This window comes from Felis catus, chromosome A1, assembly GCF_018350175.1.
Source record: "Felis catus isolate Fca126 chromosome A1, F.catus_Fca126_mat1.0, whole genome shotgun sequence".
Taxonomy (NCBI): domain Eukaryota; kingdom Metazoa; phylum Chordata; class Mammalia; order Carnivora; family Felidae; genus Felis; species Felis catus.
This window is the reverse complement of record NC_058368.1, coordinates 117,009,407-117,558,711: the sequence shown is the minus strand read 5'-3', so window position 1 is coordinate 117,558,711 and position 549,305 is coordinate 117,009,407. Positions and strand designations below refer to the sequence as shown.

Sequence of the window (549,305 nt, the reverse complement as noted above, 5' to 3'; positions counted from 1 at the left end):
AAGAGAGAGAGAGAAACCCAAGCAGCCTCTGCACCGTCAGCACAGAGCCTGATGCAGGACTTGATCCCACGAGCTGTGAGATCAAGACCTGAGTGAAAACCAAGAGTCAGATGTTTAACCAACTGAGCCACCCAGGCACCCCAGAAGTTATTCAACTCTTTATACTTCCCCACCATTTCCCACTTCCCCTTACTGGGAAACAATTGATGCCTTAAGAAAAAAATCTACACAAACAAAATACATATATGTAATATGTATGCATACATAAAATACAATGTGTATGAACATACACGGATTCAAATGCAGTCTTTCTCCTCCCCTAACTTGCTATTTTAGAGAGATTTCGATCCTGTCCAGTTAAGGTCTGCCTCATCCTTTCTTCCAGCTTCATGGTAATTCTGCTTATTTATCTAATCCCTTACTGATGGACATTTAGGTTGTTTGGATATTTTAAAAAATATTTTATGTTTTAAATTATTTTTAAGTTTATTTAATCTCTACACCCAACATGGGGCTTAAACTCATGACCCCAAGATCAAGAGCTGTGCCCTCCTCAGACAGAGCCAGCCAGGTACCCCTAATTTTAATTTTTGTCTGTTGCACATATAATCTAAACATCTAATACATTTTGTGCAGTGGACACCTAACACATCTTATGCACACCTAATACATCTTGTGCACATATATGAGTGTTTCTTGAGGATTCATTCCTAGGAGAGAGATTGTTGGCTCAAAGTGTGTATGAGTTTTTCACTGTGAAAGACACTGCCAAGTAGGACTGGAGACCTTTTGCCTGTGAAGGAGCCCTCCCTGGGGATGATCCAGGGATCAAGCCACCTGGGGTGGAAAGAGCATGGGCTTCCAAATCAGACATGTTCAGGTTCAGATCTTGGCCCTGTCATCTTCTTCCTGTGTGACCTTGGATAAGTCACTTAACCTATCTGAGTTGTTGTTTCCTTAACTGCAAAGTGGGGGACCATAAGAGCTGCTCCACAAAGCTGTTGCGAGGATCAGATGGCATCTCTAGGTAAAGCCTCTAGTATGGGCCTGGCACACAGTGAGCTCTTGGGTAATGTTAGCACCCTTTCCCTGCATAGACCCCCAACTTCATTCATCCTGGGTGGCCAGCTCTGGGGAAAGGCTGGGGAAGGTGATTAGTAAATGTCACGCAGAAGTCAGGACTCCATGGTGGCTCCTTCTAAAGGTCACCTAGACAATACTTGGAGCTAGGAACCATTCCAAGTAAAGCATGAAGATATGCTTTTGAGAACATAGGCTGGGGGTCATCTGCTGGAGAAACTTTCACTAAATGATCCCTTTACCCTGGTCACTGCCCTCCAAGTTCTGTCTCTGCAGAGGAGCAGGAAGAAAACCTTCCTCAAGAAAAAAAGTGGGCTGCCTGGATTTGATCATAGGGAGTATGGAATGCTATGTGCACAGAGAACAGACCAAGGATACATGCAGCAGACAGGATTGAGGTCGGGCAGCAGAGTGCGATCTCTGTCTTGGGGAGCCAAGGTGCATGCTCGAGGAAACCTGAAGGGCTGCCCTGATGGAGACCCTTGCCCAGGACATGGCCCATCCATCTCTGTTTAAGAGAAAGTAGTTCCGTGAAGGGTCTGGAAAGCAGGTGGGGGTGGCCATCCTTTGGGGGTAATGGCCAGATTGTGTCCATAGTCCCAGAAAGATGCCAGCAATCTTAGGGCCCCTTAGCTACAGGTTGCTGTGCTCTGCTCTCTTGAGGCCCCCTCTCCCAAGCTTCAGGGCCATTGACCCTTCCTTCTGGAGACTACATGGGCCATGGAACCCAAGACTGAGCTGAGCTGCTCTTCCTGGAAGAAGATGAGTGTGTAAGCCCAGAGACTCCTACAATAGGGACCAAAGGGGTGAGTTGGGCAAAAGAGGTGGAGCTGAGCAGCCTGGTGACAGCAATGGTGACAAGGGCTCCAGTAGATGTAGTCATGATGAGTGATGGCTTGGTTGGGGAGGCTGTGGGGGCCTGGTAAGAATGAGCTCTGTGATCTGAGTCTGAACACTTGGGTTTCAGTTCCAGATCTACCTACTGCAAGCTGTGTGGTTTAGGGGAAATGGCTTGCCCTTTCTGACCTCAATTTCTTCATCAGTAAAATGGAGAAGCTGATACTACCAGTCCTATCTTCCTCAATCTCTTGAACCAGCAGGTATCTTTAACATGCCAAAGGGTGAGAGAGAATTCAGATGGTACTACTATGCTAAAAACAGCTTGGGAGGGGAGAAGATGACTGAACAGAACTGGTCACATTATCCCAAGAATGATTTCTTGTGTCCCCTGGAGGCTCTTGTTACCATGACTGTATTTCCTGGTTCCCAATTCCTGGACTCTGGGGTAGCTGGGATCTCTGGCTCTCTCCTCACTTAGCATTTCACAGTGAAGTCCTGGCTTATTGCCCAGGCCCCACTCATGGGTGCTGATGCTGACCCTGCAGGCCCCTGGCTCCCTCTGCCCGGCTTGAAGACAGGGCCCAGGCTCTTTGGAAGAACTAACAGGAAGCTTGCATGAAAAGCTGAATGTTGTGCATAACAGGAGCTGATTATGGCGGCTGAGGGCTGGGCCTGCACAGGCTCACCCAAGGAACACTTCACCCAAGCGCCCAGAGGGTTTCAGCGCTATGCCTAAGCATGATTCTGGGCTGAGTGGGTCGGGTATCAGGGATTTGGCAGGGAGATGTGCCCTCCAGGTGATCCCTTAGCCCATAATGGAAGTAAGTTCTAGAACATGAGGCTTCCCTGCCTTGTCCATGCCCTTATTCATGCTCTAGAGAGATGGGCAAAGGACAAAGTATAAGAATAAACTCCCTATGATGAGATAGGAGATGGGGGCCATTTAGGCCCTACCACTGCAAAAAGAATTTTTAAAAAGGAATAGGATTAGGGTGCCTGGCTGGCTCAGTCAAAATGGTATGTAATTCTTGATCTGGGGGTCATGAGTTCGAGCCCTACAATGAGTGTAGAGATTACTAAATAAATAAATAAATAAATAAACTTTTTCTCTTTAAAGGAGTAGGATTGACTAATGCCTGCAAACAAATGGGAGGGGGCAGTGTGGAGGTGATGACCCTGAAGGGGGAGAGACAGGAAGCAAAGGATACTTTACTGGGCGCCGAGGAGATGCCCGATACCGCGTCTGCACGGTTTCAGTCATCCTTATGACCACCTTGTGAGGTGTGTAGGTAGACACTATCTCCATAGGTCCATTTAGCAGATGAAGAAACTGAGGGTCTGAAAAGTTAAGTAGTGCTGCTAGGAGGAGGCTGACCTGGAATTTAAACCCAGGAGTGACTGTCTGACTGCTAAATTGGTGTTTTGTGTTCCTTGCCTACATCCCCAGGTCTTGGGGACATCCCTCCTGCATAACCCCATCTCCTGGCCTTGCCTCCAAGCACCAACCTCCTCCAACTGCCCTATTCCCAAGAGCTCTTTGAATCTCTTCACTTACTCCTCACTCTGCTTCCTCTTTGGAAACCAGCCACAGGCTTTTTTCTTCCATCTGAGGGAGAGAAAATGGTCTCATTCCCCACCCCCAGGTCTTTCCATCCTCTCATCCATCCAAACCTAAGCATCTCTCTCTCCTCCCCTCCTCCCTGCCTTCTTGTTTTTTTTTTTTTCTTTCTGTTTATCCATCACTGGAATCCATCCCCCCCTTCCCTCTTGCCTGTAGGTTCTGTGGCTATAATCAAATCATAACTTTTATTAAATTTAAGATTACTTTTTAATGGAATCAATTTCTTGTGTGGTGCTTCTCTGCCTGCCCACGGGCTCCACAGGCTCTGTGCTCAGCATCCCCACCCGCACAATTGTCTCTGCCGCTGGCGTTTCTGGCTAAGCTGCCTCGAAAGGAGGGGCAGGTCTGACATCCCTAAACACACACATGGAAACACATACATTGAGCGCATGCACACACACACACACACACACACACACACACACACACCAAGATGCACCTTCCTGTAAAGCCCCAGCTGCACAACCTTCAGCCCCAGGCGCCCACGCTGAGTAGTGGGGGTTGGGGGGGGGAGCAGGATGGAGGTGGCAGGGGCAGGAGGAGGGAGCTGCAGAGAGAAAGACTGAGGGCACAAAACAAACACAGAGCCAGGCAGACATTTCTCAGCCTGTTAATTTCCTGCAGTTCTGTTTTCCATCCTCAGAAAGAAGCTGGTTTCTGCCAGTCCACCCCCTTCGCCCTGACTGCATTGTGCAGCTGGTGAGCAGGGAGGAGGGGGTCCAGAGTGGCCAGAAGACTCTGGTCTTCATCTGATTTATAGAAGTACAGACAAGATGCACAGATGCACCCGAAGCTGTGACCCTGAAGGGAAGCCCAACTTGGAGATTTGCAGGCTGGACCAGTCAAACCATACAGGCCTGGGGCTTCAGGAGGAAGGGAGACCAGGGGCTCCACAGGGAACATTGTAGAGGTTGGAGAGGGTACAGGGAAGAGAGGAGTCAGAGGATCACCTTGATGGAGGAGCCAGAAGCTGGGGAGAGGTACTGTGGGAGTTCTCATGGTGAGCTCATGGTGGGGGCCTGTAGACGGGTGTCTGCTGACTCAGCAGAGGCTTGGCAGCTTCCTTGAACTGTCTAGGCAGACTTGGGCTCTGCTCCAGCTTTCCTGGGAGGTTCCCTGGACAGTCTCAGGTGGACACGATCATGGGTGGGCAGGTAGATCTGAGGCCATCCCTTGGCTCTTCACAATGTCCTCCACACAACTTGTTCACTGTGTGTCAGGAGGGGGACCTGTCCATCCAGGTGGGTGGTGCATAGCTTAGTGGGTAAGAGTACAGCCTTTGGCATCAGGGAGGTCTGTGAATCTAGACTCTGATGCTTTCTAACTGTGTGATGTTGAACAAGTGACCTAACCTCTCTGAATCTGTTTCTTCATCTATAAATAAGGATTTAGTGAGATGATACACGTGGAGCATCTAGCATAAAGCCTGGCATGTAGTAAGAACTCAATAAGTGGATTGTTAATATATGAACTATGTCTTCTAAGCATTAGCCAAATGCATACATAGAGCCGAGATGGATTGGGATCTAAGCCAAGGGGTAAGTCAGAGGGCAGACCCCACCAGGCATCCCTCAGCTCCTGGAGGCAGATCATGCCAAGACCGTAGACTGTGGTGTGACTGGAACCCAGGACATGCCAGGACTATTCTCCCTGCTTCAGGATTGGCTAATGGTGGGAAGCCCACAGTACCCTGTCAGGAGGAGAGGTAAGGGACTGATGAAGGCTCCTTGGACACTGAAGGCCAACCCCATGGCCCCATCCCTGACTTTCAGGGGCAAATGAGCCTGAAGGGGGAGGGCCCTCTGGGACAGGAATGCTGGAAACCTTCTGCTCCCTGCAGCCTCTGAGAGCCACCTGTTGGTTATGAAGACATAAGAGAGCTGCGACCTTATTAGACAAGGTCCACTTGAGAGGGGTCTGTAAAGATTTAATTAGGCACAGGGCATAAGTGAACTTTGCTTCCCATTTCGGTCCTCTAACCCCAGGGGGAGGAAGAGACTGATGGAGAATGTGAACAAGGGGCAGAATTGGAAAAGTCTGGCTCTGTTATGAAATCTTACAGCTTAGGAACAGAGACCAACATGTGGTCAGCTTAGGAACAGAGACCAACATAGCCAGGTCAGCTTAGGAACAGAGACCAACATAGCCAAGGGTCACAGTATAATGAGATTTCCAGCACAACACCATCAGGGCTACACTTTGGAATCTGGTAGCTGCCTTGGAGTGAGAGGCAGCTGGGGCCCCCTCCCCCAGGCGGGAGCTCACCCTTCACCTTTCCATTACCTGTAGTAGGATGCTGGTCCAACCTGCTGAGCATCTTCCTTTGTTTGACCCCTAGTACAAGAATGCCTGATGAATCTACACCTGGACCTACAGACCTGCATGGTCTTGTCTGGGCCTGGATGTTCCCACAGGGCCATGTATTCGTCACATAGGTAGAGCCTTATTGCTCAGGGGGACTTCTGAAATCTGAGTATTATTCACTTCTGTTCTCCTTTCACTCATAAGGTAACTAAGGTGGGGGGTGGGAGGAGTCACATAGAGTAAGGGTTAGAGCCCGACCAAGGTTTCCTGATTCTTCCACCACTGCTTGCTATGCTTTTTGGTCCCCACTCCTCCAGATGTAGCTATAACTGCCATCTACACCTTATAGCACATGTCCTTACACAGTGTTTACCATGAACAGGCACTTTACATGTATCCCCAGCAACCATATGAGGCAGGTACTATTACAATCTCCACTTTACAGATGGGAGGAAGAGAGGTTAAGTAACTAACCTTAGCAATTAGGGGTAGAGCTGGAATTTCAAACCAGAATGTCTAGCCCCAGAATCTGGGCTCTTAACCCCTCTATTCTATATCTCCTCACCTGCACGCACTTGCCTTCACTTTCTTCTTCTTGGGTTCCTTGCTTTCGCCATCATTGTTGCCATCACCACCATATTCACAATCTGTCATTTTCTACTTTCTGATTTCAGTCTAAGCCAGACAATCACCCCGGCCACAAGGGCATGCTCAGCATCATGATCACATTCCCTTTTGTCTGGCTCTTCCCCATCATTTTTGCCATCATCACCTTCAACATTATCATGCTATCAGGACCACCTTTGCCACCTACAAAATTCTTAATCGCAAATGACTGTGAACCTGGAGACCAATGCAGACATAACTCCTGCCTTGGGATTGGAAGAGAGTGCTTACAATCTCCTCCAGGCATATATAGTCTCTAAAGTAAAGGTACAAGCCAAAATGTGGAAAGGCAGGCTTGTTCGTAGAGGCTTTCTGGAAATAAGAGGGGTGGGGGAGAGAAGTTGCAAACAGCCAGAGAGTGTCTGTTGAGGGAAATTAATCAATGGTCAAGGAGATTGCTTGTCATCTTTCAATATCTATAGCAATAACAAGCCTCCAGGGAGGGGGTCGGAGCTCCAAGGGAAAAGAAGATCAGAGGATCTTCTGCCCAACCCAATCATCTAATGAGCTACAGGGAAAAATGGAATCATAGGCAGCTTCCACCTACTTTGGGTGTTGGCCAATAAATACCCCATCTTCCCAGCCACAATAGCTCTTGCAGTCCCTGGGAGCCAGCAGCAAGCACACTGCCCAGGAGTTTTAAAAATTGATTATGCCTTTGGGTCCAAATTCCACCCACGTCCCAGCCCAAAGAGTCTGCTGGTTGGCGTTCCATGAGTGTTGGCTGCCAGGGGTGCCATCGTCCTGCACAAGATCAAGGGAAGAGGAGGCAATGGCTTCCCGGACCAGAGCCTCCACCCAGAATTCCAGCCAAGTCCTCAGAGCTCCCAGGACCTGGAGGAATTTTCCCCCCTGGTTATGTTTGGAATTGGCTGGTTTTCTGGGCACCAGGCCCAGCTCAGTTTAATTTTTGTTTATTTTTATGTACAGATTCTCTTCTGTTTGGGGAAGAGCTTTGTAAATTATTATTATTTATATGATAAAGAATAAATCACACCAAATAAAAAAACCCACAATCTCTTTTTCTCAATAGAATTACTAAATTAGGGGCTGAAAGGAACAGCCGATATGCTGGGGTTTGGTTTCAGGAAGCCTTTGGACATGGATTCTCACAAAATCTCTTAGTAAATGGGCACTGTTGTCCTGGATTTGATGCTACTCACAGCCAGCAGAGGCATATGGGGCCTCTCAGGAGGACCGTGTTGGTTTGGGCTTAAGGGTGCTTCTGGTCCTCCACACATCCCATTCCTTAGGAAATGAGTAGGGCATTTTTAAGTGATTCACTAACTCGGAATGGTAAAAGAAAAGGGGAAATAGAGGAGTTGGAATTTCTTGCCAGAAACATGATCAAATGCCCAGAAATGGGATGGGGGGAGGGTACATAGGGGTTACTTGAATAGTGGTATTATTACATCAGGGGAAAATGAGCCAATCATTTCTTTGCCTATTCATTACATTTGCATGGTATGAATCTATTGGCTGGAATGAAATGAGTCAGGAGGCAGGGATGCAGATGGGCAGAGGAGGAGCTTGGCCCAGAGAATGTCCCCAACTGGCCCCCACCAACCTGGGTAGGGAGAAGACCAATTCACCAGAAGGACCATCCCTGCCACCTCCTTGTCCACTCTCAAGTTCTGTTTGGGAACTAGAGGAAGACACACCTAGGGCAAGAATATATCATAGGGCTAATACGCTAAAGAGCAGGGAGAAGAAAAAAAAAACCAACAAAATCTGGCTTTTTTTTTTTTTTTTAATCTCCCAGGATCTCAGGCTACCAGAGATTTTAAAAAACAGACGGACCTGGCAGCGATGCCTACCAGCTTTTGCTCAAGCTGTGTCTTCTTCCTAGAATGGACTGTTTGTACCTCCGTAGCTGAGTCCTACCTTTGCTTTAGGCATAGCCGTGACCACCCTATGGTTAAGAGTAGGAGTTCTGGACTCTCATCTTGAGCTTGAACGTCCACTCTGCCACTTAAAAGTTGTTGAAAATTTGGGCAAGTTGTTTAACCCTCCTGAGACTTAGTCTTCCCATAAAAAAGAACAATCACATACACACATTTATAGTGAAGATTAAGTGAGAGAATCCATGTAAAAAATGCCTAACACATCATAAGTGCTCAATCAATGTGGTTGTCATTTTACATAATACTCGAATAAGCTATCCCAGAGCTCCCCACCTGGGAATTAACCATGTCCTGCTCCCCCCACCCCACACTAGTTCACTTGTACCCTGGGAACACAAAGCTTCTACTTTTTCTTTTTCTTTTTTTAAAGTAATCTCTACTCCCAACATGGGGCCTGAACTCACAACCCCAAGATCAAAAGTCACGTGTTCTACCGAGCCAGCCAGGCGCCCCAGATAAAGCTTCTAAGATTTCTACCTCAATTATCTTTCACAATCTACCCTGAATTAGCTATTGTGTATAAGTGTGGCAGTCCCTAGCCATGCTTTGCACTTAGTAGGTACTGAGTAAATAAAAAAATGTTTATCTTAAATTTTTTTTTCAACGTTTTTAATTTATTTTTGGGACACAGAGAGACAGAGCATGAATGGGGGAGGGGCAGAGAGAGAGGGAGACACAGAATCGGAGACAGGCTCCAGGCTCTGAGCCATCAGCCCAGAGCCCGACGCGGGGCTCGAACCCACGGACCATGAGATCGTGACCTGGCTGAAGTCGGACGCTTAACCGATTGCACCACCCAGGCGCCCCCCAAAAAAATGTTTATCTTAAAAGTTGCCGGGACACCTGGGTGTTTCAGTCGGTTAAGTGTCCAACTTTGGCTCAGGTCATGATCTCATGACTCATGAGTTTGAGCCCTGCTTTGGGCCCTGTGTTGACAGCTCGGAGCCTGGAACATGCTTCAGATTCTGGCTCTGTCTTTCTCTGACCACCCCCCCCCCTCCACTGACACACTGTCTCTTTCTTTCTCTCTCTCTCAAATATAAACACTTAAATAATAAATAAATAAATAAATAAATAAATAAATAAATAAATAAATAAAAATTGCCTAACTAGTCAAATTCCTAAGCTCTGTAAATGCCACTAAATTCGATTTTCTCTGTTCTAGCTCCCATACAATGCCTGGTTTGGCCACCCCCAATAGAATAGGACATGGGGGGCAATGGGAAGTGGGCTAGGGCCCTAGGAAGAGGCAGGAAATGGAGCCTATGAAGTGCTTTACTGCTTCCAGGCCACATGGTCAGTCTTTTTCTAGTGCCCCTCCCGTAGGGCACTTAAAATTCCACCCTCATCTTTGATTAACCAACAGCTGACCTGAGACATGTCTGTTTGTACAGGTCCTCGTCCAGCCAGAGAGTATAGGTATTGATTAGCTGAAGTAGTGCAATGAACTGTACAGGCCATGACTCTGAATTTTCTAAGAGGCCCCTTGAGAGGTGGCCCATGTAGGCAGGCAAAGGATGTCTCTGTGTGACTTTGGACACATACGCACTTGCCCTTAAATATCTATACATTTATATATGTGTATTTGTGGGTAAACACAGGTCCTTTCATCTTGGAGTACATTCAATGATTCATTCACTTGTTCATTTATTATTTACTGAGGTCCTACTGTGTGCTAGCACTATGTCAGATGCTATAATGTGGAAGTCACTAAGATAGAAAATTCCTGCCCATGAAGAGTTTACTTTCTAGTGACAGGAGAGAACAAGAGTAAATATGCAAAGAAATAAAAAAGTCACTTTCAGATTGTGAAAGTGCTATTAAAAATAATAAGACAGGGGCACCTTGGTAGCTTAGTTGGTTAAGCATCTGACTTTGGCTCAGGTCATGATCTCATGGTCCTGTGTTAGAGTCCTGCCTCTGGCTCTGTGCTGACAGCTCAGAGTCTGGAGACTGCTTCGGATTCTGTGTCTCCCTCTCTCTCTGCTCTTCCCTCACTCACTCTCTGTCTCTGTCTCTGTCTCTCTCTCAAAAATAAATAAACATTAAAAATAATAATAATAAGACAGGCTAAAGGAATAGAGAGTGACAGGGCATGTAGCAGGAGCTCCTCTAGGCTTGGGTGGGTTGGGCAAAGCCCTGAATGATGAAAACAAGTCTGCCTCAGAAAAACCTAGGAAGGGGCACCTGGGTGGCTTAGTTGGTTAAGCGTCTAACTCTTCGGCTCGGGTCATGATCTCATAGTTCATAAGTTCAAGCCCTGCACTGGGTTCCACGCTGACAGTGCAGGGCTTGTTTGGGCTTTCTCTCCTGCTCTCTGACCCTTTCCTGCTCTCTCTCTCTCTTTCTCTCTCTCTCCCCCACCCCCTCAAAATAAATAAATAATTAAAAAAAGAAAAACCTAGGAAGAGAGCATCCCTGGTAGAGGGAACAGCACATGGAGAACCTTAGAAGAACTGCTTAAGGACTCTAGGGATCTATGAGTTTTTGAGATAAATTTTAATCAGCTCTTACTGCATACACATATTTGTGTCTTTCCATTGCTCCCAGAATCGAGTCCAACTCCTCACTGGGGTCTACAAACCCCCTGTTTGGACCTCCCTGGCTTCTTCAGTTCCTTGAATGAGACAAACTTCTTCCAGCCACAGTGCCTTTGCACAGTCGGTTCCCCCCCCCCCCCTTAAATGCTGTTCTTTACCCTTGTTCTCTAGTTAAAGCTTATATCCTTTAGATGTCAGGAAGCCTAGGGTGGTCCACCTGTCTCCCTTCCACACTAAATCAGGCTCCTTTGTTAGATGTTTTCATATTACCATGTTCCTTTATAAGCAGATCCCTTATCTCATTTGGTAATTATGCATTAATTTTTGTGCTTATCTGATATTAGTATCTGACTTCCCCACCAGAATTACAAAACTTGGGAGAGCTGGGATCTTGTCTGTATCCCCAGCTAGTAGCGCAGTGCCTGGTGCCTGGAAGGCACTTAATAAATATTTATTAAATAAATACTTATGGACACTGGGGTCAGCTCTGGGCCCCGATCTTAAGAGTCCTCAGTGACACACTAGGCAGCATAGAGGAGGAGAATAGGATGGTGAAGGGACTCAAAACCACAGACTAACAGGGTCTGGGGGAAGGGTGCAGGGTTGCTCAGCCCAGGAGAAACAAAGCCTCAGGGGGCTGCAATGGCAGCCTTCAAATCCAGTAGGCCTGTCACATGCTAGAGGGAGACAACATTAATAGGGAGCCAGAAGGTAAAGGACTGGGTTATGGGGAGGTGGGTGGGGATCCTTCTAAGGAAGGTCTTATAATAGTGAGAATTTTCAGGAGTGGAACAGGTGCCTTGGAGGTAGTGAGTTCCCTGTCCTTGGAGGCCCCTGTAAGCAGACAGGAGAGGAGAGGGACTCTGAAGTCTTCACTTATGTGCCAAGGTACTGCAATTAGGGGTCTCCAGTGGGTCAGGTCCCTCAATCCCATTGCCAGGCAAATAAATGCCCAAGGCACCAAGGTGTACAACACAGAGTGGGGAGCAGGGTTGTTTCCAGCTTCATTCTTGGTGGCTGCTCTCCCCCCTCCTCCCTGCTTTGTTCTAACAGGGTCTGGGAAGGAGGGGAAGGGGGTAGAGGTAGGGGAGGCTCTTCCTGTGCATCTTAAGTGGCTCCCCAGCTGGAGGAGTTGTGCATATTTTAAGTGGAGTTTACAGACAATGGATCTCTCTAGGGCTTGGAGGGGAAGGAAGCTGAAGTTCAGGACTATTCTGTGAATTCCCAAGTTCTTTTTGTCCATTGTATGGGGAACAATGCTGTTTGTCCTGCACATTCACTCAAGGTGGGAGGTGGGGCTGGTGGGGGTGGGGGGAATACTTATCCCTGGGAGTTCTGAGGTTCTTGGGAGGAGTGGGCTAGTCAGCAATGGGGGACCCTCTCAGGGAAGGAAGAAAGCTGAAGAACCCGGAGAACCTGAAGGTGGGCCACAAGGGAGGTGGGGAAGCTGCAAGTCTAGTTGAGTAGGTTTGAGTTCTAGGGAAGCCCCGGCAAATAGAAAAAAATTGCTTCCCCTTCACTCCTTCCCACCCTTCCCAGGGGTTTCTAACTTTCTAAGTCTTCTGATATCGACCTGTTGTCCAAAGGCTGCATATGATGGGGGGTAGGGTAGAACTGGCAATTTACCAAGTGACCTTGGATAAGTCATTTCCTCCTTGAAACCCTGCCTTCTTGCCTTGTTTCCAAGGTTGAGCGGTTGGCTCAGAGATGATTTCACAGCACTGCCAATTCAGACATTCCTTGGACCAAAGCTAGTTTCCCTCCTCTATCCACCATATCTCCAGCCTCCCCAAGCCCGGGTCCCTCCCTGATCTCCAGACTGTATCCCAGTGGCACGCAGTATTGGTTGGTGGAGGACACTGTGCACCCTCAGACTGAAAGGGGTAGGGAGATGGAGCCCCAAATTCGGTCATAGAACCTTACTAACAAGAATATCTCCACTTACTGCATCCATTATCTCACGCTGCCTGGATGAAAAGCCTGGCTCTCGCACTAGCAGACTCACCCTAACCTCTCTGAGCCTCAGTTTTCCTTCTGCAGAAGAGACCCAGCAATAATGACATCTACCTCAGCTGTTCTGAGAATTAAATGAGATATCACATCTAAAGCACTGTATTTGGAAGGGATGTAGGGCTCATAGATGTCAGCCCTGTACCTGCATATAATTATTATCTCTGCTTTTCAGATAAGGAAATCAAGGCTCAGAGAAGGAAAGTATCACACAGTGAGTAAATTAGGGCATTATGATTCAAACCCAGGCTGGTTGATTCTGAAGCAGAGTTGCTGACCACGCGCTGGGCCTCCTGCAGGGACGGACCGATGTCTGCTAGAAGCAGGTCTCTCCTGACTTTCTGACAGCACCTGTCAATGCCAGAGAGCCAAGTTTCCTCCTACCAGGCAGGGCACATGCATCATTTAACTGGGGCCGGGGGCTAGGAGACCCCTCTAGCTCTTCTCATACTCACACTATAAATTAGAATCCCCCGGCTTTCCTAGCATTTGCAAGACCGTGTCTTATACAGGGTCAGGGGCAGCCTTGGTGCTCCTGGGTTGGGTTCCAGGTCTGAGCTACAGTTTGGCTGGTCCTGGAGAAAAAATACCTGAGCCTGGAGGGTGATACCTGGCCTTGCTGTGCTCTAGGGTCTTGAGCTCAACAGGGAGGCTGTCTGGGCCCCAGAGGGTCACAGAATTAGAGCTAGGAGAGACATAGGTCCATAAGCTGAGACAGAGCTGGGAGTGGGAGGTGCAGAGGCCCAAGCCTTGGGGGCGCAAAGATGGGGGTGGGGGCACTGGGCCCTGGCTGCTTCCCATCCCTATCTTACCCCTCTATCCACTCTAGTCCAGCCCTGTGCCCGCCCCCACTCTCAGCATTTCTCTCTCTGATTCATGCATCTCCACTGAACGGGAGGAGAAAAGGCTGGAATGGGAGAGAGAAAGCTGGGAGGAAGCAGTCCACTTTGCCAGGTTAAGCAGTTCTTGTTCTATGAATGAAGGTGATATGGGTTCGGGGTGGGGGAAGGCAGGGGAGGGAAGGAAGCACTGGGCAGGGCAGCCTGGGATGGGGTTGCCATGGGAACAGCAGCCTGTCAGGATCCCAGCCTTCAAAGCTGAGGTGCGGGTGTTGCAGGTTCCTAGGGGAGGCTGATGGCATGTGTGCGTGTCTGGGGTGGGGGAGCAGTTCTGATGTGAGCCCCCTGGGACTTCAGCTCCTGGATTCCAGATCAAAACCCTAACCTGATAGGGAAGCGGCATCACGAGATGTTCCCTGGCAGACACCTCTCAGCCTCAAACTCTCTCTTGCTGAATATAAGGCAAGGATGGGGGTGGGGGGGGGGAGGCTGTGATGTAGGTCCTCTGCCAACACTACCTGCTCACTTCAAATGGAGCCGGAGGGAAAGGAGGGAGGGAGTATTTTGTCCTCTAGGCCTGGGTTAGGGGCCAGGCTCCACAATGACGAGGCTCCCTAAGACCTCTGGCTCCAAATTCCCAAGGGGGCCTCAGAAACCTGGGGGGTAGAACTTAGAGAGAAGCCCCTGGGCTGTGCGTGAGCTCTCCCGACTGCGCTCTCACTCCCACCACCCACCACTGTGACCCTCTGGCCACTAGGGGGGGCCATGGCCCAGCATCCATAGGAACAGGTCAGTTCTGAGACCCAAAGTGGCCCAGTGAGGCAGTGGGACTGAGACGAAGGCTCAGGGCAGTTGCTTTTCACGGAGTTGGCCCAGCTGATTCAGGCCCCAACAAAACGTGAGGGCCTTTGGGAGGCACCCAGCACCCTGCAGCTGCCAATTCAATCCCAGCCTTCTCAAGCTTGAGGCCCCGCCATCCACTCAGACCTTTCCAGAGACCACCAACCAATTTAAAACAGCTCTCAAGCACCTACTACTCACCAGACTAGGCTGGGCCTTGTGAGGGAGTTGGAAGGCGAAGGTGGGGACGGCCGCTTACACAGTGTAAGCAGCAAGTAAAAATGCTGGCAATGGGGCCGTGAAAACCTGCCTTTGAGTCCTCACTTTGCTGTTTCTAATTGAGTGACCTCAGACAAGTTACTGAACTTGAGCCTTGACCTCCTCATCTGTAAAATGGCGTGGATAACAGTGCCTAGCGCATGGAGTTGTGGGGAGGACTAAATGAGAAAATGGGCATAAAGCCTTTAGTGCAGCAGGTGGCCCATGGGAAACCCTCAGTAAAGGCAGTTACAGTTCTTAAAGTGAACCATGCAGAGTGCTAGTGCGGAGCTAGAGACCAAGTGGCAAGGAGTCTTGGAAAAAAGACAAATCAATCTGGTGAGAGAATCAGGGAGGGCTTCTTGGATGTGGTGCCTAATGTGAGTCTGAAAGAAGGGTAGGATTTCTTTTGCTGGGAAGACCAGGGAGGGTGTACCAGGCAGAAGGAAACTCGATGAGGGAAGGCATTTAGAGTTCTTACTTTATTTTATTTAATCCTTGCAGCATAAATTGGCAGCCCCGGGTCTCCCTCAGGGCACCTGTCTCCTACATCCCTATTTCCAAAGGCTCTCCCACCTACCAGGAGCCCTGCCCTGGGCTCCCTCCTCCTGCCCCTCCTCCTCTTCCTTTCTGTCTCACTTGGACTATTTGCCTCTTCCTCTTCCTACCTTCTTCGCGTTAAGAAAGCCGGCTCAGAGAAAGCAAGTGACACGAATAGTGACCACTGCCCTGGGAAGGCTTAGCTCAGCTGGGGGCGGTTTTGCCCCCCCCCCCCCCCAGGACATTTGGCACTGTCTGGAGACTGGTTATGGAGACCGGGTGATAGGACGGTACCACTAGCTTCTCATGGGTAGAGGCCAGGGATGGGTAGAGGCCAGGGATGGGTAGAGGCCAGGGATGCTCCTAAACATCCCGTGATGCACAGGATGTGCCCCCACAGCAAAGAATGGCCTTGTCCCAAATGCCCACAGTGCTGAGGCTGAGAAGCCTGGTTCGTACCAAGAACTGCAGCTGGGGAGAGACTCGGCCCTCTTCCCCACGCTCCTGGTGTCAAACCTGCAAATCTCCTCCCCATCCCCAGCCTCTGATTCCCTTCTTCATCTCCCCCCTTTACCGAGTCCGGCCCTCTGCACCCTCTGGCCTCCCACTCCCACCACTCCGCGGCCTGTGCCCCATCCACCCGGGTCGTGCCCCCCTTTTATCCCCTCCCACGGCAGGGGCTGCGAGGGCCTGTCAGGCAGGAGTCAGCCCGCGGGCTGCACGAGGCTTCGGAGACTGAGCTGCCTGCTGCACTCGGCGCTGCCGGCCCACTGATTGGCCAAGGCTGCTGTTTCCATGGTGATCCCCAGCAAAGCCCAAGGCCCCCCTTGCCGGCCCCCCCACAGGCCCTATTCAGTGGCGAGAGCAGCGACAGGCAGGTTAATAAAACAGGAGCCGCGTGAGGAGCCGGGCTGTGGGCCGAGGTCCCAGCGTGGTGGCCTGCCCAGAGGAGGGAGGGAAGGGTGGGGGTGGGGAGCGAGGCGCTGGCCCGCTGCCCAGTCAGCACCCTCCCAACTCCAGCCGACGGAGGCAACTCTACCCGTGGCAGGTTCTGGGGCTGCACTGGCCGTGGCTGGGGGGGTTGGCCCCTGGAGTGCACCATCCTGCATAGGCCTCTGGGGGCAGTGTCCCTGACAGCATCAGGACACCTGCACCCCATAAACGGAATGGGAGGAATCCTGGAGCTGGGGGTGGGAAAGGGGAGAGATGGGGGTGGGGTGAAGGAGATAAATGGCAGTGAAAGATTGGAACGGGAATCAGGAAAGAGATCCGGTGAGATGCGGATGAGGCGGGAGGGAAGTCGGGCTCTGGAAGGGAGAAAAAGATGAAGAGAATGAGGAAGGGGTTGGAGTGAGGCCAGGGGAGGAAGGAAGAAGGTGGATGGAGTTGGGGATGGGGTATGGCAGATCCTGAAGACAGAGAGGAGGCCAGGATGGGGACAGAGGGGAGCTGGTGGAGGGTGCAGGTGGGGTTGCTGATGACAGGTGGCCATCAGAGACTGGGATGGGAGCTGACAATTAGGTGACCAAGAATGGAGTGTGAAGGGTGAGGTCAGGAGGGTGTGGGGACAAGCACTGCCTCTGGTTTGCTCACCACTTATGTCCCACACAGAGCCTGGCCAGAGTGGGTGTGCAGCAAGTGGAGACTTGTTACACAGCTGACGCTCACAACTTGCATGTGGAATGAGTGGCTGGAGTAGGGACTGGTGGGCTGTGGGTGCTGGGAGTGTGCTTTGCACTGGAATCCGTGACCTGGTACCAATGCCACTCTCAGCTGCCAATATCAACACTGACTGCTTCTCATTTACTACTTCGGATAATTCTTTGAGGCAGGCAAAATTACCATTTGACAAAGGTTCAGAGAGGTAGAGTGACTTGCCCAAGGTCACACAGCTCTGATCGTTGCCTCAGATATGGTGAAGACCTGGTCAGCTCTGGTGTTCAGACATGGGCATTTCTGGCCAGAGACCCAAACCATACAGATGGGTAGCAGGGGAGGACAAGGAGCTGCCAGTCACAGGGGCTCCAGGATGGAGTCTGGCTGTGATGCCGGGTCGGGTGTCAGGCTCTCCTTGGCTGCCATCCCTGACCCAGGCACTCACTGGCTCCTTGAGTCAGCTTTCCCAGCTGGTGGAGATGCTGGGTTTGCTGCTGCTTGGGGCATCACTGGTATCACAGCTCCATCCCTGCGACAGACACACAGACCCTACAGTGGTTCTTTCGGTGTCACCCCTGAGGTCACCCATTGTGAGACAAGGGGGGAGCCCACAGCTGGTATCTGAGGTCTGGCATGAAAATGACTCTGCCATCTGTGGTGTGGCTTTCAGTACTTAACTTCCCCAAGCCTCAGTGTTCCATCTATAAAATGGAGAAAGCAATGCTACCTAGGGTGGTGATGGAGATTAGAAGGAGAGGATGTCTGTGAGGTAACTGATACAGATCAAGTTATCCAGAAATGCTGCTCCCTGTGCCCGGAGCCAGGGTGCCTCCCTAGGTGCTTCTGTTTCTCCTGGGAAATGTGTGATCCCTTCCTCCAGGGCCCAGAGGGGAGGCACTGCCTCCCTAGTGTCTGCATGGTCACCACTGCCAGAGGACTCAGTGTGACAGCGGGAAACCGATTTTGCATAGGCCTAGAAGAAGAGGTAGAATGGGTCAGGACACTTTTTTTTAATGTCTCCTCAGAAGGGAGAGATGTATCCAGGCGGAGGGCATGAGAAGGGCTCTGCCCCTCGTATCTCCCCTTACTCTACAGCCAAGGGAGGGAAGGCCACTGAGAGAGGCCAGGTCTGGGGATGAGAGCATAGAGACTTCCAGACCTGTGTCGACTGCCCCTCCAGCCTGCTTGTGGCTAGTAGGACTCTGGGAGGTGCGGCCAGGCCAGCGGCTAGGAGCCCAGGCCTGGGAGGGCAGAGGCGGCTGCAGCAACCTGAGCACTCGATAAGCCATTAATTCTTAATAAACGACAGGCTGTGCATTATTTAACAATAATGATACTTTCTGTTCCATTATAGATTAAAACACCGGCCTCTTCTTATTAATCCTGCATTTCAAAAGCTTGTAAATCCTGTGCAGCCGGAGGAGATAAAAGCCGGCTCATCCCCATCCCGGGGCTGACACGCTTGCACTGACACAGGGTGGCTCAGCGGCCAGGCCCGTGTGCGCACACGCGTGTGCCCGGGGCCCACCCACACACCCACCACCAGCCACCAGCCGGCGTCACAGCCAGGAGAGAGGAGCTCAGCTGCAGGTGGGGGCCCGGCCTCCACTCTCTGTCTTGCCTTCTCTCTCTGCATCTCCTCTGTCTCCCTTTTTTTGCTCCCTCTCAGCATTTTTCTCTGACTTTTCTTTTTTGGTTTATCTTGCTTCTCCCTCTCTTTATGTATTGCTCTGTTTTCTCTGTCTCCTCCTCTTCCTTTCTCTTCTCCCTCTTTCCCTCTCCTACTCCCTCTCTCTCTCTCACATACATCACCTGCCTTTCCCTCCTTTACCTTCACACCATTTAGTTGAACGGATCCACAATATGCAAGGCGTGTATTCCCATATGGTCTTTGGTTTTCTCAGGGGTCCTCTGAGAGGTGGGGGTGGGGAGAGGGGAACGGAACTCAGAGAAGGAAAAGCAGGAGCACAGAAAAAAAGGATGGGGCAGAAACCCTCAAGACACGCCTGCCCACCCCCGCCCCCTGCCAGACTCCTCAACACAGACTAGGCAGGTTCTGATCCTGAGACCTCTTGACACACCCTGAGAGCTGCACAGGGGACATCCAATGTGGTCCTGAGGGATGTTCATTGCCTCTCTGTATTACCTCCAGGCTCTGTTTACACTCCTCTTAGAGACAGGGAACTCACTTCCTTGGGAGGCAGCCTCTTTTATTGCTGCAAAGCTCCTAATACTCAAGAGGGTCTTCAGGAAGAGCCCATTTCACTCTCAATCCCCCTCTGGCAAGTGACAGGCCTTCAGGAATCTGAAGCCTGCCATTCCAATGCCCAGACACCCCCAATCTCACTGGCTGAACATTCCTCCAGCCCTCATGTACCAGTGGGCTGAGTTCCCTCTTCATCCTGGTTCCCTAGTGTCAGAGACCTATTCTAGGTGTCCCCAGAGGGGCTCCTGGGTGGCTCAGTCAGTTAGGCTTCCGACTTTGGCTCAGGTCATGATCTCAAGGTGCCGGTTCCCAAGTTGGAGCTCCGCATTGGGCTCTCTGCTGTCAGGGCGGAGCCTGCTTCAGATCCTCTGTCTCCCTCTCTCTGCCCCTCCCCCACTCTCTCTGTCTCTCAAAAATAAATTAAGGGGAAAAAAAGGTGGCCCCAAAGCTGGCCACACCCCTTTTTGTGCTGTAACCAAAATAGAGGTCAGTTTGATTCTCCTCCCTCCTCCCATAACTGAGGGCATGGGAAGAAAACTCACTCTGATCTTGAATGTCTCTCCAAGGTCATTGTAAAAAATAAGATCTGTCATCATTTACTTAATTTTACTACCCACTAGGCATGCCGTATATATCCCTTATCTCATTCAATCCTACAAGGTCCGTTCTAAATTATTCCCATTTTGTAGATTAAGAGACAGACTTGGAGGTATTAAGTTAACTTGGCCATGATCACACAGCTAAGAGGTGATGCCAGAATTTGAGCCAGATACTGAAGTGTTTAAATTCAGCTGGAGACTACAGCCTTGGAGGGTTAACCTGAGATGTTCTCCCCAGCTATTTGGAACTAAAAGTGTCTTCTTCGTCCACTGGACCCCCAAAGTCAGAGGGACTGGTGTCCTCGAACCTAAACTCTCTGTCCAGGATTCGACTAACAGTGTCCCACGGTGGACTTCCCAGGTAGAGGCAGAGATCAGGTGGAGGATTCCTGGAGGCTGTTTGTACATGTTGGACATTTCTTCAGGTCAAGGTAGAAGAGATAGTCCCTAACACTTACTGTCAGCTCAGGTGTGCACCAGGCTCTAACATCCCCTTAATCCTCACTACAATGCTGCACAGAGGGTGTTGGCCCCATTTTAAAGAGTGGCAAACTGAGGCTCAGAGCTGGTAAGTCAATAGTATTCACGCTAACCCCTTGCTCAGGAGTCTTGGAGCTTGACTGTGATGCCCCTTCCTTCCTTATTCCCTCCTCTCTCTTCCTTCCTTCCTTCCTTCCTTCCTTCCTTCCTTCCTTCCTTCCTCCCTCCCTCCCTCCCTTCCTTCCTCTCTCTATTGCTTTGTTATTTTAAGTGATCTCTACATCCAACTTGGGGCTCGAACTCACAACCCCAACATCAAGAGTCACATGCTGTACTGAATGAACCATCCAGGTGCCCCAGACTGTGATGCTTCTTTACAGCAATGTGTGTGGAGAGCGTAAATGAGAGAGGAACAGGGATCGGCTTTAAGAAATACCGAGTTTGAGAGGGGGAGGTGAGCAGCTTTCTTCCTTTTTTGAAATGCACGAATGGGAAATTTAACTTGATCCCTTGTGGTTTCTGGGCCAACCCCTGAGTGAAGTAGGGTAGTTTTTGCAAAGGAAAATTTTATCCATTTTCTGTTTTTATGGGGCTTCCTCAATGAGCAAAACCTCTCCTGTTGGTGCTTAGAGAGGATTTCTCTGCGTGGCCCACAGTGACGCCATGTAATCTCCCAAAAAATATGGTACTAATATTCGCCGGGTTAGGGTTAGTTATTTTTATGTCTTTGTCATTTTGTTTCTCGGCAGCTCTTTCTGCCGCCTGGAAAGGACGCGGCGGACACTTTATTTCCAGAGTCATATTTTTTAATTTGATCAAAGCAAATTTCACCCGTTCTCTGTATAAATTATTTAACTCATTTCTTTTAGGTTAAATGTCTCAATAGGAAGATAGAAAGTCTCTCCATCACATTTTCTTCCAGGATTTTAATCACCTCCTCTAGATTGCATGAACTTCTTTCTCATCCTCCACCCTTCTCTGTCTTCAGTCTCCCTCCCTTCCTTTCTCTCTCTCCCTCTCTCTCTCTCTCTCTCCCCCCCCAACGGCTTCTCTCCATCCTCTGCCCCCAACTCCTCCAGGGTCCCTGGCCCCATCCCAGCTTCCGTTTTCTATGACTCTGGGGAATGAGGGGAGCTTGAACACGCAGGGCCCCACAGCACACAGTGAACCCCTCCTGTTGGACAGATTATCAAAAGGCACCTTTCCTCTGGGCGGCCAGGGCCTGCCACGCTCCCAGGTGGCCAGCAGAGTGAGGGCCGAGAATCAGGCCCTGTGGCCTCCCCAGCCAGGTCTCTGTGTACAACCTCAGTTGCTACTCCCCCATTCTCCCTCTAGGGATGTAGTTTCTTGCTGAATTTTTTTTTTTAATTTTTTTTAATTTTTTTTTTAACATTTATTTATTTTTAAGACAGAGAGAGACAGAGCATGAACGGGGGAGGGGCAGAGAGAGAGGGAGACACAGAATCGGAAGCAGGCTCCAGGCTCCGAGCCATCAGCCCAGAGCCCGACGCGGGGCTCGAACTCACGGACCGCGAGATCGTGACCTGAGCCGAAGTCGGACACTCAACCGACTTGAGCCACCCAGGCGCCCCGTCTCTTGCTGAATTTAAATGCAAGAGCCTCTTCCCAAATTCCAGCTTCATTTCCTAATGAAAAACTCCATCCTATTCAATCAACTGCCCCCTGTCACAGGCCGGTTTCCTCAGTGTCTTATTTCACTCAGGTCTGGTTCCTTTAGCCTCAGGGCCCTTCCTGCAGCTCCAAACCCCTTAGGCCTGATGCCTCACTCTGATAATAGTGCAGGGGTTGGGGGGGTGGCAGGGGGCTGCCGCAGAGGTTTGGGGACTGAGAAGTGGTGCTGCAGAGGAGGGAGGGGCTTGGCTCTGCCAGGACCCCTGCCTCTCCAGGCAGCCCCATCTCTGGCCCCAGGCCCTGTCAAGACGAGCAGAAACCAGCAGAGCAAGCTCCTTACTACCCCTCCCTTCCCGCCCTGCGCAAACTCTCCCTTCCCTCACATCACATTGTTTCAGCCAAGAACAAATCTCCGGTGGGAATTCCCTTTTCTCTTACTTTCAAAATATACAGTAATTAACAAACTAATGCTACTAACTGCGACAACTAGGAAATCACAATAAAATCACTGCAGAGTCCACAAGCAGTTGGTCTGGTGGTAGGTCTCAGCTCAGTCTGGAAGGGAGGAGCCCAGTCTGGCCCAGGTGTCATCATCTCAGCCACAGTGGAGCCCCTTCAGGCTGGGAATCTGCAGGGGCTCTGAGTCCTCAGCAGGTCAAGCCAGGGCTCCGGCACAGCCGCTGCATTTCCTGTGCAGGAAGAGTCAGGATCCCGGCCATTCTTCCAGGCCCGGAGGTTTGCTCTTTTATGGAATCCTTAAATAATAGAGTTGTGGCCTGACGCTGACCTGGGCATGTCTGTGAGGACGTGGCCCCTGCTCCAGAACAGGCCCAGTGACTTCCCTTCAAGGTCAGGATAGGTTCTGAAAGGCCTCCAGAGGACAAGGCTTGAAAGAGAACCCTGGGGAGGATCTGCCAGACTACTGTGGCCGCCTTCTCTGGCCCTGCAGAAGCATCTTCGGGGTTGCCCTGTCCATCCTTCTGCATTGCTTCCTGCATTCAGGCTTAGCCTCTCCACCGGGGAGATTTTGCTCAGGCATAGCCAAAGACCCCAGGAGGGAGTGCCCTTGTTGTTGCCTGACTGGCTGGAAGTCTGTATACAGTCTGACCTGAGTCCTTCATACTGCAGTACTGTGTCATTTCTTCCGGTGGGTTCTCAGCAAGCGTGGTCCATGAATTCCAGGGGCCCTTCCCAGCAAGGCTCCCTGAGTTGGGCCCTTTTGCTTCCTATCCTGGGTTTCACAATCTCCATATCCAATCTCTGTTATCCTCTGAATCTCCTTCCTCCATCAGGCAGCCATGGTGACCAGGTAGGGCAACCTGTTCTCACCCTCCCTCCCCATATTTTGTCTTCCCTTGCATACTGACAACATCTGCTTGGGACTTTTAGAAATTCTGTTCAGTAACAGAGGTGGTATTATTAGCTCCATTTTACAGATGAGGAAACCAAGGCTCAGAGAGGTTAAGTGACTTGTTTGAGATCACACAGCAGTGGGGATGCAGCCTCAGGACTTGAAGAGCACGTTATGTCCTCCCACATGACTCTATCTTCCTTGACTCCTCTTGCTTCTCAGGGGAATGAATAGTCTAGGTGAGAGGACATCAAAGCAACTTTCCTTTCTCTCTGACCAGGCTGAGCTTGGGGAGGTGGACAAAAAAGTTAATAGTTAGCTCATTTCATTTCTCCCCTTTCAGTAGCATTATGAATTAGGTGCTATGATCTCACAGATTTCACAGATGGGAAAGCTGAGGCTTGGAGAAGTGGAGGGCTCTGCCTGAGGTCACAGGGCTGGTGATAATAAAGCCAGTACTTAAAGGCCATCCTGTCTGACTCCAGAGCCCATCCCTGCCTTCAGCCACTTGCCTCAACAGTAACAGACCAACTTGAAGTCAGCGACAGTGAGTCCAGCCAGGGTGAGCGGTGAGTCGAGAACCTCATTAGGAGTGAAGCTGCCACACATGTCAAAAACCCCGGCTGCCCAGCCGGCCCCACTCGGGCTTCCAGCGCACAGTGTAAACATCCTTACTAATTCACCAAACTCAATCACGTTACTGTGATGGATTTTCCCATCATTACTCCTGAGTGAGTGACAACCTGCTCAGACATTTGCCTTCCCCGCTGCCTTTGGAGGGTTTCAGAAATCAGAATGCTTTGCTCCCTAAGTTGATTTCAACTTGTCCTAAAGTCATTTTAATTGGTGAAGCATCAGAGGCAATTTGGGTAACTTTCTGAGAGCCCCTTTCCACCAGCACCGAGCTGGGGGAAGGGGGGGTCTCAAATGCCACCCTGGCCTGCGGTGGCACTTTCCTCTTCTCTGATTGGTCAGGAGACTGCACTCCACGCTTTATTTTCATGTTTCTTGCTGAGGTTCCTACCGCTGGTTCCCGAGGATAACAAGATTCATTTTCTCAATGGCTCTGACAGATAGGATTGTTATTGTTATTACACTCATATACCACCTTTCCTCTGAGGAGCTTAAGGCACTTTACAAATTTGAAAATTATCTAATAATCTTCCAGCAACTCTGAGAGAGGGGGAGAAGCTGTAGCTAGAGGCACCGCAGTGCAGCCGGAGAACCCCCACACCCCTCGCTCCGAAGACTGGGTGGGGGACGGGCAGGTGGCTACTGTTGGGCTGGAGGCCTCTGAAGGTCTTGTTCCCCCTTCTGAATAAGGAAGTGAAAGGCCTGAGAAAATTGAAACTTAAAAGCTTAAGTTATGGGAAACTGAAATCTAACCAAGCTTAACCAGCTTGTTCTGCTTCTGTACAATTGCTTGGCGCGCCCATGTATTCCTGATCAATCATTATTGCCTGGCACATCCGTATATTCTTGATCAACCATTGTTACTTGGCACATACGTGTACTCCTGATCAATCATTGTTGCTTGGCACATCCGTGTATTCCTGATCAATCATTGTGACACCCGTACCCCCGGTTGTGGTCTGACCTAAAGGCAGGAACCAATCGAATACTGTTAAGTGTCCAACTTTAAACACCAACCAATTGCAGCTCTGTAACTGTGGAAAATTCCTGATTTCCCCATGACTTGTTTGTACCTGTCTATAAAAGGGGTGTAAAAACCTCTCTCAGGGCCTCTTGGCGTCACCGGCAACGGGGGCGCAGAGGTCCAGGTTCGAACCTGCAATAAATGACCCTTGCTGCTTAGCTTTGACTCTGGACTCTGGTGGTTCGTTTTTGGGGGTCTCTTAGACTCTGGGCATTTCAGAAGAGGAAGATGTCTGGGTGGGAAGAGGGAGAGAGGAAGGAGGAGAGGGAGGGAGGGAGGGAGACAGGCCCAGCTCCAAAGGACAAAATCCAATGGGAGGGAGCCCAGGCAAGGAGAGTTTTCTTTAAAGACACAAGAAATGAGAGGAAGCAGGAGGCTCCCAGGGGCTTGCGGGTAAGAGAGCTGAAATTCAAAATGGAAATCTACTAAAGCAGCAACTAGGCCGGTTGCAAAGGACCCAGCTCAGGCATGAGAACATGGGCAGAAATATCAAGAGGACCCGAATTGCAAATTTAGGTGGCTGCCTTCAGGTGGGTGTGGGAAGCCTCTGTGGACCTTTTTTTTTTTTTTTTTTTTTTTTTTAACCTGCAAGCTGAGAGGTGTAGCATTAGGTCTCTCCCAGCCTGACATCCTATGATTCTGTCTTTCTTTAAATTTCCTCTTGCCAGAGGTGGCCACAGTAATTGCAGCACCTTTACTAAGCGTGAAAGGAAAGCTACTATCAAAATGATGGAGGGCTCAACTGTATTACCATTATTTTCTTGAGAAGAAGGCATGCAGACCCCACCCTGTTTGAGGCTGTCCTTTGGGATTAGGGATTTGTGATGGTTCTGGGCTATAGCCTTTTGGAGACCAAGTATAGTGCTGCGCTTAAGAGCTGAGCTCTGAGATCAGACAGTGCAGTGACCTTGGGCATATGATATAAGCACTCTGAGCCTAGTTCCTTGTCTGTTCAAGGATAATGGTAGGGCCTGTCTTCTATGGATGCTTGAGGATGACTTGAGAGGATGTATGTAACATGCGTGGGATGCTTAGCCATGAAGATGGTGAAGAAGAGGAGGAGGGGGCGATGATGCTAATGACACGGTATGATGTGGTGATTTATAGTAACACATTTGCTCTTTGTCCATTTCTGGCACAGAGCTCCTAAAACCCTTAGAACTGCTTTTTTTTTTTTTTTTAAGATTTTTTAATTTTTAAGTAATCTCTACACCCAACCTGAGACTCAAACTCACAACCCTAAGATCAAGAATCACATGTTCTACTGACTGAGCCCGCCAGGAGCCCCTAACCCTTGGAATGTCCTAAGTGGTGAATGCCACAAAGGTGTTGTTTCTTATGTTAATGAAGTGACTTTTGGGAAGTCCGGCCGGTCACCTAAACTCAGGGGTTGGTTGCCAGGGGAACCAATCCAGTGATAGGAGGATTGGAACTTTCGGTCTTCCCCCACCCCCAACCACCCACAGCTCTGGAGAGCAGGGAGGGACTGAAGAATGATTTCATGCGATAAAGCCTCCGCAAAACACAAAAGGACAGGGTTCAGAGAACTTCCTACTCGGTGTACACAGTGGAGGTGCTAGAAGAGTGGCCTGGAAGCTTCCCCCTCCCCCTAACCCACAGCCTTGCCTGGAGCCTCTCCTCTGTCTGTCTGTTTCTGAGTTACTGGTGACCCTCCAACAACACGGTTTTGAACTGTGGGGGTCCACTTCTACGTGTATTTTTTTTTTGATAAATACAGTATAGTACTGTAAATTTATTTTCCTTATGATTTTCTTAACGTTTTCTTTTCTCTAGCTTACTTTATTATAAGAATATAGTATGTAATACTACATAATATATACAACATGCAATATATGTGTTAATTGTTTATGCTATCAGCAGAGCTTCTGATTAACAGTAAGCTATTAGTTAAGTTTCAGGGGAGTCAGGGGTGCCTGGGTGGCTTAGTTGGTTAAGCGTCTGACTTCAGCTCAGGTCTCCATCTCACCATCACATTGCACATCACATCACACATCGGGGCTCTCTGCGTGTCAGCTCGCAGCCTGCTTCAGATCCTCTGTCCCCCCCCCCCACTCTGTCCCTCCCCCGCTCTCTCTCTCTCAAAAATAAATAAACATTTAAAAAAACTTTTTGGGGAGTTAAAAGTTATATGAGGATTTTCTTTTGCATGAGGGGATCAGTGCCCTTAACCTCCTGTATTGTTCAAGGGTCAACTGGATATCCTTTTATAAAAAACTAGTAATCCAGCAAGTAAAATGTTCATCTGAGTTCTGTGAGCCTCTCTAGTAAATTAATCAGAGATGGGGTCATTGGAACCTCCAATCTAGTCTTGTGATTGACATCTGAAGCAGGGTGAGGAAGATGGCAGTCTTATAGGAATGAAGTCTTAATCTGTGGAATGGGATGCTGTCTCCAGCTCAAGAGCGTCAGAATTCAGTTGACTTGTACGACACCCAGCTGTGTCCAATAATTATTGATGTGGGGAAAATCCCCTTCCTGCATTGGAATTGGGTTTAGAATCCTTTTTAAGGCTACCCTTCCCTCGAGTTTCTATTTTTTTAAAAGATTTTATTTTTAAGTAATCTCTACACCCAATATGGGGATCGAACTCACAACCCTAAAATCAAGAGTCACATGTTCCACCGACTGAGCCAGCCAGGCAACCCCACCTCCCCCGCCCCTGCCGCCTTGAGTTTCAGCTAAAGCCCTGTCCTTCTTCAAGGGCATTTGGCAGGGTGGGGATTTGGGTGCAGAGGATGACACAGGGGCTGGAGACCCAGCATGATGGTCTTTGAGGCACCTAGTCTTCATCCTGTCCCCACCACAGGCCCACCAGACCATGGCTTTCATCCCAATCCCCTTGGCTGCTCTCTCCCAAATGCCCTGAGCTTCCCCTACAGGCCTCACTGATCCTGAAGATGCCAGCTGGCTGCATCCCGCTCCAGCTCCCTGGACAGAACCTCTCCCTAAGTCTCCACTGGGGCTCTGACAAGGCTGTTTGGTAAGCCGGGTCTTTAGAGAAGGCCTGGGGCCCCCACTGCTTTGACCCGTGTGGAGGTACCCTCTGAGAAGCCCAAAGGAGGTAGAAGTAATGTTATAGGCCAGAGTGTGAAAGGCAGATTGGAGAGAAGGGACAGTATAATTCAGGACAATGAGCTAGAGACAGAACAGAGAAACTCTCAACAGGGGAGAGAGAATTAGAGGAGGGTAAGCTCTGTAGTTCTCTCCATACCGTCCTGCTGACATAAGACACAATAGGTCCTCACTAGATGGAAGCTATTATACACACATGTGCACATACCCACAAATACTTTTTAAGTTTTTACTTATTTATTTTGAGAGAGACAAGAGACAGAGTGTGGACAAGGGGCAAAGAGAGAGGGAGAGAGAGAATCCCAAGTAGGCTCCCTGCTGTCAGCTAAGAGCCTGATGTGGGGCTCAATCTCATGAATGTGAGATCATGACCTGAACTGAGATCAAGAGTTGGATGCTTGGGGCACCTGGGCGGCTCAGTAGGTTAAGCGTCTGACTCTTGGTTTGGGCTCAGGTCATGAGCTCTCTCTCTGCCCCTCCCCTGCTCACTTTCTCTCTCCCTCTCAAAATAAATCAACAAATAAAGAGTTGGATGCTTGACTGATTGAGACACCCAGGTGCACTGCCCGCCTCTGACAAATATTTTTTATATAATTAAGAAATACGAAAACACCCAGCCCTCTAAGACACTGTGGAGCTGGTACCTAGTATCCATCCATCCATCCATCCATCCATTCATCCATTCATCCAATAAATACTTATTAAGCACCAACTCTGGGCCAGACCCTATGCAAGGCACTGGAGTATAGCAGTGAACAAAAATAGACTGTCCTCACAGAATTTAGAGTCCAGTGAGGGAGACAGACTTTAAATAGATGAACACACAAAATAAAGAAATGATGTGAAAAGTGTCTTCTTCATTCCATCATGCATTTAACAATATCTGGAAGAGCGAAACTAAGGAGGCCAACTCTTGATGGCTGGCCAGGGAAGCCTCTTAGTGGGAATGCTGGTTCAGATAAGATGCAAAGGCTGAGTGGAAATTGGCCAGGGGCAGGTTGGGGAGGGAGGGCTCTAAGTAGACCCACTGACACAGTCAGCAGAGACTGGGCCATGAATGGGAAGTTACTGAAGGAAAGTGATCTAATTGAAGTTTTTAATGACCGCTCTGGCAGCTGAGTGATTGGATTCGGGAGGATTGAGTGAATGGATTCGGGAGGGGGACGAGAGTGCAAGGAGCAAGACCAGTGGGCAGGCTATTTCAGGAGCTACCAAGGTAGAGGGCCTCCCTCAATGTCCATCCTCTGCCCATTTAGAATCTAGAATATAGTGGACCTTAAGGTTCTCTCACCTGGGGAGTTTTAAGAATCCTGGTACCCCAGGTGTATCTCAGACTACTTAAATCAGAGTCCCTGAGGGCAGGACCCAGCACCCATCCTTTGTAAAACAGCCCAAGTGACTCAACGTACTGTTTTTCCTTTTAAATTTTTAAAAAATATTTTATTTATTTTTGATAGAGACAGAGTATGAGTAGGGGAGGGGAAGAGAGAGACACACACACAGAATCCAAAGCAGGCTCCAGACTCTGAGCTGTCAAGCCTGATGTGGGGCTTGAACTCATGAACCACAAGATCACAATCTGAGCTGAAGTCGGATGCTCAACCGACTAAGCCACCCAGGCGCCCCTCCTTTTAAATTTTTAAAAAATGTTTGTTCATTTTTGAGAGACAAAGACACAGTGCGAGTGGGGGAGGGGCAGAGAGAGAGAGAGAGAGAGAGACAGACAGACAGACAGACAGACAGACAGAATCAGAGGTAGGCTCCAGGCTCTGAGTTGTCAGTACAGAGCCCGACATGGGGCTCAAACTCAGGAACTGTGAGATTGTGACCTGAGCGGAAGTTGGATGCTTCAGCAGCTGAGCCACCCAAGTGCCCTCTGATGTACTATTCTAGTGCAGTCTCCATCTTCAAGAGGGCAAAGTCACACTTCTGAGTACCTACTGTGTCTGAGGTTCTGCCAATTTAGTTGGCTTACATTTGTTTAATCCTCACTACAACTGTGAGAGATGGGTATTACTGCACCCACTTTACAGAAGAAGAAACTGAGGCTTGGAAAAGTCAAGTGTTTTGCTTCTCTACTTGCTGCTCCTGAGTAAGTCACTTAAACCTCTTTGAGCCTGTTTTTGGTATACATCGGGGATAGTATCTACATAGAAGTGTCAGGGGAGTGAAATGTGGCAGGTTTGCTCAAGGTTATGTATTATACCAGAGACTAGCTCCGTAGAAAGCGACTGGATTCTGAGGTGTCCCTGTGGGTGTAATGGGAAGAACCCAGCCCAGGAACAAGGATCAGAGCCCCTGACCAAGACTGGGAGTCTGTACCACACCCAGGCTCCATTCAGCCTGCCACATCCTGACCTGGGTTTCAGTAGGGTCTCCCTGCTTCCCTCTGCAAGGAGAAGGTGGGAGGGCTGCCTATTTTCACAGAGAGGGGCAAGAAGCTTGCCCAAAGGCACAAAGTTAGAGGCAGAGTAAAGAATGGTCCCAGGCCCCCTATCTTCCCGCCTAAGGCATTTTCCTCCTGTACAGAGGAACAAAGGGGAAGATGAGGCTAGTGCTGGGGTACCAAGAAAGGTGAGTGGTCTGAGGGGAATACTGAGGCCCAGGGCCCAACTCGTCAGCCCCAGTGCTAGTAGGTTCCCTGGCTGACTCTGGGGAGGCCCAGCACCATTAGGGCCCCCACTGCCATCCTGGTCCCTGAGAATGCCCCCAGCTAGAGCCCAGAGATTTTTCTGGGTTTACCCTCCTCATGTGGAGGACTTTGTGGGTTCCCCCAGCCATATGAGTAGAACAGAGCAGCTATGAGCACAGGCTCTGAAGTCAGGCAGGCTTAAATTTCCGTCCCAGCCCTGCCTCTGTCATGCTGTAATACCTTGTGCAAATTTCTTCATTCACCTAAGCCTCAGTTTCCTTATCTGTAAAATGGACATAAATAAAAAATAATGTAGATCAAATCAACCGTTGAAGGAGTTCCAAGATATATTATTTAATTGAAAACTAAAGTGCAGAACAGAAGAAACCAAGATGCAGAACAAGGCAAATCTTTAGGAAGGGATACTCATATACGTGTGTGCCTGTATATGCGTCGACTATATTGGAAAGCCCACAAAATAACAGAAAGTGTGTTTCACCTCTGGGGAGTAGGGCAAGGGATAGGAGTAGCAAGAACAGTTACTTTTCATTGAATAAAACTGGTACTATTTGAATTGTTTACTTTGTGCAGGTTCTGTTTTTTCAATTAGAGGCTTTTTTAATGGGGTTAATCAGATTTACAGGGTTGACTCAAGGATTAAATAAATTAATACATGTAAAGTACGTGTCACAGAACAAGCACTCAGTTCCACACCACCATATTTACTGAGGATGTGGTAGTTTTAACTGGCCCCCTACCATATCCATACCCTTGCCGTGGTCTTGCTTTGGCCAAGAGGGTGCTAGTGTGCCTAGCCAAGCTCTCTTGCGTTTCTGCCTCTTGCAGAAGAACATCCCTGAAGGAGTTGCTGGTCCAACAATGGTTAGAGAAATATGAGACGGGTTTGTACTCAATCCACAGTTGTTTGTTTTTTTAAGATTTTAAGTAATCTCTCCACCCAACATGGGGCTTGAACTTACAACCCTGAGTTCAAGAAGTGCCAGCCAGGTGCCCCTCAATATAAAACCAAGCCCACCTGAGCCTAGTCAAGATCAACCAAAATCCAGTCAGCCAGCAAAAAATACTGTTGTATGACCCTGATTTTTGTAGTGGTTTATTGTACAACATTATTATGACAAAAGTTCATTAATACAGACTAGGGCAGGCCCTGTGTTAGGTACAGGAGATACAGTAGTAAGCAAAACCAGATATAGTCCCTGTCTGCATGGAGTTTATACTCTAATGATGAAAGGGCCATGAGAGCATTTAATGGCAGGGAGGTAAGGAGAGTTGATCTGGACAGAGGGTCAAAGAAGCTTCCTTGAGGAAGTGACACTTAAACTGAGATCAGAAAGATGAATAGAAGTTAAGTACTTAAACTCCTCCAGACAAAGGAATGGAATATGCAAAGGCCCTGAGGCTGGGAGGGAACTCTGGTCCCTATAAGCGGGCTGTGGGTGTCTGGGTAACTAAGGGGCAAGTGTGGGAGGTGCAGCTCAGCCAAGGATTTTTTTTTTTTTTTTTTTTAAGCAATGGGACACCTTGGGAGGGTTTAGTGGAAGGTAGGGTAGGACACAATGAAATTCCTTTAGGAAGAGGTCATTTGGACTGAAGTTATATACATATTGGAAGTTATGTTAGTTGAGATAATACTGGAACTATTACAACATCTGTGCCTATCTCTGTGTCTCTGCTACTTCTGTGTCTATATCCATATCTATGTCCTTGCTTTCGTGTCCAGCCTCAGAAACTCCAGAAACCCCAGCCCCTTCCCAGATTATAGGGGTCCTTAAAAATTTAGGGTCCTCTTCATCCATACCACATATGTTTAGCCTGTGCATTTCCAAAATACCTGCCCATTTTCTGGGCATCTTGGGTCTCTCCAGGCAAGGGTGGGGGTACTGGCTCCAGGCTGGTATCTCTGGACCAGCAGAAGCTGGAGGCTGCCCCTAAGGCTCCTGAGTCTAAGGCCCGATGACTCCTCCCAGATGGGGCGGTGGGGGGGGGGGGGGGGGTAGGGAGTAGGAGGCACACAAGGCCCTGGCATCTGTAAACCTCCCATCAGTGTAAATCAATGCAAGATTAAAATTCATGATGGTTCCGGGGCACAACTGCAAACAATTTGTTCAGTAAAGTTTGCTCTAATTGGCATTCGTAGAATTTCCTGTTAATCAGTCCCCTTGGGCTCTGTGGGGCTGGGATGCTCTGTCTCCCCATGACAGGACAGGGAGCATGTATGGGTGGTTGTGAGAAAAAGGGGGAGGAAGGATGGGCAAATGTGGGTATCTCTAATTATTTGCCTGGGTATTTCACCGAATGGACTCAAGTGTCAGACTGGCATGTCCACAGGTGGCCTTGCTCAGGGAGTACTTCTGTTCCACTCCAAGTAAGTCTCTATGTTTGTGTGTGTGTGTGGGGTGGATCTGGAATGAATCTGCCTGAGTCAGAGTCTCTGTGCACGTGTGTACCTAGGAATTGGGGTAACATATATCCATTGGGGTATGCGTCCAAGTGGTGAGAGGTACATCTGCTAAAGAGTATATCTTAGGACCCATATCTAAGTGTTTGTCTTGGTGCCTGCACACAGCTGTCCAGGCACAGTCTGCAGCTGGAGTTTGCAGGTTAGTAAAGTGTGGTGCCTCAGGGTGTGAGCCTCAGTGTGGAGGCTGCCAGCTCCAAAGTCCTTACCTAGCGCTCTCTCTCGGGCTCTAACAAATAGGAACCGGTGATAATCAAGCTGGGCCCTGGACTAAGGGGGTCTCCTGCCCACGAGTCCCTGGTCTATCTATGCTAGCTATCACAAGAGGGGGTGGGCGTCCCCCCACTCCATGCCCACTGTCCCTTCACCAGGGCCCTGTTTCCCATCACACACCAGAGGCTCAAGACCCAGGACCCGAGAGGCTTTTGAGGGTTCTGCTGAAAAGTATCAATGACATCAATGACCTCAAATATGAAGAGAATCCACACAAAGAAATCACATGTAATAAATGCTTAATTATACATCTACGAAATATAACAGTGTGCCAACTGCAAAGCTGCTCAGATCATATGGTTATATAGAAATGATATGTAACATGGGATCTGGCTGTGCTTTCTTGTGTTTGATATGAGACAATGTTTAGCCTCCAAGAGGAAGGAGACCCAAGAAGATCTAGAGACCTGGCCTTGGCCAGTCCCTTGAGTGCTGGTAGGAGGGCCCAGCCCCTCCTCTCCCTGGTCCCCAACTCTCTGCTTACTCTCACAGGGAGGCATCCCCTGTCCTTGTACAGTGATTGGGTTCACCCTGGCATACTGTCAGACCTGATACAAGGACACTGGAAAGGTGAAGTGTAGGTGTGTTTGTGTGCGTGCATGTGTGTGTTACAGGCTGCTGAGTGCCAAGGCTGCCTGCAGCTTGTGTCTCCGAATGGGTTTATACTCAAACCCAGAGAGCCAGGGCTTGTATAATTGTGTGTAAGGGACTGTGTCTTAGGCCCAGATGGTTATGGTGCTTCTGTGTGTATGTGTGTGTGCACATGCGTGCGTGCGTGCATGCCCAAACAGATAACTTGCCTGAACAGGAGGGCTTTCGGGGGTGTGCTGGCTTGGGGGGTGGTGTGCGGGTGGCCCCCACCCCAGCATCCCTCACAATCATTATCTCAGCAGGAGCAGCTCTTGCCCTGGGGCCCGCCCTCACTGTTTCAAGCAGCTGCTGCTTTTCTCCAAATTAACCCCTCTGCTCCATCCTCTCATTTTCCTGCTGGGGGGCCTTGGGCTCGCTGGGGAGGGGTCTGGGGAAGACAGTGCCCCCAGCAGGCAAGTTAATCTTTCACAGACCCCAGCCCCCCCCAACTCCTCCTCCCCTCATCCACAGGGGTTCCTTTTCTTTCTTCACTCCTGTTGCTGTGGACAACAGGGATCGTGTGACTGAGTATCAGTGCTGGTCGTGTAACTACATGTGTGTGAGTGTGTGCACTGGGTCTAGAATGGGAATGGTTCAAAAGCACTGTGCCAGGGCTCTGGCTGCCTAGGAGGGTGGGGCTACTCTCTTGTTTTCAGCATAGGGGTCCTGAATCTGTCTGGCAGCAGGAAGGACCAAAAGAGTCAGGTGCCGGGGTGTGTGTGTGGGGGGGGGGGGCAGAGCTATGGCTTTTGCCAATTAGGGAAGTCTTGGGTCCACCCTATGCTCATCCAAGGGCATCCCAGGAAGCTCAACCCAGGCAGAGGGCATGCAGCCCCCTCCACCTGCCCAAAGGGCCAAATCCAAGTAAAAGAGATGAAGGCTCTCAACACAAGTTGCTGAGGAGAAGAGACAGGTGGGGGGAGGAGGGGACCGATGGGAGAAGGGAGAAGGGAGGAAAGAGTTAATCCTAGAAGCCTTGGTTTGAGCTGCTCTGTTTGCCACCTACCTGAGGCCAGGGAGGAGGGAGGGGGCTCCTGAGAGTCCAGATGAAACCCAGGGAAGGTGTAGACAAGGGAGTCCAGATCTGGGGGAGATGGATGGACAGCCATCTCCAACCTGGGAGCTTTGAGTTCTGAGGGCTGCATGGAAGGACCCTGTGCCCATGAGACAAATCTGCAGACCATACCAGCTGGCCCAGGGACATCAGCTACCAGCACCTTGGCTCTGAATCCAAAACACTGAGGTTCTACCACATGCCCCTGGGACATAATCATGAGCAAGACCCAGGCCAGCCCTCGTGGAGGTGCAGGCTGCTGGGAAAGACAGGGGAGTAACCAGTGCTGGGATGGGGGGAGCTCAGAGCTGTGGCCACTCAAAGGAAACACATGACCCAGCTGAGGAAGAACTTCTTAGAGGTGGCATCTCAGCCTGGGCCTGAATGACTGGTTGCAAAAATAACACAAATTATTATTTTTAATAATAGTAACAGACAGGGGCGCCTGGGTGGCTCAATCGGTTAAGCTCCCAACTTCGACTCGGGTAATGATCTCACGGCTCATGAGTTATTCGATCCCCACATTGGGCTCTGTGCTGACTCAGATCCTCTGTCTCCCTCTCTCTGGCCCTCCCCTGCACTCTCTCTCTCAAAAATAAACAAACATTAAAAAAAAAAAGAAAAAAAATAACAGTAACAGACAAGCGCAACCCTGAGCAACTTACCACATGCCAGATACATTATCTCAGTCAACCTTTACAACTTCCCTGTGAGTTAGGTACTAGACTGTTAGTACATCTGTTAGATGAGGAAACAGAGACTCAGAAAGGTGTCCAAGAACAAATAGCTACTAAGTGACAGAGCCAAGATTTCAAGTCCACCAAAATGTGAGTATCTGCCCACACTGGGACACAGCCTCCTGCGGTTCTCAATCCCCTTTCCTGATTTCAGCAGCAGCAGCAGCAGCGTGCAGACCTCTGAGTACCCCAATGACCCTCAGAAGTTAGCCTGGCAGCCTGGACCGGCCTCTTGTGGGCAAGATGCAGGAGAAATCTGGAAAGGCAGGTGTCATCCTCAGACCAGTGTTTGCAGAGACTGACATCTACCTGGCCCTGTTTTCATTTGCTTTTTAGTTGAGAAGGGAAAAGGCCCACGTTTTTATGACACCAGCTTGTGATTCTATTTTCTGTTTAAATTCTGGGTGAGGGAAAAATAAGAGACATCAGAGAAACCTTCAGAATCTCATTTTGAGAGTCTGAGCTGCAGATAAATGAGCCTCCTGCAGAAACGCTACATCAAAGCGAATTTTCTCAGCTGTATTTTCTTTCTTTTAATAGGGCCATTTACTACATTAATATTCCAGGAAGTCATTTTAATTTCGTGTTTATCATCCATTGGGAAAGTTAAACAGGATCAATATGTAACCAGTGGCAAATCTGGGGAGCTTGGGGGAGAAGGGGAGTGTTTGGAGGCTGTGGTGCTTCCACCCCTGAGAGTCCTAGGGAGGGGAGGAGGCTGGGGAAGAGAGGACCGGACAGGATGGGGGGAGGGGAGAGGAAGCATGGGGGAGTTGTAAGGTGGTAATTGTCTGAACATGCATCGGACGGACAATTATTGAGCAGCTACTAGTGTGAGGCACTGCTCATGTCTCCTGTTTTTTAATCCTCACAACTCCCGAAGTAGGTGTTCTCATTCCTGTGATTACATATGGGGAAACTGAGGCTCAGAAAATTTGTCACATTCCACAGTCTTCCAGGCGAACTCTGACTCATTGACTGATTCATCCCTTAATAAATATGTCTCGAGCACCTGCTATGTGCCAGGCATTTACCTAGCAGCTGGAAGATTTTGGTCAATGAAAGTTAATTTACCAAAAGCCTAAGGCTCCATGTCAAATCCACTGAATGTCTCTTTTAGTGAATTTCCTGCTTCTGGGGACACAGGTGGGCCCCTGCCCTTGTGGAGGTTACAGTCAGGTGAGGTGACAGACTTTCATCAAATAATCACACAAGATGAACTTGCCCCTGTGGTAGAGATCAGGGCTAGAATAAGGGGCTCCCTCCAGAGTGGCAAGCTTCCTGGGTGGTGGTGGGGTGCCCACCTGAGATCTAGGGGAAGCCTGGGAGGCAGCTGGGTGACTAGGAAGAACAGAGCTGTGTGGTAGGGAGCAGGACCAGTTCCAGGGAGCAAGAGAAGGAACACCAAAGTTGGGGGGAGCCAGGGACCTCAGGGGCTGCTCAGGTGGACAGCAGACACGATGGGACCCCTTGAGCTGAGGAAGGACTTGGGGGCCCTAGAAGGCATGAGGCAGATGTATACTCTGGGTCAACTTCTATGCCCTCAACCTGGGGCTCTGTAAGGCAAATTTCCAAGCAGTGCAGGGAGACAAGGGTGGCAAGAAGTGGATGGTGAATAAAGCTCCACGAGCTGAGGGTGTTTCAGGGGACTCAGGAGGAGGTCAGGGAGGATAGAGTTGGATGTTAAAGGGAGGGATCGTCTTCAGGGAACTGAGAGATGGAGAAGGCAAAACCCCAGAGTCATCTGTGATTCCCATCTTTCTCACATCCCCCACATGTGGTCCCCTCGGCTCTTCCTGCTGGCTTACCTCTCTGCAACAGAATCAGAATCCAGAATCAGACCTCTTCCCACCACTTCCACTGCCACCTCCCTGAACTAAGCCACCAGCTGCTCTCACCTGGATTACTGCAAGAGCCTCCTACCTCTCGTCTCTGCTTTTGTCCTCGACCCCCTACAGTCTATTCTCAACACCACAGTCAGAGTGATACCTTTAAAACATAAATCACGTCATGCCTGAAACCCTCTGGTGGATTCTTGTCTCACTCAGATAAAAGCTAGTTCTTACAAAGGCCCACAAGGCCCTACACAATCTCCCACTACTTTGTGACTCTAATTCCTACTGCTCTACCTTTGCTAGTGCACTTACTCTGGCCTGCTTGCTCTTCCTGTAACTTGCCAGCTATGGTTCCACCTCAGAGCCTCTGTACTCTGTGCCTGCTGTTCCCTCTCCATATGCTCTTCCTCTCATACGTGCTTCACTTCCCTTGAGTCTTTGCTCCAAGTCACCTTCTCTGTGAGGCCTTCTCTGACCATCCTATTTGCATTGCAGTCTTCTCACCAGCTCTCCCTCTCCCCCTTGGCTGCTTGCTTGTGTCTTATTGCATTTCCCATTTTTTTTTTTTTTTGACGGGGGTGGGGGTGGGGGTGGGGGTGGGGTGGGGCGGGGGAGGTATGCACTGTGGGAGGGGCAGAAGGACAGAGAGAGAGAATCTGAAGCAGGCTCCACACTCAGCATGGAGACTGATGCGGGGCTCAATCTCACAACCCTGGTGTCATGACCTGAGCTGAAATCAAGAGTTGGACGCTCAACTGACTGAGCCACCCAGGTACTCTTGCATTTCCCATTTCTACCATAGGTTATCATGTGCTTATTTTGTTTGTGGTCTGCCTGTCCTCTCTGAAGTCCCCAGCTCCACAGGGTGGGGACTTGTCCATTTCGTTCACTGTTAGCATCCCCCGTGCCTAGAACAGTGCCTATACATCACAAGTGCTCAGTTTGCTGGAAAGGACACCTCCCCATGTCTGGAACAAGGAGCAAGGCTCCAAAGGGAATACTATGTCTGGGATGAGTTGTTCTTAACTTAATTTTTTATACTTTGCTGACTCCTAACAACAGTGCTACATGGTGACAACTGTTATTGGCCCCATATTATAGATGGGGCAGCTGAGGCTCTGGAACGTGGTGAAGGAAGTGGTACAGCTGGATATCCTGCAGATCTCAGACAGGCATTGGTGCCATACTGCTTGGGCTGGTGGCTGGTGCCTCTGTTTACAATCTACAGGACCTTGGACAAGATCCTGTCCTTTCTGTGCCTCAGTGTCCTCATCTACAAAATGGGTACAATCATAGTACCTACCACCAAGGGCTGTTAGGAGAATTTGATGGGACAATACATGCACATTCCTTGGCTTGGGCTGCATTAAAGGTGCTCAATAATGTTAGCTGTTGTAACTCTGGGAGCTGCAGTCTGCTGCCTGAGTGGGGCCCTGGGCCACTCCCGACCCAGAAGTCTCCTTCCATTTCCACCAGGGACCTTGGGTGAGCCCAAGGCTCTGCCTCCAAATGGCAGTGGCCAGGCTTGTTCAGTCCCATTTGTTTAGGTGGAATTTAATTTCTGCCTAAGCTGAGAGTCTTCTGCCCCCTCCTGCCCTCTCTCTTGCTCTCATCAGCAGGAAAATGAGCTCTGGGAGCTTTCCCCCTGGTCTAGAAATCCAAGGTGAAGGATTTCATTAACAATCAAGAGGACATAATCAACATTCTAATAACTCTAGATCTGCACTCCCCCATTTTGCAGCCCCCCCCAATTGCCCCCTTCCTCCCCACTCCATCCCATTCTTGGCTCTCCCAGACACACTCACCTTGACCAAGAAATTTCATTTCCTCTCAAGCCAAATTTACTTTGCTATTAAATTCAGCACCATACCTTCTGCCCTGATGGTGAGGGGATGTGTGCTCCAGACTTCCCGGATTTCTCCAGCTTCTGAAAGAGAAGTGGGAAAAGTGGTGTCATAAGGGGCTGGCTTCTCTTATACCCCTTAGAGCATTCCAAGGTGGGCTGACACACCTTCCCTCTAGGGACTCAAAAACTCTTTACTACATGGCCAGGGAAGCTTTTCCTGGTGTGGGGTTAGGAAGAGGGCTCCAGTGATCTCTTCTTGGGGACTGCCGAGTGACTCCCTACTTAAGCACTCAGGAAGATTTAGCCTGTACCACCTCTTGACTGTATGATCTTGGATAACTTAATATTTTTGGGCTTCAGTGTCCTTACCTGTAAAATGGGGATGATAGCAATAAGTCTCCTCTCCAGGACACTGGGGAAATGAAAGAAGATAATGTTTATTTAAAACAAAAAAATTAAAAAAAAATTTTTTTTTTCATTTTTTTTTCAACGTTTATTTATTTTTGGGACAGAGAGAGACAGAGCATGAACGGGGGAAGGGCAGAGAGAGAGGGAGACACAGAATCAGAAACAGGCTCCAGGCTCTGAGTCATCAGCCCAGAGCCTGACGCGGGGCTCGAACTCACAGACCGCGAGATCGTGACCTGGCTGAAGTTGGACGCTTAACCGACTGCGCCACCCAGGCGCCCCTAATTTTTTTTATTAAAAAAAAAAATTTTTTTTTCAACGTTTATTTATTTTTGGGACAGAGAGACAGAGCATGAATGGGGGAGGGGCAGAGAGAGAGGGAGACACAGGATCGGAAACAGGTCCAGGCTCTGAGCCATCAGCCCAGAGCCCGACGCGGGGCTCGAACTCACGGACCGCGACATCGTGACCTGGCTGAAGTCCGACGCTTAACCGACTGCGCCACCCAGGCGCCCCTAATTTTTTTTATTTAAAAAAAAATTTTTTTTTCAACGTTTATTTATTTTTGGGACAGAGAGACAGAGCATGAACAGGGGAGGGACAGAGAGAGAGGGAGACACAGAATCGGAAACAGGCTCCAGGCTCTGAGCCATCAGCCCAGAACCCGACGCGGGGCTCGAACCCACAGACCGCGAGATCGTGACCTGGCTGAAGTCGGACGCTTAACCGACTGCGCCACCCAGGCGCCCGTAAAACAAAAAAATTTTTAATGTTTATTTATTTTTGAGTGAGAGAGACAGGGACAGAGTAGGAGCAGGGGAGGAGCAAGGAGGGGGAGACACAGAATCTGAAGCAGGCTCCAGGCTCTGAGCTGTCAGCACAGAGCCCAATGTGGGGCTCAAACTCAAGAACTGTGACATCATGACCTGAGCCAAAGTCGGACATTTAACAACTGAGCCAACCAGGCACCCCAGAAGATAATGTTTATTAGCACAGTGCCTGGAATGGAGTGGGCACATGGTAAATAACAGCTGTAACTATTATAAGCATATTAGTGGTTATAGTGTCTTTGCACTTGAACCCTGCATTGTGGTACCCTCCATTCTTTCTCTCACCTTGCTCCTTCCTTCATCCATTTGGAATACGAGGAGTGCTTATTGATTGATACAGCAAAGTGTGGGTGATGAGTACATTAAACAGGCCCTTCCAGTACAGTGTGGTCAGAATTGTGACAGGCAAAGTTCCAGGGCCTATGGGAACCCAAAGGGGGTGACTGTGTGGCGATCAGAGGCTCTGGCAGGACCTGACCCACGTTGAGAGCTGAGGAATGAGGATGGATTTGCCTGGAGATGGTGAGTGGGAGGGACTGATGGTGGAAACTGTAGGCGCAAAGGCCTGGATGGAGGTGAGAGTTCCCAGCTGAGCTCCCCTTCTGTGGTGGTGCTGAGGGACAGTCAAGAGCAGACGCCAGTGTGGTAAACCCTGCCTTGTGAGCTATGACAAAGTGTTTGGCTTTTATCCTATGGGTAACATGGATTCACTAAAGGGCACTGAGGAGAGTAGTGACCGGAGTTTTCTTTTCTTTCTTTCTTTTTTTTTTTTAATTTTTTTTAATGTTTACTTATTTTTGAGACAGGGAGAGACAGCATGAATGGGGGAGGGTCAGAGAGAGAGGGAGACACAGAATCTGAAACAGGCTCCAGGCTCTGAGCTGTCAGCACAGAGCTTGACGCGGGGCTCGAACTCATGGACTGTGAGATCATGACCTGAGCCGGAGTCGGACGCTCAACCGACTGAGCCACCCAGGCGCCCCTCTTTTCTTTTGTTTTACATGTTGGTTTATTTATTTTTGAGAGAAAGGGAGAGAGAGGGAGAAAGAGAGAGATCCCGATGAAGAATCCCAAGCAGGCCCCACACTGTCAGTGCAGAGCCTGAGGAGGGGCTTGAACTCACAAACCTTGAGTTCATGACCTGAGCCGAAATCAAGGGTCAGACGCTTCACTGACTGAGCCATCCAGGCACCCCAGTGGCCTGAGTTTTCTTAGAGAAACGTGTATCTGGCTGCACTGTGGGGATCAGATAGGTGCAGGGCAAGGGTGGACACAGGGAGATGAGTGAGAATATGGATGAGGTCTGGGCTGGTGAAGGCTGTGGAGACAGAGAAAAGTGGAAATGTGTATTACAGAGGCAGTCCCAGGCATGGCAGGCTCTGACAGGGTGTTGGAGATGATGGGTGGGCTTGAATACCCTGCCTGTGGGGGAGGGGGGTGCTGGGAGAAGCACAAGGACCCAGGGGAGATGGCACCCTGCATGTCTGGGCCTGGGTGGGGGATTTAAGTGGTCCACGTCCCTATCTAGGAAGCTGCCTGAGGAAGCCTTGGGTTTCTGGAGACAGGACTCAGAGCAGTAGCCCAAGAGTCCCATGTCACCCTGGCCTGGCCCAGCTACGTGCTTTACGCAACTTTACACAGGACCCTTATGGGGCCACAAGGATTCCAGGTTCAACAGAGGCTGCAGCTGGAAGTTTAATTCTCTAATCTCTGAATCGTCCTGAAATCCCTTTCGAGACCTGAGTGGCCCTTAGGCTTACTTCCGGATGGTGGCCCCATGGCAGGGCTAATGGCACCTCTCTTGTGCTTCACAAATATACACCACATCCTCTAGCCTGTGCGCGCGCACACACACACACGCACACGCACACTGTTTCAGGCTCCAGGAGGAGCCCTGGGGAACCAGAGGCAGGGACCTTGAGAGTCCAGAAGAGGAGGTGGCACAGGAGGGGGAGGGAAAAGAGGGACTGGAGGGGGAAGAAAAGATACTCCCAGCTCTAGTGTCCCTGGCACAGGCAGAGATTAACCCTAGGTGAGAGAGCAGGAGTGTTGCTGCTCTGAAAGTGACAGAGAGCTCTCCCTCCGGGGGCTTCAGCTGGTCATCAAACCACCAGACACCTTCCCTTCTCGTTCCTTCCTAGGGCATGTGGCTCTGGGTGCCTCCCCAACCTCCGATCTTCCCCCTGAGGGAGATGGAGAGTGTGGGGGGAAAAGTTGAGGAAGGAGGAAAGTCTTGCCTCCCTTGCTGCTGGGGACAGGAGAGGTTGTTCCCACTTGGAGGAGAGGTAAGACACATGGTTACGAGTCTTCTGGAAGGTCTCCTGCCCTCCCCCCTGGCCCCCAATCTTTCCTCCATATGGCAGCCACATCATCCTCTTGCCTCAAATCTTTCTACAGCTCCTCAGTGTCCTCAGAGTAAAGTCCAAACTCTCAAACATAACTGATAGGACCTCTGTCCACCCTTCTGGTCTCTACATTGACACGTCTCCCCGCAAAGCCTCCATGTTTGTTCCCACCGTTGTTCCCTCTGCTGATCTAGCCCCACATCTTACCCTCCTTCCTCATTCTTTAGGTCTCAGAAACCCTGAAGCCAGTTTTTCTCAGACTGCCTCTCCAAGCTAGAAATGATTCTGCCTTTGGGTACTTCAGGGCAACCCTGGCCTCTCCCATTCCCTCCATAGCCTGTGGTTTCCCCAGCCCCCTCCCAGCTCTAATCACTCTATGTTGTAGAACTATCTGGCCCTATCCCTCTCAAGGCTGAGAACTTTGTGAAGGCAAGAATTTGCCTTTCTAGAATCCTCAATGCCTGGCACCATGCCTACCATTCGTTAGATAATAGTGGAAGGAAAACTCCAAGAGTTATCAAAATGGTATTATCTTTCAGGCTAGAAGTCAGTTAAGCTAGTTAGAGATCACCAAGATGAACCTCCAATTTTTGAGGCCCAGACAGTGGAAAGAACTTGCCCAAGGTTACAGAGAGGGAGTGTGTGAGCCAGGAAAAGAGCTCAGGCATCCTAACTGCTGAGCGCTTGGCCTCCTACAGTGTGCTACAGGGAGGGAGGGGAGCAGCAGTGTGCAGGGGATCAGTAGGAGGATCTCCCAGCAGCAGCACTTACAGGGTGTGTGTGTGTGCACGCTTGACTTGTGGGGAACCCCTTCCTGCTGCCCCACAGTGAAGGGACCTAGCTCCCTGGGAAGGGGCCTACTCAGGATGGCTGGGTGACAGGGATTTTGGGGAGCTAAGCTGGCCAGGACCTCGCACTGGTGATTTACGTCATCTTAAACCCCAAGGGAAGCTGAAAGTGTGTACCTAGGGGGCAAGGCAGGCTCTGGGGAAGCAATCACAGGCTAATAGCCTCCCAGCCTGAGATGCAATTAGGGGCCAATTCCCAGCAGACCTAGAGGCGGTGGGAGGGGCAGTAGGTTGTTCAGAGGTGGAGGTGGGGGGCACACCTCAACACTCTTGGCTCAGGGTCAGCGGGGCTAGGATGAAGACACAGCCTGGGTAAGGAGACCCCTAAATAGAAGGAAGAGTAGAGACACGGGTGGGTAGTGAGGCAGAGGGGACCTTGGAGGTGAAGCACAATCATGAAAGATTAAGTGTGGAAGGGTATTTCCCCAGGACCCTGGATCTCACAGTGAAAGAGCCAAGCTGAGTAACTGAGATCCTCATTCTTTCTGAGTGGCAGTTTCCTTCCTCATAAGATAATAATAATAACACACTATCTCAGAGGGCTATTGGGAAAGTTAAGTGGGGAAAAGCATGTAGGGTGCTTAGCTCAGAACCTGGCCCTTACCAGGTGTTCAGTAAATCAGCACGATGTAGGGAGGTGCTATCACACTCCGGGCATAAAGAACCTTTGGAATCATGCAAACCTGGGTTCAAATCCCAGCTCCTGTGCTTCCCAGCTCCAGGAGTTTAGGCGAAAGACTAAGCCAGGGGTCTGTTATCAGTAAACAGAATTAATAGCAGTACTTAACCTCAGCCAGGGATCGATGAGGTGCAATAGGGGACGTGAACTGCCTAGAAGCAGGTTCTCCTTAAGTGATAGCTATCTAGGATGGACAGCAGTCACTCCTAGACCTCAGGTCACCATCTCCAATCTTCTGCCACTGAGACCACAAAGCAGCTCTATCTGACCCCCGAGTCTGACCTCAGGGGCTCCAGCAGGGGCCCACTACCCCACCCTGTCCAAGACAAAGGTCTGCAAAGCTGTCTTCCTAATGGAGCCTTGAGGGGCCAATAGGGACACGTGATAATACTGCAGCTATGAGGGCCCCAGAACCTGCTGGACAAGTTGAGCCCTCCCAGAGCTACAGCCCCAGGCCCAGTTTCAGCTCAGAAGGGAGGGAAAAGGAAGGTGCAACATCCATCCCAAGTGGCCTTTCCTGAGCATTTTATCGATATCATCTCCTGTAATCCCCACAACAACCCCATGAGGTGGGTATAGGTATCACCCCTGGTTTGCAAATGGGAAGATGGAGGTCCAAGAGATGACGTACAGGGCGCATGGCTGCCTGACTGCTAAGTGTCAGCCCCAGGATTCACATTCAGGTTTATTCCAGAGCCCAGGCATTGAGGGTGAGCCCAGCAGTTCTGAACCAGAGGGGAAAGCTTGGAAAGAACCTGTGCTACACACACTCCCCCGGATAGGGGGACCCCTTTCCCCACCAGATTCTGGAGGTCTGTGGGAATGTGCAGGCTGGCAATATTAACAAGCCTTGAATGCAGATGCTGGTGTTCCGGGGACCCATATATAAAGGTCTAGGATGGCTGAAGCGGGGAGCAGTATCCACTAGGCTACAGGTGTGGGTGCCCAAGGACACAGGATGGCCCCCAGGAACATGGTCCCTTCTCACCTGCCTGCCCAGTCAGGGAATGAGTCCCGGTGCTTTGAGATAAAGCAGTCCCTAACTGGGGAAGTACAGCCACAAACCTGTTGAGCTTTGTGGCTGCCTTGGGGTAAATATAAACCTGGATTTCCTGGTCTCTGGATGACTCAGCATAGCCAGCCCAAGGTTTTCCTCTCTGTTAGTGGAGAAGGTAGAAATCAGCAACACCCAACCCCCAAGAGGTAGTTTCAGCTGGTTCTTCCCCAGCTCCCACACAGGCTTTGGAAGAGGAAGCCACATTCTGTCTCCAGGGCCCAGCTGAGGTTGGAGAACTGGCCTGGTGTGGTAGAAAGAGCATTGTCCCGAGTAGACCCAAGTTCACAACCCATCCCTGCTACTTACCGCTGTGTGGACTGAGTCCCAGTTAGCTTGTCTGTAAAATGGGAATAATCATATCCACCTCCACAAAGATTAATAAGAAAGATTTGCAAGGGAAGCAGAGCCATTCTGCAACTGTTTGATTCCTTTCCTCCCCAGCTCCCAAGGCTCTCTGGCAAGTGAAATACACCATTAGCCGCAGAGCCATCCCAAGACTCCCCTTTCAAATGCACAGAGCCGGGAAGCAAGGGACAGCCATTAAGTCCACCTGAGATGAGGCACGTGCAAAGCTCTGACTCTCACAGCTGTAGGATGGAAATGATAATGTTGTCTTTGTTACTGAATTACTGACACCTGACAAAAGAGGGGCTGGCAAGGCCTTAGAAAGCAGATTCTGGTCCCGCTCCCTTATTTTAAAAAGGCAGAGCTGGGGAGCTGCTGGCTCAAGGTCACCCAGAGAGTCAGGGGCTAGTAGAGTCATGCTGCAATCCACTTTGCCTGTGGTTTTGCTTCCTTCACGTCAGGAGAGACAGGTCCTGGGAGAGGGGCCCAGGCTAAACTTGGAGAGCACCTTCTCTGGCGGGGAGGCCTCACTGCTCTTGGCCACTTCCTTAGCACCTGGAACCAGCCTTGGCACATAGTGGGCATTCAGTAAGTATTTATCGAATGAATGAACGAATGGGGTGGTAGGAAGACAAAGGTGCCTTTCCAGGACAGGATGGTATCTGTGTCAGACTATGGTCACCTTGACAAGAAGCATTCAAAATGTCCCCAGGGCTGAGTCCATGTGTCTACTCTGCCTCGTTTGCCTCCTCCAGATGGCAGCTATGGGAGGAGGGGAAGGGGGATTCCTCAGGGACAAGGCCTGGGGCCACAGCTAGAGGGATGAGGTTAGGCAGCAGGAGAGTTAGTTGAAGGAGGCAGGGAGGCTGGATGACTTCTGCTGTCAGAGCTCTGTGAAGGGGGCGGGTGCTTTGTGTCTGGGGTTGGAGGAAGGGCTTAGTGAAACTGGGAGTGTCCAGGAGACCCTGAGTCACATTTGCTCAGATCCTGGGACACCTGGGGAGCTCTGCAGGCAAAGGCCACCTCCGTTCCTCACAGGTAGACCAAACTTGACTCTGGCTGCTCAGGATCCTGTTGCTATGGAGATGCAGAAGTGTCCTTTGAGAGCTTTGGAGGCACTGGGCGTGGCCTGCCCTCAGAGTGGTTTGAAGCCTGGGGTGGGGGTAGGGGTGCAATTAGGGCAGCAAAGCAGTTTGGTTAGGACGGGTCAGGCACTAATACCCACTGGCATATGCAACGTGGCAGCCACTGGATTTGGAGCCCACAACCCTGAGCTAGAATCCCAATTATTAACTGGTGACCTTGGACAAGGAACATCACATCTCTGACCTTCAGTTCCATCATCTTTAAAATGGGGTTATAATAGTCTTCATAGGGTGGTTGTGCTGTTCATTTAAGCCTGCACGTGGAAAGAACAGTGCCAGGGCACAGTGAGACCCAGTAAGTGGTAACTATTAATTCTATAATTGGGGTTAGGATTGGGGCTCGGCAGGAGTCTGCCCCGAAGGCAGCAGCTCCCTGCCCTCAGCCTGCTCTTTGGGACTCCTGGCTGAGGCTGGAGAGAAGCCTGACTCATTCTCTACAGACACAGACAATCAAGAGTCGGGAGTTATGTCATCCTTTGAACATGGGCCTGGAGGCTCTGCCGCAGGCTCATCTGAAAAATAAATAATAACAACTTGAATAATTCACAGAATCTGTGTGAATAATTCACCACGGCCTCCCAAGCACCAGCCGATTAGTCACCACAGACACAGGCTCTGGTCCGTCTCCCTCTGGTTGCCCCACCACCCCTTGGGGGTGTGGCCTGGCCACAGGTGCAGGAGATGGCAGGCATGAAGGAACAGTTGGAGGGGCCCTCCCAAGGCTGCAGGGGTCTGGGGGCAGCTGGGGAGGTAGGGGCCATGGTCTCTCCATGGAAGCCAAAGGGACTCTCCCAAAGTCCCTGAGCTAGGGAGATCATGCAGCCGGCCATCACTGCTTCCCCACTTTGCACTGCGTTTTGGAGATGTGGAGGAAGGTAAGCCCTTTCTTGTTATATTTTAGTAACCAGTAGCCAGCCCAGTATAGCCCCGTGTCCACAGGGACCCCAGGCTTCGAGGTCTTCTAGCCCTAAAATCGATTGTGTAAAGCCCACACTGACCTCTCATGTTTCCCCTGGGAGGTGGGATGCGGCGGGGGTTAAATGCCTCCGCTCAGGACTCAGACCTCAGTTCAACCTCCCAGTTATCTCCGGTATGTCTTGGCCAAGTGGCTCAAGCGTTCCTGGTCTCCATTTCCTTATCTGTAAAATGGGGATTAAAAACACCTACTTCATAACGTTATTATTGCTCTGCAGATGAAATGATGTAATGGCCATAAATTGCTTAGTGCAATGCCTGGCACATAGTAAGTGCTAAAACACAGTAGCTGTTCTAGATACTCATTATCTTTCCAAAGATAGCATGTTGGGGACTCAGGGTAGGAAGAGGGTTGCTCAGATGTTGCACACGTTTGTACAAAACATAATCTTCAGGCCCAGAATGGACACAGATTGCTGACCAATCCAAGGGAGGCCTGTCTGTTACAGTGTGGGTGGCCTCCAAGGTCCTCCAAGTACATGCTCCACTCAAAGCACCCACTATCCTGTCTCTTTCCTCCTCAACGCTTGCCACTTTGTGATTATTGTCTTAGTATCTTACTCATTTTTTAATGGTGTGCCTTCCCTACTAGACGTGAGCTCCATGAGGACAGGGACCTCATCTGTTTTACCAGTATCTCTCCAGGCCCTAGAATACTGCCTGGCACATAGTAGGTGCTCAGTAAATATTTGTCAATAAATGAATAGATTAATTGGCCTACCAGAAGAGAGCCTCCATCGTTGGGGGTCAGAGGAGTTTGGGAGACAGTAGCTGGGTGTGCAGCTCAGAGTGGGGATCTTCCCCACCTTCCAGGTAAGTCTTCCCCAGACCAACAGTACCAGGGAGGCTTAGTGGTGGCACAGTCCCGCTGTGTCTTCCCAGTAATGATTTAATCGCTTGTTTAGAATTTCCTGTGGCATTAATGATTATTCCCCAGAACAGGGGGAATAATTGGCTGTGTTCTCGTGGTGAGCAAGCTCCCTGTTAGTGGGGAGCTGAGCCCTTTCTTCTGTAATCTTCTCTCACCTGCCTGCCACTCACTCGTAGGGTGATGGAGATGGATGAGCTCATGTGTGCAGAGTTGCTGGGAAGCCACCTGGAGGCTGCAGGGCCTGGCTGGGACTGGGAGGCTGCAGGGAGAGGGAGAGACTGAGAAAGAGGTGCTGCGCAGGAATGCAGACTGATGGAGAGAGAGCAAGAGCCTAGAGACAGTGAGAGAGAATGATACCAGGAATCAGCGTTTTGGGGCCAAGTGATCCCCAGCTCAGCTCCTAGCTTCCAGTTATTCCCAGCTGCCTCGCCTTGTTATTTTGCAAACGCTTCTGTGCATGAATGTGTACCCTCCTGTGTGTGCCCAGGTGGCCATCTCTAGTGCAGTGGTTCTCAAAGAGTGGTGCCCAGATCAGCAGCAGCAGCAGCAGCACTTGGCATCCATTTGAAATGCACATTCTAGGGGCGCCTGGGTGGCGCAGTCGGTTAAGCGTCCAACTTCAGCCAGGTCACGATCTCGCGGTCTGTGAGTTCGAGCCCCACGTCAGGCTCTGGGCTGATGGCTCAGAGCCTGGAGCCTGTTTCCGATTCTGTGTCTCCCTCTCTCTCTGCCCCTCCCCTGTTCATGCTCTGTCTCTCTCTGTCCCAAAAATAAATAAAAACGTTGAAAAAAAAATTAAAAAAAAAAAAGAAATGCACATTCTAGGCCCCACCTCAGACCTCCTGAATCAGAAACCCAATGTGTGGCCTAGCACTCTAATAAGCTTTTTAGGTGACTCTGGGGCACCCAGGTGTGAGATGCCCTCTAATGTACAGTGTGTAGAGATGTGTGAGGTGGGTGCCTGTGCTGTGTGGGCATGGCCATATGTACATCCATGTAAGGTGTCTGTGTGAGCATTCAGACCCTTGTTCCCAGCCGGAGGCCAGAAAAGAAAAGGCCCAGGCAGGCAGAAAACAGATGCCACCAGAGGACCCAGGGCTGCTGTTTGCAAAGAGAGGGTGCAGGTCCAGCCATCAACTGCCTCATCATAGCCACCTGCTCCTTCGTAGCCACAAGACCCCCCTGCCTGGGGACCTGAGGGGGCTAACAGGGGTCCACAGTCCCTGCCAGGGCCTCCATAAAGTAGGCCTGGGAGCAGGATCTGTTGAGAATTGCTGGCCTCGGCCCTGACACCTCAACGTGGCTCAAAGAAGGACCTGATCTGACCCTACTTCTCCAGGGACTTGGAGTCCTAGGGACCTTTTCCCACTCCACCCCTCCATGAACCATTGTTTTTGGGCTTTAAGGAAGTGGATTTTCAGGGATTAAGTAAATTTAAGGAGGACTGTACAGGGCTGGGGGGAAATGAATTATCACCTGAGAGCCAAGAGGGGCAGTACCTACCCACAGGAGCAGTCGGCAACACAGTAGCCCTGGCTTATGCCCCAATATTTTATATTTTAGAAAGGGGGAGTGGGAGGGTGGAGTGAAAGCAAGCCCTGGAGATTCAAATAACTCTAGGGTATGAGGGTATTGCAGGGTAAGGAGAGGGGAAGGAATGGAGAGGGAAGGGTAAAGATGGGAGTGGGGAAGGACGAGGCATAAGGAAGAAATGGGTGGAGCTGAGAGTAGGAAACCATGGGAGGTGGGCAGACTGAGAGAAGTAATGGAGAAGGTATAGGAGAGGGAAGAGGGCAAGAGCAGAGAAGGGAGAAGGGAGACACTCTGGGTAGAGGAGAGAAGGGGAGAGGGGAGGTCCAGGCAGTGGGTTAATGAGCGTGGTGATCCCACAGGGGTCTGTAGGGGGCAGGATGGGTGAAAGGCATTAAAGGCTGGGGATGCCCAATGCTCAGTGAAGAGAGGGCATGGGGGCCTCTCCCACCCTAGGCTAACCTGAAGAAAGGGGTGTGGACATGAGATCCATTAAGAATCTGAAACAAATGAGAAAGTGAGCCGCTTGTTGAATTTTGTATTTAACAAGGCAAACAAATGGAAGGAGTATGAATAATTAGGAAGTAATGAAGACCTTGCAAAAATAGCTTTTTCTTAAAAAAAAAAAAGGATAACAAAGAAAACACTCAGAAAACCAGAACATATGCAAATTGCCCATCTTGGACAGGTAAGTGAGTCAGCAAGCCAAAACACCCGGCCCCTAACAGCCCAGCTGGGCCTGGGGATGTGGGGTGGGGAAGGTGGAGAGAAGCAGGCAGGAGGAGGAATTGGCTGGGCAGCCAGATCCTGCCAGAGTAGGTTGGGAGGTTGAGATCATGTACCTTCCCCGAGCTTCGCAGCCTGCTGCTCTCTCTGCTGGAGTACGAGGACCCATTTGGTAGAGACCATGGCAGTCTCCAGCAGTGATGCTGACCTCAAACATCTAAGCCAGAACCCCAGCATCTCTCGCTTCCTTTAATTACTGCTGGGGACCCATCATCCATTAATTCCATGCAACCCTTTCTGAACTCCTTTCTATTTTCAGCTTGAGAAGACCCCTTGAGGGTAACAAATTCCCAAAGTTGGACAGCAGCTGTGTCAAGCAGGACTTCCCTTTAGAAATCCTCAATTAAGTAACTCTAACTTCAGGAGGGACCTCCTTGTTCGGGGCCAATGTTTCTTTATCAGTTACTTGGGAGATTTGGGTCAATACTCCCTCCACTGCCCCCAGTGTTTCCAACAGCCCCTTTGCTCTCACATTCCAAATATTCTGAGCATTGGGTCAGATAGGCTTGGGTCCAAATAGGAGCTCTCCCACTTCCCAGCTGTGTGAGCTTTGAACAAATCACTTATCTCTCTGTCCTTAGTGTTTCCATCTGAAAAATAATTATATTGCCTCTTTTTTTATTAAAAAATTTTTTTAAATTTATTTTTGAGAGAGAGAGAGAGAGAGCACATGGGCACGCTAGTAGGGGAGGGGTAGAGAGAGTGGGAGACAGAGAATCTGAAGCAGGGTCCACGCTATCAGTGCAAAGCCTGATGTGGGGCTCGAACTCACAAACCATGAGATCATGACCTGAGCCAAAGTTGGATGCTTAACCAACTGAGCCGCCCAGGCACCTCTATGTTGCCTCTTTCAAAGATCAGGACATGAAGGAATAATGTATGTAAGTCATCTAAAACAGTTCCCAGAACGTAATAACTTGTGGCTCTGTGCCAGGCACTGTTCTAGGCCATAGCGGGAAAACGGTGAACAAGATAGGGAGACTGCTACCCTCAGGGAGCTTACATCCTAGGAGGAGGTGGGGAGGTGACCATAAGTCAAGAAACAAATAATTACAGTGATTGCAAAGAGTAATTGAGCTCTGAGGACAATAAGGAGGTGAAGGAGGGTGGGGGACAGATGGCTGCTCTGGGAAGGCCTCTCTGTTGAAATGACATTTGAGCTGAGAAGAAGCCAGATAAGTGGATCTGGGGGAGGAATTTTTGTAATGAGTCTCAGGATTTACAAGTAGTTCAGGGCCACATTTTCTATATCCTGCATTCTTTTCATAGGATTTGACTCCCCCCGCCCCCCCCACGCCTCATCCCCTTCTCCTTCCTTCTCTGGTTTCCCTCTCTCTGTGCTTGGAGCTCCCCATGTCTGTTAATGGGTCCCAGGCCTGAGAAGTGGAGGGAGCAGAGCAGCCGAGAGCCCTGCCTCCCCCTTCCCTCACTCCCTTACTCCCACGCTGTCCCTCCCCTGCTTCTCTCTCCTTGCTGCCTGCCCAGGGTGATGGATGCCTCCTTCCCAGGGCTGAGTCATTTGCTGCCTCTTACAAGCGCCAGGCCAAGTCTCTGCCACCACCCTCCTCCAGGCCCCTGTGGGGAGGCAGATTGATAGGGGGTTTCCCCAGGGACATGCGTGCATTCTGCTTCACTCTGGCTCCAAGGCTGCAGGAGAAGAGGCTACCACTCAGAGGCTCAGAGCCACTTTGTTCAATGTGCTCAGGAAAGCTGAGGCCCAGAAGGGAGAAGGTAAAGTCGTGCCAGCACTGGCAATGGCTGAGCAGGGGCTCGAGGCCAGAACTTCAGACTCTATGTCCAGTGCTCTTTTTCCTGGCATACAGGTTGCTTGCCTACCTTTAAGGCTTTGCCAGGGTGTCTCTCTCTACAAATATTTACCGAGTCCCTACTATGTAACAGGTACTGTGTTGGGCTCTAGGGATCAGTAATAAGTAGAAAGAATACATAGTCGCTGCCTTCCTGGAGCTTATTGTCTGATGTGCTAGACAGGGGTTCATCAACCAATCACTCACGTGTAACCGAAGAGAAACATTTCTTACACAACAGCATTCCAGGCAAAGGGAACAGCAGCTACAAAGGTCCTGAGGTGGAAATAAGCCAGTCGTGTTTGGGGAGCAGAAAGGTCTGATGGCTGAAGTGAGGTGGGAAAATTGAGTGATGGGGGATATGGTTGCAGGGTCAAATCATCAAGGTCTGTGTGTAGACACAGGTAGGTTAAAGTGAGGAGGTGAGATGATGAGCAAGGGGTCAACACTGACTGCGCTTGGAAACGGGGGGTGGGCTGCTTCTTAGAGTCACAGTGGATGGGACCAGTGCACCCCCCCTTAAGGAAGGGGCTGAATGGAAATCTGCCTGCTGCATCCTTGCAGCCAAGATACAGGCCCAGGCAGAGCCTCTCCCCTGACAATACACAGTCCTGTAAGAGATTTCCAGGACCCCCTCCCCCCCTCCCTACCCCAACCCAAGGGAAAAAGTGGGCTGTGCCTCTTAGGCATAGTGATGAACAGGTGTCGTTTGGCAGACATTTCCGTCACTGGAAGGTGTTTCCGAATTGGAGGGGGGGTTGAGCCCCTCTCTCTTGGCCTCATTTCTGGGGCTCACACAGCCCCTCCCTGGGGCAGCCAGACTTGGGGGGGGGTGGGGCTTCAGCAAGTGAGATACAGCAAGGAGCTATTTAAAGCTGCCGGCAGCTCGCCCCTTCTGTTCACGGCTCTGTCGCTCGGGTGGGAGCTGCCATCGTCACGCACCCACCGGCGCCACAGGAACACAGCAGCCCAGTGCACCCACACAGAGACGGGGAGGGGGGGTGGTCTTTGTGCATTTCCACAGCCTGCCAGGGGTCCTGCTGCTCGTGGGGCAGGGCTGATGAGTCAGGAGTGGACCCTGGCCAGCCCCTCACTGCCACCCCATGTTCTCATCCACAGCCTGAGAAAGTAGCCTAAATTTAGGTCAACCCCCCCCTCCCCCCATTGGCTACAAAGGTAGCCAATTAACGGCTTTCTGAGGGTGTTGGTGGAGGCAGGGGCATCTCGAGGTCCATGCCGGGCTGGAAGTGCTTCTTGAACCCCGGAAGGCTGTCCCAGGCTTTGGGGGAAGAGCCATGAGCACCCAGCTCCATCACTCACACCTCCCAGGGTCCCACCACAGGGGTTGTCTGTGGGAGTTTTGCAGGGTCTGCAGGGGTTCAGAGCACAAGCTGTGGAGGCAAATGGCCCTGGTATGAATATAGGCAGGTGACTTAACATATATGAACCTCAGTTTCTTTCTCTGGAAAGTGGGGATAAAAATAATGCCCACCTCAGAGATAGTTGTGAAAATTTTCTTTGAATTAAAAATGTACAGAGCCTCCCTAAAGGCTCGCACAGAGTAAGCTCCCAGTAATTTTGCCAGTATTACTATCCTCATTATGATATATTTTGAAATTGGCCTCCTCTCTCCAAATTCTAGGATAATAGTGGCCCCCACCAGGCCCCTTGTGGATATACAGACATGGGATGAATGTCCTGGGGAAGAGAAGTGGGTGGCAAATTTGGCCCTAAGTTGACTGCATGTACTATCTATGGTCCGGACACACACAGGCCCTGGGCACCTACTGAGAGTCCAGCAGTACTGACTAGAATGTGCTGGGGACACCATCCCTGCTCTGATCCTCACCAGCAGAATACCCAGCTCACAGACTCCAGGCTCAGGAACTACCACAGGCTCCTCAGGCGATCTGCGGATTCCACCAGACCAGGACAAGTGGAAACTGGACCACTTCTTTCTGGACCAGACAGACAGGTCTCTGCAGGAGGAGGTGGTCCTGTCCACCCTCAGAACCAGACCAAAGTGATGAGGGGATCTATAGGGGAATGTCCTAAATGGAAAGGGCAGTTAGCACTCAAAACTGCTCTGTCGGGGGGGTGGGGAGATGGAGGGGTGGAGAGCAGAGATGAACAAGCCTAGAGACTGAGAGGTAAAGGGCTAGAAGCAGCAAAACAGCAATGGGGGCAGGGAAGCCTGGCAGGGGGTGCCAATGGGGAGACGGGTGAGGGGCAGGCAAGGGGATGCCCCAAGGAGCCCCATCCCATGGCCTTTCACTGCATCCATGTTCCTGATCCATCCCATAGCCCCTTCACCCACATTTACCATCCCCTAGATCCTTAGCCAATGTCCTGTAACTCTATCCTAGGTCCCCTCCATCCCACCCACAGTTCCCTTCATCCCACCCAATGCCCCCTTCTATCCCCACCCTTCACTGAAACTTCTTCCCATTTGCCCCATCCAGTCTACATAATTGCATCCTGTGACTCCCACCCCTCCCTCCATTATCCCACCCAGGGTCCTTCCTAGGTAGCCCAGGTCCTCTGTGAAAGTCCCAGAACTCCATCTTGAGCCCAGCTCTCTTTTCTGGGTCCCCATCACCCCCTTCCGTCATCATGTTCTGCAGCCAGCCGCCCGGGAGCTGAATCAGAGCCATAGAGCTAACATTTGCACACACGTCTCTCCAGATGACAGGCAAGATGGGCCTTCTGCCCTCGGCCCACACACACCCGTGCTCAGGAAGCAGAGAGAGCCAGGGCTGCACCCCACACGGGCTGGGGAAGAGGGCTGGTGGGGGGCCCTTCCCTTCTGAATAACAGGCCTGACCTGGCCCCTTGGGCCTTTGCTCAAGGATGGGCACACCGTGTAGGGATGGAGAAAGATATTGCAATTGGCAGAGAGAGACAGCAAGAGGGTTAATATCATTGACAGGGACAGAGCAGGAAAACAGGGAAGAAGCAGGCATAGAGACTGAATAGAGACAGACATCCAAGAGACCAAAACAGGAGAAAGAAAGAGGGACTGAGGAGGGAATGCGCAGAGAAGGGAACAGATGATCAAAAAGATGGGGAGGCACTGAAGGTGGGGGTGGGGAGGAAAAGAGACCCCAAGAAGGAACAGGAGCTGTCACCCAGGAGTGAGAGCTCAGATGCTGCCAGGAGCCCAAGCAAACCCTGAGGGGAGGCTTCAGAGATGTTCAGGGAAAATAACCCAGGGCTTCCACAGAAGGACCCAGAACCGTACCAAGAGAGGAAGAGAAGAAGTGGTTCCCAGGCCCCCTGGGACCAGAGGGGAGCTGCTGACAGCTGGGCCCAAAGAGATAGATAGTGAGGACCAAATAGCCCCTTGCCTGGCAGAGCCCAGACCCAGGATTTCTGCTGGGAAGGGTTGGGCTGATGCCAGGGGAGGCCTCCTGATGCCAGCTCAGCCATCTTTTGCTGACAGCATCGCTTCTGCCCAATCATAATCATGTTAGCCACTATTTATTTGAGCACCTACTATGTGCCAGGTGTTTAGGTGCCAGGGATGGAGGGGACCTGGGATAGAGTTACAGGACATTGGCTAAGGATTCAGGGGATGCTGAATGTGGGTAAAGGGGCTATGGGATGGATCAGGAACATGAATGCAGTGAAAGGCCATAGGATGGGGCTCCTTAGAGTCTCCGCTTTTAATCCTTTCACCCCAAATCCTTCCCTATCCCTTTTAATCCTTTCACCCAAAATGCTTGCAAGGTCAACCTCAATGTTACTTCCATTTTACAGATGAGAAAACTGAGACTCAGAAACATAAAGAGCCTTGTCTAGATCTGTCTAACTCTACCACAGAATCTATAAGCCTCTGCTTTTTTTTTTTTTTTTTAGCAGCACAATGAAGTTCCATCTCTGCTCTAACATTTTGTGAGTCTGCAGTTTGCCTAACACGTACATGTGGGTGAACCCCGGGACACACACACATACAGGTATTTCTAGGGGGGCTTGGTATCTGTCCTTTATCCGCCCCTTGGGTTCCCTACCCCCAGCCCCAGCATCTCTTGCTTCCCCTCCGCAGTATCTCAGATCACCTCCTTCTAGCTCAGCAGCTAAGAACAAGGATGACGTCATTGCTTTTATTTAAAGAAAAGGGCTGAGCTGGAGCTTTAGGATGGGGGTCCACGTGGGAGCAGGAGCCAAGAGACTGGCTGTCCCAGCTCCTGGCCCAGTCTCTTCTGTCTCCCCAGCTGCCATCTGCTGAGCTGCTTCATGACCCTGCCCCTTTCCCCAAAAAGCACCCAGGTGAGGACTCTGCTCAGCATGGGAGCAGTATGGGAGAGACCAGTGGGTGAAGGAAGGAAGGTGCCACAATTCTGTGAGGATAGTGCATTTGTTACAGAGCACTAGGATAAAGGAACATGCTGCTGTTAAAGCCACACTGCAGGGGAAACTGAGGCTCCAGGAGGTTACATGAGTTATCCAAGGTGGTTATCTATACATGGCAACCCAGTAGGATGGCAGTGGGGGGAAGAATAAATGGGGGCTTACACAGTGGCTAGAAGTAAGTTCTTCCTCTTCCCACTCTAAAGGTCTCAGTCTAACCACCTATTTCTCTCTAGAACACCCAAGGGGAGCATCGGTGAGGCAAGAGCCCAGGAGTGAAATTGGCTTAGCTTTCCCTAGGCTTCCAATTCCCTTCCAGGGTCTATCCTCCCACCTATGCATGACCTCTCAGCAGTATCTCTAACCCTTTCTGGCCACAGCCTCACTCCCTTTTGGGGGAGCCTCTTTTTGGGAGATGTGGAGCATTTATTGTTTAAATCTAGCAATATCATTGAGAGGTTGGTACGACTATTATCATCCCCATTCTTCAGCCAAGGTAACTGAGGCTTGGAAAGGGTGAGCAGCCTGCCTCTGTCACACAGCTGTTAAGTGGCAGAGCCAGGGTGCAAATCTAGGTTTGTTGTGCTCCAAAGCCACTGTCCTCTGCTTCTTGCTATTCTGCAGGCCTCTCTATTGACTCCCACAAGACCCCCATAGCTCCCCTGCACTCCCTAACTCTCTAATGAGGCTGACCAGCCTATTAGGAGTCTTTGAGCCCCTCTTCCCTGAGACTTTGTCCCAGCAAAAGGCTCCAGAGCAGTAGATTGGGATTACCACCTTCTGTTCCTCAGTCCATTCCTGGGGTCCCTAATCCGGGCAGCTTTCCGTGAGCTCCTGCCAGAAGCAGGCAGAGATGCTCGTTCTATATTTTATTCAGCCACTAATTGCCTGCATTTAAAAGGCAGCACAGTGCCACAGTCGTCCTCTGTTTCATGCCCTGATGCCTGTTTCTGCATGAAGGGACACTGGGGCAGGGGAACGAGTAGGAGAGGGGCCACGGTCTCCCCAATGACAGCTTTAAAAGCCTGACCCCAGCACTGAGTGCCAGAGGATGTCAGGTTGTCACCCTGAGAAGCGAGAAGGGGCATGCAGGGGCTGGGACCTCTACAGAAAGGAGGAGAGAGGTCAGGGCCCTGGCAAGGGCCAGGAAGGAGTGGGAGGGGCACTCCATGTCCCCATTCACCCCTAGGATGAGGGCCCAGCTGATGGAGCCCTACCCAGAATGCCTCGGGTCTTGCTCAGTTCTTGAAACTGGAAGACTCTGCGATAAAGCAGCTGCTTGAAAAAGAACACAGCGCAGTCCTCAGCCCCATCTGCCATGGTCAGGAAGGAGATGATACGTGAGCCTTGCCTCTGCCCAACAGCAGGAACTGGGACTCAAAGGAGAAGAGAGTAAGGGTGGGAAGGTGGAGGTAAGTGGAGGAGACAGGTGGTCGATGGCAGATGAGTTCTAAGACAGCCCCAGTTGTCCCACTTTGGGTTTTCCACCTATTGAGAAAGTGCACACACTGGTCAGTGAAGAGAAAACTTGGTTCCCACCCTTTCCTAATCTAATTCTTTTATTAAAAAATTTTAAAATGTTTATATACTTTTGAGAGAAAGAGAGAGACACAGAGCACGAGTAGGGGAGGGGCAGAGAGAGAGTGAGACACAGAATCTGAAACAGGCCCCAGGCTCTAAACTGTCAGCACAGAGCCCAATGTGGGGCTCAAACTCAACAACTGTGAGATAATGACCCGTGCCAAAGTCAAACGCTCAACTGAGCCATCCAGGCACCCCTTTCCAATCTAATTCTGAGCCAAATGTTGTCTCACCTGACCTCAGCTCTCACACAAACAGCAGGCCTATTGACTCCTACCTCATCTCCAACCCTAACACCAACCCCCATCCCAACTACAACTTCACCCCCAATCCTGTTCCCTGGTATCAAAATCAAGCCAAGGTCCACCTCAAATTCTTACCCTAACAGCAATAACAATCCCAATCCCATTTCCAACTCCAACCCTCACCTACCTCCACTACCAATCTCTCCCCAACCCCCCTGCCCCGGCCCCCCTGCATCCTCATACTAGTCTCCACCGCTGGGGAGGGGTGGTTCCCACCCCACCTCTTGCCTGCCTTTCCAGTCCTTACCTCTCATCTGACCCAGCCCTTTCTCCAACCCATGATGATCTCCTAGCTGCACCTGGTGCCAGACCCTTACTCTGGCACTACACCTGGCCCTGGCTTAGTCCTGTGGCACCAGAGAAGGCTGCATGTGGGTTAAGAAGGTTGCCATCTTGAGTCAAGCCACCAAACCATGGGAACTTCAGGGTTGTGCCTCCCATTTCTCAGAATGCTCCAGGTCCCAGCTCTGAGTGCAGGAGTCTGTGCCCTTCCTGCTGTGTTCACCTCTCAGCCTGATGACACTAGGACATGGACAGGGATGTGACAGTACCCCCAACTGAGGAGCCATACTTCTCCTGAGGAGTGGAGAGAAATTAGCACTCTGCAGAGTGGCCCCACCACTGCCACTCCTCACACCTCGCTGGGTAATGTCTACACGGCCGAAGGCTGAGCCTAATGGGCTGCCTGCTTCCAGCCCACTGGACAATCAGGGAGAGCAGCCCCCAGGGTCTCCCACAGAATGAGGGGCTCTGCGCTCTGCTAAAAGGATGACATTTACATCCGGCAGGAGAGAAGGGCACCGTGAAAGCTTGGAATCCTGTAGCCGCTGGGAGACAATGAGCAAGTTAGAGTGCTCTGCTGAGCCCTAAGAAGCAGAAAAACTTCCTCTCTGGGGATGGGCATAGAAGTCACCCCTGTCAGTGCCTTGAGTGCCAAGAAGCCACCATCTGAGCTCAGCAAATGCCGAGTGATTAAGCCTCCAATGTGCAAAGCCTTCCAAATAGCCCCTCCAAGAACAACTCTGTGTACCTGTGCCCTGTTCTCGGGGCCCACCACCGTCCACCCTCGAGCTGCTGGTGACGAATGCCAGCTGTTGCCACCACATGGGCTGGCACCCCCCCAAACCGGCTATCATCACCCGCCCCTCTTCCTGGGGTCTGTCTGTCTGTCTGCTCAGATGGGGAGCTAGCTGGCCGGGCTGGCCGCCAATTCTGCATTTCCTGCCGGGCCCCGTGCACTGTGGTTGCTCACTAAACACTAACTGAACGTTTGGTCTGAACTTTCTCCAGCTTCGTTTCCCAGCAACTTCCACTTCCTGAGAAGTGGGAGGGTGACTTCCGTTCTATCTTGCAGGGAAGGCAATTTGGTCTAGTGGTTAAGAGCTCTAGTTCTAGGATCAAAAAGACATGCCTGGATGCTCATTGCCCTCCAGTCCTACCATTTGCTAGCTGTGTGACCCAGGGCAAGGGGTCTCCACTTCCCTGGACCTCAGTTTTCTATTTAGCGCACTGAAGATAATTATGGTTCCTATCTCACAAAGGTGCTTTTAAAATGAGGTAAGCACACCATAAATGCGTGTATAAAATGTTGCACATTTAGCTGACAGTAGGTCCTTAGTAAACACTGCCTATGAGGATAAGGCTAGACGCTGGCGGCCTAACTTCAAGGCTGTGTTCCCAAGAGAGGAGGTCAGCTTGGGTCCTTCTCCTGGGGAGAGAACATTTGACATTGTTTACAGTTCTTTCTAAAGCACCCATTCCCCGTTCTCTTCATCCTATCAGACATTCTGCCTCCACTTTCCAGCCTGAGCCATTCCAGTTATTCATGTATTCATTCACTCACACCTTCTTCTAACAAGTATTTATAGATTGACTATTCTGGATCAGGCCCCATGCTACAGGCTGGGAGATTAGTAAACAGATCAAAGACCCTACCCTCACAGAGCTCATGGTCTAGAGGATAGGGGGCAGGGTGCTTTTTAGCTCGAGAGCGGGAGGCACATCGAATACGCTGGTGTAAGGGAAAGCAGGATTGTCTAATCTACGGTATGGAGGACAGGTAGGAGTTACTTGGGGAAAGCGCTTTCCAGGCAGAGGACACAGACCTGGTGAAGGCCTGGGGAGGAGAGAACAGGCAGATGTAAGGCTTCAAGAATATCCAGAGTGGTAGTGGGATCGGAGGCGATCACACATCACAGGCTGGAGTTTGCATTTTGTCCTTAGTGCTCTTCCTTCCGAGATTGGACCTGACCTGACGTTTCCCCCTCTATTCACATACAGCCTCCCTCTCAGTAAGGAGACCCAGCCTGAGCCTCTGCCTGGCTGCTGAGGGTTGGGGGGACAGGGGAAAACCTGAGAGTTCACACCCGGATGGACATAAGCCAGGAGGAGGAAGATCTCAGCTGGGGAGAACATGCACAAGAGCCAGCACGACTAAAGCATTGACTCTGTGTTCTTGCTCGATTTTCCTAACAACATTATAAAGAGATACACTTATCGGTTCCATTTTACAAATGAGGAAACTGGGATTTTCAGCAACACGCCCACGTTTCCACACCTACAGAAAGTGGCCCTGCTGTCAGTCCCCAGGGCCCATGTGCTTAACTGCCTGGCCGCCCTGGATATGGGACAGTGCTAGGGGAGAGGACATGGGACAGGACATAAGAGGGAATGGAGCCTCCTTGTGGGTGACCACCCTTGGCCTCTTGACCAGCCAGCCTTCCAGACACAGACCGTGAGAGCAAGAACCCGCCTGTGCCCTGAGGGGACAAAGCCCCCCATTCAGGGCTGTGATGATCTCCGATCTCTGCTCCCAGCTGCTCAGCTCCTTGCAAAGCATTTTCCCTTAATAGCCTCCCATTCAGCAGGACGGCTGCAGCCCGCATCTGCAGAAACCAGGGCACGGCAACTCCTCCTACCAGACCGGCAAGGCTGCCAGGGCCCATGGTCACCATGTCCCAAGCTTCTCCTTCTCCTCCAAGTCAGGAACCTTCCAATATCCGTCCACTCCACCTGCTATTTCCGGGACTCTGCCTATAGAGGGGGACAGAGTTGAGATCCTTTCCCTGAGGCCAGCCTGTCCTTAACTTTTCTCTGCAAAATATGTCTGAAGAGTGGGGATGGAGGGCAGGAGGAAGAGAAGAGTTCCTGGATTCTAATCCCTCCTCTGCCTCTAACTTGCTGTGGAGCCTTGGGAAAGTCACGTCACTCCTCTGGCACTTGTGTTTCCTCAACTATAGAATGGGAAGGCAGCCCACGCATGGGGATTCAGACCACCCAGGTTTAAATTCTGGATCTGCCACTAACAAACCATGTGACCTTTGACATACCTCTCTGAACCTCAGTTTCCTCATCTGTATAAATGGGAAGATCTATCTCAATGGCAGTTGAGAAGATTAAAAGATTGAGAAGATTAAAGCTAATCCATGTGAAGCACTTAGATAGTGCCTGGCTCCCAGTCAACAATCCATAAATGTTAGCTGTAATTATTATTATTACCAAAATACATGTTTTCCAAACTTCTTAGCTGCAGAATTTTTTCTTTTTGAATATACTTTTTAGCAGAACCATGATACTATATGTAAAAGGTGAAGTTTACATATTGAGGGAGGGCTTATTTATTCCTTCTTCCAGCTCTGGCCAGCTCTGACCCACTGTGGCCTCTAGTTTTGAACCGTAAGTCCCAGATCTGGCTGATTTCAGACCTTCCTGGGAGTTTTCTTTCTTTTTTTTTTAACTAGTTTCCTGGGATCCACCCCTGAGATTCTCATTCAGGAGATGTGGGGTGAACCCAGACAGTAGATCTTATAGAATCATCCCAGGTAATTCTCTCTTTTTTAAAAAATGTTTTATTTATTTTTGAGAGAGAGAGAGAGAGAGCAGGGGAGGGGCAGAGAGAGGGAGACAGAAGATCGGAAGTGAGCTGCATGCTGACAGCAGCAAGCCTGATATGGGGCTCAAAGTCACGAATCACGAGATCATGACCTGAGCTGAAGTCGGATGCTTAACTGACAGAGCCACCCAGACACCCCTCATCCCAATACTTCTAATGAGCTCCCAAGTTCAGGCTGCACTAAGCTCCTTTCTGGCCCTTAGGTGATGTCAAGACTGAGTTCAATGACGTCCTCTCCCACTGCCCACTCTGAGACTGAAAAACATCACACACAGGCCCAGCAGGTTCCATTGTCTGCACACCCTCACCCAAACCCCAGCCTGTCCCCTGCCTTCATCAGGGTTCCCTTCCATGGTTCTTTCTCTTAGACCCTTGACCAAAAGTGGACAGAGAGTAAGTGCTCCCTCACCCGCTTTCAGGCCCAGGCTTCAGTCACCATGTGCCTGCCTCTCTTTTCCAGGGCCGTCACTTTTGCTAATAATGTCTAAATAGTTCTTGAGGGCTTCCATGTGCCATGCAAGGTGCTAAGTTTCTTACATTTATCATCTTGTTAAAGTCTCACCACATCCTATGAGGTATGAATTATCATCATCCCCATCTGAGAGATGAGACAAAGCACAGCACAGAGAGGTTAGGTGACTTGATCAAAGTCACATAGGTGTAAATAGCCAAGCTGAAAATCTATCCTAGGTCTGCCTGACCCCATAACTCATGCTCTTAACCACTCTACTGATACCCTCCCCTTGGTGTCCCTATTTCTAACCTCACTCTATTAATCTCCACTCCCTGTGTCCGACGTCCCCAGGGACATGCTGAAGCTTCTCCCAGGAATGTGGCTCTGGCCACAGCTCAGACAGCAGGTGAGAAGCACCACCAGGCCTTGCTCAAACTGGTACCTCAGAATGCCTGAGTCCTGAGTTGGGGTAGAGAGACCAGGCATTCCTTTCAGAGATCACAGATGCACTCGTGAATCCAGTCACCCAGCCATTGCCTTCCATTGGATTTTCCATCTGCCATATGGTAATCATCCACCCATCAGCTACCAGGTCAGCCTGCACCCACCAGCCTTGGTCATCTGTCAATCTTCCTTCTGACATCAGAGGCCACCAGATGGTCCTTATATGCTTCTTGGTTCATCAACCAGTCAGTCCTTCTCTACAGACCAAGAGCCTTGATTTGTGAGTCCCCAGGGTAGAGATCCCTGACTCAGGGTCATGGGGAACAGACCTAGCCCCTGTCCCCACAGACCTTATCATCACACAGCCTCAGAGCCAAGATTCACACAGCAGCCCCCTAGGTCATGATATCCAACAGCTCTCCCCTCCTGCCCTCCCTACCACTTCATCTCCCCTGGGCCCAGCTTCCCCCCACTGCTGGAGACCTTTCCCTTTGTGACCTGTCTAGGTAATTTGGAAGGTGATTAACAGCAATCACGCTTGAGGTTGACATCCAGGCACGGCTGCTAAATTGAGGCTCACAAAGCCTCCTTGACATCCAATATGTTATATGCTTTTCCCCTTAATTAGGAGCTAAAGTGGATAAATATGAAGTTGCCATGGCAACAGCCTCCCTGGTTGGTGGAGGGATGCAGCTCAGTTTCTGTCGGCTGGCTGGCTGACATGTTGGCTGATGGACCAAGTCAGCTTCTGGGAAGGGGTGGGATGAGGCCCCCTCTCACTTTCCTGGGAATCTGCCTCCCAAGGCTCAGTTCTGGTTATTCTCTCTATCACTGCTCATCAGATTTCACAGAAACCTGGAATGCCCGACCTGGGCCACAGACCTCAGTTGGTCTAACTTCCTCATGGAGCAGGTGGGGAAACTGAGGAGGAAGGTTGCTGGCTGAGGAGTGAGAGGCAGACAAGATTTAAAGCCCAGATCTCCTGACTTCTGGGCCAGAGTCCATAGTGGTTTGTAGCAGATTTGGGGTCCTAGATCCCACAGAGAATCTGCAGAAGGCCATGAATCCTCTCTTGGAATACACTTTCAGAAGGTTCATGGACCTTCTTCATCTGTGTACCTCACCCATGTGTTCCTCCAAAGCATTTACCATCCACAGAAACTCTTACTCTGTATTTGTGTAGAGTCTTCACTCTCGTTTCTGCTTTCTTCCCTGTGACAGTCTTGTCTGAGATACACTTCGACCTTCTCTCTCCATTCCTACCCTTGACAAGGTGCCTCAGGCCATTCCTCCACAAGGATTCGCTGTGTATAGCCACCTTGGGCTTGGGGGCAAAGGTGGGAAGATGGGGGTGGGAGCCTTAGGAACTGCAGCTTGTGGCTGGAGGGAAGAATTTTTCCAGCTCTGCAGGTAGAGGGTGGGCTATACATTTGTTTTCTGCCTGGGAGTCAGAGGCTTGGGACTTTGGGGGGCAGTGATGGGGTGAACAAAGCCAGTCAGATCTGAGAGGTAATGTCTGCAACATGGGCCTGAGATCAGCCACACAGTGGGGTTCAGGCCCAGGACTGAGCTCTGCTTTTAAATTTTCATTAACTAGAGGCACATGGGTGGCTCACTCAAGTTAAGCTTCTGATACTTGATTTTGGCTTGGGTCATTCTCTCACGGTTTGTGGGTTCGAGCCCTGTGTCAGGTTCTGTGCTGACAGCTTGGGGATTCTCTGTCTCCCTCTCTGTCTGACCTTCCCCCCTCTCTCAAAGATAGGTAAATATTTTTAAATTTTCATTAACTAATAGTTAAGTACTTACTACGTGTATTTTCTCACATCTCATTTAATCTTCAGCAATCCTATGGGGCAGGTACTATAATTATCCACTTTTCAGACAAGAAAACAGAGATCCAGAGAGGTTTAGCCACTTCCTCTATGTCACACAGCTAGTAGGTAGAGGAGTTAGGATTTGAACTCAGGTCTATCTGACTGCAGAGCTAAACCCTAACAACTAAACTGCCACCCAAAGTGCCTTTCCCTGACCCACAGGTAGTGACCATAGCAGCTGTGGAATTTAAGTCAGGGAGTCCTTCTGCTGTGAAGTAGGAACACTGGAAAATTCCACCTTCTTTGCCCCCAGCTCTGCTGCTGGGCTGGTGAAGGAGAGACTATGGGTTCACGCCTCATACCGGTCTCCCAGTGAAGAGTAACAGAGGTCAAGATGTTTAAATCTTGAAGCAGGAAATGTGGGGGGTGGGGGCTCCACTCACGGAACCCACAACAGCAAGTATCACAGAGCTACCTAAGTCCTATTTCAGGAGATTCTACTATGTCAGGTAAACCTAGTGCAGTGCCAGTGTTTGGGCAGAGAGAGGAGGCAGCACTTCCTCCCCAGCCCCAATCCAGAGTATGTCCCTTCATCCTATCCATCAGGCCCAGCACCTGTGCTGGCAGGTGGGAGGGAGCACCATCCTGCCTCCCTGAGGAGTTGGGCTCCTCCTGCCCCCCTCCCCCCTGCACCACGTGCTATGGGTGCTGGCAGCAGGAGCTGGGGCTGGTGGCTTGGCCCCCGAACTTCCTTTCCTTCCAGTTCTGACTAAAAATAGAGACGCAAGGACGCAGCTCATTCTGTCAGACAGTGTGGTGGGGGGATGCCTGTGCAGACATAGCTTCCCCCTTCTTGGCACATGAGCCTCAGCTGCCAGTTTCCCCCCCATACACCTTCTGCCTCCCCCAACCTTCCTTTGCTGTGGCAGCCCTGGCCCAGGACCCAGGGTTGGGGTGGAGAGGATTTGCTGCTTTCCCCAAAGCCTCTTCAGGAACATTCTCATTTGCCTCTGACTTTAGGGGTGGGGTGGGGGGTCCAGGTCAGGGCTATAATCTAGAGGAGTAGAACACCTGACTTCAGGATTTCCTGCCCCTCTTCCTCCAAGCCATGTAAGGTGTGGGGGCAGGGCTATCAGGACCGGGCCCCCTCCATACCTTTCAATATTGGAATAATGCCCAGAAGCCCAGACAGCTAAATGGAGCAATCTCAGTGGTAGCGGTGGGGGAGGGGAGCATGTGCTCTAGGAATGTCTTACATTTCTCAGGGAGGATGCCTTTCAAGCCCTAGGGTCCCTCCTGCCTCTTGGCCTTCCTGCAGGTCCTCTCCTGTGGTGATTGAGAGAAACCATTGCTGACTTAGTCCCATATTTGGATGCTCCCTTCCTACAGGCAGTGGTACCAGCAGAGAACCCCTGGAGGGGTCTACAGCAGGGGTTAGGGGAGGAGCCTGGCATCCTCTGCCGTTTCCCTCTGGCACCCCACTCCCCACTCCAGCTGCCCAGACTGGAGCTCTCCTCAGGGAAACACACACACACACACACACACACACACACACACACACACCCCTTCCTGAACACTGCATGAATTTATAAGCACACACCATGTCCTGAGGGCATGAAAAGCTGGTGCTGGGCTAGGGACAAGGACAAAAAAGATGCCTCTACTACGGATCCATGCCCCCAAGGGGATGACTTTCTCCTGGGACAGAGACCAAGCCTGAAACCTCCTCTGATCCCTCACCCCTACCCCAATCCCAATCTAGGCACATGAAAGATTCTAGATCTCTGCTGGTTCAATCACACATGGGTGACAAGTGGGAGAGAGGAAGCAGTTTGCTGTGTATCCCCAGTACCTGGAACAGTGCCTGGCACACAGTAGGTGCTCAGAAATATCTGTTGAATGAGTGCCTGAAGGAATGAATAAATGATTGAACAGATGCAGTCAGGACCCAAGACAGGAAGGGAATCATTAAAGCCATCATTAGGGTACTTTCGCAACAGGACTGGACTGACAAATAAGAGAGCCAAGGGCATGCTAATAATTCGGTGCCTCTTCCAACCAACACTCTTTCAATATTTGTTCAATGTTTATTTGGAAAAGACGCTGTGTAGGGACTGGGCAGAAAGCTCCCCCCTACCCCCCGGGGTGCAGGCTGCAGTGCTCAGCCTTTCTTCCATCAGCCAAAACAATTCAGCTCTGGTCCTAACCTTGCCAGTTGCACCGAGCTACACAGAAACCCTTTGGTTCTCCAGGTCTCCCCTCCTAAAGGAGTTTAATGAACAATTGTCCTAGTCTGAGCACCCCATGGGAATCTCACCTCTGTGCCTGGCAGCTTATGGAAGTGTTCCTGCCAACCCCCGCCCCCCACCCGGAGGCTCAAACCTAGTAGATGCTCTTTTTTAAATACTCTTTTCCAATTCGTTAAGTGACCACTGAAGCTTTAGTGCCCCGTAGAGATGGGTGCCCCAGGCAGCTGCCTGGTGGGCCTCCCTCCATTGAATCTCCTCTCCAGGTGACTAAGGAGGGGAAAGGCATGGAAGAGGGTGCTTATTCAGTGCCCTCTTCAGCCCCTAACAACCTACAATCCCCATGCCTACGAGGGAAGGACAGGATGGGGAGGTAGAGTGTGTGGAAGAGTTGAACCTCACTGTCTGTAGCTCTGAGCAGGTAAGAGGAGAGTGACCAGCAACTAGAAGGGATTCCTACCCCCTCCCAGTGAGGTCCAGGGGCAGACTCACTACTCTCTTGGCCGCATTCTGCAGGGTAGTGTCCTGAGCCCTGTGAGCCAGCCAGTGCAAGTGAGCCTGGGGTGGATGGCATTGGAGCTGCTGAAGTAATGCTGTCTGACTTACATTCCCTGGGGATGTCCAGGGAAACCAGATGTCTGGCCAATGAGGCGATCACCGGAGCAAAATCTTTAAGTAAATACATAGCCACTCACTTCCTTTTCCTCTACACTGCTTGCCCCACCCTCCTCTGCTTTTTGTACCCAGCCCTCCCTTCCTACCTCTGCCTACCTGCCCCCTGGACCACAGCCTCCCTGCCACTGCCTTCCCAGCCCCCAACCCTACAACCAGCTTCTCCATCCTCCCTTCAGCCCCCTGCCATCTAAGGAGCATAAAAGGAAACCTCAGAGCACCTGTACAAATGCATAAATACAAACAACATTAACATTGTTTCCTGAGCACTCATTGTGTGCCAGGCACTGGGCTAAGTACTTGTTTATGTACATTATCTCATTTACTCTTCACAGCAACCTTGAGATGCGGGTACCATACATCATTCAGGGTAAGGATCTGAGATCAGAGTCCCAACCTTGTCATTTGCCAGCTGTGTGACTTTAGTAAAATCACTTAACCTCTCTGAGCCCTTGTTTCCTCATCTATAAAATGGGGAGATCAATAATACCTACCCTCTATGGCTGTGTGAGGATATAAAGAAAGAAAGGGCTTAGCACAGTGCTTGGCACGTAGTCTGGCTGGCTCATGCCACTGTTATCATTATTTTTATCCTCTTTTTAGGTGAGGAAACCAGGAGCTTAAGTCATGTGCCAAGGTCACGTGTGGCTAGAACAAGACAGAATCGGAGTTTGAACCAAGTCTTCCCGGTCTTGTCTGAGGGTCTGCAAACTGGGACTGGGTCAGATATCCTATCCCTTTCCCCCCAGCATCAGAGGCCCCTCTTTTTCCTTGCCTGTGGAAAGGAAATTAGAACTCACGGAGCTGGAGTGAGCCTCCCGGATCCCTAGTGACAGCCAACATCCCACAATGCTCTCGGGAATGTGTGCACACACGCCCACCTGCAAGGCCCAGAGGAATCCAGGCTTTAGACTTGAAAGGTAATTCAATCCACCGTGCTTCCTCCCCTCCCCCGCAGCACTGGGTGTTCCTGACAGCAGTGACACAGACCCAGTTTCAGAAGACCAAGCCCACAAGTGCAAAGCCTGTGTGGCCTCGCTCACAGGCCGCCCCCCTTGGTGCAGCACATGTTCCCCTTACTGGAGACACAGCCTACCCCTGGCCTCTCCATACCTCCTCTGGCCTTGACAACTCTCCACCCTTCCTCAGCTCCCCAATGTGTAGGCTCCTTGTTCCTGACCCTTGCCCTCAGACCCCAGACCCCAGACTCAGGGTCACTTGTCATTGAAATGGACAAAGACTGCCCCTGTGTGTCTCCCTTCACCTACCACCTCTAATCCCAGCCCCAGCCCTTTCTTTCCATCCAGTGGTCCTGCTCAACCTAGGCTTGCAGCCTGGTGCCCAGCACTTGGGACTGTCACAGGAGGAGGCCTAGAGTAACTCAGAGCTCCTATTTAATTAATAATGAGTAATATGTCAACATGTGATTAGAGGAGGAGGGCATGTGGCTGTGCTCCACGGCCCCTGCCCTGGGGGAGTCCCTCCACACATGCCCCTGCATGCCTCCAGACTCCCATCTCTGGCCAGATTCCCCTCTCGCCCACCCTCTCAGGTTCACACTGGGTCCTGGGGCTGGCTCTCTGACTGGTAGTCCCCATTCATCCAGCCCTCAGGACCTTCCTCACTGAATGCTGCCCCAACAACTTGTCCCCTGTTCTCCACTTGCCAGAAGGCACTCATTCTCTGCAGTCATGAGGGTCCCAGACTCTCCTGGCATCACCACTTTGTGAGGGGCCAGGCCAGCCCCCCATTCCCACCTAGGCCTTGAGTGCTTGGAACAAGAAATTCCACAAAAGAATGCACAGCAAGTCAAGCCCCACATCCCTTCTGCCCCCTACATTTGGCTCCTGTATTCTGTCTCCCTCCATTTTCCTCACTCACCCGGGAGGGGGACCCTCCAGAGACCCTCCCCATCTCAGGCAGTCCCCTGTCCTCTTCCTCTCAACTTCTGTGAGAGCTTCTTGGTGATGGGAAGGCAGCATCCCCTCTCCCTCCCTGCCCTCCACACCCCAGTGCAGTGGCCTAGGGAGGAAAGCATGCCCAGGTTAGAGTGTCTCCCTCTGGTTTGTCTGGAGGTGGGAGCTGCGGAGGGAGAGCCCCACTGCCACATGTTAGCGGGCACCTCTTTAATGCTGGGCGGGGCTCACATTTCCCAGTAGTCTAGTTAGCACTTCTAACATTACTCGAGCCCTAGGGACCTGCTCGATCAGATTTATCCCTGGCCCCTCCCCAGAACAGTTTTTGGTACTTTCACCAGCTCTCCTGACATGGCACATATGCTCCCCCCACACACACTCCCACCCAGCACTGTGGGGCAAAGGGCCTGGCACAAAGTATCAATTAGCTACAAACATGGCAACAAACAAGATCAACACTTACATGGAGCACTTTCTGTGTGTGAGGCAAGGGCCTGGCAAGCCTTGGCCTGCTCATTCACACAGCAGCCCTCAGGAGTCCTGGGTGTAGTGCCCCGCTCTTCACCAGGAGATATTTGGCCCTCATGGTTACTGATGGAGGGCAATAAGTAGGTGAGAGGAGTGAAATCAGGGGTGATGGGGTGTCAGGAGCAGGAGAGGGTTCCAGAAAGTGGTGTGAGGAAGGGGTGAGGAGTGGAGGGAAAAAGTGTGTGAGGAGTGAAGGGTGTAAGCCCAGGAGCAGTGAAGTGTAAGGAGTGAAACAGGAAGCGAGGGGTGTGTCAGGTATGGGAGAGGGTGTATGGGAGAGTGGTATGAGCCCACGTAAGGGAAGGAGAGGAGGTGAGGGGTGAAAGGGCAGTATGAGGATAAAGTAGGAGGTGGAGAGAGTGTCAGGTGTGTGTGGGTGTGTGAGGTGGAGGGTGGGGAGGCGTGAGGGGTGTGAGGGGTGAAAAGGCAGTGTGAGGACGAGTGGGAGGGGGAGGGCGTGTCAGGTGTGCAGGGGTGTAAGGGGCACAGAGTGGTTGAGGGAGAAAGTGAGAAAGGTACACAAAGGTGTGAGGATTCTGAAGATTCCTGAGGATCCAGAGGACCTGAGCAGGGGAGAGGAGTGGAGGGAGAGGAATATGGGCAGGGGAGGGGTGGGTAGGTCTGAGGAGTTTTGACAGTTTGGCTTTTGTCCCTGTCCACATCCCCAGCTGCTGCAGCCCCACCAGACCTGGCTTCACTGCCAGGCTCATTTCAGGGATGGGTGGAAATTTCCATTTCAGCAAAATCCATTTGTAAAGCCCTAGAGCTTTGAGCCTCATTCTGCTCTGCCTGCCTGGCTCTGCCTGCTTGGCTTTGGCCTGCCCAACCAGCCCTGCTCTCTACCCCAGACCTCCCTCTGCTCTCCCTCCCCAGCAGGCAGGATTTGGTTTCAGTGCCTGGCCTCCCCCAGACTCCACCCTAATCCCATCACTATAGCCTACAGAGGAGCCCACACCTGCTGAGCATTTTGACATCTTGGGGTGCCCCCAGGGTCTGGCAGTTTCCCCCCAGGAAACTGTTCACTGCCTTGCCCTCAGTCAGAGTACCCTCTGCTCACAGTCTGTCCTCACTGGCCCCCTTCTTCAAAATAACCCTATTTACACCTTTTCATTTTATAAATAGGAAAATGGAGGTCCAGCAAGGAAAAGGCACTTATTTGTCCAGAGCCACACAACTGGTTGGTGTGCACAGCCAATGTTACCCGCTTGCCTAGAGGTGGAATTTTAGGGGGAAAAAATCATGCAAACTTAGGTTCGAATCCTGGCTTTGTTGAAGAGGTATGCCTTCAACAAGTGGTTTTACTTCTCTGCACCTTATTTTGCTTATCTACCAAATGAGGCTCATGACCATTGTCATGACCAGGCTAGTGTGAGGATGGTGAGTTGACCACAGCCACATACAGCAAAGTGGGGGTGGGTAGTAAAAGCCTCTGGGCCCTCAATCTCTCAGGGCAGGCAGGAGCAAACACCAGTTCCAGATTCTTTGCCTTGGTCCACCCTTTTCCCAGATCCACAGAAACTGCAGTGACCAGCAGGGATGACAGGGCCAGGGACCGAGGCTCTGGGTGGGAAGATGAGCTGCAGCCTCCTGGGGTAGATGACAAACAGCTTGGGTTGTCTCACTCAGGCCTCTTAGCAGGCTTTCCTCCTGAGTCCATAAAAAGTGGCCACTCTGGGGAGCCAAAACATAAGAGACTCTTGAAAAGTGAGAACGGGTTGAGAAAGGGTTGATGGGGGGTGGGAGGGAGGAGTGGGAGGGTGATGTGTATTGAGGGGGGCACCTGTTGGGATGGGCACTGGGTGTTGTATGGAAACCAATTTGACAAAAAATTTCATATTTAAAAAAAAAGTGGACACTCTGGACTCAGGGAGGAGGGGCGAGTCCTGCAGGTCCAAGCCAAAGTTGTACATCGGAAGAAAGGCTAAGCTCCCCACAGGCAGGGCAGGGTCTGTCTTCCTCACTTCTGTACCCTGGCACAGCATGTGGCAGGGAGGTTTTACCCCTCAGGCCCTGCCACAGCTAGAGGCAGCTCAGGACAGATCTTAGTAGCCAGTATAGGGAAAGCACAAAGGGCCACCTGACCTAGGCTGCACTCTACCCAAGTACTATATCCTAGGCATACCCTGTGGCACATGCCCTGGCACATGTTGGAGCCAGCCTCAGCTCTAGCACATGTCCTAGCACACCCTCCAGCTGCTGGCCTCCTCCCCTCAGCCCCCTCAGGAATCCCAGGCCCCATCTGCTCCACTTCCCTGCATCTCCCCTGAACATCTGTATTGCTTCTGAAATCTGGCTCCTGGCTCCATCCAGAGGGAACTGCTAGGTGGAAGAGGAGACTCCTGGGTCCCATTAGTTCTGAGCTGGGGCCAGGGAAGTCTCTTCCTGACCCCTCACACCCACCCTGCAGCTGCCAGAATGAACAGGCCTAATAGGTCCTGGTCCTGGTCCGTACCTCCTACTTTCCCTACCTTTGGGCAGCCCTCACCTGTAGGGGTTGTAACTATGCCCTTCTCTCATGTACACATAACATACCTACGCAGCCTCCCAAAGTCTGCCTAAGGGCAATTCCATTCGCTTGAAAAAAATATCATCTGAATGTATTTAATATCACTGAACTGTATACTTAAAAATGGTTAAGATGGTAAATGTGCAAGTACTTTACCACAATTAAAAAATTGAAAAAAAAAAATACCTCAAACCCTAATCTATTCATTTGTTTAGCTTTGTGCACTATGTACAAAGGTTCCCAGAACATCCCAGCAAGAGCTGTCCTCCAGAATCTCACACCCCAGAGCCCAGGCTGCCCTCCCCCCTCCCATTCTTTTTGATGTTGTAGTGGGGGGCCTTTGGTCCAGGGTAGCAGTATTTCTGAGTCCCAGTTCAGAGTCACCCAGGCTAGGAGGGCCAGGCTGGGAATAAGCCTCACTTTTGTCTGTGCCTTTCCCTCCACTATCTCTCCCTTACTTCCACCTCACCAGCTCTCTCCTACTCTCTCCTGGCAATCCAATTCTTTTGGGAGAGGGCCTTACCTATGTAGGATGCTCTCCATGGTCCTGAACCACCAGGTCTGGGGGCAGGCTTGCTTCTTCGTAGCTTTGAGGAGTCACTTTGTTGGTCACTCCTGGCCAACATCTCCAAGGCATACTGACCCCGGTAAGGAAGGAGATAAAAGTGGAAGAGAAGGCAGTGGAGAGACAAATAGAGACAGAGCGTGTGAGACACATAAGGACAGAGAAAGGGATCACCATGAGACTGCCAGGAGAAAAAAAGTGACTGTTGTTCCTTCTGAGGAAGGTTATCTTCTCTCTTGATACTTGGGTGTGGGTCAAGACCCCTCCCCCACCTTATGCAAATGCCAGCTCCTGTTTGACCCTAAAACTCTCTAGTTGTGCCACCTTCCAGTTCCTTCTTTCACCCTCTGTCCTTGGCCCCTCCCTGACTTGGGGTAGCTGTGTGTTGGCAACCACTGCTAGTCCTGGTCCTAAAGGCTCAGCTGTTGCTGCCTTCTTCCTGAAAGCTGAGAGACAAGACCTCTCTCCAGACTTCTCTCATCCCCTGCTTCTCCAGGAGCAGACTGGGGCACAGAAGGCCTGTTCAGTCACCCTAAAAACACCACCCCCAATCCCCTCCTGAAAGGAGGGGTACCTATACCACTAGGGGAAGGGAGGGAAGGCCTTTACAGACAGACCCAGCCTGGGAGCCCCCAAGGACAGCTCCTGGGAGGAAGGAGCTAGGGAAACAGAAAAGAGTGGAAAGCGGTTTCCTCTAGGTTATGGCTGTTATTATTTATTTATTCATGTATTTTTTATTAAGCAGGAGATGTCGGCCTAATGAGCAAGAAGCCCAACAGGCTCTGAGGGTGGAGCTGGGGATAATGGGGTGCTATACACACACACATACACACACACACACACACACACACACACACACACACACACTATCCCCCACATGCACACAGGATCTCCTCTCCAGCTGTAGGGGACCACCTCAGTGGCTTGAAGTCCCTAAAGGCTTTCCTCTTCCAGCTCCCTCCCTCACTACTGCACCTCTGCCTGTGCTGGAGGGCCCCCCCAGCACACATCATGTCCCTACCCCATCCCCCTATCAGACTGGGACAGACTTTTCTCTCTCCTCTCCAGCCTTACCGGGCTCTGCGGATGCTAGAACCAGAGATGGAGTCTTGGAAGGGATTCTCCTTAGAGAATCCTCTTCCTGTACCTGACCTTTTAATATCCCATTTGATCCCCAATTGACCCCCCCCCAAATTCTTTACAATTGGTCAGAACCCAGTTTAGGGTCACACATGGCATCTGATCATTATGTGCATTAAATTCTTTAAGATGATGCATTCTCCCTGCTTTTTTTTTTTTTTTTTTTTTCTGGCCACTGACCTATGAAACATTCAGATCAGTTTCCCTATAGAATTTCCCTCCTTCGAGTGTCTGGTTACTTCCTTGTGCTGGTTTACTTCCTGTAAACCAGAAGTTAGATCTAAGGGCTAGAATAATTCAAGTTAAATGTTTTTAGCTAGAACACATGTGAGGTAATGTCATTTACTTCACTTTGCATCATGTCAGAAGACACATAATATTAATCTTTCCACCATTAGAAACACTCAGAGAGACACCAGCTGATGATAGTTATGATTTTCTTCCCACCTTGTTTCTAGAAAATAACATTTGTGGGTTACCCTGGCTCCAAACAGATGTTGATTTCCCCATCAACCATTCTCCTAATGTTTTTTAATGCTAGTCCATAATCTTTGCCTGATTATGGATTAAAAATTTTTTTCAATGTTTATTTGTTTTGAGAGAGAGAGAGAGAGAGAGTGGGGGAGGGGCAGAGAATGAGTGGACAGAGGACCCAAAGAGGTCTCTGCACTGACAGCAGAAAGCCCGGTGTGGGGCTCGAACTCACGAACCATGAGATCATGACCTGAGCTGAAGTCGGACGCGTAACCGACTGAGCCACTCAGGCGCCCCTGATTATGGATTTTTAAAGATGAGAAAACTGAATTTCAGATTGGGAAAGTCCCTCAAGCTCACAAAATGAACAAACTAGGAATCTGTAGTAGTCAAGTTTTTGTCCTCTTTCCTATCACACTGAGTCAGGTGCACATTAGGTGCCTCATACACATTTAAATGAAAATCTGTGAGGAAAGGGATTCCCCTCTCTGTAAACTAGTCTGACCAGAAATGGAAAGGCCCAACCCTACTCCATGCCACTAACAATAGTGCCAATGAGGCAGCTTAGCATGGGCCATGTGGTAGCGTGTACTAAAATTAGCTTCTTTGATCCTCCCAACAAACCTGCAAAGTATGCATTATTACTACCATTCCCCCCATTTTACAGATGAAGAAACTGAGACCCCAAGAGGTAAAGTAGTTGCCTAAGGCCAAAGAGTTAGTGATCAATGGAGCCAGGATTAGTTCTTATGACCCTAAATTCTGAGCACTTTACATTCACCCTGATCTAGCCTCTCAAGCTGGTCTTTCTCCATCTTGAGACTAAAGAGTAAAACTAGCAAGAGAGTCTCTGCCTTATGTGGGCTGATACTGACGCTGCTGACAGTTCTGTAGCCATCTGTCAGCATTAACCAGGGCATCAGAAGTTCCCTGGGTCTCCTCTGCTGGCCTTTATCCACGAAGCAGCTCTCTCCAGCCCATGAACTTGCCGGAATCTCACCTGGTTCCTCTAGCCCCTTCACCCAGTTAACCCCTTCCACACTCCATCCCCCCCCCCCCCCCCCCCCCCGTGCCCACTCTAGGGCTTAATGTCCTCATCAGAGTCCTTTACACTTGCACAACAACCCACAGTTTATGAAACACTTCCTTTTTCTCATTGGAGCCCCCACAACTATTCTGTGAAGGAGGCAGGGATTATGGGCTCCATTTTACAGATGCAGACATTGAGGCTTAGTGAGGAAAGCTCTGGGCCCAGAGTTGCCCTCCAGTCAGCATTTTCAAAGAGGGATCTCAGTGCTCCTGCCATCTCAGGACCAACCCCAGAAAATTATATTTTGCTGCTGTTTGGAATGAGAGGCTTGTCTCAGGCCGGGGCAAGGGGTGGGGCTGTGGCCTAAGCTCATCTGGGCCTGGAGCAGGGGCCATGGGGTCAGCTCTGTATCTTCCAGCCCCCTCAGGGATCAAGTCTCTGAAATGTCACCAGCACCGAGGGCATCATGGGAAATGTCAACAAATGCTGATTTAGGTCTCTTAGTGGAGGCAGAGTCACCCTCTACCATTTCTCAGGAGCAGAAGCCAAAGAGCCCTTACAGTGAGCCCAACCCCACCGTTTTATAGTTGGAGGAACTGAGACCCAGACTCACAGAGCAAGCTGGTGGTTTTTTCTCTGGAAACACTGAGGGTCACTGATGGATGTCCATTCACCCACCCTATTCCTCATTCCCTCTTACTTTCTATCTTCCTCCGAGCTTGGAGCCTGTACCCCTTTGAGTCAAGACACTGATTTCCAGCAGCCAGAGAAGAAGGAGGGCCTGGGGAGCTGTTCAGGACTGTGGGCTTGGAATTAGGGGCTACAGTATGGAGAATAGTTTGAGCCAGCACCATGCAGGCCTCTGTCCTCCCCACCCCCTCACTTCATTGACACCTGGACCAGGCTCTTCCAGAAGAGAGAAAATAAAGGTCTTGCTGAATGGCAGAGCGTGGGCTGACAGTAGTCTCCATGTGCTCTGGGAACCTGCCAACCTCTCCAGCCCCAAAGTAGCCAGAACTCCTGCCATCTCTCAACCTCCTCTGTGGGAGCCCGTTGCTTCATCATTCCTACACCCTACCCAGGCAAGGCTGCTTCTTGCCTCGGCCCAGTTAGTGCTACTAAGGCTCTGCCCATTCATTTTCACCTTTACTGGTGAAAGGACCCCCCTTCCCATCTCAGGGACTCCTCCCTAGGGCCTTGGGGAGTCTGGGTCCCCTGTTTTCAGCTGTGGAGTTCACAGACTTTCCTGACCCTATCCTACTTGTAGTATACGGTGAGGCTGTGTCCTCTCTGTGCTCTGTCTGTCTCTGTTTGCACTGAGAATAGTGAAGGGAGGGCCTGTCTGCATTTGTGCTTATCCTCCATACTTGCCATATCACAGGTGCACAGTCACTGAGGAAATAAATACTGAGGTCCCAGATCAGGCCTGAACATTACTTGATAGTCTGCATTTCCACCTTAGAACAATTTGCAGTTGGTCTTCCCCATACAGACTATAAGATCCTTGAGCGCAGAGATCATGTCTTCCTGATACACTTCTACATCCTTAGTGATTAACTCAGTACTTGGCCCACAGTCGGCACCTCATAAATCTTCATGCATGGGAAGATGTAAATGGATGGGTGGACAGATGGACAGACAGACGATGGATGAACACCAATGAATGAATGATCTAGGCAGGTTATTTTTTTATCCTCTTAATATGGTGGGAAAATGAGACAGAGGATGGAAACCTGGAAAAAGCTTCCCAGATGTTACATGGTGGAGTCAGGATTTTAATGCAAGGAAAGCTAGCCCAGGAAGCTTGGACTACTGACCAGGGAGTAAGGTGACAGAGGTGGGGTGGGGGGGGGGTCGGATGGAAAAGCCTCAGGGCCGAAGGCAAGGCAGAGGGAGCCTCTGCCCAGGAAGAAGGACTTTCCTGGAATTATCTTGCTGCCAGATGGAGAAGCAGGGAAGCCTAATTGTTTTTTTTCAGTTCCAGGAGCTGGGTCCATAAATCATGACTCCATTTAAGACAGGGGTACCTCCTCTCTGGAGACCTAGGTGTGACTTGATGTACATTCCTAGTGACATGGGGAGGCTTGCAGACTCCATATGCAGGTGCCCATGCCACCCTTGCCCAGACTAGAAGGCACCACTCAATAGGGCCTGCCAGTTTGCTGCTGTGTGTGAGGTGTGCAGCCCTGTAGGAGGAGCAGGTGGGGGAAGGGGCCCAGGAAAGGCAGAGAGCCCAGGAAGGGGGAGAATGGGAGAGTGGAGAAGGCTCTAATAGCCTTCCTTTGGTGAAGTCAATCTCATTTACCATTTATTGAGTGCCAACCTTGTGCCAGACACTGTGCTGAGCACTCGGACCCTCAGGCTGGCTCATATGTGTGTGTGTGCGTGCGTGCGCGCGCGTGTGTGTGTGTGTGTGTGTGAGAGAGAGAGAGAGAGAGAGAGAGAGAGAGAGAGAGAGACAAAGAGAGAGGCAGGCAGCTACAGAGACAGTAATCACAACATGGGTGATAAGTGCTTGAGAGGGATGTACAAAGTGCTCTGGGAGCTCAGAGCACCAGGCCATTAATTCTTCCCCTTAAGAATTTAAGGTGGAGAAAGATTTTGGAACACTTCATAGAGGAGGAGGTGTTTTGGCTGGATTGGGTCTTCTCAGAGGCTGGAAGAGGAAGGGAAGGGTATTTTAGGCAGGAGAGCATGTGCAAAGGCAGGGGCTATGAAAGTGGAAGGAGAAAACTTGTGTATGACTAGAGCAGAAGGGAGGCAGGAGGAGAAACTGGACAGTGAGCCTCCGGCCAGCATTTGCGAGGCCATGAATGGTCCTACTAGAGAGCTTGGACTTGATCCAGTCGTGGGCAAAGGGGAGCCATTGAAGAATTTTAAGCAGGGGTGTGACAGGACTAGATTTGTGTCTTAGAAAGCCTTCTCTTGGGGGGATAGAAAGAACCAGGACCGTGGCCAAGGGGCAGAGAGAAGGGAATGGATTCTGGAGTTATTGTGGAGAAAAATGGGCAGGACGTTTTCCTTCCTAGGTAATTATTTTGGACTTTCCTGCCTTTCTACCCAGGCTCCATGTTTCCCTGGGGAAGGAGCTGTTCCCTCCTTTCTCTGTGTCTGGTGCAGACTTCTGCATTCACAGAGCTGAATTACAGGGTCTGATTGACTGACAAGAACGGAGCAGTAGAACTGGCTCCCAGTGGCTGGGGAGTCCTGCTCTGAGGATGAGCTGGTGACTTCTCTCCAATTCAGTCCACAAGCCCCAGAGCAGGGTGAGGCTTAGCCCAGGCCTCTGGGTAATGTCCATGAGGTCCTACCCTCCCTCCCTTCCCTTCTTTTCCTTTCCTCCCTCCTCCTCCTCCCCAGAGCCCAAGCCTTCTTGCTGGGAGGCTCTCAGAACTAGCAGAGCTGTGGATGAAATGGTTCGGTGGCTCCAGCCCAGCTGCTGCCATGGCAACCAGGCTGCCTGCCAGACCCACAGTCAGGAGCAGACCCAGCATCCCTGCTGCAGAACTACAATTCCCAGAATGCAAAGCACCTGGGGCTAGAAGAGAAATCCACCTCTTAGATGGGTATCCAGTAAGAGTCTTCCAACTGGAAAGAGGACACATATGAGCACCACCAGAGAAACACAGTACAGAATAGGGGAATCTGAGGGGTCAGAAAGCAAGGCATACTTCTGGAGGGAAGTCTGGGAACCCCTCCTTAACAGTGGCCCACTGGACAGCCCAGAAAAAGGCCAATGGCTACAGGAAAGTGCAAAGGCTGGCGATGGGTACTTAGTCTTGGTTTTGCCACCAACCTGTGCTGTTGCTTGAAAACTGTCTTTCAAAAACTACTTCTCTTGATCTCCACTAGCACCTTTGTGGTCTGAGCCCAGATGGCTGCAATGCACTACTTATTGGTCTTTTTGCCTCACTCAAGCCCCTCCCTTCCTTCTTCATACTGAAGCCTGAGTGACCTTTTCAAAATGCAATTCTGATTATATCACTGCTGCCTGTGCCTGCCCCCCTGCTGTTTAAACTCTTCAGCATTTAAACCCTTTGCTCTGAGAAGAAGAAAAAAATCCCTTACCTCACCTGACAAGGCCCTGCATGGTTTGGCTTCTGCCTGCTGTCCAGCCTCCCCCTTCACCCCACAATTCCAGACCTTCTGGATTTTAGTTCTTTGTAGAAGACATGCTCCTTTCTACCACAGGGCCTTCACACATGCTTTTCTGTCTCTCCAGAACTCCTTTTCCTCTACTGTTGCTCCACCCACCCATCTCCATCTCAGAGAAATACCACCTTCTCAGGAATTTCCCTGACCTACTTAACCCAACCAGATCCCCCTTTTGTGTACCCTTGTTGCCACCACAAACCTCCACAAAGCACCTGTCACAGTTGCATACAGTATTTGTATGATTATTTGACAACCATCTATCTCTCCACCAGATTGCAGCCTCTGTGAGAGGAGGAAGAGTGACTTTTTGTCTACCAGTGCATCTTCAGGGTCTATCACTGTGCTTGACACATCACTGATGCTCAAGAGCCATTTATTGAACAAGTTGCTCTGTTTAAGCCGCAGTCTTCCCAGCTGAATGTCCACTACATGCCAGGCCCTGTGAGTGGTGGTGCCAGGGATATGGTAGTAGATAAGACAGGCATGGTCCCCCCCACCAGGGAGCTCACAGTCTAGTGGGGGGAAGATAGACACTGAATACATAATGACAAGAGAGCGGAGTGTTGCAAGTGGTAGAGGATGTAGAGCTGTGGTAGCACAAAGCCAGGACATCTGGAAAGGTCCAGCAAGGAAGAGAGGTAGGATTATCAGATGAAAGGGATGGAAGAGTATAAAAGAGCATTGCAGGCAGAGGGAACAGCATGAGTAAGGGTGCTACTCAGGCAGAAGAGAGCCTGGAGTGCTTGAGGCATGAAGTAAGGCCAGAGTTGCTGGAGTGTAGAACGAATGGAAGGTGGTCTTAGTTCCATCTACATGCCTTGATTTTACTAGGCAGAAGTGGCATAGAGTGAACTATCTTTTCAAACTGGCTGGCCCTTGTGTTCCATACTCCTCCCCCTGTTCTCAGACCTAGGTGGAGGTCCAGCATAAACATATCCAGGCTATTCCACTGCTCAGGCACACTGTCCTTTACCTCCAAGAACCCACTGCTGTGTTTCAGGTGTCCTGTGTGGGCCATGCCTGTGTCTGGTATGACGGGACTGTGACATTTGGAGTGTGTGTGTGTGTGTGTGTGTGTGTGTGTGTGTGTGTGGAGGGGGGCATATGCTGGGGAGGCAGTCAATCAATCCTGGAGCATACATTGCTGACAAGTCTAGGAGAGGTCTCCTGAAGAGGCAGAGAGCCTGGCCTGGAGCTTGAGGGTGGTCTGCTCAGCTTGCTTGGGAAATGAAGCATGACTTACCAGCTGAAGAAACATCAATGGGTTAGGGATCAGAGGCCCCTGAGCATGGGGCAGGGAGGGGTCCTTCTCCTCCTCACATCTGTTGCTGTCTTCCTCTTCCTCTAGGGTCCTGGGTCAGGTGGGGGAATTGTCCCCAGTAGGCTCCCCAAAGGAAAGGGAGCTTTTCCTTTAAACTTGGGGGCTCTCAAAGAAGTAGCTCCCAGTGTATATGTAGAATGAGGTGGCAACTTCCTGGAAATAATGGAATTTAGCTTCTTCATTCCCCTTGCAGGTAGTGCAACAACCACGCGTGCATGTGCACACACACACACACACACACACACACACACACACACACAGCAGCAGCATTAGCAGCCTAGATCCCTGGCTCTGCTGAGACCTCCCTGGAGCAGGAGCCTTCAGTTCACCCATTCCCCAGAATAGTGTTTCTCAAAGTGTGAACTTCAGACCCACGGCATCAGATCATGTGGAGTACTTGTGAAGATGCATGTTGCCAGGGGGCTCTGATGCAATGAATCACGGACCACATTTTGAAAAGCTTGTTTTTGGAGGATACCTAATTCTGTCCAAAGAACTAATGAAGCATTCCCTTCCCCAGAAATGTCTCCTCAAATCCAGCCAGGGATGAAATCCTTGGCAATTCCATCCTGGATCCCTGCCAGGAGGACAAGCCAGCCCTGGCCCTTCAGACCTTTCACCTCACACAGTCAATAATATTTAGCAAAGACCTACTAGGTGCTAGGTGCTGGGGTCCTGAGAAGAACATAGCAGCCATGAATCCTGCCCTATGGGTCTTCTAATTTAGGGGTGAGGACAAATATTTTAAAAGCAAATAAATAAATAAACAAAATAATAGTGGTAAGTGCTCTGAAGATGATAAAACATAGCTATCAAAGAAAGTGCCCAGGGGACCTGTTTAATTCAGGGGTTTAGGGAAGGAGGCCATCTTAGTTCTTGTGGAGAACAGGGTTCTTAAAATGAAAGAAAAAAACCTTTCCTCTCCTTTTGCTACTTTTTTTTTTCTTTCCTCTTGTCTTTCTTCTCTTTACCTCGGCTTGGCTCTGCTTCTCTGGTAAGACTCCCTCTTTGTCTCCTTCATTCTCTCCTCCTCTGCTTCCCTCCCTCCCTCTCCTATTGCCTCCCTCTTCTTCCCATCCCACCTCCTGCTCTTCTGCTCCCTCCAGAGAAATGGAAGAAACCAGATCCTTCTGCCTCTCAGGCTAGCCAGCAGTAATTGAGCTGTGGGCTTGCTCAGCAGCTGGCCCTGAGACCAGGGCTACAGGAGGTCAGAGGGGAGCTGGAGGTGGAGGGAGAGCCCGAGAAATGGGAGCAGGGAGGGGCCTAGGGAAGGAGAGGGCACTCAGAGGGGCTGGAGGTGGCTGCTGAGCCAGGTAATCTAATCATGGGGTGAGTCATAAAGATCACTCACTCCCGTGCACAGGACGGCCTATGAAATCACATTAATTTGAAGAGGGTGTAAAATCCACGGAGAATTCCCCTCTCTTCCCCACACACATGAAGATAAACTGTCTTCAGCTTCCAATATGATCTTACAACAGCTTGTCAGTGACAAAACAGCCTCAAATCCTCCCATTTATCAAACGGCCAATCCTGTTAGCAGCTTAAAAGAGACATAATTACCTGCGGCCTTTTGTGTGATTCTTTATACTAACGCCGCTTCCTTCTTCCTGGCAGCGGTCCAGAACGTGAGCTCAGAATTCATTCCTGGTGACTGGGGAGATCATCAGAGATGTTAAAGTTGGGGGACAAGAGCGGATGGTTGAGGTGGGAAGTTGGGCATTGTGGGCAAGTCTGGGCTGTGTGTTAGCACCACGGACAGAGCCAGGGCTTGGAGCCTGGGAGCAGCAGCATGGATGGTGGGGTAAGGAGGAGCCAAGCCCAACGAGTGTGGGCAGAAGCCGGTGGGCCAGCTAGGAGCCTGGCAGGCATCTCAAGGACTAAGTTTCAGCTGCCTTTACAGAGCAGTGGAGACTCAGCCCATGGCACATCAGCACTGACAGTAGGGACAGGATGTAGAACAGGCTTGGCCTTTGGATCAGTAATTTGGGGAGACTGCCCCACCCTCAGGTAAAGCCAGGAGCTCCCTCCCTCTTTGACTCCAGTGTGGCTGACACATTTTGAGTTTCCGTGACTTCAGACTCTGCCACACTGCTATTGGGGAGAAGAACGTTCCCAGATAACATTTACTGAATGCTCACTATGGGCCAGGTCCTGTTCTAAGCATTTTGTACATGTCATCTTAATTAATGTAAACCTCATGAAAATCTGTTCTATTATCCCATTTTATAGGTGAGGAACCAGAAGGTAAGTGAGGATAAGTCACATATCCAAAGTCACCCAGAACTAATTCAGACTCATGGTCTGCAAGCTGTGCTGTCTACAAGGCAGTCTCTGGCCATGATGAGAGATCAGTTCTGTGGCTCTGGGTTGGTGTCTCTTCCTCTCCACACTTCCTGCTATTCTTCAGCCCAGTCAAGGCAGGTATCTGCTCTCACTGCTTTGGGGAGAGGGATGGGAAAACCACATGACTGATCTTTCCTTCCATGAGAAATAAGACATCTGGAACTGGCTTCTCTCTGGCCAGAGCTGCTCTGCAATTTCATATCTTCATTCCCCCAGCCCCTCCCTCTCTCTACTGGCCCCAGGGCCCTCACCTCTACCTATTTCAAGAGGCTGCCTCACCCCTCTCCTCTTACTGCCCACTGCCAACCACCTACTTGCTACCAGCTTTCCCCACACTCCTTTCCATTTTCCAGCAGGCCCAAGGGAATCCTCTCCTGGGAGAAAACCATCAGAGTCCATTTGGAAGCCAGATAAAGGGGCAGACAGTGAGACAGACAGCAAGAGACAGATGAGAGACAGAACAAAAATGAATTTTGAAGCGCTGTTGAGTTAATGATTGTGGTCAAATCCTACTGAGAGATAAAGCCAGGATTAGTAATCTGGGGGTATCTTCCAGAATTTCTAGAACTCAGCTTTAAGTCAGTTGGCTCTCTCTGCTCACCAGCCCTCCATCCTCACACCTGTCCTCTAGAACTCCCTCCCAGACCAGCATCCTTTCCCCCATCCCACCCAGCCTCAGGGCATTCATCACTTGGGTTAGTGATTTATCAAAGACTCCGACAGTGTCTGTTGGCAAAAATCAATCTGTGAAGAATGGGACCAACTCAGGGTCCCCTGTTCTCCTGAGCCCCCCACCATCAATTTGCCCCAGAGTAACTCCATGGCTCTGACATCACCACTGCCCCCAGCCTCACCCCAGCCTTGTTTGGGTCCTTTTCTGTTCTTAGAGAGAAGGGAGAGAGGGAAGGAAGAGAGAGGTGAATTAGTGTCTTCTCTTAGATGTTTATTTTGTTGTTTTTAAGCGAGAAAGTCCCAGCTCTATTAAACGCAATCAATAGTTGGCCCAAGAGAAGCTTCCCTTCTCTGAAACATTTGAAATCTGGTCAAATCATTTTGCCCCAATACAAAGTAATTTATCAATTTCAAAACCCTTCTAATCAGTAGAGACTATGGAGTTCCCACTCCTGCCATCTTCAGCTGCAGTGTGCATACACACACACACACACACACACACACACACACACACACTGTGCACAATGCACAAACTCCTCTATTCTCTCTGGACACCCCCCCTTCCTCCTTCCTCCATCTTACCTCCCAGGGACTACAGAATGTCCTCCCCCTCAGCTCAGCCTCCAGGCTGGGTGCCATCCTCAGTGTCTCCAGCCCAGCCTGTGTGCTTCTGGCCCAGAGAGACTATAGGCCCCTGCAGGTCTGCTATGCTTAGCCCTGGGGACCTGGAGGTGGGCATGTGCCCAGCCACAGAGGACTGCTGAGTGCACTTCTCTTCACCCAGGTAAAAAACCACGTTAAGGGATTTCTGTTTATAAACAGAGCCCAGAACTGGAGCCAGTGGGCTGGGAGGGGCCTAGAGCCACCAAAATCATTCCCTAGGACCTTGGCTCTGGTCTCCAATGGGGCAAGCAGGATCAGCTGTCTGGAGAGGGGTTTGCTGGCTGAACCTGGGGATGATGTCACAACACTCTCCTGCCTCTGAAGCTGCTATTTTTGCCCTCGAGGACAGCCTGTGTCTAAAGGGAGAATGCGACAGTAGTGAAATCACCTTGCAACTCACCCTCACACTCCTGGGGAAGAGCGGCTAGAGCCTTTGCCGCTCCATTATATTGGATTCTCGGCAGGTCTTTTGTGGCCACCAGCTGCAGTGGCCAGATAGGCCACTGGCCTTTGTGGGGGGCACCTACTGAATAGTTGATTCAAGTGCTCTCCCTACAATGGACTCTGCTCATTGCTCCCTCAGAGAGCGACTGAGGAAATTGACTCAGCGAGCCAGGGGCCTGCCCCACAGGGGAACTCAGGAGCACAGATGGCACATAAGCTTTCTGAGACCTCTATCACAGAACAGTCAAGCCAGGGGCCTTACTCTGACCTTCAAGGCTCTCCATCAGGCCTAACCGAAAACCTTCAACAGACCTATAACAGCATGCCTAGGACTCTGTAAATATGTGTGCAATCAATGAATGTGCTGAACTCTCTGTGTGGTTCTGCACCTGCCTTGTGCCTCCTTTCCCCAAATCTATGCCAGCTCTTCTAGGCCTAGGCCCAATGGTTTCACATCTCTTTGGAGCCCTTATAGTTCCTCACCTAGGGCTCTGCACCAAGTAATATTAAACTAGAGTGAGCACAATGCTTATGGTTTATGAGGCATTTTAGTATTAACTGTCTATTCTGCAATAATGCTGGGGGTTAGCTATTATCTTGTTTTACACTGAAAGAACCCAAGGTTCTGTAGACCAAAGGCAGGCTGCCCCAAATGTGCTATTTTGGCATATTAACTATTCAAAATAAAAGTTACTTACAAGATAGTCAGTGCAGGAAGGACACTCAGACCCTCCTCTGTCTCCCTGAAATCAAGAAATATATATCCCATGTGAAAGGTACCCTCTTGGTAGAGGTAGAGAAACATCCTTACCACCAGAGATGAGAAATTTAGAGCCGAGAAGACTACATAAACAACCCTTGTAACTTATTACCAATTTACTAGCCCGGCCTAAATTCTGATGAGAATTCTTTACTAATTGAAGCTCCCAAATTGGAGTTTTCTTTTTCCTATCAACTCCTCACAAATGTATTGTCTCTTTGTCTGAAAAGTATAAAAAACTGCCTGCCTCGGTCATTTCTTTAGGTCTTAAATTCATTATTTGGCCTCCCTGCACATGTAATAAGAGTTTTCATTTTTCCTCCTGTTAATGAGTCTCATGTAAATTTAATCCTTAGTCCAGCTGGAAGACCTTGAGGGCAGAGGAAGAATTTTTCCTTCCTTTTCCTTCAATGCGGTGAAGTAATATGTCCCAAACCACACTGAAAGTAAGTGATAAACCTGGGATGCCAATCCAAGTTCTCTGAATCCAAATCCTAAAATCTTCCACATCATTCATTCTTTCATTCATTCACTCACCATACAGATGTGGAGCATCCTTCTTATGGCAAACATTAAGCCTTTTTCTATGGCAATCTAAAACCAAGTGACATCCCTTTTCCTTAGGTTGGGAAAAGAGAGACTTCAGGGTGAAGTGCTTTGCCCAAGGTAAGACAGTAAATAGGAGATGGAAATGCATTAAACCCAGGCCTTCTGATCTTAAATCTGGAGTCTTCCACATTGCACCACACTGCAGATTCATCAAGGGCTTGCTATATGCCAAACGCTATACCACAGTCTTCGCATTTGGCATGCTTCTGTTAGTATTCCCTTCTATATGTGAAGAAAACAAAACTTTGAAAATTATGGTATTCAGAGGCCAAGCTGGGATTTGAACTCTGTTTCTCTGACTCCAGAATCTGAGCTCTAGGTTACACTGGCTTACTGATGATGATAAAAGCACTCATTACACATCCAAATAACTGATGTTTATTGAGTGACTGCTCACAATAGATATAAGGTTCATAGCTGTAAACTCTGGACTTCCAGGCTGGCAGCTGGCCCCTGGCCCATACTATTCCTCACAACCACCTCTGTACCTAATAATAACTGCCCACATTTCCTGAGCATTCACTTCATGTCAAGCACTGGGCAGGGCCCCTTATGTGCACTCTCTCTTTGGGTCTACATCATAGATATAATTTTCCTCATTTGAAGGGTGTGGAAACCAAAGCTCAGAGAGATTCAATCATTTGTCCCTGGCCATACAGCCTATCAGAGAGATATCGGTGTAGAAATGTCATCTCGTTCTTCCACCTTGCAAGCCATTTGGGGACAGCCCTCCGATCCTAGCTCACCACTATGACTGTACATGAGGATTATAAATGTCATTTCCCCAGGAGTTTGGGGAGAAAGTAGGAATATGGCACCAAGGGCCACTGCAGCTGGAGGGAGTCTTCAATGCTATATAGAGTAGAAAGGCACATAGATCCAAGACTAAACCCTGTTGGGAGAAGTGTGGTGACTGACACTTACTGAGGAAGTGACTGAGAGAACAGCTGACTTTGGGGAACTATAGTGCCCATTACTGGCTTGGATCCCCCAACCCCACCCCTCTGAGGCTGAGGACTGCCCAAGCCTCCTCCAGAAGGGGCCATTCCTCTACCCAGAGAATGGCTGCAACATGAACCAGCCCCAGCCTTGCCCCGATTGCTTCCCACATTGATGGATGAAAGTGCCTCCGCAAATTGGAAAAATAACTAATGTGCTACTCCCAGACCCTGCTGCCTGTGAGTGGAGGGGGCACTCCACTTCTGGGTTAGCCCAAGAACTGGGAGGAATCAATCCCCTGAATAACAACCCAAAGCAGCAGCAGGGAGAGGCTCCCAGCCTGGTGGGGGTGGAATTACATTTCCTACAGGGTATTCTCGGTGTCGCCTCTCATCACCATAATATTTACATCAAATGCAAAAGGCCTCTTTGGAATAAAACCCTGAGGTTGTAAATGCCAAATCCAAGAATGTCAGCAAATGCAAAAGATCAGGTTCTTTGAGCAGCAGTCTCTCCCTTCCCACCAGGCAATGCCTGCCACAACCCCCTGGGGTGACTGGGTGGGCTCCTGAGGAGCCCTGAACCTAGGCCAAGATCAGGAAAGGCTGGGAGCATGCAGGGAGCTTAAGGGTACCCAGCTCTGGTCCAGAGATGGCAGGCAGCCTTGTCTCTTCCACCTGGCTTCATGCAAAGTTTGAGAAAATTGTGTTTACACATACTTCCTATGAAGAAATGCAGCCAGGTCATCTCACGGACAGACAGGTGGACTCTCTTCTATGGGGAGAGCCTTAGGGATCAGTCTGCAACCCGGCATCACAGTTTACAGCCCAGTGGCCAAGTTCTCTTCCTAGTGAGTCCCCTTGCTCCTCTAGCTGCCTCCTTGGGGCCCAGGAAAGCTTTTCTGAGGTCATTTGTCCATCAAACATTTATTGAGCACTTACTAAGCACCAGGCCCTGGGGATACAATGGTGAAAGAAAGGAGCTTCCGTTCTAGTGGGTAACACACAAGGAGCAAGTTAACATATAAATAACTTCAGATGCTCTGTGCTCTAAAGAAAAGAAAGTGAGATGAAGGGACAGAGAGGGACTGAGGAAGGCCACAGTTGCCTGAGTAGTCAGGGAAGGCCTCTCAGTGAAGGAAGGTGGTATCTGACCTGAAGAATAAGAAAGAGCCACCCCATGAAGATTTGGAGGGTAAGTGTTCCAAACAGGGGATCAACAAGTATAAGAGCTTTGAGAGGAGAGTGAGCACACAGTGGGCGGGGGTGAGGTCAGAGGTGCAGGTCATGCCAGCGGTGGAAAGCAGAAGGATTTCATGCAGAAGGCACCAGGAAGCCATGGGAGTGATTTAGAAAGGGGACAGGACTATATGATTTGCATTTTTAAGTCCTGCTCAGATAAGAAAAGTCTTGGTTGAGTTCTGGTTTCACAACCTATTCACTGTGTGATCTTGGGCCAAGTTCCTGCATTATTAAACTTTAGTTTCTTTAAGAACTTCCCGGGGAGTCAGAGGATGACATGAGCTAACATGCACAGTATGTCTAGTTCAGGACCTGGTGTCAGTAGGTGCACAATTAATGTCCCACCTTGTGTCTCTCCCACTCTGTCTTCCCTCTGAGCCCTAGCCCAGGCCCCATCTCTGTGCGGCTGTACACACTGTGTGCATCCAGGGCTTAGTGGGGTGCCACCCCTTAGGTGACGAGATGAGACTGCACAGGGACGCTCCAGGGGCCACATGCTGCCAGTGGAGTGGCCAGGATGCCTGGGCACATTTGCATGCAGAACTTCTGCATCTCCATGTCATTCGCTGCACCAGTAGGGCAGGCACAGCATCCAGGAGAAAGGTCACCAGTGCCACCTGAGGATGTTCCTCTACACTCATCTGCAATCCCTCCACCCCTTTGTGCCTAATCTTTGACTCCACTAGTTGCCTGAGGAGAAATGAGAAAAAGCAACTTGTGGGAGCAACTGGAGGGAGCAAATGATAAAGGGCTTTGTCAGGCAGTTGGAGATTAAGCCAGGGCTGAGAGCAGAAGGGGTGACCCCCTCTCCTCACTGGAGCTGGGCTCACACTGCATCCAACTCCAAAGTGGGGAGGGAGTGGCAGCACTGAGAGAATCCCCCAGCAGTTGCCTGTGTAGCCACTTGTCCCCCTGACTGTCCTCAAGAGACAGGGCGCTTCTCTTCCTTTCCTCCCTCCCTGCACTGGGCTCCACAGAAAGGATGTGATGAGGTTAATTAATTGCTTGTGGAAAGTTCTTTAGCAGGAGGAGAAGGAGCAAGGGAGCCATCATGTCTGGGAGCCAGAGGGTTCTCGACACAGTATTAACAGTGAAGCCCTGTCAGCAACAGTAGAGGTTGGGAGGGTGGGGACAGAAGAGTGGGGGCCGTGACAGTGGCTACAGGCAGGCACAGGAAGATAGTGGGGCAGCAGAGGAAAAGAACGTGGGAGAGGTCTCAGAATAGCCTCAGGTAAGTCTCCAATCCAGGAATGTTTGGGAAGCCCACAGGAGGGAGTTGGTTGGGCAGGGATGTGTGGGGGCCAAAGTTAAGCTCCCAAAGTTAAATGTTCTTTGTCCTGTCAATTCCTCACAAATTTATTTGTCTGAAAAGAATAAAAACCAAAGGCGCCTGGGTGGCTCAGTCTGTTAAGTGTCCAACTTCTGCTCAGGTCATGATCTTGAGGTCCGTGGGTTCAGGCCCCGTGTCGAGCTCTGTGCTGACAGCAGAGCCTGGAGCCTGCTTCGGTTTCTGTGTGTCTGTCTCTCTCTCTCTCTGCCCCTACCCCACTTGCACTCTGTCTCTCTCTGGCTCTGGCTCTGGCTCTCTCTCTCTCAAAAAATAAACATTAAAGATTTTTTTTTTAAGTACAAAAACTTTAGGTCTCAAATTCATTACTGGGCCTTCCTGCACACATAATAAAAGTTTGGGTTTTTTTCTCCCATTAATGTGTCTCACGTAAATTTAATCCTTAGTCCCACTGGAGGACGTTGAGGGCAGAAGAAGAATTTTCCCCTTCAAGTAGCAAGGCCCAGGTTGAATCAGCCCAGGCTGTGAGGCAAGGAGGAGAAAAAAAACATAACCCAAGCCACAGGTGCATCCGCCCTCCCTTCCTACCAGCTGAGCCTGATGCCAGGAGGCCTCCACCACGCCTCCACTCCACTCCCAGCCCTGAGCCTTGGGAGATCTCCCTCTTTTAGAGATCAGCATACTTCTTTATCCATGAGAGGCCCTCCTTCTGCCCATCCAGCTTCTCAGAAGCTCATGTAGCTCCAATAAGTCCCCCAATGATATCCTCAATTTCACACATAGGCCCACTATTCTGAGCATCTCCACCATACCCAGAGGCATTAACATAGGGCAGGCTGGAAACAGGCAGAGAAAGCTAAAACTGCAGGAACCCAGAGGGTCCTGACTGAGGTTCTGAACAGCTCCAATTCCTTCAACAGAACCTTCACAGCTCTCCCTGGGTACCCTTTCCTCCCATTCCCACCCACACCACCATCCTGCTGCCATCTTCAAGGCTTCATTCTGAATGTGAACATGTGAGGGTTGGTGACTCAGGTAGCTTAGATTACAAGCTTCCCCCAGAAAGCACCAGCCTCCACCCCTCCCATCCTGTCCTTAACACTGGCTCCGTCTGTTCCACCAGTCCTGTCAAGGACAGCCCCCCCTGCAATCTGACCATGGCAGCAGCTGGCAGGGCCCGGGGCTGCACTTGACATCCTGATCCAACCATATTCTCAGAGAGGAAGCAGGTTGAGAGTTCCGCATGCTTGCACACACCTGCACATACCATGCACACGCTCACTCCCTCAATGTCAGCCTAGACTAGAGAATTGGTTTTCCAATTTCCTGGGTCACAGACCCTCTGGACATGATGAAAGCCAGGCACCCTCTCCCCGGAAGATGTGTGTGTGTGTGTGTATATATATATATATATACATATATATATATATATATGTATATATATATATACACACACACATATTATACACACATATATATTGCATATCTTATCAGGAAGGCCTGGTATAAGGGTGGCCCATCCTCTGATTCCTCCCTTCAGTAACAATCCTTGTCCAGGGCTTGGGGTTCCCCTAAGAAGATATTTTCCAGGGAGGTGGGGATTTGGCTAAATTGCTGGATACCCTTTTATTGGCTGAGTTTTGGGGACTCCCTGGGAGCAGTGTCAGGGGGGCTGGGCTTAGGGGCAAGAGGAATCTGAATCATCTCCAAGGACACTTCCAGCTTTCAAACTTGAGGACTCTGCACTTCTGTCCACACATGCCTCCGGCCCACCAAGGCAACCCAGGATCTTCTTAAACCAGGACAGGTGAGCTCTGAGCTCCCAGTGTTTATTTACCTGAGTCATTACACAGTCTGACCGGGGTTTTGCCATCTACAGTGAGCAACAAGCATGTAGACAAGGAAACTGGGCTCTGCCTGGCTTCAAAACTTCCTGAGATTGGGCACAAACCCACTGCTTTGGGTAGAATGCACACCTGGAGACCACATACGTGCACTGGCATGTAAAGCACACATACACAGTTCAAGACACACACAAACCCTGCAAGAGCATGCAGAAACACACAAATCATAAAAACAAGATGAAACATGCAAAACTCCAAAAAGCATATACATGAATACACAAACTGTTCACATACACGCAGTCATGTCATGCAAACACACGTTCATGTTCTAACATGTAACTTCCATTTCCACCTCCTAGAGACTATTTCAGCTCTATTCAACTTTCTATTTCTCTCTGCTATGTTCTCTCTGTAGTCTGTTCACTGTGACAGAGTCACTCTTCCGTCCTTTTCCTCATCTGGCAGATCTCTAGTTAGCCCAGTAAGCCTCTGTATTAGGGCTTTCCTAGGCCTGCCATAACAAAGTGCCACAAACTGGGTGCCTTATAACAATGAAAATTTAGTTTCTCAACAGTTCTGGAGTCCAGAAGTCCAAAATCAGGGTGTCAGAAGGATTGATTCCTTTTGGGGGCTCAGAGAGAAAATCTGTTCCATGACTCTCTTCACTTCTGGTGGTTGCAACTCTTGACATCCCTTGGCTTGTAGACATATCATCCCAATCTCTGCCTCTGTAATCACATGGCCCTCTTCCCATGTATGTGTCCAAATTTCTCTCTTCTTATAACAACACTAGTCTTTGAAATTAGGGCCCAGCCAGTATGACCTCATCTTAACTTGATGATGTCAACAAAGACTCTGTTCCCAAATAAGGCCACGTTCATAGGAACTGGGGATTAGGACTTGAATATATCTTTTTGGGGGGGGGGGGAAACACAATTCAATCATCAACAGACTCTTAGCCAAATATTTCCTTTTCCTTTTTAAAGATTTTACTTTTTTTAAAAAAAAATTTTTTTTTCAACCTTTATTTATTTGTGGGACAGAGAGAGACAGAGCATGAACGGGGGAGGGGCAGAGAGAGAGGGAGACACAGAATCAGAAACAGGCTCCAGGCTCCGAGCCATCAGCCCAGAGCCCGACGCGGGGCTTGAACTCCCGGACCGCGAGATCGTGACCTGGCTGAAGTCGGATGCTTAACCGACTGCGCCACCCAGGCGCCCCTAAAGATTTTACTTTTAAGTAATCTCTGCACCTAACGTGGGTCTGTAACCCACAACCCTGAGATTAAGAGTCGTATGTTCCACTGAGCTAGCCTGGTGCCCCCCCCCCTCCAAGTTTTCATTTTTCTATGAGTCCTTCCTTGACCTTCTCCCTAGACTGGGTAACGTAAGCACTCCTGTCATGTGCTCCCCCATCACAACACTTAGCTCATATTATTGCTATTGCTTCTTTAATGGTCTCTCTTCCCAGCTTTGAGGGGCTGGGCAGTCTATTCCTTTTACTTACCATTGTAAGTCTAGCACCTGGGACAGTGCCCAGTTGTGACAAGGTCTCAATAAATGCTTGTTGAATGAATTAAACCATTTATACACACAGTATAAATATGTTAATCATATTCACATGCTTAAGGGCATACTGTACATACGTGTACAGATATATAAATCAAGCATCTACACAGATACATGAAAACTATATACCCATACAAATCCAGGCCTTGAACACAGTCCAGCAAGTTCTAATTAGTCAACCATTAATGGCTGGGTTCCAAAAAAATCCAACCCTTCTCTAAGTGCACTGGGAGAGGCAAAAAAGGGTCACCAATGGTCTCCTGTCCTCAAGAGACTGACAGACTAATTGGAAAAACAAGACTAATATATGATGAGAGATGGTATAGTATTTCATTCTATTTTGTGAGCTATGAAGGCTCAGAGGAAGAAGCTCCATGGGCTAGAGGAATCAAGGGAGTCTCCTTGGTGGAGGTGAAGGTTGAGCTTGGCTCTCCTGTGTGGGTAGGCTTTAGACATAATGAAGAGAGAAGAGAGGAAATAGCATGTGTAAAGGCACAGGGGCCCATTCATGGGACCAATTTAAGGGGAGGATCCCATGCTAGTAGCTGGAGTATTGTGGGGAGATCCAGATACCAAAGCTTCCAATGTCAGGCTAAGGATCTCCAGTTTCTAATGGCACCAGGTAGTTCAGTCTCTTCCTGCCAGGTGCAGGGAGTAATTTCTCCAGAGTCCTGTGACCTGGGCTTCAAGGGGCTGAGGGTAGGCAGAGATATGCTAACTGTGTACCTCAAGCCCTGAGAACATGGGCACCGTCCCTGGCAGGGCTCCTCTCTTCCCTCAGAAGCTGTGGTAGGCAGCAGCACCTGCTGGAAGAACAGGGTCAAGCTGAATGACTGGTCCCTCCACCCATTTCTTCCCTGGGAGAGGTAAGTGACAAGCTGGCAGAAAGCTTCAGTGATACCTTTGTTGGCAAAGCAGCCCCTGTCAGCCACCAGTGACAGGGTGGGGGCGGGTGGCCAAGGGGTAGAGAGAAAGCCTCGCAAAGCTCCCTCCCAGGCCCTGAGCCCTGACACCAAAAGTCTCCTAAGGGACAGACCATGCAGTAATGAGGAGCCACTCAGCAAGGAAGAGGGGCCACTGTGCCTGCCCTCACCAGGGAGGGTGGAGAGATAGTGAGCTCTTTCTTTTGGTACTGGAAGAAATGATAGTTCTTTCAAACTGCAGGGACAGAGAAGGGCTGAGCCTGGAGCTTGAGAAGCAAATAGAAGCCTTCTATTACATGACAGACCTCCTCTCTCACTTTGAAATTGTCCATTTCTTAGGGACAGGGAACCAGAAGTGGTAGTTGTCATGGGAGTATGGAGAAGCCGCTAAGAAAAAAGTGGAGACTGCCAGGAAGAGGAGAGGAGCTAGCATTTCAAAGATGGGAAATCTGGCCTGAGCACCTTTTTAACTGTAGACACTGTCCCTGTCCCTTCATGTGGTGCTCAGAAAGACCCCCACTAGGGCAGAGGAAAGAGTAAGGCAAGCTCTGTGTTTGAAAGGTGAAATGATTTTCTTGAATCTGCAGGATAGGGTTCTAGAAAACTATTCCCTAGGTAGACCTGGGTCAGTCACTGGAGAGCATCTGGGCAACCAGGTGGAGCTAGAGCCAGAGGGCAGTGAAGGGATGAACACTCACTGGCTTCCGGGCATCATCTGTGGCCACCTGCTCTGCAGTGACACTGGATGCAGCCCTCACAAAGCAAACAAGAGGATGGTAGGTAGAATCTGAGGCCAACGTTCTGGGCTTGCTTTAACGTGGTGCAGGGTGTGTATAACCCTAGATAGCCAAGCTCCTGGAGACCCCCAGAGTCCCCCATAAGCCTAGGAATGCAGAGCGCACTGTTGACCTCCTCCTCTCTAGAGAACCAGTTTCCCAAGTCATAGCCTGGACGGTGAGATTGGTGGGGATGGGGTGAAGGCTGTCCTAGATGTCACTTTCTCTTCTTCTTAATCTGGTCCAGACCACCCTGCCCTCATGGCTGCTGGGCCCCATAAGCCTCTGTGAAAACCCATTTCCTCTCCATTCAATGATACAGTCCCTCCCTCAGACTCTGACTTCTGTCCCACATCCTGAGTATTTCTAGGCCAAAACCTTTAGCCACCAGGATCACAGAAGCCTGCTGGCCCTGCAGCTCCAAGCAGGGAGGAACGCTAATTGGCATTAACAGAGACCAGGCCAGCAGCTCACAAAAGATCCTCTCTTCCTGACCAGAGTCATGCCTGGGGCACAGCCAGCTTCTGGTGTGTCTGCTCATGGGGGGAGGGGATCCTTTGGATGATGGCAAACAAAGAGAGGGGAGTGCCCCACTGGGACTCTCCTGCTGGTGCTCACATACACTCAGCAAGAACATGGCCCTTCTTTCTGTCCCTCAACACAACTCCTCAGATAGTGCAGAGCACGCTAGCAACTTTGACTCCTTGAAGCCCACCGTATGTGCTCTTTCTAATCTGTTCTCACCTGGAACAAAAAAAGCTCGGAGGTCAGACTGCCTGCATTGATATTCCAACACCACACTTAATATGTGTGACTTAGACCAAAACATGGTACCTCTGTTTTCTTGTCTGTGAAAAGGGAATAATACTACCTAACTCACTGGGTTGTCGTGAAAATTAAATGCTATCCAGAAAAAGCTCTTAGCACGGTCCCCAGCATGTAGTAAGCACTCACTCAATAAATGGTAATTGCAGTCACACGATTATGGTTATTATTTCTTGGACTCAGTTCCCTTTGTTGTAGAAAGTTCCCATTTCAGGACTTCAACATTGAGCATAGAGAATTAACAGGGCAGGCACCCCAGAGAAATTTGTTGAACAGATGGAAGGAAAGGAGGGAGAGAGGGCAGGAGAAAGGAAAGCGGATGTATTTGTATTTGTCACAGGTAAAACCCACTTTATGAGCGGACAAGAAAGACTCCCATTCAATACTCCATCTAATAGACTGTCACTGCCTAAAATTTCACCAATGTTGATTCATTCTTTTGAGTAAAGCACTGCCCACTTCCCACTGGTCGCCTTTAAGATGCAAACAGTCACACTTTAGTTTGAATGACTGATGAGAAGAGATGGTTTGAGGCACCAGAGCCTTTGTGGGGAGGAAAAGAATTTTGACAAGAAAGGTGCCAAAGGGATCATACAATTTTGCAGGAGGCTGGATCTAAGAAAATTGAGAGCAGGACACTGCAATTTCCCTTCGTAACAGTTCAGATGTAACTGAACCTCATATGCAAGAATGTCTTCCTTGTCTCTGTCCTAAATCCTTCATGCTATGGATTATAGGACAAAATGGTCAACTACTTCTCCACATTATAGGCCCAGCACAGAATGTATGACTGTATTTGTTCCTGAAGGTTTTCTTTTTCTCCAGGTATGAACTATCCACATGCAATCTCAATCCTAAAGTGATTTGCATTTACTGGGGAAATTTGAAGACTATCTCTTGCCAGTCTGAGGTTAAACACAGAGGAAAATCTAAATGCAATTTTCCTGTTTGAGAAGCAGTTACAATATTTTTAAGCAATTGAAGCTTCAAAATTTCAAATTCAACATGCAGTTAGGCCTCCACCACAGGAACTACAGATTTTGCAAAGTTTACAAAACAGTGGAATATCTCAGAGGCTTTTCCCAAATGCTGAATCTTTGAGTGTTTCATAAATGAAGTTGTTCTGGGAGACTAGGTGCAGTTTTACTGCTGTTTGGCTTTTGGCTGGGGCCTTTTAAAGCAAATGTTACATGGGGAACGTGTAAGAAAGGTTCTATACCAAAGTGTCAGAACAATAATATATTTTAATAGCATTATTTATCAACATCTATTGGCATTTGGAATTAACAAACACTCTGGTCCATACCCATCGAGCATACATAATAAATTTAAAGGGCTTGTCTTGCCTTTGGCACAGTGAAGATGACCCACCTAGGATCCTTGTGTCATTTTGCAGAGGCACTGTTGGGGGTGGATAGAGAGAATAGACACAGAGACCATAGCCAGTTCCTACGTTTTCCCTGGCCCATTCCCCAGGCCTGGAGAACCCAGTCTGCTTCATGAGTTCTCCCCAGGTCTCCTCATGAAACTCACCCACTACAGCAAGCAGACAGAGGGCTCTGAAGACATGTGAATCACACTATCCTTATGTCCATCAAGGCAACCAAAGGGACAGCAGTAGGGGACCCCTCTCCATAGCCACAGTTGACTGGACCATTACCAGGAATGTGGTAGATGATCCATGGGCCAGGAACCTCTGCTGGGGCCTGGTGGGAGGAAAAAGGTGACTTGGGTCAATCAGATTTTCTCTTCAGGAAATCTATATAGACAAGCACTGTAACAAAGAGACTCATAGAGCAGTGGCTTCAACAAGACAAAAGATTATCTCTTTCTCATATAAAAGCCCAAGTGGATGCAGTAGCTCTGCTCCACAAAAATCCATAGGAACCCAGGCTCCTTCTGTCTTGTTGCTCTGCCCCTCTGGGCGTTACTCTTATTACACCATGACCACATTCCAGCCAGAAGGCAAGAAAATGGAAGGGAGAACACGGGCTTTCCTTTTAAGGGAACAACCCAAAAGTTGCACACATCACTTTTGCTTATATCCAGTTAGCCAGGGGTGCCTGGGCGGCTCAGTCCAACTCTTGGGTTCGCTCAGGTCATAATCTTGAAGTTTGTGAGTTCAAACCCCACATTGGGTTCTGCGGTGACAGTCTGAAGCCTGTTTGGGATTCTCTCTCTCCCTCTCTCTGCCCCCTGTCCCCAGTTGCTCTCTATCCCTCTCTCTCAAAATAAATAAATAAGCTTAAAAAAAATCCCATTGGCCAGAATTTCATCCCAAACCACAGCTAATTGCAAGGGAGGCTGTATGGCCAGCTAAAAACTTCTCCCACATTAGAAAAAAAGGAGAATGGTTATTCCAGGACAACCAGGGGGCTTTGTCACCGTGTCTGGAGAGTGTTCAAAGATGGAGTTAACACTGAGAAAAGACAGATGAGAAATGGCAGGGATGTCATTGAGGCCTGCAGATCCAGCCATGCTTAAAGCCAGTTCTATTCTATTTTTGATTTGTCAGTTATATCAGCCAATAAATTCCTTTATTTTTCTATTATTATTAATTATTATTATTATTATTATTATTATTATTATTATTATTTTGTTTAAACTAGTTGGATTTCAGTTTCCAGCACCCAAATCTAAAGAGTTCTGGCTAATTCATGGCAAGATCAGAAGGTAAAAATTCATAAGGAAGAAAGAGGACAAAGGTACAATGAAGGGAAAGCCAAAGTCATGAGGAAATAGAACCTTCAAGACAGAGAAAAGCAGAAGCCAGAAGACATAGAGAAAGTACAGAGAGTCAGTAGCTGGTGACAAGGCAAGAGGTGGACACACAGAGAGAGGTTAAGCTGCCTGACCAACCACATCCTCCTGCAAGGGTCTTTCCTGTGAAGCTACTGTGAGGTTGAAATTACTTTCTAGCTCAATTACAATGTATGGAAAATTGTATTATTCTTCAAAATATTCATCCTCCCTCTTTTGGGTGCCCTTTCTAAAGGGGGAATACACTTCCCACTGATGTCAGGGTTGGCATAGGATTTACTTTGACCAAAAAGATGTGAAGGGAAGGTTTACGACCCAGTGGGCTCCTTTGTTGGCCTGGGCTCCAGATTGAAGAAAACATGAAGCAGAGCTGCAGCTGACCTATGATAGACATGTAACATAAGGGGGAAATAAACATTTCTCATAGGCCTCTGAGATTTGGGAGTTGTTTGTTACTGTAGCATAACTTAATGTAAGCTGACTGATACACAATGTCTATAGAGTCTGTATTTACTGCAGTTCCTACTGATCTTGAAACTTCGTATTTTCAGGTACATACTTCCTTGTAGTACGGCTTTTTCTCTCCTTATAAGCAAGAGGTCTATCCGTGAAGCCAGGAATTACAAGCCTACATTTCATGATCAAGTGCTCCTTATTACCAAGTCCTTTTCCAATTCTTTTTCCCCAATAATTCTGGTAGCTCCAAGAGGACATGGGACAGGTCTGATTATAATAAAACTGGGTAAGTGCATAATGTAAGTAATTTCACGTTTGTAAATTGTATAGAATTTTTGCAATACAAAATCAGAAATGGATCATTTTAACAACGCGGACTTCTCAAACTTAAGGACATTGTAGGTTAGAATACATGCTGCACTGGTGACGACAACAATGATGGTGACAAGAATTCATACAGCACTTTTATATTTCCAAAGCGTGTCACATATCTGCTTGCTTTAAATTCACAATAGCCTGTAGATGTTATCCCCATTTTACATATAGGGAGACTGGGGGTGAGAAAGTTGAAGAGACTTAACAACCTATGGAGCTGGCACCACATCTCCTGGCTCCTTGTCATGCCCCTTCTCCCCTGCCTGTTGCATTAGTCATAGCAGGCACCCCTGGCAGAAGAGGAGAGCACCCACCTCCATGACAGGTGCTTGGGAAGGGCAATCAGGGACACTGTGATTTGAATAAATAAGTGAATGCATGAATATATGACTAAATGAGTGGATGGATGGATGATGAATAAATGGATGAGTGGATTGATGGGCAGATAAATGGCTGGATGGGTAGATGGGTGATGGCTGGATAAATGGCTGGCTGGATCTCTCTTGTATGGATGGACAGGTAGATGGATGGATGGATTTCTGTGGTCTAAGGGAAAAGACAGTGGGGTTCTCCCAGAGTCTGGAAAGCATGCACACACATTCCTAATACTCTACCACCAGAATACTCTATACTCGGCCAATATCTTAATGCTTCTTGCCCAAGCGTCTTAATTCTCCCTCACCCCCAAGAAACTAGAATATGTTTTACCCACAAGTTTGTCTATTGCTACTCTACAACCGATTAGCTATGTTCACTTCATTTCTCCATGCCTCAGTTTCTTCACTTGTAAAATGGAGATGAAAATAACACCACTTTCAGAGGGTTGTGTGGGAACACATAATATATAGAGATCATTTAGTAAAGTGCCTCACATATCATAAGTTCTCTATAAATAATAACTATTATAATTATTATTCCCTAAAGTTTAGGATGGTTGCCTGTGGAAATCAAGGTAAGTCCCCAGAATCATACCATATTGTGATTACGGTCTTTAGCCCTTTTTCATTAGTGGTGGAATCTGTAATAATACAATAACCTTTATTTTATTACACAGCCCTTGGAAATTGAGGGTTTCATCCATGTCAATTAATTCCTTCGCAGCCCACGTTGGCAGTGACAATCAGAATGTCAAAATGTCTCAGAGGATTCCTAGGAAATCTGAGGCACTTCACGATGAGCCTGCCCGGGCCAGAGACCAGCCGGAGTGAATCCTTAATGCACTTCACAGGAAGGGGGACTCTTCCGAAATGCTAATACAATCAACCTGAAAGGCAAACTTCCAGCTTCCTGCTCAGTGATCAGACCTGCGCTCCCAGAGCTGAGGTGCTCTCCACAGAGAAGGCCAGAAGCCCTGCCTCCTCACCTAGTGCGCTGGGAACAGCGGTCCATCCTAAGTCCCCGAGCACATTGCAGGTGCTGGGTAAAGCTTGCAGGCACTTCCTGTTGCAGCCAGCCAGGGCAGCAACGCAGACTCACTCTGGACACAGAGTGTCCTAGGTCCTAGGTCTGCTACATGGACACAGGAGGAGGAAGCTTAACCAAGAAACAACCATGGAATAAAAAAGGAGATATCTGGATAAAGGAGGAACTGCTTAACTCCCGGCATTTGCTCCTGGGACCCAGTTTGTAACATCCTCTGGAGCCAGACTGCTTCAGTCCAAACCCTGGCTTCCCTACTTCCTGGCTGTGTGGCCTTGGGTACATTACTTAACCTTGCATGTCTTACTTTTTTCATTTGTAAAGTGCATCTGATAATACCTGCCTCCTGCGGTTGTACGAGGATTTAATGATTTAATAAATACAAAGCACTCAGAACAATGCCTGATGCATAGAGAGTACCAGATACATGTTTGCTATTTTTATCCATTCTTATATTCCTTCATTCATGCATACCTTACTTCTTCCACCCATCCACTTATTCCTACACTCATGCACCTATCTAACATTCCTATCTGAACCTCTGATGAAGTCATGTTAAAAATGAATAATAAGGGGTGCCTGGGTGGCTCAGTCAGTTAAGCATCCGACTTCAGCTCAGGTCATGATCTCACAGTCTGTGGGTTCGAGCCCCAGGTCGGGCTCTGTGCTGACAGCTCAGAGCCTGGAGCCTGCCTCAGATTCTGTGTCTCCCTCTCTCTCTGCCCCTCCCCTGCTCATGGCGTGTCTCTCTCTGTCTCAAAAATAAATTAAAACATTAAAAATTTTTAAAAAAGAATAATAAATATCAAAGTTAGGTTTGAGACTCAAAGAGCTACCGTGGGTAGCCTAGGGAAGGTATACTAGCCCTCCATTTTATGCAGCTAATGTTCCACAAAATTTCCAGTTGTATGGAAGAATTAATATTGTGAAAATGTCCATACAATCCACAGATTCAATGCAGTCTTTATCAAAATGCCAACAACATGTTTCACAGAACTAGAACAAATAATACTGAAATTTGTATGGAGCCACAAAAGACCCCAAATAGCCAAAGCAATCTTGAGAAAGAAGAACAAAACTGGAGGTAGCACAATCCCAGCTTTCAAGATATACTACAAAGCTGTAGTAATCAAAACAGTATGGTATGGGCACAAAAACAGATAAATAGATCAGTAGAACAGAATAGAGAGCCCAGAAATAAACCCATGATTTTATGGCCAATTAATCTACAATAAAGGAGGCAAGAATACATGATGGGAAAAAGACAGTCTCTTCAACAATGGTGCTGAGAAAATTGGACAGCTACATGCAGAAGAACAAAACTGGACCACTTCCTTAGACCATACACAAAAATAAACTGAAAATGGATGAAAGACCTAAAAGTGACACCTGAAACCATAAAACTCCTAGAAGAAAACACAGACAGTAATCTCTCTGACATTGGCATTAGTAACATTTTTCTAGACATGTCTGCTCAGGCAAAGGAAATAAAAGCAAAAATAAACTATTGAGGCCACACCAAAATAAAAAGGAAAGGAAATTAAAAATGAAAAAAAATCATCAATCAAATGAAAAGAGCCTATGGAATGGGAGAAGATACTTGCAAATGGCATATCTGAGAAAGGGTTAGTATCCAAAATACATAAGGAACTTATACAACTCAACACCAAAAACAAAAAACAAAAAACAAAAAAAAACAAAACAATCTGATCTAAAAATGAACAGAGGACCTTAATAGACATTTTTTTCAAAGACATCCAGATGGCCAACAGACACATGAAAAGATGCTCAACATCACTCATCATCAAGGAAACCCAAATCAAAACCACAGTGAGCTACCATCTCACTAGAATCAGAATGGCTAGAATCAAAAAGACAAGATATAATAAGTGTTAGCAAGGATGCAGAAAAAAAGAACCCTTGTGCACTGTTGGTGGAAATGCAAACTGGTGCAGCCACTATGGAAAACAGTATGGAGGTTCCTCAAAAAATTATAGATAGAAATATCATACAATCCAGTAATTCTATTACTGAGCATTAACCCAAAGAAAATAGAAACACTAAATCAAAAAGATACATGCATTCCTATGTTTATTGCAGCATTATTTACAATAGCCAAGATATGGAAGTAGCCCAAGTGTCCACCGATATGTGAATAAAAATGTGTATAAATATTTTTATAAATATACAATGGAATATTAGTCAGCCACAAAAAAGAATGAGATCTTGCCATTTGTAACAACATAGATGTACCTTTAGAGTATAATGCTAAGTGAAATAAGATAGAGAAAGACAAATACCAGATGATTTCACTTATATGTGTAATCTAAAAAACAAAACAAAATAAACAAACAAAAAACCCACATTCTTATATACAGACAATAGACTGGTGGTTGCAGGAGGGGAGGTGGGTGGGGAGACAGGTAAAATAGGTGAAGGGGATTAGGAAGTACAAACTTCAAATTATAAAATAAATAAGTTACAAAGATGAAAAGTATAGCATAGGGAACACAGTTGATAATATTGGAATAACGTTGTATAGTGACAGATGGTGACCACATTTATTGTGATGAGCACTGAATAACATAGAATTATTGAATCAATATATTGTACACCTGAAACTAACATAATGTTGTATGTTAATTATACTTAAATTTTAAAAAAAATCTCGAACCATATGACTTTGTTCGTGTGGTTTTCTCTTTTTGGATGCTTCCCTTCCTTCTTTTCCCCTCAGAAAAGTTAAGAAAAAAAGTTAACGTTTATTCATTTTTGAGAGACAGAGAGAGGGCGTGAGCAGGGGAGGGGCAGAGAGAGAGAGAGACAAAATCTGAAGTAAGCTTCAGGCTCTGAGCTGTCAGCACGGAACCGGATATGGGGTTCAAACCCACAAACTGAACCATGAGATCATGACGTGAGTCAAAGTCGGAAGCTCAGCCGACTGAGACACCCAGGCTCCCCCCCCCCTCAGAAAACTCTTACTCATTCTTCAAGCCTAGTTCATGGGTCACCTCCTGGGTGAAGCTTTTTTTTTTTTTTTAATGTTAATTTATTTATTTTGAGTGAGACTGATCATGTGTGTGTATGTGTGTGTGTGTGCGTGCACGTGCCAGGGAGAGGGAGAGAGAGCGAGAGAGGGAATCCCAAGTAGGCTCCAAGCTGTCAGTGCAGAGCCTCACACAGGGCTCAATCTCATCATGAACTGTCTGAGATCATGACCAGAGCTGAAATCAAGAGCCAGACGCTTAACCAACTGAGCCACCCAGGTGCCCCTTGGGTGAAACTTTTGTAACTCCCATTCATAACCATTCTCCATCTTCTCAGTGAATGTTTGTTTTACTGAGTAACTGACTTATTAAGGCTCCCAATGTTCTTTGTTCATATTAATATTATAGCCTATATCACTTTATATTAAAATTAGCTACTTAAGCTCTTCCTTCAGCATGGAACACTCTTTCCCTGCCAAGTAGGCCACTTCCATTTTTCATTCAGGTCTTGGTTTAGAAGTCACTTCTTCCAGGACGCCTTCTTTGACTTCCCAAATGTAGTCTTGGGGGCTCTCCTGCAAGCTCTCACAAGCCCTTGTTCCTTCTCTCTCACTACACGGGCCACACTGGTAGGTAATTTCCTGGTTCATCTGACTGTCACCCCTATGGGACTGCATCTTCTGTAAGGTTAGGGACCAGGTTGTGTGTTCCCAGCATCCAATATGGCGTCAGGTACACAAGTCCACAGTATGAACAGCCCCTTAGAGGGTTATGTGGTGCACAAGTATGTATGGCAGCCCTGCCCTGGAATGGTGCCTGACACAGTAAATATTTGGTCAACTCAAGTTGGTGGCAAAGCTTAGCCATCCCTAGGTCTCAGTGCCTGGTGCCTCCCCATTGCTACTCTAGGCCTCACCCAGATAGAGCAAAGATATCTCAGGCTCCCTCCTTCCTCTCTCAGAAGGTATCCTGTGTTTGGGAAGCTCTCAGAACACCTGAAGGTAAGTGGATGATGGAATGCACTGGGATGGAAAGAGGTGGGTTCCCTGAGCCTGAAAGTAAGGAGGGTGATAACAGGAAACACTGAGTGCTTTCTGGAGATAATGTAGGCTTTGCTCCCATCTCCCTCCAGCTCTGACAAAGGCTACCTGATGCCCCTCCTTCTCAAGATATTTAGGCATTGCGGGACCAATCCCACAGAAGGCAGAATAGGGGAGCAGTTAAGTGCAGACCACGTTTCAAATTCCAGACCACTTTTTATTAGCTGTGTGGCTTTAGGCAGGTTGCTCAGCCTTTCTGAGCTTCACTCTCACCTGTTTAAGAAGACCTCACAGGGCAGCTGTGAGGATTAAATGAAATAGCACATGTAATATTCCTGGCACAGAGTAACGCTCCATGAATGTTTGCTAATATCATTGTTGTTGTTTTTGTTATTAATCATCTTGTTAGAGCCAGCTTGGAGCTGAGAACAGATGAATGATGTGGCGTGGATACACCCCCCCCCCGCCTCTTTCCAGCCCCTCACTGAGGCCCAGAGGAAAATGGGCATTTGTCAGAACCACAATCTGGCAGCAGAACCAAAACATTCACATCACACATCACATCGATGTTCTTCCCTCCTCATGGTCCGTAAAATATCACTGCTGAGTGGGCATTTACCTCCCAACTTTTCTTGTCATCTGGAGGCTGAGACTGGACTCTGGATTAAATTTGTCGCTTGAGCACCCACCTGTCATGTGAACTCAGATGAGTTGCTTAGTCTCTCTGAGCTTCAGTTTCCTCATCTGTAAGATGGGAATAGTCATAACAATTCCTGCCTTACTGTGAAGCATCAGTAAGATAATCAGGAAATTCGAGGAGAGCAGTTAGTAAGCTGCCTAGCTCCGAGTAACAGAGCAATAACTCTTCATTATTATTACCTTATTTTATTAGCAAGTTTTAGGGTATATGGCTGTTGGGGGAAGGAGAACTTAAGATGTGTCCTTGATGGAGGTTTTTCCTCTTCCTGAGAGTCTAGGCTCTGGAGCTCCTGACGAGAGCACACCCCATTCCCATCTCAAGCCTGGGGACCACCCTTCTGCCCTTTGTGGGATTGCTCCCCACTCCCTTCCACACTGTGCCTCCAACTCTGCCCAGGCAAGCTGTGGCCTTCCTCTCCTTTCCCGGTGCCCCCACCATGAGCCACTAACCTCAGAGCCTTCTCTCTGGCATTCCAGCATCTGTGAGATGCAGTTCTCACCCAGTGACAGAGGAACCCAGGCTCCCCCAGGCTGGGTAGGCTGCTGAGGTTTGCTCTGTCTCCCAGAGGCAGACACAAGCCTGTCCTGACCATGTTAGAGAACAACACTCCTCTGGGTGGCTTCTGCATGCTTTGTTCCACCTGTCTACAGCCAGAGCTGGTGGCTAGTCCTTGGGGATGCCCAACTGGCCTGGGGTTTGTTGCTAATTTGGCATCACCATCCTCACTCTAGTGTCATCCAAAGAGCTGTTTGTCTTTGTAGGTCCCGGAGCACCTGGATACGTGGAGGCTCCTTGACCCTGTCATACCGGGGAGGCGGAATCTCAGAACCAGGGATTATATGGGAGAGGAGGACCCGTGGCCCCACTTCGGGCCCTCACATCTCCCACCTGCTTCCTTTCCAAGAGTAGATCTGGGGCCCCCACCTCCAGGTGCCTAGAGGCCTGAGGAGTTGTCGAAACCGCTGAACCTGACATGTGTAACTGTAGGAGACGCCAGCCGTCTCTTCCAGATGCAGGCTAAAAATACAGAGGAGCAAGGGCCCTCAGTAATGGAGACTTTAAGAGCCTGTGACATGCGGCAACGGCTATGCGGCCACTAATGAGCTCTGAGCAGTCGATGCCCAAGCCCTGACTGAACGCGTGGGCTGGGAGCAGGGATGGGGGTGTCACTCAGCATTTGTCCATCCTAGCTCAGAAATCTGGATTGTTGGTGTGGGCCAGGTGATTGGGGACCAGCTCAAGTGACTCTCTGACAACCAGCTACGGAGACTGAGGCCAAGTGACCGGAGGTGGGAAGACGTACCCGGGAGAGACAGAGACTTCAAGAGACCCCAGCCAGACCTCTGCTTCTCTGGCTCCCAGTCTTGCCCCCAGCCCTGTGCCCCAGAGCCCAACATGAAACCCGCTCTGGGAGACCCCAGCAAACAGGTGATAATCGACCAACTGAATGAGTGAATGATAAAGACCTTCCTCATTGCAGCCTGAGCTTCCCAAGGATGGGAGTTGTAACTCAGCCACTGTCACTCCGGGAGTGCCTAGCACAGAGTAGACACTAAAACACTGCTTGCTGAATGAATGAACACCTGATCTGCTTCTTGTCCTACCCCCTTCCCGAGTGTGGAGACAAGGAAGCCTATGAAAATTGTGGCAGGTGTCTCTTTCCACTGATACCGCCACTCAAAGAACCAAGGTATAGTCGCACCCAGCCTAACAACAGCCACAGCACAGCGTACATCTCTTAAACAATAGGCACAGTCCTAAGAACTTTGCACAAAGTAACTCATTTAAGCCTCACATCCAACCTTATGGGTTCCATTCGATGTTCACACTTGTTTTACACAAGGAAACTGAAGGGCTCAGAGGAGTTGTGTGACTTGCCCCAGGTCACCCTCTAGAAAGACGCGGGGTCAGTGTTCAAGCCTGGACCAGTCTGCCCCCTTCCCTCCTTAACCATGGTGCTACCCTGCCTTCCCTAAAGCACAGCAGGAGAGGAGAGGAGATTCGTGGGCCAGAGAAAGCCACACAGGATGGAGGCAGAAAAATACCTGCAGGGCCCATAAAGTGTTTGATAAATTCCAGGAGAAGAATAGGAAGAAATAATGAGCATTTGTCAGAGCCTTTTATAGCATATAAGACGCTTTTGCCTGCATTCTCTCATTTGATCTTCACCACAGGCCTGGGAGGAAGGTATTATCATTGTCTACATTTTATTGGTGAAGAAAGTAAGGCTCCCACACCTCCCAGCTTGGCCAGACAGGCTGCATAGCTAGGGGTGGGCATGGATAGTGGTGCCATGAGGGGGACTTGCTTCTCATCTCCTACAGATTGTCATAACCTCTCCTCAAATTGTCATCGACTCAAAGACTAAACCCAGGCCAAGACCCGTATGACATTTCTGAGATCTCTGTAATCACAGGGGAAAGGCCAGCAGGGGGCAGAGGCCAGATGAAATGCCACCTCCTCCAAGGAGTCTACCTGGAGTTGCCCCCCTGATGAATCTCACTCTTCTATGAGCTGTCCGTCTCTTCCATTCCTCTGCACCTGAGCTTATTACCTGTGCACCATCACCAAAGGTGGATGGCCAACAACTAGCCACCCTGGAAGTGGGAAAATACACTCAGAAAGGTTTGGGTGGAATGAAACCAGAGCCCCTCACCTTCTCCAGGGCCCCACTGATGCCCCAGCTCCTTCCCTAAGCCCCTCCTGGAGAAATGCAAATTCAGATCTAAAGAGTGCTGTGGGGCTCCTGTTCTATGCCCAACCATACTTCTCAGAAGTGAATGGGGGTATCAGGAAGTGACTGCCCTGTGATCATCTGGAACGTCCTCAGTGCAGCCTGGAGTCAGCTGTGTACAGAAGTCTTACATTCTTTACTTTTTGTGCCAATTCATATGGATGGAAAAATACTGTTTCTTGCTAACCCTACAAAAATGAGAACCCAGATTTTATGTGATTGAATGTTTTTGTACTCCAGTTAATGCATACAGTAGGGTTTTACAGTCCTTGGGATTGAAAAGGGGGAGCCAGAACAGGAATGTGCCCCAACAGGATTCAGGCAGGCATTCAACAAATATATCTGGAGCCCATTGTACTAGGCTTGGAGGCCACAGCAGTGAACCAGGCAGATACTCCCTATTATCAGAAGTTGCCAGACCAGCAGGGGACAGGCAAGCAAACTTGCTACCTCATAGCATGGTAGGTGCTCATAGGGAGTGGACAGAAAGATGTTGTAAAGCACAGAGAGCCACGGAAGCCCACAGGAAGCTCCTGACCCAACCAAGGGAAGAGGAGGATTCCAGGAGGAGGTGGCGCCTGGACTGCATCCTTAAAAGATACACAGGAGGCAGATGGTATAGTGGCGATTAACTCCTGAGCTGGAACTTGCCTCTGCTACTTCTAGCTGGTGAGCCCGGGCAAGTCACTGCACCACTCTGTGTCTCAGTTTCCTCATGTGTGAAATAAGGATTATAATAGTAACTTACCCTTAGGGGTTGTAAGGATTAAGTGAGTTAATATATACAAAGCACTGGGACCAGTACCTGGCAAATGGTGGCCATCTACTCCCTGTCAACTATGATTATTTTTCCTTGTCATTGTTGTGAGGATTAAACAAGGTAACATTTGGGAAGCACTTAGCACAGGGTAGGTGTTCAATAAATGTAAACTGCTATTACTTTTGATATTAAGTAGGCATTTGCCAACACTAGCCAGGTGGGTGGGAGGGTTGAGGAGCAGAGGAATCCAAGGCAGAGACAACAGCTTATGCAAAGGCCTGGAGGTGAGGGAGAGCCTGGTGCATGTGGCGAAGTTTCGAAGTTCACTTAAACTGACACATAGCCTGGTTTCCAGGAGTGATGTAGGATGGGGCTAGAGAGGTGAAAGGCCGGGGCTAGATCTGGAGGCTTTGGGAATACTGAGCCTCCCTCCCCTCACAGACAGAGCAGCTGAGGGTGGCCAGGCTGATGAAGGCTGGCCTGGGGAAGGAGGGACAAGGCAGTGTGAGGGTGGGCTGTTCTGCCTCTATCCCCTACCCTGCCCTGTGCTACTCTGCGTGGAGCTGTGGGCTGTCAATTAGGCAGCCTCAGTGCAAGAGGCTCTCTTTCCTCATGCGATACATGTCACATCCGGGAACGATCAAAACAGCTTTGCTTTGGCAAAACGTCTTGTGCTGCGTGTTTGTTCTTTGGTGTCTGAGTGTAACTCCTGTTGTTTCTGAGACACCTGTGATTTGCTGGTCCCTGACAGCCATTACCTGCTCAAAGTCTCTGCCTTTCACACAACCCACCTGGTGGTACCCCCATTCCTTTCTCTGCCATTTCCAGAGCACTAAACGCCTCTCCGGGTCACACGGGTTAAGGCTCGCACTGATCCAGACACAGTCTGCAAGGAGGGCCAATTTTAGAAATCGTCTCCACCATTTGGGAATACCTACTGTGTGCCAGGTGCTTTGAATGCCTTCTTAATCTGCCCAACCACCCCACAGTTAGGCCTTTTGAAATTTATTTAACAGCAAGGCTAAGGAACTGGCCCAAGTCCACCCAAGTGAGAAGTGTCAGAAGTAACACTGGAACACAGATCCCTCAGCAGCCACAGCCAGCACACGTCCCACCACAGCAGGCTACTTCTCTCCAGATCACTTGCTCCAGGCCCACTGATTCTGAAGGGAGGGGCTTGGGGATGGCTGGGATTCAACATAGGCAGGAGGTTAACAGATGAGAGGTCAGTTTACCTGACCCCAGAGCCCCCAGAGGTATTAGGCCCCAGGGTTGATCTCGAGCACTCACGTTCTGACCAGCAACTCCTGCAGGCAGCCTGTCCCCTTTCTTTCAGATCTTGGACTCATCCTTTGGCCTCCACCTACCAGATCTCCCTTTGAGTTCATATATGCCAAGTATTCAATTTAACTGTTGGTATTATTATTATTATTATTATTATTATTATTATGGGTGCTATCATAGCCTTATTTAAGGCTTGAAGACCTTTCCCTGTCCCCTCTCCCCACCTTTCCCCACTTTCTGGGACCTCTGAGAGAGCAGGAACCAAAGGAGACACAGATCCTCCATAGTGTGATAAGCTCCTTGAGGGCAGAGCACTGTCTTACTCACCCTTGTTTTCCCAGAGCCTTGAACCACAGTAGGTACACAGAAAATATTTGTTGAATAATCATATCCACGGCTGCTACTACTGAACTGCACTCAGCACTTCCCTTCATGACCGCCTTTAGTTGTGATAGGAACCATATAAAGGGGGTATTATTTTCCTCACAGATGAGGAAACAGAGGCTCTGAAAGATGTGCCAGGGACCACAGCTAAGTAGTGGAGCCAGGATTTAAAACCCAGCATTGCCTAACTCCAAGCTTCTGTTTCTTAACCTCCTCCCCCATCTTATACTCCCTGTTAATGTAATCAGTCAATGAATAATCAATCAATGAATGAATGGAGGAATCTCACATGCCTTCCACAGCCAGCTGCACCAGGCCTGATCCTCCCACAATCTCCTAGGACACTGGAGCTCTCTGCCCATCCTGTCCCCTCCCCTGACAGGCTTAGGGCAAAGCTTCTCCCAACAAGGCTTATTATTTCTCATCTTAGGAGAGAAGTCTCAGTTCAAAGGCATTTCAATTCCATTGGAGTCAAGGAACAGTTCTCACTTTGCCTCTCTGACCCCCTAATACCCCCACCTCCTTCTCCGACTGGCGCCAATAACACAAGATAAATCTTTCCTCAGAAATATAATAGTTGTTCTTCCTCTTCCCGTTGAAGCCTCTGCCAGGTAATTAGCATACGCTGACACCTTGATAGACGAAAAGAAAGGCATGAGATAATTCCCTTTTTCTTTAACCATTATAGTATGAAGCAGCCTTTCAATTTGCCAGTTACCCAATCCAGCATTCCTGAACGCAGCCCACCGTGTGACATGTTATTCTAGTTGATCCTACCATCTCTGGTATTCATCACCAACCCCAGGTCACACTTGAGAGCGCAAATTCTCCCTCTTCACATTGACACTTTCTCTGGTAGGAGGGGTAGTATAGGGGGAGGTGGTGTTCAGTTGGTCTGGAAGCTGTGGGGATGATGTGGTCATACTTGGTTGGGCGCCCCCGGCTGGCAGTATGAGGTCTTGCAAGGGCCACATACTTCAGGGGCACCTTCAGAATCCCTCCTCACTTCCTCTCTCCTACTGCCCAAAAGAAGCTGGCTTTTGACCAGGGCTCTGGGAATCCCTGCATTTGATACAGCAGGAGCCTCAGCTTGCAAGTGGTGGCTTTCTCTCTTCTTACCAAAACACACACATACACACACTGTCTTGAGCTCATGGGCCTTGCAGCTTGGGGTTGTGCCCAACCTCTTTAGAGGTACTCCATGGCCATACCTATGTGCTCACATATATATGATTTTCTCCTTGTCATTTTTGGGTGTGAGTGGTAGGGGAATGAATTCCTTCATGCACCTAATTCCTTCATTTTACAAATAATTTATTAAGCATCTAATATGTGCCAGGCACCATTCTAGGTATTGGAGAGAGAGAGATGAACAAGACAGGCCAGGGTCACAGCCTCATGGAGTTTATAATCCAGTTCAAGTAAGCATACAAGGAATTATTAATAAGACAGTAGAAGATATGATTTCAGATGGTGAGACATGCTTTCTAGGGAAACAGATGAGGTGACAGGGAGGGAGTGGGAGAACTACCTGAAACATGGTGGCCAGAGAGGGCCTGAGACCTGAACTAAAAAGTGGATGAAGGCTCACAAGCTGGCTAGGCATGAGGTGGGGGGAAATATTCCTAGAAGTGGAAACATGTAACCACAACTCATAAACCAGTTTGAGAACCAGTCATCCTATAGTTGGGCCCATCACTTTGGAGGACCCTAAGTGTCTCATCTTGACATAGCTCTGACTCTCTCTAGCACTATGGAGGGTGCAGCAGAGTGGGATGAGCAGCTTGCTCCTCTACTTTGTGAGGGCGGAAGTAGCTGCCTGGGTCCACCAGTCAGCCAGGCCCTCTGCAAGGCTGGGGACCAGGCCCCACACCTCTGAACAGAAACCAAAAACCAGATCAACACTGTCATCCTGCCAATGGCTGCCCAAGGAAATCTCCAGCTCCCTATTCCTCAACCTTCTTTGACTCTGGGCAGGAGGCTCAGCTGCCCCAACATTTCCCTCTCCTGTTTGCCCATCTACTCTTTCTCTTGTCTGGGACAGGTTCCTGATACCCTCATTGGGCTCAGGGGCTGGGGAGTGGGGGGTGGGGTTTTTGCTCGGTCACTCAGGATTTGTGCTCTCTGTCCCTTGCCTGAGGATCACCATGATTCTCTCATCTGGCAGGTGAGGGAAGGAGGAGGTCCACTGGTGGTCAAATCATTCATCTTATGTCCAGGGGTCCCCGCATACCACCAGATCTCCAAGCTACCCTACGGCCTTTCTGCCTACAGGCCTCTCACCAAACCCCAATATTTACTCTTGCTCCCCTTTTCCTCAATCCAGGATCCAGCCAGGCCCCGCTCTGAACAGCCTCCAACAGCTCAGCCTGCAATATTCTCTCCCCTCCCTGACCACCCACTGCATATATCGACTGAATTGTGCTTTCTGGCATTTGCTTCGACCTAGGCTGGCATTTGATTAGGTTCTGCCGTAGGTTCTCATCTCACTGGCCTGTCAGATCTCCCCAAATGATGGATTTTAATAATAATACTAACAGTACTACTACTATACTACTCCTACTACTACTACGAATACCAATACTAATGCTCCTTCATATATGGAAACCCACTAGACACTCACACATAGGCCTTCCATTTCTTTTATCTCTGTCTCCATAACCACCCCAGAAAGCAGAAAGTGGGGAGGTAGAATCCTTCTCATTCTACAAATAAGGCAACTGAGGTTCAGATAGGCTTATATCAAAAACCTCTCAACCCAAGCTGCTTCCCCTTCCCCAACTGTGTCACAAGAACCACTGTTCATCAAGATGCCAGACCAAAAATGGGCCAACATCACTGGCTTTCACCTCATCCTTTCTCTCACAGCTGGACAGTCCCCAAACTCTACAGACTCCTAAGCCTCTCTCCAGACCACACCCTGCTTTCCAGCTCTGCCACCGTGGCCCATGCGAACTGTCCATCAGCCTTCCCTGGGGAAATTACCAAGTTCCCCCATACTGCCACCACTGTTGCCCCACCCCACCCCATCCACTGTGAACACCACATCACAGTGGTCTTTCTCTGATGCATACTCATTTATTTCTTCTTCATTCAACAAATAGTTATCAAGAGCTTACGATGTGCCATGCCACAGTTCTGTATGCCGGGCAAAGCAAGAAATAAGACAAAGCCCTTGCCTTCATGGACCTTATATTCCAGCGGGGAGGTGGAGGCCAATAAGAAATAATCCAAGTCAATATATAGTATCTAGAGAGTGGTAACTGTCATGGACAGAAAAAAGCAGAGGAGGGAAATATGGAGTGCTCAGGCAGGAGAGAGGCCTTTTACTCAAAAGATGGGGTGTTGGCGGGGGTGGGGGGAAGCCCTCACTGAGCAGACATCTGAAGGAAGAAAGGAGTGACCTCACTGACACCTGGGGCTCTTCCAGGCAGATGGAACAGCAAGCACGAAATCCTCAGCTGGGACTGTGCTTGGCAAGTTCATGTTTTGAGGAAGTGCACAGAGACCAGCAAGGCTAGAGGAGTAGGAGAAGAGGGAGAGATTTGGCAAGAGGCCACACCTTGCAGGGTTTGTAGGCCATTTAAAAACCTTTGGCTTTGACTCTGAGAATGATGTGAAGCCATTGGAGGGTTTGAACAGAGAAGGGACACAATTTGATCTACATTTTAACGAGATCCCTCTAGCTCCTTCATGGAGAACTGATTGTAGGGGGACAAGGGGGGAATTAGGGAGACAAGTTAGGAGGCCACTGGAACAATGTGGGGAGAGACAATGATGGCTTGGACCAGGGTGGTGGCTGTGGAAGTGGTAAGAAGTGGTCAGACGCTGGATGATTTATGAAGGGAGAGATGACAATATCTGCTAATGAACTGCATGTGGAGAGTGAAAGAGAGGAGCCCAGAAAAAAAAAAAAGAGAGAGAGAGAGAGGAGTCCAGAATGATGCCAAGGATGACTACAGATTTGATCTTGTTGCTCCACTAATTCCCCATTGTTTTTAGGCTTGTTCAAACACCTTAACATGGATTATAAGGTCCTTCATGATCTGAACCTCCCACTCACCTCCCAATGCTGTGGTCTCATCTTCAGCAAAGTGAATAATATTACTGTTTAACAGTTATTGAATGTTTACCTTATGCCAGACCTGGGCTAAGCCCTTTATGGATATCATTTCATTTACTGTGCACAACAATCCAATGAAATGGGCACTATTATTAACTCCTTATTAGGAATATACCCATTTTACAGAATAGGAAACTGAGGCACAGAGAGGTTAAATAACGTGACCAAGGTCATGCAGCTAGGAAACAGCAGACCAAAGATTTGAATCTAGGCATCTTATCCCAAAGCTGTCTGTTCACCATCATGAGAAACTGATATTTCATTTCTATAACCAACCATGAGTTCATTCTCTTAACCTCTGTGCCTTCCAGCAGGCAGTTCCACATGCCTAGGACATTCTCTGACCCATCTGTCACACATCCTCACCCCACCCTCCACACCTCCGTCTAGCTAAACTGCCTTCTGCAGGGAAGACAGGGTAAAGTACCCCTGCTCTGAGCTCCCACAGATTCCTGTGCTTGCTGTGTTAGAGCTCTGCCCACCCTGCCACCAAAGAGCCTGTGTAGGGATCTGATCTTCTCTGCTACCCACAAGCTCTCTGTACACGGAGGCCAGGTCTACCTGTCTCACCACTGTGTTCACAAGGCAGAAAACAGTGCTTGGTACCTAGGCATTCAGCAGTTATCTGCTGAGGGGTGGATGGGACAGAGTTCAGCTAGGTCTGTGCCCCAATGCTTTGCCCTCTCACAGTCCTTACATTGCTACCTACATAGTAGATAATAATAATAAAATAATAAGAATAGCATTTATTAAGTGCTTACTTTGTGCCAGGCACAGTACTAAGAACTTTACACCTGCTATCTCATTTTCATCTTCATTTTAATATTTTTTAGTGTTTATTTTTGAGAGAGAGAGAGAGACAGAACATGAGTAGGGGAGGGGCAGAGAGAGAGGGAGACACAAAATCCAAAGCAGGCTCCAGGCTCTGAGCTGTCAGCACAGAGCCCAACACAGGACCCGAATCCACAAAACATGAGATCATGATCAGAACCAAAGTCGGACACTTAACCGACTGAGCCACCCAGCTGCTCCTCATTTCCATTCTACAGATGAGGAAACTGTAGCTCTCCGAACTTAATTCCTCAGGGTCAAAATGTGGTCCTGGGATGCTAAACAAACAGTTGATGAATTGAACTGATGACACTGGTACTAACCTGTGCCTGCTTTCTCTGTATCCATAGCTCTCAGCAAAAGGCCAGGCACACAGTGGGCATGAGCTCAACCAGTGGGTGAGCAAATCTGCAGTTAAGCTTTCAGGCCAGCTAGGAAGGCTTCCTCCTCTCCCTGAGAGCTTCTGTCCCCTCATTCATCTCCCCCCTCACACCCTTAATAAAAGCCCTGGGAGTGACCGATTGAAGGGTGTGATTTCCTCGGGAGAGCAGCAGCATTTACATAGGAACATTCAAACAGGAACAGAATACTTTCACGGGGGCATAGGCTCCAGAAGACAGCTGTGGATGCAGAGCTGTTGTTGGGCGAGGAGGGGGGTCAGAGGATGGGGAAATGATCCTTTATTTATTTCCCTCTTGGAGCCTTCACCTTTCATTAAAACAGCCTCCGGATGTAGGTGCAATCAAACATTCATTAGACAAGCAAGGTACATTAAAAAAAAAAAAAGCCAACTAAGAACACCCGAAAGTGCGCGCGCGCGCGCGCGCGCGCACACACACACACACACACACACACACACACACACACACACAGCAATAATCAATCTGCGAAAAGAAACCGGTCCTTCAGGCGAGAAAAGGAAGCCGTGTTCCTCCACACCGTGCCGTGCTCCTTCGGCCGTGTGTCCGCTCCTAGTGACTGTGGCTCTGTCCCTCGTTCCCAAGTGCCTGCCCCGGTCACTGAGTTGACTGCCTGGGAGCTTGACCCTGGGATCTGGCACCTGCGTGCTGCAGGGCCAGAGGAGAAGGCCACCAGTCAGCCCGCCTGACACTAGGGTGTCCTTCCAGGCCCTCCCACTCTCCGCCTCGGCACGTTTGCCCACAGGACTGAATTCAGCACACACAGGTTTCTCACTTGCATCAGTTCGCACATCCCAACTCCAGGATCAGAGGTTGGCCCTGGCGTTCGTGCCCACAAGGCAGAGGGCATTTTTGCAAAGCCGGGTGGTTAGGGGAGTGGGGCGTGGAAGGAGGTTGTTCCGTGAGACGTCGGCCTTCCTCCACCCCTCAATCACGACCAGCTTCCCGGAGGAGGGGACGGCGGCGAGGAAGTGGCTCGACAGATGGGGAGTGGGAGGCTCTTCCAGCATATGGGGCCGCGTGGGCGGAAGGAGTCTGGGACAGGAGAGGGGGAGGGGACACAGGGCTGCGGAGACCGTCCCCGGAGCAGGCACGCGCGCCGGAGTTGGGGTGGGCGTGTGAATGGGCCCGAGTGGGGAGGAGGTAACCCCCCCAAAGGTGGGGGCGGAAGACTAGGGGGCGGCCTTGGTTGCACTCACCCCGGAGCCAGCGGAGGGCGCAGCTAGCCGAGCGCCTTGCACAAGGGCTCCCCCTGATGGCGCCTCACGTGTCAGACACATTTTCAATTTTCTGATCAGTTTAACAATCCTCATCTAGACCCTCATAGGAGCCAGGCGCTGGGTTGAGATCTTTGGGGGATACTACTGGGCCCATTTTTCAGCCAAGGGGACGGAGGCCCAGCGAGATCATATACCTAGAAGTGCGTGGTAAGAGCCAGGATTCCAACCCATGCGTTCATTTACTCAACAGTTATTAAGAAGTCCCTACTATGTGCTGGTGACACTGCAGTACACAAGACCAACAGATCCCTGGCCTCGTGGGGCTTATAGTCTGGGTGAGGAGACAGACAGCACACAAGTAAACAAATAAATGAGAAACATAATTTCACTGCTGTGGAGGAAATAAACCAGGGTGTGGAGCTAGGCAGCAACTGTGCTCTCGGCTTCCCCCAGCCTGCCTCCCCCTCATTGCTCCCTGGGGGACTGGGATTTGTCAGCTTTGGCTTCAAGGCAGGCAGCAAAGGTGGCTCTGAGGGTGAAGCGAAGGTGGGGGAGGTGCAGCTTCCCAAGGCCACCCCCTCACATGTACCACCACCAGCACCTGCAGCCTCAGGCTTTCCCACTGTGGCCAACTGGCTGAATTATTTCCTTATCTCAACCCAATGAGTTTTTAATCTGTCTTTATACAGAAGCCTGACTGCCTGCGCGGGGATTATTACTGAGTTCTCTGCACATCGATCCTGCCTCTCCTGTCTATTCTGACCAAGTGAGGCTCTGAGATGAAAGCAGGAGGGGTCTCTGCTCTGGAAAGATTTAGGAGAGCACCAGCGCTTGCTGTGGGCTGGGGCCTGCCGGATTTCAGGCGCAAAGACTCAGGATTTCAAGAGCCCTGGCCTGCAAGGGGGTGGGGGTGGGGGCAGACAGGGTGTAGGGATAGGGGTATGAAGGGACGAAGCTCACCATGTGAGCTCAGGAGACGGAGCACTACCTACGGAACAGCACTACCAGGTTACTGCCTGCTCAGGAAGATTGCCGTAACAAGAGGAGAAATGAAAGGAGACAGTAGAGGCCAGGATGGCCTGGGGCGGGGACAGGCAATCAGGAGGACAGGGTTCTGGTCTCAGCTCTGCTCTTTACAAGCTGTGTGCTCTTGGGCAATTCTCTGTAAATGCTTCTGTAAAATGGAGGTGGTTCCTGAGGCTAATGAATGAGGTAGTATATGCACATGCTCTTCACACAGTTAAACACTCAATAATGTCAGCTATTGTTATTGATATCATTATCTGTAAAATGGGAGTAGGAATACTGGCTCTGCTTCCTGGGCAGATCTCTTGTGAAACTCAAATGGACAGAGGCGCCAGGCCCACGTGAGGATTATTGTTGATCACGGCTAGCTCACCAACGCTAATAAAGGTGTGAGGAGGCGTGAGGCAGACGCACTTACTCAGTCCCTCCCACACTGGGTCAGTGACAGACACAGTCTGACAGCAGTTTAGACATGCAGCCTACATACACCCTGCCCTGCCTTCACACCTGGCCTGATAGCAGGGAACGTGGGACAGAAGCTCCTACATGTGACTTTTCATCTGCCCCTGGTGCCACTGGATACTTGAGAGTGGCTTTTCAAGCACACAAATCTAAGCATCTCATTCACTGCCTTGGGACAATCTCCAAATGCGCTATATGGCCCACGGTGAGTCTTCTGTTCCCACCTTGCCTCTCATCTCTTCTGCCCTCTGCACCCAAGCTCCTGGTGGCTCCTGTGGTATCCTGGGCCCCTTGTGCCTTTGCCTACACACATGCAGTTCCTTCCTCCTGGGACACTTTTCCCTTCAAAATCTAACTCCTTGAGGACAGAGACTTGGTGTGTTGGTTCATCAAAAGTAGATGAGCCATAAATATTTGTCAAATTGAACTGAATCCACCCCCATTCTGGCTGGCTCTTTCTGGCCTCAGCTCCAAACTCATTTCTCAGGAAAGGCCTTTCCACTGTGGAGGCTGGGTGGAGCCTCTTGTTTCCCCTTCTGAAGCCTCCTGTACTTCCCCTGGGGAATATGCATGCTTGATATCCGTCTCTTTTGCAAGACTAAACTCCACAAGGTCGGGATAGCTCCCTCTTATTTACTGCTCTATCTTCAGCTACATAGTAGGTGCTCAACATATATTTTGGATGAGTAAATAAATGAATGGATGTCACTGGGACTCCATGCCTCCTGTTTTAGAACCTCCCATTGACCTTCCTCCCTGTCTTCAGAGGAATGACTTCTGACATGTCAGGGCCAGGTCTTTGCTTTCCAACCCATCTTTAATTCCCTTCCTCCACAGCCATCCACTCCCAGGCCATGCCCTGTTAGGGCACTCCTCTGGCTGGGCCCTTTCAGGCTTGGTTGCCTATCCCTGATGAAGAGTTGTGCTTGCTCTGAGCTTCTGGAGGGCAGACCAATCTGGGAAACCTGGGACCACCTCCTTTCCACCCTCCAAAGAACATAGCTCTGGGTGTGCAAACACCAGGAGGCCGGGCACCCCTTTCCCTCACCAGCCAGTCAGGCCTAGCAAATGCCGAGTCATCGCCAGCTGCTGCCTGTCTCTAGCTCCTCCAGCCTGCCGAGCTGCCAGGAGCAAACCCAAAAGAGGCGCCCCTGGCAGCATCTGAAGCCCTTCACACCTGAAGCCAAGGAGTTTCCTCTCCCTCTCTGCAGACTCCCACCTCTGCAAGGGTGGATAGAAGCCCTAGAACCAGGGATCAGATCCTGTCAGGGGAAGGCGGGGGGTACCAGTGCTGTACCATTCAGTGCCACCTTCCCACCCTACTCTCCACTGCCAAGGGCCTCTGAACACATGCTGACAACCCAGCCTCAGTTCCTCCATCGGGCCCTTTCTCTACCAAGGGGCTACCAAGGGAACATTTACAGGGCTGCGCCAAAGCTTCGGTGCCTGCAAATGCTGACTAATAATTAAGTCCCTACAAACTGCCTGTAGATAAGCATAATCCCTTGCATTTATACAGCCCTGAACACATTTCAAAGCTTTTTCACGTATATTATCTCATATGATCTCCCACAGTAATCCTATTGGGTAGTTACTGGAAGGGAAATTAATGTCCTTATTTTGTAGAGGAGAAAACCAAGACTCAGAGAGGGAAGAATCTTGTCCGAGGTCACACAGCCTGTGGGGGCCAAAACCGGGCCCCAGACACAGCTTCCTGTTAATTGTCCCCTTGCCCAGGACCCTGGAGTCGCTTATACAGCCACTCCTCTCAGCTCCTCTGCCTCGTCAGTCTCTCAACAGCAGCAGCAACAACAGTAGCTGTCAAAAACATATATACGACTTGAATTGTGTTATCCCATTTAATTCCCAACACAACCTTATGATATTGGTAATATCGTTAGCCCCCATGTTACAGGTGATGTAGCCAAAGCTCAGAGAATTTAAGTAACTTTCCTGGGGCCACAAAGCTTTTAACATCCATGAGCACAATGCTGGTCTGTTTGAACAATCTAAATTGAAGCCCATCCTTAAGCTCTCCCTGGCTTCACTGAGGCTCCTTCTCAGACCCTTAACTTCCAGAATCTCCTCCCCTGGAGTCTGGGATTCTTAGGGATCTCTCTTCTCTATGGTTCTCTGCACTCCCAGATCACTCATTTATTCAGACATTCATTTGACAAACATTCATGGAGGCTTTCCTCCATGCCTGGCATTAGGAATACCACAGTGGGCAGTATCCCAATCTCCTGCGCTGCAGGAGCTAGCTTAGGCTCAAGAAGTCTGGGAAGGCTTCCTGGAGGAAAGGGAAACCAAAATGAAATCTTGAAAGATGAGTAGCTGTCAGGCAGCAGAGAAAGAAGGAAGGATGCTTCGAGCAGAAAGAGCCGAGGGCAAGAGAGAGTAGCACATGTTCAGGGACCCCGTAGGTGAGACAGTTTGGCTGGAGGAGAGAGGAAAAATGAGGCTTGTACAGTGTTGAGAGGGGCATGTGGCAGGGCAGTGATCCGGTCAGAACTATGTTAAGGATGCTGTGGAGGCCATGTGGAGGATGGGGCTGGCACTGGGAATGTGGTCCACTCTTGTGCAAGATCTTTCCCAGTCACCTTTTGTCCTAGACCCTTGGAGCCAGCCCTGCAGGCTGTGGGAATATGGGAGGGCAGGCTTCTAGGGCACCCTTGGCTGCGCTTGGGGGAAACTTTGGAGGCCAGGGTAGGGGGATGGTTTGTGGATAGGGTAAGACATGAGAGCCAAAGCTTCTCCACAGTGGTCCCCAAGGAGGTACCCAACTGAGAGCAAATAGAAGGGAGGGCATTTTAGACAATGGGAACAGCATTTGCAAAGGCCCAGGTGCAAAGAAAACAAGACCAACTGTGGAGCTAGAGTATTTCAACATGGCTAAAGTCAGGGGCTGGGCTGGGTGGGGTCACTACAGTGCAATACGAGAGAACTCAGGCCTTAATGGATAAGAGTCCAGAGGCCCTGCAGATGGTACACCTAGGTTCAAATCCCACCTCCTACTAGCTATGTGTGTCTGTGGGCAAATTACTTAATTTCTCTGTTTTTCTCATTTGTAAAATGGGATTGTGAGGATTATACAAAAGAACACGCAAAGCACTTAGCATATAATAAATGCTCAATAAACACAACTTGTATTATGATCACTATAATTAATATTATTATTATTAACAGTTCCACAGTGGGAAATCTAAAGTGGAATACCACTTTGTAAGGAAGGAATCTCATTTTAAAAAGTAAAAACAAGCTGCAACGTGTGCTTATCTATAATCTCCACATTCACAGATATGTGTGAAATTTCATCTGCAACTGTTTTCTCAGGGTGTCATCGCATTCCAAATCAAATGACGATGTTGGATGCTGGATGCCCTCACAGGAACGATAGGGGCATTACAGCATCTGGCAGCAGGTTCTAGGCTGGGAGCAGGTGCACAAGAGAGGAGGGGGCCTCTCTCAGTCACGGGGGCAGGGGTGGGAACAAGTCCCATAGTTCTCAGCCAAGATGGTTGGAGCATTTTAGGGATTGGGAGTGGCTCTACCCTCCCCAGTTAAGAAAGGAGAATCAGCCAAGTTTTTCTGGACTGAATGCAGTGAGCAAAGAGCTTGGGACACAGCCTCTGCCTCCACAAGTTTACAATCTTCTGGGTTATAAATTAATCCCTTAGAATCTGAATTGTTTCAACACGAGGATTAAGATTTTCAGGTGTTAGGGGCACCTGGGTGGCTCAGTCAGTTAAGCATCCGACTACTGATCTCAGCTCAGGTCATGATCTCATGGTTCATGGGATCCAGCCCCATGTTGGGCTCTTCACAGACAGCATGGAACCTGCTTGGGATCCTCTCCCTCGGCCCTTCCCCACTCATGCTCGCTTGCTCTCTCTCCCAAAATAAATAAGTAAACTTAAAAAAGAAAAGAGTTTCAGGTGTTAACCATGAGACACACAGCTCCAACAATGGTGGAACAGGCAAGCCAGGATGGAGAAGGCTGTGCTCCAGAGTCCTACCTGCTTGGAGTCCCACCTCCAACCATGTAACTGGGAGCCTTAGACAAACTGAGTTTTGGTTTTCTTGCTATACAGCTGGGCCTACCTCAAGGGTTGTATAAGGCTCAGTGAAATAATGTATGTAGAGTGCTTGACACAGAGCCTGGTATGTGACTGGGGCTCAAAAACTAGTAGTGTTCATTGCTGATAGGATGTCCGTCCCCTTCTGAAAAACTTGATGGCCATTCTCACAAGTCCATACAGGGAAGTGAGAGTCAAGGGCTTCCTCCCTGGGAATGACAAATGTCTTGATCCGACTGCTATCCCTTTAGGCAATGGCAGGTGGGGGTCTAGGCCCAGAAAGACCACTGTGCCCATGAGGGGATGGGGCAGAGTGAGGTCTGCATCGGAGTGCTGGTATATGGTCTTGGTAGAGACAGGGAAAAAGACCAATCATTTTCTGGGCCTTCTGAAATTCAGAAACATGAAGTTTTAAAAAACAGCACATACACAAAGAAATGGCTTTTTTGCAGCTGTTTTGGTATTTGGGGAGTAATTTACCAACTTCAAGTTCAACTTAATGAATTTGGGGGTAGGCAGCTTCCATGGGATTTCTGCTTCCTAGTAATCTGCGGTTGCCCAGACGGCAAAGAGGGCCGAGCCAGTGGTCGGTGGGGAGCATTAACAGTAACACGTTGTATATTTGTCATCAGAATGGAGCCCCCGGGCACAGGGGTAGTACCCATGGCTGCTCAATGGTGTATTTGTCATGTGGCCACTGACACAATCAATTGACCCCCTTACACACCGGTGTTTATTAGCCATTGTATAAATATTTCACCCCTCCCCGGCTGACACATAATCTCTTCTTTGCTGCCTCTGACAAATGAACATTTCTCTGTAGACTCTTAAATGAGTATGTGTCACAGCTATGTCACTGATTAATTTTTTTTACCACCACGAACAACGATGCATAGAAATGTAACTTATATTCATTTCCCGGCTTGAGCCCAGCTGTCTAAAAAATTCCACCAGCAGCTACAACTGACAGACAGCTATCCCAGCACTTGGGCGTGCCGACATGTGGTTGTGTGAGTGCCAGCTTGTTAATTACGGGCTTTTTCTTCCGGCCTGGCTGCCGAGTAACCAGCCACAAGGACCTTAATCACTGTTGGGGCCGGGAAGGGCCTGTTTCAGAAGGCTCCAGGGGCTGGCTCCCCAACCCAGCCTAACCACACATATTTTTTTCCTCCAAACGTTGGCCACCTTTTCCTCTTGGCCTTGGTTTGGGAGCACCTCTGAAGGCACCCTGCTAACACTCTTTGCCACCTTAGACTCTTTACTCACTGATCTATTAGATCCTGAGGGTAAGGACTGGGTCTTCTTTGCTAAGAACAAGTGGATGCTCCAGAACTATTTGCTGACAGTAAAGCAGCTAAGGGGCAATTCTTGACCAATGTACCAGCCAATTGTTCATTTCATCTTTTCAGTGAATGTTCTTGGAACGCCTACTATGCAGGCCTATCTATCTGGGGCCAGAGGAAAAAGTGACCATTGCTTGGAGAAATGAGTATGTGGTTAGACTGGGGTGGGAAGCCAATCCCTGGAGCCCTCCAAAGTTGGCCCTTCCTGGGCCCGATAGTAACTAAGTTCCCTGTGGCTCGTTCCTTGGCAGCTAGGCCAAAATGAAGTTTAGGTTCTAGTGGTGGAGAACTAGAGGTTCTTGGGGTACACGCACTATCTGTACCCTGGTTTGTAGCTGAGGAAACTAAAGAACAATTCTTGCCAGTAGAGTTCGGTTAAGAACTTGTGTCCTCTTGCCCCAGACCCTGCAAACCCTTTTCTATCATCTGCCCTGACCCCATTTTCCTTCTGGGCTGCCTCAGTTTCTCCTCCACTGCAGCTCCCCTCCCCTCCCTTCCTTTCTTCTCCTTCACATTTGTCTCTTCCTGGCAGATTCTCAAGTCACCTTGGGCTTCAGAGCCGACTCAGCATCCCTGCCCCCACCCCGACCCTGTCCATCTGCTGCTTCCCCCTCCCCACCCACCTACCCACTGGCATAGGACTGAGCCTTCAGCAGGTGTCTAGGCTGCCCCTACGCCACCCCCTACCTCCATGCACCTGTGTCCCATACACCTGTGTCCCTTCCCTGATGTCATATAGCCACTGGCTGGGAGCCAAGTGCATGACACCTGGGGACACTTCCAGTATATTAACTAGTTCACACCATCTCTGCCATTGCCCACAAGGCTCTCAAGAGACTGACCCAAGAAATAGAGAACCTTCCCCCTGCACATTCAGGGAACTGATACTCCCTAATGCCATGTTCAGGGAGTCCACCTGAATCAGTTAAAACCACTGATGTGGTGAGACAGAGAGCATGGAATGGGAGTCTGTCTGCATCCCAGTTCCTCTGTTTACCCACTCTGTGTCCTTGGGAAAGTCGCTCATTTTCTCCTTGTCTCGTGCACTGGGGATGCCAGGAGCTACTTCACAGGACTGCTGGGAAGGTAAAAAGAGCTCACGTGGAATAGCACCCAGCATGGTACCTGGCACATCGTAGGTATACACTAAATGGTAGTGTCTTTCTTTCTAAAGAAAGAACTTTCAAGACTCTGTCCCATCTTGACCAGTATCTCCCAGCGAGAGAAGAAAACCTGGCTGAACCTGTCTCCCGAGACACATGCATGATATCTCCACCCATGTCAAACCTAGGACGTGGCCCTCTGAGACCCCATGTACCAGGCAGCACTGCCCTCTCCTTCCCTCCTGGCCTGGGTGGTGTGGGAGGAGGGGCAGCTCTACAGGAAATAGATAAAACTGCTAGGGGTGGGTCTGCCCAGACAATCTGCTCTCACCTTCAATAAGCATCATCCACAATGACAGCCACATATGAACATTCAGTACATGCAGCACTGAATAAAGTACATGTTTATGTGCATTATCTCATTGAAAAGATACAAAAACCCTCTGAGTTAGGTATGACTGACCTCATTCTACTGGTGAAGAAATTGAGATCCAAAGAGCTTAAGGAAACTACCAAAGGTCACGCAGAACCAGGACTTAATTGAACTTGGGTCTGTCTCCTTCCCAATTACGGGCTCTTAACTACCACCACATGTTACCTCCCCCAAACCTCCTTCCCCACTACACTTACCAAGCTCCTAGGGCATGCTCCAGGGAGCAGGCAGCACCTGCTCTATGATGTCATCCAGGGCTTGTGCTATGACGTCAAGGACCCAGTGTGCCTGCCCAGCCCCACCTGTGGGGACTTAGTAGCATTAAGGTCAGAGTAAAGAGAAGCCTAGATGACACAGAGCTGGGTTGGGACCAGCTGGGGAGGGGGCTGATGCAAGAAAGGGCCCACACAACTAGCTTCAGTTGGAGGCTTGGCTGTGCCATCCCCCATACATTTCCTTGTTCGAAATGGAGCGTGGAGCCCCGGAAATCAGGACAAAAGCACCACCCACAGCTCTGGTCTCGATGACTCAGATTCCACCTCCCACAGCCTCCTCCTGTGTGTGTTTCTGAATGTGTGTGTACCCGAGCATGTGCCCTGCCAGTGCGTGAGGCTGTCAGCTGTGCACGCGTGTATGCACATGCATGCACAAGGATGAGTCCCCATGTGCGCATGCCAGAACTCTGCCCATCTGCATACCTGTCTTAAAGCCCAAGCCCTCAGAATACGATGACCAGCAAGGTCAATGATAATCACATTGGTAATAACCAATGCGCTTCCTATGTTCTTCAAAGGTACTGTGCTTAGCACTTTACGTGTAGTATTGAGTGGAATCTTTACAACAACCTTATGAGGTAAATACTATCATCATTCCCATTCTGCTGCTGATGAAACTGAGGCTCAGAGAAGTTCAGCTGTTTTTCCAAGGCCACACAGCCAGGAAATGGTGTAATTTTCAGAGGCCAAAGTCTGTGCACAATAAGATGTGGTTCCCTCCCTGCCCTCTCTAGAGAGTTTGGAGAGAAGACTCCAAGTGTCCAGCCAGGGTTCCTGAAGGAAAGGGGACCAGAAGCCAGAGTTTTGGAAGAGAAAGGGGGGTAAATATCAGATAGATTCCTGAGCAGGAGGGGGGCAGGGCAGCTGTCTCTCAGAACAGGTGTCAGAGAAGCTGTGACAGCCACTTAGAACCACAGTGGCAAGCCTCCTTTACATGGCGATTTGCATATATTTGCATGTATTTGCATCACCAAATCTGTGGAAACGGCCTTAATGGTCCCTGCCTCAGAAGACTGGCAGAAGCTGAGAGGGTGGGAGTGACAGGGAGGGCCTGGGGAATTCAGGAAGGGAACGGAGGCAAGAGGCAGTGCTGTGGAGGCACTGGGAGGCGCTGGGCACGGCTCAATTCGTAGAGGAAATTGAGAAGATACTCTCCCGCGTGCCCCGGGAAGCCTCCGCGCCCTGAGTCCATCATCCCCTGGAGGATTCGGAGGGTGGGGAGAGCAGAGGAGGGTTTGAAACCTGGGTCGGTGGGCAGAGCTCGGGAGGACGGCCGAGGCTCATATCTGGGTCGGGACCGTCAACCCCGGGTCCTGGGAAGGCTGGCCAGAGGAGAGGGGATGGCCTTGCTCTGCGTCTCTCCACTGGGGGGCCGCCCACTCGGTCACCCGAGCTCAGTGACTCGGTGTTGGGGAGCCATCTAGTGGACATGCTCGGGAAAGCGCCCCCTTCCTGCCCATTCTGGCGCAGCCCCCTCCTCTGGTTGCCTGCGCAAAACGTGTTTCTGCTTTGCCAGCGCTGAGAAAAGGCGTGGTACTGAAGTAGGGAAGCTGAAGGCACTCCATGGCAGAAAGGTTGCATCTCTGCTGTTTTTCCGCTAGGCCCCATTTACTCATGTTTCATATTTTGCCTGTGAATAAGCGGAAGAAGCTATGTTCCCACTTCAAGGTGGGGGGGTGGGGAGCAAGAAAGTTCATCTTTCTCTGAGTTGTGTCCTAGGCCCCAAACACCTGATAACATCTAAGAGCCGGATCCCAAACATGTTCCAGGACATTACCTTCAAACAAACCTCAGCTGATGCTGGCATCAATACCCCTACCTTCTTCAGTAACTTATGAAATAACACCTATTGTTCACCTGACACCCGCCTTTGATTGGACCCTACCATGGACTCCTGAAGAAACACATACCCTAGATCTTTTTTTCAGTATAACCCCCTATGGCCCCAAGCAACGACAAAACTCATTCCTATCTCCTTCCCAAGCCTCCTAGACACTCCGCTATTTTCTTCACTCATGCTATTCAGCAAACTCTGTTTTCACTTTCTCTGGCTCACGTTTGACTTCTATCCTGCGTGAAGCCAAAGATCTTCTTGACTGATCCTGTTGGACTCTCCCTAGGTCCTCGGATGCAGCCTTCCTGCATCAGTGCAACCTGGTCCCGTGGCCCACGTCTGAGTGGGATTTCGATTCTTCTGGAGGATCACCCTCAGGGAGCTTCCCGCAGGGCTCAGGCCAGGCTAAGATGGGCTAATACAGCTGAGAGGCTAAGAGCTTAGGCCTTAAAGTCAGAAAAACATGGCTGTGCCAGTTGCCAACAGAGTGACTTTGTCAAATGAACCTCCTAGTCAGTTACCTCATCTGTAAAATGGGGGTAATAGTATTTACTTATGAGAATGAAAGAAGACAATCTATGCCACGAGTTTATTAGTAGGGTCAAGACTAGACAAAATCAAGTGCCTGGAACCCCAAATTTAAAGGATTTGGGACTTGTATGACACTGAGATCTTCTTAAAATTTGTGTCCTAAGCTCCTTGTTCTTTTTGCTCTAGTCTTGGCCCTGACTATTAGCACATTGTGGGGCACATGAGGAGCACCTCATGCGCAGGAGCTATTGTTGATGTTGTTACCATATTGTTACTGCTGTGAGGATGCTAAGGTATTGGGAAGGCAGCACCCTACCCCCAAGGCCCAGGAGGAAGTAGCAGCCCATCTCCCTGCTGGCCTGGTTCAACAAGGGTGTGAAGTGAAATTGGAGGCCAGAGGGGTGAGGGACCACTTCCCAATAGTCAGGAATAGAGAGGAAGTCACAGGCAGATAGGAGTGGAGGGGGATATTGGGTCATAAAGCTTGTATGGCTTCTCAGAGTTCCTGTGATCACCCAATGACAAGGAAGAGACCCACAGATGGTCAGTGTGATATGGTGGTGAGAGTCTGAGGTGGACTGATGTCATATTATGGCCCTCTGAGGGGTGACACCAAAAGACAGTGGTCAGGGGAAGTACTATCCAGTGCGCAAAAAACTCTGAGCAGTACATTTGGTTGTCAGCTTCATGTAGAAGAAGACGTGGTCTGAGATGTGGATATTCCCTGACTCCTGGGAAGTTGTGAATCACTTGGCTCATTGGTCAGGAGCCTAGAAAGAACAAAACCAAGATCACTGAGAAAGAGGGCTATGGAAAGACAGATGGACAGACTTTTGGAAGTGGGCACCAAGTGTGAAAACCTCTGGGTCTCAAACACCCTTCAGAGCAGGAGAATAGGAATGAGATAGGAAAGGAGACAGAAATGCCAGGTTGCTGTCAACACAGCAGACACAATGATTCATGAGGTGAGTGAATCTTTTCCTGTCCACCTCAAATGTCTGCACAATAGCTTTTGATTAGAATGGTCATGGTGCCAGGAATGGGGGTCATGTATGGGCCCAACAGCATGGGCTCCCCTCACTAAGGCTGAGATCATCCTACCACTCTGAGGGCTCAACCTGCCTACAACAAGCCCCATGCTGAACACCTGGTGTGGTTCTCTTCCTCAGCAGACCAGCCTAGTCCCTGGTGGCACATGGCTTGCACTGAATCCCTTCCTTCCACCCTGGAGGGGACAGTTATTTGTCCTTACTAGAACCAGTGTGTGCTTGGGGTTTGAGTTTGTCTTCCTTGTCCACAGTGCTTCTACAAGGAAGGTACAATAATGAGGTCACCTAAGACTTAAACATCATCAGCTCTTACATTTAGATTTTGATCCATTTTGCATTAATTTTTGCATATGCTATGAGGTAATGAAATGGTGGTAAATTCAACAGATACATTGGTCTTACTAAGTTGTACCTCATCACCCAGAAGCAGTGGGCCTGGCAGAACAGTGGAGCAGCCTGTGCAATGCTCAGAAGTTGCTGGCAGAAACATGACACATGTGAGTTTGGGCCCAGAACTTCTGGACATGGTATTTGTTTGATAGCACTTTGTCCCCTATACCTGGAAATTACAGGTCCCATAATCAATGTGGAAGTGCAAGTGACCCATCTCACTCTCAGATCTGCACAGTTTTTGCTTCTTGTTCCCAAAACTTTAGGCTCTGCTTGTTAAGGGCCCTAGTTCCCATGCAGTGGCAACTGTATGTACCAGGGAACAGAGTAACATTCGTACTAAACTGGAAGCTGTGACTGCTCTTTATGCCAGGGGACCAATAGCAAAAAAGGACATTCATGGCTGGATTGGTCAAGCCATTGATCCTGATTGCCAGGAGGAATAAGAGCAGTAGATAGAATACATATCGATGCAATAAGGGCAGGGAAGGCTGTGTCTGAACCCTGCCAGGAGTTTCACTGGACATCTCTTAGAAACTCCCACCCAGTTGTAATTGACGATGGACAACTTCAACAGTGACAATCCCCAAAGGGAAGGCAACCAAGGGATCAGTGCTCCCAGGGACGAAAGCCCATATAATCTCATCTGGCAAGTAGTTTAGATCTGCAGAGGGTTAACTGAGGATAAGAGAAGGAGGGAGACAAGATCAGTTACGAATCAGGACCAGCTACAGTAGTGGGGACTAAGGCTTGCTTCATTAACCCTCCTGTCCTTATCTTCCTTGGGATCACAGCTAGCATTACCTTGAAGGGGCTTTGTTTACAGTGGACTGTACCTTCCTTTCTGCAGAAAAAGTAATGACAGCTTTGTTCTCTTGGACAAAACCGGAGGCCCCATGTTGTAGTAGGGAAGTCAGATATAATGCAAGGGCGTGAATGGATCTCAGTGGCACGAGGGCTGGACCATATTGAGATGGAAACCTTTCTTCTCGAATGACTTGACTACCTCCCTACTCTCTCTGACGTTGCCCCCCACCTTCAGGCTTAGACGAAAGGCCACACTTCATAGTGGTTTCTGAATGCCACCAAGGGTTGGTTGACAGAACCCAGAAGCTTGCTGTGAACCTTGCCCCATGGGGATAGGTTGTGGGTAGAAGCTATGGGCTACTGCAAGGTGTGCTTCCTCCTTACAGCCTTCTAGAGGAGTCCCACCACATGCTGAGTGCACACACTCTAGCCAAGCAAACTGCCGTGTCTTTCTGTGGCCCATGTGAAGCAAGTCAAGACAGTAAGGCATTGCACCACCTTGCTTTGTGTCTTCTGTGCACATATTTCCCTCTTCCTCATCCTTAGCCCCCTGGGCTTTCACCTGAATCCTGGCCACAAGCTCTGCTTCTAGAGGGCCTAAGACAAGGGGGTTCGGAGATTTGTCTCCCTCTATGTGTCCCACACCAGGATCAGTCCCAGAGCCTGAGTCTGACCAGTCCAGCACAGCTGCTGAAACCAAAGAAATAGAGACTCTATGGGGGGCAGGAACTGACCAACTATTTTTTTCCAGATGGGGGGCAAAGGGGTGGACATCTGAGAGATAAGGGAGGAGAGGGTGGGCAAGAGCAGCAAGGAGGGAGAGGAGGGCAGAGGGTAGAAAGTCAAGTCCTAGTGAAGGTGGTCCCCTGTAAATGGATCTATGTAGGGAGTTTTCTGAGGAGGAGTGGCTGGATCCAGCAGGACAAGGGAGAACAATATTCCCTCCCTGCACTGAGTGGACACACGCATCCATGCAGGGCTGGGAGTGAGTTTCTCTGAGCCCCCTCAGACCTCCATATTCCTGAATGGGGGCAGTGTCTGACTCTCAGCTGATCTGGAAAAACAGTAAAAAATCAGGAGTGAGTGCTGGTGCTGGGGCCAGGAGGAGGCAGAAACAGGTAGAAGGTAGAAGTTCAGGTAGAAGGTCCAGAACAGCACACAATAATCACTCCCTTTTCTAGTGCAAGGAGGCCAAGAGGGGCTAGACTGGGGCCAAGGGGCACCCCCTCTTGGCCTAGGTCTTCAACCTCTGACTACTTCAAATCCTCCAATTTATAAACACTGCAGGCCCGTGACACAATCCCATCTCCAGAGTACAGCCTCACATTCCATTGGAGCTCTGTGTCCCAAGAGGAACCAGCCCAGTGGCATTCGGGTGGCTTGCTGGGAAGCAGGGCAGGAGGAAGTTAGGTCAAGACTGAGAAAAAAGACTGAATGTCCCTCATGTCACCCCTGTACCCTAGCCTTCATCCACCACCTTGCCTTTCTTTAGATGTGTGGGGATGGGAATGCAAGCTGGTGCAGCCACTCAGGAAAACAGTAAGGAAGTTCCTCAACAAACTAAAAATAGAACTACCCTACAACCCAGCAATTGCTCTACTAGGTATTTATCCAAGGGATACAGGTGTGCTGTTTCAAAGGGACACATGCACCCCCATGTTTATAGCAGCACTATCAACAATAGCCAAAGTATGGAAAGGGCCCAAATGTCCATCAATGGATGAATGGATAAAGAAGATGTGGTATATATACACGATGGAGTATGACTTGGCAATCAAAAAGAATGAAATCTTGCCTTTTGCAACTACATGGATGGAACTGGAGGGTATTATGCTAAGTGAAATTAGTCAGTCAGAGAAAGACAAAAATCATATGACTTCACTCATATGAGGACTTTAAGAGACAAAACAGATGAACCTAAGGGAAGGGAAACAAAAACCATATAAAAACAGGGAGGGGGACAAAACAGAAGAGACTCATAAATATGGAGAACAAACTGAGGGTCACTGGAGGGGTTGTGGGAAGGGGGATGGGCTAAATAGGTAAGGGGCACTAAGGAATCTACTCCTGAAATCATTGTTGCTCTATATGCTAACTAATTTGGATGTAAATTTTAAAAAATAAAAAATTAAATTAAAAAAAAAAAGATGTGTGGGGAGTGCACCAGGCTGGGGACAGAAATCTTGGTATAAAACTGTGGTCTGCTTGTTCCTGGAGTCATCCCAGTCATTCTACTTCCAGGCAAAGGCAGAAAGAGGGGCAGAGTAGATGAGGAACCTGAGCCCCAGGCAGTTGGCTCTGCTTGCCTGGGATACACAAATGGGACTGGAGGGGCCCACCTATGATAGAGTGTGTGGATATTTTTCTAAGATGGAGTCTATAACTGTCAAATTCTCATAAAAGTTTAAGATCTGCCTGTGCTGTCCAGTATGGTAGCCACTAGCTACATGTGGCTATTTAAGTGTACATTAAAAATAAAATAAAAACAAAATTAAATAAAATAAAATTTAAAAAAATAAAATAATTCAGCTCTTCTAGCTCACCTTTCAAAGCCACAATTCAATGTCTTAATGACCATATGTAGCTAGCGGCTACCATGTTGGACAGCATAGATACAGAACACGTGCATCTGTAAGTAAGTTCTGTTGGACAGTGCTGCCTACGAATTAAACATTGTTTTCACTTTATTGAGGTATAACTGATAAGTAAATTGCATGAATTTAAAGTATACAACTTGATGATTTGACTTATATGTATATTGTGAAACAAATACCACAACAAAGTTAGTTAACACATCAATCACCTCACAGAGTTACCAGTCTGTGTATGTGTGTGGTGAGAACATTTAAGATCTACTCTCTTACAAATTCCAAGTATATAATACAGTAATGTTAACTACAGTCACCACGCTGAACATTAGATTGCTTTCCATTAACCTTGCACAGGTAAACTGAGACCTAAAGTGGAGGTAATCTGCCCAAGGCCCCAAGGGGAGTCAGTGATAGTGGCAAGAATCATAAATGCCCTTCATAAAATATAAAACTGCATAAAAATATCTTCTTATACATACAGCTCAGTGTTCCACAACAGCCTGGGATGGAAGGAGACAGGGTGTTAGTTGGGGCTCTAGATGGGGGGAAGGGAGGTAAGCTGTGTTTGTTCCTCCCACCCCACTCCCAGGGCTGCCCCAGCCCTTCAGGATAAAGGAGGCTTAGAGTTCTGGAAATACTTCCCCTCCCCCATGATGACCTCATCCTCACAAAAATGTGAGAAGGGCAATGGGAGGGGTTTCATGGAGGGAAGCTAAAGGGGGGGATTGTGGGTGGGGAAGATGGCACAGTCCCCAAGCCAAAGAAATTAGGGGGTGGGGAGAGCTGTACTGATCCTAACCATGCTCCATGCAGCCATCTTCCTAAAATCCAAGTCTGAACCTATAACCCCATGCTTGTACTCTTCTTGGAACGGAGACCAAATCCCAACCAAGGACAAGGGTCTATATGGCCTGGCCCCTAGGCCCCTCAATCTCAGCTGGCCCCAAACTCCCATCTCTTTGCTCTGTCTCTATTACTAGATTTGCTCCCACCTCAGGACTTTTGCTCTTGTGGTTCCTTGGCCTAGGATACTCTCCCTCCCAGCCCTAAGGAACTCCTACCCATCTTTCTGATCTCAGCCTAAGCACAGCTTCTGGGAGAAGCCTTCCCAGAACCCCCAGGCCAGGTCAGCTTCCTCTGTTATATATTCTTATACTGCTTCCCTTTGGAACACTTGTTTTGGCTTGTAATTACTCTACACATTTATTTGGGGGTTCTTTGGTAAATGTCTCATTCCCCTAGCAGACCAAGCTCTCCATAGTCTGTTTTTGCTTATTGTTATATCTCTAAACCCTTGAGCAGTGGTTGTCCCAGAAGAGGTGCTCAATAAAAATATGAGAAATAAATGAAATGATTGAATGGAATTTTCCTTCCTGCAAGAAACATGCTCTTCAAAGTCCATGTCCACTCCAACTGGCCCATCTCATTAGGACACAGTGTGGGTGGTGCATGTGCCCTCTACCCACCCAGAGAGGGAAAGCAGGGGAAGAAATGTGCCCAGGAGGCCCCTGGAGACAGCAGAGGTGATCAGGAGAGCAGGAGTGCCAGGATATCGGATGAGGAGTAACAGAAGTGGTGGAACCCACAAGATGACAACCGGGAGATGGTGGAAACACAATGAGAGCAACGTGGTCTAATCTGGCAATAGGATGCCATGAGATGACTGAATAAAACAAGACCCTGGATGTACCAGAGTGAGGGCATAACAGGTAAGCTGGTTTGAATCCAGAGTCACTGTGGAAGTGACTGGCAAAAATCGAAACAAGGAAGGGGAAACATTTATTGAGCACTTACAGGGCATCAAGCTCTTTCCACATACCCAAGTATTCCCATAGATGAATCTTTATGACAACCCTGTAAAGTAGGCCCTATTACCATCTCTTTTCCTTGCAGAAAAGGAAACCAAGGCACAGAGAGACTAAGTAACTTGCTCAGGTCACATAGCAGGTAAAGGTGGATCAAGATTGTACTTTGGAGACGGCTCTTACTTCCTGCCTCATACCATCCCCTTCTGGTGAACAAAATGGCTCCCTAAGTGATTGTGGTTGCAGTGGTCTATGATTTGGGTGGGAAGGTGGAAGAGCAAAGAGAGACATGGAAAGGGTAGTGGAATATTCCTTCCGCAATCCCCACTGCTTGGTTCTGTCCTTCCTCTGCTCACCGGTACACCTTTTGCCCCACATGTTAGTCACATTTATTCTTACTCCTTCCCTGAAAAATGCTAGAGAGGCTGAATCAAACCACACAATAAAGAGCAAGAGCAAGAGAAAGCCTGTACTGGCCAAGGGGAGGACTTTGAGGAGATGGGGTATAGATGAGGGAGAAGCCCAGACAAGTGAGGTTTGTGACCAACACAGAAGGGTTATTGTAGGTTGTAAGATCTTTTGAGAGATGAAACATCGGAAAACCTGCTCATTCTTTTTGGTTTCTGGCATATACTTTATTTTTAAACTGTGGTTCCATGTATATATTGGGTCACAATGAGCCCTGCCATTGTCATTTGGGTTAAACCAGAGCAGGCAGATCAGATGGTGATGGTCAATAATGGGGCCTCTCTTGCCTGGGTGAACTGGTAGGACTTCAGGGTTAAAGTCTGGAGAGAGTCCTTTCCTATTACCCTGAGCCCACCAGGACCTGAAGGAGTCACAGGCAGTACCCCAAAAGGGAATGGCAGCTCAGCCCAGATCCCCAGCCATGGAAGCCCTTGGAGGAAAGTGAGTTCCCTAGCTCAGCCTGGTATGGCTCATCTCGCTGTAGGCAAACCTCTTGAATAGTGAGGATAAAAGAGGTCTGGCTAAAGAGCAGGGACCCACAATAGCCTCCCAGAGAAGCAGCCCCTCCAGGGGACACTAGCCACCCACGCAGTCTCCATCTCACTCCTAAGAACTAGTTCACTTTCCACACTACCATTCGCCTCACCCTTTTTCCCTAGGGTGTCTTCTGTGACTACTCTCTGTCCCCATTTTCTCAGACCAATAGCCCTCCCCTCGTCTAAATCATCTTGGGAGGCATACACCCCCTAGGGGAACAGATGACTTGGCTGCTCTACCCCACTCTTAAATATTCAGAGAAAAGATCAATCCCAGAACTCTGTGCTCCCCATCCTTGAGCCCACTGAGCCCCCTTCTGCCCATCCACCCGGGGGCCAGGGCAGACATCTGCTGCAGGCTCAACCTCTGAATCCACGTGCCTGCACACCAGACCTGGTCAGTACTCTCCCCTTCTCTCCCCAGGCATGAGGAGGGCAGAAGGCAGCCTCAACATCTGGATTGTTGGCAGTGTGGAGAAAGATCCACTGTATCCAAGTTCAGGATCACAAAGGTTTCAGCCCTTATCTTCCAGAGCTTGGAATGTTTCCATTCACTACCTTCATTTTTACTCATCTCTGTCTTGACCTGTTTCTGTCCTTAAGAAGATTGAGAATATGGGGTGCCTGGGTGGTTTAGTCGGTTAAGCGTCCGACTTCAGCTCAGGTATGATCTCACAATTTGTGAGTCTGAGCCCAGCATCTGCCTCTGTGCTGACAGCTCAGAGCCTGGAGCCTGCTTCAGATTCTGTGTCTCCCTCTCTCTCTGCCCCTCCCCCAGTCACGCTCTGTCTCTGTCTCTCTCAAAAATAAATAAACATTAAAAAAAAAAGAAAGAAAGAAAGTCTCTCTAGAAAAAAAAGAAGAAGAAAAAGAAGAAGGTTGAAAATGGAAGAGAGAGTGGGGAAGGAACCCCTGTGCCTCCCTGGCTAGAGTTATAAGCCCAGGGGTACTCCCTCTTGTAGCTCTCAATGACCCTAGAATTAGAATTCTCTTTGCCTCACTGGGCTCAGGTTACAGAAATCTTTGAATCTGCCCTGTCCGCTCAGTGACGAATTATGGCGTCAAAGAGAGAAACACAAACACAGACAAAGGGAGAGAGAGAGGTGGGGCAGAAAGAGAGGCAGACACACAGAAAAACCACAAAGAAGATTCTGAATGAAGAAAGACGGAACTGTATTCACAAGAAGACAGAAAGACAAAGAATAAAAGAGAAATAAGAGAAACAGAGAAACAGATATGGGAGGTGTGTGGCAGAGAGAGACAGAGAAAAAGAGAAACTGAGAGAGCCAGGGAGAAAGAGAGAAGGAAGATACAACTCAGGGACAAGAGTCTTCACCCACCACCAAATGGCTGAACCAGACAGGGGACATAGGGTCTGGGGAGAGAGCTGGGTCTTCCTTTCTGCAGCTCTGCCCTGACCCTCTTACTCAGGTGTCCTCAGTGTGGAGTCACTAAACTTAGACGGGAAAAAATATTATATTATTTTCACTAATCTCTAGCTGAAATTTAGCATTTCCTTCCATTATGATAGTAGCAACAAACCAGTCACATTAGCCATAACAATGGCTTTGTCACCAATAAAAATCACTTATATTTTTGTATCATATTACAGTATCGTAGATATTTTGAAATATCATTCATGCTCTTCACTGCTTCAAAATTATGTGAGGTATCAACCTACTGCTAGATCTTATTTAAAGCATTAATAAAGAAGCACATATATTACTATATCACATTAAAATAGTTTAAAAACTGTATTACAATATAATTGGTTTCCTTTGTAATCCTACATATTTCATTTTATGCATTTTAAAACATTATGCTGAGAATGGTTACATAGGTTTTGCCAGACTGCCAAAGGGGAACTTGACACAAAAAACGTTCAGAACTCTTGCATCTGGCCCCTCCAAATTATCTCTCTAGATTCCCTGTGCCCTATAGTTATTTACTCAATTCCCTTTTCTTGCTGGGTTACTGGGAAATGTGGAAGAGGAAGGCAGCCAGGAGCTGAGAGAGGAATGAAGGAGAGAGGCAAGGAAGGGAGGTTGGGAGAAAATATCTTATACCACTAAGCAATAGAAGGAAAGTTCATCAAGGGCACAGGGATAACTCTTGAGTCAAGGTCAGCTGTCACAGGAATCCCCTTATTATCCAGGAATGGGCCTACCTTAGGATCTCTGCTGAGTTTGGTCATTGGATGGGAGCAACCCCATGGGAAGCTGGCCTTAAACTGCGAGTTGACGGATTTCAGAAGGCAGCAGCTAAGGCCTTTGGTAAATTTTCAGTCTTTGTAGTTGGAGATCCATGAAGAGCATTCTCCTGGCCCCACAGTTGCCCATCCAGAGAAATGTCTCCTAATCTGTAAAATGGAGGTGATAAAATCCCCTATCTTAAGAGTTGTTGTGAGGATTAATGGAAACTTGCAAAGCAATATTTGCACAGGGCCCGGGACAGAGTCGGCTCTCAGTAAGTGGCAGCCATTACTATGGTCATTTTAATAATTAATTATTATTATCATTCTCTTTCTCAGAGAGAAGAGCTCCAGGAGGCTGAAGGTAGCAATCCTCTCCAAGCTGGGGCAGTTGGGAGAGGTGGGGACCACTTCACACTCCCCTCACCTTCTGCTGAGGCAGGGGTCTTCCCCTAGTTACTGACAGTTTCTTTGTCTGCTGACTCACAGCCAACTTCCTCTCATACAAACAGGAAAACACAGCGAGCCAGTGGTGTCCCCCCCCCCCCCCAACAACAACACCACACATAGCTAAACACCAGCCCAACTCTGAGGGGGAAGTGCCTCAGGCTCTGGGGGACAGGCTTCAAGGCTAGGGCTCCAGGCAAGATTGGGAAAAAGGAGAGGAGCCATTTCTCCTCAGGTAACACCCCCATTCCCCTACCTCCGCCCCCCACCTCACCAAAAAAAAAAAAAAATGGAGTACGAGGATGAAGAGAAGGGGCTTCTCCTAAACAAGAAAAGACTTCTTGCTGGGTCACTGAGCTTGCAGGGCGCCAGGCTTATCCCCTAAAAGGCAGCCCCAAGACCCGGGTTGGGGGGTATGGGAGTAGGAATGTTGCCTTGCTGACCTTCACCTCTGGGAAGAAACCTAGGCCTGGCTCTTGGGGAGTTAGAAGCAGATGGGGACTCCTCTGCTAGGCATCGGCCCCTATTCCCTCACGTCAAACCTCTGGGCTACTGAAGGGGTCCCCAGCTTGGAAGGCCGTGGCTATCTGTGACTTCCGGATGCCAGCCTCCCTTCACTCGCTAACTGGGTGCCAGGGTCCAGCCACGGTGCTGGGCATGGGACAGGGGCTGCCACCCTGGGGGCTTAGGGCCCACCTCTTTCCCTCCTCTTTTGGAACGATGGGGAGGGAACAGCAGAAGGGATGCGAAGCCGTGCTCCAGGCCGCTCTCCTTTTCGCTCTGGTTCTACCTCTGTCACATCTCCATTCTGGTCTTTACCCCTTTGTCCCTCTCTCTAAAGCAGTCTTGACCTCCCGCTCCTGTTCCGGTCCCTTTCTCGGCCCCTAGGAAGACAGAGTTGGCCAGGCCCCGAGATAAGCGCAGCGGTTAGGTAAGGAGCCCAAACCTTTTGAAGGCCGGCGCTTGCACAAGGAGTGGCGGGGCCCAGCGGAGGGAACCGGCCAGCGGGGCGGGGCGGGGCCGGGCCCGTCGGGGGAGGGCTGAGGGGAGGCGGGGCCCGCGCTGCGCGACCCGAGCCTCGGACGGCGCGGCGGGCACCGGGAGCGGACGGCGACCGCGTAGTGAGGTGAGGACCCCCGCGCCCACGGGCCCCTGCTTCCCAGACTCCTCCCCGTCCCCTCCTCGAGGGCCCCGTCCGCGCCGGCGGCCCTCCCCCGCCCCCCTCCCCGCCGTGACTCGCCCCTCCCTCCGGTGGCCCGGCCTCTGCCCCCTCCCTCCTCAACCCCCTCCTTCGTCGCAGCCCGCGCTGCCCCGCGCTGCCCGGCCCGCCCCCGGCACTCCTGCCCCGCGCACCTCCGGGTTCTCAGTCCCGTGCCCTCGGGCTGGATCTGAGTCACTGGGAAACTGGGCTCTGAGTCAGGCCCTAACTAGCTTGGGTACGGGGGCCCAGCTGCGGAGAAGCAGAAAGGCCAGAACTGATGCTGGGGCGAGAGGGAGTCCTGGTCAGGACCCCATGGGGAGAAAGTGTGTGAGAACCTAACAGGCAGAGGCAGAGAGACAGAAATCTGGAGTCACATACACCTAAAGGTCTAGTTAAAATTGGAGACTCAGGCAAGGAGAGGCTTAATGACAGAGCAAAAGAGGGAGGGGAACAAAGATGGATTTAGATAGAGGCAGTGACCGATAGAGTGGGGTAGAGAAAGGGACAAGCAGAGAGAAAACTCCAGGGAGACAAAATCTGAGACAGGTCCAGAGAATAGACCAGGGTCAGGGTCAGGATGGCAGAACGGGACAGAGCCTCAAAGACTGGAGCCCAAAGGCATGGGAAAGGGAAAGGGAAAGCTCAGAGGAAGAAGATTTGGAGAAAGCAGAGGTAGGGGGATGTCATTTCACACTCTTGGGTCGCTATAGGGAGGGTGCTCACGTGTGCATGCATGTGTGTGAACATGCTTCAGGTTGGTGGAGAGTGAAGACCCTGGAGTACCCCTGGCCTCTGGGCCCTCCTCTTTCCAGCCCAATTCTCCACCCTATCCCCATTCCCCAGGCGGCCTGTTTCCACGGCCAGGACCCCACTTGCTGAAACTAGTTAGGGCTCTCTGGGCAGCCTGACCAAGGCAGACAGGATGTGGGGGCGGCCAGGGCTGGAGGGACAGGAAGGAAGTCTGAACAGAGACAATAGGTGGAAGGGGAGGAGGAACTGGGAATGACCAGGATTAGGATGGCCGAGCTTGTACCTCAGTTCTGAAAACCAGGGGGGTGGAATCTCCACCTCTTCCCTCCTCTTGTGCCACAGCTGCCCCTGTACCCACCTTAGGCCACATCATGAGGCCCCTCTTCCCACCATCCCATTCCATCCTGCCCCCGCAGGCTTCTGTCATCTTGTCCCATGCTGACTTGGTTGAATGCAATAAAGCAGAGGCAGAGCTTTGATCCAGACCTAGGGTGGTCAGGAGCATGGGGGCCAACACTTCCACCAATTTGTTGTGAGCCTGGGGCAAGCCTCTTCCCTTCTCTGAGCCTCAGTGTCCTCATCTGCAAATGAAGAGATTCCTCTATAATAAGAAAGCCCTTTCTGATGTTCTGGGACGGCTCTTCCTCCAGATTGCCGGCCACTGGTCACTTTTCTTTGGAGGAAGACAAGTCTGGTGCCTACCCCCTGTCCAGGCCTCAGACTTTGGGACAGGGAGGGGGAATCTCAGCCTGAGCCCTTCCTTCACCCTGCCGCTCCCCCCAGCAATGGCCTGAGCCCCCATGGCTGCCCCTCAGGACCTGGACATCGCTGTGTGGCTGGCCACGGTGCATCTGGAGCAGTATGCAGACACGTTCCGAAGGCATGGCCTGGCTACAGCGGGTGCAGCCCGGGGCCTGGGCCACGAGGAGCTGAGGCAGTTGGGTGTCAGCGCCACAGGTCACCGGAAACGCATTCTGCGCCTGCTGCAGGCAGGTGCTGCAGAGGGCTCCCTGGATTCCCAGTTGGACAGTGCCATGGAGCCATCCCCCAGCCTAGCCCCCCAAGCCCAGCCCCCCAAGCCTGTGCCTAAGCCCAGGACAGTATTTGGTGGACTCAGTGGCCCCACCACCACCCAAAGACCTGGAGTGAGCCCAACCCTCTGGAAACCAGAAGTGTCCAGGAGCCCGGAGTCCAGCCCAAGTTCCCCTCCTCTCCCCACCTCCTCCTCTGAGCAGACTTCAGCCTTGAATACTGTGGAAATGATGCCAAATGCCATCTACTTTGGCCTGGACTTAAGAGGCGGGGCACAGACAGCCCAGGACATGTGAGTGCGGCTGGCTTCCTTGGGATCCAGTGCTGGGTGGGGGCAAGAAGGTGCAGGACATGAGGGTTTCTCCTCTCTCCTCTCTTCCTTAATGATCACTAGACCTTTTCCCTCAGGACCCCAGACAGCTCCCAGGCAGCTGCCCCCACCCCTGCCCTCAGGCCCACAACAGGCACAGGTAGGTGGGTTATCATGGGTTGGGGGGAGAGAGACAGGTCCCTTCAGGACCCAGACATTCCCACCTGACCTCCTCTTCCTTGTCGCTCCCATTACTCCCCCTGCCAGTACATATCATGGACCCTGGCTGCCTGTACTATGGTGTCCAGCCCGTGGGGGTCCCAGGGCCACCTGACAGAAGAGAAGGCAGAGGTGTCTGTCAGGACCGGGTTGAACACAGGTGAGTAGTCAGTAGGGTGGTGATGGCAGGAAGAGAGAAGCTTCAGGAGCAGTCTGGTGGTGGCCATGGATCCAGTTATTCGTCACGTGTGTATTGAGTGTCCACTGCGTGCCAGCCAGGTACTCAAGATATAGAAGGACTATGGCAGACCCAGTACCCCCCTTGAGCCTCTTGTGACTCAAGGGCAGACAGGAACTGAAACAAGTAGACAAACAGATGGATATATAATTTACAATACGGAGAAATGCTTTTCTTGCTTTCATTTAACAAATCTTTATTGAGCATCTACTGCATCCCAGATGTTGTAGGTATTTGGGATAGATCAGAAATCCTTGTCCGTGTGGGGAGTCAAATAAAAATAAGTGTAATAAATAAGTTACATCATATGTTAAAAGGTATTAAACACCATGGGGAAAAAAAGAGCAGGGTAAGAAGGCTGGGATGGAGTGAGGGGAAGTGGGCTATAATTTTTCATTAAGAGTTGCCAGAGTGTTTTCAAATGACACTTGAGCAAAATGAAGGGTGTGAGAGAGTTAATCATGACAGTGTCTGGGATAAGTGTCCCAGGCAGGGGGAGTGGCTAGAATAGAGGCTTCCAGGTAAACCCAGGAGTGGTGACAAGGCCAGTGGGGCTGGGGTATAGTGGCCAGGGCAGGAAGAGTGGGAGGAAATGATGTCAGAGAGGTAAAAAGAGTCAGATCAGGTAGGACCTTGTGGGGACTTTCGCTTTGACTCTAAGTGAAGTGGGAAGCCACTGGAAGGGTTTTGAATACATTTTTAAGAATCCCTCTGGTTGCTGTGTTGGGAATGGTCAGTAGGAGCAAAAGCAGAAGTAGAGAGACCAGATATGAGGTTATTGCAGTAATCTAGATGAGACATCTCAGACTAGGTCATGGTAGTGGAGATGGCAAGAAGTGGTTGGATATGGGTTATATTTTGAAGGCAAACTGTCATGTGAGAGACATTGACACTTGGGGTGTGAGAGAAAAGAGCAGTCAAGAATGACCTCAAAGATTTTAGTCTGAGCTGCACTGTCCAGTGTGGTAGCCACTAGCCACATGTGCTTACTGAACACATGAAATGTGGCTAGTCTGGAGTAAGATGTGCTGTAACTATAAAACTACCAAATTTGAAAGAAAAAAAAATCATGAAAAAAAAATCAGTACTGGATGAATATGACAGAAGTAGACATAAATTATCTTACTTTTTATATGGATGACATAGTAAAATGTTAATATGTTGGGTATGTGGGATTAAATAAAATATAATTAGTTTTACTTGTTTCTTTTTATTTTTTTTTAAATTTTTTTTTCAATGTTTTTATTTTATTTTTGGGACAGAGAGAGACAGAGCATGAACGGGGGAGGGGCAGAGAGAGAGGGAGACACAGAATCGGAAACAGGCTCCAGGCTCCGAGCCATCAGCCCAGAGCCTGACACGGGGCTCGAACTCACGGACCGCGAGATCGTGACCTGGCTGAAGTCGGATGCTTAACCGACTGCGCCACCCAGGCGCCCCTCTTTTTATTTTTTAATGTGGCTACTAGAAAATTGAAAATTACATATGTGGTTTGCACAGTGACCTCTGTTGGACAGTGCTGTTTGAGCAACTGAAAGTTCCTGGAGTTGCTCTGATCTGACATGGGGAAACTGCACAAAGCAGGGGGTGGTGGGGAGATCGGGAGCTCCATTTTGGATGTGCTGAATTTGAGGTATATATTATAAGCCCAAGAAGAGATGACAAATAGACCATTGAATATACAAGTCTGGAGTTTGGGGGAGAGGTCTGAGCTGGAGATCTAAATTTGTGAGTTTACAGCATCTACATGGGTGTATATAGCTGTGAGTGAGTGTCGATAGAGCAGAGGACCAAGATCAGAGTCCTGACATACCCCAATATCAAGAGGTTTGGGAGAAGAGGAATAACCAGCAAAACAGACTAGAAAGAAATGAGTAGTAAAGGAGAAGGAAAACCGGAAGAGTGTGACGTCATAGGAGCCAAGTGAAGACAGGAGGAGGGGGAGGTCAACAGTTCAAATGCTGCCAGGAGGTCAAGAAAGACAAGGACTGAGAATTGGCTTCTGGAATTGGCAACATGGAGGTCACTGGGGACCTTGACAAGAGGTAAAGGTGAAAGCCAGATCAAAATGGTCTCAAGAGATAACGGAAGGAGTTGGAAGGTACAGATGACATTTTTAAATTTTTCTGCAAAGAAGAGCACAGGGTTGAGTGGTTGTTACAGTGGAAGTGGAGTTAAGAAATGTTTTTTGTAGGAGGCAGTGTTATATATGTTTATAGATGGATTGCAGGGACGTGGTAGAGAGGGAGAATTCGTTGCTGTCGGGGAGAGGAAGGGGAGACAGTCTGGAGCAACATCCTTGTGTAGGTGAGAGGATGGTGCACAGAGGAGGGACTGGTTTCAGACAGGGATGTTTATGACAGCAGCAGAAGGAATGTAAAAAATGTGTGAAATTGGGTAGATGAGGCACTGGGAGTTTGTGGGGGTTCTTATCTAATTGCTTAAGTAAGCAATTTAAGTAAGTGTTTCTCACTTAAGTAAGAAACAAATAGGGTAGAGTAATGGTTTTCAACCTTAGCTGCACTATAGTCTGGGGAACTTTTTTTTTTTTTTTTTTTTTTAGTTTATTGATTTTGAGAGAGAGAGAGAGAGAGAGAGCACACAAGTGGGGAAGGGGCAGAGAGAGAATCCCAAGCAGATTCTGCACCACCAGCACAGATCCCTATGTGGGGCTCCAACTCACGAACCAAAATGGAGATCATGATCTGAGCCCAAGTCAGACACTTAACGAACTGAGCTACCCAGGCAACCCAGACTGGGGAACTTTTAGAAATAAACATTCATGAGCCCACTCCCAGATGATCAAACTTAAATGTCTAGGATGGGGGCCATATACTGGTATTTTAAGGTTTCCCAAGTGACTTTGTGCTACTGACATTAAGGACTCCTGGAAAGTGACAGAGAATAATAGAGGACTTCCTGAGAAGATGGCATAAGCAAAGACCTAAGGGCTGAGATAAAGCAGCCCAGGGAAGCATGTTCTGGGCAGAAGGAACAGCATGTGCAAAGACTCTGAAAGAGGAAGAGAAGGTGGCTAAACTGTAGTAAGCAAAGGCAAGGGTGATATAAAAGGAGGTCAGGGGATTGGGTGTGGGTCTCATTGTACAAGGTCTTACAGCCCATGTTAAGGGATTTGGATTTATCCCAACTGCAAATGAGAAGTTATGCAGGATTTCATTGAGGGAAGGGGTGGTGGAGGATAGTGAAATGATCTCATTTGCATTAAATTTTTTTTTAATGTTTATTTTTGAGAGAGAGACAGAGACAGAGCATGAACGGGGGAGGAGCAGAGAGAGAGGGAGACACAGAATCTGAAGCAGGCTCCAGGCTCTGAGCTGTCAGCACAGAGCCCAACGCGGGGCTCAAATTCACAAACTGTGAGATCATGACGGGAGCTGAAGTTGGACGCTTAACCAACTGAGCCAGCCATGTGGCACCCATTTTTTTTTTATTTTTTTTTTTAATGTTTATTTATTTTTGAGAGAGAGACAGACAGACAGACCGTGAGCAGGGGAGGAGCAGAGAGAGGGTCATTTGCATTTTTAAAGGAGTGCTCTGGTAGTGATGGAAAGTGAGGTCCAAGGGAGGGCAGGAGTGGAAGCAAGTGACCAGTTAGGTAATTCATATCACCCTGGTGAGAACTCATGGGAATTTGGTCCAGGGAGAGAAAGTCAAGCACTTTTTGGAGAGAGAACCAGAAAGACTTATTGATTAGCTATCGGCAACTGTGGCAGAAAGCCAGCTACACAGCCTTTCCCCAACTTTTCTACCAAGTAATACTAACGGCAAAGGAGAGGGACTGAAATTTTTCCAGGAAAAAATCCAAGTGTGCTCAGGGAAAAGGCTCTATGATAATCTTTTGGGTTCCCAACATCCCCATTTCCCTGTTTGAAAAGTGATCCAGTACCTTCCAAACATTCTACGAAGTGCTGTGGGTGGGGGTGTCTAGGGACCTGGGTCTAATATATGTTCTCTCTTGCCCCACATAAGGCTCAGCAGGCAGGATCTGGAAGCACGGGAGGATGCTGGCTATGCTAGCCTTGAGCTGCCTGGAGATTCTACCCTCTCACTGCCCACCCTGGACATGGAGATGAATGATGACCTCATTTCACCCTATGCCAGCTTCTCATCCACAGCAGACCGCCCCACGCCCCTGCTCAGCGGCTGGCTAGACAAGCTCTCCCCTCAGGGGTGGGGCTACTGGGGAGGGAAAGGGAGGGTAGGGAGGGAGAAGAGGGAAGAGGGAGGCTGGGTGGTGGTGGTGGGTCGGGTCCCAGGTACTCCCAGACCCTAGGAACCCTCAGGATACAGCCTCCACCACTCACTCATCTTGGCCCCTGCCTTCCCCAGAAACTACGTTTTCCAGAGGCGCTTTGTGCAGTTCAACGGCAGGAGTCTGATGTACTTTGGCAATGATAAGGTGGGGGTCTGGGAGATGCTATGTTGGGCCTAGGGAAAGAGAAAGGGAAGGGGAGGGTTGAGAAAGGCTCGCACTGGAAGATGGGAAGCCCAGGTCGGGGGCGGGGGGCGGTCACCACACGACTGATGTCAGCATCTAAAGTAGCTAGGTTAGCAGCTGTACCCCACTGCTTGTGGAATGAATGCCGATCTCATTAAAAGTTGGCGCTGGCCCCAGGGTCAGCACACATGGTTGAGTTGCTGTCCCTTTGGGTCACTGGGCTGTCTCTCCAGGATCCCTTCCCCAAGGGTGTGATCCCTCTGACTGCCATTGAGATGACCCGCAGCAGCAAGGATAACAAGTTCCAGGTCATCACTGGCCAGAGGGTGTTTGTGTTTCGCACAGAGAGCGAGGGTGAGAAGCAGGGCCCTACTGTGTCAGGGTGGGGGGCAGGGAAGCCATGTGAGCACACAGCTGCTGGCTAACCTGCTTCTCTGTCCCCCACCAGCCCAGCGGGACACATGGTGCTCCACACTGCAATCCTGCCTGAGGGAGCAGCGCCTCCTGGGCCATCCCCGGCCCCCTCAGCCACCCCGACCCCTCCGCACAGGCATGCTAGAACTTCGTGGACACAAGGCCAAGGTTTTTGCTGCTTTGAGCCCTGGAGAGCTTGCCCTGTACAAGAGTGAGCAGGTGAGAAGGGCCTGGCCGAGGCCAAGGAGCCTGGCCTAGCCCATTCTGGTGCCTCATTGAACCTGTTCCAACCCCCACAATCCCACCAGGCCTTTTCTTCCGGCATCGGGATCTGCTTCATTGAACTGCAAGGATGCAGCGTCAGGGAGACCAAGAGTCGCAGTTTTGATCTGCTCACGCCCCATCGCTGCTTCAGGTGGGGCCCAGACTGGCAGGAGGCAGGGATGGGGGAGAGACTTTTTTTTTTTAAGTTTATTATTTATTTTGAGAGAGAGAGAGAAAGGGTGGGGGGGGGGAGGGAGAGAAAGTGTGAGTGGGGGGAGGGGCAGAGAAAGAGAGAGAGAGAGAGAGAGAGAGAGAGAATCCCAAGCAGGCTCTGCACTCTTGAACCCACAAACAGGGAGGTCATGACCTGAGCAAAGACAGACACTTAACAGACTGAGCCACCCAGGCACCCCTGGGGGAGAGACTTTTGAAGGAGACCCAGGGCAGGTAGAGGACTGGAGACCTCTTCAGTAGGATGTCAGTGGGTGTGCACTGATGGAATTCCAGTGATCAGGGTCAAGGTCTCAGGAGGGTCTGGGCTGGCCCAGAAGTGGCCTGCAGGGCTTCCTGCAGGAATGGCTAGTGAGATGGGACAGGTAGGAGGGGGTATCCATGCCCACAGACTGGCTGTCCACCCCTCAGCTTCACAGCCGAGTCTGGGGGTGCTCGGCAGAGCTGGGCGGCCGCTCTGCAGGAAGCAGTAACCGAGACCCTGTCTGACTACGAGGTGGCTGAGAAAATCTGGTCCAATCGGGCAAACCGGCACTGTGCGGACTGTGGCGCCTCCCGCCCAGACTGGGCTGCTGTCAACCTGGGGGTGGTCATCTGCAAGCAGTGTGCAGGTGAGGGCTGGGGCCTTTAGCTAAAACAGGGAGAGGGAGCGGGGGCTGAGGCTGGAGATTCTGGGTATCTATGCCACATACCCTTCATACCCTAACAGGTCAGCACCGGGCCCTGGGTTCTGGGATCTCCAAAGTACAGAGCCTGAAGCTGGACACAAGTGTGTGGAGTAATGAGATAGTACAGGTGAGGAGTCTGAAGAGGGAAAAAGTGGGGAAGATGGAAGAAAAGCATCCATAAAAGGCTGTGGGCCCAGCTTGAGGGCAGGATTGAAATGTCTGACGACTCAAGTTCCTGTCAGTTGCCTCTGCCCTTTGTCATCCTACAGTTGTTCATTGTCCTGGGAAATGATCGTGCCAACCGCTTCTGGGCAGGGGCATTACCCCCAGGTGAGGGGCTGCATCCAGATACAAGCCCTGGCCCCCGGGGAGAGTTCATTTCCCGGAAGTACCGACTGGGTCTCTTCCGGAAGCCCCACCCTCAGTATCTAGATCATGGCCAGCTTCTCCAGGTAGGAGGGACAGGTTGGGGCTGATGGAGGAGGGCAGTCTCTGAGTTGAAATGCCTAGACTTGGCGTGGGGTTGGGGCTGTTTCTGATGACTGGAGGACTGTCCCCACACTGTCAGGTTGGGTCTTGGGGCTGACAGAGGCCCTTCCCCTTCTGTAGGCACTGTGTGCAGCTGTGACAGGACCCAACCTGCTGAAGAACATGACCCAGCTCCTCTGTGTTGAGGCCTCTGAGGGCGAGGAGTCCTGGTCCCCCTCAGCACCTGATGGCAGCTTCTCTGGTCTCCTGCTCCCAGGTAATCCTCAGAAGGACCTCCTTTCTCATCCCCTAAGAATTCTCAACCCTGACCCATGCCTTGATTGTTCCAGGGAGCCCCGTGTACCCTTTTACTCATTCCATCACAATGGCCCAGTTTGGGTAGTTTCCCAACCTTCTAGATCCTCTGGGTCCTATATCCTGAAGTCATGAAATGATCAATGGCAGCCACTGCCTGGAATGGATCTGGATGTTTGAGGTGTTAGTGCTGGTGAACCCCTGACAAGGTCAACCCATAAAGGAGATCTCATCTCCCTGGGGAAGTCTGATCAAAGAAACGGTCATCTAATGATGCTTCTCTCCTGGGCTGACTGGGTGAATGGATGGCTGGTTGGGAGAGGCAGTGGCCAAGGGCTGGTGTCTTGCTTCCTACTACCATCTTTACTAATCTGGGTAGTAAGGGATCCAGCCCCACTGGGCTCGACTTGGCCATGCTGCCAGTGGAGTTGGGTCCCACTGTCTTCCTCAGTCTGATCCTTTTCCTGATGACTCAGGCCATCCCATTGCACTGCACTGAACTGACCACTTCTCCTTCCCCTTGCAGACCCTTCCCCTGGCGTGTACAATGAGGTGGTGGTACCTGCCACTTACAGCAGCTTCCTGTACTGTGGTCCCATCAGCAACAAAGCTGGACCCCCACCTCCTCGCAGGGGCCGGGATGGTGAGAGGCGAGCCGAGGGTGGGGGGAGATGGGGCAGAAACTGGGATGAGCAAGGTGTACCGCAGAGGGGTGGGAAGGGCAAGTAGGGCCACACCCTGGAGTGGACTAGGTGCTGGGAGTAAGAGAGGGACCATGCCTGGTGGCAGCACTGGGTGATAGATGAGAGCGTGTGCTGTGAAGTCAGACTGCCTGGGCCAAATCCCAGCTCTGCTACTTCCTACTAATGTGACTTGGGCAAACTACTCAAACTCTGGGCCTCAGTTTCCCTACCTGCAAAGAGGACTGAAGATGATACCCACCTCATAGTGTTGTTGTAAAGATTACGTGAGATCATACACAGGCAGAGGGTTTGGCAGAGAAAGAATAAGTATGGGAAATGGGAATTATGACGGTAGAGACAGACATCTTCTGCCTGCTGACCATCAGCCTCCCCCTTAGCTCCCCCCCGAATGTGGTGCGTGCTGAGAGCAGCTCTGGAAATGTTTGTGTCAGAAAGCAGCCCTGAACCCCTCAGCCTCATCCAGCCCCAAGATGTTGTATGTCTGGGTGTGAGTCCCCCACCCACTGACCCAAGTGACCTTGACAGGTAACCACACCCCTTGACAGGTAACTACACCCCATGCTCCCTGCACTCCCCCTTTGCCCTTTGTGATCCTGAGCCTGCCAGCCCCTCTTGGTCCCCATTCTCCTCCTTAACCTCACTTTCTTTCTAGATTCCCCTTTTCCTTTGAGCTCATCCTCACTGGGGGGAGGATCCAGCATTTTGGCACAGATGGAGCTGACAGTCTGGAGGCCTGGACCAGTGCTGTGGGCAAGGTGAGCCAGCCGAGACCTCCTCCCTAACAGCCCATGGTTTCCCTGTCCCCAGCTGTCCCCATCCTGCCCTCTCCTGTTCCTACAGCCACCCCTACCACATCCACCTTCATTAACAGCTGTGCTAGGACCAGTGTTAGGCACTGCCCACTCAATAGCTCATTTAACTTTCACAACAACCCTGAGAGGAAAGGATTATCAGTATTTCACATACAGGGAAACAGAGTTACACAGGTTATGAAGTCACTTGATCAAGGTCACAGAGCTAGGAGGCAGCAGAGCCCAGGATTGAAAACAGGCCTTGGTCTCCAAAGCTCATGGCTTGAACCTCATTGCGCAGGCCTTCTTCCCAAGGAACGGCTGCCTCTAACTCCCACTTCCCCCTTCCCCAAGTTCTCCCAGTGCACAGGTGAGGCTGCCTTTATGAGACCCAGCGTCTCCATTCCCAGGCAAGCTGGTCTCTCTGTCCTGCACCCTCTCCCTGCAATTAAAAGTTCGGGCCCTAGGGGTTCGTGGGTGGCTCAGTCAGTTGAGCATTGACTTTGGCTTGGGTCATGATCTGTCTCCATTCATGAGTTTGAGCCTCACATTGAGCTCGCTGCTGTCAGTGCAGAGCCCCCTTTGGACCCTCTGTCTCCCTCTCTCTGCCCCTCCCCAACTTGCGCTCTTTCAAAAATAAATGAATATTAAAAAAAAAAGTTCGGGCCCTAAAGTCAGATATCCTGGGATCTGATCTCAGCCTTGTGAGCTTTTCCATACAGATAGAGTGGGTCTAAAAGATGCTCCCCTTGGCGTTGAGGATTAAGTGACATGTGAGACCTGCGCTGCTTGGCACACAGCAGGCCCTCCATCTGTGGGTGTTGAAATAGTAATGGTGATGACGATGCCCACTGCTCCAATCGCTCCCGTCCTTAACCGTTTTTTCCCTCAGTCCTGCTCCACCTTCAGCTTCTTATCACCCTGGTGCCCTCCTGACAACCCCTCAGAATAGTCGTGTGCCCTAGCAAGCATGCCCTTCCTCCTTAACCCTGATGGCTGCCCTCCTCTGCCAGACTTATGAGCTGCTACTCTGCGGGGGTGGTTAGTGACTTCCCATTACCAAAGTCCAAGGGCCTCCTTCTGGCCTCACCAGGTCAGCCCTGCAGGATGTGACACTCCTCTGTGGGAAATGCTCAAACATTCATCGGAATGTCACAGAGTGATTTTATGTGTAGAATCTACTTTTTATTTTTTATTTTTTTTAAATTTTTTTTTCAACGTTTATTTATTTTTGGGACAGAGAGAGACAGAGCATGAACAGGGGAGGGGCAGAGAGAGAGGGAGACACAGAATCGGAAACAGGCTCCAGGCTCTGAGCCATCAGCCCAGAGCCTGACACGGGGCTCGAACTCGCGGACCGCGAGATCGTGACCTGGCTGAAGTCGGACGCTTAACCGACTGCGCCACCCAGGCGCCCCTAGAATCTACTTTTTAAAAGGGAGGGCTTATATTGTGTATTTCTTTTTTCAGTTTACTTTTGTAGTAGTTCATTTTTTATTGTTTTTTACAAAAGTACTATTAGTAACAGATTGGAATTTTGAACAAAAAAAAAGAAAAGAACTCCTTGTTTCATCACCACAGGTAGCTGGAGAAGCACCATTTTGCAGACCATCTCCAACATTTATTTCTTCACGAATCCTCCCCTGACCCCTTAGGGTGGTGGGATTTCCCAGGGCATCGTGACTCTTCACTTGGAGCATTTTGTCTGCCCATTCTTTCTTACCCTTACATCCCTTACATCCCTTACCCTTACATTTAAGGGCATAAGGCTGCCACACAGAATATCTTCTCTGTGTTGGCTGGAGCAAATTAAATTGAACTGAATTTCTTTCCTGTCTTTCTCCATCCATCTCCTGTGTTCTTGTATCTTTCTTTTGTTCTCTCCCCATCGCTTTTCATTCCGGTCTTTCTTCTGCTCTCTCTTCGTGTCTTTCCCATCCTTCTCACTCTTATTTCTCTCCACCTGTTATCTCTTTCCCCATCTTCCTTGTTCCCCATGTCTTCCTCTTGACTCACAGTGGTTCTCCCCGCTGAGCTGTCACCAGCTGCTGGGCCCTGGGCTGCTGCGGCTGGGCCGCCTGTGGCTACGCTCTCCCACCCATTCAGCCCTGGCCCCTGGCCTCTGGCTGTCAGGGTTTGGACTTCTTCGTGGTGACCACCTCTTCCTGTGTCCAGCACCGGGCCCTGGCTCTCCAGCCCCTGAGGACATGGTGCATCTGCGGCGGCTCCAGGAAATCAGTGAGCAGGGGCGGGGACAGGGATGAAAGGTGGCCATGGGGTAAGGGAGAGTGGACCTTCATCTATTTGGGGATCCCTAGGGGAAACAGCAGAACATAGTGTATTCAGGCACAAGCTTTGGAGTCAGACTGCCCAGATACAGACCTCCACCTCTGTCACTTTCTAGCTGTGTGATCTTGGACGGGTTGCTTAACATTTCTGTGCCTTAGTTTCCTCCTCTTTACAGTAGGCACAATGAAACAGTTGTAGTTTCAAATAAGGCAATGCATGTAAAACACTTATCACAGAGCCTGGTAGGACCTATCTTATAGGTGTTTAATAAATGTTACATGTTATAAATGTTACTGTTACTGTTACTGTTATTTGGAATCATTTGCTGGTTGGAGACTGGGAGAGGGGACTGGGTATTCTCACTTCCTCAAAGAGAACAGTATGGGATAATATCAGAGGGCTTTGGAGACAAGAGACCTGAGTTCCAGCTCAGCTTTGCCATTTTATAACAAGTAATGAGACAAGCAGCTTAACCTCTCTGAGCATTAATGTGTCACCTGTAAAATGGGGATAATAGTATGTAACTTACAGGATTTAATACAGCATTGTTTGTAGGGCTCCTAGTCTGGCACCTACATACCTTAAATACTTAGTAAATATTAGTCACTATGATGAAGACAGTCATGATACTGTCTCATGGTTCTCCTCCCAGGTGTGGTTTCAGCAGCTGACACCCCAGACAAGAAGGAGCATTTGGTCCTGGTGGAAACAGGAAGGTAAGTGTTGCCCTTATCCTTGACCCTGGATCCCTCTTTCTAGAGCCCGCCCTGCTCTGCCCTCCACCCTGGTCTGCTGGACCACTACCCACTTCCTCAAATTACATTGCCTAGTTCAGGGGCTCTATCTGGGTTGAATTTTGCTGCCCCCTGCTGGTGGTTCTTGGAAGGCTGGGCCTTGTAATCATGGGCCTCTTAGTTTAAAGGACCCTCAGGAGCTGGCTCTGACTCAGGCCTCTTGGGTCTCAGGACCCTGTATCTGCAGGGGGAGGGCCGGCTGGATTTCTCAGCATGGACCACGGCCATTGAGGGGGCCGCTGGCGGGGGCGGCACAGGGCTGCAAGAGCAGCAGATGAGCCGGGGTGACATCCCCATCATCGTGGATGCCTGCATCAGTTTTGTCACCCAGCATGGTGAGTGGGTACTGGCCAATACTGAGCCAGTAGGGGATGGGGGACATAGGAACAGCCAGAAGTTGTGATCTGCCTACAGAAGCTTTGCCTCCAGAGATTGCAGCCTAACAACAACCTGCTGTATGATCCTTGGCAAGCTTCTTTACCTTTCTGAGCCTCAGTTCCCCCATTGGTAGAATGGGGCTACTAACAGTCCTCGTTTTCTAGGATAGTTGTGATAGTAAGAGAACATATGTAAAGCATTTAGCACAGCATCTGGCAGGTAGTAAGTGTTCCAAGGTAGCTGTTAGTGGGCCGTGGGCGTGGAAGGGGAGCAGAGCAGCACTGAAATGTGACTGGAGATGGAGAGCCATAAAGAACAAAGAGGGGGCAGCTGTAAGGCAAGAGCCAAGCTGTGCAGCAAAATCCTTGAAGGTCTGAGCAGATTTATTCTGTGTGGGAGTTTTTCCAGGCATAAAGGCTCAGCTGTGCGAGTGGCTCCCAGAATTCTCTGTGACTTTTGGCCTCTGCTTTATTCTCCAGCCCAAGGAGGCACCAAGTAGAATCTAGCTCCTTGACGAACCCCCTTTAGAAGGCAGGACTCTTTTTTTTTTTTTAATTTTTTTAACGTTTATTTATTTTTGATGAGAGAGACAGAACATGAGTGGGGGAGGGGCAGAGATGGAGAGAGACAGAATCTGAAGCAGGCTCAGATTCTGCTTCAATTCAATTTGGGCTCGAACCCATGAACCATGAGATCATGACCTGAGGCAAGGTCGGACACTTAACTGACTGAGCCACCCAGGTGCCCCTAGAAGGCAGGACTCTTGAGAAGGAAACTTCATGGAAAACTAAGGAAGGCAATAAAGGGGGGAAAGGCACATCCATTAACTACAAATAGTTGTGCTTACAACATTGACAATGGATAGTGAGTGGCTAATGACATTCTCCACACTTTGGTAGTAGCCTCATGCACTGACTTTGCCTGCTCACTAGATCCCATCCTGTTCTCAGTCTTCCTCATGTTCAAAGGAGGGATTAAGTCAGCAGTCCAGTGAAAGCCCTGGAGAAAGAGCATGGGTGCCCATACCCACTCCTCCACAGTTCCTGGACTGCCGCTCTTCATTCAGCAGATGTTTACTGAGCTGCTCCCATTTGCCAGACACTGGACATATAGTGGTGAAAAGGGAAAGTTCTATGATGCTCAGAGACTAGTGGGAGAACTGGGTAATAAGTAAGAAAAATACAGTCAGTTCTCATTATTCATGGTAGTTTTGTTCTATGAAGTTATTGCAAACATTGAATGAATGAATACTAAATGGTTGCCCCAGTGGAAATACAGGGTTGGGTTCCTGGGAAGCTCTGGTCACATTCTCATCAACTGATCCATCAATATGTAACTTTAAGTGTGTTTCTGTTTAAAGATACTTGCTTTAATATGTATTTGTGATCTGTTAACTTTGAATTCACAGCCAGCAGCACTGTAACTCATGCATAAGGAAAGCCTATCTGACACACATATTTTCTCCATAAGGCACATCACAGCCTTCTTGTACTCAGGAACACTAGACAGCACTTTAGCACTTCACTTGGGGGCCATTTCAAATAGTGAAACTACCCAAAGAAAAAAAGCACAAGAATGAAAAAATGTGGTTCTATATATACCATGAAGACTACACTTGTTTACCATATGAGAGCTTAGCTGGGAATGTGTCCAATAGGCAACCCAAATTCATCTCTGCTCTGCGCATGTTCACAAATGACTGGGAAAGTGCCACAAGCACTGGTTTGGGAGTTTCAAATAAATTTTAGCAAGTAGATAAATTCACAATATTGAATCTGAATAGTGAGGATTGACTGTAATATGATTTGAAAGTGCTATTTCAAAACCAAAATAGTGAGTGATGGGGACTCTGTGTAATATCATGGTTAGGGAAGGACCTTCTGAGCAGGAGTACTTGAGCAGGGTCTTGAGAGTCAAGACCATGGAGGCAGACTTCCTCCTCTCTGGCCCATTTACCCCAATAGCCCTACAGCATGTCAGGGGGGGTGGTGGGGGTAGGTCACAGATACTGGATACCAGGTGGGTGGGTGGGTCTTGGGCAGTGGTGAGCAGAGATGCTGGCTGTTCTCAGGGCTCCAGCTGGAGGGCATATACCGGAAAGGGGGTGCCCGCGCCCGTAGCCTTCGGCTCCTTGCTGAGTTCCGGCGGGATGCCCGGTCAGTGAAGCTCCGGCCAGGGGAGCACTTCGTGGAGGATGTCACCGATACGCTAAAACGCTTCTTTCGAGAGCTCGATGACCCTGTGACCTGTGCACGGTTGTTGCCCCGCTGGAGGGAGGCTGCTGGTACTCCCAAGGTCCCTAAAAACTCTTCACAGATAGCCAAGGGACAACCAGGAACTCCACCCCCCCCCACACACACACCCCCTTGAATCCCTGAGGCTGTTTTGTGGGATTGGGCAGCCATCCTCCCCAGTACTTCCTCCCCACCCCTCAGGATCACTCAAGGACTCAGCTTAGGTCAAGGTGGGAAGGGGGCAGAGGCACATCCACCCTAGGTTTGTTTCTTCAAAAATCCCTCCACGTTCCCTTCCCAGATCATCTCCACCCCTTCCCCTTTCCATCCCAGAGTTACCACAGAAGAATCAGCGCCTGGAGAAGTACAAAGAAGTGATTGGCTGCCTGCCACAGGTTAACCGCCGCACGCTGGCTACCCTCATTGGGCATCTCTATCGGTCAGTATGGCCAGGACCCCCGCAGGCTCCTCATTGACCCTTTATCAGCTCTACCTGCCCCCCACATTCATTCATTCATTCATTCATTCATTCATCCTGTCAACAATTGCTAAGTGAAAGCGTCAGAGCACAAAGGTTCAGAGTGTGGACTTTGAGGTCAGGCAGACCTAAGCTTTACTCTAGTTTTCCACCATTCTAGTGTGTCACCTTGGGTGTTATTTGTACTCTCTGAGCCTCAGTTTCCTCGTTTGTAAAAGGAAGATGGTGTTAACGAATAGTATCCACCTCCTAGGTCATGAGAGTTGAAGGAAATAATCCTTCCAAAATCCTAACTATAGCACCTGGCATGTATGTAGTAAGAATTCAAAAACGGTAAGCAATCAATATTATTTTGCTTTATTATTCTATGACACACAAAGGGTTAGATGTAGGAGACACAAAGAAGAGTAAGTTGCAGATCTATCTTGACCAGTCTCTTGGGGAGACGGGACTTTAAACGATTCTAAGGTGAACACTGGCTGTATTGTACTGATTATATCACAGGGATGGGCCAACTATGGCCCATGGGCCGAATCCAACCTGTTGCCTGTATTTCTAGATGAAGTTTTGTCCATGAAGTGTAAAGCCACACCCATTCACTTTTATATTGTCTATAACTCTTCTCATACTACAACAGTAGAACTGAGGAATTGCAACAGGGAACGTATGGCCTGCAAGCCTAAAATATTTACTGTCTGTCCCTTTACATAAAAGTGTGCTGCCTCTTACAATATTTATAATCACCCATTCGTTATCTGTCTCTCCCCTAGACTGGGAGCTCCTTGAGGCCAGTATTGTGTCTTACAGCTGTATCCCAAATGCTTAGCCCAGGGCCTGGCATACTGTAGGAACTCAATAAGTATTTGCTGAATGAATGGATGCATTGACCAACAGGTGAGCACAAGATGCATCCCTTGTGACCTGTGTCACGCCCTTCTGCAGGGTACAAAAGTGTGCTGCTATAAACCAAATGTGCACGCGGAACCTGGCCCTGCTGTTTGCACCTAGTGTGTTCCAGACAGATGGGCGGGGGGAACATGAGGTGCGGGTGCTGCAGGAACTCATCGATGGCTACATCTCTGTCTTTAATGTAAGCTCTCTCAACCCCTGACTATAGTCCCTCTTCCTGGATTCTAGATCTTGCTCTCCCCAACAGGACCCCAGCCCAGACCTCTGAAAGCCCTCTGCATCGGGAATCACCTTCCAGAGCCCTGGGCCCCTCTATCCCATAAAGTCACTCCAAATGCCCATGCCCCATTAGTTCTTAGCTCTTCTGGCCTCTAATGCTCTCATATAGACCCTCTAGTCTTGTACATCTCTCCCTTCTTCCCTCATTTCCTAGCACTACCCCCACCTCCACAATACACACTTCTTTTTGACTCTTCCACAGATTGACTCTGACCAGGTAGCTCAGATTGACTTGGAAGTCAGTCTTATCACCACCTGGAAGGATGTACAGGTAACTTGTCCTGACCTTAGACTCCTGAGTGGGCCAGGAGGGGATATCAAGACAGGAGGGTGGCCTTCTGCTGCTGGACATTGGCCGTCAGCTTTCAGAGAAAGGGGGAAACCAAGGAGGGGAGTGCTTTGGGGAGAGGGGTTTGGTTTAGGATTTACTCCACTTATTCCACCATGAGGATTCTTCATTACACAATGGTGGCGAGTACTTCAGTTCTGCATGTAAAAAAAAGATCCAAGGAAGAGTTAGCTAAGTTAGACCAAGTGCTGAGAATAATAGTAATAAATAGGATAACAAACAGCAGAGGACTTATATTCTAAACCCTATGATCTCACTTTAACATCACACAACTCCATGAGGTGTACAGTCCTATTTTTTCAAATAAAGAAACAGAGCGGGGCACCTGGGTGGCTCAGTTGGTTGAGCATCTGACTCAGTTTCAGCTCAGGTCATGAGCTGGCTGTTAGTGAGTTTCAGCCCGCGTTGAGCTCTGCACTGATGGCGCAGAGCCTGCTTGGGATTCTTTCTCTCTCTGCCCCTCCCCTGCTCTGTCTCTCTCTCAAAATAAATAGACATTAAAAAAATAGTTATAAAAAAGAAGGCCTTGAGGGTCACTTATTCAAAGTCATACTGTAGCGAGTGCCAGAGATGTAACCCAGAGAGTCTGACTCTAAACTTGTCTTTCCATATGTTGTACTGCCTTGGGAAATACCCATGCAGCCTGAAGATGTGGTTCTGCCACTCCTGGGGTCCTCCGTTATAAGGGCCTGAGCCACATTGGGGATGAGGGGTAGGAGGAGACTTTTGTGAGGGGAAGTGCTTATGAGGCAACATAAGGAGTCCTCTGACCTTGATATTTTGGATTCTCTTGTGTCCTCCTAAATACTGTACCCGTCCCCTCAGCTGTCCCAGGCTGGAGACCTCATCATGGAGGTTTATATAGAACAGCAGCTCCCAGACAACTGTGTTACCCTGAAGGTCAGTCCTAAGGGGACAGGTGGGGAGATGGAAGGATTGGGGGAAGCAGGGTCAGTGAACTGACCAGCATGGGTCCCCTGCTCTTGCCATGACCCCAGGTGTCTCCGACACTGACTGCTGAGGAGCTGACTAACCAGGTATTGGAGATGCGGGGGACAGATGCTGGGATGGACTTATGGGTGACGTTTGAAATTCGTGAGCACGGGGAACTTGGTGAGCATGACCATGTGTGTGTGGATGCACATGTGATGGGGGGAGATCAAAGTCACCAGTGCCTTCTTTTACCAAATATAGTGGACATTGTCCTTGTGCATGTGAGGGGACATTCTACACTGTTGACCACTCCCTCTTTCTCAATACTCTCTTCTCTCTTGGCTTTTGTGGACCCCACAAACCCTAGGTTTCCCTTCTGCATCAAAGAAGGCTTTTCTTCCTCCTTTGCCTAGATTCCAAATGTTGGAGGAACCCAGTATTCAACCCGGACCCTTTTCCTTTCTCTATCTACATTCTTCCTTGGATGCCTCATCCATTCCAGTGGCTTTAAGTGCCATTAAAAAGCTGACACCCAAATTTTTATTTCTGGCCCAGATCTTTCCTCTGAGCTCCAGACTCACATATTCAACTGTCTACTGCACACCTCCACTTGTACGTCTCATAAGCATCTCTAATTTAAAATGTGCAAGACTCAACTCAGTTTCCAGACCCCTTCACCTAACAAAAAGCCCCAGCTATTTCCCAGTTTTCCCTAACTCAGTTATCAAGGCTGGGAGTCTTCCCTTTCCTTCAACTTCACACCTAACCCAACCACCTAGTCTTGTTGATTCTATTACAATCTGTCACTTCTCTCCATCTCCACCATTACCACCACCCAAGATGAGGTCACTGCTATCTTTCTTCTCCCAACATTAACCACTAAAATGTAAAGCCCCAGAAAGGGAATAGCTGGCTAGTGTTCCCTTCTTGCCTCCCGATGATCCATTTTCCAGCAGTCAACACGCATTGCAAGCGTAAATCACGTCATGCCATTACCTTCCGATGGCTTTCCACTGGACTTAAAATAAAATTCAAATTCCTTATTATGGCCCACAATCCCTGAGCGTCTGGACCTTGCTTATTTCTTGGACTTCATCTCACATAACTCATTCTCTGGGCTTCAGCCATGCTAGCTGTTCTTCAAACACATCTTTCTTGACTCAGGGCCTTTATTCCTGCATTTTGTCATGCCTGCAATTTTCTTCCCCTGATCTTAGCATGGCTTGTTCTTCCCACCCCTTCTGGCCTCAGTCTCATCCTCAAATGCCCCCTTTTTGAAAGGCCTTGCCAGTTAAGTGTCTGACGTCAGCTCAAGTCATGATCTCATGGTTCATGAGTTCGAGCCCCTCGTCGGGCTCTGTGCTGACACCTTGGAGCCTGGAACCTGCTTCAGATTCTGTGTCTCCCTCTCTGCCCCTACCCCACTCACGCTCTGTCTCTATGTGTCTCTGAAAAAAAATAAGTAAATGTTAAAAAACATTTAAAAATTTGAATGGCCTTTCCTGGGCATTACCCCGTCCCAGTGGCTGCCTTCCTCTCAGCTTCTTATTGTTTCTTTCAAAGCACTAATTGTCTGCAATTCTTTGGTTGACTTAAGGCAGACTTAAGGTCTGCTCCCTCACTGTGCTGTGGGCTTTGTGTTTCGTGCTCATCACTGTATCCCCAGGGCCAGCACAGTGCCTGGCACAGAGTCGGTGCTAAAATAAATACTTGTGGCTGGGTGGCGGATTGGATAAATGAATGTGACTCGTGGGAAAGGAGTTGGGGGCTCCAGGCTGTGGACGGATATTCTGGTTGATTTTCACTCCCACTTTACCCCTTCCTTAGAGCGGCCCCTGCACCCCAAGGAAAGGGTCCTAGAGCAGGCCCTTCAATGGTGCCAGCTCCCAGAGCCCTGCTCAGCCTCCTTGCTCTTGAGAAAAGTCTCCCTGGCCCAGGCCGGCTGCCTATTCACAGGTGAACCTCCCTCTTCAGTCCAGCATCCCCATCCCCAGGCCTCTCCCCCAGGACCTTCCACCCAGCATTGCCCGTTTGTGCCCAGGTATCCGCCGCGAGAGCCCAAGGGTGGGTCTGTTGCGATGTAGGGAGGAGCCACCCCGCTTACTGGGAAACCGCTTCCAGGAGAGGTTCTTTCTGCTGCGTGGTCGGTGCTTGCTGCTGCTCAAGGAAAAGAAGGTGAGGGAGGCTGGCAGCCCTGTGGGAGGAGCTGTGACTACATCAAGCCTCTCACTCCACAAATCATGTGCTTATCAATCTCATTGCTGCCCTGGTCCTTTGACCTCTGTGACCCTGTGACTGCATAACCCCAGTGTTTCCATGACTTCTTGACCCAAATGACTGTGATCCTTCTCTCACCTTTTGACCTCACTGACTGCCCTCTTGTTCTCAGAGCTCTAAACCAGAACGAGAGTGGCCTTTGGAAGGTTCCAAGGTCTACCTGGGCATCCGAAAGAAGTTAAAGCCTCCAACACCGTGAGTGTCCTTCCCCAGCCCACATTTCTAGGGCCTTCCTGCCATCACCTTTCTGGCCTTTCTAATCACCCGTCTCTGTTCTCCTTTGCCTCCTAGGTGGGGCTTCACATTGATACTGGAGAAGATGCACCTGTGAGTACCTCCCAGCCTGGCTCTTCTCTAGCCTAGCCCTGCACCCTGTCCAACCCCTCCCTATCCTCCATCCTTAGAGCTACAATCCCTCCTCTCCAGCTCATTTCCCTCTGATCACCCCCAGCTACCTGTCCTGCAGTGATGAGGATGAGATGTGGGATTGGACCACCAGCATCCTCAAAGCCCAGGTGAGGGGAAGGAGAAAGCTGAGGGCTAGGTCGGAGGTCCCAGCTCTAGTCTTCAGTACCACCCATACCCATTGTGCCAATTCTTCACTTCCCTCCAGCACGATGACCAGCAGCCAGTGGTCTTACGACGCCATTCCTCCTCTGACCTCGCCCGTCAGAAGTTTGGCACTATGCCTTTGCTGCCCATCAGAGGGGATGACAGTGGGGCCACCCTCCTCTCTGCAAATCAGACCTTGGTGAGGTCCCCCAGCCTGCTCCAGTGCCCTCCTGATCCCTGCCTGTGTCCTTGCCACACTGCAGGAGGGGAGTGGTGTGCCTGTCATCCTAGTGCCCCCCCTCTGCCTTCTTTGTGTCCCCACTCCCCACCCTTGCCTCCTGTTGCCAGGCCTCACTGTGTCTCTGTGTCTCTCCCTCTCCTCACCCCCATCCCACCTGTGCCCAGCGGCGACTTCACAACCGGAGGACCCTGTCCATGTTCTTTGTGAGTACTGTGCCTGTCTCAGCTGTGTGCCCATCAGCTGTGTGTTCCTCTGTGCTGCCTGAACCGGTGTACCCTCTCTATTTGTTCTGATGCAGGCCATCAGTGTGTGTGTGTGTGTGTGTGTGTGTGTGTGTGACAGAGAGAGAGAGAGAGAGAGAGAGACAGACAGACAGGCAAACAGACAGAGAGACAGAGAAGGAGACGGACAGTGTATAGTGAGGGACCAGAAGGAATCAGAAAAATAAAGGACGGTAGGATGTGACAAGGAAAAGGGAAGTGGTCATAAGATCTGAGAAAGAGAAGGAAAGTGGTTAAGTGAATGCATTTTAGAGTTAGACCTGGGCTGAAGCCCTAGTTCTTCCATTTACTCACTGTGTGATCTTGGGCAACTTACTTAATCCCTCTGTGCCTCAGTTCACTCACCTGCAGTGTAACCCATTGTACAGAGTTATTTTGGTATCATACATGCAAAGTATTTTGGAGCATCTGGCCCAGAAGAAGAACTCAATAAATGTTAGTGATTAATAATGTAGTAACTCTAACTCCGTGCCTGCTTCATGCCACCTCATTCCCATCCAGCCAATGAAGTCAACCCAGGGGTCTGTGGAGGAGCAAGAGGAACTGGAGGAGCCTGTCTATGAGGAGCCAGTGTATGAGGAAGTGGGAGCCTTCCCTGAACTGACCAAGGACACCTCTACCTCCTTCTCCACCATGAGAGATCAGACAGCCAACCCTGAGACGCCCCTCACCAGCCAGAGGTCCTTTGATCAACCCTTTTTCCCCAAGGCAGGTGCCCCAGGCCCAGAGGAAAGGCCACCAGAGCTCCCTCCAGGCCCCCCTTCAAAGAGCAGCTCCCAGGCACGTGGGTCCCTGGAGGAACAGCTGCTCCAAGAGCTTAACAGCCTCATCCTGAGGAAGGGAGAAACCACCATAGGCCTAGGCAGCCCCTCCCAGCCCTCCAGCCCTCAGTCCCCGAGCCCCAATGGCCTTGTGACACAGACACCTGGCTTCCCCACCCAACCTTCCTCTTCTAGTTCACCCTCCAGCCAGCCCCTCACATGACCCTAAGACCAGAAGTCTGAAGGGGTAGGTAACCAGAAGACCCAAGTTCTCACCATGGCAGACACTGCTGGGAGCCTCCTCTGCTCTGGATGGAAAGACTCTAAAATCCAGTGTGGTGCTGTGGAAAGACCACAGGACTCAGGGCTCTGGACTCTCCTGCCCAGAGAGGGTCAGAATGTGGCCCTCACTGAACCTCCACTCATTATATGTACCATGATGTCACTGAAATAAGGAGAACAGTGAACATCAAACTGTTTCTTAGAGCAGTAAGCCCCACGTATTTTTCCTCATCAAGGACAACTCCTTATATATTTGATATGTAGGTGTCCTGTGAGACATTTTGGGTTTGAAAAGAATGGTTTTACTGCATTAAATTAAAAAAAAGGATTTGGAAGCCAGAGAGCTGAATGATTTCCAAGTCTATCCTACCCCACCTCCTACATTTGGGAATTACATTGAAGACCTAGAGTCGGGAGATTGATTGGGGTTGAGAGTTGGGGTAAAGAGGAGCCAAAAAAGATGTGTCATTGTTAATAAACCTTGGAACCAAAGGCTACTGATGCTTCATTCATTCATTCATTCATTCATTCATTCATTCAACAAATATGTACTGAGCACCTAACTGGGTGTTAGGTATTCAGTGTGAACAGAACAGATGGGTCCTGCTTTTATGGAGCTTCCAGTGTAGAGGAATAGAAAACATTAAATACACAAACTAATTCAGTGATGTGAAGAAATTAAACCTAAAGTGATGTGTTTGTGGAGATGGCCCTTAGGCTGGGAGGATGGGGAAGGCCTCTGTGATGAGCTGAAACTTAAAGAAGCCAGATAGGGGTGCCTGACTGGCTCAGTCAGTAGAGTACTTCAGATTAATCTCAGGGTTGTGAGTTCAAACCCATGCTGGGCATAGAGTGTACTTAAAGAACAAAACAAACAAACAAACAAACAAAAACTAATGGGACTTGATTTGGTGGCACCTGGCTGGCTCAGTCAAAAAAGCATGCAACTCTTGATCTCAGGGTCATGAGTGTGAGCCCCATGTTGGGTGTAGAGATTGCTTAATTAAAAAACTTAAAAAATAAAGAGATGCTGGGTGGCTCAGTTGGTTAAGTGTCCAACTCTTGATTTTGGCTCAGGTCACAATCTCACAGTTGGTGAGTTCAAGCCCCACATAGGGCTCTGCTCTGACTGCACAGAGTCTGGGATATTTTCTCTCCCTCTTTCTCTGCCCCTCCCCTGTTCTCTCTCTCTCAAAATAAATAAAAAAAACTTAAAAAAAATGTTTTTAATAAATAAAAAATAAAGAAGCCAGACATGTGGAGTACTGGAAGAAGGAGCACTCCAGAAGGAGAGGGAAACCAGCAGGCATGAAGGCTTTGCAATGGGAAGACTTGGCCTGCTGGGGAAACAGCAAGGAGGCTGGAGTTGCTGAAGCACAGTGAGTGGGGAGCCAGAGAAGTGTATGGGCCGAAAGGGGAAAGATTGGCAGGGGCCCAATAATGCACAGCCTTGCAGGCCATGCTAGGGTGTTTGGATTTTATTCTAAAGCAACTGAGAAGTTTTAACGAAGAGAGTGATAGGATCTCATTTTCTTTTTTTAAAAAAGATAAATCACTGGCTATTTTGTGAACAATGGGTTATGGAGGGAGTTGGGGGTGGGGAGAGAGTGAAAGACCAGGTATTAGACAGAAAACTGATTATGGGGCTTGGACTAGGCTGGTGGTTTTGGGAATTGAACGAAGGTGATCAATAAGAGATCTTTTAGAAATAGAACCTATAGAACTTGCTAACGGATGGAATGTGGGGGTATGAGAAAAGGGCAGACTGACTCTGGGTTTCAGACTTTCCTAACTGGATGGAAAGAGGTGCCCTTTGGTATTTTATCTGGGGAAGATAACTTGGGAAGGGTCAGGGAGAAGGAGCAGTTTTAAAGATTTGAGGTATCTATTAGATATACAAGTGCTGGTGTCAGTGGTCTGTTGGAAATGTGAATTTGGGGCCACAGGACTGCAGCGCAGAACCTGAAAAGTAGGCCCTAACGGTGAGAGGGGCCTTCTGGGACGCAAGGCCCCACATCCATCTCCCCGCTTATATCCACTCAAAAGTACCATTTAGCTTCCATTGGCCCCAGACACACCTGTTTTCCTCTGGGACTGGTTTCTTCCCGGCTCCAGGCAATTTTCTCACCACTCACGCTGGCTTTTCCAGTTCTCTGGGAATTTGGGAAAGGTCTGAGAACAGTCCTGTTTCCCTTGTCAAAATCATCTTTGCTCAGGCATCCAGTGACTCAGTTTCCCTGGTCACAAACTGAGTTCCTCCTTGCCACACATCACCCTTCGCGCCATCACCGGAGATCTGCATATGTAAATGAATGATTAGAAATAATTAAGAGCTGAGTCAGTGGCTCTACTAGAAACAGAACCCAGGCGTCTTGACTCAGAAACTTAAGTTTCCCTACCGCGCAGCAGACGCGGCGTCCACTCGGCGGCTCCGACCCTTTCCGGAGTTTTAGCAGTAGTAACAGAAGTTGATCCGGTTTCTTCTCGGCACCTTCGCGCTTCGCAGCCCTGCGCGAAGTCGGACGAGGCGTGGGCGGGACGGGGGCGGAGCTGAGCCAGGTCCGGGGCGGGGCTTTGGCGTGGGCGGGGCTTCCTCGAGTTCCGGAGTCGAGTCGCTCGCCTTGGCCGGATCGGAGATGCAGCCGCCGCCCCGAAAAGTGAGCTTGGCCTGGGAATGGGGACTCCTGGTGGGCTGGCGGAATGGTGGGAGTTAAGGGGCTCCGGAACGCAGTGGGGGACAAGGAGTTGTAAGGGTTCAGGGCCTAACCCAGAAGTAACCCAGGAAACACCCCAGCCCCTCCCCGGTCCCGCCCCCTCACCGCTCCCTGCGCGGAGTGTTTTTTCCAGGTCTCAGGCGCTGGGGGTCTTCATCCTCTTCTTACCCTCACAGGTGAAGCCGGCTCAGGAGGTGAAGCTTCGCTTCCTGGAGCAGCTGAGCATCCTTCAGACCCGGCAGCAGAGGGAGGCAGATTTACTGGAGGACATCAGGTAGCTTCTGATCCCCTCCACGTACCACCCCCACCTTCGCCGTTGCGCGCCCCGCCTCTCCTCAAACCTACATCCGTCGGATCTGGGCCGGGGAGGGGAGGCAGAGGGTGAAGAGTTCTCCACCCTCCCCATTACTGGCCCTCACTTTCGGCCTCCCTCTCCAGATACCAGATAGGACTTATCCTTCTTCCCACCCCAACACACAGAAACACGGACGTACCCTCCCTGAAACCCCTTGGCCCCATACCACTCCCTCCACCACACAATCAAGCTTAGAGCAGAATCTTACCTCCCTCTTCCAGACCTGTTGGAAGGCTGGAGGACAATGTATTCAGGCCCCCATCAGTCCTCACGTCTGAGCCCACTGATGGTTCTCGGGGGGGGGGGGGGGGGGGGGGAGGATCCTGCTGAGGCTCTGAGCAATGAGGTGAGGTTGTTCTGGGTTGCAGCTGCCTGAGGTGATCTCAAGGACTCTCTCTTAAGTCTCATTTGCTCCTGGTATACTCACACTCTAGGCCTGGCTCCACTCTTCCTCCTGCCCAGGCTGAGGAGAGGCTTGAGGGTGGGAGAACAGGACTGAACTGTAACACCACCCTGCTCCATTTATCTCCACAGGTCCTACAGCAAGCAGAGGGCAGCCATTGAACGGGAGTATGGGCAGGTATGGAACTCCTTTCTCTGGACTTTGTCTTTTGTTCTAGCCTCCTTTAAACCACCAGCATTGTCTCTCCACACATTCTTCTGTTCTGGTCAAGAGCAAAGGCCTAAACAGAGGGGTGTCAAATCTTTCTTGTGCTACTTGTTGGCTGTGTGACCTTGGACAAAGTACTTAGCCTTTCTTGGCCTTGACATCTTTCTCTGAACAATGGAAATAATAATTGTACCTTCACGTGGGGTTGTTGTAAGGATGGGATAGGTTAATGCATGTAAAGCATTTAGCAAAGTAAGTAGCACATAATATGCATCTGATGAATGGCGTTAGTATACTCTGATCCCATATTTTCCCAGTTGGTGAGAATCTTTGAGAGGTAACTGGGTCTATGATGACTTTCCCACCAGGCACTTCAGAAACTGGCTGGGCCATTCCTGAAGAGGGAAGGGCACCGGAGTGGGGAGATGGACAGCAGGTGGGTCCCATGGAGGTAGGGAGGTCAGGAGACCTAGAAGAGATGAGGAGCTCAGTCTCAGGAATCTATGGGAATAAAGAGTCAGTGAGGGGGGAGGGCACGTGAGCTGTAGGTAGAGCTGACACAGCAGCCAGAGAGGAGCTGACCCAGCAAGGACACTGTGGGTGCGGGCAGAGGGCATGAGTGATCCTTGTGGCTGAGCTAATGGGCTGATCGATTGATAGGCTCCCAGACAAGGGGGATGGGAAAGCACTCTGTCTCTTATGGTGTTGGGGTTGGGGGGGGTCTCATGAAGCTTTGGAGTGCTCTCCTCCTCAACACAGACCTTCTATGGGGAGAGGCAGGATGGTGTTTGGTGCCTGGCGCTGCCTGCTGGATGCCACCGTGGCTGGGGGCCAAGCCCGGCTCCAGGCATCTGACCGATACCGTGACCTGGCAGGGGGCACAGGGCGGAGTGCCAAGGAGCAGGTGCTTAGGAAGGTATGTCTATGTGGATGGGATGAAGGAAGGGCTGCCTCAGGGCTGGGGTGATCCAGGTCAGGACTCTGTGTGTCCATGCCCCTAGGGAGCAGAGAACCTCCAAAGGGCACAAGCTGAGGTGCTGCAGTCTGTCCGGGAGCTGAGCCGAAGTCGGAAGCTGTATGGGCAGCGGGAACGTGTGTGGGCCTTGGCACAGGAGAAGGCGGCTGATGTCCAGGCTAGGTGGGGTCGTGTGGAGTTGGGAAGCCTGGCAGGAGGAGGGGATCCAAGGCATGACAGCCAGGCCTAAACTCGACTCCTCTTCCTTGCCTGCACAGACTGAACCGAAGTGACCATGGGCTCTTCCACACTCGAACCAGTCTCCAGAAACTCAGCACCAAGGTTTGGGGGATGTGGATATGAGGGAGGGCAGGAAGGAGGTGGGCAGAGTAGTCTCGTGGTTTGGAAACCAAGGGCATAAATCTGAGAGACTGGGACGAATCCAGGCTTCCCTACACCTTCAGTCCTTGACCTTGGTTAACCTGATCTCTCTGAATCTCATTTTCTTCATCTGTAACACAGAAATAGTGCATTTCTTTTTATTCCTTTACTGTGCATTTATTGAGGATTCTATGGAGTTCCTGCCTTCAGAGTCTGGTGAATGCCAGACAGATAGTAAATAAACAAATAATCAGACTAAGTGAAAACAAAACAAGGTGCTATGATAAAGGGTAACAGGGTGTAATTTAGAGAGAAAGCTTCTCTGAATACATGGCCTGTCAAGAAGGAGCCAGCCATGCAAAGATCTAGGGGTGGAACATTCCAGGGAGAGGAAATGGTGAGTTCAGGGGCTTTGAGATGGCAATAGCTTTGTGTGCTTGAGGAACCAAAAGAAGACTAGTGTGGCTGGAGTACTGTGAGCAAGGGGACAAGTACTGTGCAAACAGGTCAGAGAGGTCACAGGACCAGCTCACGTGAAACCTGGTAAACCACAGTAAGGAGCAGTTGGGATTTTATTGTAAATGAACCGAGACACCACCAGTGCATCTTGAGCACGAGTTGTGAGTGTACAAAAGTTTTAGTGTAGCACCAGGTATATAGTAAGCACTCAATAATGTGAGAATCCATTCTGGATATGGATTGGCCTTGGAAGGACCCCAAGGGTCTAGCGGTCCCTGTTGACGTGTATTTTCTCTTCCCAGTTGTCTGCCCAATCAGCCCAGTACTCCCAGCAGCTGAGAACAGCCCGCAACGAGTACCTGCTTAACCTGGTGGCCACCAATGCCCACCTTGACCACTACTACCAGGAGGAATTGCCAGCCCTGCTCAAGGCCAGTCCCAGCCCAGATACCCCTGCCTCTCAGCAGAGGGTGGCAGTGTGTGGGAGGGCCTGTCCTTTCTTCCCACCACCACCAGACTAGGGGGTGCTAGGGACCTAGCCTGCTTTGAGTGGGTAGAAGATAGATCCTCTGGTTCTGGTTCTAGTTCTAGCTGACTGCATGACATGTGCAGAACACTTAACCCCTCTGAACCCCTCATCAGGGATAACTTCTGCTCTGCCTACTTTATAGACTAATGGGGCTCAGAGGAGAGAATAGATGTGAAAATGCTTTTTAAACTGTTAAGGTCTATGCATACGTGAGGGCCTATTATTAGAAGCAGTAATAATGTCTCATTCCTTCCCTTTTTCCAATTCCTCATGCCCATACCAATCTAAACCTGGGCAGAGAGCCTACTTTGCAGTAGATGCTGGGGGAAGGGTAGTGTCATTATCTCAGGGTTCTCTCTAGGCCCTGGTCAGCGAGCTCTTGGAACACTTGAGGGACCCCCTGACCTTGCTAAGCCGCACTGAGCTGGAAGCTGCAGAGATGGCCCTGGAGCATGCCCGCCATGGAGCACAGGCAACCTCCCAGGTGAGGGCTGTTCCCTGTAAGACCTCCCCAGAGATCCTCTTTACCCTGCTCTTTCAGTACAGACCACCCACTGCATTATCTGCCTTCTTTCTTCCAAGAGGGGCTGGGGACAGGCTTAGAGAGGTAACCAGTGAGTGCCTACTTTGACCTTTTACAACCCCCCAGGTAAGCTGGGAGCAAGATTTGAAGCTTTTTCTTCAGGAGCCTGGAGTATTTTCGCCCACACCACCTCAGGAGTTTCAGCCTGCAGGGACTGATCAGGTGAGACCACTGTTCATTGGAACCAAACCACATGTAAAGGGGACTGTGGTTTAGGCCTCCTCCCTCATCATCTTTGTCCTGATAATGACTTGGTGACTGTTATGTGGCTTCAGAACTCTAGTTCACCTCCTTCCCACCAGGACACAAATAAACATATTTTATTCCACCTTTCCGGTCCTTGACTGCACTATCCTCATCGTTCTATCTCTATCCCTCAACCCAGATCCCATTTTGGGGACTCTCTGTGTCTCTGTGTCCACAGGAAGGCACACCTGTGTCTATATACATAGGTGTGTGCCCTCACCTCTTTGTCCCTGGAGGTCAGGACAGAAAGAAGAAAAAAGGAGGAGACTGTAGTGAAGGAGCAATATCAGGTCCTCCTCACAGCACCTGTGTTCATTGTTCATGCAGGTGTGTGCCTTGGAGCTGGAGGGGGACGCAGGAGGCATGGCTGGGGACAGTAGCCTGGAGAAAGAGGTTCAGCGCTGGACGAGCCGAGCCGCCCGAGACTACAAGATCCAGAACCATGGGCATCGGGTGAGGTGGGGGGGGTGCAGGTATCATGGGTGGGCAGGAAGAGCTGAGAGATGGGAACCCTGGAATCAACGGGAATGTCATAGGGCTGCAGGCAGGAGGGGAGGGAAAGGTATATTAAGCCAACAGTGTGGCACAGTAGTTAAGAGCACTGGTTTTAGAGTTAGACCCACCTGGGTTCAAATCCTGCTCTCTTGTTTCCTAGTTATGTAACCCAGAGTGAGGGAGTGACTTAACCAACCTCTCTGGACCTCAGTCTCCTTATTATTAGAGTGGGGTTAATAATAATAGCCACCTCATAGGGAAAATTAAATGACATAATACATGTGAAGCAAGTAGCAAAGTGCCATGTCCATAGTAAGTTGTCTCCCGTAGTATTTCTGCCCACCCCTGTCCTCTGCCTTCCCAACCAGGTGCTGCAGCGGCTGGAGCAGAGGCGACAGCAGGCTCCAGAGCGGGAGGCTCCAGGCATAGAACAGCGGCTGCAGGAAGTGAGGGAGAGCATTCGGCGGGCACAGGTGAGATGTAGCCCTGTGGCTAGGGCCACTGAGATCCCACCCCCTTACACAACACTCTCCTCCACTCTCTCTGGATGGTGGGGAGTGGGTGGCAGGAGGTAGAAGGTGGACAAACTTGGGGAGGCTCCACCCACCTCCCAAAGGCAGGCCCAGCCATAGCCTTGATTGATCTCTCTTCCTAATGCCAGGTGAGCCAGGTGAAGGGGGCTGCTCGGCTGGCCCTGCTACAAGGAGCTGGCCTAGATGTGCAGCGCTGGCTGAAACCAGCCATGACCCAGGCCCAGGATGAGGTGGAGCAGGAGCGACGGCTCAGTGAGGCCCGACTGTCCCAGAGGGACCTGTCTCCTACGGTGAGCACCCTTTGCTCCGTACTCATACACACCCAGGAAGGTAAAGGGTAGAACTCCCCATTGGAGGGAAGACCCCGTAAAATGGGGATCATGACCGTACCTAAGTCAAAGAGGTTGTCATGAGGCATGAATGAAATAAGTATAGTTTTTTGCATGGTTTGTAGCATAGAGTGTCAGTGAACTTTTGTCATGAGTACAGTAAAACCTTGGTTTGCGAGCATAATTCGTTCCGGAAACGTGCTTGTAATCCAAAACACTTGTATATCAAAGTGAATTTCAAGAACCATTGGCTCATGTGACATTCAGCATCACATAATACTCATATCGCAAGACATCACTCATTTATCAAGTTAAAATATATTAGAAATATTTGCTCTTCGTGCAGAACACTCACAGAACAAGTTAATCACAATCTAAGGTTTTACTTGTATAGGATGGTGGTTATGAACTAAGCTCTAAGTACAGATTATAAGTGGTTCGAATACCAGCCACTCTACTTATTAGCTGTGTGACCTTAGAAAGTGACCTAACCTTTCTGAGCCTCAGTTTCCTCCCAAGTAAAACGAGGTTTTCAGTTATGCAAAATATCACTGGGTCATTATGGAGATAAAATGAGGTGATATACATAAGATGTTTGGTGTTGTACCTGGCACAGAGTAAGCACTCAGGACTAATTCTGTGGTGGTTGGTGTTACCCTGCTTGTGTTGATTTTGCTTTTGATACATGGTGAACAGATGGGGGGGGTGCCACCTTGGGGAATGATCTGCCAGTGTTCTTTAAGAATAGAGTGGAGGAGTGGGAGATGAAATGGGTGCTTGAGAGTGTGGGGCCCCCCTATGATGTCTGTTGTCTGCCCCCTCCAGGCTGAGGATGCTGAGCTCTCGGACTTTGAGGAATGTGAGGAGACAGGGGAGCTCTTTGAGGAGCCTGCCCCCACAGCCTTGGCCACTAGGCCCCTTCCCTGCCCTGCACATGTGGTGTTTGGCTATCAGGTATCAGGTGGGCATGGGGGTGGTGACCTCCGACAGGTGGGGATGGGAGATAGCCAAGTCCTGAATCCTTCCTTGTGGGGCACAGGCAGGGCGTGAGGATGAGCTGACCATCACAGAGGGCGAGTGGCTGGAGGTCATAGAAGAGGGAGATGCTGATGAATGGGTCAAGGTGGGTATGGACCTTAGATCCTGATCCTGGTGGTGGGCAGGTGGGGAGGGTGCAGTGGGAAGGTCTTCTCTATGGCTTGCAAGGATCCAGCCAGACAAAGCTAGAAGCCTAAGGAGGAGGGCTAGGGCTATGGGCTGCTGAGGCAAGTCTGCTATCTGTTCACATTGCTGGGTGAACAGGCTCGAAACCAGCACGGCGAGGTAGGCTTTGTCCCTGAGCGGTATCTCAACTTCCCGGACCTCTCCTTCCCTGAGAGTGGCCATGACAGCGACAACCCCTCAGGGGCAGAGCCCACAGGTGAGAATGGGAAATTCTGGGTCTGGGGAGCGAGTGTTTGTGGCCCTGGGATATCATAGTCCTGGGGGCACTACCGTCCATCAACTCCCCTCAGCATCTCTCCTGGGCTTCTGCAGCTTTCCTGGCCCGTGCCCTATACAGCTACACGGGACAGAGTGCAGAGGAACTGAGCTTCCCCGAGGGGGCACTTATCCGCCTGCTGCCCAGGGCCCAGGATGGAGTGGATGACGGCTTCTGGAGGGGAGAATTTGGAGGCCATGTTGGGGTCTTCCCCTCGCTGCTAGTGGAGGAGCTTCTTGGCCCCCCAGGGCCCCATGAACTCTCAGACCCTGAACAGGTGAGGCTTTCTTCTCCCTGGATCCCCAGACACCTCTGGGTTGACCCTCCCACTCCAGTGAGGCCCCATATTCATCTTAATGCCCCCTCCCTTCTCCGGGTTTACCTCCTATAGTGGCTTGGGTCTCCCAAAGGAGTTTGGCTGGGCAGAGAAGAAGGAAACCCAAACTGTCTTCATTAGAGTTTGATAGTCTTACTTCACTGCTAGGTACATCTGAGTTCATTCCTACTGCATTACCTTGGGCAGTGATATAACCTCTGTGCTTTTGTCTTCACATGTAAAACAGGGCAATAATACCTGTGTCAGCAGCCCGCTTGTCATGATTAGAGATAATGGAGGTAAAGCCCCTAGCACAGTGACCCACAGGAGGTTCTTTAATATATGGTACCTGTTGTTACAAGGAAAAGCCTTGGCGTGGTAGTCAGGAGACTAGTTCTAGTTGGGACTTGACCACTAACTGGCTCCATGCTTTTGGATAGATAGCTTAATCTGAGTCTGACCTCTAACATAGAAAACATAAAAATCCCTACTTCATGGGATGGTGGTGAGGAATGAATTAATTAGTGTATATGAAGTGTCAGCAGAGTGTCTGGGATACAGTTAAGTGTCAGTACATATTGGTTATTGAAGTGTATTATCAGCTAAGCCCCCACCTGGATATAAGCATTTGGTGGCTCTCCAAATTGAGAAGTGATGGGACAGGCATTGAAGACAAGGTGAGAGAAAAAGTTAATGAAACTTTCCCATATGCCAGGAATAACTCTGTGTGCCCCTTCTTCCCAGATGCTGCCATCCCCTTCTCCTCCCAGCTTCTCACCTCCTGTGCCCACCTGTGCCTTGGATGGAGCCCCTGCACCTGTGCTGCCTGTGGGTGAGTAGAGGGCATTGGAGGCCCTGGGAGTGGAAGAGACAGGAAGAAGGAGCAAGGTTATACTTGACTCCTCTGCCTGCCCTCAGGAACCTCCTCCCTCAGGCTCACAGAAGCATGATGGGGAGAAGAACTTGGGCTTTGGAGGCAGGTGCATTGTTCAGACTTTGCCTGTGACTTGCCAATGTGTGGTTTCAGGAGTGATGTGTAACCTGCCTGGGCCTTTACAGAGTGAGGAGAAAGGTCCCTACTTCACTGAGTTCTTGTGAGAGTTAGAAAGATGGGCCTAGCATTGTGTCTGGCACATAACACTCATGCACTTGGTAGCTGTTTTCTCATGATTATTATTTGACAAATTAGCCAGCTTCTCCCAGTGTTTTCCCAGTATGCATTCTCTGCCTCTAATGTTCTTGAATCCTACAAACGTCTTAGTGTGTATCATCATTTTCTTTCTTGGAACGTCTACCTTTTCTAAAACCTTCTGGCACTTCTATTTTCTTCATGGAGCTTCCCTCCTTGATTCCAGAGATCCCTGTGAGCATATTCTGTACCTCCTATACCTGTAGTTCACTTGGAATGATTTAGCACTTATTCATTTTGTTTGTTGGCTTTTCATTCTTAGGTTCCTGGCATGGCCATTGGGAGTGGGAGTGCTGTGAATTCCATCTTCCTCTCTCTGGTACCTTGCACAGGGCTGATTATACAGCAGGTGCCAAATAAATGTTGAGGATGGATGTAATGGTGTATTTTATGGCTCTGATTAGTGACTATTCATTAATGCAACAAATACTTAGAGAGTACTACTGTCGTAAATGCTGGAGATGCAGCAGTGAACAAAATAAAGCCTGAAGACTGACTTGTGGTTCTTGTTTGCAGACCAAGACCTGGAATGTCCTGGACCCCTGGACATGATGGCACCTCGACTCAGGCCGGTAAGGGCCCCTCCCCTGGAGGAGATTGTGTCATTCCAACTTGTCCTGTTTTGTCTAGGGGTTTGACGAAATGGACAGGGATATCCCCAACGGACGCTTCTGGAGCACTGACTGTGTGTTCCCTACAGATGCGTCCACCACCTCCCCCACCAGCTAAAGCCCCGGATCCTGGCCACCCAGATCCTCTCACCTGAAGCCAGGGGACTGCTGTTCCCCAGTGATGCTGCTGTCCCTATTTCCATGATGTCAGAGACCACCCCCTCAATGATCTGAAGTGACCAAGCCAAAAGCTGGAGTCTCCCCCATCTCTACTCTCACCTCCAGGAATAGAAACTTTTCTTCTCCCCCTTTTTGGAGGTTGGAACTCACTCCCCTCCCGATTGTCCTCCTGTTATTTCTAGGGCTGGAACTTCCCCTTTTTTCTTCTGCCACCACCCCATCTCTAAGTGGGTTAAATATCTAGAAATCTGTGGGGCTGGAACCAATTCTCCAAAGTCTTGAGTGGCTCCAGCCCATCTGTGTCTCCACCCTGGCTCTGTGACCCACCCCACTCCAGATGCCATGGCCACTGGGTTTGGGGGCTGGAACAGGGGCAAGCCTGTCAAAAGGAGCTGGAGCCAGTATGCAAAACAGCTGTAATGGTCTGAGCGGATTTATTGACAGTGAATAAAGGGCACTAAGCCCAAGCCAGGGCCTGGGCCTCTTGTGCCAAGAGGGCAGGGGGCCTATGGTGCTATTGCTTTAGGGGCCCACCAAGGGCAGAGGCCTGCTCCCAGCTGCCACGCTCTAGCAAATGGAGCGAGGTGATGGGGAAGGGGTCAGGCGGCCTGTTGGCAGGCAGGGGAAGTGAAAGAGACTGAGGGATAGGGGTGGGGAGACTTCTCCCGAGGTCCCCCAGACTGAGACCATGCAACTCCAGATGGAAGTAGAGCTGGTTCCTCAGCTGAGGGCAGTGCTGTCCAGTGGAAAGGAGGGCCTTCATGCCCACCCACCCCCAGCCCTGCCAGCCGGTAGTCCATCAGTACATTGAAGAAGGAGGCTTGGAGGAGAGGAAGGGTAACAGTGTTGCTTCCTATTCAAGCTGTGTCTCAGCTTTTACCCAGGGGCTACAGGACCTTCCCTACCTCCTGGGGCACATGCCCGCTCCCCACCACTAAACCAAAGAATGTGTAGCAAAGGCCAAGCCTGGGAGTGCAGAGAGCCAATGGGCTTAGGTAGTTTAAGTAGAGAGTGGGAGGATGAGATTATCTGACTTGGGGCCCAGGCAGACTCACCTCACACACCCCCTGCTCCTCGTGGTGCAGACACCTGTGAGAGAGAAGTGGTCAATAATGGGAGAACGGGATGTGGGTCATATCAGGGCCACCTCCCCTTCAATCCAGGGTAGGAGGCAATAAGAGCTGAGCCCACCATAGCCCTGCCCATGTCTTCATACCTGGTGATCTGTGGTGTCCAGTTTGCTTGGCTGTCCAATTGCCTCTCGACTGGCCAGTCCTGGGCTTGGGCCCTTCCCTCCAGCCCCTAGCATTGACTCTGCAGAGGCTCTAGGATTGCCCTCAAGTGTACAAGGGACTAAGCTACTGTCCCTGAGTCCTCCATTCTGCACCAAGGGACTGGCGAGGGCCAGGGGCTGTGGCCTCTCAGGGGGCAGGCTCTCAATGGCAGGTGTCCCTGCCCTGGGATTCCCTCCCCCAGACCCCTGACTACCCCCTATGTCCTGCCCTCCACCAGACCCCCAGCTCCTGTCTGTGGGAGAGCCATCACGATGCTCATGTAGTCCATAGCGCTTCTCTATGTGTGTCACCCGGAACCTGGGAAGGGAGAGAACACTGGGGCTTAGGACCATAACTCAGAGGCTGCTCAGCTTCCCTTTAGCCAGGGACATCCTGGGTTTCATGGCCACTTCCTTCTGGCCTAGGGCAGGGGAGACCTCCCCCAGATGGTGGGGCATACTGTGTAGCCTGACTCCTGCTGTAGTTCACAGTCTAGGAGAACAGAGCTGGGGACCACCTTTGGAATGAGGTGCCTGATCATTGGGGCTCCCACCTCAAACTCCCTTTCCCTGGGGCTTTCTATCCCCACCTGCCCACAGAGAACACAGTGGTCTCCCCAGGCCGGGGGCGGCTCTTTCCTTCCTTGGAGCGTCCCTGACGGACAAGTGGGGGCCTCTTGTTGCGGCTACAGTGGATGCAAGGGGCAGCAGACCCCAGATGCACTGTGTGATGATGGGAGGGGGTTCCGTCCTGCAGGCTGGAGGTAGCATCCACGCTGGACAATAGGGAAGAGGGGAGCAGGAGTGACATTACCATTTCCTTTCCTCTTCCATTTGCTCCTGTCCTTTTCGCTTCTTAAAACATCAGATGCCTCACCTTCCCCAGGCCCCAACACTATTGTATTTATCTAATAAACGCAATATTAAGACGTTAATGATCATGTGTTCTCCCTCCCAGGGTTGTTTGCTGAAAGCGGGCAATGTTTAACCCAAAAGAGTGGCACAAGGGATAAAGGTTAGGCTTGATGACATCCAGATGGAAGTATAATTTGAAGGAACTCAGATTCCTACAAAACTTCTTTCTTCCTATAGGTTAGCCACCTTTGCGTTCCCCCCACCCCAAACATGCGAAGACACTGGGAAAGGATTGTGCTGGAGGCGAGGGTACTCTCCAAGGCAAGCTAAGTCATGCTGGCCCTTGTTTCCAGCTCACCTGGACAGCTGCACTGTCCCTTCTCCTTCACTGTCCCCCAGCATCTCCTTCAAGGCCTCAGCATTGGCTGAGAGGAGAAGGAAAAGAGGGAGTCAGTGGAGGTGGAGGTCAGGGCAAGAGAAAATTGAGTGGGGACTGGGTGGGGGGGTGGGTTGCGGGGCAGGGAGAGCAAAGGGCCAGACTACACCCACCTTCATTTTGGATGATGCAGCGAACAATCCTCTCTACTGTGTCCTCATTCATGTCATCGTCCTCAGCTGAAGCATGAGAGGTTGGCAAGGAAGCAGGAAATGAGTCAGCTTTGCGTGGACATTACCTGGTGGCTTCTGTGGCTTATTGCTCAAGATCTATCCTTTTGTTTGCCATCATGCTGCATGTTAGCATTTCAGGGGTCAGGGCAGTAAAGATGGGAAAGGTAAGTGGGAGCCCAAGACTACCAACAGTGAGCCCTTCCCACCCATCCTGCCTTTTCTAGCCTTGCTTTCAGGATAGTGTCATCCCACTTGCAGACTCAAGAAAGCATCATTAAGCCTCCCTGAAGGCATGGTAAGGGTTTGGCCTGGGTCTCTTGCCCAGGAAGGCAGAAAGAGGTGTGGGGTGAAGGGTATGGGAGAAAGGTGACTGAGCCAGGTTCTAGGCTCCTCACTCACGGGGCTGGAGCTGGGCATCGTCAGGCTCTGAGCCCCTCGACGTGCGGCAGCGGTAGCCCTTCTTCTTGAGCACGTGGCAGATCATGAAGCCTACGAGGCCCATGAGGAAGAAGACCAGCACAAGCAGGAAGAGCATGTACAGCCCATGTTGGGGCGGTTCCAGGTCAGGCTGTGGTTCCGACATGAGGCCCTGGGGGGCGAGCGCGGGCCAGGGCGCCTCCTGGGGTTAGGGGGCTGCAGCTAGGGACTGGGGGAGGGATAGGAATTCGGTCCTCAGGATCCGAAACTGACAAGCCTCGGAGGTCCGGCCCCACCCCCCTACCCAACCAAGGAGCTGTCCGTGTCAGGGGTGCTGGTCCGGGGCCGGGGTGCCAGACGGCGGATGCGCAAGCCCTCTTCCGCGACCCTGATCCTGCTTCCCCGACGCCCAGAGCGTTCCCCTTTCCAGCTTGTCCTGCGCTTCCGTCCCTCCCAAGGACACTGCAGAGCGAGATGGGACGGAATTATCAGGCGGTCGGCTTAAGAATCGCGCCTGAGTCAGCGTCCGCACCTCCTCCGCGCTGGCCTGAGCCAGGCCTCTGCAGCCCCCTCCCCTGCGGGTATTCCGCACAATGCCACCCCTTTGGGTTCCTCCCATCCAGGCCACCTGGCCCACTCGGTACCGGTGGTTTGGTTCTGGCTCCGGCTCCAGCTCGGGTTCCTGCTCCAGGGGCGTCCTAGTCCGGCTCAGGGCCCCCGACGCCCTCCCGGCGCTCATCCCTTGCTTCCTCCCCCTCCCCCCTTCGCCGCCTCACCGGCTCCGGGCTGCGGCTGCAGATACCGGTGCCGCGGCAGGCGGGGGGAGGGAAGGATGAAGAGGGATGCGGGCTGGTTGGGAGCGGCGGCAGGCTTCGGACAACTCCGACTGTGGGAAGGGGAAGGAGATGGGGGTGGGGGCGCTGCCGCAGCCTCCCTAGGTTCCCAAATGCCTTCGCCAGTCGCCAGCCCAGGACCAGGGGGCGGAGCGCAGGTGTGAGGGGCGGAGAGCTAGAGCCTTGCGCGCTTGTGAGCGCAAGTGTGGTGCGCGCGTGACTGCGCCGTCCCCCCTCCGCGGGGGGAGTGTGCGGCGCCGAGCCTGGGTCCGGGCGGGGAGCACAGGCAGTCAGACGAGAGTGCTCTTCACGGGTCTATCCCGCACGCCGGGCGCGGCTCCGGCCCTCAGATGCCTCAGCCGAGTGGATAGTCAGGAATCTTCCCAGTGGGCCGGGGAAAGCTGGCTTTCTCCACCCAAGAGGGACAGCGTGGCTGGTTCTCCGGAGTCTCCTAGACTGGTGACCACGGCCTGAGCCCCGTTTGGGGCAGGTGGCTGGACGAGATGGCTCAGCTTCCCGAGGATTTGGCCCCCGCCCGGAAGGAAATGACCCTAGCATCCTAGGACCGATGCTACGCGTCCTCCGCAAAGTCCAGAAGCTCACGCTCCAGAACCTAGAAGGGCTAGCCAAGCGAGGGGAGGAACTCCGCAGGGGGCGTGGTCGGGAGGCGGGGCCTGGATTTCCCGGTTCCGCAGAGGCAGGCTGCGTGCTTGCGCAGCACGTACGAGCGGGGGTGGGGCAGGCAGCCGGGCGGGCGGCGGAGGCACGGGGCCTGGTCCCGCCGGCACCATGGCCAAGACCGTGGCCTATTTCTACGACCCTGACGTGGGCAACTTCCACTACGGTGAGGGAACAAGGTGGTACGCGAGGGGTTTCGGGACGCGGGAGTTACGAGGCGGGGGGACTACAACTCCAGGGAAGGGTACTGACGAACTCTTTTCCCACCCCCAGGGGCAGGGCACCCTATGAAGCCCCATCGCTTGGCATTGACCCATAGTCTGGTCCTGCACTACGGTCTCTATAAGAAGATGATCGTGAGTCCCAACATCGCTGTTGGGTTTTGAGGGTGGGGGCGAGCTGGGCGGCCCTAGGATAGGTGGGCTGCACTGAAAGCACGGGGTGCGACCTACCCTTGGGATGGGGCGGAGGCTGGATTTCAGGAGTCAGGAACACCCACCTTGTGCGTAGTGTTGGTGGGTGGATCCACCGACTTGTGGGAGTTACTTCTTCATCTTAGATCGCTAACCTTTGACCTCAAGTGGACCAACCTCTGGCCTGTGGTTAGGGTGGAGTGGGGCTGGTTTAAAGGCAGATGTTTTCCTTTTCAGCATCTTAGGGTGTGGGCAGTGCTGTGGCTTCAAGAAAGAGAGAGGGGGCTGGATCACTGTATCTGGATGTGAAGTGTTCCCACCGGTTCCCACCCCTTCTCCGCAACCTCTCTGTGCCTCTAAGGAGCTAGAGCTCCAGGGAGGACTCCGCAGGCCTGTGCGCAAATACCTATGTGTGTGTGAAAGAGAAGAGATGTCGTGGGTATTTCCTTATGAACTTAGAATACCCCCACACAGTTCTACTTAATTGCTCCCATCTCCCAGATATGCACATGGGGACAGATAATCCCCAGCTTGGATTTTATAGTTGTGATAGGCGATTATAGCAGTTAAGTTTAGCCCTCTTGGGTCACAAGGGGAATTGGACAACAGTATGAATGAGTGTTGCCCACTGTTTGTGCTGAGGCACAGAAAAGTGAAATCGTTAGAGAAAAAACTGAGGTGATGTTAGTGCATGATTCTATGAATCCTTTGAAATTGTTTGCTGGTATGTACCTGTGTGCACTTTCTGGGGAGAGAAACTTTTTGTTCTAGCCTAGTTTCTAAAGAACCGTGTGAACCCCTCAAAAGATAATAAATCTCTGGCTTAGCACCTTGGCACTTTGGTTTTTAATTAGAAGGTTGTCACAAATCCTGTATTATTTAACTCCAAAATTAAGAACTCCAAGGAGAGAAAGGATGGCATCAGAGCCAAGGGGAGGAGATGAGTATGGAAAGAATCAAAACTAGGAGGTCCAAGGAAAAGTGCAATGGATCAGGGCTCAAGGTTGAGAAGGTGGGAAAGATTGGGCTGGAAGTGGGAAGAAGGCAAGCCCACTGGTCTTTAGAAGGTTTGATCATAGTACCCCACCTGGCTAATCAGAGCCTCTCATCTTTACTGATGTTTGTTTCATATAATAGCAAGGATTGCAGCAGTGATAGGACCACTGCTGTGTGTGCTTTTGGACACTCCGCGGGGCTGGGGTCAGTGTGGGCAGTCTCAGCCCAATGAATGGGACTGACCTTGCCTCCGTTCACCTTGTTTTCCATCCCGAGGTCTTCAAGCCGTACCAGGCTTCCCAGCATGACATGTGCCGCTTTCACTCTGAGGACTACATCGACTTCTTGCAGAGAGTCAGCCCCACCAATATGCAAGGCTTCACCAAGAGCCTTAATGCCTTCAACGTGGGCGATGACTGGTGAGGGGAGGCCTGGGGTTTTTAATGCCAGCCATGTCAAGGAGAATGCTTGAATGAGGTCTCCTGGCAGCAGTGGGAACATATGAAAGGGGTCCTATTTGTCAGTGACTCATCATTTACTCATTTGGTTTTTTTCAACAAATATTTATTGGTTGTTTGCCCTAGGCCAGGCCCTGTGCTAAGTCCTGTGAAGGAGAGGTACATGGCCAACTGTGAGAGTGTATACTTGGGAGAATTACCTGTCATGGGTATGGGGTTGTCAGTGGAGGCTTTCTAGGGGAAGTAACGGAGGTTAAGGAGATCTGAAGAAAGAATAGGAAGTAATTAGGTGAAAGGTGGTTGGGAGGACACAAGTTGAGGCAGGAATGTCATTGGGTATCAGGGACAATCTGTGCTGAGGGTTTGTGCAAGTGTGGTATGCCACTCATTTGAGAAACAAAAAAGGTCAACCACATTTTATGAAGGAAAGAGTGATCGGAATCAAGGCTAAAGAGATGCTTAGAACCTTTAAATGGTAAATAGCCCTATTAATTGAGGCTCTTACCCTTAGAGTAGACAGAAATTATCAAAGTGTTTTAAAAGTAAGAGAGTGATTTACCCTGAGAGAGGTTTACATTGAGCTTTTCATACAAAGAAGACTCAGAGTTAGGTCCTTTGGGGAAGGGAGTGGATAACAAAGTTAAGCCATGATCCTTGCTTGCATTCTTGTATATATTCATGAAAATGTAATAGTCATAACAGTTACCCTTACTCAATTTATTTTTAAACTTTTTATTAGGAAAATTTCAAACATTTCGAAAGAATAGTACTGTAAACTCCCCTATATCCATCACCATCTGCAACACTTATAAACAAATGACCAATCTTACTTCATCTGCATTGCAGATCATTTTAAAGCAAACCTAACATTTTTGAAACGACACGTAAATACTTTATTGTGTATCTCCAAATGATACTCTTAAAAAAGAACTGTACATGCTTGAGTGTATGGGTGGCTCAGTCAGTTGAGCATCCAACTCTTGTTATTAGCTCAGGTCATGATCCCAGGGTCTTGGGATCAAGCCCCATGCCGGGCTCCTCACTGAGCATGGAGGCTGCTTAAGATTCTCTCTCTGCCTCAACTCCTGCTGTCTCTCCCTAACTCTAAAAATTAAAAACAAAAGAGAACAACCCCCCCCCCCCATACACATTGTGATTATCACTCCTAAAAAATTAGCAGTAATTCCTCAATATCATCATATATGCAGTCAGTATTCAGATTTCTCCAACTGTCTCCTAAACTTTTCTTTCTTGCAGTTGATTGTATTTGGTTGATAACATTTCTTAAGACTTTTAATCTGTAGTGTTTCCTCTACTTTGAATTTATTTCTTGAGGAAACCAGGCTGTTGATCTGTAGTTTCCTACAACAGCTACTGTTAATATTGAGTGCTTACTCTGCTATGCTCAGGTTTGCTGGTACATCCACTTAATTCTCACGTCAACAGTGAGATGTTGTAGTCCTTTTAAGTTAGGCATAAGGATACCAAAATTTGAGGAGATTTACGTAACTAGCCCGAATCACAAAACTGGTCAGTGAAAGTGGCAGGATTCAGATCCAAAGCCCAGGTTTTCAAACACTTCAGTGTTCACCGAAAGGTGTTGCCAGTGGAAGCACTCTGGGCTGGAAGATGGAAACCAAGTCCTTAGGCTGGCATTGACCACCTTCCCAGGCTTACCCTCATGTCCCTGCTTGCATTGGATTCCTTTCTGGAATGCCCTTTGCTCCTCTTTCAACCTCTCCAAGGCCTTCCTGGTCTTCACACCACCATGAAGTTTCATACCATGAAGACTTTCTTGACCACACGAGGCACAAAGTTCTGTCCTGTACACACTGCCCTCGTCTTTTGGTGTTTGATCGCATGCTGTCTTGGGAGCTTCCTTGGTATTTTTTTTATTGCTGCTGCTGTTGGTTCTGAGCTAACTTTACAGGTGTCAGAATGCAGTCACCCTCAGGCCACAGCTGGGGCTCTGTAACTGCTCTCTGTGCAGTTAGGGAATACTACCTACCACTGGGCCCTTTGCACTGCCTCGGTTGTGCTGTCAAACTTAAGCTACACTCACACCTATGTGTGTATTTCAGATGAGAATCAGGGATTTTCCCTTTTAATTAATTGGGAATTAATTAATTAATTTTGATGGCTTTCAAATTAATGTACTATAAAAAACCCAATTATACTGCAAAGCTTTTAATGGAAAAAAAAAAAAAAACAGTCCCAGATCTATCCCTCCCACCCAAAAAATCCCTCTCCCCAGTGGCAGCCACTTTCAGATCCTTAGCTATTTCTTCTGATATTTACCTTTGGATTTCAAAGCACTGATATTAATCTACTACTGTTCCTAATAATCTCTAATACTTAAGTAATGCCCTCTTTGTGTCAGGGCATTTTGTGTACTATCCTAAATGCTTCACAGGCATTAGCTCATTTAATCTCATCAATCTCTGTGAACCAGGGTCTGCTATTGTCTCCTTTTTACAGATGAGGACACTTAGGCACAGAAACTTTATTTATTTAAATTTAATTAATAATTAATTAGTTTAGAGAGGAAAGAGCCAGAGCCTACATGCGTGGGGGAGGGGCAGAGATTGAGGGAGACAGAGAGTGTGAGATCATGAACCTGAACTGAAATGAAATCAAGAGTTGGGTACTTAATGGACTGAGCCACCCAGGCGCCTTAGGCCCAGAAACTTTAAATAGCTTGTCCAATGTGATCATTACCAAGTGTTGAAGAGTCAAAGTTTGAACCTAGGTAATCTGGCTCCAGAATTTGTCTCTTAAATCGTGCTACCATATTATACTGCCTGTTGTAATGTGCTTGTATTGCTATTTTTTCACTTTACAACTTAAAGTGTTTTCTATTAAGCTCTTAGTATGGGAAATGAGCATTTAGTCTCCTCATATCATCACCCTGGCTTCCCCTTCCCTTCCACCTTCACAATATATCACTATTTTTATTAAATAAGTATTCTATGTTTACATCGTTATAACTTTGAAAAATTCACTTACTACAGAGCCAGATAGTATAGTATGATTTAATTTTTCTATTTGTACACCTTTTTGTTTTTCCAGGAGTCGATAATCACATTGTTTTTTCATTTGCTTAGTTTTCTAGGTATCAATTGTTAATTCTTCCCAGAACCTTTGAGAAATTATAAAACTCCCTACACCTCTTTTTTTTTGTAGTCAAATGTATCAGCTGAACGATTATTTTTTGAGAACTAAAACTAGGGAGGGGTCTTTCAATCCTTTCCTTTTTTATAAGTCAAGTTTATGAAGGTAAATTTGCATACAGTAAAATTAACCCTTTTTAAAATTTTTTTATTTATTTATTTTGGGTAGAGTAGGGGAGGGGCAAATAGAGAGAATCCCAGGCAGTCTCTTGCTGTCAGCATAGAGCCTGATATGGGGCTTGGTCTCCCAAATTGTGAGATCATGACCTGAGCAGAAATCAAGAGGCAGATGCTTAACTGACTGAGCCACCCATGTGCCCCTAAAACTCACCCTTTTTAGGCTTGTAATTCTGAGAGTTTTAACAGTGTGTATCAAAGTATAGATTATTTCTATTATCCCACAAAGGGCTCTTATACTCTTACCGTCAGTCTCTTCTTTCCAGCTTAGCTCCAGGTAACTACTGATCTGAGGTCTGTCCCTATATTTTGCCTTTTCCAGAGTGTTATATAAATGTAGCCATATAATATATAATGTTTTGTATCTGGTTTTAAGCCTCTCCTTTTTATAAAAAAAAGAAGGTAATAATTATAATTAACATCAACTTCTGGAGTACTAGGTACCACACGCTTTGTTAAAGACTTTCTATAGTTTATCCTTATTACTTTCTGTGGGTTATCCTTATCCTTAAACTGTATATGGGAATACAGTTTTTTCTTAAAAATGTGTGATTCTAAAGAATATTATTGAACATTGTGTTAAAATCTGATATGCATAAAAGAATCTTTTAAGAATAAAAAAGTTTATGTTCTCTCTTAACTTATTTCCTTTTTGGTGTATTGCTTAAGTACCTAGAAGCTGCCTACTTTTCTCCCCAGCCAGGATGCAAACTCCCTGACAGAGTTAAATGTTTTTTTACTTCCATCCAGTGACTTGCACAGGGCTTGGTACATGGTTTGGTCCAAAATATTCGTTGAATAAATTTGCACATAACCTGGGTGCATAGGGTGTGGGGAGAAGGTTATTAAAGAATGGAGGTTGGAGGGGTTTGGAGTTAGGGGAGAGGTGTAGGAAGGACCTGGTTGGAAATAAAGAGCTCTGACTTGCTTCTCTTCCCTGCAGCCCAGTGTTTCCCGGGCTCTTTGAGTTCTGTTCCCGTTACACAGGCGCATCTCTGCAAGGAGCAACCCAGCTGAACAACAAGGTGACCATGGCCCTGAGTCCTGTTCTCCCTTTCCTATGGGTCCTTTCACTCAAGGCCTTAACCCTGAGCCTGAGCTTCCAGCTTTGGGGATGGACAAAGAGGACTGTGAGTTGGGTGTTTGTCTTTCAGATCTGTGATATTGCCATTAACTGGGCTGGTGGTCTGCACCATGCCAAGAAATTTGAGGTGAGTGAGGAGATGATGGGGGAGACAATGACTGCCCTAGGTAGGTGGTCAGGATGACAGTAGGGGGCAGCTGGGTAGAGGAGTCGTTCCTCTCTTTGTAAGACCACTGTCTCACTATAGGCCTCTGGCTTCTGCTATGTCAATGACATTGTGATTGGCATCCTGGAGCTGCTCAAGTAAGTAGCCTGGGAGGAGTTGGAGGGACTTGTGAGACCTGTGGGTGAGGAGGTCTCTCAGATGGCACTGGCCCTGACCCCGGCCTCCACCCCCATACTAGCTTCTCCACAGTTCATAATGCTTTGCTCAGACTACGTCCTCTGTGTGTTGCTGGAAACTCCCTGCTGCCTGCTCACATTTCAGTCTTCTCTGCACATCCCTCTCCTGTCCCTGCCTCCAGGCTGGAGCCCCAGGGTTGCCCTTAGGGATGGCATTAGGTTTCAGCGGATTTGGGCTGAAGCAGACTCTTCCTAATTCCAGACCTTGTTTTGGGAGGAGTGGGTTGGATGGTTTTCTTGCTGGAGTTCCATTCTACCTCAGACCCTGGCTTGGCCGTCATCCCAGGTACCACCCTCGGGTGCTCTACATTGATATTGACATCCACCACGGTGATGGAGTTCAGGAAGCCTTCTACCTCACTGACCGGGTCATGACAGTCTCCTTCCACAAATATGGAAACTACTTCTTTCCTGGCACAGGTATGGGAATAGGGATGACCGTCCCCTTTGCTCCTTCAGCTCTTCACCGTGATGGCCTCCTGCTCAACCTTCAGGTCTCGGCTCAGGTGTCCTCTCCTCAGAGAAGTCTCTCCTGACCACCACAGTTAAAAGTAATCCCTCCTTCCCCGTTACTCTGTCACATCCTCGTGCTTGCTTCTCTTAGAGCACTCACTGCTATTTGTATTTATTGCGGTGTTTTGTTTTGTTTACTGTGTCCCTCCTCATCATGCCCACCTGCCAAGAATATAAGCTTGGTGGGATTTCATTCATTTCTTAGTTCTTTTTACTACTAGATCCCCTGTGCCTAGTACACAGGTTGGCTCATAGTAGGCCCACAAATATTATTTGTTGAATGAATGCAAGCCACGAGAGGTGGGGTGGCTCTAGGGAGTATGTGGTGGAGGGACATAGATGTAGTGAGAGGCCCTCAGGGTACGGGTTGGGGTTGAAGCAGCTGGGTTGTGAGTGCCCTCTGTGGATGGCTCCCACCCCCTACTCTCCACTTCCCTATAGGTGACATGTATGAAGTTGGAGCAGAGAGTGGCCGCTACTACTGTCTAAATGTGCCCTTGCGGGATGGCATTGATGACCAGAGTAAGTATTGAAGTCTTTTCCCTGCACGTTAGACCTCTTCTTTCTCTCCTTGAATTAACCTCTTCTGCCTGGTATTGTCTGCTATTGGGCCAGGTGTCCTTAAGGATGAATGGCCTTCAGAGGGACCATGAACCCCCCGGAAATTGTATGCAACATGTTTATGTGTAGGTGCATTTTTTTGGGAAAAGGGTCATTAGCTTTCATCAGTCACTCAAAGGTGTCTGGGACCCCATTCAGAAGTTCAGAACCAGTGACTTGGTTCTTTGGGTTGCCCCTTTTCCTGGGCTACATGCTCTCTCAACCCCCTTTTTCCTTTTGTTCCCTGTCTCCCCATCCCCTTGGGGTGCCAGGTGCCCATCTTTGGCCCTCTCCCAGGTTACAAGCACCTTTTCCAGCCGGTTATCAACCAGGTAGTGGACTTCTACCAACCCACGTGCATTGTGCTCCAGGTAATACTGTCAGTGCCTCCTCAAGAGGGCTCTGCCTGGGCTTAGGGGAAGAAAGCAGGGAGGAGGAGAGCCCCAGTGTTGGTCAGGGAAAGGAAGTGAAGGACATCTGGGACGTTCTGATCGGTTATCTCACTGCAGCTGCCTGGGGTTTTGCTTTTTGCAGTGTGGAGCTGACTCTCTGGGCTGTGATCGTCTAGGCTGCTTCAACCTCAGCATTCGAGGGCATGGGTGAGATTTGCCTTCCTTCCCTGCCCCCAGGTTTTCAAGTGGCTTTGGGCCTTGATACACAAAGTGGGGGTAGGTGGCAAATGGGCCATAGGAAGAATAGGGAGAGTCACTCCTATGCAGTGAGAAAGGCCCATGCAGAGGGACTGAGACAGGGAAGAGCTGGTGTAGCAGAGGAGATGAAGTCACAACAGTGAGGCAAGAACACAGGGAGCAAGCTGGAGGTGGTTTGGCTTGAGGCCTGTGAAGGCAGCCGTGGCAAGGTTGTACAGAGCCCTTACCTCATGGTAAGGAGTCTGGATTATATTTCAGATATGATGGGAAACTGCTGGAAGATTTTAAACAGGGAAGTGACATGATCCAACTCAGGTTTGAAAGTGACTGCTCTGGGGCGCCTAGTGGCTCAGTCGGTTAAGCGTCCGACTTCGGCTCAGGTCATGATCTCATGGTTCGTGAGTTCGAGCCCTCTGTCAGGCTCTGTGCTGACAGCTCAGAGCCTGGAGTCTGCTTTGGATTTTGTGTCTCCCTCTCTCTCTGCCCCTCCCCAACTAGCACTCTGTCTCTGTCTCTCTCAAAAATAAAGATAGAAAAAATTAAAAAAATAAAAAGAGAAAGTGACGGCTCTGACTGCTGAATGCAGGAAGGATTGGGGTGGGGGTTGGGGACTGGAGTGGAGGTGGGAAGACCAGCTAGGAAGCCATTGGTGTCGTCCAGGCAGCAGATGCAGTGCCTGGGTTTAGGCAGAGAAGGTGACCAATGAGACGTACATGATTGGAGTTCTATTTTGGAGGCTAGAACTGACAGCACTTATTGGTGCATTAATGAGAATAGTTGATTAACAGGTAGGGTGTCAGGGTGGGTGTTGAGCAGGATGGAGGTGGGAGTGCACTTTGTTTTTTAAATTTTTATTGAGATACAATATGTATGCAATACATTACACATATCTCAAGAGTATAAATCAATGAATTTCATTACCTAGATCAAGATATGGAACCTTTTCAGGGCGCTGGGGTGGCTCAGTCAGTTAAGTGTCCTGCTTCGGCTTAGGTCATGATCTCACGGTCCGTGAGTTTGAGCCCTGCGTTGGGCTCTGTGCTGATGGCTCAGAGCCTGCAGCCTGCTTTGGATTCTGTGTCTTCCTCTCTCTCTGCCCCTCCGCCAGTCATGCTCTGTCTCTCTCTGTCTCTCAAAAATGAATAAATGTTAAAAAAAAAAAATTAAAGAGAAAAGATATGGAACATTTTCTAGTTCCCTTGTGCTCCTTCCAGGCAGTAGCTAGAGATGTACACTTTGAGTTTTTGAGAACTTCCTCCAGCTATTCCCCTGGTTCCTTTTAACAGGGAATGCGTCGAATATGTCAAGAGCTTCAATATCCCTCTTCTGGTGCTAGGTGGTGGTGGCTATACTGTCCGAAATGTTGCCCGTTGCTGGTGAGCATACTCCCTGATTTTCTTCCTCCCCCTTGTCCACTGTGAGTTGGGGGCTCCCTGAGAGATGGCCAGGTGGGCCCTTCAGCCCACTTGCTCAGCTGAGCCCACTCTGCTGTTTGGTTTCAGGACGTATGAAACATCGCTGCTGGTAGAAGAGGCCATTAGTGAGGAGCTTCCCTATAGTGGTAAGGACCACCCCATGATACCCCATAGCAGGAAGCCATTCTCAGAAGACCCCTGAATAGCCTGGTTTGAAGGCAGATCAGAATTTTTTTCTTATTATTATTACAGGTTGGAAATTTGACACTTTAAGAGCTCTGCAGACTGAACTCCTAAGCAGGGAAAAGATTGGACAGCTCTTTTGCGGGGGGGTTTGGATGGGAAGGAGATAGGTTGGGAAGTCTCAGGACCTGCCGGTCCCTGTCTAAGCCATGCCTTCTCTCCTGATCTCCCTTTCCGTGCTTAGAATACTTCGAGTATTTTGCCCCGGACTTCACACTCCATCCAGATGTCAGCACCCGCATCGAGAATCAGAACTCACGCCAGGTCAGCAGCTTGGAGAAACTGAACACAAGGGTTGGGGGAGCCTAGGAGAGGTCCAGGATGAAATCAGAGAAACCAGAGAAGAGAGGAAAGTTCTTAGTTGTCACTATAACTCTTATCAGCTAGGAGACAGCCTGGGTTCAAGTAGAGGCAATTGGGGTCGGGAGGAGGGACATTTATCAGGTGGGTACTTGAACTAGGATTCAGAAAGGGATTAGAACTAGGATGGTATGGGTGAAAGGTAGCTAGAAGTGTGGGTGCTCTGGGAATCACTCACTCTCTATTCCAAATCCCAAATCAGTACCTGGACCAGATCCGCCAGACAATCTTTGAAAACTTGAAGATGCTGAACCATGCACCTAGCGTCCAGATTCATGATGTGCCTGCAGACCTTCTGACCTATGACAGGACTGACGAGGCTGATGCAGAGGAGAGGGGTCCTGAAGAGAACTATAGCAGGTCTGGGGCAGTGATTTGACAGCAGGGGCTTCCAACAGGCATATGGGGGAAATTAAGAGGGAAAAAGTAAATTGGAAGGCATTAGCTTGATTGCTTTTGGCTTAGCTCCTTTAGTACTTACTTTTTGGTCTGTTGCAATTCCACACTCTTGGTGTGTGTGTATGTGTGTGGGTATGCCACAAATAAGTAATTTATTGTCAAAATTTTAAACAACACCAAAATATGTTAAGCTTGCATTCACACAGTCCCAGACCAGTTTGACAAGTAACCACTGTTAATAGTTTGATTTCTATTTTTTCAGATAGATCTTTTTCAATAGATTATAAGTATACTACTCAACATACATGTATGAACACAAACACCTACACACTCATTCTCAGAGTTTGTGCATCTTTTGTTTTTAAATGTAAGTTGGATTATTCCATACAAGTTGCTCTACAATTTACACCTTTTTTTTTTTAACAAAACAGCATATCTTTCCATGTGATTATGTATCGATCTGCTTCATTATTTTATTAGCTGTATAATATTGCATTGTGTGGGTGTAGCATAATCTAAGTACCACTGATGGCATTTACATTATTTCCCTTTTTTTTTTTTACCATCACAAAGAATATGGTGATGCACCCCCTTATACAAATATACGTCTTTGTATGCTTGTTTCAGTAGGCTGTGTGCACTAAAACTTTTTATATTTGTTGCCAAATTGCCCTCCAAAAAAATCTATAACAGTTTATAATATTCCCAGCATTTTACATGCTTCTTCCAGGTTCAGAGCTCTACAGGTCATTGCTTATATACTCTCTAAGACCCTTTGATATCTTTCCTCTGTTCATTTTTTTCAGGTGTGATAATTATATTATGTCTTTTTTTAAGTCTTTATCTTTCTGAGATACATATTAAAATATTTACATGTGCATTGAGTTAGGGAAAAAAAAAGATTAGAGCTTTTAAAAAATTTTTGAAATCCCAGAATAGGTTTTTCTGAAAAATGAAGGGAAAAGACAGCAGAAACAAGAAGTGTAGAAACAGATGCACTTAATGGAGAACAGATATCCTTACTTGATTGAGGGATAACCACAGCTGGTTACCTGCACCTCCCACGCAGTGTTAGAGGTTCGAGCTGGCTCTGAGTGTGATGACCTTCTCAGTCCCTTCCAGAATCTGCTTCTCTTAGAGGTCAGCTTTCAGATTTCTCCTTTAGATCTGGGCTTTACTGCTTGGACCTTTGGAACCACTCTACTCCTCCTCCATGAACACCCTCTTCTTCCCACTCCTGGTTGAGGAGGTATCAGAACCTCTGGCCTAAGGATTCCTTTTGAATGTATCGCCTCCTTGTCAACTTCTCCAGGTCTCTGAAGCTTAACTTCTAGAATTGATTTTCTTAGAAATGTGCTTTGAAGTTTCTCCTTTTGGCAAAGTTTGGCTTTTTCATCTCTGGTTCTAGGCTGGTGTCTGGGCCTAGTCTCTGTATAATACTACCCCCTCTCAACAGCCAGCAGAAGCCTCAGGCCTCTTCCTGCCCTAAGCCCTACCTCACTGTGAGCCCACTCACCGAGTTCCTGTTCTTTGATGCCTATAGTTCCAGCTTGCATAGCACTTGCAGAATTGTAATAGGAGTGACTACTTTTTGTGGATTTGCTAAGCATCAGGCTCAATCCTAAGTGCTTTATATTAAAACATATGTATCTTCATGTCATCGTTCTACTGTCATCAGACAACCCTAAAAGGTTATCCTCAAATTACCTGAGGAGGAATCTGAGGCTCAGAGAGGTTAAGTAATTTGCCAAAGGTCCTACAGCTAGTTAAATATCAGGACTGAGAGTCAAGCCTGAGTCTCTGACCCCACATCTTTAACTCTTATGCACTCGGAGGTAACTGAGACATTGTTTACCAGGCAGATAGGGCTTTCCCTGACTTTGTTCTCCAGCTTCTCTTTGACGACTTTCTCCCTTCTTGCTCAGTTATCAGTGTGGGCAAGGTAATTCAGTTTTCAGTTACTTATATTCTCTCAGAGAGTAGTTTTCCAAAAAGAAAGAAACAGGTATTGAGTACTTACTGGGCACTGAGTTGCTTTTGCATCCCTTTCATCACTCTCCTTTCCATTGCTCTTAGAACAATGCCCCATTCTTTGGCCAGGGCTTTAGAAAGCCCTGTGTGCTGGTGTTTGTCTATGTCCATGGTCTTGTCTGTAACTACTCTCCTCCCTGCACACTGCTCCCAACTATCCTGGCCTCCGTGCTCCTACTGGAATACATCAGTCAGCCTCCACCTGATAACACTGTACTTGGTTTTCTTGCAGCTTAAAATGGGCTTCCACAGATATTTGTCTGGCTAGCTCCTTCTCGGATTTGAAGTCTTACCTTAGAACAGCTGTCTGTAATAATTCTTCCTGAAGTTTACCCTTTTTCTCCCCTTCACTCTCATTCAGATCCCTTTCTTTCTTTTCTTTTTTTTTTTTTTTTTTCAGAGCATTTTCCACCATGGTAAATTATCATCTTTATTTACTTACTTTGTTAGTTACTGTCAGTCTTGTTTATTTGGTAAGTGTTTTGAGGATAGGCAGAAATTTTACTGAACTTATTGTCTACTGTATCGCTGTGGCTTATGATGGTGGCTGGCATAGAGTAGTCCCTCAGTAAATGTTTGTTGACTACAAGAATGGATGGAATGGATCGCTACCAGTCTCTGCCAACAGGAGAGGAGTAGTTCCTTGACAAAAGGGGCCTAAGACGTTGCTCCAGAGAGGGTGCCTGTGTGGGGGAAGATGAGAATTTGGGGAATAGGACCCTGACCTCTCTCCCTTGCTTTGCAGGCCAGAGGCACCCAATGAGTTCTATGATGGAGACCATGACAATGACAAGGAAAGCGACGTGGAGATTTAAGAGCAGCTGGGCTTGCTCTATCCCAAGGAATTCCTTTTTACCTCTTGTTTGGGCAGGAGGGAAAAGATGTGGCGCCCACAGCCCTGGACGGTCACTTTCAGGGCTTTACCAGTGCTGGAGGAGGGTTTGGAGACCACACCTGGTTTTTGAACCAACTATCCCCTTTACTGTATTTCCCAAGGCCTGACAATGGTACTTATTAGGGATTGGATGGGGACAAGGATAACTTCCCCTAGGACATCTTGGGCAATGGGCCCTAGATGCTGTTCCCAGCTACTTTGGCCCCCTTATTCCTTTCCTGCTTCCCTCCAACCCAGAGACTTACAGGGATGAAGATGTTAGACGGCAGTAAAGTTGCCTCTGACTTTCTCCTTTCTTGGTTTCCCCTACAGCAAGCCTTGTTTTCAGTGCAGGTGAAGAGTGAGGGATTTTAGGGGTTTCTGGCTGTCTAACATCTTAACCCCAGATGATGGGAAATATGGTTTTGAGTCCGGGGAGGATGTAAAAATGTCTCTTTCTAACTTTTGGCTTTATGTCCATTTTACCACTGTTTTTATCCAATAAACCAAGTTGGTATTTTTTGTACCTTTTGCCTTCCTGGGAATATTCTTAATTCTTGCTAGCTGCCTATGTATGAAAGGAGAAGAAATGGGGGTCATGATGTATATAATAAAAATCATAGTTAACATTCATTCAACACTTATCTTAGGCCCTGTGTATGAATTCTACGTGGATTATGTTACTCATATATAGGGAGTTCTTAGAGCATTCTGGTTAAGAGTTAGACAAACCTGAGCAATTACTAGCTTAAGAGAGGGAGTAGAAGATGACTTGATGTTTTGGATCCTGTATGTTTGGAATGGTAATGCTAGTTGGTGAAGATACACTGAGATAAAACGTCAAGTGCTTAGCATGGTGCCTGACAAGTGGTTGCTCATTATCTTAACTGTCTTGGTGAAGAATGATGCTAGATACTGTAGTAGCCACAAATGTGGACCCTTCCCTGACATTCATAATCCAATAAAGAGTGAGGTAAATGGTATAGCAGATGTAGACAGCGGTATGAGAAAGAAGAGTGATAGATGGATCATTCCTTCCATGCTTTGATCCTGTGTCGGTGCTCTAGCTTAGAAAATAATATCCCATGCCCTAAACTGAGCACTGGGGTCTCAGAGTTCCCTCCAGGAACATATATTTGAAATCTTTTGTCAGCTGTGGGTGAGATAATTCCATCCATATTTTGAGGGCCTACTGGGGGCCACATATTTTTCACAGAAGGAACAGATGTAGCTGGGAGAATGGATGAGATTACTGAGGGAGAAATGAAGGTGGATGAGCAAAGAACACACTTGGAGAACACCTGCTCTTTTCACTCAGGTTTGGTTTTTGTCAGTAGGATATCCTGGTCAAACATAGGACTTCCCAGACTAATCTGGATTAAAAAAAAAATTTTTTATCACTTATGTGCCCTCGAGCAAGTCACTTTAACTCTCAGAAGTCCCAAATTTTCTATCTGTAAAATGGTGAGACTAATGGAGTCTGTCACATGGCAATGCCAGGATTCAGTGAGGAACAACACGGAGAGTTTTGCATAGTGTCTGGTTTAGAGCAAGTGCATGGTAAATGGTAACTATTATTCCTGAGTAGTCACCTGTTGGCAATAACTAGTTTTTCAGAATAAAAAAACACCACTGGGAAATAGACCTGCGATTCAAAACTAGGTGATCTAACTCCAGTCTAGCACTTGCTCTGGACCACTCTCTGTTCCAGGCACATAGCTTTCAATAAATACTGCCGCTTTCAAATTTTTTCATGTGCTCCACTGATGTTGCACACATAAAAAACTGTATTATCTTTGAAATACCCGCACTGGATTTTCGGCCAAAATGACATCTCTTATTTGATTTTTTGTTTAGATAAGATCCTGGTCTAGGGTGTGAGAGGGTATAGGCTTTACAGCCACGTGGGCAGTGTGGGAGCGGGGAGGCCTGCGCCGCTCCGACCGCCAGGTGGCGCTATTCCCTGTCGAGGCCGCAGAGTTGCACCGCCCACTCACCACCATTTCCCCCCCCCCCCCCCCCACGTGAGTCCGAATGGTTAGGTCCGCCAGGCAGGTAGCTTGCTTCCGCGCCTTCCCTCCACCCCCTCACTTCCCCCATTGGTAGGAGCTGCTGGTCCGGGCGGAAGTGGGGCAGGCGGGCGGGAGCGAGGCGTCGCCGTTGTATATTCATGAGGCGCGCGCAGCCCGGCATACTAATGAGGCGGGGCGCGGCGGCGGGCTGAGGAGGGAGCTGTTGGGCGGCGGCGGCCGGTCGGGAGCTGCCCGGCGGGAGCTGCCCGGCGGGAGCGGCGTAGGCGCGGGGTCATCTGCCAGCGCGAACCTGGACATGGAGCCGCTCGGCGGGGGCCAGGGTCCCGGCCGCGGGACCCGGGACAAAAAGAAGGGCCGGAGCCCGGACGAACTGCCTGCGGCGGGCGGCGACGGCGGCAAATCCAAGAAATTTGTGAGTGTCCCTCCCACCCGGTTCCTTCAGCCTAGCTCGGTAACCGTCCTCCGGTCCCCGGTGACTCCCGCAGCCGACCCCAGGGCTGTACGCCCGTCTCTAGGGAGCCGCCCCCGCGCCTCTCTTTCTCCGTTTGCTCGGTCCTGGGCTCCACAGCCGGACATCCTACCCCTCTGGGACCTCGGGAATCCCCGGAGTCCCACCCGGCTCTTGCCCCGGCAGCCTCGGGGCTTCCTTCACCCCTTCAGCCCGTACGCTCTGCCCTCCGCCCCCATAGCCCGGCGGGTCTTAGCCCCATCTCTTCCTTCTCAGCCCCACTTCCTTTCTTCTTCGTCTGTTACCCGCACACGCCTTCTCTATCTTGTCCTCTGTGTTTTTCTGGGTCCATTATTTATTACCCTTCCACAACCCCCCCCCCCCTTTTTTTTTTTTTTTTTGTATCCTCTTATTTGCTTCTCTTAAAGGTCACTTCCTTCTCAAGATTGATCCCTTTCACCTGCTAACTTTCCTCCCTCCTCGCCCCGGCTCTGGGCCCTCAGCCCGGTGTCACCTGATAATCCTTCCCCTCTGGAATGTTACCTGACTTGGCTTCTACCTTCCCTGGACGTTTGTCCTTGTGATTGCAGGAATGAGTTCCTGCCCAGGTCCTATGGTCATTGGGCATGACGTTAATTTGTTTCCCAGTATTTCTCCATCCCGAGAACCTGCCTCTTTGCCCTGTTGCTTATCACTTTTCAGAGGGTTAGAACTTCTCTCATGATGCTGCCTTTCTTGATTTAGGATGGTGATAAACCTTCCTCATAGGGAGGAAGTTAGGCTGCAAGTCCAAGAAGTTTGAGTAATTGAATCGCTTTTTATGTTTCCCATGAAAACCATCTCAATTCTTCTGCCACCTCCTGTGTGACAGGCTAGTGACATCCCTTTTCCTACCTGTACAAGAAAGAGTATAGCTGTCCCCAGGTGTCAGTGACTTCCAATCTGAGTTAGAAGGAATACTGATATTCATGTATCACTATCATATTTCATTACCTTTGCCCACATTAAATCTTGTTTACTCCTCTCTCCAGGGAGCTATTTGTTTGCTTTTTACTGTAAAAGCTTTGAAAGATATGGGACACTATCCAAGAGAGGGAAATAGTCTTGGATCTTAATAATCGTTTGCTAGTTGTGATTGTAGTTATTAGTCTTTTCTTCCAGGTGATTATGCCTCCACCACGGTATCTCTTTCTAGTAACCAAATGGATTCTGACTCTTTGCTCCTTTATCCCCAACCTTTAGTATTCTGATCCAAACCCACAAAGTTGGGAAGAAAACTGATAAAATGATGGAAACAGGAGAAAATGTTGCTTTGGGACCTAGAGGATTGAGATGTGGAGAGTTCTAAGCAGAATTAAAATAGTGACTCATCTCTTCCTACCTATTTCTAGCAAGGCAGGTGCTTCTGGACTGTCCTTTCCAGTGACTTATGGGCTGTCAGTAACTGCCTTCTTTTTTTTTTTTTTTTTAATTTATTTTTTTAATCTGGTGAACATCTGTTTTTCCAGAAATGTAGAATTAATGGTAGTGAGGACCCTCCCCCTCGTGATTAAAGAAACATTTCCTTATGTTTGTTTAGGATAGTAACTGACACTCTAGTTAGAGAGCTTTCCTTCTAAGAATTAAATTCTGGGGCTTATAATCCTTTTTTATTATAAACATACATATATCTGTTATTGTTGTTTTGCTCTTGTTTCCATGGGTACTGTTTGACCTTCCTCACCCACATTCTAGCTATTCCTGCTGATGTATTGAACTCTGTGGCTTGTAATGTTTTTCAGGTCCTTAAATAGAATTTTGTTTGTGCTTTTGTTTTACCTAATACCTGCGTGTTTCACAAGTGAAGGGAATTGAAGTTGAGATACCTGAGGAAACTTAACTTTTTTTCACCTGTGTTTTGGAATGTTCATGGACTCTTGTGTATGCTGGGTGGATTTGGCTCAGAGTTTTTGGTATTTGCTTTACAGAGGGTGGAGCCGAACCAAGTTCTCTTTTTCTTTCTGAGGTGTTGGTGTTAACTCTTAACTGGCTGAAATGTTTAAAAAAAAGAGAGAGAGAGAGAGAGAGAGAGACAGAAAAAAAATGTGTAGCACTGGTAGTGAGTAGAATTGCATTCAGAGCTAGGGGATTGGAAAGTTTCCAGAAAAGTAGTGCTACTTAACCCCTTTCTTGCCAACTGTAACTTACCTCAAGGCATCAGAATATTCTCTCATTGTTCTTTTTATGAGAACTCTTTGACAGTGAGAGACCAGGAGGGGCATTGCAATCCACTTGTCTTTGTGTCTGTGTGTATATGTGGGTGCGTGGAGGGGGAAAAATTGCTGGTGTGCTTTTGTTACCCGTGGCTTAGTTTTTTGAACTACAAGCTAAAAGAACTGTTTTGCCTGCTCCACCTTTGCTAGAGTGTGTGTTCTCTGGAATCCCATTAAGAATGTACTTTATAAGTCTCCCTTTCTCTCTGCCCCTCTCCCTGCTTGTGTGCTCTCTCTCTCCTTCAAAAATACATAAACATTAAAAAATAATAATAATTTAAAAAAGGGCACCTGGTTGGCTCAGTCGGTTGGGCATCCAACTTCGGCTCAGATCCTGATCTCCCTGTCTGTGGGTTTGAGCCCCGTGTCAGGCTCTGTGCTGACAGCTCAGAGCCAGGAGCCTGCTTTGGATTCGGTGTCTCCCTTTCTCTCTGCCCCTCTCTCTGCTCATGCGCTCTCTCTCTCTCCTTCAAAAATAAACATTAAAAAAAAAAAAAAAAAAAAAAGAATGTACTTTATAAAGCTCCACTGGTTTGGACTTAGTGTGCCTGAAGGTTATTTGTTTGCATTTGAGGAGTTTCTCATCTCTTTAAGCTGCTGCATACCTTTCCAGGCTTATGCAGGTTCTAAGTACAGATCAAGTGAATGGAAGGCAGAGCTTACATATTGGCAAAGATACTCTTAACCTCTGAGACATCTTGGGTGGAAAGCAGATGGAGTTGAAGTTTAAAAAGTGGTTGGGAATCACCTTTTAAAAACATTGGGTTGTTAGAGATGCTGATACTTGTGGCTGAAGCTGGGCTGCCTGGTATTTCCTGATTCTTCATGAATCTTTCTCCTCCTGGGCCATAAGCATATCCTTTCTCCAGCATTGTTGCAGTTCCTTGCAGAGGTCTTTAGGATGAAGGAAAATAAAAATTCAAAATGAACAGAATGTTTTCTGATTTTTCAGCAGTGATGAATTTGGGTGTCAAATAAACTGCTGGCTGAAATATGTGTAAAGGTAGTAATTACAACCAGGGTGTTGGAGGCTGCAGAGTATTCCTGCATTTTATAAACACCATGTTTTATACAATCAAGAAGTTGATGCATTCTAAGAAGGAATATTACTTCCTGATTCACCTAGAGGCGTAAGTCTGTAAAATGTGAGTTTTAGCTTGGGATTAGAGAGAAGATACATAATTTTTAAAATCTTGTTTAATATTAGATGTCAATGTATTGAATTTCACCAAGCGAGTTTCATGCCTTGTGAAAAACAAAGTGATAGTGAAAGTATAAATGTTTGGTTGTAGACCCCTGTCCGTCCGTCCATAAGGAGAGCAGTCAAAGGTAAAGGATGCCAGGCAGAATTTTAGATAGTAGGGAAGATAGAGAATATGAAAGAAGTGGAGTTGTTTATGCAAATATCTGCTTCTGTCTTATTAAGACATTAACTTTGATCCAGAAAGTTGCAGAAAACGGAGAGCTTTATACTAAAGTCATGTGATTTTTTTTTTTTTTTTTAAAGATGATAAACAAAGGGATTACTTATTTTGGAAAGAGAGCCTACAGGAATGTTTGTGAGATGTTTGAGATGACAGAATGATACCTTAAAAATTGCTGCCCTTTTTCCTGCCTTGTTTTTAAAGAGGTAGCCCAAGGATCCACTTGATCATGTTACATTTACTTGTCTCAAAGGAAATCCTCCCTGACAAGAGGTCAGACCGAGGGAATCCCTCAGAATTAAAATCTCTGCCTTGAGAGAGTTGGTAAATGTTCGGATACTTTTATTAAAAAAAAAAAACTGAAAATTTTATGACATGTAAATTATATTTATTATAAAACCTAAGAAAATAGTTATAAGTGAGAAATGATTTAAGTTTGTTGATGCGCATATGGGTCAGAATAGACTAATTTTATTTCCTGTATGGTAGAATAACCTTTTGCTATCCCATGGGGCTCTCCATTTTATAAATGGATTGCCAAGTTATTCTTGGAGAGTATTAACATTTTCAGTGAAATGTAATGGAGGTTTACAAGATAAGGTTATACCACATAAGATTTAGAAGAACAGGTTAAAATCATGTTTATTACCAAGAAATAGTAGTAATTGTAGAGAAAAGGTTTGTGTGTTCAGATAGTATGTTTTTCCCATTTTATGTCTCATTTGAAATCATTCATGACTACAAAAAGCATTCCTATTTGAAACAAGCTACGTATTGTATTACTTAAGTGTTTTTCTTTATTTTGTTGCCCTTCCTCTTACTCACTTTTGTTTGAAAGCCTTAGGAAAGAATTTACCTCTTGCTAATGAGCAAAGCAGCCTTGAGTATTTGCCCCTAGTTAGGGTTAAGGAAGACAAAGGCAAGCCTCCTCTCCCCTTGCCCAGTTAATATCCTCCCCTTCTTCTTTGTTTTTATTCCTTATCTGCTTCTGTAGGGGCAGGGCCCAGTTCCCTGGGCAGCCAGGCTTTTGATGAATCAGGAGCGGTAAAAGCTGTTAATACTAAAATTTCATAAAGCTTCAAAGCTAAAATTGAAAAAGAAAGAATGTTTAGACACTGGGAACATATTTTACTTCATTTTACACCTCTCTTTTTCCTTCCTCTCTTCTTTCTTTCTCCCTTCCTTCCTTCCCCCCACAACCCCCTCCAAACATTCTATTAGAACCAAGGAACCCTTTTTAATAAAGTCAAAGAATTACTGGAAAAGAGAAGTATTAGGACCAGTGTTTCAATGAATTTTACCACCTATTACAGGATAACTAGGTGTATCATTGCTGTTTCAGCTCTGAGATTCTTCCATTCATTATTAAAACTTGCTATGAAGGGTAGCTTCAAAACTTTAGTATTGGAAGGGACTTTAAATGTCATCAAGCCCAAACACCCACTCAGTGCAGTAGTCTCTTCTTACATTTGAAGTTTGGAAACATGGGGGGACCATGGGGTGGATGTTGGATAAATGAATGCAGAAGAAGCACAAATTTTGGATTCTACGTATCCTTTAGTAAATTTCAGGATCTTGGAATAGCTAGAGTAGTAGAAAGATTTTATAAAGGGAACGGATATACTAGAAGCTCTGTAACTGAGAGGGAAAAGATTGAAGAAACTGCTGTGTGTTGCCTGGCTCTCTGACAATCATAGTTTCAATTTGTCCTATAAATATTTGCTTAAATGTCTTTACTCTGAGAATGGGGATGGAACAGATAAGGAGACACAAAGGAGAATAAGTATAACGGAGCTGAATTAAGAGAAACACCTGGCATTCTTACGTGGAAGCATTCTTATATGGAAGATGGGATATTCCATCCTTGGTGGTGGTTAAGTGGTCCTTAGTCTAGGTGGTAGCGAAGTTGACATTTTAAGGTAGTAGGTAGAGGTAGAATTGATGGTGTTCTGGATTTTTGATTCTGTGATTTATTCCCTGTTTTAGAAATACTGCTGTGTGAAAGCATAGAGTTTGCATTTTCTTCTAAGATTTAACATGCTTTAAGGATCCAACAGAAGATAATTTATAAACTGTCTTTGATCCTGCAGGTCACAGAAGACCAAGGAGTATACCTTGGTATTGAGCTTACATCTCAGAAAAAGCTGCCTTATGTTTAATTTTTTTTTAAGTTTATTTATTTTTGAGGGGAGGTGGGAACAGAGGATCTGGAGCTGGTTCCATGCTAACTGCAGAGAGCCCGATGCAGGGCTACAACGTACAAACCGTGAGATCACGACCTGAGCTGGTTGAATGCTTACCTAGCTGATCCTCCCTGGCACCCCTATGTTTGACTTTTTAAAAAAGCACCAAACTGTTTTCCAAAGTGAGTGTACCATTTTACATCCCCACAAGCAATATAGGAGTTCTAGTTCCTTGCTGACACTTGGTATGATCAGTGTTAAATTAGCCATTTCAGTGAGTATGTGATGGTACTTCATTGTGACTTTAATTTGCATTTGTGTAATGATGTTGAGCATCTTTTCAACTATTTATTTGCTATTTATGTATCTTCACTGAAGTATCTGTTCGAATTTTTTCCCATTAAAAAAAATTTTTTTTAATGTTTATTTTAGAGAAAGAGAGAGAGTGCAAGTGGGGAGGGACAGAGAGACAGGATTGGAAGCAGGGTCCATGTTAACAGCAGAAAGCCCAATGTGGGCTTGAACCCATGAACCGTAAGTTCATGACCTGAGCCAAAGTCAGACGCACACCTGACTGAGCCACCCAGCTCTCCCTAAAATTTTTTATTATTATAGTCTATATGCAAGTAATTTGTTGGATATGTGTTTTGCAGATACATCTTTCTCCTATGATTTGCCTTTTCATTTTTTTTTAACACTGTGGTATGAAAAACAAAAGTATTTAACTTTGATGAAGTCCAATTTTTAACTTTTTGCTTTTTGTGTCATTTCAAAAATCTGTGCTAAAATCACAGCCCATAAGATTTTCTTCTTGTTTTCTTTTAAAAATTTTATAGATGTAGCTCTTAAGTTCTCTTTTCCTCTGTGGGTATGTTAATTATATCCTGCTCATGCTTTTGGGGGGTATATTTTCACTTGTAGGCAAAGACAGAACCTTTCTGATACTCAAGATTGGGGACCTTTGAGAGTCCATTTATCCTGGAGTCATTTTCATCTTAATATGTGGTGGTAGAAAGCTTTTGTTCTCCTGTATGTCCTGTGCTACAGGGTGTATAGTGCCATTCTTCTATCTAAAAATATTAAAGAATGTTTAGCATCTTTTTTTTTTTAAGTTTTAATTTATTTGTTCATTTAAGTAATCTTTACACACAACATGGGGCTCAAACTCACGACCCCAAGATGAAGAGTCAGATGCTCTTCCGACTGAGCCAGCCAGGCGCTCCACTGTTCATCTTGATAGTAGGAAGATGAATTCATTCCAGACTGGAAGGACAGGGAGTAATAGTAACAACAACAGTAGCGGTAGTAATAAGGTTTGTTGCATACTTATACACCCCTAGCACTGTGCTAAAGAGCTTTAGATTCGTTATCTCATTAATCTCTAACTCAATCTTATAAAATAAGTACTGTTGTTATTCCAATTTTATAGGTAATTAAACAGACTCAGATCAAGAAACCTGCTTTAGCTTGAAAAACTAGGATTCAGACTGAGGTCTGGCTTATTAAAAAAAAATTTATTCACCATTTTGTGCTGACATTTTACAAGTGTCCAGTTTTTGCACCTTTAGTATAAAAGAGTATTAACTGCTAGGAATTTACTAGAAAATGTTGGTGGCATCTCTTTAGTCATTTGATGACTGTAGTCTATTAAAACTGGGCTCTCCTCCAGTTCATTTGGTGGGAAAGAAGTACTGGGTCTAGATGGACCAAGTGCAGTGGCTAAATGGCTAACTGCTTTTTGCATTTAATGATTTAAACTTTGAAATCATTGCAAGAATTACAATTAAACCTTTGTTAGACATGAAGAAGTAGCTATTTCAGTGCATCACAACCAATCTTTCCTCTGGCTCATGAGTTACTAAGAAGTTGCCAGGTATTATTTTTTTATTTTAATTTTTTTAAATGTTTTATTTATTTTTGAGAGAGAGAGAGAAAGAGTGAGCAAGCAAGCAAGCAGGTGAGGGGCAGAGAGAGAGGGAGATACAGAATCTGAAGCAGGCTCCAGGCTCTGAGCTGTCAGCACAGAGCCGGACATGGGGCTCGAACTCATAATCTGTGAGATCATGACCTGAGCTGAAGTCGGACACTTAACCTACTGAGCGACCCAGGCACCCCACCAGTTGTTATTTTTAAAGGCAACCTTCTGTGTAAATGAATTAGCTCTAACAGCATCAGCTATCAGTTGTATGAGTTGTTTAAATTGATTAAAGCAGCAAGTAGTGGTGACAAATGGGAAGGAGGAAGCTGTTGCTAGACTGCTTCCCATAGTTACCTTTTCTATATTTTAGAATAAGCATGTAGTATTCTTAAAATCCTTTCTCTGTAGCCCTGAAACTTGACTGTAAGGATTGCGAATGGTTAATATCTCCAGGATCTCTTCTGAGAGTCTGGGGCCTGCTGATGTTTGTTCTTTAGACCTGGCAGTTATTTGCCTGTGGTTAATAATTAAAACATCGCCACCAAGATGCAGGTACCTGGAACTAGGATTTTCTGTATGACTGCTGGCAAAGAGTAGAGAATAGAGTTTCTCTTATTTGTTTGAATTCGCATGGATCTACTCTGGATCCAAAAGGCTAAAGATCAACAAGTCATGTGGTTGCCCTATCAGGTTCAGTCCTTGCTTTTTAATAGATTGTAATCTCAGTCATGTTAATAGGTGAATGGGTAGGAAAAGCTCAGAGGCTATGAACGTAAGAGTTTGAAAGCTGTAGGATTTTAGGGGTGCCTAGGTGGCTCATTCGGTTAAGCACGTGCTCTTGGTTTTGTCTCAGGTCATGATCTCACAGTTCATGGGTTTGAGCCTCATTGGGCTCTGCGTTGGCACTGTGGACCCTGCTTGGGATTCTCTCTCTCCCTCTCTCTCCCTCTCTAAATAAATAAATAAACATTTTTTAAAAAAGAGGGATTTCAGAGAAGTGAAGGAAATGAGTGGAAAGATTACTGGACTAAGAGAAGACCTAGGTTTCAGAATCTTAGAATGCTGGAGGTTAAAAGGATGCTAAAAATTATTTCATTCAAACCCTTTATTTTATGCATTAAGAAATGTGAACCTAGAAAAATGATCTGTCTACATTTATAGCTAGACCTAGGACTAGAACCCCTATCTCCCACTCTCATCGAAGTATTCTTTCCAAATATTCCTGTTTAGTCAGACTTTGCCACAATTAACCCTGTGAACTCTGGGCAAGTCATTCCACTTTTCTTACTCTTTTCTTATAATAGAGAGTTAGCATGTAAGATTTCAAAGGTCTGTATTTACATCCCAAATTCTATAATGATCCAGAATAGAATTGTGGATAGTGTTAGTTAACTTCATAGAAGATGGGGGATATGACAGGCCTTGGAAGGAAATACACGGGTTGGTAGAGAAGATTTCATGGTGTGGGGAGCAGTGTGAACAGAGGCTCAGAGGTGCAAGTGTGTGTCTGTGGTAAAGAGAAATGGCCCAGTTATAGCAGTCAAGTATTGATATGGGACATAAATCCTTTAAGAAAGGCACACTACTTCATAGAGTTTATTTTATTCCTTTTAAGGGATAAAATAGGTTCTCTTTCTGTAGAAACCTGCAGAAGGCAGGATTGAAAATTAGTGTTTTGTATGTCGCGATGCATGTTGATGCAGTTTTTGGCCATGTGAATGTGTTATGGTGACAGGAAATCAGCATATCCAAGAACATGAATATATTAAGTGTTAAGGTTCCAGCAAATCATATCTGCTACCGCGATGGAATTTAGATAGTTAACTTTGTTTGAGTTACAATCCTTGTCCATTTTAACGCACCCATCTTTTCAGACTTTAGGAGATAAAGCTAGGTTTAAAAAATATGATTCTCAGCTGGATCTCAAAGCTGTATAGCTAAATAGTGGACTCAGGTAGGAAATGCCATTGTAGGAACAATTAGAACTCTTTAGACCCTACTACTTCTTCTTAAAAGTTGCCTAGTACAGGGGTTCCTGGGTAGCTCAGTTCGTTAAGCGGCTGACTCTTGACTTCAGCTCAGGTCATGGTCTCACAATTGGGTTTGTGAGTTCAAGCCCCACATCAGGCTTTGCACTGACAGTGGGGAGTCTCCTTGGGATTCTCTGTCTCCTGTCTCTGCCTCTCCCCGACTCATGTATGTGCACTTTCTCTCCCCCCACTCCTGCTCTCTCAAAAATAAATACACTTAAAAAAAAAAAAAGTTCCTTAGTGCAGTATAGGTTTTGATTGCATGCTTATTTGAAGGGTTCTTTTGTCTTTTGTAAATGAAAATAAACATATATATATATATGGCCTTCCAAGGCCTGTCATGTCCCCCATCTTATAGTATATAATATAGAGAGGAAGGGAAGGAGGTATCTTTTTGGGCGGATCTTATTTCCCATCTTGCTTGTGAGGTGCTTAAGCCCTTTGGTGGTATTTCACTCATGTTAGCAATATCCTTTTATGTATTTACTTTTAATGTTAGTCTTGGGAATCTTGGGATCATTTTCAAGGTTCTCTGTTTCTATGGTCTAATGTAGGAGATTGACAGAAACCTTAGTCCTCTCTCACCAAGGTAACTGAGGCAGAGAAGCTCTAATGTAACTGTACCTGACCAGAAGAACTCTGTTGAGAAAAGTTTATTATTATTCTCTAGAGATATAGTATCTTCAAGTTTTGTGTTTAATGAAGGAACATGTCTATAGGACTAAAAATGTCTGCATTATTTTACATACTTCAGGGCTGCCAACTTATATCATAATGAATGGGAGTAGTATTTGGCCCAGTGCTATAGGGATTGTTAACATAACATTTAAAGCAAGTAATTGGTAAGTCCCTATATTATTTTAATCTATTAGTATCATGGTCTTTCAGGGCTACAGAAAGGTTTACACAGAGTGTTAAGAAAACAAGACAAAGAGGAGTCTTCTAAGTCCTCAGGAAATGTCTAAGTCTTCACAAAAAGTGCTAGTGACCTTTTTGTTTTGTTTTGTTTTGCTTTGTTTTTGTTTGTTTCTTACACTCTTATACTCCTACATAGCTATTCTTCAGTTTCTTCATTTGGCCATAGCAGCAAAGTAGATTGAGACTGTTCTAAAATTATTTCATCATATTTGCATGGGACCTCCAGAGATAATTTTAGTTTTGTTAGTTTTTTGTGAAAGATGTGTGTTGGGCTCCCCAGGCATAAAGGCCTCTAGTGATTTCTTGATTCTTGTATTTTAGAAAGATGGGAGTTGGCCTTAGTTGGCAGCTCTTTGCATCCGCCAGGGCTTATTCGTTACTTACTTCTAGGCCCATGGGTGACGTCTGTTTCCTGTGATTGAAACCACAAGAAGAAGTGGTGAGAAGCCACTGTAGGATATGTACTATCAGGCAAGTAGCAGGCATGGAGCTGCCCTCAAAAAGAGCAGTAGTAACTAAGCACAGTCTTTAAGGTCTCCAGAGACCCTAGAAATGTTCTGACCTAGCTTCCTCATCTTAACATGAGGAGGCCGGTGAGGTCTGGAGGTATTAATTTGCTCAAGGTCATGTAATTTAGGTGAGCTAGCTTTTAGACTATTCATTATTCTTTCTCACATTGCTTTGTCATCCCTAATTTTTCTTCTTCTTTTTTAATGTTTATTTATTTTTGAAAGTGAGTGGGGGAGGTGCAGAGAGAGGGGAGACAGAGGATCCAAAGCGGGCTCTGCGCTGACAGCAGAGAACCTGATGCTGGGATTGAACTCAGAAACTGTGAGATCATGACCTGAGCTGAAGTGCAAGGCTTAACTGACTGAGCCACCCAGGTGCCCCTTTCATCCCTAACTTTTCTCATTGTGCCCTGCCAGAGTGTTTCCTTAAGCAAAGTATGACTAGAGAAGAGTAAATACTGGTGGGCATTTTGAATATGGGAATTGGATGATGTTACTTTGCTTTTAGGTGCTGTGCCATGATTGTTTTTATGCTTTTTTTTTTTTGAAAAAACATGTATTTTCAAAATAACAGTATCTAAACCCCAAATTTCTACTTTTCATTTTTATTTCACTTAGTATTTGAATATTCTAGTTATTATGTCTATGCACATGTTTTTGCAAAGTTGGAATTATAGTTGACACAGGTTTTCTGCTTTTAAAACAATGTATCATAAACATTTTCTAGCTTTCTAATCTAAAAAATGTTACTTTTATTTGAAATGGAAATGTATATTTTATTATAAAAGTGAAACACATATTTCTAAGAAAATATAGATGTGTATAAAAATAAAGTAAAACAATCCCCTACCTTGTTTTCCAGAAATTATAGTTATTTTAAAGTAGATAGAACCAAAAAGAAAAAAAAATGATACATGGAAGTTTCTTTGTAGCCTAAGTACTTTGGCCTGAAATTCTGTATTTGTGTTAGAACATAGTTCTACACGAGTACAATTGCTCCAAGTATCAGAAGTACCCTATTTTAACTTTTGCTTGTATTTGTGGTGTTAGAGGAGTAATGAGATTTCGCCTTCTGCTCTCCTGCCCCCCTCCCCTGCAAGATTTTTTCAAAATCAGATCTTATTCTAAATTTGTAGGGGCCCAGAAAATGTTTACTTGGTTTCATAAGATCAAGTCTGGCTTTTTGAGTAGTAGTGTAATTTTTGGATCGGTTAAGCTATTATCAGTAGGCTATGATTATTTCTGTGTATTTAGGAATGACGTGAGGACAGAAAAAAAAAAGGTGTAACCATCATTTAGAAATTAAGGACTTGAGAATGGGATTTAAAATAAGGTGGCTTCATACTTGGTGCCTGTATGTAGAAGTAATATCAGCTGCAGGAACTTCCTGTCAGCCAGGCCTTGGGTGTGTCATACATGTGCTCACCCTTGAGGAAGAGTAGATGTCCTGCTACTCACATCACAACATGGGAGGAGAAGACAGTTGCTACGGAGATTGGGAAACAGCATTCCTGAGTCACTGACTATTTCCAAATGAATGGACAACACCCCCCTTTTAAAGGAGCAATTACAATCTAAGCTCAGGCAGTAAAGAGAGAGACCCAGTAAGAAAGTGAAGTATTTGGAACTGGAGAAATGTGTTGAAATTTTAGAAAAACAGGTTAACATTATTGTTTTCTAATCAGGTTTCCCCCATCATCTAAAAGTTGAGTGTTCCTATGAAAACTTTCATAAGCCAAAATGGCATAAAGCAAAGAAGCACTTACCATTAATTTATAGGGAAGATTTTTCGAGCATTCCTAAAAATAACCTCTCTTAGGCTTTTCTGATACCTCAGGTCACATCTTGCTAACGGATGCACAAAACAAATGGAGATTAAACATGGATGCTTAACAGACACCGTTCAAAGCGCTGGTGGCCTGATGCTGAGATGCTGAGTGTGGCTGTGCTCGGGGTGCCCTGCCTCTCTTAAAATGCTTGCTAGAAAACAAACGCTGAATGCTATTTTCACTTTTCACCTTTTTTGGTAAAAGCGAAAATCTCTTTTGGATTTCTTTTGGTTAGCGAAAACAGGTACTTATATAGGTCTTTCATAAAAGCAAAGTGGCCTAATATGAACTTTTGAAAAGTGGGGGATACCTGTGTGCATTCACAAGTTTTATCAGAACCTTAGGATGTTTGAAAGGGAAGACTTGCTTACTGATATCTCACCAGATGACAGACTATATGTGCACTTCCTTCCTCACAGCAAAAGAGGTGGTCATGTCTGCCACACATCGTGACACTGGTAGGAAACTAAGACTTCCAGAATCTGAGCACTTTCTCTGTTGGCAGCTTGTTTTCCCAGCCCATGGGTGGTTCACAGTGCACGGGGCTGCCAGTTTGTTTGGATGGGCTTGTAGGAGGAATGCTATGTTCCCAGCCTGACTTCCACCTGTCTGCTGAGCTGGAATAGTGAAACCTGAGTGGACTTGCCTTCTTTTCTCCAGGCTATCAGCTATCTAGGATGCAGGCTATGCCAGTCCCAGGCTTCAAAATGAGCTAAGCAGTAGGCAGAATGTTGCCTTCTCCTTTTCCCCAAGAGGCTTGCCTTCTTGAACTAACAAGAGGACTATTAGAATGCATTTTGGACCTGTCAGAGGACTGAATCCTAATGTTAAAGATAGTTTTTCCCTCATTTTAATCACAGTTGGGTGAAAGCAGACCCTGATTTAGACAGTTGTGGGGATATTGAGTTGGTTGCTTTGCATTTGTAGGTAAATTGCTTCAAATTTCTAACTAAATTAATGAAACGGGGAATGATTTGTTACCCAGTACTCTTTTTAGGACAATTCTAACTTGTGCTTGACTGGTGCTACTGCCTGGAATCTTTTAGGGCTCCCTGGGTAGTATCACTAAAAAGATACTGCTTCTGGAAGACAGGGGTAGATTGAAAGAACGGTCTTAATTAGGAATACAAGATCTTGGACTCTGCTGTGTTCCTTTTGTTTCTTGTATGAATTTTAACAAGTTACCTGTTCAATTGTGAGTTTTAGCTGTGGGGCTGCTGAGGCAGAATGAAACTAACTGGATGAGCTGCTAAAGTGTTAGTCCTTGAGCAGTTTTTGCTTAGAGATCGTGGAAAACATTGAGTGAGCCATCTCCATTTCTGGGGACTGCCAGGTAATCTTGAGGTTTCTTTCCCTTAAACCTATTTAACTTAAGAGTGTTCAGTTAGCTTTATAGTTGATGGTTTCCAATTCTTGGTCCTTTTTGTGCTTTGCTTTTAGTCTTCTTTTTCTTGGAGATACCCTTTTTTGCATTATTTTCTTTTTTGAAGTGGGTGCTCCAGTTCTACACAACTCCTGTTGAAGCTTTTGGCATCAATTAATCGTGATGTCGGAATCTAGTTTGTTTCTCTGTAAATGGTAGATGAGATACTTAATTCAGTGTCATCTTTGAGCCATTCTTGAAAATCGAAGGGAAAGTTCTTCTCTACATTTGCAGATATTACCCATTATTTCTTTCTGTATAGTTCTGATTGACTTCTGTATGAGAAGTGAAAATTGAGGAAGGGAGACTGAAAAGTTTCATTGGTTCCATCCTCATATCTCATTTAACTTTTACAAAGCACTTTGCAAAACAAATTGCTTTCCATCTATTTTATGTCTTATTCTTCATACCATTCCTATGAGATGACACAGTCCTAAGGATAAGACTGAAACAGAGATAAAAAGAAAAGCTTGGGGCGCCTGGGTGGCTCAGTCGGTTAAGCGTCCGACTTCAGCTCAGGTCACGATCTCACGGTCTGTGAGTTCGAGCCCCGCGTCGGGCTCTGTGCTGACAGCTCAGAGCCTGGAGCCTGTTTCAGATTCTGTGTCTCCCTCTCTCTGACCCTCCGCCATTCATGCTCTGTCTCTCTCTGTCTCAAAAATAAATAAACGTTAAAAAAAAAAATTAAAAAAAAAAAAAAAAAGAAAAGCTTACCCGGCCTTTGCTGTTTGTTAGTGGAAATGTGGCAAATTTTGCAGCCATGCTGGAGGGGTTTTCATTGGTAATTGAATTCAAGTGCACTTTATAACCTTCTGTTGCCTAAGGAACTATCCTGAGGAACTGGATGTCATTACCATGATAGAATAAAGAGATGAGTCAGAGCCATACCATGCTCCGTATGATTCTGAATGACATATACCTTACCTGATCCTTCCTGGTTAGGTAGATGAGGATTTGGAAGAAAATTCTTGTTGGCTGTAGTGACACTTGCCATTTTACCTATAGGTAGCCTGTGTCTTAGGGCTTCTTACTTTTCTTTTTTTTTTTTTTTTTTTTAACGTTTATTTATTTTTGAGACAGAGCATGAACAGGGGAGGAGCAGAGCAGAGAGAGAGGGAGACATAGAATCTGAAACAGGCTCCAGGCTCTGAGCTGTCAGCACAGAGCCCGACGCAGGGCTCAAACTCACGGACCGTGAGATCATGACCTGAGCCGAAGTCGGACGCTTAACTGACCAAGCCACCCAGGCGCCCCTAGGGCTGGGGGTCTTCTTACTTTTCAAAGGAAGTGGAAGACTCCCTCGGTCACATGTGTCCCATAATTGGATATTTTCCCCAAGGACAACTCAAAATGTGTCATGTGTCATGCATCAGTCAGCGTCCCCTGTGCTCATTTATAGGGAAAGATGTTACTCTTGAAGGTGTGGTTTCATAGTTTACTGAGCTGTCCATAACAGTCACAGACTTTGACTTGAAATATTTCCTCAGTTTGTCCAATTTGAATAAAGGAATTAATGAATGAATGTACTGTGGCTAGGATGATGCTCTTAAGCCTGTAGTGATGATAATTCTTAAAACACTTACTAAATATTGGGCATATGAAATGAACAAGATAAGGGTTTCTCCCCCCAAGCAACTTACAATCTGGTCCACAGAAACGGTTACAATAAACAGTCTGATTGAAAATAGTGAGAGCCTGGGCTTGGTAAGTCCTTTCGTTCATTTTGTGAAGTGATGGACTGTGGCTAAGTGTATAGTTTATAGATGAGGAATAGCTTTTTCCTTGTGTTGTTGGAGCACAGTGTCAACTAGTCCAGTCTTCAGATGTGTATTTTAAAATAGGTCTTTCTGTAATAAGAACAGCATAATTGCCTTTACAGAATGATCTGTCATCATTCCGTTTTATATCTCATAGTTCCCAAGTGGTGTGTGTGTCTGGTTTTGCTTTGTTTTTAATAAATAGGGGAACTGAAGCATGAAGAATTAAAGTGATTTGCTCAAAATCATACTTCTAGTTTTTTAGGATGCTGGAAATAAATCAGGACTCATGGTCTTTTTCCATTAGCCAAAGTTCTAGATAAATTGTGGATTTTGTCATTTTGTTTAACGTGTTAGTTTCCTACTGCTCCGTAAGAAACTCAGCAGTTTAAAGCAAAACCTACTTACTAGCTCACAGTTCCATTAGTCAGAAGTCCAGTATGAATAGTGTGGTTGCATTTTCAGAGTATCAGAGGGCTGAAGTCAAGGTATGTCAGTCAGCTGGGCCAGTTCAAATCTGTAGTCACTGGGGGAAAATCTGCTTCCAAGCTCATTCAGGTGTTGGCCAAATTCAGTTTCTTGGAGTTGTAGAGCTGAGGTCCCTGTTTCTTTGTTGGCTCTCAGCTACTAGTAGCTGCCTGTAGTCGTTTGGCCCCCTTCATGCTCAAGCCAAAAATGACACGATGAATCCTTGTGTCTCTAACATCTCACCTCACATTTAAAGGCCACGTGTGATTGGGTCAGGCTGTGCAGATTATTTCCCTTTCTTAGTAGTCAATTGTGCTGAATAATACAACCTTGGCACAGTACAGTCCTCATGGTCATTATACAGGGTGCATATGTCACGCTAGGAATCCTGGGGGACATCTTAGAGTTTTACGTATCCCTGTAAACATTTCCCTTAGACTATATTAGACAGCTGCTGAGCAAGGGTGGATGTCAGAAGAGGAAGAGGTATGAATTGACTGTACTGAGGCAGTTAGTGAATTGCTTTGTGATAATAGGTTTTATAAGAAAACCTGTAGTTCCCAGGGATCCTGGGCCTCTTAGAATCCTTACACTGTGGGGGCCAAACCCATTCAGCTGTAGTGTTCTGGTGATAGTCATGTAGCCAAGAGCCCAAATGTAGTTGTAGTTGTCTGGTTAGCCTGTCAGCCTCAATAATTTTTTTTTAAGTAGAGGGAGAGTAGTGGAAGAATGGGCAAAATGGGTGAAGAAGATTACAAATTTGCAGTTCTAAAATAAGTCATGGGGATAAAAAGTATAGTGTGGGGAATATAGTTAGTAATACTGTACTACTTTAGTGAGCATTTTATGATGTATATAATTGTTGAGTCACTGTGTTGTGCACCTGAAACTAATACTGTGTATCAACTATACTTTAATTACAATTTTTAAAAAATTAAGTTAGCCTGAACAAAGCATTTAGAAAGTACTGAGGTATAAGCTTGCAGTTGTGGGTTTGCATTTACCTGTATGCAAGCCATATGGTTCATGGGATTAACATCCATGATGAACTGTTCCTGTGAAGCACATGGTGGAAATGAGAAACACTTTCTGCTATGTAATGTACTCTGTTCAAAGTAAAGTTTAATCTTTAAAATTTTTTTTAATGTTTATTCTTTTTTGGAAGACAGAGAGAGACAGAGCACAAGCAGGGGTGGGGCGGAGAGAAAGGGGGACACAGAATTTGAAGCAGGCTTCAGGCTCTGAGCTGTCAGCACCAGAGCTCGATGCTCGGCTTGAACTCACGAACCGAGGGATCACGCATGACCTGAGCTGAAGTCAGACTCTGAACCGACTGAGCCACCCAGGGGCCCCACAGTAAAGTTTAATCTTAATCTCTTATTAGATCTCTGCTAACCTCTCTGCTGCTAAGACGCTACCTAATTGCTTTTTGTTTGGCTACATGAACATCTTATGCCAAGAGACCATCCTTAATTGTTTGAGAATTCTATGCCCTTTTTCTGATGAGTGAGAAAAGTTAAAGATTCAGGAAATTGGATAGAGGTCAATCAGTCTCTCCAATGCTTTTTGTATATCCTTGAGTTTAAAAAATTGCCAGTTCTGTTGCTAGGCAAAGAAACAAAGGGAAACTCTTGTCTAAAAGACTGCCATGTTTAGTCCCATACACCTGCTTTTTAAAAACTGAAGTGGGGCGCCTGGGTGGCTCAGTCGGTTGAGCATCCGACTTCGGCTCAGGTCATGATCTCGCGGTCTGTGAGCTCAAGCCCTGCATCGGGCTCTGTGCTGACTGCTCGGAGCCTGGAGCCTGTTTCGGATTCTGTGTCTCCCTCTCTCTCTCTGACCCTCCCCCGTTCATGCTCTGTCTCTCTCTGTCTCAAAAATAAATAAACGTTAAAAAAAAATTAAAAAAAAAAAACAAACTGAAGAGTTAATAAATACAACCACTACAACAATAAATCCAGTATGGAAGATAAGTTGTATAGTTCATTTGCATTTATTATAATAATTGATCAGGGTATGTTCCATAGTCATTAAGTCATTTAATTAGTTTGGCCCATACAGCATACCTTGGGATCTTTGGACTTTTTTGTTTTTGGTTTCTTATAGAAACCAAACTGTAAAATGTCTAGGAAGTTTCTTATTTCCTGTAGATGATAACCAAAAGATTTATCTTACCACATATAACATTAGGATGTGGTGAGTGAATCAGAGCCTTGAATTATTCTTTGAAAGGGATGGTGAGGGGACAGCTTTTCATCTCAGTACCCAGCCAAATATATTTATTTTATTTTTTAAGTATATTTATTTTTGATGCTATTGCTTTTGATGCGGTACACCTTTGAGCAATTTTTATTGCTTTAAATAAGATTTAATAACACTGAGTATCTTTTAGAGAAGTGAAGGTCATTTTAGTAAATGCAATTTTGTTGAGCTCTTTTCTGGTACCACCTAATGACCTTTAGAAATTTATTTCCTCACCTAATTCTGTTGAATAAGTTTCTATGGAATATTTTTTTTTTTACTCCATTTAATTTTATTTATATAAGTAATCTCTATACCCAACTTCAGGTTCAAACTCACAACCCCAAGATCAAGAGTCACATGCTGTACTGATTGAGCCAGCTAGGTACCCCTTTTTTACTCCTATTTTTTTCTTTAATTTTTTTAATGTTTATTTATTTTGAGAGATAGAGCGCGCGCTAGTGGGGGAGGGCAGAGAGAGAGGAAGACACAGAATCTGAAGCAGGCTCCAGGCTGTCAGCACAAAGCCTGATGTGGGGCTCAAACTCACAAACTGTGAGATCATGACCTGAGCCAAAGTCGGATGCCCAACTGACTGAGCCACCCAGGTGCCCCTTATCCTTTTTAAAATAAAATGCTTTATGCTATTAAACAACAACATTCACCTGAATAATTTGAAGATCATATTAGCTTTTTTCAGTTATTCTTGAATTGGGTCGCATCCCATCTGGCAAATCAGGAGCTCTGAGGAGCTGTGCAAAATGGAAGCCTTTTATAGGCAAAAGGTAGTGGAAAAAGGAAGTGTCTAACAGAGTGGATTGTTTCAAGCAAGGTCACCTTCTTTGGGGGAGGCAGGGGGCCTATGGTGCATATTACCTCACTAGTGCTGATCACTTAATTCCAGATTAACTGGTTAAAGGTAACATTCCTGGGAGAGGCTGAAACTACACTTAGGTTAGATATTAAGCCTTGTTTTGCTGATGTGGGGCTTAGTACAAGTGACTCCATTTTGGTCCAGTTGTCTCTTTTTTTTCTTAATGCTTCTATCAGTAATTGAATAAATGAAAGATGATTATAGAACTTGAGTAACAAGTAAAAACCTACTCTGTATGTGTATATGACAGTATTGCCACTGTTAGCTACATGGAAGCTCCCGGAGAAGATAAACGGAGTACTTGGACTCATAGTCTGACTTTAGATTCTCTCAAGAGTTTACAGTGGCTCCTTATGAGGGTATCACTGGGCCAAGCCTAGAGAACCTAGAACTCACCATAGTTGAACATCTGGCTAGGCTGCAGTGAGGGTCCAATACTAGATGTCCAACAAGAATATGGTCAGGGGAGTCCAGTGCTCTGTATTTTCTATTTATAAGCTTACCATGGCTAACCTTAGCTCTTCTGGAAAAGTCAAAGTAGAAAAACTCTGTGGGGTGGAATGAGTGTCCTTGAGGTCCTGGAAGTAGAGCAAGGAAGGAAGTGAAGAAGTTATTAACATATGGTTCCAATAAGCCAAGAATCTGGCTGGGTCACTTCACCAGCTATTGTCATTTTAAAAGCCCGGAACAAAAGTGGCTGATGGTGATGGCAGTATTGGAGGGTTTGACTCAGTTCTCATAGTTCCCTTTTAATTGTGCTGTCTGACAAAAGAGTCGGCTCCAATCTTTACCCTAGAGATTTCATTCCCCTCTTTCATGCTCCTTCTCCTTCTTGGTTTATTCCCTCATTTTGGTGGAGCATATCCTGCAGTAGCTTCCTGAGTTGTATAGGGACAAATTTTGAAAGCTCAAGCTTCTGAAAATGTCTATTCTGAACTCAAAATTTGATTGCTTTGTTGGGTATAGAATTCTCAGTTCAAAATTATTTTTCTTCGTGCTTTTAAAGGCCTTGCTCTATTGTCATTTAGCTTTTCATGTATTGTTTTTAAAAAGTCTAAATCTGTTCTGGTTACCTTATATATCATCAAATTTTCACCCTTTCTGTCAAGTGTTATAGAATGTTCTTTGTATTTAGTGTTTTGAAATTTCACTGTAATATTGCCTTTGTGTGGTCTATTTTTGTCCTTTGTGCTGGAGACGTATCCTTGGGTAGTGGGAAATATTATTGCATTATTTCTTGGGTAACTTGCTTCCCTGTTTTCTCCTATTATTTGCGTATTGGGCCTTCCAAACTGATCTTACATTTCCTCTCTTATTTTTCCATCTCTGTCTTTTTGCTCTACTTTTTGGGAGATTTCCTCAGTTTTTATCTTCCCATCCTATTGAGCTTTCTCTTGAGTTTCTGTTCTGTTTTCAACTTCTATGTGTTCTTTTTCCTCTGAATGTTTCTTAAAATGGCATTATGTTATCTTTTGTGGATATTAGTGATTTTGAAAACCTTTTTGCATAGTCTATATATGACAAGCAGCCCCCCCCCCTTTTTTTTATGTCTTGCATTAGTGGCTTTTCTCAAATGTCCAATAACCTGGGTTGTCTGCTAATGTTTAAGAATGAGGGACTAACAAACTGATTGGAAACTCTAGATGAACTGGTTTGTTAAGTGTGCACTTTATGGTAGAACAACTTTGTCCAGTAGAGATACAATGTGAGTTCCATATGTATCAGATTTTCTGGCAGCTACAGAAAAAGGCATAAAGAGAAAAAAAAAAAAAAAGAAACATGTGAAATTAATTGTAATAATATTAGTTTATGTAATCCAATATATAAAAATATTTCAATAGGTAGTAAACATGAAATTATTAATGAGATGTTTTATATTTTGTTTTTAGTATTAAGTTGTTGGACTCCAGTGTTTGTTTTACATTTATATATAGTACATCTCAATTTAGATGTTAAATTTTCATAAAAAGTAGTTGAGGTAAATTTAGACTTTATAAATTTTACAGGTCAAAGTAGATTCACATACCCAGGATATTCCAAACATACTTAAGTTTAACATTAACAATAAAATACAAGTTTTTAAATTTAAATTTATTTAAAGTTAAATAAAATTTAAAATTCATCCCTCAGGCATACTAATGACATTAAAAGTGCTAAGTTATTACATGTGGGTAGTAGCTACCATATTAGATTGCAGAGTTCCAGAGTGATCTACTTGGACTGTGTCAGGAGTTTTAGCTCATTTTTCAATTCCCAGACAAGAGTCTACCAATTTACCACCTCAATGGTAAGGGCCATGCTGCTGGGGTTCTGAGAAACTTTAAGGGGGAAGGTGCTAGGTGTCTTAGTAGGTAATATGCATAGATTTGCTTACTCTTCTTTTTGGTATAGGATTCCTGCCCCCAACTGTGCCTGGCATCTCCCAGTCACAGACCCTATTTTACTTTCTTGTAAGCCTAAAACTTCCAGGGACACCTGAGTGGCACTGTCTATTTGGTGTCAGACTCTTGATCTTGCAGTTGGTGGGATCCAGCCCTTCATTGGGCTCCAAGCTAATGATATTGTGCAAAGCCTGCTTGGGATTCTCTCTCTCTCCTCGACTGCTCCCTCTCGCATGCATGGGCACACGCTCTCTCTCAAAATCAATAAATAAACTTAAAAAAAAAAAAAAAGAATATACTTCTTTCTGCTGGAGTAAGGGAGGGTACTCTCCCAGTGGTATGGGCCAGGAGGACTGGGGGAGTGGGGAGGGAGGATCTACCAGTAGATCCCAGTGCTTCTTAAACAGCTTCCAACCAGTCCTCCTATTTTTAGCCTATCCCTTCCAACTCCCATTTCCATAGGTTCCTGGGGCTGCTAAATCTTGAACCTTTTGAGGACCTTTAAATATAGTTCAGCTTGGTTATTGGCTTTTCCTACTTTTAGTTTAGGATTCAGCTGTCTTAGGCCTGCTGGGTTTACTGCTAGTCCTGTTTATTCACAGCCTCAAAATTTGTTTGCCCTTGTGCTTTTCTCATTCTTCCAACCTTGTAGGCTCCTCCTTTCATCATTGTTATCTTTCCAAAAATTCTTTTTCTGTAGATTCAGAAGGGTTTCAGGAAGGGTCAAGACATTAGGTACTTTTATCTAGTAGTTCCTGTTAATCTGTATTCATGAGCAGACTTGGATATTATAAAAGGTTTCACTTAGTATCTATGCTTCTTCCAGTATCTGTGTTTATAGTTAAAGGCTTTAGGGGAAGACTCAGTAGGAAGGACAGGAAGATGAAGTAGTGAGTGCCAACAGGCTAGGAGAGCAAGAGTTTGGTTGGGGGCAGAAGAAAATTGACAGCAAGCAAGGAGAATTTTGAGAGGAGAGGCATTTAGAGGCAGGTAGGGTGATTAGAGAACCTAGTGAAAAAGCTTGGACATTTGAGGTGTTAGCCACAAATATAGCTCCAGCAGCATTTATCTTCCTGGACTTCACTACCTTTAGTCATTTATGCTTTTTATGAGCTGGAAATTTCTCATTTTGTATCTCAGAATCCACAAAACAACTAATGATACAAGGAAAACACTGAGCAAAGCTTACTGTTTTTAAACACTGTATATCTAGGACTTGTAAGGAAAACACACATAGTTTTAAGTCAATAAACAGTACACCCTCAGTATAGTGTAGGAGCAGGTTCCATTTCAGTAATTGAATTGAGCTTGCTATTTGGGTGTTCTGTTGGGTTTTGAAACTGAATTTTGTCTGTAGGGTGATTCGCTTTCTTGGTAGTTGCTGCCCTCTGTTGGAAATTTTGAGGAAATACAACTTTGATCCTGCATGCATCATTTTTGCTCTCCTTACTGAAACTGACCACTAAAATGTGGTTAATTTTTTAAGTAAGTGAATCTGTTTCTAATGTACCAAGGAAAGCAAGGGAAAGTGGTATCTTTCTTTTTATGAAAAGTTATATTTACTTTGATATCAAAGGCAAGAGTTAGTGGGCATTAAGTGGGACCAAAACACAAGAATTTGGAGAATGCAAAGATTTTTGGGCTTCGGAATCTGGAGACTAGAGTTCATTCCCAGCTTGTTGCTGGTCATGTGACTACCATGATTTACTCTACCTGTCTGGGCTTCAGTTTTTTCATTGACACAGTGAATAGATCTGAGAGCTTCTTCCGGGTTTGGTATTTTAGGAAAGCAGCCCCAGATGGTAGTATTTGTTCACAGGAAATATAATGACTGAGTCTCAGGCTCTGCCCTGAAGGAACTTAGTCTGGAAAGGGGTAGAGGAGACAGACAGTCAAGAGACAATTGTAATCCACAAGTAGTGCTATGAGACAGTCAAGTACCTATTACTGTGGAAACATAAGGAGAAGCACTTGTCCAATTAGAGGAGGTATCATCCTGCAGGGCCTGTTTGATTTAGCTTTGAGAGCACAGTCTAGACTGAGGGAAGGAGCAGCCTAGGGAAAGTCTGGGGTGGTAAGACAGCATGATCTATTTGTGGACCTGCAACTAGTTTGGGATGCGAGGGTTTGCAAGAGATGAGAGGGAGAATCCAGGAAGGAATGTCCTATTCCACGCTAAGGAATTTGGATTTTAACCTGAGGGTAGTAGTAGGGAGCCATTGAAGTGTTTTAAATGAGGAAATACCATGGACACCGTGTCATTTTAGAAAGATTACTCTTGGATGTAATATGGATAATGGATTTAGTGTTGGGTAGACAGGACTGGAGGTAGGGAGATCAGTTAGGAAGCTGTTACAGTAAGTCAAGCAGGAGATAATAATTCTGTAAACTTACATAGCGTTAGTAGGGATGAGCAGAAAGGAAATAAAGTCTGTAGGCAGAAGGAACAAGTTGCTGGTTTCCTTTCTTTAACCTGTAGCTGTGAGCAATCCAGCTGGCACTGTTTCATTAGACCCAAGTTCTGTTACCTGTGTTACATCCGTCCCAGAATGGTTGGGGTTATTGATTGGTTCTGAGGAACATTTTGAGTTTGGAGGACCAGATCCTAGAAGCAACTGCTCTAGGTGCAAATAAGTTTAACCGTGGCTGTGGCAACCTAAATTGTACATCCTCATCCTTTTTGTAGCTTGTTTTCGCAAGTGCCAGGTAGTAACTAAGGGTGGTGACAAAAAGAACTGTTAGTCTCCTTGGGTGTTGCTGTCTGCCTCACCATCCTTCTATCTTCAGTCCCTAGTTAACAGCACACATAAAGTAACTTTAAACTCCATCGATTCTGAGCAAGGTTCTTAACAGCTTCAGGTATGTGATTAGCACTCAGTCAGTGGAAGCTTGACCTCCTCTGGACCATGGTGGGAAAAGTTAAGATTCACAGTTTACACTGGATTTAACTGACTTAATAACATGAGCAAAAAGAAATAATGGTTTAAAATTAAGTATTAGGGCAAAGAATTCCTACTTTACCACCTTGCTTGTTCCCTTTTCTTTTTTTCTTTCTTTCTTTTTCTTTCTTTCTTTCTTTCTTTCTTTCTTTCTTTCTTTCTTTCTTTCTTTCTTTCTTTCTTTCTTTCTTTCTTTCTTTCTTTCTTTCTCTTTCTAAGTATGGCATGTACATAGAAGAGAACATAAAACATAGAATAATGAAACCAAGTAGAATATTGTGAGCCCCTTAGAAGCCCCTTTTCCCCTTCTGCAGTCACACCTCACCCACTCACCCCAAGTAAGCACTGTTTTGACATTTGTGATCATCATTCCTTTTATAATTTTACATTCTAAATAATATAGTGTCCATGTTTTTAAACTGCATATAAATGAAATAAATTCAATTTTAATGTTTGTAAGTAGCTCTAAGTTCATTTAATTTTTCCATATAATTGTTCTCCACAGATACATGGTATCTGTTCTACTCTTGATGGCTCTTGGGATTGGTCTCTGTTTTAGGTACTCTGGTGTTGCTGTGAACATTCTTGTTATATACATCCTGGTACATACATACAAGTTTCTGCAGGGTAGATTTATAGAAATTGATGAGTTGTACATATACATATTTAACTTCACTAGATAATGCCTTGCTGGTTTCCAAAGTGGCCAGAGCAATTTACATTACCACTAACAGAGTGTGAGAGCTCCCGCTCCTCTACAACTAGACAGACATGAAAATGTTTGCCCATCTTAAGAGTGGGAAGCATTATCATTGTGGTTTTAGTTGGCATGTCCTTGTTTACTAATAGAGTATGTTTCATAGGTGTATTGGTCATCAGATTGAGTCTGTGAGGGTCTTTACTTCCCCCTTCCTGCCCTCCCCCCCAAGTATCAGGTATTAGTGACCTTAAAACTCTTGATGCCTCTTAGCTAAGGGAATGTGCTAAGGAACACTTGGCTGAAATCTTTTAGTTTGTGGAAAGCAACTTAGATCCTTTTACCTTATTCTTTTTTCCCCCCAATCCATCTGGTATTTGGGACATTTCCTGGAATTTCACTGATCTATCTTCTCTTTCTTCTCCCTCCTTTTTCCTGTTTCCTAGACTCTGAAGCGGCTCATGGCAGATGAGGTAAGGAAATTTTGTTCAGCATGTGCATGTCCTAGCTCATTTCCTCCACTGTGATACTTAACCAGTTGTCATAACTTTGACTTTCTATAACTTGAAATGGTGATACTGGCTCTATTCTCAGAACCTCCCAAAGCTTTTCCCTAACTCTTTGCTCTGTGTTTGGCCCATTGCATGCATTTCCCTGGGGCATTCATTGGTTTCCAAGGGTAGGCACATTCTTTAAATTCATAACTGACTTGCAGTCTGGATGCAACCCCTATCACTTGAAGTCCCCCAGTGCTTGCAGATACTTAACTTTTACTTTCAAACAGGTGGAGCGAACAAACTGCAGCTTATTGGTGGCTCTTTGATTTGAGCATCTGTACTTGAGTTTTGGGGAATGGTTCATGAGTCTTTGGTTGGCAGAGAGGTGGCTTATATATCCCTAAAGTACACTATATTCTTTTCTGTCAGTTCAGTGCTGCTAGAGGGCTTAGAAATGGTCAGAGAGCTCAAGAACAAAGTTTTCTCATTTTAGAGAGGTTTCAAATCTTAATACTTCAGATCTCTTATCTTTGGATGAAAGTGAGAGTACAGAGTCAGTATACTAAATTAGATGTCAGAGTTCTTGTTTTCATGTCAGAAGATATTTTTTAAAGTTTATTTTAAGAGACAGAGAGGGAGAGAGAGAGAATGAGCAGGGGAAGGCCGAGGGAGGGAAGGAGGGAGGGAGGGAGGGAGAGAGAGAGAGAGAGAGAGAGAGAGAGAGAGAGAGAGAGAGAGAAAATGAATTCCAGGCAGGCTCTGCACTTTCAGCGCAGAGCACATGGGGCTTGAGATCATGACCTGAGCCAAAGCCAAGAGTTGGACACTTAACCGACTGAGCCACCCAGGTACCGCCATGTCAGAAGACCCTCGAAGTGCCCACAAACCAGAGGAACCTTGCACATATAAGAAACTAGAGTTTGGCTACTTGATGTGTCGATTGTTGTGTAAATGAAAATGTATAACTGTTAATACTTTTTTCTTTTTCTCAGCTGGAGAGATTTACCAGCATGAGAATTAAAAAGGAGAAGGAAAAGCCCAATTCTGCTCATAGAAATTCTTCTGCAGCATATGGGGATGATCCCACAGCACAGTCATTGCAAGATGTTTCAGACGAGCAAGTTCTAGTACTCTTTGAACAGATGCTGGTAAGTTTCCCACCCCAAAACATTGCTTTTTTTCTGAAAATGCATTTGTGGGCATGGTTGGTACTCTTTTGGGCATGATCTCCCTTAATGAGCCCCTTTTTTACCTGAAGTATTTGTTTATTTTGAGAGAGCATGGGAGAGGGAGAGGGAGGGGCAGAGAGGGAACGTGAGAAACAATCCCAAGTAGGCTCTGTGCTGACAGCACAGGCTTGATCCCACAACGGCAGGATCATGACCTGAGCTGAAATCAAGAGTCCGACACTTAACTGAGCTACCCAGGCATCCCCTACTCACTTAATTAGCCCTTAATTACAAAAGTTCCAGGCTTGACAGAGAACTTTTTTTTTAATGTTTATTTTTGACAGAGAGCGACAGAGTGCAGACGGGGTGGGGGGGACAGAATCTGAAGCAGGCTCCAGGCTGTGAGGTGTCAGCACAGAGCCCGACATGGGGCTCAAACTCACGAACTGCAAGATCATGACCTGAGCCAAAGTTAGACACTTAACCAACTGAGCCACCCAGGCACCCCTTAGTTTTTTTTCAAATGTTTGTTTATTTTTGAGAGAGAGGGAGAGAGAGACCAAGCGTGATTAGGGGAGGGGCAGAGAGAGAGGGAGCCACAGAATCCAAAGCAGGCTCCATGCTCTGAGGTGTCAGCACAGAGCCCAGCGTGGGGCTTGGACTCACAGACTGCAAGATCATGACCTGAACTGAGGTCAGACACTTAGGCAACTGAGCCACCCAGGCGCCCCAACAGAAAGGTTCTTATTAGCAGTCCTATTAACAAAGGGACTACATTTATAAGCACCCATCCATAAGATTGGAATTGATGAGTTAGGCTTGGAAATAATCTGATCAGTGACCACCTCCTTAATGTCCTGCCCAGCATTGTGTTAGCCACAAAGACATAAGGTGAGTGCACCAACTCATGGGGTAGTGTGGAGACTACCTTTGGGTTAGCCAGGGTAGGTAAAGTTTCACAAAGAATCTTAGAGAAGAGACTGAGTAATGGAAAGGCATAATTTGCTGAACGTCTTCTATTTAGTGGTGAATCTGGAAAGAGAAATCTGATGCTACAATTACTAGAAGACCTTTAAAGATTATGGTTGAAGCCAGTTGAGTAATGCAGTACACAAGGATGTGACTTAATTTCCTGTCCTCAGTGAGGAACACTGAAGAGGACACTCAGTGAATGTCCACTAGCGCTCAGTCTTGAAAAGTTTTGAGTACTTGTTTCTAAGGTTTCATAAGACCTCTATATTGCCTGGATATAGGATTTCAGATTCAAATAGAGACTAGCGGCAGACCTCATTTAATTGAGAGCATGGGCTTAAAATTCTTAACACAGGGCCTGGTATATAGTAAACACTCAGCCAGCACTATTATTCTTTTTTCAGTAAAAGCTTTTAGTTTGTCTCTTAATCCAAGTGCTGTATGAGATTAACACAATCTCTTGGGTTTGGACTGCCAATTTACATGTCTTTGGGGGCCAGGGAGTTGGCAGGAATAAGTTAGACCAGATAGCAGATGATGAAAAGGAGTGAGGACTGTAGTCAGATGCAGAAGGACTTTAGGCCTGTTAGGAAGGCCAGCCGTGATTCAGTGGCAGTAGGCTCTGTAGCACTCCAGTTGGAAATGCCAGTAGTGCCAGATACTTGTATGTTCTAAGGAAGCCAGAAATCTTCAATTTTTGGAGACAGTAGTTCTTTCATAGCATCACCTATCATAACCAGCTTTCAAATTTCACCAGTATTCAAATTTCACCATTAGATCATTTTTTTGAAAACCATTTGTTCGCTCAAATCACAGTTCCAAGTTAGGTCCATTGTATGAATGTTCTTTTAAGTTTTATTTTATTACAGGTTTCGTCCCTCTCTTTTATCCTTGCTATTACTACAAAAATTTTGTGGAAGAAATCATTTGACTTCTAGAGTTACCCACAATCTGAAATTTGATGACTGCATCTTGTGACGCTAGAAATCTGTATTTTTATATGAAGTCTTCCAAATTTAAAATTTTGAGCTTGCCAAGCAAAATATACTGTGTTTTGGGGTCTGATTCAACCTGAAGGCCACGTACGTTGCAATTTCTGTGTTCAGTTTATCTGTAAAAGGAGAAAAAAAGCACCAGGAATTGGGTCAGAAAAACATCACATTAGTATTACTATTTTGAGGCAGTGTTTCATTCTCTCTCTCTCTCTCTGTCTCTCTCTCTCTCTGTCTTACACACAGAGCGAAAGAGAAGAGAGAGAAATGGAGAGTAGAAGAGAAGAAATGGAAAGTATCCATTTTACCCCTACCCTTTCCCCATTTCAGATACTATTTCAGACTTGTTGGGTTAAACTGTGCTCATCAAGGTACTGGGCTCAGACACATGGCTATACAAAGGCTCAAGCAGTGCCTTTTCTTCAATAATACACCCAAGTTATATCTGTTGAGGGGCTTTATCAGACTTTTCTAGTTCTTTCTTCATGGGAAAGAAGTTTGTACAGGGACTGAATTAACCAGGGGTATTGGGTGTTTATGCCTGAGAGTGGTGCACATCTTGTGGGTGTTTGGATGATGCCAGTCATCCAGAGGAAATTTTTAAGATCCATTCCAAGTACAAAACCAGTATGTGTGCTTTTCTTTCAATAATAAAAAAATTTCTTTCATCTATTTTAAAAACCCATTTTTGTTAGGAAAAGCATTAAGAGTATAAAAGTGTTTGTAGGAATCTATGCTAAAATGTTAACCATTAACATTTGTCCCTGAGGAATTTTCGTTATCTGGTGATAGCTTAAACCTCAAGGGATCAGGAAAACTTATTTATTCAGTAACTATTTAATTTAACTTCTCACTAAATATACTAAATATTAAATACTGAAAAATTATAAGGAACTTGATGCAGTTTTGTTTTTTCCTTTTTTCCCCTTTCCTCTACTAGCTGGATATGAACCTTAACGAGGAGAAACAGCAACCTTTGAGGGAGAAGGATATTATCATCAAGAGAGAGATGGTGTCCCAATACTTGCACACCTCTAAGGCTGTGAGTCCTAGGGCAGGTACCCATGACATGGGAGACCCTGCCCTCATCTTGGACCTGTTTGTTTTACCAGTTCCTTAGAACATTGTGTGTCTACATCAGTCTTCTTTTATTCTGTCGTATAAGTCTATTCATGTTTTACTCTCATTTGAGTTACCATTCTTAACATACTTTGTGCCTGATTCAATCTTCACGAAGTCTGTGGGGAATGGGATGGGAAATTATGAGTCCCACAGAGTTTGGTAGTATTTATGATGTGTGTCTGCCTTGATATTCATAATGTAATGACTGATTCTAGTCCATTTGCTGATTGGGTCCAGTGTTGATTAATCTCTCCATATGCTCCATCTAGGGCATGAGCCAGAAGGAGAGTTCTAGGTCTGCTATGATGTACATTCAAGAATTGAGGTCAGGCTTGCGGGATATGCCTCTGCTCAGCTGCCTAGAGTCCCTTCGTGTCTCCCTCAACAACAACCCTGTCAGGTGAGGATTCTGAAGTGGTAACAAGAATAAGAGCCCAAAGTTAGGGTTTACTGGTGGAGTCAGGATGTCTGAGAATTCTGGATTGGGAGTAAAGAGTTGCCAGGTAGAATTTGGGCAGTTATCGATTATTGATATTGCATTGTCTCTGTCTATTCCTTACAGCTGGGTGCAAACATTTGGTGCTGAGGGTCTGACCTCTTTATTGGACATCCTTAAACGACTCCATGATGAGAAAGAGGAGACTGCTGGGTGAGGACTTCCAAGTTTTGACATCTTCCCAGTGGAGGGTAGTGGGGAACTTGTCTGTATGCTCTAAAGGAGAAAATGGCAATAAAATGAGAAGTTGTGGACCAGGAGAATATGCTGTCAGTTGAGAACAAGGTTTACCTAGGGCAAACTAGAGGCTGAGGGATGATTACAGATGCAGGAAACGGAAGAGGAACATGGTGGATAACACATAAGATTGTGGGTCTCATAGCATAACTTACCCTATCTGGAAGTGGGGTTGGAGTTCATCCATAGCTGTCCTGGGACCTGGTCTGGCTGGGACCTGAAAGTCTTAGAATACACTTGATGAGTTTGGGACTGGCTTTATGATAGTCTTCAAGGTTGAGATAGTTTGGAGGATACCTTGGACTGTCTTAGGCTACCTTGAAGCCAGTCTGACCCACCGTGACTTTTCTATTTCCTGGGATCTTTCCAAGACAAAACACCAGGCCTATACCTCCTGAATGTACAAACTTGAAACCTTTGAAGTAGTGAGGCAAGCAGTAATAGATGGGATGTTATCTTGATGGAGTTAAGCACTTAGAAGCCTAGAGGGAGTTAAAGAGGAGATTTTAATGTAGTATTAAGTTCTTGGATTGCAGGATTAACCAAAGGTCTTATGGTGGCAATGCCTCTTCAGCTACCTGTTTTTGCCAGTGTTTCAGGGCAAAGTGGTATGTACTAGAATTTACTCGGCTACTAATTGGGGATGTTTTGAAGACCCTTGTTTGCAAGATTGAAAAGTCAAGTGGCAGAGGAGTATAGAATAAAGGGAATTCACTGATTATGTCTTCTACACACAGAGGCTACGATAGCCGTAACAAGCATGAGATCATTCGTTGCCTGAAAGCTTTTATGAACAACAAGGTGAGATTTTTCCTATACTCATTCCAACCCCCATCATGATCCCTGTTCTTTCTTTTCTATTGGCAAACTCCAAAAAAGGACTTAGGAATAGGAGGTTCAAGGCTTGTAGCGTTCCCTTTTAGTGTTACAGCTTTTTGATTGTCACCTAAGTATGTTTCTATGGACCTTTTTTTCTCCAGTTCTGATGTCTGTTTCAGAAGGTAGGTTTGCTTTCCTTCCTCTTTTTATACTTTGTTTTCTAATTGAATTTCCTGACCTGTGTTTGTTTTTGGAAGGCTTACTTTATTCTCTGGTTATTTGTTTTCCAGACTGTTTCTACCATAGAATCTTTGTTTTTTTTCTTTGCTTAGTATTTAATTTTTTTTTTGGAGTTTGTTTATTTTGAGAGACAGAGCGGGGGAAGGGCAGAGAGAGAGGAAGAGAGAGAATCCTAAGCAGGCTCCACAGTGTCGGTGCAGAGCCTGATGCAGGGCTCGAGCTCACAAAATGTGAGACCATGCATGAGCTGAGCTGAAACCAAGAGCTGGATGCTTAATCGACTGAGTCATCTGGGTACCCCTGTCTGTTTGGTATTTAAACTCAGGATCGCTTCTCGGCCTTTTGGCTAAGATCAAGTGTAGTATTTAAACTCAGGGATCTCACAGTTGTTTGCTTTTGAGTGCAGATATATCTTCCTCATCATTTAATTTTTAAAATATTTAAAATTTTTTAAATTTTTAATAAAATTTTTTATGTTTATTTTTGATAGAGACAAAGCATGAGCCAGGGGAGGGGTAGAGAGAGAGAGGGAGACCCAGAATCTGGAGGAAACTCCAGGCTCTGAGCTGTCAGCACAGAGTCCAACACAGGGCTTGAGCCCATGAACCATGAGATCATGACCTGAGCCGAAGTTGGATGCTTAACCAACTGAGCCACCCAGGCGCCCCCTCATTGTTTAATTTTTTTATAATTAATTTAGTCCATTGGATGGGAGGGGGCATTAAAAAAAATACAAGAATTAAAGACTTTTGTTCTTGAAGACCTAGAATTGTGTTTGATTTAGTATAAAATTATTTTGCTATGCTTATCTCTGTTTAGCTCGGGAAAGTTCTACCCCTGTGTTAGTTTGCTAGGGCTGCTCTACAGAGTATTATAAACTGGACTAAACTGTATTTAACAAGAAACTTATTGTCTCACAGTTCTTAGAGGCTCTAAATCCAAGATCAAGGTGTTGGCAGGATTGGGTCCTTCTGCGAGGGCTGTGAGGGAGAGTATGTTCCATCCTCTCGCCTGGCTTCTGGTGGCTTGCTGGCGATCTTTGGCATTCTGTGGCTTTCAGATGCATCACTCCAATGTCTGCCTTCATGTTCACAAGATGTTCTTCCCATGTGCATGTGTGTGTCCCCATGTCTCATTGTTATAAGACAGTAGTCACACTGGATTAAGGGTCCACGTTATTCTAGTGTGACCTTGTTGTAACTTAACTAATTACATCTGCCAATGACCCTATTTCCAAGTAAGGTCACATTCTGAGGTACTGGGGATTATGACTTCAACATATGAATTTAGGTGGAACACCTTTCAATCCATAACAACCCTGACTTTGTCCTTGGTTACTTCCTGTCATCATTAAGCCTCCCTTCTCTGTTCTTGTCCTACTAGTTTGGAATCAAGACCATGCTGGAAACAGAAGAAGGAATCCTGCTGCTGGTCAGAGCCATGGATCCTGCTGTTCCCAACATGATGATTGATGCAGCTAAGCTGCTTTCTGCTCTTTGTATCCTACCACAGCCAGAGGACATGTATGTGACTGCGTTTTCTCCTACATTCTCTTTTTTTACCATCTTCCCTAATCTAGAGGAAAATTGAGTGGGTGTCCACTTTGTCTTAAATACTAGGTAAGACCATATCTCTTCGAAGATGTGAACACTGTGAATCTTTTTTTTATAAGTTTATTTATTTTGAAAGAGAGAGAGAGACAGCATTGAGTGGGGGGGGGAGGGAGGGAGGGAGGGAGGGAGGGAGAGAGGGAGAGAGAGAGAGAGAGAGAGAGAGAGAGAGAGAGAGAGAGAGAATCCCAAGCAGGTTCCACAGTGTCAGTGCAGAGCCTGATGTAGGTCTCGAACTCAAGAGCCATGATATCATGACCTGACCCAAAGTCAAGAGTTGGATGCTTAACCAACTGAGCCACCCAGCCACCCCAACACCATGAATCTTAATGTTTAAGAAAGACTGTAACTGCAGGGGCACCTGGGTGGCTCAGTCGGTTAAGCATCCAACTTGGGCTCAGGTCATGATCTGATGGCTCATCAATTCCAAGACCCGCGTCGGGCTCTGTGCTGACAGCTCAGAGCCTGGAACCTGCTTCGGATTCTGTGTCTCGCTCTTTCTCTGTTCCTCCCCCGCTCACACTCTGTCTCTCTCTCTCAAAAATAAATAAAGATTAAAAAAAAAAAAAAGACTGTTAGGTGTGTGGCACTATCATCAGTGTACTTCTGGTTATCAGTGGGATAGCAAAGCATCTCCTAGGTCTCCATTAATGTCTGTAGGACATTAATAGGACAAAGCTTGCTTTTACTTTTTTGTTTTTTTAATTCAAAAGTAACACATTATTTTTTAAACTCAAACAAATATGGAAACATATAAAGTAAAATTTAACAGCCTTATCCCTCTAGTAAATCTATTCTGCAGGGGTAGCCAGTGTTAATGGCTTGGTACAATCTCATTGATTTTTTTTCTAGCATAGACAAATATATTGTCTTTCCTTGATTATGAGATACCTTCTGTTGCTCCAAAAGATGCTATCTTAGAACGAAGGAAAGATGTAACTTTTCTGTAAAACAAATCACATGCCTAGGATAGATTTTTATTTTTGTGGAGCAGTTTGGTTTAATACAAACAAAATCATACCATTCATTTCTTTTTACCTTTTTTTTTTTTTTTAAATATAACAGTTGATCTTGGACATTTTTTCTCTGTGGGTATTTACAGATCTACCTTATTATCTTAGGTGGCTATTTAGAATTCTATAGGATGTATATCCCACAATTTATTTAACAGTTACCCCATTGCTAGACTTTTTAGGTGACATTTTTTTTTTCTTAGCACATTCTGGCCCCTGCTCTAGGTGTTAAGTTTTACTATTACAAATGATGCCATAATGAACATCCTTGTACATATATTCTTTCACATTTATGCATTTATGTTCGGTAAGTTTCTAGAAGTAAGCCAAATGTTAAATTCATTAAAAACCAGTACTATTAAATACCCCTCCAAAAGTGGTACCAGTTGATACTCCATAGAACAGGTGTCTTAATTTGGTATCCATAGATAGGAGTCTAGGAATGGGTTTTAGAGAATACATTTTTCTAAGGAGATGGTTCTTAGCTTTCAGCAGATTCTGGCTCCTGACCTAGGTGATGAGGAGAATAATATTGGAAACCTGGGCGTTGGTAATGTTCTTTTCCTAACTGATTTGTGCCACTGTATAATCTACCTATTGTGCTTGTGTGTGTCAGGGCACCTGGACATTTCTCTCCCTTTCCTTTTTCCTGGGCAGGAATGAAAGGGTTTTGGAGGCAATGACAGAAAGAGCTGAGATGGATGAGGTAGAACGCTTCCAGCCATTGTTGGATGGATTAAAAAGTGGGACCTCCATTGCGCTCAAGGCAAGTATATCCTCTGAACTGTGCCCAATAATAGAATTCAAAATGGAAGGACTTAAGTTCATTTGATGTTTTAATAGGACACATGGAATGGTTCCCAGGTATAGGCATCTCTCAGGGGAACTGCAGGTTTGGTTCCAGAACACTACAATAAAACAAATAGGTCAATAAAGTGAGGTAAATGAATTGTTTGGTTTCCTAATGCATGCATATAAAAGCTGTGTTTGCTCTGTATTGTAGTGTATTAAGTGTGCAATAGCATTATGTCTACAAGAACGGTATTGCTAAAAAATGCTCACTATTATATGAGCTTTCAAAGAGTCATAATCCCTGATCACAGATCACCATAACAAATAAAATAATAATGAAAAACTTTGAAATAGTCTGAGAGTTACCAAAACATGACACAGAGACAAGAAGTGAGCAAATGCTGTTGGAAAATTAGCACTGATATACCTGCTTAACACAGAATTGCCACAGACCTTCAGTTTGTAAAAAAATGCACTATATATAGAGCAGTGCAATAAAGTGAAGTTCAGTGAAATGAGGTGAGTCTGTATATATTTATTTTATCATTCAGGATTTGCTCTCTGAGAAGGCAGAGAGCAGCTCTCCTTACTATGAGCTGGTGAAAGGGCTTGCTATCTCTTTAAGTGCTGGGAAAGCCAAGGCCTAGTACAGAGTATACCATCAAATCCTTGGAATCATTTAGACTTCTGAGCGACCCAGACCTGGGCCCGAATCAGTCTAAATGGCGCCAGCAGAAAGTTGTTCTTGTGGTTTTGTACTGCATCTTCTGCGTGACATCTGGGGTCCTCAGCACTCATGTAAAGAGAACGGAATCTTGATCTCTAGCAGATTACAGTGACATAAGTGCCGAATTTGCTTATTTTAGGTGGGATGTCTACAGCTGATCAATGCTCTCATCACACCAGCTGAAGAACTTGACTTCCGAGTTCACATCCGAAGTGAATTGATGCGGTTGGGTCTGCATCAGGTGTTGCAGGTGAGATGCAGCTCTTCATTAGAGAGGCCAGGCTGCCTGCTGCCTGCTTTGATAGCTCAGTCATCTCTGGGGTCACTTTCGCTCTCAATTTAAGAACCAGGTTGAAAGGCTTGGGTTTCTAGCTGGCATAGGATGCTTCTGGGTTCCCTGACTTGTACTTTGATCATTGACAGGATCTTCGAGAGATTGAAAATGATGATATGAGAGTGCAACTAAATGTGTTTGATGAGCAAGGGGAAGAGGATTCCTATGACCTGAAGGGACGGCTGGATGACATTCGAATGGAGATGGAATATCCTTTTATGGACTGGGTTCAAGACATATGAGACATTCATTATAGATCCCTGCATGAAATGGTGTGGGGTAATGACTCTGAACAGGGTATCAGCCTGTGTGTCTTCTCAGTAGGTGAGGCAGGTGTCTTTTGATTGCTGTGGGCTTTATTTACCTCAGCATGGACCAAAGAAATTAGGAAAGGTTATCTGAGGGTTGCTCAGCATGGAAGTAGCCATCAAAACGTGTATAGACTTCCTAGAACATAAGAGCTTGGTTTACGAAGGTGTAGAGCTGGTTTTTGGTGCACATTCACAAGTCGGGGAGTAGGCTTGTCATTTGCTTTCTTGTGGGTGTCCCTGAGACTGACAGAGGGAGTAGTCTGGCTATGTATCACTATTTGACACACGTGACTTGTGGGTAGTGATCGTTTCATTTCTGTCTACTGCTTGATCTTCAAGCCAAGTACTGGGAATCCTCTGTCTCTGTGTATAGTACCACCCAACTCACTGGTCCCTTGGCCTTAGGAAGTTTATGGAGCTTAAAGTTTTGGATAATGTTTACAGGGGAAATGGCTGTTAGAATAGAAGTGGCATCTTGGGACTTTTCCCAAGAGTTGGGCAATCGACCTGTCAAACAGTTTCTAAATATAGCTTTCCTTAGCCTCTTCCCCTTTTCCACTGACTTCAGTGAAGTTTTCCAGATTCTCCTAAACACAGTAAAGGATTCAAAGGCAGAGCCACACTTCCTGTCCATCCTGCAGCACCTACTCTTGGTCCGAAATGACTATGAGGCTAGGTAAGATGGTATACCTGTGAGAAGTATTAAATTTGAGCCGTAGTAGAGAAAAATCCTTAAATTCAAAGACTGTAAAAGGAAAAAGAAAAGACAAAGGTTACATTTAATTTTCAGTCAGATATATAAAGAGTTGTCAGTTGTCCTTTTAATCTGACTGAAGGGCAGCTGTATGGAAGAGATCACAGTGTATACCGTAAAGTGTCCTTCCCATTTTGGAAATGGGAGGTGGGTGGGATAAAGATGGCAGCAAAGGGAGGAACCCACTTAAGGTTCTTTCAGGTTGCCTAGAAGTAGAGAGTAAGCAGTAGTGCTGTCTATCACAGAAAGGATCAAGCCTGAATTTTGAGATGGGAAATTATTGGCATTAGGAAGCAGATGGCAACAAGTTTTGATTATCTGAAGTAGATGGAGTAGCTGCTGTAGAAGAGGGAGTTGCCTAGCCTGGCAACATACTTCTGTTAGTTTTATGAAAAGGTCTTCTCTGGAATAGTTATCCTCAGGTCCCTCATTTATCAAAGCAGTTAACTTTTCCTGATCCTGATTGCTTCTGAGAATTGTATTTTGGTTTTCCTTTGATAACCTTGTTCTGTTTCTTCCATAGACCACAGTACTATAAGCTGATTGAAGAATGTATTTCTCAGATAGTTCTGCACAAGAATGGGGCTGATCCTGACTTCAAGTGCCGGCACCTCCAAATTGATATTGAGGGGTTGATTGGTAAGCATATTCTTCTATCTGCCTCCTTAAAACATTGTTTCTACCTTTCATTTTGTGTCTTTCTCCAATGAAAGTTTCATGGAAGATAAATTCCTAGTCTCCAGGTATTTCCATTTGTGTCCTTAGGTGATCATCAACATCTGTGTTAGGAATATACAGACCTTTAGTTTATTTCTGTGTGAAACTAAGAATGTACCACCACTCACACATCGCCCCACCTTTTGAAGGGATTTCAGCTGTCATCTGACTCCTGGTCTCAGAAGTTCATAAGTACCACTTGTAGGCACTCTCCATGCTGCCCAGCGTGGCGGCCTTACCACATCACAGGCACCCAGAAATTCTGTGTTGAGCTCAATAGAAAGTTTCATTTCTTTGTTTAGTGCAGAACAGTAAGAAGTATAACAAAAGTGAGAAAATGGACAGAAGACTGCCATTATATTGAAGGATTTAGGTAGTGAGAGGGAAAGACAAGAGAATTGGGAACTTTACTGATTCTTCTCTTTCTTTTCAGATCAAATGATTGATAAAACAAAGGTGGAGAAATCTGAAGCCAAAGCTACAGAGTTGGAAAAAAAGGCATGTATGAGAGATCAAAAAAATTGGGGTCTTTTTTTCCCTTTTTAAGGATTATGTTTTTTTCGGACATGTGAAACTGTTACCTGTGATACTTAGCAAACATTCAGCACACAGTAGCGGTTCCTAGGAGAAACCTTTCTGGTATAGGTTAGTCACTGGAGAAACTAACATGGATGTGATCCAGAGGAATTGGTGGTACACAGTTCTTGATCCCCTGGGTAGGACAGGAAAAGACAGATGGCTTTCATGAATAACAATGACAGTTCTTGCAGTTTTGCTGGCATCTCAGGCCTCTTATTCCTAGAACAACAGGAATATGTGTGTGAATTCTTTTTTTCCTCTTTAGTTGTTACGGACTCCTATTGCGGTTGATGGGGGTTTGCTCCTAGAGGCTGCTGGGATTGTCTACCATAGCTGCTCTGGTGAAATGTCTTAACGGTGTTAGATTTCTTTAAAATCTTAGGTTTATTTGATTGCTTGGTTTTTAACTGAAGTATAGTTGACACACAATGTTAGGTTAATTTTAGGGGTGCAACATAGTGATTCAGCAACTCTATACATTATGCTGTGCTCACCACAAAGTGTAGCTACCATCTGTCATTATGCAACACTATTACAGTGCTGTTGACCATATTCTCTCTTCTGTGCCTTTCGTCCCTGTGGCTTATTCATTCCATAACTGGAAGCCTGTACCTCCCAATTGCTGTCATCCATTTTGCCTACCCCCCACCCCCTTTGCATCTGGCAAACACCTGTTTGTTCTCTGTATTTATGGGTTTCTGCTTTTTTTGTTTGTTGATCTGTTTTCTTGTTTTTTTGTTTTTTTTTTATTCCACACGTAAGTGAAATCATACAGTATTTGTCTTAGGTTGTTTTTGTTTGTTTTTGTAATTCCCCAAATTAGATAGACTGTGGAAATGATCCCTGGTTTCCCCCTTCTTTAACCTTGATTTTAAGGTCAGAATCATGGTGGTCTTTTTTCCCAGGCATTCCCTGGGAAAGTGAGCTCTCTAAAAGCATTGGGACAAAATAGTGAATTTTGGGGAATAACGCTGTGCTTCTTGCTGGAATGGAGAGCTTACAAAGAGCCTAATTCCTTTCTCCTTTAGCTGGACTCAGAGTTAACAGCACGACATGAGCTACAGGTAGAAATGAAAAAGATGGAAAGTGACTTTGAGCAGAAGCTCCAGGATCTTCAGGGAGAAAAGGATGCCTTGGATTCTGAAAAGCAGCAGATAGCCACAAAGAAACAGGACTTGGAAGCAGAGGTGTCTCAACTCACAGGGGAGGTAATGCCTGAGCGGGGGAGGCAGAGTGACCTCTGAGCCATCAGCAGCCTCCTGATAGGCCTGTCTGCAGCAGGAGTCAGACACCTTATTCCTCGGGAGGGTTCAGCTATTAATAGGTAATCTAGTTAGATAGTGCATGTTTTAAAAATCATTTACTGTTTTTTGTTTTATTTTGAGGTAATACATAAGATAGAAAATTTGGAAAATACAGACAACGTAGAGAATAAAAGGAGTCACAGTACTACCCAGAATTAAAACTAAAGGTCTTCTAAGACATTCAGGAGTAAAATCCAAATTACCTCTTCACATATTTGCTAATTTTCTCTTATTTTAGCTATTTCTGGACAGATTTATCCCCATACTCTCTTTGCAGTTATAAGTATTTATTTTTTTAATGTTTGTTTATTTTTGAGAGAGAGAGAGTGTGCACCTGCGCTAGCGGGGAAGAGGCAGAGGGAGAGGGAGACACAGAATCCAAAGCAGGCTCCAGGCTCTGAGCTGTCAGCACAGAGCCTGACGCAGGGCTCGAACTCGGGAACTGTGAGATCATGACCTGAGCTGAAGTCAGATGCATTAAGTGACCGAGCCACCCAGGCACCCCTGCAGTTACAAATACTTAAATATGGTATCTGATAAGTTGATCACTTACATGGTTTTATCACTAGAATATTTGATTTGCTTGAACTTTGTATTTTCTAATTAAAGGGAGAATTTAACATAGAGGTTGAAGTTGCTTTTTTAATGCAAAGCATGCTAAACTAAGAACATGAAGACCTGAATTCTAGTTTGTGTCCCTAAATATCTGTGACTTTAGGTATGACTTGAGGAGTCTGTCTGATTACTTTCAGTGTCTGTGTGTGTAAAAATGAGAAGTTTGGATTAAGTAATTTTGTAGGTCTCTTCCAACCCCAGTAGTCCCTGAGTGAAGGGAGGAATACTTCCATTGTTGTTGTTCCTCTAGGTTGCCAAGCTTTCTAAGGAACTGGAAGATGCCAAGAAAGAAATGGCTTCTCTCTCTGCTGCCGCTGCCGTTACTGCTGTAGCCCTTCCTAGCAGTGCTCCTGTCCCCCCCACCCCTCCTTTACCTGGTGACTCTGGCCCTGTTACTCCACCCCCAGCCCCTCCTTTACCAGGGGTGGTTAGCATACCCCCACCAGCTCCTCTTCCTGGAGGTGGTACCATTCCTCCTCCACCACCTCCCCCTCCTTTGCCTGGGGGTGTTTGTATCCCCCCACCCCCTCCTTTGCCTGGAAGTACTGTTGATATCCCCCCACCCCCTCCTTTGCCTGGGGGTGCTGGCATCCCCCCACCCCCTCCTTTGCCTGGGGGTGCTGGCATCCCTGTACCCCCTCCTTTGCCTGGGGGTGCTGGCATCCCCCCACCCCCTCCTTTGCCTGGGAGTGCTAGTATCCCTATACCTCCTCCTTTGCCTGGGGGCACTGGTATCCCCCCACCCCCTCCTTTGCCTGGGGGTGCTGGCATCCCCCCACCCCCTCCTCCCTTACCTGGAGGAGTAGGAATGCCCCCTCCTCCTCCCCCTCTTCCTGGTGGTCCTGGAATCCCTCCACCCCCTCCATTTCCTGGAGGTCCTGGAATCCCTCCACCTCCACCTGGAATGGGTATGCCTCCACCTCCCCCTTTTGGATTTGGAGTTCCTGCAGCCCCAGTTCTGCCATTTGGATTAACCCCAAAGAAGCTTTATAAGCCAGAAGTGCAGCTCCGAAGGCCAAACTGGTCCAAGGTGAGAATTTCTGTCCATTTTTTTCATTAGTAGGTATTAAGAAACCACTTCACTTTCCTACTTTGTGCCCAGGTGGTCTTCCCTTTCTTACGACTAACATCTGTCTTCAGGTTCCATTCACGCTTCTGCTTATTCAGCACAGGTTAGGCGTCTTCTGTATGGCAGACATCACTTCGGAGAGTTCTTGGAGCCCTATTCTCTGCTACAAACCCTAAACATATCTTTAAGTTAATGTTTTTGGTCTTTTTTCTGAGGTTATGAGTGCCATGGTAACAAACAGTTTGGTAATAGTCATTTCACCAGTTTGCGAGCTGCTGACAGTAGTGCTGATCTGGAAAGTTGTGGCTTTTGGATACATCCTGATACCTCTCTCTGCCATCAGTGAGTTACAGAGGACATGTTTGCATGGCACAGTATTTCCTCCACTGTGCATTTGAGGCCCCTGTGATTTCTGCATTAGCCTTCTGCTTAAAGAAACCAAGTTAAAAGAGCCTAGTGATACAAAATAAACTAATAAACTCATAAACTAATTTGTCATAGTTAAATTGTTTTTTTCCGTTTGTCATAGTTAATAGCTAAATTTTTGGGAAAAATATAATGTAGAGCAAGGGAAGATGTGAAATCCTCAATACTTCTAAACTAGAGGACTTGAGGTTAGGAGGAAGATAAGTAGCATAACTGAATCTAGTTCTTGAATAATCACCAAAAAACAAACTGGAAGCACTGTCTCCTGATCCTACCATGAAGAGTGCAGCTCCTCTGTGTCTTGGATTAGTCTGTTTTGCTGAGAACCACTACCCACGTCTTCTGCATGTTAATCCATTTTCCAGGTTGGAAAGTACAGAGCTCAGCTTAATAACTCAACACTCTGCCTTTATCCACAGTTTGTTGTTGAGGACCTGTCCCAGGACTGCTTCTGGACAAAAGTGAAGGAGGACCGTTTTGAGAACAATGAACTTTTCGCCAAACTTACTCTTACCTTTTCTGCCCAGACCAAGAGTGAGTACCTTCCTCTTTGATGCCCAGGGCCAGGATAGGACTTGGAGTGTCCTTTAAGTGGGTTTTCCATTCTTTTCCTGTCCCTGGGTGAGGGTTGAAGAGAGGTGGTTTTTCCTGTTAGGAAGGAATTAAGATATTTTTGTATTCTGGGGGTGCTGAGGTTGAGAAAGAAAACTGTTGCATTTTGGTATTTTTCCCCCCAGTTTGTTTTGTATATGGGTATTTTATATCAGTATAACTTGTTGGGGATATGAGATGAAGGTGACAAGAAGCTCAGTCTAGGCCCCTGTTAATAATACCCTTGAACGGATTCTGACACTGTCTTTAAGGTGCCATCCTAGACCTACACTCATAAAGGGTTGGGTGGAGTTTTGAATAGCTTAGGTGATTGAGTGACTGTCTCTAGTAACAGAGCCATGTGTGATTCTTTTTTTTTTTTTCCCCTTCCATTTCTTTTCAATATTTGATGTTTTCATGGCCATTTTCCCTCCAGCTTCAAAAGGTAAGAATACAGAAGAGCCTTTTAATTGAGTATCTTGAACATTAGAGCGAGATGAAGCAGATGTAAAGCGATTTCTCTTAAGACTGAGAGATCGGGGATTGATATCTCTACTGCAGTTTTGTTTGTTTGTTTGTTTGTTTTTTTATTAATAGTCCAGAAGGCTCAGTACCCGTGATGTTAACTGACAGGGTAGAAAGTTATTTTAAGTCCAGACTGCCACACCTGAAGTACTAATACTGTTACCTTACATTTCTGTTGTGTTTTGTAGTCTTCTACCTGCTTTAACATGTGTTACTTCTTGGATCTGCAAAGAAGCCTTAAGAGATAAGCAGGATGTGTATTATCTCCATTCTGTAGCATGTTTGGAGTGAGTAGGTACCTTGCCCAAGGTTAAGTGACCAGATCTAGGGATCTTGTCTTCTGGTCCATGGTTTTTTTTTGGTATAAATTCTTGCTTCTTCACCTTTGTATCTTCCCCTTTGTTCTAGAAGAACTGATCTTTTTGCCCTCTTCTTTCTTCACTTCCTAATTTTTGTGGTTTTGTGCTGCCTTATGATGGGGCACTTGTAGTTATTTCCCCTGAAGAATACAGTATTTGAATTTAATGACAATTATAGCCCACTAATTTTGTATTTCCATCTGAAAGCTTTTTTATTTACTTAGGGGTATATTATGACCCTAGTGATGGAAACTAAGTGCAACTTTTGAGCATTTCCCCATCTTCTCTCTGCCCTCCTCCTGCCCCTTTATTTTATTCCTTGAGTGATCTGAGGGGACCAAGCTGCACTTTCTTATAAGGAGCCTAACATTGCTAGGTGTCTTTGGTGGTCCCTAGATATGTGCATGTATCTGAGAGTGTGAGATCGCTGTGCTCACACTCTTGACATGTTGCCCTGTCACTCAGGGCAAAGTGGCCTTGTATTCCAGAAGAGCTGCCATCTTCTGAACTAAAGCCCAGCACAGTGGATTACTTCCACCCTCTTAGTGAAAAATACCATGACAATGACAACTTACCCTACTCTAGTATATCACCAAAGACTAGTTGACAGAGAAACTCAAAATCAAATGATTTCCTAATTTGTAAGGTCACAGAATCTAGCCCTTTGTTGGCTCTGGCCTAAGTTGCTTTCTTGCAGCTGTGCTCTGAGTGCCACTGTGCATGCATACTGGCTGGACCCCTTTCCTCCTGCCTTGGTCACATCCTACTTCTGTACACTCATATTACTGTTGATGAGAGCGGGATTTTCTGCAGTTTAATGGTTTTCCTTGGCATTTTATTCCCCTTGTGAATTGATAGATGGTATGTTAAAAATACCCAAGCCAGACTTTATCTTTTGTCATTTTCAGCACTGTAACCAAACTTTTTAATGATCCTTCAGTTCTCAGGTTCTGCCCGAGAAACGACATTCTTTTCATTTAAGTTTCTAACTTTCTACCAGCCTTGGTTCTTTTTTAAATTTTCTTTAGTTTGGTTTAATGGACTATTGATTTTTGTGTAGTAATAATACTCACTAGTAGATTGCTGAGTGCACAAGCAGGGGAGAGGCAGAGAGAGAATCTTACTCAGGCTCCATGCCCAGCACAGAGCCGGACACGGGACTCAATCTCACGACCTTGACATCATGACGTGAGCCGAAATCAAGAGTCAGACACTTAACTGATTGACAGGCACCCCTCTAGCTAGTCTTTAAATATCTTTAGTTTCAGTTACCATTTGCAGCTGTTAAATTGGCACACTGTCGTAATGTCCCTGTCTTTTCATTAGGAAACACTTGAGGGTGTGTTCTGAAAACTACAAAATCATGAGTTTTCCAGACATTCTAAATCTTAATGATTTAAAGAAATTCCTGGGGGAGGTTTTATTTTCTCTGTCAAATATAATCCTAAGTACTTACTGTTTACCCAACTCTAAGTTACTTACAGCACTCAGATGCACCAGGACATTCCTGCTGCTTGTTGCCCATGGTACATCTATGTTTTCATTCATTTCCCCCCAAAAAAGAAATGCCTCCCCATTTTAAAAATAATTCTTTCTTTGGATTTTTAATGTTTTACTGACTTTAATGTCCGATATTTATTTTTTTCTTCTCTGTTTGCCTGCTTTTTTCCCCTTTGAGTTAGTCTGTGAATCTCTGGTGATTCAAGAGGTATTTGAATATTGGGACTTATTTAACATGTCTCTTGGGAACAGAATAGTTGATTTAATGCCATTGCTGCAGGGGTCTCAGGTAGCAGGCAGAAGTACTGCATAGGGACCCCATCCCATGTATAACTCCCACTGTGATCAGGGCTAATTTGCCCTTGGCTTTCCTGATGCAGTTTTGAACTTCCTTCTCTTGGTGCTTCAGGTTGGCAAACTCCATGCATATTGTTCCCAAGTAGCCCCTTGATCACAACATACCTGAAAAAAAACACTTGAGTAAAAAAAGACTTTGAGGATCTTAAAGTTTATGTCAGGTAAGGAAATTCGGGCTTTAGCAGCTTCAGAGGTAGGCCTCTAAGGGCCCAGGTCTCCTGATTATAAAAGCAAGGTTTCTTTTGTTTCTGATGTTTTAAACATGTCCATGTAAAATTTCAGAATATCTTCATCCTTAATCCTTTTTGTCAGGTAGGTAACCAGTTTCAGTTTCATAGTCTTAATATTGATGATGTAATTAAACAATAGATAAATACTCATTAGCACTCTGTAAATATTCTGTCTTTCAGATAAAGAATTAGAGACCTAATTTGAATAACTTTTACAAGTCTATATAGTAAGTGCCAAAGCCAGGATTCTCACTCTTGAGTGTCTGATTCCAAAGTCCTTGCTCTGGCCCTCTGCATTCCAGAAGTGTATATCCCTCCCCTAAATGTTTCCAGAAGCTTAGCTCCAGACAAAAGATGAAAGAAGTAGTTCTGGGGCGCCTGGGTGGCGTAGTCGGTTAAGCGTCCGACTTCAGCCAGGTCACGATCTCGCGGTCCGTGAGTTCGAGCCCCGCATCGGGCTCTGGGCTGATGGCTCAGAGCCTGGAGCCTGCTTCCAATTCTGTGTCTCCCTCTCTCTCTGCCCCTCCCCCGTTCATGCTCTGTCTCTCTCTGTCCCAAAAATAAATTAAAAAAAAAAGTTGAAAAAAAAAAAAAGTAGTTTTGCAACTACTTCATTCATTCAGGCACTTCACTTCTGTCCTTGAATTGGCAGTGACTCTTAGTACAAAAAAGAAATAACAGATTAGGGAAAGTAGGTGAAATACTGGATATTTAGGGTTGAAGAAGAAGAGACATGTTTTGATTCTAGTATATTCACTTGTAGCAATGAATCCAGTTGGAGAACTAAGACCTGCTTCTCTATTACAATAAAAGTTCTGCTTAGATGATTTCAGCCTAGTAGTTGCCAGGCTTGATGAGGAAGTTATTTGGAAAGTGGGTGTTCATAATATTGCATTATTTCCTTTCTCATTTGCTAAACACAAGTCTCCGTTACTTGTTAGACATAGCTGTATCCCCCTTTTATTTTACTGATCCCTAAAGCCTCTTGTATACCTACTCCAGGAATGAACCTTAAAGAAAACGCCTACCTCACTCTTTACATCTCCCTCCTTAATCAGAGGTCTCCAGCCACTTCTTCATTACGGTTCAGGAAGATGTGGGCCTTTTTAAGTAAGAGCCCAGAGAGAGGAGCCAGTCCTCAAATGTATACAAGTTCTCTTGATCATTTTTCTCTTAAAGATTAGTCTCTTGTTTCTGAACTCTTGACTTTCTATAAATCACAAATTTCCTCAGTTGATTTATTCCTTGCCAGGGAATATTATGAATTCAGATTTGATAGGCAGTGCTATAAAAACTTGTAGCCCTTTTTACTTTCTCACTCTTCTTATGGTGATCAGCAAGGAGTCTTTTATCATGGTCTCTTTCTTGACTCTGCCTTTTGAATTCCTTGGGAACACATTCATTAGTTAAATTTTATTTTTTTTCATCTTTTCCTAAGGAGCATTTTCATCACCGTGGTGACCTCAGGTCATTATTTGTATGTATGAGATAAGTAGTTTTTCATTCAGCTTTCCTTCTAACTCTTACTCTCTTTTGTTAATGACTTGATCCCATGAAAAATACTGTCCTTGGAACGGTGTAAGAAGTGATAACTGATGTGCTAGGTAACAGTGACATTTTCCTTTTTAGGTTTATTCCTTCCATCCAAAAATGTTCTGGGCTTTTAAGATCCACAAGCTAACCTCCATTAGTGGTGTGCATTGGACAGACAATATGTAGGTTAAACCCTCTCCCTGTTAAAAAGTATGAGGGGCCTTGTGGCAACTTTGGGCATCATCAGAACAGCTCTCCAAGTGGTTATCAGCAGTAATTTAGAAAGAACTCTGCCTAAAAGTAAGATCTTGAGCAAGAGCTGCAAATTTCATACACAGTAACAGTATTTTCATTAGGATTTGACTGTGTGCATCAAGATCCCAGTGTTTGTGCTGTTGTCCCACAGGTCAGAACTGTTGGCAACAATCCTCTGTTGCTCTCCCAGAACTTGTTTGGTTCAGGCTTCAAGGGTAGCCAGTGGTGGGGAAGCAATCCCTTCTTTCCCCAGAGGTCAAAGGGTCTTTCCTTTTCCCTGTGATCCTCTTCTGTCCACTAGGGGGCACTCTTTCAGTTGGATTTTTATCAGGAAATGTCCAAGTGAATCTTTACAGTTTCTGCAACTTTAACCCCTAGAAACAAGATTTTGTAAGAGCTCAGCATGCTCCACTCTATTCATTGAATGTCTTGGCAGAAAGATGTCTGTTCCATCAGTTCGTTACTGCTCTCAAGTGTATAGGATTAAGACTCCAAGTGCTATTCAAGTGAATATTTGTTGGGATTATGGTCTTTTAATTACTAATTTTCTTGGGTTCTAAGTAGGATCAGTCTATGAGTTAGTGCAAAGTACTTGGGAAGTTCCCTAATATCAGAGGGCACTTCCTCATCATCTAAAAAAGCTGAATCTCCTATCACCTGGGGTAATGAGGAGCCCTGAACATTTGGCTTGTCCTCTGCCCATCATCAGGGGTATAAAAAAAGAACCTAACCATCCCTTTCACATACTCCTCTCTCCTCTCAACCTTTCCATCACCATTTGCCTTGAATTCACTGGATCTAATATTATGCTATTTATCTTGGTGTGTATTACTATAGGTCGTCCTCACATCCCATACTCGAATCCCCTTAAGGGTCTACGTATCTCCTATTCAGTCTCCTCCTCTGATCCTACCTGAGCACCTGAAACCCATTCACTGTGCCCTCTGGAATTCTTGGTCCAATACAAGCAAAGTCTCCGATAACATCAACTTAACCTTGGTGGTCTAACAGAAACCTGGCTTTCCCTCAACACTTCTTTCCTTCTTGTGTTTCTCCTGTGATGGGTTTTTTTTTCACATAAATCTCATCTTAATGGACCTGGATCCAGAGATGGTATAGATGTCCTCTTCGTTGTTTTTGCCACTTTAAGATCATACCACCTTTCTCTTGGCTAAAAACCCATAATTTTGAATCTCATGACATCAAATTACATCACCCAGTTCCTTTCTTAGTGCCAATGATCTACTAACATCCCAAGTTACTCCTCTCTCAGCCAGGTTAGCAATTTGCAGTACTCCAGTACCACTTCCACCTTAATTCTTTGCAATTTCTGTATGAAAGGGTCATGATCCTGCCAGTATTTTGGCTTCCCACTTCCTTGAATTCTTCTTTTGCAGTGATCTTGTCCTCTACCTCATCCATTCCCTCCTACAGTCATCACCAAAACTGCAGTCCCTCCACAGTCTTAATTTCATGCCACCCATGATCTATGTTTTTACTTCTCTCTCTAGTATCCTGACCGCCACCCCCGGGACTTCCAGTCCATTTGTCCTACCACCTTTCACTGTCTTTCTGTTCCTCGATGACTTCACTCTCCTCCTCAGCTAAAATTCCATGGTTCATCATCATAATTATCACTCTCTTGGATGTTTTCCCCTTCTGTTACCTCTCTCTGATTTCATCATAGTTGATTGGCAAAAACCACAGTCTCTCCTTGCCCTGTACAGGTAGCTGTGCTGATGAAAGTGGCTGGAGAAAAGTAAACATTTGGTCCTCCATGATAGACTTTTCAAGTTTTCAGGACAGCAGATGCTCTTACTTTTTCTCCTACCTCACTGGCTGTTCTTTCTTCTGGGTCTCCTCCACTCAGTTTGCAGTGTTGCTTAGCCCTTGATCCTGCCAAGCAATTGGATATTAAACATTTCGAGTACCTTCAACTTCCTATTCTTCTAAATGATAATTTCACACTTTTTCTCTTCTCAAAGACCCAATATCTCCCTCATTCTCAGTCCTCCTACTTCACTGAGAATACTGAAGCCATCCGAAAACATGCTTCTGTAGACTTCTGCCATTATTATACCCACTCTCTGTGTCTTCCTCTCTCTTACCATGGTCCTGTCTGAAGCCACTTCCTGTACTATTATGATATCTTCATTTCAGCAAATACATAGAATACACTAAAAATATTTTTTAAAAAAAGTCTTCTCCCTGCCTGGAGTGACCATGGTTAACATACCTTTCAGCTGTATGTGTTATTCTAATAAATGAAAGGGTGAAATCCTTTTCAGGTGGGAAAATGTGGGAAATTTTCCAATAGAATCTTAATCTTAACTGGAACTTTAAGGGACAGGGGCGTTAAAAGATAAAATTACAGGGGCACCTGGGTGGCTCAGTCAGTTGAGTGTCCGACTTCGGCTCAGCTCATGATCTCACAGTTTGTGAGTTCGAGCCCTGCATCAGGCTCTGTGCTGACAGCTTACAGCCTGGAGCCTGCTTCGAATTCTCTGTCTCCCTCTTTCCGCTCCTCCCCTGCTCATGCTCTGTGTGTCTCACTCTCCTTCAAAAATAAATAAAAATATTTAAAAAATTTTTTTAAAAAGTAAAATTACAGAAATGTGAGGGTATACACATATTTTTAATCTGTGGGATTCCATGTGGTAGGTACCGTTGTGCATTTAGCTGAACATTTCTCAGCATCTATTGATACCATTACATACAGATGTATTCCCATTATTTCTAGTGAATAATTGTACTTTGTCACACGAATAAATCTAAACTCTATACACTTGATCTCTTACTGAGAAGTTACCGGCTTTTTATACTATAAGCAGTGCTACAAGAAGAATAATTTTACATTTGTCTCTGTATATTTGCATTTCTGCAGTATATTCTTAAAGTTTGTGTCCGTATTGCTAAGTATAGGATGGTACCAATTTATCCTACCATCAAAAATCAGGAATTACTTATTGTAGTGTGTGATAGGGGAATGTGGTACCTTGTTTTAATCAGACTACTAAGGAGATTGCACCAGCGATATTCCTTCATACCTCTTTCCTCATCTATAAAATGAGACAGATTAACCAAAAGATACTCTCAACTTGAAACTTCTGGGTTTTGTTATTCTGGTTTTTTTCCCTTTCTTTTTGCTTGCATAAGTTGTCTTTGGTGTTATCATCTCAAACTCTTTTGTTTTGACTGTTTGCTAAAAAATTCTTCTGTTGTTTTGTTTTGAGTTTCATTCATTTTCCCTGCACTGAGATCAGGCGTTAGAAATTGCTTCTTGCTTTCAATTAGTGTTTCGGGGTATGGAACTAAACTAGTGTAAAACTGTGAAAGGTTTCATGAAGACTGTCGGTTTACTTTCCACGGAAGACTTACTGGTGGAGATTTAAGGGAGGGTGTCATCAGATAAAGATAATTAAACTTTAATTCCTTCTAAACTAGAGGAATTTGATATATCTGAAGAGTGCTCTTTCTCCTTTCGCCACCAGATGGCACATGGATCTCTTCTGTTTTAGTTGTGTCATTGTTACGTCTGCGAGTGATGCAGTCACGTTAGAGAGAGACAGCCTCTGTGATTTTCAGATACAAACTGTGTGTTATGCTGCCCTCTATCTGTCAGGAAATACATTTGGAGGACTGATCAGTAAAAGACAGGAAGCTGTAACTTGCCTTTTACAAAAGGATCTTGTCCTCTTGCAGCTAGTATCTTTATAGGAGCAACACTGGTGGTTTTTGGAGGGCACAGATGCTGGAGCATGTTTGTTTTTTTTTTTTTTTTTAGTCTGGTAACTTCATGAAATCATAGCCTTCCTTTTAGAAGGCTTAAAGAAAAAATTGTTTTTTACCAGCTTGACAGTTCATTCTATACATATTTATAACTCCATGATAAAAATATTCCCAATCCTGTCTCTGCTGAATAGCTCCTTCAAGCATATAATGGAACTCCCCGCTGATAATATACTCCTAACTTCCCAGAGATAGTATACTGAATAAATTTCCCTCAGGGAATTCCCCTGGTCTGTCTTGGATAGAATTTGCTGGTACAGAAAAGTTTTTACTGTCAACCCTTTTCTATCACTGTTAACTCCTAATTACCCCCAAGATAATTCCAGTTTTAGAGCCTCTTTCTAGCTATTCAAACTTTAGTGTGTGCCTGTATTACTATTCTTGACATGCATAGACTGAAACTATATCTTTTAAACCCAAGGTACCATCCAGCATTATCTGCAGATTTCAATTGTGTATCTTTCAGAGTAGGTATTATCCTTGTTTTTATGGAGATCATACAAGATAAGTTAGCAGGCAATATGACATTTTCTATTGATTCCTGACATTTTAGAGGCTCTAATTCAGGGGCACTTGTTTTTACAAAATTTGTTCTTGCCATCTTCTGGCCAGGTCTCGTTAGGTATCTTTGAAGGATATTTTGAAGAAGTTCTCTGGAGTCTGTGTAGCTAGGAACCACTTAGAGACTGATGAGGATGGAGGATATGTGTGGCAGGCAGATGATGGGAAATCCCTCCAGTTGTACAACAAAGATGGAGTTGTGTAAGACCAGGAAGTCCAGATCGTGATGAAGGGGCTACACTTGGGCAGACAACTCTTGCTCTTGTTTGGTTATTCCTTCACCATGGAGACCTGGAGTTGGTAGAGATCAGGGATGTGTTTAGGAAGAAGAATGGGATCTCCAGGAAATGTCAAGAGCAGAGCTGGGCTTTAGGATAAGCAGGAGAGTGATCCAGTGCTTTTAGGCTGCTACATGCTGGGGCCCAAAGCAGCTGCCTTACGGGAACAGCCCTGTTCTCAGCATCCCTTACATGCTTTGGGAATTGTCAGATGTGAACTTACTCTTTTGCTAATAAGGGACCAATCTCCCTGTAAACATGAAATTATAGACCAGTTTTCAGGGAGTACTAATGATACCTCCACCACAGGATGTTTCCTCTGGGGCTTTCCTGCTTCTCCGTTATCTGGTTTTCTGCATAAGTAATCTAGGTAGTTGAGAAGTCAACATGGTATGAAGAAGTCTCATAACCACCCTAGTGTTCATCCATTCCATCCTCCCCCTCCCTACCCTTAGAGGTCATCATTTTTATTAGTTTCTTGATTATACTTTCATTGTGTTTAAAAATGCAGTTAAAGGGGCGCCTGGGTGGCTCAGTCGGTTGGGCGTCCGACTACGGCTCAGGTCATGATCTCACGGTCCGTGAGTTCGAGCCCCGCGTCGGGCTCTGTGCTGACAGCTCAGAGCCTGGAGCCTGCTTCTGCTTCTGTGTCTCCCTCTCTCTCTGCCCCTCCCCCGTTCATGCTCTGTCTCTCTCTGTCTCAAAAATAAATAAACATTAAAAAAAAAAGTGGTCAATGTTAAAATTATTAAAAAAAAATGCAGTTATAAGCAAAAACTGATAGATTCTTATCCTCCATCCCCTTACCAAAAGGTAACATACTACCTTTATTGTTCTGTACTTCCTATATCGTGGAGAGTTTTCATGTCAGTACATAGATATCTTTGTCATTAAAAGAAATCTAATTTTCAACAATCATGCATTGCTTTTCTAATGAACATGAGAATAAAAATATGGTAGTGAAGTAATCTGTCCTTTTTTTGAAACAGCTGCGACAATTTAGTTAATCTGACTGCATCTTGAGTGTGTGGATGTGTCCTCTTGTTCTCCCTGCAAACTCTGTTATGTAATAAATAATTGAACACACCAATTTATAAATGTAGGACACCTCATACTGAAGCCTTTGTGGTGTGAAGAAGAGAGTTTTGAAAAGTTCTTCTGTGGGCCCTTCCAGACTCTAGCTACTTCTGGAGCATTATATTCTCAAGCAGGAGCAGAGCTTTGTATCACTAGCATAGGGATGCTACTTCATAGGAGGGATGTGGTCTTCAAAGGAAAGGGATGGCCTGCCTCATTTATTCCTTCCTTCTTAGTTTTTGTTCTGGAAAGAATAGTTCTAGAACTTACTACACTGTAACTGTTTTGTTTAAGAATTCCGGCACATCATTGGGGCGCCTGCGTGGCTCAGTCGGTTAAGCGTCCGACTTTGGCTCAGGTCATGATCTCATGGTTCGTGGGTTCAAGCCCCTCATGGGGCTCTGCTGACAGCTCAGAGCCTGGAGCCTGCTTAAGAATCTGTGTCTCCCTCTCTGTCTCTCTCTTCCTCCCCTGCTCGCACTCTGTCTCTCTCTCTCAAAAATAAAGATTAAAAAAATTAAAAAAAAAAAAAAAAAGAATTCCGGCACATTGCTTTCAGAGCAACTTGGAAGAACACTCATGATATGATGTTAGGCAGGAAAAGCAGGAAACCATTATGTACAACCATTATTGCAATTTTGTTTTACAGAAAAAAATGCAGAAGTAAAAGATTGGAAGAGAATATACCAGAATACTATGACAGAATTTGTTAGGGTGCTAGATTTCTTTTCCTAATTTCTCTATAATGTGGTCATTTGACTTTTTAAATGGGAAGAACAAAAGGGTTAAGAAAAAAGTTTGCCAGTGGCCATGATGCTGAAAAGGGGGTTTTTAGAAGTACTTTACCTAAGAAATTAGTGTTTACAAAGCAGAATGCTAATATCCAGTTCTACACAGCAGGTAAAAGCATCTTATTTCACTCCCCATAGTAATCCTAGCCTGCTTGTCTTTGAAAAATCAGATTCTAATTTAAAAAGCTATTTGTTCCAGCAGCTTTGAGTGAGGGAACTCCATTTATACAACAGCAGGGCATTGGAAACCCCATGTTTGCAAGATGGGATGGAACTTTTCCTCCTTTCTGATCCTGTATTAATTCCAACTCTGTTCTTACAGTCTGTGATTCTTTCTTTTGTTATCTGTTAGTTTGGAAGATAAGGTGAGTGTGTGTTTAAATTTCCTCGTGGCAAGAAAAACTGCTAAATCCTTTGAAGAATGACCCCCTTTTCCTGTTCTGCTTGCATTTTTCTTTTCATCCACGGGGTGTGCGCAGTTGAGCTATTTTGGCTCCGGTTCCAAATTGTGATGTCAGAGACTAGGGATTGGAGAAGAGTATCAGGTGACTTTCAGTAACAGTGATGACGGTTCTGCCCTCATCCCCACCCCTTCAACCCCCCTCCCCTCGCTTTCCACACCCTTTCCTGGCTTCCACCTTAGGAACAAAGAAGGGAAAAAAACAGCAGTGTGACGAAAACCAGCTGCTGCCTTTGCAGACTCAGGCTGGGGGCTGGGTATTTACTCCTTGTGTTCTCTTTGTTAGGCACTTACTCTATTACTTCTCCTCCCAGGACCCTGACTAAAATGTAGAGTGTTTCTAGGATCCTTTGTTACCGAAAACAGCTTAGAAATGTGCAGTTTACTCAGGATGCAGGAGAGGTACAGCAGAGATTAAAACTGCTCCAAGAATCTAGAAAATAATGGAGGTATTTTGCTTTCTTAAACTGATTCAAGAATACCATTTGATATCAGATGCGGTGAATGATAGGAGCACATTATCTGTTACTTCCAATTCTTGGAACAGTGCTGCCTAGTAGGTGTTATCTTCGTTTTATAACTGAGAAATGGGAAGTACAGAATTAATACGTCCTTTGTTTATTAAGATCTTACAGCAAGTAAATAGCAAGCCAGAATTTGACTCCAGATCTGTTAGGCTCAGAATCTAAGATTTAGTGGAAGGGAGTACCAAGAAGGCAGGTGTGTTCAGAGATGCCTGCTTCCAGGGACTGTCGTGGCACTGGGTGAGCGCTCTTTGCTTTTCACCAGTGACCAGTCCTGATTTCTTTAACAAATAAATATCCAGGGGAAAAAAATGAGATGAGGAGAACATAGAAGCTAAAAGAGAATTTAAAAATATGTCAGCCAGTTAAAATGTGTGGCTCTTATTTATAGCCTGATTGATTTCTTTTAAGAAAGGCAAAAACTTTATACCTAGTGCCATATATTGATGCCTTTTCTCCTGTCCTCTAGCCTTACTGTCTCTTGTCTCTCCTTCCAGGCCCCAAAGCTCATCTCTCTTCCTTAGCACTCCCATGTTGAGTCACCTTCCTGGGTGTGCTGGGAAAGTATCTGTGAGAAATTCAGTGACTTCTTGTCTGAGAGATCAAATGTTTTGAGAAGTGCCCAGATTTCTGATAGGGCTTTTTTGCCACCCTTTCAGACTTTGATTTGCTCCCTTCTTCCTAACTCTTAGCACTTCAGCTCTGTACCTTTGGAATTCAGTCCTGCTTTGTTCTTCTCCTTCAGGTTTATGCATTTTACCAGTTTGTCCCATCTTGCCTTAAAGCTTGCATATCCACTGTGGTTTGGTTATGCGGGATTTAGCAGATGGGTATTTGTTTTGCCGGGAGAGGTCAGTGATAGGAATCTGGTTTTCCCTCCTGTGGTGTATTCCTATGAGGGGCTTCAAGGTGCTGAATTTTCCACTCATGTATATTACATCCATGGGGAATATGAAGTAGACATCCTCCACATGGGCAGCTTCTTACATTAGCACATGGAAGGGCCCTCTTGTTCTGTCCTTTCCTCAGAATCAGAGAACTTAGGTAGAGCTTGATAGACACAGCTTATTGTACACTGGGTGGACTTGGTGATTCTTAGCTATGTTGCCCTCAACGGAGTTTGTTGTTGTGTGTACTACCTACAGATCTTACTAAGTGTTCAGATCTTTTAGATAAGCTAGGGAGATCTAGGACTCTTCTCCAAAGGCCCTGTTTTATCAGAGAGAGAACTATAATGGTACTGGAGTCCACTTTTTTTAACTACCTATTGTGATTCTGTGCTCACACGTATGTCCTGCCATTATCTCACTTCATGGACGTTGGATTAGCTCACATATTTGTGCCACCTCATTTAAGTGAGTGAATGCTATTGGTGACTTGGATCCACAGATTTCTCAGCATGTTCCACATTTTCTACCTTTCTCCTGTGTTCTCTTTTAGTCATAAAGTACTTGGGTTACTTAAGGCAAATGCAGCCTAAGATCAATGGAGGGCGTTCCCTGTAGAATAGGGACAAACGACACAGGTTCATCTTGGGCAGAGCGAGTAGAGTCTGGTCCTGAGTCAGTGAGTGAGCCCGAAGGTTAGGTGGAGTTGCTTTATAGCTTAGCCTGAATCTTTCAGCCCTGTATATGTAACTGGCTTTAGAGCCAGCTGTGTTCTCAACAGAATTTTCCCAGAGTCCTTTTTCCTACCTCACTTACTCACTCACACCTGCAATTCTTAAGAACTTAGCTTCTAGGATGTCAGGCAACTCCCTTCTCTTCCATTTCCTGTTTGTGGTCTTCACCGAGAGAAGCCTGCCACAGGAATTCCTGGGGAAGTGATGGCTACAGCTGTGAGACTCTGGGCGCCATTAGCTCATTCCTGCAGTTGGGGAATACTGTGCTACGTAGGAACTCCCTTCCGCTCTGGGGGCCCTTAGAAACTGTTACTGCTCAGAACTCAGCAGTCACTAGGACTCCGGCCGCTGACTTTGTGCCTTGACTCTTATCTGTCTTCACAGACTGGAAATTATGTTCCTTCATGCCTCAGTCTGCTTCAGTTTTCGAATTCAACATAAGAATCAAGATTTATGACAAAATTAGCTTGGATAAATTCTTTTAACATATGCAATAATAGGGAAGAAAGAAAAATGGGGTACTTCTCTTGGACAGCAGGGGGTGCCCTTTCCCTTTGCTTTATTGCCTGGCACTCCCTACTGCATTCAGCCATTTTAGACAGATTGTTTTTGCTCCTAGCTAACTCCATTTTGTGTTTGTGACGCAGGAAAAAAAGAATTGGGCAAGGGAGGAGCCCCACTGGGGGAGGAGTGAGACAGGCTGAGACGCAGCCACTGACCCCTTTACTCAGCACTTGCTCACCAGGGACTTACCTTGCTGCAGGCTGCCTGCATCCCCAGCCACAGATGGAGCATATCCTCGCCCTCTGAACAGAGAACACGGTGGTGTCTGGCTACTGGATACCTAACAGTGACAGGGTGCTGAGATAGCAGGCGTGGCATCCTCTCTCCCTCTTCAAGGATCTGAGCCTGCGTTTAGGTAGTTTTTTCTTACAGAGATCTTGAGGCTGATTTTCTCAACTATAGGATCAGCTAAGAAAAGGTACCCTTTTCACTCACTTTTCTGAGATCAGATGCCCTAATGACTCCAGGGAAGCAAATCTGACTTTTAAAAACAGCATTTATATTATAAAAGGTAAAAAGCACACACGTGTATACGTAACACATATATGCATACACACATACATATGTGAAGAGAAGAGTATGAATACCTATGTATCCCCATCACCCAATTTAAAAACTCCTAGCTCATCTTGTTTCAGCTACCTGTATCAGCCTTTCCCTTGCCATACCAGTAATTTAAACTGTATCCTAATTAGTTCTATCATTTAAGCTTTAAGTAAGTAGTTCAGAATTTATATCAAAAAATGAGGACTTTTTTTAAAAAGAGAAATATATAACCACTATCACATCTAAAAAAGTTATTTAATATCATCAGGTATCTACTGTTTCTCAAGTTATCTTCTGGATTTTTTTTTTTTTTATAGTTTGTTAATCTGAATCACAGCCAGATACAGTCCCTGCATACAATTGGTTGATATCGCTATAGATTCCCCCTCCAGCCTATGTAGTTTCTCTCTTATCTGTTTTGTTTTGCAATTTGTTTGTAGGTTTAATTTCTTAGGAAAGAGGGAGGAAGCCTCAGGTTGGGACTGGGAAAATACAGAGCCAGACTTCTCTTCATAGAGCACAGCTTCCCATCTTGACAATTTCCCCAAGATGTGACAGGAGAGGAAATGAAGGGGAAGTGCTCTACAACATCTTAGAAAGGGCTGGAATATCTTATTGAGGTGGCTTGTTTTTCTCCGACATGATAGCCTGTTACCCAAAGTCTTTAGAGAAGTTTGCAGACTGCTGTCAACAGAGTGGACCCTGCTCTTTCCTAGGAATTAAAGGAGCACTTTTGAGCTTTGGGACACTGGATTAATCTGCTGTGTGATAGCTGCATCCCTAGGGTGATTTCGCAGGCTCCGCTTTATCTCCCAACCACTTTCCTTTTTCTTCATTGGCAGCCTTTCTCCCTGACCAGACCTAATGAGTTAGCAGTACTTCCTAGACTGTCTCACAGAAAGAAAAATTATATGTTGTGTTGGGGATGGGCACATGTGAAAATTCTTTCATGGCTTCAGCACTATAACCTCCCCACTCTGGCCCATGACCTTTTTGAAGGTTATCTTTTGAGTCTGATTTAGATGTAGATGATGAAGTGAAAGCTTTTGCTTGATGCTCTTTCTCTCCCTTCCGAAATAGGTCAGTGACTGACAGACAGCAGCTGCTGCAGGCAGTCTGTTCCCTTGCTCTGGGAGAGAGCATAGGGCATAGAAGGGAAGTTGCCGGGTCTGACTTCTTGGCAAGGCTGGCAGGACGCTTGTCAAGTCTGGTCCTTCGAGACGAGGTTGGCTGTGTGCCTAGTTCGGAAGCTGTGGTTGCCATTAGCAAAAGTGCTTAGATCTGCTAAAGAGGTCAGGGTTGCAGCAGCTAGAGTCATGGACACTGGCACTGACATGCTTTTCTACCTAAGAGTTGGCTGAGTGAAAAGGGTCTCTTTTCTGCTCTTGTCGGTGGAGAGGCACAGTCATTTTCAGATAAGATTCTCCTCCTTCCCTCTGTGCTGAGGAGCTGTATATACTCACTTATGGTTTTGTCCCATGTGAATTTCATACGATTCTACAAACTGAAGTTACTCGGCTCTTGATGTCATTTTTAGTGTGAAACACGGTATGAGAACTTTGTTCTGGGCTTCCCATCCTTGCTTGGGCAAAAATGGGAGGTGGAACCCAAGCATTGTAAGGTTATATGTTGAGTGCTGTAGTATTTGTATGCCATTCCTACAGCAGAGCTGGGAAGGCTACTAATGGGAGTTACCCGATAATTGCTACATTTTGATTTTTTTACCTTTTTAAAAAAATTTTTTTTTAATTTATGTTTTTATTTTATTTTTGAGAGAGAGAGAGAGAGTGTGTGTGTGTGTATGAGCAGGGGAGGAGCAGAGAGAGGGGGAGACACAGAATCCAAAGCAGGCTCCAGGCTCCGAGCTATCAGCACAGAGCCTGACGTGGGGCTCGAACCCATAAACTGTGAGATCATGACCCAAGCTGAAGTCAGACACTCAACCCACTGAGCCACCCAGGCACCCCTTTATTTTTTTATTTAAGTAATCTCTGTGCCCAACATGAGGCTCAAACTCCTGACCTCAGTATCAGGAGTCACATGCTCTACTGACTGAGCCAGCCAAGTGCCCCTTGAATCTTTATCTTTACTGCTGGTTGTCAGTGGATCTCCCCCAACCATCCTACCCAGTGTCAAAGCTGAACCAGGGCCAGCTGTCTAAGGATATGGAAATGTTATAGGTGGCATCCAGACTCATTCCCATCTTACCTTTCTCACAGTTCCCGGGTGGGTGACACTTTTAAAAATTTACACGTTAGATAATGTAACTATATTAACTCATCAGACTATTTTAGTTTTGTCCGTGTTGGCTTGTAGTCTTGGTCTATACTGTATATATAGCATTTATGTTGTTGTAATCAGAGGGGTGTGTGTGCATCAGTTATTTCTTCATTTTCTTTGAAGTGTACAAAGCATAGGTGTACAGGTCAGTGGATTTTCACAAAGTTAAAAATGCAATTTATATCCATGTAGTGAACACCTGGATCAAAAAACAGATTATTACTAAGACCTGGAAATTCCTTTTACCTCCTTCTGTTTATAGCTGATCCCTAGTCCTCCCACCCTGGCCCAGAGTAAGTGTTATTCTGACTTCACAGATTTCTCTTACCTGGCTCCTTACCCACAGTATATTTTCTGGTTTGCTCACTCCTACAATACACATTAAGTACCTCCAGAACTGCTAACTCATACCACTTTGCAGTGCACATCTACTAACTAGAGTCCAAATTTCTTTAGGCCAAGATTGTTTGCTTCTTTTTATTAGATAATTCTCAAATCCATCCATTTCTATCTCCAGCCCCACCATGACTAGACCATGCCTTCATTTCTTACGTGAAATAGTAAAACCTCATGTCTTTAAAGGTTTTGATCAGTCTCATTGACAATCATTTTGTGTTGTATAGTAATACTTTAAATACTGACTTTTGCCTCTTTTCCTTAATTCAGAAATGAAAGATTTTATTTTTTGCCTTTCTGCTAGGAAAGTGAGGGTATTGATACAAGTACAGAAGGCTACATCAAGCAGATGTACAGTTTAGGGAATTATTATAAGGTGAATACCCTTGTAAACACCATATGTATGGAGATACAGACTTTCCAGGGGACCCCTAGGAACCTCCGTGTTCCCCTTCCCTCCTAAGAGAAACCATTATCCTGTCTGGTGTGATAATCATTTTCTTTTTTATCACCTGAGTTTATATTTCTAAATACTGTAGTTTAGTTTTTTTTTTTAACTTTGTTTTCTTAATGCTTTTGAGACAGACACAGACTGCCAGTGGGGAGGGTCAGAGAGAGAGAGAGGGAGACACAGAATCTGAAGCGGGCTCCATCCAGGCCCTGAGCTCTCAGCACAGAGCCTGACGCGAGGCTCAAACCCATGAACCATGAGATCATGACCTGAGCCGAAGTTGGACACTTATCCAACTGAGCCACCCAGGTGCCCCTGTTTTGCCTGTGTTTAAAAAAATTTTTTTCTATGTTTATTTGTTTTTGAGAGAGTGCGCGCGCACGCGTGCACACAGGGGAGGAGCATAGAGACAGAGTGACGCAAAACTTGAAGCAGGCTCCAGGGTCTGAACTGTCAGCACAGAGCCTGATGCGGAGCTCCAACCCACGAGCTATGAAATCATGACCTGAGCGGAAGTCAGATGCCCAACAGACCAAGCCACCCAGGCACCCCCTACCTGTGTTTTTAAATGTCTTTGCCTCTCTTAATTTCTCCGTTTGTAAAATTTTTCTTGCAATTCATTTGTTGTGAGAACTATATTATTTGTCCTGCGGAGTTTCCCATAATAATGGATTTTGTGATTTTATTCCCATAGTGTAGTTTGTATGTTTCTGTCCCCTATATTTGCTGTAATTTGGTAAATGGATCTAGAAGTTTAATCAGAATCAGGCTCCATTTGTCTTTTGCCAAGACCTCTTTATAATAGATGTTAGGTTCCTCTTCAGACAGCATATAATGTCTGGTCATCCCTTCTATGATATCAACAGCCGTCACTTCTCAGTACATAGATTTGTTAGTTCATGAATGTTGCAAATGATCATATTTCAAACAAAAGGTCATCTATTCTAGATATCACTCCTTTGTCACTTAGGTGTATCACAAGCATCTTCTCTGACTCTGCAGCCTGTCTTTTCGCTTTGGTGTCTTGATGAATAGTTCTTCATGTAAAGTGCTTAGATGTATCAGTCTTTTTCCTTATGGCTAATGCATATTGTGTCTTGTGTAAGAAATCCTTTAGTCATTCTAGTTTTGCCTTTGTTTGACATTGAGCTTTTTAGTATGTAATTGATTTGCCTATGGATGCAAACTTTTTTTTTTCACGTGGACACTTAATTCCAAGTCTCATCTATTGGGAAGTGTGTCCTTTTCCCAGTCATCCCAAATGCCCAGTCTGTTGTATCAAGTGCTGTTCTATGGATGGGTCTGTATTTTGGACTATACTGTTCAGTATTTTGTCTATCCTGATGCCAATACCACATGATCTTGGTTATTACAGCTTTATAGTGTATGTCTATACAACCTATCTTCGGCTGCTTTGCCAAAAATGTCCTACCTTTGGCCCCTTGTATTTACATATAAATTTTAGAAACAGCTTATCAACTTAAAGATTTTTTATTCTGCTGAGTCTATAAGTGAATATGGGATGAATTGACATCTTAACATTATCAATTCTTTTTTTAAAAATTTTTATTTATTTATTTTGAGAGAGGGAGATAGCGTGTATGCACAGAGGCAGGGGAGAGGCAGGGAGAGGGAGAGAGAATCTCAAGCAGACTCAACACTGTCAGCGCAGGGCCCAATGCAGGGCTTGATCTCATGGGCCATGAGATCATGACCTGAGCCAAGAACAAGAGTCGGATGCTTAACAGACTAAGCCACCCAGGCACCACAACAGTATCAAGTCTTTTAATATATGAATCTGTAAATTTGTATTCACTTACGTATTTTTAATGTTTTTCATTAACATTATATACTTTATCCATAGAGCTCTTGTATGGTTTTTATTAAATTTTTTTAGGTACTTCATTTTTTAATGATTTTTTTTTATTACCATTTAATTTAATTTATTTCTTTAATTTACATCAAAGTTAGCATATAGTGCTAGTGATTTCAGGAGTAGATGCCTTAATGCCCCTTACCCATTTAGCCCATCCCCCCTCCCACAACCCCTCCATTACCCTGTTTGTTCTCCATATTTAAGAGTCTTTTATGTTTCATCCCCCTCCCTGTTTTTATATTATTTTTGCTTCCCTTCCCTTAGGTTCATCTGTTTAGTATCTTAAAGTCCTTATATGAGTGAAGTCATATGATATTTGTCTTTCTCTGACTAATTTCACTTAGCATAATACCCTCTAGTTCCATCCACGTTGTTGCAAATGGCAAGATTTCATTCTTTTTGATTGCCAAGTAATATTCCATTGTATATATATATATATATCACATCTTCTTTATCCATTCAGCCATCGAATGACATTTGGGCTCTTTCCATACTTTGGCTCTTGTGGATAGTGCTGCTATAAACATTGGGGTGCTTGTGTCCCTTCGAAACAGCATACCTGTATCCCTTGGATAAATACCTAATAGTGCAATTGCTGGATTGTAGGGTAGTTCTGTTTTTAACTTTTTGAGGAACTCCATACTGTTTTCCAGAGTGGCTGCACCAGTTTGCATTCCCACTAGCATTGCAAAAGAGATCCTCTTTCTCCGCATCCTCGCCAACGTGTTGTTGCCTGAGTTGTTAATGTTAGCTATTCTGACAAGTGTGAGGTGGTATCTCATTTGTGGTTTTGATTTGTATTTTCTGATGGTGAGTGATGTTCAGCATTTTTTCATGTGTCAGTTGGCCATCTGGATGTCTTTTTCTTTGGAGAAGCGTCTATTCATGTCTTTTGCCCATTTCTGCACTGGATTATTTCTTATGTGTTGGCTTTGGTAAGTTCTTTATAGATTTTGGATAGTAACCCTTTATGTGATAATGTCGTTTGCAAATATCTTCTCCCATTCCATCGGTTGTCTTTTAGTTTTGCTGATCGTTTCTTTCCTTCTCTGTACAGAAGCTTCTTATTTTGATGAGGTCCCAACAGTTCATTTTTGCTTTTGTTTCCCTTGCCTGTGGAGACGTGTAGAAAGTTGCTGCAGCCAAGGTCAAAAAGGTTTTTGCCTGCTTTATCCTCAAGGATTTTGATGGTTTTCTGTCTTACATTTAGGTCTTTCATCCATTTTGAGTTTATTTTTGTGTATGGTGTAAGAAAGTGGCCAAGGTTCACTTTTCTACATGTTGCTGTCCAGTTTTCCCAGCACCATTTGCTGAAAACACTGTCTTTATTCCATTGGATATTCTTTCCTGCTTTATCAAAGATTAGTTGGCCATATGTTTCCACAAACATTTCTGGGTTCTCTATTCTGTTCCATTGATCTGAGTGTCTGTCTTTGTGCCAGTACCATACTGTCTTGATGATTACAGCCTTGTAATACAGCTTGAAGTCTGGTTTAGTGATATTTTTAATTCATTTTTTTGCTTCCTCAAAATGTATAGATTCTTTTAGATTTTTTATATTAACAATTACCATTTTCAAATGAGAGTGTTACTTGTTTCCAATCCTTAGAATTTTTGTTTCTTTTTTAAAAAATTCAGAGCACATGTGAGTGGGGGAGGGGGCAGAGAGAGACAGAGAGAGAGAGGGAGAGAATCTTCAGCAGGCCTGTACTCAGTGCAGAGCCTGACAGGGGGCTTGATGTCACTACCCTGAGATCATGACCTGAGCTAAAATCAAGAGTTGGACACCTAACCAACTAAGCCACTCAGGTGCCCCTGTTCATTTGTCTTTTAGATTCTACGTATAAGTGAAATCATGTGGTACTTGTCTTTCTCTGTCTGACTTACTTTACTTAGCATAATACTCTCTAGGTCCATCCATGTTGTCATAAATAACAAGATTTCATTCTTTTTTTATGGTTGAGTAGTATTCCATTGTGTATATATGCCACATCTTTTTTACCCATTCATCTATGGATGGACACTGGGTTGCTTCCATATCTTGGCTATTGTAAATAATGCTACAATAAACATAGGGGTGTGTATATCTTTTTGAAATAGTGTTTCTGTTTTCTTTGGGTAGATACAGTAGTGAAAATACTGGATCATATGTTATTTCCGTGTTTAATTTTTTTGAGGTACCTCCATACTATTTTCCACAGTGGCTACACCAATTTACATTCTCACCAGCCATGTATGAGGGTTCCTTTTTCTCCACATCTTTGCCAATGCTTGTTATTTCTTGTCTCTTTGATTTTAGTCCTTGTGACACATATAAGGTGACACCTCATTGTGGTTTTAATTTGCATTTTCCTCATGATTTAGCAATATTGAGCATCTGTTCATGTATTGTTAGTCATCTGTATGTCTTCTTTGGAAAAATACCTATTCAGGTCTTCTGCCCAGTTATATATTATTTGGGGTTTTTTGGTGTTGAGTTGTATAAAATCTTTATATATATTGGGTATTAACCCTTCTGAGATAATCTCACTTTCAAATATCTTCTCACATTCAGTAGGTTGCCTTTTTGCTATGCAAAAGCTTTTAAGTGTGGCATAGTCCTGGTAGCTTATTTTTGCTTTGGTTTCACTTGTCTCAGGAGACCTACCTAGAAAAAAGTTACTAAGGATGATGTCAAAGAGATTACTGCCTGTTTTCCTCTAGAAGTTTTATGGTTTCAGGTCTCACAGTTAGATTTTTAATCCATTTTGAGTTTGTTTTTGTGTATGGTGTTCAGAAATTGGTGCACTTTCATTATTTTGCATGTGGCTTTCCAGCTTTCTCACATCATTTATTGATGAACTGTCTTTTCCCCATTGTATATTCTTGCCTCCTTTGTCATAGATTCATCGACCCTCTGAATGTGTGTTTATTTCCAGGCTGTCTGTTGTGTTCCTTGATCAATGTGTCTAATTTTGTGCCACTACTATACTATTTTTATTATATCTTGAAATCTGGGATTATGATACCTCCAGCTTCATTCTTACTGAAAATTGCTTTGGCTCTTGAGGGTCTTTTGTGGTTTCATACAAATTTAAGGATTATTTGTTCTACTTGTCTACTTGTATTTTAATAGAGATTGCATTGAATCTGTAGATTGCTTTTGGTAGTGTAGATATTTTAACAATATTAATTCGTCCCATCCATGAGCATTGTATATATTTCCATTTGTTTGTGTCAACCTTGACATTTTTTAAGAGTACATACCAGTGAATGTGTAAAATTTCCCTCAGTTTGGGTTTGTCTAATGTGTCCTCGTGATTAGAATCAGATTATATATATTTTTTGTGCTTTATATATTTTAGTATATAAATGTGTTATGTTATTTGGGTACATAGAAATTCAAAATTCTTATATTTCCCTGATAAACTTTTATCATTATACTGCGTTTCTGATTTTTCTTTTTATAAAACAGCATACTCTTGGACTGTTTCTTTTTTTTTTTTTCTTTTTTCACTCCAGTTGACAATATTGGTCTTAACTGAAGCGTATAGTCCATGTATACTTCATATAATTATGGAAATGTTGGGTGTAAATCTGCCATCTTATTTTGTACTTTCTATTTATCCTGTCTGTTCTCTTATATGCTGATTTCATTCTGTTCAAAATATTTTCTAATTTCTAATGTGATTTCTTACCTGAGTTCAGAATTATTTGGATATTTATTCAATATCAAATAGTTGGGAATTTTCTTATTATCTTTTTTACTGATTTCCAAGTTAAAACTATTGTGGTCAGAGAACATACTTTGAAAGATTTCTACCCTTTAAAATTTGTTGATGCTTGCTTTTACCCAGCATGTGGTGAAATTCATAAATGTGCTATGTGTGCATATGTAAAAAAGGTGTAGTTTTCCATTGTTGTATGCATTGTTCTAATATATCAATGAGGTCAGGTTTGTTAGGTGTGTTCAGAATTTCTATATACTTTGCAAGTTTTTGTCTGTTTGTTTTATTAGTTTCTGTACAAAAGGTCTTAATTCTTCCTCAGTGGCTTTGGATTTGCCCTTTCTTCTTTCAGTCAATTTTTACTTCATTTATTTTGGAACTAAATTATTGGATATATTTAGATTTAGAATTAGATTCCTTGTAGACTCTTTATTGTTTTGAAATGTGTCTGTTCAAGCCAATCGCACTATTAGAGATGAAATCTTTGTCTGATATTAATATAACTACAACAGTTTTTTGTTTGGTATATCTTTTTCCACTATTTACCTTAACATTTGTGTCTTTATTTAAAGTATATCCCTTGTAAGCAGCACCTATTTAGTGTGTATGTTTTGTAAATACAGTGTGATGATCTTAGTCTTTTCATTGCCAAGTAATTAATTCATTTGAATTTATATATACTATATTGCTATTTGTTTTGTTTGATTTTTTCAGGTTTTTTTTCTGTTTTTATCTTCTTAAAGATTCATTTAAAACTTTTTATTTCACATATATTCTATTCTTAGTTATACAGTTTTTACTGTGTTTTAATGGGTACATTAGAAATTGCACATGCATGCTTGACTTATTACAATCTAATTCAAATTATGACTTTTAACACCTTCCAGATAATGCTAGAATTTTACAGCATTGTAACTCTACGACATTCCTTCTTTTTGAGTCATTGAGGTCACGTATTTTAATTCTACATGTTTTAGGCTCCACAAACATTTTTTACTATTATTCTGTAATATTGATATTCACTTAAAAGTGTTTATTTATTTTTGAGACGGAGAGAGACAAAGCGCGAGCAGGGGAGGGGCAGAAAGAGAGAGAGAGAGAGGGAGACATGGAAACTGAAACAGGCTCCAGGCTCTGAGCTGTCAGCACAGAACCAGATGCAGAGCTTGAACCCACGAACCATGAGATCATGACCTGAGCCAAAGTCAGATGCTTAACCGACTGAACCACCCAGGTGCCCTGATACTCACTTACAAACACTTATCTACTGTTTTTCATTCCTACCTACATTTCTGTGTTTCTTTTTGTGATAATTTTTATCTTCTGCATAAATAAATATTCCCCTTAATATTTACTTTAGTTCAAGTCTACTATAATAAATTCTGTTTTTGTCTGGATATATCTTGATTTCACCTATATTTTTGAAGGATATTTTTTGCTTTTTCTTTTTTGTTAAAACAGCTCCACCGTCATTGTTACTCTTGTTCATTTGAAGGTAATATGTTCAGGGGCGCCTGGGTGGCTCAGTCGGTTGAGCATCTGATTTCGGCTCAGGTCATGATCTCACAGCTCGTGAGTTTGAGCCCCGCGTCGGGCTCTGTGCTGACAGCTCAGAGCCCGGAGCCTGCTTCTGCTTCTGTGTCTCCCTCTCTCTCTGCCCCTAACCCACTTGCGTTCTGTCTCTGTCTCTGTCTCTGTCAAAAATAAATAAACGTAAAAAAAAAAAAATTTGAAGGTAATATGTTCAACCCCTGCTACTTCGAGAATTTTTTTTACTCTTGGTTTTAGCAGTTCTTATTGTGATCATATGCCTTGTTGTTCTTATATTATTCTTGGGGATTCTCTGAGCATCTTGATTCTGTGTTGAAATCTTTCATCACTTTTGGAAAACTCACATCTGTTTTTCTTTCAAATGTTCCATCTTTTTTTTTTTTTTTTTTCCACTTTTGGCACTTTATTTTGCTTTCAGGTTCAGTGCCAGTGAATGTCACATTTAGCACTCCATTTTATGTCCTGTATGTGTGAGGGTTTTGTTTTGTTATTTTTAATATTTTTCTTTCTGCATTTATTTGCCCTGTTCCTAGACTTCAGGCTTTCTAGGGCTTTTACTTGTGAACCTGTTGTATTCACCTTTATTCAAGATGCAGCCAAAATTTTGAGTTCTCAGCTCCTGCGGAGAGAGTCTCATTTGAGATTCCCGGCTTTGGGCAGAAACTAAACTTTAATCCCTGTTCACCCTTGTGCAAATCCATCATAGAGTGTTTTGGTTACCTTCATCACTATCTTGTTACTTCTTCCAAGTAATAAGGTGGTTTTTTAAATGTTACACCGGCACTTGTAGATGTTTTTCGTGGGACACTTGGCATCATTACTGGAAATGGAAATTCTCATTTCTTTCATATGTTATATGGCAGTTTTTACCACATTAAGAAATGAAAAGGTTTTGGGGCGCCTGGGTGGCGCATTCGGTTAAGCGTCCGACTTCAGCCAGGTCACGATCTCGCGGTCCGTGAGTTCGAGCCCCGCGTCAGGCTCTGGGCTGATGGCTCAGAGCCTGGAGCCTGTTTCCGATTCTGTGTCTCCCTCTCTCTCTGCTCCTCCCCCGTTCATGCTCTGTCTCTCTCTGTCCCAAAAATAAATAAACGTTGAAAAAAAAAATTTTAAAAAAGAAATGAAAAGGTTTTGTAATCAAACCAGTTTGTCTTTTACATGATACCATCTTGATTTTGTGTCGTTTTTAGAAAAGTTTTTAAAATTGTGTTGTTTTTTAATTTTCAACATTTAGCTGTTTAATATGTCTAGAATTTATTTTTGTGTGCAGCATAAAGTTAGGATCTAACGATTTTCCCTCAAAACGGAAAGCCAGTTCTTCCAACACTTGCTTAGACCAGAAGTCAGCAAACTGTGCCCAACCCATTTCTGTTAGTAAAGTTTTGTTTGAACACAGCTATGTCCATTTCATTACATACTGCCTGTGTCTTCTTTCATATTACACTAGCTGAGTTGAGTAACTGAATCAGAAACTTAAATACCTAAAATAATTAATTCCTGGTCAATTAAGAAAAAAAGTGTATCAACCTCTGTTTTACACCTTTCTTTTTTCTTTGATTTGAGTTTCTACTTTGGCATATGCTAAATGTTTGTGTCTATTTTTCCTTTTTCTCTTCGAATGTTCTTTCACTATTACTTGGTTAGAATTACTATAGCTTTAGGCTACTGTATTTTATTGACCTTAAAGATATAATTTGCTTAGCCAGGCTTATTGAGGTACAATTTGCATATAGTAAAATTTACCCTTCTTTGAATTTTGACAAATGTATGCAGCCATGTAACCACCACAGTCAAGATAGAGAACACCTTAATCACTTCAGAAAGTTCCCTTCTGCGCATTTATCTATCCCTTGTCCTCACCACCAAGCCCTGGAAACTACTGACCTGATTCCTCTTTCTCCGGTTTTATCTTTTCCAGAATATCATAAATGGAACATATATTAAGTAACCTTTTGAGCTTGGATTTTTTCACTTAGCAAAATGTATGTGAGGTATAGGTTTGTGCATACAAGTAGCATGCCAAGTAGTATTCCATTATATCCATTCACTGGTTGATGGACGTTTGGGTTGAGTCCAGTTTGGGGCAGTTATGAGGAAAGCCAGTAGAAACATTTGCATGCAATATTTTGTCTGGACATAATATGTTTTCATTTTTCTTGGACAAATACCTAGGAATGGGATCATTGGGTCATTTGTTAAAATAAATATATGTTTAATTGTATAAGAAACTTCCAAACTGTTTTCAAAGTGGCTGTACCATTTTTTTTCATTTTCATCAGCAATGTACGAGAGTTGCAGATACTTTGCATCCTTACCAGCACTTAGTTTCATCAGTTTTGTTTTTTATTTTTAGTGATTCTAGTGGGTTAGGCATTGAATGTTGCTGTTGTTAAGATTTTATTTTTTTTTAAGTAATCTCTACACCCAGAATGGGGCTCGAAATTAACAACCCCGAGATCAGTAGCCACATGCTCCACCAACTGAGCCAGCTAGGTGCCCCTTAGGCATTGTAATTTTAATTTCTAATTGATAGAATTCCTAGTACATATTCCTAATAATGATGATGAGCATCTTTCCCTGTGTATGTCTTCGTTGCTGAAGTCTCTCTCCAGATATTTTGCCCATTTAAAAAAATGGGTTTTCTTATGATTGAATCATGAGAGTTTTTTAATATGTTGTGGATACTAGTCCTTTATCAGATATATGTTTTGCAAATATTTTCTCCCAAGCTGTAGCTTATCGTTTTGTTCCTTAACAGTATCTTTGAAAGAACAAAAGTTTTTAATTTTGATGGTCTGCTTTATCAAGTTTTTCTTTTATGTTATGTATCATTTCCTGTTGCTTTATAAGAAATTACAACAAACTTAAACCAACATAAGTTTATCACCCTGCAGTTTCCATGGATCTGGAATCCAGGTTAGCTGGATCCTCTGCTCATGGTCACTCCAAACTGAAATCAGGGTTCCAGCTGGGCTGCACTGCTTTCTGGAGCTCAGTGTCCTCTTCCAAGCTTGTGTGTCATTTGGCTGAATCCAGTTCCTCGTAATTGTAGGGCATAGATACCTGTTTTCTTGCTGGTCATCAGCTAAGGGCTGTTGTCAGCTTCTAAAGGCTGCTCATCATTTCCTCCCACAAGGTCATCTCCACAGCACAGGGTTTGCTTCTTCAAGGACAGCCGGAGAGCATCTGCTGCAGCTTTGAATCTGACTTTGCTTGTCTCTGACCTCTAAACTGTTCTGTAAAAGGGCTTACTAGAGTAGTTCAGGCCCACTTACACTCAAGGAGAAGGGTTATACGGGGTGTGTGCACTAAGAAGGGGGCCCACTTAAGATACTGCACACCACATGGTTGGTACTCTTGTGTTTTTAAGAATCCATGCCTACCCCAAAATTGGTAACATTTTTCCAATTTCTTCTAGAAGTTAATAGTTTTAGGTTTTCCATTTAGGTCTGTAGTCCATTATATATATGTATTTATATATGTGTGTGTGTATATATATTCTGAAGTGTAATTCATATACCAGAAGATTCACCCTTAAAGCAAGAAATAAATTTTAATTTGTAGCCCTCCCCCGCAAAAAAAAGTCCTGGCTTAGAATCCATATACATCACTTCGCCCATACTCCATTGATGAGAATTAATCATATGGTCACTCCCAGATGAAGATGGGCTGGGAAATATGGTCCCTACCTGGGCCATCATTTCCCAGGACAAAATCTCCACATCGTGGAAAGGGAGCAGATACTGTGGTAGACCGCTCTCTGGGCCACAGCCCAGGCTAACCCAGGGACTTTTGTAAAGATAAGCCATTCTCTATGACTGAAATGATGGTTCAAAGAATGCCCTGGTATCATATGCATTCTGAAGAACCGAACCTAAAGAAATATATTTAAAAGGATACTATTTAAGACTAAATAGTCATTTAAAACAAGAAAATTAAGCTAAATCAAGCAGGCAGATATAGATCCTTCAAGTTAAAGGGACCCTAGACATCTTCTTATCACACAAAATAATTCACCTAGAACAACTGGTCAGAGGGTTAGCATGTGTGTTGCCTCTCCTTTGAGACTAACCTCCTCAGACTTATTACTATGTTGGTATGTCCCTCTCTCCCTTTGCACTACCAGCCAAAACCATCTGTGGTTAAAATGAAGCAGAGAAAAATCAAGAAACACGGGCTGCTTCACTTACTAGTAAACCGTCAAAGGTATCAGACAAGATTACTTCTAAATCATTATAAAAGCATTTTCTTTTTCTGTTTTTATTTTTGAGAGCGAGAGAGCATGCGTGGCGAAGGGGGCAGAGAGAGAGGGAGACACAGATTCTGAAGCAGGCTCCATGCTCTGAGCTGTCAGCACAGAGCCTGACGTGGGGTTTGAACTCACAGATGGTGAGATCATGACCTGAGCCAAAGTTGGACACTTAACCGACTGAGCTACCCAGGTGCCACATAAAAGCATTTCTGTATTGATTACCTTCAAGATGTCGGTCTTGGTGAAGAGATTTTCCAGCTAATGAAATTTATCCTTTTTATAGCCAAAATTTGCTTTTAAAAATTAAAACATTAGGGGGCACCTGGGTGGTTCAGTCAGTTAAGCCTCCGAACTCCACTCAGGTCATGAACTTGTGTCTGACTTCAGCTCAGGTCATAATCTCACAGTTTGTGGGTTCGAGCCCTGCATTGGGCTCTGTGCTGACAGCTCAAAGCCTGGAGCCTGTCTCAGATTCTGTGTCTCCCTCTCTCTCTGCCCCTCCCCCACTGAGGCGTGCGCACAAGCAAGCACATGTGTGCTCTCTCTCAAAAATAAATATTTAAAATTTAAAAAAATAAAACATTAAGAACTTTCAAACAAAAAAATTCATCTTAAAAGTGTACAATTCTGTGGGTTTTTTTTGTATATCACAGAGTTGTACACCTCTGCTGCTGTCTCATTCTGGAACATTCTCATCACACACACAAAAGAAACCCTGAATTCATTGGCAGTCACTCCTCACCTCCTCTTCCCCCAACTTGGTTAATCTCTAATCTGGCTTGTGTCTGTATGGATTTGTCTTTTCTAGACATTTTGTGTATGTGCAATAATATTTTCCCTTTTGTGTCTGGCCTTTTCACTAATAATGTTGTCAAGGTTGACCCATGTTGTAGCATGTATCAGTTTTTCATTCCAGATTATGGCTGAAAAATAGTCTGTTCTTTTTAGATATACCACATTTTGTTTTTACATTCATCAGTTGATGGACATTGCATTGTTACCACATTTTGGCTGTTGTGGATAATGGTGCTGTGAACACTTTCCTTTTTTTTTTAAACTGAACACATTGAAATAAAGTACTGACATCATGGCCCTTTACAACTAAATTCTTGAGTATTCCCTTCCCACACAGAAGAATATTCTTTTTCATAACCACACTGCAATTATCACATTTAGGAAGTCAATTATCAATAGAATACTGTTAGCTAATAAACAACCCATATTCACATTTCACTGATATAATTTGTGATTTTACGTATCTTTTTTTTAAACAATTTTTGTAATGTTTATTTTTGAGAGAGAGAGCGTGCGCTCATGAGTGGGGGAGAAGCAGAGACAGAGAGGGAAACACAGAATCTGAAACAGGCTCCAGGCTCTGAGCTGTCAGCACAGAGCCTGGTGCAGGGCTCAAACTTGGGAATGGCGAGATCATGACCGGAGCTGAAGTCAGATGCTTAACTGACTGAGTTACTCAGGTGCCCCTGTGATTTTACACATCTTAATTACCAATTTTTTATTGAGGTGAAATTCACATAACATAAAAATAACTAAAATAAACAATTCATTGGCATTCATAAAGTGAAGTAGAAAGTGTCACGTCTTCTATTTTCTGGAAGACATTATATTAAATTGGCATTCATTTTTCTTTAAATGTGTTAAAGAAGTTTCTAGTGAAATCTTCTGAACCACCTTTTTTTTCAGGAGCCTTTTAATTTTGAATTCAATTGTTAAAATGGTTTCAGGAGTATTCAGGTTATTTATTTCATCTTGGTTGAGTTTTGATAGATGGTAGCTTTTGAGGAATAGGTCCATCTCTTGTAAATTGTCCATTTCATGAGTACAGAGTTGTTTGTGGTATTCCGTTACTATGCTTTCATTGGTAGCAGGACCTCTAGTGATAATCTATTTTATTCCTCATATTGGTAATATAGGGCTCCCTTTTTATCTTTGTCAGTCTTTCTGGATGTTTACCTATTTAATTGATGTTTTTCAAGCAGCTTTTTGAGTCATTGGTTTTTCTCTTTTTTTTTTTTAATTTTTTTTCAACATTTTTATTTATTTTTGGGACAGAGAGAGACAGAGCATGAACGGGGGAGGGGCAGAGAGAGAGGGAGACACAGAATCGGAAACAGGCTCCAGGCTCCGAGCCATCAGCCCAGAGCCTGACGCGGGGCTCGAACTCACAGACCGCGAGATCGTGACCTGGCTGAAGTCGGACGCTTAACCGACTGCGCCACCCAGGCGCCCCTGTTTTTCTCTATTTTCATTTTTATTGATTTCTGCTCTTATGTTTTTTATTTCATTCCTTCTGCTTGCTTTGGATTTGTTTTGCTCTTTTTCTAGTTTCTTGAGATAGAAAATGGGACTATTGACTTGTGATCTTTTCTGCTATAAACTTGGGGCTGTCACTTTAACTGTCAGCATTGTTGTAGCTGCACCCCATATATTTTTATGTGTTGTGCTTACATTTTCATTTAGTTCTGTGTATCTTAAAATTTTCTCTTGAGACTTCCTCTTTGATTCACAGTTTACTTAGAAGTAGTTCTTTAGTTTCAAATGTTTGGATATTTTCCTGTTACCTGTTATTGATTTATAGTTTGATTCCATTATGGTTAGAGAACATGCTCTGATTTCAGTCCTTTAAATCTGTTGTGGTTTATTTTATGGCCCAAGATAGCATCTTTCTTGGTGAATGTCCAGTGAAGCGCTTGAAAAAAATGTTTTTTCCACTGCTTTGGGTGAAGTGTTTCCTACGTATTACTAAGTATTACTGTTGATTGAGTGTAGTGGTCACTTGTTCTGTATCCTTGCTGATCTTCTGCCTAGTAATTCTACCCATTACTGAGAGTAAGGTATTGATGTCTTAAAGTATTGGTATGTTGGGTTCTCATTTCATCTCTCAGTTTTTGTTTATTGTATTCAGGAGCCTATTGTTTAGTACATACACATTTAGAATTGTTATGCCTTACTAGTGGATTGGTCTTTTAATCATTATGTAATTCCCTCTTTGTTTATGTATTTTCTTTGCCCTGATGTAATATATAGATGCTTTTTTTTTTTAAAGCTTATTTATTTATTTTGAGAGAGAGAAGGTGAGGGAGAAGACTGAGAGAGAAGAGGCAGAGAACCCCAAGCAGGCTGCATGTTGTCAGCATGGAGCCCAGTGTGGGGCTGTATCCTCTGAGCCATGAGATCACGATCTGAGCCGAAATTAATAGGCAGACATTTAACCAACTGAGCCACCCAGGGACCCCTAGACACTGCTTTTTTTAAAAAATATTTGCATGGTGTATCTTTTTTCAACCTTTTACTTACAACCTACCTTTATTTTTGTTTTTGAAGTAAATTCATAGACCAGCATATTGTTGGGTCTTTTGTTAATCTGTTTGGCCATTGTTTTGTGTCTGTCTGAGCCCATCAGTATCGCTGTCAGCTTGGAATGCCTGGAGGTACTCATTTGAGCCCTGCTACTTGCTACAAGCTCCCACACACGCAGGGAGCCCGCACACATATTTTCCTGAGCAGAACCCATGCTGAAGCTGGTTCCTATGATTGCAGGATGCGGTTCAGCAACAGTTATCGGGGAGCTTTGAAAGAAAGTTTATTGTTCACAGGTCCTGGAGTGTGCGGGACACACCTGGGGCCACACAGCGAAGTCTCTGGTAGAGCAAGAGAGAAAGGCCAGCCCTGGAGTTCTGCTTTTATCAGGGTCAAGGGTGGGGTACCTAGGGTTTTGCCAGTTGACTCTATTGGTGACTTTAAAACATAATAGCAAGAATTAAGTTGCAGTAAGAGAAAAGCGGGGCCACTCAAACAGTTATTTTAGGTTACCCAGGGCTTTCTGAAAGGGAAGCTTCATGGGTGGGCAGCCTGGCTCTTTATATAGATGTATAGCTGGCAATATGGAGATAGATGTCTTTGAAATGGATGCCTCAGCAATCAGAAACGTAAAGTCAGGTTCATACATCAGAATCCAAAAAGCTAATTGTCAGGCACTTAAACTATAGCCTATCTCTGTTAATTATTGTATTTAGACCCTTTATATTAAAGGTAATTACTGAATGTTAGGGCTTAAGTCTGTCATTGTGTTTTCTGTTTGTTTCATCTTTTTCTCTTAATTTACTGTGTTTCTTTGAACATTTGTTAGGATTCCATTTTGATTAATGTATAGTACCTGAGTTTATCACTTCATATAGGTTGTTTGGGTGTTCCTCCAGGTGTGACATTATACATACACTTATAACGTATCCTAGTCTAATGATACTGATGTTTTACCAGTTCCAGTGAAGCATAGAAACTCTCTTTCCATTCAGGTCCCTTTACCCTCCCCAGTTTTTAAATACAATATATTTCCTCTATGTGGGGATACTCCATTTTGGTAGAGCTAAGAAGTCCATATTGTGGTGTCATTCTTGATCTGAGGGAGGCCTCCTAATGTGGGGTAAGGAAGCTGATGGCGCAGGTGCTGAAAGGATTCACCTGAGGCAGAATAAAGCAGATATAAGTTTATTGAATACACCCCCACAAGGGAGCAGTGGGCAGGACAGCAGAGGAAAGGCTATCTGCAATGAGGTAGTGGATGGGGACTGTTTTTAAAGAGGGAAGGTGAGGGGGTGCCTGGGTGGCTCAGTCACTTGGGTGTCTGACTTCAGCCTCGCGTCAGGCTCTGTGCTGACATCTCAGAGCTTGGAGCCTGCTTCCGATTCTGTGTCTCCTTCTCTGCCCCTCCCCTGCTCATGCTTTGTCTCTACCAAAAATAAATAAATATTTAAAAAAAAAATTTTTTTTAAAGAGGGAAGGTGAGGAGGTATGGCTAGGGATGTATGGAATTGGTCAGTTAGGGCCTATGGATATCTTGAGGGGGGGGGGGTCACCTAATGGGCCTGTGTGTAATCAGCCCCCAGGGGTCACTGTGAGTCCTTTCTATAATCTGTCGCTCAAGCCTCTGGTCTAAAAGGGGCCTCAACACATATGCTTGTCTAAATTATTAGTTGTAGTAGTTCCTCATTAGTCTAGTGGTTGTTATGAATTGCTACATGTAGTTCTATCTTCCGCAAAAAGGTACCTTTTGTCCCCTTTTTTGTTTATATTTAAAGTTAGTTAATGTACAGTGTAGTCTTGGCTTCAAGTGTAGGACCCAGTGATTTATCACTTACCTATAACACTCATTGCTCGTCCCAACAAATGCCTTTCTTAATGCCCATCACCCATAATCCATCCCCCCACTGACCTCCCTTCTGTCCAGCAGCCTTCAGTTCTCTGTATTTCTGGTTTGCCTCCGTCTCTGTTTTTGTTGTTTTTCCTTCCTTTTTCTATGTTTATCTGTTGAGTGTCTCAAATTCCACATATGGATGAAGTCATATGACATCTTTCTCTGACTTATTTCGTTTAGTGTAATAAGTTCCATCCACGTTAGTTCCATCCACGTTGTTGCAAATGGAAAGATTTCATTCTTTTTTATTGTTGAGTAGTATTCCGTTGTACATATAAACCACATATTCTTTATCCATTCATCAGTTGATGGGCATTTGGACTCTTTCCATAATTTGGCTATTGTTGATAACATTGCTATAAACATTGGGGTGCATGTGCTCCTTCGAATCAGCATTTTTATATCCTTTAGATAAATTCCTAGTACTGCTATTGCTGGGTCATAGGGTAGTTCTTTTTTTAATTTTTGGAGGAAACTCCAGACTGTTTTCCAGAGTGGCTGCGGCCAGTTTGCATTCCCACCAGCAGTGCAAAAGAGATCCTCTTTCTCCGCATCCTCACCAACCTCTGTTGTTTCCTGAATTGTTAATTTTAGCCATTCTGACAGGTGTCAGGTGGTATCTCATTGTGGTTTTGTTTTGTATTTCCCTGATGATGAGTGATGTTGAACATCTTTGCGTGTGTCTGTTAGCCATCTGGATGTCTTCTTTGGAAAAGTGCCTGTTCATGTCTTCTGCCCACTTCTTCACTGGATTATTTGATTTTGGGTGTTGGGTTTGGTAACTTGTTTGTAGATTTTGGATACTAACCCTTTATCTGATATATCATTTCAAATATCTTCTCCCATTCCATCAGTTGCCTTTTAGTTTTGCTGATTGTTTCCTTCCCTGTGCAGAAAAAAGTTTTTTATCTTGATGTGGTCCCAATAGTTCATTTTTGATTTTTATTTATCTTGCCTGTGGTGACATGTCAAGTAAGAAGTTGCTGTGGCCAAGGTGTCAAAGAGGTTGCTGCCTATTTTCTCCTGTGGGATTTTGATGGTTTCCTGTCTCACAATAGGTCTTTCATCCATTTTGAATTTATTCATGTAAGAAAGTGGTCCAGTTTCATTCTTCTGCATGTTGCTGTCCAGTTCTCCCAGTGCCATTTGCTGATGAGAGTGTTCTTTTTCTTTTTTTTTTTAATTTTTTTTTTCAACGTTTATTTATTTTTGGGACAGAGAGAGACAGAGCATGAACGGGCAAGGGGCAGAGAGAGAGGGAGACACAGAATCTGAAACAGGCTCCAGGCTCTGAGCCATCAGCCCAGAGCCCGACGCGGGGCTCGAACTCCCGGACCGCGAGATCGTGACCTGGCTGATGTCGGACGCTTAACCGACTGCGCCACCCAGGCGCCCCAGAGAATGTTCTTTTTCTATTGGATACTCTTTCCTGCTTTGTCAAAGATTAGTTTGCCATATATTTGTGTCTATTTCTGGGTTCTCTATTCCATTGATCTGTGTGTCTGTTTTTGTGTCAATACCATACTGTCTTGATGATTACAGCTTTGTAATACAATTTAAAATCCAGAATTGTGATGCCTCCAGCTTTGGTTTTCTTTTTCAACATTACTTGGGCTACTTGGGATCTTTTGTGGTTCCATACAAATTTTAGGATTGGTCTAGCTCTTTGAAGAATGCTGGTGCTATTTTGATAGGGATTGCGTACACAAAGTGTAAATTGCTTTGTGTAGTATTAACATTTTAATAATAGTTGTTCTTCCAATCCGTAAGCATGGAATATTTTTCCATTTCTTTGTATCTTCTTCAATTCCTTTCATAAGCTTTCTATAGCTTTCAGCATACAGATCTTTTACCTCTTTGGTTAGGTTTATTCCTAGGTATTTTACGGTTTTTGGTGCAATTGTAAATGGGATCAGTTCCTTGAAAACTCTTTCTGCTGCATCATTATTGGTATATAGAAATGCAACCTATTTCTGTACGTTGATTTTATATCCTACAGCTTTGCTGAATTGGTATATCCATGCTAGCAGTTTTTTGGTGGAATCTTTTGGGTTTTCCATGAGAGTTAATCATTTCATCTGTGAAGACTGAAAGTTTGACCTCTTCCTTGCCAGTTTGGATGCCTTTTGTTTCTTTTTGTTGTCAGCTGAGGCTAGGACTTCCAGCCCTATGTTGAACAGCAGTGGTGGGAGTGGACATCCCTGTCATGTTCCTGACTAAGCTCTCAGTCTTTCCCCATTGAGGATCATACTAGCTGAGGGCCTTTCATAAACTGCTTTTATTATATTAAGGTATGTTTCTTCTATCCCTACTTTCTTGAGGGTTTTGATCAGGAGAGGATGCTGTATTTTGTCAAATGCTTTTTCTGTATCTACTGAAATGATCATATGGTTCTTACCCTTTCTTTTATTAATGTGGTGTATCACATTGATTTGCAAAAATTGAACCTGCCCTGCAGCCCAGAAATGAACCCCACTTGATCATAGTGAATAATTCTTTTAATGTACTTTTGAATTTGATTTGCTAATATTGAGAATTTTTGTATCCAGTTTCATCAGGGATATTGGCCTCTAATTCTCCTTTTTAGTGGGGTCTTTGACTGGTTTAGGAATCCAGCTAATGCTGGCTTCATAGAATGAGTTTACAAGCTTTCCATCCGTTTCTTTTTTAAAAAAAAATTTTTTTTACATTTTTCATTTATTTTTGATAGAGACAGAGTACAAGTAGGGGAGGGGCAGAGAGAGACGGAAACACAGAATCTGAAGCAGGCTCCAGGCTCTGAGCTGTCGGCACAGAGCCTGACACGGGGCTTGAATTCACAAACCATGAGATCGTGACCTGAGCCAAAGTCAGACTCTTAACCAACCGAGCCATGCAGGCGCCCCCTTTCCTTCCATTTCTGTTTTTTTGAACAGTTTGAGAATAGGTATTAACTGCTTTAAATGTCTGGTAGAATTTCCCTGGAAAGCCATCTGGCCCAGGATTCTGATTTGTTGGGAGATTTATGATAACTGATTTGATTTCTTTGCTGCTTATGGGCCTGTTCAAATTTTCAATTTCTTCCTGTTTGAGTTTGGTAGTGTGTGAGTGTCTAGGAATTTCTCCATTTCTTTCAGATTGTCCAGTGTGTTGGTATATAATTTTTCATAATATTCTCTTAAATAGTTTGTATTTCTGTAGTGTTGGTTGTGATCTCTCTTCTTTCCCTCATGACTTTATCTATTTGGGTCCTCTTTTTTTTTTTTTTTTTTGGAGAAATCTGGTTAGGGGGTTATCAATTTTGTTTACTCTTTCAAAAAACCAGCTCTTAGTTTCATTTATCTGTTCTACTGGTGGTTTTTTTTTGGATTCTGCATCGTTTAATTCTCCTCTAATCTTTATTATTTCCCTTCTTCTGCTGGCTTTGGGTTTTATTTACTGCTCCTTTTCTAGTTCCTTTAGGTGTGCGGTTAGGTTGTGAATTTGGGACCTTTCTTGCTTCTTGAGATAGGCCTGAATTGAAATGTATTTTCCTCTCAGGACCACCTTTGCTGCATCTCAAAGGGTTTGGACTTTTGTGTTTTCATTTTCATTTGCTTCCGTGTATTTTTTAATTTCTTCTTTAATTTCCTGGTTAACCCGGTAATTCTTGAGTAGGATGTTCTTTAACCCCATGCATTTGGGTGCTTTCTAAATTTTTTCTTGTGGTTGATTTCAAGTTTCATAGCCTTGTGATTTGGAGATAATGCATGGTATGATCTCAGTCTTTTTGTACCTGTTGAGGGCTAATTTGTGACCCAATATGTGATCAGGAGAATGTTTCATGTGCACTCAAGAAGAATGTGTATTCTGATACTTTAGGATGGAATGTTCTGAGTGTATCTGTTAAGTCCATCTGATCCAGTGTGTCATTCAGAGCTGTTGTTACCTTGTTGGTTTTCTGCTTAGATGTTTTGTCCATTGGTGTATGCGGAATAGTAAAATCTCCAACAATTATGCTATTGTTATTAGTAAGTTGGCTTATACTTGTGATTGATTTATATATTAGGGTACTTCTAACTTGGGAGCATAAATATTTACAGTTCTTAGCTCTTCTTGATGGATAGACACCTTAATTATGATATCATGCCCTTCTTCATCTCTTGTTACAGTCTTTGTTTTAAAGTCTAGTTTGTCTGATATAAGTATGGATACTCCAGCTTTCTTTTGACATCCATTAGCCTGGTAGATGGTTCTCCATCCCCTCACTTTCACTCTGCAGGTGTCCTACACGGTCCTCAGTCTCTTATAGGCAGGATATACGATGGATCTTTTTTTTTTTTTTTTAATCCATTCTGATATCCTGTATCTTTTGATTCATTTAGTCTGTTTACATTCAGAGTGATTATTGAATGATATGAATTTAGGGCCATTGTATTATCTGTAGATTTCATGTTTGTGGTGATGTCCTCTGGTCCTTTGTAGTCTTTGCTGCTTTCCACTCACAGAGTCCCCCTTAGGATCTCTTGCAGGGCTGGTTTAGTGGTCACGAACTCCTTTAGTTTTTGTTTGTCTGGGAAAGTCTTTATCTCTCCTTCTATTCTGAATGACACCCTTGCTGGAGAAAGGATTCTTGGCTGCATATTTTTCCTATTCAGCACATGGAATATTTCCTGCCACTCCCTTCTGGCCTGGCAAGTTTCAGTGGGCAGGTCTGCTACTACCCTTGTGTGTCTATCCTTGTAGGTTAAGGACGTTTTGTCCCTAGCTGTTTCCAGAATTCTCTTCATCTTTGTATTTTGCCAGTTTCACTATGGTATGTTGTGCTGTTGACCTTTTTTTATTGATTTTGAAGGGAGTTCTCTGTGCCTCTTGGACTCAGGTGCCTATTTCCTTCCCCACATGAGGGAAGTTCTCTGCTATAATTTTTCAAATAAATATCATCTGCACTTTTTCTTGCTTGTCTTCTTCTGGAACTCCTTTGATACACAGATAGTGTTTCATTTCATGTCTAATCTCCATTAGCTAATAATTTCCTTTTCCTCTTTTTTTCAGCTTCATTATTTTCCATAATTTTATCTTCTGTTTCACCCATTCTCTTATCTGCTTCTTCAGTCTTGCCACTGTACCTAGTTTATTTTGCATTTCAGTTATAACATTTTTTTAATTCATCGCGACTAGTTCTTAGGTCTTTGATCTCTGCAGCAAGGGTTTCTCTGGTGTCCTCTACGCTTTTTTCAAACCCAGCTGTTAGTATTAAGACTGTTATTCTAAATTCTTGTTTGTATATATTGTTTATATCTGTTTTGTGCAATTCTCTGGCTGTGATTTCTTCTTGACTTTTCTTTTGGGGAGAATTCCATCATCAGGTCATTTTGGCTAAGTTTCCTCCATCTTGTCTTTTGCATATTAAAAAAAATTGTTTTTAATGTTTATTCACTTTTTTGACAGAGACAGAGCAGATGGGGTAGGGGCAGAGAGAGAGGGAGACACAGAATCCGAAGCAGGCTCTAGGCTCTGAGCTGTCACCACAGACTCCGACGCGGGGCTCGAACCCACAAACCATGAGATCATGACCTGGGCTGAAGCCAGACGCTTAGCCAGCTGAGGCACCCAGGTGCCCCATCTTTTGCGTGTTTTAAAAGCTTGTTAGATGTCCTGCATCTAAGAGTACTACTATATTAAAACGGGGTCATACCCTGTTCGGGACCTGGTGCTCCAGGAAGTGTTTCTGCTGTATGTTGCGTGCACTCTGTTGATATGTTTTGGCTACTCTGTCCCACTGGTCAGTCCTCTGGAGAGCTCCTCCTTACTTGTAGTGGTGGAGCGTTTGGACCTTTAACTAGGTGTGCTTTGATTTGTTGAAGTAACCCTGGGCAAAAAAAAAAAAAAAAAAAAAAAACAGGAGGTGGGGAAGCCTTGATCCTGCCAAGCTATCTCCTCCACCTGTGGAGAACTTTCTGCCACTCCTCAGATCGATTTCCTGGGTGTTGCAAGTGATCTGAACTCAGTACAGCTATGTTTGAGGGATGAGGAAAATCCCTCTACTTCTCCGCCATCTTAACTCCCCGCTCCTGGGATGTAATTTTTTACTCTGTTAACATTCTCTTCCTTACAAACACAGATGGGTGGCAAAGGATAAATATAACTGAGAGTAAGAAGCCATTTGCATCCAAATGAGATTAATAATTTTATGACTGCTCAGCATCATCCAGGGTTCAGTACTGCTTTTCTGACCCTTCTTTCTGAGTAGCAAGTAAATTCCATAAATCTCAGGAGTTCTACCTCAGATGATGGCTCTCATTCTCAGTTGAGCCTGCTCTATTTTCACAGCAGACTAATTCTGCTCTGGTGCCCCCTATCCCAGATCCACTCAGTTTTCTAAAGCCCCTGTCCCTTTCTTTCTTGTATATATACCACATATTTATTTTTATTTTATTGCCAAGCAAACAAGTTGGGTCTGTTTTTTTTTTTTTTAATTTTTGTTTTAATGTTTATTTTTGAGAGAGAGAGAGAGAGCGTGTGAGCAAGTGTGAGTGGGGGAGGGCAGAGAGAGAGGGAGACACAGAACCTGAAGCAGGCTCTAGGCTCTGACCTGTCAGCACAGAGCCCAATGCAGGGCTTGAACCCACAAACAATGAGATTTTGTCCTGAGCTAAAGTCAGACACTTAACCGACTGAGCCACCCAGGCGCCCGTTTTTTTTGTTTTTTGTTTTTTTAACGTCAGTAATGAATACATATCTTTCTACTTGCCTGTATAAAATGAGAGCTTTAGTTTTACTTTTTTCCTTTCCTGTTTCTAGGTTTTTGTGATACAGTCTGGATGTTTTACGTTTCCATTTTTATCTCACTACCCATAATTTCTGTTTTGTTATATGATCTGTCTTTAGTACCTCTGTGACTCTCCCAGCCTCTCCCTCACTCCATGTAGCCATAATGACCTTTTGCTTTGCTTTCAGCACACCTAGCGTGCTCCTTTCTCAGGCCTTTGTATTTGTTGTTCTGTCTGCCTGAAATGCTTTCCCCTCCCCGAAGATATTCATGTGGTTTGTACTCTCACTTTCTAAAAAGTCTTTTCTCAAAAGTCACATTCTAGGACCTTCCCTGATCCCCACCCCCCCACCAAAGATACAATCCAAACCCCATGAAATTCCCCTATTCTCTTCCCTACTTGATTTTTTTTTTTCACAGAACTATGACTAATATACTATTTTATGTATTAACTGATTGTCTATTTCTTCTTATTAGAATATGACATTCATGAAGGCAGGAATCCATTTCATTTGCTGTTTTATTCACAGTGCCCAGAATAATCTGGCACATACCTTCTTTGAGTTGGGACTGTCTGGCCAAAGGATGAGTTTCTAATAGCTCTTGGTACTTTTTGCCATGTAATTTTCTTTTTTGTTTGCTGTCTTTCTTATTTGTACCAGATAGTACTTTTTTGTGGTTTAATGAAAATTCAAACAGTATATGAGGAAGTTATTCACTATAATACACTTTTGTATTCAAGCACCTCATTCCTCTCCTCAGAGCAACTAGCTTTGTCAGTTTCTTGACCCTCCTTGTGGAGATACTCCCATGGAGCTTCCTAAAAAGAGTTGACGCCAGGTTACACCAAAGGACAGAATATTTTACAGTTCTGTCCATCCAGAACAGTTCCCGTTTCCCTGTCTGCTTCCCAGCCCTCCTCAATAGCCAGTGTCACCTATTTCTTAGAGAATGTTACTATCATGCTAACTGCTAAGAGAGTGAGATAATAAAATATTATCTTGTCCATGCTCCAGAAGTTAAAAATGTGGGTGGGATGGGAAAGTATCCACACTTAAAAAGTAATAGAGGGTTGGGGTGCCTCGTTGGCTCAGTCAGTGAAGTGTGCAACTCCTGATCTTGGGATTCTAAGTTTGAGCCCCATGCTGGGTGTAGAGATTACTTAAAAGTAAAATCTTAACAAAAAAAGTAACGGGGTTTAAAAAGATCAAGATGATACACAAGAAATGTCACAAAACATTGAATAATTGTTGAATGAGGTATGATAACAAATACCATCAAAGCATCAGTTTAATTTAAGAAGGAAAACTTTACAGAATAAAGAAGTATCAAATTCACTGGGGATTTGGAGAGCATAGGCATTTGGGGAAATAAAATTTTTTTTTTTAATGTTCATTTATTGATTTTGGGGGGGGGGGAAGCACACATGTATGCACGCAGGAGGGGCAGAGGGGGAGAGAAAGAGAATCTTAAGCAGGCTTCACACTCAGGGCAGAGCCTGACTCAGGTCTCAGTCTCATGAACCGTGAGATCATGACCTGAGCCAAAATCGTTAGATGGTTAACCAACTGAGCCACCCAGGCACCCTGGAAATGAAAATTTTTAAAGAGAATTCCTATTCAAGATGGAGCTTGAAGGATAAACAGGATTTTTAATAAGCACAAAGGATAACATGGTGGAAAACTCTAGTAAGAGGTTGGCAAACCACATGCCCATTTGTTTACGTATTATCTCTGCTTTCATGCTATAGTGGTAGAGTTGAGCAGTGGAGACAGATCGTATAGTCTGCAAAGCCTAAAATATTTACCATCTGGTCCTTCAGAGAAAGATCTGCCAGTAAATGATATGATGTAGGTGGGAAAGCATTATTGCTAACAGTTAAAGGAATGTTAAACAGTTAAAGGAACAGGATGTTGACTATAGTTGGTAGGGGGGTCAGTAATAGGAGGGTGGGTGGTTAGAGAGAAGGTTAGCTTTGAAGGAATGCAGTAAGAAAACTGTTGCTAATAGGAGGTGAGGAGCCATTCCAGGCTGGTACAGCAGTTCAGTAAGGCACGAATGTGGCTTCTCCTTCATCATGCTTTTCTAATCTTTCCCTTACTAGCCAAGAAGGATCAGGAAGGTGGAGAAGAAAAGAAATCTGTGCAAAAGAAAAAAGTAAAAGAGTTAAAGGTGTTGGATTCAAAGACAGCCCAGAATCTCTGTGAGTAACTCTGTGTTCCCAACTATTTGAAATGTGAGGGGGTTCTTCTGAAATCTTAATTTTGGTGGATCCAAGTCCCTTGATTTGTGGAGCTCCTTATGTAGCCAAGCATTGTAAGAACTTCCAGCATCTTGTTTAATTCCTCAGTAGACCTACAAGATTGTTAGCATCTAGTTTTATGGCAAGGAAACAGAGGTTAAGGCTTTTAGGAATTTGCCAAGTCCAGTAGGTAGTTAGGGAGTCTGAGATTTGAACTTCAGATTTTTTTATTTCAAAGCCTTTACTATTTACATTGCTTCCACAGAAAATCTACCACAAATATCTAGCTATTGTGCATTTCCTTCTTTTTAACTTCAAGAACTTCCTTTAAATGCAGCACTGGTTTGATTGCATTTAAATCTAAAATAACTTTGTGGTGTAGAACAAATAATGTAAACCCTGTACTTCTCAAAGTAGGATCAGAAACTTTTCCCCTAAGTTGATCCAGGTAGTACTTATTTGATGATCAGGATGAATGTTTATTTTGTTGTTGTTGTTTGGTTGTGGATCTCTGGTAATGCTGAGTAGTTATAGACTTAAATGTTTGTTCATATAAATATTTGAGGTTCTGCCATGTTGCAGTCTCGATTAGGCACATACTACACACGTGTTTCAGAGATGAAAGGGTATATATTCCATAAAACCCACTCACAGTCTTGCATTGTGGCTCTTGTCCTCATTTTTCCAAATGAGAAGATCAAAGTTTAGATGTTGTGACTTGGCCAAGATCACACAAGTAAATGAATACACATACCTGTAAGTAAAGTCATTGATAAAACGAAAACAGTACACCTTTCACATCATTCTTTGCTGTGTAGACCTAGATCAATGACAGCAAATATTACTAAATATTATCTGTGGGTAAGTCCTTTTATGGAAACTAATGTGAGGTAATTCCTCTTCCCAAGATTATCTCTGTGACCAGAAAACTAGAATAACTCTTATTTTAGAAAATGATACGACCGTGGGGTAGGACATTGTTATTTCCAGTTGAGTGATACTGATATGGAAAACAGAACTCAGAGAATTGAGATTAGTTTCTGGAAGGATGGTCTAGGAGATATAATTTAGTGATTCAGAAATTACTAAGTGCCTCTTATGTGCTAGGGACACTAAGCTGAGTAAGGTACAGTCCCTGTCCTCAGGAAGCATGCATCTGGTAGAGACAGAAGAGTAAATAATGGTAACAACACAGACTGATGAGTGCTCTGATGGGGGTGTGCTAGGATGTGTATGAGAGCACCGGGAAAGGGGCATCTAAATTAACTGGGGGGAGTACTGGAAGGAGCACATCCTAGATGTCATTCGAGAGGAGGTCCTGCTTAACTGAGCTAAAAGAAGTATTAGTCATGAGTGAAGTGAAGAGTGTGGGCTGCCTTGTTTCCAGCAGAGAGATCTGCATGTGTGAAGGCACAGAAGCACGAGGTAACACTGTGCAGTTGGAAAACTGCAAGTAGTTGAGTACAGCTGAGTAAAGACTATGCAGGTGAGTGGTGGCAGAAGAAGCTTTCAAGAAAGAGAAAGAAGCCAGATCATGAAGAATCCTGACAGGCTTAGGCTAAAAAGTATCTATTTTATCCTGAGAGCTTTGGAATTTATTGAATGGATGTTAATCAGGAAAATGAGTGATATTGTCCTGTGTAATTTGGGGAGAAGCTACTTCAGCAGTGACTTTGAAGCTGGATTGCTGGGGTACAGGAAGACTGTAGGCAGAGAGATGGGTTATGTTCTCGCTTTAAAACTAGATGAGAAGTGATCAGGGCCGGAAACTTAAGTAGTAGTGAAAGTGAGCAGGAAGGCAGAAGATACTAAGAAGATAGAAATACTGGAACTTAGTGATTGGCTGAGGGAATAAAGGAGACGTTTTCTTGGGTTTACATCACTCTAGTGAGAGGGGTACCGTTTACTGAAAAAGGAAAATCCAGCAGGAGCAAATGGTCTTTTTGGGAAGGAGCAGTGGGTAGTGGACATGAATGAGGTGGCAGGGTGGTGGGTGGAAATGAGTACTTTTAGGGTAGAATTTAAGATGCCTGTGGGGACTCCTCCAGAAGGATGGGTATGTTAGGCATTTGGGTGTAGAAATCAGGAGGAAGGTTTGGCTGGAAATGGGAATTTAGAAGATAGCACATGAGTCATAGTTGAAGCCATGAGGTTGCTTTGAAGGCCACTGATACTAAAGGGGCAAGTAAATAGTGGGGGCGGGGGGTGGAGAACTGAAAGGAGACTGGAAAGGAGCAGCAAGAAAAATGGTATAAAGTTACAAGAAATGGGAGTAGTGAGGGCCCAAGTCCCAAAAAACAAACAAAACAAAACAAAAACAAAAAAAAAAGTGGGAGTAGTCAGCAGTGTCAGATGAAGACAAGAGTCCCCTAAAAACAGGACAGGACAGGTCCTCTGGATCTGGTGGAGGAAAGTCAGTAGCCTAAGCAAGAATAATTTTGGTGTAGCATAGAGGTTAAGAACAGAGGCTCTGGAATCCTTTAGTATTTAAATCCTGCTTCTAACAATTACTGGCAGTGTGACCTTGGATTTGAATAGCTTAACTTTAAATATTAGGTTTCTATGAAATGAGGCTAATACTACAGACGTATGGGGATATTATGAATAGGGTGAAATGAGATCATGTATGTAGGTTATGTGTAAGATACCACATCTGATGTTCACAGTCTTGTCATGGACTCTAGGGACAGGAGAATAGATGAGAACTGAGGCAGTGGAAGTGAACAGACTGCTGTGCTGTTAGAATGTTAGACAGTGAGGGAAAGAAGTTGGCAGTTAGGAGTTTCAAGTCAGGGTTTTGGTTTTTTGTTTTTTAGATGGTAGAAACTGGATTACATGTATGCACTGAAGGAAAAGGTCCTCAGGGCCACGTGTTCTTTTGAGACACAAGAAAAGGATGAGTACATGGGTGTAGTTGCTGATAAGCTGACAGAACTGTTGGCACAAGGCTTCTTCTCTATAATTCCACACAGTCTTTACATAAGCCTTGTCTATTCTGGCTCTCACTGATGACCTCCAGTGCATAAGAAAATGCTTGGCAAGTGATTTGACCAGTGGCTTCAGTTTTTTTCAGCGAAGAGAAACAATATCTTAAAAATCAGAAGTGGTGGGACAGTTGCGAGAATGAGGATATTTTGGGAGGAGCTTGCAAGAGGGCGCAGTGCTGAGACCCCCGCTATCATTGGTGCCGCTACACACTGATGAACTGTGATCTTCAGAGTCTTTGCCAGTGGTATTCATTAGCCCAGGTGCCAGAAGAGAGCGATGAGAGCTCTGGATTGACCAGAGACTGGAAGGAGAAGGAAACAAAACAGGAATAGTAGTAATGGAAATGGCAGTAATAGTAGAAACTGAGTGAAACTCTATACTGGAGGGTGGAGGTGAAGTGGAACTCGTACATCCAGAGAAAATGGAATGGTCAGGCTCTCCCACCAGAGAGAGTACGTGCATGTGCTCTGATGAGGTTGAGGGGTCACTGTAGAGACTGGTGCTAAAACAGGAAGACAGGATGTGTTTGTTGGCGAATGGGGATATGGCAGTTTAAGAATCAGCAGTTGAAGGCAGTGGCAGCTTTGAGGCTGGAGTCATGGGAGTGGGGAACTAAAAATAGAGTGGGGTGAGTAGCTTGGATGTATAGAGATAGAGAAGATCAAAATCTTCCCGTGTGAGCAAAGGCCAGGAGCCAGTGTTTGTTGAATGTGTACTTCGAACGGTGTAGCTGGTATATGCCAAAATGTGGGGATTCATGAGAGAGAAAGCTGGGAGGTGGGAACCTTCCACACTGGACTCAAGAACTTGGATTTTAGCTACAGAGGCAGTGGGGAGCTGGTGGAGGTTTTTAATAGTCTCATTTTCTGGCAGCCATCTTTCTGGGTTCATTCCGCATGGCCTATCAAGAGATTAAGAATGTCATCCTGGAGGTGAATGAGTCTGTTCTCACTGAGTCTATGATCCAGGTAAGGAGCAAGGTGGTTCTGCTGGATTGGCTCTTCACATCGCGGTGCACTAGCCTCATCACCTCTTTGGGTAGAGGATGAGGTCCTCTAGCATAATGGTCTAGAGGATGATTTATGGAACGCTGGCTTTGGGTAAGCGTCCGTGTCTCTGGTGGTTAGGTTATTCCTGGTATATTTTTCAAAAGTCCTGCCATCTCACTAGCTACCTCTCCCCCAATCCATGTTTCCTTCTTTGTGGTCCCTGGGCACGGTGGGGGGCTGACAGGAGGCCCAGGTTGTCAGCTCTTCCCCCTCAAACTGAGACAGTCCCTTCTCTCTTTCAGAACCTCATTAAGCAGATGCCAGAGCCAGAGCAGTTAAAAATGCTTTCCGAACTAAAGGATGAATATGATGATCTGGCTGAGTCGGAGCAGTTTGGTGTGGTGGTGAGTGAGGCCTATGGTATTGTAAGCTCTTCCCTGACTCCCTTGCTCCTCTGCTTCCCCAGAGTAGCCATGGTACTTGTTCCTTGCCTCTTTTCTATTTTGAACCAATGTTTCTCTCTGCTTGGTATTCTTGAACTCACAGCCTCCTATAGGAGAGGCTCACGCCTGTACGTTTTTTCTGACTTTCCCTCTCCCTGCCTGCTGTACCAAACTGCTTGTCTTCCTCACCAGATGGGCACTGTGCCCCGCCTGCGGCCTCGCCTCAACGCCATCCTCTTCAAGCTACAGTTTAGTGAGCAAGTGGAGAATATTAAGCCAGAGATTGTTTCTGTGACTGCCGCGTGTGAGGAGTTACGAAAGAGTGAGAGCTTCTCTAAACTCCTGGAGATTACGTTACTTGTTGGAAACTACATGAATGCTGGCTCCAGGAATGCCGGTGCTTTCGGCTTCAACATCAGCTTCCTCTGTAAGGTAAGCCAAGGGTTTAGAGCAGAGCAACAGAAGGGAAGGCTGCCGGCCTCTGGGGGCCCAGTGTGGCAAAGTACTGTTGGTCTCAGGTGATCTTGGGTATGTCAAGACTGACAGTTTCTCCTCTTTCCCCAAGCTTCGAGACACCAAGTCCACAGATCAGAAGATGACACTGTTGCACTTCTTGGCTGAGTTGTGCGAGAATGACCATCCTGACGTCCTCAAGTTTCCAGATGAGCTTGCCCATGTGGAGAAAGCCAGCCGAGGTGGGGCAGGTTGGGGCAAAACTAGAAGGCTATTTCAGGCCCCCAAAATCTCTGCATGGGGACGGAAGTAAGACACGGTCTAGATCTTATCTTAGATAATTTTCAGTTCTGCCTATTCTAGGTGGGAATGGGAGAGGGTTTAGGCATGATGTCTAAGCCACGGGGAGAGGATTATCAGGCAGAGGGGAGGTCTCCGTGTATAGAAGTGGGAAGCACTCTTTCCTTTCTTAGGGAAATCCCAAATACTAAAAAACAACTGGAAGAAAGGTAGGTGTTTTTAGTCTAGGTCAGCAGTTATTTTTATTCAGAAAGCATGGACTAGATTGTCAAAAATCAGGCCTCATCATCCTGGAACTACACAAAGAAAAAGCAGCATTCGGTAGAAATGGGAACAGATTTCTGCCCTTCCTCTGTATTTCTGTGTATATCTCCTTCCCCTTCAACTGTGTGCCCTACAATAAATGAGACCAAGATCCCAGGGAATTTCATAGGTTCTTGTTAAATTAAATGAAACCTGTCTTCTCCTTGTGGAGGCTGGAGGTTCAGTTATCAAGTAATTTATAGTTGAACTAGAAAGATGGAAACTGAAATGTGGGAAACAGCTAGAGGAGAGAGCGTGAGAGCCAGGATAACTGGGTACAGCTGTATGGACAGACAGCCTGGGCCCCAAAGACTGGAGGCTGAGGGTCTTGAGACTCATCATGAACTCTTTCTGTTTTTGTGTTTCCTTTAGTTTCTGCTGAAAACTTGCAAAAGAACCTAGATCAAATGAAGAAACAGATTTCTGATGTGGAACGTGATGTTCAGAATTTCCCAGCTGCCACAGATGAGAAAGACAAGTTTGTTGAAAAAATGACTATATCCTTTCTTAAAATGAGGGAGTTGCTTCTTAGGAAGGGAAGGAAAATGTCCCATGGGGGAACAGCAGGATAGATCTGGTGATAGACGATTTTTCCTTCTTGAAAAAAATTCTGTAAACAAAAAAAACCCATGCACATAAACGAAAATTCTTCCCTGACACCTTACCCTTTGCCCCATCTCCAGTATGTACACACACACACATGTATTCTCTTCTCCCTCCCCTTACCAAAGGTAACCACTACCACTGAACTTCTGATTTTTACCTCATGAATTTACTTTAAATCAAAACTGTGTTGTATTTCTTTTTGAATATGTCTTAAGCCCAGGTTCCACAGCAATATATGGAGAACAGCCTCTTTTTTAATTGCCACCTCCTTTTCTGTAGGTGGACCATGGTTTATGGCTTGCCATTCCCCTATTTTCAATATTTAGGTTGCTTCTTGGTTTTGCTGTTATAAACAGTGCTATGCTGAACATCCTTGTGCATGCCAGCATGCATCTCTGAGTGTTCCTCGGGGCCAGAGAAGTGGATCTGCTTCTTGGTCTTGGTCCTTTACTTCCTGGCCGCACAGCTTTGTGAAGGACGCACAGGAACAGTATAACAAGTTGCGGATGATGCATTGTAACATGGAGACCCTGTATAAGGAGCTGGGAGAGTACTTCCTCTTTGACCCCAAGAAGGTGTCTGTGGAAGAATTCTTCATGGATCTGCACAACTTTAAGAATATGTTTGTGGTGAGCAAGGGCTATCTGCGGACTGAATCTTTTGTGGACATTTCTCACTTTCCACATTGGTTGGCTTCACATTGGTTAGTGTTGGGTGGGCATATGTGTAAGTGCATACGTGCCCACGTGTTGTTGTTTTCCTCCACAGCAAGCAGTCAAGGAAAACCAGAAGCGGCGGGAGACAGAGGAAAAGATGCGGCGAGCAAAACTAGCCAAGGAGAAGGCAGAGAAGGAGCGGTTGGAGAAGCAGCAGAAGAGAGAGCAACTCATAGACATGAATGCAGGTAAGAAGTGGAGGAGAAGGGCTAATGGGTTGAAACAGGAACATTTGCAGGACTTCTCTGCCTAGAATGTAGAGGCCAGAGAGAACAGCTCATGTCTGAGCTCAGCTCCTGGCAAAAGATTGTTGGCAGTCTTCTACCTCCAAGAGCCTGATGCTGGACTTTCACCTCAGCTCCCCTGCATGCGCGATCCAGTTCTCCGAGCTCAAGCCCTTCTCTCTCCTTTGCCAGTTTTCCCGCATTAGGTCTCATCTCCCCAGTGATCTAGGACTGCTGTAACACGTATTGTTCTGCCCGTCCGAATGTTCCGCTGGCCTGTTCTTTGTATCCTCTACTAAATCTTCTGTTCTTTTCCCCAGAATGTTTTCCTGGACCCACTCCCATCTCTTACTGGTGGCTTGCCCTCCCTTTGTGCTTATTTTCACTAAGGGCTGTGTCCTCAGTACTTCAGCAGAGTTGTCCACACTGTGCACACATAACTGCGTGTACCTATCAGATTATAAAGGGATTGCACTTGTGGAGAGGGGGCATGGGAGCTGGCCACTCTCTTTTTTCGTTAGCAGAATCTGTTTCACTACCAGAAGCATGTCTTTGTTGAAACATATGGCCTTAATTACTGGCCTTCTGTTTCCGGTCTCTGCTGCCTTCCTGCTGCTTATGCCCTGCCCCCGCCTCTGTCAGCTCCTTCTGTGAGGAGAACTGTAGTATACATTGTGCACAGAATTTAGCTGATGCCACCCTTCTTGAACCTGAGGCACCACCAGCCATCTAAGTAAAGGGGTTCTTAGGGCCTCCAAGTCTGGCAAGAATCAAGTGCTTTGCTGAGCACAAGAGACCAGAGCTGCTCTAGCACCTCTTCCTCCCAAGGACTTTTCTTTGGCAGCTCCTGTTGTGATGAGGCCCGGGACCTTAAGGAGCAGAACAGCCTACACTTTTTTCTTTTCTTCCTATTTTTCTGGGAAGCATTTCCACAGTCCTTCCTATAGTTATATATATAAGCCACAACATTTTGTTCTGCAAATGCTGTTAAAGCCCACGCCAAGTATCTTTCACTTTCCCCCTTTCTCCCCTGGCGGCCAGGGTTTGTCCCTAGATGTAGGGAAAGGTGGAGTCCAGCTGACATGCAGGATGAAAGCTGCACCTACTCACCTGGCTGTGCAGCAAGACCTGGCCCTGGCCTGGGTCCCCAAGGCAATGCAGGAGGTTGGAAATGTAGGTCACCTGCACTGGTGATGTTCAGCCAGCAGGTGGCGCGGGGAGCAGTGAGCCCAGCCTTGTAGCTAACAAGCCCGCGGGCTCCTTGGGATTTCAGTTTCAGATTTCACCACCCTGAGCTGTTGCCATGGAAACAGAGCCTGGCTGGAACAAGAATTCTACATTAACTCTTTACATTCCAGCCAGGATGCTCTGCTTACATGCTGAGCTGGTTCTGGAAGATGCAGCCACAGGGGTCAGTACTTACGAGAAATTCAGTCTTGATCAGGGGTTTCTCCTTTTTCCTCAGCCCTGCTCTGAAACTGGAACCAGGCTCTCCCTGACATGTTTATGTGAACTGGAGTGAAACACTTTAGGATAAAGAGCGAGTGATAATATTCCATATTAATTTCATAATCCCAGTCTGTGTGCTTATTCTGGAATTAGACTTGGGCATTTCTGCAATTCTCTGTGCTAGTCCTAGTTGGGATAGGAAGGAGGGTACTGCCAGGAAATACCCCAAGGTCTGCAGTGGTTAATAGGCAGCCAAACCTTTTCTTTTAAACATTTTCAAACAGATGCAAGTAAACATGGGCTGTGGGGTTGGGCCCTCTGTCTGCTCTCAGCCCTTAGCCACTGTGGGTGACAGGAAGCCAGTCAACAGTCCATACATTATGTGTGGGGCTCAATGCTGCATGCTGCTCAGGCTGAAAAGCATACATCTCCATCTTTGTTCATGACAGAGGGCGATGAGACAGGTGTGATGGACAGTCTTCTGGAAGCTCTGCAGTCAGGCGCAGCATTCCGACGGAAGAGAGGACCCCGTCAGGGTAAGTGAGCAGGGGAAGCCCAGCCTGGGCTTGGAAGGGGTGAGGCTGTTTGTCTTGGGCTGAAGAACGGGTAAAGATGCTCTGACAGTTTAGAAACTTCCTCTCAGTAGGCCCTGCATTAAGAGTGGGTTGTCGAGGCCTCTTCCTCCCATATTAGAAAGCACTGACCTGAAGAACTAGGTCTCGTGGGACTGAAAGTGTACATTTGATGTAGGAAATACAAAGAAAAGTTGAGTCCTTACTCAACTTCACAAGCAGAAAAGACAGAGAAGGTTAGGCATCATTATCCTCACATGTAATAATAAAGAGCAGCAATCCATTGGAAGAACTGTCTCTGACAACTGCCTTTTCTTGGGTGAGTTAGCTTCCACTGCCTTTGTGTTCCCTATTTACTCCCCCACAACCCTCAGAAGATATAAGTGGATTAAGTTGAACCAGAGCCTCTAAGAAGAATTACGAGGATAGGAGGACAGATGATCCAGGCATTCATATGGGGGAAGGATCGGTAGATAAGTTTCCTTGGAGGGAAGCGCACAGTGGCTAAGAGACTAGTCCACGAGAAGGTAGAGCCAACACCGTCCCTCATGCAGGGCTGACTTGCACCATTGGGTCTGGCGAAGGCCCTTTGGGACTAGGAGTGATGGCTTTTTTCCTAGGTTGAGGGTGGGAATAACAGAAAAGGCAGTCATCAAGGGTTTCTATTTTTGAGAGAGTTAAAGATGTGTTCCCTATTCCCTGGCTGGTATATTCTGTAGGTCTGTTTGAAAGCGCTTTAAGGTTATCGTAAGGAGGAGGTGTGCAGCTTGCTTTGGCCAGTGCGTAGCTGTTAACACAGAGGTATCTGTAGGGCTTAAAGTACCTATCATAGCCTGGAAAGGGGACCCTGGGATGAAGGGTATAGAGCATGCTAGCTGCCATAAACTTAGTGTCCTGGCCCAAAGGTTGCTGCCTATTTTTGCCCATACTCTGAATTCCCAAAGGGAAATTCCCTTCTGAGGGCTCTTCTGTACAACCTCTGAACCTTCCCTAAATAGGAGAATCCCTCATTTACAAGTCTTGGCATCCTTTGAGAAGAGGTTCTCTAGTGCAAGAATAGGTGATTACGATGGACTTAGAACTTCCTGGGTACGTTTAGTCTTACAGATCAATGTTTAAGCAGAGAGTGCAGCTGGTAGTATTTATTTTGTTTAGTTTTTACAGGTTCTTGTGACATTGTTCTCTACTCACCATATAAAGTGATGTGGCCTTACATGAGGTATTTCTAGCCAAAAGAAAGTACATTGCATCTCACTGTTGACTCTCTCAGCTAAATGCCAACCGGCATCCGATTTTTGGTGGGGAATTCCCTTTTTAAGCCTCTTCCTCTGAAACTATACTAGAATGCCAGATGCTTCCTGTACACAGGCAGCCAGACATCAATGTCTTCCCTCTGTGGGGGAGGCCCCATTCTCTACTTCTTCCCAAGTAGGAAACCAGGACTCACAGGCAGAGGAAGCAGGGATTTTATTGGAACATAACCTTTCAGCAGAGGATCCAAATTAGTCAAAATGCTATTTTCCCAGGGTAAGAAGGAATAGGAGAATGATACTAGGAGATAGTGCAGCAGAGAACTACATGATTTTTAAATTGGTTCCATCCTGTAACCTAATCTTCCTGGGCTCTGGGTGTCTAGGAGAATCTCTTAGGGGAGACACTTTGACTTACTCTGGTATCCTGCTTAGACAGTGCATTCATGTCCTCTCAAGTGATCTGGCCTCACACTAGCTGTAAAGGTTCTATCACAGTAGAGTGTGACCAGCATCAGACTAGGTAGAAATCAAAAGACCCAGAGTCAAGTAACTCTGATGCTATGTACCTTGGACAATTGTAGGCGATTCTGTTTCTTCTTGAGCTGGACTAAAATGGTCTCTTGGGTCCTTTCCAGCTTTAAAAATCCTGTTGTCATGGGACAAAAGAATAAGAGAAGACATAAAAGAGGCTGGACTCAGAAGGCCCCGTTCTCAAACTATAAAATAGGCCCTGGTGGCTACAGGTTTCCTTCAGTGGCTCCTGCACTTAGCTGGTCCATTCCTTGCTTGGCCTCCTCTATCCCTTGTGATCAATTGCTTTGAGCCAAAAAACTGAAGCCCTGTGAAGCAGATCTGCCTCACAGGCCTCCTCAGTCCCAGCTGTCCCAGTCTCAAAGACCCTGGCCTTTTCCTTAGTATTTAAAGGAATGTTTAAAAAAAAAAAAAAATCTTCCCGTCTCTGGAGACCCGAGGGAGTGTATACTGAGTAGAAAGTATACAAAGAACCATTGAGTTAGAAAAGGAGAGTTACTATCAGGGCCGGTTCATTAAAAGTGACATGTAAACTGCTGTGATCTGCAGGGTGTGGGAGAACAATGGTTTGAGTGTCAAAGGGAAGAATCCATGTGATTGTATTACAGCTACTATTTCAGGCTGACGATTGAGTCAGCGTGTGGTTTTAATGACTCAACTTTATCTCCATGTCTGAATTGTGGCCTCTTATATACAGGCCATCTGCCCACTGGGATAAAAATCAAGGAAGAAATTCATCTTTCTTTTCCTTTCCTTCCCTCTAAGCTCCACCTACACTAATAGAACCTTAGAGTCAGGAGAGCCTCTAAAGACCTTAGTGATTGGCATCTGACCTCCTCATAGATGAAAATAATTAAGACCCAGATAAGCTCTTCCTCTCCCAGATCTGAAGAGCTAGAGCTAGAACTGTAGCCCCCTTTTGTGATTCCAAGTCCAGGGCTATTTCCACTAAGCCTACTTGATGGACCGGAGAGGACAGTGACCCCTCTGTGTAGGCCAGAGTATTCTTTCATACCTTCTGGCAGAGAGCACTGGACACGGTACCGTTGCTTCAGGGAGTTTTCTGATGTCTACCTGTCTATAGAAGGTTAAGAGTATTTCCTACATGACCACTTATTCTCCCTCTGCTTTTGTAAAAATAGGACAGGTATTATAATTAGGCAAGTTTTAGACAGTAATGAGTTCTTTTAGGACAGTAATGACTGTCTCATCTGTCCTAGTTTCCTCTCCCCCAAGGAAGCTTATTAACAAGAACACTTCCTCTTCAGTAGCAGTTTCTAGCCTGCATTTTATAAATGTAAATGTCTTTTTTCCAAATCATTGACCTTTTTCTAGTTATAATATGCTTGGTGGATTTTGCTGATGTTTTTATCTTAGCCCACCTGAACTTCTAGGAATCTGTCTTCAGAGACCTTTGACCCAAGTCTCAACATTGTTCCCTTTTCCCCACAGGCTGTGAGACTATTCTGAGTTAATAATCCTCCTTGATCTAATATAGTCAAATTATGTATCTGCTTCTATGGCTACTTGTCAATAGTCTCAAGTACTCAAGATAGGGAAAGGAGGGGAAAGCTCACTTTTTCTTAATTGTTCAAACTGTTGAGTATAATTGTGGCCCCGAAGACAGAGTGGAAGCCAGAATTCTTGAGTTCTGTTGATTCTCTTTCCAGTTCCAATAAGAGCTTTCTCATTTCTGAGAAAGGCCACATCTTAGGCCACATCCCTGTGTACTTTCTAGGCTTAAAAGGGAAGTTTTGGGGGCACCTGGGTGGCTCAGTTGGTTAAGTGTCATACTTCAACTCAAGTCATGATCTCACAGTCCATGAGTTTGGGCCCCGTGTCGGGCTCTGTGCTAACAGCTCAGCCTGGAGCCTGCTTCGGATTCTGTCTCCCTCTCTGCCCCTCACCCGCTCATGTGCGCGCTCTCTCTCTCTCAAAAACAAACACTAAAAAAAAAATTTTTTTAAGGGAAGTTTTGGTCTTCCCCCCACCTACCATCCACTCTTAGTTTTTGTGAAACCTGTAAAGCATCAGAATCTTTTGGAATCTAGAAAACCTAGAAACACTGCTTGATTAGGTACAACTGGTATCAACTTAGTTTAGAGGAAGAAACCAGACTTTTCCCATGTTGCCCAGGACAGGTCTCCCTGAAAACCCAGTATTCTTTTCCCTCTGGGGTCTGGAGTCAAATTATTTCAACACAAATGCATTTCTTTAGTCACACACAAATAGTTGGCAATATTTTCTCAACTGCTAGAGGATAAATACACAGGCACACTTGAGTGACATCAAGCCATTGCCTTTCTGGACATGAGAAGTAGGGTCCTAGAGAAGGGAGTAAATTTAGAGAAGAGCAGAAACTAAGTGGGGCTGAGGCTAAGAAGATCTAAGCACATACATGTAGACTTCCCTAGTCACACTGTCCCCACCCCAGTCACTGAGGCGGTAGCACATGTTTATAGTCAAAGTAGTGGCCTGTGTGGAACACCTAGAGTATAGGTCACATACCTTCCACCTGGAACCAGAGGGTGAGCCCTTGTGCCTCTCAGTCAGGGCCTTCACTCTTCTTTCTCCTCTTGTTAGACAGTCCATTGTGCCCCTGGCAGGAGGAGTTGGAGGAGACCTATACACTGGTAACCTGTGGGCATGCAGTGTGCTCCCTGACCTAGGGGTGGCCTCTGTTGTGTGAACACAGCAGTGCTGGCTCTCTAGTGAAAGGGTGGGCCTTCCCCCTGTTTGGCTTCTGCGCTGCCTAAAGCTTTTTGCTGGTCCAAACAAGGCAAAGGTGTTATGGGCGCTTTGTTCACTGCTTCCTCTGGACCTCTTCATTCCTGCACCTGTCCCAGAGCTGCCCCCATCATTTAGCAAGCTGTTCTTGCTTCTGTAAGGCTGAGGTACTGCTTTCTCCACTCATCTTTCCCATGACCCAGCAAAAGCTGGGTTTTTTTAGATATAAATCAAATGCTTAGAATTCACCCTTTTAAAGTCTACAATCTTAGTGGTTTCAGTATATTTTTAAGTTTGTGTAACCACTAATTCCAAAACATTTTTACCTCCCCAGAAGGAACCCCCATCCCCACTGGCAGTCATTCCCCCAGCCCCTGGCAATCGTGAATCTACTTTCTGTCTCTCTAGATGTACCCATTCTAGACATTTCATAGAAATGGAATCATAGCACGTTTAGCCTTTGTGTCTGGCTTCTTTGACCCAGGCAGGCAGCTCTTTGTGTACATGTGGTCTTTCTGTGCTGTTTTGTAGGGCATGGGAAGAAGCAGAGAACATGAGATGGGCATGGTCCCAAGGAACTGCCTTTGTGTTGAATGAAGATACTGGGGCCATAAATCTGCATTCCATAAATTGTGACAGTCTTAGGGATGGCTCCCAGCAGTGAGAACAGAAACTCATGGCTTAATTGGATCTTCTCTTTCTAAGATTACAACTGGAGTGTCACCATCCCTTAACACATTGGAATGAGATTTCTTTGTAGGGGCCTGTCCTCACCATTCTTGACTGCAGCTCTGCCTTTGCTGACATAGCTTTCATTACCCACTCACCCCCACCCCGACATACATACCTTGTAGGGCCCTTGGCATTTGTCTCCCAGCTGCTACTCCTGAAGAGGTGGGGAAGAGCTGGGCATGTGGGCATGGGGAGAGGGAAGGGGGGTAGGGGTACACATGGGAGTGTGACGTGCACTTGACGTCAGCGCGTGGCTGCTGCTCCGCTTTGCAGGAGTTGCCCCCAGCAGCCTACTGAAGGCTGGACAGGCCTCCCCGGGTCTGACTTGAAATGGTTTTGGCCTAGGATATTCCTGAAAACAGCCAAGAAAACAAAACTACTACTCTTTACTAAGCCTGAGTCTATTTAATTCCAACAACTCTATGATGAGAAAACAGATTTTGGGCACTTCATTCCTCTTTAAGTTTTACCTAACAAGCCTGAATGACATTTCTTCTGTCTAGCTATATTCAAACCTGTGTACAGTTTTCACACAGGAAAGCCTGCACCACATGCTCTCTGCACCTAGGAAGTATATTCCACATGTTGTTAGGTCTCTGCCCCTCTTTCTTTCAAAGAAGGGCCTTCTGAACCAGACCGTGCAGCCACATTTGCATGGCTTTGGGCGGAATGTCTGCTACAGAGTTTGAAAGGGATTAGAAATTGGGCCTTCTGTGGACAAGATCTCTCATGTCTTTTCTTTGCAGCCAACAGGAAGGCTGGGTGTGCAGTCACATCTCTGCTAGCCTCGGAGCTGACCAAGGATGATGCCATGACTACTGTTCCTCCTAAGGTTGCCAAGAACAATGAGGGAGTCCCCACAATCCTTGAAGAACCCAAGGAGCTGGTTGGCCGTGCAAGCTAAGCTGGGTCTTATGGCCCCAGCAGCTTCCTTAGTGGAGCCCCAGACTGTCTTGCCCTGCAGCATGTGCCTCAAGGGTCACGGAAATATTCCTCTGGGGTGGCTGCTCCCACTACCTTGACCCTGTCTTACTCTCTGGCCTGCTGCTCTCTGTACATCACACACAGCTTCAGCTGCCTGGAGGCCAGTAGGAAAAGGCAGTGTGGGGAGGCCTGAGCCCAGCCCGCCCTGGCTGTTGTATTACCAAAGCAGGCTCCGTGTTTGCTGCCTTAACCCCAGCGGTCTTCTGTCACTCTGAGGCCTTGTCTCAGACCAGGCCCCACCTGCTTTCTCAACCCCTGCCTTTCCAGTAGGCTTTCACTTTGGTCAATCTTGCTGGGTTTGTGCTTTTCTTTTGTGGTTTCTCTAGCCCTGAGAACAGCATGGGGCTTGTGAACCTTTAGGCTGTATCCCTCCTCTCATCGCTGTCACCTCTGCTCTGCTCTTCCCTCTCCCGGTTACTGTTATTTATTACTAGTGGTGTGACACTGGGAGCCGTGCCCAGAGAAGTGGGGAGGCAAACCCCCCCCTCCCCAAACCTTCCTGGGAAGGGCCTCCCAAAACAAAAAGGACCTGGACCACTTGATCTGTTCCACGATGGCCTAGGCCAGAGCCTGTGGGCAGGCAGGATATAGAGACATTGTGGGACCTGTCCCCAGCCTGCTGCCATGTTTTATGACCCTGCCTCTGTGAACCTTCTATACCTGCCCCAGGCTACTGAGCCATGGTCTCTCCTCACATCTTCCCCGGAGCTTTGGTGCACCTCCTCTGGAGTATGGGCTTTATTGTGACCATCCCAACACCTCACCCTCTGTCTCCAAGGAAATGGGAGGTGGAGCCTCCTGGCTGAGAAATTGTTTTGCAAATGGATCTATTTTTATATGAAATTTTTTTTTAAGAGAATAACTATCCCTTCCCCCTTTCCCCTCCATAATGTAAGAGACTTTGATGGCAGGTCCTGGGGTCCCTGGGGTTTCTCCCCACAGGCCTCAGTCCTGAACAACACCCTGGACCTCCACCTCCACCCTAAAGCCTTCTGGGCCCTTGAAGTCCAGTGCAGATTCTCTCTCCCATCATCTAGTTCTGGGGCAGGAGGAGCTCTTCTCTGGTAGAGGTGGACCAGGCCTCAGTGGTGGGAGCTCTGAGACCACAGAGTTTTTAATAAAAATTTAATATATTTATCAAGCCAAATGTGCAAATGCTAACTGGACACTGGGCAAGTGAGTAGTGTTGCCACACAGCGTCCCCCTGCTCCCTTATGAACAGTGGGTAGGCCAGACTGTTCAGAGGCCCTGGCTCCAGGAAGCTCAGATTCTCTGGCTCAGGGTGACACTTTGCCCTCCTTTGCTTTTAGCTTCCACCCCCAGGTAGGAGAGAGAATGACACTGCTCAGGCTTGACCCAGAATTAAAGTTGTTGGAGCAAGGGGGGAACACAGGAGACCTGAGGCTTCCTGCAGGGAGGCCTTCAGGCCAGGAACAAAGGTTCCGTTTACTACAGCTGTCTGTGTGTGAAGGGGCAACAGCATCTCCTTTGAGTGGGGGGGAGGCTGCTCCCCTGGGTCCCCTCCTCTTCCCTGCTGACATCTGGGGCTTTGACCCTTTCTTTTTTAATCTACTTTTGCTAAGATGCATTTAATAAAAAATTTAAAAAGACAAAATGCAAACCTGTTTCCCTTGCCTCTTGGGCTTCTGGGATGTCATCACCTCCAGTTTGTTGGGTTTGTTTCCAACTGTTAATAAAGCATTGAAACAGTACTACCTTACCTCCTCCTTTGTGACTTTAAGCTATTTTCCAAATCCCTGGTTGATCTGACATTGTCAAAAAGCTTAAGGTGCCTAATATGTGCCAGACAGACACCATGCTTAGGCTTCTGCCCTTACATTTGCATCTTACAAAGGAATAGAGCCCCAGTTCTGTTTTGGCAGCCTGGTGGTTTGGAACCCTTTTCTTGAACTCACTTCTAGTTCCCCACCTCCTAGCACCCCCACATGTCAAGAACTACTAGGTCCTGGCAGTACCTGTGGCTCTTTTGCTGAGGGAAGATTCTCCCATCTCCCCTCTTCATGTCTCCCTGCCCCCCACCCCTTGGTGGCCACAGACCAACCACACTGCAGATTAGAGGAATTTATGTGGGGGAAGAGGGGGACAGAAACCTGAGCCTGCCAGCAGAGGTGAGAAGCCAGAGGTCATGCTCCAGGTGACTTGCAGCTCAGAGCCATACTTGAGCACGCTGTAACCTACACAAAGGAACCTTACAAGCTATGAACAGACCCAGAATAGACAATGAGGGGCTTGAAGAGGACCACAAACCCATTCTGGCAGGCTCTAGAACTAGAAATAAAAGCCTTTTAAATAGCGCTGGAGCCTGGGCCAGCTGCCTCCCCAGTATGGCTGGGGATGTGGGGGTAGGTTGCCTGCCTCCTCCCTCTCCTCCACCAGAAGCCACGCGTTTCTGTTTCAGAGCTTTACAGGCGCACATACCAATTAGGGGACCAACCACAGCTGCTCACACACACTGCCAATCTACTGCCGTGCCTGGAATAGAACCCAGGCAGCCAGCACCCCGCCCTCTGCAACCCAGCTCTCAGAAACAAAACCCCAATTCCATCTCAGAAACCGTCCACACCACCCTTCCTCCCACACAAGAAGGTCGCCTCCAGATGATTAGTTGGAAGGCTTGGTTTCCGTGACAACCGACTTCAGGAGCTGGCAAAACACATGACCAGGCTCTGGGAGGATGCGCATAGGAAGCCCACAGACTGCCTCCTTCCACCCTGCAGTTAGGCATGCCTTCCCGGATCCGCCAGATAACCCCAGTGGGTCTGTGTCAATCCTCTGCACCCGGTCTTCTCTCCTCTGTACTTCCTGCAGAGGACACCTCCAATTCCCACTGTGTTCCAAGGAGGCAGACTGAGGAAGAGGGGAGGGGAGGAGGGCTGAGAAGTGAATGGAAAAGCAAGGAGAGAGGGAGAAGAGGAACAAGGGAAGATAGTCTGGGTCTACCGACAATCTATCCTGTATACTCACTCTTCAATCGCCTTGACACAGGGCACCCCACACCATCCCCAGCAACAAAGTGATGAACCTTCTACTTTTCCTTGGCTTTGCCACAGAGAGTGGGAAGGTGACTTCCAGATGGGTGAATCGAGGCCCAGGCTATATGTAGCCCGCCCTCTTGTGCGGTGTTCCCAAAGCCACTAGGCAGCCAGGGTGGAGGGGAGTGGTCAAAGGAGAATCCACCCTCCTATGAAGGAGCCCACAAAGGTACTGTGGGGTGTTAATTTTAGCAGGGAAGAGGGGAAAACTAAGGAAATGTCCACCACCCGATTTCCAGCTCTGTAGCCATTGCCAACACAGTCCTCCCCCGCTCTGGAGTCTCCTCTTCTGCCGGGAGACTGGCGCTTAGAACCTTAAGGGAGAGAGAGCCACAAGCATACAATTGCACCCTCAACTGCACAGCGCCACGCAGCGCTCAGAGATCCCCCTCCTCAACAGACCCATAAAACGATTACACACAACGGTATACCGATCCACAAGCGCAATTACAGTCGATTGTGTACTGTTAAATATGCACAACAGTATTGCAAGCACACACAGCCACATTTGACTGTCACACAGACTCAAGGGCAGCGACACAAAACCAAGACGCAAATACAATAGCCTCGCGATCCCGCCCTTCTTCCCGCATACACCTCTTAGCACTTCATCCACACATGCTAGGAGCCTCCGTCTCTTACACAGAACCGTTCAACCTTTCAGAAGAAACCTTTTAATTTTTTTTTTCAAAGAAAAAAAGCCATATAAATATTAGAGTATAAAACTTGCGTGAGACACAGGAAGGGGAGTGGGTGGGGAGCTACATGACTATGCGAAGAGAAGCACTTATAGGAGTCAGTACAGGGGACGGGATCGCCGCAGCGCATGGACACAGCACAAAACACAGCACGGGCCGCCGCAGGCGGATTCAACGACAGATGGCTGCGCGGAGCCCTCCGCCCACCCGCCATCACGGAAAAGCACACCGCACTACACTATTGGCTATTCTACACCAGCCGAAAGAGGGAGGGGGCTCTACACTACTTTAAGGGTTGGGGTGTGGTTCTTGCGCAGCCCCACTGGAGGTACGGGCCTGGGGGAGGGGGTGGGCAGAAGGGGATGGGCAGAGAAAGGTCTATGCACAAGGAGGCACTGGGGGACTTTAACCAGGCTCTGGCCACTAGGGAGCAGACTGGGGGGGCGGGGGGGGGGGGGGGGGTGGGGGGGGAGGGGCTGGGCATTGGCCTTCACGGAGAAGAAATGGCACCTGGCAAGATGAAGGAACAGAGGCTGGAGGAGTGCAGGGGCCCTGTGGAGAAGCCCAGATCCGAGGCTGAGACTTTCTGTCCACCTGGTCCCTGCTGTAGCTCCATGCCTCCCCAACCCAGGGACCAAGAACCGCCTAGCTGGCCCTGCCTCACTGCTAGGGCCACACTGATGCTTCTACCTGTGGCACCTCTGGAGTACCCAGCACCCACAGAGGGCCCTCTGACCTCTCCAGGGGACCTGGTCCCAAACGTCCTCAGACCTTCCTTTGACTATAATGCCAGTTTAAATCCATTGGTGCTAATAATAGCTCAGCCCAAAGCTCACTGCCTGAGGTGAGTGAGCAAGCCTTGAATGTGGTAAACGAGAGTCCAGCCTGGTACTTGGTTTATGGCTGGAATTGGGGATCTGGCCAGTACCCTGGGGACACAGAGCCTTCTGCAAGATCCTGATAACTGGCAAGTCAAGCTTTGTCCATCCCCTATATCCACACCCTTCCCTTCTTTATCTTACCACCCCATACTGTCTTGGAACATGCAATGAAGTCTCTTGTTTGGAGAGGGGGAAGTCACGGCATGCAGCGGGAACATCAAACAATGAAAAACAGAACAAAAGACTGGTCCCAAGGGCGCTGGGAAGAGGCACGGTAGCAAAGTGCCCTCCCTAAATCCAGCAAGCGTCAGTACCATGGCAATGGTGACCATGTCTGCCAAAACTTGAGCTTGGTCTTGGGCTCTGGAAGGAGATGAAGGGACGGGCACCAAACCATGCTTTGGGGGCAGTCTGAGAACTGGAGAGGCCAAGAGGTTATGACGCCCATCCAACTCTTCAGAACTACGAGCCTTTTTAGGTCACCAGGTACCTCAACACCCCCACCACCTTATTCAAGAAAGAGGAGCTGCTGAGGGGGTGGGGTGACAGGAGCGAGGCAGGGAATTGTGGATGGGCCTGATTGAATTTGGAAGATGGCAAAGTTCAGCTGTAACTAAAGGGGGTGTGATAAATGGTGTCTACACTAACCCCACTACCCCCATGGGCACAGCAATTGACTGGATGGGGGTTCCCAGCAGAACTCCCTTTTGCATATTCAATCCCTTGGGGGCAGAGAGGGGGGTGTTGACTGGGCACTTGTTTCTGTTTCTCAAAGGGAGCATGGCCTGGACCCCTACCAGTATCTGGGGGTGAGCCCTGAAAATATGAGGCCTGGGTACAGATACGGAGAGGCTGGGCTGGTTGGGGAGGGAAGTTGCCCCGTGGCTCTTGGCCTGGCCTCCACGTTACTTCTTCTCTTTTTTGCCTGACTTCTTCTTGTTGCCATTGCCACCGGTGGGGGCCTTGCCATCTCGCTTGCCAGCCGCGTTGGTCAGTGTGGCGTTACTGCCGGGGATGTAGACGTTCTGGCGGTAGTCCGGCACGTGCTGCAGGGTAAACTGGGGCCCGTAGCGGGCACTCAGGCCCATGGTGCCAGCGCCCCCGCCCAGGGTGGAGCCCCCATCAGCAGCTTCTGCAAGAGAGAGAGGAAGGTGAAGAGCTAAACTCTGGGTCCCTCTTTTATAGCACAACCAGTTAATGGGCAGAGCGCCCAGCCCTGACCACAGTGAGCCCTGAGAATATCATCTCTATCAAAGGGGGATAAACACCTTTTGATAAATACCCTCTAACAAAGAGGCAGAGGTAAGTGGCTCTGGAGTGAGACCAGCTGGGTTTGATTCCCAGCTCTTTTACCTACTAACCAATTGGGGGCAATCCCTATGTCTCCTGATCTATGAAAAGGGGTAAAAATAACAACTACCTCTTCTGGTTTGGGTGAAGACTAACCAAGATTATGTAGGGCCTAAAACATGCTGTTATTTTTCAGGGCATAAATAAAAGCTCTCCAGTCCTTGCCCTAACCCTTCTCACGGGAGCCTCTCTGGTCTCCACACTAGACTGTGGTCTCCTGGAGGGCTGCAACTAGGGCCTGTGTGTCCTCCTATCCTTCACCAGCCAGTGCCCACAGAGTAGGGGCACTCAGCAGTTCTGTTGTTAGCAGGGGGTCAGGGGGTTTTGCAGGTATTCATTTCATAACAGCAACAGGAGTTGACTAGTGTCAACTATTCTGTGCCAAGTACTCTGCTAGATACTGCACGTGCATGATGGCTTTTGCCTCAGTGAGACAACCCAGTGAGGTATGGCATTTATCCTTACTTTATATATGAGGAAAGCAAGGCCCAGAGAAGGTAAAAGACTAACTCAAAGCCACAGCAGCCATCACAGGTTAAAGCAGGGGTGGCTAAGTGTATCTCAGCATATACTGTAGAGAGAGTCACCACTACCACCATCAGGTTGGATCTTATCACTCTGAGGATAAAGGAGGAGGACAGAAGACAAAATGAGCCATGTTCTAGGAGGCTAAAAAGATGATTCCGGGACCAGATATCTATTATTTCTCTTTTGGATTTCAAATTTTTATTTAAATTCTTGTTAGTTAACATATATGGTAACATTAGTTTCAGGTGTAGAATTTAGGGATTCATCACTGACCTATAACACCCAGTGGTCATCACAAGTATCCTCCTTAATACCCATCACCCACTTGGCCCATTCTCTGCGACCAGGTATCTTAGGTACAAGGTAGACAGAGGTTCACAGTATCAGAGCTATGGAACATCAGAGAACACCCCAAGCCCAACTTCCTACTGTATACAAGAAGAAACGGGGTCTAGAGAAGTATTCTGGCTCTAGCTTAGCATCACCCTGAGAGCTTGTTAGAAATGGAGACTTGGAATCTGCATTTTAACAAGATTTCCAAGTGATTTTTAGGCACACTGAAGGTAGAAAAGCACAGGATCACTTATCCCATTGGGTTTTTGTGAGGCTCAAATGAGACAGTGCTTCATGAGTCCACAGGCACTTGGTAAGGGCTCACTCAGTGTTGGGTGCAGCGCTCACATCATCACCACCATATAGTGTGTGTTGTTACTTCTACCCTACATGCTCCCTGGGTGCAGCAAGGAAAACCAGGAATTTCCCCGACTCAGCCTGAGTTCCCAAGGGCTCCTGCTGGAGTCCTCTGGCAGTGGCAGGGTTAAAGCCCCTGGAATTCCCAGCCAAGACCCAGCCCAGCTGACAAGAGTTCTCCTCCCAGCCTCCCTTTACTCTAAGCTAGACCCTGGGAGTGGGTAGAGAGGGTGACTAAAGCCGGAGAGGCTGACTAATCCTGGGACACTAACCAGGGATTGAGAAATAGACAGGAACTATTTTAAAAACCAGCACAAGAGGGGGAAGGGCACAGGAGAAGGGAACAGAAAAGCCTTGGGTCTTTCTGCCTCCTCACTCCAATGCTCGGGTTTCTACAATCTCCATTTCAAGTCCCAAATCCCGGGATTTGAGGGCTTTGGGGGGTGTGTGAAAGGCTGGGTGGGAGGGAGCAGCTGCCCACTTCCTTCTCTCTTTCCCCAGACTGCTCCCCTCCCCCAGCCCTTTCATTCCATTGACTTTTTCAACGTTTTCCCTAATTAACTCCAGGATGGAGCCAAGCTCACCCTCCCCTTCAGCATACCCTCTTCCAGCCTGGGAATGAAGGGGTGGGGGAAGGGGCCTAGATTCTGCTTCAAAGAGCTAGGATTCCAGAGTGATTTAGGGGCTAAAGGGGAGACTTCAGAGGCGCCAGAGAGGGAGAGAGAGGGGGACACACACATACATACATACACATAACACACACACACACGCACGCACACGCATGTGTGTGCACGCAGAAATGGGGAGAACCACGGAGAAGGGAGGTAGAAACAGAAGGGCACAAAGGGCTTGACTTGGTAACTGGAGGCAAAGCCCACCCATATCCCACCGGCATCCCAGATCTCTAAGGAGCACCCCAAGGAGGTGGAAATGACAAAGCCAGTTCTTGCCACCTCCCACCAGAAGCACAGGCCTGATGCTGACCCAGGCTCTGTGGGGGACTTTGAGGTTGGGCTGGACCAGGAGAGAGAAGATGTGCAAATCCAGGGCCTAACAGAAAAAGGCTGACACTAGAGTTCCTTCTGTTTAGCGCTGTCACTAAGAAAGCTGGGTGACCCTGGCAGAGGCCCTGCACAACTCAGGCCTCCATTTCCCCATCTGTTAAGTCTGAGGGGGGAGATGGTGGATTGCAGCCTCTGACCTTCTGTAGAATCAATTCTTCATCAGTCCCTCCTTCTACCTCCCCCCAGCACACAGTGAGCAGGGACCAAGATCTTTTCCATTCTATAGAGAAACATTCTTTAAAAAGCAGCCAGAAAGGGGTGACTGGCTGGCTGGCTCAGTCAATAGAGCATGAAACTCTTGATCTCAGGGTTATGAGTCCGAGCCCCACGTTGGGTGTAGAGATTACTTAAAAATAAAATCTGGAACACCTGATGGTGGCTCAGCTGAACTCTTAATTTCACCTTAGGTCAAGATCTCACGGTTTGTGGAATAAAGCCCCATGTGGGGCTCTGTGCTAACAGTGTGGAGCCTGCTGGGGATTCTCTCTCTCTCCCTCTTTCCCTCTCTCTCTGCCTCTCCCCTACTCATGCTCTCTCTCAAAATAAATAAATATTTAAAAAACAAAAATAATAAAAATTAAAAATTAAAAAATTAAATCTTAGGAAAAAAAAAAGGCATTAAGAAAGAACCTAGGCAAACTCTGGCCTAAAGGGCAAAGGTCACTGGCCTCCTCTCCAGCTCCTGGCCTCACAGCCTCCCTTCCCACCCCAGCTCAGGGCTGAGACAGCACCTCCAGACAGGGAGGCCTGGTCAAGCTAATCCAGAGTCAGTTGAACCGCAAATCAGAACCTCCTTGAGAACACACTTCCCCCCAAGTGTTTATTTAAAGTGCCTCCCAAGTGTACTTACTTTCCTTCTTACTTACTTCCCCTCAGCAGCCCCTTAGCCAGGCTGGGCTGGACTCCAGGAACCTCTCTGGCTTCAGGGCAGAGAAGCGGGTGTGAAAGTGGGAGTAGAGCCTGACCCTGCCACTTCAACCCCTCTGGATCCAATCCCCAAGGCCCTAGCCTACACTCAGGTCAGATGCTGTGTGGGCCACAGGGGTGGAGCCCTGACAAGGGAGGGGACCCTGGGGGGTTTTAGGCCATAAATACTGATTCCATTTCTGTTTCTTAAATCTGGATTTAGGCCAAAAGCCTCCTTCCTGCATGTAATGCTAAAACCCACAACAGTTAAATATACCTGTCTGTCTATTTCCCTCAAGAACCTGACTTGGTATCTCCTAGAGCCACCCACCTGCCTGTTTCATACTCAGTATCTGGCCCCTCCAGAAGTACAATCCCCTGCCCACCCCAGACCTGGGCCAGTTCTGTCCCGGAAGGCTTGCTGCCCTCTTCACTTTCCCCTTCCTCTCCCCCTTCACGTGAACTACCACGGGCCTGGCTTCACTTAACCTCACAGACATCTGGGAGAGGCATGCCAAATTTAACAAATAAAATGCAGAATACTCCCAATTAAATCTGAACTTGAGATAAACAATGAGCAGGTTTTTTTCTTTTTTAATATAGTATGTCCCAATACTCATGTTTGGGACCTACTTATGCTAAAATATTATTTGTTGTTCACATGAAGTTAAAATTAACCAAGCTTCCTGTGTTTTATCTGGCACCTCTAGTCTGGGAGAATAACGCAAGACAGTAAGAGGAGGTTAGCCTGTACACCTATTCAGCTAAAAGGGAAATGTAGGCTGCATCTAAAGGCAGACATGGTCGCTGCAAAAGCAAAGGCGTGAACTTGAGAGTCAGACTGGGTTAGAATCCCCAATCTGCATCTCAAAATGGGGACCTTGGAGCAAGGGATTTCTCAGTTTTCTCATCTGTCAGATGTAAGTAATCACAGACCTGCTTTGCAGAGCTGGTTAAGAGGATGAACTGATGTGAGGCCTAGCATGCACCCAGGACAGAACATAGGTATGATTTGAAAATTATTGTTCTGATTTTACTGGGTTCTCTCCCAGCCCTCCACACGTGCTGCAGGCCAGACAGAGGATTTCACTGCACTAAATAAGCCCAGGGTCTAAGGCCCTGACAGCCTTCATAGGAAGCCCAAGATGTGCTGCTCCTAAAACTAGTCCTTATGAATAGGCATTATTCTCCATCTGCCTTTTATGGGTCAAACAAGATAAGAGGTAATCAATTTTGGCCACTACCTATTGTGCCTTACTCTGTCATCCCCATGCTAAGGCCTTGCATTGGGCCCTCACAACACCAGCAAGATCTGTTCTAGTTCTCATGTGATAGTCACTGAAAGTGAAGCCCAGAGGGGCTTAGCACCTTCCTTGAGGACTCATGGCTAAGTGTGGGTGCTGAGATTTGAGTCCAGGTTGGTCTGCCTCCAAAGCTTGTGCTCCTAAGTGCTAACATCATTCTGTTTTTCTGTTTGCCCTACTCAGGACCCTTCTGACTGTTCAGGGACAAAAACCATTGGCTGAATCTCTGTTGCATGTGAAGTTCTGTTAGCCTTCTAGGAAAATCAAAATCCTGCTCTGGAGGTGGGGCAACAACAAAGGGAAGGGGTCTCACATATCCAAATGTGTTCTCTGTGCTGGGAGTATCCACGCCCACAACCATGGAGGGAAGGGCCTGTACGTCACAGGTCCAGTACTTTGTGCTTTGTGTTACCATCTCATTTAATCCTCACAACAACCCTTTGAGGCCACTGTCTCCATTTTCTTGTTTTAAGAAGCTGAGATTTATTGAGATTAAGCAAAATGATCAAATTCACAAAGATAATAAATGACAGAAGTAGGATCCGACCCATGCGGTCCCATTCTGGAGCTGGACTCTTAACGTCACTCCCTCTATTCCCTCAATAAATCTTTCCTTTCTCACTCTTTTCTAGGCATGCCAGGAAGTCTTAACCTGTTTCTCAACCTGGGTTTTTGTCCAGGAATTATGAGTCCTCTCAGGGACTCTGAGAAAGATCCAGAGAAACCATGCAGGTTGATAGCCAGTCTTAAGGCAGATGGCTGTGGGATTCCCCCCAGAACCCCAGGTCCCCCATCCCCACACACACAGTGGCACAACTTACCACTGGCAGAGGCCAAGATCATGGCTTGAAGCATCTCTGTGTCAAACTGGTTGTTGGGCCAAGTGCCGGTTTCATCGCCATTTTGGGAGCTGAGGAGAGAGTGGGATGGTGAATACAGTCTCCCAGGCCAGCCTAGCTCACGCCTCTCCCGTCCTCTCCTAGAGCTCCCAGATCTAGTAACCTATATCTCATCCCATGCCCAAAGATGGCCTGTAGGATTATAACATATAATGTTTGCAAATACTTTGAAAAAATCCCTTTGCCTAGCATACTTGCTTGCCTTGCACCATCTATAGAAATCAAACCTTTTCTGAGGCACTTCCCTAATTCCTCAAGCTCCCTCTCACAGCAAATCTGGTGTTCCCTAGACTGCCAGTTCCCAACTTCTACCTTGCTAAGATGAATAAAATTTGTCAGAGGGATTCCTAAGCAACTCCCCCCAGCCCAGCCCAGGTGCCTCCCCCAGGCAGCTCAGGTCGCATGGCTCCTGCTGCTATACCTGTCTACACTGTCTGTAGAAGATGGTGTCTGCGCCCCTCCTGCTGAAGCACCTAATTAAAACCTTTGGACACTCTAAGCATTGAGAAAAACACGAAGTGATTGATGATTGTTAAAAACACTAACTTATAAATGACCTGAAGAAATTCCAGCTCAACTCAGATTTTTCCCACAGTGAGTATTTCCATGTTTTTTGGAAATCTGAAATATCATATTATTTCTGTTTTTGAGGGAAGGAAGAGCCACCCTGACACACACACCATTAGGTGACCCTTGGCACCTCCTGGAACGCCAAAGTTCCTCAATAAGTATTTCTTGCTTGAATGAATGGGGGGAAAAACGCACGAAGAGAGTGAGGTTACCATAGGGAAGGATCTGGCACCAGGGTAAGGGCTGCAGGGCAGGCCTTGGAAGCATGAGAGGGAGACAGAGAGAGCAAGAGCATGATCATGTTGGTGTATTCTGTCATGGTGGGTGAGCACAGCCAAGAAATGCTTTACAATTTTTCCAAGTTCTGTCCCTGCTTACGGTTTCCCCTGATCTGGGATTCTCCATCCTCAGGTAGGTGGACTTAGTCTAAGGCTTGGCCAGAGTGCAGCTGCTCTATGTGTCCTCTATACCCTCACATCAGACAGTTAGGGTTGAAGGGAAAGTAGGAGCCTCATTTCTCTCTCAGAGTGACAACAGTTGGAATTCTGTGTCCATTTATTCAACCAACATTTACTGACCAATTACTGTGTGCCAGACACTGGGCAAGATACTGGGGTTATAGTTGTGAACGTGACTGACATAGTCTCTGTGATGCTCATGGTCTATATACTGAGAGGCTGACATTAAATAATCACACAATTATTTAATGGTAACTGTGACAAGTGCCATGGGGGCAAAGAGCAAGGTGTATAAGGGAGTCTTGATTTAGTAAGGGCTAGGGAGCTCAATCAGTCCAAGCTTCCCTGAGGAAAAGGGAAATTAGAAGACAGGGAATTCACATCTGAATAAATTTCCAGGTAATCTGTAGGACAATTCCATCTAAACAAAGGTAGGAGGAATGACAGAAAATCACCACCTCGTAACCACCAATCACTGGTGAATATTAAAATATTAAAACTGAAAGGTTGCTGCACAGTCTCAAATATCACGCACAGAGTACTTATTAATCACAAATATTTTAAAATATATTTGTAATGGAGAGATCTGAAGATACCACTTTAACTAAGTGAACAAAGTGAGTATCCCTGATAGCTGAACAAAATGACATGAAATGATTCCTGACGTAATGCTGTGGGAGGTGTACAATGTCACCCAGTCAGTATTCCTACCAAAATGGTTGTTAACCTGATTTCACTGTGAGAAAATGATAAGCAAATCCAGATCATGGGACATTTTATTTATTTGTGTTTATTTTTGAGACAGAGGGAGAGAGGGACAGATAGATAGAGAGGGACAGAGGATTCAAAGCGGGTTTGGTGCTGACACCATGAATTCATGACCTGAGTTGAAGTCAGATGCTCAACCAACTGAGCTACCCAGGAGCCCCAGATTGTGGGATATTTTAAAAGACAACTGGCTTGGACTCTAAAAAATGTCCATGTCATTAAAACAGACAGACAAAAAAGTAAGGAGACTGTTCTACATTAAAGGAGACGAAAGCAATAGGGCAAGCAAAGGTAATTCATGCTCCTTGATTGAATCCCAAATTGAAAAAAAAAAACAAAAAAAAAAAACAAAAAACAAAAAAACATCAGGGGTGCCTGACTGGCTCAGTTGGTAGACCATGCAACTCTTGATATTAGGATCATGAGTTCAAGCCCCACATTGGGTATAGAGCTTGCTTTAAAAAAAAAAATACCAAACAAATTAAAAGGACATTTGGAGAACATTTATGAAAATCTGCCAGTGGACTACATGTTATTACACTACTGTTAAATTTCCCAAACGTGATCATTCTTGTATGGTTTGTATGAGAATGTTACTGTTATTAGGAGGTGTATACTAAAGTTTTTCAAACACTACAATGTCTGCAACTCTCAAATATTCAGAAAAAAAAGTGTAGTAAGTGTGTGGAAAGAGAGAAAGAGAGAGAAAAAAATGCAAAATACAAACAACTGATTAATCTAGGTAAAAACAGTATGTCTGAGTTCATCACACTATTTCAACAAGTGAACTTTTTGACAAGCTTGAAACATCTCAAGGTAAAATGTTGAGAAGTAAAATGAAGTATCTAGGAGAAAGTAGTGTTGTGGGAGAGAGCTTTCCAGGCAGAGTGAGGAACGTGCCCCAAGCCTCTGAGGCTGGGAAATGCTTGGCCAGTTCAGTGGACTAAGGGAAGCCAGTGTGGCTATCCCAAGGGGAGATGGTGTCAGGGGCTGAGGTTATAAAATGGACACTAAAAACTTTGGTCTCATCCTAAGAGCTCTGAGAAGTCACTGAGGTGTTTAAAGGGAGGGGGGTGTCATGATTGGATTTAAGAATTTAAAGACTGCTTTTGCTCCTGGGAGAGGACTAAGGGTGAAGGGTCCCTCTAGGAGGACAGGAGCCCAGTGCTGCGGCCTCAGCCACCTCTGTCTCCTTGCAGTCCTGCTGTCACTGGACGTGCTGGAAGGCAGAGGCCTCAGGCAGATGGGCTCATGCCTAGAGGAGAAGCCTAACTGGGATAGAGTGGGGAGAACAGTTGTCACGGAGGGGAAGCAGAGAGAAGGGCTCCAGGGGAGACAAGAGGGTCAGATACCTGGTTAGGGGGATGCCCAGTGGAGACTGGGGAGTGGTGCTGAGGGAACAGAGGTGAGTGGAGGGGTAGGCCTGGAACCATAATGGGCTGGGCTATAAGGAGGATTCTTGGGCAATGGTTGAAGGCTGCAGGCTAAACGGATGGGCAGGTTGCCAGATCTTTGACTTCTTTCTGAACAATTTGCTGAGAGCTTCCTATTCTCTGGAAGAGAATATATTTATGTTCTTCCTATGTGTGTGTGTGTGTGTGTGTGTGTGTGTGTGTGTGTGTGTGTAAAGCCAAATTAAGCCTCAGAACCACCTGCAGGTAAGTGTTATTATGATTATCCCTATTTTTTAGTAGATGAATCCAGGGCTCAGAGAGGTTAAGAGACTCCCAAATTCTCACAGCCAATAACTGGCAGAGCTACGTCCTGAAAGAGGCCTAATGTGAATCTGAAGCCTATGTTCTTATACATGACACCACACTGGACTTCAGCAGAGAGGCAGCAGTGGGGATAGGAGACTCTTCCAGGATTTAGGAGATGTTGAACAATAAAAGTAGAGGGGATTGACTATCTCTAATTCACCATTTTCCAAGCATCCACTATGTGTCAGTGACTATGGTAAACCCTGAGATATAAAAGCTGATAGAGTTTTGCCGTAAGGAGTTTGTATTCTGGTGCACTGGATGGGTGTGTGAGGGAACATCCCAGAAGATGGGCTATGGAAAAATGCTCCCTGCAGCATGATCAAAAAAAAAGAAAAGTCTGGGAAAGTCACCTCTAACAACAGCCTGGATTTAACTATGTTAAAATATAAACACGTATGAATTGTTTTAAGGTAGTAAAAGCCTGTCAGTCTTTTAAAATATACATTATATGTCCATATAAGGGGCTGTTATGCAACAATTAACTTTGAATTTGTTTTGTTTTGTTTTACTGACGTGGGAAAATTGTGATATACTGCAAAGAGAACAGATACAGGTGGATCTTCTGTTCCAGCTCTCTCTGCCCTGCCCCAACTCACACTCGTGCTCTCTCAAAATAAACATTAAGAAAATAATATAATAAAATACACATGTGAAAATATTAAAGAGCTTAAGAGATTTGAAACACTCAAATACAAAATGTGGGTCTTAATTTGGATAAGCGTGCAAATGAATTACCAGAGAGAGACACATAACGGGAAGTGTCAATACAGACTACATATTTGATGATACTAGTTTATTAATATTATATTAGTTAGTATTAACATATTATTAGTTTATTGATATTATTGTTAATTCTTCTGTATGTAAAAGAATTGTCTAAGACCGTGAAGAGTCAGATGACATTATATGATGGCTGAGATTTGTTTCACAGTAATTCAAGGGGGAAACAGGGTGGAGACTGAAGTGAAACAACGTAAGGCATTAGGTGAAGCTGGACGGTGGGATCATAGAGGTTCATTATACCATTCTACTTTTGTACAAATTTGAAAATTTCATATTCAAAAATTTTTAATGGGGGTTTCTCTGGGTTGTGAAATTTGAGTCCTTTTTCTTTTAAAAATTTTTCTCTATTTCCCCATGCTTCTACAATGAGCATGTATTATTTTATAAGCAAAAAAAAAAAACCCCAAAACTAAGTTGCTATTTGTCTGCTGAATGGCTGCCTCAACTGAGGGAGAGCAAGGATAGTGTTTCTCAGAGGAGGGGGATGGAAGGGTAGTGTGGAGCCATCAAAGGAGAACAGAGTGGAGACCAGGACAAGCTAAATGGAGACTCTCACTGTGCAGAGACTGGGAACAGCTGCAGGGTGGAGCCTGTGTTACTGTGTGAGAAGGGACAAGTGGCTTGCTGGGTTCAGAGCTTGAGATAACAGCTGTTGAGATAAGAAGCCAAAAAGATGACTTGAGACAGGACAGTGGCTGGAAGGAGGAGCACCTGGCAGGCAGGGACTTCAGAACGTGTCTTTCCCCCTATTGTCTGGGCAATGTGACCCAGTGCTGACTTGAACTTGAACTAGGTTCACCTCAACACTAACCCTGCTGTGAACATGGTGTGCCAGTAGCCAAGATGGTGCAGTGGAGGGGAGTGGAGCAGAGAAGCAATGGAGGGCTGGAGCCAGAGTTGGACTAGATAAATCTCCTTTCTTCATCCTTCCACTCAGATTCACTCATCATAACAGCAGCAAAGACAAAGTACCCTGTCAGTCTGTTGATCTTGAGAGGCCTTACCACAAGGCCTGTGTGGAGGCTCTTCCCTCTCTCCTTCAGCTGGTTAATTTGAAACCCTTCAGATTTCAGCACAATCTCCTTTCCTCCTAAAGGTCCTCTTGCTCCCTTACCAGGGCAAATCCCTACTGTAGGCCCTCACCACCAGGTAGTGCACTTTATAGCACTTACAATAGCTGTGATCTTACATTTACTTTGGTATTTAGTTAATATTTGCTTTACTCAACGCATGGTAAGCTCCTTGTGGGCAGGGAGCAGGCCTATTTTGTCATCTCCTACCCCTAAAACACCACCTGGCCTACAGTAGGTGCTTACTAACTATGGAATAAATGAAGGAGAAAAGGTATAGTTGTTGGATTGGGCCCTTAATGTTTATTTCACCTGGGCCATTTTGGAACTACATCAGAAATGTTTGTCCATCCCCCTCAACTTAACTAAGGAAGGGAATCTTCCCTTACATCTCCCCAAGAGCTCCTGTATTTCAGGCCACCAAGTCTTTCATTTGATGACAAAGGACTTGAGGCAGGGGTACGGTGCTCAACCCAGAGGGGACAACAGAAGCAATCTGTGGGACTTCTAGGTTCAGCACTGAATTCTGCTTCAGGGCCAGTATACAGTCTGCAGCAGAGGTGGGTAAAGGGGACACAATTTGCCCAGTACCTCTCATCACCTCAGCTCAAATGTCACTTCTTCTTGGAGGCTTTCTCTACCCTTCCCCCCACGATTACACTCATATGACCCTCTTTTTCTGAGAACTTGCTATGATTTCTAACTAGACATTTTTTAGTGCAATTTGTTGTCAATTTGTTGTCTCACCTGCTATCCTGGAAGTCTATGAGCTCAAAGATCATGTCTGCTTGTTCATTCTTACAGGACAGTGTTTAGAACATGGCCTGGTTTATAGTAGATGCCCAATAAGTAGGTGATGCATGAATGAATACATGAATAAACATATGAATGACCTAATGGATAAGCTATACAGAAAGGCTGGCAAAGCCACTGGATTAAAAGGAGACAGATGGGGTCAAGGAAGGGGCAAAGACAGTCCAAACCAACTGTTTTTCTGCCTTCTAAAGGCCTTCTAGGAAGCATCTTGAGTTCCTGATACATGTGCAGGACTGCACATGCCAAGGAGGTGGAGTCTCTACCTCCCTGGCATGTGCTGAGGTCTCCTGGATTCTTGTGGCAGTGAACACTCACCAACTATAACATGTGGGAAAATGTGGGCAGCAAGTGCCTGACCATCAAGGAGGCAGAGGAAGGTGACCTAAGCTCTGCCCTCTCTCTCTCCTGGGTTCCTTGGACTCCTCTAGGCTCCTGACTTCTAACAGGGAGAACTGGCCCAAAGCCCACCCCACTTCCCTCAGACCAACTAAAGATCTTTCTGCTTTTTCCTTCCCCACCACCCGCAGGAGGTTCCTGTCTCAGCAGGAATTCATACTCAACTGAAATGAACAGCTGGGATAGCCTGGATAGAGGAGTATGTGGTGGTGAGCACTGATCAAAGACTCTGTATGTGAGGGACAGGGGCAGGGAGAGAGTTGCGGGCGGGAGGTGAGGGGATGTGTGTGCTGGCTTGCCCACAAGTACAAAAAAATGAGAGACAGAGACAAAGAGTAGGAGACAGGATAAAAGGGAAACAGAGAGAAACAAAGAGTAACAGGAAGAGATTCAGCAATGCAGACACAGACTACACACTTAGAGATACAGAAACAGACACACACAAAGACAAGGAAAAAGACATAGGCTGAGAACAAAGAGGAAAGCAGAAATATCAAGAGGTTGAGAAACCAAGAGACTAGAGACAGAGGAACATGAGGACACTAGGAAAGAGGAAAAGAAAAGAGTTCAAGGAAAGAGACTGGGAGGCAGAAACAGACAGAAAAGAAACAGAGACTGAGACTAAGGAAGAGTCATATTTATTCATTAATTCCACATTTATTGAGCACCCAGCATGGCAGGTGCAGTGCAAGGCACAGATCAGGGCAAGTAGACACAAACGGCAGGGACCAAGATGCAGCAATAAAGACAGAAACTAAGAGACAGAAAGAGAGTGAGAGGCAAAGACCACAAACTGAGATAAGAGACTGAGGGAAGGCCAAAGCAGTAAGAAAGAGTGGCAGAGAAAAAGGCCTGCAGGTAGAGAGGGCAGGACCAGTTTCAGGACCTAGGCAGCCTGGAGTGGGGCGGGAGGAGACCTGTCCCAGGAGCTCCCTCCTCAGCCCAGCCTCCAGCAGTGCAGTTTCCACTTCCAACAGCTGACCCACCTCCCCCACCTCTCCTGGGCTCTTCCCCTTGGACTCTGGAGGAGGTTCTGACTGCCGACTGTGCCTCCCCCGTCTCCTGTCCCCTGGTTCTCTGCCTGAACCCCAGCCCAACCTGGAACAGGGGGACTTAGGAATTAGATGGGTTCCACCCAGAGACCACCTCAGGACCAGGAGATAGGAAAAGATTCACCTGGTGAGAAGGGAGGGGCTGAGGTGTGAAATGAGCTTTCAAAATAGAGTAGAAGCCTTTTCCTTCTGGGCTCTGTGTACCAGCCCCCAATACACCAAAGCCTCCCTGAAATCCGGAACTGAGGGAAGAAGCCATTTGTAGCAAATGCTGAGCCCTCCCCCACCTCCTCCCACGTCATCACTGAGAAAATGCCGCAGAGAAGAGGGTGGGCTGGAGAAGCAGTCACCTACCCGCTGGTGCCAGGTCTCTGGGCCTGAGAGAATCGCCAGTCCGTGTTGGGCGGGGCTTGCTGTGGAGAAAACAGAGGGAAAGGGGCTGAGTACTCACAAAAAGAATGTCACCACAGTCTGGGGATGGGCAAGGAAGGAAAGAGGGGAATGGACACAGAGAAAGAGGAGGGAGGGAAAGACTAATCTCCAAAGACAAACCGAACCCCAGGTCTCAGAGGTCTGAGGCAGAGAGAAAATAACACCTATCTGAACATAGTGAGCAAACCCAGATTCCTCTGCTGAAGAAATAGCCCATTCCTCCCTGCCCACAGACTCAGAAATTCGGAGCTGAGATTCAAGGGCTGAAAGTGTCTCCTGTGGAACCAGAGGGAGGGGTGCAGAAAAGGCCCTCAAAAGTGGCAGAGGAGATTTTAGATGAGAATTTCACCAGCCTCTAGAAAGAATTTATTTAGCTCCTCAGCTGGGAAACAAAAGCATCCTTGCAGCAAGATGGCTGCTGCTCCGGGTAACCCTTTTTGCGCCAGGTTGTGCTGTAATATATTCAGAGGGACGCCTCCTCCAGGCCTTTGGCTCTCAAGAGTACCTTCCCACAGCTAAACACATTATTAACTTAGGAGTCATGCCAGACTGATCCTTTGCAGGGCATCCAAGCCCCAAGACACCCCTCACCCCCAGAACTCTGCCAGACAATGGCTGTGACTAAGGAGGAGAGAACAAGGCTGCTCTGTCTGGGACAGAGAAAACTGCTGGGATGGAGCCCAGCAGAGACCTAGCTCCCACAGCCTCCAAAGCCTCTAAGGAGAGCCAGCTAAGTCTCCAGGGTTCCTAAGGGGCTGATCTGTAGCCATGTCCCACCTGGGTGAAGGTGTGGGACTTTGGCTGGCCACTTCACTCCTGAGTCCCTTCCACCCTTTCGAGAGGGTGTATTATCCCATCACACATGGAGCACTCCTAGAGCCATCTCCTTACCCCTTCTGGGCTGTACTGTTAAGAGACTCTCACTCTCACTCCCAGAAGCAGAGGAGAAGTGTGAGCATCTCTGATTACACGGGGGAGAAGACAGACCCAAGTCTGTCAAGTATCTCACTCTAAGGCCCACAGGTGTCAGTGATATGAGCAGAACTCAGAAAGTTAGCATCCCAGGTACAACACAAGTCACCAGCACCAGTCCAGATCACCAGCCTGGGGAAAGGCAATGGGATGCCTACTCATCAGCCACTGTATTCTTAGACACAGGACAATCTATGTATGATCCATGCAAGAACCATGAATCATGCAAGAACCATGACAGACTGGAGGAGAGTTGCTGGGCAAAACTCACAACTTACACAAAGATGGCAGGTCCAAAGTGTGTTCAGTGAGGGCTACTCAGGAACAAGGAGCCCCAGGAGACTTTTCTCTAACATATAAAGCCCTAAAAGGGAAAGAATCCCATCTATGCCCCATCCAAGCAGATGCAAACTGCCCTCCCATCTTCCAGCTTTGTGAAAGCACAAATTCTGGAATTAGACCCAAGTTAGATCTTTCTCTACCACTTACCCAGTGAACTTGCATGTCACTTGACCTCTGTGAAATTCAGTTACAAGGTGGGGAAGCTAGTATCTACCCAACAAAATTCTTGGGAAGAACAAGTGAAGAACATGGTACTTCAAGGAGGTAGTGCAGGAAGGCTCTTTCAATCAGCTATCACATGGGGGTATTGTTTCAAACTCTAATTCTGATTCATCAAGTGCAGAGTGGGGCATGAGTATATTTTGAATAAAAGCTCCTGAGTTTGTGGAAACTTGTGCCTTTTTACTATCATAGTTTCCCCACTGATGAGGGCACCCCAGCATCTGGCAGAGGCTGTGGCTTTCCCTCAGCTGAAGGAAGGATTGACAGAGTCTCATATACTTTGGTCACCCCCAAAGCCCTGACCCTAGATCACAGGAACCACATGAAGGTCACGACGGAGCCAAAAACCTATCTCTGAGTGTCCAGGGTCCAGGTGCTTCATGTCCCCACTTCCTGTGATAGGACAGGCAGTGACTGTCACTGAGGTCCCAGGCTGCCTATCCTACCCTTGGCCCACAGGGTAGCTCAGCCAGACCCAGAGGTTTCTGGGCTGGAGGCACACTGCTGCCCTCTGCTTGGAGCCCCAATACTATGGGGTGGCCCACGCCAGAGTTAAAAACTCTTGCCCAGAGGTGACCTGATCTAGTCCCAGGTAGAAGCAGGAAAAGGTTCCTGGGTCCTTGCAGGCCCTGGGAAACTGTGCCATGGGATCCTCACCAGGGTGTGATCAGTCAGCAGTGAGCACCACTGAGGCCAGCAGCCAGGTGGTTGGGAAGCTATGAGGGGCCCAGGAACAGCCAGTGCATGTGAACTTGGCAGGAAGCGCTGGCAGTAAAAGGTGGTGTGTGTGTGTAAGCCCAAGTGCAGGTGTGTGTGCGTGTGTGTGTCTGTGAGCATGCAGATGAGATGAGACAAGTCTGTTGCTGCGTGTGGCCAGTGGGTGTGTTCTGCAAGGAGGACATGCATGAAGCCTGGATGTACAATGATCCTGTCTACAGGTGCATTTGTTTGACGGAGGAATAAGGAAGGTTGAGATTAACAGCGAAGTCACAGATCAAGGGACTGGAAGAGGAAACTTAAAGACTGGCACAGCAAGCTGGCTGGCTTGGGAGTCAAGGAGGCTGGATGCAGGCATAGATCCATGACTGCCTCCACCAAGGACCACCCTCTGCTCCCCAACCCTAGCCATAAAGACTGCTGGGCCCCAGCCTTTTCTGAGTGAGGGCAGCAGGGACTGGTCTTACTTCCCCTCACCTATAATCACCACCACCTCCTGGTGCTCAGAGTCCTATCCCCACATTGGCATTCCACACAATCCGTCCAAATGGTCCCAACAATCAGGTGGAGTGCAGGCAACACTGAGCTCCATCCTCCTCCACTCCCACACCCCCACCCCCTCCCGAGAGGAATGGACATAAATTCAAAGTCCCTTTTGTTGATGGGCTGTTTCTCCATTGCAGGCCACAGGGGTTGTCCTGGGCAGTGTTGAGCCCCTCACCTGGCTCCGCTCCCGCAGCGTATTAGAGCGGGACCGGAAGGCATCAGGCTCCAGCACCAGCGCTGAGGGCTGCTGGACACTGAGGGGCCTTAGAAAAGTGAAGTCACTGCCATCCGAGGCTGGTGAAAAGCACGTCCTGTAGCAGTGGCTCTGTGAGTCTGTGGGCCGCAGTGTCACCTCCATGTACTTGAGTGTGCCGTCTGAGCTCACCTGCAGGTTGGGACTGGACTGCTTATAGAAGTCCCGAGAGGGCGAGTCCTGGTGCCTGCAGCACTGGCCCCCACCCCCATCCTCATCTGTGTGCCCCCGAAGGCATTTAGCTGACAGAAAGGTGAAGGTGACTAAGGATAAGAGACTGATGGCTGCAAGAGCCACAATGAGGTAAAGGGTAAGGTCTGAACGCTCAGGAGGGAGTGTGAGGAAATCGTTGGATTTGGGCATTTCCTCAGGGTCCTCATCCTCCAGAACCAGCAACACTGTGGCTGTAGAGGAGAGAGAAGGGTCACCATTGTCCCTCACCAGGACCACAACCTGCTGGGTGTTAGAGTCATCCTCCCGTAAGGCCCGGGCTGTGCGCACCTCCCCAGTATGTGCAGACACCAGGAACAGTCCTGGAGCTGTAGACTGTGGCAACAGTGAATAGGAGAGCCATGCATTGTGGCCAGCATCAGCATCCACAGCTGTCACTTTGGTGACCAAGGAGCCAGGAGGAGCAGAGCGAGGGAGACGTTGGGGGACTGAGAGTTCCCAGCCGGGTCTTGGGTGCAGCACCGCTGGTGCATTATCATTCTGATCCAGGACAAACACATGCAGAGATGTGTTCGAGTGCAATGGGGGAGAGCCAGAGTCTCGCACACCCACCATGATGTGCATCATTTGCAACAATTCGTAGTCAAAGGTGCGCTGGGCAAAGACCCGCCCATCCTCAGGGTTGACATATACAAAGGAGGAAGCTGGGGCTCCCTGAATCTGATTCCCTACAATGGAGTAGGTGAGATGGGCATTATCCCCAGTGTCTGGGTCTGAGGCAGCCACAGTGCAAAGAAGGGAACCTGGAGGCCGGTTTTCAGGGATGTAGGCAGTATAGAGCTGTTGAGAAAAGTAGGGTGCATTGTCATTAACATCTGAAATGTTGAGCCGGATGGTGAGATGTGCATGCAGGGGAGGTGAGCCTGCATCACTAGCAAGTAGCTCAATGACATAGTGGGATGTGGTCTCCCGGTCCAAAGGCTGGCTGGTTAGCAGTGAGTAGTGGTTCTCAGAAGGCTTAATCTGAAATGGCAGGTCCGGGGAGATATCAAGGCTCACTTCACCATTTCTCCCCGAGTCTCGGTCCCGCACATTAAACAAGCCCACTACTGTGCCCACTGGTGTGCTCTCCAGGATAGGGTTGACCAGAGAGGCTAGCAGTACCTCTGGGGCATTGTCATTGGCATCTTCCACATCCACCTGAATCATGCAGTGGCCTTCCATAGCTGGCTGTCCCTGGTCACGGGCTCTTGCGTGAATTTCATAGAAACTTGACTCCTCAAAGTCTATGGGACCCAACACATGGATTGCTCCACTGCTAGGGTCTAGGCCAAAGATGTTACGCACCACTTCTGATGTATGGTCTCCAAAAGAATAGTCTAGTTGGCCATTGGTGCCCTCGTCCGGATCAGTGGCATTGAGGCGGAGCAGCAGTGTACCCATGGGTGCATTTTCTGGGAGCCCCACACGTAGAACTGAGGACTGGAAAGTTGGAGCATTATCATTAATGTCCAGTACAATGACAGAGATAAGGGTCGTCCCTGAGCGGGCTGGGATACCCCCATCCACAGCAGTAAGCACCAGCTGATGTCTTGCCTGGGCTTCACGGTCCAGCTGCTGCTCCAGCACCAGCTCTGGGAATAGCTTCCCATCTTTTAGGGTCTTCACATTCAGAAAGAAATGGCTGCTGGGGCTTAGAGTGTAGAAGCTCACAGTATTGGTGCCCACGTCCGGATCCTGGGCACTATCCAGTGGGAATCGGGCCCCAAGCGCAGCTGATTCTGAGATGCGTATCTCTCGCTCAGAGGTGGCAAAGCCAGGAGAGTTGTCATTGAGATCCAGGATCTCTACCTCTACACGGATTAGTTCCAGGGGGTGTTCAGTCACCACCTGTATTGGCAGCAGGCAGCTTGTACTGGCTCCACATAGGCTCTCCCGGTCAATCTTTTGATTCACGGCCAGAGCACCACTCATCAAGCTCAGGGAAAAAAAGTGTCCATTCTCCTCAGACCCCAACCGCAGTCGGCGGCTCAACAGATCTGTCACCTTTAAGCCTAGATCCTGAGCAACATTCCCCACCAGCGTCCCCGGCTCAGACTCCTCCACCACTGAGTAACGAAGCTGCCCGGACACCCAGCCCCAGCAGCACAACGACAACATGCACAGCACTTGCCATTTCCCAGCGAGCTGTGGGGGTGTCTTGGGCCCCATGACCCAGAGGTCCCTTCCTGGACACTGACTCTGTGCTGTCCTGTCTCCAAGGCAGACCCAGGTCTTGGAATGTAGCAGCTGAAATCTCTTATGTCTCCTTCCAGCCTCTTAAAAACTGCTCCGAGGTATGTCTGCCTGCAGCAGTTCTTCTTAGTCACCAAATGGCGGGGGTGGGTGGGGGGGGGAGGGGAACTGAATCTGAGTGGAGCTGGGGAACAGGAGGAGGAGAGGTGGGCAGGAAGAGCAGATCCCCCACCTCTGCTCTGAGTCTGATTGGCCAAAAAGTCTGTCTGCTCTCAACCAATTATGAAGTCCCCTCAGTCCTGGAAACCTTAGGAACAGGCAAATCTGTGTCAATGAAGCCTCCTACCTCCCCACTCATTTCATGCTGCAGGTTGATTCAGCCCCCTTGGCAGCAAAGTTTGACAGCTCAGATGGTTCTCAACAGGGAAGACAAAGTGGTACAAAACTTCTCAGTGTTCTGTCCCGGCAACTTCCCTCAGGACTTTAGAAGTTTCCACTACTTTGTCAAACCAACAAAATTTTGTCCTTCCAGGGGAGGCAAAGCCATGTGAACCCCCCCCACCCACCCACGCCATTCTGCCAAACATGGCTGAGGTGAGAGAAGCCATGTGTTAGGATCCTGTAAAGCCTTGCTCTGACTCTCCATCAATGCTTTGAGGAATCTCAATGTCAGCTGATGGTTACAGGATTCAGCTTTTATGAGATCCCCGACTTGAGCTATGGAATGAGCATAACAGCTTTTAGTAGGGGGAACATTCCTGGAACTGATCCAGGTCACCCAGGAGAGTGAGTAGAAACCAGGCGTTGTCTCTAGAATTTATGGTTGCACCAATTCAAAAGTCTACTTAAAGACTTCCAGAGTGGCTGCCTCTGAGTTCCTCAGCTGTAAACCAGTTTTCTGACATGAAGTGATTTTACTCACATGTTGCTTCCCCCCCCCAAGAAGTTAATGCTCCCCTGCCCCCAATTCTTTTGCATCTAGCTCAAATCTCAGTGGGAACCTGAATGGGATTCCTGAAGACTTGGACTCAAAGATCTCTGCTTGCATCCTGATGCCTCCCTACTTCCCCTTCAGCTCTCCCCTCTTTGTGCTCTCTGCTGTTTCAAGCAGAGAGTTCTCTCTATAGTGGGTTAGGAGGTACTTAATATTGTGGGGCAAATACAGCAGTCACCCTAGATTCATTGGGAAATGGTAACCTAGAGTTAAGGTAGTCCAGAACCTGCCCCCCTCATTCAGGAAGAGAAAGCAACCTCTTGGGTTTAGGTGACTGCCTGATACACCCTACCTCTGTACAGGATAGCCTTCTATGCTCCCACATTCTGGCACCATGCTTCCACAATACCCTGGCTCTTGATCATTACCTTCATTTCTTACCTTCAGGTACATAATCCATCTCAAGTACTAATCTGTGACAACTTCCTGGTTATTCACAAAATACTTCGAAAGCACACCATCTACAACATTGTTACCACTCACTATGGGCTCTTGCAGAGAGACCAACAGTCCCAGGGACATGACCCAGCCATATGCTTGGATCAGAGTAACTCTCAAGCACTGGCTGAGCCTGCAAAGGTCTCACCTCTAGCCCATACAGAAGATCAGAGGGTGGGCAGCTTGGGCGAACAGGCTCCCCTGCCATAGGTGCACTGGGTGACTTCACCATCATGAAGCTATCGCTCCGAGTGGGTGCAGAAGCCAAGGGTGTACAGCCATGAGAGTGGCCGCCCACATCAACAAACTTGATAGGATCATCTGACCCTAGCTGGATTCGCAGGATCCCATTGGAAGGAGGAAGCCCCTCCCTCCTTCGAGATCGGGTGAGACAGGCACAGGTGCCAGCAGGAAAGCAGGTCACTCCACAGGCAGCCCCACGCAAACACTTAGACAGTAGTGCAACGAATGAGCCAAAGGAGACAAAGCAAATTGCCACTAGTGATACAGCCAAATAGAGGGTCAGGCGGGATTCTCCTTCCCTTGGAGCTGAAGATTCTCGAAGATCAGGGACAACTGGATGAGTATCTTCCTCCAAGGACACCAGTAGAGTAACAGAGGTAGAGAGTGGTGGACTACCACTATCCTTTACTACAATGACCAGCTTCTGTGGTGGGAGATCAGCTGGGATTGGAACTGCCGTCCGAACCTCCCCAGCATAGCGAGAGACAGCAAACAGGCTGGGGTCTGGGGCCTCCAGGAGCTGATAGGAAACCCAAGCATTGTAACCTGAATCCAAGTCCACAGCAGTCACCTTTGTGACTAGATGGCCAGCACCAACTGATGGAGGCAGAGCTTGCGGACATAAAGAACCAGGCCGGGCCCTAGGACGCAGCACAGCTGGGGCATTGTCATTGAGGTCCAGCACAAACAGACGAACTGTCACAGTGCTACTAAGAGGTGGGTTGCCCCGATCCCGGGCCTGCACCTCAAATTGCAATGTCTGTGTTTGTTCATAGTCAAAGGATCGAGTAGCATGAACAGCTCCTGTTTGGGGGTTCAGAGAGATGAAAGAAGAAGCTGACACATCTCGATTTCTGGGCTCCAGGAGAGAGTAGGAGATGAGTGCATTCAAGCCAGAGTCTGGATCAGAGGCTGCAAGGGAACAAAGCAGGTCCCCTGGGCGATTGTTCTCAGGAACAAACACCTCATGTGACCTCTGGAAGAAAGAGGGTGGGTTATCATTCACATCTGAAATATTGAGGAAAATACTCCTCTGGGTACTCAGGGGAGGATTCCCAGCATCGGAAGCAGTGACCATGATGTCATAGCTGGATTTAGCCTCTCGGTCCAAGGGCCCAGAAGTCACCAAGGAGAACTGGTTCCTGAAGGCAGACTTGAGGGCAAATGGCAAGTGGTCAGGAATACGGAGGCTCACGTCTCCATTTGACCCTGAGTCAGGGTCCTGCACACTGATGAGTGCCACTACAGTGCCAGGTTCTGCGCTCTCTGGAAGAGTCCCAAGCTCTGAGGTCACTGTGATGTGGGGGGCATTGTCATTTACATCTAGGAGATCCACCCGAAGGCTGCAATGTTGCTCCATGGCTGGAGAACCCCCATCGCGAGCCCGAATATCAAATTCATAGTAATTCTCACTCTCAAAGTCTAGGGGCCCCTGAAGGGTAAGCTTTCCAGTAGTAGGGTGAAGGCTAAAGAGGTTTCTCACACGATCAGGGGTGTGACCACTGAAAGAAAAGGTGACGTTACCACTGGGACCCAGGTCTGGGTCAGAGGCATTGAGCTGGATGAGCAGCATGCCGGCAGGAGCACTCTCCAACACACTAATCCTGTAGCTGGATTGCTGGAAGGCTGGGGCGTTGTCATTCACGTCCAGCACTGATACCCGGAGCTCTGCAGTGCCAGATCTCGGGGGGTTCCCTCCATCCACAGCAGTCAGCACCAGGCGGTAGTCTGATTGCTTCTCTCGATCCAAAGGCTTCTCCAGGAGCAGCTCTGGGACCAGGCTGCCGTCGCTGCGCTTCTTGACATCCAGTGCAAAGTGTTCATTGGAGCTTAGTCTATAGCTGCTGATAGAATTGCTCCCCACATCTGCATCCTGAGCCTTTTCCAAGGGGAAACGCTGTCCTGGAGGAGCTGCCTCCCCAATTTCCAAGTCTAGCTGCTGCCGAGGAAATCGGGGGGCGTGATCATTCACATCCACAATCTCTACCTCCGCTCGGTACATTTCCAAAGGCCCTTCAGTTACAAACTCCAGGGGCACGATGCAGCTGGCACTGAGTCCACACAGTGCCTCTCGATCAATTGGATTCTTGATGAGCAGGGCTCCACTGTCCAAATCCACACGGAAGTGTCTTTGGTTCACCTCTCCAGCAACCTGCAGCCTACGAGCTGACAGAGTCTCTGTATCCAGCAAGAAATCTTGGGCGACATTCCCTACAAAAGTCCCTTCTTGTGACTCCTCTGGGACCGGGTAGCGGATCTGCCCACAAACGTAACCCAGGTGGCAAATGAGGAACAAAAGGGTGGCCCCCCAGCAGATTTCTACCCAGCTTCCCACCTTGCGGAGCATTGCTGCTTCCCGTTAGTCCTCTACCTGGTCCTGGGAAGCAGAAGAAGCCGACCCGCCCCAAACGGCAACAGCAGCTGGAGACACCTATCTCTCTTCGTGGCGCCAGCTCTGGCGCGGCTGGGCCGGCACCGCAAGGGTTACAGGCCGTTTTTGCTGGTGGCGGGGTAGATTTGTCTGCCTTCCACCACCCGATTGGCAGACAGCAGCTCCTAGGTTCAGCCAATAGGCTGAGCAGAGAACATCCCAATAGCAGCAGGGTTAATGCGTCGCAGCATTGGAGGACAAAAAAAAAAAAAAAAAAAAAAACCAAAAAACCCCAAAAAACAAAACAAAACAAAAAACCTATCTTTTTGCCTTCCTCCCGCTCAACAGCATTTCCTTCTATAGGTTTATTACCTCTAATGAGAAGCAAACAACATGTAGGTATGTTCTTTTTTTCTCCCAAACACACCAACTTCCCCCGCCCCTTTTCGGCGGGGAAAACAGACAGCCAAAGCCCTAGCAACCTGCAGCCCATAGAGGAGTAGCCATTTGAGACTGGTCACTTTGTTCAAGCCAGTGTTGTCATCCACCAATATTTGAAATGGGTAGTTTATGCCTCAGTCTGATTGTATTGGAGCAACAGCGAATTAGAAGCAGTGCCATATATTCAAAACTCTGCCCCTCTGCAGATTATTCAGAAACATACCCATCTCTTTGCAGACAAGACTTACACATTAATGTAACCAATTAAATTTATGCAGTGCACGTTTCTTTTGGAACAGGAGGTGTAGCAGACACAAAATCTCTCTTATTCAGGCACTAGCTAGTGATACACTGAATTACCATTCATTGATTTCCAGGACAGTATAGAAGGAGATGAAGCAAGGTGGAGGGAGTAAGGAGAGGGAGATGTTCCAAATCAGTAAAGAATCGGTGTGTATGGGAGGCGCTAAGGACTAGATCTCATTGCTTGGCAGAATGCTAATGTTCACAGATTTAATAGCTTCCTTGAATGACTGAGATCAGCCACTAATAGCACTGTGCCCACAAATCCCCTTTATTTGACACCATGGTATGCTTGATTTGTTGTTAATTACCAACAGAGACAGTTTCAAAAGAGCAAGCTTTTTACTTGGCCCCTGGGGGCCTCTTGGAGCTGGAGACTTTATCTCACTCTTCTTCAACCCTGATCTAGACCCTCCCAGGAGCCTGGCTACCACCTTAAACATACACACACAAACACACAGTTGAGAAACACAGATCATCTCACACTGTAGTTACCTGCAAACTACAATCTGAGTGACAAACACACCAGAGCACAAAGAGAAAAAGTCCAGCCTGATGTCAACATAAGATTTCTTAACTCATCTGAAGCCTCACCTAGGTTACCACTGGGTGTGAAAACCGGGAGCAAAACCCAGGGTTCTAATCCCTCTCCAGATTTTTCCAAACTCTTAAGCCTCAAGAATATCCTTTTGACTATCCTCTTGAGGCCAACAACCTACATTCTGGTCTCAAAGAGAGGGATCTGAATTTGTGTGTGTGTGTGTGTGTGTGTGTGTGTGTGTGTGTGTGTGTGTGTGTTTTAACCAAAAAACAGCTAACTCTCCTCTCATAGGAATGGTGGAAGTATAAATCAGTCTGACCTACCAGGTATTTTGGGCAGGATTCACTATCACAGTGAATGATACCACCATCAACCCAGTACCTCCATCAGAACAGGGGAGGGACAGGCAGAGCCATCCTTGACTCCTTTCTCTCCCTGACTCCTTCAATCATGTCAATTAAAAAGTCCTGATGATTATACTATAGTCAACACCTTCCACCTATACTGCCACTGTGGTGGTTCAAGCATTTATCAATCTTCTCCTCAAATATTTTAACAGGCTTCTAACTGTTCTCTTTGTCTCCAGGAGCAATATCCCCAATCTATTTTACTTACGGGTGCCAGGATAATCTCTCTTGAGGACATCATACATAGGAGTTTAAAGTTCTGCAGTGACTATCATGAATACAGAACGAAGCCTAAAAGTAACTCAAGATCTAACTCCTGCCTACTTGCTTCACTTTATCTCTTGCCAAGACTGTTAAACAAACATACTTTAAGGTTCAGCAATAATTAAGTATCATTATCCATATGCATGAAATTTCCTGCAAAGGCCCTTCCTGCCTCCCTTTTCCCTTTACTATTTAATAAACTACTACTTACAGAGAAACTTAACAGAAGACCATGGGGGAGAGGAAGGGGGAAAAAAAAGAGGTTAGAGAGGGAGGGAGCCAAAATACAAGAGTCTCTTAAAAACTGAAAACAAGAGGCGCCTGGGTGGCGCAGTCGGTTGAGCGTCCGACTTCAGCCAGGTCACGATCTCGCGGTCCGTGAGTTCGAGCCCCGCGTCAGGCTCTGGGCTGATGGCTCAGAGCCTGGAGCCTGTTTACGATTCTGTGTGTCTCTCTCTCTCTGCCCCTCCCCCATTCATGCTCTGTCTCTCTCTGTCCCAAAAATAAATAAACGTTAAAAAAAAAAAAACCTGAAAACAAACTGAAGGTTGATGAGGGAGGGGAGGGAGGGGAGGGTGGGTGATGGACACTGAGGAGGGCACCTGTTGGGATGAGCACCGGGTGTTGTATGGAAACCAATTTGACAAATTTCGTATTTAAAAAAAAAAAAAGAGAGATTTACCTTTAAAAAAAATTAAAAAAATAAACTACTCCTTAACTTTTACTTCTCAGCTCAATAATCACCACCTCTATAAAATCTTCCCGATTTCCTCAGGCTGGCTTATGGGTTTCTTTACCTTTGCTCTGGTTGCTTCTTGTATTATGCAGATCTTCACCATCATTTTTTTTTTTTGCATGTGTTTCCCATGGTACTACTCTATATACCATAATGACAGGAAATGTGTCTTTTCGTCTTTTACAGTGTCTGCATATAGGGATACTCACTAAATGGTGAATTACTGATATTATCATTTATTAGTTCAACAAATACTTACTGAATACTTATACTTCACAAGAATATTTTATATTCAGCATGCTTTATATGCACTGCTTTTAACTTACACAACACTTTTGAAAGAAGTCATCTGTATTTTATAGATGAGGAAACTAGGGTTCAGAGAGGTTAAGAGATGTGTGTGAAGCTAAACAACTAATACATGCAGTACTAGAACTCTCCCCACTCCCATACCTGGTTTGTCTGAGAAAAAAGACTCTCTTTCTATAATATCTTTTTTTAAAAAGCCATTTGTTTTAAATTTATTTATTTATTTATTTATTTATTTATTTATTTATTTATTTATTTGAGAGAGAGAGAGAGAGAGAGAGAGAGTAGGGAGGAGGCAGAGAGAGAGGAAAAGAGAGTGTCCCAAGCAGGCTCAACACTGACAGTCCGGAGCCCAACTCAGGGCTCTGATCCCACAACCCTGGGATCATGACCTGACCCTAAACCAGGAGTCTGATACTTAACTGATTTTGCCACCCAGGCACCCCTCTATAACATCTTAAATGATTTTTCTACTAGTTTGTAATCTGTATGATCATAAACTAGCCCTTTCCTGATACCTTTCATATTTAAGAACTAGACCTCTTATAGGTCTCCATATTTGCAAGTTCACACCAAAAGAGGCACACAGTCAATTACTAGCACTGGAATATCATAAAGCCTTAATCCCATATCCCTGACTTGATCCTTTTATGCCAGGTTTGTGATTCTCCCATTCTACAGTTTAAAAACAGCTTTAATGAGATACAGTTCACATACTATACAATTCATCCATTTAAAATGCATAATTCAGGGTGCCTGGGTGGCTCAGTAGGTTAAGCATTGGACTTCGGCTCAGATCATGATCTCACGGTTCTGTGCTGACAGCTTGGAGCCTGGAGCCTGCCTTGGATTCTGTATCTCCCTCTCTTTCTGCCTGCCCCTCCCTCCCTCTCTCCCAAAAATAATAAACATTAAAAAAATAAAATGCACAATTTAATGCTTTTAGTATACGTGAATATACTAAAAGGATACAACCATCACCACAATCTAATTATAGAATCTTTTTGTCACTCCCCAGAGAGGTTCCATACCCACTGTCCAGCTTTTTTTTTTTTTTTTTTTTTAATGCTTCTTTTTGAGAGAGAGACACAGACCGTGGAGGGGCCGGGGAGGGGGATGGGTGGCGCAGAGAGAGAGGGAGACAGAGAATCCAAAGCAGGCTCCTGGCTCTGAACTGTCAGAACAGAGTCCAACACGAGGCTCAAACCCACGAACCGCAAGATCATGACCTGAGTGGAAGTCAGATGCTTAACTGAGTAAGCCACCCAGGTGCCCCGTGTGCTAGTGGTTTAGGAAGATTGTCTCTTTAGATGACTGAAGGATCCTCTTATGTCTTCCCTATGTTGCTCTTCTAGAGCTATTCTATATAATACATATGTATTTTATTTATTTATTTGAGTATACTTGACACACAATGTTAATTTCAGGTGTACAACAAAGTAATTCAATGAGTTTATAGAGCTATTTTATGTAATATCTTAAGGTTGAGAAATGACAGGATTTTCTAAGTTCAGCCTGGCCCAATAAGCTTGGTTCTTTGAATGCCAGAATAACACTTTGCTTCATAAATATGTTAATTGAAAGACTGGTACATTCTAGGGCAGAAGTTTTCAAACTTGTCTGCACATTAGAATCACTTGGGGACCTTCAAAAAACACTGAGCCCTGTGTCCCAAGAGATTGTGCTTTAATTGGTCTGGGATGTGGCCTGGGCTTCAGAATTTTTAAGGGGTCCCCAGGTAATTCTAGTGTGCAACCAAGTTTGAGAACATTGTTCTAGGGAAAATGCCAGTTGATTCCCAGTCTGACTTCCAGTCTGACAGCTGCTTCTCTCCGGCTTTCATCTTTTCTTAGCCTTTCCATTTATGCCTCTACTTTGTCATTTCTGGCCATCTCCAGATTTTCTTATTTCAAGGTGTGCTTAAGATTTTGGATGGGTAAAGAATAAAAATAATAATAGTAATAGACAAGATTTTTTTTTAACACTTATGATATACCAGGTTCTGAGATTACCTTAGCCAAGAACTCACAGCTGATAAGTGGTGAAGCCCTATTTGTCTAACTGCCAAATCCAAGGTTAATAACAATAATACACTTATTAGTAATCAAATAACAGTGACTCTCCCACAACCGGAAGTGTGTATAGGTTTCACTAAAGACACAGGCTTTACAGTTACCTGCACACCAGCCTGAATAAATGAAAGCTTTACCTTTCTCAAGATACAAATTTACCTACATTTTATACTGTGTGTATACTTAAAAAAATAATGCTGGAAGGATGGGGAATAATGCTAGGGTACAAAAGAACTTTCAATTTGTACTATATGTTCTTTTGGACTGTCTGGATTTACTTTCAAAATAAATGATTACTTTTACTTTTATAATTAATGGTGATTATGTCTTTAGATTTGGGGATTATTGTTAGCTTTAATTTTTTTAGTACTTTTCTCTATTTCCCAAGTTTTTTATATTACACATGCATTACCATTATAACATAAAAATATTTTGTAGGTAATGTACACGTTATTTCCAGCAGTGTACTTTAAATAAAAGTTAAAGGATGCCTAGAATTTTATTTACTTGTTTTTTAAATGTTTATTTATTTTTGAGAGAGAGACAGAGTGTGAATGGGGGAGGGGCAAAGAGAGAGGGACACAGAATCCAAAGCAGGCTCCAGGCTCTGAGCTGTCAGCACAGAGCCTGACATGGGGCTTCAATCCACAAACCTCAAGATCATAACCTGAGCCAAAGCTGGAGCTTAACCGACTGAGCCACCCAGGCACCCTGAATTTTATTTAATTGAAAATCACCTGAGAATGAGGTACGGGATCTGCCTGCATAGACAAAGGAAAATTATCAGCGGACCATTAGTTTTAATGCAGATGTTGCAATCAAAACAAAGACAGACAAATGAGGTGGTTGTTGTATTCCTAGCATCTGCCACTTGTTAGAGGTATCTAGCAGCTCAGCTTGCTGTCATTGCAAATGACACCAAACTAAGCTCTGAGGGCTGAGATCTTGGGTTATAATTTAATGGCCTCTTAGCAAGATTGGTTAGTTGTGATGGCAAGTGAGTGCTGAAGGTGTGAATTGGGGCCACACAGGAGTCAGTTAATTCTACACCATGTGGGACCACAAACCACACTCTAGCCACGCCATCCCCTTCACAAACGCATGATGTTTGATCTACACAGGGCAAGGTGAAAAAGTAGATGCATCATTAGGAAAACATCTTCATCACTAAAACAACAGCTCCATCCCTTTCTGAACATGGTCCAGGCATCAAAAAGCATTAATATCATTCTGGGACGCTAACCCTTACCTGTCCTGGAGGGGAGCTCTCTGCACCCAACACTTGCCTATAGAACACTGGATCACAGCTCCGCAGTGTGTTCTGGCGGCTGGCCAGTGGGCTGGCAGCACCAGGTTTCTTCAACAGTGGGTCGCTGCGGCGTGAGTCGGTGGTGAGGTACACCTGATGGTAAAGGTGCGGTGGCATCAGACCTCCCCGCACAGCGTCTGCATGCAGAGAGGACCCTGGTGTTCGGTACAGGGAGCTCACAGGAGCTCTGTACAGATCCCTTGACTGTTTCCACTTGTAAACTTTGAATATGATCACTCCCAATACTGTGACTGCAAACCCCACAGAAACCAGGATTAGAGAGAGGAGTAGATAAAAGGTGAGATTTTTATTCTGCTCCCGAGGGGCAGAGCCAGAGGGGAATTCAGCCCGGGCTTCAGGAGATTCCTCGGTTACTGACACAGTCAGGGTTGCCGTGGTGGACAGTGATGGCTCCCCATTGTCTTTGATCAAGACCATAAGAGTCTGCCTGGGCACATCTGTGTCCTGAACTGGGCGGGAAGTGCTGACTTGACCCGTGTGAAGCCCCACAGCAAAAAGGCTCTGGTTGGAAGCTCCTAAGAGGCTGTAGGAGAGCCAGGCATTGTGCCCGGCATCCGGGTCCCAGCCTACCACCCGAGTGACCACATAGCCAGCAGCGGTACCTCTGGGCAGCATCTCCATTGAGCTCCGGCCAGGCCGGGGGTATAAGACCTGGGGGGCATTGTCATTGCGATCAGTGACAAATATGTTCACGCTAATGTTGGTGGTCAGGACTGGAGTGCCCCCATCGCTGACATGAACTGTTATTTCAAATTCTCGCCGATCTTCATAGTCCAGGGGCACTACAGATGACACGATGCCAGTGTCACGATGTATCGTGAAATAGTGGCCCACTAGCCCAGTTTCAGCTTCTTGTTCCAAGAGAAAGAAGGAAAGGCGAGCATTCTGCGGGGCATCAGGGTCCCAGACACTTAGATTTAGTATTGGAACCCCGGGGATGTTATTTTCCTCAACATAAACATCATAGGAGGACTGGGAAGACTGTGGAGGGTTGTCATTGATGTCAGACACTCGTACCTGCACGATTGTAAGGGCTGAGAGGGAAGGAGTTCCAGCATCTCGAGCAGTGATGCTGAGGTTGTATTCTGGGACAGTCTCACGATCCAGGGCTGCACTGGTTTTCAAAGTAAAGTAATTCTTGAGGGAAGAAGTAAGGCTAAAGGGGAGACCTGGTGGCACCTCGCAAGACACCAATCCATTCTCCCCAGCATCCAGATCAATCACACTGAGCAAAGCAATGACAGTTCCAAGAGGGGCATCCTCGGGAACTGGGCTGTACACAGAGGTGACTGTAATCTCTGGGGCATTGTCATTCACGTCCACAACCTCTACCAAAACTTTGCAATGTGCTCCTTCGGGATTGGCGCCTTTGTCTTTGGCCTGTATGTAAATCTCGTGGAGTTTTGTGTCTTCAAAGTCGAGGCGACCTCTGATTGTCAGCACCCCACTTACAAGGTCTAAGGAGAATAGGTCTCGCACACCGGCGCGGTTGTGGCTGCCAAAAGAGTAAATGATTTCACCATTGGGGCCTTCATCCAGATCAGTTGCATGAACTCGCACCACGACAGTACCCGGCGGCGCATCCTCCAGGACTCGCGCACGGTATAAAGACTGATTGAAGGCGGGTGCATTGTCATTCGCGTCCAGCACGGTGATGCGAATGGGAAGGGTGGCGGAGCGAGCCGGGGTGCCTCCATCCAAAGCCGTCAGCACCACCTGGAGACTTGGCTCACGCTCCCAATCAAGGGCGCGCTCCAGCACCAACTCCGCGTACTTGGTGCCGTCCTCTCGCGTCTGAACGCGAAGCGCAAAGTACTCATTTAGGCTCAGCTCATAGGTTTGTAAAGAGTTGCTTCCTACATCGGGATCATGCGCGCTCTCCAGCGGAAAGCGCGTGCCTGGCGCCACGGCCTCGCTAATCTCCAATTTCATTTCCCGGGTAGGGAATGTGGGATTGTTGTCATTGATATCCTGGATCACCACTTCCGCCCTTAACAGCTCTAGTGGGGTCTCCACCACCAGCTCCAGAGTTACAGTGCAGGAGGGCACTGTCCCACAAAGCTCCTCCCGATCCAGGCGGTCGTTCACGAACATCTCTCCAGTCTCCCGATTCACCTCAAAGAATCTTCGGCTAGCTCCAGACAACACCCGTAGCCTGCGTGCTGACAGGCTGCTGAGATCCAAACCAAGGTCCGTGACCACGTTGCCCACCACAAAACCTTTCTCTCTTTCCTCCAGAATCTCATAGCGAACGACGGCAGAAGCCTTGTGCAAGGCACCAAGCAGAAACAAAACTCCCACTACTCTCCCGATGCTTACCAGTCCGCTCCTCCAGGCCTCTGGGACCATCTCACTCAAAGGCAGTTCCTCTCAGCGGAGTCCAGATCTTTCCGGCGTTTTCGCTGAGAAACTTTCAGCGGGTTAGCGCTTGAGCGCTAGGCACGGAGTCGGACATGGCTTTCTCGATGCCGTTGATTTGCTCACCGGCTGTTCAGTCTCTGCCTCATCCCGGGGCACCGAGAGGGGACGGGCCAGGGCCAGATCTCCAGCGTCTTCATTGGCCGACAGCGGCACGCAGAGTCCCAGCCAATAACTGCACGAAGAATGCGCTAGCGCCGGGCTCTCTGAGCGGGACAAACGCTACCGCCAGGAACTTCACTTTCCTTTTGCTTCTTTCCTGAGTTTAGGGCCAAAGCGCCTTGGCAGTTATCTGTACATCGGCAACCTACCCTGGCCTGAAAAGCCAACTGCAGAGCCATGAAGATGGCTGTTTTGTAGGTTTTCAAACCAAACCAAGGCCTATTACACAATTTTTTAAACCGCTGTCTGTAATCGCAAGAAGAGAGTGTCAAACAAACCCAGAATGATACAACACCATCTGGAAAAACACAAATATGGTTTGTTGGAGGGCTGCATAGAGCCTATCCAGTTGGACTCTATATGTAAGGGAGCATTTATCATTTCTGTGGAAATGTTAATAATTTCAGCGTTCTCTCTTACCAAATGAGACTGTACAGTTCTCTGTTTCTCAGTAAAGAGAATCAATAGGAACCACTATCTGGTTTAACAGTTTTATGTAATTCAAAATTTAGATTTGTTTTAAAACTGGATGTTGTTTAGTTCTCATTTCTTAAGAACCGGGGAGCAATGTGACAACTCCCTACCCCATCTTTCCTAACAAACATAATCTCAATCATAAAGCATAATTTCAAATGTTTCCCTTTACATGGCCAATCCACTTCCCAAGATCTTGTATTAATATGCCACAAAGAGAAGTTGCATTGCTAAAGAAGGATAATACCCATTCCCACCTCAAAAAGAAAAAAATCTAGACCTGTTTATCACCTGGGACCTTTATAAAATGACTAAGATATAGCAGCAACGCTCCATAAACTCTTTAGAGAAATACACAGCCTTTAACCCAAAAAATAAAGAGCCTTGAAGAGTTTTCTACATTTAGGATTAAAACTCATGAAACAAACCAAATAGCACTTATTAGGATAATGAATAAGAGAGTCAGGTATGAAATAAGTCAGAGCTAACACATCCCTGGGCAAGAAACTACCCTAAAAGTGTTTCTGAGTTCCCACCCTATTAAATGAATACGGCAGGTAAAATGTCTGGCATAGAGTAAGCCCAAATTACTGGTCCAAATTACCCCATTAAATACGAGATGCCAAGTTTTAGAGCCTCATGCTGTTTCTGTATACTTGTCTTGGACATCACTTTGAGTGCATATAAACCTTTCTGAAGTGTAACTGAACCCTGAAAGGGATATGCAGACATATTAGATAGGTAGATAAGAAGTATACAGTATAGAGGGTATTTATTGAAGAGATAAAAACCATATTTGACCTGATTCTCCATGTCCTCAAAACTTTCTCTCTTAAAACCCTTAGTTTTAAATAGTTTGACAACAGACCAGACCACTAAGAAGGTTGACAGGCATTCAAACACAGAATATATTCCATAGAATATATTTAGAAGATAGAATATGGCCTAGTCACTTGCTACTCAAGTATAAGCCAAGAACCAATGGCATAGGCATCACCTAGGAGCTTGTTAGAAATGCAGAAATGCAGAAATTCTCCACCTTGACTAAATTATAATTTAACAAAATACCTGTGTGATTTGAATGTGCCTTAGGGTTTGAGAAACACTGATTTGCAGTTTCTTCAGAGATAGACTGATTTACCAAACATTTTTCTCATTCACAATCACTTAATTACAACATGGCTTTTGAAAACTGGTTTTTAAAAGTTGAAATGGTTTTCCCATTTGTAATAAGGCCCATAGTTAATTCTTAAGATTTCTTCAGAAGCCAGCAGAATCCTCTTGGATCCATGCTCCACAGTGGCCAAAAGATCTTCTTACAATTTTAATTAGATGATACAATTATCCAGCTGAAAACTCCTCAGCAGCATCTCACTACTCTTGAAATAAAATTCCAAATCCTTTGCACAGTATCCAAATTCTCATGCCTTCTCCTTCTCTAAATACTCCATTATATAATACAGTCATCAGCCAAGCTTTTTTGTGCCCCAAGTCTTTTAGAAAGACTACTCCTCTCTTAGGAAAGCTGCTTACCCTTCCCTCCCTTTGCTTCGCTAATTTCTACAACTCTTTCAGGACTCACTTTAAATGTTATTTCACGATAGAGGTCTTCCATTAGACCCCAGTTAAAACCAGGATTCTTTGTTATGTGCTCTAAGAGCACCTTATATTTTCCTTTGTTGAGTCTAGCACAATTTAATATTTTAGAATTATGTTTTGTTTAAGTATAATGTCTGCTTCTTCCACTACAGAAGAAGCTGTAGGAGGTCAGAGACTATGCCTGTTTTGAAGATCATTTATATCCCTGGCACCTAACACAGTAGGCACTTAAATGCTTCCCCCTCCCCCCCCGCTTTATTAAAGTATAATTGATAAATATAATTGTATAAGTTTAAGGTGTAAACATGATAATTTACTATATTGTGAAATAATTAGCACAATATAGTTAACATATCCATTACCCGTTTATTACCATTGTACGTGTGTGTGTCCACATATGTGGTGAGAATGATTAAGATATCCTCTGTCAGCAAATTTCAAGAATATACTACAGTACTGTTAACTAGAGTCACCTTTCTGTATACTAGAGTCCTAGAACATATTCACCTTTAAGTGAAAGTTTGTACATTTTGACCAAATCTCTCTACATTTAATGCTTATTAATATAGCAATCTTCGGGGCGCCTGGGTGGCTCAGTTGGTTAAGCGTCCGACTCCAGCTCAGGTCATGATCTCATGGTCCGTGAGTTCGAGCCCCGTGTCGGGCTCTGTGCTGACAGCTCAGAGCCTGGAGCCTGCTTCAGATTCTGTGTCTCCCTCTCTCTCTGACCCTCCCCCATTCATGCTCTGTCTCTCTCTGTCTCAAAAATAAACATTAAAATATATATATATATATAGCAATCTTCATGCCAGTGGCCTACTAATCATGAAATACACCAAGGATTATATATGGTCAATTATATGCATTCACTTTTCCTAGAAGTAAGCATTTTTGGAAGATACAGTCACTCTTTCAAGCTACCAGTGGGCCTAATGAAACTATTTGGTAACCTAATGACTTGAATAATTTGCTGAAGAGCCAAATAAGGTGTGGTAATACAACTCACGCAAAAAAACCAAAAAAACAAACAAACAAACAGGATGCCTTGCTGTGCCACCTATATTAAGGGGAAATGAAGGCACCAGTGTTAAAGGGTCAACATAATTTTCCAGTCGCTTTCCTCTTTCCTTTCTGTTCTATAATTTCAAGAGAGCCTCTGATCAATGATACAACAAAAATAATTTTAAAATAGAAAGTGATTATGTTATAGTTGTCAAGAGTGAAGCCTTAGTGTCAAAAAGACTTGAGTTCCAATACTGGATATTACACTTAGTAACTATGTAACCATGAAGCTCTTATTTTTCACTTCTCTTTCAGTTTGTTTATCTGTAAAATGGGAATAATAACAGCACTCCTTGACATAACCACAGGCATCTCAATCTGTTAATATTTTAACAGCTTTATATTTACCATAGCGTTCATCTAGACATCTAGATCATCTAGACAATGATTTTCAGTAATTTATAGTTATGCAACCAACATCACAATCCAGTTTTAGTATATTCCCATCACCCCCAAATGCCCTAATCCTGTCTGCAATCAATTCTTGCTCCTACTCCCAGCCTCAGGCAACCACTGACTCAAAAATTCCCAAGTCAGGGCACCTGGGTGTGTAGAGCATGCAATTCTTGATCTCGGAGGTGTGAGCTTCAGCCCATGTTGGGTGCAGAGATGACTTGAAAATAAGATCTTTAAAAAAAAAAATTCCCAAGTCATTCTTAACATCTTTTTCTACATTCCCACATTAATTACCAGTACATGCCAATGTTTACTACCTCCAAAATGTATTCTGAATCTATCAAATTACTTTCCCTTTCTACTGCCACTACCTGAGTCAAATACCTTAAATATCATTATGATTGGCTACTTAATTTTTAAGGCCAATGAAAAATGAAAATGGGAGCTTCCTTATTTAAAACTTAAGAATGGCAAGATGGTAAGAGCAGAGAATTAGCCCAAATGCAGGGCCCTCCTAAAAAGGGGGCCCATGTGATCGCACAGATTACACGCTCATGAAGCTGCCCTTGCCTGGCACAGAGGAAGGTCTCCATAAATATGTCCTAATATCATTTTTAAATACTGGGTAACTACCTAATATTATTCATTCTCAGAGGATCAGTAATATCAGAAAATCTTGCTCATGAAACTGTTAAAAAATGTATTACCCTTTTAAAATTCTAAATATCATCTAGTAATCTTTCAATTTAATGTAATTTGACTATTTGAAGAACATTCTGAGGTCAAAGGTCAAAAGTCAAATTAAGGGAGCATGTGAAGAGAACTGGTATAAAAACAGATAACCGATAGGTTAATCAAACATGTATCATAATTTAGACAGGTGGGTGATTCAAGGATTTGGTGAATAAGCTGAAGAGTTTAGCCTTAATATTTATCTCAAGTTTATTTATGTGAAAAAATATTCTGCATACTTTGATTTGAAAAAGATCTATAAATCTTAAGTTTTATAAAACCTCCATTCTATCTCCCCTCAGACAAAAAGAAATTATCTCGCCAAAGTATTTTAAAAATACAATGATAATCAGTGATTTTTGAGATCAAAAGTTTAAGAAAAAAAGATTTACCTCTTTTCCCATTTGAGTGCTATTCTCTTCTAGTCTTGATCGCATTAGTACTCTTATTGTTTAATAGATCATAAACTCAAATGTGCCAGGAAACTACCCGCAAGAATTATCAATAGCCCACTTGACAATCTTCCAAGACACCTAAATTCTCCTTAGAGAGAATCTGTTCAATTTTTCCCCAGCACACTATTACATTTTTACCTAAATTATTATCAGTTCTCACCAAATGGGTAGCCTTGTGTGATTGAGCTGTTTTTTTCTAAATGAAGTAATTTGCTTCAAAATATATTAACTTTGAGTGAGAAAGAAGTGTGGCTTTCTGATCTTTAAGCCTTCTATCAATACAGAAGTTTAGTATACAATAAAGATACTACCTCAAAATACTGAGACAAAGATAAAGGTTTTTTTAAAAACACTTATTTTATTTTTGAGAGAGAGAGAGAGAACGTGAGCAGGGAAGGGACAGAGTAGGAGACACAGAATCCAAAGCAGGTTCCAGTCTCCGAGCTGTCAGCACAGAGCTCAATGCGAGGCTCGAACTCACGAACGGTGAGATCATGACACGAGCTGAAGTCAGATGCCCAAGAGACTAAGCCACCCAGGTGCCCCAAAGATGAAAGTGTTTAATAAACAGTACTGAGACAACTGGACAGCCGTTTGAAAAAAAAAATAAAAATTAGATCCATTACTCAGCACACACAAGAATAAAACCCATACAGATCAGGAATCTAAATGTAAAAACCAAAAAATCATACAAGTATTAGAAGAAAATGGATGAATTTTCTATAACCTCAGTGTGGGGCAAGGGTTTCTAACTATGACTCAAAACCTAAATGCAATTTAAGAAAAGACTAATTAATTTCATTACATAAAAATAAAAAGGAAAAAAGACTGCAATGCAAAAAATACCCTAGACAAAACTGAAAGGCAAATGACATACTGGGAAAAAAATATTTGTAACTTGTATCTTGGGCAAAAGGCTAATATCTCTAAATATATAAATAACTTTAAAATTTTAGGACAAGACACTAAAAAATCATACAGAAAAATGAACATAAGACATGAACAATTTTTAAAAGAGATAAACAGGCTCTTAAACTTGTAAAAAGGGGCATGTGGGTGGCTCAGTGGGTTGGGCATCCGACTCTTGGTTTCAAGTCAGGTCATGATCTCACAGTTCATGAGTTTGAGCCCTGCGTCAGGCTCTGTGCTGACAGTGTGAAGTCTGCTTGGGATTCTCTGTCTCCCTCTCAATCTTCCCCTCCCTCTCAAAACCCACTCCCTCTCCCTCTCTCAAAAATAAATAAAACTTTTGTAAAAATGTGAAAAGATCCTTAAATTCAATCAGAATGAAAGAAACTCTAATCAAAACTACTCTGAGATTTTTTAAATGATCAGATTGGCAAAAATTAAAAATCTTGATGACATACTCTGTTGTGGAGGTTGTGGGAAAATAAGCATCCTCATCTACTGGCAGGAAAGCAAAAGAGTACAACCTATATGGAGGAAAACAGTTATATCTAACAAACCTACATATGCATTTACCCTATGGCCCAGTAATCACACTTTTAGGAATTTACCCTGAATATACACTTCAAAAATTCTTAAAAATACATATGTACCAGATTATTCATTACAGCATTATTTTTAAATAATTTGTAAATGCAAAAAGATTAGAAACTACCTAAACTGCATACTAGAGATTGGTTGAACATACTATATGTACACATATAATGGAGTTTTAGAAAACTATAAAAAATGACCTCTATAAATTCATATAGAATGATTTACAGGATATAGCATGTTAGTACAAAAACCAAAGTGAAAATTTTTGTTTCTGATCATGTGAAACTAGCCGTATCATTATAAAAAACTTAGACACTGATGAAAATATGTGGAAAAATGCTTTCAGACACTGGCTTAAAAGGAGTGGAAGACTAAGAGAAAGGAAACAAATAAGTTGAATCCTAGGATCTCTCATGTTTTTCCTGGAGGCAATTTTCAGACCATGGGGCAAAAAAGGGGAAATCCAAGAATAATATAGTGATCTTGCTGAGTTGAGGAATAAAAATTAGTATTTAGGAAGACTGAGGAAGCTAAAAATTGTGGAACAGAGAACGGAGCTATGTAAAGAACTCCAGAAGTCTGGATAAGGATCCCGTGAGTCTCTGGATGAACTATAATCTGAGCGTGTACAGAATGACAATTATCCTGAAGCTGAGCAAAGAACAAGGGACCTATTAGCTGAAATTTTTCTGGAGCTCACATAGGGATGGGAAATATTTGGATTCCATTCATCCAGAATATAAAAATCTTGACAAACACTCCAAAAAAGATCGCGACTTAGTAGTAGGGCTAATTAGCCCAATGCAAAGGTTTCTATAAATCTTTTCTAACAAAATTTTAAAACAAGCCTTGGAAAGATCAACCAGATCTGCAAATAACTGCCTTCCAAAAAACAAATTTCAATACTTTTTTAAAGTAGCATTTTATTTTTCTAAGTTTGTTTCTTTATTTATTTTGAGAAAGAAGAGAGTGTGCATAAGTGCACAAGCAGGGGAGGGATAGAGAAAGAGGAAGAGAGAGTATCCCAAGCAGGCTCCATGCTGTCATCGTGGATTCCAACTCAGGGCTTGATCGCATGAACCATGAGATCATGATTTGAGCTAAAACCAACAGTTGGATGCTTAACCAACTGAGTCACCCAGGCACACCACATTTCAATACTTTTTAAAGAAAAACAACAAAACACAAACACTCAACAATGTAGCATTTACAAAGTCTGCCATCCATTACTAGGTAATGCATACATTACTAGGAATGCAAACAATCAGCAAACTGTGACTTAAAACCAGGAAGAAAATCATCACTAGAAATGACAAAAGTAACTAAATTAGCAGACAATGAATTTAAAAGGCTACTGTAAATGCTCTCAAGGATTTAAAGGAAAACATGAAGCTACTGAGAAAAATGGAGAGAAATGAAAAAATGAAATGAAATTTCTGGAAGTGAAAAATACCGTGTATGTGGGGCGCCTGGGTGGCGCAGTCGGTTAAGCGTCCGACTTCAGCCAGGTCACGATCTCGCGGTCCGTGAGTCCGAGCCCTGCGTCGGGCTCTGGGCTGATGGCTCAGAGCCTGGAGCCTGTTTCCAATTCTGTGTCTCCCTCTCTCTCTGCCCCTCCCCCATTCATGCTCTGTCTCTGTCCCAAAAATAAATAAAAAACGTTGAAAAAAAATTTTTAAAAAAAAAGAAAAGAAAAATACCGTATATGAAATGAAAACTTCACTAGATGGGATTAACAGCAGCCTAGACATAAAGATCAATGAACTTGAAAACATAGCAAAACAAACTGAAAATAATGAAAAAATAGAAACACAGCTTCAGCAACCTGTGGGAAAATGTCAATTGGTCTAACACAAGTAAAATTGAAGTTTTATAATTGTGTATGTGTGTGTAATAATATTTGAATACAGCCCAAAACTTTCTAAATTTAAAGAAAACTATACATTGACAGACTCAAGAAGCTCAATGAGTCCCAAGAAGGATAAAACACCAAGAAAAAAGCACTAAGGTCATCATTATCAAATTTCTGAAAATCATAAATTAAAAGAAAAATTTAGAAGCAGCCAGAGGGGGGAAAAAACAGTAAAAACAAAGCAACAAAAATGACTGTAGATTTCTTATTAGAAACTAAAACAAAGAAAACTGTCAGTCTAGAATTCTATATCCAGCAAAAGTACCTTTCAAAAATGAAGGTGAAAGAAAGATCTTTTTCAGACAAACAACAAACAAGAAAATATGTAACCAGAAGATTTATTCTGACAGTTACAAGAAACATTAAAAAAAGTTCTTCAGTCGGAAGGAAACTGACACCTGACGGAAATTTGGACTACGTAAAAAAATAAGTGACACAAAGATAAAAATGTACATTACATATGAAAAACTTTTCTTCTCACTTTCTCGTTTCTTTAAAAAATAATTGATTATAGGGGATCCTGGGTGGCTCAGTCAGTTAAACATCCAACTCTTGATTTTGGCTCAGGTCATGACCTCACAGTTCATGAGTTCAAGCCCCACACTGGGCTCTGTGCTGACACTGCAAAGTCTGCTTGGGATTCTCTCTCTCTGCCTCTCTCTCTGCCCTTTCCACATGTTTTCTCTCTCCCTCTCAAAATAAATAAATAAACTTTAAAAAATTGATTATTTAGAAGGCAGGGGTAACCCAAACTTGTAGGAAAGGCTCGGGGAATCTAGGACACCTAGCAGCCAAAATGAAGGTAAAGATGCTGAGCCTGAACCCGGAAACTATGTCCACAAAACCAAGCCAGACTTACAAAGAATTCCAAGAAACTATGATCCTACCTTATGTCCTTTTGAGATCCTGCGAGAATATGTATGGAATTAAACTGGAATTAAACTGAAAATCAGTAACAGAAAGCAGGAAAATCTCCAAACACTTGGAAATAAAACAACACAGTTCTAAGTAATCCATGGGTCAACAAGTCATGAGGGAAATTTAACAATATACTGAACTGAACAAAAATGAAAATACGCTTATCAAAATTTGTGGGATGCAACTAAAGCAGTTCTGACAGGGAAATGTATAGCACTAAAGATAAAAGTTTTCAAATCAATAAACTATGTTCCTACCTCAAGAAACTAGAAAAAAGGAGCAAAATAAAAAATTTTTGCAAAATTTTTGCTTCGCAAATGCAAGCAGAAGCAAAGAAATTTTAATAAATACAAGGCCATATATCAATGAAATTGAACTCCTAGATATACACCTAGGAGAAATTAAAAGATATATTCATACAAATACTTGCAGCAAATGTTCATCGTTTTTCATAATCGTCAAAAACTGGAATAAACTCAAATGTCTATCAATGGACACCTATATAAACAAAATATGGTGTAGCCATACAACAAAATACTATTCAACAGTAAAAGCAATTAAGGGCTGATACATGCTACATGGATGAATGTCAGCAACACTGTGCCAAGTGAAAGAAGCCAACATAAAAACTACATATTGTCTAACTATATTTATGTGAAATTTCTACAAAAGAAAAAAACTATAGAGACTGAAAATTGGCCAATGGTTGCCTGGGGCTGCGGATGGAAACTGACTGTAAACAGACACCAAGGAAATCTTTGGGATGAAGAAAATGTTCTAAAACTGGATAGTGGGGATGGTTGCACAAGTGAATAAATTTATTAAAACTTGTCTAACTCCACCTGAAAATGGGTTAAGTTCATTATACATAAATTATACCCCAATTTAACTATTTAAAAAGATATATATAAATCAGTAAAACTAAAAAGAAAAATAGAAAAAAATCAATGTCACTAAAAGCTAGTGCTTTGAAAACTAATAAAATTAGTAAATCAATAAACTGACAAACTCTAACAATATGGACAATCCTGTATCTACAGTGAAACAGAGTATCACTACAGACCCCACAGACATTAAAAGGAATATAAGGGAATATTATGAACAACTGTATGCATGTAAAAGGAATATAAGGCAATATTATGAACAACTGTATGCATGTAAATGCAACAACTTATTTTTCATTTATCTATTTATTTATTTATGAAAGAGGCAGAGAGAGACAGAGAGACAGAGAGAAAGAGAGAGAATATCCCTGGCAGGACTCATGCTCATGCAGCCTGACACAGGGCTCGATCCCACAACCCTGGGATCACAATCTGAACCAAAATCAAGAGTCAGATGCTTAACTGACTGAGCCACCCAGGCACCCCTAAACTCAACAATTTAAATAAAATGGACCAATTGCTACAAACAAAATGTTAAAAACAAAAGTCACTAGAATACTCACCCAATATGAAATGGATAATCTAAATAGTCCTATAGCTAGCAGACAAATTGAATACATAGTTTAAAAATTCCCCAAAAGAAATCTCCAGGTCCAGATGGTTTCATTGGAGAATTCTTTCAAATTTTTAAAGAAAAGCTAACACCAATTCTACACAATCTATTTCAGAAAATAGAAGAGGAGAAGACCCTTTCTAATTCATTTTATGAAGCCAATTTTGCTGATGTCAAAGCTAGACAAAGGCAGCACACAAAAAAAAACTACAAATCAATATCCCACATAAATATAAATACAAAATCCTGAATAAAATATTAGTAAATGGAATTCAGCAACATGTAAAAAGAAATATATACCATAACCAAGTGGAGCTTATTCCAGGGATGCAAGACTATTCACTATTTGAAAAATAATTAATATTATTCACCCTATCAACAAGCTAAAGAAGAAAAATTATGCAATCATATACAATGGTACAGAAAAAGGATAAAAAAAAGTCAACATCTATTCATTATTTTTTTAAAAACTCAGAAAACTAGGAACAGAGGAGATCTTCCTCAGCTTAACAGAAAGAATCCACACAAACCTACAGTAAACATGATACTTAAGAGTGAAAGATTAAATTCCCCCCCATATCAAGAACAAAGCAAAGATGCCTACTCTCACTATTATTTTTTTTTTTACATTTATTTATTTTTGAGAGACAGAGCACAAGCAGAGGGGGGGCAGAGACAGGAGACACAGAATCTGAAGCAGGCTCCAGGCTCTGAGCAAGCAGTCAGCACGGAGCCCAATGCAGAGCTCAAACCCACAAATTGTGAGGTCATGACCTGAGCCGAAGTCTGACACTTAACAGAGCCACCCAGGCGCCCCTCACTATTCTTAGTCAATATAATACTAGAAGTTCCAGCCAGTTGCAGTAAGGCAAGAAAATACAAAGAAAAGACATACAGATTAAAAGGAAGAAATAATAATATCCCTATTGCAGATGGCACATTGTATACAAAGAAAATCCCAAAGAATCTATTATTAAAAAACTCCCAGAACTACTAAGTGACTTCAGTAAGGTCATAGGATACAAGGTCAAAATATCAAAAGCTACTTCTAAATACTATGATTGAACATGTAGAAATTGAAATTACAAATTCAATACATGGGAATGCAAGCTGGTGCAGCCACTCTGGAAACAGTATGGAGGTTCCTCAAAAAACTAAAAATAGAACTACCCTACAACCCAGCAATTGTACTATTAGGCATTTATCCGTGGGATACAGCTGTTCTGTTTCAAAGGGACACATGCACCCCCATGTTTATAACAGCACTATCAACAATAGCCAAAGTATGGAAAGAGCCCAAATGTCCATCGATAGATGAATGGATAAAGAAAACGTGGTACATATATATACAATGGACTATTGCTCGGCAATCAAAAAGAATGAAATCTTGCCATTTGCAACTACATGGATGGAACTGGAGGGTATTATGCTAAGTGAAATTAGAGAAAGACAAAAATCATATGACTTCACTCATATGAGGACTTTAAGAGACAAAACAGATGAACCTAAGGGAAGGGAAACAAAAATAATATAAAAACAGGGAGGGGGACAAAACAGAAGAGACTCATAAATATGGAGAACTGAGGGTTACTGGAGGGGTTGTGGGAGGGGGATGGGCTAAATGGGCAAGGGGCACTAAGAAACCTACTCCTGAAATCATTGTTGCACTATATGCTAACTAATTTGGATGTAAATTTTAAAAAATTAAAAATAAAATTAATAAAAACTCAACACAATTTCCAATTATTCAAAAAATGAAATTCTTAGGTATAACTAACAAAATATGCATAGAACTTACAGAATGAAACTTTAAAAATGCTGATGAAAGAAATAAAAGAATATTTAACTTAATGGGGAGACCAACCTAATATTCATGGTTCAGAAGACTCAACATACTAAAGATATCAACTCCTCCCTACCTCCACTTTGATCTCTAGATTTAACACAATTCCTCAAAATATGAACTAGATGTTTTTTGTACTACTGACAAGTTTATTCTAAAATAAACATATAGTGGTGCCTGGGTGGCTCAGTCAGTTAAGCGTCTGACTCTTGATTTTGGCTCAGGTCATAATCTCACAGTTCATGAGTTCAAGGCCCATGCTGGGCTCTGCACTGATGGTGCAGAGCCTGCTTGAGATTCTCTTCCTCTCTCTCTCTCTCTCTGCCCCTCCTCTGATTGCACTCTCACTCTCTTTCTCTCAAAAGAAACATTTAAAAAATTACAAAAATAATAAAACGTACATATATAGGGGTGCCGGGGCGGCTCAAACAGTTAAGTGTCTGACTCTTAACATTGGTTCAGTCATGATCCCAGGGTTGTAAAATCAAGCCCCATGTCAGGCTCTACACTGAGCGTGGAGCCTGCGTGAGATTCTCTATCTCTCTCTCTCTCTTTCTCTACCCCACTACCCTCTAAAAATTAAAAAAAAAAAAAACACTTTTAGTTTAAAAAAATACATAATGAGATAGTAAAACATACCCACTAGAATGGCTAAAATTAAAAAGTTTAACAGGAAGCATTGGTGAGAACATGGATTAAGCAGAGCTGTCATACAATGCCGATGAGAATGTAAAGTACGACCTCTCTGAAAAATAGTTTTGTAGCTTCTTATAAAGCTAAATATAGATTTCCCATGTTATATGATCCAGCAATTGTACTTTTAGGCATTTACCTGAGAAACTAAAAATATGCCCACAAAAATTTTTACATAAATGTTCACATCATCTTAATTAAGAATAACATCAGGGGTGCCTGGCTGGCTCAATCAGTTAACCATCGGACTTCGGCTCCTGTCATGATCTCACGGTTTGCGAGTTTCAGCTTCGCACTGGGCTCTATGCTTATGGCTCAGAGCCTGGAGCTTACTTCATATTCTGTGTCTCTCTCTGTCTTGCCCCTCCTATGCTCATGCTCTATCTCTCTCTCAAAGATAAACTAACATAATTTTTTTTTAAAGAATAACACCAAACTGGGAACTCAAATGTCCATTAACAGGTGACTGTATAAACAAATTGTGATGTATCTATACAATGCATTATCAATCAGCAATTAAAAAAACAAGCTAATGAACACACAACAGTGTGAAGGAATTTCAAAAACATGTAGAAGAAAAAGCAGACACAAAAAAGTACATGTTGTAGGATTCTGTTTAGAAGAAATTCTGGAAAAGACAAAACTAATTTATGGTGACAGGAAGCAGATCAGAGGTTGCCTAGATCCAGTGATGTGGGTAAATGATTGTGAAGGGGCATGAGAAAGCTTTTGGAGGTTATAGAAGTATTGTATAATTTGACTGTATAAATGGTTACACAGGTGTAAACAGCTGTTAAAATTCAATGAGCTGTATAATTTTTAAAGGTACATTTTATATATAAATTACGCCACAGTAAATATAAATTACACCACAGTGAAACTGATTAAAAATTGTTTTAGGGGCACCTGGGTAGCTCAGTTGGTTAAGCGTCTGACTCTCAGCATCAGCTCAGGTCATGATCTCACTGGTTTGTGCGTTTAAACCCAGCATCGGTCTCCGTGTTGACAGTGCAGGACCTGCTGGGGATTCTCTCTCTCTGCTCCTCCCCTGCTCACGTGCTGTCTCAAAATAAAATAAACTTAAAAAATTGTTTTAAAACAAAATGTGAGGGGCGCCTGGGTGGCACAGTCGGTTAGGCGTCCGACTTCAGCCAGGTCACGATCTCGCGGTCCGGGAGTTCGAGCCCCGCGTCGGGCTCTGGGCTGATGGCTCAGAGCCTGGAGCCTGTTTCCGATTCTATGTCTCCCTCTCTCTCTGCCCCTCCCCCGTTCATGCTCTGTCTCTCTCTGTCCCAAAAATAAATAAATGTTGAAAAAAAAATTAAAAAAAAAATTAAAAAAAACAAAAACAAAAACAAAATGTGAAAAAGTATATATAGGTATTCCTTACTTTGCAGTTGTGCAGGACTGTAAAAAATAACCACTCAAACTGACACTGCAAAGTAATCTTAACAATCAGTAGAGGAAATGAGAATTGTTCCGTGACCTTTAAAAAAGTTTTTGAAAACATTAAAAACTCCTACAGGGAAGTAAAAAAAATAGTGAAACTAATATTTATTTAATACATTATAATCTGAGACATTAAGAACAGCTGAGAATTACAGGGTTGGCTTTTTCTCATCCTATAATTTATAATACAGAGCAAACATCTTTTCTATGCCTTGGAAAATTATCAAGACTTTTCGTAAGTTTGGATCAACTTCCAGTATTTTATGTATCCTTGGAGCTTTCAAGGTCATGAAATATCTCCAAGAGTTCCTCTAACGTGAAGGTTTTTTTGCTGGTGTCATTTTTTTTCTGGACATTTTCATCCTTTTTGTCACAACCACTTTCCTGACTTATGCCAGTAAGTTCACATTCACAAAGCTCCTTAGGCTACATGTCTAGAGACTCTTGAAGGTAGGAGTATCGACATTTCCAGTGTCAGCTATTTATTCTATAATTCCATTTTCTAAGATTTTATTTTTTTTAAGTTTATTTATTTTGAGAGAGAGAGAGAGAGAAAGAGAGGGAGAGCACATGCAAATGGGGAAGGAGTAGAGAGAGAGGAGAGAGAGAATCACAAGTAAATTCCATGCTGTCAGCAAGGAGCCCAATGTGGGGCTCTATCCCATAAACCATGAGATCTTGACCTGTGCAGAAATCAAACGTTGGATGCTCAACAGACTGAGCCACCCAGGTGCTCCTTAAAGATTTTAAGTAATCTGTACACCCACATATTGGGTTCATTACAGTGCTACCCCTGTTCTTTATTTTTCTTTCTGATCTCTTTTTCACTGTTAAAGACATCCAGCTTGAACTCACAACCCCAAAATCAAGAGTCACATGTTTTAATGACCAAGCCAGCCAGAAGCCCCTATAATTCCATTTTTATTCAATTTGAATTTCACTGACTGCATTATCACTTTCGTTTATTTGCTGCACTTTAATTTAGGTGGTCAACTCCCTCTACACATTTTTGTAAAATGTCATGTGGGTTTATCTCTGGGAGACAAGAAGGCAACACAACTACATGCTTTGCTGTCTGTGCATAAACTAAATAACAGTAACCAATCTCTGACAGACAGAAAGCCGCTAGGTGATTGGTTACCTATCATGGTGCATATCTGTCATATGCAAAGTAGTCTGTGGACTAAAGGGCTAACAGTGATATTTATGCTTGAAGTAATTACTCAGAGAAAATGCCATGGTAACTGAAATTTGAACTGTTTCTATAAGACTGGTATTATTTAAACCATATGTAGGTATGTGTATAAACACACACACATATGAGAATGATAAAGAGAATAAAAAGAAAGAATAAAAGAAATGTGGCAAAATACAAATTAACAATAGCTAAGTCTGGATAAAGGGTATACAGTTCTTTGTGCAATTCTTGAAAGCCTTTTGGAAATTTGAAATTATTTCAAAATAGTTAAAAAGAAAACTTGCTGTGAAGGCACCTATCAAAATTACAAACCTATTTACTCTTTGACCCAGCAATTCCACTTTTGGGAATTCATCCCACATATATACCGCACATGCACAAAATAATGTCAGTACAAGACTTTTCACTGCAGTTATTTGTAATAGTCAGAGACTGAAAACATCCCAAGAATGAATTTATCTATCAGGAGACTGATAAATAGCACAGTGTAATACCAAGCATCTGTTTAAAAGAAAAACTTTCCTTATGTATTAATATGGGAAGACTTTTAAAGGATACATTGTAGAGTAACGAAATCAAGAAAAAGAACAGTGTATGTTATCTGTTTTGTAAGAAAAGTGGGGAAAATATATATCTAGATTTGCCCCTATCTGTATAAAGAAATGCTTAAAAGAGACCTACGAAACTAATAAAATGTATGTGGGCAGGAGGAAACATGGGCAGAAGAGTAGGACAGGAATGGGAATAAGACAATATATACCTAATATGCAACCATTTCATTTTTGAACGACGTAACTGTGTTTCTCATCACAAAATAAGATAAAATTACTAAGATTGAGGTAGATGGCAGAACTATAAGGACTCAAATGAAAAGCTGCCCCTGGAATATTATTAGTTGGGAAAAAGCAAGATGCAGAACAGTATACTTACTATAAAATGATACCTGTTGTGCAAAAAAGCACACACATTTACATATACCAAAAAAATGCTTGGAAGTATACATAATCAGATATTAACACTACTGGCTTCTTAGAGGTGAGTCTGGAGACAATTGTGGGTGGGCCGAATCTGATGTTTTATTTTTTTATCTCTCTAATTTTTTTAAAAAATTTAATTAAAAAATTTTTTAAATGTTTATTTATTTTTGAGAGAGGGGGAGACAGCAAACAAGGAAGAGGCAGAGAGAGAGGGAGACAGAGATTCCCAAGCAGGCTCTGTGCTGTCAGTGCAGAGTCTGATGCGGGGCTCGAACTCACGAACCGTGAGATCATGACCTGAGCTGAAACCAACAGTCAGACACTTAAGTGACTCAGTCTCCCAGGTGCCCCAAGATTTTATTTTTTAAATAATCTCTACACTCAATGTAGGGATCAAACTTAAACACTGAGGTCAAGAGTCGCATCCTCTGCCATCTGAGCCAGCCAGGTACCCCTTTTATATCTTTTTAAATTGGAGTATTGTTTATATACAGTGAAAAACCAAGGATCTTGAGTTCAATGAGTTTGGGCAAATGTATACAACCATTTAATTTACCACTCTATCAAAATAGGGAAAAAAATTTAAATTTTTTAAAAATGTTTATTTTTGATAGGGAGACCAAGTGCGAATGGGGGAGGGGCAGAGAGAGAGGGAGACACAGAATCTGAAGCAGGCTCCAGGCTCTGAGCTATCAGCACAGAGCCAGACGCAGGGCTCGAACTCAACAAACTGTGAGATCATGACCTGAGCTGAAGGTGGATGCTTAACCAACTGAGCCACCCAGGAGCCCTGAAAAAAATATTTTAAATTTATTTATTTATTTTGAGAGGGAGAGCATAAGGCGGGGGGGGGTGCAGAGGAGGGAGACAGTTAGAGAGAGGGAGGAAGGGAATCCCAAGCAGGCTCCACACTGTCAGCACAGAGCCCCAACGCAGGGCTTGAACTCACGAACTGTGAGATCATGCCCTGAGCTAAAATCAAGAGTCAGAAGCTTAACCCAATGAGCTACCTAGGTGCTCCAAAGTATGAAAAATATTTATCCCTTTATGGGGAGAAGTTCTACCATCATTAACACTGCCAGTTGCAACTTAAAATGCTTAACTACCATTAATTTATTCAGGAAATATTCATTTAGAGCTTAACAATGTCAAGGACTGTTCCAGGCCTTAAAAATATACCATGAAGGGGCGCCTGGCTGGCTCAGTCAGTTGAGAGTCGACTTCGGCCCAGGTCATGATCTCCCGGCTCGGCTGGTGGGTTCAAACGCCTCTTTGCTGACAACTCAGAGCTTGGAGCTGGCTTCAGAGTCTGTGTCTCCCTCTCTCTCTGCCCTTTCCTGCTCACGCTGTGCCTCTCTTTCTCAAAACTAAATAAACATTAAAAAAAATTTTAATATATACCATGGAAAAGAAATAACCCCTTGTTATGAAGGAGCTCGTATTCTTGTTAGGGAGAGAAAGTGAACACATTGAGGAAGAAGCAAATACATGTCAGATGAAAGTCACAGAACAAAAATTAGTATCTTTTTAACATGGTTACTAAAAATCCTAAAGGATTTTTAAGTTTGTGTGGGTGTATCTTCAAAGTGTACTTGTAATATTAAAATTCAACAATTTTATTATTGTTGCTACACATCTCTTATCCTAAATATTCCTTATTTGAAATTCTACTGTTTGTAACCCAATAATATATGGTGAAAAAATACCAGCCTTAAAAACATGCATGAAAAATATACAATCAAGTGAAAGAAAATTAAGCAACAACAATTTAAAACATCCTGGTAAATTATAATCCAAACAATTCTAGAGGCAGAAAAGAATTGGGCAGAGCTAATGTGAAAAGTAGAGTGAGCATGAATTAAACAAAGAGGTTCTCTGGGTGCTGGATGTCTTTAACAGTGAAAAAGAGATCAGGAAGAAAAATAAAGAACAGGGGTAGCACTGTAATGAACCCAAAAACATACCAGCGTAGAGCTACCAGGAAGCTTATCAAGCTCAGCCTGGTGAGGATCTATCCATCTGAATGGACTATCACAATGGAAGGAATCAAAATAATGGTTACTATATGTCCAACCACCTTCTTCATATCTGGACGTGGATGTTTCACAGAATCTTAAACAACATGTTTACAACTCAAATCCTAATTTCTCTGTGATCTACCCTTCTCTAGTCTTCCACAACTCACTAAATGGTACCTCTGTCCATCCAGTTCCTTAATTCACAAATCTGGCAATGATTCTTAATCCCCCCTTTCTTTCAATCACTGTTTTTCTTCAATTAACAATATTTAATTGTAAATTTACCAGCCAGGCAATGATCTTTCCAGACACTAAAGAATATAAAAGAGAAAACAGTCCCTACCTTATGGAGCTTACATTCCACCATTCCTTTATTCTCTTCTTGAATCTATTTCCTAAGTATATCTCCAATCTATCCATTTATTTCTATAGCCACTGCCTTCCCTTTAATCCAATCCAGCACCATTTTTTATCAGAAACACTGCCATGGTCTCCCATCTATTTTTCCTATTTCCATTTACAACCCTCATAAATCAGTCTGCCACACAACAGCCAGAGAAATATTTTAAAAATTCAAATCATATCTTGTCACTACCCTGTTTAAAACTTTTCAAAAGCTCCTATGTACAAAAGTATTTAGAATAAAATCCAGAGCCTTTAATATGGCTTACAGGACTCTGCCTGTCCCTCATTTTTAGCTTCCTTAGCCTTTTTCACTTGCTCATCTTTTTGGAAGGACCTTTACACACATTATTTCCTCTGCCAAACAATTTCTTCTTTCATCTCCTTGTCACCTGGCTAACTTCTACTCATCTTTCACATCTCACACTCAATTTATCACTTCCTGAAAGAAGCCCTCCCTGACCCTCAGGCTAGGGTAGCCCCCCCCCCCATTATAACCTCTCTTAGCATCCTTGCTTTTCTCCTTGGTAGCATTTATCAGACGTATAAAAGACCGTATCTTAGAAAGAGACCCATTAAGTCAGGAGTCATAGCTGCCTTATTCACTGGTGCATCTTTGGCACTTAGGACAATGGCTTGCATATACCAGGCAGTTAATAAATATTTGTCATATAAATGAATTAATGATCCAACCACCGCTAGACTTGGGGCAGACACTAGTGTTTACTCTGTTTTGGGATAGGCTCTTCCAATCTATATATTTCAGAGAATGGATGCCTGAATTTATGTAGATGTGGTTTAGACTTAAACTATATACTTTTACATTATATTCTCACACAGTATTAGAATAGAGTACCTTGCACTTCTTGTGTTTCAAAACCAGGTGCAGTATACAAAAATAAACAGCAACAATCAGAAAATGAAATTAAAATATATTTTACAGTAACATCCCAAACTATAAAATATGTAGGAATAATTTAATGAAAGATTACATAAGACCTCTACACTAAACACTATAAAACACTGCTAAGTTAAAGAAGATCTAGATACATGGAAATATAGTACCACTCTCATAGGTTAGAAGTCTTATTATTGTTAAGATGACCCCTCTCCCAAAAGATTTATAGATTTAGTGCAGTCCCATTCAAAACCCTTGCAGGCTTTTTCCCTCTATAGTGAGAAGATGACTTTTATTTGGAAAGAGAAAAAGATTATGAACAGTCAGGACAATGCTGAAAAAAAAACAAGGAAAAAAAATGGGAGGATTCACCAACCTGACTTCAAGACTCACCATGAAGCGACAATAATCAAGACAGTGTGGTTGTGGCAGAAGGATGGACAAACAGATCCATGGCACATGACGGGAAGTATAGAAACAGACCAACTTATATCAAATGATTTTCAACAAGGGGGCCAAAGTAATTCAATAGGAAAAGGAACATCCTTTCAACAAAAGAACAAAAGAAAAAAAAAAGTCAAGAACCTTGACTCCTACCTCAATGAATTCCTACCACATATCACATGCAAAAATCAATGTAAAATAAGATAGGGGGCTCCTGAGTGGCTCAGTCAGACTTAGGCTCAGGTCATGATCTCCTGGTTCGAGAGTTGGAGCCCTACATCAGGCTCTTTGCTCTCAGGACACAGCCCACCTCAGATCCTCTATTTCCCTCTCTGTGCCCCATCCCCCTCAAAAATAAACATTAAAAATAAACTAAAAATAAGGTAAAGGAAAGAGTCAACATGTATTAAATAAGTGCCCTTTGCTCACCAGGAATACTCACTGCCTCCCCTAACACACTGCTAGAGAAAACACTACACAAGATAAAGTGATATGCCAGTGGCACATATTTGTTGAGATTCTTGCCTTTTCTTGGTTTCCAAGCTTTAGCAAACTCTTCAGGTGAGCAAAAGAAACCAGGTTGAATATGCCAAATTATATGATTATATGAATTCCTTTTAGAGATCACCAGGGAGGTAATAAAGTTAACATAGTTTGGACAAACAATAGAATCCACACCAGTAAGGAATCCTACCATGACTAACCAGACACACTTTTATGTATCTTCTTACTAATATTCTATTTCTCTTGACTTGCCAGTAATTCACTCTTTTCAACTTTCTTATTACCCAATTTATCTAAATACACTTTCCAAGGTTAAGATTTCCTTTTCCTTTTTTTGTTACATTTTAGACTGCAATCTTCCAAACCACTGACAGTGATATACAAAAGGGAATTTTAATTGTAAATGTTATTCCATAATTTTTCAAATGTTTGTAAAATGTAAGTTGAGTGAAATGTTATGCTAACATTATTTGGATCCACCTGATTACAACGAACAACCCCTATCCAGCACTCTGTGCTACCTCAAATTCACTTTAAGTATCCATACCAGCCACAAGGGGGTAGGGAGATATTTGCTGTTGGATCCCAGCTCAGGATCTGAGGTGCAGACTTGGGCAATGAAGGTGCCAGGAGGGCTGTTTTGGGCCACATGGACCACTAGGTGGCCTGGTGGAAAACTGGCCTGCTGTTGATGTCACCAACGTGTAGGGGGTGGTCCTTCGGCTGGAAGAGAGAGGTAAGAGGTAACATCGTACCCTAGGGTCAGCTCCTAGTCCAGGGCCCCTTCTGTTGCAAGCATGTAGTAATTACTGATAAAAGACAGAACTAGTGATAGACTCAATTCTGAATCTATACCAGAAATGTGACCTCCCTGTTTTCTCCCAAATCTGGATCATGTGGGTTTTTTTGTTTTAAAGTTTTTTTTTTTTAATTTATTTAAGTACTCTCCACAGCCCATGTCAGGCTTGAACTCATGAGTCACATGCTCTTCTGACTAAGCCAGCCAGGTACCCCTGGATCCTGTGTTTTATACAAAGTGATTACTGTCAAAGGTAGGGAATCTTCAGAAATCATTGTGGAAATAAAAGTATCAGCTCTGGGATTGTCATTATCACCGAAAATTTTGATCTCAACTACACCAGGCAACCAGTCCTCCCCATCGCTGTTCCTTGCTTCCAAAACCATGGAACATTTTTAAATCTCATCACAGCCCAATGAACTTAAAGTTTTCATTTCAACACAACTGTGATCAAGATGAAACTGGATACAGGTACTCTGGGCTGCCAAGATATATCTGATCTCCACTTTACTGCTCTCATATGGATCAGCAGCCCTCATCCTCACCAATGGAAGTGGCTCAGGCAGCATGTTTTCTCAAAGGATGACCCCGTATACATTCTGGCTGAAAATGAGTAGGGAGATACAGTTGCATCAACCACCAGGGTGGAGATCTAAGCAGTGCTGCTTTGGGGCTGTCTTTGACATCTAAGGCTGTCAGGACTAAGCCATGTGAGTTTTGCTTTTCCTAGTCTATTGGCTTCTCTAACGCAGGTTCAACCTATTTGTTTCCACTGTTGATCTCTTTTACTTCAAAGACAAATATAGTCCTGCTGCTAAGGTGGCAAAATTGCTTCCAACATCAGTGTCTTCTGTAGGTTCTATTACAAATCTTGCCCCAAGCTGGGTCAACTCAGACATTTAAGTCAGTAACACTCCTGCTGAACTTTGCATCTTAACTATCTAATGTAGAAAACATTTAAAGGATTTTCAACTACCGTTTCTAAACATTTGACACAAACCATGGCATATGGGCATATCTGTTTCAGGTCCATCCTGTTACAATTAAGTGTCCACTTTCTTAACTCAGAGTGAAGTATTCTTTTACCACATTAATCCACAGCTTCTGAACAACCAAGTCCTGGACACATAGACCTATATCCTTGGAAGGGTCCAATGAATAAAGTCACCCAGCAGAAACCTTACAGATCTCCCTGTTAACCTCTATTTCCACACTGACTCACAGCAATACTCTAAGTCTCTGCCTTAGGACTGCAGCCTGAAGTAATCAGAGTTCAATGATCTGAAGAGTTGAGAAAGATGTTTCTCACTGGAATTTGTAGACTGAGAAGCAGCAGTAGTACAGCCTTATTCATGCAATTAAATATTCCTGGGAATTTATATTCTCACTGACTCCAGCATATGAGGTCAAAGTGGTGACTTGTTTTTTTTTTTAATTTTTTTTAATGTTTATTTATTCTTGAGACAGAGACAGAGTGTGAACAAGGGAGGGGCAGAGAGAGAGAGGGAGACATAGAATCCGAAACAGGATCCAGGCTCTGAGCTGTCAGCACAGAGCCCGACATGGGGCTCAAACCCACAAACTGTGAGATCATGACCTGTGCCGAAGTCGGACACTTAACCGACTGAGCCACCCAGGCGCCCCATGACTTGTTTTTATAGCTCTTCATGCTTAAGTTATTTTTTAGGTTGTCTCTTTTTTAAAAAAAAAATTTTGTGGGGCGCCTGGGTGACTCAGTCGGTTAAGAGTCTGATTCTTGATTTCAGCTCAGGTCATGATCTCACAGTTTGTGAGATGGAGCCCCAGGGTTGGGCTCTGCGCTGACAGCACAGAGCCTACTTGGGATTTTCTCTCTCCCCTTCCCCTGTTTGCACTCTCTCTCTCTGAAATAAATTAATAAACTTATAAAATTAAATAAAGTAAGTTTACTTTAATTTTTTTTGTATGGAAGTCTCAGGATGAACTACTGGCTGGATCTTCAGCTGCAAATATGCAGAAAGCATCTAAGAAGTTTCACAATATTGAAAGCTTATGTACAGAGGCAACTATTTAAAAATGTTGACACATCTCCAGTTCCTTAGCTTTGCATAGATAGGTCAGAGAGTTGGCTCTTATTAGGAGTTTGATATAGAGGAAAAGCACATGTAAAATAAGTAGTTTGTGCTATGATTTTCCCCCAAGAGACTACTTTCTAATCACTGAACTGAGGCCTTTTACTGAATATTTAGAAGGGGTACAAACCATTGTGTGGAATGCTTCAGAGACTTAAAGATGAACTAAGAAATTATACTTGTCCTTCTATGGCTTCTCTAAGAGAAATTGTGGAGATATTGATTTCTTTTACATACAAATTATTGAGTCTATGGCTCATCTGATAACAATTTCTTCACATTTTTCTGAACCACAACTCTTCCCATTTGGTATCAAGTAAACTCATACTCTAGCAAAGATATTTTCAGGGCGCCTGGGTGACTCAGTCAGTTAGGCGTCTGACTCTTGATTTCAGCTCAGGTCATGATCTCACAGTTTGTGGGTTTGAGCCCTGAGCCCGGGCTCTGTACTGACAGCATGGATCATGCTTAGGATTCATTCATTCATTCTCTCACTCGCTCGCTCTCTCTCCCCGCCCCCCCCCCGCTTATGTTCTCTGTCTCTTTCTGAAAATACATAAACATTAAAAATTTTTCAATTACATTTCATAAGCTATCTTTTCCTGTCACATTTTAAGAATCCTAAATGGTGTGTTCTTTTATTGATAGCTTTTCATTAGATATGGTTTCCTAAAAATGAACTCTAAGTGTAACTCTAGAGAGTAGTAAACCTATTTGATCAACATCTCTTTGATCAACAACCCTTCACAGGTGTTTACTTTAAAATTTTTTGAAGTAGCTTTACTGAGGTATAACTGACATACAAAGAACTACACATATTTCATGTGGAGGTGTTTTTTTTTTAACCTGGTATATGGCATAAGGAAAAAATATAATTTTCATCAGAACTGTTCATGATCACAGCTATACTCTGTCACATGTAACTAAGAAAACTGTGATAAAGCCCATTTATTTATCATTAGCCTTCTAATTCAGTTTAAAATGATGTATGGTGGGGGCACCTGGGTGGCTCAGTCGGTTAAGCGTCTGACTTCAGCTCAGGTCATGATCTCACGGTCCGTGAGTTCGAGCCCCGCGTCGGGCTCTGTGCTGACCGCTCAGAGCCTGGAGCCTGTTTCAGATTCTGTGTCTCCCTCTCTCTCTGACCCTCCCCCGTTCATGCTCTGTCTCTCTCTGTCTCAAAAATAAATAAACGTTAAAAAAATAAAGACTGCAGAGATTAAATCTCCAGAAAAAAAATAAAAAAATAAAATGATCTATGGGTTGCATAGTCTCAACAAGATGTACAGTCTCACCAAGAATCCTAGCCTATTTCTGCTTCAAACAGCATAAAATCTCTTCTAGAATGGATGTGGACGAAGAATATCTGTTGGCAGATTACATTTCCACTTCAGGTGGTATGAAATAGTGGAGCTGCAACTTTTAAGTTATAGCTGAACACTTTAACTTATTAGATTAAATGAATGTAAACCCACCTTCCTTAACACACAGGAAGAAAACAAAGTCTTTCACATAATTTCATTACTGGAACAAGCACAAAAGAAGCATCCAAACCTACTGCCTAGTTTCTCTAAAAAATATCAACAAATATACTAATTATCAATCCTAAATTATCAACAAATATTCTAAAGCTAAGACTGACATGTTATATTAAATGTGTTATGTTAGCTTAAACTCTCATGTTGCCAAAACCAAATGACTCCAACTTTCAGGTTTTGATGATACTTTTTCCAGTTAAATCATCCTAACAATCCTAATGAAGTAAAAAGTTCCTTTAAAGGAGAAATTTCATAGGACCCTTGGTTAGGTTTCACTATGGTTCAGAAAGAGAAAAATTAACACTCCTACAACTGTCCCATCCAAAACAATGGTTCCTGATCTTTTATGACCCCAAACAGGGGTTTCTCAATCAAGAATGTGCCTAGGGAGATCCTTTGCCCATTCTGCCATGTGAGGTCACAGCCAAAAGCCTGTGATCTAGAAGGAAGCCCTCACCTGACCATCCTGGCACCCTTATCTCAGAATTCCGGCCTTCAAAACAGTGAGCAATACATTTTGTTTATAAGCTATTCATCATCTAATCCCCTTTGGTGAAGGGGATCAATTGGTATAAACCAGTTATAAAGTAAGTCATAGGGATGTAATACACAACAAAGGGAAGTCAGTAATACTGTAATAACTTTGTGTAGTGACAGACAGTAACTACACCTATGGTCAATGTAACATACAGCATAGAGAATTGTCAATAATACTGTAATAACTCTGTATAGTGACAATAACTAGACATATCAAGGTGATCATTTCGTAACATATAAAAATGCTGAATCACTGTCATACACCTGAAACTAATACAATATTGTATGTCAATTATAATTCAGTTTTTAAAAAAATTTACAAATGAATGCACCTAAGCACTTAAGCTTTTTAAATTAGCTTTCATAAAAATTCTAGAATAGTTTTACTTCCATTCACATGTCATCCCATTGTACCACCCATAGAAGCACACAAATCATTACTTTTCACAAAATGTCAAGTAAGCTAATATTGAAAGCTTGACTCCTTTTCATATCAACAATGTAAAAATATGGCCACCATTAATTACCTATTATAAACAAGATGGTTTATATGTTATCACTACTCCTCACCACAATCTTTCAAATTATACATTATCTCTATTTTGCTGAAGCTGCTAGAGATTTAAAAAACTTGTTAAAGGTCACAAATTTAGGAATTACCTCATTGCAAAGCTGCTACTTTTCTATATTATATCTTAGAATACTGATAGCAAGTAATCCCCAGAGCACACACATTTGTCCATTCATTCACTTAACAACTAATTAATGGAGCCTATTTAGCTCAACTGAAAGCATTAGTTAAGATCATTGCTATATGAGATACAGCCTAAAGGTCATGATTGTTCATTGTCCCAACTTGTAATCATTTGTCTCTAAATCAGGTTAAGTGAACAGAAGTCAGCATAACTGGACTATAGCAGTTTAGTTTCCCAAATAATTTCTGTTGTGTGTTATGTCTTTCATTTTGAATTGACCACCATATGAAAACCAGCCTTGTGATAAACATTTTGATAGCTTTTACAAAACAGGACGTTACACTGCCCTCTAATCCTGATGATATCATTTAGAAAGTTCTACTCATTAAGTTTCACCTGGAACTTAAAATACAAAATTTACATTTTTAGATCAGCTCAAAAACTTCCTTTAAAAAAAATCAGACAGAACCATACTATTTTTCCTTTTTTTGTCTTGGTTGTCACAAAATATAAAGTGACATGTGAATTTCATTACCAGTAACACGTCTCACTTTAGGGCCATTTGATTACCTTTCTTTCTCAAACGATTTCTAACTTCTTCCGTAAGTCCAGATATTAACTACTGTATCTTTGGAAGGAGACAGGCAACAACAACAAAAAATAAGGATGCTAGGATTCCCTACTCCTGTATGGAATTCGCTAAAAAATCCAGGCTTTTCACAGATTCCAGCAATGTTTTCCTAAGACTACTATACATTAGTGTTCAATTTAGGTTCAACATTATACTAGAAGCATAAGGCTCTCAAGAAACACTTAGAATCTGAGCACTATCCAAAAATTTTTTCCGTGTGTGAAAGTTACAGGAAACTTATATAAAAGAGATTACTACATATTCACCACATTACCAAAACACTCAAAACACAATTTGTTAGCTGCGTGTTCCACAAAGTCATCATTAAGATCAGCAGTACGGGTAAACTAAAGACATACCTCACCTGGAAACACATACAGACATTGCCATCCCAAAATCTCTAATAAGTCTAAAAAATAAACAATCTCTTCAGTTTTTCTTCATGACAACACTTACACTGTTTGCATATTTCTTTTTTATTTTTTTAAGATTTTATTTTTAAGTAATCGCTATACTCAACATGGGGCTCAAACAACCTCAAGATCAAGAGTCACATGATCTACCAACTAAGCCAGCCAGTTGCCCCTGTTTGCATATTTCACTGAGACAGTTTTAAGCATGTAGGAAATCAACTTGGTGTATTTTTAAGTTCAAGAATTGTATGAAACCATGTAATGACTTAAGACCTGAGAAAGTACAAATGTATGCATTACTAATGACCAGAATTACTTCACGTTAAAAGAAATTAAATGCACTTCATTAATTTGTTAGCAATTTCATATGTAGTTAGAAGCCCCTCTACCCATAAAAGTTTATTAAAAATTTCATTTATGCTTTTTATAAATTACAGTGAATTTATCTACAAGAATGTGTGTGTAAGTAGGCTCTTCGCCAGCAGAGAGCCCAACATAGGGCCTGAACTCAGGACCCTGAGATCAAGACCTGAGCTGATATCAAGAAACCAACACTTAACCCACTGAGCCACCCAGGTGCTCCAAGAATTTGTGTTTTTAACGGATAAACTAGCATCAGCTGTTCAACATAAAAATGTTATGTACGGGCACCTGGGTGGCTCAGTCAGTTGGCCCCGGACTTTTGCTCAGTTCATAATCTAGCAGTTTCTGAGTTCCAGGCCCCATCTGGCTTGCTGCTGTCAGCACAGAGCCCACTTCAGATCCTCTGTCCCCCCTTCTCTGCCCCTCCCCTGTTTGCATGCTCTCAAAAATTAACATTTTAAAAAATGTTGCACGGCCAATGGTAAATAAAAAGACCAATTAAAAGCAGGCATATCTTGTTAATTAGAAAAATTACACAGGATACTAACAAAGTACTAGAGTGGTTATAATATTATAATATACAAACACTATCACAAATAAGGCGTGAGAGAAGGCGTGATGGGAGCCCTGAGAGAAGACCTCCAGGTTGGTCACTGGTGTCTGCCACGCGTATACAAATTTTTTAGTGTGTACTTTATCAATGCTGAATATATACTGAATATACATTCATTAATGGATAGTTATATTTAGAAAATGCCAACTACCTAACAGCAGAAGAGGGTCGTTTCTCCCACTGCACTCCCGGCTCAGGCGCGTGTCTGCATCATCAGGCTGTGGGAAGATCACGTGATTCCCGCGAGAGTCCGCGGGGAGGGAAACCTCGTGGAATATGTCTGCGGGAAAGCGCGCACCCTGTCCACGCCCACAAAGCGCGAGGCGGACACGCCCACCAGCCCGCCTCTTGAACCCTGGAGCCGACTCGAGGCGTGCCAGCGCCTCAGACTGAGCGCCAGCCGCACGATAACAATGACGTGGAAGAAGCAGGAGGTTGCGGCTACGGCCACCACCAAGTACAGCGTGTGGTCTGAAGAGTCAGGGTCAGCTGGAGGCTGGACATTGCCCAGATCAGCCAGAAGTCTAGGATGCTGTCGGCGAAGGCCACGGTGAGCGTGATGGTGGCCGACAGAGGGGGCTGGAGCCACCACCGGGCTCTGCTTGAGCGAATCGCTGTCCAGCAGGGCCCGTGCAGTGAGCACCTCGCCCGTGTGCAGCCCCACCGCAAAGAGCCCTGGCTCGCTAGCCTTGAGCAGACTGTAGAACAGCCAGGTGTTCTGACCAGAGTGGTTGTCCACCGCCACCACCTTGGTCACCAAGGTGCCGGGCTCTGTGGATCGTGGTGCCAGCTCCACGCCTGTGGAAACGTCAGTGGAGAGGGTGGGGTACAGGACTTCTGTCACGTTGTCATTCTGGTCCACCACGAACAGGCTCAGAGACACATTGATGCTGAGTGGAGGATCGCCGCTGTCACGCGCCATCACTTGTAGCTGCATGTCTTGGAACTGCTCATAGCCGAAGGAACGCAGTGCATACAGAACGCCAGTGTTGGAGTTGATGGAAATGTAGGATAGCGGTGGTCCAGGGAGGGTGTTCTTGGCTAGGAAGTAAGTGACCTGGGCGTTCTCTCCATAGTCGGGGTCGTAGGCCATTTTTTTTTTTTTACCTTGTCATGTATTTCTTTTTTTTTCCAATATATGAAATTTATTGTCAAATTGGTTTCCATACAACACCCAGTGCTCATCCCAAAAGGTGCCCTCCTCAATACCCATCACCCACCCTCTCCTCCCTCCCTCCCCCCATCAACCCTCAGTTTGTTCTCAGTTTTTAAGAGTCTCTTATGCTTTGGCTCTCTTCCACTCTAACCTCTTTTTTTTTTCCCTTCCCCTCCCCCATGGGTTTCTGTTAAGTTTCTCAGGATCCACATAAGAGTGAAACCATATGGTATCTGTCTTTCTCCGTATGGCTTATTTCACTTAGCATAACACTCTCCAGTTCCATCCACGTTGCTACAAAGGGCCATATTTCATTCTTTCTCATTGCCACGTAGTACTCCATTGTGTATATAAACCACAATTTCTTTATCCATTCATCAGTTGATGGACATTTAGGCTCTTTCCACAATTTGGCTATTGTTGAGAGTGCTGCTATAAACATTGGGGTACAAGTGGCCCTATGCATCAGTACTCCTGTATCCCTTGGGTAAATTCCTAGCAGTGCTACTGCTGGGTCATAGGGTAGGTCTATTTTTAATTTTTTGAGGAACCTTATGGAGGCTCTTCTAGGGTTGTTCTCTGCAATATAGGTAGATTAGAAAGTGTCGGAGAAGGCGGGCAGGTTGTCTTTGGTGTCTGCTACTTTCAGTGAGACGTGAGTTTCTGTGGACAGGGGAGGACTTCCTCTGTCACTGGCGATCACCGTGATGTATCTAGGAACCTGTTCTCAGTCTAGGAGTGTGTCTGTCACTAATGTATAGTAATTTCCACAAGACTGTTATAATTTAAATGGCACATACTCTCGGATGAAACAGGTCACTTGTCCACTTTGCCCAGAGTCTTGATCATTTACATTTAAAAGGACAATTAATGTCCCTCTGGGAGAGTTTTCCAGAATGGAGCTGGAGAGAGAGGTGACAATTATTTCAGGGGCATTATCATTTACATCCAATATTATGATCAGGACTTTGGCTCCTGCAGAATATCCTGTTTTATCCATTGCTTGCCTTTCCATCTCGTAGAATCTCGATTCCTCATGGTTCAGGTCCCCTATTGTTGAAATTGTCCCTAAATTAGCATCTAGTTTGAAAACTGGGGCCGCATTGTAGTCTACATAACAGAAGGAATGTCACTTCCGCATTGGCTCCTTCGTCAGAGTCGGCGGCCCTTAACAGAAGCAGCTTAGTGCCCACCACCATATTCTCTGGAACGCTCACGCGGTACTCGGACTGAGCAAATATTGGTGCGTTGCCATTCACATCAGCTGCCATCACACGAATTCGCTCAGTGCCTGTGCGCACTGGGTCACCCCCCATCGGAGGCTGTGAGAACCAGGTGATGAACAGCCTTCTGCTCCCGGTCCAAGGTGCGCTCCAAAACCAGTTCTGGATGCTTGTTACCATCCACTCCGCTTTGCACGTCCAGGCAGAAGTGAGTATTATTACTACTGAGTCCGTAGCTCTGAAGAGAGTTCTTCCCGATATCCGGATCCCAAGCGTGGGGAAGCGGGAACTGCAACCCAGTGGCTGCGTTTTCACTCATTTTTATTTCTAATTCATCTTCCCGGAAATAGGGGGCATTATCATTAATGTCTCTCACTTCTATCACTACCTCGCATATTTTTACTTTATCTTCCAACAGAATCTCCAGATTTAATTGACACTTGAAGACCCCTGTCTATCCTGTCTGCAGAGATAAGGCTGCCGCTTCAGGGGTTTAGAGCGAAAAGCTGAGTCCTACCTCTGGAGACTATACGGACTCTGCGCTCCGCTAGCTCCCAGGGCTCCAACCCCAGGTCCTTGACGATGTTGCCCACCCTAGAGCCTTTCTCCAGCTCCTCAGGAACTGAATAGTGAATTTGGGTTCATCTGGTTTCCCACAGAATCCCCAGGAGAACTCCCAGCAAGACAAGCCCTTTGCAGTCGCCTAGGAATCATTGTCACTTTCCTCCAAGATTATTTTCACTTCTTCCCTTGACTACCGAAGTAAGGTCCAGCTTTTCCAGTCTTCAGAATCCAACAGTTTCTTCACAATCCTGAGATGGTTAGCTTCTATCTGTGTTTTGCGCTTCACGCCCCTCCGGGGCAAGCAGGAGGCAAGCAGGAACTCTGTTGTTCTTTTCCTGATTAGTGAACAGCGGTGCTCAGAGCCCTAACCAGTTACTGCACGATCTTGAGGATTTTTGGTTTTTGTACCTTAAATAGCGCCACCTACTGTTCTTCAAATAGGCATGGAAGTAGGGCCAAGTAAAAAACTACAGTGTTCCTTTTAATAGAAACTTCAGTGAGCTTATTTTTATTTCCGAGCTTATTTTTATTTCTCTAAAATTTTTCATACAGAGTCACTTTCTTGAGATTATTTTCTGTAGCTGTAGGTGTATTCTGTCTTTCTCAATGAGCTTTTAAATGAATCTGAAGTTTCTATACAAAGTAATTTCAACCTTATAATTTTAGTGCACCTAATTTGATATCACCACCCCAAAAAGACACCTATTATGTGACATCTCCCTAGGAAATTACTGTTTTCAGATATCCTTTAATAGAATAAACTTTCTCACTTGCTGTGATAGGTGGCAGTTTTTTAACAGATTCTCAAAGTTACCTATATAGAACTATTGTTGTTTTATAGGGTGTTAACATCTAATATTTAAAAATAAAAATTTCACAACCTGGAAACCTAAAAATAAGAAATGGAATTGTATACATTATCAGAAGCACACTGACAAGAAGTCAACTGAGTAAGACACATCAACATTTTTAGGACAAAATGGAAGCATTTCAACTTGCATTTATGGGAAATGAGGGTAGTACTTCACAACTTACTAATACATTATATTACAAAATAGTGTTTGAGAAAATTAGCAATCCAAAGAATATTACAAACTTACCTTTTTCTGAGTAACAAACCCAATTCCAATTACTGAAAATGGTAATACATTCAAAAGCCCACCAAAATACAAGAAAAATTCTCGCTACTCTGCTTTCATGAATGTAAACATTTAGATTCTGATGAAAAGCATGTTTGGCAGGCATACCACAATGTATCTTTAAAACTGGGAGGAAATCTGCAGGTAGTTCTGAGAAAAGATTGAGAAGAAAATTAGCCTATTCAGGGGGATTCAAAAAATCTCTAGCAAACATACCTGAATATTGTCAAATCATTACTCTGTCCTTTAAAAAAAAACAAACAACCTTGTGCATTTTCCTCTCACTTTGTAGCTATAAAGAAGAAGCCTTATATATTCAAGATATCAATGTTCTGAGAAAGGTAAACACCCACAGGAAGAAAACATTTATGTTTCAGCTACAAATATTTCTGTGGCAACAACATCATAATACCCACTTCTCACAGTAAAAGAGATTTGTGGGGGGGGGGGGGGGGGTGGCGGGGTAAAGACTATCTCAGGTGAAATAGTCAAAATATTTCAAAATACTTGAGGGCTAATAATGAAGTTACGGGTCCACACAGAAAGGAACAGAAAATATTGAGTGGGCAAACGAAGTGATAGAACATATGATTTAAGATTTTTTTTGCCAAAATAGTTTTAAAATTAAAAACCAAACCTACGTATTGAAACTCACATGGGCAGAAGCAGCAGCAGCGTTAGAGCTTAATTTGTTATTCTCCTCAGTGACACTTATTACCAAAGAAGCTTCATTAGAGAGATCTCCTCGGGGACCCATTTCTGACGTCATAGTTAGAAAATTAAGCCGTGTTTTCTGAGAATCGGAGGCAATGTACGTATTGTAGGAATAAGGCGAAGTTTCAGGATTATAGGTGGGAGAAACTCCTGGTCCAATCTTATGACAGAAACCAGGTTGAATGCAGTTCCAGGCAGTTTGGGTGATGGAGCATCGCAGGCGCAGGGCCACCGCCAGAATCACCGCAAGGAGGAAGAGCACCGAGATCAAGGCCAAAGCCACCACCAGGTAAAACTGCAGCTCGGCCTGGGGGTCAGAGGGCTCCGGACGGTCGCTGACATCCGGCAGTACTTCTTGGAGGCTGTCGGCGAAAACCAGGTGCAGCGTGGCGGTGGCAGAGAGGGGCGGCTGCCCCCCGTCTCGCACGGCGACCAGCAGGCGCTGGCGGGCCGCGTCCCTGTCGCCCAAAGCACGCGCAGTGCGCACCTCGCCCGTGCGCAGCCCCAGGCTGAAGAGTCCGGGCTCGCTGGCCTGCAGCACATGGTACGACAGCCACGCATTGTGTCCCGAGTCGGCGTCCACCGCCACCACCTTGGTGACCAGGTAGCCGGGCTGCGCGGCGCGCGGCACCGTGTCGAAGAGCGCCGAGCCGTCGGGCCCCAGCGCCGGGTACAGCACCCTAGGCGCGTTGTCGTTGCGGTCGCCCACCAACACGCGCAGGCTCACGTTGGCGCTGAGCGCGGGAGAGCCCTGGTCGCGGGCCTGCACCGTCAGCTCGAAGGCGCGCAGCTGCTCGTGGTCGAAGGCGCGCTGCGCGAACACCACGCCGCTCTGCGCGCTCACGGACACGTAGGACGCCAGCGCCCGCGGCTCCAGGTCGCTGGCCACGATGGAGTAGGAGACGTGGCCGTTGGGTCCCAGGTCGGGGTCGGAGGCGCTGACTTGGGCGATGGAGGCTCCTGGAGGGTTGTTCTCGGCAATGTGCACCATATAGAACGGCTGTTCGAAAATGGGCGCATTGTCGTTGACATCTGCGATGTGCACAGTGATGCTTGAGCTAGAGGAAAGAGGCGGCTTTCCCCTGTCAGTAGCTGTGATGGTGACGTTGTACACAGGGGTCTTCTCCCGGTCCAGGGCCCCATCTGTTACAAGTTTGTAGTAATTATTGGCAGAAGATTCTATTCTAAAAGGAACTTTTTCTTTTATGAGGCATGTGACCTCTCCATTTTCTCCCGAATCTTTGTCATGTGTTTTGAACAGAGCAATCACCATCCCCTGTTCTGTGTCCTCAGTTATGGAACTTGACACCGAAGTGAAAATGACCTCTGGGGCATTGTCATTCTCATCTAAAATTTCTATTATAATTTTACATTCAGTGGCCATGCCTCCACCATCCTTGGCTTCTATACTCATGGTATAACTACTACTGTTTTCAAAGTCTATAGGACCTTTGGATTTAATTTCCCCACTTTGATGGTCAAGCATAAACATATTTCCAATATCTCTTACTGTTTTGAAGGAGTAGGTGATCTCTGCATTTATGCCCTCATCCTGGTCGATGGCTGTCACCTTTAGCACAGAGGTGCCTGAGGGCAAGTTCTCTGGAAGGTTAACTTTGTACACATCCTGACTGAACACTGGGGGGTTATCATTGGCATCGGTGACCTCAATCTTGATTTGAACGGTGCCACTTCGGACTGGGTCACCTCCATCCACTGCGGTCAGGACCAGAAGATGGGAGCTCTGATGTTCCCGGTCCAGCGGCTTCTCCAATATTAATTCTGGGGCATTCTTGCCTTCGGTCTTATCCTTCACCATCAGAGAGAAATACTCATTATAGCTGAGTTGGTAATTCTGGAGAGAGTTAGGTCCTACATCTGCATCTATAGCAGATTCCAAACCAAATCGAGTTCCAAGAATTGCAAGTTCATTGATTTTTAAAACAATGCTATTTTGGGGGAAATAAGGTGGATTGTCATTTATATCTTCTATCCTCACAGATATGTGAAAAACATTTAGAGGATTATCTGCCACAATCTCTAAGGGCAGGACACACAGAGGGTTTGGGGGACAGAGCAACTCCCTATCTATTCTGTCACTCACAAGTATGTTGCCATTCTCTGTGTTCACGGTAAAGTATTGTTTCTCTGCACTAACTCTGAAGTTGCGGGTCAATAAATCCTGTACATGCAGTCCCAGGTCTTCAGCAAGGTTCCCTACCACTGAGCCCCTGGCCATTTCTTCCGGAATAGAGTAGCGGATCTGCTCAGAGAGCCCCCCACAGAACAAAGGCAGCAGGAAGGGAAAGAGTACTTGCCGCTGCCAGGTGTATCTCCTCTGCTTCGCCCTAGTTCCCATCCTTTTCTGCGCTGCCACAGCCTCTGATGTTAAGAGAAGATGCTTTACGAATTGTGTTTAAAATATTTACTGCCAATACGTAGAAAACTCAATGTCCTCAATTTCAAGGCATCCCAATCTGTATTCCAAAATCATTTGCTGAGCAGAGAGTCTATGTGTGGGCTTCATCTCCTTTCAGACTTGCTTCCGTGACTGCGCAGAAAATTACTTAGGTAGATCGTGGACTCCTGCTCTTGCAGCGCATTGGCCAACAGCGGCGCTCAGAGTCTACTTAGAAAATTGCAGTCCAAAGCCTTGCAAACAATGGGATTTGCTATTCTGTCAGATTTGTTGGACTCAGGTATACAGAACAAGGCAATATATGAGTTTTGGATGTGTCTCTTTTCCAGTGTTTACTACCAAAGAAGATTCATTAGAGATTTGATTCTATAGAAGAGCCATTAACCAAGTATGAGAAAAGTTTATCTTCTTCTAATCAGAGGCAATGCACATACTGGAAGAACAAAGCCAAGTCTTCTCTCCAGATTTAGAACATAGACCACATGGTAAAACAGCCTCACCAAGTGATATGGGGAAATGTTTGCAGCCATGAACTACCCCCCAGTATTATTTTCAATCTGATGTGCAGATAATTTTCCTCCTAATTTTTCCAGAGGAAACTGGAGGAGAGCTCAAATCTATATAGGACATACTCAGGATGAGGTTGACCAAAGATATATAGTTTTCCTTGCTCCTTATAAAAGAAATTTTTGAAAAGGATTATCAAGTGTTTTACACTTTCACCATAACAATATAAAAGTATACCCTAGTAGGTACCATAGGAATTTAATGACATGCAAAACGTGAGAGTGTTTTATTTTTATCCTTCTATTTAACTGGACCACATGTTGTACCTTAATAGAAGTTTATCACTACCTCTGAATCAAAATAACCATCTTCTTAATCTCAAGTTTCAAAGGTAACCTTTCCTTTTGTTCTCCAAGATTTTGGTTGCCAGCTCCTAACTGTTCAGACTATGTTTTATACAAAATAACTCATGTCCTTTTATTCGTCTGCTTTCAATTCAAGTAAAATGCCTCAAGTCTGTTTTCTTTTTAAACTTTATTTATTTTTGAGAGAGAGAGAGAGAGAGAGCACCCACATGTGAGTGGGGGAGGGTCAGAGAGCGAGAAGGAGAGAGAATCTCAAGAAGTCTCCATGCTGTCATGGGGTTCGATCCTACGGACCATGAGATCGTAACCTGAGCTGAAACCAAGAGTGAGATGCTCCAATTGGGCCACCCAGGGCACTCCAAATCTGTTTTCTCAGTTTGGAATTCCACAGGCATAAATTTTATCCCTACATGCTTGAAACACTCTAAAATTTTTCTTGACATCAAGAATGTCAAGCATCTGTTGCAGGATATCCCTTTCCTACAGTTGAAATTCTTTTTGCCAAAATATTAGAAACTCAATTATAGCTAAATACATTAAGGTCAATTACTAAATGAGAAAAGAAAACTTGAAAGGGAACATGAATATGTTAATAACCTGGGCCAAACATCTATAAGTGGTATGAGAGTGCTGAGCTGAATTGAGTATGGAGATGATTCCTGTGTTCAAATATCTTCAGTAAGTCTCCTTTCCTCACTTGACTTTCTTATGCAGTGTTTCAGATAACACATATGTCATTAGGTAACTACCAGGGTTTCAATAACAAGTTGGTTCTGAATATAAGGATTGAATATACTTATATATATTACAAAATGAGTTTTCAAAGGAAATAAAAAAGGAATCCATGACTCATAGGCATATTGAAAACAAACAACAACAAAAAGGAAACACCAAATAGGAATACCAGATAAATCAGTCTCATAAAGTCCAAATATTCACAAACTATTTCACATTAGTATATCTGAAAAATGTAAGCATGTTTAGCCAATTTGAAAATAACTTTTTGAGAAGCACTGGATCAAAATTATTTCTGCAGGTGAATTTACTACATTAAGAAATCTTAAACACACACACACACACACACACACACACACACACACACACTAAAGTACCAGTAAAAGAATAAAAGAAAATAATACCAGTTCAACAATTCAACTATTTCTTCAGAACAATCAAATGACTTCATGGTAGAAACAGAAAATATGTGTAGAACTTAAGAAAAAAGGTGTACTCTACGTTTCCTCTCCCAAAAGAATCTAGTAGTAAAAAGGCAATCAGTATATCTGTTTTGGTAATATAAATAAATTACACAAAGTTGAAATAATCAACATAATTGAAACATATTACCACTCATCAAAACTCAAAATAGAATTTTCATGCTCAGAGCCAAGCTTACATGTGTAAACACTTACATGTAAATGTTGTATATATGTGTATATAGATAAGGAAAAGAGCTACAGAGTGTATGCCATTGAATCAACATGATCAAATTTGAACATTAGAAATAAAGCAAATAGTGGTAAAATTTAATTATAAATAAATGGAGGCAATGTGAAATTGTAATAGGCAAACAAAAAAATTGTGAATCATTAATTTGAATCCTAACCAGTTCATTGATAGCCACAAACACTGATGATAGAAAAATATTACTAAAATTTAACTTATTATAAAGCAAGCCATGGTAGCTGAACTAGACCTTTAGAATCAAAAGAAAATATGCCAGAGGAGTGGAAAAACCTTTTCTGAAAAATGATGGTAATTTGTTGAAAGATAAAATAGAGGAACTCATATGTATTGCTCTAAACATGTATGAACTGAATATATCCCCCCACCAGAAATATGTTTTTAAGCCACTTAAAAACCTTGCACAGGGATAGCAACAACGGGGAGGTAGGTAATAAATCTCACCTGATTATTCTTGGAGTCATATTTGCCTAAACCAGCAGCTGAATCTTCAGCTATCAAGAGTGGCTCGCTTTTCTCACAGCTGTCATGACTAATAAGCATGTCCGCATAGTTGGGCTGAGGGAAGATCACGTGACTCCTCCGAGAGTCCGCCGTGAGGGAGACCTCTTGGGAATAGGTCTGCAGGAAAGCTTGCACCCCGTCCACGCCCACAAAGTGCGAGGTAGGCATGCCAACCAAACTGCCTCCTGAAGCCTGGAGCAGACGTGTCGCGTGCCAGTGCCTCAGTCTGAGCGCCAGCAGCACAATCACAAACGCGAGGAAGACGCAGGAGACAACTGCCACCGCCACCACTAGGTAGAGTGTGAGGCCAGAATCGTGGGGATTGGCAGAAGACTCGAAGCTGCTTAGGTCAGCCAGGACATCTGGGATACTGTCAGCCACGGCCACGGTGAGCGTGACGGTGGCCGAGAGAGGGGGCTGGCCATGGTCCTGCACCACCACCACCAGGCTCTGCTTGAGCGCATCTCTGTCCAGCAGGGCCCGTGCTGTGCGCACCTCGCCCGTGTGCAGCCCCACCGTGAAGAGCCCTGGCTCGCTGGCCTTGAGCAGGCGGTAGGACAGCCAGGCATTCTGGCCAGAGTCTCTGTCCACCGCCACTACCTTGGTCACCAGGTAGCCAGGCTCAGCTGACCTGGGCGCCAGCTCCACACCAGTGGAACCATCGGTTGGGAGGGTGGGGTGCAGGATCTCTGGCACATTGTCATTCTGGTCCAGCACGAATATGCTCACAGAAACATTGCTGCTGAGTGGCGGGTTCCCACCATCCAGTGCTGTCACCCACACTTGCAGGTCACGGAACTGTTCATAGTCAAAAGAGCGCAGTGCATATAGGGTGCCGGTGTCTGAGTTGATAGAGACATAGGAGGATAAAGGTGCTCCCTGCAGGGTATCCTCCACTAGGGAATAAGTGACCCGGGAGTTCTCATTGCTGTCCAGGTCAAGTGCCATCACTGAGAAGAAGGAAGCTCCTCTGGGGTTGTTTTCAGGAATGTAGACGGAGTAAGATGAGTCAGCAAAAGTGGGTGGGTTATCATTGTCATCTGCTACATTCAGTGAAATGTGAGTTTCTGTAGACAAGGGTGGATGTCCCTGATCTGTGGCTATCAAGGTTATATTATAGCTGTGGACCTGTTCCCTGTCCAGCACTCTGTTTGTTATCAATTTGTAATAATTTCCATAAGTCTTTTCTAATTTAAAAGGCAGACTGTTAGGAACGAAACATGAGACTTGACCATTTTCTCCAGAGTCTTGATCTTGCACATTTAGAAGAGCAATAACTGTACCTGGAGGAGAGTTTTCCAGCACTGAATTAGTAGAAGATGTGATAGTTATTTCTGGAGCATTATCATTCACATCCACAACTGTGATCAATATCTTAGCAGTGGTCGAGAGACCTCCACCATCTTGGCCTTGAATTTCCATCTCATAAAATCTAGATTTCTCAAAATCCAGAGACCCTCGTATTAAAACTTCTCCAGTTTGAGAATCCAACTGGAATATTTCAGAAGCTTTGCTTTCCATATTCCGGAATGAAAACACCACTTCCCCATTGATTCCCTCATCTGGATCAGTTGCATTTACCATGAGAACCCGAGTTCCAGAGCTGAGGTTTTCAGGAATACTCACTTGATATACAGACTGTGTAAACTTTGGTATATGGTCATTTACATCGAGGACCACTACACGAATGGCAACAGCACCCTGTTGGATGGGATCTCCTCCATCGAAAGCTGTGAGGAGGAGATGGTGAGCAGCCTCCTTTTCCCGGTCCAAACTCCCCTCCAGCACTAGTTCAGGATTCTTGGCCCCATCCATCCCGCCTCGCATTTGCAAGGAAAAGTAACTATTAGGATTGAGCTGGTAGTGCTGGAGAGAGTTCATTCCTACATCTGGATCCCTAGCGTTAGGAAGGGGAAATCTCGATCCTGGAGTTGCGTGCTCACTGACTTTTATCTCTATTTCTGCCTCCTGGAAGCTGGGGGCGTTATCATTAACATCCATTATTTCCACCTCCACTCCGTAAATCTTCAGGGTATCTTCCACAAGTATCTCTATATTTAAAAAACAGGAGGACAGTGTCTCACAGAGCTCCTCCCGGTCTAACCTACCTGCAGTGATCAAGCTGCCACTTCGCGGATTCAGAGCGAAAAGCTGCATCCTGCCTCTGGAGATGATGCGGACTCGGCGTTCCGCCAGCTCCCAGGGTTCCAGCCCCAGGTCCTTGGAAATATTGCCCACGAAGAAGCCTTTATCTGTCTCTTCGGGCACCGAGTATTGGATGTGCCCTGCCCCAGACTCCTGTAGCGTCCTCAGGAAAATGTATAGTAGGATCAGCCCGCTGCGGTCCAGAAACAGTAGCCGATTCCCCATGGCAGTAAGCTGAGCTTATATTCCCTGGTTTCTTGGGCTGTTTTGTTCTGAATCAGCTTATGTATCTACCAAGTTCAAGGATGACTGCATCCAGAATATATTAGAGAGAGAACTACTTTAAGTTTCCAGCATCAGGATCTGTGAGTATCCATGTTATTCTGCTTTGTGTTGTAGAGATGGGGGAGGGAGGGAAGGCAGCTTGCAGCTTCCCATTCCCTGATTGGTGAAGAGCGGCGCCTAGAGCCAAATCTTATTATTGCAACGAGTAAGAAAAGCCCAACTTAATGTGTCTGTTCCAGAAGTTATTACACACCTCTTCAAGAATTACACATATTTGTAAAACTGAAAACTGCACAAAACAAAGGGTTGTATAATGTGATATTGAAGGTTTACCAAGAGCATTTAATAAAAGGAATAATTATTAAAAGGGATTGTTTAATTTAAAAAAAATGTTTTCAAATACTACAGGAACTGAACAACTGCAGGTTAGACTTGCTTTCTATTGATTTTTACCAACTGAAGGGAACAGTATTTATGGATGTGGAACTAGCTCGGTTCCAAAAAAATCATCAGAGCGCATGACTAAAATTCTTACCAATATTTCTTTATTGAGTAAAAGATGAAACATTTGAGAAAATTTGGATGACATTAGGCTGTCCTTTTAAAAATTACCATGATATAAAAAAATAGAATTGTGTTCCATATCCTTAAATAAGAAGTATTCTCTTTCATGAAAAATTTGCTTGAGGTTTCTATATATTCTACCTTAAATTGCATAGTAGAATGACTGCAGCACCGTAAACTTTAGTCTAAACAGTGATACCAATAGGTTTGACCTAGATTTATTTTAGGATTTTTATCAAGAGATTGAATCTAGAATCATTACTTGTATTTATTTATTTTTAAAAAATTTTTAATGTTTATTGATTTTTGAGAGACAGAGACAGAGCACAAGCAGGTGCAGGGCATAGAGACAGGGAAACACAGAATCAGAAGCAGGCTCTAGGCTCTGAGCTGTCAGCACAGAGCCCAATGCAGGGCGGCTTTATTCCAACTCACAAACTGTGAGATCATGACCTGAGCCGAAGTCAGATGCTTAACTGACTGAGCCACCCAGGCACCCCTATTAATTTATTTTTAAGTAATCTCTACACCCAAAGTGGGGTTTGAAATCACAACTCTGAGATCAAGAGTCACATGCTCTACCAACTGAGCCAGCCAGGCACCCCTTAATCTAGAATCTTTAAACAACAATGCTCCATTGGAATACATTGGCATTAGAATATAAAAAGCATTATTTTAAATACTTACCTGTTTTAAAGTTTTCTTATCTGCTTCAACACTAGGAGTTAAAATGCTAGTCATTAGTCCCGAAGGGCTATCTTTGTTGAGAATATCTTGTGTGGCTGGAAAATGATCAACAGATGTGAGAAAATTAAATTCCGGATTAGTTTGATCCCCAGGCACACAAAAATTATAGGCATAGGGTAATGTTCCTTCACTGTAGTTGGCGGTAATCTCGGGTCCAGACTTGGAACACCGAACAGACCCAAAGCAGCTCTCTGGGGCGTGGCTAGAAGAGCTTCGCAGGCGCAGGGCCACCGCCAGAATCACCGCAAGGAGGAAGAGCACCGAGATCAAGGCCAAAGCCACCACCAGGTAAAACTGCAGCTCGGCCTGGGGGTCAGAGGGCTCCGGACGGTCGCTGACATCCGGCAGTACTTCTTGGAGGCTGTCGGCGAAAACCAGGTGCAGCGTGGCGGTGGCAGAGAGGGGCGGCTGTCCCCCGTCCCGCACGGCGACCAGCAGGCGCTGGCGGGCCGCGTCCCTGTCGCCCAAAGCACGCGCAGTGCGCACCTCGCCCGTGCGCAGCCCCAGGCTGAAGAGTCCGGGCTCGCTGGCCTGCAGCACGTGGTACGACAGCCACGCATTGTGTCCCGAGTCGGCGTCCACCGCCACCACCTTGGTGACCAGGTAGCCGGGCTGCGCGGCGCGCGGCACCGTGTCGAAGAGCGCCGAGCCGTCGGGCCCCAGCGCCGGGTACAGCACCCTAGGCGCGTTGTCGTTGCGGTCGCCCACCAACACGCGCAGGCTCACGTTGGCGCTGAGCGCGGGCGAGCCCTGGTCGCGGGCCTGCACCGTCAGCTCGAAGGCGCGCAGCTGCTCGTGGTCGAAGGCGCGCTGCGCGAACACCACGCCGCTCTGCGCGCTCACGGACACGTAGGACGCCAGCGCCCGCGGCTCCAGGTCGCTGGCCACGATGGAGTAGGACACGCGGCCGTTGGGCCCTAGGTCGGGGTCGGAGGCGCTGACTTGGGCGATGGAGGCTCCTGGAGGGTTATTCTCAGCCACGTGGACCACATAGGAGGCCTGGTGGAAAATCGGTGTGTTGTCATTGACATCGGTGATGTGCAAGGTGATGGTAGTGCTGGAGGAGAGGGGCGGAATGCCCCTGTCAGTGGCTGTGATGGTGACGTTGTATTCTGGAGTCTGTTCTCGGTCTAGGGGTCCATCTGTTACCAGCTTGTAGTAATTATTAGATGAAGAATAAATCTTAAATGGAATATCTCTACTTAAGTTACAAATGACTTCTCCGTTTTCCCCAGAATCCTGGTCCTGTGTTTTGAAGAGAACAACAACCATTCCTGGATGGGAATCCTCCAAAATTTGATCAGAGAGAGAAGTAATGATTATTTCAGGGATGTTGTCGTTTTCATCTAGAACTTCTATGATTACTTTGCACTGGGTAGAGAGGGATCCTCGGTCCTTCGCTTCTACATCCATGGTATATCTTTCTACTTCTTCGAAATCCAAGGGTTGCTGAGTTATAATGTTTCCTGTGGCAGAATCCAGAGAGAACACATGCTGGGCTTTATTAGCCATACCAAGGAATGAGTAGGTGATCTCCGCGTTGAAGCCTTCGTCTTGGTCAGTGGCACTCACCTGCACCACTGAGGTGCCTGGGGGTACACCTTCAGGAAGACTGACCCTATACATATCTTGGCTGAACACTGGGGGGTTATCATTGGCATCCACCACCAGGATTCGGATCTGAGCTGTGCTGCTTCGTGGTGGATTTCCATTGTCAAATGCTGTCAGCACCAGATGATGAGAGCTTTGTGTTTCCCGGTCCAGGGTCTTCTTCAGTACTAATTCTGGATATTTGCCACCATCGGGATTGTCTTTCACCACCAAGGAGAAGTACTCATTAGGGCTTAGCTGGTATTTGCTCAGTGAATTCGTACTAATATCAGGATCTTTTGCAGACTCAAGAATTGTTCCCATCCCTGGAGTGACAGATTCACTGATTTCTAAGTTTATTTCATCTTTATGGAACTGAGGGGCATGGTCATTAATATCCTCAACAACCACAATGATATGAAAGATATTTAAAGGATTTTCCACCACGGCTTCCAACTGCAACTCACATCTTCTTCTCTCTTTGCATATCTGCTCCCGGTCTATTCGGTCCTTCACTAGTAAGTCCCCGCTCTCTGCGTCTACGTTGAAAAGCAGCTTCTCCGTGCTGACTCGCAGCTTCCTAGCTGACACGTCCAGGACACTGAGCCCGAGATCCTTGGCGAGGTTCCCCACCACCGAGCCCTTGGCCAGTTCCTCGGGAATCGAGTAGCGGATCGGCTCGCAGAGCGCGGGGTAGAACAAAGGTAGCAGGAAGGGAAACAGTACCTGCCGCCTGCCGGCCGGGCGCCTCTGAACGCAGCTCCCTCCCATTGCGCGCTCTAGTTCTCGCTGGGTCCCAGTCTTTCTAGCTAGAAAAAGTGCCCGCTATCACACTGGTAGCATTAGGCCCAGAACATACAGAGCCTCCAGTCTTGGGGCTGGGAATCTGTGTGTGCTGGGGAGAGTCTGCGCGGCCAGAAGCCCCTGCGTGTATGGGGTTCCTTCACTCTGTGTTGTTGACTGCGCAGGAACACCCAGGCTAGAGGCTGAAGAATCCCGGGCGACAGCACTTGCCCTGTACTGGCCGACAGCGGCGCCCAGAGGCTTTGTGTGGAACCGCAATCTAGTTTTTCTCTTTCAGGAAATCTTGTTAAAATGTAAGATGATAACAGCTAATATCCTAAATCTTATTTCTCAATGTTTTCATTCTCATCATGAAACGTGTTTCATATGGTAAAAATTATAATATGTTGTATATGTTAAAAATTTACATAGACTTTGAATAAGTAAAGTACCTCTTTCAAAATTCAAAAAAGCACAAAAGAATATAGAGTGTAAAGTAGCTCTTCCATCCCATGGCCCATTGCTATTCAGTTCTTGCATCCAGAGGTAATCACTGTTGTTCCTTTTAAAAGTAATTATCCACAAAGGTAAGTACTGAAAATAAGCAAAAATCTTTTTGTCTTCAATCATAGCTTACATTTAGCTAGAAAGCATTAGTCCATCTCCCATATTTAGAAATTAGAAGGCTGTCATTCCCATAGTCATTACATTCATCTAGGGTGTTCTGTGCTGTTTTCAAATATAATAATTAACATGATTTGGTTACAATAATTACCACGCTGAAAGAGTAGTTTTTTAAAAACCCTGTATTTTTCAGAACAGAATTATTTAGATATAGATGCGTAATAATTTTGACTCCCAAAGATAGATTTAAAATGACTTTCAATGATTTAAGTTAATAACTATGACCCTAAAGGATGTGCTCTCTTTCCATAGACCCATTGTTGAACAAATGTTGGATGACAATGAGAAAAATCATAGTCTCATAAATATTTTGAGACACATTAGGATATTCTTGGACTGTATGCTACCATATTGGTTTGGAAGAATACTAGTAATAAGTTAAAAGTAAGATATCAAACCAAATACATCGCCAGCTTCACTAAAGTAAATGGCCACATCAGTAACTCTACTTACTGATTGTTTAGAATACTTCTGTGTACTTCTCTGCTTATATTCAGATCTCCCACAGAAATGACATTTCTTTCTTGACCTAGTTTATTTTGATTCTTAACATCAGAATTTTCATAAATCCAGGTGGATCTTCTTTCTTCTATGTTACAAAGCCACTGAAATACCCTTGGAACTCATCTTTTGCTTCTGTTCTTAGGCACATGTACAAATGTTTTTTCTTATTTGGAGAATTTAACAAAAAATGCTGGCAGCATAACCCAAAATTTGCTTACTTTAACCTTCTATACGTTCTTTAGCATCCCTAGTGAGCAAGGAAAGTCAAATTAAAATGCTGTCTTCCACATAACAGTATGAAATTAGAATCACAAGCAAAAAGGATGCTACACTGTTACAGGGTGCCTAGGTAGCTCAGTCCGTTAAGCATCTGACTTTTGATTTTGGCTCAGATCATGATCTTTCAGTTCGTGGGCCTGAGCCCCATGTGTTCTGTGTTGGGCTCTGCACTGACAGCATGGAGCCTGCTTGGGATTCTCTCTCCCTCTCTCTCTGCCCCTCCAATGCATGCGCTTTCTCTCAAAATAAATAAACTTTAAAAAAAGGATGCTAATGTATTGTTACCAATTATGATTACACTTGGAAAATTTTAAGCACACATTGTTAACAATTGTTAGTAGAATATTAATGAAAAACTTAAATCCTTCTAGGAAGTATATTCAACTGTAATTGTCACCGCAAGGTATATTTTGAAAAATAAAACCACAAAGGTGTATTGCTTTTCTCGTTGGGGAAAACAACACTGAGGAACCTGTTCACTGTTTCCAGTGAAGTTAATGGATTTGTCTCTGATATTCACCTATTTTACCAGACCTGCCTTCAAAACAAGAACTAAGGTTGCCTAAGAGGCTAAGATTTTAGCATGTGGCCAAGAGAAGTGTACATAAATTGACAGACACTTATGGAGGTACTCTCAGGAACTGTCAGTACTGTACTCAACAAAACTATAAAGTAGAATGCTCTGCAAAATCGTAACAGCCTTGTGACCATAGGCCTTCATTGGAATTACGTGAATATTTACCAGAAAATAAAAACATATCAGTCTTAATAACCATCAAATTCTACTCTTCAATGTTTTAGCAAGAAACAAATATCACTGAAATGGAGGGAACAGTGAAAAAAATAAAGACCAAAATTTTCTATCATGCCAAACCTAAAAGTAAAACCAATTATAATTCTTAAAAGAAAAAGAGTAAAACCAGAACTCACTGGAACCAAAGGGTTATCTTCTACAGGTAACTTCAAATCATCTAACAAAGACAAAGGATCCTTTTTCTCAAAGCTCTCGTGGCTAATGAGCATGTCGGCATAGTTGGGCTCGGGGAAGATCGCGTGACTCTTCCGTGAGTCTGCTGTGAGGGAGACCTCATGGGAATACGTCTGCAGGAAAGCCCGCACCCCTTCCACACCCACAAAGGGGGAGGTGGGCACACCCACTAGCCCGCCTCCTGAAGCTTGGAGCTGGTGCGACGTGTGCCAGCGCCTCAACCTGAGAGCCAGTAGCACGATGACAAAAGCGAGGAAGATGCAGGAAACTATGGCTACCGCCACGACCAGATATAGCGTTAGACCTGAAGCTTCGGAGTCACGTGGAACTTCCAGACTGCCCAGGTCAGCCAGGACATCTGGGATGCTGTCAGCAATGGCCACAGTGAGTGTGACGGTGGCTGAGAGAGGGGGCTGGCCATGGTCCTGCACCGCCACGACCAGGCTCTGCTTGAGCGCATCTCTGTCCAGCAGGGCCCGTGCTGTGCGCACCTCGCCTGTGTGCAGCCCCACTGCGAAGAGCCCTGGTTCGCTGGCCTTGAGCAGGCGGTAGGACAGTCGGGCATTCTGACCTGAGTCTTTGTCCACTGCCACCACCTTAGTGACCAAATAGCCGGACTCTGAAGAACGGGGTGCCAGCTCCATTCCAGTGGAAGTGTCAGTGGGTAGGGTGGGGTACAGGATCTCTGGTGCATTGTCATTCTGGTCCAGCACAAATATGCTCACAGAAACATTGCTGCTGAGAGGTGGGTCCCCACTGTCAGTGGCAATCACCTGAATCTGTAGATCATGAAATTGCTCATAGTCGAAAGTTCGCAACGCATACAGGACTCCTGTGTCAGAGTTTATGGAGACGTAGGAGGATAGAGGTGCTTCCTGGAAAGTGTCTTCAGCTAGGGAGTAAATAACCTGAGCATTCTCTTTGCTGTCTGGGTCTAGTGCAGTCACAGACAAGATGGAGGCACCTCTGGGGTTGTTCTCTGGGATATAGGTGAAGTAGGAGATGTGGGAAAAAGTGGGTGGGTTGTCATTAATATCTGCCACTTGCACAGTGAAGTGAGTTTCTGTTAATAGGGGTGGATTTCCTCCATCTGTGGCTGTCACTGTGATATTGTAAGAGGATACCTGTTCCCTGTCAAGGGTTCTGTGTGTCACCAGTCTATAATAACCGTCAATGGATTTCTCTAACTTAAATGGTAGATTGCCTGATATGGAACAGGTGACCTGTCCATTCTGTCCAGAGTCTGGATCATGCACATTTAAAAGGGCTATGATAGTTCCCGGAGGTGAGTCTTCCATCAGGGGACTAAACAGAGATGTGATGGTCACCTCTGGATTGTTGTCATTTACATCTTCTACTGTAATCAATACTTTTGCCATTGCAAGATATGCTCCTCCATCTTCTGCTTGTATTTCTAATTCATAGAAATCTGTTTCTTCGTAGTCTAGATTTTCTGATAATTTTATTTCCCCAGTATTTTTGTTTAGTTGGAATTTCAACAATTTGTCAGGAACAAATTTTCGGAATGAATATGTGACTTCTCCATTGGCTCCTTCATCCCTGTCTGTGGCAGTGACTGTAAGCAGCTGTGTGCCCACAGGCAAGTTCTCCAGAACACTCACTCGGTATTCTGGCAAGGTAAAGACCGGTGCATTGTCATTTGTATCAAAGACGATCACACTGATGAGAACTGTACCAGATAGGAGAGGGTCACCCCCATCGGAGGCAGTGAGGACCAGGTGGTGTAGTGCCTCTTCCTCACGATCCAGGGCGTGCTTCAGTACCAGCTCCGGGTATTTGACACCACTGGCATGACTCTGAACTGCTAATGAGAAGTACTTATTGGAGCTGAGCTGGTAGCTCTGGAGGGAGTTCACACCCACGTCTGGATCAACAGCTTCCAGGAGAGGAAAACGCATTCCTGGAGCGACATTTTCATTAATTTTTACCTCTACATTTTCTGCTTGGAATTTTGGGGCATTATCGTTGACATCAGTTATTTCTATTTCTATCCCAAAAAGTTCCACCCTATCTTCCACAAGAATGTTAAAATTCACCAGACACCGTGCACTCTGACCACAGAGCTCCTCCCGGTCTATCCTGCCTGCGGTGACCAAACTGCCACTTCTCGGGTTCAGAGCGAAAAGCTGCGTCCTACCTCTGGAGACGATGCGGACTCCAGGCTCAGCCAGCTCCCAGGGCTCCAGCCCCAGGTCCTTGGAGATGTTGCCGACGAAAGAGCCTTTCTCTAACTCCTCAGGAACGGAGTAGCGGATCTGCCGGGCTTCAGCCTCCCATGACAAACCGAGGAAAAGACAGAACAAAACCAGCGCTTTGCGGTTGGAGTGGTTCCTTTTAGCAGCCATTGTTGTCTAGTCAAGGAATTCTCGCCAAGTAATCACTGGGCACGTTGTGCGTTTTAACGATTCCTTTTTCTTTGTCTGGCTGCTGGGAGCCTCTGTAGCCTACGCACCTCAAATTCTGGAGTGAGTTTCACTGCAACCCTGGAGCCGGTTTGTAGGAACTGAGGAGCTTTGCGTAGTCGGAGCCCTGAGAATCCGGATTGAGCGCTGGCTGCGTTTCTCTGGGAGAACAGCGGCGCTCAGAGTCCTGAGAAGTTACTGCACCCACTATGTGTGCAATGGAAAACACGGTACTCTTTGTTGGATCTTTCATTTTACTTTACAATACTTCTTTGGCTTCTCAACTGATATCCCTTAAGTCAACTACTACTTGTAGATTGCTTATTGGGTAGGATAAATGGAAAGTACTATAAAATATCAAATGAAAATAACTGGTCAAATATACATATTTGTAACACTTTCTGAGTAGAAACATACTCATTTCTAGCTATATTCACTTATAATTTTTATTTTAGCTTTAACTAATTGGCCAATTAATTAAATTTGTTGATGATTAATATTGTGTACAAATTTTTCAAAATATTCTTTTCTAAAATAGTTTTATTGAGCCTCCATGAACTGTTTTGAAAACAATGTTTTTTTTATTGTAGGCATATATAATTAGAAGTTAATTTGACCTATTTAAATTAATGAAGTAACCGCAAACTAAAAGGAGTATAACATGTCTGTGTGGTAATGGGAAGAAAAATATAAGAATTTCAAGCTACAATTTTTAAAAACAAAATAATGATGTAGGGTTTTTTTTTTTTTAAGTAAGTATTTACTCAAATGATCTGTTTTCATCAGAGCACTGATGCCCATACAAACAATCTCTTCTGGCACTTTGTATGGAAGCCCAAAGTGAAGTGGTTCAGACATCTTCAATTCTACCTGCCCATCAACCCAGCAGAAGTTCTCTCCCCAAAGGTGAGGAGTTTAGAGGTTCACATCTTTTATACAGAGAACAGGTTGTTCAGGACTATTTATGTCACTATGCCTCCAAAGTGTGGAACTTTTCAAAGATTTTATATTTTGTCTTCAAAGACTTTATATCAGACAATTAGGGACAGAGACTGAGTGCAAAGGCAGTGACAGTTCATTTGCTTTCTTGGAAATTCATTCTTTTTCAATGTAGAGGAAAAAAGATTAGGAAAGAGTACAATTTGAGCTCCAAGATAAATAAACATAAGAAGAAAGCCAGAAGAACCAAATGCTGAAGAGAAAAAATCCTCTAGGGTAGTTATTATTAAGTTCTGGGGAGCATAGAAACCTTGGCAATGGAAAACAAGTTTGACTCATCTCCCAAGGAAAATACGTATTTCTATAACTTTGCATAGAATTTCAGAAACCTTTCGATTTGTTCACCATCTCCCCTCAAATGCTTAGTTATTTTAATTACTGGAATAAATGAAGATACCTAAATATAGCCAGGATATTATTTACAATAAATGTTTCTTTGAAACAAGCACCTGCTTGAATATTTAATGAGTGGCTTAACATTATTATACTCAAAATATATAAGTAGAATATGGAAAATTCATCTTAAATATTAACAAACTTGAGTAATTACTTATTAATTTATTCAGTAAGAAGCCACCGCCTGTTTTGCTAACCTGAGCTTGACTAGATATCGCCAATTTAGTGACATTATTGCTGAATTATAGAGCACTTACAAACCAAGTAACTCTTGAAAAATATAATCTGCAAAAAGTAAATACTGAGACAAGGTGATTAGTTATGGATTTTCCAAATATGACTCATATTAAAAAATACAATAGTATGCCTCAAATAAGAGAAAACAATAGAATGTTTCAGAAGACACAAAAATGTAACTCACCGGTGTGAGCATCTCAGGATGTGCAGTCAAATCATGCCCACCCTGAAGTGGAATTAAGGCCCCAGACGAATCACCGCAAACTATGTCTTGAGTGGAATGCAAGAGCTCATTACATTTTAGGAAGTTAAACTCTGCCTTTCCGGTTTGGGCAACGCACAAATTGTAGGAATAAGGCAAAGTCCCCTCACTGTAGTTAGGAGGAACCACAGGTCCAGACTTGACACAAAGACCAGGCTGAAAGCAGCCCCAGGCAGCGGGGCTGGGGGAGCGGCGCAGGCGCAGGGCCACCGCCAGAATCACCGCAAGGAGGAAGAGCACCGAGATCAAGGCCAAAGCCACCACCAGGTAAAACTGCAGCTCGGCCTGGGGGTCAGAGGGCTCCGGACGGTCGCTGACATCCGGCAGTACTTCTTGGAGGCTGTCGGCGAAAACCAGGTGCAGCGTGGCGGTGGCAGAGAGGGGCGGCTGCCCCCCGTCCCGCACGGCGACCAGCAGGCGCTGGCGGGCCGCGTCCCTGTCGCCCAAAGCACGCGCAGTGCGCACCTCGCCCGTGCGCAGCCCCAGGCTGAAGAGTCCGGGCTCGCTGGCCTGCAGCACGTGGTACGACAGCCACGCATTGTGTCCCGAGTCGGCGTCCACCGCCACCACCTTGGTGACCAGGTAGCCGGGCTGCGCGGCGCGCGGCACCGTGTCGAAGAGCGCCGAACCGTCGGGCCCCAGCGCCGGGTACAGCACCCTAGGCGCGTTGTCGTTGAGGTCGCCCACCAACACGCGCAGGCTCACGTTGGCGCTGAGCGCGGGCGAGCCCTGGTCGCGGGCCTGCACCGTCAGCTCGAAGGCGCGCAGCTGCTCGTGGTCGAAGGCGCGCTGCGCGAACACCACGCCGCTCTGCGCGCTCACGGACACGTAGGACGCCAGCGCCCGCGGCTCCAGGTCGCTGGCCACGATGGAGTAGGACACGCGGCCGTTGGGCCCTAGGTCGGGGTCGGAAGCGCTGACTTGGGCGATGGAGGCTCCTGGAGGGTTATTCTCAGCCACGTGGACCACATAGGAGGCCTGGTGGAAAATCGGTGTGTTGTCATTGACATCGGTGATGTGCAAGGTGATGGTAGTGCTGGAGGAGAGGGGCGGAATGCCCCTGTCAGTGGCTGTGATAGTGACGTTGTATTCTGGAGTCTGCTCTCGGTCTAGCGGTCCATCTGTCACCAGCTTGTAATAATTATTAGAAGAGGAGTAAATCTTGAAAGGAATATCCTTTTCTATGTTACATGTGACTTCTCCATTTCCCCCGAAATCCTTGTCCCGTGTTTTGAAGAGAACAACCACCATTCCTGGAAGAGAATCCTCCAAAATTTCATCAGAGAGAGAGGTGATGATTATTTCTGGCCTGTTGTCGTTTTCATCTAGGATTTCAATGATTACTTTACATTGAGTAGAGAGTCCACCTCCATCCCTTGCTTCCACTTCCATGGTATATCTTTCTACATCCTCAAAATCCAATGACTGGTTATTCTTAATCATACCTGTTTTCTCATTCAGCAAGAACATGTATCTTGTACTCTGAGCAGTGCTCCTGAAGTAGTAGTTCACTTCTGCATTGACCCCCTCATCCTTGTCAGTGGCTGTCACCTGCAACACGGAGGATCCAGGGGGCAGATTTTCACTAACACTGATTCTGTATTCATCTTTGCTGAACACCGGAAAGTTATCATTAGCATCCCTGACAGAGATTTCTATTCGAGTGGTGGCACTTCTTGGTGGGTTCCCCCCATCCAAGGCAGTCAATATCAAGTGATGAGAATGCTGCTCTTCCCTGTCTAGGAGTTTTTCCAAAGTTAACTCTGGATATTTACCACCATCGGAATTAACTCTAACCATTAATGAGAAATAAGGGTTAGGATTTATCTGATAATCTTTGACTGAGTTCATGTTTATATCGGGGTCAGTGGCAGGGTCAAGGGATATTCGTGCACCTTCTGATACAGATTCAAAAATTTCTAAAAGTATTTCCTTTTTATCGAATTGAGGGGCATGGTCATTAATATCCTCAACAACCACAATGATATGAAAGATATTTAAAGGATTTTCCACCACGGCTTCCAACTGCAACTCACATCTTCTTCTCTCTTTGCATATCTGCTCCCGGTCTATTCGGTCCTTCACTAGTAAGTCCCCGCTCTCTGCGTCTACGTTGAAAAGCAGCTTCTCCGTGCTGACTCGCAGCTTCCTAGCTGACACGTCCAGGACACTGAGCCCGAGATCCTTGGCGAGGTTCCCCACCACCGAGCCCTTGGCCAGTTCCTCGGGAATCGAGTAGCGGATCGGCTCGCAGAGCGCGGGGTAGAACAAAGGTAGCAGGAAGGGAAACAGTACCTGCCGCCTGCCGGCCGGGCGCCTCTGAACGCAGCTCCCTCCCATTGCGCGCTCTAGTTCTCGCTGGGTCCCAGTCTTTCCGGAAAGTCAAAGAAACTGCAATCCACGGCGTCACTGGAAGAGCATTCCACCCATGACAAGCGTACCTGGGAATCCGTAAATGTTGGGCAAAGTCTGCGCCTCCAGGAGACCCAGTTGTATGAGCAGATTTTCTTCTGTGTTGGTGACTGCCCAGGAAATCCCAGGCTGGAGACAGAAATCCCAGGCGACTGCGCTTGCCCTGTACTGGCCGACAGCGGCGCCCAGAGGCCCCGTGTGGAACCGCAGGCATTTTCCTCTTGAATCCAATTGTTCTCTACAATCTCTATAATATATATATTCCTCTTCGAAATTCCTATACATATTTATATATATGCCCTGTACTCTGTGAAGTGCTCCTGAGGTAGTTGTTTACTTCTGCATTGACCCCCTCGTCCTCCTGAGTGGCTGTCAACTGCAACACGGAGGACTGGGGGCCAATTACATACAAATAGAAACATACGATATTTATTTCTTTATATATAGAATATGTATATATTGCTTCTTGAAAATGAACTTATATAATAGCCCCTAATTTTAGTATTATATTATTACAGACTATATGCTTAGTGTTTTAAAGAAATTTATTACAGAAAAATTTCAAACTTCTACAAAGTAGGGAGTATTATTGAATCTTCATATACTCATCACCCAATAACAATAACGATCAACACAAGGCCATCTTCATTTAATATAATTTGTACACCCTCATTATTTTGAAGCAAATCCAAGATACTTTAACTCTTAAGATGAAACATTAAGATTAATAAGGATTTTATATTTAAGCCTATTTTGTTATATAAAATGTTACCAATACAAAAGTCTATCTAGTTTAAGAAAACTAGAATTCAACATTTTCCACACTGCCCATTCACCCAGTGAGCTTTGTGTTCTGTTTTAAAGGCAAGTGATATTAATGGTAGAGAATAGTAGTTACTGACCGACAAGCCTTCATCACTATGTTATGTTTTTTCCCAAGTTAACACATACTTAATATTTGTAAATACTAAGTACCAATGGTTACTCGCGAGGACAGAAACTTCAAGTGACAGTTTTCCTATTTCATAGTTAAAAATATGATCCTGAAGCATGCTTTAATTTTTTCCTACTAAATTAGGAGTAAGGAGTATTTGAAATCAGTATAACATCTGTATGTCATAATGGCTGTCCAGATGTTACCCCTATTAGCCAGCACTTTTCAAATAGAATTTTTGAGTCCACTTCATAGTTTATTTTTAAAGTCTCCTAGAAAGTCATTTATTACTCGGAATGCCACTATGTTTAAAATAAAATGAAATAGGGGCATCTGGGTCGCTCAGTCAGTCATGTTTGATTTCAGCTCAGGTCATGATCTCGCGGTTTAAGAGTTTGAGCCCTACATCAGGTTCTCTGCTCTCTGTGCGGAGCCTGCTTGGGCTCTTCTGTCCCCTCTCTGCCCCTCCCTCACTCATTGCCCCCCTCCTCAAAAAATAAACTTGAAAAAATATTATTCCTTTCTTATATTCAAAAGCTAGTAAAATATTCTTAGAACCTCTTCCAGCAGTTCCTGAGAATATTTTCCTAAGTTGTCTTCCTTATCCAGGTTTATTTCTAGCCTCAAGGTTGGAGAATTGAGCCATAAATAACAGACAGTTGAATAATGTTTATTTCCCTTGTTTTGTCCTCAACAGTGTTCATTCTCAGAAACCCCTCTAAGTGAATTGTGATTCTTCCTCAGAAGTGATCTTTAAATTCAAACAACCTCTACAAACATGTGATCTGGAAAACATAACCTCAAAGGGGGGTTGTCCTATAATAGAAACAGAAAAGCAGAAGCAGAAAAATCTGGGCTCTCAGTTTCTTCAAGAAGAATGCATGTGTTTTCTCATTAATTTACCTTCACATAGTGTCAGCTGTATTTATGTTTCAGAGGTATGTAAGAAGTTCAAAGATAAGTAGGAAGTTCACTATGTGGCCACTGAAGATAGCAACAATAATAAATTTCAGGAATGGAAAACCACCTCTAAGAATTAGTAGTGAACTGATAATCAACCAAGGAACCCCACCCCAATAGCCCATATCAACGGCTCAATAATGAGAGAAGCCCCATGAAAAAGATATCCATTGACCCTAGGTTAATTTAGGTTAATTATGAGAAACTTATATCAGTGATCTAACCAGTAAATGCCTCCTATAGATGTTAGAACAAAACAAGGCCCAGTAAAACTTGGATGGTGAGAAATATGTTAAAGAGAATGTATCATACCTTAAGTGGAAACCTTAAAGAGAAAACCAAATCATAAGAGAAAATAAAGGAAAAAGTTGAACTCACTGGAGCCAAAGAAGTATTTTTTTTTAAAAAAATTTTTTTAATGTTTATTTCTGAGAAGAGAGAGAGCGCGCGCACAAGTGGAGGAGGGGCAGAGGGAGAGGGAGACACATCTGAGCAGGCTCCAGGCTCTGAGCTGTCAGCACAGAGCCCGACACAGGGCTCAAACCTGTGAACTGTGGGATCATGACCTGAGCGGAAGTTTGATGCTTAAGTAACTGAGCCACCCAGGCGCCCCCAAAGAGGTATTTTCTATAGGAAACCTGGAATCATCTGAAGCGCACAAATGGTCATTTTTCCTAGAGCCCTCCTGGCTGATCAGCATATTGTCATACTTGGGCTGGGGAAAGATCATGTGACTCTCTCAGGAGCCTGCCCTGTGTGAGCCTTCCTGGAATAGGTCTGCAGGAAAGCCCACACCTATCCATGCCCACAAAGAAGGAGGCACAGCCAATCCAAGCCCTGCAGCCTGCAGCAGATTTGAAATGTGCCAATGCCACAACCTGAGCACACAATGACAAAGGTGAGGAAGATACAGGACACTGCAGCCACTGTCACCACCAAGTATAATGTGAGGTCTGAGATCTCTGGGTAGGTGAGGACCTCCAGACTGTTGAGGTCAGCCAGGCCACCTGGGATGCTGTGGGCCAAGGCTGCAGTGAGGGTGAAAGTGGCCGAGAGAGGGGGCTGGCCTTGGTCCTGGACCACCACCACCAGGCTCTGCTTGAGCCAGTCTCTGTGCAGCAGGGCCCATGCAGTGCACACCTTTCCTGTGTGGAGTCCTACCATGAAGAGCCCTGGCTCACTGGCCTTGAACAGGTGGTAGGCCTGGTGTTCTGACACAAGTCTCTGTCTATAGCCACCTTGGTCACCAGGTAGCCAGGTTCTGTGGAGCAGGGTACCAGTTCCATGATGGTGGAACATGTCAGTGGGGAGAGTAGGGTCCAGGATTTCTGGTGCGTTGTCCTTCTGGTCCAGCACAAACAAGTTCAGTGACATGTTGCTGGTGAGTAGGGGGTTCCTTCCCACTGTCACTTGCCTTCACTTGCATTTGAGATCACAAAACTGCTCATGTTGAAGGGATGCAGTGTGTATACGAGCCAGTGTGTCGGAACTGGTGGAGACATAGGACGACCCTTGGATAGTGTCCTCAGCCAAGGAGTGAATAACCTGGGCATTCTTGTCACTGTTGGAATCATGGCCTGTCACTGAGAAGATGAAGGTTCTTCTATGGCTGTTCTTAAGGAGACAGACTGTGTAGAAGTTTTCAGGGAAGGAAGGTGTACTGTCATTGACAATGATCACATGCAGGATGATGTAAATTTCTGTCTGTTGTGGTCACTGTGATGTTATATTCAGAAGTTTCTTCTCTGTCAAGAATTCATACTTTCAACAATCTACAATAATCTATTGACTTTTCTAATTGAAAAGGTAAATAATGGAGTGCCTGAGTGGCTCAGCCGGTTGAGTGTCTGACTCGTGATTTCAGCTTTATGATACCAGGGTCATGGGATCAAGCCTTGTGCTGGTGTCTGTACTGAGCATGGAGCCTGCTTGGGATTCTCTCTCTCCCTCTGCCCCTCCGCCACTCACAGTTTTGTGCTCTCTCAGAGGAAGGAGGAGGAGGAGGAGGAGGAAGAGTAAAGAAAAAGAAAAAAAAAAAAGAAAAGGTAAATTATGAGGAGTGTAACAGACAACTTGACCATTCTTCCCGGAGTCTTGGTCATGCACATTCAAAAAGGCAATTACTGTTCCAGGAAGAGTATTTTCTAAGACTGGACTAAACAGAGATGTAATGATCACTTCTGGCCTATTGTCATTTACATCTTCTACTGAAATGAGCACTTTGGTCCTCCCTAAAAGTGCCCCCACATCTTCAGCTTGTATTTCCATTTCATAAAATGCACATTCTTCATAATCTAGACTCCCTGCTGTTGATATTTCACCGGTATTTTCATTAAGATGGAATAGCGGAGATTGCTTTTCACTAATTTTCCAAAATCTATAGGCCACTTCTCCATTGGCTCCCTCATCTGGGTCGCTAGCGCTCACAGTAAGCAGCAGGGTGCCCGGGGCCACGTTCTCTGGGACTTTCACTCGGTAAATCGGTTGAGTAAAAACCGGGGCATTGTCGTTTGTATCCAACACCGTCACGTGGATGTGCACTGTGCTGGAGCGACGCGGGTCACCGCCATCAGAGGCGATGAGGAGCAGATGGTGAGCAGCCTCTTCCTCTCGGTCCAAGGCCTGCTCCAGCACCAGCTCTGGGTGTAGAGTTCCGTCATCTCCAGTCTGCACTTCCAGAGAGAAGTAGTGATTGGGGCTGAGCTGGTAGCTCTGTAAGGAATTCATGCCCACATCCGGGTCAACAGCCTCTGGGAGTGGGTAATGTGTTCCAGGTGCAGCGATTTCATTAACTTTTACTTCCAGATTTTCGACCTGGAATTTTGGATTATTATCATTGATATCAGTGATTTCTATTTCTATCCCAAAAAGTTTTCTTCTGCCCTCAACCAGGATACTGATATTTACTAGCCACTGTGTGCTCTGAGCGCAGAGTTCCTCCTAGTCTATCCTGCCTGCAGTGACCAAGACAAGCCACTTTGCAGGTTCAGAGCGAAAAACTGAGTCCTACTTCTGGAGACGATGCAGACTCCACGGTCCACCAGCCCCAGATCCTTGGAGATATTTCCCCAGGATACAGCCTTCTTCTGTCTCTTCAGGTGCCGAGTAGTGGATCTGGCTGGCCCTGGTCTCCCATAGCCTCCACGGGCACAGCAGAACCAGTCCTTTGCAGTGCGGGCAATTCAGTGGAGTGTCTGTTGTTGCTTCACTATGCATAATGTTTTTCAGAATGCTTTCTGTGCAAACTGACTCCTTAGGTTCTTTAACCTCCTGCAAATTATGATGATCTTTTTCCTAAGGAGAAACCAGAGTGCCCCAAGAAGGTGAGTTTTGTGGCAGCTTTTGCTGAGGTTTGTGGGCTCTGTGGGACTCTGTGTAGTTGCAGATCTGAACAGCTGGATGGAGAGCTGATTGAACTTTTCTTAAAGTTGGTGAACAGTGGCACTCGGAGTCCTAACCTGTCACTACATGCGCTGAGATAAGTAATGCTTGATTATAGATAACCGAGAAAGACAATACTCTTCTAACTATGTAGACTTGTCTCACTGTTTCTTGCATTCTCATTTCAAAAGCAATTACCATTTTGGAATGTTAGTTGAAAATGAAGTGGAATGGAACTTCTATTAAATGTATTGTTAAACTGCCACTTTTTCTTAACATCAAATTAACTTATTCTTGGTAGAATTTTGCTTTCTTTCTAGATATGTAAATTATTCTAACTTCAGTTTTATAATGTTTCAAAAATTTTCTGTATGTCATTATTTTCTACAGTAACCACAATGTGCAATCCTCTTTGGAAACAGACTTCTTCTTAGTTTTATATATACATGGATTATTCACTTTGAAGTTATTTTATAAGATTAATTTATTCAGATAATGAATTTGCTGGAGTAAGTTTTCCTTAAAATTTCATTGACAAAAATAATTTTAATAAGGCAACAGTAATAGCTTCTCTCACCTAATACTGCTAAATTTTGAAAGGATTGGTTTTTTAAAGTTACATATTTGTGAATGTTAAACTTTTATGCTGGTTTAAATTTTTTGTACTCTTCTATGTGAATACATAATGCATACACAGGTTATGGCATTTGGAATATTCAAATAAACATATATTGAAAAGCAAGTTTCCACTTCAATACTTCCATAAATAAAATATGCAGTTCAAAGTAGTCTTAAACTTCTTATTGTAAAGGTCACTTAAATCTGTAATAATTAGAGAAAAAGAACACAAGATGTAGAACCAATTATTACTACTAAAAAACAAAAAGTGCCATTATGAGAAATTCTTACAGGGGCACCTGGGTGGCTCAGTCAGCTGACCATTCAACTCTTGATTTCATTCAAGTCATGATATTATAATTCATGGGATTGAGCCCCAAGTTGGGCTCTGCACTGACATCAGGTAGCCTGCTTGGGATTCTCTCCCTTTCCCTTTCTCTCTGCCCTTCTCCACCTCAATAAATAAATAAACTTAAAAAAAAAAAAGAAATTCTTTCAGGGGCACATGACTGGTTCCATGAGTTGAGCATGTGACTTTTTTTTTTAAGTTTCCTGATTTATTTTGAAAGAGAGCACAAGCAGGGGAGGGGCGGAGAGAGAAGGAGAGAGAATCATAAGCAGGCTCTACACTGTTGCACAGAACCTGACACGGGGCTTGACCCCACGAACCTTGAGATCATGATCTGAGCTGAAATATGGAGTCAGACGCTTAACTGACTGAGCCACCCAGGCACCCCAAGCATGGGACTCTTGATCTCAGCCTCGTGAGTTCAAACCCCATGTTGACCTAGAGCTTACATTAAAAAAAAAAAAAAACTCTTTCAGCAATTTGTAAAGAAATCATTTACTGAAGCAGTTACTAGGGGAGACCAAGAAAAAGACTGATATTTAAGAAATGGCAACTTTGCACATAAAATTAGTAATTTTTGCCATAAGAGTGGAAAATTTGGGATTCTCTTTCCTCTAATCACTAATGTTTAGAGCTCCAAATAATAAGACAAATCCAGTGACTCACCCCCTCTTCCTGGCCTCAAGTGATAGAGGCAACAGCATTTCCTTTTCTTGTGTCAAGTGTTTTTTTCTTAAATTAACTATAAGCGTAGAGGAGGATTTTGCAATCAAGAAAACTTAGAGGAACACAGATAATGAACTGGACCTTCTAATGAGTTTACTGAGCCTTTCTCTACGCCCTCCACCCACACTATTTTCCTTACAGTTTTAGGGCATTCACAGAGTCATGACTAGGTAGATACAAAGAACCAGACATGAGGAATAAACATAAAAAAGATGGAAACTGTACTAGTGAAATCAGCAAAGGAGATAGCTAGTAGTAGTTTTTTTTGCTTTAAAAGATGAGTTAAATGAATGCCTATTTTAAATTTAATGTTTACTTACATGTAACAAAATTTCAAATATTTTAGGGGTCCCTGGATGGCTCAGTTGGTTAAGCATCCAACTTCAGCTCAGGCTAGATTCCTGAGTTCGAGCCCCACATCAGGTTCTGTCTGTGCTGACAGCTCAGACCCTAGGTACTCCTTCCAATTCTGTCTCCCTCGCTCTCTGCCCCTCCCCCACTCACACTCTGTCTCTCTCTCAAAAATGAATAAACATTAAAAAAAAATTTTAAAGGGGCACCTGGGTGGCTCAGTCCTTGAGCATCTGACTTCATCTCAGGTCATGATCTCATGGTTGATGATTTTGAGCCCTGCGTCAGCTCTGTGCTGACAGCTCAGAGCCTGGAGCCTGCTTTGGATTCTATGCCTCTCTCTCTCTCTGCTCCCGCCCCCCCCCCGCTTGTGCTCTGTCTCTCTAATGAATAAATATAACCCTTAAAAATTTTTTTAAATTTTTTAATTCAAATATTTTAAATAAATGAGGCAATCAGTGGATAAGTTTCATTACCTTTGAAAAAAGCAATAAGAAATTGATATAATACTTCCAATGTGAAGTAAGAAGCACACTCTCCCTACTTTGTAAATCTGAACTTGGTGCAATAACTCTATTATATATCACATAACTACTCCCAAATCACCACTCTCTTTAAAAAATGTTAGTACAGCTCTCTGATGAGCTGTAATACCCTTAAGACAACTCGCTAACCTTAGAACCATAATATATTTTCATAGAAGTATGAAAAAGTGGATAGATGATGAAAAGGAGTAGACACTTAAACAAAACTCACCGCCATTTGAGTTTCAGGATGGGAAGTCGACTCACTGGAATTACAAAGCGGAAATAAGGCCCCAGATGAATCACTGCAAAGTAGTATATCTTGTCCTGAACTCAACTGCTCATTACATTTTAGAAAATTAAACTCTGTCTTTCCAGTCTGGGCAACGCACAAATTGTAGGAATAAGGCAAAGTCCCCTCACTGTAGTTAGGAGGAACCACAGGTCCAGACTTGACACAAAGACCAGGCTGAAAGCAGCCCCAGGCAGCGGGGCTGGGGGAGCGGCGCAGGCGCAGGGCCACCGCCAGAATCACCGCAAGGAGGAAGAGCACCGAGATCAAGGCCAAAGCCACCACCAGGTAAAACTGCAGCTCGGCCTGGGGGTCAGAGGGCTCCGGACGGTCGCTGACATCCGGCAGTACTTCTTGGAGGCTGTCGGCGAAAACCAGGTGCAGCGTGGCGGTGGCAGAGAGGGGCGGCTGCCCCCCGTCCCGCACGGCGACCAGCAGGCGCTGGCGGGCCGCGTCCCTGTCGCCCAAAGCACGCGCAGTGCGCACCTCGCCCGTGCGCAGCCCCAGGCTGAAGAGTCCGGGCTCGCTGGCCTGCAGCACGTGGTACGACAGCCACGCATTGTGTCCCGAGTCGGCGTCCACCGCCACCACCTTGGTGACCAGGTAGCCGGGCTGCGCGGCGCGCGGCACCGTGTCGAAGAGCGCCGAGCCGTCGGGCCCCAGCGCCGGGTACAGCACCCTAGGCGCGTTGTCGTTGCGGTCGCCCACCAACACGCGCAGGCTCACGTTGGCGCTGAGCGCGGGCGAGCCCTGGTCGCGGGCCTGCACCGTCAGCTCGAAGGCGCGCAGCTGCTCGTGGTCGAAGGCGCGCTGCGCGAACACTACGCCGCTCTGCGCGCTCACGGACACGTAGGACGCCAGCGCCCGCGGCTCCAGGTCGCTGGCCACGATGGAGTAGGAGACGTGGCCGCTGGGTCCCAGGTCGGGGTCGGAGGCGCTGACTTGGGCGATGGAGGCTCCTGGAGGGTTGTTCTCCATCACGTGAACCATGTAGGAGGCCTGGAGGAAAACCGGAGCGTTGTCGTTGATATCAGTGATGATCAAAGTGACACTTTTGCTAGCTGAGAGGGGCGGCTTTCCCCTGTCGGTGGCTGTGATGGTGACATTGTACTCTGGGGTCTGTTCTCGGTCCAGAGTCCCATCTATTACCAATTTATATGAATTTTTTGATGAAGAGATTATCTGAAAAGGAACTTCACCCTCTAATCGACAATTAACCTCCCCATTCTCCCCGGAATCTTGATCGTATATTTTGATCAAAGCAATTAGCGTTCCTGGCGCTGCGTTTTCCAGAATCATTTCGACTAGAGAATGGAATGTAATTTCTGGGCTGTTGTCATTTTCATCTTGAATATTAATTTCAACTGTACATTGTGCAGCCAGTCCTCCACCATCCCTCGCTTCCACCACTATAGAATATTCCTTGATTTCTTCGAAATCCAGCATTCTTAGAGTTGTAATTTCCCCGCTCTTTGAATTCAGACTGAAGACTTGCCCAGTCCTGTAGAAAGAATAAGTGATTTCCGAGTTGATGCCTTCATCTTGGTCAGTGGCTGATACTTGCAGCACTGTGGTGCCTGGGGGCACGTTTTCTGGAAGGCTTACTCTGTACATGTCCTGGTTGAATACAGGGGGGTTATCATTGGCATCAGTGACCTGGATACGGAGCTCAGTGGTGCCGCTTAGTGGGGGATCTCCGCCATCCATGGCAGTCAGAACTAAACGATGGTAACTCTGTTGTTCCCGGTCTAAACGTTTCTCCAACGCCAATTCTGGGTATTTACTACCATCTTGTTTCTCTTTATTTATCAATGAGAAACTAGGGCTAAGAGAGAGTTTATAAATCCGCAGAGAGTTTAAGCCAATATCGGCATCTTCCGCTGCTTCTAATATAAACCGTGTGCCTGGCACCGTAGACTCACTTATTTGCAGCTCAAAAGAAGTTTGCGTGAATTTTGGTGTGTGGTCATTAATATCTTCGATGTCCACACTCACGTGATAAAAGTTCAACGGATTTTCAGCAACAGCCTCAAATTCCAGAGCACAGGCTGGCTTCTTCCCACAAATCTGCTCCCGGTCTAGCCTGCCGCTCACAAGTAGCTCCCCGCTCTTGGCGCTCACAGTGAAGTAAGGTTTTTCCGAACTGATGCGCAGTTGCCGACTCGGTAACTCATGGACGCTGAGTCCCAAATCCTTGGCGAGGTTCCCCACCACCGAGCCCTCGGGCATTTCTTCGGGAATCCGATAGCGGATCTGCTCTGAGAGCGCCGGGCAGAACAAAGACAGCAGGAAGGGAAAGAGCACTGGCCGCCTCTCAGCCCAGCCCCTTTCCCCAGCGCCGCTCCCCATCCCTTTTGCTCCCCTCAGGTTGCTCACCGGCCTGGAGACGCCGGATTACAAATAATCTCTGTGCTGCAGATGTCCGGAGCTCCGAACAGGCTATATTTCCAGCGTGAGGGTCGGGGTTCCCTCTTTTCCAGAGGAGGAAGTTGTGTAAAGGCTCGAGCTAGAGAGCCTGATACAGGGAAAGTGCGCTGCGGCTGCGCGAGAAGATGGCCAGTGCCCAAGCTCTGCACTTTGGCCAACAGCGGCGCCCACAGTCCGCACTGGGAAACTGCAGCCCCTGCTGCTTCAGTTTAACCAGTTACAATAATCACAATCCAGCGCCTAACTGAACAAGCCACGTTTTAATGTTAATATATTTAATATCTTAAATTATAAAGCCTTCTTTAATATATATTTTCTCTTGTTTCCAAATTATTAGAAATGTGATGAGTTTTTATATTAACCGACATATCTGGTCCATCCATTTCACCCTACTACAAACATACATTGAACTCTTGCCTTGTACTTAGTAGTGCCCTTGTCAGTGATGATATAACAATGCAACAATGAATAAGACACAGGTCTTGACCTTAGAAATTTTATCATATACTGTATTCACAAATTCATTTCTGTTTATTAGGTATGATATGTGAAACAATCTTAATCTTCTTTCACGATTCCTAAATGTTTCCCCCAACATCTCTACATTATAAATGTTATTTAATATAATATGTATTAGAGAATACCAATAGTGTTGAAAACTATTCTGTAAAGCTTTGCAGTTTCATACCAATCCTCAAGCATCTCCTTCTGATAATATCAACACTCTCTTCAAAAAAATTTTTACTCGTTTGACTACCTAAGGAAGCATTCATTTTTAAAAAACCTGTCCCTATGATGTAGCCAAGGGATGATTTACTCTACCTCCTTCTTCATATCTCACAATTACTTGGCTTATGTCATGCCCAACATCATACATGAATTCATTCTTAAAAGTCACTAGGGAAGGGGCGCCTGGGTGGCGCAGTTGGTTAAGTGTCCGACTTCAGCCAGGTCACGATCTCGCGGCCCGTGAGTTCGAGCCCCGCGTCAGGCTCTGGGCTGATGGCTCGGAGCCTGGAGCCTGTTTCCGATTCTGTGTCTCCCTCTCTCTCTGCCCCTCCCCCGTTCATGCTCTGTTTCTCTCTGTCCCAAAAAATAAATAAAAACGTTGAAAAAATTTAAAAAAAAAAGTCACTAGGGAAATGTTTATTCTTCAATATAAAGTCACAAAGGGATACTTCAGCAGACCACCTGACTTTCTGATCTATGTATCTATGTAATACTGAAGCAATGACTTTGGAATTGAGCTTCTGGTAAGTTTATTTGCATAAATTTCCTGGATAAATGTCATTTGTTCTAATTATTTTATTCCATTTGTTGAAATTTTTGAACAATCAGTGAATCTTTTGAACAAGAGTAAGGATTTTATTTTCTATCAGGGCAAGTTTCAAAACACTTAAAAATTGCAAAATGTCAATAATACAGTTGTTCCCTCAAATGACTGTGCACCCAAACACTACAGAAAATACGAAGTTAACTCCCACGCATAGGATGTGCAAAATAGGAGGGAACACTACACAATCCTTCAGACATGCCCTTTTTATAACTAACAAATGATTTATTGTGTTTTCCACTCTCATGTGATGACAAATCAATGGTAAGCACTGTTAAAATGCTATAACAAGGAATACAGAAGACATAAAATCTAGATGGAATCATTTTTAGTTGAATTGATGAGCTTGTTTAGAATCTGTTTACATGAAACTACTTTTTTTTTTAAACTACATTCTCAAACTCTCTCACCATGAGAACATTTCACATGGCTGTCCAATCAAAACAGCTCATTGGAACTTAGTGAAAACATGTTCTTCTTTATGCTACAAAATGACATTTTATTTAAAGTATGATTTTGTTGTTTTTATGGGGGGGGTTGATGGACATTTCAGGCTTTAGATTCTACGTCTTCTTTAGTATGAGCTCTTGGAGACCAATGACACATAAAGGAACCAGTCTCACCTCCCACCAAAATCCATCCTTTCAAATGTATTTATGTTTTAAAATATAATAAGTATTAAAATTTTGAAGGGTGCTGATGCAAGCACAAGGCTTATAAAAGAGGTTTAAAATGAAGAAATCCTCAAAGACCTAGAAAACTTCAAGACCTTCAAGATCCAAATCCTAAACAGATTTCTAAAATTCTGAAATGTATTTTACTTTTACCAAGCTAATACAAGGATTTAAAAGTCTCAGTTATATATCCCCTATTTATACAAAAAACTTACCATATGTGGTTGGGTAACTACTTCTTAAGTGAATGAGTGATAAGTGGTAATTATAGTAACATACAAAGGATTTTATTTTTAAAAAATTTTAAGGTAATCTCCACATGTAAAGTGGGGCTCCAACTCACTACCCTGAGATCAAGAGTCACGTGCTTTGCCAAATGAGCCGGCCAGGTGCCCCATATATGGAAGATGTTAAAAGGTTGAGAATCAATGTTTAAACAATCTTGTCCGAGCCTTTGGAGAGCAAATGAAACCAACTATCATGATTAGAGCTCAATTTTATAGTATTACCACTAAAACAAACCAAAAACTTTGTGGTACACCTTTTCAAAATATTTTGAACTGTCTCCGCAATGTATGTCCGAAAACATAAATTTATAAAAAATATAATTTCCCTGAGAATTAAAACGTACACAGAACTGAACTCACCTGAATAGAAGCAGCTTCATCCTTACATTCATGAAAATCTACGGATGTTAATAAGGGATCATTTTTCTCACAACTCTCCAGACTGATAAGTGTGTCCACGTAGTTGGGATGGGGGAAAATCTCGTGATTCGCCTGCGAGTCCGCGGTGAGGGAGACCTCCTGGGAATACTTCTCCAGGAAAGCCTGCACCCCGTCGACGCCCACAAAGTGCGAGGCGGGCACGCCCACCAGCCCGCCTCCTGAAGCCTGAAGCAGGCGCGTCGAGTGCCAGCGCCTCAGCCTGAGAGCCAGCAGCACGATCACAAAGGCAAGGAAGACACAGGAGACTGCGGCCACTGCCACCACCAGGTACAGCGTGAGGTCAGAATCGTCTGAGTTAGCAGAGGTCCTGACGCTACCCAGGTCGGCCAGGACGGCTGGAATGCTGTCGGCCACCACCACGGTGAGCATGACGGTGGCCGAGAGAGGGGGTTGGCCGTGGTCTTGCACTGCCACCACTAGGCTCTGCTTGAGCGCATCTCTGTCCTGCAGGGCCCGTGCTGTGCGCACCTCGCCCGTGTGCAGCCCCACCGTGAAAAGTCCTGGCTCACTGGCCTTGAGCAGGCGGTAGGACAGCCAGGCGTTCTGGCCAGAGTCTCTATCCACCGCCACCACCTTGGTCACCAGGTATCCGGCCTCTGCGGATCGGGGCGCCAGCTCCACACCTGTGGAACCGTCCGTAGGGAGGGTGGGGTACAGGATCTCTGGCACGTTGTCATTCTGGTCCAACACAAATATGCTCACAGACACGTTGCTGCTGAGTGGAGGGTCTCCGCTGTCTCTGGCAGTCACCAGTAGCTGCAAGTCTCGTAAGTGCTCATAGTCGAAGGAGCACAGTGCATATAGGACGCCTGTGTCTGAGTTGATGGAGACATAGGAGGAGACAGGTGACCCCATGATGATATCCTCAGTCACAGAGTAAGTGACCTGGGCATTGTTGCCACTGTCAGGGTCGTGGGCCATCACAGTGAAGATGGAGGCACCTCTGGGGTTGTTCTCTGGGATATACGCTGAGTAGGAGGCATGAGGGAAAGTGGGTGGATTGTCATTGGTATCTGCCACATACAGGGTGATATGAATTTCAGTAGATAGAGAAGGGGTTCCTAGATCTGAGGCCGTCACTGTGATGTTGTACATAGGGATCTTTTCTCGGTCCAGATAGTTCCATGTCACCAATCTATAATAATTATCTATTGATTTTTCTAATTGAAAAGGTAGATTACGAGGTGCATAACAGACAACTTGACCATTCTTCCCGGAGTCTCGGTCATGCACATTCAAAAAGGCAATTACTGTTCCAGGAAGAGTATTTTCTAAGACTGGACTAAACAGAGATGTAATGATCACTTCTGGCCTATTGTCATTTACATCTTCCACTGAAATGAGCACTTTGGTCCTCCCTAAAAGTGCCCCCACATCTTCAGCTTGTATTTCCATTTCATAAAATGCACATTCTTCATAATCTAGACTCCCTGCTGTTGATATTTCACCGGTATTTTCATTAAGATGGAATAGCGGAGATTGCTTTTCACTAATTTTCCAAAATCTATAGGCCACTTCTCCATTGGCTCCCTCATCTGGGTCGCTAGCGCTCACAGTAAGCAGCAGGGTGCCCGGGGCCACGTTCTCTGGGACTTTCACTCGGTAAATCGGTTGAGTAAAAACCGGGGCATTGTCGTTTGTATCCAACACCGTCACGTGGATGTGCACTGTGCTGGAGCGACGCGGGTCACCGCCATCAGAGGCGATGAGGAGCAGATGGTGAGCAGCCTCTTCCTCTCGGTCCAGGGCCTGCTCCAGCACCAGCTCTGGGTGTAGAGTTCCGTCATCTCCAGTCTGCACTTCCAGAGAGAAGTAGTGATTGGGGCTGAGCTGGTAGCTCTGTAAGGAATTCATGCCCACATCCGGGTCAACAGCCTCTGGGAGTGGGTAATGTGTTCCAGGTGCAGCGATTTCATTAACTTTTACTTCCAGATTTTCGACCTGGAATTTTGGATTATTATCATTGATATCAGTGATTTCTATTTCTATCCCAAAAAGTTTTCCTCTGCCCTCAACTAGGATATTGATATTTACTAGACACTGTGTGCTCTGAGTGCAGATCTCCTCCCGGTCTATCCTGCCCGCCGTGATCAAGCTACCAGTTCTCCAATCCAGAGCAAAGAGCTGTGTCCTACCTCTAGAGACGATGCGGACTCCGTGCTTCACCAGCTCTTGTGACTCCAGATTCAGGTCCTTTGAGATATTACCCACAAAGGATCCTTTGTCGCTCTCTTCTGGCACCGAATAGTGGATCTGTCCTCTCCCGATTTCCCAGAGCGTGCCCAATAGAGTGTACAGCAGGACCAGCTTGCCGCGTCTCTGGTAATTCTTTGGGGCGGCCATTGTTCTTTCGCTACTGAATCCACTCAGAATCTTCACTGGGCATATGCGTCTTGTTTACCTTTTTGCTGCAGCTATGGAGATCATCTTATATAAAGCTGGAGTGTCTCAGATTTAGGAACGGAGTTTCGCTGCAGCTTTGCAGTTGGTCTGTGGGAACTGTGAGTCTTTGCAAGATGGGAGCCTTTATTAACAGGATGGCGTTTGGTTAAATTTATCTCCAAGTAGGTGAACAGCGGCGCTTAGAGTCCTAAGCAGTTACTGCACCCACTTAGATAAGTAATAGTGTATGCCAGGGTATTGAGAGAAAAAAAATTATTCTTGCCTTTTATAGTTTATTTTTAATGTGTTTAACTTGTCTCTGAATTCATATTTTAAAAGTAATTGCCAAGAAGCATGGGATGAAGTAGGGTTAAAGTTTTATAAAGTATTATTAAGTGATATCAAAAGATTTATGGGTTAGTCTCACATTACTCACATTTCTGGAATACATTTACTCTTAAAATGCAAACAATTAAAATTTTATTTTGTGCTATGCCCTAAGCTGTATTGTAAACCTATTATCAAATGAGTAGGGATTCCAGTTGTCACTGGAAATTCATTCATTTTTAGAATAAAGTAGATCTATTGGAGATGACTGACTCAGAAGGTGTTTTATTTCATGTAAACTAATCATTATAGTAAGCTCTCAGTTGCTTTTTAGATATTCTTTTAAAATGCCATTTTAATTACATATTGATAATGTTTTCAAATTAACATTGTGAAATTTAACAGGATAAATGCTTTTACTTTCAAGTATCATCATCAAAGACTATATTGTTTTGTTATTTTACATATTTATTTAGTTAGCTATTGCATTATTTATTTTTAAGTAATCTCTACACCCAACATGGAGCTTGAACTCACAACCCTGAGATCAAGAATCGCATGCTGTACCAACCAACCCAGCCAGGCAACCTGTTTAGCTACTTTATTTAAATTATGTATTTTTTCTATTTGAATAGAAAATGTTTAAAAAATATCAACAAATACACAACAAAAAGCCAATCCCCAGCCTATTCTTCCACAAATGAGAGATGATTATATTTTAGTGCAGACTTAATTAACTTCTTATGAAAGACATATATTCCAAAGTTAATTTTACCCTAATTAGTATTTTGATTCAGAGAACCACAAAAAGAAACACGTAATTATCACTAAACAGTCAGAAAGTGTCAATACAGAAAAAAAACTACGTCTCTTTTCTTCAGCAGTTTGTTAAGTGGCTAGTAACTGAAGCGGTTGCTAACAGAAATCTACAAATGTATTATTTACTATTACACTTGTATGCACATCAGAGTGGCAGTTTTGTCTAAAATTTGAAGAACTGAAGACTATTTTTCTCCTAGAGATAAGAGAATGACTAGAAGACCTCTAGCTATATTAGCTTAGGGCTGCAAAAAAGACAGTTCAAAATGATACAGGAGTGTGTGTGTGGAAAACCTGTGCTGCAAGTAAAAGAAAATGCTTTTTATCTTCTGGTGAGCATAATGATCTAACTGCTAAGTAAAATGCTTTTACACACACACAGTTCATTGCACACAATTGCAATGTGTCTATCTACATAACAATCCATGTTAAGATACCTTATTCCAGAAGGTTCTGAAACAAAGGGGAGTAAATACAAGAAACAACACCACAGTTAAATCAGTTAAGAAAAATGTCTAATGTTAGCGTAACTTTTTTTGTTAAAGGTTTATTTAAATGCCTGTCCACTTTTACATTTACACAATGTCCAAGTTAAAAAATTAATATATTAGGTAAGAAGAAGAAAACTTAGAAAAAAGTCCCATTAGCTTTTAGGAGATAGGCTATAACATCATCTCTTTCCCTTTGTTGATAAAACCACACTCTCACTGCTTTGTAGATCTGAGCCTGGTAAGACACCCCTAAAAGACACATAACTGCTCCTATTTCAACTTTCCTTGAAGAATAGTATGACAGCTATTTTACTTTTTAAAGAAACGTTTAGATCTACAAATTGTATCTTTTCCTATGAATATAAAGAATTGGATAGATTGTAAGAAGCAGGTTATGCTTAAAAGAAACTCACCAGATGGGAGGTTGACTCACTGGATTTGCAAAGTGGAAATAAGGCCCCGGATGAATCACCACAAAGTATGTCTTGCTCTGAACTCAATTGCTCATTGCACTTTAGAAAATTAAACTCTGTCTTTCCCGTATGCGCAACGCACAAATTGTAGGAATAAGGCAAAGTCCCTTCACTGTAGTTGGGAGGAATCACAGGTCCTGATTTTTCACAGAGACTGTACTGAAAGCAGCCGCAGGTGGTGGGGCTGGAGGAGCGACGAAGGTGCAAGGCTATGGCCAGAGTCATTGCCGTGAGGAAAAGCACTGAGATCAAGGCCAAAGCCACCACCAAGTAAAACTGCAGCTCGGCCTGGGGGTCAGAGGGCTCCGGGCGGTCGCTGACATCCGGCAGTACTTCTTGGAGGCTGTCGGCGAAAACCAGGTGCAGCGTCACGGTGGCAGAGAGGGGCGGCTGTCCCCCGTCCCGCACGGCGACCAGCAGGCGCTGGCGGGCCGCGTCTCTGTCGCCCAAAGCACGCGCAGTGCGCACCTCGCCCGTGCGCAGCCCCAGGCTGAAGAGTCCGGGCTCGCTGGCCTGCAGCACGTGGTACGACAGCCACGCATTGTGTCCCGAGTCGGCGTCCACCGCCACCACCTTGGTGACCAGGTAGCCGGGCTGCGCGGCGCGCGGCACCGTGTCGAAGAGCGCCGAGCCGTCGGGCCCCAGCGCCGGGTACAGCACCCTAGGCGCGTTGTCGTTGCGGTCGCCCACCAACACGCGCAGGCTCACGTTGGCGCTGAGCGCGGGCGAGCCCTGGTCGCGGGCCTGCACCGTCAGCTCGAAGGCGCGCAGCTGCTCGTGGTCGAAGGCGCGCTGCGCGAACACTACGCCGCTCTGCGCGCTCACGGACACGTAGGACGCCAGCGCCCGCGGCTCCAGGTCGCTGGCCACGATGGAGTAGGAGACGTGGCCGTTGGGTCCCAGGTCGGGGTCGGAGGCGCTGACTTGGGCGATAGAGGCTCCAGGAGGATTGTTCTCAACCACGTGGACCACGTAAGAAGGCTGTGGGAAAACCGGCGCGTTGTCATTGACATCGCCAACGTGCAGGGTGACGCTGGAGCTTGAGGAAAGGGGCGGTTTTCCCCTGTCGGTGGCTGTGATAGTAATATTGTACTCAGGGGTCTGCTCACGGTCTAGAACTCCATCTGTCACTAATTTATAGGTGTTTATAGAAGAAGAGAGTATTTTAAACGGAACATCACCTTCTAATTTACAAGTAACTTCTCCGTTGTATCCAGAATCCTTGTCACGGATTTTAATCAAAGCAACGTGTGTTCCCAGCTTGGTGTCCTCCATAATAAGATCCGGTAGAGACTGGATTACCACTTCTGGGAAATTGTCATTTATGTCCTGGACCTCTATCTCGACGGTACATTGGGCAATCATTCCTCCACCATCCCTTGCTTCCAAAACTATGGAATATTCTTTGACTTCCTCAAAATCTAACATATTTAGAATAGTAATTTCCCCCGTGTTAGAATTCAGGTCAAACTGGGTGATCTGGCCTGCTTCAGTGAAAGAGAAGGTGATCTGGGCATTGACACCTTCATCCTGATCGGTGGCCATCACTCGAAGCACAGTGGTGCCAGGAAGCACATTTTCCGGAAGGCCCACCCTGTATAGTTCTTGGCTGAACACTGGAGGGTTATCATTGGCATCAGTCACTAGGACCTGTATCTGGGCAGTACTACTTAGGGATGGATTCCCTCCGTCCAACGCAGTCAAGGTCAACTGGTAGGATTTCTGCTCTTCCCGGTCTAAAGGCATCTTTAGTACCAACTCAGGGTATTTACTACCATCTAATTTCTCTTTATTCACGAGTGAGAAATGATCATTCGGATTGAGCTGGTAATTCCGTAATGAGTTGGTACCAATATCTGCATCATGGGCAGATCCTAAAATAAATCGTGCCCCAGGGTTTGTGGACTCACTTATTTGCAGCTCAAAAGAAGTTTGCGTGAATTTTGGTGTGTGGTCATTAATATCTTCGATGTCCACACTCACGTGATAAAAGTTCAACGGATTTTCAGCAACAGCCTCAAATTCCAGAGCACAGGCTGGCTTCTTCCCACAAATCTGCTCCCGGTCTAGCCTGCCGCTCACAAGTAGCTCCCCGCTCTTGGCGCTCACAGTGAAGTAAGGTTTTTCCGAACTGATGCGCAGTTGCCGACTCGGTAACTCATGGACGCTGAGTCCCAAATCCTTGGCGAGGTTCCCCACCACCGAGCCCTCGGGCATTTCTTCGGGAATCCGATAGCGGATCTGCTCTGAGAGCGCCGGGCAGAACAAAGACAGCAGGAAGGGAAAGAGCACTGGCCGCCTCTCAGCCCAGCCCCTTTCCCCAGCGCCGCTCCCCATCCCTTTTGCTCCCCTCAGGTTGCTCACCGGCCTGGAGACGCCGGATTACAAATAATCTCTGTGCTGCAGATGTCCGGAGCTCCGAACAGGCTATATTTCCAGCGTGAGGGTCGGGGTTCCCTCTTTTCCAGAGGAGGAAGTTGTGTAAAGGCTCGAGCTAGAGAGCCTGATACAGGGAAAGTGCGCTGCGGCTGCGCGAGAAGATGGCCAGTGCCCAAGCTCTGCACTTTGGCCAACAGCGGCGCCCACAGTCCGCACTGGGAAACTGCAGCCCCTGCTGCTTCAGTTTAACCAGTTACAATAATCACAATCCAGCGCCTAAATGAACAAATTATTTTTATATGTTCATATATTTAATGACGATTAATTTGCACTATTAACTACATAGTTATCCCAAATTTCCAGGGTTTAGGGTAATCAACATGTTGACATGCATCTCAAATCCGCACTGTAATAGAAAGATTACTATAACACATACTTGGCCTAAATGATCTCAGAATACAGTAATTTTGAATAGTAATATGAGTAAAGTTTTATCCTTCTTTCCTTATTCCCGTTTTTCCTGATTTCATTAGTTTTTGGGTACCTCCATGCTGATTCATTTCAATTTTTCAGAAAGTATCAGTAATGCTGAAATTGTCTTTAAAAGGGCACAATTTATATTTACCTCTAAACCCTCTTCTTTCAAAATAGTTTCAGCAATTTCTTTATAGTAGTATCATATGACCTACATGTCACCCATTTAAGAAAATGACAGCTGGGAAAACATTAGCCTATTCCTCCTTTGCATTGCACAATTATTTTCCTGGTTATAAAATATAACATCAACCTTGAAAGTTAGCAGGGAAATATAGTTTGACTTGCAACATAAGGTCACTAACCGTGGTCTACTGCAGTGAGGTTCTGGCTCCCACTTCTGTGCTTAAATTGAACATCACATGATGAGCTCAATTGATAAAATAATCCCTAGGATATTCAATTGCAGTAGCATACTGAGTTTAGGTCACTTTCCTTTCTTGAAAAATATTTTTAAGTATCTAATGAATTTGGGGATATTCTTTTTCAAAATACCTGATAATCATATTTCTGCCTCACCAAGTATCAGTTATTGTCTTCTCAAGTGATTGTATATCTGAACACTGCAAAATATATGAAACATACTTCCACACTATTGCACAGCCCAATTTATGCAAAATACCACCAAACACAATACTGTGCTAGAAAAAAGTCCTTTTATTTAACACCCAAAAGGTTACTATACCCAGGAAGAGTTAGCCTATCCCCCTCCTTTCTATTGAAGAATTATTTTCCTGGTTACAAAATGTAACATCAATCTTCAAAGTTACAAAGGGAATAATATTTTGCATAGTTCCTAGTAAACAAGTAGGTCCAAGTAAACAAAATTACTTGTCATCAACCCCTTCTAGTTGCTAATCAACTGATGTACTGAGCTTTAGTAAAATGTTACATAATGAATATAAATGTAGTTAACCCCAGATTGGGTTATTTCTAACTGAATTTTTTTTAGCATATCCAATAAGTTGAATCAACTTCTGGTCTTGAGTATACAAAATTGTTGTTTCATAAAGCAAGCATCCCCAATCTCCCACTAGGAGAGCCCATAAACACACTTCACATGGCTGTACTGCTAACACAGTACAATGAAATTTTGTCTTAAAACATATATATGCTTATTTCACAAGTGCAACTTGAAATGACACTTTATTCGATGTCATATTTTATTGGTTTCAGGCAATAACCTTTAGTGTGGCATTAGATCCCTATCTCTCATTGATATAGGTCTTAGTGACGCTTGACACACACATTCCATTCTTTAGGCATCAGTCTAACCTTCTACCAGGATATAACTTTAATAGATGATTATGCTTTAAAATGTTAGGAAGCAAAATAACACCTCACACTTGTCAGAATGGCTAAAATCAAAAACACAAGGACTGACAAATGTTGGTGAGGATGTGGAGAAAAAGTAACCCTCCTGGATTGTTGGTGGGAATGCAAACTGGTGCAGCCACTGTGAAAAACAAGTTGGAGGTTCCTCAAAAAGTTAAAAATATAACTAAGATATTATCCAGTAATGGTGCCACTGGGGTATTTACCCTCAAGATACAAAAATACAGGGGTACCTGTGTGGCTCAGTTGGCTGACCAGCAGACTCTTGATTTTGGCTCAGGTCATGATCTCGCGGTTCATGGGATCCAGCGCCCGTCGGGCTCTGTGCTCACAACACAAAGTCTGCTTGGGATTCTCTCCCTCTTCTCTCCCCCACCCCCACACACGCACACTCTCTCAAAATAAATATTTTTTAAAAATATACAAAACCACTAATCCAAAGGGATGCACATACCCCAATATTTGCAGCAGCATTATTTAAACTAGCTAAACTATGGAAATAGTCCAAGTATCCATTGATGAATGGATAAAGAAAATTTATATATATATACACATATACACATACACATACATACATATCCATATCCACACACACACACACACACACACACACACACACAGACACACACACTGGAATATTATTCAGCCACAAAAAAAATGAAATCTTGTCATTTGCGATGACATGGATGGAGCTCAAGAGTATAATGCTAAGTGAAATAAGTCTGTCAGAGAAAGACAAATACCATATGATTTCACTCATATGGGAATTTAAGAAATGAAACAAATAAGCAAGGGGAAAGTGAGAGACAGAGAGAAGCCAAGAAACCGATTCTTAATTATTGAGAATAAACTGGTGGTTATCAGAGGGGAGGTGGGTGAGGGGAATGGGTGAAATAGGTGATAGGTTAAGTAGTGGATTTGTCATGATGACCACTGGGTGATGTACAGAATTGCTGAATCACTATATCGTACACCTGAAACTAACACTGTATATTAACTATACTGGAGTTAAAATTTTTAAATATGTCAGGAAGCAACTGAGATTTTCAAAGTCATAAAGTTGAGGTATATGGAGGCAGAAGGTCTTCAAGAACCTTTCCTAGATCTAATCTAAAAAGAATCCTGACAAGGTGTATGAGCTGTATTTTCCTCTTGCTAACCCAATGCAATGAAAAACATGTAACAATTTATTCTCATTTATAAAACACATGAATTGAGAACACTGAAGGGAAAATACATGGAAGGTATAAAAATGTGACAGTCCACTTATTCACAGTCTTGTATAGGCTTTCACTAAGGAAATGACACCAAAACCTATGTCAATAAGTGTTCTATGTTAAATAAATCGGTTAACTTGCTTTTGCCTCTTACATTTTTAAAACATTTGTTTCACAATACAGTAAAGAAAATTACACAAAATATAATTCCTCAAGGATGTAAAGATAAACGTATTAGTGAACTCACCTGAATATTTTCTGCTTCGTCCTTACATCCATGAAAATCTATAGATGTTAATGAGGGATCTTTTTTCTCACAGCTCTCCAGACTGAGGAGCATGTCTGCATAGTTGGGCTGGGGGAAGATCAAGTGACTCTCCCTGGAGTCCGCGGTGAGGGAGACCTCGTGGGAATACGTCTTCAGGAAAGCCCGCACGCCATCCACGCCCACAAAGCGCGAGGCTGGCACGCCAGCCAATCCAACCCCCGCAGCCTGGAGCAGACGGGACGAATGCCAGCGCCTCAGCCTGAGTCCCAGCAGCACGATCACAAAGGCAAGGAAGACGCAGGAGACTGCGGCCACCGCCACCACCAGGTACAGCGTGAGACCTGAGGCATCAGGGTCAGCTGGGGGCTCGAGACTGCCCAGATCGGCCAGGACGTCTGGAATGCTGTCGGCCACCGCCACGGTGAGCGTGACGGTGGCCGAGAGAGGGGGTTGGCCGTGGTCTTGCACTGCCACCACTAGGCTCTGCTTGAGCGCATCTCTGTCCTGCAGGGCCCGCGCTGTGCGCACCTCGCCCGTGTGCAGCCCCACCGCGAAAAGCCCTGGCTCGCTGGCCTTGAGCAGACGGTAGGACAACCAGGCGTTCTGGCCAGAGTCTCTATCCACCGCCACCACCTTGGTTACCAGGTAGCCGGGCTCTGCCGATCGGGGTGCCAGCTCCACGCCTGTGGAACCGTCGGTGGGGAGGGCGGGGTACAGGATCTCCGGTGTGTTGTCATTCTGGTCAAGAATGAATATACTCAAGGACACATTGCTGCTAAGCGGTGGGTCTCCGCTGTCCTGCGCAGTCACTCTCAGTTGCAGGTCACGGAATTGCTCATAGTCGAAGGAATGCAAGGCATATAGGACACCAGTGTCAGAGTTGATGGACACATAGGAGGATAGGGGTGCCCCCCGGAGCGTGTCTTCAGACAGGGAGTAAGTGACTTGGGCATTCTCATGGCTGTCCGGGTCATGTGCAGTCACAGAGAAGATGGAGGCACCTCTGGGGTTGTTTTCAGGGATGTAGACAGAATAGGAGGAGTGGGGGAAGGCAGGTGGGTTGTCGTTGGTATCTGCCACATTCACTGAGATGTGAGTTTCCATGGACAAGGGTGGGGTTCCACCATCTGTGGCTTTCAGTGTGATGTTATACACAGGGAGTTTTTCCCGGTCTAGGTTTTTCGCTGTCACCAACCTATAATAATTGTCTACTGATCTTTCTAATTTAAAAGGCAGATTTTCTGAAATAGTGCAGGTCACCTCACCATTCTTGCCGGAATCTCGATCTTGAAGGTAGAAAAGAGCAATTACTGTTCCAGGAGGAGTGTCTTCAGGGATTGAGTTGCTTACAGATGTTAGAGTCACTTCTGGGGCATTGTCATTCACATCTAAAATTGTGATAATTACTTTAGCCCTTGTCATGCTACCAGGACCATCCTGAGCCTGAACTTCCATTTCATAGTAGCTGGACTCTTCATAATCTAGGCCTTCTGAAGTTGATAATTCTCCTGTATGAGGGTTCAGTTGGAATATCTGTAGAATTTTTTGAGTTATTTTCCGGAAAGAATATGTCACTTCCCCATTGACTCCCTCATCCAGATCGACAGCGTGTACTGTGAGCAATCTTGTGCCCACTGGTACGTTCTCAGGGACAGTTACTTGGTACTGAGGCAAAGAGAAGACTGGCACGTGATCATTCACATCCACCACAGTTACCTGGATGCGGGCGGTTTCCGATCGGGGTGGGTCACCGCCGTCAGAGGCTGTAAGAAGTAGGTGGTGAACAGCCTCTTCCTCTCTATCCAGCACCCTTTCCAGCACTAATTCTGGATATTTAGCTCCATCATCTCCAGTCTGCACAACCAGGGAGAAGTGACGATTGGGACTGAGCTGGTAGCTCTGGAGCGAGTTCGTGCCCACATCTGGATCCCTAGCCTCATTTAAGGGAAACCGCACCCCAGGAGCTGTGTTCTCCATTATTTTTACAGTCATTTCTTCTGTCAAGAATCTAGGAGAATTGTCATTAACATCTATTATTTCCACTTCTATAGGGTAAAGACTCATTTTATCCATCAGGATGTTAAAGTTCACCAGGCACCGTGCACTCTGAGCGCAGAGCTCCTCCCGGTCTATTCTGCCTGCAGTGACCAAGCTGCCGCTTCGCGGATTCAGAGCGAAAAGCTGTGTCCTACCTCTGGAGACGATGCGGATTCCGTGCTCTGCCAGTTCCCGGGGCTCCAGGCCCAGATCCTTAGCGATATTACCCACAAAAGACCCTGTGTCTGTTTCCTCCGGCAAAGAGTAGAAAATATGTCCTGCCCAAGCTTCTCTCCGGGTCCCCAGGAGGATGGAGAGCAGGATGAATCCTCTGTAGTCTCGACCCCTCTTCAGAGTCGCCATTGTTGTCCTGCTGATCTTGTTAGACACTGGACTATCTCCTTTTGCGCTTATGGATGCCAGTGTGTCAGCGTGGAATCCTTTGTATTCATAAGAGAAGCCCGGAATTTAGTATAATAGAGACCGGAGTTTGATGCAGCTTGGAAGAGAATTTGTCTCAATCTGATGTTTCTTTGTACTGTAAAATCTCGGTGGCTCTGGCAGATCTTATTGCACCACTTTCCCCGTGGTTGGTGAACAGCGGCGCTCAGAGTCCTTACTAAGTTACTGCACCATATTGAAGCAAGATAACTGATTTTTCAGAAAGTTGTTTTATCCTTCAAAATCCTTCCATTTATATGTCTTCAATCTATATATCTAACTTAAAAATACATTCCAGTTAAATGAAATAATGCAACAATGCTTATGATGGATGCTTATAAATTCAAGATAATTACATTTTTTTTCTCTTTTGCATTGCAACTTTGAAATGATGTTGGGTGCTACCTCAGACTTCACTGAACATGGAGTAAAAGTAGTGTTTTCAGGTAAAAAAAAGTACAACTTATTTTGAAAAGGTGTGTGTATGTATACATAAGAAAGATGCTATGTAGAAATCGTTTTCATCAGTATAATAAATTTAAGTTAATTCATTAATATTGAACACATACTATGTTCTAGACACTACCACGTAAGACTCAGTCAAAATTTTCTTTAAGATACAGACAGGTCATTTAATTAAGTTTTTGTTTGGAAGGAACCTTAGAGATGATTTAGTCCAATACCTTCATTTTAATGATTTTAAAAATAAGAGGAAATTACCTTGCCCTTGATTATATATATAATAGTATACGTTGGAATACAAATATCATCACTTCCAGTGTTTTGAGCAGAAAAAAGAAAACCATTTGCCTTGGCTGATGCTTTATGCTCAAAAAGTGCCATTAGAGATGAGGCGAGAACCCAAGCAGTAACAGTCAGCTATAGACGAAATTTTGTACAGAAGGCAGGAATTTGCAGAGATTCTACTAGCTGTGGAGTGTTAAAGTGGATGTTGACTGCTTCTCTTCATTATGCAATTCAAATAATCTTCCTACTCTAGATGATTATTCTAGAATAATTGAAAAAAGATGGGCCTCCAGATACCCTTTGAGCATACAAACAGAACTGTCCTGAGAAGATCATTAGAGGTACCAATTTTTCCACTGATGTTAAGTAAAACTGAATTGTTGATGGCTCAGTTCTTCTCAGCTTATAGAAATAAAGTTCCTTCCACATAGTTGCAAGAGAAAAGAGAGTTACCTGTTCTGAAATGAAGACCTGGCAAGAAATAACCCTACTTCATGGGGCACCTGGATGGCTCAGTTGGAAGAGCGTGCAATTCTTGATTTTGAGATTGTGAGTTCAGGCCCCATGTTAGGTTTAGAGATTACTTATATAAATAAACTTTTTAAAAAAGAAATAACCTTGCTTTGTAAATTATTTTAAGCCATAGGGGAGTAGATAGCAGCACCAGGAAGAGAAATGAAAAGTAGCACTGAAAATGCTTGACTTAGTTGCTGGAGATTTCCTAACTACGTAATCTATTTCTGCTCTCTGATGGCACTGGTCCAAAATATAGGCAATGCTTTGAATGAAATGCTGTTTTAATCTATCAAAATAATTTACAGCCATGTTTGTTTTCACCAAGTAGACAGAATAACTTTTTGTTCAAAGGAGCCAATATGAGTATTACAGATTAGTTCCATAAATAGGAGTTAATACTATTTGTTTAGTAGTAATTTTGAACTTCTTATTGACGTAAGCAAAGTCATTAAAGATCATGAGTACTTGCAGACATTTTTAAACAAAACTTTTATGTCTGAATATTATGGCTGCCAATGTTGTGATCTTTTTTCTACCTAACACTTCAAAAATCATAGTGCCATCTCACATTTCTTTCTTATTCTACTATTTTTAAAAAGTCTCAGTTAACTTATTACTTCTGGATACCTTATTTGGAACTAAATAAGTAAGATCTAGATGAATAAGATTATGAACATACTCTGAACATAAAGCATACTTTAGGGAATAACTGGCTTTATATCTCTAGTAACCAATTTTTCTAAGTTACTCTACAACATAAATTTAAATATTAAAGATCTCTACTAGACCAATGAGTTACATTAAATATAACATAGGCTTACCATATAAAACTGAAATAAGTTTATAGTTTTAAAGGAAGTATGTTATTATTGATTGAGTTATTAGGAAGAATGGACCTTCATCTGTTTACTTGCATAAAAAATTCTATGGAAAAAATTGTATGGAAAGCCTAATTGACTTCCTAGGCATCGAGTTATTCATCGTCTCTCCTTTCTTTATGGAACTTTTTTTCTATTGAGAAAACATTGTTTGGAGTTCTGTTTAGATTTACATTCCCAGGCAAACATGTAGGTATTTTCCATTTCTCTCTGAGATTTTTACTTCTTCCCATTGACAACTGTCACCTCAACAGAAGTTTCATCAGATGGGTGGTTTTCAAAGATGATAAACTAGCCCAATAATTTGGTAGGTTTTCTTCCTGATGCTTCAAAATTCAGTACTTAAAATTTCAGACTGCCTATCTTATTAATATGATCTGTATTGTATATAGGTCTGAGAACCTCAGTTAGTCAGAATTTAGCAAATTCCATGACTGCTAGGATTTAACACTTGGTCAGTCCACATGAATGAGTATTATTGAGAGTAGAATCTGATAGTTTTTCTCAATAAAATATTTTATTTATTTAAATGAAATGGTCATAGGTAATTCAGGTAAGAGAATGAAATAATGAAACAAACCATCCTACTATCCCATTAGTGAGTGAACAGATAAGACGAATAAAATAAACCTGCCTACTATCCATAAAACCCAGTTAAGTGAACTTTGCTTACAACAATGCAGGTTTAAGATGTAATTTATTTTTATTTTTTCAAGATGTAGCTTAAATCATCCAGAATTGGTGCTATAAAAAACATGTACACTCTCAGATCATATCAAACAAATCTTAATACTTGTATGAGATAATCTGACTCCCATGACCAATACCCAAGATTCAAGTTGTTTAAAATTATTTACTATTAAATTCCTAATAAAACCATCAAATAATTATATCACAAATGTCCAAGAAAATCATATTTGAAAATGTGTATGTTTTGTATGTCTGGAATCTCTTAGTCATATACATTTGGAATCTTGAAATAAATAATTCTAAAATAATCTCTGAGATGTAAATACCACAATACTGATTTGGGAAAACATAGAATGCATTTAGCATCTAATTTAAAGCCATCAACTCAACATTATATTAAAATTTTTTTTACGTTTATTTATTTTTGAGAAACAGAGAGAGACAGAGCACAAGTGGGGGAGGGGCAGAGATAGAAGGAGACACGGAATCCGAAGCAGGCTCCAGGCTCCGAGCTGTCAGCACAGAGCCCAATGCGATTCAGGGCTTGAACTCACAAACTGCGAGATCATGACCTGAGCCGAAGTCAGATGCTTAACCGACTGAGCCACGCAGGTGCCCCAATATTATCTCAGAGATGATTGGGGCACCTGGGTGTTTCACTTGGTTAAGCATCCAACTTCAGCTTAGGTCATGATCTCACAGTTGGTGGGCTTAAGGACCACATCAGGCTGCGCTGATAACTCAGAGCCTGGAGCCTGCTTCAGATTCTGTGTTTCCCTTGCTCTCTCCCCTTCACCCCCTTGTGCACACACACTCTCTCTCTCTGAAAAAGAAATAAATAAACATTAAAAAAAAAAGACTGACAATTTCCGGTTACAAAGGAAGATTCTCATTTATTTCAACATATCTTTTCAATTATTTATGTTAAATGTGAATACCCAATTTAGAAGCATAAGTGGCCAATCTATTGCATTATCAGATCATAGAATCCTCCAGCTCAGGATTGGAAAATACCTTGACTATTATGTATGTCAACAACTCGTCCAATTATATTATCCCCTGTATTCTATTAATTCCAGGGCCAACAGCTTACTTTTGAAAGGAGCTAATAATAGAACCTGTTACCTCCTAGGCAATCCATTTTCCATTAGAACAACTTCAACAACTCAAAACCTTGCTTTTTTCTACTCATCAAACCACAATTTCATTCACACCTTTGGGCCATGATGAATGAGACTAATTCTTCTAATGACAGCTCTCCTTTCCTTAAATATTTGGATAGAGTTTCTATGTGACAGAAACCTTATTTTATGTGGGTTAAATATGCTAAATTATTTAAATTCTTATTTGAACACTATCAATCCTTCATTCTCCCATTCAATATTCAATTCTCTAATTTTTAGAGATACATCCTTGTAAGTGGACACTAATAAGCATAGTTAGAAATTCATTTCGGGAGTGCATGGGTGGCTCATTTGATTAAGCATCTGGCTTCATCTGGGATCATGATCTCCTGTTTCATGAGTTCCATCCCTGCATCAGGCTCTCTGCTGTCAGCACAGAGCCTGCTTGGGATCTTCTGTCTCCCTCTCTCTCTGCCCCTCCACTGCTTGTGCACAATAGTGCACTCTCTCTCCTCTCTCTCTCAAAAATAAACATTAAAAATTATTTTAAAAATTCATTTGCACTCTTAAGTACTATCAAGCACACAGATTGCAGAAGACATTATAGTAGGCATACAGCATCAGATGCTTACATTTGTTAACATGTTAACAATCACAATTATAATACTGGTGATGTCAACAAATACTTGTTCACTATACTACTTTATAGTTGAAAAAAACTTTAATTATTTTGTTATATTTTCTCAGAATTTGTGTGAAGTAAAGAAGACAAGTCTTTTTAATTTAAATTTTACTTTAAAAACTATAGATATTGTGACTGGCCCGAGATGAATAACAAATAGTTCCAGGAATGTTATTCAGGCTAACACCAAAGATCGGGTCTTCTCTGCTACAGAGATCAATTACTTTTATCTTTCATAAAAATAATTTTTAATTCCTAAGTAGTAAAGGGGGAAAATATCTCTCACAAATCTCCATTATTTTAGAAAGCACGTGCTATTAATTAAAATCGGGGGAAACTGAGACCTTGATCTTAACAGAGGCTGCAATTCAGTTTTTTTTACATTAGAAAAAGAATCTCATGGGGCACCTGACTGGCTCAATTGATTGAGGGTCTCTGGATTTCACTCTGAATTTCAGCTCAGGTCATGATCCCAGGGTGGTGGATGGATCCCCACTTCAGGCTCTGCCAACCTGGGATATACTCTCTCTCTCTCTTACTCTCTCTCTCTCTCTCTCTCTCTCTCTCTCTCTCTGTCCCTCCCCTGCTCAAATACTTTCTCTCTCAAAATAAATTAAAAACATTTTGAAAAGAAAAAGAATCTCACAAATGTCACAAGGCAGGAACACACACACACACACACACACACACACACACACACACACACACACTCTAACAAAAGAAATGAACGAAACCCAAGGCAGAAAGAGCTTGCCAGCAGAAAGGTAAAGAAAAACTGCATCATACATTAAGATTTTTTCATGAAATTAGACGAAACTAAGATTTAATAGAGTTCAACTGATATTTTAAAAATTCTCAAAATTGACGCACTGCAAAGACTAAGAAAACTAAACACTGATCAAAGAAAATTTTAAACGTTCTTGTTCAAATAAAACCAATAAAAGGAATAACCTCACCTGAACAAGGGAGTCTTCCTCTTTACAAAAACCAGAATCTTCCTGAGTCAAAAGAGGCTCGCTTTTCCCACAGCTTTCTCCGCTGATAAGCGTGTCGGCATAGTTGGGCTGAGGGAAGATCACGTGACTCTCCCTGGAGTCCGCCCTGACCGAGACCTCCCGGGAGTAGGTCTGCAGAAAAGCGCGCACTCCGTCCACGCCCACAAAGCTCGAGGCGGGCACGCCCTCCAATCCAACCCCCGCAGCCTGGAGCAGACGGGACGAATGCCAGCGCCTCAGCCTGAGTCCCAGCAGCACGATCACAAAGGCAAGGAAGACGCAGGAAACTGCGGCCACCGCCACCACCAGGTACAGCGTGAGATCCGAATCATCAGGGTCGGCCGAGGGCCTGATGCTGCCCAGGTCAGTCAGGACGTCTGGAATGCTGTCGGCCACCGCCACGGTGAGCGTGACGGTGGCCGAGAGAGGGGGTTGGCCGTGGTCTTGCACTGCCACCACTAGGCTCTGCTTGAGCGCATCTCTGTCCTGCAGGGCCCGCGCTGTGCGCACCTCGCCCGTGTGCAGCCCCACCGCGAAAAGCCCTGGCTCGCTGGCCTTGAGCAGACGGTAGGACAACCAGGCGTTCTGGCCAGAGTCTCTATCCACCGCCACCACCTTGGTTACCAGGTAGCCGGGCTCTGCCGATCGGGGTGCCAGCTCCACGCCTGTGGAACCGTCGGTGGGGAGGGCGGGGTACAGGATCTCCGGTGTGTTGTCATTCTGGTCAAGAATGAATATACTCAAGGACACATTGCTGCTAAGCGGTGGGTCTCCGCTGTCCTGCGCAGTCACTCTCAGTTGCAGGTCACGGAATTGCTCATAGTCGAAGGAATGCAAGGCATATAGGACACCAGTGTCAGAGTTGATGGACACATAGGAGGATAGGGGTGCCCCCCGGAGCGTGTCTTCAGACAGGGAGTAAGTGACTTGGGCATTCTCATGGCTGTCCGGGTCATGTGCAGTCACAGAGAAGATGGAGGCACCTCTGGGGTTGTTTTCAGGGATGTAGACAGAATAGGAGGAGTGGGGGAAGGCAGGTGGGTTGTCGTTGATATCTGCCACATTTAGGTAAATAAGTGTTTCTGTAGACAGAGGTGGAATTCCTTTGTCTGTGACTGTTACAGTGATGTTGTACAAGGATACCTGTTCTCGATCTAGTACTGTATTGGTCACTAATCGATAATAATTGTCTACTGATTTTTCCAGTTCAAATGGCATACTTCTTGAGATGGAGCATGTTACCAGGCCATTCAGTCCAGAGTCTCTATCATATACTTGAAAAAGAGCGATTACTGTTCCTGGAGGCATACTTTCAGCAACTGATCTGCTTCCAGATGTAACTACCACTTCTGGTACATTATCATTTACATCTAAGATAGTTATTAAGACTTTTGCTCTGTCAAGTAGACCTGGCCTATCTCTGGCTTCAACATCCAGTTCATAAAAGCTTGAATCCTCATAGTCTAAATTTGCAGAGATCGAGATTTCTCCAGTGAAAACATTCAAGCAGAAAATCTTGGAGATCTTTTCTGTTACCCTCAGGAAGGAATACATTACTTCCGCATGGACTCCTTCATCCTGGTCAGTAGCATTTACCGACAAGACTGGTGTGCCTACTGGCAGGTTTTCAGGAACACTTACACGATAGACAGGCTGAGTAAATACTGGAGCGTTGTCATTCACGTCTAGGACAGTTACCAGAATTCGAGCAGTGCCTGAGCGGACAGGTTCACCGCCATCCACAGCAGTAAGGATGAGGTGGTAAACGGCATCTCCCTCCCGATCCAGGGCACTCTCAAGCACCAGCTCCGGGTATTTGGGCCTGTCAGCTTCACTCTGCACGTCCACTGAGAAGTGACTATTCTTGCTGAGTTTGAAGCCTTGAAGAGAGTTCATTCCCACATCCAGGTCATAGACCTCCATTAGTGGAAAACGAGAGGATGGGGGCGCGTTTTCCGGAATTTTCACTTCTAATTCTTCCCTAAAGAATCGGGGTGTGTTGTCATTAATGTCCAGTATTTCCACTTCTATGGGATAAAGATTCAGTTTATCCTCAATGAGGATGTTAAAACTCACCAGACACCGCGCGGTCTGGGCACAGAGCTCCTCCCGGTCTATTCTGTCTGCGGTGACCAAGTTGCCGCTTCGCGGGTTCAGAGAAAAGAGCTGCATCCTACCTCTGGAGACGATGCGGACTCCACGCTCCCCCAGCTCCTGGAGCTCTAGCCCCAGATCGTCAGCGATGTTTCCTACGAAGGAACCTTTGTCCAGCTCTTCAGGAATGGAATAACGGATCTGCCTGGCCCCGAGCCCCCCCAGAATCCCCAGCAGAATAACGAGTACCACTAATCCGCTCTGGTGCCGGCGCTTTTGCAGAGCTGCCATGACAGGCTCCTTATGGACTTCCTGGGGATTGTGAGTAGAGGGAGCAGGTTCACAATCACTTTTTTGTGCTTCTCTGAATTAGAAGCCAAGGTCCATAAACAAGTAGAGGTCAGATGCGAAGCGTTTTAGATTAGAATTTCTGCGCAGCTGGAGAGCTATGGTGTCTGATCTGCTTTGTGCTGGAGGATATTACTTGAGTTGTCATTACTTTCCTTGCCGGGATTAGTGAACAGCGACGCTTAGAGTCCTAACTTAATACTGCACCGTTTTTGTGAAACCATCATGCAAAGAATCTTATTTCTGCTAAATCTGCTTAGATGTCACTCATATTTCCCTCCCCAAGAAGAATAAAAGCGCATATTTTGAATAGTTTTATATATTCCCGGGAATTTACTACTCATTTTTTGGGGGGTCATGAGCTCTTAGGGCCTTGGAGAAAAGAAATAAGATTATGATTTTCTGTAAATTTGAATTCTATTCCACCATCATTTATATTTGTCCCATTTTCATTTTTTTAATGTTTCACATTTTTATTTAAATTCTGGTTAGTTACGATATAGTGTAATACTAGTTTTCAGGATAGATTTTAGTGATTCATCACTTACATGTAACACCCAGGGCACATCACAAGTGCCGTCCTTAATATCTAGCACCCATTTAGCCCATCCCCCCCCACTTCCCCTCCAGCAACCCTCAGTTTCTTCTCTATAGTTAAGAGTCTCTTTTATTTGTCCCATTTTCAATAAGGGCACCAACAACTACACATTTGGAACTAATTCACCTACTGCCAGTTACAAGTATTGCCACGTTTAGATGTCATCTATTTTATTAACACATAGATTAATAAATGCTCTAGCATAAGCAATATTTCTGTATACTTTTAAAATCAAGAAAAGGGGGGCAGTTGGCTGGCTCAATCAGAGTAGCCTGTGACTCTTGATATCCATGTCATGAATTTGAGCCCCACGTTGGGTGTAGGGATTACTTAAATGAATTTAAAAAAACTGTAAAAATAAAATAAAAACATAAAAAGGAAGTGAAAATATATTGCCTACAATGAGAAAACTTGTACTAATATATTATATACAAAACATAATTTAGGACTGACTGCATTGAAACTAAGTCAACCACTTAAGTGCCTATATTTGTGTTTAATTATATAAGGTTTCCCAATGACAGGGTGATGCTAATATATCAAAAATGTTTCATGATATGTGGTTTTAGATTTAACAAAAATTTCAAGACATCACAAGGCCACTTTATATGAAAGACTGCAACACAGATAAATGAACAAAAAAATTCTAACACCCCTCACACACAAACGATGCCCAGAAAAATCAATACAACACAATAAAATCAGGGTATAGTTAGCCTGTATACTTTTTATCTATAATCTAATTATACTTATAGAAATAAAAGGTTTTGACGTAACTCACCTGTTGCAAATTGACTGAATTAGAAGTCATTTTGTGATTATCATTATTGGCACTTTCAAACCAAGAGGCTTCATTACATAGAAGATCTTGTGATGGACCATTTTCAGGCTTTATACTGAGAAATTTAAACTCAGTCTCTGAGGAATGTGAGGCAGCACATAGATTGTAAGAATAAGGCAAAGTCCCTTCGCTAAAGTTGGCAATAACCCCAGATCCAGTCTTGGAGCAGACATCAGTCTTAAAGCAGCTCCAGGAGGAAGGGCGGGAGGAGCGTCGCAGACTCAGCGCAACCGCCAGAATCACTGCTAGGAGAAACAGCACTGAGATCAAGGCCAAGGCCACCACCAAGTAAAACTGCAGCTCGGCCTGGGGGTCAGAGGGCTCCGGACGGTCGCTGACATCCGGCAGCGCCTCTTGCAGGCTGTCTGCGAAAACCAGGAGCAACGTGACAGTTGCGGAAAGGGGCGGCTGTCCTCCATCCCGCACGGCAACCAGCAGGCGCTGGCGGGCCGCGTCCCTGTCGCCCAAAGCACGCGCAGTGCGCACCTCGCCCGTGCGCAGCCCCAGGCTGAAGAGTCCGGGCTCGCTGGCCTGCAGCACGTGGTACGACAGCCACGCATTGTGTCCCGAGTCGGCGTCCACCGCCACCACCTTGGTGACCAGGTAGCCGGGCTGCGCGGCGCGCGGCACCGTGTCGAAGAGCGCCGAGCCGTCGGGCCCCAGCGCCGGGTACAGCACCCTAGGCGCGTTGTCGTTGCGGTCGCCCACCAACACGCGCAGGCTCACGTTGGCGCTGAGCGCGGGCGAGCCCTGGTCGCGGGCCTGCACCGTCAGCTCGAAGGCGCGCAGCTGCTCGTGGTCGAAGGCGCGCTGCGCGAACACCACGCCGCTCTGCGCGCTCACGGACACGTAGGACGCCAGCGCCCGCGGCTCCAGGTCGCTGGCCACGATGGAGTAGGACACGCGGCCGTTGGGCCCCAGGTCAGGATCGGAGGCGCTGACTTGGAAAATAGAAGCTCCGGGCGGGTTGTTTTCTGCCACGTGGACCACGTAAGAGCCCTGGTGGAAAACAGGAGCATTGTCATTGACATCAGCAATGTTCAAGATGACACTTCTGTTGGAGGAGAGGGCTGGCCTTCCCCTGTCGGTGACTGTGATGGTAATGTTGTATTCCGGAGTCTGCTCTCGATCTAGGGCTCCATCTGTGACCAACTTGTATGTGTTTTTTGTATCTTGAACTATTTTAAATGGGAACTTTCCTTTTAGTTGGCAGAAAACTTCCCCATTAAATCCAGAATCGAGGTCATAGGTTTTGATCAGGGCAACAACAGTCCCCAACTCAGCATCTTCTAAAATATGTTTAGATTCAGAATCCACGGTTATCTCTGGTGTATTGTCGTTTTCATCCAAAATATCTATTTGTACTTTACAGTGTGCTGTGTGATGTCCACCATCCTTTGCTTCCACCCCAATTGTGTAGCTCGCTCTCTCTTCAAAGTCCAGTCCTCCGCCAGTGGTGACTTCCCCTGTTGTACTGTCCAGTTTGAACAGCTGTCTCACTGCCCTACCAATGTTGATGAAAGTGTAGGTGATCACAGCATTGACCCCTTCATCCAAGTCAGTGGCCATCACTCTTAGTACAGAGGAGCCCACAGGCAGGTTCTCTGGAACACTGACCCTGTAAATGTCCTGGGTGAACACTGGTGCATTATCATTTGCATCTGCCACAACCACCATGATCTGGGTAGTGCAGCTTCTGGCTGGGTCACCCCCATCCACAGCCGTGAGGACCAGGTGGTGGCGTGACTGCTCTTCCCTGTCCAGGGGAGTCTTCACTACCAGTTCTGGGTACCTACTGCCATCTGGGTTCTCCTTCTGGATCAAAGAGAAGTGTGGGTTGGGACTGAGGTAGTACTGCTGCAGGGAATTGACACCTACATCTGAATCTTGCGCAGGTTCCAGGGCAAAGGAGGCTCCGGTTACAGCCAGTTCACTGATTTCCAATTCAGTGATATTTTGGCTAAAGGTTGGTGGATTGTCATTGACATCCTGAATTACCACACTTACATGAAAGAAGTTCAAAGGCTTTTCGGCCACCAATTCGAATTCTAGAACACATGTCGACTTCTCGCCACAAATCTGCTCTCGGTCTATACGGTCACTAACAAGTAAGTCCCCATTCTCAGTACTCACTGTAAACAGTTTCTTCTGTGCACTAACACGCAGGTTTCGAGCAGGCAAATTTCCAACGCCAACCCCCAGATCCTTGGCGAGGTTTCCCACAAGCGAGCCCCTGGCCAGCTCCTCCGGAATAGTATAGAGGATCTGCTCCGAGATCACCGGGCAGAACAAAGACAGCAAAGAGAGAAACAGCATTTGTCTCCGCCCAGCCGGGCCCTTCAATCCCAAGTGATCGCTCATCCCGCTTTCAGCGCCTTTGCCTTCTGACTCTGAAGAGCTATGGTCGCTAAATTATCCCGAGAATTCTCCGAGCAGGAGCAACTCCTTGATTTGTCTTGGCAGGCGGGTTCTAACAAATATCTTAAGCGTCACAGAGCCAGAGGCAGAGTGTCCAATTCTCGCAGTTCCGCGGTGGGCTGGCGATTCCTTTGCGCCAGAAGCTGATACTTCGCTCAGTACTAGCCAACAGCGGCACCCCGCGTCTGGGCTGCAGAACTGCAGTAGTGGTTACTACATCAGCTCCAAGTAAGGAGTGGGTTAGAAGAAAATTCTACTGTGTCCTGATATAGATACTCATTTTTCTCATTTTACAAGGATTTTAACATTTTAAATATTCACTCTATCTTTGGTCTGGCTGTGATTTTATTTGAACCTGAGCTTTATCCATCTAAATCAAGTCATTTTTACTCCTCAAAGAGCAGAGGTAACTTGCTGAAGACATTGGCATCGTCGTGCTTTTCGTTTCCATTTTCATAAAATGGCTATAATAACATCTTCCCTGTGTTACTTAGTAAAATTGAAGACCAAATAAAATAATATGTAGAAAATGACACAAATGAAAGTAGTGGTGGTGCAGCAGAAAGTGTAATAGGAAAATTCTTGAAATATCAGCTTGATATGTATTGTTACTACTCCACTCTATTTTCTTTTTTTCTAACTTAAAAATGTTACAAATATCATAGCTTTTAGTTGTATCCTGTGTTTCACTTCCTTCTATATTATCATTGTCACCTTACCCCCCAAATAATTGATATGTAAGCAAAGAGACTGATTATTCTTATAAAACAGGAGTATGGTAAGAAGCAAGAAGAAACTCCTTGTTAATTTCCAAGTGTCTACTTTCAAATGACTAGGATTCAAAAACTATTCCTCTGATCTTATTTTTTCCACACTACTTTACCATTGTCTCTAATGGTACTGTTTCTTCTCAAGTAGCTTAGCAATGGTGAGTTATTCGAGTTTGGGGAGTGAAGTATGAGTCCTTATAATCACATATTCTAAAGAAAGTAATCTATGTCGTCCACTTTTTTTGGTCCCAAGGTTACTATCAGATCATCCCAACCCTTTGTTACTGACATTCTTGCCTTGTAAATAAGTATGTCAATTTTATGTTTCTGATAGGTCTTACAGGTTTAATTCCATTTCCAAACTAGAAATCTTCATAAAGAAACTTTTTTAAAACCTACACAATACATTGTCATTCTAAAACTTAACGGATGTGTAGCAATGCTGAACTCATAGTGGAATAGCATTAGACATCTTAAACTGTTCATTGTATTCAGGATTCTAGGCAGAAACTCATGGACATCTCTACTTCATACAAACATAAAAAACAGATTCGAGACTTTGCTCCAAAACATGACTGAACAATATGGTGTGAACACTTAAATTAGTATAGGACAGTTATCTTTTCAGAGCACATGTGAAACTAAAGATTCAAATATTTCAAAGAATATGGAGTATACACAGTACATACACTCAGAGTGTTGGATCAAGCATTTTGTTATATAAAGTCTATTGAAGTTTATAGAGGTTTACTCAGGACACATATCCAAAGTCTATAACATCTTCATTAAAATATAATGAAAAGAAAAAATAATATTTATTATCAAATATAATGAAAAAATGAGTTTTCTTGTAAGAGTGAATGGTATCAGTCTCCATCCTCCATCATACAGATTCTTGTTACTCTTTTGATGTATTTGCTGTTCAGTGAATCTGCACATTTTACACTGTGATCAGAATTGTCCATATAAAAATTAATTGGATGCCCTTCAAATAAATATTTAAAAAATAAAAATTAAGTAGTCATAGGTTCCCACATGTAACAATAAACCATTTGTTTGGTCAGGTAATGTAGCCTACTATCCCATTCGTAATATTTTATTGCCATTTCCCCTATTTATTCATACTTTGCAGCTGATAAAGTACAGTATTTGAAAAATTTAAAGAGAAGCATCTGAAAATCATCTTCAGTAAATCAGATATCAAAAATGAAAAGGGTAGTTCTTCTTTTTAAAAAAATTTTTGTTTAATGTTTATTCGTTTTTGAGAGAGACCGAGATAGAGTGGATGGGAGAGAGGCAGAGACAGGGAGACACAGAATCTGAAGCAGGTTTCAGGCTCTGAGCTGTCAGCACAGAGCCAGATGTGCGGCTTGAACCCATGAAATGGGAGATCATGACCTGAGCTGAAGTTGGAAGCTTAACCAACTGAGGCACCCAGGTGCCCCAAAAGGGTAGTTCTTCTTAAGCAACACACACTCATGAATTTTAATACCCAATGAAATACCCACATTTCATTAAGAAGGATTATTAATTTAAGATGAGCATGTGAATTTCAAAATTTTAAACAATTTTTATGTTGAATTGATTTTCCAAGTACAAATCTTAGAGTCCGGGGTGCCTGGGTGGCTCAGTCGGTTAAGTGTCTGACTCTTGATTTTGGCTCAGGTCATGATCTCACAGTCATGAGATCAAGCCCAGCATGTCTGGCTCCATGCTGGGCATGAAGCCTGCTTAATATTCTCTCCTCCTCTCCCTCTACCCTTCCCCTGCTCATGCTCTCTCTCTCTCTCTCGCTCAAAAAATAATAAATAATTTTAAAAACCACAAATCTTAGAGTCTAGTAATAAAGCAGAATTGTACTGACACTTGAATAAATGCAAACATTCAAGTAGATATTGATTCTAAAAAGTGAAGAGGTTATCTGTAACCAGATGATTCCAGGTGTAATGGCATATTAATGGTGTATTTAATGAATGTAGCAAAATATAATTCTTTGGAGATTTTAAACTGCATCAGAAAATAAAGTTCTAAGGCTCTTTCTCACTGATTTTTTTCTCTCAACAAATACACATGTCCAGTAATTACATAGATTAACCCAAAGTTTCCAGACTTGAGAATGCCACAGACTATAGATTTGATGTTTTTTATTTTTTTCATGTAGTTTTCTATATTCCTCCACTGATTTATGAAAATACTGTAAATTATTTCCTTACAGAAACAGTATACTAAAACTTCAATGCTGTACACTATTCTTCCAAAACATATTCACCATTGGTGTTTACATAAATATTCAAAAGAGAACATTACATGTAACAATTTGGACTAATCAAACAACTCTTCTTAATAGAAGAGTAACAATTCTGGGGCAGCTGGGTGGCTTAGTTGGTTCAGTATTTGACTCTTGACTTTGTCTCTGGTCATGGTCTCACAGTTTGTGAGTTAAAGCCCTGCATCGGGCTCTGCACTGAAAGCACGGAGCCTGCTTGGGATTCTCTCTATCCCTCTCCTCTGCACCTCCCCGCCTCTCAAAATAAATAAACATTAAAAAAAACATAACAGTTGTATAAGAAAGTCTTTGGGTAAAGCAATCATGTTTCATTTATTTTTAAGACTATGGATATCAGCTAGATTGTCTAGAAATTTCATGTATTGAAAAAAAAGACATTAAACCCAAAATATAATTTGAAAACAAATGAAGAGAGCATCATCAAATTAAATCAAGTCAATCTCTAAATAAAACATACAATGATTGATTATTTATATAATTAACCAACTTTGAATATGGCAGACAAATGATTGAGGAAACAAATGAAAAAAAAATGCTACAAGCAATGATACTGGAAAAAAAAACAAAACCTCACCTGTACAACTCCTAGCTCTTCGTTTACATTTATCTTCTCAGATATCAGAGGAGGCTCGCTTTTCCCACAGCTCTCCTGACTGATGAGTGTGTCTGCATAGTTGGGCTGGGGGAAGATCATGTGACTGTTCCGGGAGTCTGCTGTGAGGGAGACCTCGTGGGAATAAGTCTGCAGGAAAGCTCGCACCCCGTCCACACCCACAAAGTGCGAGGTGGGCATGCCAGCCAACCTGCTTCCTGATGCCTGGAGCTGACTTGAAGAGTGCCAGCGTCTCAGCCTGAGTGCCAGTAGCACGATGACAAAGGTGAGGAAGACACAGGAGACTACAGCCACTGCCACCACAAGGTACAGTGTGAGACTGGAGCCGTCAGCATAGGATGAGGGCTTGAGGCTGTCCAGGTCAGCCAGGACATCTGGGATACTGTCAGCTACAGCCACAGTGAGTGTGACAGTAGCTGAAAGAGGGGGCTGGCCATGATCCTGGACCACCACCACTAAGCTCTGCTTGAGCGCGTCTCTGTCCAGCAGGGCCCGTGCAGTGCGCACCTCACCCGTGTGTAGCCCCACCGTGAAAAGTCCTGGCTCGCTGACCTTGAGCAGGTGGTAGGACAGCCAGGCATTCTGGCCAGAGTCTCTGTCCACCGCCACCACCTTGGTCACTAGGTATCCGGGCTCTGCGGATCGGGGCGCCAGCTCCACACCAGTGGAGCCATCGGTGGGAATGCTGGGGTACAGGATTTCAGGGGCATTGTCATTCTGATCCACCACAAACAGGCTCAGTGACATGTTGCTACTAAGTGGAGGGTCTCCACTGTCACTGGCCATTACCCACAGCTGCAGATCTTTAACTTGCTCATAGTCAAAAGAGCCCAGAGCATACAGGATGCCTGTATTGGAGTTGATGAAGACATAGGTAGACAGAGACATTCCTTGAAACATACCCTCAGCCAGAGAGTAAGTGATCTTGGCGTTGTTGCCACTGTCAGGGTCATGTGCAGTCACAGATAAAATTGAGATGCCTCTGGGATTGTTTTCCAGGATGTAGGTGGAGTATGAGGTGTGAGGGAAGACGGGGGGGTTGTCATTGATGTCTGCCACATTCAGGGAGATGTGGCTTTCTGTAGACAGGGGTGGGTTTCCACTGTCAATGACAGTTATTGTGATGTTGTAATCTGAGATCTCTTCTCTGTCCAGGGCTTTCGTTGTCAATAAGTGATAATAATTATCAACTGACTTTTCCAATTTAAAGGGCAAGTTCCTGGGGATAGAACACACAATCTCACCATTCTCTCCAGAATCACCATCATGTACACTAAACAGTGCAATTACAGTTCCAGGAGGACAGTCTTCAGAGACGGAACTAGCAAGGGATGTGAGGATCACTTCTGGGACATTGTCATTCACATCCTGTACTGTCACCAATACCTTAGCACTGGCAAGAAGAGCACCTCCATCCTGAGCTACCACTTCCATGAGGTAGAATCTGGATTCCTCATAATCCAGTGATTGCAGAGTTGAGATTTCACCCAGGCTGGAATCAAGTTGGAAAGTCTCTGAAATCTTATCTTCTTCATTGCGAAAAGAGTATGTTAATTCCCCGTTTACTCCCTCATCTGGATCCGTGGCGGTTAGTGTAAGCAGCCGAGAGCCTACAGGTATGTTCTCTGGAACAGTCACTCTGTACTCAGATTGAGTGAAGAGAGGCGCATTATCATTTGCGTCGAGGACCACCACGTGTATGTGCATACTACTAGAGAGTATGGGGTCTCCACCATCTAAAGCTGTGAGAAGAAGGTCGTGGACAGCTACTTTCTCGCGGTCCAAGGGCCGTTCCAGTACCAGCTCCGGATATTTTTGTCCATCAGTTCCGCTTTTCTGCTCCAGAGAGAAGTGCATATTGGGGCTGAGCTTATAACTCTGGAGAGAGTTCATACTCACATCCGCGTCTCGAGCGAAAGGAAGCGCTAACCGAGTTCCCGTAGCCGCGTTTTCATTAACTTTTACTTTTACTTCCTCATCCCGGAAACGTGGAAAGTTATCATTAATATCTATTATTTCTATTTCTACTCCATAAATTTTCATGTTATTCTCAAGCAAGATGTTAAAACTCACCACACACCGTGCGCTCTGAGCACAGAGCTCCTCCCGGTCTATCCTGCCTGCGGTGACCAAACTGCCGCTTCGCGGGTTCAGAGAAAAGAGCCGCGTCCTACCTCTGGAGACGATGCGGACGCCACGCTCCGCCAGCTCCCGGGGCTCCAGACCCAGGTCCTTGGCGATGCTGCCCACGAAGGAGCCTTTGTCCAGCTCCTCCAGCACCGAGTAGCGGATCGGCCCGGCTCCAGCTCTCCATAACGTCTCCAGGAGCAGGAGGAGCAGAAGCGGCTCTATGCAGCCCCAACCCCTCAGTGTATCCGCCATTTTCTTCTCTCCGACCAGTTTCCTTAGTCCTAATTCCAGCCTGCTGTACCCTTATGTCTTTCAAGTCAAAGGAAACACATTACTTGACAGAAACGCGAGGCTTTCCCCCAAATTTCTCTGGTCTGTGTTTGTTTAGGGCGGAAGGAGCAGAGTCAGGTCGCCGTCAGCGGACAGCTTTTCCACTTTGGTGAACAGCGACGCTCAGAGTCCTAACCAGTTACTACACCAATTCTGTTTTTATTTCATAAATGTTTCATTATATTTTATTTCTAATAATTTTGCTGTATTCTTAACCTATTGACAAGTGACATTACTCATATCTAAGATTTAATTCTGAAATATCAAAGGACTTCCACAAACCTTGAGATCAATATAATTATTACATTTTTATTTCTTTAGAAAAGTTTTATTTAATGTGCCATTGAGTCTATGTCCTTTATTTACCTCTTACCTATACTGAGTCCATTAAATTAGGACATTAGAATTCTTAATTTTGTAGGCTTTAAAATTTCATCTTTTTATTAGGATATATTTATGAAAACGTACCTACTATGGATAAGAATGTCCAGGAAACAAACCTAGCTCTCATCGCACCATTGCATAAAGGCCTACTGATTCAAGCAAATTGTATTAGATGTTGTAAACAGAGAAAATAAAGGGTCCATTTTGCTACTTGAGGTCTTTAAGAAAGTTCCCAGACTTTCACACTAAGAGTTTGGCAGCTCCACTATATCAGACTAAGAGTCTGAGTTGGGTTAACTACACATTATTTATATTTCCCTATTATCATGTCTAAATTGGAGTTAAGGCATTTTACAGTGACAGACTCTTGGGGAAGTCAGTGTAGTGACTGAAGTAAAGGGCTTTCGTTCGTCACCTAGGCAGAAAAACATGTCCAGATCCTTAGTGAGCAGGCAAGTGCCCTTTCTATGTTGAGACGGATATTAAATGCTATCACCTTTACATGGTAGCAGGAAAAAAAGCCTCACGACTGAAAACAAAGGGACATTTCAGAGAGTCCACTGAGAAAAGCAATTTTTTCCCTAATGACACCTCCATAGGAAAAGAAACAACACGAAGAGATTTTATATCTATAATAAGAAAATTCAAAAAAGAAAGTTTTAGGTAAACAATGTGAGTATAATTTGCAAAATTTTTCTCATTTTACAATTTTTCACAAAAGCAATTTGTTATATGCATGAGAGAGAACGATTTCTCCCACTTATTAAATACATTCTTTTTAAAAGTTTATTTATTTATGAGAGAGGTAGAGCATGAGCAGGGAAATGCAGAGAAAGACAGAATCCCAAGAAGGCTCCACACTGACAGGGCTCAATCTCATGAATCATGAGATCATGACCTGAGCCAAAATCAAGAGTCAGACACTTAACCACTGAGCCACCTAGGCACCCCCATAAACACACTCTTAATAACAGATACTACAGGCCTCAAATGTTGCTTATCCTTTAAAAACAGATCTGAGATCTCAAGACATTAAGCTTGAAAAGATACTTAGAAGGGAGGTCTACAATTCAGTCCTACTCATGCCCTGCTGTTGACAAGCCATGACACGGTAAAATTTTCTTTTTGGTTCCCAGTTTTCCCAAACGAGGAACATGGAAAGCTCTCTTTACTCTGAAGTGCTATAATTCTAAGAGGAAGTAAAACTAAAATCTGAGTAATAAAGATCTGTAGGGTAAAAGGAGTAGCTTAAGATCCCAGTAGTAATGAAATTTCAGAGGAAAGTAATATAAAGATGAAGCAGAAACTATTTCGTGTAGTAAAGGCTTGTAATTATGGACAAATAAATCTCACACATCAGAAAGAAAACCTATGTTAAAATTCTGTTTAGATAAGATTAAGATAACTACGGCAGAAAACTGCCTAAATTGAACCCACAAGACAAAATATGAAATAGTGATTTCTACGCCAGTAAGGTGATTTGTTAACAAACATTGAAACCCAAAGTGAAAACTAGCGAAGTAAATTAAAACTCACCTTTAGAATAGTATCTGATGCAAATGGGACCCCAGCGCCTTCATGATTTGTATTTGGTAACCAAGCGGCATCTTCACAGAGGAGATCCTGAGAGGGAGTCACTTCCGGGGTGACATTAAGAAAATTAAACTCTGTCTTAGCTAACTGTGAAGCAACGCACAGATTGTAGGAATAAGGCAAAGTCCCTTCTCTGTAATCGGGGAGAACCCCAGGTCCAGATTTGGAACGGAGGCCTGACTGAAAGCAGCCCCAGGCAGCAGGGCTGGGGGAGCGGCGCAGGCGCAGGGCCACCGCCAGAATCACCGCAAGGAGGAAGAGCACCGAGATCAAGGCCAAAGCCACCACCAGGTAAAACTGCAGCTCGGCCTGGGGGTCAGAGGGCTCAGGGCGGTCGCTGACATCCGGCAGTACTTCTTGGAGGCTGTCGGCGAAAACCAGGTGCAGCGTGGCGGTGGCAGAGAGGGGCGGCTGTCCCCCGTCCCGCACGGCGACCAGCAGGCGCTGGCGGGCCGCGTCCCTGTCGCCCAAAGCACGCGCAGTGCGCACCTCGCCCGTGCGCAGCCCCAGGCTGAAGAGTCCGGGCTCGCTGGCCTGCAGCACGTGGTACGACAGCCACGCATTGTGTCCCGAGTCGGCGTCCACCGCCACCACCTTGGTGACCAGGTAGCCGGGCTGCGCGGCGCGCGGCACCGTGTCGAAGAGCGCCGAGCCGTCGGGCCCCAGCGCCGGGTACAGCACCCTAGGCGCGTTGTCGTTGCGGTCGCCCACCAACACGCGCAGGCTCACGTTGGCGCTGAGCGCGGGCGAGCCCTGGTCGCGGGCCTGCACCGTCAGCTCGAAGGCGCGCAGCTGCTCGTGGTCGAAGGCGCGCTGCGCGAACACCACGCCGCTCTGCGCGCTCACGGACACGTAGGACGCCAGCGCCCGTGGCTCCAGGTCGCTGGCCACGATGGAGTAAGACACGCGCCCGTTGGGTCCCAGGTCGGGGTCGGAGGCGCTGACTTGGGCGATGGAGGCTCCTGGAGGGTTGTTCTCGGCAATATGAACCAAATAGAAAACCTGTTCGAAAACTGGCGCGTTGTCGTTGACATCTGCGATGTGCAGAGTGATGTTTATACTAGAGGAGAGGGGCGGCTTACCTCTGTCGGTGGCCATTATAGTGATGTTATATTCTGGATTCTCCTCCCGGTCCAGCGGCCCGTCTGTCACTAGCTTGTAATAGTTCTTGGAGTAAGATTTCAATATAAACTCGGCCTTTCCCAAGATGCGGCAGTAAACTTCTCCATTTTCTCCAGAGTCTCTATCTCTTGTTTTTATCAAGGCGATCACAGTTCCTGGTGGTGAATCTTCTGGTAGCGGAGTAAATACCGAAGTAATAACCATTTCAGGTGCACAATCATTCTCATCGAGAATTTCAACTTGGATACTGCAATAGGCTGCTAGATCTCCATGATCTTTTGCTTCTACACTGAGAGTGTAACTATTAGCAATTTCAAAATCAAAATTATCCTTTGTTGTGATTTCACCTGTTCTTTTATCTAAGTTAAAAAACTTTTCCACTAGTTCATCCACATGATGAAAGGAGTAGGTGATTTCTGCGTTGACGCCCTCATCCTGATCAGTGGCCGTTACTTGAAGCACGGAGAAGCCCAGAGGTACACCTTCCTGCAGGCTGACCTTGTACACGTCCTGGATGAAAACTGGGGCATTATCGTTGGCATCGGTCACTTGGATTTGGATCTGAGCGGTGCCGCTTTGGGGTGGGTCTCCACCATCCACAGCTGTTAGAACCAATTGATGGAGATTCTGTTCTTCTCTGTCTAGTGAATGTTTCAGAACCAACTCAGGATATTTACGTCCATCTGGAGCCTGTTTCTCTATGAGATCAAAGTGTTCATTGTCATTAAGATTGTATCTTTGCAGTGAATTTGGGCCAGCATCTGAATCCAGGGCCGGGTCTAGTGGAAATGTTTTACCTGGCTTAGTGGATTCTCCAATTTTTAAATCAATATTATTCTGTTTGAATAGCGGGGTATTGTCATTTATATCCTGTACTATTACTGCTACATGGAAAATATTTAGTGGGTTTTCAGCGACAGCATCGAAATCCAGAATACACAGAGGCTTCTTTCCGCATATCTGCTCTCGGTCTATTCTGTCACTCACAAGTAAGTCCCCACTCTCAGGGTTTACAGTGAAATATTCTTTCTCCGCACTAACCCGCAGCTTCCGGGCTGGCAAATCCCGGACACTGAGCCCCAGATCCTTGGCGAGGTTTCCTACCACCGAGTTTTTGGCCAGCTCTTCGGGAATTGAATAGCGGATTTGATCTGGAAGAGCCCCGCGGAATAAAGACAGCAGGAAGGGCAACAATACCTGCCGCCACCGCGCTGGGCTGCTCCTTTCTGCGCTCGGCCTCGGCCTCATCCTGTCTCCCTTCACGGTGGCTCTGCTTTTTGGATGGGAGGAGAATTAAGCCCTCTGTGGATGGCAAAATCCCGGGTAGGGTCGCTTTTCCTGCTTTTGTTTTCCGTATCCGAATCAGTACTGGTGTCCTCTATGTGGCTGGTTTGAGCAGGAAGTTACCCTCTAAGAGACTCCCAAATGCTTTTTCTCTCACTTTTTTGACCTACAGCGACACCCAGAGGTTTTCCCGTGGAAATGCACCAAATGCTTATAAACGTTTTGCGAACCTTTCTTTTTTGAATCTACAGTTGTTTTTAAATAGATATATATTCATGTAGCTCCAAAATTGAAGAGGTACATAACGCATATTCTCTCCCTGTCTTGTTTCAATAACACGTTTATCCCGAGAGAAATAAGTATTACGTTTTTGTGTGTATCATTCCAGAGATGTTTTGTGTAGTGCAGCAAATTTTTATAAATGTTCTCCCCCACGTTAATACATAAATGTAAGTATACAATATACCATGTTCTGCATCTTGCTTTTTTCATTCATTGTATCTTGAAATCATTTCATATAAGTACATAGCTTTCCAATTTATTTCTTACAGTTATGTAGTAATCCATCATATGGTTGTACAATAATTTACTTAATCAGAAATATTTTCTAAAAGAAACCCAGTGCCCAAACAAAAATATTTTTTTCTGTGTGATATTAGGGTGTTAATTATCTACTGCTCTCCTAGGCATTTAAAATATGTATCACTCTGATTCTGGAATGTATTCCTAATGCCAACCTCCAAAAATGCTTGACAGTTTCAGGCCAATTGGTATTTCCAAATTTTCTTTTAAAGCTTCAGTATTTTAAATAATCTCAGACAAATAATCTCTCCTCAAATAACCTTCAATATTTTACATAATCTCCCCTCAGAATCTTGCTCAATATTATTTCCTCTCTCCTTTCCCCATGCCAGACAATTGTATCACATGACATTCTGTTTATTCTATGTATTGCAACACAGTTTCCCACGAAGGCAAAAGCATTTAGAAACTAAAATGCAGGGTGCTTGTGTGGCTCAGTCCAAAAAGCATGTGACTCTTGATCTTGGGGTCATGAGTTTGAGCCCCATGTTGGGTGTAGAGATTACTTAAACTAAAAAGAAAATTGTTTTAAATAAGTAAATTTTTTTTTAAAACTAAAATGCCCTTTCTTAAATTGAATTGAGGCATAGTTCACAGTTTACTGCTACAGTTCCCAGCTATGAAAGAGCACTAATTTGTGTTGCCCTACACACTCTTGAATTCTTAATTATATCATGGAACTAAATGAAGGCACATTTAACAAAAGTGTTGCATATCCCTTGAACACAAAATATTTCCCCCATATCAGATCATCCCAGAGCCATCTCAGAGCTACCTGAGAGCAATTTTCAGGAACAGGGATGAGGCCTACTTACTAAGTAGCATAAATCATATCAGTTCAGAATCTAAGTTACCCAATCTCCACAAGTGACTCTCATGATGAAAAAGGAGAGATTTTGAAAGGTATGTTTTCCTTAGAAATTGAAAAGGGTCTCACTGTGATGCCATAATAGGAAATTTATAAATTATTAAAATTATTCCTTCAACCTACTTAAAGATGAGTGAAATAAAATGTGCAATATTTTTCATAATCCCAGAAGTGAGCCAAAGGAATCACATATAGTCACTACTGGTGTATCTCACAAACTGCAACAACAAAATATTTGAAATATACCAATCCTAATGAGAGCTATCCTTGTTAAAATTAGACCTAAAAGCTAATTATTTTGGGGGAGGGGAAAAATAGTTACAAACAGAGAGGGAAGGAGGCACACCATAAGAGACTCTTAAATACAGAGAACAAACTGAAGGTTGATGGGGGGATGAGGGAGGGAAAAATGGGTGATGGGCATTGAGAAGGGCACTTGTTGGGATGAGCACTGGGTGTTGTACATAAGCGGTGAATCATGGAAATCTACCCCCAAAACCAAGAGCACTCTGTACACACTGTATGTTAGCTAATTTGATAATAAATTATACTAAATAAATAAATAAAGGTTAATATTTTCTCCAATATTTATAAATTGCCACTGTTTGTTTAATTATAATGGAAAATACCCTTTCAAGGAAAAACAAACTTCAAGCAAAGTGTAAAAAAGAGGACAGTTAAAAATAGTCTTCTATTGAAGAGAGATGGTTAGAGATATATAGTTAAGAAATTGTTGTTGAAACTGTAACTACATGAAGACTAAAAATGATAAATAATAAACAGCTTTTAGGAGTACTAACTGCTATTGATTATTCTTGAGGAATCATCTGCTCCTCCCCTTTAAAGTAATAGAATACTAAAAAAAAAAAAAATGCCTTTACTTCATCAATTACCTACCTTATACAGTTGGAGACATTTATATAGCTCTTTGCCCATGTTTTGGTGCGGCAAGATTGACTCACCTGATGAGAACCAGGGTCTCCTTTTGTTTCAAGTAAATCCTGAGTTATGAGAAGAGGCTCGCTTTTCCCACAGCTCTCCTGGCTGAGGAGCGTGTCGGCATAGTTGGGCTGGGGGAAGATCACGTGACTCTCCCTGGAGTCTGCCCTGAGGGAGACCTCCTGGGAATAGGTCTGCAGGAAAGTGCGCACCCCATCCACGCCCACAAAGTGCGAGGCTGGCACTCCAGCCAATCCGACCCCCACAGCCTGGAGCTGACGCGAAGTGTGCCAGCGCCTCAGCCTGAGCGCCAGCAGAACAATGACAAAGGCAAGGAAGACACAGGAAACTGTGGCCACCGCCACCACCAGGTACAGCGTGAGGCTAGAGTCATCAGCATAGGCTGAGGGCTTGAGGCTGCTCAGGTCAGCCAGGACTTCTGGAATGCTTTCAGCCACCGCCACTGTGAGTGTGACAGTGGCTGAGAGAGGGGGTTGGCCGTGGTCCAGCACCGCCACCACCAGACTCTGCTTGAGCGCATCTCTGTCCAGCAGGGCCCGTGCAGTGCGCACCTCGCCCGTGTGCAGCCCCACCGTGAAGAGCCCTGGCTCGCTGGCCTTGAGTAGACGGTAGGACAGCCAGGCGTTCTGGCCAGAGTCTCTGTCCACTGCCACCACCTTGGTCACCAGGTAGCCAGGCTCTGCTGATCGGGGTGCCAGCTCCACGCCTATGGAACCGTCAGTGGGGAGAGCAGGGTACAGGATTTCAGGGGAATTGTCGTTCTGATCCAGAACAAAAATACTCAAGGACACATTGCTGCTGAGTGGAGGGTCCCCACTGTCGCTGGCTGTCACTAGTAGTTGCAGGTCTCTAACCTGCTCATAGTCGAAAGAGCACAATGCATACAGGACACCAGTATCAGAGTTGATGGAAACATAGAAGGAGAGAGGCATCCCGTGGAGTGTGTCCTCAGCTAAGGAGTAAGTTACTCTGGCATTCTCAATGCTGTCAGGGTCCTGGGCAGACATGGATAAAATGGAAGCTCCTCTAGGGTTGTTTTCAGGAATGTAGGCAGAGTAGGAAGCATGAGGGAAAGTAGGTGGGTTGTCGTTGATGTCTGCCACATGCAATGAGATGTGAGTTTCTGTAGACAGTGGTGGAGTTCCATGATCAGTGGAAGTTACTGTGATGTTATATTCTGAGACTTCTTCCCTATCCAGTGTTCTTTGTGTCGACAGACGATGATAATTTCCATAGGTCTTTTCAAGTGTGAATGGCAGATTATCCAGAATAGAACATGTGACAAGGCCATTCTCTCCTGAATCACTGTCATGCACATTGAAAAGTGCAATTACTGTACCTGGGGAAGAAGTTTCTTGGATAGAGCTGGTGAGAGATGTAACTGTGACTTCTGGAGCATTGTCATTTACATCCAGAACTGTCACCAGAACTTTACTTCTGGCTCGGAGACCAGGTCCATCATGGGCTTCTACATCTATATCATAGAATCCAGAGTCTTCATAATCTAGATCCCCCACTATTGTTATGTCCCCAGTCAAAGAATTCAACTGGAATAGTTGGGACATTTTATCACTCACTTTGCGGAAAGAATATGTTACTTCTCCATTGGCTCCTTCATCTGGATCAGTGGCCTTTACAGTGAGTAGCCAGTAGCCCACTGGCACATTCTCCGGAACATTCACGTGGTACTCTGGCTGAGTAAATGCAGGAGCATTGTCGTTGGTATCCACAAGAGTTACATGAATCTCGACAGTGCCAGAGCGAACCAGGTCGCCTCCATCAAAGGCGGTGAGGAGGAGGTGGTGAACCGCCTCTTCTTCTCTATCTAGGGCAAGCTCCAGCACCAGCTCAGGGTACTTAATGCCATCCACTCCACTTTGCACATCTAGGGAGAAGTGAACATTTGAACTGAGCTGGTAACCCTGCAGGGAGTTGACCCCTACATCTGGATCAAAAGCTTCAGGAAGAGGAAATCTTGTCCCAGGATTTTCATTTTCAGCGACTTTTATTTCCCTTTGCTCTATCCCAAAGTTGGGTGCGTTATCATTAACATCGATTATTTCCACTTCTATTCCAAAAATCTTCACTTTGTCCTCCAGAAGAATCTCCAGGCTTACTACACACTTTGGAGATCTCTCACAGAGCTCTTCCCGGTCTATCTTACCCGCGGTGACCAAGCTGCCGCTTCGAGGGTTCAGAGCAAAGAGATGCGTCCTACCTCTGGAGATGATGCGGACTCCCCGCTCTGACAGTTCCCGGGGCTCCAGTCCCAGGTCCTTGGCGATGTTGCCCACGTAAGAGCCTTTGTCCAGCTCCTCAGGCACCGAGTATCGTATCTGTTCCGCCTGTATTTCCCACAGAGCCCCCAGGAGAACGCAGATCCTGACCAGCCGGCTGCAGTCTGGCCGATAAGGAGGAGCCGCCATTGCAGCCCCGCTACGGAATAGCTTGCACTTGGGTGCTCCCTTAGTGGAGGTCAGAGGAGCCCCAGAATCTTCAGGGTCCAAGATTATATGCTTTCACCGTTGGATGATGGAGTTCTGGGGTCCAGTCTGAAGCTTCCCAAAGCCACAGGGCTACTGCTTTGTGATGCAGAAATCTTGTGGTTTGGATTAAATTCCTTGTTGTCTTTTTCCCCTGACTGGTGAACAGCGACACTCAGAGTCCTAACCTGTTACTGCAATCTATTCTTGGTAAAGAAAAGATGTTTATACCATTTCTTTTCCATAATTTATTTCTCCCCAAAAGAATAAAATTCAAGCTCCCATTATTTTATTTGTAATAAAAATCCAGGCTTGACCCAAATGTTACTGTACAATAAGCCCTCTAAAGTAATTTATTTGTTTTTAAAGAAAATATGGTGATTTTTTCTAACAATTTTTTCTCTTCTAAGTTTTTCCATTATTTATTTTCATAGCCCATTTTCAGTACAGTGCATTGTGTGAGTGACACATTTATCCTTTACAGGAACAAGGATTAACTTGAAGAATGAAAGAATAGGTGAAAAAACTGTGTCAGGTCGGGGAAGTTGGAGGTCTGAGCTCTAGTCCCTTCCTATCCAGAAACAAATTCCCTCACATGAGTTGACCCTTTAAAATATGGGCAACTTTTCAATTCTCTTGTAAAAAACATCTACTGTTCAAGAGCTAGTCTTACCCCAGAGCAAATGGGGTTGGCAAATATGATAATAGGTTTGGGAAGGTAATTGGTTTATTAATTTTGTATAAAGAAAATTTTAGACCACAGCTATGTTTGTGACTATCATGTTCACAGTCTGTCCTCAAATTTTAGAACAGCACCTTTCATAGAGTAGATACTCAGTTTTTCATTGTTTAATGAGTGCATCACTAATATAAACGCAAAGCCCTAAAACAATTGGTAAATAACTCTGATATTAAAAATAAATAATAAAGATAAAAAAGACAGAAAAGTTAAACTGAAGTTTTGTATGTAAACAGCAGACAATATTCAGTACCACATAAAGACACATCCAGAAAGTATTATTTTACTATTATCTATAAGTTTACTTTAAGTTTGATTTTAGAAATAACCACTAAAAGGAAAGTTTTCATATATATGTGTGTGTGTGTGTGTGTGTGTTATCATTGCATGTTTCAGAGTTTTCTTACACATGAATACTTTGAGTAACTTACTAATCGTAGAAAACTTAATATAAAGCAGCAAGTAGCCAGTTCTTTAGATTTTTCCTCACATAATAATTACCTTCTAGAAGTTACTTATGAATTCTATCAGACAAGAAAGGCTATTGTTTATTCAGAGTATTAAAGTCATCAAATTTTGGAGAGCATACTAAAGGTAATTTTCACAATCCTCAAAGAACTCACAAATTGTTGGGGATTAAGAGGTAAAATGAGGTGTTTCAAAAAACTTTGACTCACTTCTCAGAAACCTATACTAAAAAAAAGAATTAAGAAAGAGGCTTTATACACAAAAAGGTTCATTACATTCCTCATCACAACAGCAACAAAGTAGAGGGTATAAAAATAAGTTATTACATAATGGTTAAGAAGGTTATTTTTCAATATATTTTTTAAAGTTTATTTTTGAGAGAGACATAGCAAGCAAAGGAAGGGCAGAGAGAGGGAGAGAGAATCCTAAGCAGGCTCCACACTACCACTACAGAGCACAACACAGGGCTCAAACTCACGAACTGTGAGATCATGACCTGAGCCAAAATCAAGAGTTGGATGCTTAACTGACTGAGCCATCCAGGTGCCCCAAGATAGTTGTTTTTTAAAAGATTTTATTTTTAAGGAATCTCTACACCCAGCATGGGGCTTGAACCCACAAACCCTAGATGGAGAGTCATAGATTCTACTAACTGAGCAAGACAGGTGCCCCCCAAAATTATTTTTGAATGAGACTATGGAGTGGGAATAAAATTCACTGGAAACTAGTGATCCAAATCACTGTTTGCCACATGTGAGAAGGCAAAGAAGTGCTAAGAAACTTAACTCTTGGAAAGTTCTATTAAGAATACACATTGCAACAAAAAGATGAAAAAACTATAATAGATTTGATGGACTTTAACTTAAGCAGGAAGGACTGTCAGTACATTTATGTAGAATAAAGCTTGAAAAAAACAGTATCACACATCAACTAAGAAAGGACAATACTCTTACTAAAGGTGGTGACATCCCAGAACGAGCTCTCCTTACCAATATTTTTTGATCATACAAAATTGCCAACAGTACAGATTGAGAAATACTAATTATGTAACTGCCAAGACTATTGGGCAAATAAGGAACCAGTCTCTGCCCATCCAATAAACTTCTTCTACCACTACCATCACTAGGAAAATGAAAAACAATAAACAAAAGAATTATGCACAATTCAGAATAAAAGCATGTTTGCAGAAACTCACGTGAGAGGCAAAAGACGAGTCATAAGCGATTTGGGGGTCTTCACTGCGGGCACATACATCCATACAAGGATCTTCACAAAGAAGATCCTGAGGTGGAGTCATTTCTGGTTTCAGGTTGGAAAAATTAAACTCTGTCTTGGCTGATTGTGAGGCAACGCACAGATTGTAGGAATAAGGCAAAGTCCCATCTCTGTAATCGGGGAGAACCCCAGGTCCAGATTTGGAACGGAGGCCTGACTGAAAGCAGCCCCAGGCAGCAGGGCTGGGGGAGCGGCGCAGGCGCAGGGCCACCGCCAGAATCACCGCAAGGAGGAAGAGCACCGAGATCAAGGCCAAAGCCACCACCAGGTAAAACTGCAGCTCGGCCTGGGGGTCAGAGGGCTCAGGGCGGTCGCTGACATCCGGCAGTACTTCTTGGAGGCTGTCGGCGAAAACCAGGTGCAGCGTGGCGGTGGCAGAGAGGGGCGGCTGTCCCCCGTCCCGCACGGCGACCAGCAGGCGCTGGCGGGCCGCGTCCCTGTCGCCCAAAGCACGCGCAGTGCGCACCTCGCCCGTGCGCAGCCCCAGGCTGAAGAGTCCGGGCTCGCTGGCCTGCAGCACGTGGTACGACAGCCACGCATTGTGTCCCGAGTCGGCGTCCACCGCCACCACCTTGGTGACCAGGTAGCCGGGCTGCGCGGCGCGCGGCACCGTGTCGAAGAGCGCCGAGCCGTCGGGCCCCAGCGCCGGGTACAGCACCCTAGGCGCGTTGTCGTTGCGGTCGCCCACCAACACGCGCAGGCTCACGTTGGCGCTGAGCGCGGGCGAGCCCTGGTCGCGGGCCTGCACCGTCAGCTCGAAGGCGCGCAGCTGCTCGTGGTCGAAGGCGCGCTGCGCGAACACCACGCCGCTCTGCGCGCTCACGGACACGTAGGACGCCAGCGCCCGCGGCTCCAGGTCGCTGGCCACGATGGAGTAGGACACGCGGCCGTTGGGTCCCAGGTCGGGGTCGGAGGCGCTGACTTGGGCGATGGAGGCTCCTGGAGGGTTGTTCTCCATCACGCGGACCACGTAGGAGGCCTGGTGGAAAACCGGCGCGTTGTCGTTGACATCGCTGATATGCAGGGTGACACCTGTACTGGAGGATAGGGATGGCTTGCCCTCGTCAGTGGCTGTGATGGTGACATTGTACTCTGCCATCTGTTCCCTATCTAGGGCATTGTCAATCACCAACTTGTAATAATTCTTGGAGGTGGATTCTAGTTTGAAGGGAACTTCTTCCTGAATATAGCACCTCACCAGTCCATTTTCCCCAGAGTCTCGGTCTCTCACTTTAAAGAGAGCTATTACGGTTCCAATGTCTGAGTCCTCGGGAATCTGGTTAGAAAAGGACATCACCGTGACCTCTGGGGCATTGTCATTCTCATCAACAATTTCAATCTGAACATTACAGTGAGCGGTGTGTACCCCTCCATCCTTGGCCTCTACACTCAACATATATCTACTGGTCTCTTCAAAGTCCAATGTACCATTGGTTGTAATGTCACCAGTATTTGGGTTGAGATTGAAGAGAAGGCTGGTACTTGTTGGGGCATTGAGGAAGGCATAGGTAATCTCTGCATTAACGCCCTGGTCCTGGTCGGTGGCCATCACTTGCAACACAGAAGTCCCCCAGGGCACGTTTTCTTGGATGTTAACTCTGTATGTGTCCTGGCTGAACAATGGAGCATTATCATTGGCATCAGTGACCTGAATCTGGATCTGGGTGGTTCCACTTAACGGAGGGTCTCCACCATCTATGGCAGTCAGGATTAACTGGTAGGAACTCTGCTGTTCTCTGTCCAGAGGTTTTTCCAGCAGTAATTCTGGGTATTTACTCCCATCAGGACTTCCCTTCGTTGTCAGGGAGAAATGTTCATTGGGGTTGATAGTGTATATCTTCAGGGAGTTACTTTCTACATCTGCATCTTGTGCAGAATCCAGAGGGAATTTTACACCTGGTAAGGCTGACTCGCAGATCTCCAAGTCAATGCCTTTTGCAATGAAACGTGGTGCATTGTCGTTAATATCTTGGATTGTAACAATCACATGGAAAACATTCATGGGATTTTCAGCGACCATTTCAAATTCTAGTGCACACTCGGATTTCCTCCCACAAATTTCCTCTCGATCTATCCTACCGTTCACTAACAAATCCCCACTCTCTGCACTCACACTGAAGAAATTATCTGCACTAACCCGCAGTTTTCGAGCTGGCAACTCCTGGACACTGAGCTTCAAGTCCTTGGCGACGTTCCCCACTCGCAAGCCTTTAGCCAGCTCCTCTGGAATTGTGTACTGGATGTGCTGGGAGATAGTCCCCCACAACAAAGACAGCAGGAAGAGAAACAGTACCTGAATTTTCATCCATTTGGCTTTTCTGGAGCTTCTTTGCATTTTTTGAACTCTCCGGGAAGCTTCTTTTCAGGATGTCTCTGGGATGTTTAAAAAAATCAGTGACAGCACCTAGACTTTTGTGATTTGAGGGTAGGACTTGTTTGTCAGGAACTGGTGGGTGCACTGGCGCTGCCTCCGAGTTCTGATGTGCGCAAGACAAAGCAGGAAAACACTGCCCAACTTTCACGCAGAACTGAGAACCCCTTTCTTCCCTTTGGTCAACAGCGGCGCTCGGAGGTTGTCTGGGAGAATTGCATATTGCGGAGCCATTTACTCTCAAAGGGTAAGCTCTTTATGTATGTTGTCTTTTTATTTGGTGTAAAAAAAACAAATACTCATTTTTCTCCTCTAAATTGGATATTTTCTATCTTTATTATTTCATAAGTGTTGCCATCATTTTACATTCTTTTTTGTATTAAAAAATTTCACATGGCATACAACCTTTTTTTTTTTTTCAGTTTTGGGGCCAAAAATGTCTTTAATGGTTCCACTGTATTTACAAACACTGGCATGACTAGTATGGATGTAACCAAAAAATTACTGGCTTTTTACCCACATTTGAGCGGATACTATGATCCCTACATTTTTGTAAAATGCATAACCTCCCTTATTTTAACTCTCTCCATAAATATGTTATCAACTCAGTAATACTTTTCAAAGATACAGTCTTTGCAAAAAAAAGAGTGAATCAAGACCCTAGACTTATTTTAATATATTGCTCAATTTTTTAAAACATAGGTAATCTTCCCATTAAGTACAGCACAGCACAGCCTAATATTTTAAAGTGACTAATTTAGTACACCTGCTTTTATACAGCTGAATCTTGTGAAAGATTTATTTTACTTATTTTTATGCAATCAGTGCTTTTTACTATATTAATGTATATACAACCTCCATAATCCCAATACTCAGCTCCAGCTGATTTATACCATTTATACCATTGAATTTATACCAATGAATTTGACTTGATCACTAGTAAATATTGGAGAGGCATTGAGAATCCTTAGACACTTCATTTTGGAACTTAGCCTTTGATCTCTGAACTCATAATGGGTAACTAAAGCAAATACCTTTATTTCAAATGCACTGCCAAATTATATACCAATGTAGTGATTTATTCCACTGCTTTGCACCCACCATACTCATATTACACCCCAGTCAAAACAGATGATTATCTATTTTCCAAAGATGTTATTTTCATTTTTTTCTCTACCTCATGACTTTATATTTTCTGTTCCTTTTGCCATAAATCCTCCACCTTTCTGTTGTAATGAATTCTTGCCCATCCTTTTAAATGTAGTTTTTGGTGGGGGCACCTGGATAGCTCAGTCGGTTGAGCATCTGACTTCGGCTCAGGTCATGATCTCACGGCTCGTGAGTTCGAGCCCCGCATTGGGCTCTACGCTGACAGCTTAGAGCCTGAAGCCTCCTTCTGATACTGTGTCTCCCTTTCTCTCTGCCCTCCCCCTCTTGGGTTCTGTGTGTCTCTCTCTCAAAAATAAATAACTTCTAAAAAAAAATTTTTAAGTCCTGTATGGTGAAAATGGAATATCTGAGACTTTTCATTATCTATACAAGTAGATAGAAATTGTACTGCCTTTGTACTATCTGTACACTTTCACAATATTTAGATAAATGTTATTTATCTAATATTTAGGCTTTGTTTTATATAGGATTCTTAGAAAATTCTCTTTGAGTATCTAGAGTTCCCGTGGCACTATCCATTTAATAATTTTTCTCTTTACGAGGAAAGTGATACTAGTATTATAAAGATTTTTCCTTAAAGAAGGTATTTTGAAGATTATGGGCCTTTTTTCCTGTACTGTATTGCACGTTTGAGTGAAAATATACCTTTCTCTGCTCTCAGTTATTTTGCTCAGGCCCCACGTCTCACACTCTTGAATATATATCTTTCTAATATATTGACGGAGATATTGGTTCCTTTATTTGAATTCTAATGAATTATATTTGGTCTCATTTTGTTTGACTCTCTGAGGTGATTTCATGGGTGAATATAATTTCATAAATTTCAAAATAGGCCAACAATTTCTGGCTCAAAAGACTTGTAGGACTCCTATTCCATTGTTGGAGTGGCTGGTCTGGAAATCTCCTGCTGAGGCTGAGACATATCTCCTTGCATTTTAAAAAAATCCTTCTCAAAGGACAAGACATGCCACTCCAAGACTCATAATGATTTAGGCAATTGACCTTCCCACCTTCAAGCAAAAGGCTGAAATCAGTATGAGTGCACACAATCACCCACACATACTTTCGGTATACATAGTAAGGACTACAGGACAGGTAAAACCATTTGACCAATCTGTACATTTTTTACGCAACAATTTTTATGTCATTGAGATGAAGAGTTTGGCCTGGCTTGGTAGGAGCTGAGCATCATTTTATTGGAGACTAAAATATCTAATATTCATATTTTTTACTTGTATCAGTCAGGATAAGCTAAGTAGTTGGAGTGACAAACTTCAAATCACAGGAAGTTAAGATGAAGAAGGTCTATTTATCACAGGTATACACATCAATGTAGGACAACCACAGGGCTCTTTCTTGGTGTAGTTATTCAAGCAATAAGGTAGAAGGAAGAGTCACAATTTCAAAAAATAACTTAGAGATCTGGAAATTCTTGCAATGCCATCGGGAGCTTTCCCCAGGGAGAAGCACATATTACCTTCATTTACAATATATTGGCCAGAACTAGTTACCTAGACCCACTCGGTCATAACCAGGTCAGGAAGATCCGCTCTACCAACCGCCCAAAAGAAGAGAGGAACTAATTATTTAAACAACAGAACTAATGACTACCATGTTGCTTTATTTTCAAATAAATGTATATTAAATCTTTATAAAATCACACTGGCATACCTGTTCTTTATAATATTCCAATAAAGAAATAAACCTACCTCGAGTAGGTTGGGGTCTCCTTTCGTTTCCAGTAAATCTTGAGATACCAGGAAAGACTCGCTTTTCCCACAGCTTTCTCCGCTGAGGAGCGTGTCGGCATAGTTGGGCTGCGGGAAGATCACGTGACTCTCCCGGGAGTCCGCCCTGAGGGAGACCTCCTGGGAATAGGTCTGCAGGAAAGTGCGCACCCCATCCACGCCCACAAAGTGCGTGGCGGGCACGCCAGCCAATCCAACCCCCGCAGCCTGGAGCAGACGGGACGAGTGCCAGCGCCTCAGCCTGAGTCCCAGCAGCACGATCACAAAGGCCAGAAAGATGCAGGAGACTGCAGCCACCGCCACCACCAGGTACAGTGTGAGGTCAGAATCGTCTGGGTCGGCGGCGGTCCTGATGCTGCCCAGATCGGCCAGGACGTCTGGGATGTTGTCAGCTACGGCCACGGTGAGCGTGACGGTGGCCGAGAGAGGGGGCTGGCCGTGGTCTTGCACAGCTACCACTAGGCTTTGCTTGAGCGCATCTCTGTCCAGCAGGGCCCGTGCAGTGCGCACCTCGCCCGTGTGCAGCCCCACCGTGAAGAGCCCTGGCTCGCTGGCCTTGAGTAGACGGTAGGACAGCCAGGCGTTCTGGCCAGAGTCTCTGTCCACCGCCACCACCTTGGTCACCAGGTAGCCGGGCTCTGCGGATCGGGGCGCCAGCTCCACGCCTGTGGAACCATCAGTGGGGAGAGCGGGATACAGGATTTCTGGAGCATTGTCATTCTGGTCCAGCACGAATATGCTCAGTGACACATTGCTGCTGAGGGGTGGGTTCCCACTGTCACTGGCTGTCACCAATAGCTGCAGGTCTCTAACCTGCTCGTAGTCAAAGGAACGGAGAGCATACAGGACACCGGTGTCGGAATTGATGGAGACATAAGTGGATAGAGGCGCCCCCTGGATGGTATCCTCAGTCAGTGCGAAAGTGATGTGGGCGTTCTGGATGCTGTCGGGATCCTGGGCGGTCACACAGAAGATGGAAGCTCCCCTGGGATTGTTTTCGGGAATGTAGGCTGAATATGAGGCCTGACTGAAAGCAGGTGGGTTGTCATTGATGTCTGCAACATGCAGAGTGATATGAATGTTCGTGGACAGTGGGGGGCTTCCTCCATCTGTGGCTCTGAGAGTGATGTTATATTCAGACACCTGTTCACGATCCAGAGATCTGGCTGTCACTAAGCGGTAATACTGGTCTATTGATTTTTCTAAATTAAATGGCACATTTCCCAGGACAAAAACTGTGACTTGTCCATTTTGCCCAGAATCTCGGTCATGCACATTGATAAGGGCAATTTCTCTTCCAGCAGTAGCCTCTTCTGGGACTGATTCAGTAAGAGAAGTGATTGTTACTTCTGGGGCATTGTCATTCACATCCAGAACTGTGACTAAAATCTTAGCTCTTGAAAGGAGACCAGGTCCATCTTGTGCTTCAATTTTAATTTCATAGAACATAGCATCCTCATAATCTAGACTTTTTAATATTGATATATCTCCAGTCACTGAATTGAGATAAAAAATCTCAGCGACTTTCCCAGGCATTTTATCTAGAATATAGGACACTTGAGCATTGAATCCTTCATCAGGGTCAGTGGCATTCACTGTGAGCAGTGTGGTACCCACTGGCAAGTTCTCTTGAATACTTAATTGATACTCAGATTGAGTAAATACTGGTGGGTTGTCATTTGCATCCAAAACTATCACTTGGATGTACAAGTTGCCAGAGTGGACAGGATTCCCACCATCAGAAGCAATGAGGACAAGCTGATGAACTTTCTTTTGTTCACGGTCCAGAGCCCTCTCCAACACCAGCTCTGGGTACTTGGTCCCATCAGAGACATGCTTCACAGTCAGAGAAAAGTAGTCATTGGGGTGGAGATGGTAGTTCTGAAGGGAGTTCATGCCCACATCTGGGTCAAATGCAGTCTTAAGTGGAAATCGAGTTCCAGGAGCCGCTAGTTCGCCAATTTTTATTTCCAATTTCTCTGTTAGAAAATCAGGAGCATTATCATTAATGTCTTTAATTTCTATTTCTACTTCAAAAATTTTCAATTTGTCTTCTACAAGGACGTTAAATTTTACAAGACACAGCGCGCTCTGAGCGCAGAGCTCCTCCCGGTCTATCCTGCTTGCGGTGACCAAGCTGCCGCTTCGCGGGTTCAGAGCAAAGAGCTGCGTCCTACCTCTAGAGATGATGCGGACTCCACGCTCCGCCAGCTCCCAGGGCTCCAATCCCAGGTTCTTGGAGATGTTGCCCACAAAGGAACCTTTGTCCAGTTCCTCTTGCACTGAGTAGTGGATCTGCCCGGATCCAGTCTTGCATAGCGTCCACAGAAGCACAAACAGCAGGGCCAATCCTCTGCAGTGTCTGAATCTCAGGTATTTAGTCATTTCTTCTTTGGTGAATTATTTTCTGTGAATTCCGTTCCAACTACCCACGACGGACTCAAATCTTATTTGTTTTCAAGGAACTAAGCCTTTTATGGTCCTATTTTATGGGTCACAGAGCTGGTTGACTGACAGGATAAGCTTTGTAGCAGCTCGGATCTTCTGGAGTCTGATTGACTGGTTCTTTGCTTTTTAGGAACAAGGAAATGGTGGACAAGCTCGCCAGCCCCGTTTTCCTCCTTGAGTGGTCAGCAGCGACACTCAGAGGCCTAATGGTTTACTGCACCCTTTCAGATAAACCCAAGTTAGTGATTTTTAAGTTTCCCAACACCCGAAATCTTCTGTATCAGAGGTAATGGGATTGGTGTCTATTTCACACAGTTCAATTGTTATATGTTAAAGTATGATATATGTTAAAGTATGTTCCTTAGGAAGCCATGCTCTAACCTTAAGACCACTAATATTGCTTCAAACATGCTGGAGTTACTGTTTTGAAATGTTCAAAGTTTAAAAACCACACAGAAATATCAGCTATATTTATAGGTTATACTCATTAAAGTTTGTCCTTGATAGCCTGACATCTTAGTTTCAATATCTGTAATTGAACCCATTCATTAAACATAATTGGGTGTTAGACAATATGTGAGGATTCAAGGTAAATGATATGAACATAACCACTTCCTCCCCAAAGCTAGGTAGATATAAAATCAAACAAGGAATTCCAGTGCACTGAGATAATTACCATAATGGAAGAAACCAAAGGTAATGGGAGGGCCTCCAACCTGGCCCTGGAGGTTAGCAAAGGCTTTCCCAAGAAACATGAGAAAAGTGGATCAGGGAAAAGGCCTGGATATGAGAGACAACAGTATGGCAATTTCTAGATGTGAGAGAGAAATCACACAACTTCAGAGTACTGGAAGTAGTTCACTTTGTCTAAATCTAGAGTAAAGGTGGTTTTTAAACACCAAAACTGAAACTAGTAGAGATAAACTTTTGTTTTATGTTCCAGAAACCTTTTCTCTGTATTTGTTTTCCTCTCCAAACACAGAAATAGAAATATATTTGTCATTTCAATTATGCAGTGTTATAAACTTATCCATAAGGCATTTATTCTTGTGAAAAGATACTATACACATTAAAAGAAACTTTGTCTTTAATTTTCCTCAGTTTAAACTTTATTACTTAGAAGTAAAGATGTTATGATGTATTATTCCACAGTGAGTTCCAGTTTTAGCTCATAGAGAATTATGTAATAGTAATAAACACAAGAGACTGCATTGACTCAGATCAACTCTCCTCAAATGCCCTAAAATATAATAAAAAATCACAGCACCTTGAAAGATGATAATACCATTAAATACAATACTCAGTATATGATTGCTTCCAAATCACAATTTAAAGTGATCCCAGTTACATAGAATATTAGTGTATTTTTTTGTTCTTCATTATTAAATTTTTTTAACGTTTTTATTTTTATTTTTGAGACAGAGAGAGACAGAGCATGAACGGGGGAGGGTCAGAGAGAGAGGGAGACACAGAATCTGAAACAGGCTCCAGGCTCTGAGCTGTCAGCCCAGAGCCCGACGCGGGGCTCGAACTCACGGACCGTGAGATCATGACCTGAGCCGAAGTCAGACGCTTAACCGACCAAGCCACCCAGGTGCCCCTGTCCTTCATTATTAAAAACATAACTGAAACACTAAAAGCCAACATAGAAAGAGGAATGAGGAAGGAAGACAGTGGTTGTGAGGGAGACTGAAGTTAGGTGAAGGATTGGAAATATTTTTAACAGTTGTTCTGAGAAGGAATCTTTGAGAAGAGAGATATATAAGAAGGATCTTTAAGGGCTATTATTTGATATAGCCTCTGAATCCCTTGAGGACATATTATTTTTAAAGATAAAAATTAAATATGGTTTCCAGATATGAGAAAATAAAAATATCAAAGAGAAATGTGTTTACTATTGCACTACCCATTTATTATAGAGCAAACAAGAATTCAATCACTTCATCAACCAACACAGAGCTACTTTAAATACTTTTTTTTAAACATTTGTTCATTTTTGAGAGACAGAGGGTGAGTTGGGGAGGGGCAGAGAGAGAGGGAGACACAGAATCTGAAGCAGGTTCCAGGCTTTGAGCTGTCAGCACAGAGCCCATTGCAGGGCTCGAACCTATGAACTGTGAGATCATGGCCTGAGCCAAAGTCAGACACTTAACTGACTGAGCTACCCAGGCACCCCAACACAGAGCTACTTTAAAAGTCAGTGGGATTTTTAATTACATGGAGATACCATGACATACTTTCCTAAGACACAGTGAACATATATATTTCTAAATTTCCATATTTTAAATAGGGAAGGTCATATGAATCAAATAAAATGAAGAAACTCACTGTCAAACTGAAGGAAAAATATTACAACTGAGTGAAGGCATTAGACAACTAGTGTTTCATTATTCATAGGTTAAAATATAAAACAAAACCCTTGAATTTTAAAGCACTTGAGTAAACATAAAATTCAGACTTCCTTTTTTTTTTTTTTTAAATAAACTCTACCACCATATGGAGCTCAAACTACCCACCCCAAGATCAAGAGTAGCATGCTTTGCTGACTGAGCCAGCCAGCCGCCCCTCAATCTTCATATTTTTAATAGAGAAAGAATTATTGATCCAGGTAGACAAGAAGATTTTCCCAGGGAGGAGAAAGAAAGTATGAGAAACCAGATACACCATTTCCTAATGCAATGCTCTTTGATAACCTAAATATAATATTCACCCATTACTAACTCCTGATTTAAATTCATGATACAATGATTCTAGCCTCCTCTTCCCCCGTACAAGGTGTAAACACTTAGAACTACTGAGAAATAATTCACCAGGACTCATGTCCTTAAAAGGGATATATTGACAACTAAATATGCAAAACAGAAAACATGTGGTAAACAATGGAGGCAGCGGAGTAAATAAACATATCTATTTATTTTAGCAATGCCTCATAAGTATACCGTGAAGGGAGTTTACCTTGGATGTTTCTTCTCCTTTGTCTTCAAGTAAAGACTGAGGTGATGATAGAAAATCGTTTTTCTCACAGCTCTCCTGGCTGAGGAGCATGTCGGCATAGTTGGGCTGGGGGAAGATCACGTGACTCTCCCCGGAGTCCGCGGTGAGGGAGACCTGGTGGGAATAGGTCTGCAGGAAAGCCCGCACCCCGTCCACGCCCACAAAGTGAGAGGCGGGCACGCCCACCAGCCCGCCTCCTGAAGCCTGGAGCAGACGGGATGAGTGCCAGCGCCTCAACCTGAGTCCCAGCAGCACGATGACAAAGGCGAGGAAGACGCAGGAGACTGCGGCCACCGCCACTACCAGGTACAGTGTGAGGTCAGAATCATTTGGGTCGGCGGGGGTCCTGGTGCTGCCCAGATCGGCCAGGACGTCTGGGATGTTGTCGGCTACGGCCACTGTGAGCGTGACGGTGGCCGAGAGAGGGGGCTGGCCATGGTCCTGCACCACCACCACCAGGCTCTGCTTGAGCGCATCTCTGTCCAGCAGGGCCCGTGCAGTGCGCACCTCGCCCGTGTGCAGCCCCACCGTAAAAAGCCCTGGCTCGCTGGCCTTAAGCAGACGGTAGGACAGCCAGGCGTTCTGGCCAGAGTCTCTGTCCACCGCCACCACCTTGGTCACCAGGTATCCGGGCTCTGCGGATCGGGGCGCCAGCTCCACGCCTGTGGAACCGTCGGTGGGGAGGGCGGGGTACAGGATTTCTGGTGCGTTGTCATTCTGGTCCAGCACGAATATACTCAATGACACGTTGCTGCTGAGGGGCGGGTTCCCATTGTCCCATGCAGTCAACCTCAGGTGCAAATCCTGGAACTGCTCATAGTCAAAGGAGCGCAATGCATACAGGACGCCAGTGTCAGAGTTGATGGAGATGTAAGAGGACAGGGGTGCATCCTGAAGAGTGTCTTCAGTCAAAGAGTAAGTTACATGGGCATTATCATCACTGTCAGGGTCATGGGCCACCACAGAAATGATGGAAGCACCCCTGGGATTGTTTTCAGGAATGTAGGCAGAGTAGGACATGTGAGGGAAGGTGGGTGGGTTGTCATTAATGTCTGCCACCTGCAGCGTAATGTAAGCATCCGTGGACAGAGATGGTTTTCCTCCATCTTTAGCAGTCACAGTGACGTTGTAAGAGGAAAACTGTTCCCTGTCAAGGGCTCTGGTTGTAACCAGTCGGTGGTAATTGTCCACTGATCTTTCTAACTTGAAAGGAAGGTTCTCTGGGAGTGAGCATGTGATAAATGCATTCTGCCCAGAGTCTCTGTCATGTACATTAAAAAGTGCAATTATGGTTCCTGGAGGAGAGCCTTCAGGAATTGAACTGGTAGAAGATGTCATGTAAAATTCTGGGGCATTGTCATTCACATCCAGAACAGTCACAATAACCTTTGTTCTGGTCAGAAGGCCCGGACCATCCTGAGCTTCAATATCAATTTCATGGACTTTGGCATCTTCATAATCTAGACTCTGTATGATTGTTATATCTCCAGATGTCGACTCAAGCTCAAATATCTCTGAGGTTTCTCCAGGATTTTTCTCTTGAAAATATGCTACTTGGGCATTGTATCCCTCATCTGTGTCAGTGGCGGTGACTGTGAGTATCCGGGTACCTACGGGCATACTCTCAGGAACACTTACACGGTACTCAGGCTGTGTAAATATAGGTGCGTTGTCGTTCACATCCAGGACAGTCACGTGGATGCGGGAGGTGCCAGATAGGACCGGGCTGCCCCCATCCAAAGCCACAAGGACGAGGTGGTGAACAGCCTTCTCTTCGCGGTCCAGGGCGAGCTCCAGCACCAGCTCAGGGTACTTGTTCCCATCCACTCCGCTTCGCACAACCAGGGAAAAGTGGTCATTTGGGTTCAGTTCGTACTTCTGAAGTGTGTTTTCTCCTACGTCTGCATCGTGCGCACTCTTTAGAGGAATTCGGAATCCTGGCGTAGTGGTTTCACTGATTTTTAGCTCTAGTTCATCTACACCAAAGCGAGGGGCATTATCGTTAATATCTGTTATTTCCACTTCTACTGAATAAATATTAAATTTGTCTTCCAGGAGTATGTTAAAATTCACCAGGCACTGCGCGCTCTGAGCACAGAGCGCCTCTCGGTCTATCCTGCCTGCGGTAACCAAACTGCCGCTTCGCGGGTTCAGAGCAAAGAGCTGCGTCCTACCTCTGGAGACGATGCGGACTCCACGCTCTGCCAGTGTCAGGGGCTCCAGCCCCAGGTCCTTGGCGATGTCGCCCACGAAGGAGCCTTTGTCAATCTCTTCTGGCACAGAATAGTGCATCTGTCCAGCTCCGGCCTCCCACAAAACCACCAAAAGAAAATACAGCCGATCAAGCCTTCCGCGTTGTGATAACTTTTGCAGAGCCGCCATTTCTTCTGCTGCAATCTTTTCTCCCAGGCAACTTCCAGCATCCAGTTTTATTCCTCTGTATTCCTCAGGGTCTGTGGGGATCAGCATTCACAGGACCCAGGTCACTGCAGAGAGAAATTCGGTCTGCTGCATTTTTTTTTTCCGCCCGGAAGCTTGGGGGCCAAATACCCAGTCCTTCTGTTGTGGGAGCCGGAATGTTGGACTGGATGTGTTGCAGCCTTTTACTTCTTAGGTGGTCAACAGCGACGCTCAGAGGCCTAAGTAATTTCTGCACCCTTTTAGGCAAACCCAAGTCATTTCTTGCTTGTTAGCTTTGTGACTTTCAAGTTGCTTTGAAGAATCTTAAGAGTTTTACCATACCTTAGAAGTAGCTCTTTCAAGTCAGGAATCTTTTTCTCAGGATTAATAAGAATGTGTAAACAAATGTGACCTTGATAGTAGTTGGTAGGAAAGTATGCCTAGTGAACACTAAAGGCATTAATCAAGGCTGCCACTACCCTTGCTCCAAATATCTTCAACTTATTTTATATTCAAAGGCAATAAGATCAACTTTAGAACATTAGCTAATTTATCTTCTAAGGCTATACATTTTGGATTTCTGTGCTTCATGGCTTAGGATTTAACTTCAACATCTGTATTTTAAAAATTATCAGACACTACTGTATACCTGACACCAATGCCTGATTGATGCTGGAGAAAGAAATGGTGAACGTGATGAACACAGTTCTTGTTCTCAGGGAGCTTACAGGATAGGAGAGGACACAGGAAAGTAAACAGAGTATTTCAATACAATATGCTAACTGATACAAAGGTGGGGACCACTAGGCAATGAGAAGGGTGGGTCAATACTTTTCCAAGACATTATTGAAGATGACTCCTAAAGGGTAGGAATGGGTCAAGAAGAGGCTGGAGTGGTGTTCTAGAACCTCAGTACCAATGCTTGGAGGTGAGAGCAAGAATGGAACATTAAGGAAATTGAAGGAGGTTTGTTCTTTGTTCTTCTTGTTCAAGATTGTTTTGGTTATTTGAAGTTTCTTGCTACTTTGTATGAATTTTAGAATGGGCTTTTTTCTATTTCTGCAAAACAAGTCATTGGGGTTTTGATAGGGATTGCATTGAACCTGTAGATTGCTTGGGTGGTTCTGTAAGTTTTTGATAGGTATTCTTCAAGTTAAGGATATTTTCTTCAATTCCTAGTTTTCTAAGATTTTAATCACATGCTGAATATTCTCAAGAGCTTTATTATGTCTCTATTTAAATGAATGTATGGCTTTTTATCTTTGATCTCTTAATATGGAGTTTTGCCTTATTAGATTTTCTTATATTGGAATATCCTTGCATTCCTGAAATAAACCTTAAGTCATAAGCTATAAACAAAGCTTTTAAATATATAGTAGGTAGGGTTTGATAATATCTTAATTAAGATTTTGAATCAACGTTCTTTTTAAAAAATATATTTTTTAAGTAATCTCTATACCCAATGTGGGGTTCAAAATCAAGACATCAAAATCAAGATTCACATGCTCTTCCAACTGAGCCAGTCAGGTGCTTCTAAATCAACATTCTTAAGTGAGATTGCCCACTTCTGTATCACTTCAGTCTGTTTGCCTTTGGGTTTCTTCCGTGTTGAACTTTTACCATTTTTACTTTTTTTTTTTTTTTTTTTTTGAGACAGAGCTGGGGAGAGGGACAGAGGGGAAGGGAGAGAGAGAGAAAGAGAGAGAGAGAGAGAGAGAGAGAGAATCCCAAACAGGCTCCACACTCAGGGCAGAGCCCAACTCAGGGCTGGATCCTATGACCTTGGGATCATGACCAGAGCTGAAATCAAGAGTTGGATGCTCAACCAACTGAGCCACCCAGGTGCCCCCAATTTTACTTTTACCCATTCCTCTGAGAATGGAAAAAATTGCAAACAATTGATATCAACTCACCTTGTTTTCTAGTAGGGCCTCCACTTTTTCTTAGGTTTTTAAAAATATTTTCATCAACATTGTTTTGATGCTTTCAAGTCTCATTAAATAATTGTTCAACATCCCTTATTGTAGCTCTCTAAAGATTATCTGTTCTTTGTCTTTGACAATATCTAGTTTTACTCTGTATATTATTTCCCGCTCATTCTTCTTGCTTTTTATCAAGTTGTTTTATTTTTTCCCCAGTTTCTCTTGCTTTTCTTTATCCTTTTCCAAGACTTTGTTTTTAATCAGAATTTGGGGTTTTCTTTTAAAATCTTTAAAAAGAATTTTAGCCATGACATCTGCCTACTGTATATTAGTCCCACCATTGGACTTGACAGAATTTTAATTTCTTCCCACCAGTTTCAGTATGACTTTTACTGTCTGCTTCTATTGTTAAAAAAAAAAATTAATGTTTGTTTATTTTTTTTGAGAGAGAGAGACAGAACACAAGTAGTGGAGGGGCAGAGAAAGAGGGAAACACAGAATCCTAAGCAGGCTCCAGGCTCTGAGCTGTCTGCACAGAGCCTGACAAAGCAGGGCTCAAACTCATGAGCTGTGAGATCATGACCTGAGCTGAAGTCGTATGCTCAACTGACTGAGCCACCCAGGCGCCCCTCTATTGCTTTTTCATTAGCATTCTTCCTTGTTTGCATATCAATAATTTATACTCTTACCTTGGTTATTTGTCCTATTATTTTCTTTAAGTTTATGCTGATATAATGTGGGTTTTTTTGCCTTGTTTCTTGAGTGGCTTGCTAAATTCACTTATTTTAAATAATTTGTTTTGTTTAACTTTTAGTTATTGTATTTGTCAATAAATTTACCCCTAAATACTCTTTTAGCTGTATTCCACAATTTTAATAATATTTTAATTTTTGTTCCTTTCTACAGTAGTTCTTATTTCCATTGTGATTTTCTTAAATCCAAGAGTAATATAGGAGTATAGATTTAAATGTCCAAACTTTTTTTGTTTCCTTTTACTATTTTTAAATGTTTGCTTTGTAATTTTTCCAGCTTTATTGAGGTATAATAAATAAAATTGTAAGATACACATAGAAGCAAAATTTTTCATTAATAGGAGCTGAGAAAATCCAGAATTGAAATAACTTATATTATTAATAGAAAGTATACTCCAAACAGATAATAAAAATAAAAATCAACACTTAGACATACAACAAGAATCAGAGAAAAATTTTTAAAGCCTTCAGAGAGAAAATGGAGATAACTTAAAAATGACAATTTGTTGAAAGTATCTCATTAGCAACAATAACTCTAGAAGACAATGTGTTTCAACATTTTGGTTTGTACATTTATTTTAAGTGGAAGAGTATTTTATTTTATTTTACTTTATTTTTGAAAGAGAGCATGAGCAGGGGAGGGGCAGAGAGAGAGGGGGACAGAGGATTCCTGTCAGTTCTGTGCTGACATCAGCAAGCCCCCAAGCCCAGATGCGGGGCTCTAACTGAACAACCATGAGATCATGACCTGAGCTGAAGTGAGACACTCAATTGACTAAGCCACCCAGGTGCCCCAGAAGAGTTTTTTTTTTTAATTGGTATTTTTCTTCTACTTTCTCTCCCATTCTCCCTCCCTCCTGGGTTCAGGGATTTGTCTCAAATGGTTTTGAAATTATTCTATCCCAGGTCCCAGGCCATAAGTAGGTCTTTTAGTGGTGTGCAGCTGTAATACTATGAATATTACAACTCAAGTCTAAGAAATTTAGTGTTCATTTTCTGAAGCCAGCATCTGGATCTACCTCTCTCCCTTGGTCTGCAGGTTGCAAAAAGTTGTCACCACAGGAATTGGCAGGCAGCCAATTTGAATTAGCTCAGGGGCTGAACTGCTTATTTTAGATTCAAGTAGTATGTGCGGCTCAGGTCCCTTGTTTAGCCCAAAGCACTTTGTTCCTGTTATAGTGCTGGAACAACCTGTTGACCTTCAATGTCTGCATCTAAGCCAAGCCTAGAATTTCCACAGCTTTAGCCTGGCTCACCACTTTCTTTTCCATCTTTGGTCCATTAATATATTTATCTTTTATTTGTGCCTTACCATGCTTTGGCTTTCTTCTTTTTATATTTGGTATATCTCTTTAATTTACTGGAGCAGAGTAAGTATATCAAAGGATGGACTGACTCATCTATGATACATTTCCTGTGAAGAGTTAACACACACATTAAAATGAAATATATTCTTAGTTTGTGTCAGTTGTTTCCATTATGGGCATAATATACAAGATAGGAGGCTCTGAAACTATTTCTCAAGTTGCACAGTAAATTTTCCATCGTTCACTTTATTACCTCATTTCATAAGTTACTTAAACATCTAGTGTATTCTTCAGCATGCATAAAATATCTAAAAATAACAGACTATGCAAAGGGCTAAGATATTCAACAAAAATTTACAACTTACATAGATTTGTATAATTTAATCCTAACACAGATAAAAATATTACTTTAGACAATCTTTACCTCTTCAAACGTCCCCAAATAAAATAGCACTTTGACAGACAACATCTATATTAAATTTAGGGACAAATTAGTATTTGTAACTGAGAAAAATTTGAAAACACTATTAGTCACATAAATATTGATGGATCTTTTATAGTTAAACCCTATCCTTGCCAGGTAAGAGAATGGTAAACTCAGAAAAATAAGATTATTTGGCCAGAGGAAAGCAAGAAAATATTAAAAGTCAGATCTTCTTGTTTCTGATGCAGTGCTCTTTCCACAACCAACATAGCATCTCACACAATACTCATCTCAATCACCTACATTAGAGTTAATTTACAGTTTCCTTTTCAATGAAATAGCAATTATAATTATACCTGGATATAAACACACAATGATAATTTCCCAGAATTTGTAAACAGAAATCTACAAAGCTATGTGGGAAATAGAACTGTTAGTAGTAAAAAGTGAAAGGTAAGTAAACTCTGTAATTATTTTTATCTAGATAAATTTACAAAACGTTTACCTGAGAAAATGCTTCCTTTTTGCCTTCAAGTAAATCCTGAGTTATCAGCAGAGGCTCGCTTTTCCCACAGCTCTCCTGGCTGAGGAGCGTGTCGGCATAGTTGGGCTGGGGGAAGATCACGTGACTCTCTCGGGCGTCCGCCCTGAGGGAGACCTCCTGGGAATAGGTCTGCAGGAAAGCCCCCACCCCGTCCACGCCCACAAAGTGCGTGGCGGGCACGCCAGCCAATCCAACCCCCGCAGCCTGGAGCAGACGGGACGAGTGCCAGCGCCTCAGCCTGAGTCCCAGCAGCACGATCACAAAGGCCAGAAAGATGCAGGAGACTGCAGCCACCGCCACCACCAGGTACAGCGTGAGGCCTGAGGAGTCAGGGTCCGCTGAGGGCTCGAGACTGCCCAGGTCTGCCAGGACATCTGGGATGTTGTCAGCTACGGCCACGGTGAGCGTGACGGTGGCCGAGAGAGGGGGTTGGCCGTGGTCTTGCACAGCCACCACCAGGCTCTGCTTGAGCGCATCTCTGTCCAGCAGGGCCCGTGCAGTGCGCACCTCGCCCGTGTGCAGCCCCACCGTGAAGAGCCCTGGCTCGCTGGCCTTGAGTAGACGGTAGGACAGCCAGGCGTTCTGGCCAGAGTCTCTGTCCACTGCCACCACCTTAGTCACCAGGTATCCGGGCTCTGCGGATCGGGGCGCCAGCTCCACGCCTGTGGAACCGTCGGTGGGGAGCGCTGGGTACAGGATTTCTGGCGTATTGTCGTTCTGGTCCAGCACAAACAGGCTCAGCGACACATTGCTGCTGAGTCGGGGATCCCCGTTGTCATACGCCATCACTCTCAGATGAAGGTCCCGGAACTGTTCATAATCGAAGGATCGCAGGGCATATAAAATGCCAGTGTCTGAGTTGATGGAAATGTAGGAGGATAGTGGCGCCCCCTGAATGGTGTCCTCTGCCAAGGAGTAAGTGACTAGTGCATTCTCATTGGTGTCAGCATCCTGAGCTGTCAAGGAGAAGATGGAGGCACCTCTGGGATTGTTTTCCGGAATGAAGATAGAGTAGGAATCCTGGGGAAAACAAGGGGGGTTGTCGTTGATATCTGTCACTTTCAGTGAAATGTGGGTTTCCGTAGATAGAGTTGGAATTCCCTTATCTGTTGCTGTTACTGTGATGTTGTACCTGGAGGTAAGTTCTCTGTCCAGTGTTCTTTCTGTCACTAAATGGTAATAATTATCATCTAACTTTTCTAATTTAAAGGGTAGATTTTCAGGAATGGAACATGTAGTGTCACCATTGTCTCCAGAGTCTTGGTCATGCACACTGATAAGAGCAATGATAGTTCCAGGAGGAAAGTTTTCTGGGACTGCAGTGGTGACAGATGTCATGGTTACCTCTGGGGCATTATCATTTATGTCCAGAACTTTGACTAGCACCTTAGCTCTGGCCATGAGGCCTGCACCATCCTGAGCTTGAATTTCCATTGGATAAATTTTGTATTCTTCAAAATCCAGGGATTCTTTATTTGATATTTCTCCTGTGTCAGAATCCAATTGAAATATCTGGGCTATTTTCTGGTCTATATTGTGAAATGAGTATGTTACTTCCCCATTGGCTCCTTCATCTGGGTCAGTAGCTTTTACCGTAAGCAGCCGAGTGCCCAGTGGCACATTTTCCGGGACACTCATGTGGTACTGTGTTTGAGTAAATGCTGGAGGGTTGTCATTTGCATCTACCACCTGAACATGAATGCGGAGGGTTCCTGAACGGACTGGGTTGCCCCCATCAGAGGCGGTGAGGACGAGGTGGTGCACAGCTTCTTCTTCCCTATCCAGGGGACTCTGTAGCACCATCTCTGGGTATCGGGATCCATCAGATCCCTGCTGAACATCCAGGGAGAAATGAGGGTTGGAGCTTAGCTGGTAGTTCTGCAGTGAATTCATACCAACATCAAGGTCTTGCCCAAAAGGCAGAGGGATCCTGGTACCTGGAGTAGTTATTTCATTCATTTTAAATTCTACTTCCTCTAACTGAAATTGGGGAGTGTTGTCATTAATATCAATTATTTCCACTTCAACAGGGTAAAGCTTCATTTTATCCTCTACCAAGATGTTAAAACTCACCAGACACCGCACACTCTGAGCACAGAGCTCCTCCCGGTCTATCCTGCCCGCTGTGACCAAGCTGCCACTTCGATGATTCAGAGCAAAAAGCTGCGTCCTACCTCTGGAGATGATGCGAACTCTGTGCTCCGTGAGCTCCTGAGGTTGTAACCCCAGGTCTTTGGCGATGTTGCCCACAAAGAATGCTTTGTCTGTCTCTTCTGGCACCATGTATTGGATCTTCCCGGCCCAAGCTTCCAACAACAGCCCCAGAAAAAGGCACAGCAGGAACAGTTCACTGCAGCTGGGCTGCTTCCCCCGAATCACCATTGCTCTCTCCTTTCGTAGTTTTCTCCCAGTCTGGTACCAACGGTATTGTTTCTCTGTTCTTCTAAGCCCAAATTAACTGAATTTTCAGGAGATTTCAGAGCGGAAAGTGGTCCAGAAGTAGGGTCAAGGAAGCTTCAGGGAGGTTGTTTTCAATCTGGCGGTGATGGAGGTTCTAAGAAGCTTTTTAATTTTTTTCCCTTTGGGGATGTGTGAGTGTGTGCGCGCGCGCGCGCATGCTGCCTCTCTCTCTCAGACTGGTGAACAGCGGCGCCCAGAGTCCTCACCAGTTACTACACTCCTAGGTAATACTTAAACATTCCCTTCTCATTAACCTGACCTATCTTTCCTTAAGTCTTAGTTTATTGTCAAGGAAATAGTTAAGCATTTTACAAAATATGTATGAGAATTAGAAAGTACTATTTTTATTTAATCACATCTAACTGTTGCTAAATTGCGATATACAGTAGAATCCCCCTATTTCCAAGCTATCTGCTTTCTATGTGTTATTCATGATATCACAGTGACAAAATCATACCTCCATTATGCTACTACAGCTTGACCATTTGACAGTTTCTCAGGCCACACAGAAGGGCAATTGTCTTTTGACTGGAGGATGAAAAAAACTGGAGGATAAGTAAACTTTTAATTTTTTTCTTTTAATGTTTATTTATTTTTGAGAGAGAGATAGAGCAGGGGAGGAACAGAGAGAGAGATGGGGGAACAGAGGTTCCAAAGCGGGCTCTGCACTGACAGCAGCTTGCACAACTGCTAGCCCAATGTGGGGCTCAAAGTCAGGAACCTTGAGATCACAACCTGAGCCAAAGATGGTCCCTCAGCTGACTAAGCCACCCAGTTGCCCCAAGGCATAAATAAACTTTTAGGATGTAAGCTAGACATTTAAAAATTGGACTGTCCCATTTCATTTCCACTGTGCTTTGAATATCAGAAACCTTGGAATTTTAAAGAACATGTTTTATCCCTAACCTTATTTTTCCACTTTTCTGAAGTTTTTGTATTATGTAGATTTTAAAAGATCTTTAATTCACTCAAAGGTAATGTATTTTGAATAAAATAACACTGGGCTCTTAGAATTTACTGGAAAATGTCATATGAGTATCTAATTTAAGACTTCAAATTTAAGAGACATAAGAGGTAGTGATATTCTTCTTCAAAACTGAAAAGGACATGGCCACATCTTTATTTTTAGACAGGCCATTAAAATAATATGCATTCTCCTAAAATCACACTTAATATTCCCCCAAGAGAAGCTGGTTTTCTTAAAGAGCAAGATTTTTAAACTAGATTGCCTTCCTTCTTTTACTCACTGCAAAATTAGTAAAAGGTTACTAATTAAAATGTCTGAGGCTCCGAGTGATTTACCCAAAAATTAGGGAAGAATGTTTTCTGCATTCTAGAGGTTAACATTTCAGGAACAAATTTGGCCAGATACTGGCAGTCCACCCATGAACACGACTGAGAAGGGTCCAGAAAATAAGGAAATAAAGGAAACAAAGGCCACAAGAGTAGTTCTTAGAAAGAGAATATCTATTCCTGTGTAACCAAATCTATAGTTTCTCAGCTTCTCAAAACAAGTATATGGAACCCAAAGGCTTAAAGATTCAGCAAACATCCTTCAATATTTCAAGGAAAGGATTTTTTAGCAGAAAATATAAGTTTTTAGAATATACACTAATAGAAACAAACTTTTCACCAAAGGGACTGTCTGAGCTAGTGAAAGAAATTAAAATACACACAGAAACTAGAAAGTGAACTTGCAGAGCTTCTCCTCATTTAACAACAACAAAAAAACCAATCAGGGTTGATTTATAACAGGATATTACAAAATAAAAGTGTTAAAACTCACAGGTAAACATTTGAATCCAATGTAATATTTAAGGTTGCATTGCAGGCACCACAGAGACTATGCAGTTAAAAGATGTATCTTGGGTTTACTTCAAGAAATTAAATTAAGACTTTCCAATATCTGAAGCCACACAAAGATTGTAGAATTAGGGCAAATCTCACTTGAAGTAGAAGCATCTCCAAATCTAGGCTTGGACCAGAGACCAGACTGAAAGTAGGGCTGGAGGAGCCCCACAGAAGCAGGGTGAAGGCCAGAGTCACTGTGAGGAGAAGAGCACAGATATCAAGGACAAGGCCACAGGCAGGTAAAATTGTAGCTCTGCCTGCCTGGCACCTGGTGCCAGGCCATTGCTGAGTTCTGGCAGCAACTTCTGCAAAGACTAGGTGCAGCACGATGACAGTAGGTATTGTATGCAGTGACCAGCAACCCTGTAGAGCAACATCTCTGTTGCTCACAGTGCCATGGTGCTAATCTCACTCTTGTGCCTCCCTAGGTTGAAGAGTCATATTAGCTGGTCTGAAGCATATGATAGGACAGTCAGGCAAAGCTCTCCAGCTGGTCACTTTCATGACCAGGTAGCCAGCTGCACTGAGCATGGTGCCACATCAAAGAGGGCATGACTTCTGGCTGCAGCTCCTGCCACAGCACTGCCTGTGTATTTTTGCCATCACAAGGAGCCTGCAGTGAACATCATCATGCTCTGCACCTACTGACACACTGGATGACAGTGCACACAGTGCCAGGTTGCTGGCCAGGAAGAAATAGGTGCACAGGGCCCCACATCTGGGTAAGAAGCACTAAAGTGTGAGATGGAGACTTATAGCAGGTGTTCCCATTCTCCTGGACTGCAGAAAGAGGTCTGCTGGAAAACAAGCATTTTTTGTTGATGGTGGTGATATGCAGGGTGATGCTTATGCTGGAGGAGAGGGACAGCTTGTCCTTGGTGGCTCCGGTGGTGACACTGTATTTCATGGTCTGCTTCCAGTTTAGAATTCCATCTGTCTGTAGCTTACAAAGAATTGCATAGTAATTCTTAGAAGTGAATTGTTTGACTGTGTGTTTACTACTTTCTGTATCTTTCATCTCTCCATCGTTTTGGCTTGGGCAGCCACAGTTCTTGCCTTTAATAGGACTAGACACCCAGCTGAAAGTCACCTGCACAGCACTGTAGTTCTCAACCTCCATTTCAATCAGGATCTTGAAAGGGGCCCTTAAACTGCCTCCAATCTTCTCTTCTACTCCATGATTCATCTGTTGCACTCCAAAATCAAAGATGGTACTGTCACTTTTAGATGGTAGATATGCTATATGAGACTGTAGTAAGTGTAGGGAATCTCAACCTTACAGTGTCATCGAGGTCAGTAGAGTCCCCCTGAAGAATGCAGAGCATGTGGTGGAGGGCAGGTTCTCCTGTAGGCAGATTCTGCTGCACTTCTTGTGGCTCAGTACGGCAGCACTGGCATTAGCATCCAACTCCCTCATCTTGCCACGAGCTGTTCCTACCCCTCCCTAACACTAACTGGTGGCAGCTCTGCTCCTCTGGTCCATTCCTGCCCTAGTCATCTCTTTTACTTGTGGGGACTGGGGAAATGGCTATTGAAACTAATGTGATAAATCCATAGAGAATTACTTGTAGCATCCAAACATACTGGGGTTTAAGAATGAACTATGCTCATTTTAAGATGTTTTCCACAATTTCCAAAACAAAATGTATTAAAAACCATAAATTATTTATATCCAGGATGAATAAATTTATATGAAAAGCATTCATGGGGTTTCCAGTGAGGGTTTCAGATTCAAGGGCCTAAAGACTTCCTTTAACATTATCTGCTAGATCTAGTCTATCATTCTCCAGTCCTTCCCTGCTCCTTTCTCTGGCAGTAAAGAGGCTTCCCGGCATTCACCCATAGTTCTGGTCACATCTTTGCCCAGATTCCCCACTTTTAAACCACTGGCCTTTTCTTCTAGAATCTCGCAGCACATCTGACGCATACTTCAATAGGCTGAACAAAGACATCAGTAAGGGAAACTGCTTACTGCGCACGGTGTGCCTTTCCTGTGGGGGACTTCTTTCTTATCTCTTCTCGATGCTGCTTCTCAGATCCTAATACATCTTGCCATGGTTGCTCCCAGATTACAAAGGTACACTGGAGAGAAAAGGCAGCGCCTCATTCCAGGTCATTAAACATCCTGATGTTCCTGACGCAGAAATTTAGAAAAGATGGTGGAAGAGAAGGTGTAAGAAGTCCACTCCAGATATATTCCACAAATGTCGGCGGGGATCGCTGGGTCAGAATGCCAATGGATTGCTTTGTTTCACTCTAGCTACGGACTGGCAGACAGCGGCACCCAGAGGCCTGGTACGATATCTACCTCCTGTTATTTCTCAAAGTCAGGAGACTGTATTTGCTTTATTTCCAGGACTTATTTTAGGCAGAGGCTGCGAGTCATTATTTCTTTTTGACAAAGTATAAGAAATTAGCCTTTCTGAAAAATTTAAACCAAATGCTTTAAATTATTAAAATTCAAATCGACTTAAAAGAATTCTTACACAATTTTCCCTCTTGACATTTCCTTTTGAAGATGATACACCACTGAAGCTTCTTTTCCTTAAAAAATTTTTGCTGAAGAAATTAGCCATTATAAAAATAATTTTTCATCACAAAAGTCATTCTCACTGTAAATTCTACAATATAACAAGTTTTTTTATTATACAAAAGTAGAAAATGCTGATAAAAATTTTAAATCACCAGTAATTATGTGATTATTATATTTGATGACTGTCCACACTTTGTAAATACATATATACTTTTTTTTGTTGTGGTAATATACACATAAAATTTAACATCTTAACCATTTTTAAGTACACAGTTCAGTGGTATTAAATACATTCATAATCTTATACAACCATTACTACCATCTATCTCCAGAACACTTTTCAACTTTTAAAACTGAAACCCATACCCATTACCTATTAACTCTTCATTCTCCCCTCTCTCCAGCCCCTAGAAAACATCATCTATTTTCTATGATTTTGGCTACTCTAAATAACTCATATAAGTGGAATCAACTAGTATTTATCTATTTATGACTGGCTTATTTTACACCGAATAATATCCTCAAAGTTCATCTGTGTTGTAGCATATGTAAAAATTTCCTTCCTCTTTTTTTTAAGTTTATTTATTTATTTTGAGAGAGAGAGAAAGAGGGAGGAAGAGAACGAAGGGTTGAGAGAGAGACAGAAGGAGAATCACAAGTGGGCTCTCTGCTGTAAGCAATCTCATGAACCACGAGATCATGACCTGAGCTAAAATCAAGAGTCAGACCCTTAATCGACTGAGCCACCCAAGCACCCCCAAATTTGCTTCCTTTTTAAGGCTGAATAACATTACATTGTATGTACAGACCACATTTTACTTATTCATTCATCTGTTGATGGCAACTTGGGTTGCTTCTAAGTTTTAGCTACTATTAATTATGTTGCTATAAACATGGGTGTACAAATGTCTCTTTTTAAATGTTTTATTTATTTTTGAGAGAGAGAACATGAACAGAGGAGGGGCAGGGGAGGGGGACAGAGGATCCAAAGCAGGCTCTTGGCTGACAGCAGCAAGCCTGATGTGGGGCTCGAACTCATGAACCATGAGATGATGACCTAAGCCAAGGTCAGATGCTCAACCAACTGAGCCATGCAGGCACCCCTACGAATGTCTCTTTGAGACCCTGCTCTCAATTCTTTTGGGTACATGCCCAGAAGTGGAAGTGCTGGATCATAAGGTAATTCTACTTTTAATTTTTTTAAATGTTTATTTATTTTGAGAGAGAGAGAGTGAATGTATGAGGAGAGGAGGAGCAGAGACAGACAGACAGAGACAGAGAATCTGAAGCAGGCTCCACATTGCTAGCATAGAGCCCAATGAGGGGCTTGAACTCACAAACCGTGAGATCATGACCTGAGCCGAAATCAAGAGTTAGATGCTTAACTGACTGAGCCATGCAGGTGCCCCTATTTTTAATTTTTTGAGGAAATGCCACACTGTTTTCCACAGTGGCTATACCATTTTAGATTCCTACCAGCAATGCACAAAGGTTTCAAATATTTCACATCCCTACTAACATTTGTTATTTTGTTTTTCTGATAGTAGCCATCCTAATGGGTGTAAGGTGGTATCTCATTGTCTTGATTTGCATTCCCCTAACAATTAGTGATGTTGAGCATCTTTTCACGTGCTTATTGTCCACTTGAATCTTTGTTGGAATTAAATATATATTATTATAACCCCTCAAATAATCAGCTCTTTCATGGATATTACTGGTGGCCTCTATAAACCGGTATTTGTGTTCCCTCAAAATTCATATGTTGAAACCTAATCCCAAGTATAATGGTATTTGGAGGTAGGGCTTTGGAGAGGTGATTAGGTCATGAGGGTGAAGTCCTCACCAGACATCAAATCTTCTGGCACTTTTATCTCAGATTTCTCAGCCCCCAGAACTTATAAATAAATTTCTGTTGTTTACAAGCCACTCAGTTTATGGTATTTTGTTAAAGTAGTACATATGGACTAAGACAGTTGTCTGTGCCCTTTGCTCTCTTCTAACATTTCCTTTTTTAGTTTAGAGGCCCACCCTCTGAAACAGGAAGCTAAACTTATTCATAGATACTGATAGATCTAAACCAATAATGGTAAACCTCATTCCTCATTGTCAGTGTTAGCTAGGAATACAGACTTAATAAGCTTACTCAACCATGGTACTATTTTGAGCCATGGAACTATTGTGGGGAAGAGGGCTGGTCTGCATATGGTAGGATATTTAGCAGCATCCCTGGCCTCTACACAATAGATGCCAGTAGACCCCACCCCCACAGTTATGACAATCAAAAATGTCTCCAGACATTACCAAATGTCACCTCCTCCCCATCATACTGAAAATCACAGGCTCAGGGTATTCCCCAGGTGACTATTATTGAGCCAGGGATAGGTAAATGGTCTAAACTGGTCCAATCACATTGAAAGACAAACTGGTTGGGGGGAGCCACTCTCTGAACTTACCGTGGACAAGGAAGGAAGCTCCCTGGTTACTGCTGGCAGAATTCTTATGACCAGAGACTTAAGAAGTTTACAAGATAAGGACAAAGCTGAAAGAATAACAGAAAAAATATAAATAAATTATCATTCTCCAAAATTAGGAAGAGAAAAACAATTTGTGCTAGGTCATGATTCTATTATGCCTAGAGGGAGCCATACTTTCAAGAATGGCACTGGCACTGTCCAATACAGTAACCACCAGCTACATGTGGCCATTGAGCATCTGAAATATGGCCAGTCCAAATTGAGATGTGCTGTCAGTGTAAAATACGCACCAGGTTTTGAAGATTTAGTACAAAATAAGAATGTAAAATATATCATTAATAATTATTACATTGATTATGATCATTTGAATTAAGTTAAATAAAATTATTGAAATTAATTTCACATATTTCTTTTTGCCACTTTACTCTGGTCACTAGATAATTTAATATCACATAAGTGGCTTTCATCTGTGGCTCACATTATATTTCTATTGGACAGAGCTGCTCTAGAGCACCTGGTTTTTAAGATAACAGATTTTCTAATTATTTAAGGGGAAAAAAAGTTAGAGAGGAAGGGAGCCAAACCATAAGAGACTCTTAAAAACTGAGAATAAACTGAGGGTTGATGGGGTGGGAGAGGGAGGAGAAAGTGGGTGATGGGCATTGAGGAGAGCACCTGTTGGGATGAGCACTGGGTGTTGTATGGAAACCAATCTGACAATAAATTTCATGTTAAAAAATAATAAATCAGTGTAAATTACATTGGCCTTTTTTTTCTATAGAAAACATTCTACTTGATACAGGAGACTGCTACATTTTAGTTAAACTTTTTTTTTAAGATTTCATTTTTTTAAGTTTTATTTATTTAAATAATCTCTACATCCAATGTGGTGCTCAAACTCACAACCCTGAGATCAAGAGTTGGATGCTCCTCTGAATGAACCAGCCAGGAGCCCCTTTAGGATTTTATTTTTATTTATTTTAATTTTTTATTTTTTAAAAAATGTTTTAGTTATTTTTGAGACAGAGAGACACAGAGAATGAGCAGGGGAGGGGCAGAGAGAGAGTGAGACACAGAATCTGAAGCAGGCTCCAGGCTCCAAGCTGTCAGCACAGAGCCCAACGCGGGGCTTGAACTCACAAACCGCGAGATCTTGACCCGAGCCGAAGTTGGACGCTTAACCGACTGAGCCGCCCAGGCGGCCCTAGGATTTTATTTTTAAGTAATTTTCCCACTCAAAGTGGGGCTCAAACTCACAACCCCAAGATCAAGGGTCGCATGCTCTATCGACTTAACCAGCCAGGCATCCCTATAAACTTGTTTTTCACTGTTTATAAAATGATATACCAGTATAGAAATATACTTTCCTGAGGTGTCTGAAATTTCCTTACCCTGTAATTTGTGATCTCCAAAATATAAGCAGGGCTTCTTTTATCACTCATAATTTTTTAACCTCCACAGTATAAGCAACTTAAAAGTTTATTAAAAGTTTACTAAAGGGAATTTTCAGGGATGCCTGGGTAGCTAGGTCAGTTAAGTGTCTGACTTCAGCTCAGGTCATAATCTCATGGTTCATGAGTTGGAGCCCTGTGTCAGGCTCTGTGCTGAAAGCTCAGAGCCTGGAGCTTGCTTGGGATTCTGTGTCTCCCTCTCTCTCTGACCCTCCCCCACTCGTGCTTTGTCTCTGTCTCTCAAAAATAAATAAAAAACATTTAAAATTTTTTAAAGGGAATTTTCAAGCATACAGCATTAGCCTGATTGTGATACTACTTTTATTAAAGGAAGGAAACATTTCACTGGGGAATTTATCGCTCTTCCCAAATCTTTGGTTTCCTACTATCACAGATATTCCATGGAACAACCACAGAAGTGTAATTCGTTCATCAATTTAGAGTGTTCCTGTATGTCTAATGGACTTGATTTTTTTTTAAAAAAACCTATATTTATCAATAGACATTAGGGTAATGTGTGATGAGGTAGAGCCCTTGGTTTTAGGATCAATGTAATTTTCCCCCAAAAAAACAGCATTTATAAAATGTGTTAAACTCAAAAGCAGAAAATATGTTCCAGGACTGAAGGAGGTAGATACCTGAGGGGAAACTTCAGTTAATCCTTTTAATTTTCTTCAACAACATTCCATATAAAGATTTGCTAAGATAATAATTTTGGAAAATCAGAATTACATAGAATTTATCTTAAGTTACTTTCTGTGACAAAGGTATTTGAGCATCATAAAACTCAGGCAATTAAAATGCAAAGTAATATTTGGATTATTTACATGTATAGACATGTCCTTACATATTATATGGTTAAATAAAGTACCATGCAGAGGCTAGCAAATAAAACTCTTATAGCTACAAATGAAGTAAAACCAAGTATAATTAAGGGATAATCACACTGAAAAAAAGTTCACCATCGAAAAAAGGAAACAGATGATCCTGAAATTATAGTTAAATCAGTGAACATTCTTCAGCACATCATAGAACCAAGAGAACTAATGTAGTTTATCTGAAAGAACCTAATTTCTACTTCAAATTTAACAAAAAATCCAAATTGGTGCCAGGCCATTTTTATTTCCTCCCATGATTAGGTATCAGAGTCTACCTAAACCACAGAAGACACATTCACACACACTTTTAGCAAAACTCTCCACTCATAATTGGCACTGTCCTTGACTAGAGAGAAATGTATATAACATGGCTCTATCTCATTTTAAGGTGACATAGAATATATTTTCCCTCACAAATTATTATGGGAATTAAACTATATTTATGTTATTTCTAGATAGGTCAGTTGTTTCATTCAATTAGAAAATTTTTTTGTGTGTCTCCCATGTTTTCGTACTAGGCACTGGGACACGATGACTATGGGAGACTGAAAACTCTGGATTATCACAGAGCTTCCAATCTGGGGTGAAAGAGACAATAAGTGCCTAAACAAATAAAGCGAATTTTGAAAGTGTTAATCACATTTTAAGTGAGTTTTAAAATTTAGATATAGCTGTTCATATTTTAGAGGACAGAGATTAAATTTAATGACCTTGATACTTTATCTAACTGATCCTATTAAAAAATAAATGGCAATGAATAGGAGCAAGTGGAAACTCTTAGATATTTAGGCCTAAATATTACAAAAAAAGCAGATGAATACCTTACTACGCAAAGAAGAGACTAGTAAAAAAGCTTCAAAATAGTGGACGTGGAATGAAAAAATCCTAATTAAATTTCAATTTTATTCTTCTATAGTTAGACCACTTGTCAGACAACTGTGTCCTAAACGATTATGTGCCCCCATACACTTATTTCTGTTTACGTTTATATTTACATTAAACATATTAAAAAGAGTAATCACCCATGTTCCCTTGGGGTCCTTCAAAACACAGTCCCTAAATCGTGAGTCCCCTTCGGGCATTTTCATAATCAACAAAATATATACTTAGAATTATATAGTGGTCAGCTTCTCCTTCTCACTCCACTGATTTGGGTACTTTACAATCCTCTGTATGGTTAATTATAATTTCTTGTATCTGCTTCAGATTGGTATACCGTGTGGAAGCATCCGAGAGGTTCCAGACAGATGCAAAGACGCTTTCCGCACGGACGCCCTATCTCCGGTAATCACTCAGCAGTCTAGGAGCTATCCGGCCCCACGGCGACCGGTAAAAGTTCTGGCTTAGCGGAGCGGGAAAGGGGGACATAAGGGTCTAACGTCTTTCTAGGAAGCTTTGCCTCTAAATATTTTCAAAGCAATAGCTCTCTATGAAATATTATCGCGTTAAGTCAAATTCTCACGAGAGGACAAGTCGCCGGATGGCGTAATTGCACTACTACGCCTGCGCAAGCTAGGGCAGCCCGCACTTCCGCTTGAGTCGTGCTGTCACTCACAGCCGCTTCTCCCGCCCGGCGGGATGACGTAGTGCTTTCTTTTTCGCTCGGTCAGCCGCTCCGGACCGAGACCTGCTGAGCTGCGGAGCTATCGCTTCTGGCTCTGCGAGTTGCGGCTCTCGGCGAGATTTCGCGCTGCCTGCCCTCCGCCATTCCGTTGCTAATCGGTAGCGGATCACTTTCCTAAGAGCCGGAAAAAACAGAGGAATAAAGAGACTGAATAAGACTCTCGGCGCCCGGCCGTCTTGCTCTGAGTGGCTTCCTCTTCCGTTAGCTCCTGTCCGGAGAAGCTAGGTTTATAATCGTCACTGGATTGTAAGTACCCAAGGCGAAGAGAGCTCACTGCGCCCCGATTTTTGAATATCTTTGTTCCGTGAGAGAGTGTGGATTGGGAGTGTCTGCTGGGCCTTACTTACTGTGTCGAAAATCATTCCGCAGAAGCCGCCATTTGCTTTCCTGCTAGCTAGCTCCCTCTGCATTGTCCGGCAGCGGCATCTGGAGGCTGAAACTTGCATTGCAGCTAATAGATTAAAACGCACCTAACTGGTTTTTAGTCACGACAAATTCATATAGACTTGGGCCTTGATTCAACATTAAGACAAAATAGACGCTTAGCTCCTGTTCTGCTTAAAACTCTTTGTACTTAAGATTTCAGCTCATAACAAACTGGTCGTTCTGACTGTTGGAACTTTTTAGTGCAACAAGTGATTGTCAGAAAAGTGAATCTCAAAGAAGTAAAGATGAGTAAGAGCAAAGATGATGCTCCTCACGAACTAGAGAGCCAGTTTATCTTACGGCTACCTCCAGAATATGCCTCTACTGTGAGGCGGGCAGTACAGTCTGGTCATGTCAACCTGAAGGACAGACTGACAATTGAGTTACACCCTGATGGACGTCATGGAATCGTCAGAGTGGACCGGGTCCCATTGGCCTCAAAATTGGTAGATCTTCCGTGTGTTATGGAAAGTCTGAAAACCATTGATAAGAAAACATTTTACAAGACAGCTGATATATGTCAGATGCTTGTCTCCACAGTCGATGGTGATCTCTATCCTCCTGTGGAAGAACCAGTTGCTACTACTGATCCCAAAGCAAGCAAGAAAAAGGATAAGGACAAAGAGAAAAAGTTTATATGGAACCATGGAATTACTCTGCCTCTTAAAAATGTCAGAAAGAGAAGGTTCCGGAAGACAGCAAAGAAGAAGTATATTGAATCTCCAGATGTGGAGAAAGAAGTGAAGCGGTTGCTGAGTACAGATGCTGAAGCTGTGAGTACTCGTTGGGAAATAATTGCTGAAGATGAAACAAAAGAAACAGAAAATCAGGGCCTTGATATTTCTTCTCCAGGAATGTCTGGTCACAGGCAGGGCCATGACTCATTAGAACACGATGAGCTTCGGGAGATATTCAATGACCTCAGCAGCAGCAGTGAAGATGAAGATGAGACCCAGCATCAAGATGAAGAAGATATAAACATCATTGACACTGAGGAAGATTTGGAAAGACAGCTACAGGACAAGTTGAATGAATCAGATGAACAGCACCAAGAAAATGAGGGAACCAATCAGCTGGTCATGGGAATTCAGAAACAGATTGATAATATGAAAGGCAAACTCCAAGAGACCCAGGATAGGGCAAAACGACAGGAGGATCTCATTATGAAAGTTGAAAACCTGGCTCTCAAGAACAGATTTCAGGCTGTGCTGGATGAACTCAAACAAAAGGAAGACCGAGAAAAGGAGCAGCTCAGCTCTTTGCAAGAAGAGCTAGAATCACTCCTAGAGAAGTGAGAAGAGTTCTCATACTTAATTTCATTCCTTAGCTTGCTCACCATTGAAAGAATAATCTTGGCTTCATCACCTGGACTAGATGTAACTTTATAGTAGTTCCCATTTTCCCCACTGTTTGTTGCTGAATTTGTCTTACAGACAAATATAAATGTGAATTGCTATCTTGTTTGTCATAACCACTTTGTTAGGTGTTTATTCTTTAGGAAGTAGGAATGTGTACACAGATAAATGATTGTAGGAAAATTGTAGGGTTAGTGGAATGAACAGTTCAACCTTAGTAATCACACCTTGACTGCAGGACTTTGCTGCTGTTTCTCATTTGCCAGAAGTGGCTGTTGCTTCTCTCTGATGCCATCTGAGAGCAATAAGATCTAGAGTCTAGTCTGCAGGCAGTGAAACTAGTTTGCATATGTTTTCCCATGCAGTGGTAGCTATTTTCCCAGCTGCTGAAAGCATTTGTCCCCATGTAGAGTTGCAAATCATTTCATAAAGTTGTTTTAACAGTAAATAAAAGTAACTAATTTTCACCTCATAATGTGTCTTGCTCTTTTAGGGGTAGTGGAGATCAGATCCTCTTGAGGTGGTTTCTTGGTGGGGTTTAATGACTGATTTGATTCTGGTTTGTAGGGAAAAGAAACAGTTACGTGTTGGGTTTTAAGAAATTACAGCAGGGTCTGGGGTGCCTGGGTGGCTCAGTCGGTTAAGGGTCCAACTTCGGGCTCAGGTCACAATCTCACTGTTCGTGAGTTCAAGCCCCGTGTCGGGCTCTGTGCTGACTGCTCAGAGCCTGGAGCCTGTTTCAGATTCTGTGTCTCCCTCTCTCTCTCTGACCCTCCCCCGTTCATGCTCTGGCTCTCTCTGTCTCAAAAATAAATGTTAAAAAAAATTAAAAAAAAAAAAAGAAATCACAGCAGGGTCAAAGAAACTGGGAAATGCCATCTTTGCCTTATGTTAAGTTTCCAACCCACCTGTTTCATTTGGAGGTTACAAAACACAAGGTATAGAACCTTTCCTAAACCATCCTAACTTTTGTTAGGATACAACTTACTATTTTTATCTTTAAGAGTTACTATAGTTTTATTTATAAAACTTAGTATTTTTATCTTTTTTTTCTTTTTTAAGCACTACACTCGGTTAAAATAGTAGAAACAAAGCAAAGGCTATCATACTGAGTACTTTTCACTGAGTCAACATTGGTTTGAATTGATTGCATTTGCAAATATTTTCAACTTTAATCCTGCAGTCATTTAATAGTATTCTCAGAATGGAGGTGATGTGTCCATGTTAGTTAATCAAAATTGTTCATAAAGGAAGTCATCACTATAGTATTTCAAAATTTCTTAAACATAATTTTCATATTCTTAAATTTTACATGTTCTTAAGATTCTCATCTAATGCCTTACATTTAAGCTATTTCTGAAAACTGACAAAATTTGCAAAATGCACTATTGCATGCAATTCATTTCTGACAGGTTGGGATTAAAGGTTCGTTTGAAAATTGGCCTCATGAAGCAAACATTTAAAGCCCATTTTAATTTTGTATTTGACAGGAAACATCCGTAGTGAAATGTTAAAACTGTGCAGACTTCTCAAGTCTAAAATCCTACATGCTGATGGTGGAAATCTCACAATACTAATTTTCTCTTTCACATTATCTGATTGTTTTCTACCAAAATGCTCTAATTTTTAAGATTTTAGTACAGAATACAGAGGTTTAAGGTTTCTCCCAAGTATCAGACTTTGGATTATTTCTTGATGTTTGCAAATAAGAAGAAGCAAGTTTTCTTAATACATTAGGATGGTAGGTAGAGGGTTGTCTGGGTGGCTCAGTCAGTTAAGCATCCGACTTTGGCTCCGGTCATGATCTCCCAGTTTGTGAGTTCGAGCCCCGCATTGGGCTCTGTGCTGATGACTCAGAGCCTGGAGCCTGCTTCAGATTCTGTGTTTCCCTCTCTCTCTTCCTCCCCCTGTCACACTGTCTCTCTCTCAAAAATAAACATTTAAAAAAATTTTTTTTAAAGAAAAAGGATGGTAGGTAGATAATAAATGCTGTTTTAGTTCATTTGGTATTTTGCTACACTTAAAGCATTGACACCTGAAAAGGTCCCACCATATTTGCCTTTACAGTGAGTCACTTATCAAAATAATTTATTCTTACAAAGGTCTCAACACCACTGATGGCTGAATTCCATCTTTAATAGGAAGGAGAGATACGGCATACAATAACAAAATGGTCTAGTGATTGTTTGACTCCCATTTCAGTTACTAGCACTATGCTGATTCTCAAATCCATATTTCTGATCTCTTAAGAGCTTCAGATTTAGTATATTCAGCTGTATACTGGAAATACTTGTATCTCTCAGGCAACTCAACTCCAAATGTCCCCAAATGGAACTCCTTTCCTCCTTTTCCTTGAAAACTTGCTCTTCTTTGTTTTATGACTAAGTGAAAATAAAGAGCACAATCACCCAACCCAGTTACTGAAGCTAGAAGCTTAAGCCATAACTTTTGACTACTCACCCTCTGACTACTGAGTCTACTTATAAAAAAGCTCTTCAATCACTACTTCATCTCTACTGGCAGTGTTCCAGCTCAAATCATTTTCATCTCTTGCCAAGCAAATGGCAATGGCTTCCTAACTGGTTGTGTGTTTATGAACTTTTTTTCTCACCAATTTAGGTTTTTGAGTTGGCCATCAAAGTGATCTTCCTAAGCTATATTTGATCATGTCATTCCCATGCTTAAAACCCTTCAAAGGTATACCACTGCTTTCAGGACTAAGTTTATATTTTTTTAAAAAACACAAGATTATGAGTACTCCAATTACCTTTTCAGCCTCGTGTCACCACATCTTCCCACTTATTTTTAGCCCATATCTAGAAGACTCTTTATTTGGCCAAATCCCACATATCTCCATTCTCAACCTTAACGTCACCAACTCCAACAAGTCCTTCTTTCTCTCCATCTAGAGCAGCTCTACTATGGCTTTGCTTCTACTCTTTACCTTTTATTCAACAAATACTTATTGTTCTATGCCATACCAAATACTGGATATGAAGTACTCAACTACACATTTAGTGTCTGTTATAATCTCATGCACTCTCCAGTAGTCTGCTGGGATAAATACTCAGTTATGCATTTACCATTCTAAAGTGTAAGCTACCTATGGCTCATCCCCCACTAGGCTGTAAACTCACTGAGAGTAGGCACTTGGGCTTGTTAGTCACTGTAAACTTACTAAAGGATAGTAAAGAGATCAAAATCTCAAGATCAAGAGATGCAGTGCCTGGGTTTATATGCTAGCTCAGTGACCTATTAGTTGTGTGCTGTTGGACAAATCTGTTTTTTTCAGTGTTCTCATCATTAAAATGAAGGTGATAATATTATGTACCTCATAGAGCTGTTGAGTTGTTGGTTGTTGGCTATTGAGTTGATACATATAAAGGACTTAGAACAATGCCTGGAATATAGTAAAATTAACAATAAAAGCAAACTATTATTGCCTATGTACTACTGTCTGAACATAACAGGGATTAAATAATTTTGAATTAAAAATGATAAAAGTGATAGACAAGTATAAAGAAACAGCTATTTTAAGTGGCTGATTTCAAATTAAAGAATCTAATTACAGAGACACCTGGGTGGCTCAGTCGGTTAAGTGCCCAACTCTTGATTTGGGCTCAGGTCATGATCTCACAGTTGGTGAGATGGAGTACCGTGCTGAGCTCTGTGCTGACAGTCCAGAGCCTGGTTGGGATTCTCTCTCCCTCTTTCTTTCCCTCCCCCACTCATGGTCTCTCTCTCTCTCTCTCCTCTCTCTCTCTCTCTCAAAATAAATAAATAAACATTAACCCCCCCTCCAAAAAAACACAAACAAAAAAAGGAAACTAATTACAACAGAAACAGTTTGCTTCAAATAATCTGCAGCATAAACAAAGGGACTCTGCTAACTACTATAACTTTGTTTTTTACTTGATTTATTTATAGCTTGGCTTTCTATTCATATTGAGAACTCTATAATGAGTTAGAGTTATAAGTTATAGAGTTAAGAGTTACCCTCTTATGTAAAAAGAAAAGCTTAACTGAAAAAGAGTGGGATCCATTTCTCTTAAAGTAAGTACTGAGTTACCAAAAGGACTCACTATTCTCACAGTTCCTTTGGCTAATGAGTACAGTTTTCTTTTGTTGTTGTTGTTGTTTGTTTTTTTTTCAATATATGAAGTTTATTGTCAAATTGGTTTCCAATGAGTACAGTTTTCAATATTAAATAATACAGAGATTTTTACAAAAAATAAAAGATAAAGTCCCTTTCAACCAACTTTCTAGAGTAAACTGTTAACATTTTGAGCTGTATCATTCCAGGTCTTTATTTAGTGTACAACTAAATGTATATTTAGTTTGGTAAAGGAAAAAAAGTATGATTTTGTTACAGATACCACTATAAAATTTATGACTCAAAAATATATAAATATCCTTCCTTATCAGCACACATAGATTTACTGCTTCAGTTCATGATAAAGATTTTTTAAAAAACATTTTATCCACTCCCCTATTGCTGGCCACTTAGGTTGTTCCACAACAATTTTTTTATTATACCAAATGCTGCAATAAGCATTCATGTCAATATGGCTTCCAATTTTCATTATATCTACAGACTAGGTAAAAGGGATCTTTATGTTCAGTTTTTAGTTACATAAATCCTGACATTTTCAATTTGGAGATGAAATTTTTATTTGAGATGAAAATTTGGACAAATTGTGACAACTTGTGCCTCTGAATGACTTAAACTCTGGTTCTTATCTTTTATACACGCTATGTGAAAATACACACTAGGAAGACTACTCACTACACAGCCATACTGGACTTTTTTTTCTTTACTTCAAATGCCAACCTCTTTCTCACCACAGAGCTATATTTAGCATGTACAGTTCTCTTTTCCTGAAACTGTCTCCAGATATTCTCATGTTTATCTTTTTGTCATTCAGGCCTTGGCTCACACCCCACTTTCTCTGGTATTCCTATCTGGCCCAATTGCTAGGGAGCATGTGATTTAGGTATTCATCTTGTCAAAGGTAGTGGTCTTCAGTGAAAAGCTGGAAATTCTGTGCCATTATTTTCTGGTATGTATGCTTGGGAGGGCATACTTACAATTAGAACAGAAGTATCATCATTGTGGTTAGTAAGAAAAAAATGGTTTCACTTGCTTAAGACTGCCTATTATGCTGGTCAGTGATACAATATATTCTGGCATCTGTTGTCTCCAAATCCATATATTTAGTTAAATGTATGTCATGGAACTTGATCTCTGTCTCTGCTATTTATGCAACTATGTCTGGCAATTCAATGAAGGTATAGACCATTTCCCTTTTAACGCCCTTGTGCTCCCTGGCCTTGATCACTAATTTGGCTTCTCCAAAACATATGTATGAACTTAACACAAAAGTAGTTGATGATTTATTGCAGTTTTCTATGTATCTTGTGTTTGTAAAAACTCAGCATGTTTTTTAAAAAATAAACAATGAACCAGATGTAATTAATTGACACTCCGTGGTCATTAAGATATTAAAAGCATTTCTAGATAACTTGATAGGGCTTCTACAATAAATATTAAAATATGCTTTTTATTTCTTTCTCCTTGAATTTCTTGAGGGTAATATCAAAACATAACAAAAAATCCCTCAGGGTGCCTGGCTGGCTCAGTCACTAAAGCATGTGACCCTTGATCTTCGAGTGGTGAGTTCCAGCCCCACTTGGGGATAGAGTTTATTTTAAGAAAAAAAAAAAGTAAAATAAATTTTTAAAAATCCTTCAAATATGACATGAAGAATTTAAAATTCTTTTTCCAGTGTAAAACGGCACAGTGTTCTCACATAGCTCTTTTCTTTGTCAAAAATTTGCCAAGGGACACCTGGATGGCTGAGCCAGGTAAGCCTCCAACCCTTGATTTTGGCTCAGGTCATGATCTCATGGGGTGTGAGATCAAGTCCCACATTGGGCTCTGTGCTCATATCAGGGAGCCTGGTTGGGATTCTCTCTCTCTCTCCCTCTGCCCCTACCCCCTCTCAAAATAAATAAATAAACATTAGGAAAAAAAGTTTGCCCAGATAACAAGAACCCCTAAAGTCAAAAAGAGTAAGAGATGAGACAACAGTGAATGAGGAATGTTAATCTGTTTTCAGAAGTCCAAAGCAGAGGAAAGAATGATAAATTCAGAGATCAGAGAAAGTTACATGCTAAATGTCTGCAAGGCAGTATACCAAAGAGAGACAAACCCAACTGACAGAACCTGCAAGAGGCTCAATATTTGCAGGCAGAAGTTTCCAAGGAAGGGGGAAAGGCATGAGGCTGGACATGGGGGATTCATTAAAGTATATCCAGAGCTATTGGATGTCCAGGATTCCTATCCCTCCCTAGAATGACTTCCTTCCCCATCCCACAGATGAAAAGTGTACTTTCTAGGTAAATTGAACCAAAGGAGGCTCAAACTCAGAGAAAGCAGACACAGATAAAGTGTTGTACAGCATCAAACAAAATTAGGTGAAAATCTATGTACTTTACTGCAGTAATGTTACCCCTCTTACTCCATTCTTGGTCTCATTAAATCCATTTCCAAGGCATACATCTACACACACACACACACACACACACACACACACACACAGTTAAGATTCAAAGATTATTCTCTAAAGAAACCATGTGATCCAGAGAAAAGAGGTCAGATACTGACATTTGGGCCTTCTCCAAAGAAAAGGCCAGGTCACTATCTACTTCAATGAAGTCTACCTGCTGACAAGCTATCCATGCACCATTTGCTTTTCAGTGCCTCACTAGTATGTATGTATGTATGTATTCATTTATTTTTGTTTAATTAATTTATTTTTAATTTACATCCAAGTTAGTTAACAGATAGTGCAACAATGATTTCAGGAGTAGATTCCTTAATGCTCCTTAACCAGTTAGCCCATTCCCCCCTCCCACAACCCCTCCACAACCCTCTGTTTGTTCTCTGTATTTTAGAGTCCCCCTGGGGCGCCTGGGTGGCTCAGTTACGCATCAACTTCGGCTCAGGTCATGACTTCCGCTCGGGTCATGATCTCATGGTTCATGAGTTCGAGCCCCTAGACGGGCTCTATGCTGTCAGCTGGAGCCTGAAGCCTGCTTCAGATTCTGTCTCCCTCTCTCTCTGCCCTTCCCCCACTCGCACTCTCTCTCTCAAAAATAAATAAAACATTAAAAAAATTTTAAAGAATCCCTTATGTTTTGTCCCCTCTCTGTTTTTATATTATTTTTGCTTCCTTTCCCTTATGTTCATGTTTTGTATCTTAAATTTCTCATATGAATGAAATAATATATGTCTTTCTATGACTAATTTCGCTTAGCATAATACCCTCTAGTTCCATCCACGTAGTTGCAAATGGACTTTTATTTTTTATTTCAATGCCTCACTTATTTTTTAAAAAATTTTATATTTATTTATGTTTTGAGAGAGAAAGAGGGAGCAAGCAGGAACGGGGCAGAGAGAGGGAGACAGAGGATCTGAAGCAGGCTCTGTGCTGACAGCAGAGAGCCCCAAAAGGGGCTCAAATTGTGAGATTATGACCTGAGCAGAAGTCTTGACACTTAACAGACTGAGCCACTAGGCGCCCCAGTACCTCATTTGATTAACTGATAGCCAAAGATAATCAGACAAGGAAAGGTTTCCGAAGGTAGAATCATTTCAGCGTACTTCCTGCCCCTTTCATTTTATTTTTACCCCCAAAATAAAACACCAACTAGGCCTTGGAATGAAAACCTTAAGAGAATTAATTCTAACAATGGGATTACGAGCATCTATCCGGAAGGTAAAGTGTGTCCTAAAAAGCGGTATCCTCAAGCTTATGTCCAAAACCGCACCTTGCCTTGGAAGCCAGTCCTGTTGGCATTTGTATCCCGAACGCCCGCTGCTGTGCTCTAGAGAGCGCTGGAACCACACAGCTCTTTTCTATCAACTTTCTTAGCAACACATAAATACCTGTTTTCCAAGCCAATTGTAAAAACGCTGTATCCTACCTCCGAAAATGATGAGGACTCTGGGCCACCGGTTTCTAGGACTTCAGCCCCAGATCCTGAGCGATGTTGCCATGAAAATAGCCATTCTCCAGCCGGCACCGCGGAGCGGATCTGCTCGCGTTAGGCTTGCTCTCCCACCGTCACCGGGGCGTCCCCAGTCGAGGGAAGACCAGGACCCAGAGAGGTGCGGCGGGGCCTCACCCTGCGGCAGAGCCGCCATTCCAGTTTTCTGATCAAAAGCAGCCACCGACTATCATGTAAAAAACCCCAAGTAGTTTATCTTCTCTGTTTGAAACCTCTGTGTCTTTAGATTTGACCCTTTGACTCCAGGCTCGACCAACAGGAGCATATCCCCTTTTATTTTGCCTAGTAAGAAATGTGGGGAGTAGGTGGGAACCTAGCCGAAGGGGAAAGCACGAACATCGGCGCCTATTGTCTCTGCCCTTAAATGAAAGAATTTATAAAGTAGCTTTCAATCTCTGTGTTACAATTCATTAAAAGTGTGTACCGAGACCTCGTCCCCGGCGGGCGGGTGCGGGGAGGGCCGGGCGGATGGGGGCGGGGCGGGGGCGGGGGGGGGGCGGGCGCTGCGGGCAGCAGGGCACGCTGGAGGGCCTCGAGCACGCCGGCAAGCCGGGGGTTATTTCTGTGCGCGGGAGCGCGTCCCGAGGCCTCTCCTGAGGTTAAGCGGCTTCTCCCCAGGAGGAGGGAGAGTGGAGAATGGGCGTCTGGCTGTGGGACGCCTGCCCTGAGCTCCAGAGAGTTGCTTCCCACGGAGACCAGCGGAAGAGTGGGCGAACATGAAGTCCAATCCTGCCATCCAAGCCACCATCGACCTCACAGCGGGCGCCATAGGGGGCACAGCATGTGTCCTGACTGGGCAGCCTTTCGACACAGTGAAAGTGAAGATGCAGACGTTCCCCGGCCTGTACAAGAGCTTCACCGACTGCTGCCTGAAGACGTACTCCCAAGTGGGTTTCCGCGGCTTCTACAAGGGGACTGGCCCAGCGCTGATTGCCTACGTCGCCGAGAACTCTGTCCTCTTCATGTGCTATGGCTTCTGCCAACAGCTTGTGAAGAAAGTAGTTGGATTGGACAAACAGGAGAAGCTGAGTGAACTACAGACCGCAACTGCGGGGTCCTTCGCCTCCGTGTTTGCTGCGCTGGCCCTGTGCCCCACTGAGCTTGTGAAGTGCCGGCTACAGACCATGCACGAAATGGAAATGTCAGGGAAAATAACAAAAAGCCAGAACACAGTCTGGTCCGTCGTGAAGAGTATCCTTAGAAAGGATGGCTTCTTGGGCTTCTACCACGGACTTTCGAGCACTCTACTTCAAGAAGTACCGGGCTATTTCTTCTTCTTTGGTGGCTATGAACTGAGTCGATCATTTTTTGCCTCAGGGAGATCAAAAGACGAACTAGGCCCTGTCCCTTTGATGCTAAGTGGTGGAATTGCTGGAATTTGCCTTTGGCTTGTCATATACCCAGTGGATTGTATCAAATCCAGAATTCAGGTTCTTTCCATGTCTGGAAAACAGGCTGGATTTATGGGAACTCTTGTAAGTATTGTGGAAAATGAAGGAATAGCAGCCTTATATTCTGGAATGAAAGCTACTATGATTCGAGCATTCCCTGCCAATGGATCACTATTTTTAGCTTATGAATATAGCAGGAGGATGATGATGAGCCAGTTTGAAGCATATTGAAGTGTCTTGGTGAACTGGATCTCAGTAAATGCCTTAGAGGACTATAGTTTATCTCTGGTTTCATGGAGTACTGGACCAATGTGGAATTATTTTTTACTTCATGGGAATTTTGTTTTTGTCTTCCCTTCTTCTACCCTAAACTTTATGGAAGATCTTCTATTTTACATCATATAATTTCTACCCATAATTGTATTAAAATAGAAGATGACTGCTCTTGTGTTTGGTGGGATATACAGAGTGAGCTGGTGGTCTGTGAACCTGTTCTGAATGCTAAATCTAGTTATATCACGGCTTTTGCATAAACCTGTACATGTACATGCAGTTTAGTTGGTTATCTGTTGTGAGTAAAACAGTTTGGTCCCATGTTTAATGTCATATCAGCAGAAAGAGGTAACCATGTTTCATGAAGATGATCATAAATGATAGCTTAACCCATTCTGCTTAACATGTTCTCTATACTAGGCAATTAAAGTTTTTAAAAAGTTTTTGTGTGGTGCTTGAAACCCCAAATACCCACCTAGATTTTTTTTTTTTAAATAGGAATCACTTCTTCTTTTTTTTTTTTCTTTTTTTTTTTATTTTTATTTATTTTTGGGAGAGAGACAGAGCATGAACGGGGGAGGGGCAGAAAGAGAGGGAGACACAGAATTGGAAACAGGCTCCAGGCTCTGAGCCATCAGCCCAGAGCCTGACGTGGGGCTCGAACTCATGGACCGCAAGATCGTGACCTGGCTGAAGTCAGACGCTTAACCGACTGCGCCACCCAGGCGCCTCCCCACCTAGATTTTTAAGAGGACAACATACTTGCATACTGATGTGGCTTCCACATTGTTGAGTACAATTTCAGAGTAAGCCTCCTGCAATTTCTCTATTCTTAACATAGTGGCATTCACTTTCAAAGTGGGATCATATTCGGCACTCTTAGTTAGGTGTAGCCTACAGCATCAGGACTTGGGGAAGTAGTGCAGCCTTCATCTGTACCAACTTTCCCTCTTTTTCCCTCCCAAAGAGCTTCCCCTCTGCTGGGCTTTAGATTGAGGGACGGATTAATGGAATGGGGCTATTGAAGCACTTTGGACCATTCATTGTCCTCTCTGCCTCCAACAGTCAGAAACCCTTCCAGGGAACATAGAGCACCAAAGCCAAGGGATCCTTTGCTCATTGTTTGGCGAGCAAGTAGATGAAGTTCTCTCCTCACAGGAAAAACCAAACAGAACTTAATACTTGCACTCCACAGTAAATAATGCTAGGGCTGACCCATCCTGAAATCTACTTCAGGATCTATAACTCTTTGTCATTCTTTTACATGTTGGAAGCTTCTAAATTTGATATTGGCCATCAGGGAAATTTATTGATGACTGTATATTGGGTGTAACTTTATAAAGCAATGAAACATGAGAAAAGCAATTTATTAAATTATATCATATGTATGTGTAGAGCACTGATAAAAGAAAAACCCAGAAAACAAAAAAACAAAACATATTTCATCTGATCCACACAGACTTGTAGATGAGCAACTGTTCTTTGGCCATATGGTATAGGGGGTCATTCTTGTTACAACCAAAGTAAGCCTCATTATTCCTTGCTGCTCAAAGACAAGCAGAATTTCTCTCAATAAAAACTGTTTTTAAACACCCTGGAAAGCTGAAAGCAAGCCAGCTACCAGTTTTAGTAGTAGTCCACACCATGTGTATCTATCACCATTGGAAATTTTGTGTGGAATCTCCAGTTCCCCTTAGCTTTTTGCTATCTGTGAAGCTTCCGTAGTAATTCTAGGCATAGTCCCAGAAACAAGAGGGTCAGAGAAATGCGATGTTGACAAATGGGGATTGCGGCAGACGTTTGGGGAGGGAAAACTCAGTGTTGGGCTTGGTGTGCTGGAGAGCAATGGTTGGTCTTCCATTTGCTTTTTCTTTAAAAGAAAACCACTTTTCTACTTAAAAAAATTTTTTAATGTGTATTTTTTTTATTTAAAAAATTTTTTTTAACATTTATTTATTTTTGAGACAGAGAGAGACAGAACATGAACAGGGGAGGGGCAGAGAGAGAGAGGGAGACACAGAATCTGAAACGGGCTCCAGGCTCTGAGCTGTCAGCACAGAGCCCCACGTGGGGCTTGAACTCACGGACCGTGAGATCATGACCTGAGCTGGAGTTGGACGTTTAACCCACTGAGCCACCCAGGTGCCCCTTTAATGTTTATTTTTGAGAGAGACAGAGTGTGAGAGGGGGAGGAGCAGAAAGACAGAGGGACATAAGAATCTGAAGCAGGCTCCAGGCTCTGAGCTGTCAGCACAGAGCCCGACGAGGGGCTTGAACTCACGGATCATGAGATCATGACCTGAACTGAAGTTGGATACTTAACCGACCGAGCCCTCCTGGTGCCCCAAACCATTTTTCTACTTTACTTTTGAGTTACTTATACATTTATGTTCTTTTTTTTTATAGTGATAATGATAGGTCTTTAATAGCTGTCCTTTCAAGCCTTCAATTGTTTTTTTTTTCTTTTAATTTTCTTTTTTATTTTTTAAATTTACATCCAAATTAGTTAGCATATAGTGCAACAACGATTTCAGGAGTAGATTCCTTAGTGCCCCTTACCCATTTAGCCCATCCCCCCCTCCCACAACCCCTCCAGGAATCCTCAGTTTGTTCTCCATATTTATGAGTCTCTTCTGTTTTGTCCCCCTCCCTGTTTTTATATTATTTTTGTTTCCCTTCCCTTAGGTTCATCTGTTTTGTCTCTTAAAGTCCTCATATGAGTGAAGTCATATGGTTTTTGTCTTTCTCTGACTAATTTCACTTAGCATAATACCTTTCGGCTCCATCCATATAGTTGCAAATGGCAAGATTTCATTCCTTTTGATGGCCGAGTAATACTCCATTGCATATACTCCATTCCACATCTTCTTTATCCATTCATCCATCGATGGACGTTTGGGCTCTTTCCATACTTTGGCTATTGTTGATAGTGCTGCTATAAACATGGGGGTGCATGTCTCGCTTCAAAACAGCATACCTGTATCCTGTGGATAAATGCCTAGTAGTGCAATTGCTGGGTCATTAGGGTAGTTCCGTTTTTAGTTTTTTGAGGAACCTCCAGGCTGTTTTCCAGAGTGGCTGGACAAGCTTGCATTCCCACATTTATGTTCTACATTTCATACTTAAATGGTCAGTAGCTACTTAGTGGAACTTCATCCAAACAGACCTGGATTAAGGAAGAAGAGAGAGCAGAACTGGCTTCCAGCAGGAAGTGAATGTCTTCAGAGTCCACAGGCCCCCTGCCCAGCACTTGTGAGCTTGTCTCACTCCTGTTGTTGGCATACCTTTCTACGTGTTGTCTATCAAAGGTTTAACAATATCTTCAAAAGAAATAGTTTTCAAAAGAAATAGGTCATGATCTTACAGTGCCTGAGTTCAAGCCCCATGTTGGGCTCTGTGCTGACAGTGCAGAGCCTTCTTGGGATTCTCTATCTCCCTCTCTGTCCCAACCCTCAAAATAAATAAACTTATTTTTTACATTTTATTTATTTTTGATAGACAGAGAGAGAGCACAAGTGAGGGAGGGGCAGTGAGAGTCGGAGACACAGAATCCGAAGCAGGCTCCAGGCTCCCAGCTGTCAGCACAGAGCCAGACACGGGGCTCGAACTCACAAACCACGAGATCATGACCTGAGCTGAAGTTGGTCGCTTAACTGACTGAGCCACCCAGGCACCCCAAAATAAGTAAACTTAAAAAAAATAGTTTGAGTCAGCTAAGAAAGAACAAATTCTAAGTCAGGAGAATTTTTTTCCACTCAATTTGCTTAACTTATGATTTGATATTTGGATACAATTTGTATAATTTTAGATCTGTACTCCAGACAAAGATAAGGTAACTTGAAATAATGTGTTTAGAGAAATTTGGAGTTTTATATTATTAAATTATTTACCCAATTAAAAATATTTAATTCACATCATTTATAATGTACCATATTTACCTCTGGGTATTCAGACATTAATGTATTTGGTTTCTATCCTCAAGGATCTGATGGTTTAGATGTTTGTTTTACAGTTAGAAGAATGATATTCTAGAATAAAATTAAAAAAAAATTTTTTTAGTGTTTGTTTGAGAGAGAGAGAGAGAGAGAGAGAGAGAGAACGTGAGCAGGGGAGGGGCAGAGAGAGAGGGAGGCACAGAATCCAAAGCAGGCTGCAGGTTCTGAACTGCCAGCACAGAACCCAATGCGGGGCTCGAGCCCATGAGCCATGAGATCATGACCTGAGCTAAAGTTGGGATGCTTAACTGACAGAGCCACCCAGGTGCCCCTAGAATAAAATTTTATATGAAAAAGTAGAATCTAGGGGTTCCTGTGTAGCTCAGTGGGTTATGCATCTGACTTCAGCTCAGGTCGTGATCTCGCAATTCTTGAGTTGGAGCCCTGTATCAGGCTGTCTGCTGTCAGCGCAGAGCCCACTTCAAATCCTCTGTCCCCCTCTCTATCTGTCCCTCCCTTGCTCATGCTCTCTTTCTCTCTCAAAAATAAATACACATTAAAAAAGGTAGAATCCAAATTGTATGTGTGTGTAAAATGAGTGATGGGATCTCTGAATTTCAGGAGCTGCCTCTTTCCCTTAGTTGTGTTTTGTTTTTGTATTGTTGGGTTTTTTGTATTCCTTAAATTGGTGCATGGTATTTTTCTCCATAGTTTTATTGAGATTTAATTGACAGATAACATTGTGTAAGTTAAGGTTTACAATGTGATGATTTGACATATGTATATCTTGTGAAATGATTACCACAATTAGGTTTGTTAACACATCCATCACCTCACAGTTACCATTTATTTGTGTGTGTAGTAAGACGGTTATTTATCTCTAAGATGTAAATTGTCAAATCTGTTGTTCTGATGCCTGGTCTTATTTTAAACTTCACTTTGACATAATGTAATTTAATCCTCATCTTTGAAAAATCTTTTCTGATATTTATTATACCTTTTGGTATACTGTCAGAGCCAGATGGTCTGCATCTTACAATGCTACAGTGATGTTGTAGCTAGAAATTCATTCTTTGTCTAGCTTTCATGGGATACCAAGCTGTAGCAATTGTTCAGTATATGTGATACCTCAGAAGGACCATATCTGGCAATGGAGCATCAAAGCTGATATTTTGTTTGAACAAGAAAATTGTTCAAAAAATTTTTCTTGTTCAAACAAGAAAATATCTCCAAGTTGCTGAATTTGAAAGAAAAATAGGTTAATTTTTTTTTTTTGGCCCAGGGTTCTAAAGACAAGTGATGATACTTCTAGGAAGTAGTTGTGTACATAAAATACTCACAGGAGATTTTGGCTCAAATTCAGAAAGTACCCTCTATCTGGAGTCTGCATTTCCAACTTGAGCACCACTGAAAGCCTGTAACTCTCTAATCTCTCTGGTCTGTCCAGATTCATGTGGAATGGCCCAGAAGTCTTTGCTGAGAACGTTTTTAGAAAGTTAATTAATTCAGTGTTGGAACTATTATCCAAGCCTGTGGCCTGCTTCATGTGCTGCACCATCCACAGTGTTCTCAGCTCCCTCCTGATGCCAACGATTACTCTTTGTCAATGATGTTTAAGAGGTAGATTAGCATCTTCCTGTGTCCTGACCTTTTTCAGGTTGATGGTGGTCAACTGATGACTGGTTCACTGCAACAGGCTTAATGGCTTTTTTGAAAACAGTACAAAACATTTGGTATTACTGGCTTTAAATATGTATCTTGAGGTGAAAAACTCCACAGTGGGTAAACAGTTTTATAGAAATAGATGTCTGTTAACAATCCTGCACATTCAGGGGGTGGGAGGATTTCCCCAGAAAGGGTATTATGTCTGCCAAGAGGAAGCCAGATTGTTGTCTTATTTATTTATTTATCTATCTATCTATCTATCTATCTATCTATCTATCTATTTATTTATTTATTTTGAGAGACAGCACAAGTTGGGGAGGACCAGAGGGAGAATCTCAAGCAGACTTCACACTGCCAGCATGTAGCCTGATGTGGGGCTCAAATCCACAAACTGTAAGATCATGACCTGAACCAAAATCAAGAGTTGGGTGCTCAACCAAGTCATCCAGGCACCCCAGATGGTCGTCTTTATAATGAGTAGTTCTACTCCAGCCTAAAGTCGTTTCATTAGGTTCTCATCAGCCACCTGGACTCTTGGCAGGCCTTAACTAGGGCAACCTTCCATGTACCTTCTTTTCTGTTAAAAGACAAATGGCTTTTTGGTGCATTCAGAGGAAAGGCTTCTTTCTGCCTTTGGAGAAATGGCTTACTCTTCTCTAGGCAGCACTCTGGGTTCCCAATCTAGTTCTTGGAGATGTTGCCCACAAAAAGTCTTCCTTGTGTCCTTGACACCAGACATAAGAATATTCTCAGACTCAGGTGTCCATTGGGTCATCAAGAAGCTGCACAGCAGAGTTAGTCTTCAGCTCTTAATGTGGAGACTACCATGGTGCTATTCCTGTCTTCTGTAATACAGGAAGGCCCCTGGGTTTCTGGGCTTTGTGTCCTTGAGGGAAGGCTTGGTTGAAGTTAAATATTTTAGCGAGAATACTTCATTGGTAATTCCATGTGCTTATGTTCTATCACATATGCAGTATTTTTTTTTAAATCTAGTTAAAACTCAAGTTCACAGAATTGGATTATAATAAACTGTCATCATTAGTCCATATATGACCTACATGATTTATCTACTTATACATCCAATATCATCTATCTTTCTATTTCTCTGTCTAGTTATAAATCTAAATAGTAATGGGAATTTATAAACATAGCACCTCCCCCAAATGCTAGGGACTTGGTAATAATCTACATCTACCCATATACATGGTCCCTCATACCTGTCCCCACCTTCACCAAATGAAGATAATCATCATCCCGGATTCTATGTACATCATTCTTTGCTCTTTTGAATATGCTTTTAGTGTATTATAGATTACTCCCTGTATATATTTTTCATTTAGTTGTTTTAAACTTTATAGTAAAGGTAAAAATACTGTATGTAATACTTTGCTACTTATTTTTCCACTTAATATTTATTCTTAAAATCCAATAATGTTGTGTTACTGTAATTCATTTATTTTGGCTACTGTAAAACATTCCATTTTGTGAGTCTACCGTCATTTACTCATTAGTTGGTGGGCATATGGATTGTTTCCTGATATTTTCTCTTGTGCACACAGCTAATATAAATATTCTTATACCTCTTTTTTTTATTTAAAAAATTTTTTTACGTTTATTTATTTTTGATAGAGAGAGACAGAGCACAAGTGGGGGAGGGGCAGAGAGAGAAGGAAACACAGAATTGGAAGCAAGCTCCAAGCTCTGAGCTGTCAGCACAGAGCCCGATGCGGGGCTCAAACCCACAAACCACGAGATCATGACCTGAGCCAAAGTCAGACACTCATCTGACTGAGCCAACCAGGCGCCCCTCTCATATATACCTCTTGATGTAAATGTGCCAGAGTTTCTCTTGGATATATAACTGGGAATAGAAATTATGGAACTCTCAGGCATTTATTTAGGAGTAATTATGCAATTTAGTAGATAATGCCTGGCTTGTACCTTATCATATCTTTTGTTTTTATTGAGGTTTAGTTGACATGTAACATGTTAGTTTCAGAGGTACAACATGATTCAATATTTGTATGTATTATGGAATGAAATGAAATGATCCCCACAATAAGTCTAGTTATCATCCAACCACCACACATAGTTATAATATTTTTCTTGAGATGAAAAATGTTAAGATCTGGTCTCTTAGAAACTTTTAAATGTACAATACAGTAGTATCAACTATAGTCACCATGCTGTACATTACATTCTCAGGACTTGTCCTTTTTACATCTTTAAGATGTCTATTGGTGAGTCCAAGTCCTTGATTTTAATACAAATTTATTAATCTTTTATTCCAGGGCCAGTATCTTTTTAAACAATTTTTTTAACATTTATTTATTATTGAGAGACAGAGAGACACAGAGCGTGAGCAGGGGAGGGGTAGACAGAGGGGGAAACACAGAATCTGAAGCAGGCTCCAGGCTCTGTCAGCACAGAGCCTGACGCAGGGCCACTGTAAGGTATGTTTACCCTGAGAAGAGGAACTGTCCATCTCCCTCTAGAAATGCCAAGTGGAACAGCCCAGATGAAGCTACTTATACACTTCACATGCAAACTGTGTGGGATTGGCTTTATGATGACGGTGATACTCGCCCACTGAATATGCCCATCACCTAGATCATTGTAAATGCTGTATTTAGGGCAGGCCCTTTCACATGGGCATCCCATATTACCTTATTGTTGCAAAACCAAAAAACAGTTTGGGATGCCTAATCGAATTTTCTGTCTCAGCTTCTCCCTAAGAGTCTTCTACATGCTAATAAAAACATTAAATTAATTAACAAGAGTTGGGGAGAGCCAGGGGAGAGACAAAGTACTCTTCCCAAAAAAGGTGGAAATTTTTAAATGGTTAGTAAGGAATAGATGAATAGAATGAATGTTTATGGGAACAAAATAAAGAGGAAACAAAAAGGAGGGAGCCATAGGACTTGTCCTAGCAGGGTGGAAATCTTTAGATGACTACTTAAAAATGGGGTAAATAAAATGGACACTGATTACATTAAACAAAGGTTTTAATACAGCACTACCTAAGGTTGGGCAGGCCAAAGGGACCTCCTTGTTGGCCTCCCAACATTAAAGGACCCCCAAACAAGTCTAACTCTCTTTACCCCTGTTTGGAGACATGTAAAAAGTCAGAAGGTAGAGATTACAATGAGAAACTTAACCAGAAATCCCTTGGGGACATTGGTCAGGCAGATTAATCAAGATAAAGACTGACAAAAGAGCCAGCATCCCATGACTTGGCCTCTCACAGGGGACCCAAAGCCTTTTGCACAAGAGTGGTTAAAATGGTCAAGGGGTGAAGAAGAGAAGTTTCCAGGACTCCTTGATATGGAAGTCCCACATAATGTGGTACCAAAGCCCACTGGTGAAGCCATGATTTGGGCTACAATTAGGTTGAGATTACCTAAAACCTTAATGATTGGTCAGATTATGAAAGACAGAATGTTAAAGCAAGTATTATGTAAAGATGTTGTGTTGGGGCACCTGGGTGACTCAGTCAGCTAAGTGTCCGACTTCAGCTCAGGTCATGATTTCATGGCTTGTGAGTTTGAGCCCCACATTTGGCTCTGGGCTGACAGCTGAGAGCCTAGAGCCTGCTTCGAATTCTGTGTCTCCCTCTCTCTCTCTTCCCCTTCCCTGTTCGCTCTCTGTCTCTCTGTCTCTCTGTCTCTCTCTCTCTCTGTCAAAAATAAACATTAAAAAAAATTTAAAAAAAAAGAGGTTGTGTCAACTTTACTCAATGTTTTATATGGGAATGGACATTCTATATGGCTGAGGAACTCTTCCTCTACCTAGTATAGTAAAATCAAAACCTGTGGATAATATCCCAATAGAGGCTACAGTGAGGAACATATGAGTTGATAGAATTATGGTAAAATTTTGTAGAATTGGTATCTTTGAACAAGCTATACATGAAGAGGTTGTGTCTTTTTTACCTGATTGTACTTGGGCTACAGACATTGTATCTGACTGGGGAACATTTCTCCTACTTAGTATTATAAAACAGAAGACATGTAAATCAGCTCTCTTCAAGTAAGGCTAATTGGACATGCTAAATGAGAACTAGTAAGATTGCCTGAGCCACACAGTGTGGAATGGAAGCTAGAGTACTAGTAGGGACAAATTCTCTCTGTCGATAGCCCTATGTGGAAGGAACCTCATCTGGGACTTAAGACAAAAGCCTGTGAGTGCTTCCCCAGTAATGACTATGGTGACTATGGACAAGAGAATTTCCATTTGACAGGTATTTGCTATCTTGCTATCAGATGTTAACCAAAGCTATCCTGATTACTGCAGGACATAGGAGGTTCTTGAAACCTGAAATACCCATAACATCCAGAGTGATATTGAAAAACACTCTAATGAAGACCACAATGCCCAGACAAGTTCTATAATAAAATGAAAGTGATTTACTTAGGAGCATGCTGCCTGGGGAGTACAGGAGATATTTACAAGCAGGAGCCTCTTTTCCCCTAGGACTGACTCTGGAATTTCATAAGGACTTTCTGCATTCTACTATCACATGGCAGTGCTCTATAAAGAGCACTCGACTAACCAACAAAAAGTTGCTTGGTTTATGGATGACAGTTCCAAGGTGAATGGACAAATATACTGTTTGAAAGACTAATACCTTGATAAGGTGGTCATCTGAGTCCATGAAATAAGTGGATATTAGGGCAATGTAGAGAAGGGATGAATCTAGACATATTCCTCTTGCACCCACTGAGACAGAAAATGCCAGTAAAGACTGTTCTGACTGTCCACAAAAGACACAGAGACTACAGGTGGCTATATGGCAGATTCCCTGGTGGGAAATCCTTGAACATAACTGGCAAGTCAAGCTGATACTGGTAGCTCCAGGGGGCTACAAATGGGTGCTGACAGGAATAGATATGGACAATGGACTAGCCTTGGCTTACCTGGTGGTAGTTGCAAATGCTCAGAGTGTCATGAAAGAACCAGAACAGAAAATACTGCACCAATTTAGAAAAACTGACCATCATTTCTTCAAACCAAAGAAAAAAATTGGTTGTCTAAAATAGGGGCAGATAAAAGCAGGAAGATCTGGCTTACATGCCTTCACAGGTGTGTCTAAAGGACTGTCCCTACTGGGTAGATTTCTCTTGTTTTCCTGATGGCTCTGGGGAAGAGGGAGTAGGGGAGGTGCTGGCATACTTTTGTCCCCGTATCACCTCAACTATTTTTTCCCTGCTTGATACAGTAGTCATAGGACCAGGTCTGCAACTACAAGGTCTGGAATCAGGGATAATTCCTAAGCAAGAAACTGTAACTATGTTTTTAACCTTTATGTCAGAATTCCTAAGGGCCTGCTCAGCTAGGATGTACCTTCACCCCGTCTGGAAAAATTGGGGTTAACAGTGAATGCAGCTATATTGCTGGTGGTATATATAGCCCCCTCATTCTGCAGCTCTGCAACCTTATTCTATGTGAATAGGAGTGGACTGAAAGGGAAGTGTTGCTAGACTAGTATTGCTGCCTGCAATCTAGACCAGCACAGTGGCCAAATTTAATGTCCTTTCCAAGCATAGAAAATTTTGAAAATAAATGCAGAGAACAAACAATAATATCTATGACTAAAGGAATGGATAAATGGGTTATGTAATGAAGGAAATACAGTATTACACGAACACCTTGAAAGAAGCTCAGAGCAAGAGATTATATACAGACTTTCTTGTTATCAACCTTCTAATCTTTCTACTCCATGACGTATAGGCCAAATCATCAGCCACTGCTCATGAATAAATGACGTTATGAGTTGAATTATGTCTTTCCTGAGACGTTCTAACCCCTGGTACCTCAAAATACAAAGGCAACAAAGTTAAAATGCAGTCATTAGGATGGACTCCAATTCAATATGGCTGATGCCCTTATAAAAAGGGGAACTTTGGACACAGACACAAATGGAGTGAAGACTGTGTAAAGATACAAAGGGTTGGCACAAAAACAGACACATAGACCAATGGAATAGAATAGAAACCCCAGAACTAGACCCACAAACGTATGGCCAACTCATCTTTGACAAAGCAGGAAAAAGCATCCAATGGAAAAAAGACAGCCTCTTTAACAAATGGTGCTGGGAGAACTGGGCAGCAACATGCAGAAGGTTGAAACTAGACCACTTTCTCACACCATTCACAAAAATAAACTCAAAATGGATAAAGGACCTAAATGTGAGACAGGAAACCATCAAAACCTTAGAGGAGAAAGCAGGAAAAGACCTCTCTGACCTCAGCCGTAGCAATCTCTTACTCGACACATCCCCAAAGGCAAGGGAATTAAAAGCAAAAGTGAATTACTGGGACCTTATGAAGATAAAAAGCTTCTGCACAGCAAAGGAAACAACCAACAAAACGAAAAGGCAACCAACGGAATGGGAAAAGATATTTGCAAATGACATATCGGACAAAGGGCTAGTATCCAAAATCTATAAAGAGCTCACCAAACTCCACACCCGAAAAACAAATAACCCAGTGAAGAAATGGGCAGAAAACATGAATAGACACTTCTCTAAAGAAGACATCCGGATGGCCAACAGGCACATGAAAAGATGTTCAGCGTCGCTCCTTATCAGGGAAATACAAATCAAAACCACACTCAGGTATCACCTCACGCCAGTCAGAGTGGCCAAAATGAACAAATCAGGAGACTATAGATGCTGGCGAGGATGTGGAGAAACGGGAACCCTCTTGCACTGTTGGTGGGAATGCAAATTGGTGCAGCCGCTCTGGAAAGCAGTGTGGAGGTTGCTCAGAAAATTAAAAATAGACCTACCCTATGACCCAGCAATAGCACTGCTAGGAATTTATCCAAGGGATACAGGAGTACTGATGCATAGGGCCACTTGTACCCCAATGTTCATAGCAGCACTCTCAACAATAGCCAAATTATGGAAAGAGCCTAAATGTCCATCAACTGATGAATGGATAAAGAAATTGTGGTTTATATACACAATGGAGTACTACGTGGCAATGAGAAAAAATGAAATATGGCCTTTTGTAGCAACGTGGATGGAACTGGAGAGTGTGATGCTAAGTGAAATAAGTCATACAGAGAAAGACAGATACCATATGGTTTCACTCTTATGTAGACCCTGAGAAACTTAACAGGAACCCATGGGGGAGGGGAAGGAAAAAAAAAAAAACAGGTTAGAGTGGGAGAGAGCCAAAGCATAAGAGACTCTTAAAAACTGAGAACAAACTGAGGGTTGATGGGGGGTGGGAGGGAGGGGAGGGTGGGTGATGGGTATTGAGGAGGGCACCTTTTGGGATGAGCACTGGGTGTTGTATGGAAACCAATTTGTCAATAAATTTCATATTAAAAAAAAAAAGATACAAAGGGAGAAGAATTCTACCTACAAGTCCAGGAAAGGGACCCAAAACAGATTCTTCCCCCTGAGGCTTCACAAGGAACCAACCTTGCTAACATTTTAATTTCAGACCTCCAGCTTCCAAAACCACAAGATGATAAAATGTCCATTATTTAAGCCATCCAGTTTGTAGTACTTTGGTATGGCAGCCCTAGAAAACTAATACAAATGCAAATCTATACCTCTAGGGGCACCTGGGTGGCTCATTCCATTAGGCATCCAACTCTTAACTTTGGCACAGGTCATGATCTCACAGTTTGTGAGTTTGAGCCCCACATCAGGCTCTGCACTGAGTGTGTGAAGCCTGCTTGTGATTCTGTCTCCCTCTCTCTGTGCCCCTCACACATTTGCTATCTCTCTCTCAAAATAAATAAAAATAAACTATTAAAAATTCTATAACTCTAGCCATCTTTCTTTCCAGGAAAAGTGAACAATCCGTTGTACCAGTTGAAGTTCTCTCCCATAAGGGGGAGTTCACTCCCTTTCTGGGCCAGTCCTACAGGATGCAATTCTCTAGAGGTCTTATTCTGGCTTCTGCCAGTTTTCTGTGTGGAAATATTTCTAGGTTAGGCTCAAATTTCCCATCTTCAGTAATTTGATCACAGGGCACTCCCACTGAGCCCATAGATGGAGGGTGAAAGAGAGGTGGTAATGCAGGAGCAATAGGTGCATTGCCAGTCTGAACTATCCACTAATGAAACATACGAAACATTTACATTCTCTAGAACTTGTCATGTATGATCTTGTATTATTCCACTTGAAGATGGAATGCTGATACACAGGAAACCAATTTTATGGTTTGATGAATCCGGTAATATCTACCAGGTGTCTGCTGAGAGTTCTTTGGGATTTATACCTGTGGAATTGAGGTGATGGAGGCAGGATTCAGCAGACAGAGAAGTAGGGAGTTCTGGAGCTAAAATGGCCCATTAGAGTTGTTTTGTGTTAGTCTGAAATAACCAGGTCTTCATATTTCCACCTTGATCAGTGGCTTGATGTGGCTTACCCTGGGATGGGTGTGACAGCTGAAGGATGCCCACTGATAGCGCTCCTGCCATTCCCAGACACAAGTCCTTCTCTGAAGGGGAGTCTTAGTGGTGCATCTCCATGTATTTACAGTCCACCTGCTGTGCCAGTCATATCCTCTTCGTACATATATTCGGAAGACAGCTCTTTCATGGTTCTGATGGTCCTCTTCCTGGAGGGAAACTTAAAGAGAAAGTTTAATGGGATGACCTACAGCCCCTGCTACTGAACCTGGTTTCAGGGTTAAAACTGACAATCATTTCCTCACTTCTCTACTGTCCACTTTAGGTTTCTTCCAACCCTCCACTAGCATCCCTGCTGATCTCGCCAGCTTACCTGGTGGTGTAATCCAGACGTTCATCCCTGAGAGATCTGAGCCATAGTCACCATACCCTTCTCAATCTGGGATTGTTGCATATGTCCAATTACCAAAGTAAATGGCCAAAGGTGTACCAGGAGGCATCTAAGTGGGTCCATGGGGTGCCAAACATATTTTTCCTTGCCCCCCAGTGTGTAATAGCAGTCCTATTTCTTCCTGATAAGAGTCAAGTTGGTCACTTCTCTTCTTGTCTGCTGGACCCTGGTCACATAGAATCCAAAAGATTGAGGCTACTGCTTTAGCTTACATTATATTGGGAATCTTGCTTTGTTTCCTGGTGGAAAATTTTCCCTTTAGGGACAAGGGCTTCTAACCATGCAGAGCTCAGAGTTCAAAAATGGGAAGCACAAATTCCCCAAATTGTTCGTTAGGAGCAATGGTAACTGAGGCCATTCCTGCCATATAAAGGGTTTAGTGTTGGTCTCAATTGCTGGAAGGTTAGACATTTGGCTGTGTATGGAAGCAGCTAGATCAGCCTTGGTAAGTGAGGCACAGACACTTGCATCGTTGCCAATGTGTCCTCTTTGTTCATGTGCTCATCGTGCCGGTGGTATTCTGGCTGATGAAAAAAAGCTTTCTAAAGTTCAGAGGGTATATGGGGTGCCTGGGTGCCTCAGTCAGTTGAGTGTCTCATTTTGGTTCAGGTCATGATCTCCCGATTTGTGGGTTCAAGAGCCACGTCAGGCCCGGTGCTGACAGCTCAGAACCTGGAGCCTGCTTTGGATTCTCTATCTCCCCCTCTGTCTCTGCCCCTCCCCCACTCAGGCTCTGTCTCTCTCTAAAAATAAACATTACAATTTTTTTTTTAATTTTTAAAGTTCAATTGATATATAATTTTGTCTATTTCAATGTTTAGTGACTCTTCTTGGTGGGATGCCCTCTGGTGGCCATTAACTTAGCACATAGAGGTTTTCACACTTTATGTTCACTCTCACATGTCCAGCAACATGCTTCTAAACCAGAGATCCTTATACTCAATCTTCCAACTTTTCAGACCTGCAAGATTTTGTCCTCTAACACCTTTATTCAATGAAAAGGAAGCAGAGCTCTTTGTAAGGATAGTGTAATACATACTGGATCACCAATAAAAAAAAGAATAATTTTGTGACCTCTTGCTATTACCAGAAAGCAAGAAGGATGCTTTCAAAATAATGGGTTGGGTCAAAACCCAGAGAGGCCAGTTTAAGGAGTTTCCTGCTGGCCAAGTTGTGATTAATTAGTAAAAAAGAACCAATGATGTATACTTTATTAGAACAAATTAAGTCCATAAATCCATGAGTATATAAGGATACCAAAAAAAATGTTCATTTTCTCTTCAAATAATTACTAGTACATTAAGTTCAATTTTTAGTTTGTTCACTGATCCTTTTGCTAATATATATGTCTATACAAGATGTCTTACAATATATATGTCTATACACAATGTCTTACAAATAGTATGTTTGCTTGCCAATTGCCAATTTCTACCAAACAGTCTGGTTCGATTTTGACTGGGATTGCATCTCTATAGAGGTCAACTTTGTAGTAAAGGACATCTTAACAATTCTGAGTCCTCCAACCAGTGAACATGGCATATTTCTCCATTTATTTAAATCTTCTCAACTCTTGTTTGCAACATTTTATAATTTTCAGTGTCGAAACTTTGCACATCTTTGGTTAAATCTATTACTATTTATTTTCTAATGTTATAGCAAATGGTAGTTTTTAACTTTTATTTTCCATTTGTTGCAGTTATATAGAAATGTAACCGATTTTCTGGGGTGCCTGGGTGGCTCAGTCGGTTAAGCGTCCGGCTTCTGCTCAGGTCATGATCTCGCGGTCAGTGAGTTTGAGCCCCGCGTCGGGCTCTGTGCTGACAGCTCAGAGCCTGGAGCCTGTTTCAGATTCTGTGTCCCCCTCTCTCTGACCCTCCCCCGTTCATGCTCTGTCTCTGTCTCAAAAATAAATAAACGTTAAAAAAAATTTTTTTAAAAAGAAATATAACTGATTTTCTATAGTATAGAAATCAACCTTATATCCTCACCCTTGCTCAGCCTACTACTCATTAGTCCCTGTAGTTTAACAATTATGCCATCTGTAAATAAACACTAATATTTTAAGTACCTGTGTCTTTTATTTATTTTTTAAAAATGTTTATGGGGGGGGGGCATAGAGAAAGGGAGAAAGAGAATCCTGTCAGCGCAGAGCAAGCTCCAGGCTTAAGCTCACGACCAGGAGATCATGACCTGAGCTGAAATCAAGAGTCAGACGCTTAACTGACTGAACCATCCAGGCACTTCAGTCTTTTATTTATTTTTCCTGTATTTTTTTTTAAATTTTTTTAATGTTTATTTATTTTTAAGACCGAGAGAGGCAGAGCATGAACAGGGGAGGGGCAGAGAGAGAGGGAGACACAGAATCGGAAGCAGGCTCCAGACTCTGAGGCATCAGCCCACAGCCCGACGCGGGGCTTGAACTCACGGACTGCGAGATCATGACCTGAGCGGAAGTCGGATGCTTAACCGACTAAGCCACCCAGGCGCCCCTATTTTTCCTGTATTTTTAAATTGACTAGATCCTCCATTATAATGTTGAACAGAAGCAGTGAGAACTTACTGGCCTTGTCTCTAATATAATGGGGAAGTACTCATTATTTCACCATTAAGTATGATGTTAGTTGTAGGATTGTTGTAGATATTCTTTACCACAGTGAAGATGTTCCCATCCTCTAGAGTGTTGAAAATTTCACAAAGGGCACTTTAAATTTTTCAAAGACTTTCTTTGCATTTATTGAGGTGATCACATAAATTTTCTCCTTTATGTTGCTAATATGATGATTAATGTAACTCAATTAATTTAACACATACTATGTTTATCATTTAGGATTTTATTAGTTTTGAGTAATGTAAAATTCTCATGTAAATATGTAAAATTCAACATGACCCACAAATCATCAAGGTGCTTATTTCTCTCCTGGAAGAGTCCAGAAATAGTCAGTACAGGCATAGTGTAACCACTTAATACAAAAGGGGAACAAAGTTACTAATTTGTTTATGTTTATTTTTGAACTATGTGCTCACTACAGAAAATACACCTTTTACAATGTAGAGAAAAGGGAATCAGAATATTGGAAAAGTTTCAAATCATGATATCCTGAAAGGGCAGTAAGAGTAAGCAGGTTTGAGTGCATATGGAAATTCAAACAGCTGTGCATTTCTATCCATCAAAGTAGGTCTATGAAGAATGAGCTCATGGAGATGTTTGTGGAATCTACCACCTCTGAAGGAACTGAGGTTAAGTGCTTAATGATCGGCTCAGGGCTGATGTTCAACAAAGCCAATAGTCAGGAAGTCAACCTTGAAGTTTGAAACTTCTGAATGGTTCTGCATCTGTCAATCTGCTACTTCCACACCCTTTTGAGATTAATAGCTTCTTCATTTTGCATTCCAAATCTCATGCATGTTCCTCTTGTCCACTTTTAACCTAAAACCATATAGGATTCTGGAAAATGTGGTTCTAAGCCTCATATAACACAATCCAGCACAATCATTATCCTTAGTTTTCATTCTCATGGTTGAAATGGCTCTCCAACTAGTAGTGTTGTGTCCAACTTGGAAGAGCAAAACACAGAAGATGAAATTACCAAGTCTAATGAAACCATCATTTTTGATAACTTGGCAGTTTTTACTTATATCAACTACCCATTGACCAAAACAATTAGTTATGTACTACATTAGCTACAAAAATGCTGTAGATCTCTCAACAGTAAGAATCAATTATTTGTCCCAACAAGTACCAAAGTCAATAGCACAATGACCACATGCATTGCATATAGTGGTAATTAATTAGAAACAATAACAACAATAATTTCAAATATACTTGCATACTGAAAATACTTAAGTTCAAAGAGACTTCACAATAGAAATGATATAATACATTTTAGTGAATCATAATGCCAATAACATCAGAAGTTGTATGACATAGCTACAAGGGTATTGGGAACAATTTTCATACCATAAAGGTTTATATTAGAAAATTAAAAGTAGGAATTATGAGCTAAAAAATATGAGAAATTATGAGCTTATGAGTCACTTCAAAGATGAGACACTGTTAAAGTAATTCCATACTTACAACATTTTAAAGATTTCTCCCCCAGTATGAATTTCCTTACACATAATAAAAGATGAGGGTCATTGGAAGGTTTTCCAAAATTGACGACATTCATTGCATTTCTCTCCAATGTGACTTTTCACATGCCTTTGAAACATGAAGGTAAACTAAAGAATTTTCCACATTTTTTACAGTCTTGTATCACAGTATGAGTTCTCACTAGCTCACTAAGCAATGAGAAAAACTTCAAAGCTTTTCCACATTCTTTACATTTATATAGTTTCTCTTCTGTGTATATGTTCTCAAATATGTACTGAAGTGTTAGGAAATATACTTTTCCATATTTCTTACACTTATATGCTCTCTCTCCAATGTGAATTTTCACAAGGCTTTGAAGGAATTGGATACAAGCTAAGACTTTCCCACATTCCCAACATTAACATGGTTTCTCTCTAGTATGAGTTCTCACTACCGAACAGATGCGAAAGCAGTAGATACTACATTTCATATATTCACAGTGTTTCTCTTCCAATGTGTAATATCATATATACAGTAAATCATATACAATTATAAGGCATCTCTCCAGTGCTCGTGGTTATTAAAAGGAGAAGGAAAACTAGTCTTTCCCACATTTCTTCCATGTATAGAGTTCCTTTTTGATTGGTTTTCTCACCTGTTGAGTAAGCTTTGAGGAGTAAGTGAAGGTTTTCCTATATTCCTTACATTCATAAGGATTCCCCTCAATGTCAATCTTACATGTACAGTAAGGAATGTGGAAGAAATAATGATTTACTCATAATCTTCTATAGTCAAAGTCATATCTTCAATATGAGTTCTCACATGTGCCTCAAGGTTTAAGGACAACTGAGTATTTTCCCACATTTTTCACATTCATGGTATTTGTCTTCATTGAGAAAGCATTCTTCTAAGAGATGAAAAAATGGAAGACTTTTTCACATTATGTGAAATAAAGCTTATTTCCACCATGAGTTTTACATGTACAACAATGGATGAAGAATGAATAATGGTTTTCCTACATTTTGTATATTCTTTTCCAAGAATTTTCATATCATGAGCCCTACACTACAAAGAATAGCTGACAGGCTCTCTATATTCCTTAAACTGATAGAGTTTGTGCCAATGTGTGATCCCATGTGTGTTTTAACAATGAATGATTAGTTAATGCTTTCTCACATCCACTGAATTCATAGCATTTCTCTTCAGTATGAGTTCTTTTTGTGCACACTTAAAGTTGGAATCTGGCTGAAGGCTTTCTCACACTGATTATTTTTATTAGATTTCTCTCTAGTATGGAGTATCTTCTACACATTGCATATTAAAATCTTTTTCAAATATTTCCCAATTTGATTATATTCAGAGTTTGTTTACCATATGAATTCTTAATTATCTCTCCTATGTCTTGTACTGATCTTTTCTGCCATGACAAAAAAAAGATGAGGATCACCTAATAGAAAGTTTTTCACATTATTGGTGAAGTGAAATAATAAAAACTTAAGGTCGATTGTGTTAAGGAAAGGCTGTGTATTCATATCCTGAGATACCCCCAAAAACGTTACAGGTAAAAAGTTAATTTAGGATATAAAATGGAATACAAAAAAATACACAATTAAGCAAAACAAACCAACAAAATCCAAACCCAGTAAACAAGAAACAAAGGAATGAAAATAGATGGTACAAAAAACTGCAGTAGGGGTGCCTGTTTGGCTCAGTTGGTAGAGCATGCAACTCTTGATCTATGGGTTGTGGGTTTGGGCCCAACATTGGTTGTAGAGATTACTTAAAAAATAAAATCTTAAACCACAACAACCCTAGAGAAAACAAGCAACAACTTCTTTGACCTCAGCCACAGCAATTTCTTGCTTGACATGTCTCCAAAGGCAAGGGAATTAAAGGCAAAAGTGAACTATTGGGACCTCATCAAGATAAAAAGCTTCTGCACAGCGAAGGAAATAATCAACAAAACTAAAAGGCAATCAACGGAATGGGAAAAGATATTTGCAAATGACGTATCAGATAAAGGGTTAGTACCCAAAATCTATCAAGAACTTACCAAAGCCAACACCTGAAAAACAAATATTCCAGTGAAGAAATGGGCAAAAGACATAGACACTTCTCCAAAGAAGACGACATCCAGACGGCCAACAGACACATGAAAAGATGCTCAATTTCACTCATCATCAGGGAAATGCAAATCAAAACCACACTGAGATACTACATCCCACTGGTCAGAGTGGCTAAAATTATTAACTCAGGAAACAACAGATGCTGGAGAGGATGTGGAGAAACGGGAAACCTCTTGCACTGTTGGTGGGAATGCAAACTGGTGCAGCTGCTCTGGAAAATGGTGTGGAGGTTCCTCAAAAAACTAAAAATAGAACTACCCTACGACTCAGCAATAGCACCACTAGGAATTTATCCTAAGGATACAGGAGTGTTGATGCATAGGGGCACATGTACCCCAATGTTTATAGCAGTGGTTTCAACAGTAGCCAAATTATGGAAAAAGCCTCAATGTCCATCAACTAATGAATGAATAAAGAAGATATGGTTTACATATAGAATGGACTACTACTTAGCAAAGAGAAGGAATGAAATCCTGTCACTTGCAGCAACGTGGATGGAACTGGAGGGTATTATGCTAAGCGAAATAAATCGGTCAGAGAAGGACAGGTATCATATGTTTTCACTCATATGTGAACTTGAAAAACGTAACAGAAGACCACGGGGGTAGGGAAGGGGAGACATAGTTACAAACATAGAGGGAGGGAGGCAAACTGTAAGAGACTCTTAAATACAGAGAACAAACAGTGTTGGGGGAGAGGTGAAAATGGGTGATGAGCATTGAGGAGGGCCCTTGTTGGGATGAGCACTGTGTGTTTGTATGTAAGCGATGAATCATGGTAATCTACCCCCAAAACCAAGAGCACACAGTATACACTGTATGTTAGCCAACTTAGCAATAACTTATATTAAAAACAAAAAATATTTAAAAAATTGCAATAGACACAATAATATAAATAATTACATTAAATATAAATGGAACTAACTCTACAATTAAGAGACAAAAATGATAAAACTGGATTAAAAAAAGCAAGATCCAATTCTGTGTTTACATATGATGTATTTAAAATATTAAGACGGCAATCAGCAAAACTAAAAGGCAATGGACAGAATGGGAGAAGATATTTGCAAACGACCTATCAGATCAAGGGTTAGTATTGAAAATCTATAAAGAACTTATCAAACTCAACACCCCCAAAACAAAATTATCCAGTGAAGACATGGGCAAAAAACATGAATAGACACTTTTCCAAAAAAGACATCTAGATGGCCAACTGACACATGAAAAAATGCTCAACATCACTCATCATAAGGGAAATACAAATAAAAACCACAATGAAATACCACCTCACACCTGTCAGAATGGCTGAAATTAACAACTCAGGCAACAGATGTTGGAGAGGATGTAGAGAAAGACGATCTTTTTTGCACTGCTGGTGGGAATGAAATTGGTGCAGGCACTCTGGAAAACAGTATGGAGGTTCCTCAAAAAATTAAAAATAGAACTACTCTACAGCCCAGCAATTGCACTACTAGGTATTTATCCAAGGGATACAGGTGTGCTGTTTCGAAGGGACACATGCACCCCAATGTCTATAGCAGCACTATCAACAATAGCCAAAGTATGGAAAGAGCCCAAATGTCCACCGATGAATGAATGGATAAAGAAGATGTGGTACACACACACACACACACACACACACACACACACACACAATGGGAGTATTACCCGGCAATCAAAAAGAATAAAATCTTGCCATCTGCAACTACATCAGTCAGAGAAAAACAAGTATCATATGGCTTCACTCATATGAGGACTTTAAGAGACAAAACAGATGAACATAAGGGAAGGGAACCCAAAATAATATAAAAACAGGGAGGGGGACAAAACATAAGAGACTCTTAAATATGGAAAACAAACAGAGGGTTATGGAGGGGTTGAGGGAGAGGGGATAGGCTAAATGGGTAAGGGGCACTGATAAATCTACTCCTGAAATCATTGTTGCACTATATGGTAACCAATTTGGAAATTTTAAACTAAATTTTAACCAAATTTTAAAAATAAATAAATAAAATTAAAAAAGAAAATAAAAAGGATGAGAAAGTAAAAGGAGGGAAAAGATATATCATATGAACTCTAAGCATAAGAAATATAGGGTGATTATAGTAATATCAGATTAACAGTATTACCAGACACTAAACGGGATGTTTCATACTAGTGTCAGTTCATCAAGAAGATAAAATAGTCCAGGGCACCTGGGTGGCTTAGTCGGTTAAGCATCTGACTTTGGCTCAGGTCATGATCTTTTGGTTCATGAGTTCAAGCCCCGTATTGGGCTCTGTGCTGACAGCTCAGTGCCTGAAGCCTGCTTTGGATTTTGTCTGTTTCCTTCTCCCTTTGCCCCTCCTCTGATTGTGCGCTCTCTGTCTCTGTCTCTCTCTCTCTCTCTCTCTCAAAAATAAACATTAAAACATTTTTTGAATTAAAAACAAATTTAAAAAAAGATAAAATAATCCTTGTGCATATCTAACAACAGAGCTTCAAAATGTATGAATTTTTACAAAATGCTACACCAGAAGGGAGAAATAAATTATGATTGTGAATTTGTCTAAGAATTTAACATTTTATCTCAATAACTGACAGAAAAACATGTAGGAGAAATGGTAAGAATAAAGAAAAATCAAGCAACATTATCAAGCAACTTGGTTTAATTGATATAGCATACTAAATACACATTTAAGTACACATGGGAAACTCACCAAGATAACCCATATATTGGATAACAACAAAACCCAATAAATTTCAAAGGATCAAAATCATACTGAGGATGTTTCCAGACCAAAACAATTATTTTCACTATGAAAAATGTTATCTCTGGATATTTGGACATGAAGCAACATACTTCCAGTTAACCAGTAGTTTAAATAAGAAATCAACAGGGAAATTACAGACGAATTCAAACTGAATGTATCAAAATTCATGAGATGTAGGGGTGCCTGGGTGGCTCAGTTGGTCGAGCATCTGACTCTTGGTTTTGGCTCCAGTCATGATCTCACACTTTCAAAAGTTCGAGCCCCCTGCCTGGCTCTGCACTGGCGGGTTCTCTTTCCTTCTCACTCTGTCCCTCCCCTGCTCGTGCTGTCTCTGTCTCTCTCAAAAGAAATAAACTTTAAAAAATTCATGAAATGTAGCTTCAATAATGCATGGAAAGAAATGTATAGGTTTTCTTTATATATTTTAATCCCTATATATGTATGTATGTATATATTAAAGAAGTCTAGCATCAATTATCTAAATCTTCAGAGAAACTAGGGGAATAAAACTAAACCCAAAGTATAGAGAAAGAAACAAAAATATAAGAGTGGAAGTCAATGAAATAAAAAACAGAAATAGGAAAATAACAAAGAATAAGATTGGTTTTTTAAAAAGATTAATAAAAATGGGGCGCCTGGGCGGCGCAGTCGGTTAAGCGTCCGACTTCAGCCAGGTCACGATCTCGCGGTCCGTGAGTTCGAGCCCCGCATCAGGCTCTGGGCTGATGGCTCGGAGCCTGGAGCCTGTTTCCCATTCTGTGTCTTCCTCTCTCTCTGCCCCTCCCCCGTTCATGCTCTGTCTCTCTCTGTCCCAAAAATAAATAAAAGACGTTGAAAAAAAATTAAAAAAAAAAGATTAATAAAATTGATACTGATAAACCAATACTGATAAAGACAAAAGGAGAGATAATGTATTTTACCAATACCCAGAATGAAAAAGGCGCATCATTACAGATTCTAAATATATTGAACAGATGATAAAGGAGTATTAGCAATAACTTCATGTCAATAAATTTAACATCTGATAAAATAGATAAATTGTTTTAAAAAACACAAGTTACCAACTGACACAAGAGGAAACAGAAAGGGAGAATTGCAGCCTATCTATTTAAGCAATTGATTTTACAATTCAAAATCTTTCCACGAAGAAAATGTTAGCTACATGTGTCTTTTGTGGTAAATTCTATCAGATACATAAAGAAGAACTAGTATCTTACACAAACTCTTTCATAAAAGAGAGGAGGAGGAAACAATTGCCAAATCATTTTATGAGACCAATATGACCCTGAAACTAAACCTGGTAAGAGTATAACATGAAAAGAATATATAGGTCAATATTACTCATGAACATAAATGCAAAATTCTCAACAACATAGTAGCAGATCGAATCTACCTAACAGATAGAATATTTTTCACACAGCTGCATGCCACTTGGAAGAAAATTGTAAACAATTTGCCTGGCCAGTCACAGCCATAGGTGTGCTTTTCTCTTCTCAGTCTGTAGGACTCCAGTTCATTGGATCTCCTTGGGTATATTTGTATTCTTCTATCCTTGCTGCAACTATCCCATAATCAGAATGGAGAGGCAACTGCTTCAGATTTCAGTGCTCAGATTCTAGCTCTGACTATAACACAAGTACTGCAATGGCCACTTGAACTTGCAAGTTGGAAACAACCAATAGGACCTGGACCAGGCTAAGTCAAGTGTCTCAGAAACAAAATTAATGTCACCCAAAAATGAAGTACTAAAGACAGATACTATTTAATGCAATATTCTAAAAAAAAAAATAAAAAACTTAATGAACAAAATCAATGATGGACAAAATATCAGAATATTAAACAAAGAAAGGATATAACCACACACTTGCACAAACTTGGTCTCATCCTAATCCCATCCCTGTCACATTCTGATGTCAACTTTATTGTTTCCTGAACTCAGTGGGGGAAAAAATTACCATACCTACTGTACAGTTCCCTCTCCTGGGCTGTTCCTTCAAGGACAAGAGGGCTATCAAACATCTAGATATAATAATGCTGGCACTGTTAAAATTACAAAAATAAAGCGCCTTTAGTTTGCAAATAGGATCTCTTCTAGACTACGTTATCAATGCCAAGTTTATTACATGCATTTATGCATTAAAGGAAAAATATCTTTAAAAGTGGAAAAGCTATGGAAAAGCAATGTTACTCTAGTAGTTATATGTGCATGCAGGGCATCTCTACCATCTACTAAAGCTACTTCCCCCCGCCCCCCGCCACACGCACATATACAAACATAGACACACAAACACTTAGTGCAGCCCTGGAGTTCTAAAATTGGGCCAGGCATTACAAGTCATGTATCATGAAAGACTTTTATTGCTTTTTCATGACTCCACTGATAAATTGGAAGCAATGCTCTTTTTGAGGCATTCCAGATGAATCCAAGAAAGACCTAAGTATTTATCCTTGGGAGATGGCTTTAAATTCTATACTAATCAAATATTTGTGAAGTAACCTAAGAAAGGAGTAGTGAATACTGGCACATGGGGGTCTCTGAGCCTGTTACAAAACACACATTTCTGTGTTTTGAAAAGGTTGTTAGGAATTTCTGATCTTTCTACCAAGCATATTTTACCAAGATATTTAGATTGATGATCTGCTTATGAAGATTTTCAGGACACATACCTCGGTAATTTATTTTACTAAGTAAACTTTTTGGTCCTGCTGCTTCCCTGCCTGAGAAGGAAACCAGTTCTGGATTATTCCATAAATATCATAGCCATTTTGTCAGGGCACCACTTCCACAGGTTTTAAAGTATAGCTTATCAGCTCACCTTCTTATTCTCTTCTTTAGAACTTAACCTTGGCATTGCTACTAGCCAAAAATATTCCTTTGAAAGTTCAGTTTTTATCTATGTCTGTATTAGCCAAATTGGAAAATGACTAAATGAAGCTATAAAGTCAGCTACATTATCTCTGAGTATTCATCTCATGGCTGCAAACTGGCTGCTTCAACTCAAGGCTTACTCACCAGTACATACACTGGTTATGAAAAAGGAACATGGGCAAAAGACCTAAGAATATGCCACCTCAGACTAACCCTCTGAGAAATATTTGCCTTAATTATACCAAAATTGAAAGCTTTTTCACAGTAAAAAAAGCATCAGCAAAATAAAAAGGCAACCTACTAAATGGGAGATGATAATTGCAAATGACATATCCAATAATCAAAATATATAAAGAACTTCTACAACTCAACACTAAAAAGCAAATAATCCAATTTAATGGGCAGAGGACCTCACATTTTTTTTAAAGACATACAGATATCCAATACATACATGAAAAGATGCTTGACATCACCAATAATGAAGGAAATGCAAATCAAACAAAATAAGGTATCAACCTACACCTGTCAGAATGGCTGGTATCAAAAAGACAAGAAATAGCAAGTGTTGGCAAGGATGTGGAGAAAAAGGAACTCCCCTGAACTGATGGTAGGAATATAAATTGGTGCAATCACTGTGGAAAACAGTATGGTGTTTCCTCAAAAAACTAAAAATAGAAATACCATACAAGGCAGTAACACACATTTGTTATTTAACCAAAGAAAACAAAAACACTAATTCAAAAATAGAATGTGGAATCTAAAAAAAAAAAAAAACCTGAACAAACCCAAAACAGAAACAAAAACAGACCCACAAACACAAAGAACAAACTTGTGTTTGTCAGAGAGGAGGGAAGTGGCGATGTGTACAAAAGGTGAAGAAGAGTGGGAGACACAGGCTTCCAGTTATGGAATGTATAATTCATGGGGATGAAAGGTAGGGCATATGGAATACAGTCAATGACATTGTAATAGTGTTGTAAGATGGTACCTACACTTGTGATGAGTAAAGCATAATATATGGAGTTGTTAAATTACTGAATTATACACCTGAAACTAATTTAACATTGTGTATCAACTATACTTCAATTTAAAAAAAGAAAAGAAAAAAGCTTTAAAAAAAGAAAAATTTCCCTTAAGCAAAATTCCCCAAATGCACTTTCAAATTATTAAGAACAGCTGAATACTATATTCCTACCTGCAAGGGATCATGGGAACATAAATATTTTGGCCTAGAATAGGGGAAGGCAAAGAAAAATGGGTTCAGAAATGGCTTTTTAGTAGTCACTTCTCTCTGCTTCCTATTGTTGCTGTAACAAATTACAAAAAAATTGTGACTTAAAAACTCAAGTTTAATATTTTACAGTTCTAGAAGTCAGAAGTCTAAAATGGGTCTCACTCGGCTATATTTAAGGTAGGGTTGCATCCCTTTCTGTAGGCTCTAAGGGAGAATATATTTTTGCCTTATCTAGCTTCTAGTGCCTCCCTGAATTCCTTCACTGGAGGGTCCCTTCCATCTTCAAACTCACCAAAGGCTGGCCAAGTCTTTCCTAAAACATCTCTCTGATAATGACTCTTATTAAGGGCTCTTGTGATTGCATTGGATTCACCTGGATTGTCTAGGGTAATCTAGTTTAAGGTCAGCTGATTAGCAACTTTAATTCTATCAGCAACTTTAACTCTATCAGCAACTTTAATTCCTTTTTGCCACTTAACAAACTTGATATTCACGGTTCCAGAGATTACTTTGTGGGGCCATTATCCTTCTTACCACACTCCATTCTCTGCCCCCCCAAAGATCCACATTCATTCCACATTAAAAAAATATATTCAAGGTCCCCAAAGATTTCATCTCATTATAGTATCAACTCAGTCCATAATTTCATCTAAATCTCATCAACTCAAAAGTTCCAAATTTCACCAGTGACATCATCTAAATTAGGTATGGTTGAGACTCTAATTACCTATCCTGACCATAATTCCTCTCCATCTGTGGACCAGTAAAACTAATTATCTGTTCTTCAAACTGTATAATGACAAGAGGGCATAGGTAACAATAGTTATTCCAGTTCAAAAAAAAGAAAATGAAAGCAGTCATATGTTCCAAGAAATGTAGAAATCCATGCAGGAAAACTCTATTTGCTTTCAAGGCCTGGGTTTGGAGCTCCACCCTCCAGGCTCCAGCTCTGTCTTATGAGCCATCTTTTGCATGAGAGGGTAGTACATGTTTTAGCTAAGTAGTTTTTTCAGTCGTTTCTTGCTTATATAATTGTGAAGTACAACAGGTTTCTTTTCTATAATTCTCTCTGTGCCTTCCAACTTATGCTGGTAATATTTCTGCCGGTATAACATTCTCAAGAACCTTTTGAGTCCCTTGTGTGTGTCACAGGGATTTTCTCTCCTATACAAAGGGATGCTTCAGAGTTCTTTCCTGGCTATTCCTGACTTGGGCTGAGATGTTTGGGATTTCCATGAAACACATGCCTAATCTCTTTCAAGAACCTGCTGCATGACTGAATACTCTTACCTATTAATTCTTCCAAAGCACTATCAAAAGGTTGTCCTGTGACACCCTTGGCTTTCTCTCTAAAGCATGCTTTCCTAATAGTGACTTTCCTTTTTGAGCCCCTTTTGCCGTTTGAATAGGCTGAGAATTTCCCACATGACCAAGTTCTAGTCCCTTTTTGCTTAACAGCTCTTCCCTCCATCTGTCTCATTACTCTCATATTTTATTATAAGCATCAAGAAGAAATCAGGTTGCACCTCCAACTCCTTGCCTGGAAATCTCCTCAGTTAAATAACCAAGCTGATTATTTACAAGTCCTTCGGTAAAACTGCAGGACACAACTCGGCCTAGTTTTCTGCTACTATATAACAAGGATTCTCTTTACTTTCCAATATCACCTTCTTCACCTCATTTCTTTCTTAGCCCTCATTATCAGTGACTTTAACATCCATATTTCTACCAGCATTCTCTTTACAAGGATTTAGGTATTCCGTAAGGCAACGTATATTTTCTCCACCATGCTCATTTCCTCCTGAGACTTTGATAGCAGAATTGTTAACATCCATATTTCTACTAACAGTCTGTCCTAAACAATCTAGACTTTTTCCATCACGCTTTTCAAAATCCTTCCAGCCTCTGCCTTCCTTCCAGTTCGAAAACAACTTTCATGATTTTAGTTGTTACAACAGCATTCCACTCCCAGGTAACAAAACCTGTGGCATTCAGTGTTCAACTGCAGAAACAGAACCATTAGGAGATACAAAATGAAAGATTTGTTGCAAGGAAGTGACTTACTCAATTGTGAGAGCTGGCTAGGCAAGTCCATTATCTGTAGGGCAGGCAATTACAAGGCTGGCTGAAACTCTGGAGCACAAGCTGAAGCCACTGCCCACAGACAGAATTTCTTCCTCATCTGAGGGAAAACTCAGATGTGTTCTTAAAGCCTTCTGACTTATTAAATCACTCCTACACAGAACATCTGGGATATTCTCCCTATTTTAAAGTTAGCTAATTAGCAACCTTAATTCCATCTGAACCTAATTCCTCTTCACAGTATAGCATAACATCTTCACAGGTTCCGGGAATTAGGATGCAGATGTCTTTAGGGGGCCATTATTCTTCCTACGCACACCATTTTACAGCATTTCCAAAATTAAGAGGCTCCTGGAGGTTGAGATAAATTTTCTTTGGCTAACTAATAGTAATATACAATGTATTTTCTTTCAAATCCCTTAACAATAAGCACAATGTCATCATCCAAAGGCAAGTAGATACTGGCATATTGTGCCATCAAAAGCTCCACTAGGCCTAGAATTTGGAACTCATTTGAGAATTACTCTGCAATCCCAGGGGACAACTGTACGCAATGTATTACTGGATAGTAGAGTCTTTAGAGTATCTAGGAACGTCCTCAACACAGTCAATCTGGGTATCAGCAAATCTGCCCAGGACTCTTAACAGGATTGTAATTTAAGTTACATGTAAGTGACAACCCATAAGTCTTTTCAACATTAATTAATATGAGAAAGAAATCATAATAAAGATATACTTTCATGAGGTGACATATATATTTCAGAGTGAAAATCTAATGATTGCAAGTGTGATTTTTTAAAAAATAAATAGCATGAAAATATATACATTGATGCCTATTAGTAAAAGAAAAATCCAAACAGAAGAAGAAACTAGACATTAGTATATACAAACTGATTTCACCCAAAACTCACAAGGGGTTATACAAAAGTTGTAGCTGTGTTACTAATAGAAACTAAAAAGATTCCAGTAATTTAAAAATGAAGTATGTTAAAAGGAATCAGACATTCTTATGTAATATCATATAGTCAGTAAAATACTTTCAAAATGAGAATTGTTTATTCTAAGAGGTTAACTTTCATATTATCCTTTAGGAATGAGTATGAAAATTTTAATCAGAAATGTGAATTTCCTGATAAAAATTTTTGCTGATTATACAATAATTGTAAAAATAATCATAAGACAACCAAGCCAACAAAGCAAAGTAAATTTACTATGGAAAAGGAGGGGGGGGGAGTAGAATTAAAATTACTACTGGATTAAAAAATAAACAGAAAGGTGAAGGAGACAAAGCTAATGTGAAAGCAAACAGGAAACTTTCAGATACCTAAACTATTCTGGAACGTTGGATTTCCCTCTGACTTCCTCCCAAGGTCCTGGTTTAGAATACTGGGGAAGAAGGGCTTCAAGAACTTGAACTCATTGGTCCCCGAGTCTCCCGTCAGACACACCTCGTACTGGTAGCTCTGGGACAGCGTCCCCGCGCCGCTGACGTCCACCAGGTGGCCCGGAAAGTGGCCCTCGGGCCCCGAGCAGCGACCCGCAGACGCCGCCCGGCTCCGCCTGCACAGCCGCACCGCCACGAACACCAGCACCGAGAACAGGAAGAGCGACGACACGGACGCCAAGGCGACGACCAAGTAGACGGTGAGCGGGTCGGCCCGCGCCTCGGCCGCCGCCACCTCCGGGAGCGGCAGGTAGGGCTGCGAGAAGCCGTCCACCAGCAGCACGTGCAGCGTGACGCTGGCCGAGCGCGGCGGCTCGCCATTGTCCCTGACCAGCACCACCAGCCTGTGCTTGACGGCGTCGCGCTCGCTCAGCAGCCGGGCCGTGCGCACCTCGCCGTTGTGCGCCCACACGCCGAACAGCCCGGGCTCCGTGGCCTTGAGCAGCTGGTACGACAGCCAGGCGTTCTGGCCCGAGTCGCCGTCCACCGCCACCACCTTGGTCACCAGGTAGCCCGCCTCGGCCGCCCTGGGCACCAGCTCGGTGCAGGGCGCAGAGCCGTTCTGCGGCGGGTACAGCACGAAGGGCGCGTTGTCGTTGTCGTCCAGCACCAGCACGCGCACCCGCGCCTGGCTGCTGAGCGCGGGCGAGCCGCGGTCGGCCGCGCGCACGCCGAACTCGAACGCCCGCAGCGCCTCGTAATCCAGGGACCTGAGCGCGAACAGCTGCCCGTTGTCCGCGTTGATGGACACCAGGGAGGCCAGGGGCAGCTGCGGGTCCGCGGGCGGCAGCAGCGAGTAGGTGACCTGCGCGTTGGCGCCCGAGTCCCTGTCCGTGGCGCTCACGCTGCCGATGTGCAGGGCGGGGCTGTTGTTCTCGCGGACGCGCAGGGTGTAGGTGGTTTGGCTGAAGGCGGGGGCGTTGTCGTTGACGTCGGAGACCGTCACGGTTATGTTGTGCTGCGTTTTCAGCCTGGGGGTCCCCAAGTCGGTGACGGTGATGGTGATGTTGTACTCGGGTCTTGTCTCTCTGTCTAACGCCCCATTTGTTACCAGGGTGTAGAAATTCTCTTCTGATGGCTTCAGGACGAAGGGAAGATCATCCTGGATGGAACAAGTCATCCTTCCGTTGTCCCCCGAGTCTCGGTCTCGAATTCTAAACAAGGCCACTTCTGTCTCTGGAGAATTTTCAGGAATGGGGCTGGTGAGTGATGAAATCGTTAGTTCTGGGAAGTTATCGTTAACATCCACCACCTCAATGGAGACAGAACATCTTCCAGAAAGTCCCCCACCATCAGTCGCATCTATTTCCAGCTCATATGAAGATATTGTCTCAAAATCTAATTTTTTAAGTAGGCGAACTTCTCCTGAAAGGTTGTTTAGCTCAAAAGTTGCGCTTATTTCTTGGGAACTATAAAAATAGGAGTATGATATTTCCCCATTTGTCCCAGTGTCTAAATCTCTAGCAGAGACCTTGACTACTAGCGTGCCTACAGGGCTGTTCTCTGGAACTTGCACCTGGTAGAGTGTCTGTGCAAACTCAGGGGCATTGTCATTGACGTCTAAGACCAAGATGTGAACCTGGGCGGTGCCAGACCGGGGTGGAGAGCCGCCATCCAGCGCTGTGAGGGTTAAGCTGAGTTCGGCCTGCTTTTCGCGATCCAGCTCTTTGTCCAGTACCAGCTCTGGGTATTTCCTGCCATCCCCCCGGGTTCGGGTAGAAATATGGAAATGAGGGTTGGAACTGATACTGTAATTTTGGATGTTGTTGTTGCCCACGTCCAAGTCCTGGGCTTTTTTCAGTGGAAACACGGTTCCAGGAGGGCTAGTCTCTGAGATTTTCAGAGTCATTTCTCTTTCAGGAAACTCCGGAGAATGATCATTTATGTCTCTCACCAGTAGTTCAGCTCGAAACACTCCCAGTGGTTTTTTCAGTAACACTTGGAAATGCATTACACATGGATCTGTGGGGCCGCACATCTCCTCCCGATCCAGTTTCTCATGCAGTATCAATTCCCCGGTATGCAGATCAAGCTGCAAGCGGGGTTCGTTATCCTCAGAGACCACCCGGGCTCCCCGCGCGGCTAGCTCCCCAACTCCCAGCCCCAGGTCCTTGGCCAGATTGGCCACAAACGAACCACTCTCTGTTTCCTCCATCACGGAATAGCGTCGGGATTTCCAGCCTGCCAGAGCCACTCCCAACATGAGAAAGAGAATCAGGACTTGCCTTTGTTTAGGAAAACACTCTTTTCCGACCTCCATCTTTAATTCCATAAATGCTTTCCAGAAACGGGGCTCAGCTCTACCTTAGGGACGGTGATAGATCTCTTAGTCGGTAACCTTGTCCAGAAATGATGGTGAGTAGTAAGACTTACAGTCCGGAACTCTGCTTACAGGCTTTTGTCTTCGGCTATAGATCTAAGGTAGAGTTCGTAGCAGTTCCTGGGCTTTTTTTTTTTTTCTTTTTTTCTTTTTTCTTTTTTTTTTTTTTTTTTTAACGCCTTAGCCTGCAGCGCCACCATGCGTTGTCTTCGAAAAGAATTGCTACAATTTATTCCCTCTGTATGATATCTAGCCAGCTATTAGGAGTTTGGAAATGGTTTGGAGATGATGTAATCAGAAAACCATGCAATTATAATTATTCATTCCTTCATTTAAAAAAAATGTTATTGATATCTATGTACTAAGTTCTGAAACAGATCAGCAAAAAACCTAAACATGGTCCTTACTTTTTAAAACCTGTAGTATGGGTGAGGTGCTCCGAAAGATGAGAAGTGAAAGAAGACAATAGTGGTACGTCATTCTTATAAAAATAACAGCATATGCTTACGTGATTTCTTAAAATTCCCTCAGCAAAAAGGAAAGGGTTAATTCTTCTGGATTTTCTTTCAAATTCTAGGCAGTGTATGTGACAGAATTGTGGTTCCCATTGGTTGAATCATATCAAAGAAAAAACTACCAGTTAGTTCCAGTTTATGATGCCATTTCAACATAAGGCCAGAGAATTATGATTTTATGAAACTTTCAAACTATGGGAAAATGCATATAAGTCCTATAACTCTTACCCTGCTTTTTCTCCTTAGTATTGACCACCATCTGATATAGCATATACATACATAATTAGTTTTTCCTTTTCTGTGTCATTTGTGTACTTGAGAACTTTGTTTTGTTGACTTCCACATCCCCCAACATCTATAAGAGTCCCTGACACATGGTGGATACTCAACAAATATTTGTTGAATAGATCAATCAATAAATCACAATTAATTTTAAAATTCTCATAGATGGATTCTCCTCCTAATGTAGAAGACCCCCTTTTTTTCTGGGACCCTAGTTCATTATATGAGCTGGATAAACAAGACCCCATATTCCCAAGTAGCCATTTTCTATGCTCTTTTGAATAGTAATTTGCAATAGTTCGGAGTGATCTAAATGTATTTCATCAAATGGCAAAACACTCTGGCTTCCACTATGCAATGGAATAGATTCTAAAATACAAACAAAAACCAGAACATAACAACCAGGTTATAAAGATTCTACAAAAAAGGTATACATCTCTTTTAGAACACATTTCACATTGTCAATGTTATTTCACCCTAATGCTATTATGACACTAATTATATTCAAAAACTCCTACATAGAATTTTCATAAGACATTCCAAAAACTAAAATTTGAAAATAGCCACCAATTCTTCTCAAAATCATACATTTTAACAAAAGCTTGTGCTTATCCCTTACTAATATTCCACAAACTTTTGATCCCAAATATTACATTAATATAAAAACCCTAAGTTAAAAATTTCCAATTAATAGTAAAGTTCAACCCATGAAAGAATATCTAAACATGCTTTTCACAAGGGAAAAATCCACTTAGCTATCATAATTAAAAGGAGATTTATTAAAAGAGCACATATTTGTTTCCAAAAACCCAAGGGAGAAAGCAGACTGGAGAGAGATTGGAAAATCTGTAAAGTTGCTCTTTAGGCATCTCCTTTCTTCTTTTCCCTAAGTGGATTGACTTTGTGTTTCTTTCCATTTATTTAGCCAACATGATATCACATTCTTGTTAAGTTCTTAACAGAAAAACCATTTTAAAACATTTTTTTAGGGGCGCCTGGGTGGCTCAGTCGGTTAAGCGACCGGCTTCAGCTCAGGTCCTGATCTCAAAGCTTGTGCGTTGAAGCCCCGCATAGGGCTCTGTGCTGACAGCTCAGAGCCTGGAGCCTGCTTCAGTTTCTGTGCCTCCCTCTCTCTCTGCCCCTCCCCTGCTCACGCTCTTTCTCTGTCTCAAAAATAAATAAACAAAAATAAATAAATAAAACTTTTTTTTAGTGTTTACTTATTCTTGAGAGAGAGAGACAGAGACAGAGACAGAGCATGAGTGGGGGAGGGTCAGAGAGAGGAGACACAGAATCCGAAGCAGGATCCAGGCTCCAGGCTGTCAGCACAGAGACTGATGAGTGGCTCTGAGCCACCCAGGTGCCCAACAGAAAAACTATTTTGGATCTGATTTCTAAAGCCATTTTTTAAACAAAAGAGTCAGATTTGCTCAGCTTGGATTAGCAATATCTACCATCTGGTCTGAGTGTCTGAAGTCACAAGGGGAAATGAGTGAAATAAATGTAGCTGCAACAGTACACGTCAACTGAAGAGAGAAGTTTACCGAACATGATGGGGTGGGCTAGACAAAAAGGATCTATCATTTAAGTATCTTGAAATAATCTAATAATCTTTTAATAATACTCATATATATGATATATTGAAGGTTGTTATAGAAGAAAAGCCCCTATACGGGAGAAATTGTAGCCTTTCTATTTAATACTACCGTGAAACAAAAATATGTATTTTTTGCAGAACTTTTTTCCATTTAAAAATTTAAGATAGGTAAGCTTAATATCAGATTAAACATAGGCTTCATTATGTTAATGAATGATACCTCCTAAGTAACCACAACCTCAAAAATTTAGAGCTTCCATATAACAACCAAATAGAGGATGGAGCTGGAGTCATCTTCAAATCAACAGTGCTCGATAATGAAAAGTTGATAAACTGAACCACATGTTCATGATTTTTCAGTAATGCAATAAGTTTGAAATTTCTTTGTTTCCATCAAAATAGAAATTAAAAAAAGAGTAAATATGAGGATATGCTTAAAGAATATTTCTAATCCCTTTAATAGAAATGTGGAATCAGCAAAACACCCAAGAAAGACATTCTATATGGATCAAAGCAGTAATGGAGACCTATCATATTTAGAAAGAACTAACCTTCATCCAAATTCGTAATTGAATCCAAAATTTACAAAATGTGTGTTTTCCTCCACATCATTCACAGACTTCTGTTGAGCAATGGAGACAACAGATTTCAAAAACTTAAATTCCTTGGTCCCAGATCCTCTCCTGACACACCTCGTACTGGTAGCTCTGGGACAGCGTCCCCACGCCGCTGACGTCCACCAGGTGGCCCGGAAAGTGGCCCTCGGGCCCCGAGCAGCGACCCGCAGACGCCGCCCGGCTCCGCCTGCACAGCCGCACCGCCACGAACACCAGCACCGAGAACAGGAAGAGCGACGACACGGACGCCAAGGCGACGACCAAGTAGACGGTGAGCGGGTCGGCCCGCGCCTCGGCCGCCGCCACCTCCGGGAGCGGCAGGTAGGGCTGCGAGAAGCCGTCCACCAGCAGCACGTGCAGCGTGACGCTGGCCGAGCGCGGCGGCTCGCCATTGTCCTTGACCAGCACCACCAGCCTGTGCTTGACGGCGTCGCGCTCGCTCAGCAGCCGGGCCGTGCGCACCTCGCCGTTGTGCGCCCACACGCCGAACAGCCCGGGCTCCGTGGCCTTGAGCAGCTGGTACGACAGCCAGGCGTTCTGGCCCGAGTCTCCGTCCACCGCCACCACCTTGGTCACCAGGTAGCCCGCCTCGGCCGCCCTGGGCACCAGCTCGGTGCAGGGCGCAGAGCCGTTCTGCGGCGGGTACAGCACGAAGGGCGCGTTGTCGTTGTCGTCCAGCACCAGCACGCGCACCCGCGCCTGGCTGCTGAGCGCGGGCGAGCCGCGGTCGGCCGCGCGCACGCCGAACTCGAACGCCTGCAGCGCCTCGTAATCCAGGGACCTGAGCGCGAACAGCTGCCCGTTGTCCGCGTTGATGGACACCAGGGAGGCCAGGGGCAGCTGCGGGTCCGCGGGCGGCAGCAGCGAGTAGGTGACCTGCGCGTTGGCGCCCGAGTCCCTGTCCGTGGCGCTCACGCTGCCGATGTGCAGGGCGGGGCTGTTGTTCTCGCGGACGCGCAGGGTGTAGGTGGTTTGGCTGAAGGCGGGGGCGTTGTCGTTGACGTCGGAGACCGTCACGGTTATGTTGTGCTGCGTTTTCAGCCTGGGGGTCCCCAAGTCGGTGACGGTGATGGTGATGTTGTACTCAGATCTTGTCTCTCTGTCTAGCACTCCTTCTGTTACTAACTTGTAGAAATTTTCAACAGAATGTTTCAGAGTGAACGGAACATCTTCCTGGATGGAACAAACCATCCTCCCATTTTCCCCAGAGTCTGGGTCTTGAATACTGAAAAGAGCTATCGTGGTCTCCGGGGAATTTTCAGGGATGGAACTTATAAGGGAAGCCACCGTCATTTCTGGGGTGTTGTCATTTATATCCACCACCTCTATTATGACAGTACATTTTCCCGAAAGACCTGCCCCATCAGAAGCCTTAATATCCAGCTCATATGACTTAATTTTTTCAAAATCTAATTTCCTAATTATTTTAATTTCTCCTGTGAGTTCATTAAGTGCAAATGTCCTAGTAATCTCTTCATCGCCATAGAAAAATGAATAGACTACTTCACCGTTTATTCCTGTGTCTAAATCTCTAGCTGAAACAGTGACAATAAGAGATCCCAGGGGACTGTTTTCCAGGATCTGCACACGATAGAGTGGCTGCACAAACTCAGGAGCATTGTCATTGATGTCCAAAACATCAATGAGGACCAGGGTAGTCCCAGTTTTGGGAGGAGTTCCACCATCTACTGCCATGAGAGTTAATCTAAACTCGGGCTGCTGTTCTCGATCTAGGGCTTTGTCCAGAACCAGTTCCGGGTATTTTCTGCCTTCACCGCTGTTGCAGGTGAGCACGTGGAAATGGGAGTTGGGATAAATGGTGTAGTTTTGAACATTATTGACACCTACATCCAAATCTTGTGCATTTTTCAGGGGAAACACAGCGCCTGGAAGAGTATTTTCCATGATTTTTAAAATCATTTCTGCCTCTGGGAACACAGGGGAATTGTCATTTATGTCAGTGACCAAAAGCTTATACCTATATACCTCCAAAGGTTCTTCCAGTAACACCTGAAATTGCAGTACACAAGGTTCAGTGGGGCCACACAATTCTTCCCGATCCAGTTTCTCATTTACTTGTAAATCTCCAGTCTGAAGGTTCAGCTGCAAATGTTTTTTGTCATTGTTAAAAATGATCCGAGCCCTCCGCCGAGAGAGCTCTCTTGCCCCTAGCCCTATATCCTTTGCTAGATTGGCCACAAAAGAACCACTCTCTGTTTCTTCTGTAATAAAATAATCTTCCCGCTCCGCACAAGTGTGAGCCAGCAAAACAAAGAGAAGAAGAACTTGCCTTAGTCTAGGAAAACGCTCCTCTTCAGCCTCCATTTCTCCAACGCCAAAAGCCTTTAGAATCTGGGTACTTACTGGGTCTTCAGGCAAACTGCTCTGCAAGTCGATCCCTGCCGCAAGGTTAATTCTCTTCTCTTAGATCTGCGTATGACTGCAGGAACAGTAACCATCCGCCTGTCTGGTATTCCCAGCCTTAGCTTACAGCGCCACCATGTGTTGTACTTAAACCTAGTTTGCTGACGATGCTACAAAACGTATCACACTCATTTTATTTACACGCACACACAAAAACATACCACAGATTACACATGGGATGGTTTATAAATAAAATGGTAACTTGTATTCTCCTGTGAAGTTATAAATGTGGAAATGGTGACAGGCACTTTAGGAAAGGATGTTGGCAAGAACAAAGCCAACTGTATTTGTTCAACAAACACTTATTTCATGTTATACGTCAAATATTGTACTAAGTGTTGGAAATGCAAATACCTTCTCTGACCTCATGGACTTGTCTATTATATTGTATAATCTGTGCTCTGGGGAAAAATTAAGTAGAAAACGGTCCTGCTATCAGTCTATTCCTAAACAAAGAATATACACAAACTCACTGCCACTACAGTAGGTGAAGAGATTCATTCACATGTTTCAGGAGTATAAACTTAAGTGATAGACCAGCTAGAATTGGTTTACTATGCAAATTCAATAGAAAGTTTAAGGGGTGGGGCACCTGGGTGGTTCAGCGGGTTAAGCATCAGTCTCTTGATTTCTGCTCAGGTCATGATCTCAGGGATGGTGGGATCCAGCCCTGCATAAGGCATGCTGACAGCGTGGAGCCTGCTTGGGATTCTCTGTCTCTCTGTCGCTAACCTGCACTTGCTCTCTCTCTCAAAATAAAGAAATAAACTTAAAATTTAAGAAATAAAATTTAAAAAAAAAGAAAGTTTAGGAGTGCCTGGGCAGCTCAATAGGTGAAGTGTTGGGACTTTGGCTCAGGTCATGATCTCAGGGTCCGTGAGTTCCAGCCCCACATTGGGCTCTCCACTGTCAGCATGGGGCCACTTGGGATCCTCTGTCCCCAGATCACTCTGTTCCTCCCCCCATTCTCTTTCTTTCAAAAATAAATAAACATAAAAAAAGTTGAAGGGGTTATGGATGACTTATGTGTAAATATTGTCTAAGGAGAACGTGTCTGTACCTATGTGAGCATACTGTATTGATTTGTTCCATTGTCCAAAACAATTTGTGAAGATATCTACATTTATTCCTAAAATCAAGACACATGTTGAAGCAGAGATTCACGGAGATCTTGAAAAATAACATGGTGAAGATCATAAAAATAAAGGGCTGAACTTAAACCAATAAATAAAGTGCAGAAGAAAATAAGTTGAATGCATCTGAAAGAGCAGGTAAAACTTATATCAAATAAGGAAGATCACAACTCATTTTTAGCAAGCAGCTCAAATGTCTCTGAATAGCTTGGGATCCTGGCACCCTAGCATGACTTCAGAGTCCTAGCAATGGGAAAAACATCTTGTGGTAGGGGATCTGTGTCTCCCCAGTTGCATCAAACTTTAGCCAAAATTTTAATAACTTTTAAATAGATACTATCATGTACTCTGGTACATAATACGTGGCTAACTGGGAAAACAGCATGGGCCAAGTGTAAAAACTGTGTTGCATATTAGTTTAATTCTATTAAGGTACAAATCACTCAAATTGACATTCTATTTTATAATGTTTACACAGCAAAACAAATTTGATTATGTAAATCCAAAATGTGAGAACATGCTGGTAACAATTAAAATCTGACAATTTTCCTCATAGAAAGATGTTGGTCATGCATCAAACTCTTTATTATAGAATCAAAAGTCCAATAAAATGTGCCCTTAATGTCCATGCACTTTAAAAAATATTAATAGGTAGATGCTGGTACCTGTATCAGTAAATTAATGGATCAAAATTAATTTTTCATTCCCATTTGTCATCTCTCAGATAAATTTTCTCATTATTTTCTCTTCTGAGAAGAACATTTTAAGCCCATATACTTGGTAGAAAGCTTGAAATTTTTTCATGAAAGTTCTAGTAATAGACTAGCATCAATCAAATTACTACTAATGAAATCGTGAATTACCCCATATTATTTATAAATGGGATTATTTATAGATCCTGAAGATTTTACATTAAATGATAAAATAATTCTGTTCGCATTGAACTTAGTTATTTTTAAAAGAGATGCTAAGGAAGGTTTGATGTATAGATATCCAAACAATAACAAATTCAATGTTACTTTTTAAAACTAATCCTGAAGCACATTTAAAAAAAGGAGGGATACCTGTTAACAAAATATTCCATAAAACATTTTATAACATCTTTAAGTTGAAAGATCTTATAAATTTACAAAATTAAGTTTTGTAACAAAACTCTCTAGTACAGATTAGTTATCTCTAAGCTTGTACATTTTTATCCCATTCATTGATTAAGTTAATATTAAAAACCTGCAGTAAAAGACCAGAGTTTATGGTAGTCTAATTGAATACTCAAAATTGCATGTATAATTCCAAAAGAGTTTGGTTTCAACAAATGCCTTCTCCCCAAGATGCGTTAAATAAAGGAGTTTTATTATTAGGGCACTGGAGTTTCACTGCAAATGTGAAGGACAATTAGACATTAGGGACTTAGGAACACTGGAATCAGGAACTAACATGCCTAGAATCAAATGGCTCTTAGTCTCTTCTGTTTCTTAGGCTTCTGCCTCCACCACTCCCTTATTCCTTCTCATTTTCCTTCCAGTCCTCCTTTCTTTCTTGCCTCTCTACATGCCACTCTGTGCTGCCAGCTTACACAAGTATAACATAGCTACCTCAGCCCATACTTAATATTTATTTCCTAGTTACAAGCAATCAAGAAAAAAATAAATGAACTACATCATAAGTAGAAATTTGGAGGCTTGGAGAATGTGACTATGCCTACTTTAATCAGGAGTCTACTACTAGGCTAATCAAAAATGGCCAAGAGAGGTAAAGAAAAGTATAATAAACATCTCAACAGTGATTACCTGCCTTGGGAAGTCCCAGAAAGTTCTCAGACAAGAAGTGTGGGCTGGATATGTATCTTAATCCAAACAAGATTAAATTTTATTTTAATACATCTTCCAGCAATATATACAGTTCCAAAGTGTTTACAAAGAAAAATACCTAAATGCAGAAAAATTACTCAAATATTTGGTTGGAAAGATTGGCAAAATTGATTATGGTTTTTTAAAAAATCTAAATAAGATAACATCTCAGAAACCATGCATGGTTTTTATTTATATCATGCACTTTCCTCTATCAAACATATAAAAACAGTTTCAGTGAGAGGATCTACAGCTTAGACACCCAGAGAATATGACTGAACCCAGTGTACCATTAAGCTTGAAGGGAAAATGCTGTATATTTCAATAAATTACTTGAGGTTGCATTTTGGAAGAAAGTCTAAGCAAATCCTAGCTCCCTTAGTTTTTCCACAGTTACTATTTAAAAAGTAGATAGCAGAAAATTCATCAAAACTTCTGGAAACTCTTAAGTAAAATGAAGTTACCCAAAACAAAGAATTTTACATTACAATGAACATATTTTACAAAGAAATAGCACTCACTCTAAAAGTTTGGCAGAGTAATCAAATCCCTAAATGAACTCAAAGCCATTCAGAAAGGTGTGGCTTTCCTCCATTTTACCTTCTGGGGGAGAGACGTTGGGGATAGCGGGTTTAAGGAACTTGAATTCACTGGTCCCCGAGCCTCCCCGAAGACACACCTCATACTGGTAGCTCTGGGACAGCGTCCCCGCGCCGCTGACGTCCACCAGGTGGCCCGGAAAGTGGCCCTCGGGCCCCGAGCAGCGACCCGCAGACGCCGCCCGGCTCCGCCTGCACAGCCGCACCGCCACGAACACGAGCACCGAGAACAGGAAGAGCGACGACACGGACGCCAAGGCGACGACCAAGTAGACGGTGAGCGGGTCGGCCCGCGCCTCGGCCGCCGCCACCTCCGGGAGCGGCAGGTAGGGCTGCGAGAAGCCGTCCACCAGCAGCACGTGCAGCGTGACGCTGGCCGAGCGCGGCGGCTCGCCATTGTCCCTGACCAGCACCACCAGCCTGTGCTTGACGGCGTCGCGTTCGCTCAGCAGCCGGGCCGTGCGCACCTCGCCGTTGTGCGCCCACACGCCGAACAGCCCGGGCTCCGTGGCCTTGAGCAGCTGGTACGACAGCCAGGCGTTCTGGCCCGAGTCGCCGTCCACCGCCACCACCTTGGTCACCAGGTAGCCCGCCTCGGCCGCCCTGGGCACCAGCTCGGTGCAGGGCGCAGAGCCGTTCTGCGGCGGGTACAGCACGAAGGGCGCGTTGTCGTTGTCGTCCAGCACCAGCACGCGCACCCGCGCCTGGCTGCTGAGCGCGGGCGAGCCGCGGTCGGCCGCGCGCACGCCGAACTCGAACGCCCGCAGCGCCTCGTAATCCAGGGACCTGAGCGCGAACAGCTGCCCGTTGTCCGCGTTGATGGACACCAGGGAGGCCAGGGGCAGCTGCGGGTCCGCGGGCGGCAGCAGCGAGTAGGTGACCTGCGCGTTGGCGCCCGAGTCCCTGTCCGTGGCGCTCACGCTGCCGATGTGCAGGGCGGGGCTGTTGTTCTCGCGGACGCGCAGGGTGTAGGTGGTTTGGCTGAAGGCGGGGGCGTTGTCGTTGACGTCGGAGACCGTCACGGTGATGTTGTGCTGCGTTTTCAGCCTGGGGGTCCCTAAGTCGGTGACGGTGATGGTGATGTTGTACTCGGCCTGGCTTTCTCTGTCCAGTGGGAGTCCTGCTACCAGAGTGTAGAAATTCTTGAAGGTAGGCTTCAGGAGAAAGGGGAGATCGTCCTGAATTGAGCACACCATCCTCCCGTTGTCCCCAGAATCTTGGTCTCTTACACTGAAAATAGCGACCACCATCTCAGGCGACGAATTTTCTGGTACAGGGCTGGTAAGAGATGTCATGACTATTTCTGGTGGGTTGTCATTCACATCCACAACCTGAACTAAAACTGCTGATTTTCCCGAAATGCTACCACCATCTGTTGCCTGAATATTTATTGTAAATGACTGAATTAATTCAAAATCCAGAAGCGCTTTTAAGCGGATTTCACCAGAAATTGGATGGATTTCAAATGTTTTCCGTATGTCTCTGGAGACATGGGAAAATGAGTATGATAGTTCTCCATATATTCCCGCATCCAAATCTGTAGCAGACACCCTAACGACCAAGGAGTCCAGAGGGCTGTTTTCTGGTACCTGAACCTCATAGACAGACCTCTCAAACTCTGGAGCATTGTCATTGATATCGAAGACCAAAATACGAACAAGTGTAGTTCCAGACCTGGACGGGGACCCGCCATCCAAAGCTGTTACAATTAATGTAAACTCAGATTCCTTTTCTCGATCCAGAGATTGGTCCAGGAACAGCTCTGGGTATTTTCTTCCGTCATCACTGTCTTGTATTTTTAGATGGAAGTAAGGATTGGGGCTTAATGTGTAGTTTTGGACACCATTCTTTCCTACATCCAAGTCCTGGGCACTGTCCATTGGAAATGAGGCTCCTGGAGCAGTACCTTCTGAGATTTTCAGAAGTATATGTTTGTCTAGGAATGCAGGGGTATGATCATTTGTGTCATTGACCCAAAGCTCAGCCCGAAAAAACTGTAAAGGATTTTCAAATAATACCTGGAAATGCAATATACATGGTTCTGTGAGATGGCAAAGTGCCTCCCGGTCCAGTTGTTCATTTAAGAGCAAGTTGCCAGTCTGCTGATCCAACTGTAAATATGGTTTATGGTCATCAAAGATGACTCTTGCCCCCCGTGCAACCAAGTCTTCAACACCCAAACCTGTATCTTTCACCACATTGGCTATAAAGGAGCCAATTTCCATTTCCTCTGATACAGAATAGCGCCAGGGCTCTGAACACACCAAAGACTCTCCCAGGAAAACAAAGAAAAGCAGCACTTGCCTTATCTGCTGAGGGCACCTCTCTCCTGACTCCATGGCTCCTTAGCCAAACGTCTTTCTGCAGAAATGTTTCAACTCAGTCGCAAACAGCTCCTAAATTGCTCCTCTCATCTATCAGCCTGGACCATTGATAATCTGTGGACTTGTAATCCTGCCACGAAGGTGTTGTTGGTTCCTTAGCTTTCTCTTGAAATCCTCTTTTCCCCCTTCCTGCTTCTCCTGTGCTCTCAGTTCCACTGACTAATGGAGACCAGAGCATTTGATGATACAGAAAAGTCCCCATCTTATCCTGCAGCGCCACCACGCGACTGCAGATTCTCAGGTTTTAAACAGTCAAGTAAGTGTGAGACAAAATATTAATTTATCTTCTGTATTGATTAATTTAAATTACACTTTCTCCTATATTCTTATTTTCTGAGTTGCATTCTTTGTGATATGAGATGCTATTACTATTCAGTCTTTAACAGAATAAACCACAATCTGTTAAGAGCTGGGTGAATACAAAAATCATATGTAAGATATAGCCCCCAATTCAAGTAAGTTATGATCTCTCTTTGAAGACAATATATAAAACAACTACAAATAGGTAAGTGGATTCATGTAATTGATTTTGTAAGCAGAATGTTCCCAGGAAAATTGGAAAGGAAAGGGGAACCAGAGGCTTCAGTCTTCTTTAGCTATCAGCAAAGTCTCTTAGAAACGACAATAAGATCATGCATTTGTAACTGAACCTGATATATGCAAATAGTTGCTTTGGGGAGGCTGGGCATTCCAGGTTTGGTAAATGGTACTATTTACTTAGGGATACTCTGTAGGAGACTTACCTGTCAGCAATAGAAAGTAAATGCTCAACAGTAGTTAATAAAGTAAGATATGTCGAGTTTCTGACATTAAAAAGTTGAACAAACTAGATCCAAGTTTAGTTGTGGAAAATAAACCTATTTTGTAGACCCAGGCCTTCCAGAGGCATAATTATAAATATTTTACTCATCCATTCATTACTTTGTCGAGCAAATATTTATTGAGCATATAACTTGTGCTAGGAATAGTAGTGAGTATTAGCGATACAGTGGTAAGCAGACAGACATAGTTCCTGTCCTGAAAGATGGAGGCAGAAAAGTGATTACACATTTAAAAATAGAACATAATGAATACCATGATAGCAAAAGTTCATATGCTATTGTTAACAACATAGATAAGGGTCATCTGACCAGAATTTGGAAATACAGGAAACACTTTCTTGGAACAAAAAATTGGGGGTTAAGTAAAATTTCCAGACAATTTCAAAAAACACTTGTACAAATCTGAGATGACAGAACTGTTTTGGAATAACTAAAATAGGATCAATATGGCTGAGCCATAGAGCAAGAGGAAAGAAACGAGAACTGAGACTGGAGAGATAAGCAAATATTTTGTAAGCCCTGCCAAGGCATTTGGACTCTACATCAGTGGAAATGCAATGTTTTAAAGGCTTTTAAATATAAAAGGAGATGATATTAACCTCAACTAGAAATGCAATAATAAGATTGTATTAAAAAGATGACAAGGGACACCTGGATGGCTCAGTCGGTTAAGCATCCAACTTCGGCTCAGGTCATGACCCCATGGTTCCGGAGTTTGAGCCCAGTGCAGAGCCTGCTTCGGATCTTCTGTCTCCCTCTCTGTCTGCCCCCTCCCTCTCTCAAAAATAAGCATTTTAAAAAATGATAACTTTACAGGATGTATGACAGATTTAAACATGGAGGAGGTCTGATAAAAAGTGAAGTAAATGTACCTTTTTTCAGGTTTAGGGAATGGAGTGAATGTCGGTGCTATTAACTGATAGAAAAAAACAGGAAGAGGAGAAGAAAGGAACAGGTATAGAGTTGGAGGTAATGTTTAGGTTTGAGGAAGGAAAAAGTTTAATTTAAAACATGTTGAGTTTGAATTATCCATAGAGCATCCCATATAAATAGTTCTATAAATGATCTTACATTATATAAATAAAGTTGAGAAGAGACGTTTGAGGGGCAGAAGCTAATTCGGGGTTTATTGGTATAAGTAGTGATTGCAGCCCTTAAAGAATGTAAGCTGTACATTAGGAGTGTGCTTGATTTTGTGATTTCAGAGATGATGTAGCTCTGAGAGACTACCATCTCCAGAAAGTGACCATGATCTTAGGTGACTAAGACTAGACTAGAAATGAATGTCACCAGAAGCGAAGACGGCTAGAAGAGAGGTCAGACTCCTGGACTTGAAATTGTGGCAAGGAATGGACAGAGGAAAACTGTAAGAAGTTATATTTGAGAAATCAAATGTCTTTACGCCACCTCTCTCCTATGATCTTGTTTAATTTTTTAGTTTATTTATTTTGAGAGAGAGAGAGAGTTCAAGCAGGAGAGGGACAGAGAAAGAGTTAGAGATAGAACCCCAGGCAGGCTCCAGGACAGTGTGAGGAGTCCAGAGTCTAACTAGGGGCTTGAGGGTGGGTCTTGAATCCACAAGCCAGGATATCATGACCTGAGCTGAAATCAGTAGTCCCTCGGCCAACCGACTGAGCCACCCAGGTGCCCCCCCCCATCTTGTTTAATTTAAACCCAAACTGATCTCTCTCATTTGATTCTCTCATTTAATGACTCTTATGTGCAAAGACTGTTAAGGCAGAAGATTTGCTAATCTCTTTCAGCATATTGAAGATATCTTACTTTTAGTTTTCAGTGCCACAGTTTAGAGATTGTCAACATGGAACATAGCTGTCTGTCTAACTGTCATGTATTTAAAGATTACATGTCTTTTCCCTATGCGTTTTCATTTTTATATATTTTTTAATTTATGCAATCTCTATATAATATATCATATATATATACAAATTTTTTACGTGGGCTCCACACCCAACGTGGGGCTTGAATTCACAACCCTAAGATTAAGAGTCATGTGCTCCACCAATGAACCAGCCAGACATCCCTACAATATTTTTCAAATATTGCTTCTGATCCTATCTTAAACCTTTTTAGCTGTCCTATGTTTCTAACCATATCCTCCATATTTTTCATCTTCTGAACTCTCTGAGCTATATGCTAGATAAATTATATTCTGACCTATCTTTCACTTCTCAAATTATTCATCTGGTAATATCTACTTTCCTAATAAACCTTTTATTGAGTTTTGATTGAATTTAAATTTTGGTTATATATTTCAGATATAGGATTTCTATTTGGTTCTTTAATAATCTGTCACATTTCTTATTCCCTATACATCTTCAAGTATAACCTTTAAGTGTTCAGTATATTATTAGATTATGTCTGCTAATCAAAATGTTTGAGGTATACTTCTGTGTTCTGTTTTTTTTCTGCTGGCTCTCACTCATGGTGTCATGTTTCCTTGTGTATGCAGGTATCTTTGTTCAAGTTAAGAATGGAAAACTTATTTATATGAATGTTTTTAGCCTTAGGATGAGCTTTCTTACATAGAAGGTCTGCTTTTGGTTCCATCAGGATCTGGAAGCACTACTTGTCAACAACCACTAACAAGTTCAGAGCTGAATTTCCACACAAGGACTTGCCCATTTCCAGTTTACTTTCATCTCAAAGGTATATCTCTTAGGGATCCATTTTTATTAATGCAGAGCTCTTCTATAAACTTCTCACTTTGTTATGCTTTGATTTCCTCCCTTATTATATAAACCATCAAAATATAAACCTTATTATATAAACCTCCCTTATTATATAAACACTTTCCAGGATTCTATAGATTCCAGGGAAAAGGTAGTTTTTAGGTTCATTTATCTCCTTGGATTACCCTTAGACATTAATTGTGACCTGATAATATATTAGTGTCTTATTAGCTAATTTTTTTCAGTGGAAGCATTGGTCTACATAATCTATACCATCCTTATGAAAAATAAGTCTCAAGGATATTATTATGTCTCAAAGTTACAACTCTTAGCTTCCTAGAGTATGGGCAATTGACCTCAGGAAGATAGAGAAATAATATGCATTTTTTACCAACTTCAACTAATCAATACTAAATCAACTCTATAATGCTGCAATCAATTAAAACAATCTCTTGGAAGACACAATCTCTGTCATTGACATTGGTATATCTCCCACTTCTGTGTCCCTTATTCTGCTTTAAACACATCTTCTTTCCTGCATTTCTTCCTTATTTCTCTCCCTCCAATATGCTTATTTATATATTTATAAATATATAAGATATTATGTATTACATAGATACGTATGGCGCTGTGCCATAAATTTCAGTATCTTTCTTCCTTTCAAAATATCTGGGGGGGGGGTGCCTCGGTGGCTCAGTCAGTTAAGTGTCTGACTCTTGATTTTGGCACAGGTCATGATCTCATGGTTCATGAGATAAGCCCCACGTCAAGGCCTGCATTGGCAACTCAGAACCTGCTTGGGATTCTCTCTCTGCCCCTCCCTGACTCATGCTGCCTCTGTTTCTCTCAAAACAAATAAATAAAAATAAACTTTAAAGTATTTGGCATTTAGGGGTGCCTGGGTGGCTCATTCGGTTAAGCGTCCAACTTCAGCTCAGGTCATGATCTCGCAGTTCGTGGGTTCGAGCCCTGCATCAGGCTCTGTGCTGACAACTCAGAGCCTGGAAGCCTGTTTCAGATTCTGTGTTTCCCTCTCTCTCTGCCCCTCTCCCGCTCACGCTCTCTCTCTCTCTCTCTCTCTCAAAAATAAAATAAACACTAAAAAAACTAATAAAATAAAAAATAAAATATCCTTCAGAAACCTTTTCCACATTTCATTTATCAGTTGTTTCACTGATGGATATGTAGGATTGACTCCTATTCTTGGGATTGATTCCCAAGATGAACAATCTTATATGTATCATTTGTGAAGCCATGAAAGAAATTTTCTGGCTTATACCTCTTAAACTTATAACATTGTGTGTCAACTATATTTCAATTAAAAATGAAAGAATTTTCTGTCTTATTTACCCTAAGTAGAATTCCTGAATCAGAGGGTACATTCATTCTAAATTTCATTAAGTACTATGAAAATCTCTCAAAGTGGGCTGTACATGTGATTTCCTGTTGTTCCACTTGATATTATGCAAATTTCTCATTTTTACGCATGCAATGGGTGTAAACTAGTGTCTTATTGTAGTATGTTTTTTCACCAACTATTGAGGTCAAGCATCATTTCAAATTCTTTTCAGACTTAGGTTTCCCTTTTTAAAATTTCTTTTCCCTTTATCCTTTAAAAAATCTTATTGTCTCTCGACTTTTTGATTTTTGCTTATCTGCAACAATTATTTGAATAATCTGAATATTAATCCTTCTCAGGTAAACTGCTGCAAGTAGCTTCTACCTGTCTTTTATCTTGCCTATGCTGTCCTCTAGTTCTGAGATAGAAATATTTGTCAACTTTCATCTTTATTTTGTACTTTTAAAGCCTTGTTTAAGAAATTCAAACTAATAGTATGGTCATAAATATATTTTTACATAGATTTATTACATTTCCTCAATTAAAATACTTTAAATTCACCTCTTAGATCCATATAAAGTTTATTCTTATATGGCATGAGATCAGGATTTTTTTTATATAGTGACCCAATTTTCCCAATAACATTTTCTAAGTAATATGACTTGCTCCTACCTCCTAGTGATTTTAACACCTCCCCTATTACAACCAATTTCTCTTAATCAAACTCAACATGGCCAAAAATAAATAATCCAGTTAAGAATTGGCAGAAGACATGAACAGACATTTCTCCAAATAAGACATACAAATAGCTAAGACACATGAAAAGATGGTCAACATGACTCATCATCAGGGAAAAACAAGTCAAAACTGCAATGAGATACTACCTCCCATCTGTCAGAATGGCTAAAATTAACAACTCAGGAAACAATAGAAGTTGGCAAGGATGGAGAGAAAAGGGAACCCTCTTACAATGTTGGTGGGAACATGACCTGGTACAGCTACTCTGGAAAATAGTGTGAGGGTTCCTCAGAAAATTAAAGATAGAACTACCCTATAACTCAGCAATTGCACTGCTAGATATTTATCCAAAGGATACAAAACTACTGATCCAAAGGAGCACATAAACCCCAATGTTTATAGCAGCACTATGAACAATAGCCAAATTATGGAAAGAGCCCAAATGTCCATTGACTTATGAATGGATAAAGAAGATGTGCAATATTACACAACTATCAAAAGAATAAAATCTTGCCATTTGCAAAGATGTGGATGGAGCTAGAGTGTATTATGCTAAGCAAAATAAGTCAGTCACAGAAAGACAAATACTATGATTTCACTCACATGTGGAATTTAAGAAACAAAAACTGATGAACATAGGGGAAGGGAAGGAAAAATAAAATAAGATAAAAACAGAGAGGGAGGCAAACCATAAAAGACTCTTAAATATAGAGAACAAACTGATGAAGGTTGATGGAGGGGAGGTAGGTGAGGATAAGGGTTAAATGGGCAATGGGCATTAAGGAGGCCACTTGTTGGGATGAGTACTGGGTAACAACATGTAAGTGATGAATCACTAAATTCTACTCCTGAAACCAATACTACAGTATATGTTAACTAACTTGAATTTAAATAAAAAAATCTTGGAATTAAAAAAAAGAGACCAAGTTCTCATATAAAAGGATCTGACCCTGGATTCTATTCTCTTCTACTCTATCTGGTAGTCTACAAATTTGTTCCCACATTATTCAAATAGGTTATTCTGTTCTTATCTATTCTTATTAGTGTGTAAGAAGCATAAGATTTACTTCTTATGAGTCTGAGGGATTAAGAGGGCCCAAACATTGTTTTTCAAGATTTTACTGTTTAAATATCTATTTATATGAAATTCTCACAACTAGTAAATACCTATTACAACACAAAATAAGTAAAAATTTAATGAAGGAAAGAAAAAAATTCCTAAGGAAATTGGTATTTGTTTCACCCATTTCACAATGTCAAATTCCATTTTATTAGACCATCTAGTCTATAATATCTAATTTTAAGAGAGAAATTACAAAAATGTAAGGTACACTAGCTCTATATCCACATTGCATTATAGCTATGAAAATCTCTACCTATAATCTTCCATTAAACTGTCTACTCTATATTAGAGACATAATCTGTAATACCATGAGATATCTATAAACCATAAATACAGACGCATTCCTTCTTTGTGGATATCTGAGAGAGACCACAAAGTATTAAAGATTTTTTATATTTACTCTTACAAATCAATAGAAAAGCCAACCTCATTCATTTCTTTAACAGTTTGAATATTCATTTCAATTTCTTAAGAAGTTTCTATCTGTACTCTTCTGAAGGAGAGTTATTATCATACCCAGGATGATACCATGACCTACATTCTAGTTAAATCATAAACTATAAAAAATAAATTTAAACTAGCAAACATGGTATTTAAGAAAACAAAACAGTGACATCAAGGCCCACAGCATTATAAGGCTCCTTCCCCACAACAGCTTAACAAGAACAACAAAGGAAACTTACTTAAGAAATCAATAATTTTCAATGTGGTCACTTTTATTTTGTCATAAAGTGAATTCTTGAAAAACACTACAAAAAGCAAGCAAATAAGGTACCCTAGGTACTGAATATGGAGGAGTATCATTTTTTAAACTTTATGATGAAACTTTGCAAAGTGAATAGTGCAATAAAATCCAATATGCTTCCACCCAGATCCAACAGCACTTTTTATTTTTTCTTTATGATTTAATGTAATGTCTAGTAGTCAATCACATATATAGGGGCATTCACTCTTAATACATCAGTTTGTACCTCCAAATAATTAGTAACATTATCTCGCAAAATAACACCATTATCAAAACAAAAAATTACTAATAACTCTGTTAATATAACATTTATGACCAAATAAGTGTAAAAAAACAGAAAACACAGATTATATTTCCATTTCATTATGACCACTAATAAAGATTTTCAAAGCAACTATAAGGAGAGCGCAAGAAGTGATAGTGCATGCAACTATAGTACAGCCTAATATTCATTATAGACTGGCAAAAAGTATCCACAGATTGTCAAGAATAACAAAAGATTCAAAGTTTAAAGTAATTTTATTGAATGTTGAATCCAAAGCTATTCCTAAAGTTCTCATTTCCCCCTATATTCCTACCAGTGTCAGGGACTGGAAGGCTGGGGATAATTGGCTTCAGAAATTTAAACTCATTGGTCCCCGAGTCTCCCGTCAGACACACCTCATACTGGTAGCTCTGCGACAAGGTCCCCGTGCCGCTGACGTCCACCAAGTGGCCCGGAAAATGGCCCTCGGGCCCCGAGCAGCGACCCGCAGACGCCGCCCGGCTCCGCCTGCACAGCCGCACCGCCACGAACACCAGCACCGAGAACAGGAAGAGCGACGACACGGACGCCAAGGCGACGACCAAGTAGACGGTGAGCGGGTCGGCCCGCGCCTCGGCCGCCGCCACCTCCGGGAGCGGCAGGTAGGGCTGCGAGAAGCCGTCCACCAGCAGCACGTGCAGCGTGACGCTGGCCGAGCGCGGCGGCTCGCCATTGTCCTTGACCAGCACCACCAGCCTGTGCTTGACGGCGTCGCGCTCGCTCAGCAGCCGGGCCGTGCGCACCTCGCCGTTGTGCGCCCACACGCCGAACAGCCCGGGCTCCGTGGCCTTGAGCAGCTGGTACGACAGCCAGGCGTTCTGGCCCGAGTCGCCGTCCACCGCCACCACCTTGGTCACCAGGTAGCCCGCCTCGGCCGCCCTGGGCACCAGCTCGGTGCAGGGCGCAGAGCCGTTCTGCGGCGGGTACAGCACGAAGGGCGCGTTGTCGTTGTCGTCCAGCACCAGCACGCGCACCCGCGCCTGGCTGCTGAGCGCGGGCGAGCCGCGGTCGGCCGCGCGCACGCCGAACTCGAACGCCTGCAGCGCCTCGTAATCCAGGGACCTGAGCGCGAACAGCTGCCCGTTGTCCGCGTTGATGGACACCAGGGAGGCCAGGGGCAGCTGCGGGTCCGCGGGCGGCAGCAGCGAGTAGGTGACCTGCGCGTTGGCGCCCGAGTCCCTGTCCGTGGCGCTCACGCTGCCGATGTGCAGGGCGGGGCTGTTGTTCTCGCGGACGCGCAGGGTGTAGGTGGTTTGGCTGAAGGCGGGGGCGTTGTCGTTGACGTCGGAGACCGTCACGGTTATGTTGTGCTGCGTTTTCAGCCTGGGGGTCCCCAAGTCGGTGACCGTGATGGTGATGTTGTACTCAGATCTTGTCTCTCTGTCCAGTGCTTTTTCCGAAACTAGAGTGAAAAAGTTCTTGAAGGTTGGTTTCAGAAAAAAAGGGAGCTCGTCTTGAATAGAGCAAACCATCCTCCCATTGTCCCCAGCGTCTTGGTCTCGGACGCTGAAAAGAGCAACCAGAGTCTCTGAGGCGTTCTCTGGAATTGTCTTTGTAAATGATGAGATGGTCACTTCTGGTGGATTATCATTTATATCTACTACTTTAACCAGAAGACTGCATTCTTCTGAAAGACCTCCACCATCTGTTGCCTGAATATTTATAGTGTAGAACTGTATTACTTCAAAATCCAGGCATGATCTCAAGTGAACCTCCCCAGATATTGGATTGATTTCAAATGTTTTACGAATATCTTCTGATGCATGCAAAAATGTGTATGATATTTTCCCATAATTTCCTGAATCCATATCCTTAGCAGAAATGGTGATAATCCAGGAGCCAGCAGGTGTGTCCTCCAGGACATGTACTTCATAGAGCCTCTGAGCAAACTCAGGGGCATTGTCATTGATGTCCAAGACCTTGATGAGAACCAAAGTTGTTCCAGTCCTGGGTGGAGATCCACCATCCAGTGCTATGAGTGTTAATGTGAGCTCAGGCTCCTCCTCATGATCTAATGCTCTGTCCAGGACCAGTTCTGGGTATATCTTTCCATCACCACTGTCTCGAATTTTAATGTAGAAATGAGAATTAGGGCTAAGTGTGTAGTTTTGGAGACTGTTGGTTCCTACATCCAAATCTTGGGCACTCTCCATTAGGAATGTGGTTCCACTACTGGTACTTTCTGATATTTTAATAAGTATTTCCTTGTCTAGAAACATAGGGGAGTGATCATTTATGTCTTTGACATGCAGCTCACCCCGAAAAAACTCTAAAGGATTTTCCAATACCATCTGAAAATGTAGCACACACGGCTCGGTGAAGCCACAGAGCTCTTCTCGGTCCAGTTTCTCATTTAGGAGCAAATCCCCCGTCAGTAAATCAAGTTGTAAGTGCTTTTCATTATCATCAGACACTACCCGGGCCTCCCGTGAGGACAGCTCCTCCACCCCAAGCCCTAGATCCCTTGCAAGATTTGCCACAAAAGAACCAACTTCTGTTTCCTCTGCCACTGAATATCGCACCGATTCAGGACCCGCCTGAGATAATCCCAGCAAAACAAAGAGAATCAGGACTTGCCTTTTCTGCAGAGCGAGCACCCCTTTGATCTCCATGGCTCCTTCCAGCAACCTCTTTTGTAGAAAAATTTAAGTTCAGCCCTAATTTTGGAAGCTGAAGCTGAACTTTAAAAAATAAGATCCCGCCCCCCTCGGAGAGTATATAGTTCTCCAGCAGCTTTAGTAGATGAAGATCCTTTACTCCCTCTCTTCTCAGTGGCTTGGATGTTCTCTGTTCCCTGAATAATGGAGCCCACAGTGTTGTCCATGCACTGATTTCATCTTATCCTACAGCGCCACCATGTGTTTCCATGATTTTTAAAAAAAATTTTTGTTTTCTTTCAACGAATAATTCATGAATACCTCTGGAGTATTTTAAAGCAAATCCCAGACATCATATATCTTTACCTCTAAATACTTCAGCAAGCATCTCTAATAGATAAAGTTTTTAAAATATAAATACGATACCACTATTAAAACCAGCAAATTTAGCAATAATTCCTTGATATACTTTATACTCAGTCTGTGTTTGGTATTCCTCATTTTTCTCCAAAATGTTTTTTACTGTTGGTTTGTTTGAATCACGATCCAAACAAAGTCTATACAGGGCATTTAATTAGTGCTGTTTTGAATGCTGACAAGAAGACTCTTAAAATGTCTTGAACTGAAGGGAGGTTGGGAAGAAAGATGTCCTGAATTGAAGAAATAATATTTTATTTAGGCCATTTCTTGAGAATTTCAAATATATTATCTCCTTTACTCTTGTAAATACTTTTGAATTTAGTTAACTATAGTTAGTAATGTCATTACCTTTTCTCACATATTTTAAAAATATACATGTGGGGGCACCTGGGTGACTCAGTCAGTTAAGCCTCCAGCTCTTGATTTCAGCTCAGGTCATGATCTCACCGTTTGCAGGATCCAGTCCCCACATAGGGCTCTGCACTGACAGTGTAGAGCCTTCTCAGGATTCTTCCTCTCCCTCTCTCTCTCTGCCCCTCCCCTGCCTGTGCTCTGTTTCTCTTTCTCAAAATAAATAAATAAACATTAAAAAAAATTTACATGTAAGAATGTGGAATAAATAAAATAGATTTAGTCCTTGTCTTTATGGAGTTCACTGGCTGAAAATTTGGCAGACACATTATTAAAATATTTCACAATGTATTCATAGGTAAAGAGTAATAGAGAAATACCTAGAAGGGCCATCTCGTACTTAGGAGGCAGCATAGCATATGAACATGGATTCTGGAACCAAAATATTTACATTTGAATCCTACTTCTACCATTCAATATCTTCAGTCTTAGACAAGTAATGTACCTCTGTTTCCTTACCTGTAAAATAGGGGTGATAATGGTATTTACCTCCTAGGATTATTATAGTAGGAATCAAATGAATTAATATTTACAAAATTGCTAGTAAGTGCTAGTTAAGTACCTACTAAAAAATAAAATCTAGCCCAGATTTTTGAACATCAGTGAAAGCTTTCCTAAGGTAGTAAACTATAAGTTGTGATCTGAAGGAGCTAGCCAGGAGAAGGAGTGTTTCCGGCAGACCTTTTGAAGAACAGAAAGAAGTTAAATATGCCTTGAACTTTAAACCATAGAAGGGGATAATTTAAAAATGAGACTGGGGGGAGCACTGGGTGTTGTATGTAAGCGATGAATAATGGGAATCTACCCCCCAACCCCCGCAAACCAAGAGCACACTGTATACACTGTTTGTTAGCTTGATAATAAATTATATTTAAAATATAAAGGAAACTGATACTAAATGTTTTTGTTCCCCCAAATTCACATGTTTAAACCTAATCCCCAGTATGATGTTATTTGGAGAGGTAAGGCCATTGGGAGGTGATTTGGTCATTAGGTTGGAGCTCTCATGGGTGGGATTAGTGACCTTATAAAAGAGATCCTAGAGAGCTCCCTTGTGAGGACACAGCAAGAAGAGAACCACTAGGAAGTGGACTCACCAGACATAGAATCTGCTTACACCCTGACCTTGGACTTCCCAGCCTCCATAACTGTGAGAAATAAATGTTTGTTGTTTAAAAAAAAAAGGGAGACTGGCGGGGGTGGGGGGAGTGGGGTGAGGACACAAGTTATTATATAGGATATAGCATGAATTTAAAATTTTATCCTATGGAAAATTATAACACAATGTAGAGTTTTAAACATTTGATTAACATGATTGCGTCTGCATTTTTGAAAAATCAGTTTGAAGGAAGTATAGAGAATCAATTTCAGGAGGAATGACTGGAATCAGAGACACCAGTTAGGAGATGGTGGCAGCCTGTTTAAAAGTAATGCTGGTGTGGATGGAGAGAAGAGGGATGCTTAAAAAGATACTTAGGATCTGGTCACTGATATAGGTTGCATGTGGAGAAAAAAAAGGAAAGAATCAAGGATGATTAACACACTTCTGGACTTGGCAACTGGATGGTTAGTTGTGTCATTCCCTAAGACAGAGAACACTGAAGAACAAAAAAGACTGAAGTGGAAAAAGCTGAAGTCAATTTTGTACATGCTGATACTAACATGAATGCCTTTGGGAGATATGTGTAAGTGTTCGCACATGCATGTCCCTATGTGGAGCTGTATGTAATTATATATAGAATATAAACTGGCGTAGATATGGACTTTGGGTTTCACCAGCATGTATATGGTGATTGAAACCATGAGTATTCTAAGATAATCAAGCAAAAGTATGTCAGCTAACAACAGAAGAGGCAAAAGTCTGAAAAAAAAAAAACACCTTCATTAGAGGAGAGGGGAAATAAAGTATCTTTTAAAAGACAAAGACAGCTCAGAGTTGAGAATCATGAAACCAAAAGCAAATAGCATTTCAAGGATATGAGGAAGATCAATGGTAGCAAATGCTTCAGTAAACTCAAGAAAAATGAATGTTGAAATGATTCCTTGGATTAAGAAGATGGTCATTGTGGAGGATTCTAATAGATGTCTGCCAAAACCTGTTCCCTTTATAGAACAGGGAACCTGTTCCCTGTACCCAGGCACATTGGCTATTCATAGTTGCCAGTCCCAGTCTC

The 549,305-nt window shown here is 44.8% G+C and overlaps 13 protein-coding genes, 5 long non-coding RNA genes and 2 pseudogenes across 78 annotated transcripts; 10 read left to right on the top strand and 10 right to left on the bottom strand.

The window, feature by feature from the left end:
* The first annotated feature begins 140,534 nt into the window (after nt 1-140,534).
* On the top strand, nt 140,535-165,974 carry ARAP3 (ArfGAP with RhoGAP domain, ankyrin repeat and PH domain 3). 13 transcript variants are annotated; one of them, XM_045039776.1, is made up of 34 exons: nt 140,535-140,611; nt 141,218-141,307; nt 143,111-143,651; nt 143,768-143,829; nt 143,937-144,048; nt 148,117-148,317; nt 148,477-148,546; nt 148,819-148,939; nt 149,034-149,218; nt 149,308-149,414; nt 149,906-150,105; nt 150,204-150,289; nt 150,432-150,614; nt 150,772-150,907; nt 151,472-151,588; nt 152,027-152,174; nt 152,302-152,404; nt 154,459-154,678; nt 155,382-155,445; nt 155,695-155,858; nt 157,973-158,185; nt 158,469-158,574; nt 159,556-159,703; nt 160,004-160,072; nt 160,976-161,050; nt 161,149-161,263; nt 162,911-163,039; nt 163,125-163,258; nt 163,473-163,555; nt 163,652-163,687; nt 163,812-163,875; nt 163,974-164,111; nt 164,318-164,356; nt 164,936-165,974. In XM_045039776.1, the coding sequence occupies exons 3-34, from the start codon at nt 143,128-143,130 to the stop codon at nt 165,416-165,418; spliced, it is 4,635 nt and encodes a 1,544-aa protein (XP_044895711.1). In that variant the 5' UTR covers nt 140,535-140,611; nt 141,218-141,307; nt 143,111-143,127; the 3' UTR covers nt 165,419-165,974. The 13 variants fall into 13 exon arrangements, with proteins under 13 accessions (XP_044895711.1, XP_019689189.2, XP_044895727.1 ...); XM_019833630.3 differs by having other exon boundaries at nt 142,978-143,651; XM_045039792.1 differs by having other exon boundaries at nt 140,536-140,611; nt 143,143-143,651.
* On the bottom strand, nt 158,955-161,150 carry LOC109501079. The gene is made up of 2 exons (XR_006586925.1): nt 160,922-161,150; nt 158,955-160,287 (listed from the first exon to the last, which is right to left on the bottom strand). It is a non-coding gene; the product is annotated as an uncharacterized LOC109501079 (long non-coding RNA).
* Nucleotides 165,975-168,048: 2,074 nt separating the features above from the next.
* On the top strand, nt 168,049-179,945 carry FCHSD1 (FCH and double SH3 domains 1). 4 transcript variants are annotated; one of them, XM_019833656.3, is made up of 20 exons: nt 168,049-168,134; nt 168,368-168,465; nt 169,081-169,126; nt 169,525-169,592; nt 169,916-170,072; nt 170,158-170,294; nt 170,390-170,453; nt 171,254-171,382; nt 171,842-171,964; nt 172,130-172,225; nt 172,637-172,762; nt 173,173-173,277; nt 173,466-173,627; nt 174,492-174,620; nt 174,706-174,789; nt 174,969-175,086; nt 175,203-175,423; nt 176,207-176,294; nt 177,168-177,223; nt 179,808-179,945. In XM_019833656.3, the coding sequence occupies exons 1-20, from the start codon at nt 168,114-168,116 to the stop codon at nt 179,898-179,900; spliced, it is 2,121 nt and encodes a 706-aa protein (XP_019689215.2). In that variant the 5' UTR covers nt 168,049-168,113; the 3' UTR covers nt 179,901-179,945. The 4 variants fall into 4 exon arrangements, with proteins under 4 accessions (XP_019689215.2, XP_019689224.2, XP_006927732.1 ...); XM_019833665.3 differs by having other exon boundaries at nt 169,937-170,072; nt 179,808-179,944; XM_006927670.5 differs by lacking the exon at nt 179,808-179,945 and adding an exon at nt 177,352-179,650 and having other exon boundaries at nt 169,937-170,072.
* Nucleotides 169,607-181,383, bottom strand: RELL2 (RELT like 2). Of its 3 annotated transcripts, none has more exons than XM_019833716.2 (8): nt 181,241-181,383; nt 180,579-181,058; nt 180,120-180,185; nt 179,929-179,995; nt 179,306-179,491; nt 178,659-179,034; nt 178,498-178,531; nt 169,607-169,625 (listed from the first exon to the last, which is right to left on the bottom strand). In XM_019833716.2, the coding sequence occupies exons 2-7, from the start codon at nt 180,760-180,762 to the stop codon at nt 178,499-178,501; spliced, it is 912 nt and encodes a 303-aa protein (XP_019689275.2). In that variant the 5' UTR covers nt 180,763-181,058; nt 181,241-181,383; the 3' UTR covers nt 169,607-169,625; nt 178,498. The 3 variants fall into 3 exon arrangements, with proteins under 3 accessions (XP_019689275.2, XP_019689268.2, XP_019689282.2); XM_019833709.2 differs by lacking the exon at nt 169,607-169,625 and adding an exon at nt 177,860-178,262; XM_019833723.2 differs by lacking the exon at nt 169,607-169,625 and adding an exon at nt 177,860-178,262 and having other exon boundaries at nt 180,579-180,825; nt 181,241-181,361.
* Nucleotides 181,384-181,997: 614 nt separating this feature from the next.
* Nucleotides 181,998-196,418, top strand: HDAC3 (histone deacetylase 3). Of its 3 annotated transcripts, none has more exons than XM_011282619.3 (15): nt 181,998-182,289; nt 182,381-182,463; nt 183,793-183,935; nt 188,265-188,346; nt 188,476-188,532; nt 188,653-188,708; nt 189,094-189,227; nt 189,762-189,842; nt 190,218-190,291; nt 190,455-190,519; nt 191,857-191,946; nt 192,073-192,131; nt 192,413-192,492; nt 192,791-192,948; nt 195,764-196,418. In XM_011282619.3, the coding sequence occupies exons 1-15, from the start codon at nt 181,998-182,000 to the stop codon at nt 195,831-195,833; spliced, it is 1,524 nt and encodes a 507-aa protein (XP_011280921.3). In that variant the 3' UTR covers nt 195,834-196,418. The 3 variants fall into 3 exon arrangements, with proteins under 3 accessions (XP_011280921.3, XP_044895859.1, XP_003980911.1); XM_045039924.1 differs by having other exon boundaries at nt 182,123-182,273; nt 189,070-189,227; XM_003980862.4 differs by having other exon boundaries at nt 182,124-182,273.
* A 1,682-nt stretch (nt 196,419-198,100) lies between these two features.
* DIAPH1 (diaphanous related formin 1) lies at nt 198,101-302,251 on the top strand. 6 transcript variants are annotated; one of them, XM_019833607.3, is made up of 29 exons: nt 198,104-198,337; nt 224,663-224,689; nt 225,706-225,861; nt 228,787-228,888; nt 229,238-229,368; nt 229,531-229,617; nt 230,439-230,502; nt 232,144-232,283; nt 234,041-234,149; nt 235,042-235,152; nt 235,326-235,444; nt 236,107-236,223; nt 236,825-236,940; nt 237,452-237,516; nt 238,626-238,805; nt 239,767-240,546; nt 241,431-241,545; nt 242,039-242,047; nt 285,132-285,230; nt 289,131-289,225; nt 289,549-289,650; nt 289,882-290,121; nt 290,255-290,384; nt 291,118-291,242; nt 291,816-291,980; nt 292,120-292,255; nt 294,190-294,276; nt 298,680-298,729; nt 300,302-302,251. In XM_019833607.3, the coding sequence occupies exons 1-29, from the start codon at nt 198,221-198,223 to the stop codon at nt 300,338-300,340; spliced, it is 3,813 nt and encodes a 1,270-aa protein (XP_019689166.3). In that variant the 5' UTR covers nt 198,104-198,220; the 3' UTR covers nt 300,341-302,251. The 6 variants fall into 6 exon arrangements, with proteins under 6 accessions (XP_023111848.2, XP_019689166.3, XP_044895763.1 ...); XM_023256080.2 differs by lacking the exon at nt 298,680-298,729 and having other exon boundaries at nt 198,101-198,337; XM_045039828.1 differs by lacking the exons at nt 298,680-298,729; nt 300,302-302,251 and adding an exon at nt 299,355-300,256.
* Nucleotides 227,683-232,103, bottom strand: LOC109501016. Its single transcript, XR_002158981.2, has 4 exons — nt 231,679-232,103; nt 229,857-229,926; nt 229,564-229,680; nt 227,683-227,965 (listed from the first exon to the last, which is right to left on the bottom strand). It is a non-coding gene; the product is annotated as an uncharacterized LOC109501016 (long non-coding RNA).
* LOC111557066 lies at nt 231,087-231,316 on the top strand (annotated as a pseudogene).
* A 1,995-nt stretch (nt 302,252-304,246) lies between the features above and the next one.
* LOC101100942 (protocadherin gamma-C4) lies at nt 304,247-479,510 on the bottom strand. Of its 35 annotated transcripts, none has more exons than XM_045039899.1 (6): nt 479,297-479,510; nt 475,731-475,816; nt 466,395-467,453; nt 319,943-320,001; nt 311,835-311,923; nt 304,247-306,303 (listed from the first exon to the last, which is right to left on the bottom strand). In XM_045039899.1, the coding sequence occupies exons 1-6, from the start codon at nt 479,307-479,309 to the stop codon at nt 306,077-306,079; spliced, it is 1,533 nt and encodes a 510-aa protein (XP_044895834.1). In that variant the 5' UTR covers nt 479,310-479,510; the 3' UTR covers nt 304,247-306,076. The 35 variants fall into 35 exon arrangements, with proteins under 35 accessions (XP_044895834.1, XP_044895835.1, XP_019689140.1 ...); XM_045039900.1 differs by lacking the exon at nt 479,297-479,510 and adding an exon at nt 479,103-479,121; XM_019833581.3 differs by lacking the exon at nt 466,395-467,453 and having other exon boundaries at nt 479,297-479,481.
* LOC123380665 lies at nt 368,285-370,201 on the bottom strand (annotated as a pseudogene).
* Nucleotides 381,848-394,805, top strand: LOC123380760. Its single transcript, XR_006586915.1, has 2 exons — nt 381,848-381,990; nt 382,213-394,805. It is a non-coding gene; the product is annotated as an uncharacterized LOC123380760 (long non-coding RNA).
* Nucleotides 394,948-396,335, bottom strand: LOC105260592 (protocadherin gamma-A3-like). Its single transcript, XM_045039938.1, has one exon. It carries the CDS (start codon nt 395,800-395,802, stop codon nt 395,224-395,226), a length of 579 nt encoding a protein of 192 aa, XP_044895873.1. The 5' UTR covers nt 395,803-396,335; the 3' UTR covers nt 394,948-395,223.
* Nucleotides 411,158-418,604, top strand: LOC123380758. 2 transcript variants are annotated; one of them, XR_006586912.1, is made up of 3 exons: nt 411,158-411,295; nt 416,109-416,383; nt 418,108-418,604. It is a non-coding gene; the product is annotated as an uncharacterized LOC123380758 (long non-coding RNA). The 2 variants fall into 2 exon arrangements; XR_006586913.1 differs by having other exon boundaries at nt 416,109-416,701.
* Nucleotides 430,024-436,926, top strand: LOC123380762. The gene is made up of 3 exons (XR_006586923.1): nt 430,024-430,155; nt 434,138-434,400; nt 435,346-436,926. It is a non-coding gene; the product is annotated as an uncharacterized LOC123380762 (long non-coding RNA).
* Nucleotides 479,511-479,683: 173 nt separating the features above from the next.
* TAF7 (TATA-box binding protein associated factor 7) lies at nt 479,684-481,957 on the top strand. Its single transcript, XM_003980857.6, has one exon. The coding sequence runs from the start codon at nt 480,376-480,378 to the stop codon at nt 481,423-481,425; it is 1,050 nt and encodes a 349-aa protein (XP_003980906.1). The 5' UTR covers nt 479,684-480,375; the 3' UTR covers nt 481,426-481,957.
* An 8,138-nt stretch (nt 481,958-490,095) lies between these two features.
* SLC25A2 (solute carrier family 25 member 2) lies at nt 490,096-491,665 on the top strand. Its single transcript, XM_011282600.4, has one exon. The coding sequence runs from the start codon at nt 490,275-490,277 to the stop codon at nt 491,178-491,180; it is 906 nt and encodes a 301-aa protein (XP_011280902.1). The 5' UTR covers nt 490,096-490,274; the 3' UTR covers nt 491,181-491,665.
* A 13,269-nt stretch (nt 491,666-504,934) lies between these two features.
* PCDHB15 (protocadherin beta 15) lies at nt 504,935-526,394 on the bottom strand. Of its 2 annotated transcripts, none has more exons than XM_023256044.2 (2): nt 522,106-526,394; nt 504,935-505,415 (listed from the first exon to the last, which is right to left on the bottom strand). In XM_023256044.2, exons 1-2 carry the CDS (start codon nt 524,495-524,497, stop codon nt 505,174-505,176), a joined length of 2,634 nt encoding a protein of 877 aa, XP_023111812.2. In that variant the 5' UTR covers nt 524,498-526,394; the 3' UTR covers nt 504,935-505,173. The 2 variants fall into 2 exon arrangements, with proteins under 2 accessions (XP_023111812.2, XP_044916215.1); XM_045060280.1 differs by having other exon boundaries at nt 505,190-505,415; nt 522,230-526,390.
* Nucleotides 526,395-527,379: 985 nt separating this feature from the next.
* Nucleotides 527,380-530,632, bottom strand: LOC101096200 (protocadherin beta-15-like). Its single transcript, XM_023256049.2, is given in 2 exon segments — nt 527,380-527,625; nt 527,627-530,632. Coding segments are annotated over 2 exon segments (2,388 nt in total). The 5' UTR covers nt 529,882-530,632; the 3' UTR covers nt 527,380-527,492.
* An 883-nt stretch (nt 530,633-531,515) lies between these two features.
* Nucleotides 531,516-540,316, bottom strand: LOC101095465 (protocadherin beta-18). Its single transcript, XM_023256060.2, has one exon. It carries the CDS (start codon nt 535,896-535,898, stop codon nt 533,511-533,513), a length of 2,388 nt encoding a protein of 795 aa, XP_023111828.2. The 5' UTR covers nt 535,899-540,316; the 3' UTR covers nt 531,516-533,510.
* A 3,033-nt stretch (nt 540,317-543,349) lies between these two features.
* On the bottom strand, nt 543,350-547,166 carry LOC109500934 (protocadherin beta-14). Its single transcript, XM_019833357.3, has one exon. It carries the CDS (start codon nt 546,313-546,315, stop codon nt 543,919-543,921), a length of 2,397 nt encoding a protein of 798 aa, XP_019688916.3. The 5' UTR covers nt 546,316-547,166; the 3' UTR covers nt 543,350-543,918.
* Nucleotides 547,167-549,305: the final 2,139 nt, after the last annotated feature.

Excerpts from the sequence above, each read along its gene's own strand:
- LOC105260592 (XM_045039938.1), bottom strand. The coding sequence starts at position 395,802 with ATGTCACTGAACTTGTTTGTGCTGGACCAGAAGGACAACGCACCAGAA.
- PCDHB15 (XM_023256044.2), bottom strand. The coding sequence starts at position 524,497 with ATGGAATTAAAGATGGAGGTCGGAAAAGAGTGTTTTCCTAAACAAAGG. Across the intron at positions 505,416-522,105 it reads AACGTTCCAGAATAGTTTAG|TTTCCCTCCAGGAAGAGGAC; the intron begins GTATCTGAAAGT and ends TTTCTCTTTAAG.
- ARAP3 (XM_045039776.1), top strand. The coding sequence starts at position 143,128 with ATGGCTGCCCCTCAGGACCTGGACATCGCTGTGTGGCTGGCCACGGTG. Across the intron at positions 150,290-150,431 it reads GGAGTAATGAGATAGTACAG|TTGTTCATTGTCCTGGGAAA; the intron begins GTGAGGAGTCTG and ends GTCATCCTACAG. Across the intron at positions 158,186-158,468 it reads CCGCTGGAGGGAGGCTGCTG|AGTTACCACAGAAGAATCAG; the intron begins GTACTCCCAAGG and ends TTTCCATCCCAG.
- SLC25A2 (XM_011282600.4), top strand. The coding sequence starts at position 490,275 with ATGAAGTCCAATCCTGCCATCCAAGCCACCATCGACCTCACAGCGGGC.
- LOC109500934 (XM_019833357.3), bottom strand. The coding sequence starts at position 546,315 with ATGGAGATCAAAGGGGTGCTCGCTCTGCAGAAAAGGCAAGTCCTGATT.
- LOC101100942 (XM_019833431.3), bottom strand. The coding sequence starts at position 461,553 with ATGCTGATCCCCACAGACCCTGAGGAATACAGAGGAATAAAACTGGAT. Across the intron at positions 311,924-319,942 it reads CAGAGACCTGGCACCAGCGG|CTCCCAAAATGGCGATGAAA; the intron begins GTAGGTGACTGC and ends CTCTCTCCTCAG. Across the intron at positions 306,304-311,834 it reads GATCTTGGCCTCTGCCAGTG|AAGCTGCTGATGGGGGCTCC; the intron begins GTAAGTTGTGCC and ends TCTCTCTTGCAG.
- RELL2 (XM_019833716.2), bottom strand. The coding sequence starts at position 180,762 with ATGTCGGAACCACAGCCTGACCTGGAACCGCCCCAACATGGGCTGTAC. Across the intron at positions 179,996-180,119 it reads CTGCATCATCCAAAATGAAG|CCAATGCTGAGGCCTTGAAG; the intron begins GTGGGTGTAGTC and ends TTCTCCTCTCAG. Across the intron at positions 179,035-179,305 it reads ACTGTGTTCTCTGTGGGCAG|GTTCCGGGTGACACACATAG; the intron begins GTGGGGATAGAA and ends CTCCCTTCCCAG.
- HDAC3 (XM_011282619.3), top strand. The coding sequence starts at position 181,998 with ATGCTACGCGTCCTCCGCAAAGTCCAGAAGCTCACGCTCCAGAACCTA. Across the intron at positions 188,709-189,093 it reads GGCATCCTGGAGCTGCTCAA|GTACCACCCTCGGGTGCTCT; the intron begins GTAAGTAGCCTG and ends CCGTCATCCCAG. Across the intron at positions 190,292-190,454 it reads CCACGTGCATTGTGCTCCAG|TGTGGAGCTGACTCTCTGGG; the intron begins GTAATACTGTCA and ends TGCTTTTTGCAG.
- FCHSD1 (XM_019833656.3), top strand. The coding sequence starts at position 168,114 with ATGCAGCCGCCGCCCCGAAAA. Across the intron at positions 168,135-168,367 it reads TGCAGCCGCCGCCCCGAAAA|GTGAAGCCGGCTCAGGAGGT; the intron begins GTGAGCTTGGCC and ends TTACCCTCACAG. Across the intron at positions 171,965-172,129 it reads GAGCACAGGCAACCTCCCAG|GTAAGCTGGGAGCAAGATTT; the intron begins GTGAGGGCTGTT and ends ACAACCCCCCAG.
- TAF7 (XM_003980857.6), top strand. The coding sequence starts at position 480,376 with ATGAGTAAGAGCAAAGATGATGCTCCTCACGAACTAGAGAGCCAGTTT.
- DIAPH1 (XM_023256080.2), top strand. The coding sequence starts at position 198,221 with ATGGAGCCGCTCGGCGGGGGCCAGGGTCCCGGCCGCGGGACCCGGGAC. Across the intron at positions 240,547-241,430 it reads GAAGGCCAAACTGGTCCAAG|TTTGTTGTTGAGGACCTGTC; the intron begins GTGAGAATTTCT and ends CTTTATCCACAG. Across the intron at positions 292,256-294,189 it reads ACTCATAGACATGAATGCAG|AGGGCGATGAGACAGGTGTG; the intron begins GTAAGAAGTGGA and ends TGTTCATGACAG.
- LOC101095465 (XM_023256060.2), bottom strand. The coding sequence starts at position 535,898 with ATGGAGTCAGGAGAGAGGTGCCCTCAGCAGATAAGGCAAGTGCTGCTT.